Raw genomic sequence first — 572,733 nt, 5'->3', positions numbered from 1 at the left:
GCACAGTGGCAGAATTCTCGCCTGCCATGCTGGAGACCTGGGTTCAATTCCCAGTGCCTACCCATGCAAAAAAAAAAACTGTTAAGAGGAACAAAGAGGGTCACTATAGACTGATAAAGGGCCCAAATAATGAGACATAACAATTGTAAATTATATACACCATTTAATGGCAGAGCCCCAAAATTCATAAAGCAAAGATTGATACATTTGAAGGGAGAAATAGACAGTTCCACATTAATAGTAAGAGACTTCAGACACCACCTTCAATGATGGGTAAAACATCTAGACAGAAGATGGGTAAGCAAAGAGAAGACTTGAATGCTGCCCGAACGACCCGGCCTAACGGACGGAAATCGACCACTTCACCCCGCAGTGGCAGAACACACTTCTCTACTGCCCCCGGATGATTGGGTAGGATGGACCACGCGTTAGGAAGCGAAACAAGTTTCAGCAAGGTAAAAAGTACTGAAATCCCGCATACACTGCATCCTCTCTGACTACAGTGGAATGAAGCTAGAAATCAAAAACAGAGGAAGAGGAGGAAAATTCATGAATATATGGAAATTAAATAAAAAATTAATTAAAAAATTTAATTAAAAAAATTAAATAAATGTTCTTATACAACATATCATAGAAGAAATCACAAGGAAAATCAGGAAATATCTTGCAGTGAAAAGAAAATGGAAATACAACATACCAAAATTTATGAGGTGAGGCAAAGGTAGTGCTGAGAGGGAAATGTTTACCTCGAAATGCTTACATTCAAAAAAAAAATCTCAAATCAGAGACTGACCTCAAAACTGGAACATAGAAAAAGAAGAGCAAATTAAACCTGAAGTTAGTAGAAAGAAGGAAATAACAAAGATAAGGGTGGATAAAAATGAAATATATAATTAAAAAACAACAGAGAGAATTAGGGAATCAAAATGTTTGTTCTTTGAAAAGATCAATAAAACTGACAGACCTTTAGCTAGTGTTCTAGTTTGCTAGCTGCCGGAATGTAACACACCAGAGATGGATTGGCTTTTAATAAAAGGGGATTTATTTTGTTGGTTCTTCAGAGGAAAGGCAGCTAACTTTCCACTGAGGTTCTTTCTTACATGGAAGGCACAGGATGGTCTCTGCTGGTCTTCTCTCCAGGCCCCTGGGTTCCAACAACTTTCCCCGGGGTGACTTCTCCAAAGGCCTGGGCTGAGCTGCAAGTGCTGAGATGAGGAATGCCGAGCTGCTAGCAGTGCTACATTGCAATCTCTCATTTAAGCACCAGCCAATTAAGTCAAACATCACTCACTGCAGCAGACACGCCTCCTAGCTGACTGCAGATGTAATTGGCAACAGATGAGGTTCACGTACCGTTCATTGGCTTATGTCTGCAGCAACAAGACTAGGTATGCTCACCTGGCCAAGTTGACAACTGAATCTAACTAACACAGCTAGTTAGACTGACAAAGAAAAAAAAAGAGAAGTTGCAAATAACAAAGATTAAGAAATGAAAGGGGGGACATTACTACCAACTCTAGAGAAATAAAACAGATTATAAGAGATCACTATAAACAACCGTATGCTGACCAATTAGATAACAGAGATGAAATGAACAAATTTCTAGACACACACATGTAGCCACATTGACTGTAGTAGAAATAGAAGAGCTCAGCAGACCAATACCAAGGAAAGAGATGGAACCAATCATCAAAAACCTCCTGACAAAGTAAGCCCAGAACTCAACATCCCAAGAAGAATTAACGCCAATCCTGCTCCAACTCTTCCAAAACAGTGAAGAGGGCACTTCCCAACTCGTTCTATGAGGCCACCACTCTACTACTGAAGCCAGATTAGGATAACATAAAAAGGAGAATTTCAGACCAATATCCTTTCTGAATAAACATGCAAAGAATCCTTGACAAAATTCTAGCAACCCAAATCCAACAGCATATTAAAAGAACTGCACACCAGGATCAAATGAGGTTTATCCCAGGTGTGCAAAGATGAGTCCACATAAGACCATCGATTGATATAATCCACACATTGACAGGACAAAGGCAAAAACCCATGTGATCGTCTCACATGATGCAGAAAAGCCATTTGACAAAATCCAGCAGCCTTGTTGAACAGAAGAGGAAACTCCCTCAGAATTATAAAGGGCGACGTGATAAAGGGCTAACAGCAAGCTAGATGGTGAGACACTGAAGCTCTCACCCCCAGACAGGACAAGGAAACCCAGTGTCGGCACTATTACTCAGCATTGTCCTGGAACCTCTACAGAACAATTAGGCAAGAAAGAGAAAGAAAGGCTTCCAAAGTGAAAAAGGAGGCGTGAAACTTTCCTTATTTGCAGACAGCACGATCCTATATACAGAAAATCCTTAAAAATCCTTAGCAAAGCTATGACAACTAATAAACAAATTTATGAACATGGCAAGGCACAGTATAACAGATGAAATTCGGTAGTGTTTCTGCACATCCATAATAAACAGTGAGAACGGGAAGCAAACAAACAAAAAAACCGTCCAACTGCAAGAATCAAATATCTAGGATAATTTAACCCAGGATATCTTTTACATGGAAATCTTCAAAGCATCGCTAAAAGAGATTAAAGAAGACTTAAACAAATGGAAGGACACTCTGCATTCATGAACTGGGATACTAAATACTGTTAAGATGTCAATTTTACCCAAAGTGATTTACAGATTCAGTGCAATGCAAATCAAAATTCCAATAGTCTTCTTTGCAGAAATGGGAAAACAAATCATCACATTTACATAGAAGGGTAAGGGGCCCCGAATAGCCAAACATCCTTGAAAATGAAGAGAGAAGCTGGATGCTCACACTTCCTGGTTTTAAAACATGTTACAAAGCTACAGTGGCCCAACAGCATGGTACTGGCACAAGGGCAGAGGTGAAGACCAGTGGAATAGACCAGAGAGCTCAGAAATAAACCCTCACCTCTAGGACAGTTGATTTCTAACAAGGATGCTGAGTCCATTCAACAGGGAAAGAACAGTCTCTTCAACAAATGACCCTTGGAATATTAGATATCGATATGCAAAAGAGTGGACCCTTACCTCACACCATATAAAAACATTGACTCAAAATGGATTAACTTAAATAAAAAACAAAGTATAAAAAGCTCTTAGAAGAAAACATAAGGAAGCATCTTCAGGACCTTTTGATAGGCAATAGCTTCTTAGACTTCACACCAAAAGTGTGAGAAACAAAAGAAAAACAGATAAATGTCCTTCTGTATCAAAGGACTTCATTATGGAAATAAAAAGACAGCCTACAGAATGGAAGAAAATATTTGGAATCTATATATCCAGTAACGGTTTAAAATCCAGAATATTTAAAGAAACCTAAAAACTCAACACCAAAAGACAAACAACCCAAACAAAAAATAGGCAAAAGATTTGAAGAACAGATAGTTCTTCAAAGAAGAAATACAAATAGCCAAGAAGCACATGAAAAGATGTTCAAAGTCATTAGCCATTAACAAAATGCAAAATATGATTTTACCCACTAGAATGGCTACTGTTGAAAAGATGGAAAATAACAGGTGCTGGAGAGGATGTGGATAAGCAGGAACACACGTTCATTGTTAGTGGGAATGTAAAATGGTGCAGCCTCTGTGAAAACAGTGTGACAGTTACTCAAAAAGTGAGGTATGGCATTGCCATATGACCCAGCAATCCCACTTCTCGGTATGTATCCAAAAGAACTGGAAGCAGAGACTGGAAGAGACATTTGCACACCGATGTTCATTAGTGGCATTATTCACAATTGCCAAATGATGGAAGCAATGCATGCGTCCATCGGCCGATGAATGGATTTACCAAACGTGGTCCACACAGTCAATTGAATATTATTTAGGCATAAAAAGGAATGAAGTTCTAAGACATGCAGCAGCATGGATGAACCATGAATATCATGTTGAGTGAACTAAGCCAGACACAGAAGGGTGGAATATAATCTCACTGATGTCCAATCAGAATGAGCAAACGCATGGAGTCAGACACTGGAATTCAGGTTGCTAAGGGCTGGGCGGGGGCGGGAATCGGGGGTGGATGCTTGGTTGGTGCATGGTTTCTGTTTGAGGCATGTAGAGCTCCTGGAGAGGCAGAGACGCCGCGGGCGTGGTTGGCACCACGGAACTGTATACTTGAGCACGGCTAAGAGGGAAATTTCAGGCTGTACAAATGTTAAGAGAATAAAATTCTCTTTATAAAAAACTGTCCAACACCAACAGTGGACTCTCCTGTAAACTATGGACTGTAGTTAATAGTATAACTCTAGTAACATTCTTTCAGTCGTAATAAAGGTAGCACATCAATGCAAAGTGTTAATAATGGATACATGGAAACTCTATTTTCTGAATGATTTTTCTATAAGCTACAACTTCTCTAGTAGAAAAAGTTATTTTTAAAAAAATTCTAATTTAAAAAGCTTAAGACTTGCATAAAGAAGGTCATGCTTTCAATCACCCCCTGAGCTAAAACATGCTTCCTTTCACAGCCTTCTCTCTCCTAAAGGAAGAGTTCAAAATTGACTCCTCAAGCTCCATTTATATCATCAGTGGCAAACATCACGACTTTGAAAAATCAGGCATTGCTCTTCAATAGCTGAGAGAAAAATATGTATATATAATTGCTTCCTTCATTAAAAATATGCAGGAACACACAAGCTCTAGGTATGTGCTTATCAAAAGTTCCCCAGTCACATGCAGAGTTCCCCTTTTCCAAATGAAGGGAGCCCATGTGATGATAACAGGCATTTTTAAACAAATCAACCTTTTGAAAAGCGCTTGGGTATGCGGTCTTTGTGTTTCCTCGCACCTGCAGCTCAGCCGACACCCACAGCCGACACCTACAGAGCAGGCCGCAAACTTGGCTGAAAGCCCAGGCCCTGGCCAGGCCGGCCTCACGTCCAGGGTGCGGTCCCCGAGTCCCAGGTGAGCCCAGCTATGCAACTCCCCTTCCCCAGCCTCACCTGAGCTTGGCTTTGCCTCTGGCTCCTCTTTGCAGCTGTCCAGCCACTCAGCAGCTTCCTCCTGCCTTTGATGAAGTAGGTCACAGAGCGAGTTAGGAAAGGGGGGTAACTTCTCCCCTTTCCGTTTTCTAGCCTAGCGGCTCTGGGTGGGGAGCCAGAGGGGAGCACTCACGCCACTTGTGCGCAGCAGCCACCACTGCATGAACAGTTCTGCAGGTTCTTGCACAGTGGTTACAACTCAGTTTGCGGGGGAAAGGAAGGCAGAAAAAGCTGTCTCACGCTGGTTCGCGGTGGTAGAAGCACTTCTGCAGGTGCCCAGAGACCTGTAACCGCCCCAGCAGCTTTGAGCAGGGAGCAGCGACCAGCGGCCAGCTGTGCAGCCCTTCAGGCCCTGCCGAGAGCACGCACGGGCTCAGCTGAGCTTCTGTCCGGGAGCAGAGTTTAGCGCCCGCCGAGGGCTGTGCAGCAGGGCTGATCCCAGGCGAGGTGCCACACAGCACCCACAGAACATCAAAGAGGAAGGGAGCCCGGGACCCAACGGTCAGCCCAGCAGGGGCAGCGTGGAGAGCCAGGCGCTGGGCACTGCCCTCTGCTCCGGGTACATGGCGTCACGTGGCAGCCAGCATGCAGGACCCCCTGAAGCGCCGGGGTTCCCCGAAGAAGCAGAACCAACAGGACACAGATTATTAAGAGGTTCCCGGTGAGAGCCTGGCCCGTGCAGCCCTGGGGCTACCGAGTCTGAGTCCTGCAGGGCAGGCCGCCAGCCGCAAACCCAACAGAAGGGGAGTCGAGTCCGAACGCCCGCAGGGGAAGCTGGCTGAACACAAGTGAGGCAAAAATCTTTCTTCCTGACTTCCGAAATCCTTGGTTCTGGCTTTCAGATTTAACTGACTGGTGAGGAGATTCGCCTCATTCCCGCGGGCAGTCACCTTTGTTGCATGTGGATGCAATCAGCTGATCACAGATGCAAACCCACCTACAGAATACCCGCAGTATCAGTGAGGCCAGACCTCGCTTGACCAAATGCCTGGGCGCCATCACTCAGCCAAGGTGGCACATGACAACAGGCATCGCAGAAGTCCAGCAGTCACCCAGAAGGGGCCACGGGGCACTGAAGCCCCTTCTACTAACCCCAAGGCCCATCTCTTTCTGCTCTGCGTTCAACACCATGGCCATTGCCAGCACCTTGCTCACTTGGTGGCTTCCCGGGGGGGTGGGCAGCCGGGCTGGGAGCAGGTGTGGGTGGGGAGGCCCCCCAGGGGCACAGAGCAGGGCAGCCAACCCCAAGAGCGCCGAGAGCCAGTCACCACCACAGGCTTTTCGGGATAAAGAGGGGCATGTCCGTCCTGCAGCCCCGCCCCGGGGGGCAGCATCGCCCGTGGTGTGAGGTCACTCGAGCTGGATGGCCCCAGAGCAGCAGCGTGAGCCCCGCCTGGGCAGGTCCAGCACCAGAGAAGTCCTGATGCAAAGGAGGGCAGTGAGGGCACGTGAGGTGAGGGGCCGCAGGTCACACCTGCACTCAGGCGGTTGCCACAGCAGCAGGGCGCGCACGGTGGTGACTGGGCAAGGGCAGAACACGGCTGGGCTGAGAGCCGGAGGGCACCCCGAGGGCACCCTGAGGGCTCCCCAAGGGCACCCCGAGGGCTCCCCAAGGGCACCCCGAGGGCACCCTGAGGGCTCCCCAAGGGCACCCCGAGGGCACCCTGAGTGCTCCCCAAGGGCACCCCGAGGGCACCCTGAGGGCTCCCCAAGGGCACCCCGAGGGCACCCTGAGGGCTCCCCAAGGGCACCCCGAGGGCTCCCCGAGGGCACCCCGAGGGCTCCCCGAGGGCACCCCGAGGGCACCCTGAGGGCTCCCCAAGGGCACCCCGAGGGCTCCCCAAGGGCACCCCGAGGGCACCCTGAGGGCTCCCCAAGGCCGTCTTCCATACCCAGGACCGTGCACAGGCCGCCCGTCAGCACACAAGGCCTCAGCGAAAGGTTGCCGCGGAAGAACCACTGGAGGCCACCACTGCTGCCCCAGGAGTCCCGCGTCCCCAGAACACACACTGAGCACCTGCTGTGTGCTCGGTGCTGTCAGCTGGGGTCCTGGGGGCCATACACTTTTGTCCCCACCTCGGGAGGCTCGGCCTAGAGGAGACCTGCAAGCACAGAGCAGGGCGGGGCACAGAAGAAATCCTTTAGATTTTTTTTTTTTTTTTTTTGCTGTCATCTGCTTAAATCTTTTTTATTAGAGAAGTTTTGTGTTTACAGAAAAATCATGCATAAAATACAGGGTTCCCTTATGCCATCCTACTGCAACCTCGCATCAGGGAGGCATGTTTGTTCCGACTGATGAGAGCTCATTTATAACTGTGCTTTAACCACACTCCACACTTCACCTTAGGGCTCGCTGTTGGAGTTGTACAGACCCTGCATTTTTAAAAAATTTAATTCTAGTAACATATATACAGCCTAATAATATTTTTATATTATTTTTGGTGTAGAAAGCAAACCAACAAAAAAGGATTAGCAATTTTTCCTGGAGAGAAAGAGAAGCTTTCAAAGAGGAGGAACTGTTAAGGGAAGCCTTCAAGGGAGCTGCGATTGACTGAGTCTCATCTCCGGGAAGGCAGCTCCCACTCCTGATCCACAGCCCCTGGGGGGAACTTCCTCCCACCCCCTCGGCAGATGGCGGCTTTAATGTGTTAAGGTGAGTCAGGGTGTGTCTCATTTGTGAACAGCATCTTTGAAAGTCCTATTTAGGTGGCCAAGTGAATGTGGGTGGGTCTCAGTCCTATTACTGGAGGCCTTGTAAGGAGAGCTCAGCGTCATGGAAGCCAGACAGAGAGGACACGGCCGCACAACAGGAGGCAGGTGTACCAGCCAGGGCATAGCCAGCACCTGGAGGCACAAAGTCTCGGAGAAAGCACGCCTGGAGATATCTTGATTCTTGATTCTGAGCTTCTTCTAAGCTCAAAACCGTGAGCCAATAAATCCTTCTTGCTTAAGCTGACCCGTTGCACGGCATTTGTCAATGCAGCTCTGGCAAACTAAGACAGATGAAAACGTATTTGCAAAGCAGACCTGGGGACTGCCAGTGTCGGCTCTGACATCTACAGAGCCCATTTCCAGCCTCATAAGAAAAAAGCTGAGCAAACTGGAAAATCAGCAACTCTTAGATCCATCAGAGAACTGAGGTCCCTGGGCAAACCCCAGCCGGAAAAACTGGAGAGAAAGGCGGACACAGAGTTATGGATTACAGGAAGGGAAACTACTGCTGGGCCCAGCACTGGTGGAACCCTTAGGGTGTGAGGACTGATTGCTGGGGCTGAGAGTGGGCTTGACAAGGAGAAACTCCCGGGGCCCAGCCTAGGGGACCCCCACTCACGTGGGGCTCACCTTTCTCTGTGGAGGGCAGAGACCATCCCCTGTGCCGCCTCCTTTTGAGCTCTGCGTGGAGCCTGTGTTCTCCTTAACACACGTGGGCTCAGGGTTTTACTCCAGCCCAACATACCTGGGGGAGGGGGAGACGCTGCACTGCAGCCCCTGTGGCCTTCCAGGTGGAGGAAGCACCAGCCCAGCCTCTCCCCTCCCTGCCCCACCTAAAGGGGTAAAAGCTGAGACGCACCTGTGCAGGGACCTGAGCCTTAGGAGGCTATGGCCGCTTCCCTCCCCCCACCCTTACCTGGAGCACCTGCCTAATGAGCGGCACAGCTCAGGCCCAGGTCCCATTTGAGAGGGAATCTTGAGAGGAACCAAAGACAACAAGGGTGACAAAGCAAGGACACCCGAGTAAAATTTATCCCTGACACCCACCGGGAGCAGCAAATACAGGCCAACTCCAGGCCAGATAAACATTAAACTTGCCTCAGCATCTTTTACCCTCTACATCACATCTGGCTTTCAGATAAAAATAATTATGTCATGCTAAAAGGGAAAAAACAGTCTGAAGAGACAAAGCAAGTACCAGAACCAGACTCCAACATGGCAGAGATTTTGGAATTACCAGAACAGGAATTTAAAATGACTACTTCATCCGCCAAGGGACTACATGGAGAAGTGGGCAACCTGCGAGACCAGACGGAAACTCGACGAAAGAATCAAGAGGCAACGCTAGACATCCAAACGCTAACAGAAATGAAGACGGGCTCCGCCGTGGATGGGACACGGCCAAGGAGAGACCCATAAGCTTGGCGTTGGCCAATGCAAACATCCAGACTGAAATGCAAGGAGGAAAAATGATGGTCTAAAAAAAGCAGACAATCCAAGGCAGAGCTGACAAGAGGCGTGGCAGAGATGGGAGGCAGCTTGAGAGTGCAGGGGTGACAGGACACAACGTTGGAGAGTAACAGGTCCAGGCCTGGGGAGCGAGGGGTGGGGACCTGCTGGCAATGAAGAAGCAGGAGGCCAGGGCCAGGCTGCACCTGGAGGTCTGTTAGTTGTGCTGTGAAATGCCTTTCTCCCAGTTTCCTGGCTGAAATCCACCATGCATCATTTCTCACGTGTCCAGAGGAGACCTGGGCCAGCCTGCCCATCTGGGCCAAGTCCGTGTCCTCTGCTGGGCTGACACTCACGCTGTGCCGTGGCTGGACATCCAGCCCCTCCACGTGGTCTCACGCGTGGGGCTCGGGGAGGCTCGTCTCGGCTTGCTCCCAGATCAGCCTAGATTCGGGGCGGACACCAGTCCCACTGCCTCGTGAGAAAAGCCACAAAGGTACACAGCAAGGAGAGGGGTCCCCAGTGCCAATTTTGGACTTGGTTCTGCTGAGGTTGTAGCTGTTGAAGGCGTTGAATTTGGAATGCAACATCGTGTTTGCTCCAGGAGAGCGTGTGGCCAGTTCACCAGCATCTGCTGCGTGTGGGGTGGGCCAGGTCTGCCCCGCAGTGCCTGTTCTGCTGTCCGTGTATGATTAGCAGGTGTTTGTCTTTCTCCTGTAAGGCCGGACGTCAGACGCTAAAGGTCCTAGAGGCAAGCTCCTGTCTCCACAGACGGGACCCTGAGTGCAGAGAGGGTGTGGCTTCCCCTATGGGGTAGACAGAGCGGGACCCATCACCTGGGTGACCACTCCCGTGCTCTTTCAGTGTCCACAAGTCTGTTCACAGCTTCTCCTTAATGCTTCTGAAAAGGTAAGTGACGGTGACTCTGCAGGCAGCTGAAGAGAACTTTAGATACCAAAATCTGATCCAGTCCAAGAGCTTGGACTTAAAAATAAAAGGGGAACAAACACAAATTAAAAAGAAGAAAACCCTCGACTAGAATCTTTCCTAATGAAGCACTCACAGCTTGATACACAGAAGCTCGTAACTTCTGTGGGGGCTTCTGCCAACTTCTCCCAGGCCACTGGTGCGTATCAACAATGTAATGTAGTGATTCAATTTCCTAAAGAGTCATTTAGTGAGAATGTTCTGGAACACATATTAAATTCTAAAGAGAATTACCATTTAAACTTCAACTTTTCTGAGCAGCAAAGGGATAATAGTGAACAGCTAGGAAGTTTTTCTTGAATTTCAGTGAGGAAATGATAAAAATTGAGGTCAAATCCCCTTTGGGAGTCTTTCAGTGAATCACTGACCTTGATATGGTATGAGAAAGCAGCAAGAGCATGTAGGATCATTTTATCGGCTGTTCATTTGCTTTTGTCCCAAGTATCAGATCTGGGGATATCCAAGGAATTCTTGGCAATTGGCTATGAGTCATTGGAAGCGCCAATTGTTGAAGGCAGGCCATCTGCTGCAGGGAAAGTAGCAGGAACAGGAACTATCCCTCCCCCATTTCATCTCTTCATTCGTCCAACTGCGTTCAATGAGCACATAGTACGTGCTGTACCCGTGGCACCTCCTGGGCACCAAGAATCCACTGGGGACACCAGCATCAGGGCCCCTGCTTTTCTCAGTTCACTTTTCAGGCTCAGAGCCCAGAGACAGCTGGAAGACTGCGGGTGAGAGTAGGGGATGCGGTTGGAGGAGCCCAGCTCGTTGTGCAGCCCAGGGGTGTCACCACGGCACTGCTTTCTACTGCTAAGGAGGCTAAGCCCCGATGACCTCAAATCTCACTGACGCCCTTCTGATGCTCGCAGGGAAGCCGTCTTTCAGATTCCGCAATGCTGAGTGTCAGCCTTAATTAAATCTTTTGGCGTCCTTTTATTCAGTCAGGGAAGAGTGCCCAACAAGTCTGACCAGTTGATCTGGCTTTTCCAGGGTTTGGTTTTTTGCTCATGCAAACAGCATGTGAATTTTATCAGGGAAGGGCTTTAGAAATATAATTAATTGCTGTGGAAATTTTGTATTTGTGCTGAACATCCATCACTTAAGTATGCCAAAGGTAACCATTTTATTCTGAGCCAGGAAGACTGAGACCAGCAAGTTGGACGCCGTGTGGGTTAGACCAGGGGAGAGCTGTGTCCGCGGCCAGACCCTCTGCTTCTGCAAGGACCTTTGGAAACTGGAGCGCCATCAGAGGAAAAATGGCCTGAAAATTGGAAAATGTTTTAAAATCCTAACTCAGAATGTTGAGAGAACCTTGGCTCAATATCCTGGAGAGACAAGAAAAGCATCTGAAACGTTGGACAAACTGTGGGTGCCTCTATGGTAAGTTGTTCTATTTAACTCCGTGGTACAGAACCAGCACCACTGGCTACAAGTCACAAGGAGGTCCATGCTTACTTCGTGTAAAGGAAAGCGAAGAATCTGAACACTGAAAATAGAGTGGGTTGTCTCAGGAAATGGTGAGCCCACGTCTCTGTTCTTCTAAATTATTCCCCTTGCTTTTTATAAATTCAACAGCTTCCTCTACATTAATTCCTTCTTGTTGGCCTATAAGCGTGGTTATGGCTCTGCCATTAAAAATACCCTTCTTTAACTTCCACATTCCCTACCAAGATCTCTGCTCCCTTCACAGTCAGACTTCTGGAAAGAGTAGTCGATAATTGCTTCTGCCAAACTTCTCTGCTCACCGACCTTACTCGTGCCTCATGGCTCCCCAGAAACGGTCCCTCTAACACCGCCGGGCCTCCGGGTCACCGCGTGCGAAGACTTTCCAGTCCTCACCTTTAACGACGGTACCCGTTTCTCCCTTTGGAGACCCTCCCCTCCTTTCTCTTCCAGGGCCATGCTCATACCAGGCTTCTGTCCCGTCTCAGCCCCCACCTCCCCTCCCTGGCCAGCTCACCTCCTCCCAGCGGCTCCTCAAGATGCAGCTCCAAGCCACCTCCCCTCCTCTCTCTACACTTTCTCCCCAGGGAAGCTCATCCCTCCCCTTGGCCTCAATCATCTGAGCATGTGCTGCACAGATTTGAAGTTTTAGTCCAAACTTCTCCTAGGAGCTCCAGAAGAGAAGCTCAGTAGTCTGAGAATCTACATGTGAATGTTGCAAAGTCAGCTCAGATTAATATGTCCCAAACTGAACCCATGATCTCGCAACTCCCACCCATACCTCAGTTACCCCCTCCCACCTCCCAAGGTGGCCCGCGTTTAGGTCCCCACACCAGCATGCAGTTCTCCAAGCCCGAGTCTCAGGAGCCATTACACACACACGCACTCCACACATCAATCCAAGAACAAATCCTGTCCATTTTACTTCCTAATTTTTTCTCACACCTACCTGCTTCTCTTCATTTCCTCTGTCAGCCCCTTAAGGCCACCTCTCATCTCCTCTTGCTTTGGCACGATTGCTTCTCTCTGAGCTGCCCTCCTGCCATCTGCTCTGCACATGCAGCCCACCTGATGTTCTCAAAATGCTGATCTCATCACGTCAACTTGTTCCCAGGGAAGCCCTCCCCTCCCACTGCCCTTCCCATAAGGGAAAAGAGTTCCACATGGCATGTCCAGCAGGCCTGGGAGGTCGCCGCCTTCTCTGGTGCCGTGTTTCCTCCACTCTCCATTCCAGCCACGCAGCTCTCCTCTTCTGTGCCTGTGCAAACCTTGCTCCCTTTTCGTTTGCTGACCCGACTGTCAAGAACGTCTTCCCTCCCCCCTTCACCTAATTACCTCCTGTTCTCCCAGACGTTCTCCGCAGAGGTTTCCCTCAGGAAATGGCTGGGTCGCATCCACCATTTGTCATCAGCTTTCAACGTACTGTGGCTTCACCTACGTCACAGCTGACCCTTCCACCATGACCACCGAAGTGTGTCTCCTGCTTAAAACCATCCCCAGGTTTCCCACTCGCGTGTTGAATGATGGTGGTTGACCAAAGTCAGGACCTAAACACCGAGTGGGAACCTTCTGAGGACTATGAACTACAGTTAATGGTGTATTATAATAACATGGTTTCATGCCTGGTAACAAAGTTGCCACACTACTGCAAAGTGTTAATAATAGGGAAAATTGTGCAGGGATTTGGGGTGGGGGGACTGTATTTTCTGTAAACCACAAATGCTCTAATACGTAAATAAATATTTTGAAACCTAAACAGTGCAGAAGAGGGGGGCATCAGAGGGCTCAGAGGGAGCTATAACTGGGAAGGGGAGTCAGAGAGACGCCACAGAGGGGGCTTCGGGGTGGAGGAAGCCCCTGCGGTGTGCAGGCTGCTCCGGAAGAGGGACGAGCCCTGCTGCCTCGGTTGTAGCCCAGAGAGGCCCTTTCCATATCCCAAACCTCCAGAACCGTGAGATGATGGGTCCGTGTTGAGGCCGCCGTGCTTGTCACGGTCTGTCACAGCAGCAGGGGGAGACGCGCGTGGGTTTTCTCGCTCCTTCTATGGACTAAACTCTGCGAGGCCGCGGCGCGTTCAGGTTCCACTCCTCACAGGGGCCGGGAACGCAGCGGGCCTCAGAGATATTTCCTGAAAGAACAAATGAATGAAGAAACCTCAGATAAATACATATGTTCTCTACGTATTACCTATCTATGCCCCCTTAGATAGGGAGGGCGTAAAACATACCCACTCCCAACAGAAAAAATACCTGTTTTCACGCTGTGAGGCACTTCCCACCCCCACCCCCACCGCGGCCTCCTGCCAACCCAGACCCTCGGCCCACCCTTCCCAGCGCCCCACCCTGCCGGGAGCTGGGGCCCCTGTGGAATTGGGGTCCGGCTTAGTGCCACGTCTTTGGTAATCTGCAAATTGAGCTTCATTCTGTGACCAGCCCCTGGGCAGCTGTAAACATAACCGGGGCCCCCGCACCCCAGGAAGGGGCGGGTGGTGAGCTGTGGCCCCTCACGTGGAGACAGAAAGCCAACGAGGATAAGGGGGGGTCACAGAGAGGCAGCTGAGAGCAGAGGCCTCGAGGACCAGGACACCAAAGGGAGGACACGGGGTGGGGGCCTCTCCCCTCTCTCCTGCCCCTCTTTCTCCTCCCCCTCTTTCTCCTCCCCCTCTTTCTCCTCCCCCCTCCCCTCTTCTTCCCTCCCTCCCCTTCTCCTTCCTCTCTCCCCCTCCCCCCTCTCCCCCTCCCTCTTTCCTCCCCCTCCTTCTCTCCTTACCCCCTCCCCCCTCCCCCTCTCTCACCCCCTCCCTCTCCTCCAGCTACACAGCAGAGGTCGTCCTGCCTCCTCCAGGGAGGGCCCGTGGCTCTTTGGCCCCTGCCTGCAGCCCTAGCCTGCTGCCCGGGGCCGTGATGGCAGCTGTCTGGTGAAAGGGCACACAGCAGAACATGCGGTCAGCCTGTGGAGGTGCAGAGGGCAGGGGATCACCTACAGCAGATGCTGGTGTCTCAGCTTCCCCGCTGCTTTGACAGACACCGCACGGTGGGCGGCTCGACAGCAGCAACCCATGAGCCCAGGGTTCAGAGCTGGGATTCCAGCTTGCTCCAAGGCCTAGTGGGCTGGCTGGCAGTCCTGGGTCCTGGGTTTGCCGTTGGTGGCAGCAGCTCTCCTCTCTCTTCCGGGCTCCTCTGGCACCATCAGCTCTTCCCGCAGCCTCCCCATCAAGACCCCAGTGACGGGATTCAGACCCCCCGATGCAGTTCAGGTGAAAACAGCTGAATCATATCTGACAGGCGAGGGGCAAATATCTCTAAATAACAATTAATTTCCTAAGGAGTTTTTTTTTTTTAATGTTATTCTAAATTTCCATGGGAAATATATAAAAATTGCCAAGAAAGTGTTATACATCGGTAAGAACAATATAAGAATTTTTTAGAAAAGGTGCAAAAGCAGTGCCCACCTGGGGGCTGCGTAAGTACGAGTCCTGACCGGCTGCAGTCGCTGTGGCGTGTGCACGTGTGTGAAATCTCCTCGGCCGGACACATGAGATGAATGCACTGTGTGTGTGTGTGTGCTTGTCTTAAGTTGCCTCAGAAAGTGCTACAGGCTGGGCGGCTTAAACAACAGAAATGTCTCACTGTTTCAGAGGCCAGATGTCCCACGTGGACGTGTTGGCAGGACAGCGTCTTCCAGAGGGGAGAACTCGTCCCAGGCTCTCCCCAGGCAGTCCGAGGGTTCCTTGGCTTGTGGCCACATCACTCTGTGTCTGCCTCTGTACACACTTGTGGGGTCTTCTCTCTCGCTCTCTCTCTCTCTCTCTCTCTCTCTCTCTCTCTCTCTCTCTCTCTCTCTCTCTCTCCCGCTCTCTCTCTCTCTCTCTGTGCCCCCCTCCACCCCCACCCTGTGCCCACACCTCTGTCTCTCGGATCAGGGCCCCCCTCCACCTTGGCCCTGCCCTGCCACGGAGGCTCCGAGCAGGCCTGTGACAGGAAGGAAAATGAGATGCCATCGGGCAGGAGATGTGGGTTGCTGCTCCGTGCCGCCTTCCTGATATGGCAGAGGTGCGCTCATAAATTCCCACAGCATCCCAGTCCATTTACGTGCAGCACTCTCCTCAGTACACACTGAAATGAATGTCCACGTTTATAAACCATGAATTATTGAGAAGCACTCAGGAATGCTTGCATTCCATTTCTACAAATCAGTGGGCAGAGAGCTGTCTTCCATCTTAGCTGTGCTGCTTGGCGGTTTACAGGGCAAACCAAAGCATCAGACAGAACCACCCACTCACAGGTACACCAAATAAAGAGAACAGCCTTATACGGAAAGGTGCGGAGCCTACAGGAAGGAAACAACCAGTTAGTAGGTAGGTAGGTAGTTTTTTTAACTGTTCTCTTTGGAGATTTTCAAACAAATAAGAGAGAGCAGGGGATGGAGGGAACTCCCATGAGGCCCCCCAGCTTCAGCAAGCATCAGCAGTCGCTGTTAAGGCTTTATCTCCACTCTGCATCTTTTAAAACCACAATATATTAAGATAAATGATCTGGAGACTTGAACAAAGGCAAACATACATGAATAGTAAGTGTGAATGTACAAAAACGATAATAATTCATAAATAAGATTTACCACAATCCCAAATACAAATGCCAAAGGGATTTATTATATCGTCAAAATAATCTTACAATTCAGGCAGAAAAAGGAAAACACATTAAAACTGTCAAAAATAGTTCGAAGAAGAACGAAGACAGGTTGGATATATAAACCATAAAGCCATAAAAAGCTCTATAAGAAAAGATGGACTTTTTACAATCTTGGATTAGGGAGGGGTTTAGCCTAACACCCAAGCCAGAAACCACAAAGATAAATATTAACCAATTTTGTCTCATAAAAACTAAAAATTTTTTTATATACTTATAAATCTGAAAGAATTTATAGGCAAATGATTATAATTAATAGGTACATTTGGAAAGTTGGTAGATATAAAGTCATTATGCAAAAAAACAACTGCATTTCTACATGAGCAACGCACACACAAATAGAAAACATCTACATAAGATAGCATATTTGTAATAGCATCAAAAATATCTGGGAATATTTCTAACATAAGATGTACAGAACTTCTACCCAGAAATCTACAAAAAAGTTATCATGAAAACTTGACAAAGTTCTGTATAAATGGAGAGCTTTACCTTGTTAAAGAAACTGATCTATAAATGCAGTCACAATTACAATCCCAGCAGATTATTTTTGCAGAAATTGACCACCTCATTCAAACATTCATTTGTAGCCAAAGCAATCTTGAAATAATCATTTTAATTAAAAGTTACCAGGAATTGGGCAATTGGCACAAGGACTGGTCAATGGCACAGAAACACACAGACACCCCACCAGCAGTGGCGGGGAAAGGACATGCTTTCGCAACAAGTGGGGCTGAGTCCGTTTCTGCACAGATATTTAAAGGGTTTTTTACACATAGGAGCTCCCTGATTCTAGAAAAGACGTGAAAACTTAGAACCCACCAGAAGAGCAGGAAAGCACATTGAAGTCCTTGTCGTCACCGTATTAGTGATATCTGGGAACATTCTGCCAATTTGACAAACAACTTTGCTCCTTGTCTATGAGGCTGAACACACTTTCCACTTCTTTCTTGCACATTTATATTGCTACATATTTACTACGATTGCTGAAGCTCATTTGTATTGTGCGTTGATGTTGTTTCTTTCATGAATTGCCTCCTCATGTCTGTTGTCCCTCTCTCTTTTGGATGGTCACAATTTCTCTTGATGATTTGTCATATATTTTGTAATAACTTTATGTATAGTTTGCTTCTTTGGTACATTCTGGGAATGGGGCCCCATCATCTTCTAATGCTGACTTAAGTGCTGGTGATGATTTGTGCAAAGCCTCCCTGCCTAAGGACTCTGGGCCAAGGTCCCTCCACTGTCTAAGCAGCCACACAAGGTCTCAGCACCTTCCTGACTCATCCAACGACAAGCGACAAGTGGATGCAGGGCCATGAAGTCCTGCCCTGCCCTGCCCCAGTTCTGAAGGACCACCTGCTCCAGAGCTCCGCTGAGTGGGCCCCACGGCTCCTTCCCTCCTCGGCCTTCCTCCGTTCCCTTCCCAGATGGGCACCCCAACAGCTCCCCCGAAACCTCCCGCATGCCAAGCGCCATCACAGAGGCTGCTTCCTGAGCCCAGCTCGCACGGTGCTTTGGATGCAAAGATTTTGTGTTGTCGCATCTGTCACGCTTCTGCTTTACAGGCTTTGCTTTTGTTGAACCCTCAGAAAGTTCTGCTCCACTCCCAAGGTTATGCGCATCACAAATATTTAGATTTAAAGCTTCATCCCACCCGGAACATATGTGCTATAAGGGGTAAAGTAGAGGTTCTCACTCTGTTTTTCCCCCAAAGGCTTATGTAGAAGGCACAATAACACCTCCTGAATAATCAATGCTTATGCCATTGATATGAATTATCACCTTAATAGTGTAGTAAATTATTAAGGATTCTTGGATTTGTTTCTGGGCTGCCTGCTCTATTAATTTGGCCTGCCAGTCTGTTGCTGGGCCCGTCCACACTATTTTAATTATTGTAGCTTTATGTTTCAACCCCTGGCAGGGCAAGTCCTCTCATTTCCTGCTCCTTAAATAAACGTGTTTGTTCTGCTAGGTGCAGCCACTAATGTGTCGCTGCTCCTGCTACTTTATTTTTAATACTTTGGCGCTCCTTCAGCTCGCCCATCCCCCTTTCTTCTCGCCGACTGAATCAGTTCCCACTCGGTGGCATGCGCACACAGAGCGGTCGGGGCCTGTTCAGTGGGCGGGACGGACTAACATGCGCTCCTAAGCAGCTTCCACTGCCCTATACTGTCTCCCAAAAGCAGCAGCAGATTTCAGAGAAATGCCGTTCCTTCCCCTTCTGCTGGTGTTGGAAATCCACCCAGTACTAAGTCCTCCTCAATAAAGCTTTTTGGCTCACGTCGTCTCTGTTCAGAAGGTCCCAGCTCACGGATCCCAGCGTGAGCTCACGGGTCCCAGTGTGAACTCACAGGTCCCAGTGTGAACTCTCAGAGGTTCCTCAAGTCTTCACCCCAATGTGCATGTTCTGTAATTATCCTTATCCCTTTCTGTGTGTACCTCTCCTTCTCTCTGTGTGCTTCTCTGTGTGCGTGTGTGTTTCTCTGTGTGTGTGTGCTTCTCCCTCTCTCTGTGTGCCTCTCCCTCTCTCTGTGTGCTTCTCCCATTCTCTGTGTGCTTCTCCCCTCTGTGTGCTTCTCCCTCTCTCTGTGTGCCTTTCCCTCTCTCTGTGTGCTTCTCCCACTCTCTGTGTGCCTCTCCCTCTGTGTGCTTCTCCCACTCTCTGTGTGCTTCTTCCTCTCTCTGTGTGCTTCTCCCTCTCTCTGTGTGCCTTTCCCTCTCTCTGTGTGCCTCTCCCTCTCTGTGTGTGCTTCTCCCTCACTGTGTGCCTCTCCCTCTCTGTGTGTGCTTCTCCCTCTCTCTGTGTGCTTCTCCCTCCCTTGCATTCTCAGCTCCTCGTATTGCAGGGCAGGGAGGACCATGGTGGGTGAGCTGCGGGACGCACCCAGCTTGTGGTGGCAGGGAATGCCAGGCTGAGCCTCACCTGGAACACCTGTCCACCAGGCAGAGGCCATTGGCCCTGCGGCTTGTGTCCTGTGAGCTGGCAGCCCCTCTCCTGTAGGAATCCAGCAAGGCATGTGTGTGGTCGTTGCCCAGGGCATGGCTCTGCTCCCATCGCCACGGTTTTCTCACGACTGTTGCTGTTTCCGTGCTTGGAGCTGATCCTGTGCGGGTTTGCATACACGAGGATGGAAGGCAGCGGCACAGAGGGCAGTGTCTAGGATTCCTGTGGGCACACAGCCCGGATTTCATCATTTAATTGTAGGGATCATAAGAAGGGATATTTGCAGTGGGGTAAAGCACGTCCCCCAAGTTCACGTCCACCCGGAAACTCCGAACATGGCTCCCGTGGACATGGGGTCTTTACAGCTGTGATGAAAGTAAGACGAGGTGGCCCCTGCTGGGCGAGGGTGTGTCCTACAGCCGGCCTCGTAGACGGGGTGGAGAGGCTGGGAGAGGCACACCAGGCTGGAGCGATGCATCCAGAAGCCACACTTTGGCAGCGACACCAGGAGTTGGGAGGGGCTTGCGTCCAAGCCAGGGGAGCAGCAATTCCAGCCGCAACCCTGGTGGAGGCCCCTGGGGGGTCACTCTCTGCCTGCTCCATCACTCCCACAGAGCCTGTGTAAGTCCCGGGCTTCACGAGACATGAACTGGCAGAAATTAAAGAAAAAAATGATAATGCAGCCAAAGCAGTGTCATGGGGAGGAAACGGCAGAGGCTTCATTTTACCAACGGAGGCGACCAGCCCCTGGGTGGCCGTGGACTCTTACCAGGGTCCCCACTCCCAGAGGGACCCGGCTCTCCCCAGGAAGAGGCCCTCCCAGCCCCGCCCGAGGCTCGCCAATCCTCATTCCACCCTGGACACAGCAGTTACCTGCAGGCCAGGGGGGACCCTCCCGCCCCAGTAAAAACAGACCCAGTAGCCGCCTCGCAGCCTGGGGGCAGCGGGTCAAGTGAGAGCATATTCATGCCATGAAGAGTCACTAGCATGACTTCATTTTTGCTTCTAATCTTTGTATTTTGAAATATTTTAGATGTCAAAAAGTTGCAAGAATAGTACCAGGAATTCCCATACACATGCCTGAGGCCCACATCCTCCAACCGGCTGGGATGCAGCACGGCGAGCAGGGCTGAGAAAGCAGCACGAGTTCGATGCCTGCAGCTAAATGACGGGCCTCACTGGTATCTCATCAGTTTCACGCAAATGTCCTTTTTCCATTCCAGGACCCAGCCGGGATGTCTGCCTACAGCTAGCTGTCCAGCCTGACTTCTTTTAAACGCCTAAAAGAACTGAAGTATTTGTCCATGGTGCCCTCCAAGGGCCTTCGCACAACCCCACAGGGAAGAGGAGAGGGTGTGGGTGTCCTCAGGCCAGCATTCCCTCCGGGCATCGCCGAGCAGTGACCACTTAGCACAACCCAAGGAGAGGCCGCTTCGCTAAGTGGGGTCCAGAGCCTGCCCACCAGAGGCGGCCTGGGGGAGGTGCCTGCACTCCCAGGGGGCAATTTACAGGTGCCCATGGCAGACGGCTGCCTGCTCGCCACGTCCCCCAGCACCATGATTTGGAGACGGTGGCAGCTGGGGCCGTCTACGGCCTCCCTGGCGACCTGAGCTGCGCCCAGCGAGGCGCGGCCCCACCTGTGACCTCCAGCACAGGGAGCATACGGGGGTACAGCCTTCACCACCGGCCTGGGGGTGTCACCATGGCCACGTGCACAGTGACAGGGCCCAGCAGCACTGTGCAGCTGAGGACACAGCCCTGTCCAGCCAAGGGCAGGCACTGCCAGTGACCCCAAAGCACACCCCAGGCCACCCACCCTCAGAGGCCCTGGTGGGCACACGGGCAGGCCAGGGCCACCCCTGCCCAGCGGGGTCCGAGAGGACACCATGCCACTTGGTCACACTGGGCCCAGGTGGTCCTGAGCAGAGCCGCCTCCGCGGCTGCAAGGACACGGGGTCAGGGACGAGGGGCTCCCTGAGAGAGGCCGGCCCTGTGTGCAGGAGGCAGGGGGTGGCCCTGTCCAAGGAGACGCAGGGGCAGACGGATGGCGGCCATGGTGTGCCCTTGGGGGAGGAGGGAAGGGTGGGCACAGGTCCCGGAGGGCGTCACAGAGCGGGCACGGTGTGCCCTCGGGGAGGAGCGGGCACAGGTCCCGGAGGGCGTCACAGAGCGGGCATGGTGTGCCCTCGGGGAGGAGCGGGCACAGGTCCCGGAGGGCGTCAGGAGAGGGATGCAGCCCACCGGAGCAGAGGGCAGCGGGTCGAGGGCTGCAGATCTGGGTGGGGGGTGAAGGAGCCTCCGGAAGCTTCCATTTCCTAATCCAATGGAAGGGTCGGGGGAGGGGGGAGGAGGAGGGGGAGGGGCCCTTGGAAGGTGGAGTTTAAACTGCAACCGGGCTAGACCAGGAGGTGCAGGAGGCCGAGAAGGTGGCGAGTGCAGGGCGGGCGGCTGAGGAGGAGGGCGCACCTGGGGTTGCGCCTGAGGCCTTGGGATGCGCTGCTCGCACCCACAGTCCCCAAGGGCCGCCTGCGCCCCCCCACCCCGCCCCCACCGCAGGACGCCCGGCCCAGCCCCAGCCCCAACCCTGACGGTGGCCCAGGGAACCACCCTGCAGGCAGCGCCGGGTTTTCCACAGCAGGCGGCACCCCAGGAGCGACACGCCCAGGGTTGGACACGCGCCCTGAGCCCGGCTGGGAGGAGCCGCCAAGCAGGGGCAGCGCGAACCGGTCCATGATGATGTGTTTAATTGAAATTTCAGGGTTCATTACTGAAGGAGGATTAATTAAATGCAGAAGGAAGATAATGAAACATATTCCCACCAGACACAGAAGAGCCCGCAGCAGCGGGAGGCGGGAGTTGAGCGCAGGGCCCTGGGGACTCTCCGACGGCCTGGGGGCCCCGCGGCCCCTCTGAGGCCCCCCACCCCACCCCCCACGCTGTGGCCGCAGCGGCCAAGCCCCTCCCCGCGGCTGCTGTAACCGGTCAGCCGCCTGAGCCCCTCGGGGCCCAGCTGCCCAGTAAGTGGCCAGACTCGGGCAGGCCTGGGGGGAAGGGAGGGAAGCGGGGCTGCAGGGCTGCGGTGGGCTGGGGGCGCCGAGGGTCCTGCTGGCCGAGGGTCCTCTGCGGCTGCGGCCGATGAAATCGCAGGAGCCAGGAGGAGTGGGGGAGCTTTTACAAACCCCAATACCGGGTCTGAAATCCCGGACCCAGAGCCTTCTGGGATTGAGCATTCAGGGGCTCTCGTGGCCACAGGGGCGTGCTAGTCCTGGACCTGGGGGCTTCCCGGACCTGGGGGCGTCCCATGCCCTCCCCTCCCCGCCCCACCCCCCTCTGCCTTCCCCTCCCCCTTCCCACCCCTTTCCTCTCCTCCCCTTCTCTCTCTCCCACCCCCAATGCCTGCCTCACCCACTCCCCACCAGCCAGGCCTGTGAACACCAGAGAAGCCCATTTTACAGAAATTCCTTTCCAGCTTCTTCCCGGAGGGGCTGGGGCAGCTGACCCAGTTACAGCAGCCACCGGGCCAGGCTTGGCTCTCAGCCCCACACTGCTCCCAGCCGCAGTGGCCACTGCACGGGGCCAGGGCCCAGAGGGGCGGTGGGGATCTGAGGCCGTCGGAGGGTCCCCAGGGCCCTGCGCTCAGCTCCTGCCTTTCCTTCCTGAACTGGACCAAGGCTGGGACTCGACCCCTCCCCAAGCCATTTGAGGGCGGCATTTCCCGGGCTCCCGAGCGCCTCCGGGCGGGGCGCAGACCACAGACCCGTGCGCTGGGACTCGCGCGCCAAGCCCAGGAGTCCGCCTCACGTTCTGACCGCCGGCCACTGAGCTGAGCAAGTCCCTTTCAACCCCGGTTACCGCTCCGTCCCCCTTCACCGTCCTCAATCACCAGGACCTGTGGGAGGCATCAGAGGGCTGGTCCCTGGTCCCCAGGCTGCAATCACCCCTCCAGCCTGAACCGCGTCACGGTGATGGAATTTGGCCCCCCCCCGCACAAGTCCCATAACTCGGGCCCCTCTGCGTGAGGGAAAGCGGCTGCCCCGCCTCTGCGGGGGAACAGCGGTGCAACGTCAGACAGCTCGAGCAGCTCTTCCCTCTTTTATCTGACCGACAAACAATCGTGAAAACCCCAGTGTGTCAGCTCAGAGGATGCCTGCACGTGGCCCCTCGGGGAAACGGGGAGACCGAGGCTCCGGGAGAGGAACTGCGGGGCCACGGCCTGAAGCTGGGTGGAGCGGCCCGTTTCCTTCAACCCGAAGACACTGTGTCGACGTCCTCGGCCCACAGCCTTGTTGGTTGCAGCGTCACTGCATGTGGAATCAGCAGAGTGGGGCCCCGTCGGAGGGGGTGGGCCCTGGGTCCACCATGCCCGTACCCCAGGGGAAGGGGCGAGGAGGGACGGGGTCTCACGGGAAGGCGACGGCCCCATGGGGACAGGGTAAGGCAGAAGCGACGCTGCCACAAGCCGAGCATGCCCAGCAGCGGGGAGAGGCAGGGAAGATTCTAGAACCTTCCAAGGCAGCTTGTTTTCCTCTACCGCCCGGAGCTCCGTGCTCATCTGAGGACTGGGAGAGAGTAGTGAGAGGATCCACGCGGGGAAGTCAGAAAGCAGCTACCACGCCGCCCTACGTCCTTCGCAGCCGTGTGGGGTGGAGATCAGCGCCCGTTGGTCCAGGTGAGAGAGCCCCAGGCGAACCCGCGACCTCAGCAGAGCTGCCCCCATGCCGGGCACCCGGCCAGGAAGAGGCCAAGCTGTTCCTCCCTGAAGAAGCCGCACCATGAGGAGGAGGGCCAAGCAAAACCGGGAGGACCACAACCACCACGAGGGGTGGTGACATGGTGTCAGGACAGCGGCTGTAAGGCCACCACACGGAGCCAAGCCTGGGCCAGCACCCAGCAGGGGGACGGGGGCAGTCGCGCTGCCCAGGCGGGGAATGGGCGCTTTCCTACCAGCCCAGACAACTGCTTCCAGTCGCGGCTCTCCTGGGCACGGGTCTCGGTTAAGTGTCAGCTTAAGTTTGCATAAACGCCTGCACCTGAATGCTCACGGCAGTTTTATTCATTAAAGCCAGAAACTGGAAGCAACCCAGGTGTCCTCATGTCTTCGAGGACAATGGTGTCCCTACCCTGGCTGCTACTCGGTGATACCACGAAACCAGCTCCTGACACACTCGGCAGCGTGGATGGATCCCAGGGGAGTAAGTACCAGTCCCAGACGGGTGCTCATCCTGCGAGTCCATTTACACAGAGTCCTCGGAGTGACATTAGCGAGGTGGAAGCAGGGGGTGGGCTGGGAGAGAAGTGCTGGGGGGCCTTTGCGATGCAGATGTGTTGCTCCTTCCCTGGCTCTCAGGACCTACAGACCTGCTGACACTGCGGGGCCCGACCGCTGGGAGGCCCGCACACGGGCGCTGGAAACGCGAAGTCCGACGGTGGGTGGCTGGGTTGGATCAGAGCCGATTTCCTGGTTGACTTTCAACGAGACTTACCCAACGTTTACCCCTGGGAAGCTGGGGCGGGTGCCGGGCTCTGTACTGTTTCTCAGAACTGCGCGTGACTCTATGATCATCTCCAACTAAACACGCGGAAGTGTGAAGGGTAGGGGGCCGAGTGTGGGTTCGGCGACTGAGACGTGCACGGAACGTGCTTACCAGGCAGCAGAGGCGCAGTGGCCCTCGGCCCTGAGGGTCCCGCTCGGGGCTCCCCACTCCGTCCCCCCGACATGCAGAGAAACCTCTGCGGTCCTGGAAGAAGTCAGGACCGACCCTGCACCCACAACCCTGCCGAGCTCTCCCGGGAAGCCCCGCGGCTCCGGGACTGGGCTGGCGCGTTCGCCCGGAACTGCGCAGGAGGCGAGGCTCGCGCGGTGGGTGGGGCTCGCGCGTCGGGTAGCGCTCGCCCTGGGTGGCACGCGGGGACCGCCGCGGCGCCCGCACTTCTCTGTGGGGTCCCCGGGCCCCGGAAGTGCTGCAAACTTAATCCCCCAGGGGGAACCAGAGCCATCTGCGGCCCTTCCAACCTCTTGTTCCTCCAAGTAAAGGAAGGTGCCTTCCGTGCTGCAGCCGCTCGCCGGGGGCTTCTCCTTGGGCCGCCGGAAGCCTGGGGCCGGCACAAGCCCCTTCTCCTCTTGGCCGTCGGGTTTTTTAATCTACTAAATAGAATGCCTTTCCTGACCTAAAATACCTCGGCCCTCTGCGGGACACCTTGGGAGCAGGCCCTTCCCTCTCCATGGGCGCGCGTTCGGACTGCTCGCGGCGTGTCGGTCCCGCGGTCCCGCGCAGAGAGCTCAGGAGGCGCCTGCCCAGCACCCGCGAGGCGCGTCTTCCCGCCCATGCCACGGCAGGGTGTTTCGTGCCCCTCGGCCCCGGTGTCCACGTGGGCGACACGGCGATGGTCAGACCTTCCTCCTGGGGTTGCTGGGTAGACGAGATGCGGCCGGTAAGGCTGAGAGCAGGGGCTGGCGCACAGCGCGCCCTCGGCGGACGCCCGGGAGGGGCAACGGAGACGGCAGTGCTGGCAATGACAACAGTGATGGCGATGACGACGCCCAAGCTGCAGGGGCCCCTGAGGTGGGGCGCGTGAGGCCAGCCCCAGGAGGAGGGTCTTTGGGAACACTGGCTCTGCAGGGCGCTGCAGGGTTCACAGCTCTTCTGGATCCCCACCGCCTCCCCCTCGAGGAGCCTCAGACGTGTGACGGGGCTGTCATGGGGCCTTCCCTTCGGAAGAGCGTTCAGTCCGGCTGCCGTCGGGGGCCATGGGCCCCAGCCACATGGCGCGGCTCTCGGCCCCTGAATGAGCGCAGTTCTCCCCTCCCTCCCCGCCTCTGCCCCCAGGCCCCCAATCGGCACAGTCCTCTCCCTCCACCCCAACCCTCCACACTCCTCACACCTTTTGTCTCCACATGGGGCACACCTCCTTCAGGAAGCCTTCCTGCACCCCTCCTGTGGCTCCCGCCACCCACAGGCCTTTTCCCCTACGTGGCCCATAGGAGATGCTGTAGGGAGAGAGGGCGTCCCCTGGGGTGCCAGCCCGCCCTGCCACTGAGCTCTCATATCCACTCCCTGTGGATAAACCAGGGCTCTGCCCGACGAGGCGCCGGCCCAGGGGACCACGCGGCTGCCATCTTCCTGCCATTCCTGTGCTCTGAGTGTGAACCACGTGGAAAGGCTCCAGACCGGGCCTGGAGGAAGCCCTGGGCTCACTGCCTCGTCCACCTGTTCAGCCGATGGCCGCGGAGCAACTCCTGAGGTCCGTGAACAAGGCTGGCCGGGAAGCCGGGGGCGGGAGCTGAGGGCAGATTCAAACCCTCACCCGCTGCCTACGGCAGCACCTTCACTCCGCGAGCTCACGCCACGCTGGTCTCCCAGGTGTGGGGGGGTGCCAGTTTGAGAGGATTACGTACCCCAGAAAAGCCAGGCTTTAATCCTAACCTAATCTTGTGGGATTAGCTGTTTCTTTTAATCCTGATTAACACTGAAGGTTGGGAACTCTTGGTTCAATTATCTCTGTGGGGGGTGGCATGCACAATTGTGGGTGTGACCATTTGATTAGAGGGAGATGTGACTCTACCCACGTGGGTCTTGATTAGTTTACTGGATATGTAAAAGAGCAAACATTTTAGAGAGAGCCAGAAACAACATAAACCTCAGAGCCAACAGAAATTTCAGAGCATAGCCGATGCCGATGGTGACACTTAGAGGACGAGACACCTCCCTGCCTTCCCTTCCACCCATCCTGCAGTACCCCAAGCACATGTGTTCTCCGAGGCCCCATGTCCTGGCATGCTCCAGGGGTTTGCACAGGCTGTTCCTTCGCCGGGACGCTGTTCCCTCCCCGCTCCTGGTGAAGGCGTTTTATCCAGCGGAAATCCACCGGCTGCCCCTTCCCTGACTCTCTGATGGGTCAGGCTCTGGGGAGACCCCATAGCACCTGTACAGTCAGGAGTGCATTCACGCTGCAAACATTTGTCCAGCACCTTCTCTGCGCCAAGCACTGCCGGGCACTCCCTGCCCTCTTGCAGCTATGGGCAATGGACCAGGGCCTGAAGCACGTAGCATGGCATCTGGCGGACGGCTCCTTTCCTGAGGGTGCTGTCGGGAGGGGAGGTGGCAAGTTTAAATGGGGTTCTTGGAATAACTGTTTGAGCAAGGCCTGAAGGTAACAGGTACGCCGGGAGGAGCCCCCCAGGGGGAACAGAAGGGGGGGCGTGGCCGCTGCTCACTGACCACCCTCACGGGCTTGTCTGAGCCATCCACAGGCTGCCGGAGCCTGAGGTTGGGTCCTGTTCATCCAGGTGTCCCCAAGGCCAGCAGAGGCCACTGCATGGAGTGGCCCCGAGTTGACTGGAAAAGGGGGTGCATCCTGTGTTCTGTTCACGGGGGGCCTGCCCCTTTGGGCTGCTCTAGTCCAGACAAAGCTCTGGGGGAGCCGGGGCGCTGCCCAGGGGGCCAAGGAGGACACAGGGGAGGAGAACTTACCCGTCAAAGGGTCTGTGTGAGTCTCCTGGGCAGAAGGGGATGTGGTCAGCCGGCGACGCCGCCAAGTGGGGAGGCCCCCAGCACCCCGAGAAGACAGGAGCAGAGTGAAGGTGGCTCAGCACCGTCCTGCAAGGTGCTGGCAGCAGAGTTGGCTCCGAAGGAGGCACTTTTTCCTGGGTCACCAAAGCAGCTTAAAGGTCACCTGTGCTGCGTGGCTGCAGCAGCCCCGCTCTGTCCCCCAAGCCACACTGGGCCCCGAGAGCCGGGGTGAGTTTGAAGAGAACCTGGTGTGTTGGGCGCCGTGGGAAGGGGTGGGCGAGGGCTTGGAGCCCCTGCCCAGTTTCCAGCTGTGCCGTGAGCTCCTGTTAGCCCGTCTCCTCCCTCCTGAGCTGCAGGAGCTTCTAGGGACAAGGGCAGCTGCTCGTCCTTCCTGCCTTACAAAGTCCCCGTGGGGCCCGTCTGCCGGACGACCCCGACTGGGATGTCATCGTGCTGCGTACGTTTCCTGCCGCTCGTCTCGGTCCATCCACACCACGCTCACAGGTCTCTCCACACGGTGCATGTCGCTTTGGTTTTAACAGCTCCCTCGTATTTGATGCTGCGGTGTGCTGACATTCCCTCCCTTTATTTCTTTTTCTCTGTAATTCAAACACGTGCTTGGACAGGTTTCTCTTTAACCGATGGAGCATGTTTCAAACCTACATCCACAGGCTTGTCTGAAGCTTGGGAGATTTTCTTCCATTTTGTCTTCGACTTTCGTTTCTGTTATCTTTGTTGTTTTGCTGGTGGACGTTTATCGACACTCGCTGTCTGCCAGGGACCGTTCTGAGCTCATCACGGGCATCATTTTATTTCCGCCTCACAACAAGCCTAAAGGAAGGCCGTCGTAGTCCCATCGTAAAGAGGATACACCTGAGACACAGAGGGGTAAAGAAACTTGTTTGAGGTCACACAGATAGCAAGCAAGTGAACTCAGAACGATAAAAGCCCCCCCCCCTAAAAGCCCCCCACCCCGTCTGCCCCCTTCTTTTCCCCTTTGCGAGTTGCCCTCCTTGTCCCTGCTGGATGCTCTGCATCTTCAGTCCGATGCGTCCCCTCCTGTGGTCTTCCTTCCCAAGTCCGCGTGGCAGTCCCCTTCAGGGTTCTGTCCGGGGCTTTCAGCTCTGCAGTCCCGTGGAGGGGACCCACCTGGGACTGCCGTTCCCAGCTGGCCGTACTCCAGCCTTCCTCCCGCCCCCACCCCAGCCCCAACCCTTTATCTGGAGACCACCCTTCTCTAGTTCTCCCTGTGGATGGCTCCAGGCGGTGCTGGCTGTGCGTTCAGGAAGGCGGCAGGGCGGGGCACTTGCCAGGGAGGGGGTGCAGATGCCCTCCAGGGAGGGGCAGTCACGCATGTCCACCAGCTCGACCCCAGGCCCAGCCTCCACCTGCCTTCCAGCCAGCACGGCTCCTCCACCTGGAAAGGGACCTGCGGCATCCTCTCCTCCTGGAGGTGGATGGCGGGTGCCCCCCTCCTGGGGGAGCCCCAGGGCCTGCAGAGAAGGGTGGGAGAGTCGCCAGCCCAGAAGTTCACCCCTGCCTCCCCTGAAAACCAACCTCCTGGATCGAAGCGGTTGAGGAAGGGGAAGGAAAAGTGCTCCCCAGGGGCTCGTCTACCTCCGTGGAAAATGCTGCAAATGGGACCTGGAATTTCGCATGGTGGTGGGCCCACCACCGCCTGTAGAGCTGGAGTCCCGAGACCCACCTCCATTCATCAGGCGCCTCTGGGGACTTGCCCCTGCGTGGGGTGGTGACCCGGCAGCAATGCCATGACCTCGCTGGACGTCACAGCATCGTCCCTCCGCGCCCCCCCGGGGACACAGGACCTGCACAGCCACCGACAAGCACATCCCTCTGCAGTGGCTCCAGGACTGGAAACTGACGAAGGTTCAGCTTTTCCTTGGAAGGAGTTCCTCTTCCCACAATCTCGCTCCAGCAGGGGACATCGGAGTGCCCGGTCCCCCCGGGACATCCACGCCACACCTGGGGGAGCCCCTAGCGTGAAGGGGGCCAGGGCCGCCACCTGCAGGGATGACGGTGTTCAAGTCCTGCCTGGACCTGCGAGGGGCAGCTCCTGCAGGAGGGGTCTGCGGTGGAGTGAGCGAAGGTGAGCCCAAGGAGTAGGGAGTCCTCATGAGAGCGGCCCCGGTGCATGGGGCGGCCATGGCAGACGGGGGCAGCCATGAGGGTGCGGCTCGGGCCAAGGAGCACAATGGAGGGTGCCGCAGGAGACGAGGCGGGGTCCCCTGCGGGGGCCAGGAGCAGGACCCTGCTGCCATCGCAGCGGCAGCTCCCCAGCACCCAGCGTGGGGAGACGGCACATCGCCGCAGCTCCCAGCCACCAGGTCTGCGGTATTTGGAGACGGCCACGGCTACGTCCTTCCAGCTGGTCCTCAGGCCGCTCCCGAGGCACACCTCCACCCCCGTTTTCCAGACCGGGCTCGGCCTCTAGGGAAGCCAGGACCAGCGCAGAATCGAGCCCCTGCCCCTGCCCTGCACCCCCACCTTGTCCCCTTAGCCCAGTGAGGCACAATGGGAGAGGCTGGAAAGGCCAGGCATCCGCTGACCACAGCCTCGTCCTCCGGAACATGGAAACTGAGGCCCAGGAAATAACTGTCCCTCCATCAACCGAGTCAGCCAGGTGGGTGTGTGTCTACACGGCCGCGGCCCAGCCCTGCCCCCCCCACCCCCCGTGGGGAGCCATTGGCAGCAACGCGGGGGCCACGCAGGTGGACGGAGTTCCCCACCGCAGAGCTAGCAACTGGGCCTTGTCATAGGCCGTAACCGTCAACACTGCCCAGTGTCTGCGGCCACCCAGCCAGCAGCGGCGGCTCAGGCCGTGCTCATTAGAGCAAAGGTGCTTTGCTTCCAAGGGGCCAAGAGTGGCCCCCCAACCCCTGATGGCGCCGCAAGGAGGGTCCACGCCCTGCTTCCCGCCATGCCTCTCCTAGATGGACACGACACTCACAGGCTCTCAGCGGCGCCTGCAGCCGCTTGGGGAGGGCAGCTTGAAGGGAAGGACAAAAAGGACAAAGCAAAGGAGGACGGGAGGAGGCAGACGTGTGGCCGTGTGTCATCTGAGCATCGTCTGCAGCCTCGCGTCTGCACTCTGTGCCCCACACCCCTTCGCGGGCGGGTGTGGGAACCCCACTGCACTGCGGGAAGCCACGCTGGGGCCGCGGTGGCTCTGGTCAGCAGCAAGTGAGGGCCAAGCATCCCGGCCCCACAGGGCTGCCCACACTACCCCTGCCCAGCGTGGTGGCCCTGTGTGATGGACCCACAGGAGGCCGGGCCCCCGCCAAGCCTGAGTGGTCCCACAGGCGCCACCTCCCGATGAGGCCCTGCCCAGAGCCTCTGCCAGGAGCCCAGCCCGTGGAGGCCAGCTGTGAGGACAAGGCCCAGGGGCCCTGCGGGACGAGGCCACCCAGCACCTCCCCACCACAGAGCCCTGCACCCCAAGCCTTCCTGCTTTAGGTGGGGCGCCAACACGCCCCCCCACACACACTGCCGCACTCGGGGGCTGCTGGCCACTGCCGACCAGGGCCCAGCCCCTCCAGCCTGTCTGGTGGGTGGCCGACAGCCTCTCAGATGGACAGACAGCCCAGGTGTGCCTGAAGCCTGCACCCCCCAAAATGTCCAGAAGTGAGCCCTTCCCCCAGGTCAGTTCAGGCAGGAGAGGGACGAGAGCGCCAGCTGCCCGGTCTCCCCGAGGGTGGTCTGCGAAGGCTGTAAGGGCAGCAGAGCTGGGTCCTGAGACAGGTGAGAACTCTGGGTGGGGGAAAGGCTCAGAAACAGCACAGACAGGGCCAAGCGGGGCGTGCGGGGTGAGATGCAGGTGTGGTTCAGCGAGGGGCCAGAGCCATTTCCAGGCCACAGCCCCAGGTCCCACCGAGCCAAGACAGAAGCAGGGGGTCTCGGGCTGCACCCCTGCTGCGGGGAGAGGCCTGACAGGAGAAGCTGGGACCACCGAGCTGCCCAAAGCGCCAACCCAGGCAGGGCCTCCGGCCCAGCAGCCAGAGCTGCCCCAGCAGCACACGGAGGTTTGTTCCCCATTCATCAGGCACCGCACCCTGCATGCGTCAGTGCCAGCCAGGGCTGCCCACAACCCTCTCTGAGGTCAGAGGTGCTGGGCTCGGGCTGGCCTTGCACTGGACTCTGGACAGTGAGCAGTGGAGCCTGAGAAGGATAGTCTTGGGCCACGGTTCAGGCAGAGTGGCCCACCTCGCATCCCCCAGGGCGGCCGGCACAACGAGGGCCATTGGCACCCACGGGACAGGCCCAGAGAAGCCGGCAAGGGAAGGAGGCAAACCATGAGGCAGGCAAAAATGTCAGGGCACTGAATTAGAACTGTCACAAAATAAGGGTGATATCACAGCCCCGAAGCAAGAGAGGCTATAAAACCAAATATGCAGCAAACAAGACGCATTTGGGGAACTAGTGAGTATCAATGGAGCCATAAAAGTTCAATAGAAGGTTTGAAAGATAAAGTTGAGATAATATTCTAGAAAGGAGAAGAAAGAGACAAAGTGATGGGAAACAGGACAGGAAAGATGAGAAAACGAGAAAATTAATTAACAGCTGCATAGGAAATTTTAGAGGAAGAGAACAGAGAAAACGTAAGGGATGGATTTTTTTTAAAAATACTTTTTTTCAGGAAAATTTCCCCAAATTGAGGTCATTCGTTTCTGTCTGGAAAGGATCACCAAGCACCAGCAAACACACGCAAAAGGCCCCACACACAGGCACGCTTATTTTTATAGAATTAAAGAACCCGAGGCATAAAAACATATACAAGCTTACAGAGACAAAATTCAGTCATGGAAAGTTCCAGTATCCTGAATGTCACCAGACTTCTCAAGAACACAGGGAGCTATGAAAAAACAAGAGCAAAGATTTCGACACTTAATTAAAATAATCTTTATCCTAGAACACTATAGCCTTATATATATAAACCAAATGTAAGAAGAAAATAAAGACATTTCAGATACTAAGAAGGTCTCAGAAAATTAGATATGCGCCAGCAAGCTGGAGGCATAAAAGGAGAGAGAGAGGAAGGCTGGGGATCCAGGAGACGCCCAGCCAGGAGGCTGCAGGCTGCCCAGCAGGTGGAGCAGGGCCTGGGTGTCCCCTGGAGGGAGGGAGGAACGCACGGCTGAGGGACTCTGGGTCCCTGTGACATGAGGATGGGCGGCCCTGCAGGTCAAGTTTGCAAGAAATAAAGAGAGACGTGGAAGAGCGAGTAAGCGGGTGGGGTGTGGACAGCCACTTCCTACAGGGACACAGAGTGAGGCGCTGCATGAGGAAGCCGATGCTACGGCGTAGTGCACGGCGACTGGACGTGCAAACACCAGGTTGTTTAAAATTGCTGGAGGCTGGAGGATGGAGTGGCTTGAAAGGTGGCCCCTGGAGGTGCCTGGACCCCAGAGCTTCGCTGCATTTGGAGTGGGTCCTCATGGGGCCTGAGCCCCACGAAGGGCGTCCTCGTAAGAGATGGAGAACCAGAGGGAGCGGGCACAGGGCAGGGGCCAGAGTTCCACGGGGAGGAGGCCACCTGCCGCCCACCCTGGACAGGGGAGCAGACGCTGGTGCCTCGCCTGCGCGTGGCGCATTGTTACAGCAGCCCAGGACACGAGACAGAAGGTGGCGGGGCAGGGAATATATGTTCAGCCCCCATCGGGGAGGGGGTGCTGACAATTTGTGGGGACCTGGCCACTTGCGCCCCACCCTGCCCTCCTCTCCCGGGGCCAGGGACGAGCTGGTTCTGCTTGGTTCCAGCAGGTTATTTCAGGTCATCTCTGCAATGTTCCTTCTGCTGCCCCCGGCTTCCAGCTGAGGACCCCTAACAGGTAGGGCCTGCCCCACCCCGTGGGCCCCGGAGGCAGGCTGGGGTGCACTCGGCTACCCCCACCCACAGCCGGCTTCGCCATCACCTCCCCAGGGCACCCTGGACCTGCCAGTCTCGGCCTGCGGCTGCGACAAGCCTGTCGGAGCCCACACAGAGGAAACTGCACCCCGAGAGGTCAGGGGCTGCCCTGAGGGCCCCCGGCCAGCTCTCCTCGCGGAGGCATGAGGGGGCGGCCCTGAGCCCCGAGACTGGCTTTCTCCAGTCACCAGGGCGCCTTGGGCTGCCCTTCTTGTCCCCACCAGGTTACTCAAGTCCCCCTTGGAACTGAGTGACATTTAAAGCAATTACTTTCCGTTTGAGAATCCCAGTTCCACTGAAACCGAGCAAATGCACGTGTTGGCTGCCTGCTCCATAAAGACATGGAAATGCTTACCGGGTTTAGAATCGGCCAAGTGAACAAGTTCGGAGTTCGTGACTCACATTTTCATGGAATGACTGAGCCCCTGGGACCTCATGAGAGAAAACTGCACTATGGCAGCAGCATGCAGACTTCTGGCCCCTCTAGAGGCCAAGGGCCAGCTGTGCCGATGAGGCGTAAGCAAGCCGCACATGCAGGCGGTGCCCACCGAGACCGCTGCACCCCCCACCGCGCCCCCACCCACTGGCCCTGCCACCCCGACAGACCCCGAGTCTCCTCATTCCACACCATCTTTGTTGGAAGGAGACACACCCGCTGGCCGCGGCAGGGAGCCTGAGAGGCGAGGAGAGCCGCGGGGCGGTATGCAGAGGCAGGCATGGGGTACCCGGGAGGTGCAGGGCCTCGGGACATGGGGCACCCAGTGCGTGGAGGTCCTGGGGCTCAGGACACATGGAGGTCCTCAGGCCTGGGCGTCCCCATCACGCCAGAGCCGTGGGCCGTGCTTCTGTCTCCTCCTCCACAGGGAGCTCCACGCGTGGGGTCTCCAGGCTTTCCCACAGGCTCTTGTCTCGGCCTCGAGGCTGGTGGTGGGGCTCAATGGGAGCTTGCGGCATAGCCAGGTCCTCAGTCCTGCATGGCAGGGGCAGCTATGTGGCCGCAGTCTGGAGGCCCAGGGAGAGGCGAGGACTGTCCACCCCAGGGTCCTCAGTGACTGCCAGCAGGACAGGGCCGGGCCAGAGACACCACCAGGCAGCCCCACTGAAGTCGGGGCAGAAATTGTCCAGGACCTACCTCAGTCTGGCTGCCCCAGGAGAGGAGCCCTGGACCTGCTGCAAACGCCTCACAACCTCGACGGGCAAACCACGGAGGTCTCACTCTCCATTGGCAGCTTTTAAGCAATGAGTTCCACCCAGCTGGCCTGCCTGGTCTCACACCTGCCCTGGCGGCCCAGACCAGGCTGACCCCAACCTCACTCAGCCCCAGGAGCAAGTCCGTTCCAGCTGGCCACACCCCATGCTGGCCCCACCCACATGCTGCCCCCGGCTTCCACTGTGAGGACCCTCCCCTGGTAATCAGCCAGGCCCAGTGCACCTGACTTCTCAGTTCCTGCCTGGCAGGGTGTAAGTCATTGGGTCCACTGTCATCACCTGGCCGCCCTCCTCACCTGGCCGTCCTCTAAGCCAGGGGCACCACCAGCTGAAGCCCCGGCACCTCAGGGTCCACATCCCTCCCCTGCCATGGGGAAAACGGGGCTCCACCCACACCGAGAAAACAGAGCCCCGCGACCCCCGGGTGGGCAGGCCCCGGGGCTTCCTGGGCAGGTGGGCGGGGCTCAGCCACCTTCGGAAGCCCCAGTTTGTGGGGGAGGTGCAGGGCTGCACCCCCAGCCCCTGAGACGAGTCCCGCCCCCCTGCCCCTGTGGCCTCAGGCCTCCCCCTGCGTCACAGGCAGCGAGTGGACGTCGCGGAGGCTCCTTCCGGATTTGGTGCTGACACGGCCGGGTGCTGACGGCTGCTCTGGACGCCAGATGGCCGCGGCCCTGGACCAAGGGGCGCCATGGGGAGGTTGGGGCGCAGCACCCACAGGCTTCCTCCCTGCCCGTGCAGGACCAGGGGTCACCCGGGCGGCTCTCCACTCACCCTGACCCTCAAGGCAATGCGCCCGCTGGAGGGCACAGGGTCGCTGTAGAGAGTGGTTCCTTCTCCCTGTGCACTCAGTGCCCCCTTCCAGCCGACCTCAGCGAGGCAGCTCCCAAATCAGGTGAACGTGGCCGTCATCTGTGGCCCCCACCCCTGAGGGCTCCGGAGCAGAGCGAGATGGAGCCTGTCGGCCCAGTCTTCACCCTTTGTCTACTCATCAGGCCGGGCAAAAGGTCAGAAATGCACTGGGCACCCAAGAGGAACGGCCTACTTCTTGGAAAGATACACCAGCAGGATATGGAGTCTCATTAGTGATCAGAGAAATGCAAATTCAAACAATAAACTGCAATGAAAGTACTCCAGAAACCCACCTCACCTTTTGGATGTTCCACCAAATATTAGTAAAATAGCCACCAAGGGCCTAGCTTGGAGCAATGCTGTTTCACTCAACGAATCATTTTTTGAGCACAAATATTTTTCGAACACCTAATGCTTACATTCCAGCATGCAAATAATCAGGAAAATAGGAGCTCAGAGGGCAATAACACAGGGCGATCAATGGAGAGAAGGCAGTCACCAGGAACCTCAGGAGGTAGGAGCGGGTCAGCTTGGTTTTAGGACACTGTTCTGGTTTGCAAGCTACCGGAATGCAACACACCAGAGACGGATTGGCTTGTAATAAAAGGGGAATTATTTCATTAGTTCTTCAGAGGAAAGGCAGCTAACTTCCCACTGAGGTTGTTTCTTAGTGGAAGGCACAGGGTGATCTCTGCTGGTCTTCTCTCCAGGCCCTTGGGTTCCAATAACTTTCCTCGGGGTGATTCTTTTCTGCATCTCCAAAGGCCTGAACTGAGCTGTGAGTGCTGTGATGAGGTGTGCTAAGCTGCTTGGGCTGTGCTACGTTGAGTCTCTCATTTAAGCACCAGCCAATTAAGTCAAACGCCATTCATTGCAGCAGGCACGCCTCCTCGCCGACTGCAGATGTAATCAGCAACAGATGAGGTTCACAGACCATTGGCTCATGTCCACAGCAACAAAACTAGGTACGTTCACCCGGCCAAGTTGACATCTGAATCTAACTACCACACACACATTATAGATAGAGCTGCTCCCTGGCAATCCTGAAGCCACGTCTAGGTTGATATGGGGGCGGGGCGAATTCCCCAATCTTACAGTGGAATTACACTTCAGTATACTTGGAGGTCTCATAGCTAATTTCATAATCTATTCCCTCCCATAAAGTCAAAAGGAACCAAAAAGCTGCCATCAAATCATGTTCTTGTCCAATCATCCTGCAATGTGCTCTGTTGTTGAATGGCCGTATTTGCAACCTACAAGTAAAATGTCACCCTCAGAGCTCCTGCCTTGCAGTTGCCCACTTCAGGTGGAATTTCCCGTAAACCACAGGACTGCACTGGGCAGGAAGAGACTCTTCCACCTGGGTCCAGCAACATGGCCTCCCGCTTGAGGGACGGGCTGTTTGCCCCCGTGGTTTCTCTGGCCTTCAGCATGAATACAACCCCAGTAAAATTACAGACAGGACTTCTACTTCTGGTCAAATAAAATAGTAGGAAGTGCAGTTACCTTTTTGCCTGTAACAACTAAAAGCACTTGAAAAACAATATCTGGAACAACTCTTTTTCAAGACATGGAGCACCGGGCAATGAAGGACAGCGATCCCTGAGATGGGAACTAAATGAGGTGAATCTGTTGATGGCTTCCGCTTTCTCCTTGAGAGTTTCCAAGCCATGACACAGGGAGGGGAAACACAGGCAGGGCCTGCCAGACTCACTGGACTGAGGAGCTGAGGATTCAGGCAGAACAAGGGGGCTGGAGAGGAAAACTCTGCAAAGGCATAAAGGTCCAGAGATCTGAAAAGGCCCCTCTCGAGTATCCAGCTGAGCATAGATACATGCATGTGAGTGAGGAAACTACCCCAAACCGGAGAAAGGACCACCAAAATGATTAGAGGGAAGAGTGCTGGACACTCACCCAGGGCCAGGACCACTTCCTGCTCCCACCAGCCAGAGCAGCACACCTCATAATTCACGGAGCAGCAGGTAGAGCCCTCAGAAGAGTTTTATCTCAGTAGTGGAGCAAAATCAGCCCTACAGTAAATGCTGCTCAGGTCTCACCTAACAAAGCTTAAGAGAAAGACCTGAAAGAATCAAACTGTTTTCGATAACTTCACTGAACCCCAGAATAAGGCCAGGAATATTCGTAGGAATACCCAGTACCAAGAAGTCAAAACCCTCGATGTCTGGCATCCAATCAGAAATTATCAGGCATGCAAAAAAGCAGGAAAATATGAGGAAATGTAATGAAACTAACCCAGAAATAACACAGGTGATAACGTTAGTTAGATAAGGATATTAAAAGAGTTCTAACTGCATGTTAAGAAACTAGTAGAAAGATTGAGCATGTTAAGTAAAATAAAAAATAGTAATAAAAAGCCAGTTGATCTCCCAGAGATGAAAACCACATGTCTAAGAGGAAAATGTCTAAGAGGACATAATGTCTAAGAGGAAAATTACATTGGATGGAATTAGTAGCAGGTTAGATACCACAAAAGAAAGTATTAGAGAACTTGAAAATAGCAATAGAAACTTTCCAAAATGAACTGCAAAGGGGAAAATAAGACTGGACAAGAAAGCAAATAGGATTTCATTGGGTTGTGGGGCAACTTCTGACCCCACATTCAGGACAGTCTTCATTCCTCTGCCCCTTGAACCTGCCCAGAGCAGAAGGTTTCTTCCCCGCCCAGTGGGGATCAAAGAAGAGGGAAACGGTGAGTTAGAGGTCACGGTGCAGGCCTTGCACAGGTGTGAGCTGTGGTTATGGGCACCTGGCTGCCCAGCTGCTCTCTCAGCTGGCGTCCCACCACACATGTGCTTGCGCTCATCCACTCCTGCGTGGGGCATGGAGATCCCCGGGATGGCTGTGCTTCTGGCACTTGTCTCACACCCTGTAGATCACTTGACCTGCAGGTCATGCATTCTCCATGACCTCCATGACCTGGAGGATTAAACAGGCAGAGGATGGAGCTTGGCTGGCGGACACCCACGAGGAGTAGGCAAGCACTCTGGGTGGCAGCTGTAGAGGTCTCAGGAAACGGGGAGAGGCTGGGCCCACCCTCCGCCTAGGAGGGGGCATGACGGGCAGAGTCTGCAGAGTGGGCCTGCGGTGATCATCTCCTGGAGGAATGAGGAACTTCGCCTGGAGGGGCGGGTGAGGCAGGTGCCCGAAGTCCAGGGGCAGAGCTGGGAGGGCACCCCTGGCCGAGGAGGCCCACGGTGTCCTGAGAGCCCATTTGCCCAGGGAGGGAGGCAGAGAGAGCTCTGTTGTATCCACACTAAAAGGAAACGTGCAATTCCACAGACAGGAAACTGGCACACTCCTCAGCCGCCACTGCCCTAAATCAACCTCAACATTGCACCCCGGGAGAGAACTCATTTCAGGAGAGATTCACCATGCAAATAAAAAGAAAGAAAGGAATTGCTAATTAAATCCCCTTTCAGTTTACTATAAGATGAAACCTAAGCTTACGAACCTGCAAGTTGTCATACAGCAAATTTTTTCCTGAAAAATGCTCCTTTAGAAACGAGGGGGCTTTTTTAGCTGCAATTTGGTTTTGCTTTTCCGAGTGATGTGCCCTCGGGACGCTCGCTTGCGTGGCCCAGGCTGCAGGTTGCGTTGGGGGCGTGTGCCTGCCTGTCCCGAAACAGAAGATGCAGAGAGGGCCCTGGGGTGGCGGTGGGAAGACCGCATGCCCCTTCCACCGCATGCCCCTTCCACCGCAGAACCACACGTCCGAGAAGAAACTGAAAGAGGGACCAGCAGGCTTTACCCATGCCAGGGGGCAGGAGGCGGTCAGGGAAACGCACAGGGGGACATGACACGGGAAGCCCGCATCGCGTCCCTACGGAATTTAAAGGGGGGGGGGCCCCGTAGGCGTAACCATGGCAACACTGCCCGTGCCCCTTTTCCTCTGCTCCCCACCCCCATACATGGAATTCCCCTCCCCCTGGTCCTGCGTTCTCCGGGCTCTGCCCCCCTCCCCCACGACAGGACCTTGGCCTTCGCCTTCCTTTTCCTCCTGCGCCTTCCGCCCTCTGACCTGCCTGCCTCACCCTGTCCGGATACTCCCTTCAAGCCTCCAGACACGGGGCTGGCAGAGACGGGTGTGTGCACACATGCGTGTATGAGCACGTGGGCAAGTGTGTGTGTGTGTGTGTGTGTGCACTCGTGCATGTGTGTGTTGCAGGTGGCCATGTGGCATGTCTATGTGTCATGTTCACACATGTGCCTTGCATGAATGTGCATGCACGTGTGCCTGTTTGCAGCTGTATGTGCACGTGGCCTGGTGTGTGTGTGTCTACATGCATGTATGTGCGTGCATCGGTGTGCACATGTGTGACGTGTCACATCTGTGGGGCCCAGAGCGAGAGCGCGATGGAGGCGTGCAGAACTCTTCACATGTAGGCCAAAGGAGCCTTGAGTGAGCTCTGCAGAGGGCCAGCGCCCTGCATGGAGCCGGCCTGGAGGACGGTCACTTCCTCACTCAGTTTCGCCTGCGCGGTGACGAACTCTCCAGCGTGTGACCATGGCGAGCCGGCAGAGCAGCTCCCAGCTTCCGTGTGGGTCGCACTCGCCGGATGTGGGGTCACGTTCAGTGTTCCTGGTTCTTTAAACACTTTAGCAGACCACGTCTTTGAAGATATTCTAGAATTGTCTTTTGTTTTCAGTTTTGTCTTTGGTGAGAAATTCCTTCACCCCTCCTATTTCTATAAACAAGTAGTAATTGTATCAGACTGCAAACAATTTGAATTTATGTTGACAAAAAGTATAAAGTGAAGGTAAAGACCAAGCCATCTGTAGTTTTCAAAAACACATTTACTCTCAAATATTAAAATTGTGTATTAAAACTAATAGCAAAATACAAATTATGATCAATAAAAATAAATGTTTAAATCAACATTGTTAATAAAGCCAAAATTTTGTTTCATGTTTTGAAAACTAACTCACAACTGGGCAGGGAAACCTGTCTTGCCAGACTCGCTTCCACGCCTGCTCTCGGGGCGACTGGACCACTTGCCTGCTAACCTGTCCTCTCACCTGCCCTCTCCACCGGGCACTGACCACCAGACCCTCCTGCCCTCTGGAGGGCCCGGGCACAGCCAGTGTTTCCCGGACGCGGGCAGTAAAGGCGGGCGCTCCTCTGGGCCCGAAAAGCAGGTCTCAGGGTTGGGGGTTTGGTGACAGGGACGCCCCCAGACTCAGAGCAGCCCCCGCATGGCCGAGTGCCCACCACACCACCATATTTCCCTCTGGGCATGTCTGTAGTGTGCAGCGTCTGCTCAGATGTGCACGGCCAGGGCCGCGGCTCCTGTGCCCAGGGTTAGCAGGATAACACGTGGGCACAGGTAGGAGGTGTGCATGTGTGTTCACACAACAAGGGGTAGAGTCATGGGGACAGTGGACACACGTGTGCATGCTCATACCTGGGTGTGGGTGAATGCGATGCTCACATGGATGTGGGTATGCATGCACACCTGTGAAGGGGTGTGCATACCTGTGCATTGGGCATATCAGTGTGCCTGGGTGCACGCTGTTGTGTGTGTATTTTGTAGGTGCATATGTATTGCACATACATGCATGGGTGCATTGTGTCCATGGGCTGTGTGTGGGTGCATTGTGGTCATGTGAACTGCATATGCGTGGGTGTCCACATGATGGGTGCATGCATTTGTGTGATTGGGTGCACATGTGTACATGGGTGTTCATGTGCATGTGTGTGAGCATCGGTGCATATATGTGCATGGGTATGCATGTGAATGGGTGTAGATGCACATGTGTGTGTGGGTGTTTGTGTGGCTAGGTGTGCTCATGGGTGCACATGTGTGTGTGATTTGGTGCACCCATGTACCTGGGTGCTTATGTGAATGGGTGTAAGTGTAGGTGCACATGTGCATGGGTGTTCATGTGAATGCGTGTGCATGGGTGCCAGTGTACACACGGATGTTTGTGTGAATGGCTGTCTGTGGGTGGATGGTGTTCACATGGATAGTTGTGGGTGCACATGTGTTCATGGGTGTGCACATGAATCCGTGTGTGTGCACTGGTGCACACGTGTGTATGGGTGTTCATGTGAATGGAAATATGCAAGTGTGTGCTAGCTGCCAGAACGTAATATACCAGAAATGGAACAGCTTTTAAAAGGGGGAATTTTATAAGTTGCTAGTTTACAGTGCTAAGGCCGTGGAAATATCCAAATTAAAGCAAGTCTATAGAAATGTCCAACCTAAGGCATCCAGGGAAAGATACCTTGGTTCAAGGAGGCCGATGAATCTCAGGGTTTCTCTCTACACTGGAAAGGCACATGGAGGACGTGGCGGCGTCTTACAGCTTCCTTCCTCCCCAGGCCTCTTGCTTCACGAAGCTCCCCCAGGGCGTTCTGCTTCTCCACCTCCGAAGGCTGGTGGACTCTCGTTCTCATGGCCACTGGTCATCCTCGTGACTCTGCTGTGTTGCTGTTGCTCTGAAGCTTTCTCCAAAATGCTTCCTTTTCCAAAGGCTCCCAGTGAACTAATCAAGACCCACCTGGAGTGGGTGGAGTCACGTCTCCCTCCAATGAAAGATTAACACCCACAATTGGGTGAGTCACATCTCGGTGGAGGTAACCTAACCAAGTTTCCAGCCCGCATTACTGAATAGGGATTAGGAGAAAGGTTGCTCCCAAAAGACTGATTAGGATTCAACATGGCTTTCCTAGGGTGCATAAATCCTTTCAAACCAGCACATTGTATGTGGTGTTCACATGAATGGGTGTAGGTACACATGTGTGTGTGTGAGTATTGGTGTGATTGGGTGTGTTCCTGGGTGCATGTGTGTGCGTGGGTATTCACATGAGTGGGTGTAGGCATAGATGCATGGGGGCACGTGGGTGTCTGTGTGAGTGGGTGCATTCCTGGGTGTACGTGTGTGTGTGGCTCTCTGTGTAAATGGCGGGTGTGTCAGTGCGCAAGGGTGTAGGAAAGGAGGCTGGTAGATGCCCCAAAGCTGGGGCACTCAGCTCTGGCACACGGGCCCGAGCCTGGCAGAGCAGCCCCTCGATCCTGCCCACACCCCCTTGCAGGGTTTGCAGGAGGACTCAATGCTGAGCCCCCGCCCCCCCGCCTCTGCAGGCTGAGCTGCAGGGAGGCAGCGGGGAGCCGGGCAGCCTGTTGTCACTGGGGAGCTGCTTCTCCACATTTGTAATTGCAGCCTTGGGGGGCTGCTGTGTTTTTTTGTTTGGTTTTGTTTCTTAGCTTTTGGTAGTAGTTATTAATGTGTTTCATTTCCTCAAAAATTACAGCTGTGCTGATGTTCACGGAGTTAATTGTTACTATTCAGCAGCTGGAGTGGCAATTTAGCACCTGCTAATGAAGATGCAGGAGCTGAAGCTTTGAGAAAATGGCCCCATCACCCAGTGTTATCCTGTCATCTGTGCGAGTGGGAATCCAAAAGGCAGAGCCGGGGAGGGTGAGGTGTTGGGCGGGGGGCTGCAGGGGGCTGCGGGGCCTGGAGTGGTGGGTGAGGCGGTGGATGGGGGGCTGTGGAGGGCTGTGGGGGCCGGGGTGGCGGGTGAGGCTGTGGGTGGGGGGCTGTGGGGGCCAGGGCTGAGGGTGAGGCTGTGGGCAGGGGCTGGGGTGGCAGGTGAGTCCATGGGTGGGGGCCACCGGGGCAGGTGGCCTGGAACATCCACCTGCCCGGACCTGCAAGCGGGACGTCTGCTCCCACACCGGCTCGTCGGAGTGACATTTTCCACTCTCGTCAATCAGACTCCCCTCGGGGCACATCCTCCTGCACCGCGTGGCAGGATGGCTGAGCAGCCGGAGGAGAGAGGGGCGTAGGGGTCTCCAGTGCGCCCTGCCACACAGCCCTCTCCCCACCCCAAGCACAGAGCCATCAATGAGGGGGTGGCGGGTGCAGAGCGGAGGTGGCCCCACGGCCCCCAGGCCCAGGACACAGGCCTGGTCTGTCTCTCTGCCCGCAGTGCCCGCCCAGGAAAGGCAGGTGAGCCAAATGGGCAAAACTCCAGTCAGCCTTGGAACTGGGCCGACTGATTGAAGGAGACGCCCGCTTTGGGCGGGAGCTTCTGGGCATCAGTGTCCGCGGGAACGAGTCCTGAGGGGCCGGAACAGCACTGGGGGTGGGTCCTGGACATCAGGAGGGGCCCCGGGAGCCTGAGCCCCAAAGCCCCCGGCCACTCAGCCACTGGACGGGGAACAAAGCACATTCCTGGGGGGCTGGCCGGAAGTCCCCACCCGGTCTCTGTTCTCCACACCCCACATGCACTGGCTGACGCAATGAGCGAACACTTGTGAACGTGGCAGTTCTCACATCTTACTAACCGCTGTGACCATTAACAGTTCCCAGGGGTTTAACAGAGAAGACCTGAGGGTGCTCGGCAGCCGAGGCTCGGGGGTGAGTGTGGGGAGCGTGCTGGCATTTGCCTTGTGCACCCCCCACCCGCCTTGGGTTTTGAGAGGCCGGGGGGGGGGGGGTGGTGCCCCGAGCACGCATCCCTGTTTCCCTGCTCACTGTCCGCAGAGGCACACACATTCAAACCTTCATCTCTTCTCCCTTCAAATCCACCCTGCCCAGAACCTCAGGGACCCTATGCAGGCAGGGAGGCCACCGGCACACCCCACCCCCGCCAGGGCTTCTCCCACCCGCTGCGCCCCTCGCCCGCACGGGGCTGCCAGTGGCTGTTTGTAGGGCCTGTGGCGGGGCGCCCACCACCTTCCCCAGCAGTCCACTTCCCGTCGAGGGGCTGCCTTCATGCCTCCAGGAGCTGTTCTCCTCCAGTCCTGCTGGAGCCGCCTGGAAGAAACCCCACAGGGGGCCACTGGTGGGTCCCTTTATGATGCCCTAACCCACCTGCTGGACAAAGGAACAGGGACGCGCTGACCAGATCAAATCATAAGCTCCCCAAGCAGACACCTCCCAGGAAGTGGGACAGGAGAGGAAAAGAAACCAACTCCCGGCTGTCGTTGCTCAGTTCACCGCTGCCTTCCCTGGGTGCCAGAACCACGTCCTCTCGGGATTCTTCCCGGCACCGCGGCATGGGTGCTCACATGTAGGGCTGAAGTAGGTGTGCACAGGTAAGTCTGAGACGGGTATACACAGGTAGGAACAAGGCAGTCCCACCTGTAGGGCTGAGGCAGGTGCCTGCAGGTAGAGCTGAGGTGAGTGCATGCAAGTAGGGCCAAGGTGGGTCAGCGCAGGTAGGGCTGACGTGGGCTCACCTCTTAAGCTAGAAGGCTGGGGCTGCTGGTTCACGTGCTGGGCTGGCAGAGCCGGGCCCTCAGCACTGCCGTGGGCTTGGGGTGGCCAGGGCCACTCTGGCCCATCTCCAGCTCTGGCATCCGTTGCGACCCAACTGCCCCAAACTGGAGACACATCATGACCTCATCACTCTGGACGTAAAGTGACCTCCACAAACTTGAGGAGGGTTTCTGGCAGGGAGGGGAGAGTGCGCTAATCCTGGCTCTAACAGCGTCAGGGTTGGAAACGTTGCCCTTGTCAGCAGAGAGGCGGGTGGAGAGAAGGCGTGGGGAGCCTGGGGAGCAGGCGTCTCCTCTGGATTCACAAATAAAACCCAGACGTCTCCCGTCCCTACTACCAAAAGGGTCTGGAAGCCCCTGGGCAGGGTCCCTGCAGAATAGCGGGCAAAGCTTGCTTCCAAAGGTCTGAGAACAAGCCAGCGCCTCTCGAGAGCACGTCTGTTCCTGGTGCAGGAATCGGGGGCCTCCCACACGGCATCCCCATTCTCACACACACGGCCCCCCAGATCACGGATAACAGGAGAGCAGGTGTCACCTGGGAAAGGCAAAGAATTATTTTCCAAAAACTGCCCCAGCCCTTGGTCTCGTGAAACCAGAGCCTGGAAGGGTGAGCTGCAGACGGCTCCTACCAGCTCGCGTCAGCTGATTGGTGCATTGGTGCTGGTCTGGAGCTGTGAACCCCAAAACATGCTCTTAGATCTAGTCCATTCTCGTGGGCGTGAACCCTCCGGGTGAGGTGAGGCTGCCCGGCCAGGCTGGGTCTTCATCCTGTCCTTGGAGTCTCTTGCAAAGCAGAAGTAAATGCAGACAGGGACAGACAAAACCGCGCAGGCTGCAAGCTGAACTTTAATGGAACCCCGAAGAGAAGGGAGGGGCCGGGAGAAGGCACACATGGCCAGGTGACACAGGAGCCCGGGGCCCAGGGCCAGCGCGTCCTGGAAAGGAAGCTGCCTTGTGGCAGCTGGATGGATGCCTTCTCCAGCCCCAAGCCCGTGAGCTGACGAGCTCCCGTTGTCTCAGCCGACCCACTGCACAGCGCTCGCCCCAGCCCCGTCTCTGCCCAGCTCCATGGCCGTGAGCTCGGGGGGACTCAGTGTCAGCGTGGTGGGCATTGCACTGGCCACAGGCACACACCAAAGGCCGGGCAGCTTCACTGTGGACAGCTGGTCGTGAGAGGCTGTGGCACAGCCCTGGCCTCGGCCTCCCCCCACCCCCACCGGCCGGGGGGCTGTGGACTGTGCCCTCTGTGGAACTAGACGGAGGCTCCTGCCTGCTGCCCCGAGGGGATGGGAGGGAACAGAACAAGCTCACGAAAGGGGAAATGTCAAAAATGTCATTTTTCTCGCCATCTCAGGTCGATGAGCTCTGCCTCGAGGGCCCCTTTCCCGGCCAAAGCGCCAGAGCCCGAGTCCATTTTTCACCCGCGTGGGCCGCTTCCCACAGGCCTGGGCAGCGGTTGTGTCTGGAAGGCCAGCAGGGCGGTGAGCAGCAGCAAGCGCAGCCTCTGCAAGGAGCGGCTTCTCCACCACGGATGTTCTAAACGCAGGTAGATGGTGGGGGAAGCACACACGGAGCCTAATTCACAGCCCTGGACTAGGTACCTGAGCGCAGTCAGAAGGGGAAATTTTAGGTTGTATACATGTTACCACAATAAATTTTTTTTAATGTTATAGATAGGGGGTCTGTTTTCAAGGCTGCTTCTTTGTGCAGTTAGGAGCAAGTGTTTACAATGTAGCGTAACCAGCCACCTCCACAGCTGAGCACAGTGTGTTCTGCTGAGTGTGCGAGCGTGCATGACACATTGTCCAGTCTGTGCTCCGGCACACGTCACGCACAGCGCGGGCCAAGCCTGCCTATCCGTGGATTAGCCGCACGCGCCTGCTCGCACACACGAGCCACAACCCCAAACAGGCCGCCAGTGGCCCGGGGGAGCCTGGTGCCGGGGCCGGGGGAGGTCATGGAGTGAACCGCCCATGGGACAGCTCAGGTGGGATATTGAATTTTCAGGGCAAATCAGATTTTCTAGTTCTCCAAGGACTTGCAGAGCCTTGTTCAGCAAGAAGCTTGAGCTTCTGTGACATAGAAAATCTCACAACTTCTCAGATCTTGCACCTAAGGGGAGTTGGTTTAAGTCGAAGTCCAGGACGTGGGGTCATGCAGGCCGAGCGGCAGAGGCAGTGCGTGCCACTGCCCTGGCTACTGGCCACACGGCCTGGGGCAGCCATGGATCTCCCTGCAGCACGGAAGGACCTCTGTCTGCAGATCCCACTACCCTCGCTGGGCTGGATGCGCCCCAGGGACCAGCACCCCGAGGCTGCCACCGGCTGACCAGCTGCCCCTGGTTCCAGGTCCAGGCCCCACCGTGGGCCTCCCAGGGCCCCGCTCTTGTCCTCAGACCCACCTGCCCGCACCGAGCCTTGCTCCTGCCACCCCAGTGGACACTAGAGACCTGTCCTCTCCTGCCCAGGGTGCCTCCTACAGACAGCTCCTCGGCTGTCGCAGCGTCACTGGACCTCACGGCGACCCCACTGGGCACAAGTCAGGGGCGCATGATCTGCTCATTCTCCCACTGCTCCCCAGACACCTCAGTGTCGCCGTAGCTGAATGCTGCCCACCCACCTCGGGACTGGTCCCAGCCCCCTGCTGCATCCTGCTGCCACCATTTCCCCTCTGGGCTGGTGCTGCCTGGAGCCAACAAGGAGTCTCAGAGAGGCCCTGGGGATTTGCATCCTTCGCCCCTGTTCCTTCTGGCGCTGTGGATCAGCTTGAGCAAGGAGCAGGCCCCCCGGGTCGGGGTCTGGACCCCCTGCTTTCTCACTCAGTCCCTGGCCAAGCTGTGCCCCAGGAGGCGCCCAGAATGCGTGGCCGGCAGGTGATGGCAGCGTTCTGTGAAATCAGGATGATGTCAGGAAATGCAGATCAGAGAGAATCGCACGTGCACTTTGAACCCACTTGGATTTGGGTCAGTCTTGGGGGGCCGTGGGGGGGTCACCTCTGTGAGGAAGGTGACCACGCCCGGTGACATGGGGCTGCTTCTCCACGGGCCGTCCCTCACTGGGAAGAGAAGAGGCGAGAACGGTGGATTAGACACAGAGGACACATATTTTCTGATCTCACTGATCTGAAACAAGTAGAATAAGTAAGTTCACAGTCAGAAACGAGAATACAAGTTCCCAGGCGGTGCAGGTGGGGCATGAGGACTTATTGCTAAATCGACTCAGAGTTTCTGGCTGGGGAGATGGAAATATTGTGGAAAGGGAGGGTGGCCCCACACTTGAACGTAATTAGCACCTCTGCACTGCGTAATGCAAGTGGGTAAAATACGACCTTTCAGGTGGTGCAGGTGTTACCGGCAGGTGTTACCGGAACAAAAAGTGTTTTAAAACCTCAAAGAACTGGACAACACAGTGAACCCCAACGTAAACTATGGACTATATTAATAGTATAATTATAATAATATTGTTTCATCAGTTGTAACAGAGTTGCCACAGTAATGCAACGCGTTAATAACAGTGGAGTATATGGGAACTCTTCTTCCTGCATGAGTTTTCTCTAAATCTACGTCTGGGGGGAGGGGGAGGGGGAGGGGGGAGGGAGGGGAGGGGAGGGGGGAGGGAGGGGGAAGGGGGGGAGGGGAGAGGGAGGGGGGAGGATGAGGAAAAGGAGAACAACAACAGCTGAGGGCCCTGGTGGTGGCAGCATGGTGGGCCTCGCAGGAGCCCTTGGAGGGGTTTGTGGGGTGCCCTGTGGGCCGCAAGTGGCAGGTGCCGCATGGTGGGTAAGAACCAGCCTCCAGCTTCAGGGCCACAGAGTGAGCTGCGAGACGGTCACCCCAGGGGTGCCCGGGGCACGAGGAGGTGATGCGGGTGTGGTGGGCTCTGGTGCCGAGGGGACAGGTGTCCAAAGGGGACAGGGAGCTAGATGGTGGCCGTGCAGGCTGGCACGCTTGGAGGGCTCACCCCCTCCCATCTGAGCCAGCCTTGGGAGGGGGGGTGAGTCGTTGCCCAGCCCCACAGCTCCCCAAGGCTCAGGCCCAGCCCCCAGCCCCTCCTGCAAGTCTGCTGGTCCAGGCCCCTCTGCGCCCCGAGCCCCTTGGATCCTGCCTGGGCCTCGGGCCGCAGGGTCAGCTCTCATTTCCAAGGCACAGGCGCCGAGCCAGCCCATGGGCTGCGTTGGTCCAGGGCTAGCCAGGCAGGGCCACTGAAGGACCAAGCCCCCCACCGGCAGAAGCGTCCAGCAGCTGCGGGTGGGCAGGGGGTTCTTGCAGGGGCTGTGCTGCATGGTGGGTGCAAGGCCTTCGAGCCGGAGAGGCAGCGAGCCTGGGCCTGGCGTGGGGGTACGTGGGAGTGAAGGCTGAGGCCCGGCACCCTGCGCCCTGCACCCCAGCTCCCCACACCACAGCACACGTCCACACACTGGCCCATGGCGGGGAGCTGCCCTGGGACCGTGGCCCCATCTGGGAGAACCTGCCCACATCACTCAGCTGGAGGGGCAGCTCCAGGGAGAGAGTCCAGCCAGGAGCTCTCATCCACTCTCTGGGTCCCTCTTGCCCTCTGCTCCAAGCCCTCCTGAACCAAAGGAGGGGAGGGCCCGAGGCTCAGTGCCAGGGCTCCCCACAAGGTCCTTCCTTAGCCCCCTACCTCCAGCCGGCATGCAACATGCTGTGGAAGCCCCTTTTAAACCAGCCCAAAGTCCCACAGCCAAGTAGGCAGGAGAGGACTGGGGCCCACGTCCCATCGGGTCAACTCCCAGCTAAAGATGCCACCGCGCACCTCCGCTGGGGGCGGGTCCCGGCTGCCCATCCCACCTTCACCCCCAACAACTGAGGGAAATGCCTGCCGCTGGGTGCCTGAAGCTTCAAGCGTGCCAGTGGTTTCAGGGTGAGAACACACCTGGACCTGGCACCGCCACACACAGCTTCACAGGCCTCACCTGAGCCCATCCTCAGGCCGCCCTCTGAGCTGGGGCTGCAGGTATCCCCCTTACAGGTGAGAAAATGGGATCTGGGACTCCCCAAAGTTCAAGTCCACCTCCGTCCAGCCAGGCCAGCCAGTTAGTCTGCCCAAGACATGCCAGACAAGGGCAGAGCAAAGATTAGATGTGAAAATTCGTCTTGATCCAGGAGTCTGCGCTGAAGAAATGATTCACTACAAACAACAGAGGCTCCAAGTTAGACAGATGGGGCGAAACTCTCTGAAATGTGCTTTCATGCCTAATTTAGAATAATTGCAAGCCACTGCACTAGGGCATCAGGCTTTTGGCATCTAGTGAAATGTTTAGGGTGAGAAGGGGAGCATTTTCTGGCAAACTAAGACACAGCTGAGAAGGCCAATTTGTTGGACTGTGTTCAGCGTTTGTCATTCTGCCTTCAGCTGCACAGCTCACCCTCGGAAACGACCTGCTAGCAAATCCAGGACCCAACTCAGGAAGGAGAGAAAAAGGGGCCAGGGGCCAAAGGCCACAGCCCTGCTGGGACCCAGGCTTGTGCAGCTTTCCTGGTCCCGCCTCCTGCACCCCCGTCCCGCATCGCAGGGTGCACCTGGCTGCCCGCCGTCCACAGACACGCGGTCCAGAGTCTCTCCAGGGTGCTTTGGCCAGGGCTGGCTCCACCCCAGCCATGAGCTCTTGGCGGGCCCCCTGTTCCCTGGCTCCTGGCCGAGGACTTGTGGAAGGTGAATTTTACAGGCGCACCTGAGCCCTGCGCGTCACAAGCCCCACATCTCATTTTACCGATGGGAAAGCTGAGTCCCCGGCCCAGAGCAAGGAGACTCGGTGGGTGGAGGACACCAGAATAAACTCAGAGCTTTCTCCTTCACTCTGAGCTGCTGAACCCGCCTCCCTGAGCAGCCCAGGCAGAAGCATGTGGGCTGAAGCCCAAAGCACAGCTTGGGCCCATTTTATCTGCACCACTTTCCAGCAAACTCTGAGTAGTTAAATCAGTGCCGGAGAGACCAACACCAAAATGGCACACCAAGGCAGGAAGGCAGGTGTGGTTCTTCCGAACATCACATCCACTGGACACCCGCAGCCTCGGGTTCCTTTGGTCCAATGCCCAGGACTGGGACGTCTTGACATGGCCCACAGGGGCTGTTGAAGGGCTGGCGCCTTCAAGCTTGACACCCATGTTGGCTGCTCCCTGACACGAGACAGATGGCACAAAAGGTCTCCTAGCCTGTGCCATTCCTTGGGGAATTAGCACCATCCCACATCCTCAATCAGACAGGTCAGCGTAGGAGGCTGCTCGCTGTGCTGTCCCCATACTGCTGCCGTGTGAGCCGGGCAGCACCGCCTCTGCTGCCCTTATTTCCACGAAGAGCCCCCCTGAGGTCCAGCCCCTGGCACCCTGACCCTCACCCCTTTCTCACACGCCCCCATATAAGGGGGAAGGATGTGGCAGTTACAGTGATCAATGTCAACCGCACCCAAGAGTTTCCATGTCTTCAAATCTTGCTCTAAATTACTCAGCAATCTGGCCAGGTGGCTCCCAGACCCCAGCCAGGCCCTCATGCCAAGCAGGTGGCCAACACCTGCTGACCTGAATCCCTCCCTTAATGTACTGGTAATTACTGCACAGTTAAACAATGCATGCTGCCCTGCAGATCATCGACCATCCATTGCCTGCGGTCTCGGTAAGCCACATACGCCTGGTGCTGGGCAGTACCAGTCTGTCCCCCAGCTCGTTTCTGGATCCTCTCCTCCTGTGCACACCTGTCACCAAGGAGGAACTAGAGTTTGGGAAAAGTGGACTGTGATCAAGTCACGAAGGCTGGGTCTGGCCTGTACTCTACCATCTTGCTCGGAGCCTTCAGACACTCCCAGCCACTCCATAGGCCTCACTTTCCTCCTCCATCGCCCAGAGCACAAGCGGGTGCCCTGCTCCCCCACAGTGTCCCAGGAGCAGGGGGTCCACAGACACAGCACTGGGCCCGTGGGCAGCTGCCAGGCAGCCACCTGCCAGCCACAGGACGGTTTGCACTCCCTGCCTGGCAGGAGCCTCGCCATGGATTTAGGGTGGAGGCAGGGCAGGTGGTCATGTCTCCTGGGTGGAATGGTGAAACTGCAGAGGAGGGAGTGCTGGGGGGAGCAGCAAGGCTCCAGGGCATGGGACCAGCAGGACGCCAGCCAGCGGCCAGGATGACAGAAGTGGGGACACGACAGGTGATGCCAAAGTCCTTGTGTCAAGGCCGCCCCAGGGGCGTCCATGGAAAGGGCAGCAGCTCCCCAGGAGCACGCTGAGGTGCCAGAGGAGGGGGTTCTCCAGGAGGGACCCAAAAGCCACCAGAAGCCTCTATGAGAGCAACACAGCGACGAGCCGGGGCTCAGGGGCGGCCTGTGCTCGCTGCTTGCTGCACCGAGGTCTTTGGGGTCCCTGGAACATTTGGAACTGCTTCAGCAAGTAATGGTGAGCGAACCAGAGGTGGGCAGACACTGGCAAACTGTGAAGCATCTGCATATTTATGCACAAAGGCGAGCAGGCTTTGGTTTTAGTTTTGGCTTCTATGGAGGATTCCTCACAATTTACTTTATCCTCTGGACCAGTGCAGGTCTACCTGGGGGGCCGGGCTAGGCCTCCTCTGCCCCAGGTCCCCCACGGACTCTCCCCTCCACTCTGGCCAAGGGCCTCGGCCCAGCCGCCAGCCACCCCACTTCAGCTGCTGGCCCTTAGGACTCAGTCTTCCGCACCCACCCTCCGCCGCCCAATAAGGGGCCCGGCACACCCAATGGAGGGCCGGCTAAGCCCGGTGGGGGTCTCCACCCGAGCAGGGGCCTCATCGAGGCTGCGGGGGCCGGGGCTGGTGAGCTGTTCCTGCGCCATCGAGGCAGGCCCAGCACTGTTGTGATAGGCTGGCTGTCAGGCAGGGCTGCACCTGACTGGCTGGCTGTCAGACAGGGCTGCATCTGATTGGCTGGCTGTCAGGCAGGGCTGCACCTGATTGGCTGGCTGTCAGGCAGGGCTGCACCTGACTGGCTGGCTGTCAGGCAGGGCTGCATCTGATTGGCTGGCTGTCAGGCAGGGCTGCACCTGACTGGCTGGCTGCCTCAGAGCAGGGCTATCCCGGATAGGTTGCCGGACAGAGGGCAGAGTTGTCCCTGATTGGCTGGCTGTCAGAGGGCAAGGCTGTCTCTGATTGGCTGGCTGTTAGTCAGGACTGACTGACTTTCAGGAGGCAGAAGTACTGATGGGAAGTTGTCAATCAAATGGGAAGGGATTAAATATGGTCCTGGAAATTTGCTGGAACTTGCAGCATTTTCCTAAGAATACAGGAACTTCTTATTTCTATTCAGGTTTCCCACAAGAACATTGTAAACTGACCCGACCCCTGGCCGACTGATTCGGCATTTGCCCCGTAAGCTTAGTAGTTTCTTCCCTGGGCAGGCGCCAAGCAGGACAGTGAAGAGTTAATTGTCCTGCAGCGGCAGCCCGGGCATCTGGACAACAGGCCCTCTGGGGAGAGAGGAGCCTCAATCAGATGGTGCCTGTCCATGGACTCTCCAGGAAGCTGGGATCCTTCTGCTCCAGAACCACGAAATAGCCCTAATACTGTCTACGCGGCCTGTCGAGGACCCATCGAGACCCCAGATAGGTCAGGCTTGGTCCGGGAAGCCAAGGAGGGCCGCGGTGGCCTCTTAGCCTCTCAGCCAGGCTCATGCCACTGCGTGGGCATCCACGTGGACGTGCTTTTGCCAGGTAGCCAGGTCAGTCAGATGAAATACTGCATTTAGAGAAACCTGCCTAGTCCCTTTTTACTCTTACTAAAAAGCATGCTTAAGAGACGAGGTCCTGCTCTTTCTCTCTCTGCTGATGAGCAGCTCAGAAGGCCCTGAGAACTCAGAACCTGAAAGGAGCTGTGCAAAAGAAGGCCTCTCCTCAAAATGAAGGCATGAAGATACCGCCCGCTCCCAACACGGCACATCTGAACCATGTTTGTGTTGGATCATAATTAAGGCTGATCACGTTTTGTACCTAACATGGAGTGACATCTTTTGAATCTCCACATATTGCTGTTTTCACTGAGCCACATGTAACACTTCAGAGTGCCAAGTGCTTTATAAAAAATAGATTTGGCTCTGCAAGAGTGCTAGAGAATAGCACTGAAGGAATATGGCTTTTATGCAAACACAAAATGTTAATCCCCCCCAAAATAAGAATTGAAAGGATTCTTTGGAAAGGTTGTGCTGCAAAGAGATGTTGGTTCTGGGGAGACAGAGTGTATTTTCAGGGGTGAAAGCTCTTGAAGAGGAGTCACTCCCATTAGTTCTGGGTCTTTAAAACCTCCAAACTGAGAGAAATGGAGGCCAAATCTCAAGTTCTGAGAGTCAGGTTGCCACCTGATTTTTCTGTACCATCCAGATGCAGTCAAGACTCAGGACTCAAGACTTCCATGCTGAGGTGTGGAAGCAGAAGGCAGACCCTTCTTCCACCCTGCCAGCCCCCAGCGGCCTCCCTCTTCCCTCAGCCACCAGCATCCGTGGACATCCGGCCCCCTGCCTTCTGTGCCAGGCTCCGGCCCAGCCCTTATGCCAGTGGGCTGGGCACTCACAGACCACGGTGTCCAGGATTTGTAAGCATGCCGCGCTGCCTGGCAGGCATCTACATGGCCGCCATCCTCACTTCTGGGTCTCTCCTTACCCCTGAGACATTCCCACAATCTCCACACAAACCTGGAACTGACCCCAGAGCCCTATTAAAGTAACCAGATCATCAGGTAAGAGTCCCTCTTCTCACTCACAGCACACTTCTCTGGACTCCACTGGCCTTCCCTAAGTGTGTCTAGGGTAGTTGATCCCAACCGCTCTTCCCCATCTGCTTCCTGACCATCTCCTGGCTTCCCAGCGGCCTTGCTCCATCAGCCACGCCCTCTCTCTACTTGTGCATCCATCTCAGGTCCCCTGGCTGCTTCCCCCCATATATCCATTTATCCCTATTTATCTATCTACCTACCTACCTGTATCTATGTCTGTACCTGTATCCATCTCCATTTCTATCTCCATCTCTATCTCTATCTCCATTTCCATCTCTATATCTCTATATCTCCATCTCTATCTATATTTCTATCTGTGTCCATCATCTCAATCTCTCTCTGTGTCCACATCCATATACATATTCTCTCCCATCTTACGAAACAAACAAAAACAAAAACTTTCCCTTTGTGACTTTCAAGTAAACAGCACAGTAAGCATAGATGTGTTGTTCCCTATACCGAGTCCTGCAGAACTATCTTTCAAACTGGGGAGCCCCACACCCCACGGGCAGTTAATCCCATATGCCTCATGGAATTTCTGCCACAAAGATTCAGGTATGTCTGCAGCAAAGGAGACGACCATTCTTGAAAGAGAGCCAGAGTCTAGAATTAGGGGAGTGGTCCTGACAATCCCCAGTAAATATTAAACTCCCCAATTAAGGTGCAAAGACTCTGCTGGATGCAAATCCAGGAGCACTGTCTGCAAGGACCAGCAGTCACATCCTCAGCCCAACAGAACCCACAAGAGAAAATAGAGAAATTCTCAAAACAAAGTTGGAAATCATTTTGCCTACTAAGAAACAAAATATGTAAAAATCGTGGGCGTTCTTATATATTAGCAATTAAAATTTTAGGTAAACTTCTATTCATTACAAATATAAAACATGAAAGAACTTAACAGAAAACGCTCAGAACTTATGAACACTTGCAAACTTAAGAGAGGTACATAAAAGAGCATTTGAATAAATGGAGAGTTGTTATTTATTTCTTTTTTTCAACTATTTTTTTTGACAAAACGACATACAAACCCAAACATTCTTAACATACAAACATCCCATCCATGGTGTACAATCAGTGGCTCACAGTATCACATAGTAGTATATTTATCACCATGATCATTTTTTAGAACAAGTTGTCATTTATTTCCATATAGGAACTTGAGAAGATAATCCATTTCCTCAGAATTAATTTCTATGCTTGGTGCCATTCCAGTAAAAAATCCAATGGAAATTTTGGATGAAACTTGACAAAATAATTCTAAATTTTATTTGAAAAGAGTAAACAAGTGAGATTTTCCCAGAAAACAGTTTCAGTGTGGGAGGAGACAGGAAGAAGCGATGGGTGGGGAGAGGAGCCGACCTGCTCAGACGCTGACCGGTGAGGGTTTGGTGAGCTCCAGGCAATGGCCAACAGGAGTTTTGGAGCAGGAACCACAGGCAGGAAGCCTGAGGCTGAGCGTCTCTGCCTCCCCCACCTTCCCGTCTGCAACTCTGACCCCGTGGATCGGGGCTGAGGGTGCGGGCATCCTTGAGCCATGCTCTCGGGATCCCCTGAGATGATGCCTGCAGCAGGCAGATGACTGGGGCCGGCTCTTTGGCCTCTGGGCCACAGGTCACGCCTGTCCCTGCGACCCTTGGCGTCCCCCACCAGCTCCAGCCCTCTCTGTGGGGAAATTGGCTCCCCGAGGCCAGCTTCTTGGGAAGGCCCTAAGGTGACGCCCTCCTTCTGCCACACTCACGGTCCACACGTGTTCCCAGGGCCCCTAGGCACCCTCTGCCTGCAGCCTTCAGTGCAGGTCGCCCCCAGCTCAGCACCGGCCCCTTGCATTTCTGACCCCCCTGTGGGGACCGTTTTCCGCTGTCCAGGTGGTCCGCCAACGTCCCCGCTGCCTTGGCTGGAGGGAGAGGCAGGGGAGGGCTCCGAACCCACAGCGCCCAGCACTGGACGTCCTCTCAACCCTCTCCCCCCACTGTCACCACCTGGTGCACGTGAAGGGTGGGGTCCACCCAATCCATCCTTGGCCTGAGTCAGTCCTCAGGGCGGGAGGTCCCACATCAGCGCTCCGTATCTGCCGCCTTAACCGCCTGTGACATCCATGAAATTCACCCATCCGTGGGAAAGGACGCCTGCTGGAGGCTTGTCCTTAATGCTCGGGGGAAACTGAGGGACATCTGGCCTCCCAGGACCAAACTAGATCCAGAGAGATGAAGAGTTTAACGTGAAACCTGAAGCCCTCTGAGAAGCGTATGGGTGAGTTACTGTTCCGGGTGAGAGAAAAGCTTCGCAAGCTCAAAATCCAAAAAAGAAATCATCAAGGAAACACTGGAGGACCTTGCTATGTAATAATGAAAAACATCCTTACTTCAAAAGCAAATTAAATAAGAGGCAAAGAGGAAACTAGGGAAAAGATAGCTCTAGTGAATAAAACTAAGAAAGGCTTCATGGCATGAATATGGAAAGATTTTGTGCCCGTGAATAATGTGGCAGATTCCAGCCCCGCAGTGACTTCCACCCCCCAAACCCCCCCAGCGCCCACCCTGGGACCCCCCAGTGTCTCCCCCTTCCCCGTGGCCCCGCCCTGGGCACCTCTGCCCCAGGACCTCGGCAGGGCTGGGACCTGCTCCCCACCACAGAACACATCAGCGCTGTGGCCCTTTCAAGGACAGCGGCCCTTCCCTCTTCCCAGCCGTGGCTTCTCGGCTGCCCGGCTCGGAGGAAGGCCACCGGGCAAAGACCCGCGGGTGGCCCCCAGCCACCTGCCCACCGGGAGCCAGGCCCTCGGACCCCGCGCGGGGGGAGGAGTCCAGCCGGCAGCCACGAGCGCGTGAGCTCCCCAGCTGAGCCTGGAGGCGAGCCCAGCCCCGGCGCCCCGCTGACCAGAGCCAAGCAGGGTCCAGTGAAGCTGTGCCCAGCTTCCGACCCACCAGAACCATGACCTACTAGGTGGTGCGTTGTTCTGACCTACTACTTAGGTGGCACTTTGTCACACAGCAATCTATGGCTAATACAGAAATGAAGGCAAGCGCAGTCAGCGCTGGGCCACTGTGCCCTCCTCACCTGGATTCCTTCTGTGCTTTGAAGGTGGTGCTGCTTCCCTCGGGGAAGATCCTACAAAACTCCCCCAGTGAGCTTCCCAGAAGCTTCGGTGCCCACCAGGAAGTAACCCTGCCCAGCCCAGGGGGTTGGCTCCGCACTCAGCATCTCCCCCACCAAAACCATCCGGGAACCCAAACACCGAGCATGGGAGGGTTGGAGGGACGCTGCCTGCGCTGCGTCACTGACCCTCTGTACGTGCTCTGCCGGGGGTTTCTCCTCCTGGCAGCAGCAGTGCCGGGGACGAAAGCTGACCCAGGTGGGAATCTCCCTACAAAGAGCCTTAGCCGGGCCACTCCTTGGACAAGCTCCCTGTCACCTCTCCATCTCAGTATTCTCAACAATTAAAAAATGATTTTGCAAGGCTGTTGTGGTGAAGATGTGAAAAAAACAACATAAAGTTTAAGTATAATGGAGACCCAAAGCAGGGATCCGGGGGGTGGCTGCTAGTATTTCACATGGCTATCCTTGGTCTGAATAAATCCCATCATATTTGAACAAGTAGAGAGGGATTTTATGGTTGGCCTTCTGTCCCAGTGTGTTAGCTCCGGAATGCAGTATACCAGAAATGGAACGGCTTTTAAAAAGGGGAATTTAATAAGTTGCTAGTTTATAGTTCTAAGGCAGAGAAAATGCCCCAATTAAAACAAGTCTATAGAAATGTCCAATCAAAGGCATCCAGGGAAAGATACCTTGGTTCAAGAAGGCTGATGAAGTTCAGGGTTTCTCTCTCAAGTGAGAAGGCACATGGTGAACACAGCATCATCTGCTACCTTCTTCCTGTTTCATGAAGCTCCCCGGGAGGCATTTTCCTTCTTCATCTGCAAAGGCCACTGTCTAGTGGACTCTCTGCTTTTTGTGGCTATGTCATTCTGCTCTGCTCTCTCTGAATCTCTTTCTTTCTCCAAAATGTTTCCTCTTTTATAGGATTCCAATAAACTATTCAAGACCCAACCAAATGGGTGGAGACACATCTCCCCTAATACAGCTTAACAACCACTCTTGATTGGGTTACATCTCCAGGGAGATGACCTAATTACATATAGTATTGAATAGGGGTTATTCTGCCTTTATGAAATGGGATTTAGATTAAAACATGGCTTTTCTAGGGGACATATATCCTTTCAAACCAGCACACTTTCCTACCACGTTTTTTTTAGAGCATAAATTCCAATCTTTACTGAAAAATTTTGTGTGGGTGGGTACGAGTGTGGATGGACAGATGGACTGATAGATGAATAAATGGATGGATGGATGGATGGATGGATGGATGGATGGATGGATGGATGGATTTATGGATGGGTGGGTGGATGGATGGACGGATGGAAGGATTGGTCTATGGATGCACTACAGTGTGTCTTTTTTCACACTGTGTCCAGGGCTCCGGCATGTTCACTTCCTGAGGACAGATCGATCAGTGGGCTGGAGGAGCAGGCCTCTGAAGTCTGCTTGGCAGAGGGAACTTGTGAAGGGCAGATCTGGGTAGCACAGATTGTTCCAAAAACAAGGATGGGGCACGGAGAAGAGTGGATGTTCTGTAAACAGCACAGTCCTGCCTTATTGGACCCATATCCTCTGGGGAGAGGCCCGCATTTTTAAAAGGCAGTTTTACTAGCTAACGCTCCCCAGGAAGCCAGGCAGGGAGGACCTCTGCCCAGTGCCTGCAGCATGGACCCCTCCCTGCTCCCATCAGCTGGGCATTTCCCAGAGTATTCTGAAAGCCACAGCATGTCCCCTAGGCCAAGGACCTCTGGACCTGCATATCCAGCAGTGACCTGGGCCGGGCACCAGGAGCAATGGCCAAGAGGGTTACCCAGTACACTGAGGAGGGAAAGCCTGAGCATGTGGGAGGCAGTTTAGAATGACCAGGAGCCAGCAGGAAGAAGGTCTGCTAGGGCACACCCCTGCAGCTGTGCACAGGCAACCCCCAGCTGCCCCTCTCTCTCCAGCTGCCCCCTTCTCTCCTCAGCTTCCTGCCTACACTTTTCTTGCTCTCACAGGGCAAAGCGCGTGTCTGCAAAGCTGGCACCAGGGATGCAGGAAGGAGTGACAGAGTGTGTTCTCCAGGCTGGCGTGGGGGTGGGTGACTGGGCCGCAGATGTCAGGGAGGAGGCTGTCCAAACCGCTCCCATCAGATTGAGTTTGGGTTTGTGTGTGTGCTGGGGATGCATTGGGGGGTGCACAATTTAGCTCATCTTTAAAAGATCTTAGGGTGGAAATACATAATCTTTTAATTAAAATTTCACTGAATTTTAACTTGAATTTCCCCATCTGCTTCCTTATTTATGCCTAACCCTAAACCTAACTCTAAGCCATCTGTGTTCTTATCTCATTATCTTGGGGTTATTTGTGTGCTTGTCCAATTCCCGTAGGAAACACTGCGTCCCTTGTGGGGAGGGCCGAGTCTGGACGTGTGGGTGCTTCCGAACAAGTTGTGCCTGTCACACAGTGGGGCCTTAGGAAGGCTTTGTTGAGCACGTGCTTTATCAGTGGATGATCGGATGGATGGGCAGATGCGTGGCAAATGTGAGGACGAGAGGACAGGTTGAGAAGTTGGTGGATCTCCCACGCCCCAAGCTCCAGCCATCCTTGCCTCCAGCACCATTTCTGGCATCGGGTCAAAGGAGACAGAGGACTGGAAGGAAAACACCTCCTCTCACAGGCAAAAAATACATGTTTTGGAGAGGGTGGAAGGGCTTTTACTTAAACACTGTTGGTTTTTCTAGGAGCCATAGGATTTGTTCTCTTTTAACTGGCCGAGGATGGACACCGGGGTGATTTGGCTGCAGCGCGCTGTCTTTGAGAAGCAGCAGAATGGACTGACCAAGAATCCCTCAAGTATTTAGGAACAGGACACCCAGACACACTCACCAGGAAGATGTACAAGAGACTCAACCTGCTCGTTGCCTCTCAAGTAGGGTTGAGTAGCTCCTGCACAGGACCTCCTGGGGGGTGACATCTGTGAGCATCCTGACGTTGTTTACGTAACTCTTGGCGCACAGTGAGTGCTCAATAAACGCGCCTACTGTTAGCACTGCCAAGGGAAACCCTGCAGTGTAGGCTCGCTCATCAGCAAGGCCGGCGGGAGTCCCACCAGCTGCTTGGCTACCTCTCCTTTCAGGGGATGTGGGGGGAAGACAGCGACGGCCCTCAAGCTGTCACCTGCCCATGGTCCCCGCCTCACTGGACCGGTCCAGCAGTTGCCGTGGAGACAGCTGTCTGATGGCTGTGAGCAGAAGACACGATTCCACTGGGACACCTCTGGATGGAGGAGACCACTTAGAGGAAATCCTGTCGTGCTTCCAGGTCACTCTCCTAAGCTTGTGGGCCTCGGATGTAAGAAAACCTGTTTTTAAAACTGCACAGAACAGGAGCAGGGTTAGGACGACTGAGGAGGTCTAGGCCCTGTGCGGTGTCGTGTGTCAGGCACGAGTTGCTCCTGAAAGATGAGAACCTGACCCGGGAGCGGAGGGTGTGTCTGGGACGCTGGAGAAGTGGATGCGGCGGGCGGGAGCAGGGCCTGGGGCCTCGCGGGGACCACCGCGGGGCCGCTCACCGCGTCCTTCCGCTACAGGTGGCTGTGGGTCCCGCCCTGGCCCCTGCGGCTCGGGGAGAAGCGACCCCCGGCCCGGTGACGCGGGTCGCACCCTCTCGGCCGGCGCATCGGCTCCGCGCCCAGCGGCCCGTCCCTGCGCCCGTGGGGTCAGGAGCGCTGCCCGCGGCGGCCATTCGTCCCGCCGGGTTCGCGACACGCGGCGGCCCCGGGTCCAGGAACCAGCCCGGCCCCGCCGCCAAGGGCTCGGCGTCCGCCCGTCCGCCCCGCCGGCCCCGCCTGCACGCGCGCCCCCGACACGCCGCTTCTCTTGGGGCCTCCGGGGCGGGGCCGACGGGAGCGGGAGCCGGACTCGGTGGGGCGGACTGGGCCGCCCGGGGGCCGTCGAGAGGTGAGCGCGGAGGGAAGGCGCAGGCAAGGGCCGGAGCAGCTGCCGCCTTGGCCAGGACATTTCCCCGGCCGGACCTGGAACCGCAGGGCGGGGGCCTCCTGGTGAGAGCAGCGCACGTCCGGCGGCTGCATTTCCTCCGCCCCAGCACACCGAAGCCCAGTGCCCCCCTGCCGGCCCCGCAGAGGTCACCGAGCCCAGGGCACCCTCCTGCCCCACTTCCAGCGCCAGAGGGGTGACGGGCTTTGCCGGGATCCATGGGCAGAGCCGCTGCGGGCGCCACGGGGCTCGGGGACCGGGGACGGGGCTGCAGGACAGAGGCTCGGGGAGAGCCACCAGCCAGCACTGCTTACTGCTGGGTCCCAAGCTGCGGACTTGAGCATTTTGTGTTTCCCTTAATTTACCACAGCTCCATCCTCAGTGCCACGGCCCCGTCTACACTTCCGACAAAATCCTCTTGGAAGGAAAGGCCGAGATTCAAACACCAGGAAAATCAAGTCACAGCCGGTGGGAGACGAGAGGGGAGTGAAGAGAGACAGTGTCCAGGCCCAGCAGAGGCACAGGCGGGGCAAAAGCAGGGAAGGAACATGCGGGCAGCAGGGGCCTGGAGGGCAGAGTGGCTGAGGCAGGGCTCGTTCTGCCCTTTGCACTCTAGCAAAGCCCGTGGAGGCGAGAACCCAGAGAGCACATCTCCATGGGCGTCCAGGTAGGACGCGTCTGAGCCTCTGGGGGTGTCCCCACTGGGCATCAGGGCATGCTGACAGGCCTGCCAAGGTTGAGGTTCATAAAGGGGCTGTTTAAGACTCAGCCCCCCGTACCCCACATCCACAGCGAGGCAGCCGCTCTCCTCCCTGGGCAGAGGGACCCTCCTCTGGGGAGGAGGTTGGTAGCTGCTTGGGGCCCTGGTTTTCAGGAACTGGCACTGGGGCGAAGTGGGACCTTGTGTCAGGAGCCCGGCTTCTCCTGAGGGAGAAAGGGGAGAGCCCCTCACCCCCACACCCCAAGAGCTACAGCTGGAAGGCCACAGGCTGGATGGGGAAGGCAGGCCACGCCCTGGGCACGAGGCCTGGAAATGAAAATGTCCTTGAAGATGGACATCCAAGCTGGTGAAGTCCAGCACCAGCCAGAGCCGGGGGTTCAGAGGTGGGGGCAAGGTGGGTGACTCGGGGAGCCCCCGTGGTTGAGCATTGTCATTACAGGAGGAATGGAACCCAGGATGCCCAAGGGTGAGGGTGGGAATGCTGCAGCCAGTGGCAGACCCCAGGGCCACCACAGCCCTTGGGGACGTGCCTGGCCAGGCCTGATCGGCCACAGCAGGTGGCAGGTGGAGGCGAGGCCGCCAGGGCTGGCTGTGCTCCCCCGGCCTCTACTGCTGACAGGGGACCCACGCAAAGGAGGCAGGTCTGGGGTGAGACCTGAGAACCTGTGTTTCTAAGGTTCCGGTGATGGTGGTGGAGCTGCGGCTGCAAACCACTGCTCTGTGCGGGGCTCTACACCGTCACAGGAGTTTGCTGGAAAATTAACAGTGGCAATAAGTCAGGACACGTCCACGACCTCAACATTGTCCCAAACTTGCCAGTTAAAAGACAAAAACCTACAAACCAGATAAAGCTATCTACGAAAGAAATACTTAAAACATAACGGCAAGATATTAAAAAGCAAAGAAAGAGAACAATATATACTAGGCAAACGTTAAATGAAGGGAAGTTGAAGAAGCTAGATTAATATCATGAAAAACAGACCTTAAAAAAAGCATTCTTAGAAATAGAGAGCATAACTGCACAATGATAAAATGTTCCATTCACCAAAAAGATATTGAAATTTTAAACATTTATGCATGTAATAAAACAGTCTATCAAGTTTTGTTTTAAATATTTTGGGAACTATAAGGAAATTTTGATAAATAAACTCTGTGAAAAGAGTGTTCAATATACCTCTCTCAATTATTTATGGGTTAATCGTATTTAAAAATTAATAAAGATATAGAAGATTTTAATGAAATAATAAAAATGTTCAGCTTCTAAGGCACACGTAGAAACCCACTGTTAACAACAGGAGAAGACACGTTCCGCCCAGGCACACATGAAGCACTGAAGAAAACACCCTGAACGAGGTCAGAAAACAAGCCTCAAAATCTCAAAAGCTTCGTAAAGCTTTCTAGGCACAATGCAATTAAACTAGAAGTCATTAACCAAAAGATGCTTGTGTATGTATCGTGACACCATGCCCTTACAATGCCAGAAATGGTAAACCAGGTAATTTAGGAAAACATCCTCTCTGAGGATAAACAGAAAAGTTGGACAAAATGTAAGAAAGCATCTGCTTGGCGATGCCAGCATGCTGGGGTGGTAAACAGCGGGCAGCTAGCAAAATGCTGAAGGATTACCAGACTGGAAGAAGAAAGAATTCTTCTGATTCTTCATAATCTGGAAGAAGAAAGAATTCCGCAGGGGTGAGAACAGCGTTTAGGCTCTCTTTCATGTTGTTGAAAGCCTCAGGGATTAGGGTTACAAAATGAGAGACTGGGGCCCACTAAGAGAAGGGGCACTGGTGAATGCGCCCCTTGAGGACAGAAGCCCAGGACAGTGTGTCTGAAGGTCAAGGTTAATGAGGAGTCAGGGGCTGAAACTAGATTGGAGTACTTCAGCCCAAGAAATCTCAGGTCCTATCGCTGAGCTGAGGTGAATTGCCTTGCTACTGCCTCAGGCAGCTGATGGATGCAAATAAAAACTTAGTGCATGAAAATGACCTCATCCTCGCCTTACAATTTCTTCTAAAGTAGTTTTCAAACACCCAGCACAAAGTATCCAGCACTAAAACAAAGATAACCAGCCATGGGAGACAAAACAACATAAACAAAACCCAGCTGAAAGAGACAAACTGATAAACATGTGCTCCAAATATTGAGATGTAATGAGAGATTCTTTAATAATTAGACTTACTATGTTCAAGGAGGATAAAGGCAATATTTTAAAAATTTGGCAGAGAACAGAAAAAATTTTGTTAAAAAATGTCAAAATTTTAAAAGGAATTGAAGTAAAATAATGAATTAAAAAAATGATAAGGGGGGGGTCACAGGTGGTTCAGCGGTAGATACTTGCCTTCCATGTGGGACACCCGGGTTCGGTTCCCAGACCATGCACTCAAAAAAAAAAAATAAAAAAGAAAGGATAAAGGGGTGCAAGGGTAGTTCAGTGGCAGAATTCTAGCCTGCCATGTGGGACACCTGGGTTGGATTCCTGCCCCATGCACTTCCCCAAACTAAAACAAACTGGCAAACAAAGACAGAAAAAACAAACAAAAATTCAACAAATGGTGCTGCAGTTATGGGATACTCACATGGAAAAAGAATGAAATATGATCCCTTGTCACACAGCATACAAAGCAAAAATGATAGGGGTTAACATAAAAACAGAACTAAAGAGAGAGTTGATGAATGAGAAGATAAGAAGGAAATATTCAAAATGAAGTACAAAGTAAAAAAAAAAAAGAAAAATGAAGGAGGTGAGAGAAATGAAGATTGCAGTTGGAAATTTATACGTTTCATTCTTGAATACATGAAATTTAAGTACAAGAAAAAGAGGAAAGAATGAGGCAGAAGAAATATTTAAAAAGCGAATGACTGAAAACTTCACATAATTGATGAAATACATAGATTTAAAGATGACTCAAGAGACTTAATGAATTCCAACCCAAATAAATAAACATTACACCACACCAAGACACATAAAAATTAAAATTTAAGGAGAGACTTCAGGGACGACGTCAGAGTAGAGAGCTCCAGCTACCGCACAGGCAGGAGCCGTCTGCAACACATTCCGGATGTCCAGAGGCCAGAAGAACTCTGCAGCCCCCAGGGGAGAGCGCGCAAGTGCTGGACTGTGACCGCTCTCTGCAGGCGACTGCGGCACCCACACCCCACTCTCACTGCAGGCTGCAGTGGGGGCCAGTTTCTGGCTAAGTACCAGGGACAAAAAAATTCAATTCCTCAGCAACGGGGCGGGCGCGGCTGATCGATCCCCAACCAGGGCTTTGGATGGCTCGTTCCCGGCTCTAAGGGCAGCCATTGTTCTAACCCCACGCTGACAAAGGTGGCAGCAGCCATGGTTTCAACCCTCCCCAGACAGGGGCGGAGGCTGAGGAGATTTAAAGATGCAGCGCTTCCTCAGGACTGTGGGGGACATGACCCAAAGGGCTGCATTTGCTGGGCAGGCCAGGATAGCTCAGCTTTGGGGAGCCGCTGGAGAAGCTCTTGGCGCTGTCCTGATCCCCTCCCCAGGGCACTCTGGAGCTGTCTCGCCCCCTTCCTGGGTCCCTGGCCCTGTTGTGCCTGGGAAAGACTGACCGGAAACCCTCTTCAGGGTAACCCTCCTCCCAGAATTTCCCTCCAGGCAAAAGCAGTGTGAGACAACAAAAGGAGTGTAAAAAACGATAGAGTTGACAGTCTGGGACAAAGGCCTGGGAGTGCCCAATGCCCAGGAGAGGGAGGTCGGTATCCTAGGAAACAGAGGGAACCAACTCCAAAACAACCAGCCAAAGCCCAGGACACAACAGAGGCCCTGAAGACAGGGAAACTCTGCACACTGCATTCACCAGGGCAGACCTTCCTGCTAGGAGAGCCGGAGCTGAGAAAATCTGTCTCATCACCAGCTGGTTACAAAACCAAGAAACATCCCAGGGAGTAAGTCCCAGAGCAAACATTTTAAAGTATGAAAATGTACAGTGTGCAACAAGAGATTACAAGACAAACAGAGAAGCAGGAAATGATGGCCCATCCAAAGGAAGAGGATAAAAACCCAGAAACACCAACGAGGAAGATGAGGACAGGGATATACCAAACAACGCCTTTTAAAAATGATCTTAAAAATGCTCAAGGAGAAGGAAAGTACAGAGAAAGAACTAGAAGATATTAGGAAAACAGTGAATGACAAGATGAGAGTGTAAGTAAGGAGATAGACATTATAAAAAAAATCAAACAGAACTACTGGAGTTCAAAACCACAATAACTGAAATGGAAAAATGTACAGGAGGGTTTCAGGAGCAAGTTGGAGCTGGAAGAAGAAAGAATCAGTAAACTTGAAGATAGGACTTGAAATACGTCAGGCTGAGGAGCAGAAAGAAAAAATAAATATTAAAAGTGAAAATAGCCTAAGAGAGCTATGAGACACCGTCAAGTGTACCAATACATACATTATCAGAGTCCCAGAAGCAGAAGAAAAAGAGAAAGGGGCAGAAAGGATAGTCAAAGAAATTATGACATAGAATTTCCCAAACTCAGCAAAAGATATGAATATGCACACCCAAGAAGCTCAACAGGAGCTCCCAAACCGGATAAACATGAATAAAAATGCACCTCATCATATGCATCATCGCAGGTTCAGATGCGAAGGACAAGGGGGGAGCTCTGAAAGCTGCAAGATGAGAGCACCGTGTCACGTACAGGGGAGACCCAATTAGATTCAGGCCGATTTCTCATCAGAAATGACGCAGGCAGAAGGCAGTGGGTTGAATTACTTAACATGCTGAAGGGAAACAACTGTCAGCCAAGAATTTTACATCTGGGGAGACTCTCTTTCAAAAATGAGGGAAGGGGGGGCGAGGGTAATTCAGTGGTAGAATTCTTACCTGCCATGCAGGAGACCCAGGTCAATTCCCAGCCCATGCACTTTCCAAAACAAACAAACAAACAACAATCAAAAATTCAACAGATGGTGTTGTGATAATGGGATACTCACATGGAAAAGAATGAAATGTGACCCTGACATACAACAGACAAAAAAAAAGACAGAGAGAACTTTAGACATTCTCAAATAAACAAGGCTGAGGGAGTTCACCACCACTAGACCAGCCTGACTAGCAATGCTGAAGAGAGTTCTTTGGACTGAAAGAAAAGGGTATGAGGCAGTGGTTCAAAGCAGCAAAAGGAAATAGAGCGCTGCTGTAAAGATAATTATTTGGGTAATTATAAATACTATAATTTATAATGCATTGTATTGTTTTGGTATGGAATTTCACTGCTCCCTAAAGCTGTTGAAGTGCAAACACATAAAAGTAATGATAAATGTAGATTTTTGGACATACAAGTTACAAAGATATAAGTGGCAACAAGTAAAATAAATGGTGGGGGAACAAAGGGGTATAGGAAAAGTATATATGCATGCTATTGAAGTTAATTTGGCATCAAACCAAATATGCTTGTTATATATTTAGGATGTAAAATTTTAACCCCATGGTAACTACAAAGAAAATAGATGAAAAACATATCCAGATAGAAGTAAGAAGGCACTCAATATCGTACAACACAGAAAAGTAAAAAAATATAAAAGTAGGCTTTAACGGATGTGAGAGATAATTAGGTATAAGACTTACAAAGGCTAATTAGCAAAATTTCAGAAGAAAGTGCTGCGTTTCCAGTAGTGACTTTAAATGTGAATAGGTTAAGCTCTCTAGTCAAAACACAGAGATTGAGAGAATGGATAAAAAAGGATGACCCGATTATATGCTGCCTGCAAAGACTCACCTTAAAGTCAAAGATACAACTAGGTTGGGGTGGAAGAATGGAAAAGCACATACCATGCAAGTAATAACAAAAAGAGTTCTGGGGGTGCACATACTAATATCAGGCAAAATAGACTTTAAGTCAAAAACAGTTATGAGGGACAGAGATGGTCTTTATCTATTGATAAAGAGGGCAAATCAACAGAAAGATGTGACAGTTATAAATATATATGTACCTAACAGCAGAACCCTCAAAATACATGAAGAAAATACTCACAGACTCAAAGGGAGAAACTGATGGGTCTGTATTTATAGTAGAAGACTTTAACACTTCATTCTCAATAATGGAAAGGACATCTAGTCAGAAGATCAATAAGGAAGAAAGAACTTGAATGATATACAACAACTGGACCTAAGAGACATATATAGAACGTTGCACCCAACAGAAACAGAATACACATTCTTCTCCAGTCTGCATGGATCATTCTCCAGGGTAGACCATATATTGGCTCACAAAACAAGACTCAGTAAATTCATAAATACTTAAAGCATACGATGTATTTTCTCAGACCCCACAATAGAATGAAGCTAGAAATCAATAACAGAGGGAGAAATGGAAAATTCAGAAATATGCAGAAAATAAACAACATACTCTTAAACAACCAATGGGTTAAGGAGGAAATCAGAAGAAAAATTAAGAAATATCTTGAGGTGAATGAAAATGAAAATAACAACATACAAAACTTAGGGGATACAGTGAAGGCAATGCTGAGAGGGAAATTTCTAGCTCTAATTACTTACATTTAAAAAGAAAAAGACTTTATATCAAAGACTTAACCTCAAAACTGGAAGAACTAGAAAAAGAAGAGCAAACTAAACCCAAAGTGAACAAAGATTAGAGCAGAGAATTGCAAAATAGAAAACCAAAAAACAGTAGAGAGAATCCACAAAACCAAAAATTGGTTCTTTGAAAAGGTCAATAAAATCAACAAACTGTTAGCTAGACTGATAAAGAAGAAATAGAGGACATAAATAACAAAAATCAGAAATGAAAAGTAAAATCTTACTACCGACAATACTGAAATAAAAAAGACTGTAAGAGGATCCTATGAACAATGGTCAATCAATAAGTCAGGTAACTTAGATGAAATGGACAAATTTTTAGAAGCACACAAACATCTGCATTGACTCAAGAATAGAAGACCTTGACAAACCAATTACTATAAAAGAGATTGAATTAGTAATCAAAATACTCCCAACAAAGAAAAGCCCAGAACCAGATGGCTTCACGGGGGAATTCTACCAAACATTCCGAGACTTAACTCCAATTCTGCCCAAAGTCTTCCAAAAAATTGAAGAAGAGGGAACACTACCTACCTCATTCTATAATGCCAACTTCACCTTCATATCAAAGCCAAATAAAGATACAACAAGAAAACTACACACAAATATATTTAATTAATATAGATGCAAACATCCTCAAGAAAATACTGGCAAACCAAATCCAACAACATATTAAAAGAATTATGTACCATGATCAAGTGGGACTTATCCCTGGCATGCAAGATTGGTTCAACATAAGAATATCAATTAATTTAATACCCCAAATTAACAAAATGAAGGAAAAAAATATATGATCACCTCAATTGATGCAGAAAAGGCATTTGAGAAAATATAGCTCAGTTTCTTTATAAAAACACTTAGAAAACTAGGAATAGAAGGAAACTTCATCACAATAAAGGATATCTAGGAAAACCCCACACCTAACATTCTACCTAATGGTGAAATATTGAAAGCTTTCCCTCTGAGATAAAGAAAAAGACAAGGATGCCCACTGACACCATGTTATTCAACACTGTACTGGAAGTTCTTGCCAGAGAAATTAGGCAGGCAGGCAGACAGACAGGAAGGAAGGAAGGGATATCCAAATGGAAAGAAAGAAGTAAAACTTTTCCTATGTGCAGATAATATGATCTTACAATCAAAGAATCCTGAAAAATCCACTACAAAGCTCCTAGAGCTAATGAATGAATTCAGCAAATTTCGGGGTACAAGATTAACACTCCAAAATCAATAGTGTTTCTTTAAACAGGCAATGAAAAATTGAAAGAAGAAACCAAGAAAAAAATTCCATTCACAATTGCAACTAAAAGTATCAAATATCAAGGACTAAATGTAACCAAGGATGTAAAGGATTTATACACAGAAAACTATAAAACATTGCTAAAAGAAATTAAAAGAAGACCTAAATAAATGGAAGGACATTCTGTGTTCATGTATTGGAAGACTAAATATCACTGAGTTGTCAATATTACCCAAAGCAATTTATAGATTCAATGCAGGCCCAATCAAATACCGAATAACTTTCTTTACAGAAATGGGAAAGCTGATCACCAAATTTATATGGAAGGATAAAGGGTCCCAAATAGCTTAAATCCATCTTGAAAAAAAAGAATGAAGTTGCAGGATTCACATTTCCTGATCTTAAAACTTATTACAGGGCGGGCCATGGTGGTTCAGCAGGCAAGGATGCTTGCCTGCCATGCCAGAGGACCCGGGTTTATTTCCCGGTGCCTGCCCATGTTAAAAAAAAAAAAAACTTATTACAAAGACACAAAACAGCATGGTACTGGCACAAGGACAGACTTATAGACTAATGTGACAGAACTCAGTGCTGAGAAATCAACCCTTACATTTATGGCCAACTGATTTTTGACAAGATCATTCAATTGGGAATAACTGTCTCTTCAACAAACAGTGCTGGAAAAATTGGGTGCTAATTTGCAAAAAAAAAAGCAAAAGAAAATGAAGTAGGAGAAGAAGAAGCTGAAGCACGACCCCTACCTCACACCATATAAAATGATCAGCTCAAAACAGATCAAAGACCTTAATATAAGAGCTAGAACTACCCAGCTCCTAGAAGAAAACCTAGGGAAGTATCTTCAGGACCTTGTGTTAGGCAAAGGTCTCTTAGGCTTTACACCAAAGCATGAAGAACAAAAGAAAAAATGAATAAGTGAGACCTCATGAAAGTTTAAAACTTTGGTTTCTTAAAGGACTTTATCGAGAAAGTAAAATGACAACCTACACAATGGGATAAAATATTTGGAAAACACATATCTGATAAGTGATTTATATCCAGAATATATAAAGAAATCCTTCAACTAAACAACAAACAGGCAACCCACTTTAAAAATAGGCAAAAGACTTGAACAGGCATATCTCTAAAGAAAATATACAAATGTGTCAGAAAACACATGAAAAGGTGCTCAACATCATTAGCCACCAGGGAAATGCAAATCAAAACCACAATAATATAGTATTTCAAACTCATTAGAATGGCTGCTATTTAAAAAAATGGAAACTAACAAGTGTTGGAGAGGATGCAGAAAAATAGGAACACTTATGCATTACTGGCAGCAATGTAACATGATGCAGCTGCTGTGGAAGACAGTTTGGTGGTTCCTGAGAAAGCTAAGTATAGAACTATCATATGACCTGATGTGGTAATTAGGTTCAGGTGTCAACTTGGCCAGGTGAATGTGCCTAGTTCTGTTGCTGTGGACACGAGCCAATGGTACGTGAACCTCATCTGTTCCTGATTACATCTGCAGCCGGCTAGGAGGCGTGCCTGCTACAATTATGATGTTTAACTTGATTGGCAGGTGCTTAAATGAGAGAGCACAATGTAGCACAGCCCAAGCAGCAGCATTCCTCATCTCAGCACTCACAGCTCAGCCCAGGCCTTTGGAGATGAAGAAAGGAATCACCCCGGGGACAGTTGTTGGAACCCAGAGGCCTGGAGAGAAGGCCATCAGAGATTGCCCTGTGCCTTCCTGTGTAAGAGAGAACCTCAGTGGAAAGTTAGTTGCTTTTCCTCTAAAGAATTATACATTTTAACAAAATAAATCCCCTTTTATTAAAAGCCAATCTATCTCTGGTGCGTTGCATTCCAGCAGCTAGCAAACTAGAACACCTGGCAATCTGACTACTAAGTATATACCCAAAAGAATTGAAAGCAGAGACTCAAACTGATATTTGCACACTGGTGTTCATAGTGGTATTATTCACTATTGCCAAATGATGGAAGCAATCCAAGTGCCCATCAACCAATGAAAGGATAAACAAAATACAGTATACATATACAACGGGATACTATCCAGCCATAAAAACAAGTGAAGACCTGAGGTATGCAACACCATGGATGAACTTGAAGATGCTCTATTGGATGTGAAAAGACAGTAGTAAAAGAACAAATGTTTATGATGTCACTATTTTGTGACAAGTAGTATAAACAAACTCATGGAGTCAGAATCCAGGGTATAGGTTACCAAGAGTAGGGATAGGGAATGGGACATTAAGGCTTTAAAGTACATACATAGTTGCCACTTGGAATAATGGAAGTGTTTTGGAAATGGACGGCAGTGATAGTGGCACAACATTGTGAATCCAACTAACAGCAGTGAAATATATAGATTGTATATTTAGTAACAGAATAATTTTTTTAATCCATGGAACTATACTACACAAACATTGAACTCCAAGTTAAATAATGGACTTTTATTAATTATACAATTATTAAAATATACTACCGTCAAGGGTAACAAATGTTCCACATCGATGTAAGATGTTGGTGGTGGGTTGGTGTATGGAAATCCTGTATTTTATGTATGATTGTTCTGTAAATTCAAAACTTCTCTAATAAAAAATTAAAATTCAGAAAACAAAGACAAAAAAAAACAACTTCAGGGGAAAATAAAAATTACCTACAAAAATGCACCTATTTAGAAAAAGTGACTTCTAAATAGAAAAAAAAGTAGAAAGGAATTATATATTTAAGATACTAAAGAAAATAATTACTTATCTAGAATTCTATTTCCAGTGAAATATCCTTTAAGAATGAAGATAAAATAACAAACACTCAAAAAAAAAAAACACAATTAACCATCTGACTCTCACTAAATGAAATGCTTAAGGTCTTCTTTAAGAAGAAGGAAAATTATTTCAGATAGAAAGCTGGAGATGCAGGAAAGAATAAAAAGACAAAACTGAATAAATGGATAAATCTAATTAAACATTGGCTGGAGAAGTAATAATATGGACTTAATGGGGTTTTAAGAGTAAAGAAAATTAAACATGTAAGAGCATGTATGTTTAGAAGGGAGAAATGGAAACTCATGCTGTATGATTGGAGACTCCCCTCCTCCCTGTCCCCAAAGTTTGTGCCACAAATGACTAGGTCCTCCTGAGAAAGGAAAAACCATAAGGGACTATGAGGGAAATTTCACTAGTCCTGAGCAAAGCAGTGGAAATATAGTCTCTGTGAAATTATGACTACACCAGACCTTTCAGAATTTGCAGGTCAAATTCAAGTAATCTGTGTGGTTTAAAATGTTTCAACTTGTAAATTTATTTTAAAGTATTCCTGAACTATAAATTCTCTAAATTCTTGACAGAAGTGGGTATATATTCTTTCTGGAGGAGTACACATTCACCTTAGGCTTCAAAGAATATCCATGCATAAATATTTAAGAAAAGATTGCTTCCCATTAAAATAAAATCAAGTATACAACAAAACAAGTCACCATGACTGAGACCAGTAGGAACAAAAATAGCAAAATCAGACCTAAAAAAACTGAAGACATTGTCATTTTTAGTCACAAATCTAAAAACAAGTCTGTGTTCTGTGTTTAAAAAATAAATAAAACGCAAGCTTGAAGTATCTATAGTGCACGGGAAACTGCTACATGTGACCTGGAAGATTTGAAAAAGACTCAAGTAGAACTTATAGAAATTAAAAATACAATGATCAGCATTAAAAATGCAAAGGATAGGATTAACATTTTATTAGGTACAGCTAAAGGGAGAATTAATTAACTGGAAGAAAACTCAGAAGAAATTATCCAGAATGTACTACTGAGAAATGGAGATAAAAACATAACAGAGAGGTTTATATATGAACAATGGCATGAAAAGTTCTAATATTCCCATAAGCAAAAATCTCTGAAACAGAGCAGAGAATGGTACAGAGATATTAAAGAGATAATAGCCAGGAATTATTCCAAATGGCTGAAAGACACCAATATACATATTCCAAAAGCTTAATGAATCTCAAGAAAAATACCTTTAAAAAATCACTAGACACAATTCTAGTAAAACTCCATTTCACTAAAGACAAAGAGAAAATTAAAAAGCAGAAAAGGAAATAAAATGAGTTTATTCAAAGGAATATCACTAAGCTAACAATGATTATCAGTTAACTAATAATATCAGTTAGCTAACAGTGAAAATCAGATAACAATGTAAAGAACCTTCAATGTATTGGGAAAAAAATAGCAGCCTAACATTCTAAAATTCTATACTCAAGAAAGATAACTTCCAAGAAAGAGCATGAAATAAAGACATTTTCAGCTAAACATGCAAACAAACAAAACACATCCATTATACCCAAACAAAAGCAAGTTTTAAAGGGGAAACAAAGTAATCTCAGATGGAAGATCTAAACTAAAATAAGGAACAAAAAACATAAATATGTGGATTAATGTAAACAGGCTATCTAAACTTGTAAAAAACATATTATGGGGTTAAAATAAAATTAATATACATGACAACAAACTATTACATTTGTATGTACCTCTATCATGGCATAAAAACATAGAAAGGGAATTTTAACAGCGTCTCAAAGAGAAATAGACAAATACATAGTCATAGTAGGATATTTCTGCACACTTCTTTCAGTATAGATAAATAAAGCAGGTAAGTAAAAAAACTTAATTAATGAATGGAGATATAAATTTTTGCGACAAAGTTAATCAAATGAACGTATCTAGAACATTGTATCCATTAAATGCAGAAAATGCATTCTTCTCAAATACCCATGGAAATTTTCTAAAACAATTGCCCGTATTCTGGGCCATAAACAAGAGCCAAACCACAGAAGGCAGGTTCTCTCACTACAGTAAAATTAAACTAGAAATTAATGACAAACAGATAATTAAAAATCTCCATGTGTTTGGAAATTAGTAACTATGATTCTGAATACCCATGGGTTAAAATAAACACCAGAGAAGTCAGAAAATATTTTATGCTAAACACTAACAAATATCACATACTGTGATACATTGAATTATGCACCCCAACAAACACATGATCTTAAGGTTTAATCTGCGTTGAACCTGTTTTAAATAAGGTGTCTTGAAGATGTCATTTTTAGTTAAGCTATGACCCAACTGAACTAGTATGGGTCTTAATCTGTATTATTGGAGACCTTTTAAAAAGAACCAGAAGTTAGAAGCCAAAAGGAGAGGACATCACAATGTGATAGGGAGTGAGGTACAAGCCAACGAAACCAAGAACTGCTGGCGGCCAGCACCAAAGCACTACAAACTCTGGGGAAAAAAGGAAACTTTGCTGTTGTCTTGACTTTTGACTTTTTCTAACCTCAAAACCATGAACCAATAAATTCTTGTTGCTTAAGGCCATTCACTGTATGATATTTGTCATAGTAACCTGGAAAACTAAGACTCATATCAACACTTGTGAAATGCAGGTAATGCTGTGGGTAAAGGAGAAATCATATCTTTAGAAGTCTATATTGTAAAGAAAAAGGGGGGGAGGGTGCTACAAGTTAATAAGCTAAGCATCCATCTCAGGACTTTTGGAAAAGAACACCAGAATTAACCCAACAAAAAATATCAAGAAAAGATAATAATGATAAAAGCCCAAAATAATAAAATAAAAAAGAAACATTCGTTAGAGCAGATAAACAAGTTGATGATTTCCAAAAGCAAATCATGGTGTTAATACTCCAATGAGACTAAGAATGAAGACAGAAGGCATAACTAAACAACATCAAATATGAGAAAAGGGGTAGATTTTACAGATATAAAAAAGTTAGTGAGTGGTGTGGCAGTTTGGGGTTCTTGTGTGCCCCAGAAAAGGCCATGTTCTTTCATCCGTGCCTCTGGGTGCAGACCTGTTGTGGGTGGGACCTTTTGGCCACACTGGAGGTGACATTTTCACAACCTTAGACCTGTACATCTGTAACTTAACAGACCCCCATTGTTACAAGCAACCCATTTCTGGTATACTACAGTTTGGCAGCTTTAGCAAACTGAAACAAGTGGATCTTGTGAAAAATGCCAGTAACTGGTGCAAATAAATTTGAAATTTTAGAAGAAATAATAAGTGTCGAAAAATGTCCCAAAACTTAAGAAGAAAAAGAAAGACTAAAGAGTCCTATGATTTTTAAAAATTGAATCACTTGTGAACTTTTTCCCTCAAAGTAAATCCCAGGTCTAAGATAGCTTCACTGGAAAACTCAATCAAATGTTCAGGAAAGAAATAATTCCAGCCTTACAAGATCTCTTCTGAAAAAAATTAGGAAAAGGGGAAAGATTTCCTAATACATTTTTAAAAGCTATTATATATTATTTATATACATAAATATATAAATAGGTTGCAGGGAGGGTTCAGCGGTAGAATGCTCGCCTGCCATGCAGGGAACCTGGATTCAATTCTTGGCCCACGTACCCAAAAAAAAAAAATTTCACTGAAGTTCCCAGACACAAAGGAATGAGAATGGAAACACACAGTCTATTCACCAACACCGATGAAAAAAATTCAAACGAAATACCACCAAGACAAAGACCTATATAAACAGGTCGCTTCTTACCCCTTGGGTGCAATGAGAAACTGCACCTTCTTCACAAAGAAGTCATGGAATTAATTCCACGTCCTGAAACATCTATAAAACCGAACGGCACATAACGGCCCATCTTGCCCTTGCCGTTCACCCGTGGCCACAGCTGCACCTGGCACGCAGAAAGCACCCAGAGTCTTGCTAGCTGGAAAGTCCACTGAATGCCTCTTCCCTCTCTCAGGCATGTTTCAGGCGCCTGTCACAGAATTTGAACGCTTTAGCAGTTGGGAGCTGCTGAGAATAAAGAAGATGAAAACTTCCAAAACACAACTTGAGAATTTCTCAACACTTTGTTTCTAAAAACAAAAAAACAAAAAAAACCTCTCACATCTGCCATTCCTGACAAACTCTCTCTTTATAACTTCCTTTTAATGGGACAAAACCCCCACCTCTGCAGGGCATTTTTTGGTGAATGGAGATTTCTGATTTTAACAAAGGTAAACGTACCAGTCTTTTCCTCTATGGATTGTATTTCTCAGTGTCTGGTTAGGAAATTGTTTCCTATCCAGAGGGTTTAAAGATATTCCCATATTAATATTTCTAAAATAATGAGATAATATATAATTCCTATATTATTACACAATTCACATTACTGGATGCTAAAGATATCAAATGTTATAGCAGTGTTTATGAGCAGAATTTCTGGTTATAAATTGGGCTTTCGTCAACTTAGTTATCTAAAGGGGAAGTCCCATATTCTTAGCACATTAAAAAAAAACCCTCTGTTGCCAAGAAGTTTTCAAAAGTTACTATTTTTGTAGGACCCATAAAAATGCAGTGTGCTCACTCCTGCCAGCTCAGCTCGCAGGCTGTTTCCAGGACCCGCCTGCCATCTGGGCTGCGCACAGATGCTGTGGCCGGACAAGAAGCCCCAAACGCCAGTTTTGTTCATTGTATTAAACAAAAGCAGCCCTGTTAATTTCTGTGCCATTCAGCCCGGAGTTTGAAGGGGGGAGAGAATCAATATTTGCTTGGAGAAGAAGAACGAAATCAGTAGGGGGAAAACAATTATTTTCTGGCTTTTCAGAGAATATTGCAAATAATGATGGTTCAAAACTGTAAAAAAAACTGTTCAAAGAATTGCTTGGCACGGGCCCTCTAATCTGTGGTTCAGTTTACCCTCTGGTTCATTCTTTCTATGAGGAACTTGAATCCGTGAAAATGTTTGTAGGGATACAAACTAATTGCTATGCAAGTACCAACCTTCTCCAGAGCAGAATGCTTTTGAAGGGACCACGCAGCGGGGTGGGGGGGCTGCAGCCCTCACAGCACCACAGGCAGACTAGCAAAGGGTGAAAGGCATGTGCCAGGGCCACGGGTGAAGCATGGGCACCTGCTGACTGTGCCAGGTCCATGGGGCAAAGTTGTGCCAAGTCCATGGGCGAGGTGAGGGCATCTGCTGCTTGTGCCAGGTCCACGGGGCAAGGGCGTCTGCTGGCCATGCCAGGGCCACGGGGTGAGATCATGCCAGGTCCTCAGGGCAAGGCATGGGCATCTGGTGCTCGTGCCAGGTCCACAGCGTAAGGCGTGGGCACCTGCTGGCTGTGCCAGGTCCACAAGGTAAGGCGTGGGCACCTGCTGGCTGTGCCAGGTCCACAGGGCAAGATCATGCCAGACCCATAGGGCGAAGTTGAGCCAGGTCCACAGGGCGAGTCGTGGGCATCTGCTGCTCATGCCAGGTCCATGGGACAAGATGTGGGCATCTGCTGCTTGTGCCAGGTCCACAGGGCAAGGCGTGGGCATCTGCTGATTGGAGAGGCCTTGTGATTCCGGCACTTGGCAGTCCAGAGAATGGACCCATACCAGCAGGTGTCTTTGAGGCCAGTCAAGGAAGATACCATCCTTAATGAGTTTTCTTCCTTAAAACGTTGTTAAAGTGTAAGCATCAGTGGAAGATAGCGTCACAGCTGGTAAGATGCCATCGCTTATAAATAGTTGATCGCTCAGCAGAAATGATTTCTCCCCAAAAGGAAGCATTGCTAAGCCCGCGGATGAGTCACTTCATGAACCGGGGATTCAGATTTGATTTCATAGAGCTCGAGGCTTCCATGTTTCCAAATGCCAGGATCCGCCAGGACGAAGAAATTCAGGGCTCCGGGAACAAGAATTGGGGTGGTCCCTGGTCTGGAGAACAGGGTAAAGCTGGCCCTCTCCCTTCGTCACCCAAGCTCTGGCACCTGTGCCATGCGTTTGTTTTTCCAAAGGTGACGGGGCCAGCGACTGTGGGGACGCGGCAGGAAGTGCTGACAGGTGACAGCCGAGGTCGTGTCCACCCCAGGGGCAGCACCTGTGCCCGCCCAGGGGCCTCCCCTGAGCTCGCCCAGGGGCAGTACCTGCGCCCGCCCCAAGGGACTCACCTGCGCCCGCCCAGGGGCCTCCCCTGGGCCCGCCCAGGGGCAGTACCTGCGCCCGCCCCAAGGGACTCACCTGCGCCCGCCCAGGGGCATCCCCTGCACCCGCCCCAGGGGCAGCACCTGCGCCCACCCCAAGGGCAGCACCTGCACCTGCCCCAAGGGCAGCCCTTGAACCAGCACGGTGGACCCCAGGGCTAGCACGGAGGGGGACCCACCTGCCTATGCTTCCCTCAGGGTTTGCCGCTGGCCGTAGGTTCAGCTTTTGTTCTGTTTTTACTTGGTGGCTCAAGCCACACGCCCCATGTGCTGCCCTCTATTTCTAGCCACTCCTCTCTAGGGCTGCTGTCTCACCTGATATGGAAAGGGTGAGCACACGGCCAGTTAGGGGCGCGTCCAGCCCCAGGCCACACACCCTTGGCCTCCACGCATGGGACAGGGCCGCGGGGAGGGGAGAGCACCGGCCAGATGTCGGGTCCCTGGAGTGCACGGCAGCAGGGAGGACAGACGCAGGTGGGTGCAGTGCCTAGAGGCAGCTGGCGGTGAGTCTGGTTCTGCTCCAGGAGCTCGGAGGCCCCGTGTCCGAGTGGCCGGTGGCCCTGCCCTGCTGCACACTCCAAGGACCGTCGGGCGACACCGTGCGCCTCGGGCCTGGCTATGAGGAAGGGACTGTCCCCACCTGCCCCCACACGGCATGGTGCGGGCTGAAACCAAGGCTGCAGAGGCTGGAGACAGGCAGTCCTGAAGGAGCCGGCACAGCTGGGCCTTAAGGGTCGTCGGAAGGTGCCAGACCAAGAGGGCATCTGGCCAAGGCTGCCATTAGGGGCGCGGGGAGCGAAGACGCTGGGGAAATAGCAGGGTCCGGACAGCCAGCAAAGGCCACAGCGGGGTTGGGGTGACCTTGAGCCCCACAGCGGGATGGGCTGAGGCCAGGCAGCCACGTGGGGGGCGGGGCAGAGGGGAGACACCTGGCCTGTGGGGTGTGTGCTTGCAGCTGTCTTTTATTATCTAGTCCTAATTCCGAAGGGGTTTCTTTCTGATTTTCCAGGTTGTCTGTCCTTTCTGCAGAGGAACGCATTTAGGTTTGGGAATGTGATTTTGGAATGAGTAACAGTCCCCCGAAGACACCTTCTCCCCAGTGTGGATGACCCTGCTCACTTCAACTCTAAGCGGACTCGTGGCACCCCGATGGGGAAGTGGTGGGGGCTGTGGCTCTGGGCTGATGGGGAATATTCAGCCAGAGGCGAGAAATCTCGGGCCCTGGGGGCTGCGGCCGGATCCCGGGCAATGCAGGGGGCTCACTCGGTAGCTGCAAAAGACAAAGCAGTGGCAGGAGGAAAGCAGGGACCAGCTGCAGCTCTGCAAAAGGCAATTTTTCCACAAACCCGTCCGTCTGGCAATGCCAGGGCTTCCGTGCCAGGCGGGAAGGCCCCTCCCCAAAGTGACTCTTTGAAAAGAGATTGCTGCTTAGCCAAGGGATTGAACAAAATGGGGTCCCCGACTCCTGCCATGCCGAGATGCCATGAGCCGTCCATGTGTTGCCAGCTCCATGGTGGCACCGGAGCTGGCAGAGGAGAGGCTCTAGTTCTGCCCGCACCCAAAACCCAGGCACAGGGCGAGCTCAGGGGAGCGGAGTGCTGGCCCCGTCTGACCCTGTCCTAGGAGCCCCTCTACTGTGGCCCTTTAAGAGGCTCCGGGGGAGCAGACACAGCGGGAGATGCGGCACTGGCCCTGCCCTCGGGGTCGGATGCCTTTCAGGGTGTCGTGGGACCTGCTTGGGCTCCCCAGAGCCGACCCCACAGTCCATCTGGGCTTTCAGTGTGCCCCGTTGGTAGCTCAAAATCTGCCCCAACGGGAGCATTTACACCCCTGAAATCGGCAAATGAAACCAACCACAGCTTTTCCTTTGGCTCTTCCAGAGAGCTGGGGGGTAACACCTACCAGCAAAGCTGAGGCGCCCAGAGCTGGCGAGTCCTGCTTCACCTCCCCAACCCCAGCCTGGCGCCTCGTCCAGGCAGCTGTGCCAGCTTCCCGCGCCCTCTCCCGTCCCCACGTGCCCTTCCACCCAGTCACGCTGTCTCGTGAGGCAAAATCACACTCACAAGTGCTTGCCTCGTGCCAGGCACTGAGTGAGCTGTGCGTGCGTGTGCACCTCTACTTCCCAGTGGCCCTAGCAGTGGGTCCTCGCTGCAGAGCGGTGCACTGAGGCCAAGAGACCTCGCCGCAAAGGCACAAGCCCCAGATAAATCCCAAATACCAGTTTCTCAAAAGTTGATTTTACTTTGAGGGGTGGGGGTGGGAGGAGACAATACAGTACACGATTTTCCGTAGACAAAATGTATCCATTCCTTAAATGAGATTGCATTCTCTCTCGAAAACAGGGAGAAGAGAGCCTGTGATTACAACTTGCAGAAGAAAATCGGCAGAAAGAATCATTTTTAGCCAGATATTAAGTAAAACAATCGGACTCATGTTGGAGGCAGCAGAACCCTACTTAGGCGCTCCTGCCCGTGCTTACCTGCCACCACAGAGGCGGACTTTGGACCTCTGTGTCTGAGCTGCATTTTGACTTGTAGAAATGCGTGGTCTTGGGAAGTTCCAGAACCTCTCTGAATCTCTGTATCTGGTGTGAAATGGGACGATGCAGGCCGTAACCTCCCTTCCTCCAGGACCCTAACGGGCTGATGGGAAAAATGCATAGGAAAATACAGTGCAAATTATGAACACTTGTTTTTGTCTGCTAAAGCTGATGAAATGGGTTGCTTTTTACAACGGAGATTTATGACCTTATAAGTTTACAGTTTTAGGCCATGAAAACGTATAAATCGAGGCATCAACAAGATGATACCTTGTCCTCTAAGGCAGCTACTGGAGACCCTCAGCTTCTCGGCTGCATCCAGGCACACGGCGATAGCTGCAGTCTCTCCCTTCTCCCCCGGGTTTTGCTGCTTCCAGCTTCTGACGTCAGTGGCTTCCTCTCTATTTTCTGTGGTTCCTCTCGGTTTTCTGTGTGCCCTCTCTCAGCCTCTCTGACTTCGTCTCCTCCCTAGGACTCCAGTACCTGAACTCGCCTCATCGAAAGCCCCCCTCCCCCAGCATGTGCACCCCGCAGGAATGGATTAGCGCCAAGAACATGGCATTTTCCGGGGCACACACAGCTTAAAACCACCACAGCCTCCATGAACGTCACTCTGAAGAGCCAACTGAGACCATTAGGAGGGACTTGGCAGTGACAGTCTAGCATTTAGAAAATGTAGGTGATGGAACGTTCCAGAAGCTCCAAACGGAAATGCAGTGATCAGAGGGTTCCTTTGGTTATTACAGGCCTTTGTCTGCAGCCCAGACACGTTGGTCGGGTTTCCTGATAAAGTCGCCGGCTCGCAGGGGCTGCACTGGAAAGCCGTCACCCCTCCATGCGGGGTCAGAACCGGCCGTGCCGCTGCTGGCAATGGTGCCACACGCTTAGGAGCAGGCCGAAGCGAGGGTCTCCCAGCCCAGGCTTGGCTCCGGCCGCCGGAGGGGGCCTCTGCACGCGGTGGGCCCCTCAATGACTTTCCCGGCGGCTCTCAGGAAGGAGGAGCAGATGTCCCACTTCCCGGAGCCTGGCCAGCCGCGCGCTCCCCGGGCCGAGACAACATTTCCATCAAAGCTGATGGAGGTTTCACACCCAGCCAAGAGGAGAACTTGACCCCACTGAGTGTTTTCACAGCTGCAAGAAGATTTTTCCACTTGAGCCTTAAAAATAGGCTTTCGTTCCCCGGGGAGGAGCAATCCAAGTAAAGCCCACTTTTCATTCCCGTGGAAAGAGGTTTACAGACATTTCCTGCTTGTTTGTGCCTCGTCAACCACCCAGACCCAGCCGAGCTCCCTGCCCATCGCAGAGGGACGCTCTGGAGCTCTGTTATGCTGTCGGGGCGCCCACCACGGACCCCGAGCTGGCAGACTTCCAGGGGCTCGTGCCAGAGAAGGAGGGAAAGGCCCCCTGCCAAAGTGGCAAACAATAGCTCGGCCCCAGGGGGCCTGCCATCTCCATTCTGCCTGCAGAGAAACCACGACTGCCGACACCCAGCTTCAGAGTCAGCACAGCTGGGTGCAGCCGGGGTAGGGAAGGGCTGGGAGGGCCAGGAGGGGCTGGCTTTGTTCCCCCAGGCCCAGCAGGCCAGATCAAAGCTGGGTAACCTGAAGTCCTGAGGCCAAATCCCTTCTAACCGTGGTTCAGTGTGCAACTCAGACCCCACCCCTGCAGAGCACGGGAGAGCCGTTTAAAATAAGAGCTGTTCTGCTTGTTGAGACAAAGGACAGTGACGGTCAGCTCATCTCCCGAGGCAAGCCCAAGGCAGGAGTGGACAGGACCAGAGTGGCATTGAGTTTGCGAAGCACCCCATGCACCCCTACTCTCTGCCCATCTGCCCTGGGCTGCTGATGGGCAGGGGAATGGCAGGTCTGGGGATTTCAAGATGCATTTGGCATGCACTCAGTCAGTTTCCAGAGGGACAGCTGCACCAGGATCTTGTAATTTCCCTGAGAAGATGCGACCCCAGCTTTCCTGGGGAGGGGACACTATTAGCCTACAAGGAATTCTGTCTGCCCGCTCCTTCAGAGAGAGCTAGAGGTCATGCATGAGTAGCCAAGGGTCTGCACTCGTGGACAACAGGTGGTATGTCCTCCCATCCGCTGACTAAAGGGCTCTAGGAGGTCCCCTCGTCTCTGTCCACCACTGCGCTGGGAACTGCGAGTGCAGAAGGCAGGCTCTCACCTGCCTCAGGGAGCTTGAGTGTCATGGGGAAGACAGACGAGGGGCAGAGAGGCCCGCTGGGGGCTGGACCTCAGCCGGCCGCACACCTGAGCCCAGCACAGAGCCCGCGGATGTGGCCAGCAGGGTAGTTGCGGTGATGCGGTTTGGGGGATGAAGCTTCCCAAGGGCACGGCCATCCTGGAGCCACACTGCGCACTGGCCATGAAACCTCACTGTGCGCTGACCACGGAGCCTACCGCGCACTGACCATGGAACCTCACTGCGCGCTGACCACAGAATCGCCCTGCGTGCTGACCATGGAAACTCACTGCACCTGATCAAGGAATCTCACTGTGCACTGACCACGGAACTTCACTGCGCGCTGACCACGGAACCTCACTGCACGCTGACCACTGAACCTCACTGCGTGCTGACCATGGAACCTCACTGGGAACTGCACTGCGCGCTGACCACGGAACCTCACAGCGCACTGACCATGGAACCACACTGCGCACTGACCACAGAACCGCCCTGCGCGCTGACCACGGAACCACCCTGCGCGCTGACCACAGAACCTCACTGAGTGCTGACCACGGAATCTCACTGCACGCTGACCACAGAACCTCACTGGGAACCGCACTGCGTGCTGACCACAGAACCTCACTGAGCACTGCCCATGGAACCATACTGCGTGCTGACCACAGAACCGCCCTGCATGCTGACCATGGAACATCACTGCGCGCTGACCATGGAACCTCACTGGGAACCACCCTGCGCGCTGACCACAGAAACTCACTGCACGCTAACCACAGAACCACCCTGCGTGCTGACCACGGAACCTCACTGCGTGCTGACCATGGAACCTCACTGGGAACCGCCCTGTGCGCTGACCACAGAACCTCATTGCGCACTGACCACAGAACCTCACTGCGCGCTGACCACGGAACCTCATGGCGTGCTGACCACAGAACCTTACTGCACACTGACCACGGAACCTCAATGGGAACCACCCTGTGCGCTGACCATGGAACCTCACTGCACGCTGACCACGGCACCTCACTGCGTGCTGACCACAGAACCTCACTGGGAACCACCCTGCATGCTGACCATGGAACCTCATGGCGTGCTGACCACAGAACCACCCTGCTCACTGACCATGGAACCTCACTGCACGCTGACCACAGAATCTCACTGCGCACTGACCACGGAACCGCCCTGCGCTCTGACCACGGAACCTCACTGGGAACCGCCCTGCATGCTGACCACGGAACCTCACTGAGCGCTGACCACGGAACCTCACCGGGAACCGCCCTGCGCGCTGACCACAGAACCTCACTGCGTGCTGACCATGGAACCGCCCTGTGCACTGACCACAGAACCTCACTGCACACTGCCCACGGAACCTGACCACGCAACCGCCCTGTGTGCTGACCACGAAACCGCACTGCACGCTGCCCATGGAACCTCACTGCGTGCTGACCACGGAACATCACTGAGCGCTGACCATGGAACTGCCCTGCACGCTGACCATGGAACCGCCCTGTGCACTGACCATGCAACCTCACTGCGTGCGGACCACAGAACCTCACTGCGCGCTGACCACGGAACCTCACTGCACACTGCCCACGGGACCTCACTGCGTGCTGACCACGGAACCTTCCTGCACGCTGACCACAGAACCTCACTGGGAACCGCCCTGCGCACTGACCACAGAACCTCACTGCACGCTGACCACAGAACCTCACTGTGCACTGACCATGGAACCTCACTACGCGCTGACCACGGAACCTCACTGGGAACCGCCCTGTGCACTGACCACGGAACCTCACTGGGAACCGCCCTGTGCACTGACCATGGAACCTCACTGCACACTGACCACAGAACCTCACTGCGTGCTGACCACAAAACCTCACTGCGCACTGACCACAGAAACTCACTGCGTGCTGACCATGGAACCGCCTTGCGCGCTGACCACGGAACCTCACTGCACACTGCCCATGGAACCTCACTGTGCACTGACCATGGAAACTAACTGCGCGCTGACCACAGAACCTCACTGCGTGCTGACCACGAAACCTCACTGCGCACTGCCCACGGAACCTAACTGCACACTGACCATGGAACCTCACTGCGTGCTGACCAGCACACAGGGAGCAGGTGCTGGTCCATGTGTGGCATTGCTACAGCCCTGAGGAAGCCAAGGCCCCAACAGCTTAAGGTCTCTAAGGAGCACCCCCACTGGGAAAACCAGCTCTCCGTCAGCACCACCCCACCCAGCCAGCAAGGAGAATGGCCTTCCCATTTTAGAGAGGTGGAAATAGGGGCTCTGGGAAGTCTATAATTTGCCAAAATTTACCTGCAGGGAAATGGTAGAAGTGACCCAAGCCCATCTCAATAGGGCAGTAAAAGCATTTGACAAAATCCAATACTATTTCATGATAAAACACTCAATAAAGTAGCAATATAAGGAAAACCCCCTCAGTATGATTAAGACCATATGTGAAAAATGCACAGTAAAACATACTCAATGGTGAAAGACTGCAAGCTTTTCCCCTAAGGTCAGGAACAAGACAAGGATGCCCTCCTTTCATCACTTCTATTGAAAGAATTTCAACAGAAAAGGACAAACATTGTATGATTCCACTTATATGCCATGTCTAGAATAGACATTTCCTAAAGACAGAAAGTAGATTATAGTAGTGAGGTTCAGGTGTCAATTTGGCCAGGTGATGGTGCCCAGTTCTTCAGAGCTGACTGAAACTTCACTGCAGAGCTGACACAGATGTGGACATGTGGGAAGAGACACGTGGATGTTTGGGGATGTTTGGAGCCCAGCAGACATCACTATGAGATGTTAAGCAAGCCAGAACCTGGAGAGAGCCAAGGGAAGCCAAGAGAGGAAACCCAGCCCCGGAGAAGCTGTCCCCAAAGGAACAGAGGCTGAAAGCAATGGAGCCCAGGTGCAAGGGACCAGCAGATGCCAGCCACATGACTTCCCAGTGGACAGAGGAGTTCCTGACCCATCAGCCTTCCTTGAATGAAGGTAACCTCCTGTAGGTGCCTTAATTTGGACACTTACACTTCCTTAGAACTGTAAACTTTTAAATTATTAAATTCCCCTTTATAAATTTATAAATTCCCCTTTATGAAAGCCATTCCAGTTTTGGTATATTGCCTTCTGGCAACTTGCAAACTAACACAGGGAGGATTCTGGAAGAATTGTGAGAAGCTTGATAGAGAAAGCCTAGATTGCATTGAAGAGACAGTTGGTAGAAATATGGAGCATTAGAGGAATGTGTGTTACAGATTGGAAAGAGGGCAACCCTTGTTTTGAAGTAGCAGAAAGTTTGGCAAAATTAATTTCTGGTGCTGGATGGAAGGAAGAATTTGAAGGTGACGATCTGGAACACTTGGCTGGAGAAATTTCCAAGCTAAATGTGTAGGATGCAGCCTGGTTTCTCCTCGCAGCTTATAGGAAAGTGCAACAAGAAAGGGACAGGCTGAGGACTGAACTTTTGAGTGTAAGCTAGAAACTGATGATCTGGAAAATTCCTGGCTTACAGAAAGTGAAACCCAAAGAATAGTGCCCCATGTGAGGATTTAACCAAACATGGAACCAGTCAGCCAATTACAGAACAAGCCAGGACTGGAGCTGGAGTTACCCGGAAAGGGGTTGAGGACAGTCCTATTGTCTGATGGCATTGATCCTTGTATGCTGCATGCTAAGCCAAATTTTTTGTGAGACCTGTACAAATGGAACCACTGCCAGTCTGGACTAAAAGGGACAGAAAAGGGACAGATTGAAGGACGAACAGCCTCAGAGGCAGAACCATGGAAGCTGAGGTCTGAAGCCAAGAGACCACAAGCCGGGAGGGTGGACCCACCGGTGCGTGTGGAGGGGGTAGATTTTCCCTGGAGGCAGAGGGTGGGCCCTCTGCTTGGGTGCTCAGAAAGCGTTCTGGTGCCCCAGGCCCGGAGAGGGTGGAGCTCATCCCCCCGGTTGGGAGCAGCCTGGCTGCCACCCCATTGTTCTCAAGTGTACGTGTGCCCCAGAGATGGTGAAGAACCCAGGTACCGCTTAGATGCTTGAGGAGGGTGGGGCCAATAAAAAGGTCTCCCCAGTGTTCCCCAATGTCACAACCCTCATCACAGTGTTTGGAGAGAACAGGGTTGCTGTGTAGGGCCTTGGAAAGGGTGGACTGCTGCTTTCTAAAGCCCTGAGGGTGAGTGACTCTCTGGCTTTGAAACTAATAGCGTTTCCCTGTAGGTTTTTGGAATTCTTTAGGTTGGGTGACATCTATTTTCCTCTCAGCTTCTCCCTATGGCAATGGGATTGTTATCCTATGACTGTTCCTTCTTCGTATACTGAAAGAAAGCAGGCAATTTATTCTAAATTCAAAAGTCCACAGCCAGAGGAAAATTTTGCTTTAGGACAGACCACGCCTGCTGACTTTGATGAGATTTGGTATAATTTTTGAGTTGGTTTTGCATTTGTATTGTTACTGAAGTGCTTTAAGGCTTTTGTGATATTGTTGTGAAATGAATGTATATGGAAAGTTTTAGTGCACTGTATGCAGGACAGATGAGCCTCATTAGGTGAAAAATATGTGTTATTGTTTTCTATTTAGAGATTAAGTATTTGGGGTGGTGATTATCATTGCCAAGTTGGCGAGGGGTGGACACTGCAGTGGTTCAGCTTGGCCAGGTGATGAAGCCCAGTTGTCCTGCTGTTGTGGACCTGAATCGTCAGCATGTGGAATTCATCCCTGGCTGATGACATCTGCAGTTGGCTAAGGGGAGTGCCTCCTGCAATGAGTGATGTTTAACTTTATTAGCTGGAGGCTTAGAAGAGAGAGGTCAGAAGACAGAGCAGCAGAATATATCTGAGCACACCTCAGCTCAGAGCTGACACAGACCCAGACATTTGGAGATACAGAAATAAACCGCCCCAGGGAAAGCCACTGAACCCAGAAGTTGGGAGAGAAGACCAGCAGGCATCACCATGTGCCTTCCCATGTGACAAAGAAATCCAGATGAAGGCCAGCTGTGTTTCCTCTGAGGACCTGTAGATCTGTAACTAAATAAATCCCCTTATTAAAAACCAGTCCATCTCTAGTGCGTTGCATTAAGGCAGCTTTAGCAAACTAAAACAAGAAGTTACCAGAGGCTGGGGAGAGAAGGGAGCTTGGGTGCAGAGTTTCTGTTTGGGGTGATAAGAAAGTTTTGGAAATAGTGGTGATGGTTGCCCAAAATTGTGAATGTAGTTAATGCCCCTGAATTATACTCTTAAAAGATGGTTAAAATGGCTTTGGGGCCTTCCCTCGCTCAGCATGGGGCCTGTGCAACTCGGGCTCCTGGGTGCAGAGGGGCTCCACCCCGCCCGCCCTCTGTGGCAGAAGTGAGGTGCCCTCGCTCCTAAGTGCCTGTGGAGGGTCTTCCTTTGCCTGACTGCAGCCCCTCCAGGGCAGGGAGCAGAGCCTGCCCCGCATCCTGCCCCCACTTCACTGTCCCAGCCCCAGCTGGCACACTGCCCTGCCTGTGCGGGCATCCAATAGAGAACTGCCAGCATCCATGTTATTAAGTGCTTACTGCATGCAAAGCATGGTATCAGGCCCTGGGGTGTACAGATAGGAGCACAACATTACTTCCTCCTTCACTAGCCCCCGAAGTGGCTCACAATGGGTCTGAGGCCCACCCGGAGGCAGAGTCCGCAGTGGGCAGTGAGACAGAAACAACAGGAGGATGTGAGCTTCCTGTGAATGCCACCCCCTGAGCTGTGGTCTGGCTCATGGAGGAAGTACATGTATCCCCAGCCTGGGGATGAGAAACTGGAGGGTCTCATCGAGGGGCTGGTGAAGCCCACCCAGAGCTGTCTCGTCCCCGACCCCACATGCAGACCCCAGTGTGGCCTACTGCAGGCACAAGGGCTACCACGGCCTTCCAGCTGGGATGCAGGGGGGTTCTTGAACCTGCCAGGGGCCACATGGCCCATTCTTGGGGCTGAGGGGCTCTGGGAGCTGGAAGTTTCCCCTCCTTGCAATCAGCCTAACACCAGCCTCGATTTTGCTCAGCCATAAATGTTTTCCTGGTCCCAGAGCTCAAATTCCAGGCCAGAGAAATAGCCTTCATGCCCACACTTAGCGACAAGCATGGTGGTGAGCTGCCCTATATTTGACCATCTTAGTTCCGCGTCAGTATGATGTTGATAGCTGCAAGCCAAAATCTGAAGCAGGAGAAAAGTGACAGGTAATAATTAGAGCCACACAACTGTCGGAAGAGCTTTCCACACAGAAGGGAGAGCTGGCCAAGGAAAGGACTTTCCTCAGAGTGATGGGAGCACTGGAGGCTCTGAGCGAGCGAGGGCCATGATGCGGTCACTCTCAGAGGACTCCACTGGGCTGCTGAGTGCAGACAGCCAAGGAAAAGGGTTTGGCTGCAAGACAGTGGGAGCTGGAGGGGCCGGAAGGTCAAGGGAAAATTCATTCATGTCCAGGAGAAAAAGTGTCCAGCTCCAGGGCAGATCTGGAGCCCCAGGGAGAGACTGTGGGTCAGGGGGGCCTCCCTGGGGCAGGAATGGCCCAGCTCTAGTGACCCCACTGTCCACGCAAAGGCTCCACAGCCACAGGTCCCCTGGAAAGGCAGGTCCAAGCAGTATGGATGTTCACGGAAGACCAGCCTGCTGGGTCTCCACCCTTCGGACAAGGAAGGGGAGGGTCAGTGAAGGTCATTTTAACAAAGGAGGAAAGAAGGGAGGGAGGGAAAGAAGGAGGGAGGGGGAGAGGAAGGAAGATGATAGATGGATGGGTGGATGGGTGGATGGTGATGGATGGATGGGTGGGTGGGTGGGTGGATGGATGGATGGATGGATGGATGGATGAGTGGATGGATGAGTGGATGGATGATGAGTGGATGAGAGGGTGAGTGGATGGGAGTGTGAGTGGGTAAGTGGGTGGGTGGATGGATGGATGGGTGGATGGGTGGATGGACGGGTGGATGGGTGGATAGGTGGATGAATGGATGGATAAATGGAGGGATAAAAGCTTAAAAGTGGTTCACTCATAACAAGAAAATTATAGATGATTAGAACTTTATTCTTTTTGTTGACCTATTCTATACATGTTCCCAAAACAGTTATACTGATGTTCATTAAGAAAATAATAGAAATTATTTCAGAAAGTCAATCATATTCTTATCACCTGGAGATGGACTCTGTTATATTTAAATGTCCTTCCTTCTACCCTTTCCTCTCTCCATATAATTATGACCCAAAAGGTGGTTCATGTGTACGGAGCCACACCCTTCTCCTACTCCACCCTCACTCTTCACTCCCTGGGACCCCAACTCCGCTCATTCCACTTGTCTCCACCCCTCTCCTCAGGAGGGCAGGGGGAGAGAGAAGAGCAGCCCTGGGGGAGTGGTGGGGGGTCTTCCAAGAGAAGGGCCAGGAAGGGGAAGGAGGACAGAGGCTGGGAGAGCACACCGCAAAGTTGAATAACTATTTCTGTGGAGAGCGGGTCTTTGTGGGAGGTTAAATTATCTCCCCTCAAAAAACATTCCCAACCATAGTCCATTCCTGGGAATGTGAGCCTGCTGTCAAGAGGGCCTCTGAAGACGTTCTTTATAGTGCAGTGAAGCCAACAGAATCAGGGCGGGTCTTAATCCTTCACTGGGCCTTATAGGGGGAGAGCCGCCAGAGGTGTAAGTCAGAGGAGCCCAGAAGGGAGAGGAGCACACACTGCCATGTGACAGGAAGGCCAACAGGACACTGCTGACCCTGAGAGGTGGCCAGCCTTCCATCTCAGAGACCACCAGACAATGCAGTCCTGTTGTGTCAGCCAACCCGCTATGTGGTATTTGCCCTAACAGCTGGGAAACTAAGACGTCCTCTTTATACATAACAGTGAAACCCCCATTGGTGGCCCTACTGTGGTCTCTGGGGCCAGTGCTGCTTGGCTGGACTGCATGGGTCCTGAGTCCCCACTTCATCTACATGCAGCTATGTAAGGTCTGGAGTCCCCATTTCATCTACACACAGCTATGTAAGGTCCTGGGTCCCCACTTCATTTACACACAGCTATATAAGTTCTTGAGTCTTCAGTTCATCTACATGCAGCTCTGTAAGGCCCTGAGTTCCCACTTTATTTACACACAGCTACATAAGTTCTTGAGTCCTCACATCATCTCTATGCAGATACATAAGGTCCCAAGTCCCCACTTCATCAACACATAGCTACATAAGGTCCTGAGTTCTCACTTCATCCACACGCTGCTACATAAGGTCCTGGGTCCCCACTTCATCTACACACCGCTATGTAAGTTCTTGAGTCCCCACTTCATCTACATGCAGTTATGTAAGGTCCTGGGTCCCCATGTCATCTACATACAGCTACATAAGGTCCCGAGTCCTCACTGCATCCACACAGCTACGTAAGATTCCAGGTCCCCACTTCATCTACATGCAGCTACATAAGTTCTTGAGTCCTCACTTCATGTACACACAGCTACGTACGGTCCTGAGTCCCCACTGCATCTACACACCGCTACATAAGTTCTTGAGTCCCCACTTCATCTACACACAGCTATGTAAGGTCCCGAGTCCTCACTGCATCCACACAGCTACGTAAGGTTCCAGGTCCCCACTTCATCTACATGCAGCTACATAAGTTCTTGAGTCCTCACTTCATGTACACACAGCTACACACGGTCCTGAGTCCTCACTTCATCTACACCAGCACGTCCCACAAGTGTGTCCCATGAACGCGTTCACCAAGCATGTCCCCACAAGCACATCCCGTGAGCACATCCTCACGAGCCCTCCCCACGAGTGCATCCCCACAAGCCGGGCTCACGAGCGTGTCCCACAAGTGCATCCCAGCCCTAGCCATCGCATCATGCGCCCTCTCCACCCCTGGGAGATGTGACAAGGAAGCAGTTCCGCCCTGGCGGCCACTTCTTAGGGTCTGGGTTGCAGGGCACGGCGTCCTGCCGCGTGCAGCTGCGACCGACAGCTTCAGAGGCGTGTTCTGACTGCCGCATCTCGGAGAGGGCATGTGACCTCCGTGAGAGGAGCTTTCCTTTCTTTCCCCCTTTCCTTTCGACTTCGCTTTTTCTCTTTTTAAAAGCGCAGTCATTAAGGAGATCCCTAAGGAAATGAAGCACAGAGCACCATGATAAGCTATCATGGAATTTCTGACTTTCAATACCCAATTCCCCAGAAAATTTTGAATTAAGCCAGTTAGTTCCACATACACAGAAACGCTGGAAATTTTCTGGGGAAATTATTCAGAATGAAATGAGTGGCTGATGTAGTTTCTCTCTCTGCTCTCAATCTGTCCAAAGCTACTCTTTTACTTATGAAATTTTTATGAATGAAAGCACTAAGATTACCAGCAAATTCCGTGCTTCTGTAGCTGATGCGGCTGGCAGGCCTGGAGGCCGGAAACGCTGTTCCAGGATCTTGGTTTTTCATAGATGCTTCTATCAGATTCACGTTGACTGGAGAACCCTCCTGAACACTGTCTAAAGGCTTAAAAGATAAACATAGCTCTTTATCACAACAAATGACCTTACAAATCTCACCTCCCTGTGCTCCGTTTTTCTAAAATCACAAATTCTTGCTCTATCCCAGATCAAAATATTGCTAGCTCAATATTGAACACCCTTGGTAATTACATAAGAGGAAATTTCAAATATGTATGTACATTTGAAAATAGTATAAAATAATGTATCTTAGTTCAATTAACCATCCTAGTCCAATTGAAATAAAGTTAGCAGCCTTTACTCCACAACTGTATCACATAATTGTGTGAAATGATCATTTCAATAGTTCTCCACATTTCATGATGCTTCATAAAGAATACTGCTTTGTCACACAGGGATATGGTGTTCATTATGACGTGATTTGACCTGTGCCTGTTAACCAGGAAATTTTTTTCCATAAAGCTTAGCTGTGTGAACCTAATAAGATACTATCTAATAATATTGTCATTATATTAATGTCTGTGGTCTGTATATGTAAAATATACTTTTTGTTTCTAAATAAGCACATATTAAAATTGACTATGAATTTTAACATATGTGGAAACTATTCTCTGTAATTTAGAAATAATTTTAATCAGGTATTTGCCCATCAGTGGTGTGTCAAATATATTTAAAAATACCACCTTCCTTCTTAATAACAGTGGAGTTCTTTATAATACTCTCAGAAGAGCCAAGAAAACAAACGTAAATGGAGAAAATGAAAATATTGCATTTTTATATACAATTCTGGGTCTTGAAACATAAATACAAAAAAATGGCAGACCATGAGATGATTTCTTTGGCCATTATTGTATTTGTCAACTTATGTCAAAACCATCCTTTATTAACCTCATACGTTCATGCACTGGTCGAACATTACAAAATCTATCCATTAGGGCTACCCCCTTGAAATAAACAACGGTAAATAGGAAAAAAGTCATAATATAAAATCAATTTAAACAAATCAGAATGAGTGTTTTTTCACAAGGAAGTAATAGTCATTTGTGCATCTGAGAATGGAGATGTTGAGTTTAAGAGAAATAACGAACTGTCTGGATGGTGAAGTCGTGGCTCCCTTCACGTAACACGACCTGGCTCCTCTGGAACTAAACCCAAGAGCTCGGTTGTTGTTTTTTAAAACGGACTCCCGAAAATCCCTTTTAAAACAGTTAGGGCCACGCCCTAAGTGTGACCACAACGCGGAGGAAAGACACTCTCTGAGCAGCCGGAAGCAGGGCTGGTTTTCGGGCAAAACCCACTTTCTTGCAGAAGCGGAGTCGGGGGCTCGGGTCCCGGCCCCGCGGCAGGGGGGCGCTGACTCAGCAGCAGGCGCTGGGGGGCCGCCAGGGACAGGGGGCCACGAAGCGCACCCGCCGGAGCAGGGGGGCCTCAGCTCTCAACGGGCGGCAGGGAACTGGGCCAGTTCTCCCAGGGTTTCCACGGAAATCCAGGAATCTGAGTGCTTAGGCGAGATCTTTTGCTTTTTAAATGCTGATGCTTTATTTTTAACAAAAAAATGGCTTTTGAAAGTTTCTAGTCTAGAACCCCTATTTACAGTTTTGGAGAAGGAGAGAAAAACTCTTTAGAACAAGGCAAGAAGAGGAAATGGCTTGCTTGTGGGTGAGAGCGGGAAGAAAGCGTGAGAATGCCCAGCAGTGGGGTTGGGCAAAGGGATTTCTGCCCTCCTGGTCTCGCTGCCACTTCCAGCTGCCCTTACAGGACGGGACACAGGACACCACCCCAGGCCCCTCCTCACTAACCTGCCGCCACGCTAGGAAACGGAAATCATAATTCAGTTTCCTGGGGAAACTGGATCACTAATGGACTAATTTCCACTTTCCCTGGTCTTTCTAGCTGGTGCCCACATACTCGTGCACCTTCTGTGACAACGTCGGGCAGCACAGGGAAGCCGCTGTCAGCCTGGACCTTTATCCCCAACCGCCCTCCCAGCAGCATCTGGTCAGGGCCTGGCAGGACGCCCTCCAGGCGCCCCTACACCTCTGCAGAGACAGTCATGCCTGCCTGGGTTTGTCTTCTGCATTAAGAGATGGAGAGGCTGGGATGTATCTTTAACAGCCCAGCCAGGTTTCAGGGACAAAACTTGGAGTCTGGGACCCGCCAGGGGCAGGAAACCCGTTAAACATCTGCACACTTTAGCTGGAGATGCCAGAGGCAAACCCTACCACAGCAGGGTAGGAACACATCTGCAGCAAGACGGAGAGCTCTGTTGTGTAACGTGCTACTTTCCACTGTGCAAATAGCCCACCGCGGCCATTTCCCTGATGTCACGGAGCCGGGTCTGAGAGGGGACGTGCAGGCAGCTCTCAGGGGCTGGGGCAACACCTGCCGCCTCAAGGAGGGACGTGTCTGGACGCCCAAACCAGCTCCTGCATCAGGGTGCTGTAGAAAATAGAGTTACAGTGGTCCTAGCTGCCCGTGACTGCAGGTGACTCACAAATAAATCAAATCCTCTCTGCAAGAAGAAAACATACCACAGCTCCCAATTAATTTTATGGGGGGAGTGACACTGTTCAGCACACAAGTGATGACACCAGGCAGGTAAGTAAACAAGGTCACACGAACAGAAACCAGAGAAACAACAGACACAGGGAACGTGCCCCCAGGGGCTCAGGGAGTGGCATGATGGCAGAAGTCGGCAAGAACAACCATGCTTGATGCGCGCCTGAAGGTAAGCTGGACCTAAAAGTTTCAGCCAGGTGAAGGGTCCTGTAAAAAGGCAAAAACGGTGCTCAAGTTTGGGCTCTCACCTAAGCAGACCCTGAGACAGGGACGCGGGTGTAGGCAGGTTATTTAAGGGGTGATCAGACAGCTCAGAGGGGAGAGGGCAGAAGCCAGCAGAGTGAGCAGAGCCTCCGGGAAAACAGGGACCTGTAAGGGACCCATAGGATGTGGTGTGGCCAGCGAGGGTAGGACAGGAGGGTCTCTGTCCCCTCTGCCACCCCTCAGCAGTTGGTGTCCCCCAGGCCTTCCAGACCCGAACCCTCCTTCTCAGAAAGTCCAGCCTCCGGGCCCCTGGAGAAAGCCCTCAGGCAGCTGTGAGAGAGGAGGGTGCCAGAGGTGGGGGGGCCTCCTGGGGGGGGACACATGCCCACTGCAGCTGTAGGTGACCACTAAAGCGGCCAAGACGAGGCAGGATGGGCGTGACAGCACCTGTCAGTGGGTGGGAGAGGGGAGCTCGAGTGCTCTGGGCCCTTGCATTGTCAGGGAAGACAGTAAAAGGACCAACTAAAGTCGGACCCTGACATATCAAGGGTGTGTGCTGAAATTTCTAGGATAAGTACTAAAAGCTGGCAAAACAACAGAAAAACACAATAACAAAAAGTTATTCATGCAGAAGAAGGAAAGAAAGGAGGGAAAAAGGGACCCAGAACAGGAATGAGCAGTCTGAATCAGGGCTAGGCGGAGACCCGGAGCTCCTTTTCCCCAGGCATGCACCCCACACACTCCCCGGGGGGCTCACGCGGACCCCACGCCCCCGTGCCTGGCTGTGCAGGGCCGCCTGGGCTGCTTTGCTCGGGGCACAGAGCCTGGGTGACCTGGCACCCTCACCCTTCAGGGTCCATGACCAGGGCCAGGGGTGAGGGGTGCGAGCCCGGCTTGGCCCCTAGCCGGAGCGTCCTGCACAGCAGCGACCCCGTTCCCTGTGCCTCAAAGGACGCCCCTCGTCCCGGCATCTGCCACGGCCACCCGTGGGGAAGCCACATAGACCAGATGGCAGATTAAACCGACAGTTCAAGGTGGCACTTACGTAAGTGGACAGCATTTCCAGCTAAAGGACAAAGGGTTTTAGATGGAATTAGAATATAACTGTGTGCTAAGTACACGTGACACCTCCAAAGCACGGGGGTTGAGAAGGGTGACGCTGAGAGGATGGGAAGAGGCACACCCTGCAAACACCACCCACGTGAAACCCGGGGCCTACAGCACAGGACACAGAGAGCTGTACGCAGCAACACTGTCAGGGACCAACAGGGCCCTCCTGCCTGCTAGTGCAGGCGAAATGAGTACAGACACTTTAAAAAGACTGTCAGTAACCTTGGGATAAACTAAGCGTATCCCATAAAAATGATAACCCAGGAGTTTACTCTATACCCTAAGGGTGTTTACCCTGTACCCTAACCCTGACCCTGTACCCTAACCTGACCCTGTACCCTAGGTGTATATCCTGAACCCTAGCTGATACCCTGTATCCTTGTGTACACCCTGTACCCTCTGTATATACTCTGTATCCTTGTGTATACTCTGTACCCTCGGTGTGTACTCTGTACCCTCGGTGTATACTCTGTACCCTCTGTATATACTCTGTATCCTTGTGCGCACCATATGTGCTAAGTGCATGACCAGCTCATGTGCACCCGGAGACAATGTGCGTTATTCGGGGGAGCATGCTGCCCGCATTACCCAGTGAGCCCTATCATAAATGCCCATTAACAGGGCAGGTAAAAAGAGGAAAGCTGTGGTACATGCATACAGTGCAATATTTAGCAATGGACCCTAACAAACTATATAAGTGCATGAAACAAGGATGATACTTAATGTGAGAAAAAGAAGCCAAATACGAAAGAAAATAAACTGATTGATGCCCTTTATCTAAAGGTAAAGAAATGGCTAAATGAAATCATAGTGCTGGAAATGCATTTCTAGGTTGCAAAAGGATAAAAAAAAATAATAATAATGTTCTAGTTTGCTAGCTGCTGGAATGCAATATACCAGAAACGGAATGGCTTTTAAAAGGGAGAATTTAATGCGTTGCCAAGAAAATGTCCCAATTAAAACATGTCTAAAGAAATGTCCAATCAAAGGCATCTAGGGAAAGATACCTTGGTTCAAGAAGGCCGATGAAGTTCAGGGTTTCTCTTTCAAGTGAGAAAGGCACATGGCGAACGCAGTCAGGGCTTCTCTCTCAGCTGGAAGGTCACATGGCAGACACGGTGTCATCTGCTAGCTTACTCTCCTGGCTTCTGGTTTCATGAAGCTCCCCGGGAGGCATTTCCCTTCTTCATCTCCAAAGGTCGCTGGCTGGTGGACTCTCTGCTTCGTGGTGCTGCAGCATTCTCTGCTCTCTCTGAATCTCTCTGAATCTCTCATTCTCCAAAATATTTCCTCTTTTATAGGACTCCAATAAACCAATCAAGACCCACTCAAATGGGTGGAGACATGTCATCCCCTAATCCAGTTTAACAACTATTCTTAACTAAATCACATCAACCAGGGAGATGATCTCATTACAGGTTCAAATATACAGTATTGAATAGGGATTATTCTACCTTTAAGAAATGAGACTTATATTAAAACATGGCTTTTCTTAGGGGGCATACTTCCTTTCAAACCAGCACAAATAAGGAAGTGCCAACATTAAAATTTGGCATGAGACTGGTCTTAGGAGTGAGGAGCGAATGTATGTAGGAAAGGCTGGGGAGGGAGGTTTGATTTCTTTCCCTGGACGTGGGGGACTCTGATTTCAAAGCATTGCAGTTCATTAAACTATGCAGTCACAATTTGTGCTTTTCTACTTGTGTTATACTTTACAGAAAAAGAAAGTTTTAAATGTTACATTATGTCCAACTAGTCTTTACCCCAGCAATCCAGGAGTGAGTCAACATTTGAAAAATTTCTCAGTACAATTTTCATTAATAATAACTTAATGGAGAAAACAATCTAAAAATTTGCCAAATAAAAAGGCTTTGATGAGCTAAAAACACATGTTCATGATTGAAAATAAAACTCTTAGGAATGCGAGAATAAAAGACGCTTTCTTGGCCTGATAGAGGGCATCCACCAGAGATCTATAGCTGTGACAAGACCTAATGGTGCAGTAGCAGAAGCATTTTCATTAAAGTCAGAAAAGCACAGCATTAGCCTCACTAAATGCAGCCTGGGACCAAAAGTCTCAGCTGATGCAACGGCAAGAAACAGGAATACAAAGAGCAAAAATCCAGAGGAAGAGGGAATGCTGCCATTCTTTGCAGATATGGGCTCAGCTCCATGGAAAACCAAGGAGGATGGAGCAGTTCCGCCCAACGCTCGCTCCAGGGGCTGCAAGGACGCGACACGAGCCACACGTCCCTGATGGGGCCGCATCAGGCTCTGGCCAAATGGCAAACTCTTAGGTCTAAGAGGAATGAAGCAGGGACAGGACACCAGAGCAACACCGAACCCTCAGTTGCTTTCCTAGACGAACCCCAGAGCCACACTGAGAATGCAACAGAGCCAAGAATGAGTGTGGACCCTACCTCTCACCACATACAAAATTAACTCAGAAAGAGTCAATGACCTAGAGGGAAGAGCTAATATTATAAGTCTCTTATTAGAAAACATAGGGAAGCATTTTTAGGATGTGAGAACAAGCGACAGGTTTTTAGATTTTACACCAAAAGTGCAAGCAACAGAAGAGGAAATAGATAAAATGGACCTCATCAAAATTTAAAAGCTTTTGTACATCAAAGACATTACCAAGACATTGAAAAGACAAACTACAGAATGGAAGAAAATATTTGGAAACCATATACCTGATAAGTTTACTATCTGGAATACGTAAAGGATACCTACAACTCCACAACAAAAAGACAAAGAATACAATTTAAAAATTGATCAAGGATTTGAATATACTTTTCGCCAAAGGAGATATTCAAATGGCCATTAAGTATATGAAAATATGCTCAACATTATTAGCCATTAGAAGAATGCAAATTAAAACCACAATGGATAACACTTCACACCCACCAAGATGGCTATTATTAAGAGAACAGACTATTTACCCTGGTTTGCCAACCCCCAACCAAAACCATTCCTGCCAACCCTAAAGAAAATCTAAGGCTCTGTCTGAGAGTCTGCAAAGGTTCCGTGCTCTAGGATTCCTTTCCAGAAAATCTACAACCTCCAGATGGGTTCCTAGGTCAGATAAGTCCTGAAACTTGAGAGGCCAGCCTCTCCAAGAATATCAACTCGTTCCAACCCCCTTTCCCATATTATCAACATCCCTTTCCAACATGAAAACACTAGAATGGACATAGCCCAAATATCCCTAAAAATTGGGGGAAGGATCAAAGGAGAAGGTGGAGTTTAGCAAATAAGTATGACTGCTGAATCATATTGGTCTTTCTTTCAGTCTCCAGTGCTTTGGAGCAGCTAGAAGGAAAAACCTGAAGTTGTGGAACTATAACCCCCACTGAACTCTGAAATCTGTTCTATGACTACTTATTACAATGTACTTTGAAATTTATTGCTTTTTGTATATATGTTATATCTCACAATTAAATATATATATAAATTTTAAAAATTAAAGTAAAAAGAGAACAGAAAATAAGTGTCGGAGAGGATGCAAAGAAATAGGAACACTCATGCATTGTTGATGGGAAAGTAAAATGGTGCAGCAGCAGTGGAAAACAGCTTTGTGGTTCCTCAGAAAATTAAACGCAAAATTACTACATGATCTAGGTGTACACATAAAAGAATCAAAAGCAGGTATTTAAGCAGATATCTGTACACTTATTGCAGCATCATCATTCACAATAGCCAAAACATGGAAGCAACCCAAATGTCCATCCACAGACGAGTGGTTAAACAAAACATGGTGTATCTGCACGATGGAATATTATTCAGCCAAAACCAGAAGTGAAGTGCAGGCACCGGCTACAACACGGATGGACCGCGACGGCATCATGTTGAGTGAAATAAGTCAGACACAAAAAGACAAATACTATATGATTTTTTATATTAAATACTTAGAATAAACAAATTCATAGAAACAGAAGGAAGAATAGTTCTGGGCTGCTGGGACGCCCTGAGCTGCTGGCTCTGCAGCCAGGTGGGGGTGCAGAGAAGAGGGGGCTGAGAAGGGGTGCAGCCGCCGGGGCCCCTGCACTGCCCGTCCACAGGAAGCTCCGACATGCCCCAGGACGACTTTGGCTTCACTAGGACATGGAGTGGGGCGTGGGGAAACGGGGTGCTTCGGGGCAGCTTCTCCCACAGCACAAGGGGCAGCGGGCTCTCAGCTGACAGCACCTGCCCTAAAGGACTGCACGTGCAAGCCCCTAAAACAGAAAATGGAGTAAGGATGACAGGACCACGGGTCAACGCTGGAAGAGTCTGCTGGAATTTTGTCTGCAAAGACTTTGTTTCCATTTTTAAATGTTTTGTGGATCCCCCACAATGTGTTAGCTCTGTCCTAAAAAATGGTTTAAAAAAGATAGCCCAAGCTCCCAAGTGGTTTGGGAAAGAGCATCTTCCCCCACGTGGAGTGTCACCATAGTCACTGGACAAAAGCCCTCGGAGATAGCCTGCTGGACACCCGAGGTGGACGCAGGTGTTCGGCGGGTGAAGGGCCCACGGGCGGCTCTGGCCTGGTCCCACTGGGAGCCGCATGGCTTCCCAGCCCACCCCAGCCCTCTGGGGCGTCTCCAACAGTGGGTCCCTGGGCTCCGCCCTGCCGGGAAGCCCCTCCCCTGAGCCCACCCTGCGCGGAGGGCACGCCCGGAGCAGCCCTGGAAACTGTGCGCCCCGTCGGGGTGGGGAAGGCAACAGGCCGCTGCCGCACCCTCCCGGCTTGGCTGCCGGGACGCGGAGAAGTGCTTCGTATCCGTTTTCCATTTAATCCACCAAACCGATTGTGAATCAAGAGTTAAGGGAGATTTTTAAAATTAAATCTGAAACCACAGGATATGTACGAGAGGGCGATGATTTATGCCTGGGAGTTTTTATCAGCCACAGCTGTTCCATTATGTTTGTTTACTTTCAAGGAGAAATGGGCCTTTGAAATTCATGACCAAAATAAACACACTGGCAGCTGCAGTTCCTGCGGGTCAGCGAGCAGGGCCCGGCCAGCAGGGGTGGCTCGCAGGCCACGTGTCCCCCCCAAATAAAGAGGCTCGCGCTTTTGTCTTGACAATACCCAAGAACAGAAATCTCTCGTGGGAAGTCCAATTCGAATCAAGGACTTTGGAACGCTCCAATGCAAGTGAAAGCCAAAAATTAAAAATAATAATAATAAAACTGAATTAAAATAAATGTGGAGCAACATAGCACATTTAAAGTTTTAGGAACAAATGTGTACATTTATTGAACACTACTGCGTCCTAGGCACTGACTGTACTTAGTCCTGGAGACCCAGCAACGAGAGATGAAAGTCAAAATTCCTTTCCCAGGAAAACCAGAATCGACAAGAAAACCAATACATCATAGGATGTCAGATACTAGAAAAGCCATGCTTTAATCCTAATCCCATTTTGTAAAGGCAGCTGTTTCTTCTAATCCCTACTCAGTATTGTATGTTTGAAACTGTAATTAGATCATCTCCCTGGAGATGTGACGCAATCGAGTGGTTGTTAAACTGGATTAGGTGACGACATGTCCCCATCCATTTGGGTGGGTCTTGCTAAGTTTCTGGAGTCTGTAAAAGAGGAAACATTTTGGAGAATGAGAGATTCAGAGAGAGCAGAGCAGAACGACATAGCCACAAGAAGCAGTCTACCAGCCAGCGACCTTTGGAGATGAAGAAGGAAAACGCCTCCCAGAGCTTCACTAAACAGGAAGCCAGGAGAGAAAGCTAGCAGATGACGCCGTGTTCGCTAGGTGCCCTTCCAGCTGAGGGATAAGTCCAGACTGTGTTCGCCATGTGCCTTCTCACTAGAGAGAGAAACCCTGAACTTATTTGGCCTTCCTGAACCAAGGTATCTTTCCCTGGATGCCTTAGATTGGACATTTCTATAAACTTGTTTTCATTGGGACATTTTCTCAGCCTTAAAACTGTAAACTTGCAACTCATTAAATTCCCCTTTTTAAAAGCCATTCGTTTCTGGTATATTGCATCCTGGCAGCTAGCAAACTAGAACACATAGTATATGTTTTACTTAAATCAAGGTAAGTAAACTTTAAACTTTTATAAACCAAAAATCAAAAGAGAAAAATAAAAGCAAAGGACATCCTAAGGGTTTCCATTTTCCTCATGTGCATATAATGATGAATATTGTTCATGAATTCACAGTACTTCATTTCCATTATAAAACTTCGTGTTTACAATGTAAGGAAGGTTCCAGGTATAAAAAAATTCTCATTGCATCAAAAAAAAATGCTAAAATAATTAAATTGGAAATGTTGGCATTTGTGTCTCAATCTGAGATAATGAAATTACAGTTTCTGACAGTGTTTCCCTTTTTATTGTAATTGAAACCACTCCATAAAGAAGGAACTACTTATAAAAATATGTTATATTAAAATATCTGTCTCCAAGATAAAGGGGATCTCAGCAGTACGATTGTTTTCTGGGGTAATGACCCAGAGAAAAGGGATTTGTGTTTGCTTTCCGTCCCCTGAAATGTGAAATGCTTGGAGGAGGAGAGAAGCGGGACCATGCGGACGGTTAAGGAAGGAGCTGTGCAGAGACTCCTGAGCGGGGTCTGCCTGCAGCCCGGGGGCGGGGGGGGGGGGGGGGGGGGGGGCTGTTTTGGCTTTGGAGGCAGGAGAGGCGGTCCGCAGAGGGCAAGGCGGGCAAGCAGGTCGGTCAACTGGACAACATGGACAGTGCCACATGTACACAGCCACATGCACACCCAACCCGAATCCAAGGCTAACGCACGCCTGCTGCACGCCTGCTGTGCGCCGCGGTCTCCCAGGGGCATCACACGCTCCGGCCCCAGGCAGTCCTGCGTGTTAACGGGCTTCCCGTCATGGCGCCGCCATTGGGACACGGGCCTTGGAGAGGCGGCCCCTGGGCAGGACCCGTGCTGCCGCCATCTGAACTACCGACTGAGTCCCGATGAACACCCACGCGAGGGGCCTTCAGCTAGAGGGAAACGTGGCTGAAGGCATTAGGGCTTTCTTGGACTATGGGGGGGCCCGAATAACGCCCAGCGTGATGGTCTGCCCTGGGCGTATCTGGGGAGATGTGAGTTTCACTCCCTGTCCCTTAGGAGTGCTTTAGGCAGCCCTCACAGGCGCCGGGATGATTTTTCTCCCACGGGAGATGGAGGGGACACTCCGAGGCTGGGCCTCAGGACCCCAGGCTCCCCCCAGTTTTCTGCCCTAGTGCCCTTTGCCAGCTCGGCCGCCCTCATGCTGGTGCCTCCTGTGTGCAGAGGCCTCAGCGCCTTCCCGGGCCCGGGAGAGGAACAGAGAACAGAGATGGGCATGGCAGGCTGCCACCCAGAGTGCCCTCTCTCCAAAAGCAAAGGCATTCCTGGGAACCATCCGGAAGGCTTCTGCCCACCTCCCGTTGTAAGAATTAGGGTGCCCGGCCGCGCCCCCCCACAGCGACTAGCCCAGGGAGACGAGATGGCCCATCAGGATTCGAACCCAGGACCACCCTCCACCCCACCCACCCCACCCCCACCCCCGCGCCCTGGGCCTAGCCGTGCTGTGCAGGAGAAGGGGGTGATTTCCTGCTTCTGTGCAGGTTGTTCAACATGGGCCCCGAGCAGGATGACTCAAAAGCAAGGAGATAAATTGTGCGAGAACTTAAAATCAACTTTAAGGAGAGGCAGAAAATCATATTGATGGGAATTCCTGCTGGGAAGGAGCTGCCTGGTGGGGAGGGGGCATGGGGGCGCGAGCCGGGAGGGCGGGGAAGACGCAGCGCCTTTGGGCTGGGGGTGGGGAGCCCCGCGGATCCCCACCACGCCGGCCCCACCCCAGCTCTCTCTAGCAGCACCGAGATATCGCCCCCAGACCTTGGAGAGAGAGGGACGCGGGCCTGGGGGCTTGAGGTGGTGCGAGCACGGAAACGGAGTCGAAGGTTCTGGAGGCCGCTTGCGCCACGTGAAGGGCCAGGCTCGGCCGCCCCTGGGTGGGGCCCCGCGCAGGTCACCGCCGGGCAGCTGCGTCCAGGCGCTCAGGGGTGTCGGCCTCAGGGCATGGCTTGGCCTACACGCACGCGAGCGAGGTGCCCACATTTGGGTCTTTGCACTTTGTTGCGCAGAAACTCTGTTTCCAAAACAAGAGACTGAATCTAAAAGCTCCGGGCACCCTCCGTCCCCGCTTCCTGCGTCCCTTGGGATTCGAATCAAGAAGATGCAATTGCCCAGGACCCAGAACCCAGGACCCGCGCTCAGGAGCTACGTCAATGCGCGCAGGAAGCGAGAGCGCGCCGGGCACGACAGACGCCGTCACGGGGCACGGGGCACGGGGCACGCGGCACGCGGAGGGGACGCGGGAGCCGCCACCCGGAGGCCCTGGGAGACACGGTCGGGCGTTGGCAGCGCGGGGACACTGTGGCCGGCAGAGCCAGGCGTCGGGTCTCAGCCAGCGCTGCTCCCGCTCCACCCCGCATCCGTCCCCAACTCTGGCTGTTGCACACGCTTCCTTCCGAAGCTCCCGCTGTTGCCCGGGACGTCACTGAGCAGATGACCCGAGAGCAGCGCGTCCCTTTGGGGGCTGCCGTGCTCGGGGCATCCGCCAGCAGCGGGAAGGCAGCTGCAGCCCGTGGACGGCTGGGGCCCATCAGTCGCGAGGGGCAGCGGCGGCTCTCCTGTCCCTCCCCGCCAGGCGGTTCCCCCAGCGACTCCCGCTCAGCTGCCTCTTCTCTCTCCAGGTCCTTGGCGTCAGCCTCACCCGCGGCGCTGCCTTTCAGAAAACCCTCCCAACTTAACGTGTGACTTTCTCCCCGCGGTCTCAAACCCACCTTCCTCTGTCCTTTCTCTAAAACTACTCTCGTGACCTGACCAATTTCTCTCTCTAGACCTCATCTGTGTCTTTGTCTACCTACTCCTGGGTCGCACTGACTATGTTCTAAAGGCATCTAGAAAGCATGAGCCTGGCGCGGGCTTGTCTCGTGCCTTCATCCAGAAGGTCCCCTCACCCAGCCCTCTCCCTGGGCCTGGCGGGAGGTCGCCGCGCCCATGGCAGACACAGGACATGTTCCCCATTTGCACACTGAAGACGTTCAAAACTGGCTTCAATCTTCCCCGCAGAGTACATGTGTGTGCATTTGCATGTGTAAGCAGGCGTGTGCATGCACGTGTGCATGCATGTACATACATGTATTTGTGCTTATGCTGTGTGTGTACATGTGCACACACATGCATTGCATTTTCTGCACATATGTGTGTGCATGTGCATGTGTGTATCACACAAGCACATGTATTTGAGTGTATACACTCCACGTGGATGTTCATGTAATACAGGGGTGTACATGGCTCTACACATTTGTACTGTCTTTACTTGTTTGATGTTTTTTGCTCTCTCCACTTTCTTAGTTCTGCTTTGATATTTTCAGGGGTGACGGTCTCCTAGGAGCACTTTGAGTTGGTTATTCTTCTTTCTTGGTTTGCTCACTCCCTGGAATTCCTGACATCCTGTTGTCCAGCATGGTCGCGTGGCTGCTGCGGAGGGTTCCCAGGCTCACTGGCCATGCGCACATGCACAGGACGACTTTGCCACTAATAGTTTTCTTCTGACAAATCATGTTCTTTCTTCACATTCTCTCTCTGACAAATCACATTTCTCATCTCCCAATTATAGTTTGAATTTACCAGGAAAGTTCAATGGGAAACAAACTTTCAATATTTCAAAGAAACTCTGGTAAATCAAAAAGTCAGTCGTAGGGCGGCCACGGTGGCTCAGCAGGCAGAGTTCTCACCTGCCATGCTGGAGACCCTGGGGTTCGATTCCCGGTGCCTGCCATGCAAAAAAAAGATGTCAGTCAATACAAATAATTAACTCCCGACATCATTAAAAGTTCAGACTTTCATCGCTGAGTTCTGGCTGAGCTGAGCGTGGGGCCTGCCCGGGCCAGGTCAGTGCTGCGCCCCCATAACCCGGCTTTTCCATCTGTGTGCCCCCGGAGGCGGCGGGTGTGGGAAAAGCCCTGGGGAGTTGGCAGCTGGAAGTTTCGCCCCAGCTGTGCCACTTCCTGGTTGTGTGGCTTTGGGAAGCTGCTCAGATTCTCTGGGCATTCGGTTTTCTTCTCTGGGAAACAGGAATGATAACAGAGAGATTTAGGGTTATACGGAGGAGTCCAGATGCCTCATGCCAAAATCCCAGTCAAGAGAAGACCCTCACGTAGACACAATTTCCCTGGCCGGATCCTCCTATTTCCCGTAAACCAACCAGAGTAATAAAAAAAAAAAAAAGAATCTTAATGGCTGTAATAAAAGGATATCTGTAGGGAAAGTTCCCACAATACTGCCCTCAGTGTGACCCTCCTTTCTCAAAAAGCACCGATCCTCTCTCTCCCTCCACTCTCTAACTCGGCACTGGGCACACCCGGTTTGACTCGACGGTCCAGCAGGGGTGCGGGAGCCAAAGCCATAGGCGGGCAGCGGGGAGGAGCTGGGCAGCACCGTGGCCATCACACGTCCTGGAGCAGGCTGACCCCAGAGCTTCACAGGGGCTGGACACCCAGTTCCCTCTCAAAGAGGAGCTGCCCTGATGCGGTCCAGACGCTGGCCTTGGGGTCACTGCCCACTCCTGCCCAGACCCCCGAGCCCTCCCCTGCTACGCGGCAGGCGCCCACACTGACCCATCACCCTGCGTGGAGGCTGGGGCGGTTCCTGCCGTCATCCTCGGCTGCCCCTGGAATAGGTGGAGTGTTGCAAACGTGTCCATTCCTGCCCCTACCCCCACTGCTGGGCCCAGGAGGCTGAACAAGAGGCCGCCCAGCACACAAGGCACTTACCTCGGATAAGGGAACAGGCTGCACGCATGCAACAGCCGTTGCACAAGACAAGGAGCACCGGGGTTGTGAGAAAAACATGGCTCCGTTCCCAAGGGCTTTGGGAACAGAGGTTTCTTCTGGTTGGGAGACTAAGAAAGCTTTGTGCGGGGCTGTCTTGGGGCACGAGGAAAAGGGGGTGTCCACCCATAGGCCTCATCTACCGGAGCACAGTGTCAGCTCCTGGGGAGACGGGCACACGACAAGCTCTGTGCTGTGGGTTAGTGTCGTGGGCATTTTGAGGAGGCATTGAAATAGTTCACAGTTCCACAAGGGCCACCTCCCGAGGCCAGGACCACCCCAATATCTGCCCCAGGTGTTTGCTTCAATGCTCTTCGGAAACAGAAACTGCCTGCCCAGAGAAAAGGCAAGTTCCCTTTAGATGTCTGCCCACGCCAGCGCCTGGCCAGTGTCAGCCTTGGGCCACCTCTCCACAGGGCTACCATCCCCCTGCTGCGGGTCAAGTCATGGCCTGTGGCGCCAACCCAGCCCCGGGGCACCAGGTCCCGTTGCAGGTCTGTGAGGCATCGCCTGCGGCCAGGCTGGGCCCTGGCACTGACACCCACTGAGGCCGTGCCCGCTTTCCCTCCTCTCCCGCCCACAGCCGCAACAGCTCACACTGAAAATTGGCTATCAAATCCCTTGTGAACCTGTTTCAAGAGAAAAAGAATTCAAGGAAATAAAGAGGCTCATTCTGGGAGCCCTCGTCTCCCCCCGGCGCTGCAGTTTGCAGCGTGCCCAGCCCTGCTGCGCTCTGCGGGAACCAGCTGCCACCGAGAGGGCAGCGTGGGGCACCTTCCTGGGCAGCACACAGAGGCAGGACGTCCCAAGCAGGACGGAGGCCGGCAAGCTGATGCAGTTATTCTGAGACTCTTCAATAAAGAAACACAACCTGAACAAAAGGTACGTATTTCACTCCGTCTGTGAAAGCCTGAGAAATTTATTTTTGCAAGCTTTTACAGTCTATGGCCTTCCCATTCAATCTTGAATAATAGCGCTGAATTGAGCTGTAAAAGCTTCCGAAGTTTGAAGCCTTTTGACAAGTTAATTTAGCAGTATGGTAAAAAGTTTTTCCCCGAGACAGAATAAAGCCATCATGCCATAAGCGTAGCAGTCATCCTGGGGAAAGAAAACACCATTAGGATTAGAAATGATGTGCTTTATGGAGATAGTCTGTGGTTGCGTGTAATCTACTATCAATATTTCAGGAGAAAGCTGTCCCACTCATCATCCAGCTGGAAGTCAATATCTCCACTTAAAACCCACGCCCAGGGACCAGATCACATATATTTTTTATTGGAAAAATAACGTTCTCTGTGCAGTTTTTCTTTCTACAGTTCTTCAGATTCTAATTGTGTTTTGTATGTGTGTGTACATATTACAAAGAGGTCTCTTTTTCCCTAGGAAAAGAATGGGGGTGGGGAGAGAAGAAATGTTTGCTTTGTCTTCTCCTACACACCCAACCCCCACCCCCCACCTCCACTTTTTTCTCAGCTGCTGGGTGCTGCTTTACCTTTGCCCATTCAAAATGAAATAGAATGAGCTCAGCCACCTCGGGGGCTGGGTTTTCTTTGTTGTTGTTTTTGGTCTTTATTTTTGTCGTTGTTGTCTGTTTGTTTTAAAAAATCAAACCCAGTAACTAAAAGTGCACGGCTCAGACTGTTTCTGTATATTGCGACAGGCGGACAGGAGAGGGAAGAGAACTGCCCACTGCCCTGGCATCTTGTGCTGATCGCCGAGGCCTGGAGAGGCTCAGCCCCACCTGTCCATAGGGTGTATGGGACAGATCTGGCTTCATCGTGATAGAAGAAAAATGCCAAGGGAAATTAATTATATTTAACAAAGAAATGCTTCGGATGCCATTTGGTCTTGTGCCCTGAATATAAATCTCCAAATGTTTCTCACTTGAATATTTTAGTGGGGAAAAATAAAATTAAAATTAAAAAACAGATGCCGTTGTATTGTGTCTATAGAGTAATTCCACAGGCCGCCTTGCGGCCTCCTGGGCAGGCGTGTTCAGCCGCGGTTCAGGGCTCAGAGAGCCCTTGGGGTAATGACCCACAGCCAGAGCTGAGGACACCACTCGAGTCTCCCAAAGACAGAGAGGCTAAGTTTCGTGTAAGTTGGAGGGGAGACTGGTTCTAAATGATTCTCACTTTTGGTATTAGGGAGCAGAAAGTGGTTTTTCATTTCAATAAGGAAAGATCACACATGAGTCCTCATCTACTAAACTTCTAGGAAGAAAATGCCCAATGGGTTGGGACTGCAGCAAGAGGGCGAACATCTCTGTGACTGTCCTTTGGCACGAGCGAGACCTGGTCTAGGCTCCGGCTGTACCACACCCACGCCCCAGGGCAGGTGCCCCCCAGTGCCGTCTGCCAGCTGGGAGGGGCGCCAAGCAGGGAGCGGCCGCGGCTGCGGGAGGCCAGCTGTCCTGTCCACAGACCTGAAGCTGGCACGTGGCCTCAGGCAGGCTCTCCTCATCCTCCAAGGTGGGCGTTAGGGTAAGTGAAGGAAGACCTATCGTGGGCTGGCTCCGCGGCCCGTGAACTCACAAGGGCTCAGGGCACGGGGATCTTTCCCCCAGTCTACATTATGAGCCAGGACAATATTTTGAGGCTCAAATGCCAGAAAGTTTTGCAGAATCATGAAGAATATTTTCATTTAAAATGGAAACCCCGATAAAACACCATTTTTGATGTTAAGTTCTTTCCCTCTAGACAAAAATAAGGCAAAGCACTGTGGTCACTTGGAAAGTAAAGTGTTTGCCCACACTTGTATGTTTATTTGAATGCTTATTAGTGACATTTTGGCATGTCTTTTGTGTCCAAGAATAGAAAATATTTATTAATAAGAATATAGCTTGATTTTCCCATAGAAATAATTTATCTTAGTAGCAAGCAAAGAATTTAACTCTTATGACTACAGTCAGAGAAATAACGAGTTCTCACTGAGGCAAGGTGGCAGTGCTTCCAAGCACGATTGTGAAATAATGTACAATCCTTGCCTTTTCTGGATCATGAGCGTTCAGTTAGCCTCCTATTTACTACTTTGTTTACCTTGAAAATAATTATTCATCCATTATTTGTCCATTCAACTATAGCAGCTGAGGCCGGGAGCTGTGGTGAAGTTCCAGGAGCTTCCAGTCCGATGTCGAAGACTGACGTGGAGTAAATAACCATTAGGTGTTTAAAGCTCAATAAAATCTTGACAAAGGAAAGTTTGGTGCTTTCAAGTATCCCCCACAGTGGTATTACATCTGCAGTTTTTCTCTTTTGTGCATCACTGTTAGCGGTTCCCGCGTACAGAACAGTAGAGGGGGTGGGGAAGCACACACGCTCGGGCGCGTAGTGGAGTGTCCTGGTGGCAGCCTTCCTTCTCGGTGCCGAACCGGCCTCCGACCTGTGCCTGCAGCTCAACCTGTGCCTCCGACCTGTGCCTGCAGCCTTCGAAGGCCCTCTGGGGTCTTCCCAGTTTGGGGTGACCACAGATGGAGCGGCCATAAGCATTCCCATGCAGGCTTCTGCATGGACCTGAGTCTTCGTTTCTCTCAGATTGCTGAGTCATATGATAGGCGAATGTTTAACTTGAGAAAAAACCCTGCTAACCTGCTTTCCAGGGGGGCTGGACCGTTTTGAACGCCCACCAGCAATGTCGGATGGTTGCACTCACTCCATTTGATAGGCGTGCATTGGTGGCTCATTGTGGGTTTCGTTTGCATTTTCCTGTGGCTGACGACGTCGCCTGGTGATGCCAGGTTTGCCTCTCTCTTCCTTCGCGGGCTGAGTTCTGTGTGAGGAGCTCTTCCGTGGGTCAGAAAGCTACAGCTCCTACATTTCCGTTTAAAGTCTTCCATTTTGCTTTCCGCATTAAGATTTTTTCTGCCCAGTTTATGTGTTTGGTGTGAGATAAGGATTTTATTTTATTTTTCAATGTGGGTAACGACTCGTCCGAGCCTCAGTTATTTAGTGGAAGGCACAACCGCTCCGTCACACAATCGCCGCCACAGACCACTGCCGTGCACATGCCGTCTGTTTTTCCATCCCTGTGGCAACCCCACATGGCCTGAATTCCTGAAGCTTAGAATAGACCTGATACCTGACCAAGAGGTTTCTCCCGCCACCACAGGTCACATATCAAAATCACCTGTTAGAAGCAACTTGCTAAAACAAGAAAAAAGGAATGAAATCCATCAGAGAGAATAGTCACTTTTGGGATCTGAGTCTTTCCACCCATGGACGTGGTATTTGTTTAATGAGTCCAAGAGGTCATCAATTAAGAGATGCTGTGATGCAAGGGAGAGCGCTGCCGACTGACCCTGACACAAGGGGTGGCATCCTCCATCCAAAGGCCTACTTAATTTCTGAGATGTTAGAAATTTGAAAAAATGCAAGTCTCAGAGTTGATGAGATTTGGTGTTTGTCTCCAGTCACTTGGGTTGTTTTTAATATCTTTCAGTACTAATCTTATACAGCTTTTGTTAGATTTATCTCTAGTTATCATGCAGATCTTTGCATTATAAATTGTATTTTCTTTAAAATTCTATTTTCTGAGTGTTTCTTACCAGTGTATAGGAATGCAATGGATTTTGATATATGGATCTTTATATCCAACAATCTTGCTGAGCTCTCTCATTCGTTCTAATAGTTCCCCTCTAGAGTTTCCTGGAGTTATCCTCTTGTTATTGATTTCTAACTCAGTCACATTTTGTGTTGAGATTGGCTTTTTGTGCTAGTATGCAGGCACCATCAGCATTTGTGAAGGTTCCAAATGAGCCTAAAAAGTACATGTTTCCTATTTAGGAGTGCAGATCTCCCTCAATATGTGAATACTAGTTTAAGATTGTTAATTTTATTATTCAAAACGTGTGTATCTTTATATATATATTTTTGGGCCTATTTTTGAGCTTTCAGTTCATGAAAGAGTGGCATCCTCCATTATTGTGGTGGGTTAATAAATTTCTCCTTGGAATTAAAAAAATTTTTACATTATTCTTCTTATTATTATTTTGAGGCTAAAGTATCACGTGTAAAATAGTTTCAAATCAATTTATCTTCCTGGCAAATTGTTGCCCTTTGTCATTACATACGGGCCACCTTATCTCTAAGAATGCTTTCTTTACTTAGAGTCAATTTGAAGTAATATAATAACAGTGAATTCTTCTGATGAACGTTGGCTTAGAACGTAATTTTTTGTCCCCTTTGACTTTCAGACTTCAGTATTCTCCTGTTTAGGGACACCATGTAAACAGCAGGGAGATGAATTTTATTTTCAAATCCAATCAGGCTATCTTTAACTGGCAAGTTGAACCTTCATGCATTCATTGCAATTACTGATATTTGGAATTATTTCCCAATTTTATTTTGTGGTTTCTATTTACCTGATCTTTCTATGCTTTCATTCTCCCTTGTCTTCTGTCAAACTGATTGATTTCTTTTTTCTCTTTTTCTGCATTCTCCCTGCCCCTCCTCTTACCGCTTTGGAAGTTGTCCATGCTATGTCAGATCTTTCAGTGTGCTCTTTGCAAATTTTAACAAGCACTTTTCACTAAGTTAAACCTACCAAACAATTCGAGGATCTTAAAATGCTTAAACCCCAGTGTCCTCTTTCCTTGCTTTACAAGCTCTACTTTCATATTATACACCAGAAATGGTCTTTTGTTCTTGTTTTATATCATTGCTAGCTGTCTCTCGTGCTTGCTTAGATTTACTTATGCATTTTCTGATTTGTTTGCTCTTTGTTTCCTTACAGCAGATTGACTGTCTTGGCTGGGTGGAGGGGAGAAGGGGCAGGGGTCATTTTCAGGGGCTTCTCCTTGACCACTTGCTAAGGGCACCCATGCCCACCCAGCCCTCGGGACCGGGGGGAGCGGCCACAGGGTAGGTCTGCAAACATACTATCCCCACCTTGAGGGCAGAATCCTAAGACGGCCCCCAGATTTCAGCCCCTGAGCCCTCGCCCCACACAGAGTGTGGTGGGGTGTGACTGTGTTAGGACAGCGCTCTCACGATGGTGACGCCACAGGGATTTGGCTGTCGACTTTGAGTTAATCAAGAGACAGATTATCCTGGGAGGGCCTGACCTAATCAGGTGAGCCCTTAAAAGGACTTAGAGGGAGACTAAGCGCCAGGATCTCTCTGCTCGCCTCGTGGTGGAGAGGAGAGAGTGGCCTCTAAGAGGTCAGGTGGCCCCTGGCGGTCAGGCATAAAGAGAACAGGGTCGTCAGTCCCATAACCACAAGGGGCCAGATCCTCCCAGCCGCCCGTGAGCTCGGAAGGGGACCCGAGCCTCAGAGGAATCCCCAGCCCAGCCGCCGCGTAGGTTTCAGTTTGAGGAGAACTTGAGTGGAAGATCTGGTGAAAACATGCCCGACCCCCGACCCCTGGCTGCAGACTCATGATGGGGTGCTGCATACGGTGCAAGGCTGTGGCAGTTTGTGGCACTGGTGGGTGACTAGCACGCTCGGCCAGGACCCCACAGGTCAGCTGCTCTCCAAGGGCCCATAGCGGTCTTGTGGAGCCTTGTCCTCCAGCCTCTGTGCTGACCCTGCGTCTGGCAGGGAGGGAAATGGGGGCAGACCTACCCTATAAACCCGCTGTGGCCTTGCAGGGGACTGGAGTCCAGGCTGAGGATTGACCCTTGCCTGGACACTGTGGATGAGTCTGCCTGGGCACACTGAGGATGGGCAGCCTGTGGACCCCCGAAGCTGGCGCCTCCCCCAGCACACTTCCCTGACCCCTGGGGGACACGGTCAGCAGGGGGCTTCTCTGGCCTCACCTGGTAAATCCCTTCCAACCTGCCAGCCCCTCGGAGCCCCCTGGCTCCATCCTCAAAACACAGCCAAGGCAGCCGGGCCCCTCCAGCTGGTCCACGCCTGGGCATTGTCTCCCCATCGCAAGCGGCAGCCGCATCGCCTGAGTGCTGGGCCCGTGCGTCCGCAGCAGGACGCCATCCTGAGTCACGGGGGAGGGCCCGCTGCTGGCAAACCCTCCCCACCCACTCACGTCGGCTCTCCCTGGGCAACCTCCTCAGAGCCGCTTGCAGGTCCCTTCTCCTGGGTCCTGCCCATGCAGCGGCAGGCTGGTCCTGCAGTACCATGCGTAAAAGACGTCGCTGTGTCCGCAGCAGGCACCGCTTGGGACCTGACCTGTATTCCAGAAGCAAAGAGGGGCATCTGCCCAGCGGAGGCCTCTGCAGTGTCTTCAGAGAGAGAGCAAAGGCGGGGGGCACCCACCGACCCAGAGTCTTTGGGAGAACCTGGGAGGTTGGGGCACTCCAGCCCACCAGGGACAGTACCCCTCTAGTTCAGGTCCCTGTCCCGGCCCACGAGGTCTGCGACCTCAGAAAGGAAACGCGCAGCTCCGCCACCCTCCGATGAAATCCTGGCCTGGCCCTCAGCACAGCCCGCTGCCCACGGCAGGAGCTGAGGGCCCCTTTAGACCTTGCCATGGGGCCCAGCGTGGTCGGCGCTGGCTGAGGCTGCTACTTCTCTCCAAGGAGCGGTCCCGCTGCCAGGGCTTAGCCTGGCTTCCCGCGGAGCAGCCCCTAAGACAGGATTCACACACACGTGGCAGATCTGGAAGGGGACCCCAAGGATGCAAAGGGAAGGAACCAGCACGGGGCACGTTGATGAAGAGGTCACCACTTTGGGAGTTTGGGGTCCATCCTGAAGGGACCTCTGGAAACTGCCCAGAGCACCTCAGAGTGTCCCACCAAAGGGAGAGGAAGCCAGGGTCTTTCTCCACCACCATCCTTCAGCTATAGATTGAGGGCTGTGGCTGGGGTCTTCTCACTCTAAGCCTTCCGGCCTGCCCTGCATGCATGTCAAGTCCACTGCAAGGCCGGAGAAAGCCTGCAGGGAAGAGCTGCAGCGCGGCAGGAGCTGCTGGGGGATTGGGTGGGCACCCATGCTGTCTGCTGCCTGCTTTCGTCTCCGTCCTTCCCAAGCATAGCCTTGGTGGCTTGTTGCAGTGAGGGTCCCTTCGAGGTATATTTTCTTAGTTTTTGTTTCTCAGAAAATGTCATTATTTGAGCTGCATCATTGGGTGAAAGTTCTCTGGCACAGAATTCTAGGCTACGCGTACCACTCTCTCTTAGTGTCTTGGAGATGTGACTTTTGGCTTCCATTGTTGCCTGCAACCTCTCTGCTGTGAGAAGAGCTGTCGTTCCCTTGGAAGCACCTGTGGCCTCTTGCTGGTCACTCTGAGAAGCGTCTCTTTCTCACTGGCCTTGTCCCCCAGGGTCACCACCATGGGCCCGGGTAGGGTAGCGTTTATTTTTATCCTCAGGACTGGGGGTACTTCCTGACTCAGAGACTCCTCGTTCTCTGCTGATCTGAGGAAATTCTCAGCCACCCTCTGGCCCATTCTCTGTCCTCTGTCTTCCCCTGCTGTGGTATCTTGTCTTGGGTCGTATTCCTTAGCAGCAGAGTCTGGGATAAGGATTCTCGGGCCAACATCTTGGAGGGATGACTCTGAGGAGAGGCAGAGGCGAAAGTGAACAGACACAGAGAAGAAGCTAGGCAGAGCCGGGCCGTGGGCTCCCGGGGGCTCAGCCCGAACCCGTGGGGGTCTCAAGGGCAGCGCCCCTTTCCCACCGCAGTCAGCCAGTCTGTCCTCAGGTTTCCAGGTGAGGAGGCCGCTGTGCCTGGCCAGCAGGCAGGGGTGGGTGCCCCGGGAACGGAGGGACCTGCTGCTCTCCCAGCAGACCCGGGTCTCCATCCCTTTTCCTCCTGGGTCTGCATCCGGGCAGTTTCCTCAGCCCTACCTTCCAGTTTGCTAAGAACGTCCTCCGATCTTTCCAATAAGCTTAGCATCTTCCCTACTGAAGATTTCATTCCAGCAACCACACTCTTCAAGTCTACAGGTTGTATTTGGTTCTTTATAAGATCCACCTACTTTTCCTTCTTAGTGTCTTATTATTTTGTTACACACTAAATTCTTCCTTACCTTCTTTAATAATTTCTGACATGTTTATTTTAAGCTGTCTTATCTCAATTTCTGGGTGGAGGATGTGCTCCTCTGCTGATCTGCTGACTCTCGCTCACAGTGCGTTGTCTCCTTGGGCTTTATAACTCTATGTTATGGGCTCATTTTGACTGGACTCTGTGGGAACCTGCGCAACCTGGCAGGAGAGTACTTCCTTCCTTGGAGCTGCTGCTTCTGCCAGGAGCCCCTGGAGAACCCCAAGCCTCCCCAGCCTGAGGGCCCCTATAATGTGCAGGTGGTACGAACGCAAACCTCAGTGGGGGCAGGCCATGCTACAGATTCTCAGGGAAGGTTTTCCCCACCCATAGCCAAGGCAGACAGAGATATTCCTTCCTAATGTCTTTCGGTTCCAGTGGACAGATAGTTAACTGGCCTGTCCTTTCCTTGAGAATTTAGAGCTTGACAGTCCCAGCGCCTTCCAAGAGGCTCAGTTCCAGCTCCCCAGTTGGGCATTAAAAAGTAAGCCCCTGGGTTAGAGAGACGGGTAAAGGCCTTCTTTAACTAAAACATCATTTTAGGAGATTTCTAATCTTTAGTTCTTTCTTCATTTCTGGCCTCTGGGTATCTCCCTTACTTTCTTCTGCTCTTAGCCATGTGTCTTTAGAAAATGCTATCTTGTAGGCAACATTCCTAGGTCTTCTGTAACGAGAATGTTTTCCGATAAACTAGTCTGCCGGATTGCCAGAATCCTGGACTCTGTTTCCTTTCCCCTTCACTGAAAGCATCAACTGCCAATGCTAGGGTCCTTCCCAGCCCCAGTGGAGGCTACCTTTGGAAATGTCCAGTTCCCTGACTGCCCTTTACCCTGTCCGTTCCCCTTCCCTCTCCCACAGCTGTGGTGTAGCACGTCCACCCCTGTGGCTGCACCTCCAGCCTCCCCATTCCCCTGTCCTTCACCCCAACCACATGGGCTGCTTGCCCCTGGGCTTCCCAGTGTTACCAGCAGGAACTACCAGTCATCCTTGGAGGCTTCCAAACACTGCCCTGGCCTCTGACACACTGCCCTGGCCTCTGACACACTGCCCTGGCCTCTGACACACTGCCCTGGCCTCTGTCGGGGCCTCAGCACCTCTCAGGCTCCTGTTCAGTCCCCACCAAAGCTGCCTCACACAGTGCCTGGTTCACAGCCAGCACAGCCAGGGCTCCTCATCCTCGTTATCGCCCAACGCTCACTCCTGTTCTCAGCTTCTGATCATATCTGTCTTCCAAATTAAGGTTGGCATCCTTGAGTTCCTGTCCCCGCACCTGAAAACATGCTTCTATGCATATTCACAGTCTTCTCCTTCCCTTAGAGCCTCTACTCTTCCAGGGTTTTGCTGCTTGTAGTGTTCAATATTTCCCCTGAGCCTGAGCTGAAGGTCATGGCCCTGGGCCAAGAGGACCTAGTATGGCCGCCCAGGTGAGAAGTCACCTGGATGACAGGTAGCTGGGGCCCTGGAAATCTATACCCACGTGGCCTGAACCCACTACCAGGGCCTGCAGGGGCCCCTTTTCTAGTTGTGTCCTCCCAAAGGCAGGCCACACCACTGGGCGTCCACACTTAGCTCTGAGGGGAGTCCGTGGGGAGTGGGGGTTGGAGAGTCTGTGGGTGAGACCCCTCGAGATGTGCGAGGGGCCAGCAGTAGGAAGAGAAGGGGGCGAGAGGGGGTCTGGGAGCCAGCTCTGAGGCACCCTCCATTCTGGCCCAGAGTCCTGAGGACTCCGAGAATTCCAGGTCCCAGATGGTCACAAAAGCAGGGCGTCAAAGGAAGAGGGCGGGGCACATCTGGCTGGACAGCTGTGGCCTGGCGCCTATGTACCGGCCCGCAGGCCTCCACTGGGACCCACGTGTTAGGGCCGTGTTTCCTCTGGGGCCACCACGGGCCCCTTCCCCACGTCCCCGTCAGCCCGCCGTGCTGAGGGCTCCCGCACTAAAACACAAAACAAAGCCCCTGACCGTCCCACGCCTGCTCCCTGGCCAGCTCCTGAAGGTGCTGGGGTGACCACATCGTTTGTCACCCCAACCAGGATACCTGTTGCGAGCAGGACGCGGGAGACACGTCCAGGGTCCGGTGGGAGATGCCCGCGTGCTGGGCTGCCTGGCCCCGCCTCTCCTCCTGGGCTCACCTGGCTCCAGGTGCGGCTGCAGTGACTGTTCTGGGCAGGTTCCCTCAGGCAACCCTGGCGGCTCCTTGCGTGGCCCATGGAGTCCAGGGCCCTTCTGCCCTGACCTGGCCTTCTCAACACTCACCTGCCCACGAGGAAGGGTGGACACACCTGTGGGGCAGGCGCGGATGGACGCACAGCCTTCCCTGCTCCTCTCCAGACACGCGTGCAGATCTGGCCAGCTGCTGGCCACAACCCCAACCGGGGGTGCAATGCCCCTGCCTGCCCCCGCCCGCCCCCTCCCTGTCCCCTGCCCCCGCCTCCCAGGATCACACGCCCTGATGAGACTGTGTCAGGGTCTACTCTGAGGGTGCCCGGGCTAGGACACTTCTTAATTAAGCTTCTCGAAAAATGCTCTACACCCAAGTCCATGGCCTGGACCGCCATTCGGTCCGTTCACTGCCTGGCCCACAGAGAGGGCCAGGACCCTGGCCGCGGCCTCCCTGCTTCCTCCTGACCTTTCCCACGCCCTCGAGGTGCTGCTCCACGGCTTCCTTCTCGGGCTCTGGCACTGCCCCTGGGGTGACGGTTCCAAAGTCCTCCTCCGAAAAGCAAAAGCAATTACAACCCACCCAACAACAAGCTGCAGTCCTGGGGCCTCCCGCTGGGCCTGCCAGGCCAGGCCACCTTCCCAGAGGTGACGGCTGGGCTGCAGTGGTCAGCACTGGCAGCTGCAGTCCAGGGCCGCTTTCTCTGCTTCCCCCCGGGGTTGACGGCGTCCCCCGAGTCGGACGTGGGTTTGGGGGCAAAGCCTCGGAGGGCCAGTGGCCGCAGGGCCAGCAGCACGGAGGATGCGTCCAGAGTTCGGGAGTCTGAGGGCTGCGAGGTGTCCCGCCCGGCGTGTCCCCACCCCGGCTGCGGCCCCCAGCCTGCAGGCGTGCTGGGCCCATGTTCCTTAATTCCGTGTGCTGCCGGCACTTCTTGCTACAGACGTCAGCCAGCCTTGTTCACTGAAGAACTTAGAAACCTGAGGTCGTCAACAAGAAAATGATCACCTCTCCTCTTCCAAATACCCTGAAGAAAGTACTGGAAACATTTTGATGTGTATCTTTTCCCATCTTTTTTTTGTGCCTATAAATATTTTCATTTATAAAATATATATCACTGTAAGGCTATTCCGTAGTCATTCTTTTCACTTAAAACCTTACCGTGAATTTCTTTCCGTGATATTAAATACACTATTTTTGGAAACTTAGGTTGTTACACTTAGTGTGCAACTGTGTTTATTTTCTCACATTTGCTCTCATCAAATAATGTTGCCGTGAACCTTTTAGCTACATCTTTATCAACAGCCATATTTATTTCACTCAAAGAAAGTTCTCAAGTGGAATCACTATGTGAATATGCAAAGTTGTAAAGTTTCATTTATGTGCCCAGCTAAATAGCTGTTGAAAGGTTTTTACACTTAGTGTGTAACTGTTTATTTTCTCACATTTGCTTTTATCAACTAGCTAGACGAAGCACTGTGTTTCTGTTACTACCAGTGATGGAACATTTTGTCGTGTTTATCAGGCATTTCTTCTTTGTATTGGCTTGTTTGTGTCTCTGCCCCTTTTGCTTTTAGGAATGTGCACCTGTGTCTTTCAGGTTCAAGCCTTAATGAAATCTGAGACAAACACTTTCCCCAGTCATTTGTCTTTTAAATTTTATTTATGTTTCTGATGTACCAACAGGTTCCCCCCCCCCCCCACCAGGGGCAGCTATTATCTCCAGTATTTTTCCTTTTGAGTTAAAAAATCTCTTTGTGAAAAACATAGCTCTTACATCCAACGAGCTCTGAGAGAGGTGTGTACAGCCGTGCAATCTCTGCCCTAACAAGAGTGCATCACCCAGAAAGTTCTCTTATGCCTGGTCACAGCCAGTCCACTGGCCACCTCCTAGCCCCCGAAGAAAGAACCGCTCTGATTTCTAGCCCATAGATTCTTTAGGCTGGGTTCTAAATTCCAGAAAAATGGAGTCACAGCTAAAGTTCTCTTCCACATCTGATTTCTTTCATGCACCATGACGATTTTGAGACTCACTCATCTGTGTCAACAGTCCATTCTTTTCTATTGCTGAGTAATACACCCTTGTATGAAGGGTACGCCACGATTTGGGTCTACCCATTTTCCTGTTGCTCAGACCCCCCAACTTTAAAGTGGTCAAGTGTATCACTCTTCCCTTTATGGCTGTTGATGGCGTCTCACGATCCTAAAGACATGATCACTTAAGGCTTTTTTTTCTTTTAACGTGGTCAGGCTCCAGGAATCAAACCCGGGTCTTCAGCATGGTAGGCGAGAAGTCTACCACCCAGCACGGCTGCACCGCCCTTGCTTAGGTTTTTCTTAGTACTTTTACGGTTTTCATTTTTTAACACTTAAACCTTTACTCCAGCCAATTTAGTAGGAATCCACCTTTATTGTTTTCTCTGGAGTGATGATACAAGTGTCACACCACAGTCTTTTCTCACTGATTCAAGAAGCCATCTTTATTATATTTTCAATCCTTACAGGGGATTGAATATTTAACAATTAGTATGGCCAGGCACCGACCAGCCTGCAAGGACACTTACCACCAGGAACAGGCAGGACACACAAATACTGGCCAGGTGTGAGACTGCAGTCATGGTTAACCTACTGGGGCTTGTTCTTTACTTTCTATCACTCTCCCGTGACCTGGGCCAGCGTCACACTGCTTTCATTCTGAGCCAGGTAACAGGTTGTATTTTCTGGAAGCACAGTTTCTCCCTCATTATTCTTCGTTTTGACTCGTTGCAAATATCTATTCTTTCAGATAAGCAATTCAACCATTTTGTTAATTCCTGAGGCATTCTGTTGGGGAATGTTACATTTATAGGTTAACTTGGGGAAAAATTGGTATCTGTACTCTACAAAGTATCCAATTTAAAGACATGGCATGTTTCTGTTTACTCCTGTGTCCCTTTATGCTTCTCAACAATGTTTTGTAGTTTTCTTCACATAGAACGTATACATTTATTTCTAAGTTTATTCTGTAAGTATTTAAAATTTTTCTTTTGCTAGTGTGATTGGGAATTTCCCAACATGGTTTGTAATGCACATAAAATGCTAGACACAATGCCTGCCACATATTAAATGCTCAATGAAAATTAGCATTTATAACTTATTGAATGTCACCAGTGTCTCTGAAAGTTATTGTTTTTTGCATATTTATTTTATAACTGCCCACTTAATGAAACTTCTACTAGCTCTAGATTTTAAAATTTGAGTCCTTGGGAGCTGTCTTTATTTCTGAAGACTTATGCCCTCTTTACCAGCAGCCCTAGGCTGTCGTCATGCCCGCTTTCCTAGCTGCGGTGCACCGGGCCAGGTCCCCGGCAAAGGCGTGTATTTCGCCTTACCCTGTGTGCCTGTGGCCGGGGCCCACAGTAAACAGGACCTCATGAAGATGTTACTATCGAAGGGGTGGTGAACTGAACCAAGGTGGGTCTCACTCCGTTTTACTGGAGACCAGATAAAGAGGACGCAGGGCCACAAGTCCATGGACAACTGGAAGAACAGATGCAGGCAGAGATGCAGAGGCCGAGGTGCCAGGATGGGACCCCTGATGATTCTGGTGACCTGGCACCCAAATGCTAGACCCTGGGGAGAAAGGTGGTGTGATGATGCCTCGATTTTGGACTTTTAGCCTCTGAAACTTCGAGTCAACCACATGCCTGTCATTGAGCCAACCTACTATGTGGTATTTGTCCCACAGCTCTGGCAGAGTGACATGTGTGAAAACCGCTTGCAGGGATGCAGAGAGCTCCCTCTTATTGTGCGGAGCGCCCCTGCACCCACCTCCCTCTGTCTGCTACACTGAGCTCAGCTCTCCTGCTCACACCAAGCAAGTCTCCTCCCACCAGGCAGCCCCTTGCACAGGGAGCCCAGGCCTGAGCCCCTCTCCTTCAGGAACTCCCCTTCCTGCCTGACATCTCCAGGCTTGTGGGGGCCCTCAGGACTCTGGGTGGTGTCCCTGGGGCAGGATGGTGGGGCTACTCAGGCCTTTGAATGGAATTCTACCTTTTCCATGAATGGAACTAATTTTCCACTAATTCTGCCGAAGAGGATCATCTGGAACTCTGCCATGGGACCTTTCTGCTCAGACACGTCTCTCTCATGTCGTACTTGTAAGTTAACTAGACTTACATGGGGGATTTCATATTTTCTTCTGGTTACTGAATGTTTTTAAACACCCTGTGAAATAATTTTAAAGCTCGATATTTATCCTCTGTTAGGTGGCACTGACCCCATGTCAGGCTCTATGAAAACCTGAAGAGGGGACCATGGCCACCACACGCCAGGTCCCCGGTGAGCCTTAACTGTGCTTCCTTCAGCTACCCCCTCTGTTTAAAACCCTGCCATTCATTGCCTACTGCTTCCAAAACAAACAGTGACTGTCATTAAAGCAGAAATATTTATAACTTTCTCTCCTGAAAAGTATTCTGGAGCATAAAACTTAGAAAGGCCCAGGTTGAAGTTTGGGACTGGTGAAGGTTTTTCACTCTAAGGCTCTTGTACTTGATGTGACAATGGATATGGAGGGTGTCTATTATCGGGTAGCTGGAGCCTCTCCTCTCCTTTATTTAATTCAGCAGATAACTTCAAGTGAGCTAGTGACCTCTGGCAATTTCTACATGCATGTTTCTTCTTCGGCGACCGGGGCGGCCTGCGCAAGTTCACATGTCGTCCAGTCAACCGCTAGTCTCTAAATTCTCTGAACTCTGGGTTCCTGCTGCCCTATCCTGAAAACCGAGAATACCCTGGTACATGCGGTGGGCAACCCTTGGAAGCCACTCTCAAGTGAGCTGCCTACATTCTCCCTTCCCTGATGTGGCAGGCGGGTGGGAGCCGGCTGCACGAGAAGTCTTTTCTAGTTCCGACGTGCCCCGCTGCACAGGAACTACCTGGAGCTTTCTCAGGACCAAAGCCACCGGGAGGCCTGGAAGCTGGGAGGCAGGAGAGCGTGCAGCAGGGCGGGGAGGACGCGCCCCCGCCCCAGGCCGGACAGCACCCACCCACCCACCCCGGGAGGAAAGCGGACTGCCAGCCTCCGAAACGTGTTAAGAAGGAGTGGGGTTCGCCCCAGCGGCCGGGAGTAAGATGCGGTGCAGACCTCGGGTTTCTGAGCAGCGGCCAACAGGTCTGGCTGAAACGGGGCTTCAAACCATTCCGCACCGCAGAGCCCTCCCCACCCAAGAGACGCGCCCGGCCCGGCCCAGGGCGCTGCCTGCGGCTCAGGGGCTCCCGTCCGGTCCCGGTGACCCTCTGGGGCGCCTCGGCGGGGGCCCCTCGTTGCACGTCCCCACGCGGCGGCCCACGCTCAGCAAAACCCAGTTTCGGGAACTTGCGGGCAGGATTCGCAGCCCCGCGGCTGCCACGCACCGGCGTCCTCCTTCCCGCGTGCGCGACCCGGGCTCCGGCACCTGCACGCGCCGCGCGCGGAAGGGCGTGTGCCCCACGGCCAGGCGCCGCGCCGCGTAGGGGGAGGCCGAGGGCCCACGCGCGGCCACGTTCGCGCTACTGCACACACCAAACCAGCAGCCCCGACAACGTGAGCCCTCAGGGAAAGCACGCGTGGGCCCGACAGCCCGGGGCTGCCCTTCGGCCGCAACCACCACCCCGCCGCGCTCCCGTCACCAGGCAGGGCGAGGCCGCCGCGCCTGCGCACTCGCCCCTCACGCTGCCCGCAGCGTCTCCGAGAGCACGCAGCACCACGTGACCCGCGGCCAGGCCCCCCCCCCCCCAAGATGCCGGCCGCGGGGAGGCCTAACTTGCTCCCGCCGGGAGCAACTCGGCCGCGCAACCCGGACCGCTGCGCCTGCGCCGGGGGGGCGTTCGGGTGCGACCGAGGGCCCGTGTCCCCAGTCACTGCGCACCCCAGTTCCCAGCACCGCCTCAACGGCGAAGCGCCCACGGTCGCGTCTGGAGGCCCGGTGGTTAGCCCCGCCCCCGTGTAATTGGCAGCTTCGGCAGCCAATGGGGTCCAGGACCTGCGTGGGTGGGCGGGCAGAGGTGGAGCGTCTCCGCAGTTCCTAGGCGCGTCGGGCCTGGTGGTTGGGCCGCCCGCTGGACGCGGGGTGGGAGCACACGGGGCCGCTTCCAGGCCTCCGCGCGGACCAATGGAAGGGCGTCTGGGCGCCCCGTGAGGCGGGCGGCGGGCGGGGCCGGGCCGTAATTGACGAGCTCTTCAGTAGAGGCCAGGCGGGCGGGAGGAGCCCGGGAGAGGAGGTGATGCAAGGGCGCCCGAACCAATCGCCGACGCGCCGCCGGCGGGGGGGGCGGGGCCGGAGCGACTGACGGGCGTCCGGAGCGGCCTATCCAGGGCTCGCTGGCTCCCGGCGGGGGGCAGAGGCATCATGGTTCAACGTGGGTCAATTTTTTGTGAATGAGGAGGGGAGGTTGTGGGGCCGCCGCCGCGGTGCACCGTCCCAGCCGCCGCCCGAGTCGACCGCGCGCCCGCCCGCGCCGCCGCCGCCTCAGCGCTCGGGGCCCCCGGCGCCGCCGCGGCCGCGTCCCGCCTCTCGCCGCCGCCCGAGCCCGAGCCGCCGGGCGGACGCGGCGCCGACTTAGGAGATGCGGCTCGCAGCGCCCGAGCAGGGCTAGAGCGCGGCCGCCGCCCGCCCGCGCACGCCCGGAGCCGCCGCCCGCCGCGGTAAGCGCAGCCCGCGCCGCCCGCCCCGCGTAGGGCCATTGTCCGGGCCGCCGCCGGGCCCGGCCCCGCCGCGCTCCCGCAGGCCCGCAGGCCGCCCCGCCCGCCCGGACCGGGCTCCCGCGGGGCCACGGCCCCGGCCCAGCCCTCGGCTCCGCCTCAGGCCCCGGCAGAGCCCGCGCCTGCCCGGCCCTCCACGCCCTCCCGCCCCGGCGCGTCCTCCCCTCGGCTCGCGGCTGCGAGGGCTGCGGCCCGGGCCCCGCCAGCAGGTGAAGCGCAGCGGCCGGAGCCCGCGCCCTCCGCGCGCCTTACGCGCGCCCTCCTCCCCTGCCCCGCCCGCCGGAGCCCGCGGCCCCGGGGGGGACGGTTCGCGCGCAGGGTCCGGGGAGGGGACGGTCCGCGCGCAGGGCCCGGGGGGACGGACGGCGCTCAGGGTCTGCGGAGGGGACGGTCCGCGCTTAGGGCCCGCGGGTGGGGGGGTCGGACGGCGCGCAGGGCCCGGGGCGAACGGTCCGCGCACAGGGCCCGGGAGTGACGGACGGCGGACAGGGCCCGGGGGCGACGGTGCACGCGCAGGGCCCGGGAGGTGGCAGGGGGAACGGACGGCGCGCAGGGCCCGAGGCGGACAGTCCGCGCGTAGAGCCCGGGGTCGGGGGACGGTCGGTGCGCAGGGCCCGGGGGGACAGACGGCGCCTGCGGTCCCGGGCCGAGGTGGGTGACGCGCGAGGTCCCGGCCGGGCTGCGGACTCATCCTCCGGCCGTACCTCCGGGCGCGCGAGAAAAGAAAGGCAGCGGTTGGTCGCGGTGGGTGTCCAGAGCCGATGTGTTTTTGGAGGGGAGAGCTAGACCAAATTCTTAATCTTCTCTCCGCAACCCGCATCTCCCCCCCCCCCCAAAAAAAAACAGCCGGTGTTTTGACGCCGCCTGCGGGTCAGCGCCCTCGAGGAGACCCGAGCTGCGCCTACCTGTTTAGGGGTGAAGGGGCAGGCGGTACTCCTCCGCGGGCACTCGGGGGTGACCCCGGCCGGTCGGTAAGGGGGCCCTGGCCGCGGCGGTACTGGGGTGCAGTTACGTCTGCGACTTCGGTGCCTGATTTGGTCGGAATTCAAGAGCCAGTTGCCCCATGAACAGGTGGGATCCGATGGGAAGTGAGGGGCGGGGGGGGGGGGGGGAGGGTTCCCAGACCCGAGGCGTGAAACCGTTTATGTAACTTTGTAGAATGCTGTGAATTTGCAGAAAAATGTCCTTCCCTGTGGTTCTCGGCGTCGGTGTCTGCCGTCGTGGTGGTGCATGTGTGTCCAACTGGTAGGGTAGGGGTGGGGGAGTTGCAGCCCACTGCCCTGAGTGGGTTTGCCCACGTGATTTCGAGAGGCAGGAGATGTGGCTCAGTCCTGCCCAGATATCCACATTTCCCCAGCATTGCAGAAACACACCATGGGATTACAAGCACATTATCTCGTATTTACATTTAGCGTTGAATTATTTGACACTGTTATAGCAGGAGGCTGTGCGTATCAGTTGGAAAGGCCGGGGGTGGAACCCAGTGTACTCATTTAATGCACATCAAAAATTTGTAATAACTTGCAGCAGCTGATATGAGTGTTTTCTTTATTGCATGTTGTAAATTGACCTGCTGTGACACAATTTTCAAATAAAGCGTTGCAGAAATTAAACTTAAGTTATTTTAGAACTAATGACTTTCTTAACTAAATCGTAATTGCATTACTGTAGAGACCTACCTAATTGCTTGCTGAGAGCAGCCCTGCTTGTGCAGGGCTTGGCTTCCCCTCCTTTTTCTCCGCTCAAGATTTTCTGTGTATTCCAGAACCTACCTAAAGCATGGAAGGCCTGTGAGTAAACATGTAAACAAGCTCTCACTAAGCCAGGGAAGCTCTGGGGGCTGCTGGCAGGTTCACATCTTGGCCTGGTTTCACTTTTTCTTTTGTAAAAGGACCCTGCCTTCTTGGTCACCTGGAGTTTTAATTGTTTCTGATAACTCTGTGCATTACCTTAGGGACTGTCAAGTGAAAGCTGCTGTGGTGGTTTCAGAATTCAACCAGGAAAGGTGGTGGTGGTAGTTAGGGGGAGGGAGGGATTGAATTAAGAAAACTCAGCTGCTTGTACACAAATATACACTATGGCAATTACAGAGCAACAAAAGTTATTGCAGAATTTTGCAGTAACTATGGCAACACAATTACTCCATTATAATTGGAAATGCAAAATGCCACCCAGTTAGAAATTCCATCAGAATGGATTTTGGGATATCAAAAATGTGAGAGATTGAATTTGTTTCAGGTAGCTCATGAGAATTCTAAAATCTGTGTTCAATTATCTATTTTTAAAACTTATTGAGCTTTCCCAGATATTCTCCTGCCTTGGCGCTGTGGCATCTTTCTGGAGAAGAGCTCACATTTGTGTGGGAGGGAAGTATTTTCATGCCTTAAACACACACAGCCCCTTTCCCCCTACCCCCCCCATAAGACCTTTATAGCTTTCTCTGTCCTAGGCTTTTATATAAACTGATACTTTCCTAAGAGAACAGTAATCAATCAGAGAGGAAGCAGGACTGCACAGGGCAGACCAATGTCACTCTGCCCTCTGTAGGCTCAGCGTTTTCTCCTGCAGGGGAGAAGACCGCTGGACTGTCCCCAGGTGAGCCCTGGGGTTCCCTGGGGAGAGTGGAGAGGACTGAGGAAGGAGGCCTGACGACCAAGGCAGATGTGGCCTGAGAAGCCCTGAGCTGCAGAATATTCTGTGGTCAGCAGCTGCACAGCCATGCAATATGCAAACCTCCAAGTGCCCTGTTCCGAGAGTCCCTGGGGAGCTGTTACTGTAGCGAGATTGACAGAGCAACATGGCAACCTGACCATGTGCAGCTGGAGCCATTGATCTTGACCACTGGTCTGCAACCTACTTTCTGTGGATGCCCCTCCTGATGTTTACCAGAAGGATTCTGGTTCTAGAAGTTTCCACACGTTGTGGGGTGGCTGCAGTTTAATGTTGTTATAACTTTCCTTTTAACTACTGCATATTTATGCCCAGTAATCCGCTTCCATTTTCCAGCTTCATTGTGAGGTTTCAGTGCAGCAGGAATGGCTTTGAATTTTGATCCTTTGATGTGAGGGGGGTGGCAGCAGAGGAAAGGCGACTTTGTGCTGTCTTAATTGCCAGAGCAGAAGAAACATTTCATCACTCCTGGAGAATTCGGCCATACCGTTCTCTATTGGAAACGGCTGGGCTTTTGCTGTTCAGAAGCTGCCGGGAGTGATAAATTAATACCTGGTGGAAGTGAATGCGAAGGAAGCAGAAAATGAGAGACAACTGTGGTGGCAGACTCAGGCTGGGCCCGTGGACCAGGACGCAGAGTTGGGTAGCAGAGTTTATCGGTGGGCCCAGCCTCTCAGGAGCTTTGAGTTTTGGCCTGTACTGTCTGGTCTGCGGAGCTAGGGCCTGAGCCCCTGCTGTCCTAGCCAGAGGGACGCCGTTGCTCCAGTGGCCGCTTGCCCCAGTCCTGGGGTGGGGGCAGGCAGAGACCCAGCTCATTGATTTTGGAGGTGTGTTCCAGTCACCCTCTGCTGGGGTGTGCCGTAGACTGGGGATTTTGGAACTTAAGTTTAGAGGAAAGTAAGACACCTTCTGCTTCCATTCAGATGAGGTATCCCATGTCAAAAGTGACGCTGCATTTTGATGAATATACAACTATGTGATGATATTAAGAATTACTGATTGTATATGTAGAATGGAATGATATCTTAATGTTTTGTTTGCTAATTTTTTTTAATTAATAAAAAAGTAAAAAAAAAGTGATGCTGCATTTTAATGGACCTTAAGGATGTATTTTTATAGAGCGTTTCTTGTGGGAAGAAGTGTCACTGAACTGAGGTCAGTAAGTTCTTTTTGTCAGGTTAGTTTTCTTCCCTGGGTACATGTGAGTGATGAAAAAGGGGCTGGGTTGTTTAGGATAAAGTTGGGCCACAGTGTCTGTAGCTGCCCCTGGCCACGCCACTGTTCGGGCTGCCTCCACTGATACACCCCGTCCTCACTTCCTGGCACGCAGGTCCGGGCCGTCCGCAGGATGCCTTCATGTAACTGAGGGGACAGTAGATCGACATCCCCTTTGTCGATCAGAATGCCTTTTCTAGCAAGGAGACTATAATACCAGTAATTACGATATAAACCAGTAGCTGACATTTAATGAGCACCAACTCGGTGCCACGTGCTGTTTTAGCACTTGCTGTGCATATCTCATTTATCCCTCCCCATAGCCCCGAGGTAGGCGCTATTTCACACAGTTACAGAAGTGGGATCTGAGATGGGATGGAAACGAGGTCTCCCATACCCCTTGTCCTGGTCACTCTCACTGCTTCCTCTGCTTCGGGGTTGGTGATGGCCTTGAGGTCAGTATCGAGTTGTTTGGGCAAGCATTGCCTCTCTGAGAGGCTGCACTTTTGAATGCCTTTCAGGTTCAGTGTTGTGTTGACTGTCATTGGAGCTGTTGTTAGCTGACAGTGTGTTTCAGCAGGGTTGGGGAAGAGATTCTGGCTCTCCTGCGTACTCTCATGTTACATGTGCAGCCCTGTAGAACGAGAAGGGATTTTAATGGCCCCATTGCCAGTGGTGGATGTAGCACATGTTGGGATCTTCTCCAAAGACGCCACAGGGCTGCCTGGGAGCAGGTGCCCTTGGGGGTGATGATGGGTGGTGGGTGCCTGGGGCTCCAGAGCCACTTCAGCTGGTGCAGCTTGGCTTTCACTGCTGCTATCTTCGAAGAATTTATTGGGAGAAAACATTCAAGGACCCAAAATTTTGAAAACTACAGATTTAATCTGTTCTCATCATCACACCAAAGCCAGAAACCTCAAGAGGAAATACAGACAGATACTATTAACAGTATGAGGATTTAAAAAATTCCTCTTGGACAGAAGATGGCATAAGCAAGATTCAGAGGCAAACCCAGAAAAAAATATACAACATATTGTGCTTGTATGAGCTTAACAGACACTATGTAAAGAGCTTTTACGAACCAATGCGGTTCTCTTATTAAATGGGAAAGCACATAAATATACGAAGTACAGTGGGTAATAATAAAAATGATTTAGCTTTGCCAAAAAGAAATTCAGCTTAAAGGAGATTCCATTTATGCCCATCATATTAGCACAGATTTAGGGTTTAATGTTACCTATTACTGGTGATTATAATAATTCCTCTCTTGTGGAGTTTCTGTGAGGTTTAGATAAATTAACATTTGAAAAGTGCTTAGAACAGAGCCCAATACACTGTAAGCACAATATAAGTGTCATTGTTATTATTTGCTCTGCAGAATAAATAATACTGCTTCTCTAACAGTCCTCCAGAAAAGTTTTATGTGTTAAGGTTTTAAGTGGTCATTTCCCTTGTCCCAGCAGTTCTGCTTATTAGAATTATCCTAAGGAAGGTAACAAGCGTATGTGGAGATCCTGGCATATTCAAGGTTGTAACGCCAGGGTGTGTTATAAAAGTGATACTTTTGTCTATTTTGTTTCTCTGTACTTGGAAAGACCTATACACAGAGCTCAGGTGATAGATAGCGTCTGTTCTTTAAGTACATGGATCTCTAAAGTGACAGCAGCACCCCGTGGGGTGTCAGGGAAATGGGCTGTGAGGAACTTCATCTTTCTTTTTGTACATGTTGGTATTGTAGAGGTTTTTGCAGTAGCATATATTACTTTGTAGTAACTAAAAAAACCCACATTTAATATTTCCATGGGGGGGGAATGCTGTTTAGCCCCCTTTTTTACAAAAAAAAAAAAAAAGAGAGAAACCAAGTCCTTGGGAAGATGATAGCTGGCACGAGAGGAGTTTAGGGGTGTTTGTTTCTCTGGCTCTCTTATGAGTTCTCTGGGTTGGGCGCTGGTCTAGGGTCTGGCTAGCTCTGGTACAGTCCACAGTACACAGGACCCTAGGTGAGCTCTGCCCAAAGAAGGTGCGTATCTGCCACCTACCAATCCTTGCTGGAAGCCCATGTCCTTAGCACCCAGGCCCCACTCACGTTCTCTATGCGGCCTCTGTTTTACCTGCCTCACCTGAAAGCACTTGCTCTAGTGGCTGAGCTTTGCCCCAGTATTACTTTCCTTCCTTGCTCTTTCCAAGTCCCCTTGGCCCCGGGGCCTTTGCACATACGCCTTCCTTTTCTTCTCTCTCCCCACTCCCTTCTCCTCCTCCTTCCTTGATCTCTTAGCTCATACTCCTTCGTGTTAAGCTAAGCCTGAAATCCTTTTTACTCCTTCCTAACACGGTTCCAATTGTGAAATTTCAATAGCTCATTGTGACATCAGTTGTTTAATGTCCCTTCTCTTACTGACTGGGAGCTCCAAGGGGTCAAGGGGATCTGAAGGCCTGCCTGTTTTATACCAGTATCTGGCAGCGTAGGTTGATGAATGAGTGTGAGTGGCTTTAGGAGTGCGTGCACATGGTAGCCTTGGTGAGAGAGTCTGGGTGAGGACCTTGTCCCTGGCCTTTTACGCTGAGGATGCTCTACCATGTTTCTGCTTGGACTCTGAAATTGCCTGCTCCCAGCTTCCCCCCAACCTGCGAACCTCTGGTCCTGATTTCGGCAATTACACGCTTTTAAGGAGATGCCATAAATGCAAATGGGCTGGGTTCTGTGATGTGAGGAACAGGAGTGAGATGGACCTTAAAAACACAGCTGTCAAGTGGCAAGTGGCACCACCGCGCCAAGGCGAGGGTGTACAGTGCTTCCTCTGGCTGCGTTGCTGCAGGGCGCCAGGATCGAGGTGGCAAGCCACTGCTTTTATTAAAGGCATTTTTTCCTGTTTGTTTTAAATAGGAATTAATGACATTATTTAATTATATCTTATTTAACCTAATAATTTTAACATGGTACCTTAATGTGGTTGTGCTTATAAATATTTTGGAGTCCACTCTGTTAAAAATGTGACTGTTAGGCTTTGTTAGTTTACTACTGTTTATGAAGTATTCTGTCTTTCTGTGAGTCAAGTGCTTTTGTTGGATTGATGTCTAAGCTTGAAACAATAAATCATTTCTCAGGGCATGAAAGCCTGAACCGGCATTCCAAGTAGGAGTGCTGTTCAAACGGTGATGGAATTACATTTTCTCTTGGGAACGGCCCAGTCATCTGGTTTATGTGTTGCTATTTGCTGGAGCGGTTCTTTTTTAAACTTTGGAAGAGAGGTTATTCTGATCCCCTGCACTCCCACCCCCCTACCCCACTGGCCTCTGTTTGTTCAGGATGTGGGGGCTGGTCATGGGCATGTTTTCTCAAAATTTCTAATTGTTTTGCAGATACTTATACTGTACCTAAGACCAGGTAATAAGTTTTACGTGAGATTGGACCCAGCCAAACAAATACTCTGTGCCAGATGCGGGGCAGGCCCTGCCAGCACCAACGTCCCCAGGAAGGTACTGCCTCTGCCCCTCTTGCAGGCCGAGAGGCATGGTGTGGAAGCAGTGAGCGCCGTCCTGAGCCCGGGCCCTGCCTTGTCACACAGTGCAGGGGAGGCTGGGGGTGGTGGTGGGCCAGCGGGTGTTTGGGGAGGCTGGGAGCAGAGCATGGTCCTTCTCAGTCAGAGACCGAGTGGTGGGCCTACGTGGCTGGCACTGGCCCGGCTCAGAGGGTGCCTGCTGCACAGGAGGAGCCGGGCCAGCTGGCAGGTGAAGGTGTGTGCAACCCCCTGGGTCGTGACTGGTGGTGGCCGAACTTGCTTTCTGTCCTTTGTGCTTAGTGTGTGGTGCCTGGTGTTGATGTGGGGGATGTCCCTGCCTGCTCTCAGAGTAACTTCCTGGCGGCCACTTCACTAGGCACGTGGACACCAATGGATAGGCCAGGGAGGCCCCCGATGGCCTGTGGCATAGCCAGCACCTCTCTGGAGAGGGGGCTTGGAGGGTAGCAGTGTCACATCGGGCCTGGTGCAAGAGGCAGTGGGTGTCCCCCACTTGGAGAGAGGGCCTGGCCCCAGGGCCTCTGCAGAATGGGTCAGAGCCAGTGTTGGTAAGGGCTTCTTTGCAGGCCTTCCTATAGGGACTGGCCTCTGGGCAGTAGCTGCTCTCTGTTCAGGATTGAAGCTCTGTGGGGGTCGCTGTGTAAGAACATTCCGGAAGGGGCAGCTGTTGTATCTTATAGATTAACGGTTGAAAACTGATACTGAGTCCCGGCTTGGCGCCTCTGCAGGGGCCTTTGCCTGCCCTGTGTGCTTTGAGTCAACCATAGCCTCTTAGGGAGGTGGTTGCACAGGAAAGTGGGACTCTAGGAGGGCCAGCAGGCTGGGCCCAGGGACCCGGCAGGACCGTAGTGGGCCTGGCACCTGAGCCCTGCTCTCTACCCGGCCCAAGCTTCTTCTAAGCTGATGGTAGAGGACTTTCTCACCTGCAGGTCTCGGGCCTGGAACATTCTAATGAGTCTACCCCCCACTCCACTTTTGGGGGCTGTGGCCACCTGGGGAAGGACCCCCAGGGTTGTGGCTCCACCGGGGCAGAGGTATAGTTGTTGCCAGAGAATATTAAAAATGTGACCACCCTCAAAGGGGGCCTTGATGTTTTGGACATGCCAGAGAAGCCCTGTAGCGTGGCTTGGGAACACTGCGGTCAGTTACAGTCCTCAGCTCTGAACCTGATAGACGGTTTTCACTGCACAGGTCGCAGTTGGTGGTCACTGACCATTCTTTGGAGAATCCTTCTTTGCCAGGTCCGTGTTGTGATTCTTTGCCCTGGCTCTCCAGGTTAAAGGGACAAACTAATGGAAGTGCCACAGGGCCATGTACATTCCACTTTTGTCTCAAAAGCACTGTTTTCCTTTAACTTCCCTGGGCTGGAAGTTTTGCAGCAGTCTAAGCACATCCCCAAGTAGTCGGCTCCAGCAGTAACTGGCCTGGAACAACTGACCTTCATTCATCCTGAGTTCCGGGAGGCTTGGGCTCCGTCTCTTTCTCTGGGCAGCTGGAGGTGGCTGCTGTGCCTGCAGCAGTGCAGGGGGCTTCCCGTGGGAATTTGGAGGTCACGTGTCCATCTCTGAACTGGTCACTGTGACCTTGGGTATAGATTGTGTGGGGTGGTTCAGTCTGGGTGCTGGGCTCACCTCCTCCAGAGAACGGCTGGGGAGCCGGCTTCCTTTGCATGGAAGTTGGTGCTCTTGGGAAGGAAGAGGCACGATCTGGGGGATGGAACAAGAAGGCAGCCATTCTCCGTGAAGTTGGCTCGTGACAGCTGCAGCGGCAGTTCTGGAACAGCCTTTGGCGTGTGCTTGCTGTTTGCAGGCTCCGTCCTGAACACTGCTGTGCTCTGTCTCCTGGACGCTGCAGCCACCCTCTCTGAAAGGGTGATGGGATAGAGGAGGAGGGTCTCTGCAAGGACTGGAAGTAAGGCCTTGGCCAGGATTTCTGTACAAGTGCGCTACAACAGTGTCTGGCTTCTTCTCTTTCCCTGGGGGTAACCTGGCCCCCGGAAGTTAGGGGGTTTGTGGTTATCGTGGCCTGTGTGAAAGGTGGGCAGAGGTGATAGGAGCTTCTTGGGCTTGGCCCCTGCTTGCTGTCTGGCTCCAGGCAGCTGACTCTACAGAGGGTCCTGAGACTCTTGGAGTGGGGATGGTGGTGCGGTGGGAAGGCAGGATCCTGCATCTCCAAACAGCCATGCAGATGCTCCCCACTTCTGCTGGCCGCACCCAGTGAAGTGGCTGTGGAGAGCTGGGGCTCTGATCAGGCCAGGGTGGGTGGAGGGAGTATGGGGCCGAGCGTGTCAGGTGCAGCTGCTCTCTGGAAAATCCCCCGGGTAACCCAAGAGGTTCAGGGCAGCCTCTCTGGATTGAGGGTGCCCTGAAAAAGGGTCAAGATGCACATTGGCTCCTGTGTTGAACAGAGCTGGGCGAATGCTGAGGGTATCCTGAGAAGACGGAGTATAGATCCTGCCAGCCAAAATGTGGCCCAGGCGAGGCAGAGTTTTGGAAGCCTCGCTGGTCACATCTGCCCCTGTATAGGCAGAGGGCCCCTGGAAGGACTGTGGGCTTTGGGATCAGACAGATAGGCTTTACAACCTGCCGGCTGTGTAAACTGTTCATTTACCCAACTTCTCTATGCCTTGGCCTTCCTGTTTATAAAGCAGGGATGAGAATTTAAACCTGGTAGAGTTGAGTCAGGATCAAGAGAAAAGGGGTGCCAGTGGCCCAGCCTCTGGCTCTGCCCCCCAGCATGAGGTGGATAAATGTCACTGCCCTTCCTCAGGTTCCCATACTGTGGATTGAGAAGGCCCCGCCCAGCAGCACCTCTGAGGCTTCTTCAGTGGGTGCCAGTCCTGCTCCAGGCACTGTGTCATTGCTGAGGGCCATCTGTTAGTCCTTTGACAATCCTTCCTCCCGCCCGTCTGTGGAGAAGTGGACTCCCAGCACCCGAGTGGCTTGATGACAGAGGAGCGTAGATTTGGGCCAGGCATCCTGCTCTTGAGCCTGTACCCCTCTCTTTCCAGGTAAAATAATTGGGATGCACAGTAAATAAACTCTGTAGAAACCTGTCCATCTGAGGTCAGAATTGGGAGGCTCCTTCCAGGGTATGTTGCTGGTTGGAAAAGCAGAGCGGTGAGGGGCTCTGGCTTTAGTCCTGGGCATGCGTGCTGGCGCAGTCCCTGCTTGCAGTACTGCGAGGTGTACTTGACCTCTGTAGGCTCCATTTGCTTTTCTGCACCATCGGAATAACAGCCGCTCTGTCCTGGCCGAGTTGTCGGGAGGATTAAGTGGTTTGTCTCTGACTCCCAGAGTCATAGGCCTGGCATCTATCTGTGATCAGAGAGAAGTGGTGGCTCTTTCTAATGATAGAACGCTGGACCCTTGACAGTCTCTGGGCATGGAAAGTGCCTGGGTCAGCAAGGGAGGCAGAGAACTGCACACCTGCACATGCCCTTCCCCAGGAGGGGCCTTTGGTCATCAGGGTCTGGCCCTGCAGTCTTCACAGGGTAGGGAAACAGGCTGTGGTGAGGAGCCAGCACCCCTTACGGAGGGACTGAGGCTGGAGGTGATTCTTGGCTTGGTGGGTGTCCGGCGCCGTCTCGCTCAGCTCCTGATCCTCGGCCGGCGAAGGGGACAGGAGGGAGAGAGAAAGAAGGCTCCAGACACACTGACCTGGCGGTTAACCACGACTCAAGACGCACGGCAGTTGTGAGTGCAGCTTTTACTGAGGCTAGGCATACATTCTTTATTACAGGTTCCACACGGGGCGTACTGCCTCGTGGGAGAGCGACCTCTGTGCGGCCGTCAGGTACAGCTCCCTATGGGTCGTCTCTCTCCGATTTCCTTCCCGGGGTCCCAAATATAGCATGGTGACTACCAATAGCTGAAAGCCACGTACAGAGTTGGGATAGGTGGGTAGGAGAGGCGGATGCATACATCATGGGCGGAAGTGACGTTCGGGCACCATCTTTGCCCGAACGTCGGGTATACGTTTTAAGTGGAAGCAGGATGTGGGCGCCATCTTAGCTCACTCGATGGGAGGGGGAAACTCTAGAGCAGGCTGCAGCCAGTCCACCAGGCCCATCCGGGAGGCGGCTCTCCACATCTCCCCCTTTTTTATTTATTTTCGACCCAGTGTCTCCATTGATGAGTGTGCTCCCATGAGCCTGAGAGGCCCACTACATGATTTGGTGCTTTGGGGAGTCTGGACTAGGCTCCAGCCATCTTGCGGCTGAACCTCTGGCACCGACCAGAATGCTCACCTCATATAGAGACCGGAGAGCCCGTGAGCTGGAAACCACGTGACTCTCCCTGCAGTGCTTCGCCTTGCAACTGGGGAACAAGAGAAAGGGGATGGGAGAGCGGCTACCAGAGTCGAGGGTGTCTCTCGGTACCTCAGTGCAAAGAGCCCAGTCTGGCCACTACTGTGACTCCGCTCATGAGATCAACCGGAGACAAAAATTATGACTGCAGGCACCGCCCTTTATACCCGGGACGGGGCCCTGGCCTTGCCGCAAACCTTACTCCTGAGTGCCCCTCCCAGAGTGGCCCAGATGGGGTACAAAATTCAGAAGGGTCATCATCAGGGATATGAGGGGGAGAAGACATAGCCATCATAGTGGCAACACGCAGTTGCTGCTGTGCTTGAAACAAGCGTTCTAACAGGCACTTTATAACAACTAGACCCACCAATAGTCCCACAATTAGGAGAAGCCAAGTGGTTAAGTTCGGCCACGAGAACCAAGAAGTGAACCGGTCCCACAAGTTTTTTACAGTCTCAGCAAGTGTGGAGAGATCAAAGGTGACAGGTTTTAACTGGATCTCCCCAATCTCTAGGAGACCAGATTCTACTTGATTGGAGAGGTTGGTGAACTTAGGGAGATAAGTGTCTCTAAGCCAGGTGGCAACGTTCTGCCTCTTTTCGGTCAGGTTTACTCTAACCGGGGTTACACAGAGCCTCCCGAAGAGCCACCGGGTATCACACCTCTGCTGAAGTACTCTCCATAGGCCATCTATTTCTAGGCCAAGTTCGTCTATTTCAGTCTGGAGATGTTGAATGGCTTGAGAGTTCAGTTCCAGCATCTGATTGTGGTGACGTAGGGTATCCCGCGTGAGATTAGCCAGGTTGTTAACTGCCTCCATCGTTAGGGCAAGTTGTTGTGATGTCCAGGCCTGCAGAACAGCATTACCTACTGCTGGGACAAACAATGAAGCGGCCACACCGGCGACATTCCACAGCCAATCCTTTATGCCTCTCGGGCGCCTGCTTTTTGTGAAAGTTAACTTGTCTACCGGCACAGTTTGGGAAACTGGGCCAACCCAGTCGGTCACATTAACGGGAACCCAGGCGTAACTGGGCCGATACACCAGAATGCTGTAAACAGGGAACCCATTCCAGCACTCGGACAGGGTGCAGGGTTCGTTGGAGCAGTTGAAACCTGAGGAATCAGAGAGCAAGAAAGCAAAAGGAGGAGACACACAAACGTCTCTGTGTAATGGAAAGGAACAATTTTGGTTGTTGTATGATGGGCTGGACTGCGAGAGAGAACAGTTAGTGGAATTACCTTCGGCCTCTGAGGAGGAATTATACAGGGTACCATTCAGAAGCAAGAAGTAGCGCAAATCTAAGCATGCTCCTAAGGGGTTACAAACCAAATGTTGGGCGAAAGTCTGGACTGGGGATTTTTTGGGGTCGAGTACTGGTTCCTTACATGGGTTGACAGTACCCCATGCAGCGTCTGTGGAGTAGTCTTGGAGTTTACGTAAATGAGGACGCACGGACCAGAGCCACCAGTCTCCACCCAGCATGAATGGGTGGAACACACTTATGCAGGGGTGCCATGTAAACTCTTGAAGAGTGACTACCTTAGGCAGGCCGTGTACACAGGGAGGAAAGGGGGGTCGCGGGGTATCTAGATCCCGAGAACATTGACAGACCGTTGGTCGGAACCCGTCAAAACTGAGGCACCTCTTTGTTTCATTTTTTGAAAGGAGCCCTAGACAAGACTGTTGCTGCCCTTTAGAGGTGTTGAGGAACTCTAGTAAAACTCCCTCAGGACTTTATAATCATATGCTTCATACTGATTGTTGCCCTGGGGATTAAGAATAACCGGGTACATTTCTGGGGATGGCTCTGGCTTGAGCGGTTGGTATCCACCTAGTATGCCAAAAGGCCGAAAGGTCAAAGAGGGGAACCATTTTCCAGAAATGTCTCCTTCTATTTGTTGATGATAGGGGGTCCAGAGGGCCCGAGTACTCAGGTGGGGGACACAGCTGCAGATGCCCCTCCCCTGATCCGCCGGTAAACGGACTACCAGGTTCGGGCACTAGGGGGAACTCACAATCATCAAAACCACCCGCCGGAAGTTGCCGCGCCCTCACATCCGGTGCCGGCGGAGCGGAAGGCCGTACGGGTGGGATAGGAGGCTTAGCAGGGAACTTTTCTTCACAGAGATACCTCGCTGTTTCAAGAGCGTCCTTAAGGGACCCAGCAGAGGTGAGCTTACTGACTGCCCCATGATTGCAGTCGGTACCTTCTTTTCAATCACTCGGGGACGTCTCCCGAGTCCCTGGGGCTACCTGAAAGCCCACAGGCCCTAGCTCTTCACAGGAAAAGGAACACCCACCTTCTCGTGATGATCAGGCACGGAAAGTCTGCCGTAAGCCGGAGGCGCAGCACCGCTCGAGAGGTTTGGAAAGGAGTTCCCCGTACGGGCCACCACTTGTCCGGCGCCGTCTCGCTCAGCTCCTGATCCTCGGCCGGCGAAGGGGACAGGAGGGAGAGAGAAAGAAGGCTCCAGACACACTGACCTGGCGGTTAACCACGACTCAAGACGCACGGCAGTTGTGAGTGCAGCTTTTACTGAGGCTAGGCATACATTCTTTATTACAGGTTCCACACGGGGCGTACTGCCTCGTGGGAGAGCGACCTCTGTGCGGCCGTCAGGTACAGCTCCCTATGGGTCGTCTCTCTCCGATTTCCTTCCCGGGGTCCCAAATATAGCATGGTGACTACCAATAGCTGAAAGCCACGTACAGAGTTGGGATAGGTGGGTAGGAGAGGCGGATGCATACATCATGGGCGGAAGTGACGTTCGGGCACCATCTTTGCCCGAACGTCGGGTATACGTTTTAAGTGGAAGCAGGATGTGGGCGCCATCTTAGCTCACTCGATGGGAGGGGGAAACTCTAGAGCAGGCTGCAGCCAGTCCACCAGGCCCATCCGGGAGGCGGCTCTCCACAGGTGGGCAGGGAGATGCTCTGGCTCCATGCTAGCCCCCATGGGGCTGCCCCTGCCTGTGGCCACAGTCTGGTGCTCCTGGGCCCCTGCAGCTCCTTCAGCGGGATCCCGTCTGGGCCCTTGGCTACCCCTCCCTCCCCTCCGCTCCCCTTTTCAGCTCGCAGTACAGCTCTGCGATGTGCACCTTTGGAGAATGAATATTCTTCCCCTACACGTGCTTGCTTGCAAATGGGACATGCACTCAACCCACGTGCACACACATGAACTTTCAACATATGTATACACATTTGCACACGTGCATACCCCCCCCCACACACACACACACATTGTGGAGTATGGAAGCCTGGCAGGCCCCAAGTGGTTCTCTTGGGCCGGGTACAAGGCAGCTGCTTATCTCCAGCCACCCGCTGCTTAACGGGGAACAGTGGAGCTTCTTGAACGATTGCACATCTGATGGCGGTTAGGGTGATGAAATACTCCCTCCACTGAGTGCAGTTCTCCCCCAGTTCCTCCTCTCTAGACGTAGCTACTTGATATTCCTGCCTTAGAAGTCCTCTGTCTTTGGAAGGACATGTGTCTCTCTAGGACAGCGGCGTTCCACGTGGAGCTTTGAAGATCGTTTCTGCAGAGAGCGCTGAGGCTTGGTTGGGCCGGACGGTGAGGCCAGCTTCCTGGAAGGCCGTGCCGCTCTCTTCTGACCACGGCCCTGCTCTTTTATGGACATCAGGCAGTTACTCTGAAAGCGGGGGTGTGCCTGTGGAATTTCCTTAAGGAATTTGATTTCTTAGTTTTGCAGTGTCATATCATTAAACTCCAGTGTCCATTCGTGGTCTGGGGCCTTGGGCTGAGTAAGCAGTGATGCTCCAAGGGTCAGTTGGTGAAGGAGCTCCGCCCTTATGGTGGTTTCTGTGGCTCCCAGACTGCTGGGCGTCCGCAGCCACTCAGGTTTCTCCACTCCTTTCCCACTTGCCCCTGGGCACCCGCTGGGCCTGCACCCTCAGGACAGCACCCCTCTTTGCTTTCCCAAAGCCACTGCTCTTCACCCTCTACCACTGTGCTTCTCCCCACCTCCCCAAAGACACACACAACCTTGAGAAGGTGGATTGAACCCCAGTGTCACATGCTCCCCCTGCCTCCAGGACAGCCTCTCCCCCACCAGGTGACCCCCAGTCCCCTTCTGGGCTTTGCACTTCCTTCTCTGCTGTCCATTTTCATGGCAATGTCAGTAGTCCCTCGGATCAGTGAAAAGCGAAAAGTCCCTCCCTCTTTTCACAGGTGTTTTTTTTAGCTCTCTCCGGGCTTGTAACCTTGACTCCACTGGGTCTTGACCTTACGTCACTCCGAACTGCCAACATGCAGAACTTGGATATTTTTCTTCGTGTCCCAGCCTCCAATTTCTGTGCCTCTGTTACCCCATACTCTGTCTTCCTCGTCCTCCCTCTGGTCATGCCACTCCCCTGCTCAGTCAGCAGCCCCCACTGTCTACACTAAAATCCAGGTTCCTGTGCCTGGCATTCAGGGGCCCCCAGGGCTTGGCCCAGATTCCTTTTCCCGGTTTCCTTCCTTCGCATGTTCCCTCTGGTCTGGCAATATTGGCCTCCCCAGATCCTTTTCTTGGACTTTCCTGCCCCAGGGCCTCTGTTTATTCCTGCATCAGGGATTTTTAGGAGATTTCCAGTACTGAGCTATAGGACATGATTTGGGCTGCCTCTTTTTGGTGGGATGGCTTCCTTTGGGTTTGTCCTGACAGAAGGTATCATCAGTGTCTTTGGCTTCTTTGACTCCTGACCAGTGATTTTTCCTGACCTTTTGCCCTTGTGGTTGTAGTGTCTTGAGTGAGGCCGCAGTTACGAGTCCTGTTCTGCCTCCTGAGGGCCCCAAGGGGTGGAATCCACGGAGACCAGGGCCGGCAGTGCTGGCATGCTGTGCTGTGCACCTGGAGGTGCAAGGGCACCTTTTGTGTGGGCAACTGGTAGGCCCACAGGTGGGACTCAAGAGAGAAGGGCTGGCGTCCTTGGCCACCATTTCTGTATTCCATCTCTGCCTCCCAGTTCTTCCTGCCTCTGCTGGAGAGGTGAGCAAAGGCAGAGCCTCCGTACTGCTGAGCTGAATAGCGACGGGCCAGGAGTCCCATCTTCTTCAGCCCTTGGGATGGCCAGGCAGGCCCTGGAGTTCCTGGTGGCCCCTGGCCATGTGCCTTCTCCTACTTAGGGCAGCCGTTTCAGGTTGTCCTCCCAAGCGCTGAACTGTAGGATCATTTTCTCTGCATGCCATGAAGTGAGAACGCTTGGGAGGCAGAGGACCAGGGGAAGATAGGGGTAAGGGTTTTCACCCCAGGTGCTGGGGAGCGGGTGTCTACTCTTTACAGGAGGGGCCCTTGGGAAGTCAGGGAGTGGAGAGTCCCACGGGAATGGAGAGTCTTGGGCAGCAAAACCAGGGTGCCTGAGCTCCCAGAGGATCCCAGGAGACAAGAGAAGAGGCTCTGCCTGTGGCAACTAGAGCTCTAGACCCGTCTGCCTGAGGGTGCCAGCTGCTCACAACATGCAGTTTGCCAGCATCAAGGGGGCCTTGGGCTGGACCCACCCAGGCAGCGTTCTGTGCCCTGGGGATGTCAGTGAGGAGCTGTGTGCTTCCTCTTAGGCCCACCTGTTTCCCACCTGCTTCGTTCTTTAATACATTCACGTGTGAGGGTTCAGCTGGTTTTATTGTTCAGATATTATCTTTGTGCATATTTTAATCCAGGTTGTGCATATTTTATTACAACCAGAGCTACAGCTCTTGTCTGCAAAACTGGGCCTTCTTTAAGAAAATTTCTTTTTATTGTAAAATATAACATATATACCAAGCAAAGAAAGAGAAAAGCAGTAAATTTCAAAGCACTCTTCAACAAGTAACTACTGAACAGATCCCAGAGTTTGTTGTGGGCTACCACTCCACTGTGGTATTTTTTCCCTTGTAGCTGCTCCAAAACACTGGAGGCTAGAAGGAATATTAATGCAGTGATTCAGCAGTCATGCTCATTTGCTAAATCCTGTTTTCTCTGTTTTACCTCCTCCTTCTCCTTTAATCCTTCCCCAGTCTAGAGGGACCTTTGGCCAATGCGCATACTGACTTTTTCATGTTGGGAAGGGGTTTTGATACTGAAGGATAGGGGGATGAAATTAATTGATAATCTTGGAGTGATAGTCCCTCCAAATTTCAGGATTTGTCTGATCCAGGAACCCTCCAGGAATTACAGGTTTCAGGAAGGCAAACCTAGTTGTGTGTATTCAGGTTCCTGTTCTGAGGATTTGTGTGCTGATTACGTTTGTGTGGGGCTTGTGCTTCTCTCCTTGGCTGGTCTGTTCTTGCCAAGGGCTAGAACCATCCTAGGCACTCTGCAAGGTCGTGTGGACTTAGCTTCCCCTTGGTCCTCTGATTTCCACTCCTGTACATTTTTACAATTTTTGCAATATCCATGTGAAGTGGTAGTCCCACCTGTCACTGAGGGTGGGCCCTCTACATCTAACTGGGGCCTGGGCCCCTGGCCAGCACACACCCTTGCTGGTTGGCCTGGGTCTTTGTCAGGGTGCCTGATGTCTGGGCTGCGGATCTGGCATCGTGGCCTTTTGCTCTTTTACTCGAAATGGAAAGCAACAAGTTATGGTAAATTCGATTGACCAGGGATCTTTTCAGCATATTGGGTTTAGAAACTAACTTTTCTCTGTGACGTCCTTGGTAACGGTGTACTTACCATAGATCTCTTTGTGGTTCTTAGAGAAGTCAGGGAGGAGGAGCTTGTGTCTGGCTGAGTGATTTAGAAGCCGGCCCCAGCCCCACCCAACTCCTGCCTGAGCCCCAGCCCTTGCCCTAGCCCTAGCCCTTGCCCCTGCCGTCCTGCCACTGCTCCTGCCCCTGCCGCAGCCCCTGTTGCTGCTCTTGCCACTCTCCTGCCCCAGCCCAAGCCCCTGCCCCACCCAGCTGCTGCCCTTTCCCCTGCCACTGCTCCTGCTGTTACTCCTGCCCCAGCTCCTGCCCCACCCAGCTCCCGCCCACCCAGCTCCTGCCCCACCCAGCTCCCGCCCCACCCAGCTTCCACCCCAATTACTCCTGCTGCTCCTGCCCCGGACCTTGCCCCACCCAGCCCCTGCCCCACCCAGCCTCTGCCCCACCCAGCCCCCGGCCCACCCAGCCCCCACCCACCCCAGCTCCCACGCCCCCCAGATCCTGCCCCCCCAGCCCCTGCCCCCCCCAGCCCCTGCCCCCCCCAGCCCCTGCCCCACCCAGCTCCCACCCCACCCAGCTCCCGCCCCAATTACTCCTGCTGCTCCTGCCCCGGACCTTGCCCCACCCAGCCCCTGCCCCACCCAGCCCCCGGCCCACCCAGCCCCTGCCCCACCCAGCCCCCGGCCCACCCAGCCCCCGGCCCACCCAGCCCCTGCCCCACCCAGCCCCCACCCACCCCAGCTCCTGCCCCCCAGATCCTGCCCCCCCAGCCCCTGCCCCACCCAGCCCCTGCCCCCCCCAGCCCCTGCCCCACCCAGCTCCCACCCCACCCAGCTCCCGCCCCAATTACTCCTGCTGCTCCTGCCCCGGACCTTGCCCCACCCAGCCCCTGCCCCACCCAGCCCCCGGCCCACCCAGCCCCTGCCCCACCCAGCCTCTGCCCCACCCAGCCCCCGGCCCACCCAGCCCCCACCCACCCCAGCTCCTGCCCCCCAGATCCTGCCCCCCCCCAGCCCCTGCCCCACCCAGCTCCCACCCCACCCAGCTCCCGCCCCAATTACTCCTGCTGCTCCTGCCCCGGACCTTGCCCCACCCAGCCCCTGCCCCACCCAGCCCCCGGCCCACCCAGCCCCTGCCCCACCCAGCCCCCGGCCCACCCAGCCCCTGCCCCACCCAGCCCCCGGCCCACCCAGCCCCCGGCCCCACCCAGCCCCCGCCCCACCCAGCCCCCGCCCCATCCAGCTCCCACCCCAATTACTGCTGCTGCTTCTGCCCCATTCCCTGCCCTGGCCCCTGGCCCACCCAGCCCCCGCCCCACCCAGCTCCTGCCCCATCCCCTGCCACTTCTACCACTACTCCTGCCCCAGATCCTGCCCCAGCCCCTACCCCAGCCCCACCCAGCTCCTGCCTCAACTATTGCTGCTGCTCCTGCCCCTGCCCCATTCCCTGCCCTGGCCTCTGGCCCAGCCCCTGCCTCTGTGGGCTACTCTTTGTTCTGTTCAGACAGCATGGTCACCTTCCTTTCAGATTCCTAACTCATGGACACCAGAGTGTGTTCACAAACTGTCATACCTCCTTGGAAGTTGGGTTCAGGTGTCAACTTGGCCAGGTGAATGCACCTAGTTCTGTTGCCATGTACATGAATCAGTGGCATGTGAACCTCACCTGTTGCTGATTACATCTGCAGTCGGCGAGGAGGCGTGCCTGCTGCAATGAATGATGTTTGGCTTAACTGGCTGGTGCTTAAATGAGAGATCGCAACGTAGCACAGCTAAACAGCTCAGCACACCTCATCTCAGCACTTGCAGCTCAGCCCAGGTCTTTGGAGATGCAGAAAGGAATCACCCTGGGGAAAGTTGTTGGAACCCAGGGGCCTGGAGAGAAGGCCATCAGAGATCACCCTGTGCCTTCCCATGTAAGAGAGAATCTCAGTGAAAAGTTAGCTGCCTTTCCTCTGAAGAACTAATGAAATAAATCTCCTTTTATTACAAACCAGTCTGTGTCTGGTGTGTTGCATCCTGGCAGCTAGCAAACTACAACACCTCTGAGTGCATGTCTGTGAATGACGAGGGTCTTGCTTGTGACTGTGCCCTTTGTGGGACGAAACAGAGGTCCAGAGAATTTGCCAGGGCCTCTGAGCGAGCGAGGGACTGTGTTAGGTGCGGTGTGGCAGGTGGAGAAGGCTGGCGGGCGGCTTCTTTTTTGCCTCTGCTTGTTGGATTGGAGCCCTGGGGGAGGTGGTGGGAGAGTGAGAACGTCTTCCTGGGCTCTGGAGGACTTCAGCACTGAAATAAAATCTGTGAGCCGTACAGTTGGAGAAACAGTCATGATATTGACACACATTTGCAGATGACATGGACGTGTCATGCAGCAGAATGGATGTTTTCCTGAGTTTTTAGATAAAATATGAGATGAGAAAGGAAGCCCCCTCTGGGGTGGGCTTGCTTCTGCTGACCTTCCTGCTGCCCCCTGGGAGCACTGGGGTTCTTCTCGCTTGTCGGGGTTCTGGGGGGAGCCGTGAGACCTGCTGTGGCCGTTTGGGCAGAGGCTCTGGGATCATCCCTTGGTGTGCCCTGATGTGAGTGTGGTTGGAACTAGTTATGGGGTAAGAGAGTCTTATCGGGAGAATTATTCCTCTTGTATTAGCTTGAAGTGTTTCTGTATTAAAGCATTTGCAATATTGTTAATATTAAGGGAACTGAATTGGGAGAATAGATCAGCAATATAAATAAGCAGTTGCTGTAATTGGGAGAAATACTAATAACTTAATTTGCATATATGGCAGAAGCAGGGTTTTTTTTATGACTGCCTTGATAATAAAAGACAGGTTGAGTATCATCACAAACACAAGCGAATGAAGAAATCCATTAATTCTCCTATTCATTTTTAAAAAAAAAGGTATTCCTGGTTTTCACAGTGACAATTTAATAATTAGGGTGCCTAATTTTAATCTGTTATGTGGGTGTGTGCCCTGCCTGGCTGGGGGCACCCGCTCCGGTTTGTGTGTTTCTGTGCTGTAGCTGGTTTCCAGGAGGAAGATGGGGGGGCGGTGACATTGGGGGAAAGCAGAGCCTGTCCCCCTAGGGGACTTGCGGGGTTTGCCTCACTCTGCAGGAGTGCGGGGGCAGGAGCAGCCCTGGAGCTGCGGGTGGTATGAGTAAAGCAGTCTTAGCCCAAGCAGTGCCTGTGTCTGTGGCCTTAGGGACTGGAATAGTCCCCTTTCAGAGGCATGGGCAGTGAGTCTGCCTTGGGGTTCTCACCAGGAGTTGGCTTTGTCCCCTCTGCCCCCAGGGACCACATGGAAGTAGCTGGGGGCAGTTTAGTAGTCCCTGGGGGCTACTGGCATCTAGCAACTAGAGGCTGGGACACGGCTCCCCTCCCCACAGAGCTCAGGACAGCCCCCACGACAGACTCACCTGGCCCCTGTGCGGCTCCAAGGTGAGACGCTCTTGCCCTGTCGTCTGGCACACGCTGCTGTGCTTAGAATGAGAAGACGCGCCACTTGTCTGAGGCAGGCTGGGCTCCACTGTACACTCACACCTGTAACTTCAGTAAGTAATTTGAAACCGTTTGGGGACAAGTTGCATCCTTTACTAGTTTTGAGATGAGGAACTGTAGTCAGTTTCATTTACATTTTTTTGCATGTGAATAAAATGTACCTTTATCTTCCCTTTCTTTTCATTCTCCATCTCTTTCAAATTTGAAAAATGGGTTTCCAGTCCCCAGAAGTTCCATTTTCTTGGCTGGGGCGTGTTGTGCACGCAGACGTGGTCAGACGTGACCAAGAGGCTTGTTTGTGTTGTACTGAATACATAAAAAGAAAGGATCTTGCTGAATTATAAATTGCATTTTTCGAATATGCTATAATGACGTCCTGAGAGCCATTTGTCTTCCACTGTAGCTATACTAGCTGTATGTTTTCATTGTAGTGATGGAGAAAGGCAGGCCAGTAAAGCAGCAGCTGTTAATCTTAATTCTTGAAATATATTTTCTTCATCCTTAGATTGCATGTTAATCCTGTGTTCAGGTGGCAGCTCAGCACCATAAGTATACTTTTTCTCTTGATGTGTGTGGATTTTGTGTGGGATGCTATTTTTCGGTTGCCACCAGTCGTAAATAAGCTATCAGGACATGAGCATTTTGTTTGCCCCATCACTTCTTGGAGATGCTGCCAACTGGTAAGCTCAGTTTAGTAGTAACTGGTTGCCTTGCACTTGAAGGTTTAAATTTGTGTATTTTCTGAGTTTTTGAAATAGGATTTCAAAAGCATGATCGTCATTTGCCTTCCTGTGGGTTTGACCCCATTTGTCAACGGGCCCTTTTGAAAATATTATTAGTTATGGTGTGGCCAGCTGAATCAAGGTGGGTCTTACTCTGGATTACTGGAGGCATGATAGAAAGCTATAGGGAGAGAGCCCAGAAGCCAGAAATCAGTGGAAACCAGAAGAGCAGATACAAGAGAATGATGGCCACGTGATGTGAGGCAGAGATGTGAACCAGGGAATTCCAGGGACTGTGGTGAGCTGGTGCTGGGATGCCACAGACTCTGGGAGAAAGCATGGCTTTGCTGTCACTTTGATTTTGGACTTCCAGCCTTCTAAGTTGTAAGCCAGTGAATTCCTGCTGTTAAGCCCACCCAGTGTGTGGGACCTCTCATGGTAGCTCGGCAAACCAACACTTGGGCAAAGAAGGGAAATAATCCACGTACGCAAACAGTCTGGGCAATTCAGTAGATTGTTAAAGACATTTTTTTTTTTATGGCTTTTTATAAAGGAGAGTTATTAAGTTGCATGTTTACATTCTAAGGCCATAAAAGTGTTCAAACTAAGGCATCCAGAGAAAGACGCCTTGACTCTGAATAAAGGCTGATGTCTGTCCCATGGGAAGGCACATGGCTGGCATCTGCTGGTCCTTGTTCCCAGTTCTGTTGCTTCCAGCTTCTGATGCCAGTAGCTTCCTCTCTAAGCATCTGTGGGTCTTGATTTTGCTGCTCTGGGGCAAAATTCTGGGTTTCATCTCTTAGCTTAGCATCTCCTGGGGCTGGAGACTTCTTGTCTTCAATTGTGCTATTTCTGTGAGTCCTAGCATAGCACCTGCACTATGTTGGTTGGCACTCCAAGCCTCTCAGTATGTCTGTGTCTCTGTCAGCTCTGACTTGCCTTTCTTTTCAGGAGCTCTTTTAGGGCTCCAGTAAACTAATCAAGGCCCATTAATCAGAAGGCCACATCCACAATTGGGCATGTCACATCTCCATGGAAACAGTTGAATCCGAAGAGCCTACCCTACAACATTGAATTAGGAATAAAGAACATGGCTGTCCCCAAGGATCTAGATTAAAAGAACATGGCTTTTCTGGCATGTACCAGTTTGAATCTGTTGTGTACCCCAAAAAAGCCGAGTTCTTTAATCTTTAGTTGGTATTGCTGGGTGGGAGGTTTTTGATAGTTTCCATGGAGATGTTACCTACCCAGTTGTGGGTGGCAACTTTTGATTAGATGGTTTCCATGGAGATGTATCTCCACCCATTCAAGGTGGGGTTGCTTAATGGAACCCTTTAAGAGGGGACCATTTTGGAAAAAATTTTAGAGCCGCCAGAATCAACACAGCCCACAGAGCCGGAGACCTTTGGAGAAGAAGAATAAAATGCCGCCTGCCCTGGGAAGCTTCATGAACCAAGAATCCCAGAGAGAAAGCTAGCAGAGGTCGCCATGTACCTTTCCAGCAGACACAGGTGTTCTGGACCCATTGGCCTTTCTTGAATCAAGGTGTCTTTCCTTGGATGCCTTAGTTGGGACATGGTCACTGTTTTAGAACTGAAAACTTGCAACTTAATAAATTCCCCCTTTTAAATGCTGTTCCATTTCTGGTATATCATATTCTGGCAGCTTTCAAACTAGAACATGGTATATATAACAATTTCAAACCAGCACACCATTTTATTTGGTTTTTCAACTTTAGAGTATTATGATCACTAAAAACAGCCTCTAATGTTTATTAATGAAGGGCCTTGAGTCAGCTCAGAATTAATCATTGACTTGGTTCTAGCACAGTTTCACTCCTTTACATTTGTAAATTGTGTCTGCCCGTATTCGTTGTTGAGGATGTAAAGATCCATCTCCCCTCCTTTCCCCTTATACTGTTGAAATGGTAATGACTCCATCTTCACTTGTTGGAACCCATAAAAACCTTAAACTCCTCAGCTTGGAGAGACAGGTTTTAGATGGTCTGATCTACTTTGTGCCTAGCAATAACCTCTTTCTCTCTGTCTCAACAATTGGTCATTTGAGTGCATCAGGCAGAGAACCTACCGCTTTTGTCTAATATCATTTACAGGGACATTGCCACCTTTGGGTACAGGTCTTCAGAAAATCAAGTTATAAACTAGAAGTAAGCATAGAGATCAAAGACATGGAACAAGTGAAGTTAATTTACTTACCAAATATGTCTGCCAAACCAGGGTGACTGAATGAATTTCTCCTCTCATTATTTCTGGGTAACTTAATCTCTCTTCTAAAATCAATTACCAACTTTCATTGAAAATGAAAATGATGGGTAAGTATTGACAGCAACTTAATCATTGACTGCTCTCCTCAGGGTTTGGGAAATCTCACTGAGAGTCTTCTAAAAAGCAATTGTTCTCTAACACACTATATCGTCCTATTCATATATTTATATAAACTACAAAATTTATCAAAACAAAATGAAGGACTGGTTGTGGCTAGGGACTAAAAGTGGGGTATGAGAAATGTTTTTGTGGTATCTTGTAGTGTTCTGTTTCTCAATCTGTATGTTCTACTTAGAATATGTTCAGTTTGAGAAAGTCCGTTAAGCTATGCATGTATGGGGCTTAACCACTCTTATGTAATTAGGCTAAATACACCTATGTAGCTAGATAAAATCTATTTAATTTTTAGGAAAGTACTCTAGAATAGCATTTAAAAGCACCAACTCTATAATAAAAATGGACCTGATTTAAAAGTCATATTCTACCATTCTCTATCTCTTCGACCTTAAACTATTATTTAACATTTGTGCGCCTCAATTCATGACCAATGGTGTGAAAAAAATAATCCCTTTATAAATTGCTACATAAATATTAGTATATTACTTACAAAGATTGGCTTAGCTGACTCCAACACTTCTTGCTATTCTATGACTTTTATATTCTATGAAAGATCAGAGTAGGTAGGCAAAGATACTGGTTTCAGTAAGGTGTGAATTTTGTGCAACTGCTAAAGGAGAGAGTAAATCAGGAAGAGGGGAATATTTGAGGGTTTATTGCAATGGCTTTATTTCTGGTCATGTTGAGTTTGAGCTTCTCTTAGCTGTCCAGGTACAAAGGTCCACTAAGATATTGAATAAGCAAGACCAGATATTGGGAGAATAGCCAGGGCTGAAAATAGACCTTTGGTAATAAGCCATATACAATTGGTTAATGAAGGTGCGACCACATAGCACTACAAAGAAGAGAGAATAAAGACAAGCAGACTGGTGTTCTACTTATTCTAAGAGCACAGGTTATAAATAAGACATCAAAAAATATGTAATTAGATACAGAGTTGTATTGCGTAAGTAGGAGAACAAAGCAAAATATGGACAAGGATAGTCAGTCTGGCTGTGGGAATAAAAAGAGAAGAATAACACAAGGATGTGTGTGGTTGACCATCCTAATAAGTTTTAGAGACTGGATATCCAAATTGAAAATAATTCTTTTTAGCATTTATTTTCAACTTATAAAAATATTCTTAACATTTTTAAAAAATTAATAATTGCAAGTGATAATGTATTTGCTTTTTATTCCATTCTGGGAACAATGCAAATATGGTTTCTTTTAAATTTACAGAACTCCTTTGGAAGATAATCTAAATTCACTATAAAACTTACATTTCAGTGTTGCGGTATCTGCTTTAAATATATATATATTTCTTTTCTTATTAATTTTTAAATTAAAAAAATATAACAACAAACAAACACAAACATTCTTAACTTATGATCATTCCATTCTACATATATAATCAGTAATTCACAATATCATCACATAGTTGCATATTCATCACCATGATCATTTCTTAGAACATTTGCATCAATTCAGAAAAAGAAAAAGACAACAGAAAAAAATTCATACATACCACACCCCTTTCATTGATCACTAGCTTTTCAATCTAAATTTATTTTAGCATTTGTTCCCCCTATTATTTACTTTTATGGAAAATAATTTTTAAAAGGCTATTGGATTTGACAACAATTTGTCCATCTGGTCAAGTGATAGGGGTTGAATGACAACTTCAGCAAGTGGAAGAATTAAGAGATCATTTAGGTAGCAGGAGCAACCTACTCTGAGAATGTTGACAATGCAAATGAAAAAGTAGATTGGTAGGGTGAAGATGTTGCAGGATCGAGAGAAAAAGATTAAACTTAGATAAAGCTTCTAGAGATCATGCTGCGATAAGGCTTCTGGAATCTTCTTTTGATGGTAATAGGTAGCAGTAGAGGATGTTAAGGAGAATAGATAGCTGATGTACCCATGCCCAGAAAGATAGGGAAAGAGCCCAAAGCATAAGTAAGTGAAGAATTTGGCTAAAATAGCTAAGGATCCCAATAAACAGTTTTGAGATAGGTGGTGTAAACTGAGAAATTCAGATCTCTTCAGATATCACTGATCTTTTCTGAAAGAAGGAAAGAATAGATAGAAACAAATCCTTTAGATCATTGAAATTTAACAGTAGGTATATATGTATTTTTTTTGGTCAACTTTCTTTAGTGAAATTGAGTGGTTCTGGACCACCAATGAAAATACATGATAGAAGTCACCTAGGGTTTAGCTCAGATTTGCTGCTCTTAGCAGAAATCATGGGGAGAGGAGGTTTTTGTCTTCTGGAACTCTAGTTTATCATTTTTTCCCTCATCTCGTTTTTTCTTGATTTGTCTCTTTTCACTGACACACATAATAACCAGTTATTTTTCGCATTTTAGAACAATAACACATTCTTTCTTTAACCCTGCATTCCCAACTACCTACTAAGCTTTATCTTATTCTCTTTCATGTTTAAGTCTCATGCTCGCTGTATCTACTTTTTTTTAACCTTCCTTTTATTCCAAATACACTAAAATATGGCTTCTGTCCTCATCATTTTATTGAAACTATTTTCTTTCTTTCTTTTTAAACATTTTTTTAATTGTAAAATATATATATACAAAAAAGCAACAAATTTCAAAGTACATTGTAAAACAAATAGTTGTAGATCAGATTTCAGAGTTTGGTATGGGTTACATTTCCACAATTTTAGATTTTTCCCTCGGTCTGCTCTAAGACACTGGAGACCAAGAAATATCCATGTAATGTTTCAGCGATCATACTCCTTTGTTAAATCCTATCTTCTCTCATGTAATGTTTCAGCAATCATACTCATTTGTTAAATCCTATCTTTTCTGTTATAACTACTCCTTCTTCTTTTGATCTTCTGATCTTTTGATCTTCTTTTGATCCTTCTCCCAATCTGGGTATTTGGGTTATGCCCATTCTAACTTTTTCATATTGGACAGGGATGTTGGTAATATGGGATAGGGGGTGGAGCTAGTTGATGTTCTGGAGAGGCTGGCACTTCTGGGTTTCAGGATTTATCTGCCCTGGGAACCTGTCTGGAGGTGGTAGGTTTCTGGAAAATAATCTCAGTATCTGAAACTTCTGTAGATCTCAAATAGAGCCCTAGGTATTCTTTTGTGTTGACAGAAATGGTTTTGGTTGGGGTTTGGTAAACCGTAGTAAATAGCAATATCTAGCTGAAACTTGCATAACAGGAGCCACCAGAATAGCCTCTGGACTTTTATTTGAACTCCCTCAGCCACTGATACCTTATTTTGTTACATTTCTTTCCCCCTTTTTGGTCAGAAAGGCATTGTTGATCCCACGGTACCAGGGCCAGGCTCATCTCGGGATTCATGCCCCACATTGCTAGAGAGACTTTCACCCCTGGCTGGCATGTCCCATGTAGGGGGAGGGTAATGATTTTAGCGGAGTTGGCTTAGAGAGAGAGAGGTCACATCTGAGCAAAAAAGAGGCCTTCTGGAAGTAACTGTTAGGTATAACTATAGGTGGGCTTAGCTTCTCCACTACAGAAATAAGCTTCACAAGAACAAGTGTCAAGATCAGGGGCTCAGTCTGTTGACTTGGGAGTCCCCAATGTCTGAGACAGTATCAGGGGTTTCCCTGGTGGTAAAGCTTAATAGTTCCATATTTTTTCTTCTGTCCCTCAAGGTACTTTGCCAATATATCTTAATTATCTGCTCAGCATACTCTGGGATGTATCCGGGTATTACATTAAGCTATACAGAATTACAAGCTCTCACTCCCATTCTGGACTCCATGTGTTTGGGTGGTTTAAATGATCTATTTGAGTTAGAGTATGTGCTACAGAAAATTTAGGCTTTACATAAAATAAACCTCTCTTCCTTTGGTCTCATACTGTAAGTGAAGTTCTAAAATAAAGACGGTGTCCTCCCTATACCTGTGTTCTGATTTACCTTAGTCCTAACTCTAGTGCTTTATTCTTATCTCAACTGAAGTCAAGGCACTTCTAGCACAACACAAGGTTACATCCATCCTATGCTGAACATAAACACTGGTAACTCTAGAGAAAAGGCTGGGAAGAGAAACGTTCATAAATAAGGCAACGGTGCATATGTGCACGTTTGATTTTCACGAACTCTTTGGAGAACACCGGGTGTGAAGGCCATTGCAGAGCCCAGGCGCTCCTCAGCACCGTCCTTCCTTACCACAGCTGTCCACGGCCCCCGCCTCGTCATGCTGCCTCTCTCCCTGGGTTGCTCAAGCCCTATCTTGGACCGGCATCAGGGGTCTGATCTGATGTTGGCTGTTTCTCCAGACCCATTTCCCTCCTTTCCATTCCTGATATTCCAGCCCAGGGGACACAGTGGCTGTCGGGGGCTGCCAGGTGTGGTCACCCGTACCATTTGCCAGACTGGACACTTCTGTCTCGAGCCCCTGCTCCTACATGGGTTGTCCAAGGTCATGTCCTCGGGAGTTGTCACTGTCTCCTCCACCTCAGCCAGTGCCTCTGTTTACATACTGAACTCTGTCCGTCCAGCTTGGCAGTCCTTTATCGAAAACCAGCAGGCACTGCCACTCGGCCGTCGGGAGTTCTTGTTGTGTTCAAGTGGCGATGGTGAACGGAGTGTGTTGGGTGCTGAAGGAGGCCTGAGGTGGGGTCCTGAATCTGGCCTGGGGGCTCAGCGAGGCTGCTTGGGGGGCACCGAGCCTGAGCTGAGGCAGGCAGGCAGAAGCTGAGGCAGACTGGGCCCAGGGGGAGGGAAGGGAGAGCCTCCTGGGTCTAGAGAGCACGGACGAGGGTGGCTCAGAGCCAGCCTGCCCGGGGTTGGAGCAGGGGTGCTGGGGCCGGCTCCGGCCAAGGGGGGCCTCTCTGAGGTCAGGCGTTGCCCAGGGGCAGCAGGGCGTCTAGGTGGTGTGGCGTGCGGGTGTCGCTGAAATTGAGTTTTTGATCCTGTATGAGGTCCTGGCGTCAGGGATGGGTGGGCCTGGGTGGGGGCGGGGGTGGGAATTAGCTGATCTGGGAAGAACTTGAGGTCTTGGAGGTTGATTTCCAGTGTAGCAGTGACTCTGCAGGTATGTTCAGTCTATTTTCTTCTTTTCTGAAATGTGGTGCCTGCTAGGTCCTTCCATGTCTGCAGGGGACCTTTTCATGAGCACCCTGCTGCCCTGTCCTCGCAGTCAGAGGGGCAGCTGTCATCAGTTTTACCCGAGGAGAGTGTGTGAGCATCAGCTCCCAGGTCTCTGTCGGGGCCTTGAGGTCACCCGTTCCCTGGATCGCCATCGGGGCCTTGGGGTCACCCATTCCCCAGGTCTCCGTCAGGGCCTTGGGGTCACCTGTTCCCCGGATTGCTGTCGGGGCCTTGGGGTCACGCATTCCCCGGGTCTCTGTCAGGGCCTTGGGGTCACCTGTTCCCTGGGTCTCCGTCGGGGCCTTGGGGTCATCCGTTCCCCGGATCGCTGTCGGGGCCTTGGGGTCACCCGTTCCCTGGATCGCCATCGGGGCCTTGGGGTCACCCATTCCCCGGGTCTCCGTCAGGGCCTTGGGGTCATCTGTTCCCCGGATCGCTGTCGGGGCCTTGGGGTCACCTGTTCCCTGGGTCTCCGTCAGGGCCTTGGGGTCACCTGTTCCCCGGGTCTCCGTCGGGGCCTTGGGGTCACCTATTCCCCGGATCGCTGTCGGGGCCTTGGGGTCACCCATTCCCCGGGTCTCCGTCAGGGCCTTGGGGTCATCTGTTCCCCGGATCGCTGTCGGGGCCTTGGGGTCACCTGTTCCCTGGGTCTCCGTCAGGGCCTTGGGGTCACCTGTTCCCCGGATCGCCATCGGGGCCTTGGGGTCACCTGTTCCCCGGGTCTCCGTCGGGGCCTTGGGGTCACCTGTTCCCCGGGTCTCCGTCGGGGCCTTGGGGTCACCTGTTCCCCGGGTCTCCGTCGGGGCCTTGGGGTCACGCGTTCCCCGGGTCTCCGTCGGGGCCTTGGGGTCACCTGTTCCCCCGGTCTCCGTCGGGGCCTTGGGGTCACCCGTTCCCTGGGTCACCGTCGGGGCCCTGGAGGTGGCGCTGGGATACCTGCTTTTCCGGTCTCTATTGGGGTTCTAGGTCACCTGCTCCCCAGAATCTGTCAGGGCCTTGGGGTCCCCCGCTCCCTGGGTCTCCATCGGGTTCTTGGGGTCACCTGTTCTGGGTCTCCGTCGGGGCCTTGGGGTCACCCGTTCCTGGGTCTCAGTCAGGGCTCTGGGGTCACCTGCTCCCCAAGTCTCAGTCAGGGCTCTGGGGTGGTGCTGCCTTGCTTAGCAGGCTCGGCAGTCTCAAGCCGTGGGAGGGGTCACTGCTGGTGGCCTCTGTCTTCATGGCCCTGTGGCTAAGCCATGGCTGGTCGAGGGTGTGAAGAGCTGGCTTGGAATATCTTCCCTTTTCAGTAAAGACCTTCACTAAAAAGCCACTGATTGCTGAGACTTTGACTTTTTCTCATCCTTATCACTGCTCACTGTCATTAAGTTGTGTTGTTGTAATCAGTGTGTCAGTGCATTGTGTGTTGTAATCAGTGTGTCAGAGCATTGTTTCATTGTAATTGGTGTGTCAGTACGTTGTTGCATTGTTGTAATCAGCATGTCAGTGCATTGTTGCATTGTTGTAATCATTGTGTCAGTGTATTGTTGCATTATAATCAGTGTGTCAGTGCATTGTTGTAATTATTGTGTCAGTGCATTGTTGCATTGTAATCGGCATGTCAGTGCATTGTTGCATTGTTGTAATCATTGTGTCAGTGCATTGTTGCATTGTTGTAATTAGGTGTCAGTGCATTGTATGTTGTGCTTGTTCCTGGAGCTAGGTCCACAGAGATCTTCCCACATTTACATCCTAATGATTTGCAGCTGCAACGTCATATTCCCTGGCCTGCTGTTTTTTTTTTTTTTTTTAACCATTACTCAGGTAGATGTCCGCTTGGGCTGTATTTGAGGACACAGTAGGAGCTAAGAAATGCCAGGGGTGCCAGGCAAGAGGAGAGTGATGACAGGAGCAGAAGAGGAGCTCCTTGGTGTCTGGTCTACAGCGGGCATCCCAGCGGTCCTGGGATGGTCCTGGGCGGGCCTGGACCTGGCCACTGCCTGTGTGTGGAGGCGGGTGGCTCTGTGGCAGGCGGAAGGCCAGTTACTGAAGTGAATGGACATGGGCTTGGGGGCCTGGCTGGCCTGTCGAGTCTGTCTCCTGCCTGCGGGATGGCTCTGCAGGTCCTTCTCAGCAGCAGGGCAGGTGGAGGTTATCTGGGCCATGTGCTCAAGGACCATTGGCCTCCACGTTGAAGTGTGGGGACACAGTCACAGTGTGAGCCAAGGCGGGGCACCACCGTGGCCGCATGGCAGTGACGACTTGGAGGACATGGGGTCGGGCAGGCAGGAGTGCCCAGCCCAGGTCCCTCTCCTGCCCCTTGTTGACAAGTGTTGGCTGATCAGAGTGGAGACTAGAGTGACCCACCTCCCTCTGTACACCATGGAGGAAATGCCCATTTTGGGTGCTGCAGTGCTCACTGTTAACCTTATGTTTGACTGAGAGGAGCCCACATTTTTGGGGGGATTAGTAAGAGGATGGTGAGTTAATTTATTGTTTATCATTGCTAGTGTACTGGCTGTGGCAAGGTGAGGCTGACAGGCAAAGCCGTGTGCCGTCTTATAGCTTGCGGCCTCTGCCTGCCTGGCCTCTCTGCCTCCTGCCCTCGCCGCCCCTGCTTCCTGGATCCTCCCCAGCCGCCTCCCCAACTGTCCCTCCCACCTCTAGCCCGCAGCCCCCAGATCCCTGGGGCGCATGCTGGTGTTGTCAGCTTTAGATTTGCTTCTTCAAGCAGCAGCCTGACAGATATCTCCCTCCGTGTCCGCAGGTCCCTCCAGGGTAGTCAACCATCCTGAGCCCATTGTCATCTCCATCCACATCTGTAACCCAGCTGCCATGTTTGCGTCCACCACCTAACTGTCCCTGGGCCCATCCTCTTTATCCGTCTCTGCTGTCCTTGTCCTTGGCCAGGGTGTCGGCTCCCCTGACCAGAGGAATGTGATCAGCCTCCAAGGTCAGTTAGTCATCTTCTCCCCAACTTTTCAGTAGTCCCCCAGTTCTCCCCCAGGTGAAAGTCAGTGTTTGTCAGGGGCTGGGGCCTGCCAGGTTCCCGGCCCCCTGGTGCCTCACCCTCGTTCTGTGCCCCAGCTGCATGGAGTCTTGGGCATGTGCCCGAGCACGCCGCCCTTCCCCCTTGTGCACACTGCACCCTGGGCCCAGAGGGTGCGTACCCAGGCCCCACTCCCACCCAGCCCCCAGCCCCCAACCCCTGCCTGCTTAGCTGCTCCTCCCTCTCGGAGGAGCCCTCGGACCCCTCTGTGGGTGGGGGCCCCTGCTCCTAGCCTCTGTTGTGCCCAGGTGGTGCCCTCCTGGCACCATCTGAGGTCTGATCAGGGCCTCCCGGTTGGCACACTGTGTCCCACGTCCTGTGACAGCACACCTTGTTGAGGGCGGGGCTGCTTTTCTTGGACTCGTTCATGGTTTCGTTACTTTTCATGGGATGTCTTTTCTTTTCTCGGTGTTTATCCTCGTTTTGCTGGACTCAGAAAGATTTCCTGGAAGGTAAACTTTCTAACTTCTTACATGACTGAAAATGACTTTGGTCAGTTGATTTGGCACAGAATTATAGGTTCAAAATGGTTTTCCTTCAGTAGTTAGAAGCTATGCAATAAGACATTTTTTTAGGTGTCTTGTTTTGATTTTCTCTGGAACTTTAGACTCTACCCCTCTTCAGTTTTCTGAAATTTCATAATGTGGGTCTTTTTATATTTATTTATCTCACATGGCCGACAGTGCACCTTTTTTTTTTTTGCATGGGCAGGCACCAGGAATCGAACCTGGGTCTCTGACATGGCAGGTGAGAACTCTGCCTGCTGAGCCACTGTGGCCCACCTGCACCCCTTCATTTTAAAGTCTAGCTTTCGGTGCATCTGAGGGAAGTTTCCTTTCCCTCCTTTTTTTTATAATAATAATAATAATGATATAAATGTATATATGTATACATATTTATATTTATACATTAAATAAAAAATTAGATATATATGATTAATATATATGTAAATATATATGAAATATATAAATATATTTAAATTATATATAAATACATATTGTATATTAGAAATTATATATCAATGTTATATATATAAATTATATATGAATAGTATATATATGTATTTTTTCTTCTTCCCTGTTCCCCTTTGATGGAAGTACTGTTAATCCCGTTTGAATCATCAACTTTTGTTTTCTAAGATATACTTAACCTGCTCTGCCTCTGTGGCCATTTTGTCTCGACACTCACCCGCTTCAAGTCAGGAGTTTCTCCTTGTTCCTGTATTTTTCCTTTTCTGCAGCATTTGCTGCTCCTTTGTGGCTGCAGTGGGGTCTTGAAACTGCAACTCTTTGGAAGTACTTGAATTAAGAATTACCTGTTCCTGTCTATCTTGGTCACTCTTTCTCTTGCTTCAAGTCTTCCTTAAATGACTGTTAAATTCTCTGAACCTATTTAAGAATGAGAAAGTAAATTCCAGATGAATTAAAGGTTTAAATGTACAAAATAAAGTAATAGAAATCTCTGCTGGGGATCTGGGCAGTTGCAGTTACAATCCGACCTCAGGGCGACTCTTCTCATCGAACCAGGATTCCCAGAAGCTGCAGAAGAGGGCAGACATGTGGGAACAAGGAAGCATTCACAACTTTTGAGTGGCTGGAGTTCCTGTAAATAAAAGCAATGAGTAAATGAGGGTTTGGGGCAAGTACATGTCACCTTTGACCTCTTAAAGAATGATATCTATATTATACCAAGACCTGTTGCAAAATGGAGAAAAAACCAGCCTCTTAGAAGAAAATGAACAAAGACTGTGAGGGACAGGAGAGCAAGTTTGGATGGCTGACAGATGCAAAGACAAGCTTCCACACCCCAGAGCTTAGGGAAATACAGCCTCAAGTGAAGAGATACCGATACCACCTTAACCAGATAAACCAAAAGCAGAGAGCCAGATGGCAGCGGGAGGGACTTGGGGAAGGGTCATCTCAGCTGTCGGTGGTGGAGGTGTGAGTGGGTGCCAGCTCTCTTGCCATCTTCTGAAGTGAGAAAAACAGATCCTGAGACTCAGCACCCACTCCCATGGAGTTGATGATATTGGCTCCACGAGGCCTCCTGTAGTGTTGTGGTAGTAAAAAAATGTAGGAGAAAGTTTCTGCCATTGACAGGAGAGTGGTTGGGTATGTTCTGGCACAGTCACTCCCTGGAATATCCCAGGGGGCAAGGCTCAGTGAGGAGAGGAAGCTCCTGACAGGTGCATGGGATGTTGTCTCATTTTTGTGCAGTGAGCAGTGACGGCCGGGAGATGTGTGCACATTGATATAAAATGGAAAAAAGGACGCACACAGAAGTTAACCTGTTGGGTGGGTCATGGTGGGAGAGAGAAGGAAAAAGAAAAGGGAAAAATGCTCTGAAAATGAAAAGTGAGTATAGACTCTACTTGGGTGAAGTGTGTACCTCTGTGCGTTTCAGTGTCCGTAAGCAGGGGCTGCCGGCTTCTGGGGTAAGTTAGTTGTATTGAGTGAAAGATGAGTTGCTGAGCAATGTGTGCCCTGGGATTCTTTTTGGGCAGGAACAGAAATGAAGCCCATCTGTGTATTTGCTGGCTTGTTCGTGTTTGTAGGAGCAGTGGCAGGCCAGGACTGCCCCTACGCTACCCCACTGGCACTGGTGGCCTTGGGAGTGGCTGGGGAGATGACCAGCTCTCCTCGGCCTGTCCTCATGTGTGTGGTTGCACTCACGGCAGCGATTCCTGTTGTGATGGGAAGAGCCTTCCTGAAGAGTTGCTTCAGGGCCAGGGAGCCTGGCGGCTGGTCCTTTGCTCTGTGATGCTGACTCCCTCCAGACTGCCTGTGTGCTCCTCAGACCATGGGCTCCAGTTCCCTAGGGAAGAACCCTCAGCTCTTGGGCCTGGCTGTGGAGGAGGCAGGCCAGCCCTCCAGGAGCTCCAGCGTGTGGCCCTCACCCGGTGCTCCCGTGTCCAGGATGCCGCTGAGTAGTGGGTGCCACGGTGGATGGCTGGAGTCCATGTTGCACTGCCTGGGTACTGCTGTTGGAGTCCATTGGCTGGCATCTTGCAGACATTTGTTGAACGTTTGCTGACGACCCTGACTGCTGATGACCCCTGTGGGCTTTTCACTATGAGGGTCTCCACCTGCTGCATCCCTGGAGCCTCATGTACTGGTGTTGGGGAGGGGTCGGCCCATGAGCTCAGCCCACCATCGTGATGCACAGCATGCCAGTCACCTCCCTGCATGGAGGCACCAGGGCCCTCCTGGCCCTCAGTCTTGGCCACACTGAGTGGTCTTCAGTGCTATGGTCCAGGGGACTGTCTTGGCTTGGGGGAGCTCCCCAAGGCCGGTGGGAGCAAGGCCTACTTGGACTGGGGGTGCCGCAGGCTCTTCTGACAAACTCTCTGCCCAGAAAAGGCCAAGCGCGGGGCTTACTGCTCCCGACAGGCTCTCCCAGGAGCTTTGCACAATGCAGATTTCCTGGCCCCACCAGCCTTCGCTCTGTGGCTGAGAGACACACACTTCCAGGTGCCAGCTGGCGGGTGGGGGAGCCGGGCTGGACAGCAGCTTCTTTTTAGTTTATTGGTGGCTCCAAACAGGAGATGGTTAGAGCAGTTTCCACAAATGACAGCTGTTGTTAATTATCAAATTAGGCCTGTGTTGACCCTTCATGGTCAACTTTCATGAGTTATTTAGCTGTCTGTAACTTATTCTAAGGATGGCTTTAAAGTAGTGCTTAGAGAACTGTAGTGTGTTGCAGGGATGACCTGGGAGAAGAGACTCAGCTCTCCTGGCCCCGAAGACCCACCTCTCCAGGCTTCAGAGCCCTCAGCGTCTTGCCAGTTGCCAGGCTGTGCTGGCAGAGCGAATGCAGTACCAGAGGCTGCTGCTTCACGCCGCATCAGCCCTGCCTCAGGGCGGCCGCTGGGGACTGCCGCCAACCCCAGCATGGGAAACGGGCCTCAAACTGTGCCAGGCCTTGTGCCACAGGCCATGGGGCTCAAGACCCGGACTCTGCGCCTCCCCCACTTGCCCAGCCGTGGGGACCCCGAGAGGGGAGTCAGGAGACTGTTGTTGGGATGCGGAAGAGGACGTGGAAGGGAAGGTCATGAGCCACCACACTGCCATTGTCTGTGCTAAAAGAGAAAGAAAAGAAGTGGCAACGAAGGGACGTGGTATCCTCTGTTTCTTTCTGCCTCCAGGTATAAGGGTGAATTAATGCTAGAGGAATTCAGACATGCCACTTTCAGTATAATTTCGTGGGTGTCTTTGTGGCCAGTTTCCTTCTTTGCTCCCTAAATTTTCCTCTCCTCTTCTAAATTTATGTTGTTTGTTACAAAAGGCAATTTGGTTCTTTCCTGGGCCTACTGAGAAGTGAGGCGGGAGCCAGCTGCCTGCTTCCCAGGCCCCTGTTTGTGTTCCATGGACAGACTTTCAGTTCCTCCTGTGTACTCGATGGTGTGGGAGCAGGGGGTGGCTGCTACCCAGCCTCTTGGTTCTTTTTCTGCAGCAGTTCTTACACATATATAAAATAGAAATAGCCTTGCTTTTACCATTATAATAGGGATGCTCCTTGTGACCAATTTAAACAATAAGTGTGGAAAGTAGAAATTTAAAGGAACCCCAGAATTCCACCTGTCCTCCCTAGGACCTGGGCCAGCATCAGGGATGCCACGGCCCGTGTGGCCCTGCCTGAGTAGACCCATGGCTCCCAGGCTCCCAGCCCCCTGCACGCTTCCCTTGCTGCTGGCTGTGTGCTCTGGGCATAGACTCGCTCTTTATCCATGCCTGCATTCACTTGGACCCAGGAGCCATGGCCCATGTGGCTACCTTGAGTCCCTGCCAGCCTAGCAGTGTGCGGTGGCAGTGGGCACCTGGGCCCAGGCTAGCCCTAGCTGGGCTTCATCCCCAGGGCAGTGGGGCTGCCTTGCAGGTGACTCTTGATACAGAGAAAGGCCTTCCCAAGGGCTCGGGGCCACCGTGGGGCCTGTGGGGGCCAGTACCCACGAGGTGCCCAGGGATGCAGTGGGTCTCTGCAGGTCATCCTCTCTAAGAGGCTTTTCTTGCCCCTTCCAGGCATACCCCAGGGTGCCTTAAGCTTTACAAAGCACTGTTGTTTGAACAGTGCTTCCGTGAAAACACATGCAGTGCCAGTGATGCTTCTGAGTGCTGTGGCAGCTTTCTACGGCGTCTTTATGTTTCTCCTTTCCAGCTGTCAGTGTACTCTCCTTAGAAGCTGCTTTCCATGGGCTGTCACCTCACACCTTGGCAGCCTTAGAGTCCTCAACACGTGCGGGCTCCCAAGGGGACACTGCCAAACCCCAAGTGTCCTGTGTGTCCGCATCGAACGAACTGAATGTTTCCACTGTCGGCTTCCCTGTTCACCCTGCTACTACCTGCTGCCACTCCAGCCCAGTCTGCAGGTCTGCATGGGCCTGTGTGGGTCTGCGGGTGGACCTGCATGGCTCTGCATGGGTCTGCGTGCGCCTGCATGGGCCTGCATGGGTCTGCATGTGGACCTGCATGGCTCTGCGTGGGTCTTCGTGGGCCTGCGTGGACCTGCATGTGGGCCTGTATGGCTCTGCGTGGACCTGTGTGGGTCTGCATGTGGACCTGCATGGCTCTGCGTGGGTCTGCGTGGGTCTGCGTGTGGGCCTGTATGGCTCTGCGTGGGTCTGCGTGGGTCTGCGTGGGTCTGCATGTGGACCTGCATGGCTCTGCGTGGGTCTGCGTGTGGGCCTGTATGGCTCTGCGTGGGTCTGCGTGGGTCTGCGTGGGTCTGCATGTGGACCTGCATGGCTCTGCGTGGGTCTGCATGTGGACCTGCATGGCTCTGCGTGGGTCTGCGTGTGGGCCTGTATGGCTCTGCGTGGGTCTGCGTGGGTCTGCGTGGGTCTGCATGTGGACCTGCATGGCTCTGCGTGGGTCTGCATGTGGACCTGCATGGCTCTGCGTGGGTCTGCGTGGCTCTGTGTGGGTCTGTGTGTGGACCTGCATGGCTCTGCGTGGGTCTGCATGTGGACCTGCATGGCTCTGCGTGGGTCTGCATGTGGACCTGCATGGCTCTGCGTGGGTCTGCGTGGCTCTGTGTGGGTCTGTGTGTGGGCCTGTATGGCTCTGCGTGGGTCTGCGTGGGCCTGCGTGGGTCTGCGTGTGGACCTGCATGGCTCTGCGTGGGTCTGCGTGGGCCTGCATGGGCCTGCATGTGGGGCTGCGTGTTTGCCTGAACACTTGCCTGCTACTTTCTCCCCAGGACTGTGGGTTCATCCTTCTTTTCCTTCCAGAATGCCGCTGTCTTCCTTCTTCCCCAGTTGTGATCCATCCAAACCTTCCCTTCTCAGATAGACTTTTTCACCGGAGAGGACTTCTCCTGGCTTTTCCCCAAATAGTTTCTAGCAGGCCCATCTTGTTTGCCATCAGATGGAAAGGGTTCACTGCCATTCCTTGTAAGGCCAGCCAGCAGGCCCCCCCTATACCTGGTTTGTGAGTGTCTGGTGTCTCCTTGAGCAGCTGCCCCAGAGGTGCCCTGGGCAAGACTGCCTTCTTTGGCACAGGCCGGTGGTAAACAGCTGCTGTCCTTGGACAGTGGGGAGGTTAGGATTTGCCTCTCCCTCAGTGAGGGGCTCCGTGACATTCGGAGAACAGCACTGGACCCAGACCAGTGCGTGGTGATTGTCCACAGTTTCAGAGTCTATAAACCATCAATGGTTTGAAACAGCATTGGGAAAAGAACTTGGGATGACTGGAATTCCTGTCCTTTGGACAGTAATACACTGAAATCAGAGTGAATTTAGTTGTATTGATTCCAGAGAATTTGGGTTTTAGATGGGTCCAGCCTCAGATGACCCCTTGTGGGAAGCTGCAAGGGGTGCCAGATGAGGACGTGGTGCTGGGCTCGGCTTGGGTCCCTGGGAGGCCAGTGTGGTCAGTGCAGTGGGAGTGGGAAAGGGACGGGAGTCCTGAAGACTGACGGCTGTTTGTATCTAAAGGAAGCAAGCAGCCTGTGTCCTTCTTTTCCTTGGATGCAGGCCTTGGCCCCTTCCCCTACTCTCGCTCCCAGGAGGGCCCATCCACCTGCCTAGATAGAACTGGGCGGGGGCAGGGCGCGGGCCAGTCTCTTTCAGAACTACCATGCAGGTGGGTTTCCAGCTTTTCAGGGTTTCACGTGCTTAACTTCTGTCAATCCTGAATACTTCCAAATTGCTGTTGTGCTGCATTGATGAAAATACCTCCATGTGAAGAAGTAAGAAATAAAATGGTGATGAGATTTCAAGCATCAGATCAAGTTATACTTTGGCTCTCAGTTTCATTCAGGATCCTTTCAAGTTCTCAGATCACTGGTCCTTGAATTCCTCACAGTTGGGTTCCATTAGCTCTTCAGATCCCTATCTCTGACATTCAGAGATGTCAAACTGTGTCTTCTAAGGATTAGTTTTGGGAATAGTCTGTAGAGCAGAGGTTCTCGAACTTTGAGGCTTAAAGATCCCTTGGCACTCTTAAGAAGTTACTGAAGACCCCAAGGAACTTTTGGTTAAATGGTGTGTCTGCTGATATTTACATATTAGCACTTAAGACAAAATTTAAAAAGTATTTTTATTCATGTAAATCTGTTAGCAATAAACCTTTTACATGTTAATGCAGATAACTTTTTTTAATAACTATTTTGTAAACCAAAAAATTTAGTGAACAGTGGGATCATTCACATTTTTGCAGGTTTCTTTAATGTCTGTTCAACAGACGACAGTTGGATTTTCCTACCTGCTCTCCTTGCAGCCTATTGTGACCTCACGTATCACACAGCCCCTGAAAAACTCGACCACACGGTCTTGAGAGAATGCGAGCAAAAGAGCACGTGATATCTTAGTACTATTAGGAAAAAAAACTGATGTCCCAGACCTCCTGAAAACTACTACAGACTGGTTTCTATGTGATTGGGAGAAGGATAAGGAAGAGGTTTAACCTTTATTAACCAGAGTTGATCAGTAATTTGACCGACAGTCTGCTGTCAGTGAGTTGTTTTCCATTCTTGTTGCTTGTGAAGCTTTGTGTACTTAAATTTATGGTTCTCACAGTGGAAGAAGCCATCCCTTGCTAGTCTTGTTCTTAAATGAGGTTATGAGGCTGTTTATCACCTGCTCTGGGGTGTTCACTATACAGCACTGATTTAAGTCTTGTGTTCCTTGTGGGAATTGCAGCCATCTGCCTGGGACCCCCTCAGCCTTTTGTTGTCACGTATGGATGCATGGTGGTTTGATGTTAAATGATCTAGTGAGCCCAGGGTTTTATCCTTGTGAGACCAATCAGTGCATCCTTCCCTGCTGAATCTTTTCCTCTAAAATAATTTTGTTTAGTAGCAAAAAGAAACTAGTATTGTTTTATCTGGGGCTTTATCCATTGGGATTCCCTAACTGAGGAGTTACACATGTTGAAGAGTTTAGCTAGAAGAGGGGTGATTATCATCTCTCACACCTATTTAGGGCAACAGCCAATAATGGAGCCTAGAGAGGGACCCATAGGGCTGGTATTTGTTTATTTTGTTTGTTTTTTTAGTATATGTGCTGCTGAAGTGAGCCCTTTTTTATTTTTTTATAATTTTTTTTTTTCTTTTTCTGCATGGGCAGACACCGGGAATCAAATTTAGGTCTCCAGCATGGCAGGCAAGAACTCTGCCACTGTGCCACCGTTGGCCTGCTCGAGTCTGTTTTTAAAGAAAGGTGGAGCCATGCAGTGACTGACAGACAGTTGTTCCTGTGTGCCTGTGCGTGTGCCGTGTGCACCCCTGCCTGGGCCCCTGGTGCCCGTTCATCCCCTCGGTGTCCAGTCTCGTCCCTCTGAAAGGGTGGAAGGGCTGAGGGCGCCACAGAGCCAGAGCAGCCTCCATTGGCTATGCTCGGTCTGAGCTTTTGGGCTTCCTGATATGGCCTGTGTTTTCCTCCTGTTAGAACACTCTGCGATGAAATTTGATTACTTTCAAGTGTAGAACCTATTATGTAACAGAAGTATAAATCTGTCCCAATGGATTTATGGAGGACAGAACCCTTAAGTCATCTGCCATGTCATGAAGCGACACTTAGAAACCATTCGCATCGGTGAAGGATGTTTCCTTATTGAGGAGGAGAAGCTCACTGCTGGCTGCACCCAGGAAAATCACACAGCTACGAGTTTGCTTCTTCATGAAAAATGTTCATTCGAATGTCTTTTTTTTTTTTTTTTTCTGTCTGACAGGCCTGACTTAGGCCTGGTTGGGGCTTCTCCCCTGCTTTTGCCTGATCAGGGACACTGAAAGTGTCCTCTTCTGTCTCTGTGAGGTTTAGTTGTCCCTAGAGGTGATCTGGTTAATAGTCCCCTGTGCATGCAGGAAGGTGCTGTCAAGAATCGTGGAATGTGTGTTCATTGGCCAGGAAGGCCATGTAAACTGGTGACTAGATCACCCAAGTGGGGTGTGTATTAATAGTCTTATATTTATATATATTTGGTTTATATCAATATATATATATATATATTTGATCATTCTGTGAGCAAAATGGCACTCCTGTAACTGGTTCTGTCTCTCAACTTATCATCGAAGTGTGACACACATATAGAAAATTATACAAGCTGTGAGTGTTGAGGTGGGTGAATTTCCACAGAGTAAGCATACTTTCCTCAAGTTCAGAAATGGAATGTTGTCAGAACCCTAAGAGCTTCCCTGACCCGTTCTGCAGGCTGCCCCCCACCCCACTTCCAAGGATAGCCTGTCTTACTCTCCCACCCAGATTAGTTTGACCTATTTTTAAGTTTTGTATCCCTGGTCTGCTTTCACGCAGCCTTTTTGTGCGGCTCATGCATGTGGATGCGTATTGGCATAGTTCATTGTTTCTTGTTGCCTTACAGTATTCCCTTCACCCTGCTGTTGATGTGACTTGGGAGATTTCCAGTGCTTTGCTCTTATGTATGGATAGTGCTGCTGCATCATTCTTGTACTGACTTTGGTGAGCAAATGCTTGTATTTCTATTGAGTCTATACCTAAGAATGGCATTGCTGGGTCATAGGATTCGTGTATATGTGGCTTTTGTATATCTCATCAAATGGTTTTCTCCAGTGGCTCTATTATTCCACTCTCAAGGAGAGTGAGAGTTCCACTTGTCCCACATCCTTGGCAGCACTTGGTACTGCTTTCGTTTAAATGTAGGCATTCTGGTGGCTGTGTGCTATCCCACTGTGGTTTCACTTTGCATTTCCCTGTGACAAAAGCTGGTCATCTGGAATCCTATTTTATAAAGTTCCTTTGTGCATCTTTTGCCTACTTTTCAATTGGGCTTTTTCTTAATGATTTGTCAGAATATTTCATGTGTGTTGGAGACCAGTCCTTTGTTGAGTGTGAATAAGACAGACAAGTCTTCTACTGCCGAGTGGGTTGCCTTTTCATTCTTTTAATGGGTCATTTGATAAATTGAAGTCCTTAATTTTAATGTTGTTCATGATTTATCTTTTTTTTTCCTATATGGTTAGTGCTTTTTTTGTTTGTTTGTTTTGTTTTTAATGTATTTAAGAAATCTTTGTCAGCCTGAAGATATTTTTTCTGTGTTGTCTTCCAGACTAGGCTTTTTTTTATTTTTACCTTTCCCACTTAGGTCTGTGGTGCATCTCATACTAATTTTCATGGTGGAGTGCTGTAGGGCCATGGCTCGTTTCCTTTTCCATAGAGACGACTGGTGTGACCCAAGCACCGCTTATTCAAACACTCTTTTCCTATGTAGTTGCGTGAGGCCTTTGCCATAATCAGTGACTAGACTTGTATTCTCTTTCTTGATCTGTTTGTCTATCTCACACTAACATCTTATTGTCTTAATTATACAGCTTTATAATAAATCTCATATCTGTTAACGTAAGTCCACTGGGCTTATTTTTCTTCAAGATTGTGACTCTTGGCCGTTTGTTCTTCCATGTAAATTTTAAAATTAACCTGTCAATCTTCAATAAAATTCTGTTAGGATTTTGATTGAGATTGTATTGATTCTATAAGATTAATTTTGAGAAAACTGATTGTGACAATATTTCATCTTCTGATCCATGAACATGGTATATTTCTCCATGTTTCTCCATTTATTTAATTTTACTCGTCATCTTTTATAGTATACTATGTAAAGCTCATACACATCTTTTGGTAGAATTATTCCTACCATATTCTATGGTAGAATATATTTGCTGATATTGTAAGCTATTGCAAATGGCATCTTTTTTTAAAATTTATTTTGTGTTTCTTTGTGGCTGGCATATGGAAGGATGTATTCACCTATATATGCAGCGGGCTTGTTACATTAACTTGGGAATTATAATTGTCAGTGATGGATTGCTTTGGGTTTTCTACGTACATAATATATTGTCTGTGAATAATGACAGTATTTTTCCCTATCCAGTCGCTGTGCTTTTTATTTCTTTTGCTTTCCATGCTGACTGGCGTAGCATCTCCAGTGCATGATGCAGAGGGAAAGCCTCTGTGCAACTAAACAGATGATTTGTGTAGGCCCTTCATGGGGGCTGCTCTTGGTTCTCTTTTTAGATCCCTTAACAGCCTGTTTGCCTGCAGCCGGGTTGAGGCCTTGAACTTGGAGCCATGCTTTGCCCATGGGATGGGATGGGGAGTGTTGTGATGAGTGGAAAAAATAGGTCCTCCTTGTCTGCCACATTTCTCTGTGGTAGCTTAATAAGATTTTTAAAGGAATGTACTCTTAAGGATTTATGGTTTCTAAGACGTTTACTCCTTGAGAACGTTTACAGCTTATTCGATGAAATTAGGTCAGTGCTAGGCAATTAAAATTTCCACGGGCGGCTGCCGGAGGAAAGGACCGCAGGTAATAGTAGACTCAAAGTGTTGAGGAAAGGAAATGTTAGCACACACGCAAGCCATGCTGACGCATTCCAGTTCATTTCCTCGGTACAGAGCCGAAATAAAAACAAAGGAGAGGGTGTCTTTATGTGCATGTGGGTTCAGTGTCGGAGACTGCCCAATTAACAGAGACCCTATCTGTCTTTCTAAAGGTGGTTGTTAATCAGAATTACAGATTCCTCTCCTGCTCACCCTTAAAAAGTGAACTTCTAATTTGTGTGGTAAATCAGGAAAGAACACAATCATAAAAGCAGTATTGTTTGAAAATCATACTATGGCCAACGTTTGCCTATTTATCAGAAGTATCTGCTTTCACTAGGAATGTACAGATATATGTTTCAGATGTTCTCATGAATAGGTTTCCAGAAACCTTAAACTCCTGTGATTCTCAAGATCTTAGTTCTGTGTATTTTCCGCATGTTTTCTTAGAGAGGCAACAATCTATTAAGTGATAAAGTGGCATTAAATAATTGCATCAAGATAAAAGGAAATATATCAAGACTGAATTTCATTTCATTAAACCATGAAATTCCTAGTATGTTTTTATATTGTGAATACTGCATCGGTTGTTCAAAGACCTGTCCTCTAAAGAGATACCAGTGGAATGGGAGTGGGTGATGGGGACGGGGAGAAATATGGTTTAAACCAGCCTGCCGACTTTACTGATAGGCTTTCATCTTTCTGCTTTCATTGCAGGGTTCAGGTAATATTGCTTTCTCTGTGGGAAGTTTAATTAGGGGTTCAGCTATAAAATAGAGGGTATTAATTTCTCCCCTCTGTTCTGTGATTTTCATGGAGATAGGCTAATTATTTTTAACCTAGATATTCTGAGGGTTAAAAAATTCTTTGTTATATGCTGCTCTAATTTTCTTATCATAGCCCTTCTGCAGTCCCCTGTGAGGCTTTGGGGGTTCTGAGGTTTAAAGGCAGCAGGACCTTTGCATTTCTTCTCTGGGAAGATCAGGTTGGAGGAAAGTCGGGGAGTGAGCCTGGAGGAAAGGCTTGTGCAGAGTTTGAGAGAGAGACTGACACCAGGCCAATGAGACGTGGTCTCTTTGGGAGACTGTCCATAACTCCTGCCTCTAGATCCCTAGATCTTCAGCTCCTCTTCAGCTACCCAGTAGCCTCCTAGGAGGTTTCTTTGTTTGCTTGGATTATCTAGAGTCGAATATTTCTGTTGCTGGCAACTGAGAACTTCTAACAGATATACATTGCTTCTAATATGCCTGCATCCTAGAAGCCTGAGTTTTTGCTTCCTTTGATTCAGGGACTCTTGTGTAGTCCCTTGCTTTTTTTTTGTATGCTGTATGGTGGGGGTCACATTTCATTCTTTTTTCCATGAGACTATCCCATGATTGTACCATTTGTTGAATTTTTTGGGGGTGTGCATGGGCCAGGAATCGAACCCGGGTCTCTCACATGGCAGATGAGAATTCTACCACTGAACTACCCTTGCCCCCCCCCCCCCCCCCCCACTTCTTAAGAGAAGGACTCACAGGAGGTGAAACTCAGGTTTTGTTTTTGTAGAGTTCTAGTGTTCTCATTTCTTGAGCCTCCTGGTTCCAGGTCAGCCATCTTCCAGATTGTTTTGTCTTCTGTTTCTCTAAATCCCAGCTCCCATGGAATTTCTTTCAGGATGAAAGAAAATTTGCCCTAAAGATTTACCATCTCTGGGCTGTCAGGGGAGCCCATCGATGGCCATGAAGGAGCCTCAGAGACTGGGCATGGGACAAGTGAAAAGGGATGTTTTCCTCAAACACATCCTTGTTGGCCTGGACCCCCACCCCAGCCCCCAGCTCTGGAGAGGGGCCCCACAGAGGGTGGGAGGCAGTACCCATGTTGCTACTGTCATTTTGAGTTGTTCCAAATTCTGCCCTGCCCCTAATTCTCTATACTGCTCAAAACTTCAGTGGGCTTCCACCTTCCCCGCAGTATGTAGGACATGATATTCTGAAAATCCTTCTTGCTTAGAACAGAACAAGTTTCTGACTAAATTAAATCAAAGATATTTCTCATAGCTTGACAATATATTTAAAAGTAAGAAAAAATTACCATTATGGTATCACACGAGTGTATCCATTTTCAATATTGTGCAGTTAATTTTGGGGTATTTCAGAATCTATGAAAGGATATAGTCAAGAATAGCAGAATATTGATAATGGTTGAAACTGGATTATGTGGATATACAATTCATTTACTTTTTATATGTTTGAAAATTTCCATAAAGCAAGTCCTTTTTTTTTTTTTTTAAGCAAGAGAAAAAAATCACATAAAAACTCTGGAAAATCTCAAATTTAAATGGGAAATATAATTTTTCCCCTCTTAAATTTTTTTTATTTCTTAGTCTTCATATATTCCCAATCAACAAATAGAACCAACCAGGATATAGGGGAACATGAAATGATATACAAATACCACCCAGTGAACCTAACTCGGTACAAATGCATTGCTCAGCCACATGAAGGGACTGGGAAGGAAAAGGACTAGCTTAAGTAACTCTGGAAAGTAGGATCTTGACTATGTACCGTAAAGCGGGAGTCGAAAAGAATTGAACATAAATGCTATAATGTAGTGGGTTAAAGTATTTCTTATGTGTATGGGTCAGGAATTTTGAAATTACTTGTTTCTACTAGCATTGAACAAACAGGTATGTTGTAGATACTGAGAACCGGGTTTCTCACTGTTGGAGAAAGACAGTAAAAATAATTGAAGAGGGAGACTAAACTGAACGCTGTGATGTTAGATGGGAATCTGAGATAGTATAAAATCAAAATTTTAGAAACATAAGTGGATAGATAAATTGACACACATTTATAGTTTTGTGTGTGTTGGTGCATGTACATAAGGTGTGCCGAGAGGCCACGACAGATACAACAATACCGAGTAGATCTAGTGCCAGAGACTGGCCTGGTGTCAGTCTCTCTCTCAAACTCTGCACAAGCCTTTCCTCCAGGCTCACTCCCCGACTTTCCTCCAACCCATACACATAAGAAATACCTTCACCCACTGCAAAACCCATACACATAGGAAATACCTTCCTCCATGAAAGGAACCAGGGCTTCCTGGAAAAAAGTATTGGATTTAGAACCCAGAAAATAAAGTAAAAATCGAGGTTGTCCATACTGATATAAATAATTGATTAAATAGAAAGTCGGAGAAGTGACAACTCTTCCGTGCAATGGGATTCTAACAAATAAATGTGAAAGGAAGAAGGGAAATTGGGAAGACAAGCTTAAGCAGATACTAGGATGCTGGTCATTGCTGCCAGGACCCACCCGCAAATCCAGTAACCATGAAAATCCCAAAGCACTGGGTACTAGTTGTGGTCTCTCTTTCTTCCTGAGCCAGCTTTGGTAGTTGGGCTTTCAAGGCTGTTCATCTCATCTAAATTGTCAGATTTATTAGCATAAAGTTGTTGCTGGTATTCCATTTTATCCTTTTAATATTTTTGTGGTCAGTGGTTAATCCCCTCTTGATTCTTGAGAGTGTGTATTCCCTCTCCCCCCTCTCTCCTTCTCTCAGTTCTTTCTCTTTCCTGATTGGTCCGACTATCGATATTTTTTAAACTTTTTTTATTGTATAGTACAACATATATACAAAGCAAAGAAAGAAAACACAATAGTTTTCAAAGAACTCTTCAACAAGTAGTTACAGGACAGATTCCAGAGTTTGTCATGGGCTACCATAAGATCCTCTCAGATTTTATTCCTTCTAGCTGCTCCAGAATATAGGAGGCTAGAGGGCTTAAATATTTTATTATCACAATTGACCTTTTTTCCTTCTTTTTTTGTGTATATACAAAAAAGCAATAAATTTCAAAGCACAGCACCACAATTAGTTGTAGAACGTATTTCAGAGTTTGACATGGGTTACTACTCCACAATTTTAGGTTTCACTTCTAGCTGCTCCAAGGTACTGGAGACTTAAAGAGATATCAGTTTAATGGTTCAGCATTCATATTCATTTGTTAAATCCTGTCTTCACTGTATAATTCCACCATCACCTTTGATCTTTCTGTCCCTCTCTTTATGGGTGTTTGGGCTATGGCCATGCTAAATTTTTCATATTGGTAGGGTCTGTCACTAATATGGGGTAGGGAGATGAAACTATCTGATGTTCTGGAGAGGCTGGGTCCTCTAGGTTTCAGGACTTATCTGGACCAGGGACCCATCTGGAGGTTGTAGGTTTCTGGAAAGTTACTCTAGTGCATGGAACCCTTGTGGAATCTTACATATTGCCCTAGGTGTTCTTTAGGATCGGCTGGAATGGTCCTGGTTGGGGGTTGGCAGGTTATGATAGGTAGCAAGGTCCACCTGAAGCTTGTGTAAGAGCAACCTCCAGAGTAGCCTCTCAACTCTATTTGAACTCTCTCTGCCACTGTTGCCTTATTAATTACACTTCTTTTCCCCCTTGGTCAGGATGGAATTATTGATCCCATGGGGCCAGGGCTGGATTCATCCCTGGTAGTCGTCTCCCAAGTCACCAGGGAGACTTTCACCCCTGGATGTCATGTCCCACGTGGGAGAGAGGGCAATGATTTCACTTGCAGAGTTGGGCTTAGAAAGACTGAGGCCACATCTGAGCAACAACAGAGGTCCTCCAGAAGTAACTCTTTGGCATGCCTACAGGTAGTCTAAGCTTCTCTGCTACCAAATAAGCACCACAGGAGTAAGCCTCATGATCAAGGGCGTGGCCTATTGATTTGGGTGTCCCTCAGGTTTGACAGAGTATCAGGGAATTCCCTGATGGTAAGGTTTAATAGTTCCATATTTTTTTCCCTTTCCTCAGGGGACTTTGCCAATACTTTTTGATTATCTGCTTAATATATTCTAGGATGTATGCAGGTATTACAATAATCTATACAGGATTAAAGTGACCTCTCTTTCTGGGCTCCCTGTGTTTCAGTTATTCAAATAAGCTCTACAGATAGGTTGAGTTAGATTTTGCACTACAGAAAATTTTAGTTCCAGACCAAATAAACATTTCTTCCTTTGGTCTCAAAGAGTATGTATGGTTCTAAAATATAGACATTGTCTTCTTTACCCCTGTGTTCTGAATTACTTTAATGCCAACCTGATTGGTTTTGTTCTTATCTCTAAATTTTTAAATATATATATATATATAACAGCCCTCTCAAAATCCAGAAATAATAATCAGCACTCTGGACTTAATGTGTCTGCTCTAAAAGTTTGCAGTTTAGGCCCCTGTTTCCTTTTAAGCATTTTCTAAAGGTGACCATACCATTCTTGTTATTTTGTTGCTGGCTTATTTTGCCTCACCAAATGTCCTGCATGTTCATTCACATCGTTGCATGCCTCACGACTTTGTTCCTTTTTGTAGCAGCACAACCTTCATAAATAAATATATATCATTGTTCACCAGTCTACCTCTCATTAGTGCAGCCGTCAGCTACCTGCATTCATCAGGCATCACGTATAGGGCCCTGTGGTAGTTAGATTCAGTTGTCAACTTGGCCAGGTGAAGGCACCTAGTTCTGTTGCTGTGGACATGAGCCAATGGTAGGTGAATCTCATCTGTTGCTAATTATATCTGCAGTGGGCTAGGAGGCGTGTCTGCTGCAATGAGTGACGTTTGACTTAATTGGCTGGTGCTTAAATGAGAGAGCGCAATGTAGCACAGTTTAAGCAGCTCGGCATTCCTCATCTCAGCACTCGCAGCTCAGCCCAGGCCCTTGGAGATGCAGAAAGAAGTCACCCCAGGGTAAGTTGTTGGAACCCAGGGGCCTGGAGAGAAGACCAGCAGAGACCATCCTGTGCCTTCCACGTAAGAAAGAACCTCAGTGGAAAGTTAACTGCCTTTCCTCTGAAGAACCAACAAAATAAATCCCCTTTTATTAAAAGCCAATCCGTCTCTGGTGTGTCGCATTCCGGCAGCTAACAAACTAGAACAGGCCCAAAGTCCACAGTCCATCAACTTTTCAATTTTAAATAATTTCATTGTTCCCAAGAGAAAGAAAACCAATAAATACACCCTCCCCAAATAGGAAATCTAAACCTCCTCTAACTCTTGTCCTTACTCCCATTATTTTTTTTTTAGATTAAAAAAAAATTTTTATTAATAAAACCAATCAACATACAATATGAAAATTCTTTTTTCATCACATAGTTGTATATTCATCAACATGATCATTTCTTAACATTTGCATTAATTCAGAAAAAGAAATAAAAAAAACAGAAAAAAATTCATACATACAGTACCCTTGACTCCCCCTACTCATTGATCACTAGCATTTCAATCTACTAAATTTATTTTGACATTTGTTCCTCCTATTATGTATTTATTTTTAATACATATGTTTTACTCGTCTGTCCATAAGGTAGATAAAAGAAGCATCAGACACAAGGTTTTCACTTCCCCCTATTATTTACATCTGTTTTTGCTGTGGTAGTGCTGATGTTTTCCTTTTGAGTATATCCCATAGCATGCAATAGCAGTTTTCCCCTGTATCCTGGACTTGAACACTCTTTGTACATGAATCATATCTGAAGTAATTCTTGCGAGAACTAATTCATATTTCTACTGTTAATCAGTGGGATATGTACAACCCCTTTCAATCTTGTTCATATTCAATATGGTAATATTACTTACAGACCCACTGGAGAACCACCTTCACTTTTATCTATTTCCTTACATTGGAGTTCAACCTCATTAGCTAAACCGTTCACCCATCTTTAGCTTCTTTGTATCTCTGAGTCCCCTATATTCTGTATTATAAGCCTTTGATTATACCTTTATGCTGGTCATAAAAATGGAATCATATAGTATCTATCCTTTTGTGTCTGACTTTTTTCACTCAGCTTTATGTCCTCAAGACTCATCTATCTTGTCATGTACTTCAGGACGTCATTTCGTCTTACTGCTGCATAATATTCCATTGTATGTATATACTGCATTTTGTTGATCCACTCATCTGTTGAAGGGCATTTGGTTTGTTTCCATCTTTTGGTGATTGTGAATAGTGCTGCTGTGAACATCGGTGTGTAAATATCTATTTGTGTCATTGCTTTCAATTCTTCTGGGTATATAACAAGTAGTGCTATTGCTGGGTCATAGGGCAACTCAATATGTAGTTTCCTAAGGAACCGCCAAACAGTCTTCCATAGTGGCTGCACCATTATATATTCCCACCAGCAGTGCCTAAGTGTCCCAGTTTCTCCACATCGTCTCCAAAATTTGTAGTTTCCTGTTTGTTTAATAGCAGCCATTCTTATAGGTGTGAGGTGGCATCTCATTGTAGTCTTGATTTGCATTTCCCTGATAGCCAGTGAAAATAAGCATATCTTCATGTTCTTTTGAGCCATCTGTATTTGCTCTTCAGAAAAATGTCTATTCATATCTTTAGCCCATTTTATAATTGGGTTGCCTGTTCGTTTTTGAGTTGTATGATTTCTTTGCATATACAGGAAATCAAATCTTTGATTTTATTTCCAAATATTATCTCCCATTGAGTTGGCTGCCTCATCACCTTTTTGTCATTGATTTTGAGGAGTTCCCATTTTTCTATTTTTTTCTTTTGTTGCTTTTGCTTTGGGTGTAAAGTTTAGGAACCTACCTCCTATTACTAGGTCTTGAAGATGTTTCCCTACATTTTATTCCAGAAGCTTTTGGTGCTTGTTCTTATATTTAGGTGTTTAATCCACTTTGAGTTAAATTTTGTGTAGGGTGTAAGACAGGAGACAGGGGTCCTTTTTCATTCTTTTGACTTGATATCTAGTTCTTCCATGCCCAATTATTTTGTCCCAGTTCAGTGGACTTGGGGACCTTGACAAAAATCAGTTGACCAGGGTGGTGCAATGGTGACTCAGCGGCAAAATTCTTACCTGCCATGCTGGAGACCTGGGTTCAATTCCCAGTGCCTGTCCATGCCCACCCCCCCCACCCCCAAATTCAATAGACCATAGATTTGGTGGTCTATTTCTGCATTCTTGATTTGATTCCATTGGTCAGTGCTCCTGCCTTTGTGCCAGTACCACTCTGGTTTGACCACTGTGGCTTTATAACAGGTTTTAAAGTCAGGGAGTGTTAATCCTCCCACATCATTATTCTTTTTTTTTAGGATGCTTTTAGCTATTTGGGGTTTCTTTCCCTTCCAGATGAATTTGGTACTTAGCTTTTCCAAGTCTTCAAAGTAGGTTGTTGGATACTGTGTTGAATCTGTAGATCAATTTGGGGAGAATTGACATCTATATCTAGCTATATTTAGCCTTCCTATCCATGAGTAGGGAATGTCTTTCCACCATTTAGATCTCCTTTGATTTCTTTTGGCAGTGTTATATAGTTTTTCTGTGTACAAGTCCTTTATATCCCTAGTTAAGTTCATTCCTAAGTACTTGATTCTTTTAGTTGCTATTTTGAATGGAATTTTTTCCTGAACTGACTCCTTAGCTTTCTCGTTGCTTGTGTGTAGAAAGTTACTGATTTTTGCACATTAATTTTATATCCTGCCACCTTGCTGAATTTTTTTACTAGCTCAAGAAACTTTGCTGTAGATTTCCCAGGATCTTCCAAATGTAATATCAAGTCATTTGCAAGTAATGAGAGTTTTACTTCTTCCTTTCAAATTTAGATGCCTTTTATTTCTTTGTCCTGCCTGATTGCTCTAGCTAGAACTTGTAGCACAATGTTGAATAATAGTAGTGATAGTGGGCATCCTTGTCTCGTTCCCGATCTTAGCTTTTAGTCTCTCTCCATTGAGTGCAATGCTGGCTATCGGTTTTTCATATATTCCATTTATCATATTGAGGTAGTTACTATTGATTCCTATCATTTGGAGTGTTTTGATCAGAAAAGGATGTTGAATTTTGTTGAATACTTTTTCAGCATCAATTGAGATGATCATGTGCTTTTTTTCCTTTCAATTTGTTAATGTGCTGTATTACATTAATTGATTTTCTTGTGTTGAACCGTCCTTGCATTCCTGGTATAAACCTCACTTGGTCATGGTATATAATTCTCTTATGTGTTGTTAGATTTGATTTGCTAATATTTTGTTGAGAATTTTTGCATCTATGTTCATTAGGGAGATTGGCCTGTAGTTTCCCTTTCTTACAGCATCTTTACCCGGTTTTGATATTAAAAAGATACCAGCTTCATAAAATGAATTAGGTAGAGTTCCTTTTTCCTCAATTTTTGGAAAAGTTTGAGCAGGATTAGTGTTAGTTCTTTTTGGAATGTTTGATATAATTCCCCTGTGAAGCCGTCTGGCCCTGGACTTTTCTTTGTAGGAAGATTTTTGATGTCTGATTGAATCTCTTTACTTGCGATTGGTTTGTTGAGATTTTCTGTTGCTTTTTGAGTTGGTGTAGCTTGTTTGTGTGTTTCCAGGAATTTGTCCAAGTTGTTTAGTTTGTCGGCATATAGTTGTTCATAGTATCCTCTTATGATTTCTTTTATTTCTTTAGGGTCAGTGGTTATGCACCCTTCTCGTTTCTGATTTTGTTTATTTGCATCTTCTTTCCTGTTTTCTTTGTCAGTCTTGCTAGTGGCACATCAATTTTATTGATTTTCTCAAAGAACCAACTTTTGGCTTTATTGATTCTTTCTGTTTTTTTGTTCTCCCATTCATTTATCTCTGTGTTAATCTTTGTTATTTCTCTTTTTCTATTTGCTTTGTGGTTAGTTTGCTGTTTTTTCTCATGTTCATCCAGGTGTGCTGTTAAATCCTCAATTTTTGCTCTTGTTTTTTAATATAGGCATTTAGGGCAATAAATTTCCCTCTCAGCACAGTCTTTGCTGCATCTCATAAGTTCTGATACGTTGTATTCTCATTTTCATACGTCTCCAGATAGCTACTGATTTTTCTAACAATTTCTTCTTTGACCCAGTAGTTGTTTATGAGTATGTTATTTAATCTCTATATATTTGTGAAAGTTCTTGTTTTTTGTTGGTTATTGAGATCCAGCTTCATCCCATTGTGATCAGAGAAAGTGCTTTGAATAATTTCAATGATTTTAAATTTATAAAGACCTGTTTTGTGCCCCAGTATATGATCTATCCTGGAAAATGTTCCATGAACACTAGAGAAGTACATCCTTGTGTTTGGGGGTACAATGACCTATATTCATCTGTTAAGTCTAATTCACTTGTCAAGTTATTTAACTTCTCTATTTCCTTGTTGATCTTTTTCTGATTGTTCTATCTTAGGGGAGATAGGTGTATTGAAGTCTTCTACTATTATTGTTGAAACATCTATTACTACTTTCAGTTTTGCTACCGTCTGTCTCATGTACTTTGGAGCTCCTTGATTGGGAGTAGAAAAATATATGATTGATATATCTTTTTGGTGAATTGACCCTTTAATTAGTATATAGTGTCCTTCTTTGTCTCTTATGATGTCTTTATATTTAAAGTCTATTTTTTTCCAGTATTATTGTGGATACGCCTGCTTTCTTTTGGTTACAACTTTCATTGAAAACCTTTCCATCCTTTCACTTTCAATTTATTTGTATTCTTGTGTCTAAGATGAGTCTCTTGTAAGCAGCATATAGCTGGTTTTAATTTCTTAATCCATTCTGCCAATCTGTATCTTTTAATTGGTAAGTTTAGTCCTTATCCTTTAAATTACCATTACCACTACTGGTACCCTTCAATTCTGTGCCCTCCTCCAGACCTCCCTCTCCTGTCTTTTTTTTTTCCAGCCGGCAGAACTTCTTTTAGCATTTTTTGCAGGATTGGTCTCTTGTTGACATATGCTTTCAGGATTTATTTGCCTGTGAAAACTTTAATCTCACCCTCAGTTTTGAAGGACAGTTTGGCTGAGTACAGAATTCTTGGCTGGAAGTCTTTCTCCTTCAGGATCTTAATCATACCACTACCTTCTTGCCTCCATGGTGCTAGTTGTGTAGTCTGAACTCAGTGTTGTGTGGTTTCCTTTGTATTTAGAAGATTGCTTTTCTCTTGCCACTTTCAGAATTTTCTATTTCTCTTCAACATTTGATAGACTGATTAGTATGTGCCTTGGGGAAGGCCTATTTGGATTTATCCTGTTTGGAGTTTGTTGGGCTTTTTTGACTTGTATATTTATGTCCTTTATGAGGGTTGGGAAGTTTTCCCCCATTATATGCTCAACTACTCTTCCTAACCCTTTACTCCTCTGCTCTCCTGCTGGGACACCAGAGATCCTTGTATTTGTGTACTTTGTTTTGTCTATCATTTTCCTGAGTTCCAATTCAGATTTCTCCATCTTTTTTTGCCATTTGCTGTTTTGAGTCTTTGAAGTCAGTTATCCTGTTCTCTGTATCACTTATTCTTTCTTCTGTCTCTTCAACTCTGGTGTTGTGTGCCTTGGGTATGTTTTTTACTTGGTCAACAGAGTCTTTAATCTCTATGATAGCTGCTATTTTTCTATGTATTTTTCAGATTCCTCTTTATGCTCTTCTACTGTCTTCATCTTCTTTACATCATTTGCCATCCCACTTATTTTATTAAATAGTTATATGAACATCTTTGGTTAGTTGTTTCAATGGCTGTGTCTCCTCTGGTGTTTTAATTTGTTCGTTAGCCAGGGCTATGTCTGTCTGCAATGTGATATGCTTAGCGATCTTCTGCTGTCTTCGTCATATGTAAATATCTTGATTATTTTGGGAGTTGATTTCTTTCAGTAGTCTAAGGCTTTGTGTTTGCAGGATGGTTGTACAGCAGGGAGCAGGGCACAGGGTAGAGCACTCAGTACAGTGATTTGTTTCAGGGCAGGTATGGGCGCAGGTTGGGGATGCTATGCTGATGCTTGTGAACACGGGCGCCCAGTGGCCAGGAAGGATGTAGCTGTGTGGGTGCTCTGGTCTGGGGGGTGTAACCCTGGTGTGCGCTGATCTAGGGTGTTGGGCCATTTGTGTGCATGTGCAGAGCTGTGGCAGCAGCTGGTGTTGTGCCTTTGTTTGTTGGGGGCAGATATGACCTGGCTGCACAGGTCGGCACCTTCTCAGAGCTGGGAAGTGTGACTGAAGGTCATGCACATGCGCGGTTCTAGGGCTGCCATAAGCTGACATTCCCAGATCGGAATGGCACGGTTGGGCCTTTGTGCATGTGCAGGTCAGGACTTCGGCTAGTCTGAAGGATGCGTTTGGAGTCCTGTGCATATGCATGGGTCCAGGACTTCTGCTAGCTGAACCACACAGGTTCTTTTTTTTGCTCTTTTTTTTTTTTCAGTTTCCTAAGGTGGAGCCTGAGATCATGGATTTGAAACATTCTTTTCTCATATAGACATTCACTGCTATGAATTTCCCTCTGAGCACTGTGCAGTTTAGTACTTTGTGTTTTTACATGCATTGTCTTTAAAATACTTTCTGATTTCCATTTTGATATGGAAATGATTTCCATTTTGATAATCTTCACATTCCTTTGAAAGACACAAGGAACATTTACCAAGATAGACCACCTTCTGCGCAATAAAACAAGTCTCAATAAATTTAAAAGGATTCAAGTCAGAGAAAATATGTTCTCTGACTAAAGTGAAACTAAATTAAAAATGAATAACAGAAAGACATCTGGAAAAACTCCAAATATTGGGAAACTAACTCTTTATGGGTCAAGGAGGATGCGGTTGGAGTCCTGTGCACATGCACGGGTCCAGGACTTTGCTAGGTGAAGGGCGTGGTCAGGCTCCTGTGCATATGCGTGGGTCCAGGTCTTCTGCTAGCTGAAGGACGTGGTTGGGCCTTTGCGCATGCGTGGGTCCAGCACTTTGCTAGCTGAAGGACGTGGTTGGGCTCCTGTGCACATGTGTGGGTCCAGGACTTCCGCTAGAGGAAGGGCGTGGTCGGGCTCCTGTGCACATTCGCGGGTCCAAGACTTCCGCTGGCTGAAGGACGTGGATGGGCCTTTGCGCATGCGCAGGTCCAGGACTTCCACTAGCTGAAGGACGTGGTTGGGGTCCTGTGCACATGCACGAGTCCAGGACTTCTGCTAGCTGAAGGACGTGGTTGGGCCTGCGCGCATGCTCAGGTCCAGGACTTTGCTCGCTGAAGGGCGTGATTGGGCTCCTGTGCATATGCACAGGTCTGGGAGCGCCATGATCTGATGTTCCGGGAGCTGAAGGACGTGACTGGGGGCCCATGCGCATGTGCAGGTCTCAGAGTGCCGTAAACTGATGTGCAGAGCTCAGCGGCGCGAGGTGAGCGTGTGCGACACCATGGCCGGCGGGCGCGGGTAGCCTGGGTGTTGAGGTAAATGCATGAGCCTTTGTGCACTGGCGCCAGCCTGCAGGGAAGGGGGGGGGTAGGTAGTTCTCCGGAGGGGTGCAGGACAGGTGGGCTGGGCAGCACGTGGGGTGGGGTGTGGAGTGAGTACGCGTGCTGAGGGCTCATGGGGAGGGGGCGCTTGGAGCGCAGGGAATGGGGGGATAGGTGATGCGGTTCTGGTGCGGGGGGGGGTGTGGAGTGAGTGGTGGGTCATGGGCTGCCCTGGCGAGGGTAGCGCGTCCAAGCAACGCCCCTTGTTGTTGTTCCTGGTCTCCGGCTGCTGTCCGTGCGCTCGTGTGGGCTCCGCGCCTCGGCGCCAGGCTCCAGCTTTCTGCTGCTCAGCTCGGCCTCTGCAGCCAGGGCCAGCCTGTGGGGTGCAGAAGGCTCTCCCAGGCCAGTTGCACTCCTGAATGGCCGCCTCATTCGCCCTCCCGTCCCTCCTCTAACTTTTCCATGGAGCAGGAGTGGAGCTGCACACGAGCTCTATTCGGCCATCTTCCCAGAGCTCCCGACTGATGATGTAATTGATATTCTCAAAGAATCAGCTTTTGGTTTTATTGGTTTTCTCTTTAGTATTATTTTTTTTCCGTTTATTTTGGGTTTAATTTGCTCTTTTTTTTTTTCAGTTTCCTAAGGTGGAGCCTGAGATCATGGATTTGAAACATTCTTTTCTAATATAGACATTCACTGCTATGAATTTCCCTCTGAGCACTGTGCAGTTTAGTACTTTGTGTTTTTACATGCATTGTCTTTAAAATACTTTCTGATTTCCATTTTGATATCCTCCTTGACCCATAAAGAGTTAGTTTCCCAATATTTGGAGTTTTTCCAGATGTCTTTCTGTTATTCATTTTTAATTTAGTTTCACTTTAGTCAGAGAACATATTTTCTCTGGCTTGAATCCTTTTAAATTTATTGAGACTTGTTTTATTGCGCAGAAGGTGGTCTATTTTGGTAAATGTTCCTTGTGTCTTTCAAAGGAATGTGAAGATTATGTGTTTTCCTGTTGTTTAGAATTCTGTGTCATTTCAGTCCAGTGGGGTGATGGTGTTGTTCAAATTCAATAATTTTCTGACTATTTATTCAAATAATAACTGAGAAAAGTTGAAATTTCTAGCTGTTGATTATAGATCCATGCATTTTTCCTTATACTTCTAAATTTTGTTTTATGTGTGAAGCTCTGTTATTAGGTGCATAGATGTTAGGATTGTCCTTTTGATGAATCGACCCTGTTATCATTATGAAATACCCTTCTTTAGTCCTCGTGGTATCCTTTACTATAAACTTTAATTTGTCTGATATTATTATAGCCATACCACTTTCTTTTGAGTAGAATTGATATGATGTATCTTTTTCCATTCTTTCACTTGTAATCTCTTTGTGTCTTGCTATGTAAAATGAGTTCCTTGTAGATAAAATATAGTTAGGTCTTGCTTTTTTAAAAAAAAAACCTAACAATCTCTGCCTTTTTTTTTTGTCATGAGCGGGCACTGGAAATCAAACCTGGGTTTCCGGCATGGCAGGCAAGAATTTTGCCACTGAATCTCTGTCTTTTAATTACATCGTTTAGACCATTTAATATGGTTATTGATATGTTTGGGTTTACATCTTCCGTCTTATTATTTCCTTTTTATTTGTCACATCTCTTCTTTGTTTTCTTTTTTCTTTTCCTGCTTTCATTGGATGATGTGCTTTTATGTTTCCATTATATCTCCTTTATTGTTTTGTCAGCTATAACTTTGTTTTTCTTTTCTTTTCTTTTTCGTTTTGAATGGTTGCCTTAGGGTTTGTAGTAAACACAGTGTCTGAAAGTTGTTATGCCACTTCATGTGCAGTATAAGAGCCTCACTGCAATCTTCTTCCATTTACCTCCTTCTTGGCTTTGTGTTATTTTTGATACACATTTATTAGTTATATATTCTATAAGCTTCTTGTTAAATTGTTTTTCTTTTGCTTTACAGAGTGAATTCTCTTTTAGAGAAATTCACAATAAGGAAATATGGGTGGGCCATGGTGGCTCAGCAGGCAGAGTTCTCGCCTGCCATGCTGGAGACTTGGGTTTGATTCCCAGTGCCTGCCCAGGCAAAAAAAAAAAATGAGGGGGAATGTTTCACATTCATCCACATAGTTTCCATTTCTGGTGTTCTTCCTTCTTTTGCATACATCTGCATTTCTTTCTGGTATTGTTTTCCTACTGCCTCAAGGTTTTCTTTGGTATGTTTTGTAGTGTGGGCCTACTGGTGATGAGTGCTTTCAGCTTTTGTATATTTGAAAATACCTTTATTTCACCTTTGTTTCTGAAAGAAATTTTGACTGTATATGGAATTCTAGACTTTTTTTTCTTATCTTTTTAATCCTTTGAGAGATGTTGCTCCAGTATGCAGTGGCTTGCATTTTTTCCAATGAAAGATCTGCTGGCATTTGTATTTATGAATGTGTCTTTTTTCTTAGTCTGCTTTTAAGATGTTATCTCTAATATTGGTCTTAAGGAATTGTATTATGATGTGCCTTGGTGTTGTGTGCGTCATGTGTTGTGTGCTTGGAGTTCGTGGGACTTTTGGATCTATGGGTTTATAGTTTGCATTAAGTGTGGAAAATTTTCAGCTATTCTTTCTTCAATACTTTCTGTTTCTTCCTTGCACTGCTGCCTGGAAACTGTCTCCAGGCAGCCAGCCGGGGCATTTGTGGGACTCATCTTGTTTGCTTCTCTCAGGAGTCACCATTCTGTGCTGTCTGGTGCCCAATGACTGAATATGGAGTGTCATGTATTTTGTTCTCTGTTTTAACTGTTCAAGTGGGAGAGTAAATCTGGCCGTGGTTATTCTGTCTTAAGCCAGAAGCAGAAGTCTTATTGTCCCAAGGGAAATATTTAATTGACAAGCCTTTATCAGAAGCTTTTGATTTAGAATAAACGATAGTGTCAGCAGCTCACACTGGAACGTGTGCTGTCGGTGACCTGGGTGCTTCTCTCATGCCAGCCCGTTTAATCCTTACCAGTGCCCTTGTCCCCACACTTGCTCTTGTGCCCACCCATTAGGAAGTGGGACAGAGAGACACCAGGTTTCTTGCTCAAGGTCCCACTCATAAAATGTTGAGCTAGGATTCAACTCTTGATCCTAGAGCTAGTGCTGCTGGTTTTGTGTCTAGTCCCTGTGCACACAGCTGTTCGGCTGCATTGCTAACCAGCAGCTCACTGGAGGTGTCTGAGAAGGCCGCTCTGGTCCACTGAAAGGCCTCGGGCTCGGAGTCCTCCCATGGGCTCGGAGTCCTCCCATCGACTCGGTGTGGATGAGGGCAGGGGAGCTGGGCCGAGTAAGCACATCAGTGGCTCACCTGAGAGTAGTTGGGGAACTCCTTCTCTTCTGCCCACTGCGTGAGTCCTCTGAGTTATAAACTCATCATCCGATCCAAGGAGAAAACTGGGTACTCTCCTTCTTCTGCCCGGGGCTGCTTTTCTTGCTCTTCTTGCCCCGGGGTATCTCTGCATTGAACTTCATAGCTGTCAGGAGAGCTGGTCTACCAAGCATGTGGGTCTGGGTACGCTGGCGAGGACAGGGCAATGAGGAGGGCACTTGGAGTTCACACAAAGTCTGGTTGGCTGGTAGGGGTGTCCTCAGGCAGAATCCTAGCTGCAGTGTGTGCTGGGATTCTAGTTTATTTCATATCCATTCCTTCCTGCAACAAAGCATGTGATACAAATTAGCTCATGTGCCACTGTTATATGGGAGAAAGCTGTCCGTACAACGCAGAAGTTGGGCTGGTTCAGACCTGATATTTCCCAGTGTATTCATGATTTCTACACCAAGTGTCAGGATTTGAATGTTAAGAACACCAGTAGAGCTAAATGTGGCAACCCTGGAGGGATGTGGCACTGTTCATCGTGTCTGTTCATCCCCCCCATGGTGCCCTTTTGCTTGTTTGGGCCACTGCTCTGTTTGGGAAGCATGTTTTTCTCCATCATTTGGTGTTATTCCAGATTCTGCAACTTGCAAATGTCCTTTCCTTTTATCTCCTTCTGTCAAATACTATTACTTTTTTTTTTTAAGGCAAAATTCTGCATCTCCTGGATTTATTAGGGTTTTCAGTGTGGGGTTTTTTTTTTTTTTTTTTAAGCCATGGTCGTGTTTTTACTAGCATTAGCATACATTTTTTTTTGCATGTGTGCCCTGGTTATAAAATGGCATAGTTTTGAATAGTCTGTTCTAGCCTAATTTTTTTTTTTGTAAGCCCTAGTATTTTTAGTACAGTTTTGTCACATGTGAGGTGTTTCAAGAACATATATATTTAATTAGGGCAGAAACTCCTATATTCTGAATAATAAAGCAGTTGGGGTAAGAGGAGAGTTTATCTCAGTCTGGGAGCACTGCACTAGGGAAAGCTGGCTCACTCCTGGGCATTCATTCGGCTAGGACCTGTCCATGCTGGCCAGCCAGAGTTGCTCCTCGGAGAAGGGTCTCCTAGCAGTGCTAAAGCAGACAGCGAGGGTGGAAGCCACCCACAGCCTCTCTGCCAACTCAGGTCTAGATTCACTTGGGTGTTGCTCAAGGATGATTAAATAGAAATAAACCCTGCCATGGGGCCTGTCAAAAATGTGCCCCAGGTGATGGAGAAGAGGGAAGTATCCTGAGAGGTAAGAGAAGAGAAAATCTCTGAAAACGGCTTAGAACAGAAACAAGAATTTTTTTTCCTGAATGGCTTTGGCTTGGAGAGACTATGACTACAAATAGGAGGAGAAGATGACAGAAGATGGGTAGGTAGCGGTGGGAACTATAAAGAGGGGGATGGGTGAGAGGACAGAAGTCACAGTATACTATTATCCACAGTATACTTACATCTGTGTTAGAAGACACGAAGAGCGAAACTGATATTGTGCAAAATAGTAGCAGGATGGGGAGAGCCTATCTGAGAGGATCCCTGAGATGCAGAATAAACAGCCATCATTGCTAGCGAGGAGACTGGCCAGGTGCAAGGGAGACGTTCCCAGCCAGATATTATAGGAATCTCTAGAGAAGCCAGACCAGTTTTCACGAAATAATAATAAAAAACACAATTGGAGAACTTTTCCTTGCACAGAAAGAAGATTTATGTGTAAGGAAAGGGTGATAATTAGAGCAAAATAAAGGAAAAGGGACTATCTCCTGTTTATCTTTTGATAACATTTTTAAATTTCAAGAATCAAGAAAAAAATCTGAGCAGAATCCCATCAGAAAAAAATCACAACAGCAACAAAACCCAGTCCCCCCAAAAGTAGACCTAAAAGGAATCTCTACAAGCCTAAGGCTGGAGCAAAGTCTAAAGATTTTCAGGAGAGGCATTTATGATCTAAGATATTTATAGTCAGCTTTGATGTGGTTTTTGTGTTAAAGGATACAAAACCATTCAAGATTTTCAAGGGTTTGCAAAATACGTCACCTATATTCTCTTTAAGAAAATATTTTCTTGTTGACCAAGAGATGAATAAAAATTCTGAATCTGCATTTAAGTAAGTCAGTGTATTTTCTAAGGAAATAACCAGACACAGAACAGTATTGATAAAGATATCCACCACAGAATTCTAGATTATGCTTAATTGGAAACCATCCGAAGATCCAGCTTTAGAAGAGTAAGCCTTTAAATGAGGAGTTAGTTGGGGTTCTTTGATTATAAACAGTGGGAAAAAGTAGAAGTTTGACTAATTCAATTAGGAAAAGGAAACTGCTATGCTATTAAAAGAGAGATGAACAAGGAGGGCTCGGAGAGGACTTGAGCTGAGGACCTCAGTGGAGTTGGACTTGTCTCTTTGGGACTTGCTCCAAATGCCTTCTGTCCCTGAGGGATCTACTGAAGATGCGGCCTTGGGGGACAGCATCGGATGAGCTCAGCTTGTGTCTCAGGCCACCTCTTGGTCTGGGGGCCCCTTGATGAGCAGGCTCCTGGGAACAGTCTGAAGTGGAGGAGGGTGGCGGGCAGCTGCTCCAAGGGAGGGATGCAGGGCAGTGCTCCATCACCAGTGGGAATGAGGCAGCCCTTCAGTGAGGCTCCCCAGGAGGCGTCAAGGACATTGGGAAATGCCTAGCGGCACTGTCAGCCACAAGAATAAGCCATGGATCTGTATAGCTAGCAGTTTGAATGGGCGAAAAGAAAAGCAACAGCTAGGAAATGTATCAAAATACGAGCAAGTGCTGTGTGGTGGTGTTGTGGATACTTTCCTGTGATGAACAGGTTTCACTTTTTTTTTTTTGAGTACATTTTTTAAAACTTTTTTTAAATTGTGAAATACAATATATACAAAAAAGCAATAAATTTCCAAGTACATTTTAACAAATATAGAACAGATTTTAAATTTTGGCATGGGTTACAGTGCCACAATTTTTTGGTTTTTTTTAGCTGCTCCAAGACACTGGAGACCAACAAAAATATCAAAAAATAATGATTCAGCAGTCATACTCATGTGTTAAATACTATCTTCTCTGTTATACACCTCCTTCTCTTTAATAACATATATACATAAAAGCAATAAATTTCAAAGTACATCGTAGCAATTAGTTAGTTGTATAACAGATTTCAGAATTTGGTATGGGTTGCAATTCCACAATTTTAGATTTCTATTTCTAGCTGCTCTAAGGTACTGAAGACTAAAAGAAATATCAGTATAATGATTCAGCACTCACTTATTTGTTAAACCCTACCTTCTCTGTGTAACTTCACCATCACCTTTGATTTTTCTCCCACTCTTTAGGAGTATTTGGACTATGCCCATTCTAACTTTTTCATTTAGGAAGGGGCTGTCTATAATATAGGATAGGGGGATGGAACTAGTTGATGTTCTGGAGAGGCTGGACCCTCTGCAGTTCAGGACTTATCTTGTCCAAGGACCCATCTGGAGGTTGTAGGTTTTGAAGACTTACCCTAGTGCATGGAACCTCTGTAGAATCTTATATAATGCCTTAGGTATTCTTTAGGATTGGCAGGAATGGGTCTGGTTGGGGTTTGGTAGGTTATGATATGTAGCAATGTCTAACTAAAGCATGCATAGGAGTGGCCTCCAGAGTAGCCTCTTGACTCTATTTGAACTCTCTCAGCCACTAATACTCATTTCTTATACTTCTTTTCCCCCTTTTGGTCAGGATAGAATTGTTAATTCCATGGTGCCAGGTCTTAGATTCATCTCTGGGAGTCATCTCCCACGTCTCCAGGGAGACTTTCACCCCTGGATGTCATGTCCCATGTAGAGAGGATGGCAGTGATTTCACTTGCAGATCCGGTCTTAGAGAGAGAGGCTGCATCTGAGCAACAAAAGAGGTCCTCTGGCGGTGACTCTTAGGCATGCCTATAGGTAGTCTAAGTTTCTTCACTACTTTCTTCCTTTGGTCTCAAAGAGTAGGTGAAATTCTAAAGCACAGGTATTGTCTTCCTTACTTCTGTATTCTGAATAGGTATTAGTTTTATAAGCAGAGAATAAACTGAGAAAATGGCAATTCTGAAAATGAACACATGGGGAGCATTTGAGATATAATGTTAAGTGAGCAAAGCTGGATCTGGAATTGATTAAGTTCTATAGTTGAACCTGTGTAATATGTGTGTCTCGATACAGGCTAAAAGGGAACATGCAAAATGAAAAGCGTGTTGGGTGGAAATGGAATCAAGGTTATTTTTCTTTTGAAGCATTTTCCTTTGTATTTATTTTATAGAATAATATAAGTTAACTAGAATAAATTTGTGTTAGTTGGAGGATGGTCTGCTGTCCCCAGACCTCAAAAGGAAACTTATGGGATGGGTAAGGATGAGATATTTTTCAAATGGAGGGGGGTGGGGGTCGGGACCAAGTGGTGGCCACTTGCCCCGCAGGGACCTGTGGGACTCCCTGGAGGCACGTTTGGAGGGTGGGTGCCACTGGTACGGCTTGGGCGGAGGCCAGGGTTGCAGCACAACATCCTGCAATGCACAGGACAGCCCCAGCACAGTCTCCATCCCAAGGGTCAGTAGTGCTGAGGTTGAGAAACTTGGCTGTACAGATACATTTTTACACGTGTGATTTACTCACAGGAATACCAAGTGGTTCGCTTCGGTAGATGTGATATCAGTCCGTGATAAGACGAGAGCACACAACTAAATCACTGTTTTTCTTTTTAGATGTCCATTGTTGCTATTCAGGTGGAACTCTCATACCGTAACTCATGCCTTTTTTCTTTCTCCAGCCCTACAGATTCATCTTTTGAAAGCCAGTTGAAGACCTCTGCTCTGCTTTTGGATTACGTGGTTAACGAGACTTACCAGTGGGACTTGGAGCGTTCGAGGCTGTGATCTCACTGCCTCTTTTTGTACTTGCATGTGCTGCTGGAACTTTGGAGCTCTTTGGAGCTATTGTTTATCCGGAAATTTCAAGCCATTCTGAATTGCTTAAAGGAATAGATGCTGCCAGCAATGAGCTCTCAAAGCCACCAAGGTGAGACCTTGTCCCTTCACTCTCTTGACAAGGAGCTGGGGATTTCCTTTACAGAGATAAAATCACTTGTGGCTGCAGCTTGCTAACTGGGTTTTAGATTTTTGTTTTTCTTAATAATGGTCACTGTTGTCATATGATAGCTCCAGCTGTAGATTGGTCATTCTTAATCTGGGTGAAAGAAAAATGGACTTTACAAGGGATCTGGGGCAAAGTCTTTGTTCTTGATTTGCACACAGGCTTGAGTAGTGTACACATTTCTTTGATGCCAGGAGAAAAGAATTGCTTTTTAGTGAGGGTGATATTTAAAGGTCAGTTTGTGATTTGGAGAGTAAATGTCACACCTGTCTGTCTGTTTTTGAATGGTGGCCTTTGGTAGCCTGGCCGTTAGAGTCACTGTGGCTTGGCTTTGAGCCCTTGCTGGCTGTCTGACTGCCCTGCCTTGGCCTGGGGTGGGTCAGAGGCCACAGCTTCTTCGTGCACACTTTATTTAAAGTATCTAAAAATATACTCACGGTGTCCAAGCTCCCTTCTTCCCACTTTTCACCTGGGAGATAATTATTGTAACTAAGATATTGATAACTGCACCAGCTTTTCTTCTGGAGAAGGATAAGATCATATGGGGAGCAGTGCTGGGTGACTGTCTAGAAGAGGCAGGTGAGGGCTCCTGGAGAGCCTGCCCAGGCCTGGGAGCATGGTTGCTTCTCTGCCCTTCCCCACTGTCCAGAGGTGCTGGGACGCCTGGGGAGTTCCGTGGTGGGACGTGGGAATATCCGGGGGCCTGTGAGGAGGTTAAAGAAGGGACAGAGCACAGTGAGCGGATTCAGGCGCAGAAGCCCTGAGATAGTGTTCACCACTGTTATCAGAAGGTGAATAGGTGGTGGTGTGTTTAGCAGTTAACCAACTTTGGAAAGGAAACCTCCTCTCTGGTAGCACTCAGTCACTGGCAGTTCAGGTTCAGCTGCCGCTACCCTGGCTGCACTGTGAGAGGGCTGGGGCTGTATGAGTGCAGCTGTCTGCACCCTGGCTGCACTGGGAGAGGGCTGGGGCTGTATGAGTGCAGCTGTCTGTACCCTGGCTGCACTGGGAGAGGGCTGGGGCTGGACGAGTGCAGCTGTCTGCACCCTGGCTGCACTGGGAGAGGGCTGGGGCTGGATGAGTGCAGCTGCCGCTACCCTGGCTGCACTGGGAGAGGGCTGGGACTGGATGAATGCAGCTGTCTGCACCCTGGCTGCACTGGGAGAGGGCTGGGGCTGGACGAGTGCAGCTGTCGCTACCCTGGCTGCACTGGGAGAGGGCTGGAGCGGGACAAGTGCAGCTGTCTGCACCCTGGCTGCACTGGGAGAGGGCTGGGGCTGGATGAGTGCAGTTGTCTGCACCCTGGCTGCACTGGGAGAGGGCTGGGGCTGGACAAATGTAGCTGTCTGCACCCTGGCTGCACTGGGAGAGGGCTGGGGCTGGACGAGTGCAGCTGTCTGCATCCTGGCTGCACTGGGAGAGGACTGGGGCTGGATGAGTGCAGCTGCCGCTACCCTGGCTGCACTGGGAGAGGGCTGGGACTGGATGAATGCAGCTGTCTGCACCCTGGCTGCACTGGGAGAGGGCTGGGGCTGGACGAGTGCAGCTGTCTGCACCCTGGCTGTGCTGGGAGAGGGCTGGGCCTGGACGAGTGCAGCTGTCTGCATCCTGGCTGCACTGGGAGAGGACTGGGGCTGGATGAGTGCAGCTGCCGCTACCTTGGCTGCACTGGGAGAGGGCTGGGACTGGATGAATGCAGCTGTCTGCACCCTGGCTGCACTGGGAGAGGGCTGGGGCTGGACGAGTGCAGCTGTCGCTACCCTGGCTGCACTGGGAGAGGGCTGGTGCTGGACGAGTGCAGCTGTCTGCATCCTGGCTGCACTGGGAGAGGACTGGGGCTGGACGAGTGCAGCTGTCTGCACCCTGGCTGCACTGGGAGAGGGCTGGGGCTGGACGAGTGCAGCTGTCTGCATCGGGGGTGAGACTGAACCCTTCTGGTGATGTGTACAGGGGGCATGCTCGGGGGTGGGCTGGGGATGTCAGCCGTGGGGACAGAAGCTCGATGTTGAGAGAGAGAGCAAGCGAGAGAGAGCGTACTCGTTGATGCTCACGACCAAAGAAGGTGTTCAGAGCCTCAGAGGGTAGCATTTCCGGCAGGCCTTTGGCAGATGGTGGGACTGCTCCAAGATGAGGGAACAAGTGATGCCACGAGCTGAGCCTCTACCTGCCCGTCTCTGCATGAGGGGCTCCCCCGTTCCCGGTGTCTGTGGGGCGAGGACTGGCGTGCCAGAACCAGAAGCAGCCCGCGTGCAGCCCTGACTTGGGGCGCCGCACATTCTCTCCTTCAGCTGCCCTCGGCAGTTTTGCTTAGGGCCCTACTTACAAGCTTTTCTTTAAAAATAAGGCCATAGTCTGTTTTCCTTGGTTCCAAGATCTTAGAATGTCACAGATCTCATTTTTTGAGGAAAGTTTGAACATCAGGTTCCTAGAAATTGACCTTCATTTTGCCCCTCCAGGCCCAGCACAGGGGCTGATATCTTATCAGAACTCGGTCATCAGTTTGCCATTGTAAGGAAATCAAAGATGACTGTTTTAACATAAACCAGAGTACCATGTTTCCATTTACAGGATTATGTATAGGTCCTGGAACACTCCTGTGCCAAAAAGATTGCAGAAAATGTGAGGAGAGTGCTGCTGAGTGAAAGGGTGAAAGGGGAGCAAAAGGCTGGTCAGTTTCTCTATCCTTGAGTGATGTAATAACTAAATTAAATTTTCCTAGAGTGCTAAATATCAAAAAGGCATTTAAATGGCTGGCATTTTAAGCCTGAAATGTCCCACTGTCTTCCCTCAGTAAATATTTATTAAGCCCTACTATGTGTAGGAAATCAGAAGAAATTGGCACATTTTTTTCTGAGATACCTTTATAGGTACCATTGTTCAGAATATGTGCTTAGAAAGTTATTTGTGAATTGAATGTGTCATTTGACATGAACGGGGATTCTGAGATGCTTTTATATTTCTTTCTGATTGGTCTCCACTTGGCGGAGATGCTGGCCCTCTGGGCACTATGGGGCAGTTCAGTCTTCCTCCCAAGGCTGCAGAGGTCCATGTCTGCAGCTAGAGGGGCCAGCCGCCTGCACGCAGGCGTGTGTGTTTGTATGCTGGGGTGGTGGTGGGGCAGTGCCGCTGATTCCACTTGCATCTTAGGGTTCTGCTTGCATCTCAGGGCCACCTTCCTCCCTCAGTCTTCCTTGTCCTTCTAGGTGCTAGGTGACCGAAGTGGCCTCTGAGAGCCATGGTGGGCTGACCATGCCCCTGGCTTCCACTGCATGGTCATTCTGTGACTGGGTGTCTGGGCTGAGTGTGAGAAGATGATTTGCTACCCACTGATGGTGGCTGCAGTAATTGTTCCTGGGACTTGAGTGCCTTTTATTAGGTGTGGTCTGAGCATCTCACAACTAAGTAGTCTTCACGACAACCCCGAATCATCTAAGACCCAGAGGTAAAAGAAGTAGCGTGTCTAAATTTACAGAGCTGGTAAGTAGCTGAGCAGGACTGGAGACATCATTTGTCTGGCTCTAACTTCAGAAGGGTGCTCTGGACATACGTATTCAGGAACCGCTTCACAGTCTATCCCCTTGGGAAATCCCAGTGTCTGTACCTCAGGAAAAGCCCTGAGGAGGTCTGCTCCTTCTGTGCTCAATAGGTTTCTACTTCCTACAGAACCACCAGTCTGCCCAGCCTCCTCCCACTTGTAAGGAGAAATGGCTTTGAGGACCACCCAGGTACAAATGTCAGCCGTGTCCACATGAGAGGGCAGGTGGTGACCAGCCTGCACAGATGCTACGCTTCCTTGAGGCTTCTGAGTGTCTGCGGCTCTTGGCTCTGGGTCCCAGGCCCAGTGGTCCAGTTGGGCCCCATCGAGGCAGAGACTTAAGTATCACGGTGCTCCTTCAGTATTGCCAAGGGCATTCACACCCCTCACTTGGCCTGCACTGCAGCTGCCCTTAGGCTGTAAAGAGCAGGATTCTGGGTTATGTTTCGATGTAAAGGTTTTATCCCTATATTGATTGATGTTAAGAAGTGATGCATGATGTTATAAACAATGATTAGACACTGTGTACCCAAGTGTACAGAGTTGACTCTGAATGCTGCCAGCTCTCCTTCTCATCCTGAGTGAGTGCCGCTGAATTGGGAGTTTCTTCTCTGTGTGTGAGCATATGCGGGTACAAGTACAGGCACTTTAATAGAGTGCAGTTGTTCTGTACGTGTGGTTCTGTGTTTTGCGGTTTTTTCATTTTAACGTATTATGAACATTTTTGATCTCAGCATGTATATAGATCTGACTTACTCTTTTTGATGGCCTGTAGATAGATATTTTTGTGGTTACTGCACTATTTAAAACAGTCCAAAATCATCATTGAACAATTACTTTACATATATTTTGTACACTTTTCTAAATATCTCCTTGGATAAGTTCCAAGAAGTAGAATTGTGGGTCGGCAGGCATGTGCATTTAAAATGTTGTTAGGTGCACTGAAAAATTGCTCCATAAACTTTGTTTCAGTTTATTTTCCTAATTATGGTTTATGAGGATGCACATTTTCCTTCATTTGCACCAGGGACGGGGGAGATTCAATTTATTTTTTTGTCAATATAGTAGGAGAAAATTATTGTTTGAATTTATATTACTGCATAAATGGGGGCGCACACCTTTTGTATGGCCTGGGGCAGACATAATCAAATATTATACCTGCCACCTAAGGCATTTGAAGAGAAGGTAAAAGCCTATTCTATCTGTTATGGTCTCAAGAAGCTCTCTTTATGCAAGTACTATACTTAAAATTCTTTCTCTCTTTTTTATTTAATACATATTAACACAGTTGAGTTATGTGAATCAATATAGCTTTATTCATATTTTTTGTCTGCTTGAAATCTGGGAATGGTGTGAAATGTTCTAGTATGATTATAGTTTTGTAAGTTCTCTTTTCAGTATTTATGTTTTTTTCTTTATATATTTCAGCGTCTAAAAATTATTGCTGTAGCTTCTTGGTATCTTTCATCAGAATGGAATATATCTCTTTGTTCTGTTTAATGTTTTTTGCCCTATAGTTCATTTTCTTTCATAAAAGCATTTCTGTGCTTGGTTGGCTAACAACTGTTTCTCCATCCATTTATCTTTAACCTTTCCAAGTCATTTTTTTTAGGGCTCAGCAGTAGATGACAGGAGTTTGCTTTTGTTCCTCCTGGGAGTTTTTTATTTGAGGAATTGTACCCGTTGATGTTTGTTGTGGTCCCAGGCTTGTGTGGGCTTGTCCTGCCCCACATTTCAGGTCCTGTGTACTGCTGCTGCTTACCAGCTCCTGCAGCCTCTGCCTCTCTTGTGGGTCGGCGACGGTGAAGACGGGGCAGAGCTGCGAGGGCAGGGCTGCCTGGCAGGCTCAGACCTTCGTCCCTTTTCTTCTGTCTGGGTGGGTGACTGCCTGGTTTACCTATGGCCTCAGGCTAGCTGGCCATGCCCACTTCTCTCACTGGTGCCCAGGTGCCCTTCGGCCCTCCTGAGTGTGGAGGAGCTGTCACCTCCCGGCGCTCGGCTGGGGCCCAAGACCCATTGCTCTACCTGCCGCCTCTCCGGTGCGGCTCCAGCTTGGAAGTGTGGCGCGTGCCCTGGCTGCGGACACCTTCCTTAGCCAGCTGCTGCCTCGGGGCTGGTGGGCTGCTTACTGGTGATGGCGATCTTGTCAGATTTTTACTTTCTGGGAAATTCTTTCCAGTCTCTTGTCAGTTGATGCTATTCTTCTCCCATTGTCTCTCATGGCTATAAGTCTTTCCATTTTTAATTTAATTTTGTCATGTTGGAGGATTTGAGGATGGAGGTGAGATAAAATACAGGCATGATTTGCTGTTTTGAATGGAAACTTCAGATGTGTTTGGGCACAGCAACACTGACATTCTTTTTCTCGACCCAAGGAGACAATGTCGTTTTCCCATCTTTGGAAAAGCAGGTGTTGCTTAGACCCTGAAGTTTTCAGTCTCTCCTGGCAGCATCTCCTTGGTGTCTGCCTCTGCTTGGCTCCTTCCTGGATGAGCCCACTGGATGGCCTGGCTCGCCTGCTGCTGGCACAGGTCCTGCTCATTGGCCTCACCCGTGTGACCTGGCCTCGTGTGCTTCCTGGTGCCCACTCGCTCCTGGGCCCCCCAGGCCCCAGCTGGACTCCAGCTGCCATGGGGCCCCTCTTGCACATTTACAGTGTAATTTGGCTTTGCCTGGTGATAAAATGACCTTTTATTTGCGGTACGTTTTTAAAGCTCTCTGGTGCTGGGTGAGGTATGCGTTATGATTTTACTGCTCCTCTCTCTGTGCCTTGCCAGCGCCCGGCCTGGCTCTCTGACGTCAAAGTGCCTAGCTGTTGGGGTTTTATTGCTCTGAGTAACTATTTCTAATGATGGGAGCAGCCCATGGAAAGGGCCTGGCCTGATTTAGACTGAAAGAGCTCCTCTTTGATAGTAAGAATGAAAAGAGATTCTGGAATATTATGCTTCGTGCTTAACCCAACACTCCAAACCTTTCCCATTGGGGATGTGCAGAGACAGGTCTGGATGGATTTATGAGGACACAGTCTCTGCTTTGAAGAGGCGTCTGTGGCGTAAAATTGGGGGAGTGTGGACACCCCTCGTGGGCCTGGGGTCAGGAAAGGGAATGGTTTCCTCTCTGATCCTTTGACTCTCCCTGATGGCAGACAGCAGGCTTTCCTTAGGTCCTGTGTGCCTAGGAAAGTGGTGCTTCACAAGGAAGCCGGATGTCCTCACTTGGCCATGCTTTCAGCACCACCTCATCCCTCCCATGCAGCCTGCCTTCCAGGCAGCAGCATTTCTGCCTAGAGACAGTTTTGGCCAGAAGGTCTGAAAGCACCGAGGCTGCAGAAGGGGTTTGTGGTCTGGGTAGAAGAGTGGCCGAGCAGGACTGGCATCGAGAAATCTGCAGGTCCCAATCTCTCTTGTTCCTGGTGAGAAGCCTGCATGGTGCTTCTTTAAGAACAACTTCTGTGTTTAAGGTCATTGTTTCAATTTTGACCATTTCATGACTTCTTAGTATTGTGTTCAGTCTGAAATCCTCTATTTACCTAAAAGCAGCCAGTCCACGGTAACTGGGTGATTAGTGCCTTTCAGAGTATTTTGATTTCTTCAAACATCGTAAAGTTTTAATCCTTTAAGTCTCCCGGGAGAAGGCTCTCTGCCCGAGGCTGGCCTGAGCTGGGAGGTCTGGTCTTCCTTCACCCTTCAGTCTTTGTTTATTTGATCCGGGAGTCTGTCTGATTAAACAGTTAACCACCAAGGTTATTATGTTTTAATATAGAAACAGTCTCTGAAAGGAACATTTTTCTGCCATTTAAATCGCCCTCCACCAAGCATTGCGAAGTATTAAGGGAAGAAATTGAATCCCAAGGACCCGGAACAGTCTTGCAGGGAATGAAGAGAGCATTGATTCTGAGTGGTTGGCGACAGGGTGTCATAGGCCTTGAGGCAGGCCGGGGTGGAAGAGGCCACTGGAGAGCCCTGGAGATGAGAGAGACCAGAGGCCCGGAGGTGGCCAGGCCAGGCCCTCAGGGGGAGGTGGGGCAGGCCTCAGGGTGGCCGGCCCGCAGGAGCCCAGGGTCTCGTCCCTTCCTGGCAGTGGCAGCTGGACAGGCACGCACTGCCTTTGTGAGCTCTGAGAAGACGCCCGGCGACCTGCCGCTCGTGGGCAGAACCCTGGGAGTAGTCGGGTGGGCCAGCTCCCGAACTGCCCCTGAACTGCTCCTGGGGTGGGGTCGGGCCAGCTGTTGGAGCCTCCCACACTGCTTGCTTCTCCTTCCTGAAGGGTGGGTTTCACCCATCCCCTGTGTACTTCCCAGCGCTGCAGTGCAGCCTTTCAAAGCCTCCCTGCTCCTGGGTCTTCTCCCAGCCGCCTGGTGCAGCTTTTGAATTTCTGCTATTCCCGATTTCTCCATGCCACCATCATCTGTGATCTTAATCAGTCAAGGTTTGTTCTGGAAATCATGTAGACATAACGACTTGTTTTTCAACCTACGTTTTTTAAAAAAAATGCTCAAATTGTGTTTTGTCTTTTAAAATCACGAATGCTCAGTCCTTCAAAGAGCTCAGAAAATTCACTGTCAATGAAGCATTGATGGTTTGTTTTGGCAATTCTCTGAAAATTCTTATACGGTTTGCTGAACATTTGCATTCATATCCTTTTTTCAAAAATACCATTGTAGAAATGCAAATTTCTGAGTTCTGAGATGCTGAATGTTGGATGATTAATGATATTGAGATTTCAGAGTGAACTACCGGTGTGTATTTGACATAAAAACCCTGGTGGGAGGATCATCAGGAACCATTGAGAACTGCTTGGCGTGTGGCACAGAAGGGCTGTAATTAGGAGCCGGTGGGGCGGGAGCTGGCCATGGACAGGTGTGCAGGTGGACAGGTGTGTAGCCGCCTACCAAATGCAGTTGGCTTGTGTGTGTTTCATGAAGGATAGAAAGACCTGGAATGGTGTAAAGAAGATCTGACTGTATTTACCTGTAATGTTTGAACCTTATCATGATAAACATTATTTGCTTACTTCTAATCAAACCCTGTGGTGCTTTTAAGAGACCAAAATGAATAGTACCTCAGGTTATCTCTGTACCTTGCAGCTATTTCATTGGTTTTGCCTGAGATCCCTGCGTAGTGAGCTGGAAAACATTATTCTTCTTTAAAGATGAAAACACCAAGATTTACTGTTGTCCAATGGCTAGCTTGCATTCAGAGGCCGACCTGGATGAAGGATTGGTCATTCCATATTGGGGGACGGGAACTTCTGCTGGGCAGGACACTGGGCACTTTGGGTCCAGTGAGGAAACTGATCTAACTGCCTGGCACGTAGCTCCCAGGTCCCGGCGAGGCAAGGGCAACGGGCTGCCTCAGTTCAGTAGGGTTCATGTTGTGAGAGAAGGAAGGGCAGAGGGTTGGGATGCCCCCAGAGGGACGTGTGAGTCAGAAAGGACATGCGAGCTGGGTCTGCCTGCCCTGGCTGAAGCAGAAGGGCCCAGGATTGTAGGAGGGAGCCTGGGACTGGAGCGGATGGAGAGTGTGAGTGGTCTGAGCCTGGAGGGTAGTGGCCTCTAAGCCAGTGTGACACGATGTGCCTGCTGGCTCAGAGGCCCTGGCTACAGGTGTGGGCGAAGGACTGTGGTACCCCTGTATCCCCTGCCTGCCCCCCCTGTGCTCCCCCTCTGGGGACGTGTGCTTTGGGGTACAGTCTGATTAAACAAACTTGGTGTTTGCTATTGTTGGATTGTTGGGTTTTGTGCTGCTTGGAATGTGTCTTGCAGATGTTTATGAACTTTTCATGAGCTTCTCTTGGCCAGTCCTTATGCAGTTGGGGTTGCTGGAACCCTCTGGGTAACTGCCACACCAGGTGAATTAGGGGATTATGGTTGAAACTTTTCATCTTGACTTCCACTTAATAGCCTTGTATTTGTTTATCTCATAAGAACATGATTAAAAACTGGACACTTTAGTAAAACTGTAATATTAGGAAGAAAAGTCAAATGAGACAAGTAAACATTTTTTTTTTTGTAGTCTTTGTCTGCTTTTAGCCACTTGACCAGTTAGATGTTGGGAACATTGGTCCTTAACAAATTGTGATAAACAGTGAGTGAAGGGATGGAAGGAAGTCTTACATTATTTTTGTATGTGCTCCTTCTCGCCTACAAAAAATACCATGATAAATTCTACCCCTCGCGGAGCTAGGCAAGAAGCAGGCGCCAGCAGTTCCTAGGAGAATGGGGTGCTGACCCTTAGAGAGCTTCCTTCTGGTGGTGGGGGTCCCTCTGGGGCGGCCTTGGCCCTCTGCTGTCCATGACCTGCAATGACCATGAGCCCTGCCCCCCACTCTCACCCCCACCCCCACTCCCACCAATGGCCGTCTGTCTGTTGGACTTGAGGCTCAGTCCCACTCCACCCTGCATGCAGTAATCCTAACTTGGCTCCCTGCTGAAGTGCAAGCCAACAGCGTTTGGAATTCTAACATGAAGAAAATGTTCACAGTTATTAATACTGTATACTTTTCAAAGGTAGTAATAAAGTTTACTTAAAAGTGATATATATTTTAAATATATTGTGTAGATGACAAAGCTGTTTGTGTTCCATTTGGTATGACATTTGTAAAGAATGAGGTAAAGTTGGTTTAAGTGTCTTATTGTTCAGTATTTAGCAGTCTGATTGGGGGAATTTGTTTCCACATGCCTCATTCTCCTAAGGTCCACACTCGCCCTTTGACTCTGCACTCACCTGAGGCTGGGGAGAGAAGCGTGCCTTCTCCACTGCTTTTCCCTTAAACTCTAGGTCCTGTTTTCAGGAGATTGCTCCTTAAGATTTGGTTGTTTAGGTACTAAAGCCAAGAGAATACATTGCAAGAGCTGAAGATTGTATCTTTATTTTCTTGCATTCATGGCCAAGTTTATTACTTTTTAAATTACCTGCCAACTTTCCCTGGCCCTCCTTCCTCACCACTGGACTTTTGTTGTGACTGTATTTCTCACTGACTTGGTGACTCAGTGGGGTTTATGAAATGCTGCTGGGGCTACAGAGAAGGCCATGGAGGCTGCTTTTAGCACGTTGAGACCTTCTAGGTGTTGAGTGAAGAACCTCATCATGCTCATTGCATCTGTTAGAAGAAGGATGTTCATCCCTCCAGTACTCAGAGTGTGATTGCAGTTCTCATTGTGCCTTCTTTTCATGTTCAGGTCCGTTTAATCCAAATCAGGGCTTTGATTTGGTTCACTGATTCTTAAAGTCCTGTTTCTGCTGGCACTCTGTGCCCACCGGTCTGACACACAGATAGAAACCTGCCTGGGGCTCTTTGTGCACCCGCAGAGGTGCCAGCCCAGCGCCGTTTTAGCTGGGGGCACTGCGCAGCCTGTGTGTGGCTGTGCAAGCATGAAGGTGGCTTTATCTGTGGCATTTCCACGTGTGGTTCCACGGTACTGCTTTATTTTAGTCTCATTGAGAGTGGAGGGTATGGGTGGGGGGCAGAATTAGTTTTTTTCCTTCTTTGATACTAGAGGATAGAAAAGGTTTAGAAAATTTGAGAAGGTACTAAGGGAAACTGGGGATGTGGAAGCAGGTTTTCTTTGGGAAGTGTTAGCAGGAAGCCAGAGAGACCAGGAGTTTTATTTTCTGCAGTGCCTGATGCTTTGTGTGTGTGGAAAATCTCAGTTGTGGATGGTGCTGCTGCTGGTGACGTGGGAGCCTGGGCACCCACTGGAGTGTGTGACGGGCGTCTGCATGCATTGGTCAGGGCAGTGGACGCAGTGTTCTGAGACATGGGCTAGGCGAGCCTGCTGAAGAGAGAACCTGCCCCTCAGTGGCCTTCCCCTCCAGAGCGTTCCCCATCCTGGGTCTGGAAACATCAGGAAAGGGGTGGCGCGATACCCGCTGCACAGTTACAGGGTAGGAAGCTGCTTTGCAGTTGCTGTCCTCATCCACGGGTACATTTCACAAGGCGAGCCTTGCTTCTTCAGAGAGGGCTCTTTATCTGGAAAGATGGTTCTTTTCTAATTGTGGATTTACACTTCACGTCCCCAGAGACTGTTTTTGAGAGAAAGTGTTTGTCCCTATTTCCAGGCAGTTGCCTTGGGAAGAGGAGGCCGTCTGATGGCTGAAGGGGCACGGAGGCATGTCTGCATGCCTTGCTGAGAGACGGCCTGGCCTAGGGGTGCTGAAATTCCCCTCGGGGGACCCACCCAAGCCTTTGAGATGTGCTCCACTGGGAGCTTGGGGAGCAGCTTGCAGTTTGTTGGTCTGTCCTCCTAGGGCTCTCTGAGGTGTCTGACAGCAGTCAGACTGTCAGCTTTTCCATCTTCCTGGGATTTGACTTTGTTCTGTTATTATTCCCCATTCCTCAGCCGTATCTCATAAAATATTGTTTCTCCCGGGGCTGCAGAAAGGGGTGCTGGAGCTACGTCCGCACTGGCAGAGGAGTAGCTCAGGTCAGCTTCTTTGAGACCTGTGCGGCGCATCCTTGGTTCATGGAGGGCTGGGGCCCTGGGCGAGTGGATCGAAATGGGCTAGGCAGGGATACAGACAGTGCATCTGAATTAGGTATATTTATTTTGTAACATTCATTAAAATCACTCGTCTAGATAATATCTTTACTTTCATTTTTTTCTAAAATATTTTTGGTGATCTGGGGTTATGTATCCTAGAAGAAGATGTTTTAATTTTTATTCCTAAGAGTGTGAGCCTTTGCAGATAGGGCCATTCGATGAGGTGTGACGCACCTCAGTCTGGCAGGTCTTGATTTATTCCTGGAGGCCATTCAGGGAAGTCTGCAGAGAGAGGCCGTGGGAGGTGGCCAGAAAAGCTGGAAGTCAGTGAGACTGAGCAGCCAGGGGAGGCCGCCGTGTACATCGCCATGTGATGGGAAAGCCAAGGAACACCAGAGATGGCCGTCCAGCCGGAGGACAGTGGGCCCAGGAGGAAGCAGGCCTGGCCAGTGAAGCTGTGAGCCAGTCAGCTCTGTTGTTAAGCCAGCCCATTGTGTGGTATTTGCTTTAGCAGCTGGGAAACTAAAACAGTCATGTTTTATAATTTCCAGTAGTATGTAAGCTAAATATATACTTCTTGCAAGTTATTGTTAACTATAGGTTTCCTGTTGATTCACAATGTATTTAAATCCTTTTCAGGACAATTTTACATGTGTGCTTGTGCTGAAAACCGTTTGGAACTGCAAGTCAGTTTCTCAAGGAATTTCAGAATTGGGCGGGGCCCTGAGTCATGCCTTGTGTGGTGTGGGAATTCTGCTCCAGAAACTTCCACTAGTGGCTTTCAAAGTGTTTCCAGTGGTTGAACCTCCCTTTGTCCTGGATGCTTATGGAATCTTCTAGATTGAATGAGCTCAGAATCTGATTGGATACCGTGGTCTCTCTTACTTTTAAATTATATATATCGAAGTCCATTGGGGTCTCCTGACCAGCTGCAACAGATTTAGAAAAGTACCCTAGAAAAATAATAGGAGTTTATTTTCTCAACTTTTATATAGTGGATATTTAAAATTTTTAACATTAAATGTTATTTTTGTATTTTAAAATCAAACATGAATGAAATTGGAACTTAGATTGCAACACTCCTTAGCTTGTCAATTAGTAAATGGATACTATTTGATGCTTAGACACCCTAAGGCCAAACCACAAGACTGGCTGATGGCCACGAGAGTCAGTGTACCATTGCGGTGGGTGGAAAGGTGGCGCAGAAAGGGATTTCTGGTCCTGTGTGAAGGAAGTGAAGCAGGGGCTGCGGGAAGGAGAGGGTGATGGGTAGAGGCTGTCGCTGTCCAGGTTGCACCAAGGGGCAGGGAAGGCAGAGGTGGAGAGGAAGCCCTTGGCCCTGGGACAGACCAGCTTTAGGTTGCAAGGAAGGTGCCCTCCGAGGACACAGCAGTACACTGGGGGCTGAGATGAGGCAGATCCCGTGGGGGCACAGACCGGTTGGAGAGCTGAGTTTTTCCTCTTTGCCCTTCCTTGACCTCTGCTTTCCTGTTCCTGTGAATATCCATGGCATGGGGAGTGAGGGCTTGGAGGCGGCTGGCTGCACCTTTCCTTGAGGCAGAGCATCTGCCTTTCTTGGGTTTCCAGGCTGGGGAGCCAGCATCCATCTGGTGTTCTTTCTCTTTAACCTGGGCCCTGGAATTGGGAACTGAGGACTCTTCCCACTCCCCATGCACCCCTCGCCACCCCTTGGGCTGTACAGAAACAACAAGCCAGCATTCCTGATACTCCTGGTTATTTGTAACGTGTCCCAGGCCTGGAATTGGCCCAGTCTGCTAATTGGATCTGCCAGGGCCTAGTCTGCAGACCTCAGCCGAGGCCAGTTGTCTCTGTTGGGCTCTCTCTGTTCCTGGAAAGCTTCGTCACTCACAACCAGGGTCTGCTTTGAGTGCTTCCTGTCTCCTCTGTCGCCGTATGTTTGGGAGCAGAAGCTGTGTCTGGACAGATATGTGGCTGTGCTGTGAATTCATCCTTGTTCTTGGAAGCAAGTTGGGAGCTCAGAGGCAAGGAAGAGCTACAAAATGTCAAACCCAGCAGCGGCCATCTGACTTGGTTGCTAATTGCTGCAATGTGCAACTAAGAGGAAAGCTTTGCATTTTTCTTTGTCGTTTGCCAAACTTAGGTCTCATTTTGTTTGCTCTCTTGAGTCCTGATTTCTTTATGTTTGAAAGAGAAAGTTCGCAGAGGTAGCCGGTTCTCAGTGAGGCTCTTGTTGAGCCCAGAGGTGGGGTTTCCCTTGAGCAGGCAGTGGTTGCGTGGTGTTGGTCTGAATTTCCTGCACATGGGACGCCTCTGCCTTCCCAGACCTGACACGTTTATTGTCTTGGCGAGGAAAGCTGAATTGCCATATGCACCTGATGACAATGTCTTGAGAGAATTGCTGTTTAGCCCGGTCCCTCTGGGCTGTGTGTGACAACCAGCTGTTAGTGGAGTGCTGGTCTGTGACTCTAGGAAGGAAGTTAGCTCAGATGGCTTAACATTTAATTTACTTCAGCCTGCTTGTGCCTAGATCGGTTTTAAGATGGTTTTGTTGCCACTTGTAGGTCTGATCAGCATGTCCTGACATATTGGATGTTCCAATAAGAAATGAAGCCCAGATTTTAGGTGGTTTTTTTGAGCTCTGTTTGAGTAGGTAGTTAGAGCTTCATTGCTTTCCAGGCTGCTTTAGAAGGAGCCCATTTCATGCGCAGGCTGTGATGAAATTAAAAATAAAGTGATTTAAGCAGCTAGTATCTCAGAGACCTGCTGTGCCCACCCAGCGAGGGCCCTGGCCAGTGCCTCCTGCCCATGCTGGCCTGGGGAGGGCGGCCTGCAAGCCCCCTGCTGGGCTATTCCAGGGCATTTAGAAGTGCGGGATCCAGAGCTGTTCTCTAGGAAGGCCGGCCTGGTGTTCGTCTCCTTCCTTTTCTTACTTTTTTGGGTGGTTTTATACGGTACTTGGCTCTGAGTGGTCCTGGATGAATTAGGTCACGTTAGGTTGGGAATATTTCCTAGGAAAGGTTAACCAGCTGATGCTCAGGCATGTAAAAATGTGATTTATTTTTCTTTCAGTGAACACCAATAATTATGAAGGGGCAGAAGGATTTTGGAGGGATTGGCTTCTATAGTAATAGTATTGAAGGACATTTAACAGGGGGCTAGATGTGTGCAGAAAGGAATGTGACAAAATCAAAGACTTCTGGAAAACTCTTTCAATTTTTTATGAAAAGTTTAAAAGTTTTGAAATGAGAAGAAGAAAGAAAAGTCCTAAGCAGTGTAGTCTGAAACCCCTCTCTATCTCTTCACCCCCTCTCCTGGGTTCCTTCTAGTCGACAGCTAGCTCGTGTGGGCCTTTGGGCACCTGGTGTGTGGAGGGTGCTGGGGCTGGGTGGCCTGGGGGCGACTGAATACTCAGAGGTCTGCTCCCTCCAGACCTCCTTTTTCCCTGCCCTTCTCAGGCTGCTGTGGCGAGCCCTTTGCCACCCAGAAGGTGAGTGGGCAATCTGTCCATAGGGGTTTGTGTCTTAGAGGTTTCTGGATGAAACGGCAGATTCAGGGGTTGTTTGGAACTGTTAGTCACAGTGCACATTTACCTTTTTTCCCGTTATATTCTTTGTTTTTATTTTAATTGTTTTGTTTAAATAGATCATTGTGATGCAATGATAAAATTCATGATTATACTGTACAAAAGGAAAAGCTTCCTTTCCTCCTGTCCCAAGCTACCTGGTTCCTTGCCCTTATGTCAGCAAATGTTACAGTCTCTGTGGGTCCTTGTAGAGATATTTTATCCATTTAAAAATACATTTGTATTTTTTATGAAAATGGCATTTTTCCTTTTATTGTATCTTAAAATCCAGTATCCTAAAATCCAATATCCTAAAACTCCAGTATAATTCTGAGAAAAACTTCAGACGAATCCCAGTAGAGGGGCTTCCTACAAATACCTGGTCACCCCCGAAGTTGTCAGAAGCCAGCACAGTCTGAGAAAGTGTCTTAGGTGCCTGCAGAGACATGACGCCTGCATGTCATGTCCTGGGACAGAGAAAGGACATGAGGGGACAGCTGCGGAAATGTGAATGAAGGATGGACTCCAGTCAGTGGATAGTACACTGATCTCAGGTCGCTGACAATAACAGAAGTCCTGTACTAATGGGAGGCATTGAGAGCATGGGAGCTGGGCAGAATGGGGGCAGGGCTGGATGGGAACTCTGTACTGCCTCCTCAGTTTTCTGTAAATGAGTTATATAAAAAAAGTAGGCTAATAAAATCTGAGCTCAAAGAAAGTGAATTTGATATTTTCTGTCCACCTTTGTTTATGGATTGTAATATACTATAGACACTTCAGCACCTTTGTTTTTTTTCCTTTGGGATTGTACTAAATTAGTACAAAAACAGTTTCCTCATTCTTTTTTTTTTAATGATTACATGTGGATTTGATGCCATTAGTTTAACCGTTGCTGTTGACGAACACTTAGTTTGTTTTCAGTCTTTTAATTGTGCTATTTAGACAGTGTGGTGATTAGATTTACCCGTTTTAGGTGAGTTTTATTGACATGTTGCATCCAGAAAAGTGCACAAACCAGAAATGTTTCAGTCCATGAATTTTCCAAAAAGGAAGACACCTGGAACTGCTCTGTAGATCATGAAATGGACCATTTCCAGCAGCCCAGAAGCACCCTCTTTCCCTGTCCTCAGTCACTGCCCAGCCCTTGCCCTCTGGGAACACTTTCTGGCTTTTTACGCCTTAGATTAGTTTTTTCTGTTTTTGAACATAAGTGGAATCAAATAGTATGTACTGTTTCTATTCTTACTTTTTTACTAAGAAGTGTGTTTGTGAAATTTATCTGGGTTTGACTAATGGTATTAATTTATTCATTTCCAAGGTTGTAGAGTGTTCATCACAGCTCATTTATCAGTTCCAGTTGTTGGTGCCCTTTGGGTTGTTTCCAGTTTGGGGTTGTTAGAGGTAATACTTCTGTAACATTCTTGTGTATGTCTATTGGTCCGCATAAGTAGCATTTAAAAATACTTTCCGATTCATGGGGTATGTATATGCCAGTTTTTTAAATGGATTGAACCGTTTGCACTCTTACCAGTAGTGTATGAGCATACCACTTGTTCCACTCACACCATCCAGCCTCACCAATTCTTGGTACTGATAATCTTTTCATTTTAGCAACTGTGGTTTTAATTTTTATTTCCCTGATGACTAAGTATGTTGGGTACCGTTTTATGTGTGATTTTTGACCAACTAGGTGCCTTCTTTGCTTAAGTGTTGGGTTGTCTTTTTTTTCCTTACTGATTTGTAGGAATTATTTATATATGCTGGGTGTGGGTCCTTTGTCAGTTTTTTGCTATTTTCTTCCGTTCTGTAGGTTGCCTTCCCACTTTCTTAGTGGCATCTTTTGATGAACACATGCTCTTAATTTTAATGTAGTTTAATTTATTAGTCATTTTCTGAACATCATGGAGGTGTTCTATTATCTTATTATTCTATACTCTATATTATTATATTATTTTCCAGAACCTTTATTGTCTTATCACTCAAATTTAGATCTATAATCCACCTGGAATGTTTTTTTTTTTTAATATGGTGTGAGGTAGTGATCAGAGGTTACTTTTTACCATTTTTACCATTTGGATAGTTGATCCAACAGCTTTTATTAAAAAGATTATCCTTTCAACAATGCTCTACAGTGCCACATCTGCCATAAGACTAGTATCTGAATATGTGTGGATCTGGTTTTGGATTTTAACCTGGCCCATTGTTCTATTTGTCTCTCCTTGTGCCAGCACTTCTCTGTCTTAACTACTGTAGCTTTATCATTCGTTATCATATCTGATAGTGTATGTCCTCTAACTTTTTTTTTTTTTAAGTCTTTGTGAAGATTGTCTCTGCTGTTCTTAGTCCTTTATATTTTGAAATTGCCTTTTCAGTTTCAGCATCGTACTTACTAGGATCTCCATTGGGATTGCATTGATTTGTGTAGAAAACTAATTCATGTTAAGGCTTTCTGTCCATGAACATGGTATATCTTTCTATTCATTTGAATCTTCTAAGTTTTCTTTCAAGAAAATTTTGTAGTTTTTTGTGTTGAGGTCTTGCATCTCTTAGTTAGATATACTTCTAGCTACTTGTTTATTGATACCATTTTTTAAAATATTTCACTTTTTGTTTGTGATGTTATTTAGAAGCACAATTAGTATTTGTAATCTTTTCTGTGGATACCTTGCATAATTTGCTTATTATTATTATCATATTTAATTTGTAGATTCCTTTCAGGTTTTATGGTACTTTGGTCCATGAATAGTGAATATCTTTTTCTTCTTTACTAATCTTTAAGCCTTTAAACCTGTTACCTCTTTTTCATTCTGCAAACTAGGAATCCTTTTTATATTTTTAAAAGGTTGTTAAAAGGGAGAAAATGGTGAAGAAGGAAAAGAAAGAGGATGAGGAGAGGAGGAGAAAAAGAAAAGACTCATTAGAGACCATACGTGGCCCAGCAGTGCCTGACATGTTAACTATCTGACTCTTTATAGAAAAAGTCTGTATTTGTACTTGCACGGATCTCTAGTCAAATGTTGAACAGAATTGGTGATAACAGGCATCTTTATATGTTTCGAATATCAATGGAAAGTTTTTCAACATTCCATCATTATGTGTGAAATTTGCTGTAGGTTTTGTGTAAATGATTTTTTTCAGATTAATGCAGTTCTCTTCTCGCTTGGTTTGCTAGGAGTTTTTCTCATGAGTAGGTGTTAAAGAATTAGACTGAACCATATGAAATTGCAAGTGTTTGATCTTTTTTGTTGTATAAAATGGTACTTTTATCTGGTTAAATTTAATATATTAGATGTCTTTTTTCTCCATTTATTGATTTTTACCTCCTTTTTCTATTGATGTGATTTTATTGATTGACGTTTCGCTTTTAAACTGACCTTACGTTTCTACACTAAATCCAACTTGATTGTTATATATTTTTTAAAAAATATATTGCTGGATTTTTTTTAAAAATATTTTTATTGTAAAAACTTACAAACATACAGTCTTGACATAAGAACGTTCCATACTGGTGTACAATCAGTGGCTCACAGTATCATCACATAGTTGTATATTTTTCACCATGATCATTTTTTGAACATTTGCATCACTCCAGCAAAAGAAATAAAAAGAAAAAACTCATACATACCATTCCCCTTACCCCTCCCTCTCATTGACCAGTAGTGTTTCCATCTACCCAATTTATTTTACCCTTTGTCCCCGCTATTATTTATTTATTTTTATCCATATTTTTTATTCATCTGTCCATACCCTGAATATAAGAAGCATCAGACAAAGCTCTTACAATCACACAGTTACATTGTAAACCTAACTAGATTTGTTTTGCTTATATTTGGTTTAATTTTTTTTTCATCAAAATACATGAATGAGAATGACCTGTAATTTTCTTTTCTTGAAATCTCTTTGTGTGGTTATGCTATCCTCTTAAAATGTGATGAGGGTGCCCTCTTTTTCTATTTCTAGGATTGGCAGACTTTTTCTATCAAGAGTCAGATAGTTAACATGTCAGGCACTGCTGGGCCACGTGTGGTCTCTAAAGAGTCTTTTCTTTTTCTCCTCCTCTCCTCATCCTCTTTCTTTTCCTTCATCTTCTCCCTTTTAACAACCTTTTAAAAATGTAAAAAGCATTCTTAGTTTGCAGAGTGTACAAAACTATTCTTAGTTTGCAGATTGTACATAATTTCCCAAGCTGTGTTCTATTCTCCTGAAGAATTTATGTAAGATTGATATTCTTTCTTTCTTTAATGTTTGCAACAATTCATTTTGAACCCATCTCAAAGTTTTCTTTGTGGGAAAATTTCAAAATTATACCTTTAGCTGACGTAGGACTATTCCGATTTTCTCTCGTGTCTTGTGTTAGTTATGTTTTGTTCAGTTTTACTGGAACTTTTCATTTAATCTAAATTTTCAAGCGTATATAAAGCTTATTAAACACTCTCCCATTATCGTCATACTGTCCGTAAGATTTGTAGTTATTGACAGTCTCTTTTTCATTTCTGATTTGCTTATTTCTTCCTTCTCTTTTTTCCTTCATGGACTTGCTAGGGGTTTATAATTACATTCATATTTTAAAGAACCACCTTTGGTTTTCTTGCTTCTCTTTGTATTCGTCAGGGTTCTATAGAGAAAGAACCAACAGGAAATATATCCACATAAACACAGGCACACATGCATACATGTATATAAATATTGTGTGTATGTGTAAATATGAAGAGATTTATCACAGGAATTGGCTCACATGACCATGAAGTAGTGGATGGGCGATTGGCAAGTCCGTATTCTGTAGGGTAGGCTGCAAGTTGGGAGCTCCACTGAATTCCTTAGGAGAAGCTGGCTGGCTGAACTAGAGAAAGAAATTCTCCCTCTGACTGCTGAAATGATCAGTTCTCCCTGTAAGGCCTTCAGCCGATTGGATGAGGCTTCTCCCGTTGTTCGGGATGTAATCAGCCTTAATGCAGGCAACTGGATTTAAACCCAGGAGATACCCTCACAGTAGCCATCAAGCCAATGCTCGTTTGACCAATCAGCTGGACCCTGTAACCCAGCCCAGTGGGCATATTCATACCCCCCATTGGATTTTTTTTTTAACTCTTCATAAATTTCTGCTTTTACTTTACCATTTCCTTTCATTTTTTGGATTTGATTTATTATTCCTTAATCAATTAAGAGAAACAGGTTTTTAGTTAATTTTTTAAAGCCTTTCTTCCTTTCTAAAATATGCGCTTAAGGTTATGAATTTCTACCCATACATGACTTTAGCTAGATTTCATAAGTATTTTTTTAAGGTTTTTCTGTTATCATTAAGTTTAGAAATATTATCTTATTTCACTTTTGGCTTATTCTTTGACTCACAAATTATTTGGAAATATATTTCTTAATTTCAGCTGTTTTTGAATTACCTAGTTTTTTTTTGTGTTTTGTTATTGAATTCTAGTTTAATTTCATTATGGTCACCAAATTTACTGAATCTGATTTCAGTTTCTAGTATTTTTTTAATTTTGCTTTATGGCTAACTATATAGTCAATTTTGTAAATGTTTTATGTAGACTTGAAGAGAATCCATTCATTAGGAAGATATATCACTTCTTTGTATGCCAGTTAAGTCAGGATAATCATGATATTCAGTCATTCTATTACTTTACTGATTTTATTGTCTGCTTTTTCTATCAGGTACTGAGAATAGTATTTTCAAATGTCCTGCTATAATGGTTGATAGTATTTCTTCTTTTAGGTCTGTCCATTTTGTTTTGTTTTTGGACATTTTCAAAGTATATTAAGTATAGCAAATGTAAAACTTTACACTTTCTTGTTGGAATAGCCCTTTAATTATGAAATGTCCATCTTTCTCTCTTGTAACCCTTCAGGTGTCAAGTTTCACCTCTGTTCTCCTTGACCTTACTGGCCTGTGCAGCTCTCCAGGCTTCCTGATGCCAAGCTGGGGACTGGCCCAGACCACCTTGGCAGGCCCTGAGCCATCCTCATTTCCCCGAAGATCACCAAGTTCAGCTCCCGGCCTCCAGGGAGAGCCTGGGTTTTTTGCTTCCCTTCTCTCTTATATTTTGGTCCTCAGGTTCTGGCTGCCTCGGTAGAGTTCTGATTCCAAAGTCTTCAAGCATACATCTATTTTACATTTCTTCCAGTTCTCTTGGTTCTTTGCTGGAGAGTTGGTCTGAAGAAAGCTGGTTTTCTTTTACCCAAGTGGAGGTTGAGCTTTACCTATCGATGCCAGCTAACGTATCTTCTGCCTAATGAGGGAGGGGTGTAATTTCAGTTCGTTTCACCTTGCGTGTGCCGATTCTCGTTCGTGTTTCCCTGCTGGAGCATTGTGGAAGGACTTCTTTTCACAAGTCCCACAGTGACTCTGCAGGGCTGCGCTGATCCTTGGATTGCAGTGAAATAACTGCTGGAGATTTAAAAAAGTGGCCTTGATATATCTCCAGTATTGAGCTGCTCTTACAGCGCATTTATTCATATCTTTTATGAGGTAATTTATGTAGCACCTTGTAAATGGTTTGAGATCTCCCGATGGGAGGCAGGTGCAGAGGTTGTCTGTCCCTCCCTCCACCCACTCCATCCTTCGTTTTTACCAATTTTTTCCCCCCAGTATGAATGAAGAATTCATTCAGGACTTAGCCTGGGAAAAACTCTGTAGGATATCACTTTGCACGCTGTTCTGTCCCTCCTGTGCCGGAAGTGTCCTGTGGAACAGCTGCCATCTTTCTTGGTGCCGACCGCCTGGTCCTGGTTCCCTGGGCACGGCCCAGGCCTGGCCTTCGGGCTCCCATGGGTCACCTGCCGAGCCAGGGCAGCTGAGGAAGCTCGGGCGTAGCTCCTCGGCTTGAGGGCCCCATGGCCCGGCATTCCCGTGGCAGCCGAGGACAGAGGAGTCGGAAGTAAGCCTGGTGGCAGGCACGGTCTAAGGATGCTTAGCTCTGAGGCAGCGCAAAACAGCCTTCTGCTCCAACAGCTTTTTTTGGGAGGGAACTGGGAATTATTTTTCCACGTTATAATTTACCTTTTCTGTTTAGTAACCCATGCATTTCACGTAATTTGCTTGGTTATAAATACTGTGCGTGTTATGTATCATTTAAAAGTTCATTTTACTCAGATAATTGTAAATTAAAAACATGTAAAATGAACATTTTATTTACAAACTGAAATACAGATTATTTAGTTTAAAAGAGGCTGGCATGTTTTCTCCCACAGGAGGTGTGTCAGTTAGATTCAGTTGTCAACTTGGCCAGGTGAGCATACCTAGTCTTGTTGCTGCGGACATAAGCCAGCGGTACGTGAACCTCATCTGTTGCCAATTACATCTGCAGTCAGCTAGGAGGCGTGTCTGCTGCAGTGAGTGATGTTTGACTTAATTGGCTGGTGCTTAAATGAGAGATTGCAACGAAGCACTGCTAAGCAGCTCGGCATTCCTCATCTCAGCACTTGCAGCTCAGCCCAGGCCTTTGGAGATGCAGAAAGAAGTCACCCCGGGGAAAGTTGTTGGAACCCAGGGGCCTGGAGTGAAGACCAGCAGAGACCATCCTGTGCTTTCCACATAAGAAAGAACCTCAGTGGAAAGTTAGCTGCCTTTCCTCTGAAGAACCAACAAAATAAATCCCCTTTTATTAAAAGCCAATCTGTCTCTGGTGTGTTGCATTCCGGCAGCTAGCAAACTAGAACAGGAGGCAAGTCTTTATGACCAGAAGACCTAGTAAAATTCATTTACTTTGACGCTTGGACTCTCTGTTCTTAGCGATAGGAAGACAGTGTGAAGGTTAGCTGGCGTGGGAGCACTTCTGCCGCCTGCAAGGCTCTGCCACTCCCCAGAATTAATGGCAGTGTGTTTTTTCAGGCTGTTGGTAGACTCTTGGCACATTGGGTGATAGCGGCAGCCCCAGAGGGCCAGAGCTCCAGGTGTTCCTGTTTAGCCCACCCTGGCTTCCACCTGGAGCCCACTTCTTGCCCCCCTCCTACAGTCCCTTGGGGCCCCAGGGGTCCTTGTTGTAGCAAGGCAGACAGTGCTACTTCCTCATGCTGTTCAGCCAAGATGCCGCTTCTCCTGGTGCAGGTCACCCTTTGTGGTGTGGTTTGCAGGTGTCCCGATTGTGGCCCCTCCTGTGGTCTCATGGGATCCTGGTTCAAGTGGCATAGCTCCCAGACGGAGCTCAGCAATCTCCCGTCTGTGCTCGGGAGGCAGCGAAGCTGGTGCCAGCCGTGGTTGGTGGTACTTGAGCCTGACCTGGGTCCTCTTCCCAGAGGAAGAGGCCCTTTGTGGCCAGTGGGTACAGTGAGGGGTGGGGGGGTGTGGCCCTCCCCTGGGCCCCAGGGGCATGATCACTTGCTGTATAGCTTCTTTGGCATCAGATCTGTCACTCGAGCAGCACTTGACACAGAAGAGCCCTCCCTCATTGCCCTCATGTTTGACAGGTGGTGGAGCCAGGGGAGGCTCCCTGCCCACAGGCCCTCACCGAGGGGCAATGCCAAACCTGGGGCCCTCTGCAGGCATGCCTGACTCCCTGCCCACGGGCCCTCATCGAGGGGCAATGCCAAGCCTGGGGCCCCTCTGCAGGCATGCCTGACTCCCTGCCCACGGACCCTCATCGAGGGGCAGTGCCAAGCCTGGGGCCCCTCTGCAGGCATGCCTGACTCCCTGCCCATGGACCCTCATCGAGGGGCAGTGCCAAGCCTGGGGCCCCTCTGCAGGCATGCCTGACTCCCTGCCCACGGACCCTCATCAAGGGGCAGTGCCAAGCCTGGGGCCCCTCTGCAGGCGTGCCTGACCCCCTGCCCACCGACCCTCATCGAGGGGCAGTGCCAAGCCTGGGGCCCCTCTGCAGGTGTGCCTGACCCCCTGCCCACCGACCCTCATCGAGGGGTAATGCCAAGCCTGGGGCCCTCTGCAGGCATGCCTGACTCCCTGCCCACCGACCCTCATCGAGGGGTAATGCCAAGCCTGGGGCCCTCTGCAGGCATGCCTGACTCCCTGCCCACCGACCCTCATCGAGGGGCAGTGCCAAGCCTGGGGCCCCTCTGCAGGCATGCCTGACCCCCTGCCCACGGGCCCTCATCGAGGGGCAGTGCCAAGCCTGGGGCCCCTCTGCAGGTGTGCCTGACCCCCTGCCCACCGACCCTCATCGAGGGGTAATGCCAAGCCTGGGGCCCTCTGCAGGCATGCCTGACTCCCTGCCCACCGACCCTCATCGAGGGGTAATGCCAAACCTGGGACCCTCTGCAGGCATGCCTGACTCCCTGCCCACGGACCCTCATCGAGGGGCAATGCCAAACCTGGGCCCCTCTGCAGGTGTGCCTGACCCCCTGCCCACCGACCCTCATCGAGGGGCAGTGCCAAGCCTGGGGCCCCTCTGCAGGTGTGCCTGACCCCCTGCCCACCGACCCTCATCGAGGGGCAGTGCCAAGCCTGGGGCCCCTCTGCAGGCGTGCCTGACTCCCCGCCCACAGAGCCCACAGAGCCCCCAGTCAGGGCCCTTTGGGGTTCCGCCCACCCTTCATCCTCTGCACTCCTTTGCTCTCCAGGAAGCCATGCACAGCACAGAGTGTAGGCAGGTGGCCTCTGGAAGGCTGTGGCCTGGATTCAGAGCCGAGCTCCTCCCCCTGTACTCTCCATCCTCTCGCCTCTCCCACACGGCCTCCTCTTCCTCTCCCCACGTGACTCTGGGCTCCTGTTCTGGACTCCACTTCTCTGATCTGGAAAACGAAGACTCTAAGAAGAGATACCCAATGCCCAGGGGTGTTGGCTGCTGTCGCTTCCCTGGGAACCTAGAACCATCTGTAGCCCAGGGTCACTCCCAGGCATCTGGCAGGTTTCAGTTTAGTTAACTTTGAATATCAATGCCAGTGTCCTCCTTTGAGTGTTTGAAAATTCAGAAGACATTTCTCAAAACAGATCCGTGTAAGGGTGTTTGTGCACATATCAGCTCACCAGCCGCTGCCCTCTGGTTGTCCCCTGTGGTGCCACTGCCAGGGCCCAGGCCTCCCTGAGAAGGAGCTGGAGCCAGGTCAGAGGAGGCTCAGCCAGGAGGGTGCAGGGGGCAGAGGGGGAGCTCTGCATGCCGTCCAGGTGCCCCTGCCCTTCTCACGGCCTGGGGAGAGGAGAGTCTAGGGCACATTCTCAGGTTTAGCTGCTTCTCTTGAATCTCCTTTTTGGTGGTTAGTGATGTTGGAATTTAAAGTTCAGCTATTGAAAAATGGGTTTAACAAGATGGCAATGATCAGAGGGTTCCCATCTGTCTTAGGGGGACAGCTGACATACAGACCCATCTGAATGAAGCATCCCTGAGACATGGCCTGGAGGCCAGTAGGCCCCTCCTGGGGTGGGTCCAGGGCCTGGGTGGGCTGCCACTCCCTGGTGGCTGAGGGTCTGGAGGAAGGAGCTCGGCCCACACTCAGCCTCTCAGGCAGGCTGCTGCCGCTGAGTGGTTTCTGAAGAATTCCTCCTCCCCTGGTTAATTTCTGGCCAGAAGCTCTACTGGAGCTCTTGCGTCAGTAGATCGTCAAAAGCCACTGGTTGTCTGGGTCAGACATAAACAAAGGCCAGCCCCACTGTTCCTGAAAGCCTGCCAGGGGTGGCATGCCCCCAGAGCTCCAGAGTGCTCTGCTATAGCCAGAGAAGGCAGCAGGCTGCCCAGGAGGCTGCACCATTTATGCACGTGACAGAGTCCTTTTCCCTGGGGCCTCGAGTTTGGTCAAGATGCACAATGTGCCAGTTGGGGGAGGGCACAGATGTGTCTCAGTTTTTCCAAACTTTGTTGTTTCTTTTCCCTCCCCCAGCGAATTCCTTGTCTCATGGATAAGATGTGCGGCATCATGTAGCTATTTAGAAAGCAATTCTGTGTGTGAGGTTTTCACAACGTTATTTTAGTGTTTGGGAAACTGAGACTCTGTACGGCATGTCCCTTCACTGTCCTGATCCCACGGCTTTGGGTTGCACTCTGGAGAACCCATTGGAGACCTTCTCACAGCAGTTCAGGTCCTCAGAAAGTCACCGGGCTGAATCTGCCCTGACTTTGGTTCTCGCTGGAGCCGCTTGTCTCAGGCAACCTCATCAGCAGAAGAGGCTGGAGACAAGTGAAAAAGTGAATACCTACCCCCCCACCCCGCCCCAGTCCTCTGTTAATGCGTCAGCATGCTCAGGTCTGCACTGAACGAACACATTGCTTGGAGAAAGCACACTGGCCACTGTTTGCTCAGGTGCTAACTGAGCACCTGCCTTACGTTGGCAGTGCAGGCACTGTGGCTTTCAGGGTGTCTTCAGCAAGCTCCAGGTGAGAACTGTGTCCCTGGAAGCAGTAGCAGGTACAGTGCCAGGTACCTAGGGGACGGTGACCTGAGATGGGCCCGCATTGACCTACAGGAGACGAAATTTCAGCCCTTGAGGTCTGGAGGACAGGTGCAGCAGTGGGCAGGGTGCCCCTGGTCGGAGGCCAGGGTTGCCTGGACCGCCAGGGTCACCCGGCCCCATTGGATGCTGGCAGGAAGCGAGAGGGTTCAGGACTTGGGGCAGGGGCTCAGATTCCGAGCCCCTGAAAAACACAGGGCGTGCTTTGTGGCACTGCTTCAAGGCGTCCTGAAGCCCATCCTGTGATCAGGCCCTTTTTTCTTTTTTAATTAATTATTATTATTATTTCTTTCAACTTTAAAAATTGTATAGTATCATATATATATACAAAGCAAGGGAAGACAAAAACAATAGTTTTCAAAGCACTCTTCAACAAGTGGTTACAGGGCAGATCCCAGAGTTTGTCATGGGCTACCATACCATCATCTCACATTTTTCCTTCTAGCTCCTGCAGAATATAGGAGGCTAGAGGGCTTAGATATATATATATATATATTAGTTTTTTTAATTTATTAATTAAAATTAACAACAAACAAAAATATTAACATATTCCATTCAGTATTTATAATCAGTAATTCTTAATATCATCACATAGTTGCATATTCATCATTTCTTAGAACGTTTGCATCGATTAAATATTTTATTATCATTGCAGTTGACTTGTTTTTTCTTTTTTTGTGAAAAATAATGTATATACAAAACAATAAATTTCAAAGCACAGCACAACAGTTAGTTGTAGACCAGATTTCAGAGTTTGGTATGGGTTACAATTCCATAATTTTAGGTTTTTACTTTTAGCTGCTCTAAGATACTGGAGACTAAAAGAAATATCAGTTTAATGATTCAGCAATCATGCTTGTTTGTTAAACCCTATCTTCTCATGTTGGAGGGGCTGTCAATAATAAGGGGTAGGGAGATGAAACTAGCTAATGTTCTGGAGAGGCTGGGCCCTCTAAGTTTTAGGACCTATCTGGTCCAGGGACCCATCTGGAGAGTGTCAATTTCTGAAAGTTACTCTAGTGCGTGGAGTCTTTGTAGGATCGTATATATTGCCCTATGTGTTCCTTATGATTGGCTGGAATGGTCCTGGTTGGGATTGGCAGGTTATGATAGGTAGCAAGGTTGAACTGGAGCTTGTATAAGAATGGCCTCCAGAGTAGCCTCTTGACTCTATCTGAACTCTCTAACCCACTGATACTTTATTAATTAAACTTCTTTTCCCCCTTTTAGTCAGGATGGCATTGTTGATCCCATGGCATTAGGGCCAGGCTCATCCCTGGGAGTCCTCTCCCATATCACCAGGGAGACTTGCACCCCTGGATGTCACGTCCCACGTAGGGGGAAAACAATGATTTCACTTGCAGAGTTGTTAGAGAGACTGAGGCCATATCTGAGCCGCGATATAGGTCCTTCAGAAGTAGTTCTTAGGCATGCCTGTAGGTAGACTAAGCTACTCCGCTACTTACATAAGCTTCACGAGAGTAAGCTCAAGATGCAGGGCTTGCAGGCTCCGTTTTACCTGCAGAAAGAACCCTGGGTGAAATGGCAGTCCCAAGCCCAGGCCCAGCTGGGGGACTGAGCAAGGACACAGCTTTAAGAACAATTCATAAGTGAGAATGAACTTGAGGCATCTGTTAACTTGGTGTGTGAACTGGGAAGACTCCTCTGTCCGGCTGAGAAGCTGGACTTCTGGATCTTTCACTGACCATAGGTGCTCCTTGGAGTGGAGTTGACAGGCAGGTGATAGGGGGGCCACGTGGCATTCCCGCATGAGGTCGTCACTTCACCCCTGGCTCTCGCGTGGCCCCTGGGTAAGGAGATGAAGGTCTTCTGGGCCGACGCCACCTGCCACCCGTTAGCAGAAGCAGTGAGTGAACCCTCTGATCTACAGGCTGGAGGCGGGGCCATCCCTGGGCCTTGACCTCTGACCCCAGCTTGTTTGGCTTTCACAGGCTGTGCATATGGGGAGGTTCTGAAAGTGTTCAGTGCACTTTAGTTCACTGTTAAAAGTGAAAGACATGGGTTTTCGAGGAACAGGTGCAGATGTTCCAAACCGTTACTCAGTGATATGGTCTCACTGGTGCCTCAAATTCACAGGCTTGAGAAAGTCGAGTCTGGGTTTTGCTTTGTGTCCCTCTTGAGGACCAGATGGGGAGCGTCGGTGATGAAGGCTGACACCGAGACTGTGCCCCTGCTCTGTGCATCACCCTGGGGAGGGGCCTTTCCTGTGCTCCACACGTACCGCCAGGTCCGAGAGGCAGGGGCTGCTTGCTCCACTGCAAGGTGGCTCTCAGTTCTCCGGGAACACAGGAGTCTGCTGTGCAGGGAAGCCCGCTGCCCGCTGCTTCGGCATGCTTTGTTTCACAGCCCTTGTTGTGTACGTCCCTTGTTGTACAGGTGGTGCCCCAACGGCTCCTGCTGTTCAGACTCACTGAGCTTGAAGGGAATGGAGGGCATGGCCCTGGGCTTCGGTTCCCGGGAGGCTTCTCAGTGTCCGCGGTGATGGTTTCACAGTGTTTGGACAAGTAGGGTCATCTCCCTTTACCCCACTCTTCACTGTGTCCAGTTGGGTCAAATGCTCTTTGCCACAGAGTTGTAGTAAGTAGTTTAATTAGTAGAATCGACCATGTAATTCCAGTACCTTATGAGACTCTTGGGGTGCTCCATGTGCCTTTGGGGCAGCCTTCCACTCCTGGGGCTCCAGGGCCTCGGTGAAGAGTATCCACACTCCAGTCAGACTCTCCCCTCTGCCCCCTTGGCTGACCCTGCCTCCTACTACCCCAGCCTGGTTTCCAGAGTGGAGCTCCTTTCCTGCGTCCTGGGAACTTCCAGGCTCCTTGTACTCTTGTGGCTGATGGATACCTTCCCATGAAGGCCATCTCTTTTCTGGGGTAGCCATTCTCCCTTCTCTGTCTCTGGCTTTTCCTGCCCAAGCTGTCTTGCTGTAGCCTCTGTGTGTCTGCTGCCTTCTCTGCCCTAAGGTCGTCCAGCTGTCTTACCGCCTTCCCCTTCATCTCTCCCCCTCCCCTCCCTTTCCTTTCCCCCTTTTTCCTATCTCTTCTCCCCTTTCCCCCTCTTCCTTTACCTACACTACTTTTCCCCCTTCCCTTCCCCTCTGCTCCCATCTCCTCTCTTTCCCTCTTTATGTGGCATATCAGGAAAATTCAATATTATGACATTTTAGAGAATGACTTTCCAGGAGGAGAGCTTTAAGGCAAACTAGAACGAGTGGGATGGGGAAGTTGTTGAAGAAAAGCTATGCAGGAAGGTTGTGCCTTCCTTGTTTGTGTACAGAGGATCAGAAGACCAACACAACTTCAAAAGCAGGAGGGAGGGCATTTCTGTAAGAGAGGGGAAGCTTCCAGGACCTCGAGGCCATCTTCCCAGTGCCTCTGACCTACAGCTCTGTGATGGGTGTACTTCTGCCACCCATCTTGGAGCGTGGCTGCCACCTTCCCCTCCCTGGACCCCACCCTGGACCCCACCCTGATGGGGTACAGCCTCAGCACCCTTCACAACACTGACTTCCCCAACTTGAGTTGCAGATGACATAGAAGTGATGCCTGGGGCTGAAGTGGGCAGGTGCCGTGGATGGCAGGCAGCGCTGGGAGCCTTTCTGTGCGTCCAGGTGGGAAAGCCGTGCCTGGGGGCAGGGCCCCTCGGGATCTCGCCCAGAGATGCAGCCGGGCTTTAGGCAGGTGTGTCTCCTCTGCCTGACCCCAGCTCGGGCACCTTGTTTTGTTCTTAGACTTGTCCGAACTCTGCAGCCTATGGGAGGCCGGCCTGTGTCGGAAAATACTAAGGTCCTATGAGAAGGGAGCGGCTCCGTGGTGGAGGAGGTGGAGCAGGGGCTCCCTTGCTTTTTTCCCTGTTCCTTTGGGTCTTCTCGACCCTTTCTGGAATATTCACGTTTGCTGATGTTTACTTGGCTCTGCAGGCCCTCACGTCTAACACACTGCCAGTCCCGCCTTCTTTTTCTTTCTTTCTTTTTTTTGGATGGGCAGACTCCAGGAATTGAGTCCAGGTTTCTGGCAGGGCAGGTGAGAATTCTGCCACTGCGCCACTGTCGCACCACCCCTCTCTCTCCTCCCTCTTTATGTTGGTGAAATTGTGCTTCCCTGCACGCACTCCCCTGGCGGTTACGCTGACTCCCAGGCTCTCCCAGGCATGCTTTTCCTCCTGAGGTGCTCTGCCTCACCCCCTGGTCCCTCTATGCATGCGTCCCATTCTGAAGACGCCTCTTGCTCCTTCAAGGGTCAGCAGGAATTCTGCCCAGCTGTCTGGCTACCACCCTTTTCTGAGCTCCAGCACAAAGCCTGTGCTCGTGTGGGCTCCCGGCCCGCTTGCCTCCCCTCCCGCTGTCCCCGCACCCAGGTTGCCTGCTCCTGACGGGCTCCGGCCATCTTGAGACGCACTCCCCTCCCCCTCTGCCAGCCACCTTCTCCCTGGCAGCCATGTACCCTTTGATGACTTCATGGCTTCTTAAGCAACTTGGGACTTAATTAAACACTGTTTGAAGTCATTTGCTGGGTGTCTCCAGGTGCTTGACGTAAATGACTGGTTTCAGGTCTGGAGCCCCTTCTAGGTGCGCAGTGGCAGGTGGCGAGACATGCACACAGGCCCCTTACCCTGCCACGCCTGCCAGAGCAGACGCGATGGCAGCAGGCCTCAAGGAAGCAGTGAGTTTACACAGCTCCATTCTTACATGTAACTGAAACTACTTAGACACCTGAATTGCTGTTTTGTTTTGTCATGATTTCCGTTCTTTTGCCAGCCTTTTCTGTCCTGGCTAGTGCTTTTTGTTTTAAAGTATAAAGTTTAGGAAGCTACCTCCTAATACTAGGTCTTGAAGATATTTCCCTACATTTTCTTCTAGGAGCTTTATGGTACTGGTTCTTATATTTAGGTGTTTGATCCACTTTGAGGTAATTTTTGTATAGGGTGTAACTTAAAGATCCTCTTTCATTCTTTTGGCTGTTGATATCCAGTTCTACCATGCCCATTTATCGAATTGACCATTTTGTCCCAATTCAGTGGATTTGGGGGCCTTGTCGAAGATCAGTTGACCATAGATTTGGTGGTCTATTTCTGCATTCTCAATTCAATTACATTGGTCAATATTTCTGTCTTTGTGTCAGTATGGTGCTGTTTTGACCTCAGTGGCTTTATAATATGTATTAAAATCAGGAAATGTTACTCCTCCCACTTCATTCTTCTTTTTCTAGGATGATTTTAGCTATTCGGGGTCTCTTTCCCTTCCAGATGAATTTGGTAAATAACTTTTCCAAGTCTTCAAAGTAGGTTGTTGGCATTTTTATTAGTACTGCATTGATTGTGTAAATCGATTTGGGTAGAACTGACATCTTAACTATATTTAACCTTCCTGTTCATGAGCATGGAATGTCTTTCCACTTATTTAGATTTTCTTCTTTGAGTTCTTTTAGCACTGCTATGTAGTTTTCTGTGTACAGGGTCTTTACATCTCTAGTTAAAGTTCATTCCTAGATACTTGATTATTTTAGTAACTATTTTGAATGGAATTTTTTTCTTAATTGACTCCTCAGTTAGGTCATTGCTTGTGTGTAGAAATGTTACTGATTTTTGCACATTAATTTTATAACCTGCCACCTTGCTGAATTTGTTTATTAGCTCAAGTAACTTTGTTGTAGATTTCTGAGGATTTTCCAAATATAGTATGTCATCTGCAAATAATGAAAGTTTACTTCTTCCTTTCTGATTTGGATGCCTTTTATTTCTTTGTCCTTCCTGATTGTTCTAACTAGAACTTCTAGTACAGTGTTGATAGTGATGTCATAGGGCATCATTGTCTCATTCCCAACCTTAGGGGGAAAACTTTTAGGCTCTCTCCATTGAGTACGATGTTGGCTATGGATTTTCATATATGCCCTTTGTCATATTGAGGAAGTTACCTTTGGTTCCTATCTTTTGAAGTGTTTTTATCAGAAAAGGATATTGAATTTTGTCGAATGCCTTTTCAACATCACTCAATGATCATGTGATTTTTTCTTTTCAATTTGTTAATGTGATGTATTATATTGATTTACTTGTGTTGAACCATCCTTGGATTCCTGGAGTAAACCCCACTTCGTCATGGTTCTTTTAATGTGTTGTTGGATTCAATTTGCTAGTATTTTGTTGAGAATTTTTGCATCTATGTTCATTAGGGAGATTGGTCTGTAGTTTTTCTTCCTTGTAGCATCTATTCCTGGTTTTGGTATTAAAGTGATGTTAGCTTCATAAAGTGAGTTAGGTAGTATTCCTTTTTTCTCAGTTTTTTTGAAAAGTCTGAGCAGGATTGGTGTTAGGTCTTTTTGGAGTGTTTGATAAAATTCCCCTGTGAAGCCATCTAGCCCTGGGCTTTTCTTTGTAGGAAAATTTTTGATGACTGATTAAATCCCTTTACTTGTGATTGGTTTGTTGAGATCTTCTGTTTCTTTCTCAATCAGTGTAGCTTGTTTGTGTTTTTCTAGGAATTTGCCCATTTCATCCAATTTTTCTAGTTTGTTGGCATATAGTTGTTCAGAATATCGTCTTATGATTTCTTTTATTTCTTTAGGGTCTGTAGTAATGACCCCCCTCTCATGTCTGATTTTGTTTATGTGTATCCTCTCTCTTTTTTACTTTATTAGCCTTGCTAGTGGCCCATCAATTTTACTAATTTTCTCAAACAACCAGCTTTTGGTTTTATTAATTCTCTCTATTGTTCTTTTGTTTTCCCATTCAAGTCTGCTTTAATCTGTTATTTCTCTTGTATTTGCTTTGTGGTTTGTTTGTTGTTCATTCTCAAGTTCCTCCAGGTGAGCAATTAAGTCCTCAATTTTTGCTCTTTTTCTTGTTTTTTTTTTAAAAACATCGGCAGGCACTGGGAACCGAACCCAGGTCTCTGGTGTGGCAGACAAGAACTCTGCCTGCTGAGCCACCGTGGCCCTCTTTCTTGTTTTTTAATATAGGCATTTAGGGCAATAAATTTCCCTCTCCGCACAGCTTTTGCTGTATCCCACAAGTTCTGATATGTTGTATTTATTCCCATTTTCATTCATCTCCAGATACCTACTAATTTCTCTAGAAATTTCTTCTTTGTCCCACTGGTTGTTTAAGAGTGTATTATTTAATCTTAATAAGTTGTGAAAGTTCTCATTCTTTGGTGGTTGTTGATATCCAACTTCACTCCATTGTGATCAGAGAAGGTGCTTTGAATAATTTCAGTGTTTTAAAATTTATAAAGACCTGTTTTGTGCCCCAGCATATGATCTATCCTGGAGAATGTTCCATGAGCACTAGAGAAGAATGTATATCCTGGTGGTTTGGGGTATAATGACCTATATATATCTATTAAGTCTAATTCATTTATCAAGTTGTGTAACTTCTCTGTTTCCATGTTGATCCTCTGTCTGGCTGTTCTATCTGTAGAGGAGAGTGGTGTATTGAAGTCTCCTACTATTATTGTTGAAATGTCCATTGCTCCCTTCAGTTTTGCCAGTGTCTTTCTCATGTACTTGGCTGTCTTTGATTGGGAGCATAAATATCTATGATTGTTATTTCTTCTTGGTGAATTGTCTCTTTTATTAATATGTAGTGTCGTTTGTCAAATGTAATGTTCTACATTTAAAGCCCATTTTGTCTGATACTAGTAGCTACTCCTACTTTTTTAGTTACAACTTGTATGGAACATCTTTTTCCATCCTTACACTTTGAAGGTATTTGTATCCTTGTTTTTAAGATGAATCTCTTGTAAGCTGCATCTATCTGGATTGTTTTTCTTAATCCATTCTGCCGTCTTCATCTTATAATTGACAAATTTAGTCCATTAGTATTCATAGTTATTAATGAAGAGGTGTTTCTTGAATCCACCATCTTATCCTTTTGATTTTGTTCGTCAGATATATATATATTCTTTTCCTTCTGCCTCTTTTTATCCTTTAAGTTACCCTTGGTGGTACTCTTCAATTCTGAGTCCTCCTCCAGACCTCCCTCTCCTGTCTTTTTTCAGCTGGCAGAACTCCGTTTAGTATTTCCTGTAGGGCTGGTCTCTTATTGACAGAATCTTTCAGCATTGGTTTGTCTGCAAAAACTTTAATCTCTCCCTTAGTTTTGAAGGACAATTTGGCTGGGTACAGGTCTTTCTCTTTCAGGATCTTACATATTTCCTACCACTGCCTTCTCACCTCCATAGTGCCAGTTGAGTAGTCTGAACTCAGTCTTATGTAGTTACTCTTGTACGTAGTAGATTGTTTTTCTCTTGCTGTTTTCAGGATTTTCTGCTTCTCTTCAACATTTGACAGACTGATTCGTATGATGTCTTGGGGACAGCTCATTTGAATTTACTCTATTTGGAGTTCATTGGGCTTCTTTGATTTGCATATTCATGTCTTATATAAGGGTTGGGATGTTCCCCCCTTTACATCCTCAGCTACTCTTCCTAGCCCTTTACTCTTCTGCTCCCCTTCTGGGACACTGATGATTCTTGTATTTGAGTGCTTTGTTTTGTCTGTCCATCATTTTCCTGAGATCCAATTTAGATTTTCCATCTTTTTTTGCCATTTGCTTATTTGTGTGTTACCAGTTGTCCTGTCCTCTAGTTGGCTTATTCTGTCTTCTGCCTCTTTAAATCTGCTGTTGAATGTCTTATATATTTTTTATTTAGTCTACAGCATTTTTAAACTCTGTAGACCATTTGCTATTTTTCTATTTATTCTTAAAAATTCCTCTTTACGCTTGTCTAGTGATCAAGATCTTGATCTCCTTTATGTCATTAGCCATCCCACTGATTCTATTTAGTAAACTTATATGAACATCTTTGATTAGTTGTTCCAAAGTCCGTCTCTTCTAGTGTTTTAATTTGGTTGTTAGGCTGGCATATATATATATATATCTGCCTACATCATGATATGCTTAGTGATCTTCTGTAGTCTTCAAGGAATGTAAATATTTTAATATTGTTATTTGGATGTTGATTTCAGTAGTCTAGAGCTTTGTATTTGCAGAATGGATGTGGAGCAGGATGCGGGGCACCACAGTGCAGTGACAGGCTGCAGCTCAGGTGTAGGCGCAGGTTGAGGACACTACACTGATACCTGTGACCCCGGGGTGTGGGACACCGGGTTGTGGAGGTGTGGGGGAGGGGGGCCCTGGGGGTGTGGTGCAGTTCAGGAGGTCTTGGAGCACAGGGGCAGGGTGCAGCATGGGGGGCACAGAGGTAGGGTGCAGTGTGAGGTGGTTGGGGGTGCTGAGCAGATAGATGCACAGGGGCTGGTGTCCAGGCAAGATGTGGGTGGATGCTTGGAGCATGGAGTCATGAGTATCAGGGTGTGGGGTAGGTGGCACAGAGGTCAGGGCACAGGGAGGGCGGGGGGTGTGTGTGACCCTGCTCAGGAGAAGGGGTCCGGGCATGTGGATGTGCGAGCGTGTAGGGGCGGGACGCAGGTGGCATGGGTTGTGAGATGTGGGTTAAGTGTGGGTAAATTTGAGTGGTGGGGCCTTGGAGTGGTTGTACAGGTGCGGGGTAGTTGAGGCAGGAATACACACGTGTGCAGGGTGGGGGCTGTGTAGCACAGATGCGCACCCGAGTACCTGCCAGGTGTGGGAGCAGGGCGCTTCTGACAGGGTGCAGGGCAAGGGTGTGCATGTTTGCAGGGCAGGGGTTGGGGTGCAGGGGTCAAGAGGTCGGTGCACGAATGCATGGGTGCCTGGCTGAGAGAATGTGGCTGTGTGCTTGCATGGGTCTGTGGGGTTGGCCCTGGTGTGCGCGTGTTCAGAGTTCAGGGGCAGTGGGCTGGGGTGTGGCTGCATGGACTGGAGGTGGTTGTGGCCTGGATACCCAGAGCTGGTGGGTGTGGTGGGGATGTGCTCATGTGTGGATCTCGAATGGCCTTATATTGATGGACCTGTGCCCTGAATTGGGGGGTGGGATACAGAGTAAGAGCAGGGGCTATGCAGGGTAGCATGACTATATGGGCAGGGGGCGGGTGTGGCCTGGTGTGTGCATGCAGCCTGGATGCTGTGGGGACAGCCTGCAAGGGTCAGGGATGGGGACATAGGGATTGAGGGGCTGGGCGGGCACCTCTGGAGGGGTGGGGTGAGACTGTACTTACACAGGAGAGATGGATCGGGCTGGGGCAGGCACATTTGTGGGGCAGGGGTTTGGGGCAGGGATGCTCAGGGGGGTGAGGCATCAGGACAGGGCACTTGGAGCATTGTGGGGGTAGGTGGGTGACTGGGTTCAGATTCTTGGGGTGTTGGGGGAGTCACGGGGTGGGGATGCAGAGTATGAGGGTAGCGTGCTCAAGTAACGCACCTTGGTTTACTTTCTTGTCGGGTGTCCCCTGTCTGTGCACCCCTGACATCTTCGGGTTTCCATTTCGAAAGGGGCGCTCTGGGCTGTTTACACCAACTGAATGGTCTCTGGTTCTCTGCATCTCAGTTCTTCAGCTTTTGCATCCAGGCCTTCCTTATGTGGACAGAAGACCCTACCAGGTCACTTGCACCCTGGAATCGCCATCCCAGTCACCTTCCCATCCCTGCTTTAGCTATTCCTTGCACAGGGGTGGACTTGGCCTATCCTATTCTGCAGTCTTCCCAGAACTTCCTCCCTGAATCACTTTTAAGAAGGGGAAGGGACCCTGAGACCCAGACTGTGGGCACTGGTCTCCAAAGTCATCTACTGTTGGCCTGTATACACTTGAAAATGGCACGTGAAAAGACTCTGTCCTCGGCATTCTGGATGCCTGGGCCCTGCGGAGGGTGATGCACTGTCTGGAGGGAGGGCTGCGGAGGTGCGGTCTCCTGGCAGGGGTGCAGTGCACCCAGGTTGTGGGGTGATGGAGATCAGAGCTTTTCCAGGGCCCGAGGCAAGTGGATTTATTTGCAGGCAGGCAGTAGCCTCAAGGTGACAGAAAGCCTGGTGGAGTGAGCATCACCGCCGCTGGCCCATAGGTGCCACTAACAATGTGCTGCCATTTCTTAAAACAACTGATTACTTTATGAATACATTACATTTATATTATAATTATTTAATTGTGCATTATATTATTATAGTTCATGAAATTTTAAAATGTGCTGGGATTTATATTTTCATGTAACATTTTGCAAAAGCTAAACTTCAGGGAAGATAATAGGCTGTGTGTCTGTAAAACGCTTCTTCCAAACCCAAATCAGAATAAATACAGTCACAGCACATGAATACTAAGCATGCTATCAACAGTAAGGATTTAAAACACCACACAGGACCAGCCAGGAGAAATATATACAAAGAAGAAAATCCATCCATTAAAGTGAACAGAAACATTTCACATAAATTTTAAAACTTTGTCATAAAGTGACAAATTAGACAAATTACCTACAGCTCCTGAAGTGCGTGCACCTAGTAAAAGTGTGCCAGCGGTCTGTGGAAGGGTCCAGAGGCGAAGGAGGAAACGTCTGGCAAGCAGGATGAGGCAGAGAGATGGGTCTTCATTGGTGTCTGAAAGTACGCCTGAGTCAGAAGTGACCAGAGACAAAGCAGCTGGTAATCCATGTGCCAAACAGTGGGGCTCTCGGAAGGAACAGGAAGAGAGAATAATCTTGAAAATAGATCCTGAAGGAAGAGCTTGAAAAGTGATTTCTCATTCTTAGAGTTCTAAGCATTTAGATGGACAGCGGTCGCCTGGCCCCAGTGGGAAGTGGAGCCCAAGTGTGTCAGAGTGCATCTCAAAGAGAGGAAAAGCACTTGTTTTCTGACAGCAAGAACCTTGAGTTCATTATCCCCAAGAAGAACTTCTCTGGCCTTGGCACTCAAGAACCCGACCAAGTATATCTTAAAAGAAGAACACCTACTCCTTAGGGAATTACTCAGCATTTTCCCAAAGTTTATGCAGTCTTGACCTTAGTGACCTTAGCAAAAATGTCATTGGATTTAAGTGGATAGTGCCTTAAGTCTAGAACCTGTTAGAGACAACACTAAAACAGAAATTCTAGGCAAATTTTATTTATGAACATAGGTGTGAAACCCTAAATAATATATTGGGAAATAATTATAATAGCACAATATATACTTACTAATTACAAAGGTTTTATTACAGGAATGTTGTTTTGCCTGGAAAACTATACAATCCATGAAAATATAGTAGAAGAAAGATTATGCCAGTAAGTGCTCAGGTACTCCAGTTTTCATAATTAACTAAAAAAATCTCCCAAAGCACACATGTACATACCTAGATACATGCGTACATCCATCCATCCTTTTAAATAATAGGTTCAGGATTATTTGAAAGCAGAAGCAAGTATTTTTCATAGTTGGGAAACTCCAGGGGCCTGATTACCATGCCTATTGAATATAGGTTGAGATTTCAGCAATTTCATTAAGAAGTAAAAATTAAAATGGATTAGTATATATATATAAAGGAAGTTTTCAGTTAATTCATAGATTATATAAAAGAATTAATTTTTCATTTGCTAATAATTATTAGAAAGTTTCAAGAATATGGTATATGGCTTGATTACATGAAACTAAAAGATGTCTGTATAAAAAGGGGGCTCACAAATTATACTTCCATACTGTATTTATCATATTTAGACATCCCCACATCATTTTTCAGAGGCTGTGGAATTTAGCGTTCTCTTCTCTGGACTGTTCTCCAAACTTGGGTTCTGGGATTAAAGTTACCACTTTCTTAGCCTACTTCACTCCTTCCCTTTTGTTTTCCTCCTGCAGTGGTTAGTTCAGGGTCATCTTGGCCAGGTGACGGTGCCCAGTTGTTCTGTGGCTGTGGACTTACGGCATCAGCATGTGACTTCACCTGTGCTCAGTACATCTGTGGTCAGCTCAGAAGAGTGCCTTCCACAATGAGTGAGGCTTAAAGGGACAGGTCAGAAGAGAGAGCAGCAGCTCAGCCCAGGTCCAAGGAGTCCAGCACAGCTCAGACCCAGATGTTTGGGAATGCAGAAAGAAAGCGGCCCCAGGAAAGTTGTTTGAGCCCAGGAGCAGGGAGAGATGCTCAGCAGACATGGCCATGTGCCTTCCCAAATCAGTGAATTTATAACTAAATAAATCCCCTTTATAAAAGCCAATCCATCTCAGGTATATTGCATTCTGGTTGCCATAACAAGCTACACCACTTCCGTATTTACTATTTTCAATTTTAACTATGAAATTTTATATCTACTAAAGATCATGTTGACCTTATGTGTACCACTTAAAGAAGAAAAATACAACCAAACCAGCAGTGAGCTCACCCTTCCCCTTATAAGATAGGGCCCCTCATAAAGGATTTTTGCTGATCATTCCTTTGCTTTAAAAAAAAAGTTTATCATATATGCACGTGTCCCTAAACAATGATTTCAGTTTTATGTTCTTGAGCTTTATGCAAATGAAATCATACTCTATGTTTTCTTTGGTGATTTTTTTTAGACACTGCTATTTTTGAGCATCATTCAAAATATGCATGTAGCTGTAGTTGACTGATTTTCATTACTGTTCAGTATTTGTTTCGTGGCTGTCACAGCGTATTCGCCTGTGGTTGTGGATTGTTTTCAGATCTTATGGTTCTTCAGCATGGTGTTTTGCACATGCATGCGCATGCCTCTGGCACACTGTCCGTGGGGCTTTCCAAGGCCCCTGCCTGGGGAGGGGAGTGCCGGCTCACAGCGAGGCAGGTGCCCGGCTTCCTTTCCATGACGCCTGTACATCTCCACTAACAGCCCACAAGTGGCTCTGTCTCTGCACCCGACCTGGGCCTGATGTGGTCAGAGGTCTCCGTTGTGGTCAGTTCTGTGAAGTGGGACCTGCGGTGCCTGCTCTTTGTAACCAGTGAGCTTGCGCTGCCCCATGGCAGGAAGAATTCTACCACTAAACTGCCGCTGCACCCCTCACCGTTTTCTCTTGACTGTTAGATCGTCTCTCTTTGGTTTTAATCTTTTTCCAGGAGAAATATCCTCTAAAAGTTTCCTTAGAAGTCTCTTAGGAGTAGATTCTTTCATTTTTTTTTAAGTCGGAAAATGTCTTTCATCTTTGTTCTTGAATGATGCTCTCTTAGGGTAGACAGTTCTAGGCTGAAAGTTGTTTCTCAACCCTTTGAAAACGTTGTTGGCCCGCGGAATTCCGTCGTAATTGCTTAAAATTCATGTCCGCGTTCAGGTCATCTTTTCTAGGAGTTGGTTCTTTCTCTCTTAATGCTTTTATGATCTTTTTAGTCTTCTGCATTTTCACTAAGTGTTTTTATTTACCTTTCTTGATCTTTTTTGGACCATCTGAATCTGAAGGCCAGTTACCTTTCAACAGTTCTGGGGGAGTTTCAGCCTTTAACTGTTTTTTTTCTCCTAGACTTTTTATTTGCTGTAATTTAGGATAGAAAAATTGTAAGAATAGAATAGTTTTAGGACAGAAAAATAGTGGCAGTAGTATCCATTCTAGTGGGTATGGAATGTCATTGTAGTTTTGATTTGCGTTTCCCTAGAGGTCAGTGATGTTGGACCTCTCATCTGCTGCTTGGCCATTTGTACGTCTTCTTTGGAGAAATGTCTATTCTAGTACTTTGCCCATTATTAAATTGAATTGTTTGTCTTTTTGTTCTGTAATATTGTTTATGGTCCTTTTTTTTTTTTGCCACATCCCAGGCAAGGAGGATCTTACCATGCTTTCTTTTGATGCTTGTATGGTTTTATTTTTTACATTTAGATCCCTAATCCATTGAGAATTTATCCTTGGGTATGGGGTTAGGTATGGATCTAATTTTATTTTTTTCTTAATGGCTATCCTGCACCATTTATTACAGTCTGTCTCTACCCTCAGTGATCTGAGAAGCTACTTTATCCTGTACTGAAGTGCCGTCTGACTTGGATTTACCCCTGGACTCGGTATACTAGCCCTGGGCTGTGCAGTCTGTGGCAATTCTGGGCTGCCCCGAGCGCAGAAGCCTCAGAGCGTGTGCTGGCACTTCGGAGCTTTCCTAGCTGCTGAATGTTTTAGCAGTGTCTCTCTCGCATTTTCTCTGTGCATTCTTCCCGGAGTTCTGGTGGAGGGGTGTTAGAATATCTCCCTCTGACTTTGAAGTCTCTCATTCCTTGTGTTTCTACCTCTTTAACCCTCTGTCCTGTATTCTGAGATCTTTCTTCAGTGCTCTTTTACTATCCACTTTTTCAGCTCTATCTAAGGGGGTATTTAACACATTCATTTAGTTTTCAATTTTCATTATTATGTTTTTTATTTCTGCAGGTTCTGTGGGTCCGTTTCTGTTTCTGCTTGTCCATTTTTGCTATTCATGGTTATTGTGGGTGACAGGTGTGGGCCCAGGAACTCCCTGCATGTTCCTGTGGGGAATGTGTGAACTGGGAGATCAGAAATTGAGCGGTTCGGGGAATTGCCCAGGGCTGCTGGTTACCACCCAGCAGGGCCTGAAGGTCAGCACTCCTGCCCAGCCCTCAGGTGACCCGGCTCTGTCTCTGCCATGCTGTTTGTGTGTATATTGAAGTCAGTATCTGAGTGTCTTATAACCGAGACCCTCCCCAGGCCTTTTCCTTGTGTTGTGATTTTGGATTGTGCTTTTCTGTCCTTATAACTTTTCATGGCATTCCTGGTTGGTGGCATGTCCATCCAGAGAGGGGTCATGTCTGTTTCGGTGCAGAGCCTGGGAGGCTCTTTAGGGTGCGTTTACTGTGGTCACCTGTCAGGATTCGTGGGCCACCTGCACACAGGTGGGCTCCCGATGGGTCCTGAATTCCCAGGAGTGTCCCCTTTCATCCAGGTCAAACCCAGGCATGGCCACGTTCCTTCTGGAGGCCTGTCTTTCTCTGCTTCATTGTGCCCTGGAGTGGCTTTGTTTCCTGTCCCAGCTGGGCCTTTCACTTGACCCTGTCAACTGCCAGCCCAGATGCCCTCAGGACAGGCAGTGACTTGCATCTCTGGACTCAGCTTCCTTGCCTTTCCATCTTCGAAGGATCTCTTTAGTTTACTCTCTTGCTGACTCACCTTTGCTTGGCAGGAGATTTGAAAAATTGGTCTTCTATATTGCCAGACCCAGTCTTTTCTTAATTCTCACTTCCGTCATCAGTGTTATCAGTTAGCTTTCTTTAAGGGCTCCTGTTTTCACAAGAAAATAGTGTGCTCTGTTTTCAAGAGAATCCCAGCCTACACGAGTTCCTCAGAGGGCTCAGAAATTCTGGGGGCTGAAGGTATGGAAAACTGCAGGTGATGTCCAGTTGTTGCTTCCTGGCTCACAGAGAATCCAAGCAGTTAGTGTGCCAATGCTTTTGTGACAGCCGCAGTGCTGCCTGGGAGACAGGGCCCACTGGGCGTGCAGACCTTTTACACTCTCAGAGAGCAGGACACGGGCAGTTCCAGGCCATCTCTTGGGTCTGTGCTGTAGGCACTTTGCTTTTATGATGTGAGAGTTTGTATATGGCTGCTGCAGGGTTGTTTACATCAGCTGGTTTTGTAAGTACTTTTTTTTTTTTTTTTTTTACATGGGCAGGCACCGGGAATTGAACCCGGGTCCTCTGGCATGGCAGGCAAGCATCCTTGCCTGCTGAGCCACCTGTAAGTACTTTTGTTGTTTTCCATTAAGAGTATATTTAAAAGTATGAACTGAATTCACGCAGAAACCAGACTCTGCTGCCAGGAGCACCTGTATGAGGGTAAGAGGAAGAGGTTGAGGGGAAGTCAGCGGACAAGTCCTTATCCTGCCACCTCTTAGTTTCCTGAGGGAGACACAGGCCCAGAGAGGAAACCAAGACAAAGATGCTTCTTTTACAGCTTTCCCTTTGGATCCAACCCCTGAGATGGCCAGTGAGGCCTCCTGGGCAGCGTCCGCTGAGGCTGGTGTCAGGCCTGGGGCCTGGACCAGTACATGAGGCCCTGCCTCCAGTGCCCAGGAGAACGGACATTGGAGAGAGAGGCACAGAGACCAGGGCATGTTTGCTTGTCTGTCAGCTCGGCCATCCTCAAGATCTAGAAGTTGGAAGGAACTTTGAGAGCTCCAGGTCTCGCTTTACAAAGGAAGAAGCCCAGAGGAGTGGGCAGTGATTTCAGAAGGTCATTGCCCTCTGCTGATGCCCCGTCTCCATCTTGCCATGCCATGCTGTGCCCACCCACCTGCAGCACAGCACCCAGAGCTCCCCATCCTTCTGCCATCTGTGCTGCGATGGAGGGCTGAGGGCAGCCTGGAAGGACAGCCATGGCAGAGGCCGCTTCATGGCTGTGCGAAATGTTGGCAAAATGCCACACCCTTGTTCCCGAAGTTGTTTTCTGTTTTTACAAACTATGTGAATGGTTTCATTTAGTCAGATGTACAAAGAAATGAATGAACTTAGTTTTTCTCTGTAGTGGGAAAGTGCTTCATTTTTATTAACAAAACCAACAGGCAAGTGTTCACTTTAGAATAGAGGACAATAAAGGGAAATCTTACCTTTCAAGTTGTCTGTCTGGCTCTGACCTTCTTTCCCATGATGGTGGAAGAAAGGGCAGGATGAAAAGGTGTGTGTTTGTATGTGTATGTGTGTTTTCTGCTTCGTGTTCTCAGAAGATGGAGGTTGCATCCAAGCCTAAATTACTGATTGGGGGAGGTGGCAGGGTATTTTGGTGATAGCTTCCTTCTCATTTGCTCCACTTCTGAGCTTGGAGTTCCAGGGCCAGACGCCTGCAGGTCTGAAGCTCTTGGCGAGGAGGGAGCACCTGCTGCTGCCCCATGCATCCCGCGTCCGCGTGCCCTGCATCCGCGCGCCCTGCCTCTGTGCGCCCCGCCTCTGTGTGCCCCGCCTCCAATGCTCCTGGGGCTGGGCCTGCCTCATGTGGCCCCTTGCAGCCCCTTGCGAGGGCGGGGCTCCCTCCCTACAAGCTCCTTCCCCCGCCACGCCAGCAGGTGTGGTCATCCGGGTGCTTTTGATGACAACCATGCTCCATTATTGCTGGGCTCGCTGAGGCGAAGCTCAGATCTGGGTGTGGCTTTCTTGGCTCTCCATTATTTGTCCAGACTTTGCCTGGGCAGTCCCTTCCCTGCACCTTCCACTCCACTTTTGTGCTTGGGTGCTCACGGCTCTCAGATCTGGGAGGAAATTCTGAAGGACTCTGCTCTAAGCTCTTTGTTTCCTGGAGGACAGGCCCAGAGCCACCCTGTGGGGTGACTGAGGTTGCTTCCATCAAGGACACAGCTGGTCCCTGCCCAGGTTTCTCTCTGCTCTGTCACCACATGGAAAAGCGGTCCTTTTGTCATTTCATGGTTACTTTAACACCTGCTGTTAAAAAGCCTTGCCATGGGGGTTTTATGTAAAAATATAGTTTGAAAAGGTTTTTGATGCTGGAGCCTGGTGTGTGGTTTGGGAGGGCCGGGCTGTCCCTTGGCGCTGTCCCTGGATGCAGCGGTCAGGAGGTGTATGTCCATACCAAGTCCTCAGTATTCAGTTTTGGTTTATTTCTTTGATCTGTCATTTTCAACATCGATGGTGACACTCGTTTTTCACATTTCCTGGATGTTCAGAAAGACGTGGCAGGTATTGAGGTAGCTGTGGACCAGAACAGCAGATGCCAGCGAGATTTCTCGCTTGCCCTTTGTGTAGCCTTGGCCTGAACCACCCTCCAAGATCAAGCTGCCCTGTGTGTGCCAGGGATTCCAGCAGGGTGCAAGAAACAAGCTGGCAGCTAACATTAGTTGTTTTACTCGCATTATGTGAAGGCTAATGAAGACGTGGGTATCTGAGTTGGGGAGGGTGAGTGTCCTCGAGGCTGCTGACGCTGCTGCCCTTTGAGGGGCAGCTGTCATACGGAGCTACCGCTGCTTGGCTGGCAAAACATCCCCTGGTGGTCATAGACAGTTAGCCAGTCCATTCACCCCTTGCATGATGATTGTTTTTTCCTGTTTTCCATGTGGATATACACCATTGGCATCTGTTGCCGAGATGATTGTGGGATTGGTTTTCAGTGTGGCCTAATAGAAACTTGTTCTTTTGTCTGTGGCCCTTTGATGAAAACGAGGGTAGCTAATACCACTGGCTGCCACCTGTTCCCTGAGGACCTCACGCTCTGTGAGCAGCTTCCTGGTGCTGGGCCACTGGCAGAGAGTAAAGCTGCTGGTTAAAGGCCACTTCGGTAACAGGCATGTTCCTCCAGTGTGGAAGGATGAAAGGGTTACAGAGGGGGATGCTTGCGGGGGGCTTTGTCCACAATGATATCCCCATTCTGTGAAGTGAGAGACAGCTCCCGTGGCCTCGGGCTGTTGAGCAGGTGGGAGCCTGTGGTCAGGACAGCCTGCGAGTCGCCATGTGGCCTGGGAGCACCTGTCCCGCCGAGTCTGGGTGTCATTGCTTGAAGCTGGAGCCAATGCCTGCAGAGCTGCTGACCATTGACAGCGAGGGGCTTGCTGAGCCCTCTGGACCTGGGGGGCTCCACTCATTGTTCCTGATGGTTATTTCTGGTTGGTGGCTCGTGAGACCTGCGAAGAGGGTGATGTTGGAGCTGTGCCCTTGGCCACTCCTCATGAGTTCTGACCTCGGGTGGGTCTTGCTGAGATGGGTCCTTGGCCACATGTGTCTGGGGCCTGGATGCCGCCCTCGTGGGGCACTGATGCTGCGCGCGGCCTTCCCCGGCATGCTCAGAAAATCGAAGCACATGTTAGCCCAGTGGAGGCTCTGGGAGGGCCCTTTCCTTCGACCAGGCTCCTGGAGCTCCTGCCTTCGCGATGGGCAGGATGTAAAGTTTTTATTGTAGGACCTGTATCCCTGTAAACAGAAGTGAAGCCCCTCCCCCTTTCTGGAGTAGAGACCAGAGATGCTGGAGTTGAGGAGGCCTTGCTAGCACCCCCTTGTAGCCTGGACAGGCAGCCATGGCAGCTTCTCCTCAGGGGCGTGCCCATGGCACTCCAGCCAGCAGCTCTTCTACAGCATACAAGGCCTGTGTGCTGGAGGAGAGTCTGTCATGGGCATGGTTTCTCCTCTCTTCTAGGAGATGCACCTCCCCTGCCCCCCAAGGAGGAAGAGCCTTGCGTTAGGTGGGAATACCCTGCCTCCCAGCATGGCACAGCTCAGGAGCGTGGTCGGGTCACTCGAAGCCCTCCCCTGGGACTTTTCCATGTTGGCTGGGGAAAGCAGGCCACCTCATGTCTGGGGGCTGCTCGGGGCCACGAGGTCCGTGAGCTGTGGCCTCCATCAGGGGAGCAGAAGATTAACGGGAGGTGGGAGAGACAGACAGGCAGGCCCTGGCCCACCACCCCCGTGGACCTTTGGTGGTCCTTGAGGACCCGAGTGCCCAGTGCCCGACTTTCTGAAGACTCTCAGGGGTGCACTGGCTCCTGGGAGATGCCCTCTTTGTTGTGCCTGCCAGTTTAGGTTTGGCTTCTGTCCTTAGCGACCAGCAGAGCCTGGACTTCTGGTGACTGCTGATGATAACTTCAGATCTGTAAGTCAGCAGGAGTTGGACTTGGAGCTGAGATTTCTGCAGGGGTGAGTCTGAGCATAAAAGCGGCTTGGAGAATGGATGGGTGAATCAGGACATGGCCAGAGACCTGGTCAGGGAAGCAGTGAGGGAGCCAGTGTGCGTGGGCTGAGGCCGGTGGGTAGGGGTCTTGAGTGTGTGCTCCTGGTCCCTTCTGGTGGTGGGCATCTGCTGGTTATCCGTCACCCCCTTTTAGTCACTCTCTGGAGTCCAGTGAACTCTCCCCACTCTGTCAATCCTGGTGTTCCAACAGGAGTTCCCTGGGTCCTGCCTGACTTCCAGACTGTCAGTGCCCGTCTGGAAGGTCACAGTCTGCTTATTTGCCCTTTGGGGGAGTGGGGGAGGGGAGGGTCGTATTTGTTTTTTTGGCCTGACTGTTCTGAGACGTGAAGTTGTAGAAGAACGGAGCTGGGCCAGCATGGGTGCGCAGAGCTGCCGGGATGAAGGTGCGCCTGCTGTCACGGGGAGCCGGCCCAGCCCTCGAAGTCTGTAGAAATCAGTTGCATGTTAGAAAGGCATCTCTTGGCCCCTGGTTTTCTGAAATGTGCGCCCACGTTGGCACGATGAGGTGGTTCAAGCAGATGACGGTTAGGGATGGCTTTCCCGGTGGCTGGGGTGCAGCAGAACTCGGGGTGCCTGAGCCTGGGGTGCAGTTAATGCAGTCAGAGGAGAACGTGATTGCAGCTGTTTGAGCCCCACTTGTCAATTGATACCCCCCCTTTGCACAGTGAGCCTGACCGGCCCCCCCCCCCCCGCCCCCCGCGGGCTTCAGGTGTCAGAGGATCTTCACTCGCAGCCGACCCTTTTCCCTTTGCCTTGCTTTAACCCAGTCAGCCCAGTAAGAAAAAGGACAGCCCCCCGATCCGCGGAGAAGGACCCTAGATTAGGAAAACAAAGTCTCCATGCATGTGTACCAGGAGAGTACCAGGTGCTCTCAGGTAGCCGAGGAGCCGCGCTCTCTGCCCAGAGAGCGCGGGGGGATGTTGGTGGTTTGCCGAGGTGCTCAGGTGCGTCCAGGAAGTTTGGTCTCAGAGGAGGGGAGCCCCAGGGCGGCCACGTCTTTTCCGTGTCCCTCTGAGCCTGGACCCCCAGGAACTTAATAAACAAAAGCTTTCCAGATGTCACCTCTTCTCAGGCAGAATCGTCCACCCCACAGCTGAGGGTGCAGTCCCTCCTGCTCACCTGGGATGGCCCCTGTGGTTTAGTCATGATGGCTGGTCACCTGCCATGCATGGAGCTTTCAGGGCCTGGCTGGAGCCGATGGCTACTCCCCAGCAGGACTGGCCTTCTGCTTGACTGCAGCTTCTGGATGACTCCGGAAGGCTCTCGGGAACCTTCGCGTGGCTGGCACACTCACGCCTGGCCCTGGCTCCCATGGCCGCCCTCCTTTGATGCCTCTGGTGGGTTCAGACAGTAAATCACAGCATCGGGGTGGGGTGGGGGAGGAGCTTCAGGAGGACAGGCTCGACCGGCCTCTGCGCCTGGACCACCTGGGGCACGAGGCTGGACTGTCTTACTAAGCACCTCTCCTCACAGCCGCCCTTGGTGAATAGTGGAGAACAGGGAGTTGGCTGCCCAGAAACGGCTCCGAGAGCCCCAGGAGCACCTGGAGCAGCGCCCTGCTTTAGGGTGGAGAAACCACGAGCCACCTGAAGCCCTCCTCTTGTGTGCTTCCTGCACATTCTGGGATCCTTTGCGGCTCTGGTCACTGAGTGTGCCCTCACCTTCCTGCACAGGTTCTGAGGCCACAGTAAGGCACAGTGAAATTAAACACTGGCCCAAATATGGTGCTTAGAAATTATCTAAGTGGAACTTCTCTTAAAATCATTAGTTTGATCAGACTTCCCCTTTGGCTGTTGAGAAAAGTGTGCTTACCCTTACATTCCGTGAGCATCCAGAATGCAGTTGCATGTGTTGTGTAGGTTAGGGTGTCGGAGCTGCTGAAAGTATTCCAAGGGTGCATCTCTGGTCACCAGGCCCCAGGTACCCTAATATGGGTGCCGGGCCCTCCCAGGACTGTGGGCTTCCTGAGCCCTGAGGCCCCTTCATGCCCTGGATCCAAGGACTGGCCTGCAGGCACCACTGGACAGGAGTTGCTAATGGGGCTCCCGGGGAAGGGGACCTTTGGGCTCTCGTAGGGGTCTCCTAAAGTCTTTGGGCATATGACCTTCCCAGAAGTTGTGGTGGCTGAGACTGCTTCAGGGACTAGGAACGAGGGTCTGGTCACTGCTCCGTGCATTGTGCAAATGAGCTGTGTCTGCAGATGCCATGGACAGCGCCTGGGGCTGACTGGAAGTTTTTACTTGATTAGCAAATCATTGAGGCAACAACTCAACTGGTTTGTGTGAGTGAGAAGAAAAGCTGAAAACGTTATAATGACAAGAAGATTTCAAGAGGAGAACAAAGCAGAGCAGCTGTACTGAGAAAATGCATGGGAAAACAAATGAAAACGGACTGTGCTCATTCATATTTATGGTGGCTGAGCCCAAACTTCCCTTCGCTGTCGCTGTCTCTCAGCTCGCTGCTGCACCCCGCGGCCACACAGGCGGCGGGCACCCAGGCGGTATGCTGTGACAGCACAAGGACGGAGGCTGTTTTCCTTTACGGTGGAGGACAGGTCTTTCTGAGGCGGGACAGTGAAATTTCACCAGGACACTGGAAGAGAAAGATGAACACGAATGTTGAGGGTCATAGCCATGTAGATAAAAAGCGGGAGAAATTCATCGTTTCTCCAGAGAACCCTGCCCTTGACCACCTCATACCTGCCCCGCTGCCCCTCATTTCCAAACCAGAGAGGCAGGGGCTGGTGTGTCCAGTGCTGGCTGCGCCTCCCTGGGGGGCTCCGAGTCCTGCCCCCGGAAGCTGGGGCCCTCTCTGGATCAGCCACTGGCTCCGACCAGCCAGGAGAGGCCGGCCACCACACAGGGTGCTTGGGGGCTGTGGCTGGCCTGCTGCCTGGGAACACTGTGCCGCCTAGTGCTCGGCGAGGGCTTGCTGGGAGGAGAACCGCCTCAGGAGAGGCCTGGGGGGGGGGGGGCGAGGGCGGCGCTGTCCAGCGGGAACGCGTTCTAGATTAACCTGATGGCGGTTTTCCCAGAGGGGGCTTTAGAGGAGGCGTAGCCTGTGGCCTCTCCCGCCAAGGGGAAGGGAGAGGGGTGCTGTGCTGGTTTGGAAGGATGTAGGTCCCCTAGGAAAGCCATGTTTTAATCTAAATCCATTTCATAAAGGCAGAATAATCCCTACTCAATACTGTATGTTTGAAACTGTAATCAGCTTATCTCCCTGGAGATGTGATTTAACCAAGAGTGGTTGTTAAGCTAGATCAGGTGTTGACATGTCTCCACCCATTTGGGTGGGTCTTGATAAGTTTTGGAGTCCTGTAAAAGAGGAAACATTTTTGAGAATGAAAGAGATTCAGAGAGAGCCAGAGAAGAATGAAATAGCCACGAGAAGCAGAGAGCCCACTAGCCAGTGACCTTTGGAGATGAAGAAAGAAAATGCCTCCTGGGGAGCTTTGTGAAACAGGAAGCCGGGGGGAAAAGCTAGCAGATGATGCTGTGTTCACCATGTGCCTTTCCAGCCGAGAGAGAAATCCTGAACTTCATCAGCCTTCTTGAACCAAGGTATCTTTCCCTGGATGCCTTTGATTGGACATTTTTATAGACTTCTATGGACATTTTCTCAGCCTTAGAACTGTAAACTAGCAACTTATTAAATTCCCCCTTTTAAAAGCCATCCTGTTTCTGGTGTATTGCATTCCAGCAGCTAGCCCAAACTAGAGCAGGCACCTTCCCTTTGACAGGGCTTGGCGCGTGGGAGGCTGCCTAGTCCTGCCCCTGGGGACAGCCACCTGGACAAGGGCACGCCATGTGCAGGTGCTGGAGACCTAGGTGGCACGCCACGGGGGTCTCGCCCGGGCCTGCTGAGGGCCATCCTTACACCCCACCCCGGGCTGGGAGGCTCATGCTGGTTTAATGGGAGGCGCCAGGGGCCTCAGCAGTCAGTTTTCACTTGCCTTTGGCTAGAAGGGACTTAGCACTGAGTCCTGCAGGCTGTGCGTGGTGGTTCCTTTGGCTGACAGGGTTCTGGGCTGTTGCCTCTGTCGGCCAGCTCCCCCTCAAGTCTGTGCTGCAGGCAAAGCTGGCAGGAGCTCCGGCACCTCGCCCCATGGCGGCCAGTGGTGCGGCGTGCCCTCTGGGCGTGTGCAGGCCCTGCACGGTGAGGGGTTCTTGGCCCCAAGCTGTTCAAAGGCTCCCGGCCCTGCAGTGATGGGCCTTTGTGTTGCGTCCCCCCCTTGAGGCTGCTCTTCTTGCACAGGGATTCTGTTTTTTTTCTATATACGCTATTAAAATCACTCAGCCAATAAGTAAATCTCGGTCATAGCCTGCGGCAGTAGCGCAGCCCCCGCGTCCCTTCTCAGGTGCTTCGCTTCTCCTGGTCTCCACTTCCCTAGCGCCAGGTTGCACGAGGGCCATCCACACACCTGTGTCGGGGTTTTCTTCAGGTTGTTTGGAGAGACCGTAGGACCTTCTGTCCTGTCCATCGCTCTTCCCTTCCGTCTGTCTCGGTATTGAGACCCCTTTCTTGGCAGTAGCCTTTCCCAGTAAACAAAAACCTTATTGGACAGCATGGTCCCAGACTGAAGCGTTCTCAGTCCAGCCTTGCTAATGCCGTACGGCTTTTGGAGACTGTCTGAAGGCCGTCCGACACTTGAAGTGTGAGGGCGGAGAGGAAGAAGAGGCGGTTCCTGACCCAGCGCTCTGGAGGGAATTGTCGTATCCACTGTGCGGACAGTTAGGACTGTGAGAGGTTACTAACCACTCAGTGAAAACAATACTAAGATGTTGTCTGATTAAGGGAAGCAGCCCTATGGCTGGAATGCAAGGATTTCCAAAATTCCTGGGGTCTGGATAAGTGAGATGCAGCTGTGATTTTTTGGCTTTATTAAAAAGTGGCAGAATGCTTCCGTTTGTATTGATGGCATGCACTTGATGATCCAGGTTTAGGTAAAGCAGAGGCTGAGGCTGGGGGGGACATTGGGAGGGTTCGAGGAGGGGTCCCACACTGTGCCTTGATGCCCGGGGGCTGCCAGGCCTCGAGATCGTCTGCAGGGTGCACACACTTGGAGTTAGGGCTGTCCCAGGTGCCCCCTGAGGGGAACGGGTGCAGGAAGGGGTGGGACCCTACCGCGTGCCTGGTTCTGGAGGCATCTTCCTTGTCCCTGGGAGGCCCAGTGGTGTGCCAGCCTCTGATGGGCCTCAGGCCTGGGGACCAGCTGACCCGGGGTGATGCCTGGATTTGCTCCCAGGCGCTTGATTGGGGCGTTTGTTTGGTTTATGGTTTCTTGCTGATGCTTTAGTTCCTTAAGTTTTTATTGTGTGGGATAGGTGCACCCACCTGGTTTTGGTGGACAGACTGCCCTGGGATGTCAGGTGCTGCTCGTCTCTGTGTGTGGTGGCAGAGCATCGAGTGGCAGCGGCAGCAGCAGCGGCTGTCATTGTTGCCTTGAGGTCCCTGTTGTGCGCACTTGGGCGGGTGGACGGCCCATGCTTGTTTGGTCTGGTTTTCAAGCTTGACCATGCCTCTGTTATCGTCGGTCTCTTATGGGGGTTTCTGACTGGGAAGCAAATGAGAACAGCTCTCTAGTTGTTGTGGGGCTCCAGAGGCAGAAATAGAATTTCCGTTTTCTGGACTCACGGGTGAGCAGTGTCAGTCTCGTGAAGGCCCCTCTGGACAGTGAGGGCTCAGCTGCCTGGTGTTGGGTGGTACACTGACCCAGGCCACGTGCCCAGCAGCGGCACCTCTGAGTGAAAGGTAGGGGTGGTCACTCCTGCTACAAACCTGTGGCCTGCCTAGAAGTAGCCAATAAATGGCTGGGGCTAGGAGGCCACCCTTCTTTGAGGAAAACGTGCTATTGAAGGGAAGAAAACACCTTCGGGTCCATTGGGGCCTCCCCTGAATTCTCCGGTGACCCCAGTGCCTGGTGCTGAGCTTCTGTCTTGCGTTGTTGCCCGCCGTGGCTTGCCTGTGGCCCCGCTGCCCAGGGCACTGCTCTTCTCCAGCAGCTCAGGATTCTAAAGTGCGGTCCGTGTTGGAGTCCAGACCTGGAAGCAGCACTGGGGGGCAGCTCATGGCCTCTCCTTGTCCAGAGGAGCACCAAGGTGAGGCCCTGGGTCCCGGACTTGGGCTCTCGGGGCTGAGCCCTGCCGGTCTCACTCCGAGGCCAAGCTCCTGTTCCTGCCAGGTTTCGTGGGGTGCTGTGGGGCTCCAGCTGCTGGCCTCTGGGGTGGGTCCCACAACTCAGGGCCCCCAAGCCCTGGGAGTTTCCCCGCGGCTCAGGTGCCAGGCAGTTGTCCAGGGCCTTCTGGACTCCCAGGCGGTGACTCCTGACCCGGGCATCTTCCCCACCCTGACCCAGAGGCCTCCCTGGGCTGCAGTCTGGATTCGGGCGGGAGGTGGCCAGGGAGTTTGGGAGGCAAAGGGTGCTCACAAACAACTCCTCACCCTCTGTGCAGCCAGCGGTGTCTGACAGCTGCTGGCTCGCCTTCGACCCTCCGTCTCTGGGGCCAGGGTGGGCGCCTTGTGCTCACGGCCAGCTGAGGACTGAGGTCCACGTCTGCTGGCCTCACCCTGCTGCCTGCCTCTGCCCCAGCCTCCCTAGAGCCACAGGGTCTTGCCCTCTGCCCTCCACGCCCACTGGACGCCCTCTTTCTGGCTGCCGTGGGCCTCCCGGCTCCGCTGGCACGGGCCAGAGTGAGGAGCCAGGCCTGGCCCTGTGTTAAAGTTTGGTTCTCTTTTTAAAATGGAAAAATAAGTGAAAATGGAAGCTTCGTTATATTTTCCCTGCACTCCGGGAACATCTTTTGGATACTTCTAGATTACTGTTTCATTCTTTGGCAAAAATAATCAAATTTTGGAAGTCAGGGGAAATTAGAGTAAATGCTTCCAGGACTTTGCTAGGCTTGGTGAGCTTGACCATTAATCCAGAGTTTTCTAAATTCATCTGCTAATAAGACTCTGCTGAGTTTAGATTAAAAATGCTAATTCCCATGTCCACGCAAGACCTCGATGAGGCGTAAATCTCTAGAAAATCTGGGTATTTCACAAATATCCCATTTCATTGTTATCTGCAGGCAGCTTTTCAAAGTACTACATCAAATTGTTATTTAAGGTCTTATTTTCAAGGAAAAAGAGCCAAAAATAATCAGATAAATGCTAAGTCTGAAAAAACAAGTGTTGTTTCTCTTAGATGCCGGCCAGCATTGCTACCCTGCAGCCCTGCAGGTCTTTGTGGCCTCAAGGAATGTCCTGGGGGTGGCCTTCAGAGTCAGAGGGTCAGCACCCAGCTGGCCTTCACCTTGAAAGAAAGAGGGAGGTGGGGAGAGAAGGAGAGAGAGAGGGAGGGAGGGACAGAGGGAGAGAGAAAAAGAAGGGCAGAAGGAAGGAAAGAGCCACTGTCCAGTAGCCAGTGAGATCAGGGAAAACAGAACCCAAGTGGACAGACCTCTCCTGGAGGGCCGTTGGGCCGAGACCCTGCCTGATTTCGTGTTGAAGGCACAAGGGAGTCACAGCATCCATCCCCTGGCACACGTGCGGACCTTGGGTGCCCTGCCGCATGTGGGATTTGCAGGTCACCCTTTCTGATTGTGGGTATGGCACTGAGCACGGGCACAGTCAGCTGCTCGGCTCGGCGCCGTCTGAGCAGACCCCAGTTCGGGCACTGTCCTTCTCTTGCTGTGTGACCTTGGGCTGCGTGAACCTCTCTGGGCCTCAGCGTCCTCCTCTGTGAAATGGGGGTGATGGCATCTTGCGTTCCCTTGAACGCAAGAACTTCCGGAAGTTCCCTGAAGGCCCCAGAGGGGTACCCGGCCCACAGCACCAGGTCGGGTGGGAGAGCTCCCCCTGCACGAAGCGACCACGGGTTGAATGTGTGTGAGTTTGCCATGCGGGACAGAGGCTCAGAAGAGGTGGGCATAGTCTGTGGGAAATGAGCTGGTCTTGTGAGGAGCTTCCTCCTGGCCCTGAAGGAAGGCGACCATGGGAGGCAGGTGTGCCTCTTCCATGCCTGTGCACTCGGAAGTCGTTGGCACACTGATGGTTTTGGTGAGGACGTTTTATTTCCTAAGTAAAATTAGGCTCAACTGGAACTAGACACGAAGCAGAGTGGAAAGCTTTGGAGGGGGCAAGCATGGAAGACAGCCACAATAAATGATAAAAAGTTGCAGGAGCATTCCCTTTGAACAAACAGCTTGACCTTTTTCTGTTTATAAAGGTAGAACCTGTTTAGCTAAGGAAATTTTTTAAAGAATAAAAACATGAAGACGGGGAAAACTCATCTTTATTCACGTCTCATAAACCTATTGCTTGTGACATTTTGGTATGTTTTGTCCTGCTCTTTATCTTGTGTCCTTGTAGTGGTTGGTTTTTACATAACTCGATTTTTGATGGATTAGAAAACTTAGCTTTTTACACTTGCATTTTTCTGTAATCATCTTTCCATATTATTCCTAAAAATCATTTGCAGATGTCCAGGGGAAATAGTAAATTCTGTTGAATGGATGTGGTCCTGAAGTTTACTGAGGGACTGCTCCACTGTGGGGCACTCAGATTCTTTCCACCGTTGTCAGTTAACTCTCGTCCCTGGAATAAAGATAGCAGCATCCAGCTTCTGTGCTTTCCCGTGTGCTCTGTCCTGAGGGCCTGCTGCCATTGCCCACCCAGTCCCTGCAGTGGTCCTGAGGGGCTTGTACCTATTGGACAGATGACCCAGAGGCTGAGAAGGCCAGCTCCTGGCTGAGGCCAGGTGTCTGCACTGCCCAGAGGCCTTGCGGTGGTCATATCTTCCATCTCCGAGCTGTGTCCCTTTTCTGTCTGCAGCCCTGCTTGTTCGTCTAAGCCTTGCACCCATGAGAGGTGAGGGTGGTCTGTGAATATAACTAGAAGCACCCCCAGCTTTTGCCCACCCCTGTTCTTCAGCTCAGGAAAAGCTAGTCCCAGCTACCCTGAAACTGGGGGTCCACAAGGACTCTTCTCTTTTGTCCCATCATCCTCAACGTCTGTTCTGGTTTGCTAGCTGCCGGAATGCAACACACCAGAGATGGATTGGCTTTTAATAAAAGGGGATTTATTTTGTTGTTTCTTCAGAGGAAAGGCAGCTAACTTTCCACTGAGGCTCTTTTCTTACGTGGAAGGCACAGGATAGTCTCTGCTGGTCTTCTCTCCAGGCCCCTGGGTTCCAACAACTTTCTCCGGGGTGATTTCTTTCTCCATCTCCAAGGGCCTGGGCTGAGCTGCAAGTGCTGAGATGAGGAATGCCAAGCTGCTAGGCTGTGCTATGTTGCGATCTCTCATTTAAGCACCAGCCAATTAAGTCAAACGTCACTCATTGCAGCAGACACGCCTCCTAGCCGACTGCAGATGTAATTGGCAACAGATGAGGTTCACGTACCATTGGTTTATGTCCGCAGCAACAAGATTAGGTATGCTCACCTGGCCAAGTTGACAACTGAATCCAACTAACACAACGTCTAATCCATGCCCCAGATAACAGTTGCTGCAGCTCCTAAAAAACCTGTTTAATCCATCTGCTTGTTTCTGTCCCTTCGGCTACCGTGAACTCACCCCTGGAAACCAAGTAGACTCTAGCTTTCCCCCCAATCTATTCTGCAGCTTCCAGAAGAGCCTTCCTACAGTGCCAGTCTGATCTCTTCAGCTCTCTGCTAAAGCCCTGCCAAGGCCCTCCCTGGCTTTAGTGAGGGTGCCCACCAAGATGCTGCCCTTCCTGGGTGACCCTCAGACCTCTCACCCTTCAGTTCTCCAGAGCCTTGGGCTGCCCCTCCTGTAGGCTCTCCAAGTGGGCAAAGTCTCCCTGGCAAATAGTGGGAAATTCCTTTTGGGCGTAAATGTGACCTAGGTTACCCAGGGAGCCACAGGAGACCTTGCTGCCCGAGCATTTCTTATTGTGTTTGTATGGAGGGCAGAGGCGGTAGGGGTGGGCAGGAAGATTCAAATGGCCAGCTCTCTCTAGAAATGTCTTCTGGTAAATTTGCACTCTTTTTTTCTTATTGCAAGTGGATGTAATTTAAAGCCCTCCTATTGCTTTTAGCACCCTAGGGATTTAGCAGGTGTGTAACAAATATTCATTATTAAATGTTTCTCCCTTCGATTTTTTTGTAAGGAAGGACAGAGCCTTCCTACCTTTAGGGTTTTCATTCTTAGACATGCTTTTGGGTCCCTTAAACTGTGTCCAGGTGACACAGGCCAGCTGTTCAGTTCAGGGTAGGAGAATGGTGGGGCAGGTGGTGGGGTAAGATATGTGGTTTGGGGGTTAGAGGGTGCTCAGCTGGTGCACTTGTGAGCTGCAAGCCCCCAGGCTCATCCCCTGCCTTTTCTCCCCACCTTGACCCCTCAGCTCCTGGCAATAGCACTTTTACATTTTTTTTTTTAATTTTACATGCAAAACATGCATTTTACAGAAAAAGAAACAGTAGAAATCGTGAAAATTTGTTTAGCTTTACTCAAAAATCAGTTGTAAGAAAATTAAACCAATATTCTTTCTCCACATAAGGTTAACAGAGATTGGTTTGACTAAGTTGTGTTGGTGAGAGTCACTCATTCACTTTTTAAATAAAAATGTAGGCTTTTTTAAAACAGCTATGTTGAGACATAACTAATGTGCCATAAAATTTTCCCATTTAAAGTATCAATTCAGTGGTGTTCAGTATCTTCACAGTTGTGCAAACATTACCATAATCTTGTTTTAGAATTTTTTTAAAGTTTATTTATTCACCGTACAATCCCTCTTAAGTGTACAACCAGTGGCTCATGTATAGCCACATGGTTATGCATTCATCCCCACAGTCTATATGAGAACATTCTCATTTCTTCTGAAAAGAAATATGGAGCACTTCACGAATTTGTCTCGCCCTTGTATGGGGGCCATGCCACCCTTCTCTGTATGATTCCAGTTTTAGTACGTGTGCTGCCAAAGAGCATGCCCAGTGGCTGTTCTGCACTCTGGTGCCCTTAGGTCTGACAGGTTGCAAAACACAGGTTAAGCTTCTTGCCCAGGTTCCCCCAGAGTCTGAGGTCCCCACTGCCCAGGTCCCCCAGGTCCCCCCAGAGTCTGAGGTCCCCACTGCCCAGGTCCCCCAGGACCCCCTGAGTCTGAGGTCCCCACTGCCCAGGCCCCCCAGGCCCCCCCCGAGTCTGAGGTCCCCACTGCCCAGGTCCCCCAGGACCCCCCAAGTCTGAGGTCCCCACTGCCCAGGTCCCCCAGGACCCCCAGAGTCTGAGGTCCCCACTGCCCAGGTCCCCCAGGTCCCCCCCGAGTCTGAGGTCCCCACTGCCCAGGTCCCCCAGGACCCCCTGAGTCTGAGGTCCCCACTGCCCAGGCCCCCCAGGCCCCCTCCGAGTCTGAGGTCCCCACTGCCCAGGTCCCCCAGGTCCCCCCAGAGTCTGAGGTCCCCACTGCCCAGGTCCCCCAGGACCCCCCGAGTCTGAGGTCCCCACTGCCCAGGTCCCCCAGGACCCCCAGAGTCTGAGGTCCCCACTGCCCAGGTCCCCCAGGTCCCCCCGAGTCTGAGGTCCCCACTGCCCAGGTCCCCCAGGACCCCCAGAGTCTGAGGTCCCCACTGCTCAGGTCCCCCAGGACCCCCCGAGTCTGAGGTCCCCACTGCCCAGGTCCCCCAGGACCCCCCCGAGTCTGAGGTCCCCACTACCCAGGTCCCCCAGGACCCCCCCCCCGAGTCTGAGGTCCCCACTGCCCAGGTCCCCCGGGCCCCCCCCGAGTCTGAGGTCCCCACTGCTCAGGTCCCCCGGGCCCCCCCCGAGTCTGAGGTCCCCACTGCCCAGGTCCCCCCGAGTCTGAGGTCCCCACTGCCCAGGTCCCCCAGGACCCCCAGAGTCTGAGGTCCCCACTGCCCAGGTCCCCCAGGTCTCCCCAGAGTCTGAGGTCCCCACTGCCCAGGTCCCCCCAGAGTCTGAGGTCCCCACTGCCCAGGTCCCCCAGAACCCCCAGAGTCTGAGGTCCCCACTTCCCAGGTCCCCCAGGACCCCCAGAGTCTGAGATCCCCACTGCTCCCACTTCCCTGCCACTGTGTGCCCGCTGTTCTCTTTGTTGACTCTGAGGACTGCCCCGCGTGGGGACCCTGCCTTCCCCTCCCTTAGGTGCTGTGAGCACTGGACCCGGGGCTGGAGGTCTTCCCACATGCAGGTGTCTGGAGAGGGTGCAGGGGGCCACTTTGAAATGGGTTCTTCTGGAACCCCAGGGTCTTGTAAGATCCTGGTCAAACTGCTATGGATGAAGCTCATAGAAATTCAGAAAGTGGTTGATTACCCATTTTAAGGGCTCTGGGAAGTCCTGGAGTAGAGAAATCAGGCAAGCTCCGTTTAAAATAGCTGTTTCCAGTTTAATTTTTTAGGGGATTTATGTCACTTGAAACTCCTGGTCCTCTCAAGAGACTGTCTTTGGGAAAAGGGGCTCGGAGGAGTGCCTGGGCTCCAGTTTCCAAGTCTGATTGGCGGTCTTGGGGCCTCTGGCCTGTGGGGAGACGGGAGGGGGTGGCAGCTAGGGTAGGGGGCCAGGGCCGGGCCCGGCGTGCACTCCCTTTCAGCTGTGTAGGTTTTTGTTTTGTTGTGTTTTTTGCTTGTTTTTGAAATGAAACCATACCTAACGGAGTTTTGTTTGGATGACCACTCAAACTAGAGATGTTCTTTCCTCAGTGAGAGATCTGGTGGAGTTTGCCGTGAGTGTTGGTTGGCTGCCTTTTACCTCCAAGCTCAAGTTCCCTTCTTACTTCCACTTGGTTATTTTAAGGGGACTGGTCACTTAAGAATCCATGTAAAAAATAGCCTTCTCGGCGCCTGGTAGCTTATGTCCACCCTACTCCCTCTTCCAAAAGAGGAAGCGCGCGTGGATGTCCTGTCCACCACCTGCCCGCTCAGCTCTAGTAGTGACAGTTGTGGGTGTTTGTGGTACTCCTGAATTGCAGTTTCTGCAAGTGATTCATGATTTAGGCCATAATGCCCAGACGGGATACCATAGGGTCTTTGAAAATGCCCTCCAGTGACAGGAGAGATGCATTTTAAAGCAGCTTCTGAGGATCTTCCTTTAACAGACACTGTCCAGCTGGCCATAGCAGGCATGTCCCACGCTGGCCTGCCCATCAGGACCTGACCTGCTCACTGAGACGCTGTGTGGCCGTGTTTGCTGTTGACTGCGTTCTTACTGCAGGTCTCTCCTGGGTCCTCTGCATCACCACGTGGAGGCCACACCAAGCCGTGGAGAGGGTGGCTGGCACTTGGCTTTCCACACGCTGAGACGCCTTGGTTTTCTTGGAAGTATTTCCCTCATGCGGAGGCCCGTGCATGGTTTTTATGGCAAGGCTCTTGCCAAACACAGCTTTGAGGGGGCTCATGGAGACTTTGAAGGACTCTCTGGCCTCCATCGCCTGTGGCTGTGCTGGCCCTGCACCTTGGCAGGGCCTCCTCTGACAGCCAGGGCCCTCCTGTCTGGGCTGGACCCAGGCCCTGGCCCCCTGCTGCCCCTCCTGGTCTGCCACCCCCAGAATCCCTGCCAGCTTTCCACAGTGATGCCACAAAGCATGGGAGCAGTGAGCTTTGCAGACAAAGGTCCACTTTTTGTGCAGATAAACCAGCCCTTCTGAGGGAGGCCCCAGGAAGGGGGTTCAGCGCAACGGAGGCTTTCTAGAGCTTAGGTCCTTTTTCTAGAAAGTGCTGGTGGACATTTTAAGTCTTCATGCTATTTAGAATGCGTGGACTTAGAGAAACAAAATAAAAAACACCCACATAGCTGTCTCCAGTCCTGTCCCCCCTTACCCTCCCATCTGCCAACTAGGGCTGCAAAGTAGAAATTAACCTAAATTAGGAAGATAATTGTTCCCCTGTTAATTGTAGGTTGTCGTTGAAGCTGTTTTCCTGCTGCAGGCCTGAGCAGCAGGCTGGCTTTGGGCCCTGGTGGGTTCCTGCTTGGGCTTTGGGCCCCTTTCCCGCCGAGCCGTAGAACGGGGCAGTCATCGCAGGGCTTCCTGTGCTGTCCTCTAGCTCCACTCTCCGATGACTTTCTCCTTCAACTCACCAGTTTGCTGCTGGGGCCCCCACTGAGGCCTCCTCCTCGCCCAGGCTGCCCCCCTGTGAGAGGGCCCTCGTTCTCCCTCTCAATAGACATGACATACACAAGCACCATTTACTTTCTTCCTACCAGCGGGTCAGCGTCCCAGCTCTTGGGGCCTGTGGCTTGGCTCGCATGCCCCTTCCCAGCCTGCACTTGACCCCGGTGACATGGGCCAGTTTTGGCCCCTGAATGATGACTTGGAAAGGTTCCTTGGAGTGCAGTTCTGCTGATGTCCCCTGGCAGTGGGACTGACCAGCTCTTCTGTCGTTGGGCTTGCTTTGTTGGAAACTTGGGTTTGAAAACACCCATGTGAAATGCCATGTTTTCGGAGTCTTTACCAGAGTCCTCCCCCAAAACTGCATGCCCATAAGTTGGGTGCACGTTGATCCCAGTCGAGGTAGTCACCTGCTTCTTTTAAATTTTTTTCAATTTTCAGGCTGTGCGGCTTACTAACTCCACCGGTCATAATTGGGAGAAACTTTTTTAAGTGAAAAGGCTCTCCCACTGACTCCCTGAGCAGTGAATGATGGTTATTGCCAGATGGATGAAGTAAACCCCTCTCTACCCCTTCCCCCGGGGGTGATCCATGAGCGCAGTTGGAAGTATGGCACATGGTTTTCGTGTGTGTGTGTGTTTGAAGATTGACATTCTAAGACCCCTTATCTCCAGCCTCTGCCTTGGTGGTGGGGAGTATGGGAGAGCCTCATCACTTTCCCTGCCCTTCCCCGGGCCCGCCCCCGTCAAGTACATGGGCCTCTCACTGATGCCACCTTCCCCTGTGTAGGGGCGAATTCCTTATTTCTTGTAGTAAGGGATGAATAACTCAGGGAGAGGAACCAGTAAAGAGTGAAATACGAGATTATGCAAAATGTTAGCTCGCATCTGTAAAAGATATAATGAATTAAATTCAGGAAAATTTATTAATTAATTGGAGATTTTAAATGAAGAGACTTGAATAAGGTTTTTCCTGGTTCATGTCAAGATTAGGAATGTTTACCAAAGTTTCTGTTGATAAAGCCAATTAAATGTAGTGCAAATTTAAGTGAACTCTTGATAGCTTTTTTCTACTTGGGATCCTCTGATTAGAAAATGACATTATTTTTATAGTTGATGAAGCCCTGTTTATTTTATTCTCTCATTTTCTTTACCTAAAACCAGAATGGTGAATCATGGTAATGGTGGGTTTTAAAAATCAGTGATGATTCCCTCAGAGAATGGGCTTTGGGGGGCTCGTCCAGATTGGTACCCAGTTTTTTGGGGGAACCCCGTACTATGAAAAGAGGTATTCCCAAGAAGGGGGCTGGATAAGGAGGAGGGAGGAGCCAGACCCTTGGGTCAGTCTGGTGACCTTGGGTGAGTCATTTCAGCTCCCTGGGCCTCTGTGGGCAGAGGGCTCCAGAGTCGGGGTGCGGGAGTGATACAGGGCCTCTTCTGCAGGGCCTCTGTGAGGGCCGCTGGAGAACCCCGCCTGCTCCAGAGGGACCTGCCTGCTGCCTTTACATTACACCGCCTGCTCCAGAGAGGGACCTGCCTGCTGCCTTTACATTACACCGCCTGCTCCAGAGGGACCTGCCTGCTGCCTTTGCTGCTGCTTCCTCTCCCTGAGCTTCAGGGCCTGAGCAAAGGATCCTCATCTCCTCGTTTCATTTTTGCACCAGCACAGAGAGGGGCATGTGATTGGAATTCTCTAAATGCCTAATGAGTAAAGAGGAAAAATAAAACGTTATATTAAAAGCATTTTACTCAACTTAATCTGGAAACACGCACACACATACACACACACTCCCTATAACACACAAAAGGTTATATGCAAAAATAGTTCTTCCTGTATTACAACTTAAGCCAAAAAATAGACCTGTCTTTTGTGGTTAAGGCTTATCGTGTTTTTTTAAAACAAAACAATTAAGAAAACTGCCTCAAGTCATCAGGATAACCATGTATATCTTCTTCTAAGCATTTTGAGTTTTGTCTTTCATCGCTAAGTCTTTTGAGTTTTATGTTTGCTACAAGGTAGGAATCCAGCTTCATCTTCTTTTCCCATGTGGATAACCACAGTCCATTGAAACTTGATACATTCTCACTGCCATTCTCCTCAAATGACAACTTTGGGCCTGGTTTTTGGTTATGCCGTGGGCTTCTTTGTGCCTGTGTCCTGGGGCCACTGGCGCAGTCTTCATTGTTGGGCTCTGTCGCACTGGCCCATTGTCAGGCCCCATCGCAGCTTTGTCTCTGGGCCTGTTGCAGCTTTGTGGTTACCGTCACGGCTCTGTCTGTGGCCCTGTTGCGGCTATGTGTTTCGTGTCAGACCCCATCGCAGCTCTGTGGTCACCGTGGGCCCCGTTGTGGTTCTGTGTTCCTGTGGCCCCGTCGCAGCTCTGTGGTCAGCATCAGACCCCATCGCGGCCCCGTGGTCACTGTGGGCCCCGTCGCAGCTCTGTGGTCAGGGTCAGTCCCCATCGTGGCCCCGTGATCACTGTGGTCAGGGTCAGTCCCCATCGTGGCCCCGTGATCACTGTGGTCAGGGTCAGTCCCCATCGCGGCCCCGTGATCACTGTGGTCAGAGTCAGTCCCCATCGCGGCCCCGTGGTCACTGTGGGCCCCGTGATCACTGTGGTCAGCGTCAGTCCCCATCGCGGCCCCGTGGTCACTGTGGTCAGCGTCAGTCCCCATCACGGCCCCGTGGTCACTGCGGGCCTCATCGTGGCCCCGTGATCACTGTGGTCAGCGTCAGTCCCCATCGCGGCACCGTGATCACTGTGGTCAGCGTCAGTCCTCATCGCGGCCCCATGATCACTGTGGTCAGGGTCAGTCCCCATCGTGGCCTGTGGTCACTGCGGGCCCCGTCGCGGCTCTGTGGTCACACACAGTCCCCGTCACAGCTTAGCGTCCATGTGATGACCAGCTTCTGTACAGCTGCTGTGACCTCTGCTCTGCCTGTATCCCAGGGCTGGCCCCTCCTAGGCGGTTAGCCCTGCAGACATGTTGCAGTGTGCTCTGGACAAGGCCTCTGCAAACCGAGGTAGAATGTTGGCTGAATTGGGAAGAGCACACGGATGAATTAGGAGAGAACCAGCATCCCTGCAGTGTGGTCATCCACTTTATTTTCATGGCTGATCTTTGGGTCTTCTCATTACAATAGCTTTTTATAATTTTCTCCACAAAGTTTTGTATGTATAATGTTAGATTTATTTTTTGGTTAGAAGATTTGATTTTCTGCTGTTGTAGACGGTGGGTTTTTTATTTTTAAGCTTTTTTACTGCACTTGATTTTTGTATTTTCTTTTTATAGCCAATCAGCCAGCTAAAATCTTAGAATTTCTAAAAATCTTTTGTGGGTTCTTTGGGACTTCTAAGGCAAAGGAAGTTAACTGTAACCATGACACTTTTGCTTCTTTCTGATTGCCGTATTTATTGTCCTGTCTCACTGTGCTGGCCGGAATTCCAGTCCAGAGTGGGTACTGGGCACCCTTGTCTTGTTCTTGACTCTAAAGGGAAGCATCTGACATTTCCTGGTGTAAGAAGGATGTTTACTGTAGGTTTGATCGATTCCCTTTTTCAGGGTAAGTGCATAAATGATTGTTATTTCATTGGCTAAATGCATGCCCTGCATTTATTGTGATGATCAGATGGTTTTCTCCTTTAATTGTTTCGTGTCATGAATCACTTAGAGACTTTCCACTGTTAAACCTCCCCTGATTTCTTGCAGTAAATCCAGCTTGCTTGTGCTGTGTATTATCTTTTTTTATACTTGGCTAGTTTAGGTTTGGTTAGTATTTTATTTAGGATTTTCCATCTCTTTTCTTGGGTCTCATTGGCGTGTAATTTTCCTTTTTTGATATCGAAACCTTTTCTGTTCTCTGGAAGAGTTTATATAAGATTACAACGATGTACTCCTTGAAAGTTTGGAAAAATTCATCTCTAAAATTATCTGTAATTCATATTTTATTGGTGGCTTGTTTTTTTAAGTTTCTCAGAGCTATTTCTTCTTTCTGTTTTTTAAAAATATTTCAATTGCAGAGTCTTCACACACGTACAGTCCATCCATAGTGTGCAGTCAGTGGCTCAGGTCCTCACTGCACAGGTGTGTACTCATCACCACTGTCACCTCCAGAGCATGTAATCACTCTAGGAGAAGAAACAGAAAGAAAAAAACTCATGCTTCCTGTACCCCTTAACCCTCCCTCTCATTGACCACTAGTGTTTCACTCTAGGCGGCTTGATTTTTAACTGCTAATTTAAGTGTTTCAATGGTTTTTTAACATTCTGGCTTTCAGATTCTTATATTGTTTTAATATAATTTTTAGGAATTTGGAATTTCATCTACTTTTTAAGTGCATTAGAATTGAGTTATTCATGATAGTTTCCGTTGGATTTGCTCTGTGCCCTTTTATATATAAAATGATGTAGAAATGTTGTTTCTAACATGACTTCTTCTTCTCTCTCTCTCTTTTTTTTTTAAGGAGAACTTTTATTTTTATGTACAGAAAAATTAACATTTAACCCTGTTTCTAGTGGCAAGTTCTTTGCTTTTCTCCTCCAGTTTGGCGATGTGAGCCACAGATTTTGGACCTGAGACAAGCCTCTGCAGTGGTGGTGGGTCTCACCGCATCTGTCCTTGTGATGGGTCCTGGCAGCTCCCACCAGCTTGGCTAGACTCCTTGGTCTTCCAGGTTGACCTGTGTGAAGGCAACACTGGTGCAGGTCTTCCTGTGGATGAGACGCCCCAGCTGGGCCTTCCCTTGATGATGTACTGGGGAACCCCATTTTGTGACTCAAGGTGGACAGGAAGACCGCCGCTCCATGGGGTCCAGGCCATGTGCTCTCACCACCAACTGGGCCTTCTTATTTTCCACCCATGTGGTGACTGTTCACCCTGCTCGAAGCACGGGTGGCCTCTGAGTGGGGATCCCCTTTGCCGGCAGCTTCGTCCTCAGTCCGGGCCAACAGCCTCTGCTTCCTCTCTTACTTTGCCCTGGTTTGTACTTGTGGGCCAGCTTAAGCAGTCGAGTCGCTGTGTGGTGATCCAAGGCCCGGATGGACTGGCTGATGGCAGTGGGCAGGGTCAGCTGCTTGCAGAGGCTGGCCCTTTGCCGTTGCGTCCGTGTATAGCTGGGCCGTTTGACAATGCGGGTGAGGTCCCTTTTGGGCCGAATATCCTTTCCCATTCCAGAATGCTTGGGCCTTTTCTCAAATGGGATTTACCACCTCCTTGGCCTCCTGCTCTTCACAACAGCAGGGGCTGGGCCCACCTTTTCCTGCTTTGCCTTCTTTCCTTTTGGCATCTTGGGCAACATGGAGAGAGAGCTCTTCTCTCTTTTTCTTGATCAATCATTTTCTGTTTTTTTTAAGAACCAGCTTTTGGCTTTGTTAATTCTCCCAGCTGTACATTTGATTTCTGTTTTTTAAATTTCTGCCCGTATCTTCCTTCAGTGTTCTTTGAAGTCAGACATGCCACTTATTAATTTCTTAGCCTTTCTTCCCTTCTATTATAAACTACAAATTACCCTTGAATTGCAGTGTGGGGTATCCAATAGTTTTTGAGTCTTAGAATTTTTATTTTCATTCTAAGTATTTTTTAAAATTTATATTTTTACAGTATAAGCTTTTCCTTGACCTGTGATATGTTTAGAAACATGTTTTGTAATTTTTGAAGTATAGGAGGTTCCCAAACTATTTTTCTGTTGCTCTACCTGACCGAATTGTGCTGTGGTTAGAAGCACTTGGAACGGGACCAGGATTGCAAAGGGCCGGGGTGAGGAGGGCTCTAAACCCCACCTGTGCCCAAGACCCCACAGCTCTGAGTGGTGCCTTCCAGGCTCTCTGCACGGTGAGGGACCACATCTGGCCCGCATGATTTTCAAAGTTTATAAATCTTCATTTCTGAAGTTTTCTCATCTTGGCTTATCAATTATTGAGAGACAGAGGAGTATTCAAATTCCAAATAATTTATTAAAGACGTGCCCTCAGGGGGGTGGAGCTGCACGACTCACTCCCCATGCCTGGGCTGCGCCCCCTGGCTTCCTCTGGAGAGCAAGACCTGGAGAAGCTGGGGCTGCCCTGTAGAGGAGGGCTTCTGTGGGGACGGATGGCCTTGTGGCTCATGCGGCCCCTTGGCACCGCGTGGTACGAGAGCCCCCCTTAAGCCGATGGCTGCAGCATAAGCATGAGAAACACATCTGACTGACCCCACGAAGGCCAGTCCACAAAGCAGCAGACTCAGCCTACGGAGGTGGGACGCCCACGTGCCGTGTAGGATCCTGAGACAGAAAAGGGACATTAGGAAAAATCGGAGGAAATCTGAATGAATTATGGACGTTACTTTCTAACAATGTATTAGTACTGGCTTATTAATTGTGACAAATGGACCACACTGATATAAGATGCTGATAATGGGGGGCTTGTGTGGGGGGTTTACATGCATTGTCTGTAAGATCTTTGCAATAATTCTGTAAGTTGAAATCTGTTCTAAAATAAAGATTTATTAAAAAATCTCCCAGTACAAAAGTCAGATTGTCAATTTCTACCTGTGGTCGTGGTAAATTTTAATGGATTCTATTTTTTAGGGTGGTGTTCGGTTTATGGAAAAATTGTACAGAAAGTAGAGTTCCCATATACCACTACCATAGCCCCCTCCCCCCCACACACATGCACACACACTTTGCAATAGTGAAGATGATTATTAACGGAAGCCAAGAGCTCACACAAGGGTTCATTCTTGCAGCTGTACAGCTCTGTGGGTTCTGTCACATGCCCACCACGGCAGAGCGTCCTGGGCTCCACCTGGTCACCCCTTACCTGGGCCCCTGGCAACCACGGATCTTTTTATTGTCTCTGTAGTCTGCCTTTTCCAGAGTGTCATATTTGAAATCACATAGTATATAGCTTTTTCAGACTAGCTTTCAGTTTTATTTTAAACTTATATATATTTTGAGGCTATATATTATTCTTAGAAGTTTCAAATTATGTCTTACTGGTGAATAAAAATGTTCTTCATTATTTAGTGACACTTCTTATCCTAAGCAATACTTTTTGCATAAGGTCTATTTTATCTGATATTAATATGCCAAACCCTGCCTTGGTTTGGTTGGCATTTGCCTTATAAAAATCTTAATTACTTTCAAACATTTTGTATCTTCATATGTTCGGTGTATTCTTTATGAACAAATATATCTGGATTTTTAAAGATCCAACCTGACAATCTTTTCCTTTTAACTGGTGATCTTAGTCCATTTACATTTGTTTTACTTATTGATATGTTTGTGAAGTTTCTGCCATCTTACTTTTTGCTATCTAGTTGTCCTTCTTTTATTTAATGCTTTTTTTTCCCATTTTGTTTTGATTTTCTAAAATTTTATTTTGTTTGTATCTTTGTTTTTTCCTTCTCTGGTTTGGAAATTATGTGCTCTATTTCCATTTTTTCCGTGCATTTTCTTCAGCATCTAATGTGCACATGAGAGTCTCGACACCCTTCGTGGACAATACAAGGTTCCAAAACTCCATTGTTCTTGGTCGTGCTTTAGTTCTCTGTTTCTCAATTATTTGCTCGTCTTTCCTTCTTGCGTCTAGATTCTCCTTCCAGCATAATTTTGTTTTTCCTGATGAGTATCCTTTAGAAGTAGCTTTAGTAGACAGATCTGTTCATGAAAATTTTTCTTTTTCTTGTTTATCTGTAAATGCCTCTATTTCACCCTCATTCCTAAAAATTTTCCAGGTGACTTTTTCTCCTTCCATGACATTTAGTATATTCGTAGACTCTCTTGTGGCTTTCATTTTTTAGTTTGAGAAGTATAATGTTAGAATAATGTTGTCCCTTTGTTGACCTGTCTTTTCTGACTGCCTGTAGCATCTTTTGACTTTGTGATCCCCTATTTTATGATGCATTAGGTTTAGATTACTCTTTGTTCTCGTATGTCTTTGAATATGTGTCTTTCATCAGTTCTAGAAATTCTCAGCCCAATATCTCTACAAATATTGCCCTGCTATCTTCATTCTTTCCTTTTGGGGCCATGAATGGACAGATGTTATACCTTTTCATTTTACTTTTCTTTTTTTTTTTTAAACTCTCCTTGTGTTTCTGCTCTCAATATTGCCTCCCTTTGTTGAACACATTTCTACATAAATACCTTCCAATTCTTAATTTTCTCTGTAGTCCTATGATGTTTGTTTCTTAAACCATTCATTGAGGTTTTTAAAAATTTCATCAGTTGTTTTAATTTTTGAAAGTTCTATTTTATACTTTTTCTAAAATCATCATTTAAAAATATATATATATATACTCGTATCTATGATTCATCTTAGAGAAAGGATCTGAGATGATGTCAGCAAAGGGGAAAAGGGCATGAAGTGAGGTGTTGGGGAAGCTGGGTACCAGCTTCCTGGGATCCTTTCCCAGTGCATTCCTGCAGCATGTGCTGACCCCTGCAGCCGTGCGCGGTGACCACTGTACTGTCCACTAGAAGCTCTGCAGCAGTCAGTTTTGATAGTCCCATTGTCTCCTCTTTTTTGTTCATTGTATATGTTTTTTTTCAAATATTGAAGGAAATTTTTATTAAATCAAAACATACAGAAAGATGTTTTTTAGGGGGTAGCTTACTGGATAGTTTTTTGTTAAAGATTTTGCAAGGGTAATTCTGTATTTTGTTTCAAATTAATACCATATGTAAGGTATTTGCTTGACTCTGTCCTTTGATATTTTTGCTGCCTCGTAGTCTTTGCTCTAAGTGCTCACTTGTCATTGGGAGCTCATGTTTGGTTGGCCCTGATGTGTGGAGGGTGTAGGAATGTGACCAGAGGGTGATTTTTTTCCAACAGGAGTTCCACGTGCTTTTCTGGAGCCGGTTCCCACGCCTGGCTGGACTCTGGCTCCGTGCGCCGCACTCCAGACCCCGCTGGGCGCCTGTTGGCTTTGCCGGCCGTGTAGCCGTTGAACTTGCAGCTTTTGGCTCAGTTGTCAGCTTAAGGCCCGGGTTTCTCTCTCTTTTCACTCTGTATTTCTGGCTCCTTGGAGATCCCTTCACAGCTCAGCAGTACCACCAAAATGATATTTTGTAGAGAATCTTAAGTTTTCCACTGCCTGAGGCCATATTGTCAGAAGTGGAAGTTGCCAGTGTTTCCATAAACTCATCCAGACTGTTCCTGGGTCCTTCCACCCATCTTCCACCCATTTCTCGCTCCCCACCTGAGAGTCCACGCCCCGCGATGTGAGCTCAGGAGCAGTCGCCCTTGCCTCTCTACCCTCCTGCCTGCCATCCTGGCAAAGCTTCGTTAAACACTTTGCCTGGTCACCACTTTCCTTCCCCAAGAAGGCCTGTGTTGTGAGGGAAAAACACCAACTCTGTATTCTGATCTCATCTCAAAATTATGATCCCACATCCCCAATGGGCGTTCTCCTCCTCCAGCTTTCCTCTGTCCTTGGCCAGTGTTTTCGTGTTCCCACTCCACAACACCGACTTTGTATCTTCTCCTTCCCTCCAACTTTGAACCTGACCTTCTGAGTTGCTGTGAAGGTAGATTTGTCAGGATAGGAGAGTGGGATATGCTTTATTTAACAGTTTGTGAGATTGATGGATAAATTTAGATGTATAATATATGCGCTCCCATCTGTGCTTTTGATCCTATCCTCTCCTTTCTCCTCAAATGTCCTCCTAGTTTTCTGAGATTTTTAGTCACACTTCTCTACAGCCTATGAATAGTATGCTCAAAGCGCTTATATTAAAAACCAAAATACAACTTTCCTTGTCCCGGGTCTCCCTATATGCCCTACCCTTAGTCCTCTTCATTTTCTGTGACATGGTTAGGGGGTGGCCATATACTTTATTGTCCAAACCAAGACAGTCTTAAGAGTGAAAGTTGCAGCTTTAGGGTGACACAAGTTGCCTGCAGAGGACTGTTCCATGGCCCTGTTGTTGTGTGCCTCCCATACACCCTCGCGAGTCCACCGGCCTCAGCTCTCTTCCCAGACACTGCTGTGGAACCAGCTTCACACGGGGACGCGTGGCTCTCACCTGCCCCTGGCTTTCTGCCTCTGCATCTCCCTGCAAGGGATGCCCGTGGGAACTGGTCATGCTGTCCCAGAGGGTCACCCTTGGCGAGGAGGGGAGGGGCCCAGTGAGGAATGCCTCCCCCTTTCTTTGCCCAGGAGACTGTCCTGAAATGCTAAGGCTCCTTCTGCAGGGTCACTTCTTTGAGCTCTCGGGTAGATGTACCTGGCTCAAGTAGCAGCCACTCAATAACATAGCCTTTTACTGGCTCACCTTCATCCTGGCTCACCTCTGCCCTGGCTCACCTCTGCCCTGGCTCACCTCTACCTTGGCTTACCTCCACCCTGCCTCACTTCTGCCTTGGCTTACCTCCAACATGGCTTACCTCCACCTTGGCTCACCTCTACCCTGGCTCACCTCCTCCCTGGCTCTCACCTCCTCACCAGCTCATTCCCTCTGCCCTGGCTCATCTTCTGGGTCACCTCCACCCTGGCTCACTTCTGCCCTGGCTCACCTCCAACCTGGCTCAGCTCCACTCTGGCTCTCACCTTTCCAGCTTATTCCCTCTGCTCTGGCTTGCCTTCACCCTGGGCTCATCTACTCCTGGCTCATTTTCTCCTGGTTTACCTCCTCCTGGCTTAACTTCACACTGACTCTTACCTCCTTGCTCCTTACCTCCTTGCGTATTCCTTCTGCACTGGTTCATCTCTGTCCTGGCTTAATCCCTCCTGACTCAACCTCTGTCCTGGTTCACCCCCTCCTGGCTCAACTTCTCTTGGTTCAACTTTGCCTTGACTCTCACCTCCTTACTGGCTTATTCTTTCCGTTCTGGCTTGCCTCTCCCCTGGCTCACCTACTCCCAGGTTTATCTCTGCCCTGGCTCCCATCTGTCCTAGTTCCCTTCCCTGTTTCTCTCCCTCACATCTCATGCATCTACTACTTGGCAGCTGAGCTTTGGAGTCAGAGTGTGCTCTCTGGTGAGCCTGGACTCAGACCTTAGAGCCCAGTTCATCCACAATGCAGCCTGCACTCCTGTTTGTCCATCTGTCCTGTCTGCATTCACTTGTGGCTCACTGCTCTGAATGAAGAGGCCTGCTTCAGGGGAGTCTTTGGAATTGTCCTTGCCTTGTTACTGGTCAGGATGTTGAGAATGTGGGTGCGGTTTTCTGTTTTGCGGAAGTGTTGGTGTACAGCAGAGTGGAGCTAGAATGGCAGATGGCTCTTCCCCACTGGCTGTGGAGGAGGCCTGCTGGGACCACTGCCCTCGCCTCCTGCCACAGGGCCCCTGAGCTGGCCCCGCCCTGCAGGGAAGCAGTGTCCATGGGGCTGACTGTCGGCCTGGCATTCCCATTTAGGTGTCCAGAGACGCCATCACCCCAGCGGCCCAAGCTCCTAAGTGCTTCCTGGCCTTCTCCAGGCTACTGCGGGGCCACACCAGGCTGACCTTGAGGTCAAGCCGAAAACCTGGGAAGTGTTTCTATTTTTTTCTTTACTGACTTCCCACGCCCACTCCATCACCAGTTTTTGTTTATTATCCTTCCAGAGTTGCATCTGTTTCACCTGTTTCTGTGGCCCCTACTCCCAGTGATGTGTTGGTGTCATTTCTCCTGGCTTCTAATTTAAAAATTAAATTAGATAAACACAGTGCAGTAAATTATATTTAAAACAAGGTAGTAAATTCTTAAAATTCATCCCTTCCTTATTATGTTATTACATTTTTTCTTGTCTGTGCTCTTGAGGTGGTTCCCGTCTGTGCCTGTATGATGGAGGGTCTCTCTTTGGCTTAAGCCCTGCTGTGACTTCCCAGGCCCCTTGTTCTGGCCCCTGCAGGTGGGACTGGCTCTCTAAGGACTCCTCCTGCTCTTCTCTCCCGCTCGTAATTCCATTCCTGCCTCTAGGCTTCCTGCTGTCCCGGGAACAGTTGGAGCTGCTCGGGCCTCCAGGCCTCCCCGCTGGCCACTACCACTGCTGGGACTCCTCTCTGCTGGCCGTAAGGACCAGTGTCACTCACGGTGAGCTTCAGCCTGGGCTGCCCCTGAGAAGCTTTTCCAGTCAGAGTTAGAGCCGCACACTGAGACAATCTACTGCAGGTCACTTGTCTGCCATTATTCTCTTTAGTTCATTCATTCATTAGTTTATTATCTGTCTCTTGTGACTGGGATCTGCACTTCCTGAGAGCAGGGGTTTAGTCTTTTGTTCTCGCCATGTACTCTTAGCAGCTGGCATGGAGTATATGACTATTTAATGGAATGAATGAAGGGCTGGAATGATGGAATGCTTTGTTTTTAAAATGGTATATAGATGGGGCGGTGCAATGATAACTCAGTGGCAGAATTTTCACCTGCCATGCCAGAGACCTGGGTTCGATTCCCAGAGCCTGCCCAGGCCAAAAGAAAAGTAAAATGGTATATGGATGATGGATATGTATGTATACTTCTGTAGGTATGTGTTCATATATATATGTGTGTGTGTGTGTACACACATCCATAAATGCATACGGACACATATTTGAAAGGACTTGTATTGAGCTAGTAACAGTGAAAGGTTTTTGAAGCTGGCACACTGGGGGCTGTTGGCATTTCTGATAACTTATTTCAGCCATGTCTGTCTTTTTCCTGGTGAAGGGTAGGATTGCATCCTGTACCTCTCGGCTGGAAGGTTGGCAGTACGTGGCTCTGATGTAAAGGCGCGTTTCCTTTCCCTCCTTTTTAAGTTGCGTTGAAGACTTCGGTGTTTGGGTCCAGGGTGAGGGCCCACCGCCACCCTCATTTTGTCTGTCCAGGACCCTGTGCCCATTGCTGGGACTGGTGGGCACGGACTAGTCCCGTTTACCAAGAATGTTTAATGGAATTTGACCCGATTTGCCAGAAACAGTTTTGTATTCATCTGTATTCTTGGTGGGTTTTAATATAAAGGAAGTTTCAGACAAAAAATGTTTCTAAGGGTGTATGACTTGATTTCAGCATGGCAGAAGTGCAAGGCATCCTGGCATCGCATTTTATTTACTTACCTTGGGTCATTGGCATAATTGCAAATGATAGACTGTAAGATATGAATTTCCAGATGGCATTTTTTTCTGGGGGGCGGGGAGGGAAGGGACATTTTCCAAGGTAGGTAGAAGCAAGACCCATTCTGTGTCTCAGGCAGTTGTGGGAACTTCCGTCAGCACTTGACCAGTTGCATAGATGGAGCCTAGAACCCCAGGGTTCTCGCCAACAGACACATCTTATTAAGAGAGGGCTCAAGGCTCCGTCTCCTCTCCTTGATGAATGTCCTGTGGTTTTATTCTGGATTGAAGGCTGGGAGTGCTCAGAGGGCTCCAGTCTCAGCCTTTGGCCTTCGTCATGTAAATGGCCCTCCAGAGTCGTGGAGAGGCCAGGGAGAGGGCTTGGCACTGGTCGTCTTTTCCGGGAGGAGCACCTCTAGCTACTATTCATGTTGTGGCACTCTCTGTCCATTCCCACCTGTGGCACGTCTTGCCCTGCGCCAGCCCTGAAATCTCCCTGCAGCCCCCACTGGCAGGGGCCGAAGCATGATGTGTCGGCAGCCCACTGCAGCTTTTCTGCCTGTGTTGGTTTTCTTTTCAAGCTCACCCTTCCTATCACGTCTGTTCTACCTGCCCCTCTGCTGGGCCCTCCCCCTCCATGCTAGGTGAGGTGAGAGCCCTTGGATTTCCGCTGGGGCAGCTATGCTGCTTCAATATTGGGAATGCTACTTAGATTCTTTGAGCCTCAGTTTTCCCATCTGTAAGGCAGGTATCTCGATCCCACCTCACCTGTTTATTAGAAGGCTTAGAAGGTTGCACATAAGCTGGTAGCAGGGTGCAGGTGAGAGGTGAGTTCCCTAACTCAGTTTCTGTTTCCAGCATGCAAAGCTGTTTGGAGATGAGCAGGAGCTCTGGCTGCTGCCGGCTGTCTGGAGGAGTCTCAAGACTGCTACTTGCCTCAGACGGGACCCTGGACCTTCTTCCTTTCCCCCTGCCCCTCTTGGCATTTGTGTCCCCTTTGCTGCCAGCCCTGGGTCATAGTCTTTGGTGTCGAAGTGTGCATGGGCAGGGAGGGTCTAGAAGCTACTTAGAAGGTACATTTAAGGAAGCCAAACCTTTGGCAAGTTATTCTGATGCATAGTATGAATTATATCTTTGTACTTTAACATTTTTCTTAAAATTTAGATTGTAAAGCATTTTCAAAACTAGCTAAAATGCTTTTAATAGACTTGCAGACAGTACTGCTTGACTGAGAAATTTCTTTTCAAAAGATTGTGGGTGTTGGAGTGTAACTCAGAATTAGTATGATCACACTCTCCCTCACCACTCAGCATGGTGTGCTCACGGATCTTTTTTTCTTTCTGCTTTTTCTTGCTGTCTTCATGGGACTTGAAGACTAACGGTCTGACGCTGGTGGTAGCACACTTTTATTTCTAAGAAATCCCACAGTCTCCAAGTGGCCTTTGCCAGTAGGGAGCTAAGGGTGGAGGTGGGCTCTGCAGGGAAGGCAGTTGCTTTCTTTATTTTGTTTCCTCCAGGCCTGAGGGCTGGAGCCTTGGGCCTTTGCTAGGCCGGTAGTGGCCCGAGAGCTGTGTGGGCCTAACTGAGGTAGAAAGGCAGCCGTGTGTTCTACCTGAATTACTCGGTGCTCTTGGGAGCTGTGGATGTGCTTCCAGGGCTCTTGGGAGGTGGGTCAGGCTGTGTGGCTGCTTCTTTATTAAGCAGCTTGCACTTCCCTCCGTGGTTCTGCCAGTGCCTGGGGCCCTATTGGCACAGACCCGATGAGCCTACAGAGATGTCCCGGATATCAGCGCCTGCCTAGGGGTGCAGACAGGCGCAGAACTGGTCTTTGGCTGTGCGGTGTGGTCGGACACGGGTTCTGCTGTCCTCTTGTGCTGTTAGCGTTGGCATTGAGGAGATCCTAGCCGCACCCTTTTCAGTTGCTTCCCGCCAACCTCGTTGCCAACCCTGTGCCCCTTGGCAGGAGGTGGGGGCTCTGGAGCTGGCGGCCCGGCGAGTGGGGCCTCTTGGACCTGTGCGTCGGAGCTTGCACTGAGCCCCTCCTCTCTCTCCCTCCTGGGGTGGCCTTGAGCTGATGCTCCTCTGGCCCTTTCCCCACCCCCTTGCACTTGGCCTGGCCTTTGGAAGTCCAAAGGGGAAATGAAAAAGAAGTTGCCTCCCCCGATCTCCGGGAAAGCACAGAAGCCTGGATGCCAGATTGAAGCCCTTGGTTGCCTACAGCTCGGTTGTTCCCTCAAGATGCAGATGAAATTGTGGTTTTTTTCTTCTTTTAGTCACCCTTCATCAAACATGCAGCCTCCCGGCGGCTGGGAAACAGCACTGGGACGCTTGGAGGTGCTCAGTGCCCGGAGCTCTTCCCTGGGCTGAGGGGTGGGCCATGGTCCTGCAGTGTTAGAGGGCATGCATGTGTTTGGGTCGGGGTTGGGTCGGTGTTGGTGAGCAGGGAAAGGAAGTTACAGGAAGAGCTAAGAGGGCACACGGACCTGCCCACTTTGTAATGGCCTCAACCTCTAGACCCTAGGGTGGCACCACTCCCCTGATTGCTCAGTCCTGTGGCCGGCAGGGTCTGCCCAGGCCACAGGCTGCTCACTTCCCAGGAAAGGTACCCATGGCCCCGGGGCCCCTCTGCATGCACAGATGCCCTCTCTACGTCAGCCTGCAAGGAGTGCTGCCAGCTGTCTGCCCTCCCAGCCCCCATCAGCACCCTGACTCCGGCCCACGCCTACTCTTTGTCAGACCTGCACAGTGCCGCCCCTGTTCAGCCCTTGCCTGCACCACACCCCCCCTTCCCGGTGCTGTCCCTCTAGGTTACCGCATCCAGGCCCTTTCCTGACCGCATGTGGTCCTCCAGCCTCTTTTCTTGTCCCAGGCTCACCCCACTGTTCCTGCGTTCTTCTCTCCATGGCGCTGCCAGTGTGTCTGCTGGCCAACCTGCCTGGAAGGCCCCCCTGTCCCTCAGCAGTTTCCTCACTTTCTTCAAGGACTTTCTTCCTCTAGGAAGCTTTCCCAGCCCAAGTGGGTGATGGGGGCTTGCGCTTGCTCCCCACAGTCCTTGCCTTACAGTTGCTCTTGGTGCCACAGGGGTGGAGGAAGTTTCACTGTGAGGTCCACAAATGCAGGGATTGGGGCTTCCCATCTTGCAACCTTACCATGCTACAGAGGCTTGGGGCTCTGAGGGCCCCGGGCTGTGGACTCAGCGAGTCCAGGTCAGGGTTTGGTGTGCGGGAGGCAGGCATGGGTGCTCATGGCCCAGGCATGCCCCAGGTCTTGGATGTGCACACTTGCACAGCACACACGCGTGCGTGCCTGCACACTCCCACTTCTACCTGGCCTGGCCAGCCTCACCTCGTCTGCCCTGCTGCCCCTTGGCCTTGTGAGAACACTCGGGCTACTTTTTGTGTGCCATCACAGGGCACCCTCCACATTTTTAGGTGCCTGTGTGGTGGAGCCTGTGAAAGTTCAGCTTGGTGGAGCCTCCTGGTGCATGGGGGATTTCTTGGTGAATCAGCAAGTTTGTCCTCGTGTCATGTCTGTGTCAGCCCTGTGCTGGGACGATTATGAATCATTCGCTTGCCTCTTGATTTGCGTCAATCAAACCACATGTGAAGAAAGCAGCTGTGAGGAGGCGCTGCCGGCAGCTTGGCGTCCAGTGGGGGCCACTTGCCAGGGACAGCCTCAGAAAGACAGCCTGCTGTGCTCGTCCTGGCAGTCTTGGCCGCATGCCTGGTGGCCCCAGGGCCCAGCGTGGCTTCCGGCCTGGGCTTCTCGCTCCCGCCACCCCCAAACCACCATTACCAACACAGGAGTGGCTGAAATGGTTTTTATAGCTTTTCTCTGCTGTTGACTGGTTTCCCTTGGGTGAGCCTGTGGTGATTGGTACATATTTACAACTGTGGAAATGTTTACCATTTAAAGCAGATTCCCTGATCCTTCCTTCTCTGTCACACAAAATACCTTTAGGATGTGGCTCCTTGAAAAGGCTCCTTGTAGGAAAGGCTGCACTGGAAAGGCACACCACTGTGTCCCTGCCAAAGGAGGGGTTCCCAGCTGCTTCTCTGGAACCTCCCACTTATTTAATGGAGCAGCCTCTGGGTTCGAGCTTGTTCTCCGTGGCGCCCCGGAACAGCGCTGCACTGTGCTTGGTGGGGGGAGCCCGCGGCCTGGGGCTGGTGGGGCCAGGGCCCCCTGAGGGACCACTGCCAGCTTAGGGTTTTCTTTCTTGAGGTAGGCGATCTAGTTTCTCATTTTCACTCCAAGGTGACCTCTGTAATTATTGTGCTTTCTGTAGTAGCTCGCACCCTTCTTACCTGGTGGAGGGCACCATTGCTGAGACTCTGGAGACCAGCCCCCTGCCCTCTACTGGGCCACTGGCAGCAGTTCTTTGTTAGCACGCACTTTGCACTCAAGGTCAGGCAGGGACTTCATGGCACATTTAGGTTAGCCAAGTTTTTACCTCCTTTGGCTAGGTATTGGAAATATGATTAGCTGTGACCACTCTAGAGAATGTAGAAACATTAGTGTTCATTCGTTATTTCATCTTTTGAAAATTCTCCCTGAATCATCTCAGACAGTGTGACCTCCGGAATGGTAAACAAACCGAGGGTGTTTGCAACAGCTTGCAAACTCATAAACCCCAAATAACAAATACCACACAGAACAGGACGGAGGAAAACCTAGCTCCAACCCAGTTCTTTCCTTGGATATCTTTCTGCGTTTTATTATGGAAAATATCAAACATGTACAGAAGTGAAGAAGCCAGAATGAGAATGACCAGCTCCAGCAGTGGTCAGCCAGGGCAGGCCTGTCTCGGCGGTGCCTGTGTCCCTCCCTGGTTTATTTTGAAGCCAGTTCTAGCTGTCATGCCCTATCTCCAAAAGATAAGAGCTCTTTAAAATGTAGCCATAATTACATTATCACTCCTAAAATAGTCATACTATCAAGTATTGTCATTGTTGAAAATCCCCAACTGTCAGCTTTTTCCCCCGTAGTCTCTTGTTGCTCTTGTTCCTATAAGTGTATTCTAAGGGCTGAGATGTCCTGCATGGTTCGTTCACGAGTTTCCTTGGCCCTCTGAATCTTGCTCCCTCTCCCTTTCTCCTTCACGTTTTGCCCATCGAGGAGCTTCGCTGGCCATCCTGCCACGAGTTCACAGCTAGGCCTTCACGGCGTCCCTTCTCCCCAGGGCCTCCTGGTCGCCTGGCCGAGTGCCCAGGCATGGTCAGAGTCAGATTACGTCATAGGGGGTGTGGGCTGTCCCCGCTGGGTGGTCTGCATTGCCCAGTGTCGGTCATTTATTCATCAGGGTTGCACAGGTGGCTGAGGCTTCTCTCCCTCACGTGCTCACCAAATGCTTCTGCAGAGAGAAGTGGCCTCACCTCAGCTGCTGGCTCAGGAAGGAAACACTTTTTCTAATTGCCAGTTTTCAGAGTCATGACCTGGCTGCCTTATAGCAACTAAAGATGACCCATGAATTTTATCTGTTTATTTATACATTTTCCCTTTTATTTTTTTTTAAAGCAATTGCAGGTTTATAGAAAAATCATGTAGAAAGTACAAAATTCCCATATATCCTCCTCCTTCACCCGCAGCTTTCCCTATTATTAACATGATGCATTAGTGGTATCTCTGCTTTAACTGCTGAAACAATGTTATAATTATGTATCAGCTGTAATCCATAGTTTACGTTAGGGTTCATCTCTTTGTGTTGTACAGTTGTATGCTTTAAAAAAAAATTATTCTGGTGACATATATAATCTAAAACTTCCCAAATTAACCACTTTCAAATAGACAATTGAGTGGTGTTAATTACCATCACCACCATCCATTACTAAAACTATTCCATCACTCCAAAGAGAAACTCTATACCAAATAGCCTCAATTCCCCATTCTCCACCCCAACTCCTATCCCTGATAATTTGTATACAGGTTTCTTTTTCTTTTTTTTTTTTTTATACAGGTTTCTGACTCTGAATTTGCTTATTCTAGTTATTCCATATAAGTGAGATCATGCAATATTTGTCCTTTTGAGTCTGGTTTATTTTGCTCCACATGAAGTAACCTCTTCAAGGTTCATCCCTGTTGTCACGTGTATCAGAACAGCACTCCTTTTCACGGGTGAGTAATACTCCGCTGCATGTGCAGCCTGCACCTTGCTACCCGTTCCTCTGCTGATGCACGCTGGCTTTGCTTCCATCTTTTGCCAGCTGTGTATAATGTTACTGTGACATAGGCGTGCAGATGTCTCTTTGAGTCCCTGCTCTTCTTTTGGGTGTTTACCTAGGAGTGGGTGTTTAATTTTGAGTATACATATTTCATATGTTGTGCTCCTTTGCCATCATGCTTTTCGGTATTCAAATTATCCCTTCTTTGGCCAGTGGGAGCCCCTTCAAGTGGCCCCTGAGCTCTTCTGACCCTTGCAGCCTTTGAGTGCTTCACTGCGCTCTCCAGCTCTGCATGACAGGACGGTCCAGATGCAAATGCCTCAGATGACTCCTCCTCCCCACCCCCAGCCCTGATCTGGAAGTAGCTGTTTATCCGAGGAGTCTTGGTTCCTTTTGGAGGGAAATGGGATTCTGTATCTTTTTAAAAACTGCATTTGTAACTGTGAAAGGGCTTCCTGGGCCATCCTAGCTCCGGCCTGGAGCAAATGGGGAGCGTTGCCATCTTTTGTGCAGAGGACTGGGGTGCTCGCATCTGCCCTTCTAAAGGCGCCATGGGCCGCGGTTGGGAGGGAGTCAGGGGCCTGTGCCCGGGCTGGGGAGAGCAAGCCTGGGCAGAGCATGGTCTGGACGCATCCCTGGTTCTCTGGAGGACAGCTGCTTTGTTCTCCCTGCATTGTTTCCTCTTGCTGCTACAACATATTTCCTTGAAAGTGGTGGCTTAACGTAGCACAGATTTCTTATCATTCTGGAGGCTGATGTGTCCCAAGTGAATTTTACAGCAGAGCTGTGTTCCTTCCAGATGCCAGTAGAGAGTCTGTGTCCTCTCACCCTTCCCAGCGTCTAGAGGCCACCTTCATTCTTTGGCTTCGGCCCTCCTGCATTCTTCAGAGCGCATTGTGCTGACCTCTGTCTCCACATCTCCCCCTGGCTTCTGTGCCTCCTGCCCCCTCTTCCAAGGACCCTTGTGATGACCCTGGGTCCTAGGGAACATCCAGATCATACCCCCCCCCCCCCACACACACACACACTGTCCCTGACATCTGCGGTGTCCTTTTTCCCACGTCCCATGACATACTCACAGATTCCGGGATTAGCATTTGGGTGTCTTTTGGAACCTCCTATTCAGCCTGTCCTGTGCCCTGGCTTCGACACATTGTCCTGACCTCTGAAGGCCGTGGCTATCTTGGCGGCTCTTGGGCTAGGCCATGAGGTGCAGGAGGGGGAGGGGTGATGTCATTTCATGAAAGTGGGTGCAGTGTGGGCAAGGTAGGTACAAAGCGAGTGCCAACCACGGATGCCCATCTTGAACTCTGCAGCTTCCTGCCCACCTCACCTCTGCCTGAGGTCAGAGAGCACCGGCCCTTGCCCTCCAGGAGCAGCTTGTGTGCTGTGGGGACCAGCATAGGTAGGCGCTTTTCTGGTGCTGAGGTCCACCCATGGAGGGGTCTCAGAGGGCTGTGAGCTCCAGGTATCTCTGGCAGAGGCCCTGCTGAAGTTCGTTGAGGGCTGTTCTTACCACACTCTTTTGGTCTAGAAGAGTTCATTCTCCCTAATGTTTTTATTTAACTGTAGAGAAAACACCTTATTTTCTACCACTCCATCACCTTCTGTGGCTTCTCTGTTGCCCCTGAGCAGATGCGGCAGTGCCTCCACCACACGCAGGTTTCCGAGGACCGGGCTCCCAGCACCTGGGGTGTGGCTGTTTTCAAACCATTCACACACTCTGCTGGCCCCAGGCCCTCTCTTCCCCTGCCTGCTCCCCTGTGTCAGAGGCGGGGACGGGCACTGATGCCTGCTTGTAAGGAGAAGAGCTGGGCTCGGCCTGGGACTTGTTCTCCTGGCCAGATGCCTTTCCTTCTTTGCATTTCACTAGGACCTGACCGGTCTGCAGAGCAGTCTTTTGCAGTCTCATGGGAGGCCTGGTTTTCCTTCTGGGTCCTCTCCTTAGCTCACTGGCTTTCCCAGCATGCCGGACTCTGGCTTCTTCAGAGTTCTCTGTGCCCTGGAAGGCAACCCATGCCCAGGTCAAAAGCAGCTGACCCTACCACGTTCCTGGCTCAGGGACATGGTGACTCAGTCACCCTCTTTTGAGGTTTGTGTCCAGCTCTGGGCGTGCTTGGAGTGTCCTGAGTCCCAGGTGCTGTGTAGCCCCAAGCTCCCAGGTACCCGTAGCTTGGCCTCCCGTGGCTTCCTGATGGGCAGGGTGGCCAGTGTGGGCGCCTGCTCTTGTTGCAGGTGGGTGGGTACAGCTCACTCGGCCGTGTGGCTTACACCCCACAGGCCTTTGTCTGTGCCGCTGTCGCCCAAAGGTCGGTGCTGAAGATGGCTGTCGGCCTGTGGGCCTTTGCCGGCCACAGTGTGTGGGCCCGGCGCTCCCACCTTCGTCTCTTCCCCATCCAGGGTGGGCCTGCACAGGGAGAAACTGAGGCAGGAACGCAAGACCAAGCCCCAAAGCCATCTCTGGGTGGGCTGGGCCCTCTGTGCCCCGTGGTCTTTCACGTATGTGCCAGAGGCTTCTGGGGCCTAGAGAAATGGGAGGTGGCTCGTTTCTTCCCGACAAGAACAGGGCATCCAAGCACGTCCGGAACTGGACGCAAACCTCAAAAAAGGCAAGTCCCCAAGCCAGGAGCAAGCCTGGGTCAGCTGCTTTTGAGGACAAGAACGGGGAAGTAGAGATAGGTATTTGTTTTCCGTAGCAGCTTTGTGGAGGTATAATTCACATGCCACCCGGTCACCGTTTACAGTGTACAGTTCAGTGGTTTTTAGTTTTGTCACAGAGTTGTGCAACCAGCACCAAGAACACTTTCATCATCCCGAGAAGAAACCCAGACCCACTAGCCATCACCTCCTCTTCCCTCCAAACTCCCCCTCCCCCCAGCCTTGGGCAACCACGAAGCTGCTTTCTGCCTGGCAGGTTTCCTAATGCCGGCATTTCGTATAAATGGACTCATCTGACGTGGTCTTTTGTGACTGGCTTCTGTCACTTAATATCAGGTTTTCAAAGTTTGTCCATGTTGTAGCATCTATCAAGACTTCATTCCTTTTTATGTCCAAATAATATACCACCGAGTGGCTCTACTAAATTTTATTTACCGTTCATCTGGTGACGGGAATCTCTTTCCAGTTGTTGGCTGTTGTGAAGGAAGCTGCTGTGAATATCCATGTGCATCTTGTTGTGTGGACTTGTGTTTCCGTCTCTCGTGGTTACGCCCAGGAGTGGTACTGTCGGATTATCCGGTAACTGGGTTTAACCCTACCAAACCATTTTCCAAAGCAGTAACACTATTTACCCAGGAGTGGGACTGTTGGATTATCCAATAACTGGATTTAACCCTACCAAACCATTTTCCTAAAGCTGTAACACGATTTTGCATCCCCACTGGGAGTGTGTGAGGGTTCCAGCTTCTCCACATGCTCACCACCACGTGTCACTGTCTCTCCGAGCAGAGCCGTCCTACGGGTGTGAAGCAGTATCTCATTAAGCTTTTGGTTTGCATTTCCCTGATGACGCATGATGTTGAGCATCTTTTCATGTGCTTATTGGCCATTTGTATATCTTTGTAGAAATATCTGTTCAGATCCTTTGCCCCTATTTTCTTTTCATTGTTGCGTCTTAAAGGTTCTTTATATATTCTGGGTACAAGTTCCTTCTCAGATACGTGATTTGCAAATATTCTCTCCCATTCCATGAGTTTTTCTTTTCACTTTCCTGACATCTTTTTTTATTCTTTATTTTGATAAATCCAGCTGATTTCTCTTATTGCTTGCGCTTTGGTGTCAGAGATACCTACCGAACTAAGTTTTAAAAATGATGATGTGGGTTTCAGAGAAAGTGTGGACCTCCTCTGAAGCACTGGCTTTTGAATTAATGTTGATTGTAAGTGCTAAAAGACTTCTGGGGGCTGTTGGGAGAGGCTTATTTCATTCAATGCCTTCTAGCCTCCAAAGTGTTGTTTTTAATTGAATGTCCATGGGAAAACGGCCAAGTAAATTGAAGGTTTCACAGAGAGAGCAGAGTTTCTTTGTTGACCTTTTGAAATTATTGTTACTGTGTCTTTTTGTCAGGATTGTGCAGTTTGTTGGAATCCAGTGTCATGGTGTGAATTTTTATTGAGATTGTGTTGGGCTTGTCTTTACTTGTTGAATGTTGCAGCATTGGAGAAGTTTTCCTCCTCAGAACAAAAGTCACCATGTGGTTTACAGATGAAGTTCCCTGTGACCAAAGCCTGTCTGGGTTGGCTGGTGGGTTTGTCGGGCACACAGTGCCCCCGGGAGCTCCCTCCACGGCACGCAGCCTGGTCTGGGGGGTGACCTGCCAGGTTGAGAGCCCTGGAGGCTGCCTGCAGAGCCAGCCGGGCCCCTTCTCAGTGCCCCGAGCATGGCTGCATGCTCCGTCAGGGAAGCTCCAGGACTCCTGCCAGAGTAACTGGGTCCTGGCACGGTCTCTAAGAATCAAGAGGCGTTCTCTGTACTGCTGTGTGCCCCAGGCTTTTCCAAACCGGGCAGTTTGAAATTAGACAGTAACTAGTAAATTTTGGATTACTTTAGAATTAGACTGCTGATGTCTTTTGCCATTAAAAAAGAAACATAGTTAACAGCAACCTTTTTACTAATTTTAAATTCTGAATCTTTTGTTACTGTCAGTTGCCATTTGAGAAAAGGGAAGGGTTGCATTTCTTTGGCAAATAAACACTGTCCTTTGAGTTGCAGGTGCATTTTGGGCTATGTAACTAGTTAGAAAATATTTGTTATTTATTGGGTAGGCACTGTCTTCCTGAATGAGGAAGGGTGCCTAGTCAGGAGCCGGCTCACCAGTGTAGAGTTTATTCTATTTGGTTTTTCCAGTCGGTGGCTATATTGGTCTAAGAGCTCTTGGAGACGACAGGTGGTATTCACTTGCGTTCACATCAGTCACCTCGTTATCTTACTTCTTCTTCATTAAATGAGCGGTTTAATGACTTTTGAAATACTGGACATTTGCTCTATCTGTATGTAATAAAAAGATGTTGATTAAGTAGAACTTATTTTGTAGTGGTGGGAAAGAAACAGTGGGTCAGTTCCTGGGAAGTTAAACCTCTAATCAGAATGTGAATTATCAGTGTTTTTTAGCCCCATGTATAAAACAAACAATTTAATACGCATTTTCAGTTCTCATTTGTAAACGTCCCCTCCTTTTCTTTATCACTGTGCTTGGCTCTGTCACACTGCACTGTTGCCTGAGTTTTTGGTTGTTGTTGGTTCTGCTCTTTTTCCTCCCCAGTTGAGCCAGTGGAGGGACAACTCAAACGTGTCCCACTGAGACTACAGATTTCTCCCGCTGGCTTGCTAAGAATTCCCTTCTAGGTCTCAGTTTTGTCATCCCCAGCATGGGCACATGTCTGTTTTATTAGCCATGAATTTTCATATGTGGTAACATGGAATAAGGCTATATTGCCCTCGGGCATTGGGCCAGTGCGGCCGTCCAGACAAAGCTGTCAATGCAGCCGACCCAGAGTTGGCCTTCCCCCAGCACCCACTGGGACCACTGGGCTCTCATCCTCTGCTTTGGGCATGTTGGGCTTGGTCCCAGAACGGCAGTGCAGGCTGTCCTAAGCAGCGACCTTGAGCACAGGCTCTCTCCTGGCGGCCACTTGCCTGGACTCCTTCACTGTGAGTCGCCTGTTCTGATTTGGTATAAAGACACGTTGAGGGGCAGGTAGGGAAGACCTCCATACCCCTCCAAGCCACGCGTGCATGTCATGCCATACCTGTGATTGATGGTGAACAGTCCGGGAGGCATGGGGGACTGCGTGGTGACTGTTGGCGCTGCGACTACACTTTGTGACCTGTGGACCATTTGCACTTTCCTCAATAGTTTGAATCAGTTAAGATTTCAAGAACTTCTGCGACTTTTGTAACTTCTGACCCCAACTCTGTGGGTAAAAAATTCAGTCACCAACTGCAAAGACTGCAGTAACCCAATCAGTTCAGGTCTGATTCCACCTGGGCTCAGGCCGGACCCCAGGCTCAGGGTGAGCCCCTTTGAGACCACACTGCAGACACCATTTATAACCACACTCTGACCAGCTGGCCTCAGACTCGGGGGTTCCTACTGCCTTCACAGTGTCGATAATTTACAAAGTGCACAGAAAACCCTGTGCTTACGATTATAGCTTTAATATAGAAAAAGGATACAAATGGCAAGAGGCCAATAGAAGAGAAGTGCAGGGCGAACTGGGAGGGCTGAGGCGCGAGCTTCCTGATCCTCTGCCCACACTGGGCACCTCCTGGCCCAGAGGTTTGTCTTACCAGTGATGGAGTTCACGGGGCCTTGAATGTCCATGCTAACCTGGGGTTCATACATTCAGAACCCAGTCTGCAGCCCCTCCTCTCCCGGGGGACCCTGCCCCCGAGTTACCCTAAGACTGCAGGTGTGACTGGCTCCACCCTGTTGTCCCAGGACCGTATATGAACCACCAGGTGTGGTCCTGGCCCTCCGTGAGTAACCAGAGACACTCTTACCACTGCAAACCCGTTTCCCTCCCCAGGAACTGGGCCTGAGACCACCAAGTCTTTCCTTCTGGAGGTTCCTACTTGGACCTCCAGGGCAGGACTGCAGTGCTGCGCTGTCAGCGAGAAGGCCATCCTGCAGGGAGGTAAGCCTGGGGGAAGGTGGGGCCTGGGCACGCACGTGGCCCTGTCAAGGGGTGCAGGGCACTGACCTTCTCTTTTGGTCCAGGAGACTGAGGCTATGAAGGAGTGATCCTGCAAAAGAGTTCCTGTCTCCCGGCCCCTCCTCAGTGCACTGCCCTGGAGTTGCAGCCCAGGCTCCCAGGCACTGAGGCTGTACCCTAAAGAAGGTGTCCTGCAGGTGCCAAGAAGCTGGACCTCACCCTTTCTAGGGCATGCAAACTGCACATTGCATTAGTTCTACACACACACACACACACACACACACCTGTGTGTAGTGTGTATTTAAGTATGTATATGTATAATGAGGGGATGCTCTGATGCTTTTCTTCTTTTAGTAAATTAAATGTTGCAGTGCAAATTAAGAGTGTTTTTTAATTGAAATTTTACACAAGTGATAGTTGAAAGGGCACCTGCCTTAAATTCAGCCCTAGAGGTGATTGGTCCTTGATACATTTCTTGCCAGTGCTATTAGCATATACTTCCTTTAATAGCCAGCTGAATTCAGTTCTTTTGTCTGGCTGCTGCTGCTTTCTTCTCTTTTGTTGCGGGGGTGGGGCACCTTAGGTCAGGGCTCTGAGCCTGGGGCCTGCTGGTCAAAGCTTCTTGGAGCTCTCCTAGGCAGTGCCCCCGCCTGCCCTGGGTTGCCTGGTGGCGTCTCTGCCCAGGCGCGGACTGCCCGTTCCTTCGGGTCCCTCACTGTTTCCCACCGTTGGCCCTCAGCTGGTCTTGGTTAGCCATGGATGGGAAGGCAGAATGGAGTCAGTGCCAAGGCCCCTGGTTTGTGCAGTTTCCTGGGGTCCCTGTTCCCTTTTCTCTGAGTGGGCCTTGCAGGGCCACGTGCTCTGCCTTCCCCAGGCCTGGGGCCTTCCTTTCTGTGGGGAGGGGAGGGTTCCTGTCCCCCAGGGTCAGTATCAGCAGAAAGCATCATAACATTTGTATAAGTGTTCGGTAAAAGTAAGCAAGCATGAAGTATTTTGATTCCTTTTTGTGATAAGTTAGAACTTGGGAGAGACATTTGTTTTCTTTCATGAGGATAACTTTATCCTTGACTTCTGCCATGTTTACTCAGCATCTTTTTGAAATCACGCTTTACCCTGAGAAATTCTAAACCCCATTGTCATCCCTGCCATCTCTTGGCACCTTCTCTGCCTGCAGGAAGAGCAGGCCCTGCCTCTGGCTCCTTTGCCTGTCCCCAGGAGACACCCAGGCCACAGCTGCTTGCAGGGCCCAACACTGCGTCCCCAGGGGCTGCTTGGGGATGGTCAGCATCCTTCCCGCACACGCGTGCCTTGTGAAGAGGAGACACTCAGCAGGGACATTGACTGAAGAACTGAGCTAGTAAAAATTAGAGTTGAATGAATATGAACCCTCTTCACAGCATTTCCTGGTTATTTTAGTAAACCTTTGACTCAATTTAGACAAGAGTTAGAGAAAATTTTGATTTATGCATGGAATTCAAGTACAGCTTGTTGTTTGATCTGAAGTTTTTAGAATAATGCTTGATGATCTTTGTCTTCTTAGGAAAACACCTTCATTCTTAGCTGAAATGGTATTTGAAAGATTATCTGTTAGGAATCAGAGGAATTACTGTCTAAAAGTTCAGAAGCTAGAAACAGTGAACAGCAGTATGCTTTGTGTTGGAAACTAGCTCTGGCCGTGAATCATCTGCTCCCCTGGTGGAGGAAGAGATGGAGGGGCTGGCTCAGGAGGCCTGGCCCAGGAGCGGAGCTCGCTGTGGGGGTGCTGATGGCTTCTCCACTGGGTTTTGCTCTCTGTTGCTGTGTCACCATCACAGAGTGTCTGGGCTGCTGCTGCACTGGCCCTGCCGAGTGCGAGCCCTCACAGTTGCTGTGCCTCTCTGGCTCTCACACTGCTTCGTTGCTTCCTCTCCAGGCTCCTTCGGGAGGAAGCGTTCTTGTAGCTGTGGTTTGGTTTTCCGATTTGTGGCTGGTGTCTCTGGTACAGCTCTCTATCGCTGCTATGGGCATGGAAACCTTCCAGGAATGGCTGTCCGTGTTTTCCTGTTCACCTCGTATCCTGAGGGGCTTGGGGAGTTTGCGATGGCAGGGCGCATGGGCCCCTGGCGCATCTTTACTCCTGACAGTCTCCTGCTTGAGGGTCTTCTGTCACCGGCGATTCAGGTTAGTGCGGTTCTGACTTGGTGTGGCGAGGGCCGCATGGTGGTCGGTGACAGCCGATTGGCTTCTACACACTATGAACATTGTGGCTGGAGTGGCATTGCCAGGTGCTGGCACCTCCCCAGCACTGGTCACCCCTCCCACAGCCCCGGCAAGCCAGCCCTGATGTCTCTGCTCAGTTCTAGATGGGACCCCCAAGGCTTAACCCCAGAAGAGCTCAGGTGGTGTGTCCAAGAGGGTTCTCGACTGGTCACTTTCCCTTTCTCAGTCCATCCCGAGGATTTGCTGGGTGGAGCCACAGAGGAGTCTGGGGTGACTGTTGATGGCCCAGCTTCGTCCCCTGTGGCTTAGGGTTTTGCAAATGAGGCTGGAGGAGATGAACCAGACTGCCCGTTGTCCTTGGGACCCCAGCAGTATAGGCCAGTATAGGCGTGGGTGGGGCTGAGGCAGGGTGGGCAGGGTGAAGGAAGGGTTGCTTCCACATTGAAAGTTCACAGGGAAAGCTGTCTGGCAGGTGTGGCCTTTGAGGGGCCTGAGGAGGGGTTTGAAATAAAAGGGGTGGGGTGTAGGCTGTCGGCCGTTACCAGGGAGCTTTGTGGAGCCCACAGTTCATTTCTTGGACCAGGTGGTTCAAAATTTTTCAGAGAGAGCAGGCCTTGTGCCGTCAAAGTATGGACGCCTACCTTTGGGGCCCCTACTCTGTGGGCCCCCTGGAAGGCAGAGCTTGTATGGGACAGGACCAGGTGGGTCCAAGCAGGCAGGTTGGGGGCCTGCAGACTGGCTGACTGCAGACGATGGCTGGGCATGTGGGCTGCAAGTTGGTTCTGAGGCCAGAGGCCTGCCCACCCCAGCACCCTGCTCTCACAGCCCCTCCCTGCCCTCCCGAGGGTCTGCACGTGGGAGCAGCAGCTACGGCCTCCCTTTGGCTGCAGATAGTGTAGAGAGGCTCCAGGGAGGCAGACTTGCTGTGCAGAAATGGGGTACCAGCACAGTCTGAGGAGTTGCCAGGCAGGTGGAGAGGACCCTTTCTTTTTGTTACTGTGGGCCATGGGCGAAGTCAGTCCCCGTATTCTGGACCAGGAGCTCCCAGAGTAGAGGGGCACCCGTGGTCTCAGGTAGCATCCTTTACTTGCTGGTCACAGGTGGCTCTCTGTTGTGGCCTGACTTTGTCGTAGCAGTGTATGGCCTTGGTGTGTGTTTAGCTGACTTTTGCACCTGGCAATCGAGGAAGTTTTGGGGCTGCCTTCTCTCTCAGGCAACCCCCTGCCAGTCCTTCAAGCCTGTGCATCTTGCACAGGCCTCAGTACTCTCTGTGGAGGCGGCTGTTAGAAGCAGACATAGAGGGCATTCCTTTCCCTGCCCCTGAGGCCCTCATGCACCTTCCTTGGGTTGATACAGAATGGGCAGTTTCCGGGGTCCTGTATGTCCCTATAGACGTGCAGATTCTGCCATACTGGGAGTCAGCTGTGAGCTTGTGGAAGGGGTAGTGGCTCTGGACTTGACTCCTGGCCTTCCCCAGCAGTCCACCAGAACTTCCTGCTGATTCTAAAGTACCAGTTTTCTCCTCTGTTCGGTGAGGCACCGAGAGAGCCCAGGGATGGCCTGGGAATGTGCCAAATGACCTTTCTACTTCCCTTGGCCCTTGGGTGACTGTCCTGACTCATGGCATGAGGGATGGAGGCATCCCCAGAACTGGCAGTGGGGCTGGGGGCCCTTGCTGGGCCCACCTTTCAGTCCTTTGGCCATGGCTTCAGGTAGGAGTGTCTGCCCAGGGCCCAGGGTTGTGCCCAGGCACCTGGCAGGTGGCAGGGCCTGGACGTCTCTGTTCCCACCTGAAGGGGGTCTGAGGGCACCCCCAGCCCATGGATATCAAGAGCAAGTCAGCTTGTCTGCCTCAGTACAGCCATGGGCCTTTTGCCTGCTGCTGCCCTGGACTAGGGGTCGGTGCCCTGGAGGTGCCCAGAAGCTGCTGGGTTTTGAGGGGCAGTTTCAGGGTGTTGGCAGACAATTGGGTTTTCAGAAGTCTGTTCAAAGTGTGAGCCCTTGGCTTCTTGGCAGGAGTGGTTTGTTTTGAGCCACACCCACACTTGGCCTAACAGTGACTTCCCCATAAGGAAACTCTCTTGCTGTGTTTGCTGAGAAACCAGAAGTTGGGAAGGAAGAGTTTCATGGCTGTGTTTATGAGGCCTAGGGAGCATCACTAGAAACTGATTTCTCTGGGCATGGTGCTGGGCCCTAGGAGGGTAGCCCGCCTGAGTCCCTGGGGCTCCAGTGGCTGGGTCTGTGTGTGGTGTCCACGTCCATGGGGACGGGCAGTAGCTTCCTTTCTTTAAGCGCTGTGAGCGGTGTGCTGGGGAGAGCCTCCTACCAAGGGGAGGCCCCCAGAGCTGGGTCCCTGACTTCTGTGGGTTGCCTCAGCAGCCGGCCTCCCCTCCTGAACTGGTTTCCCCAGGTGGCCCAGGGGCCAAGCCAGAGCACCCTGCATCCGGCCTCTGGGCTGCTTCACAGGTAGGAGAGGAGAGCCCACCCACTCAGCAGTCTCTGAAAGTAGGGTGTTCTCGGAGGCAGCTGTCAGCCTGTGGGAGAACAGAAAAATGAATGTGGGCCTTACCACAAATAGTGTGGGGTGTCCTAGCTGGGTGACTGTAGAGGATGGGGGCATTTCCACAGTACCTCCTGGCCCCCTCCCCCCACCCTCCCCCCCCAGCAGGGACTCCCAGAAAGAGCCCCTTCCTTTCTGGAGGAGAAGGGCAGTGGTGCTTTGAGTTCCCCAGAGAAAGGCTAATCTGTTGTTCCAGCTACTGAAGTAGCCCCCTTCTGCCCCTACAGACGGAGGGAGAAGCAAGTCCATGCAGTGTTGCTTCACACCTTTAGCTGGCCAGGAGGGTTGGAGGGTCCTGGAGTATCCGCAGGTCATTTGTCAGGTTTAGCCAGTGCGGTGGGCCACGTTTCTTTTTCCAAGGCAGACCGCCACCTCTGCCAGGCCTCCACGAGTGGTCTTAAGTTAGCAGTTTTTCAGCAGACATTTAAGTACCAACCATGCAAGGCCCATTCCTTGCCCTCGCTCTTTCAGCACACTCATCAGTGGGCACTGCGTCCAGAAAAGCCTGGGCCTACGTTTGCACACTGAAACCTCATTCACCTTCAGTGGCGCCCCAACGCGGCTGTCTCCAGGTCCTGGCTGAGCGTCGGCACTGTTAACTGGGGTGACACAGTGAGCTGGGCTTGACCTTCTCTGGATTCCAGCAGAGTCTTTCGGTGACCCCCGAAGGATTGAAGGCACTTTGGGTATCTGTACCAGTTTGGGGAGTAGCCCCCAGGCGGAAAGACCCCCTGTTAGAGTGGCCTGCTCCTCACCAGTGCTGGGGATGCCCATCCCTGCCTTGGGCCTCTCCTTTGCACCCACCTCTGCCTGCAAAGGCCTTATGGCCCAGGAAGCTGCTGGCTCCCCATAGAGCCCACAGAAAATGGCGGTCGTTCACTCCATGCTTGTTTCTGTCTTGGATTTTTGAGGGCTGCAAGTAAGCAACAGGTACTGGCTGCCTGCCTCATCTGGACCAGGCCAGGTGTCTGACTACCTGAGGGTGGCAGAGGAGCCAGCAGTTCAGTGCTCAGCACAGCAGGCCCCGGCTGTGCACATTCTCCTCCATGGGCCCTGGAGGTGTCTGAAGCCCCCAGGGGGTCTGGGCGTGGGGTGGGGAGTGTCTCACAGCGAGGGTTCATCCCCTCATCGCCATCACCCTGGCAGGGGGGCAGTGGGTGCGCCCCCCTGCCCCCTCTCCCTCCTCTCGGGGCTCTCTCTTTAGGAAGCAAACTGGCTTCTTCAGGGGCTGACCTGCTTTTACGGGAGAGAGGCGCCCTTGCTCGACATTGTCTCTGTACCCTCCTGAGGTTGTTGAACTCCGTTTTCCTTGTAGTGACTGATATTTGGCAAGCCAGTGACCTGCCGGTTTTCTGTAATAGTTGAGATGTGTTTTATTAGGTGGTCTCAGGGTGTCCAACAAGGGCGCACAGTCAGAGCGCCTCAGGGCCTCCCCCCTTCGCTGGCAGCACCGTCTCCCCAGTGAGAGCCCATCTGCACGGACTGCAGACCCAGAGAGCTGAGGCAGGCGTGCCCCTTGGGGTCCCACACAGCTGCCGTGCTGTACTTTGGGGCTAGGGATTTTCTTCATCCCTTTCTCCACCTCTCTCCAGCCTTTCCCCTTTGGGTGGGCCTAATGCAAGCCCGAGAAGGAACGCAGGGCTTGTCAGGAGTGCTCTCCTTTACATGCTCCCTGCTCTGTTTACCGTTTTAGGGTGGGCTGAGTGATGGTGAACTTCCCTCCCCAGATCTTCCTGAACCCCTCCCCACACACAGGAGCACTCAATGTGAAGGGACGTGGGGGCTCGTTTCATGGAGGGGGCCCCCGGCTACTGCCGATCCCTCCTCTCTGCAGGGGTTGCTGAGGGTGACGGCACTCAGCTGCTCTACCCGCAGCAAGCCGGCCTTCTCCATGGCGCTCTTGCAGCCTGGGGCGCTGGCTGCCAGCAGGACAGGGGCTTCCTGTGAGCACCCAGGTCAAGCATGAGAGCCCCTGCCCCAGGAAAGCAGACCCCTAGGCACAGTGTGGGGTCCTGCACCCCAGAGTGAGCAGAGGTGGGGAGGATGCTCGTGGGGGCCCGGGCGTGAGACCAGCGGGGGTGCAGGGTGGGGGCGCGCACCTGTACTTGGATTAGGTGGGCTGGGGGTAGTGGGCCAGCTGAGGGGGCCGGGCAGGAGGCCATGGGCCTTGTCTTGACCAAGGAATCTTGCTCCAGGTGTTCAGGAGCCACTGAAGACTTGTGTTCAGTGATAGTCATGGTTATAGTCACACCATTCACAAAGGCAGTTCTTACCACGGCATGGAGACTGTTAGAGGAAAGAGAGACGAGGCCAGCAGCCTAGTTCAGGGCATTCTGTACCACGCTGGAAGGTGATAGAAACTCAGCACATTATTTGACAATCGCCAGTTCCTTTTTAGGTATGTAATTTGTATTGTGTTGCTAAACCCTCATGGTGGCACTGTGAGATCTGAGCCTTGTCCTCACGTTTTGAGATGAAGAAATTGTGGCACAAGAGGGTAAGAAACTTACTTATGATCAGACGGCTTGTGAGAATGGAGGCCAATTCGAATTTAGAGGCCAGGCTCCCAGCTTGGATTCTGCCATGTGCATGCGTATGCACGGGTGTTCCTGAGTGCGCATGTGTGGGACGGAGCTGTCCCAGGCCTGGATGCGTCCTCAGAGACCCTCATTGGACCAACTTCTTGACCTCTGTCTTTTAGCTGAGCTTCATGGAGGCAGTGGCCACAGAGTTGTTGTGCAGCCAGCCAAGAGGGAGAAGCACTCCCTGGAAAGCTCCTTGAGTCTTGAGCCTCCTTACCAGGACAGGCCCAGCTTCGCCTTTCACATCTTCCTTCCCCTCCTCCCTTTGGCAAGGCCCCTCGGGGATGTAGGGTGCAAGTCTTCCCATAGACAGGAAGCGCTGGGGACCCCAAGGCCTTTGTGGGAGAGGCATCAGCTCCAGTTCTGACAGGTCTCCCGTGGCCTCTGCCCACCTGGCACCTTGGGCCTCGCTGTGACCACCAGCCCAGCCAGGATGGTGTTGGCATCTAATGCCTGGGCCCTGTTCTCTGTGCATTCTGGGAACACATATTTCGCCACATGAGTCTCCAGTAGCCACCGTGCGTGCAAATGACCCAAATGTTTCAGGTTCACAGTCCCAAGGGTTTCCCTTGGCAGTAATCCATCAGTGTGAAGGGGACTTTGTGCCCAGGGGTGTGTGGTATGGTGAGACTGGCACGTCACACCTGCGGACGAAGTCCAGAATGAGGGCAGGCTTCCTGAGGTCTTCATGCAGGAGGAGGCTGCCTTTGGGGCCACTTGGCTTTTAAGGTGCAGGACTTCGCGGGGAGGTGTGGGGAAAGCAGGAAAGAGCCTGCACGCAGGCTGGCTTTTGGAGATCGTGTCAGAGTTCAGGTCAGCACCAGGCTTGGAGAATGAAGTCAGTCGAGGGAATGGGTCCCGACAACTTTAAAATTAAACAGAATGACAAATATCCGATTGCACCCAAAAAGGACATGTTATTGTCTTGTGACATTTTTGGTTACATAATATTGGGTGTGTGCTGTATCTTCTTGTACTGTGGGTCATGGTCAGAAAGTTACTGTTTTCAAGCTACTGTTTTAGAAGGATAACTCTGGTAAGAGTGCTTCCCACGGCTCAGCAAGAGGCAGGGATGCTGGGAGCCCTGGGCAGGAGGAAGGTGGGCCCAAGCAGGGGGCAGTGGCCTGTACTCATGACCCACTCGTTTCTGGGGAGAGACCTGAATATTTTGTTAGATTTGTTCCTAGGTGTTGGATCTTTTTTTTTTTTTTTTTAATATTTTTATTGATAAAATTTAACATAAAAACATTCTTTTTTTATTTTTAAAAAATTTTTTAATTTTATTTTTTTAAATACTAAAAACCACCAAATAAACACAGACATTCCTCTTTTGATCATTCCGTTCTACATAAATAATCAGTAATTCACAATATCATCACATAGTTGCATATTCATCATCGTGATCATTTCTTGGAACATTTGCATCTATTCAGAAAAAGAAAGAAAACGAAAACAGAAAAAAAATTCATACATACCATACCCCTTACCCCTCCCTTTCATTGATCACTAGCATTTCAGATTAAATTTATTTTAACATTTGTTCCCCCTATTATTTATTTTTATTCCATATGTTCCTCTCATCTGTTGACAAGGTAGATAAAAGGAGCATCAGACACAAGGTTTTCACAGTCACGCAGTCACATTGTGAAAGCGGTATCGTTATACAATCATCATCAAGAAACATGGCTACTGGAACACAGCTCTACATTTTCAGGCAGTTCCCTCCAGCCTCTCCATTATGTCTTGAATAACAAGGTGATATACACTTAATGCGTAAGAATAACCTCCAGGATAACCTCTCGACTCTGTTTGGAATCTCTCAGCCATTGACACTTTGTCTTATTTCACACTTCCTCCTTTTGGTGGAGAAGGTTTTCTCAATCCCTTGATGCTGCGTCTCAGCTCATTCCAGAGTTTTTCTCAATCCCCTGATGCTGAGTCTCAGCTCATTCTAGGGTTTTTCTCAATCCTTTGATGCTGAGTTTCAGCTCATTCTAGGATTTCTGTCTCACATTGCCAGGAAGGTCCACACCCCTGGGAGTCATGTCCCGCATAGACAGGGGGAGGGTGATGAGTTTATTTGTTGTGTTGGCTGGAGAGAGAGGCCACATCTGAGCAACAAAAGAGATTTTCTTGGGGGTGACTCTTAGGCCTAATTTTAAGTAGGCTTGACCTATCCTTTGTGGGGTTAAGTTTCATATGAACAACCCCCAAGACTGGGGGCTCAGCCTATAGCGTTAGTTGTCCACACTGCTTGTGAGAATATCAAGAATTCAACTTGGGGAGGTTGAATTTTCCCCCTTTCTCACGATTCCCCAAAGGGGACTTTGCAAATACTTTTTTATTCACTGATCAAATCACTCTGGGATTTATCAGGGCATCACTCTGGACAAACCCACAAAATCTCATGTCCTACTCAAGGTTCCATGTACTTATGGTGTTCAGTTAAGCTGTCTACATAAGTTATATTAGGAAATGCACTAGTCAAAATATAAATTCTGTACCAAATAAGCATTTTTTGCTTTAGTCTCATACATAAGTTGAAATTTTAACGTATTAGTTACCATCTATTTTCAGTACCCTGGAGTAATGACATTTCTTTGTTCTTTCTCATGCAAAAACATTTTTAAAATTTATACATTTAGTCACTATCGTTATACGCCGTAGGCATTCCTAGATTATACCATCTCAGTCTTTATCGTCTGTCTTTCTTCCTGATTTCATTTGTGCCCCCAGCCCTCCTCCCTCTATCACTCTCACATTCAGCTTCATTCAGTGTTCTAACATAATTGTATTACAGTTAGGTAGTATTGTGCTATCCATTTCTGAGTTTTTACATTCAGTCCTATTGCACTATCTGTATCCCTTCAGCTCCAATTACCCAGTATCTTACCCTATTTCTATCTCCTGATGGTCTCTGTTACCAATGAAATTCTCCAAGTTTATTTACTAATGCCAGTTCATATCAGTGAGACCATCAGTATTTGTCCTTCTCACTCAGCATAATGTCCTTAAGGTCCAACTATGTTGTTACATACTTCGTAACTTTATTCTGTCTTACAGCTGCATAGTAGTCTATCATAAGTATATACCACAGTTTGTTTAGCCACTCATCTGTTGATAGACATTTTGGCTGTTTCCATCTCTTTGCAATTGCAAATAATTCTGCTATAAACATTGGTGTGCAAATGTCTGTGACCTTGCCCTCATGTCCTCTGAGTAGATACCTAGCAATCGTATTGCTGGGTCATATGGCAATTCTATGTTTAGCTTTTTGAGGAACCGCTGAACTGCCTTCCACAGCAGTTGTACCATTTGACATTCCCACCAACAGTGGATAAGTGTGCCTCTTTCTCCACATCCTCTCCAGCACTTGTCATAAATGTGCCTTTTGGCCATTTGTATTTCCTCTTCTGAGAAGTGTCTGTTCAAGTCTTTTGCCCATTTTGTAATTGGGTTGGCTGTCTTTTTGTTGTTGAGTTGAATAATTTCTTTATAAATTCTGGATACTAGACCTTTATCTGATATGTTGTTTCCAAATATTGTGTAGGCTGTCTTTTTACTTTCTTGATGAAGTTCTTTGATGCTCAAAAGTGTTTAATTTTGAGGAGTTCCCATTTCTTTCTTTCTTTCTTCAGTGCTCTTGCTTTGGGTGTAGGTCTATAAAACCGCCTCCAAGTATAAGATTTATAAGATATTTCCCTACAATTTCTTCTAACAGTTTTATGGTCTTAGATCTAATGTTTAGGTCTTTGATCCATTTTAAGTTAACTTTTGTATAGGGTGTGAGATATGAGTCCTCTTTCATTCTTTTGCATATGGATATCCAGTTCTCTAGGTACCATTTATTGAAGAGACTGTTTTGTCCCAGGTGAGTGGGCTTGACTGCCTTATCAAAGATCAATTGTCCATAGATGAGAGGGTCTATATCTGAACACTCTATTCGATTCCATTGGTTAATAAGTCTGTCTTTATGCCAGTACCATGCTGTTTTCATCACTGTAGCTTCATAATATGCCTTAAAGTCAGGTAACCTGAGACCTCCAACTTCATTTTTTTTTCTCAGGATACTTTTAGCTATTCGGGGCACCCTGCCCTTCCAGATAAATTTGGTTATTGGTTTTTGTATTTCTGAAAAGTAAGTTTTTGTGATTTTAATTGATATTGCACTGAATTTGTAAATCAATTTAGGTAGAATTGACATCTTAACTATATTTAGTCTTCCAATCCATGAACACGGTATGCCCTGCCATCTATTTAGGTCTTCTGTAATTTCTCTTAACAATTTCTTGTAGTTTTCTTTGTATAAGTCTTTTGTCTCTTTAGTTAAATTTATTCCTAAATATTTTATTCTTTTGGTTGCAGTTGTAAATGGAATTCTTTTCTTGATTTCCCCCTCAGATTGTTCATTACTAATGTATAGAAACACTATAGATTTTTGAGTGTTGATCTTGTACCCTGCCACTTTGCTGTACTCATTTATTAGCTCTAGTAGTTTTGCTGTGGATTTTTCAGGATTTTCAACATATAGTATCATATCATCTGCAAACAGTGAGAATTTTACTTCTTCCTTTCCAATTTTGATGCCTTGTATTTCTTTTTCTTGTCTAATTCCTCTGGCTAGAACTTCCAACACAATGTTGTATAACAGTGGTGATAGTGGACATCCTTGTCTTGTTCCTGATCTTAGGGGGAAAGTTTTCAGTTTTTCCCCATTGAGGATGATATTAGCTGTGGGTTTTTCATATATTCCCTTTATCATTTTGAGGAAGTTCCCTTCTATTCCTATCCTTTGAAGTGTTTTCAACAGGAAAGGATGTTGAATTTTGTCAGATGTCTTTTCTGCACCAATTGAGATGATCATGTGGCTTTTCTGCTTTGATTTGTTGATATGGTGTATTACAATTATTTGGTTTTCTTATGTTGAACCATCTTTGCATACCTGAAATGAATCCTACTTGGTCATGATGTATAATTCTTTTAATGTGTTGCTGGATATGATTTGCTAAAATTTTATTGAAGATTTTTGCATCTATATTCATTAGAGAGATTGGTCTGTGGTTTTCTTTTTTTGTAATATCTTTGTCTGGCTTTGGTATGAGTGATGTTGGCTTGGTCGAATGAGTTAGGTAGCTTTCCCTCTTCTTCAATTTTTTTGAAGAGTTTGAGCAGAATTGGTACTAATTCTTTCTTGAATGTTTGGTAGAATTCACATGTGAAGCCATCTGGTCCTGGACTTTTCTTTGTGGAGAGCTTCTTAATGACTGATTCAGTTTCTTTACTTGTGATTGGTTTGTTGAGGTCGTCTATTTCTTCTTGAGTCAAAGTTGGTTGTTCGTGCCTTTCTAGAAAGTTATCCGTTTCATCTATATTGTTATATTTATTAGCATAAAGTTGTTCATAGTATCCTGTTATTACTTCTTTATTTCTGTGGGGTCAGTGGTTATGTCTCCTCTTCCATTTCTGATCTTATTTATTTGCGTCCTCTCTCTTCTTTTTGTCAGTCTTGCTAAGGGTCCATCAATCTTATTGTCTTGATCAGGGTCCATCAATCTTATTGTCTTGCTAAGGGTCCATCAGTCTTATTGTGGATCTTTTTTATACTATTGTAATTGCTCTTTGTCTTAGTTTTCCAAGCTGTTATGACAAATACCACATGAGCAGTTGGCTTGAACAATGGGAATTTTTAGGCTCATGCTTTCAGAGCCAGATGGCCAAGTCAAGGCATGGGCTGGAGTCCGACTTCTCTGGGAGGCAGCCCCCAGGTTCCTTGGCTTTCCCCGCATGTGCTGACATCCTCTTGTTCTCTTCCTCTGACTTCGGCTTCTGGCCCCTCCCCATGGCTTTTCTTTCTTGGTGTCTGTATCTCTTCTGGTTATAAAGGACTTGGGCTGTCAGGACCTAGGCCTGGCCTCGGGAAGTTGGTGACACTGTAACTATGCTCACATTTTAAGACACCGTGTTCCAGTGGCTGCCTGCAGGACCAGAACACGCCCATGTCGGGCATAGTTCAGTTGGCCTCTGTGTCTTTTTGTAACCTTTGTTTTCTTGATTTTTGCATATTGTATATCCAGTGACCTGGCTGAATTTGCTTATTGATGCTAGTACTGTCTGTAGATTCTTTTGGATGTTCCACATGCTGACTGCAAAGGATGATCATTTTACGTTTTCCTTTCCATTCCTTTTGTTTTTAGCTAGGCCCTCCAGAGCAATTTGAATAGTCATGGCTATACAGTGTTCACTATTGACTGTGGACTTGTTTGTTTTTGGAATTACCCATTATATTTTTTCGAGCTTCTGTTATGTTATTAGGTACCTATACGTTTAGAGTTCTTATCTATTCCTTTTGAATCTTGTATAATGTGATGTGTTCCTCTTCATCGCAAGAGCATGCGTCTCATCTCAGAGCAGTACACTCGAACCTGCCAGGGAGCTCTGTGCACTCCTCAGGGCCGGCTCCCACCGCAGATTCCGATTCATTTAGAGGGACGTTTGGTCTGAACGTCAGGGATTTTGGAAGTTGAAAATCAGTGACTTTGTCTACTTTTTCTTATTTTATTTTGCTATATCAGCTTTCCTTTGTTTATGTGTTTGTATGATACATATTTTTTTCCCCAAGGTTTTAGTTTTTACTTTCTATAGCCTTGTGTTTAGATGTATCCTTATAAATAACATATAATTGGGCTTAGTTTGTTATTTGCCCTTGCTTGGAAATCTTTGCTTTTAATTAGAGACTTTAGTTTGTTTACATTCAGTGTAATTCTTAATATCTTTGTGTTTGTATCTGCTGTTTTATTACATGCTTTGATGTTTTGTCCAGTCTGTTCTATGCCACTGTTTAATATACTTTGTTTTATTATAAAATTAATACTTATTTAAATGTATTCACATATTTAGACCCATGCCACTTTTGTGTATATAATTCTTCATATTCAGTCTTTCATCTAAGACCATCTTCTTCCCGAAGGAGAGAGAGAAAGTTCCCTGGTGACAGACAAATTATCTGCTTTTGTCAGAAAATGCTTTTATTTCACTTGCATTTTGAAGAATTTCATAATGGGCATAGAAGTCTGGTTTGGCAGTTATACACTCTCAGCACTTTCCAGCTATCTTTCTGCACTTTGAAAGATGTCATTTCTTTTTTCTGGTTTAAGTTGTTTCTGTTGAGAAATTGTAATCACTCTGTTACTCCTTTGAGGGTTAGCTCCCCTCCCTTCCTGTTCCTTTTTCGGTTTTCAATCCTTTTACTTTGTGTTTTTGTCAATTTTTTAATGTTTTCCACTATTGTCTTTTAAAATATTGCCTCTGTATCATTCTCTTTTGATATCTCCAATTACGTATGATGTCGTCTCAGCGCACCTTGTTTGTCTTACCTACTCCGTCCCTTTGTGGCCATCCTGAACAGTTAATTCTGACCCGTCTTTCTGTTCACTGTTCCACTTTTGCTGTTCCTAATCTGTTGAATCAATTGATAGACTTCTTAGCTTATTGTATTTTTTATTTCTAGAATTTTAATTTTTCAAGTTTCCACTTCCCTGTTAACATTATCAATCTTTTATCTTCTTAAACGTAGAAAGCCTAGTTTTTGTAAAGTTTGTGTCTAAAACCACAACAGAATCTTAAGTTGAACTCAGCTATTTTATTATTATAAGAATACCATTGTTAATCTTACTTTGAGACTAGCATTTATACATCATTGGCCAGAGCGAATAATTCATGAAGTCTCTTATAATTTCATTATCTGGAGCAACTGAGGGTCTCCTATTGTTTATTGTTTATGTTGACTTTTGTTCTTGCTGTATTGCCTTTGCCTGTGCCTGCTGTGTGTGTATTAGGTGTATTGGGCGTATTGGGTATATCATCTGCAAAGTTCTTGTAATGATTGAAGCCTCGTAAGGTGTTTCACATTGTTGCTGACAGGAGCTGGGGAGCACGAGCACTCAGTCACCACCTCAGTCTGATTTCAAGGATTGTAGTTGCTACGAGCTAAACTGTGGCTATCTTCAAGGACCTCTTTTTTTATTATCCCCTTTATTACTAGGGATTTCTTTAGCATCCCAGATCAAATTGGAAGAACTACCAAACTTACCTCCATCCCTCCTTCTGATCCCTGAACTTCCATCCCTGAGCCTCATCTCTTATGAGAAACTGCCAGAAGCACTGAAGATTCCGAAGAGTAGCTGGCAGCTGTGCAGATACCATCCAGGGGAAAAGTAGCCCCAAATGCCAGGCTCAAATCCCTGACTTCTGTTTGGTATTCTTCACTATTTTATTAATGTAGCTCTGCCCTTAGAAGGATGGTTTGTATTTTATCCAGGTTTTTGGTTGTTGTCTGTAGTAGGACTGGGCCGAATTCCCTTTTGCTTCTTTATTCTGCACTTGTGTTTTTTTACAACCATGTTTACCCATTATATATTGATATTTAGAAAGTATCTTGTCATAAACAAAATCCTTTGTTGCATGAAGTAGAGAGAAAGGGGAGTAACATGAGATGATTAATAGTATATATGGGAAAATTAGTCAGTCTGAAACTAAATTAATCATAGAGTTAATTATCAAGGTGGTTATCACAAGGTTTAATCTGTTATTTACCTGAAAATTATTTGTCTAAATACATATTTTGGGGTTTTAAAAGTAGGTTCATGTAGAGTAGATATTTAGTTTTAGTGACCTCTAAAAGTATACAGGTTCTGGTCCTTTCTTTATTGTCTGTCCTTTGGGGTACTTACTCTAGTAGGCATGATTTGTGATATATCTGCAAGTTGTACCTCTGGAATGGTAAAATTAATATTATTAATGGTTTGACGTCAAACTATTGCCAGATACTCTTGAATAGGTAGAGATTGGGAAGTTGACTGTATTTAAAATCTGAAGAACCTCAGGCCAGTTTTTTTTTGTATTATCTGTTTCCCCAGATGTAGTGTGATTCATTCATTCACACAGCTGTCCACCCACCCACCCACTCAACCCACCCATCTATCTGTCCCTCCATCCCTCCATCCCTCCATCCACCCATCCACCCATCCTTCCATTTACCCCATCCCTCCATCCCTTTGTCCACCCATCTATCCATCCCTCTGTCTACCCCATCCCTCAATCACTCCATCCCTCCATCCGCCCACCCATCCATCCCTCCCTCCATCCCTCCAACCCTGTTCCCTCCGTCCATCCATCCCTTCATCCCTCCATCCACCCATCTATCCATCCTTCATCCCTTCATCCATCCATCCCTCCATCTACCCCATCCCTCCATCTGCCCATCTGTCCATCCCTCCATCCGCCCACCTATCCATCCCTCTATCCCTCCATCTGCCCACCCATCCTTCCATCCATCCATCCATCCATCTGTCCATCTGTTCATCCCTCCATCCCTCCACTCAGTAACCTGCTGTTACTGAGCTTGTCATTGTTCCTTGGGCCATGGCTACAAAAGCTCACAAGACGTTGTCCATACTTTTAGGGGTTCTCAGTCTAGTGACAGAGGCAGAAAAGTGATGCTAGGGTGTTAATGTTGGCAGGGGGCCCTGGAGCCTTTGACAGAATCCGGATCAACACCCAGTCTGCAAAGAGAAGCAGGAGGCCTTGGGTGGCCCTGGCTTCTGAGAGGAGCCAGAGCCAGCTTTGGTTTTGTGTTGGGTGCTCTTGATGGCAGCCCTGTACTGCCTGGCCTTTCTTTTTCAACATGTGTTGTTCTTCTGAGTGTATTTTCCCAGCAAAATGAATTTATAAAAGGCATTCCTAATTTTCTCTTTAGTAAAAACTGTTTAAAAACTAAAATCCCAGCACAAAACCAATCCTCTTCAGAAGTAAATGCTGAAATTTGTTTTTGGATTTGTTTTTCTCTTGTCTTAAAATTGAAGAATCCTTCTCACGAACTCCACCAAACTTGCCTTCCTTCTGTTCTCTTCAATGAACTTCTTTGTGACTCTGGCTCTCTGGAAATCTGTTTCAAACTCTAAGAAGCATCTGGAACACACTTGAATTGCTCAGCACAAACTACAAAGTGGTGGCATTGGCTGTGCAAAACAGATGCTGTTTGCATTGAAATAAAAGACAAACATATTTGCATTAATAGAGAGCCTTTGGGAAAGTATTTGCATAAAATGATTTATCCTTTTCCAGAAGCTGGTTACTTTTAACTGATTTCTCAACATAGCAAAAGACAAGCAATCTTCTGATGATTTCTCACAGAGTTGCATTTGTATAGACTAGCTGATTTGGAAGAAGGGCTCTCTGACATGCAAATGTGATGTCAAGTGGAACACATTGAGAAGAGCTCACCTGTGCTTAAGGTGATGGCTGTCAGTCACTTTAGTGATGTTTTTCTGTGCTTAAAACTAGACTTGATGAGCTGTTGACCTGTTCCCAGTAGTAATAGTTAATAAACCCAGCTTCTGGTCTTGCAGAGAGTTACTCAGACTCGGCGGCATTTCTGTGGTCTTTGCCTCCTTGAAATGGGAATAAGCCAAATGGCTGGTTAGCATGCCCACTGCTTTGGCAACTTTGGAGTGCAGTTTCAAGGGCAGCTACACTTAATCCTTATTTCATTAGTGCATGTTACGTAAGAGTAGAGATAAAGAAATGACAGCAAAGGAAACATGATGATCTGTTACAGAGAAGTGGAGACCAGGAATGTATGTCACAAGTCCTGTAAAATTATTTAGGACCAATTTGGCCCTAAATTTCCTGACTGTCAAAGTGTAGAGGGGAACTTGTTTGCTTTTACAGTTTACCTTGTTCTTAAGAAAAAACCAACCAGGTGTTTTAGACAGTGCTTTTTTGTTTTTATCATGTCCCATATTAAGACAAAAGGAATAAGTTTTACACACATACAGGTAAAACAAAAGCTTCAGAAAACAGTAACACATGTGGCGAAAGTCATCTCAGGAACTATGTGAAACCTCTGATGAACTTGACACTCAGTGCTTGTCCACAGTGGCTCCCATTCTCCAGTGTTTTGGCTGGCCTTGGCTCTCACAGCTTACTCTCTCTTTGGGCTTGGTTTTCGTCTTTCTGAAAGAATCCTTTAGTTGTTATTTCAGCAGTGGTATGTAAGAGGTAAGCAGTCTCAGTTTTCATCACCTGAAAATGTCTTTTTTCCTCCCTTTCTCTTGAATGATACTTTAGTGGGTATAGAATTGTAGGATACTAAATTTTTCTTTGCAGTGTGAAGTTCTTTTATTGTCCTTTGGCGTTTTGTGCTGTTATTGCTGATGAGAAGTTAGATCTTGGTGTAGGTTTTGTTTCTTAGGGTCTTTTTTGTCTAGGAGGTTTTCAGATTTTTTCCCCATGTTTGGTGTCTGACGTTTTATTGGGATGTGTCTACTTGTGGATTTGTACTGGTTTATCCTTCTTTTTTCATTTTTATTACCATACCGATTTAATTATATGGGTTATAGACCTAACTGTAAAACTTTAAAGTATGAATCTTCTAGAATGAAATAGGGTCACAAATATTTATTCCTATGTTAGGCAAAGATTTTTTTAGATACATTAACAAATGCCTGGTGTATAAAACGACAAAGTGAAAAGTTGAGCTTAAAGTTAAAGCCTCTGCTTTTGGATCAATACTTTTAGGAGAATATAAACCCTAGGCTTGAGGAAATGGCTAAAATGGAAAAAAAATTGTACCAATTGTTGGCAAAGATGTGAAAGAACTGGAGCTTTCATGTACAGTGGGCGAGACTGTAAAATGATACAGTTGCGTTGGAAAACCATTCATCAGTTTCTTAAAAAGTTAGACGCACACCTCCCATGTGATCTAAATGTTCTACTTCTAGGTAACGAAGAGATAAGAAAGCAAGTGCCCATACAGTAGCATGCTTTTTAAACCTAACTCTTATCTTTCTGGAATTATGGAATATTCTTGATTCATTATCTCTTTGAATAGTACTTCTTTTCCATGATTTCCATTCTTTACTCCTTGAGTTCATGCTCGGTATTTGTTGGGCCATCACACTGTTTTACTCAAGCTGCTTTTCTCCTTACCCTTTTTTTTTTTTTTTTTTTTTACATGGGCAGGCCCTGGGAATCGAACTCAGGTCTCTGGCACTCTGGCATGCAAGTGAAATCTTGCCACTGAGCCACCATGGCCCGCCCTCCTTACCTTTTTATAATGTATTCTGGTGATTCAGATCTATCTACCAATTCAGTGTTCTGTCTCTAGCTATGCCCAATCAGCTATTTTCAGTGGCTCTATGTTTTTTTATTTTTGCATGGGTAGGCACTGGGAATCGAACCCAGGTCTCTGCCATGGCCTGCTGAGCTTGTGTGGGCCGCCCAGTGGCTCTACTTTTCAATTTTAGAAAATTCGTTATTAAAAAAAAAAAGTCCATTTCTTTTTCCATGGTTTCTTTCTTACATTATAGGCTTTTCCTTCATATAACTTCTTGCTTTTTAAAAACATGCATGTATTAGTTTTTTCCATATTGTTTTGTTCTCTGTGGATATTGTGGAGTCCTTTCTCTGTTTTGTTGTGCTTGCTGATTCTCTCCTCGTTACTGTGTGTCATTTGTAATTTTAGATTTTTATTGTAAATTTGTCTTCAAGAGGAAGTTTTCTCTTTTCCCCTTTTTTCCCTCCTTCTTTGGGTGTCTCATGTGCCCTGGAATTATTGATGCCCTGGATTGTAGAACCTTTTTGTTTTGTTTTCCTGTGGACCCCAGGTTTCCCAAGTTCTGGCCTAGTCTTATTTCTTAATTTCTAGACCTGAGATTGCATGAATAGGACATGAATTTGGAGGCTCCTTCCATAAAGGCATGGTCGTAGGGGAGTCTGCTTCTCACAGCAGGTTCTTCACAGCTCCTTCTTGGCCTAACAGGTGGGTTTCCAGTCCCCCTTTCCTAGATTGGATGGCCCTTGGAGAGCTCTGTCCTGATGCATCGTCCTCAGTTTCAGCTCTCTGCCCATGGCGTGCCCAAGGCAACATCTGCTACCCAGTAAGGTCCTTTCAGCCCTCTGTTCTGAAGCCTCTATCCCAGATAGGCAGCTGGACTTCAGCAAACTTGCTTAGAGCACCCATTGGTAACCAGAATCTTCTCTTTCTTTTGAGCTGAACTCTGTGTGGAAAGTGAGGTGTGGGGATTATATTCTGTATTCTAATCATAATTTCTGTATTCTTGGAGTGGGAGGTGTGGGGCATTGAGCAGATTTCAGGAACCTGAGGTTCTAATTAGCTCTGTCTACTGCTTAACTTGGTGTTTGGCCATCAGTAGGATGTGTGTCTTCTAATGTATGAAACTGGATCTTGGGCTGCAGGTGCCTCTTAGTTCAGACTGTCCGTATGAGGAGCACGCATCTGACACCGATGTGCTCCCTCTCCTCTTTCCTTGTAGTTGCAGTTGAGCTCAAAGCTTGCCCTTTGAACTGCCTGAAAATGTAGAGCAGCCATGTTTCTTGAAGGTGATTGTATAATGATACAGCTTTCGCAATGTGTGATTGTGAAAACCTTATGTCTGATGCTTCTTTTATTTACCTTATGAGTAAAACATATGGATTAAAAATAAATAAATAATGGGGGAACAGATGTTAAAATAAATTTAGTAAATTGAAATGCTAATGATCAGTGAAAGGGAGGGGCAAGGGGTATGGTATGTATAAATTTTTTTTCTGTTTTCTTTTTATATTTATTTCTGAATTGATGCAAATGTTCTAAGAGATGATCATGATGATGAATGTGCAACTATGTGATAAAAAAAGAATGTTCATATTGTGTGTTGATTGGTTTTATTAATAAAAATTTTTTAAAAAGTGAAAGTCTATTCAGCAGTCGACCTATACGATGATACTGTGAGCCACTGATTGTACAGTGTGGGTGATTATATGGCATCTGAATATATGATGTATCTCAATAAAACTGCATTATAAAAAAGTGAAAGCAAAACTAAAGATAACACACTTGCCAAATAATTTGAGTAGTGAATCTTTCTAGATGTTTTTTCAAGCAGTAAAAAAAAAAAAAAGCTTGCTCTCCTTTCTGTTGTGGACACTTAAGTGTGAGCCGCCACAGCACAGCGCCCGCCTTGGCCACAGAGGGCCTGTGGGTCCCACGTCGCAGGTGCCATCCGTCCAGAGGTGGACAGCCCTGTGGATTGGTTTCAGGTGAAGAAAGCTGCGTCTCTGTTCTGTTTTGGTGTGATTTCTACAGTTTCCCCTTGCCCGTTGATTTTGCGTGTTATTGGCAATCCTTTGTAGTGGTACATGTTTTAGCGTCTTGGTTGTGGATGGAATTATAGGAAACGAATCTGTTCCGAGCTGCTGAAGGATTGCAGTAGCTTATGAGAGGAGGAAGCCATGCCGCGAGATCAGTGCTGTCCAGGAAGTGGGTGACCTGTGCGTTGGAAGCCCCTTTTGTGGCGCTGCAGCTCCTCTCTGCGGGGCCTGTGTGCAGGAGGCGACCTGGGGAAGTGGGGTGCAGGAGCACAGCCGGCTGGGTGCCCAGGGCCCAGGGCGCTGTGTCGCGGGTCCTGGGGGAGGGAGCATTGCCTGGTGGTGTGCCCCTTGAGGTCGAGCTGGATCGTGAGGGCGCGTGCGAGCCGGTCGGGGGAGAGGTGGCTCTGTTACTTCTACACTGAGAATCAAAAATTAACTCCATTACAAAAAGTAGAGCATGGTTTAGATGAGCTAGGGATTTCAGTCTACAATTTTTGATATTTCTGTTCTCATAGTGAGGAGACTTGCAAAAATTAGAGAAAGCTGTTTCAGAAAACCATATTTTTAATGTATGGGTCTTTGGGTATAGTCTGCTGCTTTCTAGATTGGCATTAAGACAAGACCCAGTCCTCTGGAGAAGGATGGACGCAGCCCCATCTGTCTTTGGCAAGGAGATTCAGCAGGATACGCCGTCATCCGCACTCTGGGGTGGAAGCTTCTTCGCTGCTCTGCTCTTTCCTCCGTGCTGCTGCTCTCCCGCTTTCATGTCCCTCTCAGATCTGGGAGATGCTTCTCTGGCAGCCAAGCTGGCCGTGCTGCACACTCAGACACTGCGTGGCAGAGCTTTGCCTCCCGTGGCGCCCGGCGATGCAGCTTGTCAGCCCCTGCTGCGTGCCCAGCGTCAGCCAGGGGCCTCCATGGGGGCCCGTTGGAACTCTGCCCCGAGAGGGGGGCAGTAGGAGCCCCCCTGTCCTAGAGATGTGGGAAATGAGGCCCCTGCTGCATTAGGTCATTTGGGGACGTAGAGGGGCCTCTAGAGGGCACCTGGCTCCCAGGCCCCCTGGCCCCCGGCAGAGCCTCGGTGCTGCCTCTCCAGGTGCCTCGGGCTCCATCGTGGCGAGACCACAGCTGAACAGTCTAGAAGGGCAGACATGCACATCCTGCCAATGGCGTGAAGCGTGGTTGACATCTAACAGCAGATTGCTTCTGCTGTCGGTAGCTCCATTTTTAGAAGATGAAAATAGAACACTCCACAGGGTAATCGCTGTATTTTTAGACATTCAGGTTTGTGGTGTATAACAGCGATCATAAAAGAAACAGTGGTAAGGTTTAGTTCATCTTGATTTGGGGGAGTTGTGATTTGTACAGTATATCCATATTGTATAAAACAAATACACAAGAGTGATTTCTACAGATTGTGCACCAGCTATTCAGAGGACCCAGGGGAGTTGGTTCTGTTGGCGGGAGGAGGGTGTGCTGTGGCATTCTTGCGATACATGGTAATGATGCAGATACCTCGCATGCACATTTCTACCTTGCAGGAGCCTGCACTAGGGTGTCTGTAGGTGAGAGCAGGGCCATGAAGTGGGGGTAGGGTGCAGGAGAGTGTCGCCCTGGCCGTGGGCAGCGGGCTGGGTGAGGAGGAGCCGCTAGGAGTTAGCTGGTGTCTCCCAGCTGTGGTCTTGGGACGGTGAGTCTGGTGTCTCTCCCTAGCGGGATGGGAAAGGCAAGGGACCCTGCAGCCTACTGAGGGTGATGGGGGGACCTCTGGACCACCTCATGACACTAGTTTCTGGAGACGTTTGTGCAGGAGATTGGCCCGGACTGGTTCCGGTGGGGATGCCGAGTCTGGGTGGTCATCTCTGGAGTTTGAATGCAGGTGCGAGGCCGCCGTGCCCCTGTGTGTGCCCTCCGCGGGCCTGGCCTCTGTCCTCCTGGGTTCTCAACCCTAAGGGGATCCTACTCGGGTCCTGATAATGCGTATTGAGTAAATGAGTTTAAACGAAATAAAATGGCATTTTATTTACCTGGAAGACATCTGTGCGTGATAAGAAGGAAACCTGTGGGAAGGAACTGTGTCTCTCCCCAGCTCCGCCGTGCGACAGTGCTGGGGGTGGCGTCCTGACGCCCAGTGAACAAGGACAGTGGCAGCCGCCGCCCTGCCCTCCAGACGTGCGGCCCGTCCCCCGGCCGTGCGCCTGGGGAGGGTATTCAGCTGATGGTGTGGGCGAGCTGCAGCCAGTGGGAAGTAGCAGGGAGTTGAATTAAATATACGTTCATTGCTTGTATATACTTTATGTCAGTTTTTTCCACAAGATTTCTGAATGGCGTGTGTGCCATATAATATTTAATGTGCTTTTGTGTTTTTAATTTACCAGCTCAGCTAGAGAGATTGATAAATCCTTTGAAGGACTGCGGCCCTGCCCAGGATGGGTGTGTGTCTGGCCCTGAGGACCTGCTGGTCTGACCTTCATGGAGTCGCTCCTTGTCCTTGTTCATTTCTGCGGTGTCGACGTGGGGACGGTCATTTTCCTGTACCGTGCCGATGCGAGGACAAGGGACTGCTGACTGTGCCTCGCCCAGAGGAGGTCTCTGGGCAGTTAGGGTTATTAGAATGTAAGCATTTTTCTTTAGTTTACCGATTTCCAGGAAGAACAATCACTTGGAAAGATACAGTGAATTCAAGCAAATATCATCCTAAGGAAAGAACCTCTCTTTCCCTGTGGGGGCTGCTGGTGGCCATTAGTGTCTGCTCTGAGCAGACCTTGCTGGGTAGGGCCCCGAGACCACAGAGTACTTTGTGGACTGCTCCTGCGTGGGGTGGGGGGTGTGGAGCCCAGCATGGGGAGCACGTTGCTGGGGGTTGCTGGGGGCTGGACTGCTACCGCCTCGCACTCTCTCCCCTTTGCTTGGCAGTCGGCCAGATCGGTCACTTCTGAAGCGTTGTGTTGTGGCTGGGAGGGCAACAAGTCCTTTTCCTGTGCCAAGGGTACGGGCACCTTAAAGTGGGTGTGGGTGGAGGACTCGGAAGGAAGGGGTCTGTGGCTCAGTTTCTTTCCATCTCGCTGTTGGCCTGAAAGCCCTACAGCCACATGCAAGCTCTTTCCAAATGTCCATTCTTGTTTTTTTGTTAAGATTTTGCGACTCATTTCTCATGAGCTGCTTAATATGCACTATTTTCCAGCTTCCTGTTGCTTCACCACAAACACCTTCGAGCTAATTTTTATACTCAGCAGTGTGGAAGGTGAATTGGGGGTGGCTTGTCTCTAGGTGGCTTTAGATGCTGACTCACTTTTCTGGCAGGAGCGTTTGCCCTGCTCAGGCGCCCTGGCACAGCATATGTGCATACGTGCTCCTGGAGGGCAGGTGCAGTGGAGGCACAGACAGCCTCCTGGGCTTCGTGCCCCATCCCTTAGCTACATTTTTAGTTTATTTCTCGTTTCTGCCTCCAGTGTCACTTAACAGGTGGGAACATTGAGGCTGAGAGTGTAATTCCTGAGGTAGCTGGAAGTGGGTAGAAACCAGCCCGAGGGCTCCAGGACACAGTCCCCTCCTGCTGTCGTCTGCACCTGGCCAGGTCAAGGCTTGAACCCAGCCGGGCATTTTGTTGCTGGAGGGCTTGGCAAATCAGATGTTTTAGTTCAGGAATTAGGATGCCTGCAGGAAAATAAAAGTGGTAGGTACAATTTAAAGTTTTCACAAACTTGCAGGTTGGGTCCTAGCAGTAAGGAAAATGCGTGATTATTTACAGATATCTTTATTTCTTGGCTGATAATGACTTTTGCTTTCCATGGCTGTTGATTTAAATCTAAGGGACTGTGCCATTTGAATCTGTTGTGTACTGCAGAAAAGCCTTGTCCTTCAATCTTCATTCAGTAATGCTGGGTGGGGTCTTTTTTGACTGTTTCCATGGAGATGTGACCCACCCAATTGTGGGTGGTAACTTTTGATTAGATGGTTTCCATGGAGATGTGTCTCCACCTATTCAAGGTGGGGTTGCTTACTGGAGCCCTTTAAGAGGGAACCATTTTGGAAGAAAGCTTTAGAGCCGCCAGAACCAACAGAGCCCACACAGCCAGAGACTGTTGGATATGAGGAAAGAAAATGCTCCCGGGAAGCTGTTGGAGAAGCCAGGAGAGAAAGCTAGCAGGCATCACCATGTGCCTTTCCAGTTGAAAGAGAAACTTGAAATATCATCAGCCTTCTTAAACCAGGGTATCTTTCCCTGGATGCCTTAATTTGGATACTCTCCCTTGACTTAATTTGGATTATTTCATGGCCTTAGAACTATAAACTTGTAACTTATTAAATTCCCCATTTACAAAACTGTTCCATTTCTGGTATATTGCGTTCTGGCAGCTTGCAGACTAAAGCAGGGTCCTATACGGAAAACCGTTTATTCATCGTGATGATTAGGTTCATGTGCCGTCTCGGTCAGGTGATGGTACCCTGTTGTTCGGTCAAGCAAGCATTGGCCTGTCTGTGGTTGGGAGGACGTTCATGGACTTGAACCACGAGCAAGTTGGTTGCATCCATGGCTGGTACATCTGTAGTTGGCTAAGGGGAGTGTCTTCTGCAACGAGTGACAATTAATCTAATCACCTGAAGTCTTTAGAAGAGAATTCAGAGAGAGAATCTCTTTCCGCTTGAGCCAGCCAGACTCTCCTAAGGAGCTTGTTGAAGACCTTCACTGGAGCTGCCCGCTCGTGGCCTGCCTACAGATTTTGGATTCTTGCATCCCCATGGTTGTATGAGATGCTTTTATAAATTTCATATTTACAGATATCTTCCATTGGTTCTGTCTCTCTAGATAACCCTGACTGATAGAGTCATCAAGATTCATAAGGATTTATTTTGTGTTCTTCTGAAATGTTCCTATTTAACTTCCATTGGATTTTATTTCTGTGCAGACTCAAAGATATCTACATATTTTTCAGCAGAGGCTGTTTCCCCTCCTACACTCCTAGGCCTCTGCAAAAGAGCTTTGAAATGACTCCCCAAGTTGTCCGCTCCGCAGGGCGGGTGGCCGTCCTCTCGGACCGAGATGAATGCTGCTTTCAGAAGACGGCTGGGGCATTTTCTCCTTGCTTTGTATAGTATTGGTCAGTGGTGGGGCTTGGCCATGCTGGGTGAGGCCCAGCTAAGAGGTGGGAGGGCTTGAGTGTCCAGTCAGCCCAGGAAAACTGCCTGAGAGGGCTGCTGAGGGCTCCTTAGGGACAGCAGCCTCCAACCTTGAAGGAGCAGACCCATGCTTTGTCTGACCTTGCAGAGCACTGGCCTGCTGGCTCCAAATCGGCATCCTTTCAGTACCCCCCCCCTCGTCCTCGTCATGCAGTGCTGCCTAGGCCCGCGGCCAGCCCAGTGCCAGGAGCTTCGGGGTCAGCAGCTTCCACCCATGGGAGCTGGGTTGTATCCTACCAAGCAGCCCTCCTTGCTGCCTGCGGTTGCAGCCTCACAGTGCGTTTTTTCTCATTTCCGAAGCATTCTGGTGTTGTGGATCCCATCTCAAAGAGGTGTGGGTAGGGTGGGGTTTTTCCATTTTTAAATTCCCCCAAGAAAATTCTTGAGGAGCTGCCTGTCCCTTTGCTCTCGAGGACAGGTCTCCGTGGACCTGCCTCCCTGCCACTCAGCCTCGGGGTTCTGTGCCGCTTCTCCCGTCTGGGCCTGTGCTCTGTGCTGTCTGATGAGACTCAGGCTTGTGGGGCATGTGACGTACCGGGGTCTGCACCGGTCCCTGCCCAGAGCGGCTCTGCTGGCGCTGGGTGGCCTGGATGCTGGGTCCTGGTGTCCTGTGACGCTGAGCAGGTGTGGGCCGAGCGTAAACCGATGCCTGCTAAGGACTAGTAGTGGCAGGACAAGTTGGCCAGATTGTCCAGCAAGTATTAACTGAGAAGAAACAATGCCAAGTAGAAAGTGAGGGCTTGTCTTTATTCTTGCCCTGTCTTGGAAACTTCTGTTATGAAACGTTTCACATGCGTCGGAAGCAGAGCGCCCAGTTTATAGGGTAATCACACACCCTCAGCAGATCCCAGCTCGCCCCTCCCCACAGCACCAGTGCCCTCCCCCTTTCACTTTCTGAGAATTTAAAGCAGATCCCAGATGACTCTAACATTTTCCCATCAGTGTTCGGGGTGTGTTTCTAATAGATAGAACCCCATTATCACACTCAACAAAATGGATGATAAGCCCTGAACAGAGTCTTGGGCCCCAGCTGGGCTGCGTTCCAGCTTGTGGTTGCAGTGTTGAGATCCAAAGCCAGGGACTGGCTGGGCTCCTGGGGGCCCCTTCCAGGGAGGGGCCGCATCGGCTGTCCTGTGGACTTTCCTTAACTGAACTTGTTCCTTTAAGCCCTTATTCCTGTAAGATGGTAACTAGAGCTAGATTTGATTTTTAGGGAGAGGTAAACAAGAATGCTTCATAGGGTACCCTTGACATTTTAAAAGCCTGCCCCATTATCTTGAAGGAAAAAAAGACATTGCTGAGAAAGAGAGAACATTTTTTCCATTTTCATTTTCTGTAATAAATGCACATAAACTGTCTTGGACATGCCTCAGGAATTCATTAAAATTGTATTTGTATTAATGGGCAGATATAAGTTTTATTATAGAATGTTAGTATTTTTCAATAACTTGCATGGTGCAGAAAAGAAAATTTTAATGGAATCAGATGCTCGAGGCTATTAACCAAAGTCCAGTAGGAAAGTGCGTGTTTGCGCAACGTAAGTTTATTGCCACCCTTGTCTGTGTCTGGACCTGGGCTGTGAAAGGAACAGCAGATGCGGGACAATCCCCAGGGGGAGGTGGGCAGAGAGGAGGGAGAGGCTGCAGAGACACAGGTCCCGCTGGTGGCAGGCCCAGTTTGCGATGCCTCTGGGGTTTTCAGCTCACAGTTCTAGGAACTGCCTGGGGCAAATTAGAATATTCTGTGGGTGTGCTGGTTTGAAGGGATATATGTACCCTAGAAAAACCATGTTTTAATTCTAATCCTATTTTGTAAAGGCAGCCTTTTCTTCTAATCCCTATTTAGTACTGTATGCTTGAAACTAATTGAAAGATAATTAGCTCATCTTCCTGGAGATGTGATTTAGAGAGTCACACCTTGACATGATCTTGATGTGATTTAATCAAGAGTGGTTGTTAAACTGGATTAGGTAGAGGGTGTCTCTACCCATTTGGGTGGGTCTTAATTAGTTTCTGGAGTCCTATAAAAGAGGAAACATTTTGGAGAATGCGAGTGAGTGGAGAATGACATAGCCACGAGAATCAAAGAGTCCATGAGCCAGCGACCTTTGGAGATGAAGAAGGAAAACACCTCCCGGGGAGCTTCATGAAACAGGAAGCCTGGAGAGAAAGCTAGCAGATGACGTTGTGTTCACCACGTGCCCTTCCAGCTGAGAGAGAAGCCCTGACTGTGTTTGCCCTGTGCCTTCTCACTTATTAAATTCCCCCTTTTAAAAGCGGTTCTGTTTCTGGTATATTGCGTCCCAGCATCTAGCAAACTAGAACGAAAGACCTCATGAACCTTTTCATCTTGGAGCCGCGACATGTCAGGGTACTAAGAGTACAGTGCGAAGTTGGTTTAACATTGGAAAATTAATAGATGAATTTCACCATATTACTACAATGAATGGGGAATACTTTTTAATAATCCAAATAGATATATAAAAGGTTAATGAAACTGAGCACACATATAAGATTACAAAATATATCTTGACAAACCTAGGGATAGAAGGTAATTTCTTCAACCTGATAAAGCTATCTTTCAGAAACTTATAATGGGCGGGCAACAGTGGCTCAGTGGCAGAGGTCTAGCCTTCCATGTGAGAGACCCAGATTCGATTCCTGGAGCACATGCCAAAAAACAAAAACCCTACAGTAAACATAATTCCTGGTGAAACACTGAAAACATTTCCAGTAAGATCAGAAGCAAGACCAAGTGCCCTATCACTGTTTGTACTCAACAATGTACTACAAGTTCTGGCCAATGTAATTAGGCAAGAAAAAGAAATAAAATGCATAACACCTGCAAAGGAAAAAGCCAAACTGTCATTATTCATAGGTGACTTGATTATGTGTGTAAAAATTCGAAATAATTTCCAATAACTATTAGAGTGAATATGAGCAAGATTATAGGATGCAAATTCAATATAATACAAAATTAATTGGATTTCTATATATAAGCAAACAAATTGAAATTTTTAATGTCATTTATAATATTTTCTTTAGAATGTAAAATGCCTAGGAATAAATCTAACTGAAGATGTTTAAGTCTTCTACATTGAAAACTCTAAAGCATTTTTGAGAGAAATTATCAATGATACTCCATGTTCGTGAATGCAGACACACTACTGGTAAGAGTCTGTTCCTCCTCCATTGTGGATACAATGCACCCAAGTCAGAATTTCAATACCGTTTTGTTTCGGTGGAACTTGACCATCCGGTTCTAAAGGCCCAGTAAGGCCCAAGGTGTTTCTGAAGAAGGAAGGGAGACTTACTTTGCCAGATACTGAAACAGGTTGTAGCGTCATGGAGGGGAGAACTTCTTGGCAGAAGGGGAGACAGGCTGGCCGGTGGAGTAGAGATTTGGTTTACAACTGAATTCATGTTGTGCCCAATGGTGTAAGATGGGACTTCTCTGTCACAGTGCTGTGGCAATTGGCTGTTCTCACGAAAAAACTAAATTGGGTCCCTACTTCACACCATATGGATAGATTAAAGACTTACATATAAATGTGGAAGAAAACCACAGAGCTTTGGTTGGCAATATGGTAGAATATCTGTGCAACCTTCCATTTGGGAAGGATTTCTTGAACTAATCATAGAAGTCATAGGCTTAAAAGAAAAGATTGATAAATGTGACCTCAAAAAAGGATAATCACAGTCTCTGACATATCTGCAAAATGGAATTGACAGAGGCTAGATGGCTAGAATATTTTAAAATTCCTTTGAATGGATAAGTAAAAGCAAAAAAAAAAAAAAAAAAAAAAAAGACAAAAGACTTACCCGAATAGACAATAAACGTATGAAACGATGCTCAGTGTCATCTGATCATAAAGAGAAACCCTTTCTTCCCCACCGTGCTAGGCCTGGTGACATGTGAGGATCAGGAGGCTAGTTCTGTATTGTGCATATAACACGATTCCTTCCTCCTTCCCTTCCCCTTCCTCTCCTCTCCCCTCCCCTGCCGGGCTGTCTCTGCTTTCTGCTTTATTTTTCCAATATAGAAAATCCTGCAGGCTCTTTTTTCAGTTCTCTAAAGTTTGGCAACTTGTACCTGAAAAGTTCGTGAGGATGAGAGTTATATCCATGGTGTGCGTTTTTATTCGTTCTCTTTTCTTCTCCCACCTTCTTTCCTCTCCCTTCTCTCTTTTAATCCTGAGTAGAAAAAAGCTCTAGAGGACTTGAGAGGATTTGGTACCTGCAATTCGAAGCCCTGAGCGGAATGACACAGGTTTTGTAGAGAAACCTTTACCCAAGGTCCAGAATCAGATGGCTAGAATGGTCCGGAAAGAATGGGCTCTGCTCCCTGCTGCTTGGTCCTGACTCTGTGGCCCTGGGCAGGTGGCCTAGACTCGGGGCCCTTCCTTCCCTGCAGAGTGGGGCATCAGACGGGGTGGGCAGGAGGATAGGTCCCTTGGGCTGCAGAGGCTCCGGTTCTAGTTAAAAACACTGACCTGTGAATTGTGCAAGGTGGACCAATGCTGTTAGCATGACTGTTTTTGCTGTTGTTAATATTTTTACTGTAGTAATTGATATAGAGCATAAAACTTCTCATTTAACCAGGTTCAGATGTGCAGTTCAGTCGTGTGAATCGTGTTGGCGGTGTTGAGCTGCTGCTGCGCCCGCCCGGCCGGTGGCCTGCCCGGAGTCTGTCTGTGCCCTGGTCCCCTGGAGGCCCTCGTGTCGGCACGCTGGCATCCCTAAGCTGAGGCCGGGGCCTGGGAACTAGTGCTCCGGGCTTCCTCACGCCCGCCCGGGTGGGTGTGCTCTAGGGTGGCCACGCCCCCCGGTTTCCCCTCTGGACGCGACTCGTCCTCCTCGAGGCGGTGGCGCAGGGGAGCCTGCGGCCGGGGCTCTCCACCGGGCAGAGAGGACACACGCTCCCGCTCCCACTCCACCTCTGTGGCTTCTTTGCTTGCAAGTTTGTCACTTCTTCCCACTGCCTCCCGCTCCTCCCGGGAGTCCCAGCACAGGCGTCTACATGTGGGAATTGCCCTTCTCATTGTCATTTCCTCTTGGCTCACGCTCATCTGCACAAGTGCAGCCTGCTGGAGCCGCTCCAGGCGCGTACACAAACCAGGCTCCTCGCCTCGGGGGCGCCACCGCATCTTCCCGGGTGGGGTGGCCTCAGCCCTGCGCCCCAGCTGGCCCCACATCGGCGCTTGGACCTGGGCTCTGGCCTGCTTGTCCCAGCTCTTGGCTCCGCATCCTCCTCGTAACGCAGCCTCGCTGTGCTCCCACTCTGCCCAGTGGCTGGGATTCTGTCCCGCACCACATCCCGAGACATGTGCTGACGGTTGAAGTTTGTGCTGGACTTGCAAGCCCCCCAGTTGGATTTCTTGCCACATCTGCCTCTTTAAGCATCTAGACGATGTCACCTAGGTCAGCATGGCAAGCTGTCTTTTTCTGAAGCGACGTTGGGCCCTGCTTACACTTACGATGTGTGTTTGTGCATCTTTCTCCTTAACTAGACTTTAAGCCTCCAGAGGCCAGAGGTGGGCCCAGTATACACTAGCATTTCCCACACCACGGCGTCTGGGCCCGGGCCCTCAGGAACAGGGGCCTTCACGGCCTGCTGGGTCCAGGGCTCAGAGGCTCACCTCCGCGACTCAGACCCCAGCACCCTGGAACCAGTCACATGACAGTGGCAGGACGGAGCTGGTACTGTGACATATTAATCGCTTGTTTGCTAGCCGGGGGATCCATTCATGTCTCGTTGCTTCACCCCTGGAGCCCACCTGTCCTTGGTGAGGTGCCCACGTGCTTCTGGTGGGAGAGGCCTCCCTGCCACTCCAGGCGCCACTCAGCTCTGGGCTGCTGTGGACGGACACCCATTGATGGAGGGAGCCTGGGGCCTGTCGCCGTCTGTGAACATGCCTCTTATTCTTTGGCTTCCCGCTTGCATCCCTTGCGATGGAACTCTCCTTTCATAACCATGAATATTGTTTCTGTTCCTGGTATCCCGGTGAGAAGCAGTTTCCTGAGCCATGAGTCCCGCATCACCCCTTTGCCACTCAGCAGCTGCTGCCGGCCTTCCCCGTGGGGGAGGGCAGCGCTGCGTCTCCACGTCATGGTGGCTGCTGCCCGCACTGCATCCTCCGCCACAGCTCCCCCGAGAGACAGGGGTGCCCTTTCCAGGTAGTTCCACTCGGCTGCTTCTGCAGTTGGGGACGGGGGGCTTAACATTAGCTGGTACTGAGGCTGACCAATTTCCACTCCAAGTATTTCTGCATTTCTCACCTTTTCAGCAGGATGTGAAAATGGGAGGTTTGGGGATTTGAACTTCCAGGTTCTTATGATGCCAGCTAGTCCCAGTCGTGTGTAGAGAGAACTGACAATTTCCATGCCACTGACGGGGACGTGGCATGTGTTCTGCTTAATGTCTGGTTTATACGTCAAGGCGCGATGCTGTTTTCAAGCAACAGTGTTTTCTTGTGTACTAGCTAGTCCCTACCTAAGATTCTTTTGTTTTTGAAGATATGGTACATGTGTCAGTCCAGCGCCCAGAAATTTTGTGGGTGAATCAAGACCCACCTAAAGCCATGCATTGATTTAAAACACATGGACATTGCTTTTGGATGCACTGATACCACATACTTGGACCTCAGAGTTTGAATTAAGTGCATTGAGATTTGATGCATCTTCCGGCTTTAGCTTGGATAGAAGCAAGGTGTTGTTGTGAGTTATTTATGCATTATCAGCGTTGCAGTAAATAGACCTTCAGAGGTTGGAGCAGACGTAAGCAGTTCAATCCCAAACTTGAGAAGAGGACTCTGGGTCAGGGGTGCTGCTGGCCCTGTGTCCACACACGCAGCCAGAGTTTCTGAACTGTTTCTGGTTCCAGGACTTTTGCCTGGGTGGAGGTTCAGGGTGGACGTTGAGGAGGTGCCTGTGGAGGGCAGGGTGGCCTGCACTGGCCGGTACCTGCAGGAAGGCATACTGAGCTTCCTGGGAACCAGCACTCTTTCTGAGTCTATGGCTGCCCCTTCCCATTGGAAAGGCAGAGAGATTGGGATTTTCTGATGTGCCTTTTGGCATTTTTTAAAGTATTTTCAGTGGGATTCAAGTTATTTTTAAAAAATATGCGTATACTTTTCAAGATTCTAAAGTAAGCATTTATTTATATAATAAAAAAATGGTTTAAAAAGTTTTCTGCCACCATCTTAAGGTCTCTTTCTGAGTAACAGTATGGCACCCATGTGAGCAGTCCAGTGTGAGGCCATCTCATGGACAGTCTTGGTCCTCGAGAAACCCCTTGGTCACAATGGCCGGCGGCTGGCACTTCGCAGGAAACATGGCCTCCTATGCTTTCACTGACAGGGCACGGCCGGACCGCCTGAGCCCTCTGGTAGAGCTGAGGTCTTTCTTTCTAACTGTATATTGAAACCTCACCGTTGCCAGGATCCAGGGAGGTGGGGTGTGCTGGTGGGAGGGGAGGAAGCGAGGCACTTGGCAGCACGGCCAGCGGACAGCCTAAGCGGCCCCATCCCCTCCTGTGGGTGTGTTGAGCTTGTCCACGGCCAAGAAGGGCGCTCCTTGCACAGCCCGACACACACTCCTGGTCACTTCCCAGGCGGCCTTCAGATGCCCAGAACCTGCTCCAGGCAGCCTCAGGGCCGCTGTTTTTCTCTTTTGGGGGAGCGTAGCCACCATGTGAAGGCTGTCCTCGGTATTGCAGATTTGGGGAGTAGGTGAGGTTTTGTTAGCGTTGCAGGGTCTGGGCTGTCTGTGTTTGCCTTGAGGGGTCTTGGGAGCCCGATGCCCGCCCCTGGAGTCCATCCTGCCTTCCCTGAGTTCGTCATGGAGAGGCACTGACTCTGAGGATCCTGTCCCAGGATATGCATTACCGTGAGCCGTTTACATCACTTGTGGGAAGCTAATTTTAAAAGGAAAGTGTGATTCCTGGAAGTTTTGCCAAAGCCTTCTTTCCTTTCCATTTGTGAGAGCATAGAGAATCTCCGGCAGTCTAAACCCAGCCTGCGTCAGGTTTGGGTGATGCAAGGGTTCCGGTTTCATCCTTGGGGTTGGTCAGAGTAGCTAGAAACAGTTCCTGAACATAGTGTAAAAGTGGGTTTAAAATACTTGATTCTTAAACTTTAAGCATCTGGCAGAGTGTTTTTCTGGAAGCACATCTTTGTGACCTGATTGTCCCTAGTGCTTGGCCGTTTTCCTTTTCTGCCCCGTGGGAAAAAGGAAACCCCACACACCACAGCTGTGCTGGACTGAGCTTCTGAGGGCCGTATCTGCTAGCAGGCAGGCCAGGTGGCCAGTGCCATGCGCTGTTACCGCAGAGCTTGTGGTCTCTGCAGAAGATCGGCCGTGGTTGTGCTACATAATGTAGCCGCAAGTCGGAAGCAGACCAAGATAGCAGAGATGGGTGCCCTTCTGGAAACTGTATCTGCTTTATCTCAACTGGGAGCATTTTGGATATTCTAGAAAGGGTCTTCTGTTTTCTAATTCAGCATGGAGTTAAAACTGTCCATTAAAAATAGGAAGGATATGTATGTCCATTGTTTGCTAAGAGTTGGTCTCTGTAGATTCTAGGATTTTCGATGAAATGCAAGAAGTTCCTGAAGCCAAATGCTTTTTCTGTTCTCCAGATGGACTTTCTGGCCGAGAACAGCCAGTGGAGCTGCTGAATCCCACCCGCGTGAACCACATGTCGGGCGCGGGTAAGTCGGCCCTCCTGCCCTCTCTGGCACTGGGCTGAGCACAAGGGTGTTTCCAAGTTCTGCTTTTTGGGGGGAGGTGTGGAGAGAAAGAGGGAGCCTGTGTGTTACTGGATTCTGGGAATCTGGGTCCGTTCCTGGGGCAAAGTGCAAATGGCAGAGAAATGCCAATAATTTCTGCCGTGAGCTCTAGAGACTGTGTTCTTCCCTGGTGCATACTGTGTGTTTTAGGGGCCACACCGGGCCTCGATGTGTAGAGGGCCTTGACCGGGCCAGGCGGCTGGAGTTGTGCTTGGTGGTGTGACTCAGGTGCCAGCAGCAGCAGGGGCATGGGCAAGCCAGTGGGGCAGCTGTCTTCCAAGCCCCTTTCAATCCTTTAATTTTCAGAAAACATCTACTGTGATTATAAATTTTCTTTGAATTTCTGGTGTGAATTTCTCAGTATATATATCTAGTAGATACTGTTTCTAAATGTTGTATTTTAAGCAGTGTTTTCCAGATCTATGTGATCGTGGGAACTTTTTTCTTTTCATTTTTTGTAAAACATCTGTCCCCATGTAGTGTCGCCCAGAGTTTCATCTCAAAACAGGGATTTCATTCTCCACAGGCCACTTGGTCTTCTTGACAATAAACTGGCGTCTCCTGGAGGCCCCTGGCGGAGACCCGCTGTCACCACGTTCCCCAGCTGACATTGAGTATGTCCAGAGCCCCTCCAGCATTTGGGGCACAGGGCTTGCTGGCCCCCTGAGCCTCAGCCCCTCTGCCCTCCCCCAGTTCCCTTAAAAAGGGATCAAAGCATGCCTAAAACAAAGCTAGCATTTTCAAAGAGGAGATTCCTTCCCAGTGATTCTCCGAGGTCTGCCAAGGGTCGTTCCTGGCCATCTCCCCAAGCCCAGAGCATGGGCTCCTGGCGCGCTCCGGGACGGGCTGCAGGGGATGCTCACAGGTGGTCCTCGGTGCCCTTCTCTTTCTCACACCTCTTCTGCAGTCTCCTTCCCTACTTGTCCAACCATGTCCTTTTCACTCTGGGGACACCTGTGCAGCGGGGAGGGACGGAGAACAGTGTGTGAAGGAGGCGCTTCATTTTTAAAATTTTTTGGCCCATGTAAAGTAAACCGTTTTGGTTTTCACTTTCTCTTGTGTTCACGTTGTAGTGTTATTTTTGTTCAAACACTGGGTCCTTGTGCAGTGTGGGCACTTGAAGACAGTTTCCTGGGGCTCGCCCAGGTGTCAGCCTAGGTCCAGACGTTTTTCAGAAAGCTCGATGTGCTGTGGGCGATGGGAAGATGGGAAGTGTGTGTTGTTTCCAAGTGAACCAGAAAGAGGGTGAATTCCAATGAATCCCCTGGCTTGGGAGGGCCACCCTGCCTGCAGGGACTTGGCGTGCATCCCCTGTCTCAGTGGGACAACCTTGGACGTCAGCGTCGGCCAGAGTGCATCTGGAGCACGGCTGCGCCTTCCCAGGCTGTACTCACAGCTCCTGGCCTTTTCTCGTGTGTTGGGTGGGGAGGACCAGGCCTTCTCTACAGGGCTTAGGAAGAGCAGATAGGTGGCTCTGATGTCGGATAGTTCCTCAGTAAGTGCTATCTCTTAATGTCCCATTGCCTCATGCTGCCAGCAGCGGGCAGCTGTGGTCGTGGTGCCAGCTCAGAGGCCGGGGCGGGCCTCCTGGTCTGGGCCCCCCACTCTCTGCCATCGGGAAGTGGGCTGAGTTGAGGCTGGTCTGAGCGTCCAGGAACTCGAGGCCAGTTCTCTAGCTTACTCATAGCCAGGTTCCCGCTGGTGAAAGTGGAAGGGGGTTGCCAGACCTTCTAGCGTGTGGGACACGTTCTTGCATGCTGGGCACGAAATGGTGCGCAGTGAGGGCAGTGCCGCTTGCCCAGGTGGAGGCAAGCACCCGCAGGCACGTCAGTGTCCGTGATGGGGGTCTCGGAGCCCGCACAACAGGAGGTGGGGATGGGCAGGGGGTGTGAGAAGCTTCTGAGGTCAATTGGGGTCTTTCAAACTCATTCACAGTTGTTTCAACCCGCTCTGGACACACATTCTACAGAGAAATATCAATCTCAGATGATATAATAATTTTAAAATTAATACGAAAATTTCTACAAAGCCACATTTTTATGATACTAGAGTTAGAGACATTTTCAGATGTGTTTTTACATCAATCCCAGTTTTCCATTGCACATTTTCTAACCAATTTAATTTTAAGCAGTGTTTCTATGCTTGACAGTAGGAATATAAGCTGATATGTATAACTTACAGGAATCACTCTCAGCATTCACCTTGGGAGCTTGCTTTCTCTGGACACAAACGCTTTCCTTGAGCAGTTGGAGTGCACAGACTGTTCTCCCATCGGTCTCCTTGCTTCTTGACCGTCCCTTAGCCTGAGTGGGGGCGTGCACAACACAGTGTGTTTTTATGATTATGGTTCTTCTAAGATACACAGAGACCTTCTTATAGGTTCTTACTTAAAAAAAAAACAACAAAAAAAACCCCACCATTCATACCTTTGCCATCTCCGATCAAGACTTGATAATTTATGCAAAAATCTCAGTTGTTGGAAGTCTGTTACTGTAGCAGGAAAAAGCCAAGGTGCTATTTACTTAGGATTAATTCTGATTTCTTCAACTTTCCCCTTAATTTCTTATATGTAAGCAAGCCTTCCCTTCTTTCTGTATTTTTCTTTGTTTTTTTATAAAAGTAATTCTAAAATATTTGTTAGGAAAGATAAAAAGCATAAAACTGTATCCGTACCACTAAGATTTGACATAGACTCTTAATATTATACCATATTAGCTTCATATTTCTTAGGTTTTTTTAGGAGATGAAATGTTACACTTACAGATGAAGCTATACCCTTTCTCCCTTCCCTGAAGGAGTGGTTATCTGAAAGCCAGAGTTGTTGTGTATTGTGTTAGTTTCCAAACCGCCGTGGCCATTACCATGGAGTGGATTGGCGGAAACCGTGGGGATTGGTAGCTCATGGTTTGGGCACTGGCAGGCTGGCCTCCCCCTGGGGTTGGTAGCGTGCTGCGGGCGGGCAGTCCTCAGGTTCCTGTCGCAGGCAGGGTCCTCTCCTCTCACTTTCCGTTCCCACTGGCTTCCTGCCTTTGGCTCCCCCGTGGTGCCTTTCTCTCCACAAGACCTCCAGCAATGGGCGTCAACCCATCCCTGTTAGCTGCCCCATCTTAACAAAAAATGACATTCACTGTGGTCCTAGTGACAGCGGGCTCACACTTCCAGGAATGAAAAGTAAGATTAAGAACATTTCTGGGTGACATGACTCAACCTGTCATTTTATAGAATCCCCGAGTACTTCTTAGACACTCTCAGTCCAGAAGTATCCGATATCTTTCATATAAAGTATTGTAGGGTGGTTTTAAATTTATACGTGACATCATACTGAATGTATCCTTTGTAATCAGCTTTTATATTCAACCTTGCTTTAAGATTTATTTGTGTTGATATATGTAGTTATAAATTCATGTACTGTTATATATTTTACTATATGAATAAACCACAAAATATTTATTGTTTTCCCAGCTGAGACACATAAAAGTTGTTTCACCTTTTTTTTTTACTGTTATAAACTAAAATGAATAATGTTCTTGTTTTTTTTTTTTCAAATTTATATGACAGTTTCTCAAGGGTAGGTACCTGGAAGTTAAATCTCTGGGTCAAAGAGATGCATGTTGTCAGCCCTGCTCCATGTTACCTGATGGTTTTCAAAGAAAGCAATGTCAGTTCCACACTGACCAGCACTTTTTTTTACACCACATCAGGGCCAGCATTGGATGTCATAGTCTTAAAAAAACTTTCCCAACCTCATCACCAGTAGGAAATTAAATCCAATTACTTTTTTTTTCATTTTGCATGGGCAGGCACTGGGAATCAAACCTGGGTCTCCAGCATGGCAGGCGAGAAACCTGCCTGCTGAGCCACCGTGGCCCGCCCCCAATTACATTTTTAATTTGCCTTTCCCTATAAAGCAGTTGGGTGTCCAAGGGGATTAAGTTAAAAAATCCTTGTCTCCTATTCAAGTTGTAAACAAATTGAAAAATAAAACACAGAGTACAAAGTGTAACAACCAAGAATAAGGCAGACGGAATCCAAAAATGTCACCTTTGTTACTGACCCAGGCAGTGCTGGGAAACCCAGGTTAGGACCAGAGCCCCAGGCTCACTGACTGAGCTCTGCAGTTTGTAACCAACGTCCACCAGGTGAGCCACTCCACACTGGGGATGGCCCTGTCCGCTCCTCCCCAAGGCCCCACCAGGTGAACCACTCCACACCGGGGATGGCCCTGTCTGCTCCTCCCAAGGCCCCACCAGGTGAACCACTCCACACCGGGGATGGCCCTGTCCGCTCCTCCCCAAGGCCCCACCAGGTGAGTCACTCCACACCGGGCATGGTGCTCCCTTGAAGAGTGACGCATGGAAAGAAACCTGCGGGGAGAGAAGCGCCCTCCCTGTTCTGACGGCTTGTGCATCCTCTGTTCACGGTCTCCTGGGTCTCCTTGTCTTGCCCGGCCAGGTATGTCCAGCTCCCTGCCCATCTCTGCTGTCCTGGTGCCCTGCTGTGGCCTGGCTGCACGGTTACAAGTGTCATCTCGCAGATGCGCGTTGTTCTCCCCTCACTCGATGTGTGCTGTTTTGTTGTTGTTGTTCTTTGGTATAGATTTAAATTTCAAAGTAATGAAATGTATCAGTATTTTCCATGCAGCTGTGTGCATGTAGTGAGAATCGTTCACAGAGAGGCGGCCAGGGTGGTGTGCGCACAGCCTCGCCACAAGCCCCGGGGGCGTTCTGGGAGCTGTCCTCAGCTTGCTTGGGATGCCAGGTGCCTGGGCCCAGACTCGAAGCACGCATTTCCTTGTGTGAAGCCTCTCTCCATACACCTGATTTAAAAGTTTAAAAGCAAAGCCTTTCCAGTGTTTTATTCTCAAAGTTGTAATCTGTCTCCCTCGGACGAGTACTGACTCTTCTTCTGTACACAGAGTCCTCGTGTGTGTGGCTTGTTCCAGGTTCTCTTTCCTGTGCCTGATCACTTCCGGGTCTGTGGGTCTGGTTTTGTGCTCTGACAGGATGTAGTTTTGGAAGACCCAAGAGTTCCCCCAAACTCTTTTAACCTCGCAGGATCCAGCAGCCAAATTTTGTGCCTTGGCAGACTTGCTTGGCTTTGCGTTAAATTTTGTTATGGCCCATCTCAGTCAAGTCCTGTGCCTCTTTTGAAAGGACTGGGTCTTGATATGAACATGTCCAATGTAAAGTAAAATCAGCAAGCTGCAAATCAGTATGTAAAGCACCAGGGCATTTGTATTCCTCAAAATCATAATATATGTTAATATATGCAGAACAAAACATGTGAAGTCCTACCACTCCTGTTTGAGGACTCACACCCAGGTCACTGTTTTGGTTTGCTAGAGCTGAGAAAATACAATGTACCAGAAATGGGGTGGTTTTTACGATGGGGACTTAATAACTTACAAGCTTATAGTTATCAAGCTGGGAAAATGTCCATCTCAAGGCATCACCAGGCCATGCTGCTGGCATCTCAGCTCCAGTGTCACATGGCAGTGTTGGCTGGTGTCTCCTTTCTTTCCCAGGTTCTGTTGCTTCCAGCTCTGGCTTCACTGGCTTCTTCTCTGTGTCCCTCTCTCTCAGCTTCTCTGGCTCTCTTAGCTTCTCTGGGGCTTTTTCTCTGTCTTCTCTCTGTCTTGTATTCTGTTATAAAGGACTCCAGTAATAGGATTAAGATCCGTCCTGAATGAGGGGGGCCTCATCTCAATTTAAGAGCCTACTCACTACAACATCCTACTTTCCATGGGTTCACATCCATGGGAATGGGTTAGCTTTAAGAGCATGGTTTTCTAGGGTATACAGCGTCAAACCATCACAGTTACTCATTTCTGTAGGGTTTGGAGTTTGAAGAATAAACATGTATTAATTTTGTCACAAGATAAAATATGGGATATGACAGGATTTTGATCTCTTGTGTTTATTTATTTAGGCTTTGATGAGTATAAAAGTTCCTTGTTCATTTTTTAAAGCGATAAGAGACGAAAATGTAATATGTACAAATGAGGCCACTTAATATGTTTAAATTATCACATTTAAGTCTGTAAAACTCATTCATCATTTAGTCAGTATATTTTGAGCACTTGTTTTATGACAGATTTTATTCTAGATAATCAGAAGCAGTGAAGCAAGCTTAGAAAAGGTTATTTCCTTAAAATGCCTCTATTCTAGTGAGGGGAGACAACTAATAGATATTTGCGTAAGTAAATTTTTAGTGTATGAGTTTGGGTGAGTGCCTGGTGAAAAACCAAAGGGAAGAAGGCTAGAGACTGCCAGTGGGTTGGGGCGTGGGATTGCACTTTCAAAGGCAGGTTAAGGACGCCTCACTGGTTAGACATCTGAGCAGAGACAGAGACATGAAGGCGTCAAGGGAGGAAGCCCTGCAGCCTGGGGAGAGAGCCAGTGCAAAGGCCTTGGGCGAACTGTGCCTGATATCCTGGAGGAAATGACAGAGTGCGATGAATGAGTTAGGCGGAAAGGAGAGGGGTGGGAAAGCAGGGTCATTCTAAGGGATTTGGACTTCAAGACGATAGAAAGCCGGCAGAAGGTGTTGAGAAGAGCTTTGCTCTTGGCTGACTTGTTACCAGGATCGTTCTGACTCCTGTGTTGGCAGACACCTAAAGAAGATGGGGTGAGCACAGCTCCAGGGAGACAGGCAGCAGGGGAAGGCTTCATCCAGATGAGAGATGATGGGTCAGAGTGAGAATGGGGAGTTGGTGAGAAGTTATCAAATTTAGGATTGATTCTAGACAGGGAACCTTAGAGTTTGCTGATATGTTGAGATATATGAACCAAGATGACACCAAAGTTTATTGGCCATGTAGTTGGAAGGATGGAGTAAGCTGTCACTGAGATGGGGAGGCTGCAGGTGGAGCAGCTCTGGGGGGAAATTGGGGGTCTGGTTTAGATGCTGAAATATAGAGTGGGGGATATAGATGAGGGCACTGGGTATGCAGTCAGAGTTCAGGCAGGAGAGGGCTGAGTGAAGAACTCCAGGAGGATAGAGATGGTCAGAGACCCTCTCATCCCGGGGACAAGCATTTAGCAAAGAGAAGGGGTGCCAGGACATTGGGAGTTTAGGGGAGCTGAGGCGGTTGGGGACCAGACTGAGTGAGGCCTGCCTGCCTGTGGCTCCTCCGAGGCGGAAGTGAGAGTGCCAGCATTGCCACCTGAGGCCATGGTGGCCTCAGCGAGAGCAGCCTTTGTGGAGCAGGGAGACAGAGGCTGGGTGGGCAAGGCTTTGAGAGAGGCAGGAGGGGAGGGATCTGGGGCAGTTCATTCAGGCAGCTCCTGTAAGGTGACTCCAGGGGACTTTAAAACTTTGTAAGTCGATAGTGTGTGTCATTTAAAATTTTAAAGTAGTAAAGTTTTTTAGATTATAAGAACAGTTAGTGTTTACTATAGAAAATTGATATTACACTGAATGTTGCCAGAATCCGAGGGTGCGCACACTCAGAGCTGGGCAGCATCTGTGCTGGGCCAGCCTCGAGGGGCAGAGGGCTTCATGGGGGCGTCTCCACTGCTCAAGAGCCAAGGGCAATGCTGTAGTCTCCTGGCAGCTAAAGCAAATGCCGTGCAGTGAGTTGACTTAAACAACTGGAATTTATCAGCTAGAAAAGTTCAAAATCAAGGCATCTTCAAGGCGATACTTTCTCCCCAAAGACTTTGTCATTCTGGGCTGGTTGCCAGCAGTCTTGGCTTTTGTGTCACCTGGCAGTGCCCATGGCAGCTCCTTTTCCTTCTCCTCTGGGTTCCATGGCCTTCCAGCTGCTCCTGGTGGAAAGCCTGAGGGAGAGAGAAGCCTTGGCTCTGCCACGCCTCTGCCTTGCACAGAAGGAGAATGGGGTCCTCAGGAGCGTGGTTGCTTTTCCAGGGGTACCCAGCTCAACAACTATGGGGCAAGCGCCCATTTCTGTTCTCAGGATGTGTTCTTGGGGAAAAGGCCAACTCTGAAATGCTGAGAACCTTTATCTCCCGCAAGGTGAAATGGAGACTGGCTTTAAAGGTGTGCTGAAGGGCAGCGGCTTCCATTCATGCACCTCTATAAACAAGGGTTTCTGTCAGTGTTAAGAAAATTTCTTTTCAGGGCTATATAGCAAAAGTACTTTTTTTTTTTTTCGTATGAGCAGGCACCCGGATTCGAACCCGGGTCTCTGGCATGGCAGGCGAGAATTTTGCCACTGAGCTACCTCACGCCACCCAAAAGTACATTTTTAAAAGAAAATTCTGGAATCTTAAACAGGAGAAACTATAAAAACTCTAGAGAACTTTTCCAGAATAATAGTAAAAATATTTAATTTCAACTCTGGTTCCTCAAATCTCAAGGGTGTGTTACCACTAAACTGCCAGTGGAATAGTTGAATTTCTCGATACTCCTTGAATTTTGGAGCAGGAACTATTTGAGGTTAGCCAACACTTAGAGACCATGTGGCCTTCCGATCACGTTTTCTCATGGTTTGGTTTGGTTTGGTTGGTGAGAGGAAACTAAATGCAGGTGCAGGTGCGACAAGGTGGATGGCCTCAGGTAGAGCTGCTGGAAACCTCCCCACACTGGCATGGGGCGCTGCTCCCTGCATCCTTCATGGATGGATGCCCCAGTGCTCAGCTGTAGCACTTCTCCTGCCATACTCCGTTCTGTGTGTTTGATGCACGACTGGGGTTTCTGGCTTGGACAGGGAGCAGGAAAGGATGCTGCCTTTGGCATGTCTGAGCGCAGTCCCTGTGTGGTGTCTGCTAAGAGTTAAGGAGAGCTTTGGAGCCTGCAGCAGCACCCCTGCCTGGCACCGTTCGGGCTACACCTGCTGCCTTCTCTGGGCTTCTTAGTGACTGGAGAAGCCTACCTGGGTTCTGTGGCCGCGCCTGGGCAGGGCTGTTTGGGGACCGGCAGATAGATAAACAGAAGAATGGACGGCCACCTGCTAGGTTCCATCAGCTGCTGTTTGGCCTACTTCTTGTTTCTTTGCTTTTAGTCTTTCTTTTAGCTTACCTTCTCTTTTCTTCTTCCTTCTTGTGTTTCCTTGTTTCTTTACTGAAACCTCACCAAAATCAAGGGTTGCTAGTGATCCGCTTATAAGAGCCAGAAACTAGAGAGGGACACGGTGGTAAGGTCTGTGTGGCCGAGCATGGCAGAAGCCCCTTTAGTCTGCTGCCCAGGGTAGCAATGCCACACGCTCTTTACTTGGCTTCCTCCCAGGTCTCCCTCACCTTTTGGGCAGAGCAGAGCCCGACAGGGAGCTGAGGCAACCCAAGGAGGGCCAGCCACCTGGGGGAGGCGACTCTGGAGGATTGGGAAGGAAGTCAGACTGGTCTCCAGGAGCCTGTCTGAGCTACCTGGACCAGGGGCGTTGGAGGAGGTGTGATTTCCCCCCAGCACTGGGGCGTGGGTGGGGCCCTGCTCTCAGGGATGCCTCTCTTCCTGCCCCTTGAAGGAGAGTGCTCTCTCTCTTCTCTGCAGTGTTCTCTCCCAGGGGCTGTGGTTTGTCACTGGTTCTTCATCTTTCATGCTGATGGTTTTCCTGGCACAGCTGGTGAGCCACTGCCTGCTGGTATTCAGGAGCAGTCCTTCCGGCGTGCTGGTTGGAGGGCATGTGAGCTGGGGGAGGGCGACTGAGGGCCTCTTGGTCAGCGTGTCCCCTTCCTGTTTTTATGAGGGTGCCCTCACCCACTCTGGGAAGGGAGCCTAGGTTTCTGCCACTGTGTGGAGTGAGAGGAGGGTCTGGAAACCTGTATGTGTCGTGCGTAGCCCTTCAGTCCCTTGCTTTGGGCTCTACCTGAGCCTCCACCCCTGGAGGCACCTGGGCCTGCCATCTCCTGGTCTGCAGAGGGCTTAGCCGCTAGGACCACGTTGCCCCTTGCACCCATCTCAGGCCACGATTAGATCTTCTCATAGCTGCTAAGACAGCTTCCCGTTACTCATTTGCATCCCTTCTGACAGCCAACAGAAGGATGCTGCTGTTTCATCTCCTTGGAATCAAACCTGGGTCTCCTGCATGGCAGGCAAGAGCTCTGCTGCTGAGCCACCGTGGCCTGCCCCAGCCTGCACATTTTAACCAGAAATGCTGGCCCTCACTGGCTGGCCAAGGCCCCCAGCCCCACCAGGGACTCCCCTCCCCACCGCAGTGCCACGCTGGCCTTGCCTCCCAGCTGTGCGACGTCCCCAGTGCCTGGAGGGCAGGAAGATAACGGCCTTTCCTACAATGGGTAGAAATTAGAGTATTTGGTTTATTTATGTTCTTCAGATGTTGTTCAACTTCATTAAATTTTATATCGTTTTGTGGCTGTAGATCCAAAGAGTTATAAAGAGCTTACATCCGGCCTGAAGAAAGAGGTAAGAACAGAAAGAAAGCACATTTATGGGCGCCAGACGTAGGGTGGCCAGCTGAGACATGTCTGGCTGTGCCAGGGAGCCCCGGCAGATGAGGCAGGGCGACTGGCTTTTCATCCGCCTTACAGAAAAAAGTGGGAGCAGCTGCAGCAGTGTCCTAAGTGGAAAACAGAGCTGCCCTGTAATGTCTTCATGAGGGTATTTGACAATTACTTATGATGGTTCGGCAGAAGAAAGCATGTTTTGTTTTCACAACTTAGCATTGTGTTTTATTTGTGCATTAAAACTGTCGCCAAGGGTTCCTGGAAGATGGCGGCTTAGTAAGACGCGTGGATCTTAGTTTGTTCTCCAGGACAGCTACTAGGGGAGTAGAAACGATACAGAAGGCGCCCAAAGCCACAACAGAGATAAAAAAGACAGCGTACCCCATCCTGGAACGGCTGGCTGGCTGAGAGAAGCAGCTCGGGTGAGATCGCCGAGGCACGCGGGCCTCACCGGGCGGGGCGGGAAGCGGCCAGAGTCACTCCCTTCCCCCTTCCCGGGCTGGCTGGGAGAATTGGAGAGGCGGTCCCCTGAAACCAAGGCGGCTGGCGCCCACACAACGCGCAGCCCCCCGGACCAACTGAGAGAATTGGATCGGAAATCCCCAGGCCGCGGAGAACGGTGACGGGTGGGGGAGGCCCCTTCCAAACCCGTGACTCCCGGGAAACGTGCACTCTCTTGGGCGGGCTGCTGCCGCTGGCGCCCTCCTGCCACGCTTGTCGCCCAGGGCTGACTAGGAAATTCGGACGGGCTCTTTCCCGGGCTGTGGCGACCAGCAACCCTCCCTGCGTTCGGACCCCGGGCCGGCTCAAGCTGCTTCGGCTAGCGAACCCCCCGGACGGCGAGAGTTTTCCAAAGTTTAAGGTCCCACAGCACCTTTTACTGGTGGGACCCGCAGACAAATGTGTGCCACGAGCGCCACCTACTGGGCAGGATAAGAAAAACAGAACCCAGAGATTTCACAGGAAAATCTTCCAAACTTTTGGATCCAATACCCAGGGAAATCTGTCTAAATGCGCAGACGCCAACAGAAGATAACGGATCACGCTCAAATAATTGAAAATATGGCCCAGTCAAAGGAACAAACCAATAGTTCAAATGAGATACAGGAGCTGAGACAACTAATGCTAAATATACGAACAGAAATGGAAAACGTCTTCAAAAACGAAATCGATAAATTGAGGGAGGACATGAAGAAGACATGGGCTGAACATAAAGAAGAAATAGAAAAACTGAAAAAACAAATCGCAGAACTGATGGAAGTGAAGGACAAAGTAGAAAAGATAGAAAAAACAATGGATACCTACAATGATAGATTCAAAGAGACAGAAGATAGAATTAGTGATTTGGAGGATGGAACATCTGAATTCCAAAAACAAACAGAAACAATCGGGAAAAGAATGGAAAAATTTGAACAGGGTATCAGGGAACTCAAGGACAATATGAACCGCACAAATATACGTGTTGTGGGTGTCCCAGAAGGAGAAGAGAAGGGAAAAGGAGGAGAAAAACTAATGGAATAAATTATCACTGAAAATTTCCCAACTCTTATGAAAGACCTAAAATTACAGATCCAAGAAGTGCAGCACACCCCAAAGAGATTAGACCCAAATAGGCATTCTCCAAGACACTTACTAGTTAGAATGTCAGAGGTCAAAGAGAAAGAGAGGATCTTGAAAGCAGCAAGAGAAAAACAATCCATCACATACAAGGGAAACCCAATAAGACTATGTGTAGATTTCCCAGCAGAAACAATGGAGGCTAGAAGAGAGTGGGATGATGGAGGCTAGAAGAGAGTGGGATGATATATTTAAGTTACTAAAAGAGAAAAACTGCCAACCAAGACTCCTATATCCAGCAAAATTGTCCTTCAAAAATGAGGGAGAAATTAAAACATTCTCAGACAAAAAGTCACTGAGAGAATTTGTGACCAAGAGACCAGCTCTGCAAGAAATACTAAAGGGAGCACTAGAGTCAGAACCGAAAAGACAGAAGAGAGAGGTATGGAGAAGAGTGTAGAAAGAAGGAAAGTCAGATATGATATATATAATACAAAAGGCAAAATGGCAGAGGAAAATATTATCCAAACAGTAATAACGCTAAATGTTAATGGACTGAATTCCCCAATCAAAAGACATAGATTGGCAGAATGGATTAAAAAACAGGATCCTTCTATATGCTGTCTACAGGAAACACATCTTAGACCCAAAGATAAACATAGGTTGAAAGTGAAAGGTTGGGAAAAGATATTTCATGCAAATAACAACCAGAAAATAGCAGGAGTGGCTATACTCATATCCAACAAGTTAGACTTCAAATGTAAAACAGTTAAAAGAGACAAAGAAGGACACTATATACTAATAAAAGGAACAATTCAACAAGAAGACATAACAATCATAAATATTTATGCACCGAACCAGAATGCCCCAAAATACGTGAGGAATATACTGCAAACACTGAAAAGGGAAATAGACACAAATACCATAATAGTTGGAGACTTCAATTCCCCACTCTCATCAATGCACAGAACATCTAGACAGAGGATCAATAAAGAAATAGAGAATCTGAATATTACTATAAAGGAGCTAGACTTAACAGACATTTATAGGACATTACATCCCACAACAGCAGGATACACCTTTTTCTCAAGTGCTCATGGATCATTCTCAAAGATAGACATATGCTGGGTCACAAAGCAAGTCTTAACAAATTTAAAAAGATTGAAATCATACACAACACTTTCTCGGATCATAAAGGAATGAAGTTGGAAATCAATAATAGGCGGAATGCCAGAAAACTCACAAATACCTGGAGGCTCAACAACACACTCTTAAACAACGAGTGGGTCAAAGAAGAAATTGCAAGAGAAATTAGTAAATACCTCGAGGCAAATGAAAATGAAAACACAACATATCAAAACTTATGGGATGCAGCAAAGGCAGTGCTAAGAGGGAAATTTATTGCCCTAAATGCCTGTATCAGAAAAGAAGAAAAGGCAAAAATTCAGGAATTAACTGTTCACTTGGAAGAACTGGAGAAAGAACAGCAAACTAACCCCAAAGCACGCAAAAGGAAAGAAATAACAAAGATTAGAGCAGAAATAAATGAAATTGAAAATATGAAAACAGTAGAGAAAATCAATAAGACCAGAAGTTGGTTCTATGAGAAAATCAATAAGATTGATGGGCCCCTATCAAGATTGACAAAAAGAAGAAGAGAGGATGCAAATAAATAAGATCAGAAATGGAAGAGGAGACATAACTACTGACCTCACAGAAATAAAGGAGGTAATAACAGGATACTATGAACAACTTTACGCTAATAAATACAACAATTTAGATGAAATGGACGGGTTCCTGGAAAGACATGAACAACCAACTTTGACTCAAGAAGACATAGATGACCTCAACAAACCAATCACAAGTAAAGAAATTGAATTAGTCATTCAAAAGCTTCCTAAAAAGAAAAGTCCAGGACCAGATGGCTTCACATGTGAATTCTACCAAACGTTCCAGAAAGAATTAGTACCAATTCTCCTCAAACTCTTCAAAAAAATCGAAGTGGAGGGAAAACTGCCTAATTCATTCTATGAAGCCAACATCACCCTCATACCAAAACCAGGCAAAGATATTACAAAAAAAGAAAACTACAGACCAATCTCTCTAATGAATACAGATGCAAAAATCCTCAATAAAATTCTAGCAAATCGTATCCAACAACACATTAAAAGAATTATACATCATGACCAAGTAGGATTCATCCCAGGTATGCAAGGATGGTTCAACATAAGAAAATCAATTAATGTAATACACCATATCAACAAATCAAAGCAGAAAAATCACATGATCATCTCAATTGATGCAGAGAAGGCATTCGACAAGATTCAACATCCTTTCCTGTTGAAAACACTTCAAAAGATAGGAATATAAGGGAACTTCCTTAAAATGATAGAGGAAATATATGAAAAACCCACAGCTAATATCATCCTCAATGGGGAAAAATTGAAAACTTTCCCCCTAAGATCAGGAACAAGACAAGGATGTCCACTATCACCACTATTATTCAACATTGTGTTGGAGGTTCTAGCCAGAGCAATTAGACAAGAAAAAGAAATACAAGGCATCAAAATTGGAAAGGAAGAAGTAAAACTATCACTGTTTGCAGACGATATGATACTATACGTCGAAAACCCGGAAAAATCCACAACAAAACTACTAGAGCTAATAAGTGAGAACAGCAAAGTAGCAGGTTACAAGATCAACATTCAAAAATCTGTAGCATTTCTATACACTAGTAATGAACAAGCTGAGGGGGAAATCAAGAAACGAATCCCATTTACAATTGCAACTAAAAGAATGAAATACCTAGGAATAAATTTAACTAAAGAGACAAAAAACCTATATAAAGAAAACTACAAAAAACTGCTAAAAGAAATAACAGAAGACCTAAATAGATGGCATGGCATACCGTGTTCATGGATTGGAAGACTAAATATAGTTAAGATGTCAATCCTACCTAAATTGATTTACAGATTCAATGCAATACCAATCAAAATCCCAACAACTTATTTTTCAGAAATAGAAAAACCAATAAGCAAATTTATCTGGAAGGGCAGGGTGCCCCGAATTGCTAAAAGCATCTTGAGGAAAAAAAACGAAGCTGGAGGTCTCGCGCTGCCTGACTTTAAGGCATATTATGAAGCCACAGTGGTCAAAACAGCATGGTATTGGCATAAAGATAGATATATCGACCAATGGAATCGAATAGAGTGCTCAGATATAGACCCTCTCATCTATGGACATTTGATCTTTGATAAGGCAGTCAAGCCATCTCACCTGGGACAGAGCAGTCTCTTCAATAAATGGTGCCTAGAGAACTGGATATCCATATGCAAAAGAATGAAAGAAGACCCATCTCTCACACCCTATACAAAAGTTAACTCAAAATGGATCAAAGATCTAAACATTAGGTCTAAGACCATAAAACAGTTAGAAGAAAATGTCGGGAGATATCTTATGGATCTTACAACTGGAGGCGGTTTTATGGACCTTAAACCTAAAGCAAGAGCGCTGAAGAAGGAAATAAATAAATGGGAACTCCTCAAAATTAAACACTTTTGTGCATCAAAGAACTTCATCAAGAAAGTAGAAAGACAGCCTACACAATGGGAGACAATATTTGGAAATGATATATCAGATAAAGGTCTAGTGTCCAGAATTTATAAAGAGATTGTTCATCTCAACAACAAAAAGACAGCCAACCCAATTACAAAATGGGAAAAAGACTTGAACAGACACCTATCAGAAGAGGAAATACAAATGGCCAAAAGGCACATGAAGAGATGCTCAGTGTCCCTGGCCATTAGAGAAATGCAAATCAAAACCACAATGAGATATCATCTCACACCCACCAGAATGGCCATTATCAACAAAACAGAAAATGACAAGTGCTGGAGAGGATGCGGAGAAAGAGGCACACTTATCCACTGTTGGTGGGAATGTCAAATGGTGCAACCACTGTGGAAGGCAGTTTGGCGGTTCCTCAAAAAGCTGAATATAGAATTGCCATACGACCCAGGAATACCATTGCTAGGTATCTACTCAAAGGACTTAAGGGCAAAGACACAAACGGACATTTGCACACCAATGTTTATAGCAGCGTTATTTACAATTGCAAAGAGATGGAAACAGCCAAAATGTCCATCAACAGAAGAATGGCTAAACAAACTGTGGTATATACATACAATGGAATATTATGCAGCTTTAAGACAAGATAAACTTATGAAGCATGTAATAACATGGATGGACCTAGAGAACATTATGCTGAGTGAGTCCAGCCAAAAACTAAAGGACAAATACTGTATGGTCCCACTGATGTGAACGGACATTCGAGAATAAACTTGGAATATGTCATTGGTAACAGAGTCCAGTAGGAGTTAGAAACAGGGTAAGATAATGGGTAATTGGAGATGAATGGATACAGACTGTGCAACAGGACTAGATACAAAAACTCAAAAATGGACAACACAATAATACCTAATTGTAAAGTAATCATGTTAAAACACTGAATGAAGCTGCATCTGAGCTATAGGTTTTTGTTTTGTTTTGTTTTGTTTTGTTTTGATTTTACTATTATTACTTTTATTTTTTTCTCTATATTAACATTCTATATCTTTTTCGGTTATGTTGCTAGTTCTTCTAAACCAATGCATATGTACTAAGAAATGATGATCATGCATCTATGTGATGATGTTAAGAATTAATGATTGCATATGTAGAATGGTATGATCTCTAAATGTTGGGTTAATTTCTTTTTTTCCGTTAATTAAAAAAAAAAAAAAAGAGAAGGGATAATTGGAGCTGAAGGGATACAGACTGTACAACGGGACTGGATATAAACACTCAGAAATGGACAGCACAATACTACCCAATTGTAATGCAATTATGTTAAAACACTGAATGAAGCTGCATGTGAGGAATAGGTTTTTTGTTTTTGTTTTATTTTTTTTTTCTTTCTATTATTGTTTTAATTCTTATTCTGTTGTCTTTTTATTTCTTTTTCTAAATTGATGCAAATGTACTAAGAAATGATGAATATGCAACTATGTGATGTTATTAAGAATTACTGATTGTACATGTAGAATGGAATGATTTCTAATTGTTTTGTTAATTCTTTTTTTAATTATAAAAAAAGAATAAAAGAGAGAAGAAACAATTCATTAAAGTTAAAAAAAAAAGAATAAAAGAGAGAAGAAACAATTCATTAAAGTTAAAAAAAATAAATAAATAACAACTACAACTTGTGAATACATGTGACTGCTGTAAGAGTTTATAATCTAGGACCCAAACTGAACCCATGCTCTCGACTTCAGATCACCAAGTTTTTATATTATCGTTTGTCCCTGTGAGTGAGGCATAATATTAATTAGTCTTTTGTTCCTGACATTTCATTCAACATACAGCCCCTAAGGTTCGTTCACCCAGTTGCAACTTCATTCTTTCGTGCATCTGTTCCGTCGTCCATTGTATGTAAACACCACACCCATTGTGGATCAGAAACACTGCTGCCATAAACATGAGTGTGCAAATGTCCAGTCCTGTCCCCACACTCAGCTCCTCCAGGTATATACTGAACAGTGGGGCTTCAGGATCCCCTGACAACCCCACCCCTCAATACAGCTTTCTCCACATTTCCTCTAGCACTTGCTTCTGTTCATTTTTAAACAATTTTATTCACACATTATACAATCCAACCTAAGTAAATAGACTTGCCTTCACCACCATACTCTAATAAGACATTTCCTTTTCTTCCACAAAGAATCCTTACCCCTTCCCCATGCCCCCCACCTGTTGGCATTTAGTTTTGGCATAATGCCTCTGTTACATTTAGGGGCAGCCTATTACAGTGCTACTGTTGACTGCAGACCCCAGTTTACATTGATTGTACTTTTTCCAATAAACCATCTATTCTCAGCACTCTGCATTGTTGACATAGATTTGTTCTCCCTCGTGCAAAAACGTTTTTTATATGTACGTTTAATCACCGCCATGGTCCTCTAGACATTCCTAAAGTATGTGCTGTCTCGTCTTTGTCCTCTGTCTTTCCTTCTGGTTTCATACATGCCCCCAGCCCTCCTCCCTCTATCATACTCATGTTCAGCTTCATTCAGTTTACTTATATTATTGTGCCACCCATTTCTGAATTTTTTACAATCAGTTCTGTTGCACAATCTGTATTCCTTCAACACTAGTTACCCAATCTCTGCCCTATTTCTGTCTCCTGATAACCTGTGCTTTTAACTTAAATTCTCAAAGTTCACTCGTTAATGGTAGTTTACATTTGTGAGACCATACAGTATTTGTCCTTTTGTTTCTGGCTAACTTCACTCAGCATAACGTCCTCAAGGTCCATCCACGTTGTTACATGCTTTAGGACTTTATTCTGTCTTACATCTACATAATATTCCATCATATATGTCTACCACAGCTTGTTTACCGCTAACACTCATCCATTGATGGACATTTGGGCTTTTTCCATCTCTTGGCAAATAATGCTGCTATGAACATTGGTGTGCAAATGTCTGTTTCTGTCCTTGCCCTCATGTCCTCTGATATATACCTTGTAATGGAATTGCTGGATCTTATAGTATTTCTATACTTAGCTTCCTGAGGAACTGCCAAACTGCCTTCCAGAGTGAATGACACATCCTCTCCAGCGCTTGCCATTTTCTGTTTTTCCTTTTTTTTTTTTTTTTTTAATAATGACCATTCTAGTGGGTGCCAGATGATATCTCATTGTAGTTTTGATTTGCATTTCCCTAATGGCCAGTGAAGTTGAGTGTGTTTTCACGTGCCTTTTAGCCATTTGTGTTTCCTTTTCTGAGAAGTGTCTGTTCATGTCTTTTGCCCATTTTTTGACTGGGTTGTTTGTATTTTTGTTGTTGAGCTGAAGATTCTCTTTTTATTTCTGGATCATAAACCATTATCTAATCTGTGGTTTCCAAATATTGTCTCCTATTATGCAGGCTGCCTTTTTACTTTCTTGACAAAGTTCTTTGATGCACAAAAATATTTAATTTTGAGGAGTTTCCATTTATCTATTTCTTCACTGCTCATGCTTTGAGTGTAAGATCAATGAAACCGCCTCCTATTACAAGTTTTATAAGATATTTCCTTACATTTTCTTCTAAAAGTTTTGTGGTCTTAGCTTTAGTATTTAGGTCTTTGATCCATTTTTAGATAATTTTTGCATAGGGTGTGAGATGTGGATCCTCTCTGATTCTTTTGCATATGGAAATCCAGTTCTCCAAGCACTGTTTATTGAAGAGACTGCTCTGTCTCAAGTGGATTGTCTTGACTGCCTTGTCAAAGATTAATTGTCCATAGATGACAGGGTCTGTATCTGAACACTCTATTCGATTCTATTTTGTTGATGACTTCTGCATCAGTATTCATTAAAGAGATTGGTGTATAATTTTCTTTTTTGTAGTATCTTTGTCTGGCTTTGGGATTAGGGTGATGTTGGCTTCATACAATGAGTTAGGTGGCTTTCCCTCTGCTTCAATTTTTTTGAAGGGTTTGAGCAGAATTGGTAGTAATTATTTCTTGAATGCTTGGTAGAATTCATATATGAAGCCATCTGGTCCTGGACTTCTCTTTTTTGGGGAACTTCTTGGTGACTGGTTCAGTTTCTTTGCTTGTGAGTGGTTTGTTGAGTTGGTCTGTTTCTTCTTGAGTCAATGTTGGTTGTTTATGCCTTTCTTGGAAGTTGTCCATTTCGTCTGTGTCATATAGTTTATTAGCATATATAGTCAGAGGTTATGTCTCCTGTTTCACTTCTAATTTTATTTATTTGCATCCTTTCTCTCTCTCTCTGTTTTTGTCAGCCTAGCTAAGGGTCCATCGATTTTTGTTAATTTTCTCAACTTCTGATTTTGTTGATTTTCTCATTCTTTTTTGTGTTCTCAATTTAATTTATATCTGCTCTAATCTTCATTATTTCTTCCCTTTTCTTTGCTTTGAGGTTTGTTTGCTGTTCTTTCTCTTGTTCTTCCAAGTGAACAGTTAATTCCTTGAGTTTTGCTCTTTCTTCTTTTTTAATATAGGCATTTAAGGCAATAAATTTCCCTCCTAACACTGCCTTTGCTGCATCACATAAATTTTGGTATGTTGTGTTCTCATTTTAATTTGCCTCGAGATATTTACTGATTTCTCTTGTAATTTTTTCCATGACTCACTGGTTGTTTAAGAGTGTGGTGTTTAGCCTCCATACATTTGTGAATTTTCTGGCCCTCTGCCTGTTAATGATTTCCAACTTCATTGCATTATGATCCAAGAATGTATTTTGTCTGATTTCAATGTTTGGTAATTTGTTGAGACTTGCTTTGAACCTAGCATATGGTCTATCCTTGAGAATGATCCATGAGCGCTTGAGAAAAATGTCTACCCTGCTGTTGTGGGGTGAAATGTTCTGTAAATGTCTGTAAACTGTGGTTCATTTATCATATTATTCAGATTTTCTGTTTCTTTATTGATCCTCTGTCTGGATGTTCTGTCCATTGATGAAAGCTGGGAATTAAAGTCTCCAAATATTGTGTTCGAGGTGTCTGTTTCCCCCTTCAGTGTTGTCAGCATTTGCCTCATGAACTTCAGAGCACTCTGGCTGGATACATCAATATTTATGATTGTTGTTTCTTCTTGTTGAATTGTTCCTCTTATTAATGCATGATGTCCTTCTTTGTCTCTCTTAATTGTTTTATATTTGAAGTCTAATTTGTTGGATTTTAGTATAGCTACTCCTGCTCTTTTCTGTTTCCATAAAATATCTTTTCCTAAGCATTCACTTTCAACCTGTTTTTGTCCTTGGGTCTAAAATGAGTCTCTTGTAGACAGCATATGAATGGGTCTTGTTTTTTAATCCATTCTGGCAGTGTGTTTTGATTGAGCAGTTTAATCCATTAATATTTAATGTTATTACTGTAAATGCAGTACTTTATTCTACCATTTTGACTTTTCGATTTTGTATGTCATATCTAATTTTCTTTTCTCTTTTTTCCTTTACTGATAGCCCTCTTTGCTACACTCTTCTCTGCACCACTCTCTCCTTTTTTTATTTGCCTATAGCATTCCCTTTAGTATGTCTTACAGAGCCAGTCTCTTAGTTACAAATTCTCTCACTGATTGTCTGAAAATATTTTAATCCCCATCTCATTTTTAAGTACAGTTTTGCTGGATATGAAATCTTAGTTGGCAGTTTTCTCTTTTAGAATCTTAAATATATCACATGCTGCCTTCTTGCCCCATTCTTTCTTCTGAGAAATCTACACATAGTCTTTTTAGGGCTTCCCTTATGTATTAGTTAGGGTTCTCTAGAGAAACAGAATCAACAGAGAACACTTGCAAATATAAAATTTATGAAAGTGTCTCACGTGACCGTAGGAACGCAGAGTCCAAAATCCACAGGGCAGGCTGCGAAGCCGATGACTCCAATGGATGTCCTGGATGAACTCCACAGGAGAGGCTCACCAGCCAAAGCAGGAATGGGACCTGTCTCCTCTGAGTCCTCCTTAAAAGGCTTCCCATGATTGCATTTAGCATCACTAATTGCAGAAGACACTCCCCTTTGGCTGATTACAAATGGAATCAGCTGTGGATGTAGCTGACGTGATCATGACCTAATCCTATGAAATGTCCTCATTGCAACAGACAGGCCAGTGCTTGCCCAATCAGATGAACAGGTACCACAACTTGGCCAAGTTGACACCTGTCCCTAACCATGACACCTTATATGTGATGGATTACTTTTCTCTTGCTGCTTTCTAAATTCTCTCTTTGTCTTTGACATTGTGCAGTCTGATTAGTAAGTGTCTTGGAGTATGTCTGTTTGGATCTGTTCTATTTGGGGTATCCTGCACTTCTTGGATCTGTATTTTTATATCTTTCGTAAGAGATGGGAACTATTCAGTGATTCTTTCTTTCATTAGGTTTTCTCCTCATTTCCCCTTCTCTTCTTCTGGGACACCCACAACATGTATATTCATGCACTTCATGTTGTCATTCAGTTCCTAAGACCCTGCTCATATTTTCCCATTGTTTCACTCTGTTTTCCTTTGTGTGTTGGATTTCAGATGTCCAGTTCTGTAGTTCACTGATGCTTTCTTCTACATCTTCAAATCTATTATTGTCAGCTTCCATTGTTTTTCATCTCTTCTATTGTGCCTTTTATTCCCATAAGTTCTGTGGTTTGTTTTTTCAAATGTTTGATATATTTGTGTTTGCCCATGTCTTCTTTATGTCCTCCTTCAATAGTTGATTTAATTTTTGATGAAATTTTTCATGTCTGTTCAGACCTCCCATATTAGTTGATTTAATTCCTGTATCTCATTTGATGTGTTGGTTTGGTCCCTTGACTGGAGCATATCTTCAATTTCCCTAGTATGACTTGTTATTTTTTGCTGGGTTTAAGGCATTTAATTTCCTTAGTTTAGTCTCGAGGTTGTTTTCACTCCTTTACCTGGGATTTTCGTGCTGGATGGTTTTGTTCTATATCTGTTCTTTGACAAATAGGTCAACTTATTCTAAACCTCTAATATAGGTTCTGTTTAATCAGAATTTTTTAGTTCTTGTTTATCTGTTTCTTGCCTTGCCATATAAGAGAGAGAAAGAAAGAGAGAGAATTTTTTTTTTTGAGGAGTGTGCTAGTTTGAAAGGATGTATGGACTGAGAAAAGCCATGTTTTAATCAAAATTGCATTTCTTAAAGGTAGAATAATCCCTATTCAATACTGTATGTTTGAAAGTGTAATCAGATCATCTCCCTGGATGATGTGATTTAGTCAAGAGTGGTTGTTAAGCTGGATTAGGTGAGGGCATGTCTCTACCCATTTGGGTGGGTCTTGATAAGTTTCTGCAGTCCTGTAAAAGAGGAAACATATTGGAGAATGAGGGTGATTCAGAGGGAGCAGCAAATGTTGCAGTACCATGAAGCAGAGAGTCCATCAGCCAGTGCTTTGAAGATAAAGAAGGAAAATGCCTCCCGGGGAACTTCATGAAACAGGAAGCCAGAAGAGAAAGCTAGCAGATAATGATGTGCTAGGAGAGAAACCCTGAACTTCATAGACCTTCTTGAACCAAGGTATCTTTCTCTGGATGCCTTAGATTGGACATTTCTATAGACTTGTTTTCGTTGGGACATTTTCTCGGCCTTAGAACTGTAAACTAGCAACTCATTAAATTCCCCTTTTTAAAAGCCGTTCTGTTTCTGGTATATTGCATTCCGGAAGCTAGGAAACTAGAACAAGGAAGGTCTCCTCAGACATTATAGACCCATGTCAGATTTTCCCAGATCAAACAAGTCCACGTGTTAGGAGGAAAGAGTAGACAGCATCAGTTTTCCCTGAGGGTGAGACCCAGCAGGTTGAATCTCTGCTTTTCCTATCCTGCCCATCAAGTGGTACTCATCTTGTCTGCCACGGCTTCCACCCAGCGTGAAGTAGATATGCGGTGCCTTTGACTTCAGGGGACTCTCCCTGCCGGGCATGGAGAGACAGAGGTGAGGTTGTAGGATGGCTTTGATTGCTTCAGTTTTCCAGTGCACATTCAGTTTCCTGAATTCCTTGAAGGAGAGATTCTACTTGACCCCTTTTTCTGGGGGAAGATACACTCCTTACACAATTAACTCCTTTTACTTGATTAATAACTTTGTCCCTCAGACAAGCTTAATTCCACCCTTACCTGGCGCAGTGCTGGAGCTGATAAGACTTCTGGTTCTATGTAATGAGCTGTTAAGGAGCAGGGAAAAAGCAGCCTTTTCCAGGCTGGATCCCTGCTCCTCTGGTTGCTCAATCAAGATCTTAAGTTGGTCATGCATGGCTCTGTGTTTCCAGGCTCTGTGTGCCCCCTTTTCTTGCAGTCCAGCCCTTTTCCAGTATTTTGTGATGTCTGACTCAAAAAGCCTGTGTTTTTTGTCATTGTTGTTGTTTTCTTTGTGTTATTTCATGAGCCCTGTCCCCTTTCTGCTGGGGCAAAAACTCCTAGTACCTTCAGTGCTTATTCTAGGTTTATCTGTGCTGGGGGCCTGTTTTCAGCAGTCAGAATTTGCTGATTAATTCTACAAGTGGAGCTTGGCTGAGCTCAGCCCTTGCTGCTAGTAAAGGCTCTTTCCTTTCCCCTTGGGGAACCAGGGTGCCCTGCCTGTGGGGGAGGACCACCGGTCTCCGCGGCTTGGGGAACTCTGTGTGGGGTCTCAGCCGGTCCGCTTGTCCAGACTGGAGTACACTGTGTGTCTGGTCACTGACATCCCCCAGCAGTTGTTCTGTGCTGTTCCTGGCTATCTTCTAGCTGCTCTGGAGGAGGAACCAAATTCTACACCTCACCAAGCCACCGTCTTGCCCCCTGTGTTCACCTTTTATGAACATCCAATAGGTACTTGAGAATTTGTGCCCAGTAGTTGTTGCATGCTGACTTATAAAATGCTCATTAGATCAGACTTGTTGATTGTCAATTATATCGAATATTAGAAGATGTTAGAAGGTAATATGTTCTGAGAGTGGAAATGAGCAGTCAGGGATGGATGGAATTCTTGGAAGGAGGGGTCTGCGTTTTATTTATTTGTTTTTTTATTTTTATTCATTTAATTTAATTGATTTATTTATTTGCACACGGGCAGGCATTGGGACACAAACCCAGGTCTCCTGCATGGCAGGGGAGAACTCTGCCACTGCGCCACTGTGGCCCACCTGAGGGGTCTGCATTTTAAACAGGAATCAGGGAAGACCTGAGGGCCTTGCACTCATTCATTCATCTGTTCATGTTAAGTGGGACCTTCCGGTACCGGTCACTGCCCTCAGCACTTGGGATGCACATATTTGTGGTATTTGCAGACCTGTGTTAATGTTGGGGGAGAGGGCAGCCAATACATATGAGGGCAAGACTGGGCTCAAGAGTGGAGAGGGCTGTAAGTGCGTATGGTTAGGTGGTTAGGGCCGGCCTTGCTGAGGAGGTGGCATGGTCTGAACTAATGCTTGATGGAGGAGAAGGAGCTGGCTGGAGGACGTGGGTGCAGAGGAGAGGGAGAGGCAGGGTAGAAGCCCTGAGGCAGGGGCACCCCAGGCCAGCTAGGGATCAGGAGGTTAGAGGAAAGGAGGAGAATCAAGCCACACTGTTGGAGAGCGCCTGGGAGGAAGCTGCTCCAAATGTCATTTTGGCTTTGAGCGAAATGGAGAGCTGCTGCAGGGCTGTGAGCCGAGAAGGACCACAACCCACTTGGTGCTCCAGGGGGCAACTGTGATTGCTTGTGAGGAATCTGGTGGGCACTGCCAGGCCAGGAGCCTGACAGCAGGTGTCATGACAGTAATCCGGGTTCTCAAAATACTGTGAGAATACATAGGATTAACTATGGTTGCAAAGGACTTGGGTGACTCTGAGGTTTTTAGTTTCAGTATCTAGATGGGTGGAATTGTCATTAATTGATCCAGGACATGTGGTTCGAGCCCCCTCAAGGGAAGAGGAGGGTTTAGGGTTTAGTGTGGGGCAGTAGAGTGTGGATATAAGACCTGCCTCGGTGGAGGTGTCACGTCAGCAGATGGGAACATGAGCCTGAGACCAGAGAGGGAACTGGGCTGGGATCTGAAATCAGGAGTTGTTGGCATATGAATGGTATCAAAAGGAAATCTCCTAGAAAATGAATCTTGCTGCAGAAGGAAACCAGAACACAAAGGAGACATTGTTTCCTAATATTTTTTTACAGACATTTATTTAGAGTTATCAGTGTGTTTTCTACCAACTCATGCTTTGTAAAGTGTTACTGTCCCTCAAGAGAGTTACTGTATCCAGAATCTGGTTGAGCAGTGGGGGTGAGTGGCTGTCTCTCACTCAGGCTGCTTGAGGGAGGCAGTGCTCGTGGGCAGAAGCCCAGTGGTCATCACAAAACTGACAGCGGTGCCCATGCACGCAGCAGGGGCATCCCCACACTGCCCACCCACCATTTGTCTACAGGCTCAGTGATCAGGGGCAATTCATTCTCCCAGAGGCACTAAGAGGCGAAATTCCTTTCCCAGAGTGACATGTACACTGAGGGACTGAGTGTTTAACAAGCACGCCAGGTGATTCTTCACACACTTGAGTCTGAGCCCCACCCCGCGTGATGCCCAAGCACCCTTGAAGGTGGCACACTGCTTGTTGACCATTTTGAGTCCAGCAGGTGCTCTTTGGGTCCCAGAAAGCCCAGTGGATGATGCTTGCCCAAGCTACCAGAGGCCAGTTCCTCCTGAGAAATCCTAAAACTTCTTCATGATTGCTTCTTTGCTGCCTTCTCTCCTTCTCTTTCTGCCAAGTATAACGGGCACGTTCTATTTTTAAATATTTCAACTGTAAGTCTTAAATAATTTAGGTTCCTGTTGTAACCCAGCTGTTAGATGAAATACCTAAGCAAACATTTTGGGGTTGCTAAGAAGGAAATTCTGAAATGCATTCTTCCTCGTTTTATGTGAACATATTGCAGATGAGATTCTTAGCATAACTAGACCACTTAAAACATTTGTAATTTTCCAGGCGGGCCACGGTGGCTCAGCAGGCAGGAATGCTTGCCTGCAATGCCAGAGGAACCAGGTTCAATTCCTGGTACCTGCCCATGTAAAAAAAAAAAAATTATAATTTTCCAATAACTTACTTTTATCCATTGGGTTTTTGGGTAATCAGGATAGCTTTCAGAGAATAACTCCTGACTTTTGCTGCTTTTGAGCATAGCCAGCTGACCAGGTTGGGGCAGCTGAGAGAGTCAGGAGGCTGCAGTGGGGGTAGGGGGAGGCGTTCCAGAGCTGTATTGCCTGGCTCTGAATCCAGTTGTCAGTTTTTACGGGCTTGGCTGAGTGACCGGCACAAGCTCTCACCAGCTGTAGTCTCGGATTTCCTGGCTCTGACACCGATCACCATTGTGGGTCATCATGAGGACTAGGTGATATGGTTCACACAAAGCAGTTTTAATTGGTGCGTAGTAACAATGGATAGCTTTCTTGTTATTGTTTCTATAATATTGCCTTCATGTTGTAATTGTGTAGCCTTAGATTTCTTCTCCAATAAATCCTGGTTTACAAAATTGCTATAGCAGAGACTCAAGAGGATTGCCTTATCTATTAATTATTATTATTTTTTTATCTATCCATTATTTTGAGCCGTCAAATTTGTCTTTAGTGACTCCATTTATATATGAGGACTTAAACCATGTTTCACTCTGTTTGCCTTGGATGAGGCCTGGTTCTATTTATGGTTTCCAGGAAGCACAGTTGTGTGCCTCTTGAGAGCCAAGTTAAAACTTCATGCCAGGGTTTTTATTTGGAGCTCTTGCTCAATTTGGGCTTACAGATACTTCCAGAAGACAGTTTTTCTTATTGGGCGATAATAGAGCAAATGGGAAACATTTTTAAAACTATTTTCAAAGAGCTTTAAGGAAAGTTCTAAAATAGGGAGCAGGAGAAAAATATATAACACTTGCTTTATCATTAACTCAGAGAAGCCCAGGAGTGCAGATGGTGCTGCCACCTCCAGACACTTCCTCAGCCGGCCCATGGGAATCGCTGCGTGCACAGTTCCTCTAACATGGCACCATGCATATGTCACCAAAGTCAGGAAAATCGAAATAAGGTCTTGCATGAGTTTCTAAAGAACTTCACTTGTGTCCAGCTGGAGCAGCCCTAATACCTTGGGCGAGAGCTCATTAGATCTACCAAATGTTGGCATGTTCAGAGCCACGTATGTGTTTAAGGCTGGGAAGGGAGAGGGCCATCTTCTGTTAGAGTCAGATTTGTGATACATCTTTGAATAGAGCTTATTGTATTGTTGATTTAGCATGTTACTGCAAAGTTAAAAACCATGTAAGTTATCTGTTAAGAAAAGTTTTGCTTCTTTAACGTCCATAATAAGTTCAGTAATTTCGGATTGCTATTTAATAGAGCTTCTTGGTTTTTAAACGTGTACTAGAGGGAAGTCACACCAGATTGTGTGTATCTTCTGTGCTGATTTGAAACTGTTTTGTACCGCAGAAAAGCTATGTTTCTTAATTCTCATCCAGTCTTGTGGGGGCAGACCTACTGTTTGGGTGGGACCTTTTGATTAGGTTGTTTCCGTGGAGATACGACCCACCCAGTTGTGGGTGGGCCCCTTTGTCTAGATGCAGACTTGGGTCTGCCCATTCTAAGTGGGATTAGGAGAGAAGAGGAAATGGCATGAAACGGGATGCTTTTGTAAATGACTCTTTTGCTACTTACTTGTTTATTTCTCAAACCAGTGTTGGTGTCATTTAGAAAGTGTTGAGGCTCTGGGGTAGCTCAGGAAGAAACCCCTTCATGGGCAGGCTTTGAAGCTGCTTAGACAGTTAACCAAGGGAGTGTATGGCAACAGGGAAGCACTGTCCTCACCCGGGGTGCCAGTACTGGACTGTGTCCCATACATCCATGGGCAGTGCTGCCTGGCGCTGAGCCCCAGCTCAGCTGGAGTTACCTCACTGAATCTTGGCCTGCACCTCTGCTGGCTTTCTCCTGGGGTGGGGAGCTGCAGTCACAGACCTGGCGCTCCCGTGATCTGGGCACAGCATGGAAAGAGGCAGGGTGACACCTGCCCTTCTAATCCACGTTGACCAGTAGGATGAGGGCTCAGAGGTGGATGCATGGAAGGCCTGAATGAGGCCAGGAAGCTGATGCCGAAGGAGATTCACCCCCATGCAAGGAAACATCGGGGTGCCCTTTCCTCAGGGTACTGCTTCAGAAGAGAAATTGCGCATTCACCCTGTGAGTCTGCAGCAACGTGGCATCCTCGCTTCTCCAGAAGGTCTCGCTTCTCAGGGATTCAGAGCCCAGCCAGTGCGGGCTTCAGAGCACTCATTTGAGGGTGATGCCATGGGCAAGGGGCTCTCCCCAAGGTGCCTGCGAGTGTGTGGGTTAATTCCGCAGACACCCCTAGCTCAGGGCTCAGGAATGCTAGTCTCGCTAACTAGTACTGATATGGAAGCTATGTGTTACGGGGGCCGGAAGGTTCTGAGAGTCTTATAAAGCCAGTGTTTTAGGGAGAATATTCCATTTTTTGTTCTTGAACAGAATTTTCATCATACATATTACATGTGTATGTAATATATGTGTAATATGTATATATGTGTGTATCATTCATATAAGAACATATGCATGCTTCTGTATTCTGTGATGGCCCCATCTCAGACTTGTGCTCATTGCCCTGTGCTGAGCTGGTAGCTGTGAGCAGTCACGCCAGTCTGTGTGTGGCCAGTTGGGTTGTGGAGTTCTTGTTTTTGGTTTTCTTTGCTGTGGGGGAGCCTCCCGGCATTGCTGCCTACGCCAGTTTGAAACTATATGTACCCCAGAAAATCCATGTTTTAATCCTGATCCGGTTTTGTGTTGCCAGACCTATTGTTTAGGCTGGGAAACTTTGGATTGTGCCCTTGGAGATGTGACAAACCCAGTTGTGGCTGTACCCTTTTGTTTTTTTTGGCTGTGCCCTTTTGATTAGATGGAGATGTGACTCCACGAATTCAAGGTAGGTCTTGATTAGTTTATGGGAGTCCTTTAAAAGGGGAAACATTTTGAAGAAATCTCAGATGCAGGCACTTGGAGAACAGTTGCTCCCAAAGTGAGAAGACCAGAGACCTCTGGAGATGCAGAAGGAAAACACTCCCAGGGAAGTGCTTTGAAATGAAAAGCCGGGGTAGAGAGCCAGCAGATGTCTCCGTGGGCCTTTCCAGCGGACACAGGTGCTCCATACCTACTGGCCGTTCTTGAGTCAAGGTAGATTTCTCTGGATGTCTTGGTTTGGACATTTTTCTGGCCTTAGACCTGTAAGCTTGCAGCTTAATAAATCCCCTTTTTAAAAGCCTTTCCATTTGTGGCATGTTGCATTCCAGTAGCTTTAGCAAAGCAGTACACTGCCATTAGTGTTGATCCTGAGAAGAAAGATGGAGTCCAGGTGGTCTGTGCTTCATCTCTACACCTTCAGCTGACCCATCTGGAACCCTCAAATTTGGTGTGGCTGCCATTTATCCTCGGACCTTCCCAGATCAGAGGAGGGAGTGCAGTTTGGCTTGGGGCCACACCTTTCTGGTGGTCTGCAGGTCCCTAAAGTTGAGCCCAGCTTTCAGGGATGCAGACCAGCTTTCCTTGGCTGCTGCTTATACCCTATTTCGATGTTCACCAGAATTCATGCCATGCCTCAGCCCTGACCTGGCATCGTCTCTTGCCGCCACTGGCTGTGGTGGACCACCCTCTTGTTGAGTGCTTTGCTCTAGAACTCCACATGCACCTGGTGTTCTTCCCACAGCCTTGACCACTGCCCAGGGGCTCCTCTGCAGGTCTGTCCTCTTGTCTCCGACCTCTCAGTGTGGGACCACCCCCAGGACTTGTCCTTGGACAGACGCCATCTCCTTTCTCTTGACTCATTCCTTGGTGGTATCATTTATCTTGTCTCATAGAATCATGACTCAAAATACCTCTTTATGCTAATGCTGTTCAAATTTCTGTCTCCAGTTTACATCTCCTACCTGCATTTGGACTCCAATAGCCAACTCGGCTCTAGATCCTGATCTAAAGTATGCTTAATTGACATCTTAAAGTTGACATGTCCCAAACCAGACTCCTCATCTTTCCCCAGAAGCCTCCTTCTCCCGTGGTGTTCCCCAACTCAAGTAATGCTGAGCCACCGGACTTCTCTTTCTCTCATGTCCACGTTCAGCCTCTTAGCACATTCATCAGGGACCCCTTTGAAATATGTGCAGAAGAAGGAATCATGGGAGTGATGAAAATGGTCTAAAGCTAATTCATGGTGATGGTTGCAAAACTTTGTCAGTTTACTAAAGATCAGTGAGTTGAATACTAGGAAAGAGTGGATTATAAGGTATGCAAAATATTCTTCAATAAAGTTATTAAACTAAGTACAGACCTTGGCCACTTTTCCCCACCTCCACCGGTATCACCCTGGTCCAACCAGGAGTGTCTGGACATTGCACGGGTCTCCCTGCTCACCTCTTGCTTCTGTCCTTGCCTCCTTCAGTCTGGTTGCAGTGTAGGAGTCTGGGGATCTTGTTATCTCTTTGTAGGCCGGACTCGGCTCTCCCACCCCCTGTCCAAGTGACCTCAGGCAGATCTCTCTATTTCTCTGTGGCTTGGTTGTCTCTGTAGTGCTTGCCACATGGTTGACTCATCCTTTGGTTCATTGTTGCCATCCTCCGCCCTAGATCATAAGCTCCAGGGAAGGTGAGCCCCTTTCTGTTTGTTCGCGCAGACTCCAGAAGAGGTTCTAGAAGAATGCTCGGCACCACGGGGGTCAGTCAGTACTCGTTCCGTGAACGAGCATTCGGTTTTCACGTCAGACTATGTGCAGAATATCGGCTGTTTGATTCCAAGGACTCACCTTGTTTCTTTTTCCTCTCAGTCTGAGGCTGGTTTCCTAGTATATGCACATCAGATGTTTTGTTGCTGGAATTGGGGAAAATTATCAGGGCCCTCACTGTGCTGGAGAAACACACAGGTGGGCAGAGGCTCATTGGACTGGGAAACAGGTGGCCTTCTGAATCCAAGGGAATGCCAGGTCAGCAGCAGGTGTGTTGAGGTGAATGTGGGGCATCCAGAATCCTCTGGAGAGGCAGGTGCCCAGGCGAGAGGCTGAATTCCCTCTAGTCTCCAGCAAGCAGGCACGGGGGCACTGGGCATGGCGTGGCCCCGAGGTGCACACGCTCAGGCTCACATCTGGCCCCGCTCACCTTACACCTCCACCATGGGGGAGGTGACAGCACTTCTGCCGAATGAGTGTCTGGTCCATTGGGGCCTGTAAGCCCCTCATGGCCCCAGCTTTGCAGGGCCTTCTGGGCGGCATGGGACTGGCGAGCTCCTCGCCCCATCCCCCAGGCCTTGTGACCACCAGTCTGTCCTGGCGCTTTCTGGGTTCTGGGGAGATCCAGGAGAGCAGCACAAATGTGTGCCTCACCACCCACCCCTTCATTCTGTGGAGCAACGGGGGAGCAGGCCAACAGTAAGCGCTTGAACAAAGTAGCAGCTGGAATCAGAAAGTTCCACAGGCTGCGAGGAGAACATTTCTCTTGGATTTTCAAATTAGAGGCTTACCTAAATGTTGGTAATCCCAGGTGTTCAGTAATTTCTAAGAGCGAGGCTTAAACCCTTGGGGAATGGGGAATGGGCAGGGACCTGGCATTTCAGCGTGTCCCAGTTGCCTTAGCTGTTGTTCTTTTCCCTGAGCCTTTTCCGTTTCCCTAGAGTGGACCCTGTCCACTCCTCCCGAGAAAGACCAGCTTGGCTCCACACGCCTCACCTCTACCCAGCCCTCAGCCTGAAGTCCTGGTGCCTGGAGGTTTGGGGGTGGGGAGCTGGGGAGGCATAGCCCCTGCTCTGGGGTCTAACTGCTGGATATGGAGCTGCCTTCCCCAGCATCAAGGGACCCCGGGCCATCCTGGCTTCCGGCTCCCAGCACCACTTGAACCCTCTCGTCTGCCAAGCCACATCCACAGTGCTATGGCTCTTGTCTGCCTGCTTAGTCTGTTTTTTTGCGAGACCATTTGTCGTTTTTATATATATATTTTTATTGGCTATTAGCATGGTGTTTTAGATGGGAGTGGGATAAGTTCCTTTAGCCTGTGCCCATTTCAAGAAGCAATTCCTTAAATGTTCGTTCTGAAGGTAAAGGCACCTACACACTGCACTGGGCTTCTCTTCCTGGACCTCTGTGGACCTGTAGACCTCCTGGACCTTCAGTTCACTCATTCCCAAAGCAGGAGGAGTTCACACATAGAGGAGGCGTTTTGGTGCAGGAAGGAGGAGTTCACACAGTGAGAGTTCTCACAGGAGCGGGTAGTTACACGGGAGAGGAGGAGTCACATGGGAGAGGAGGAGTCACATGGGGGAGGAGTTACACAGCAGGAGGAATCACAGTGGGAGGAGTCATGGGAGAGGAGGAGTCACATAGGGCAGTCACACGGGGAGGAGTCACATGGGAGAGGAGGAGTCACATGGGAGAGGAGGAGTCACAAAGGGGGCAGAGTCATACAGCAGGAGGAGTCACATGGAAGGAGTCACGGGAGGGAGGAGTCACATGGGAGAGGAGGTGTCACATGAGGGGAGGAGTCACATGGGAGAAGGAGTCATGGGAGGGAGGAGTCACATGGGGGTGGAGTTACATGTGCAGATGTTACTGGCCTTTCTCTTGTGTCCTCTGGCCAAGCAGAATGCCTGTGGGCTCCTGGTCCCTCAGGGTCTCCCTCAGTGTCCAGAGAGCTGGACCTCACACTGCTTGGAGATTTTGTGTTGTGAACGCAACAATTCCTTTATCCATGTCTGAAATTTATATGAAACAAACAGTATATTTCCTTTTGTCAGGAATTTTCATTGTAAGTTCATTTTTAATAGGTCTTTTTTTTTTTTTTTTTTTTTTTTAACATGGGCAGGCACCGGGGATCGAACCCAGGTCCTCTGGCATGGCAGGCAAGCGTTCTTGCCTGCTGAGCCACCGTGGCCCACCCTGAATAGGTCATTTTAAACTGAAATTTAAATTATTTATTTTTGCAACAGAGTGACTTTAGAGCATTAAAACTTGGTGATTTCATCATGTGGACTAATTGTGTGGCCTTGAGCATTTTTCATCTAGCCTTTCAAGAAATATTTTATAGACAGATGACAAACCAGTGTCTGCCCCCTTTTCTGACTACTTGCGTAAATGAAAAAGGCCTTCTGTCTTGTAGGAGAGCTCTGTGAATATTCTGCTGGTCTCTCTGTGCCTGGGTGTGTTCATTCCTCTCTGCTTTCCCCTTCAAAGGCAAGGACAGGTGTGTGCTGTTAGGTGGGGATGGCCAGTGCCTGCAGCTGGCCACTTCCTGCAGAGCAGCACCATTGGTCACTATGTGTGCATCCCTTCACTTCACACACATCGAGTGGACTGTGTAATGAGAGAGCAGCACCACTGGTCACTGTGTGTGCTCTGTCCTCGTGACACATGTTGAGTGGACTCTAATGAGAGAGCAGCACCACTGGTCACTGCGTGTGCTCTGTCCTCGTGGCACATGTTGAGTGGACTCTAATGAGAGAGCAGCACCACTGGTCACTGCGTGTGCTCTGTCCTCGTGGCACATGTTGAGTGGACTGTGCTAATAAGAAGTTAAGATGGTAGAATTCTGAATTCAGTCTGCCTCCCTGAACTGTCACACCTTCCGGTTTTATCTGAGGGCCTAGAGACCCCAAAGGAATTGCAGTTGGTAGAAAGTGGAGTAGGACATTTTCCTAGGCTGATTGAATTCAGACTGATTTCAGGGACGTCCCAGCTTTTGTGCTCACAGGTCTGAGTGGAGGCATGAATTTCCAGTGAAGGAGCCAACGTAACATCACCTTATCCTCTATGTCGTAGTTATTACTGACTTGCTACCTTTTAAAAATTTGTTTTGCTATGTATGTACTTTCTCAAGCAGCATATTCATTACTTTTACTTACTTTTTGAACTTTATAAAAGTGCTATCACACTACTATAGTCCATAGCTTGTTTGTTTTTTTAACTCAGTGTCATTTCTGAGATTTGTTCATGTCATTCCAAGTAGGTGTAATTCATTTCAGTGCTAAATACAATTACACATGATCATATTATAGTTTACCTCGTCCCCTGTTGATGTGTATTTGGGCTGTTTTGAGTTGATACAGTTATCAGTATTCTTGAACTATCTCCTTGTAAGCATGAACAAAAACTCCCCAAGTGTGGATGTTCCTAGGAGTGAAACAGCTGGGCCGTGGAGTCCTTCAGACAGAGCAGCTGTTCTCCAGAGGGCTCCTTCTCTCTGCTGCTGCCTCTCCACCTCCAGGCCACGTGGCCTCAGCAGCACACCGGATGGTCGGATCTGGGTGGGGCCCTGGCTCCAGTCCACCCTCTTCTGCTGAGAGTTTGATGAGGATTTCATCTTTCTTTCCCTGCCATTACGGGTCCCCTTCTGGTGAAAAGCTTATTCATGTTTCGCCATTCTTCTTTTGAATTATCCTTTTCTTACTGGTGATACAAAACCTTTATCTAGTAACTTTGTCAATTGTATGTATTAATTGTCTTCTTGGTTTTTAGGCTTTTCACTTTTTCTAATGATAAAACACTACCTGAAACTTTAATTTCTGGTTAGCAAGCACTCTCTTGTCTTACCATCTTTCTCAAGATAATGCAGAAAATGAAGTATCAGAAAGTGCGCACAGGAAAAAAAATGGTGTGCATGGGTGCAGAAAGCTTACAGAAGAGGGAAAAGGAAAGATCAGCAGTATCTAGTTTATTATGAATTGAAAGAAATTTCCAGAATTTACAGACACCCACATTGCTCATTCCAAAGAGAGCTTTTGATTTAAGGGGATCATGTTTCCTTTTTTACAGTATATGCAAAGAAGACTTTGATTTCCTTTACTTGTAATTTTGCTTCTATTCAATTGCCAATTTTAAGCTGACACTTGAGAATACCCAGTAGAATATATCCTTCTTCGGTTTAATTAGCATGGCTTATTGTCTTATAGGGAAGTATAAAATTAAGATTAATTCTTGTAGGGAACTCATCTTAACATCAAGATGATATAGAAGATAGTATCAGTATACTTAACTAGACAACTGAGAACCATCTATACAACTATTATTCTTTTATTATTTTTGTGAATTATAATCTTAAAACAAGGATTGTACCCTATTCTACTCTTTTTACCCTTGTTTTAGGCGATTGCTCCATTCTTTACAACAGAACATTGTATACCTCGGTTCTACATCCTCCCAAAAAATGTTCTGAAGGAAGTTACATTTTAATTTTAAAATCACACATATAAACCAAAACGTATGTTAACTATTTAGTACTCTCTCCACCCAGAAGGTCTGTATGCGATAATTTACGGCAGTGCTTTGTCATACACAGTTTTAGCAGCAGATGAAATGTATCTTGCAAATGTACAGAGAGTAAACCCATTCTCTCATGGCACAGTCCTGGGCACATCAGCTCACCGTAGGCAGCTAAGTCCTTAAGTTTGAAGAAGTTTATGCAGACTCGTTATTCTGGTATCACAGTGCTTTTCTACTTGGCGCAATATGGAGCGTGCAGTTCAGTCAAAGAATTCCTGAGGATTGTATAAAACAAACTGAAATGGATGCATCGTACCATCTGCAGAGGGGTGCAAGTGAGGTACTGTTTGGAGTCTGGGTGCCCAGGAGACCCATGAGTCAGAGGAGGTCTTGCTGAAGCCACGCAGCTCTCTGTTCTGCTGTGATGTCCAGTGGAGCTCCTGGAGTCCTCCGGCTGCCTCTGGAAGCGGACACTGCCACGGGTGCTTCAGTCCTCACAAGAGCCACTGGCCAAGGGGGGCTGCGGGGGCAGCGGGGAGGTGGCTACGCTTGACAGGCACTCTTGAGGGCTGATTAAAGTCCCTGCCCAAACCCAGGTCTGTGCAGTCAAGACCCTTCCTTCTCCAGCCCCTCAGCTGCACATGCCTGGACCCGCTCCTTGGGGCGCCCCACCTCCCACTTCTTAATGATGTCGAATGAACAGAAGTTTTTAATTCAAATGTTTTCAAATCTTTCAACTTTGTCTTTTGTGGTAAGTGCTTTTTTCATCTTGTTTAAGAGAGATTTCCTGTTCCCAAGGTCAGGAGGATATTTTCCAATTTTCCCTCTAAAAGTTTTAAAATATCACCTTTCACATTTTATTATTAATCCATTTGGAATTAACATTGGCCCATTGTGAGAATAAAGATGAATTCCATCTTTTTTCAGAAATGACTGTTCGCTTACAACATTTATTCAGGAATTTATGTTTTTTAAAGTAATCTGCGAAAGGACCCCCTTCTAACTTCTCAGGAATATCTTGGCTACTGGGGGCTTTATTCTCTTATGTAACTTTATAATCAGTTTGTTAAATTCACAAAATAATTTTCATGGAATCTGAAGATCAATTTGGAGAGAACAGTATCTTTAGGATAGTAACTCCTTGTCCTTTGACACAGTCTGTCTCTACATTTGTTTAGAGCATTTAAAATATCCTTCATTAAAACTTTGTAATTTTTATCCTTAAAGGTCTCTCACATCTTTTGTTGGATCCAATTGTAGGGATCTTGTATTTTTTTTAAATACTAGGTTTTCTATTTTTGTTACATTCTATTGAAATGTAATTGATTATTTTAAAACTTTTTTTATTGTATTATATAACATACGTATAAAGCAAAGAAAAAAGCAGTTCTTTTTAAAGCACTGTTCAACAGGCATTTACAGGGCAGATCCCAGTTTGTCCGAGCTGCCCTGCCGTCCGTCAGATCTTTCCTTTACTGCTCCAGACCGTTGAAGCATAGAAGAAAGGTCTTTTTTTGTCATCACTTTTTTTGTGTGTGTAAAATAGCGTATATACAAAACAAGGAATTTCAAGGACAGCATAACAATTAGCTGTAGAATGGATTTCTGAGTTTGAATGGGTTACAATTCCACAATTTTAGGTTTTTCCTTCTAGCTGTTCTAAGATACTGAAAACTAAAGGAAATATCAGTATGGTGGTTCAGCACTCATACTCATTTGTTCACCCTACCTTCTCTGTATAACTCCACCATCACCTTTGATCTTTCTCCCAGTCTTTAGGGATGTTTGAGCTATGCCATTCTAACTTTTTCATGTTGGAAGAGGTTATCGATAATACGGGGTAAAGAAAGATGGAACTATCTGATGTTCTGGAGAGGCTGGGCCCTCTGGGTTTCAGGGCTTATCTGGACCAGGGACCCATCAGGAGGTTGTAGGTTTCTGGAAAGTTACTCTTAGTGCATGGAACCCTTGTGGAATTTTATAAATTGCCCTTGGTGTTCTTTAGGATTGGCTGGAATGGTTTTGGTTGGGGTTTGGCAAGTTATGATAGGTAGCAATGTCTACTACTTTATGAATTAATATACTAATGCAGTTGATTTTTTTTTACAGTTGATTTTTGATATTCATTTTAGACACGACCATGTTAAATTCCCTCATGAATTCTGTTAATTTTCTGTAATTCTTTGTGTGGAGGGAAAGAGGCTTCTGTATTGGCAGTCACAAACTCTGAATCATTCCAGTTTTGTTTTTCCCTTTTTTCATGGGTTTTAATGCCATCAGCTAGTGCCTCTGTGGGCGTGTGGCTGAAATCGTGTCTTGTTCAAGGTTAACCACTCAGAACAATGGTCAGTGTGGCTTTCTATAGATGCCCTTTAACAAGTTAAAGAGGTTTTCTTTTATTCTTCATTTGCTAAGAGCTTTTACAATGAATAACAGTTGAATTTTATTGTATGCGTATTTTGATTATTGGTGTGGCGAATTAAATTTATACATGTTTTATAGATTTTGCCTATCTGGAATAACCACTGCTTGATTTTTGTCATTATCTTTTTTACAGACTTATTAGAGTAAGCTTGCTAATAATTTATTTTGGATATTTGTGGCTCTTTTCATGACTGAGATTGTAATGTTTCTGTTTTGTACTCTCGTTCCTATTTTCTTGAACAGTGGTTGCTTAAAATTGAATTATCCATTAGTTTTAAGGTTGATAAAACTGTCTCTAAATTGGTCTTGGTTTGGTAGTTTTCTTTATGGGATGATTTTAAGGTGTTGATTCTATTTAGTTTATGATTATAGTGTTTTTCTGCTGTTTACTTTTTGTCATTGTTGGAAATTATATTTTTCTAGAGACATGTCTATTTTATATAGGTTTTAAAACTTATTTGCATAAAAGTTACTTTTTATTTTTTTAAATTATGCCATATTCGAAGTTAGGTAACCTTTTAATTCCTAATATTTTTTATTTGTACGTTTTCTCTCATTTACTAAATCATTTTTGTCAGAAATTTACCTATTTTACTGTCTTTGCAGAAAACCATTTTTTAAAATTATGTTGCTCCTCTGATATGTGATGAATGTTTCCCATTTCATATATATATGCTTTATTATTTCCTTCTTTATTAGTCAGGGTTCTCTAGGGAAACAGAACTGATATCTGAAAACATTATGAAGTTTTATAAAATTGTCTCATGCTACCATGGGGATGCATGAATCTAAATTCCATAGGGCAGGCTGCACATTGGCAGCTCTGATGAAGATTTTCAAAGAATTCCCAAAGAGAAACTGGCTTACTGAAGTAGAGATGAAAATTCTTGTGATTACTGATATCATCACTTCTCCTTTTAAAGCTTTCAGCTGACTGCAGAGATGTCTCTCATTGTTGAAGGGAATATCCTCAGTTCACAGTAGGTGTCACCAGACAGAGATGCAATCATCTTTTTTTTTTTTTATTAACGGAAAAAAAAAGTTAACAGAACATTTAGAAATCATACCATTCTACATATGCAAACAATAATTCTTAACATCATCACATAGATGCATGATCATCGTTTCTTAGTACATTTGCATCAGTTTAGAGGAACTAGCAACACAACAGAAAAAGATATAGAATGTTAATATAGAGAAAAGAAATAAAAGTAGTAATAATAGTAAAAACAAAACAAAACAAAAAAACAAAAAAAACCCTATAGCTCAGATGCAGCTTCATTCAGTGTTTTAACACGATTACTTTACAATTAGGTATTATTGTGCTGTCCATTTTTGAGTTTTTGTATCTAGTCCTGTTGCACAGTCTGTATCCCTTCAGCTCCAATTACCCATTATCTTACCCTGTTTCTAACTCCTGCTGGACTCTGTTACCAATGACATATTCCAATTTTATTCTCGAATGTCCGTTCACATCAGTGGGACCATACAGTATTTGTCCTTTAGTTTTTGTCTGGACTCACTCAGCATAATGTTCTCTAGGTCCATCCATGTTATTACATGCTTCATAAGTTTATCTTGTCTTAAAGCTGCATAATATTCCATCGTATGTATATACCACAGTTTGTTTAGCCATTCTTCTGTTGATGGACATTTTGGCTGTTTTCATCTCTTTGCAATTGTAAATAACGCTGCTATAAACATTGGTGTGCAAATGTCGGTTTGTGTCTTTGCCCTTAAGTCCTTTGAGTAGATACCTAGCAATGGTATTGCTGGGTTGTATGGCAATTCTATATTCAGCTTTTTGAGGAACCGCCAAACTGCCTTCCACAGTGGTTGCACCATTTGACATTCCCACCAACAGTGGATAAGTGTGCCTCTTTCTCCGCATCCTCTCCAGCACTTGTCATTTTCTGTTTTGTTGATAATGGCCATTCTGGTGGGTGTGAGATGATATCTCATTGTGGTTTTGATTTGCATTTCTCTAATGGCCAGGGACATTGAGCATCTCTTCATGTGCCTTTTGGCCATTTGTATTTCCTCTTCTGGTAGGTGTCTGTTCAAGTCTTTTTCCTGTTTTGTAATTGGGTTGGCTGTCTTTTTGTTGTTGAGTTGAACAATCTCTTTATAAATTCTGGATACTAGACCTTTATCTGATATGTCATTTCCAAATATTGTCTCCCATTGTGTAGGCTGTCTTTCTACTTTCTTGATGAAGTTCTTTGATGCACAAAAGTGTTTAATTTTGAGGAGCTCCCATTTATTTATTTCTTTCTTCAGTGTTCTTGCTTTAGGTTTAAGGTCCATAAAACCGCCTCCAGTTGTAAGATTCATAAGATATCTCCCTACATTTTCTTCTAACTGTTTTATGGTCTTAGACCTAATGTTTAGATCTTTGATCCATTTTGAGTTAACTTTTGTATAAGGTGTGAGATACGGGTCTTCTTTCATTCTTTTACATATGGATATCCAGTTCTCTAGGCACCATTTATTGAAGAGACTGTTCTGTCCCAGGTGACTTGGCTTGACTGCCTTATCAAAGATCAAATGTCCATAGATGAGAGGGTCTATATCTGAGCACTCTGTTCGATTCCATTGGTCAATATATCTATCTTTATGCCAATACTATGCTGTTTTGACCACTGTGGCTTCATAATATGCCTTAAAGTCCGGCATCGCGAGACCTCCAGCGTCGTTTTTTTTCCTCAAAATGTTTTTAGCAATTAGGGGCACCCTGCCCTTCCTGATGAATTTGCTTATTGGTTTTTCTAATTCTGAAAAATAAGTTGTTGGTATTTTGATTGGTATTGCATTGAATCTGTAGATCAGTTTAGGTAGGATTGACATCTTAATTATATTTAGTCTTCCAATCCATGAACACGGTATGCCCTTCCATCTATTTAGGTCTTCTGTGATTTCTTTTAGCAGTTTTTTGTAGTTTGCTTTATATAGGTTTTTTGTCTCTTTAGTTAAATTTATTCCTAGGTATTTTATTCTTTTAGTTGCAATTGTAAATGGGATTCGTTTCTTGATTTCCCCCTCAGCTTGTTCATTACTAGTGTATAGAAATGCTACAGATTTTTGAATGTTGATCTTGTAACCTGCTACTTTGCTGTACTCATTTATTAGCTCTGGTAATTTTGTTGTGGATTTTTCCGGGTTTTCGACCTATAGTATCATATCGTCTGCAAACAGTGATAGTTTTACTTCTTCCTTTCCAATTTTGATGCCTTGTATTTCTTTTTCTTGTCTAATTGCTTTGGCTAGAACCTCCAACACAATGTTGAATAACAGTGGTGATAGTGGACATCCTTGTCTTGTTCCTGATCTTAGGGGGAAAGTTTTCAATTTTTCCCCATTGAGGATGATATTAGCTGTGGGTTTTTCATATATTCCCTCTATCATTTTAAGGAAGTTCCCTTGTATTCCTATCTTTTGAAGTGTTTTCAACAGGAAAGGATGTTGAATCTTGTCAGATGCCTTCTCTGCATCAGTTGAGATGATCATGTGATTTTTCTGCTTTGATGGGTTGATATGGTGTATTACATTAATTGATTTTCTTATGTTGAACCATCCTTGCATACCTGGGATGAATCCTACCTGGTCATGATGTATAATTCTTTTAATGTGTTGTTGGATACGATTTGCTACAATTTTGTTGAGGATTTTTGCATCTATATTCATTAGAGAGATTGGTCTGTAGTTTTCTTTTTTTGTAATATCTTTGCCTGGTTTTGGTATGAGGGTGATGTTGGCTTCATAGAATGAATTAGGTAGTTTTCCCTCCACTTCAGTTATTTTGAAGAGTTTGAGGAGAGTTGGTACTAATTCTTTCTGGAATGTTTGATAGAATTCACATGTGAAGCCATCTGGTCCTGGACTTTTCTTTTTAGGGAGCTTTTGAATGACTAATTCAATCTCTTTACTTGTGATTGGTTTGTTGAGGTCATCTATTTCTTCTTGAGTCAAAGTTGGTTGTTCATGTCTTTCCAGGAACCCGTCCATTTCATCTAAATTGTTGTATTTATTAGCGTAAAGTTGTTCATAGTATCCTGTTATTACCTCCTTTATTTCTGTGAGGTCAGTAGTTATGTCTCCTCTTCCATTTCTGATCTTATTTATTTGCATCCTCTCTCTTCTTCTTTTTGTCAATCTTGCTAAGGGCCCATCAATCTTATTGATTTTCTCATAGAACCAACTTCTGGCCTTATTGATTTTCTCTATTGTTTTCATGTTTTCAATTTCATTTATTTCTGCTCTAATCTTTGTTATTTCTTTCCTTTTGCTTACTTTGGGGTTAGGTTGCTGTTCTTTCTCCAGTTCTTCCAAATGGATAGTTAATTCCTGAATTTTTGCCTTTTCTTCTTTTCTGATATAGGCATTTAGGGCAATAAATTTCCCTCTTAGCACTGCCTTTGCTGCGTCCCATAAGTTTTGATATGTTGTGTTTTCATTTTCATTCGCCTCGAGGTATTTGCTAATTTCTCTTGCAATTTCTTCTTTGACCCAGTCGTTGTTTAGGAGTGTGTTGTTGAGCCTCCACGTATTTGTGAATTTTCTGGCACTCTGCCTATTATTGATTTCCAACATCATTCCTTTATGGTCCGAGAAAGTGTTGTGTAAGATTTCAATCTTTTTAAATTTGTTGAGACTTGCTTTGTGACCCAGCATATGGTCTATCTTTGAGAATGATCCATGAGCACTTGAGAAAAAGGTGTATCCTGCTGTTGTGGGATGTAATGTCCTATAAATGTCTATTAAGTCTAGTTCATTTATAGTAATATTCAGATTCTCTATTTCTTTGTTGATCCTCTGTCTAGATGTTCTGTCCCTTGATGAGAGTGGTGAGTTGAAGTCTCCAACTATTATGGTATATGAGTCTATTTCCCTTTTCAGTGTTTGCAGTATATTCCGCACGTATTTTGGGGCATTCTGATTCGGTGCGTAAATATTTATGATTGTTATGTCTTCTTGTTTAATTGTTCCTTTTATTAGTATATAGTGTCCTTCTTTGTCTCTTTTAACTGTTTTACATTTGAAGTCTAATTTGTTGGATATTAGTATAGCCACTCCTGCTCTTTTCTGGTTGTTATTTGCATGAAATATCTTTTCCCAACCTTTCACTTTCAACCTATGTTTATCTTTGGGTCTAAGATGTGTTTCCTGTAGACAGCATATAGAAGGATCCTGTTTTTTAATCCATTCTGCCAATCTATGTCTTTTGATTGGGGAATTCAGTCCATTAACATTTAGCGTTATTACTGTTTGGATAATATTTTCCTCTGCCATTTTGCCTTTTGTATTATATATATCATATCTGACTTTCCTTCTTTCTACACTCTTCTCCATACCTCTCTCTTCTGTCTTTTCGGTTCTGACTCTAGTGCTCCCTTTAGTATTTCTTGCAGAGCTGGTCTCTTGGTCACAAATTCTCTCAGTGACTTTTTGTCTGAGAATGTTTTAATTTCTCCCTCATTTTTGAAGGATAATTTTGCTGGATATAGGAGTCTTGGTTGGCAGTTTTTCTCTTTTAGTATTTTAAATATATCATCCCACTGTCTTCTAGCTTCCATGGTTTCTGCTGAGAAATCTACACAAAGTCTTATTGGGTTTCCCTTGTATGTAATGGATTGTTTTTCTCTTGCTGCTTTCAAGATCTTCTCTTTCTCTTTGACCTCTGACATTCTAACTAGTAAGTGTCTTGGAGAACGCCTATTTGGGTCTAATCTCTTTGGGGTGCGCTGCACTTCTTGGATCTGTAATTTTAGGTCTTTCATAAGAATTGGGAAATTTTCAGTGATAATTTCTTCCATTAGTTTTTCTCCTCCTTTTCCCTTCTCTTCTCCTTCTGGGACACCCACAACACGTATATTTGTGCGTTTCATATTGTCCTTGAGTTCCCTGATACCCTGTTCAAATTTTTCCATTCTTTTCCCTATAGTTTCTGTTTCTTTTTGGAATTCAGATGTTCCATCCTCCAAATCACTAATTCTATCTTCTGTCTCTTTAAATCTATCATTGTAGCTATCCATTATTTTTTCTATGTTTGCTACTTTATCCTTCAGTTCCATAAGTTCTGCGATTTGTTTTTTCAGTTTTTCTATTTCTTCTTTATGTTCAGCCCATGTCCTCTTCATGTCCTCCCTCAATTTATCGATTTCATTTTTGAAGAGGTTTTCCATTTCTGTTCGTATATTCAGCATTAGTTGTCTCAGCTCTTGTGTCTCATTTGAGCTATTGGTTTGTTCCTTTGACTGAGCCATATTCTCGATCTTTTGAGCGTGGACAGTTATCTTCTGCTGCTGGCGTCTGGGCATTTATTCAGATTTCTCTTGGTGTTGGACCCAGCAAGGTTGTAATATTTTTCTGTGAAATCTCTGGGTTCTGTTTTTCTTATCCTGCCCAGTAGGTGGCGCTCGTGGCACACGTTTGTCTGTGGGTCCCACCAGTAAAAGGTGCTGTGGGACCTTAAACTTTGGAAAACTCTCGCCGTCCTAGGGGTTCGCTAGCCGAAGCGGCTTGAGCCGGCCCAGGGGTCCGAACGCAGGGAGGGTGTCCGAACGCAGGGAGGGTTGCTGGTCGCCGCAGCCAGGGAAAGAGCCCGTCCGAATTTCCTAGTCGGCCCTGGGCAACAAGCGTGGCGGAAGGGCGCCAGCGGCAGCGGCCCGCCCGAGAGAGTGCACGTTCCCCGGGAGTCACGGGTTTGGAAGGGGCCTCCCCCACCCGTCACCGTTCTCCGCGGCCTGGGGGTTTCCGATCCAATTCTCTCAGTTGGTCCGGGGGCTGCGCGTGGTGTGGGCGCCAGTCACCTTGATTTCAGGGGACCACCTCTCCTATTCTCCCAGCCGGCCCGGGAAAGGGGAAGGGAGTAACTCCGGCCGCTTGCCACCCCGCCCGGTAAGGCCCGCGCGCCTCGGCGATCTCACCCGAGCTGCTTCTCTCAGCCAGCCAGCCGTTCCAGGATGGGGTACGCTGTCTTTTTTATCTCTGTTGTGGCTTTGGGCGCTTTCTGTATCGTTTCTACTCCCCTAGTAGGTGTCCTGGAGAAGAAACTAAGATCCGCGCGTCTTACTAAGCCGCCATCTTCCAGTTAGTTTACTGTTCTTTCTCCAGTTCTTCCAAGTGAACAGTTAATTCCTGCATTTTTGGCTTTTCTTCTTTTCTGATATAGGCATTTAGGGCAATAAATTTCCCTCTTAGCACTGCCTTTGCTGCGTCTCATAGGTTTTGATATGTTGTGTTTTTGTTTTCATTCGCCTTGAGATATTTACTAATTTCTCTTGCAATTTCTTCCTTGACCCACTCGTTGTTTAAGAGTGTGTTGTTGAGCCTCCACGTATTTGTGAATTTTCTTGCACTCCACCTATTATTGATTTCCAACTTCATTCTATTATGATCTGAGAAAGTGTTGTGTATGATTTCAATCTTTTTAAATTTGTTAAGACTTGCTTTGTGACCCAGCATGTGATCTATCTTTGAGAATGATCCATTGAGCACTTGAGAAAAAGGTGTATCCTGCTGTTGTGGGATGTAATGTCCTATAAATGTCTGTTAAGTCTAGTTTGATTTTTGATTGGTATTGTATCAAGTCTATATATCAATTTTGGTACAGTTAATATCTTAATGACAATTAGCCTTCTAATCCATGAACACAATGTCTTTCCACTTGTTTCACTCCTCTCTAATTTCCTTTAGCAATAATTTGTAGTTGTCTGTGTACAAGTCCTTTGCATCATTGGTTAAATTTATTTCTAGATATTTGATTCTTTTAGTTGCTATTGTAAATGAATTTCTTTCTTGATTATCTCCTCTGATAGCTCATTGCTAGTGTATAGAAACACCGTTGATTTTTGTATATTGCTTTTGTGTCCTACCTCTTGGCTGAACTTGTTTATTAGCTCAAGTAGTTCTCTTTGTTGTTATTTTTTCAGGATTTTCTAATGTGGATCATGTCATGTGCAAATAGTGACAGTTTTACTTTTTCCTGTGCAATTTGATGCCTTTTGTTTCTTTTTCTTGCCTAATAGCTCTAATAAGAACTCCTAGCGCACAGTGTTACCGCAGTGCCAGTGTCATCCTTGTCTTGTTCCTGATCTTAGAGGGAAAACTTTGTCTCTCACTGTTGAGTATGCTTGTTAGTTGTGGATATTTTCATATATGCCCTTTATGATATTGAGGAAGTTTTCTTCAATTCCTATCTTTTGAAGTGTTTATATCATGCAAAGATGCTGAATTTTTCAAATGTCTTTTTTCTGTCAATCAACAGGATCATGTGATTTTTCCCTCGAGTTATTAATGTGGTGTTTTACATTAATTGATTTTCATGTGTTGAACCACTCTTGCATACCTGGAAGAAAACCCTTTTGGTCATAGTGTAGAATTCTTTCAATATGCTGTTGAGTTTTATTTAAAAGTTTTTTTTTTTTGAGGATTTCTGTGTGTACGTTGGTGAGAGAGATTGGACTGAAGTTTTCAGTGTCTTTATGTGGCTTAGGTATTAGGGTGATGTGGCTTCATAGAATGAGTTAGGTAGTGTGCCTTCTTTTTCAAATATTTGGAAGAGTTTGAACAGAAATGGTTGTAATTCTTCTTGGAACACGTGGTTAAATTCAGCTGTGAAGTCATCTGGCTTTTCTTTGTTATAAGTTTTTGATGACTGATTTAATCTCTTTACTTGTGATTGGGTCGTTGATGTCTTCTGTTTCTTCTTGAGTTACTGTAGATTGTTCGTGTGTTTCTGGGAATTTGTTCATTTTATCTAAGTTGTCTAGTTTTTTGGCATATAGTTGATTATAGTAATCTCTCACAGTCTTTTTAAAAATTTCTTCAGGATCTCTAGTAATGTTCACCTCTTGTTTCTGATTTTACTTGCAGCTCCTCTCATTTTGTCTTTGTTAGTCTAGCTAAGGTTTGTTGATTATATTTATCTTCTGAATGAACCAACTTTTGATTCTCCCTACTGTTTTTCGATCTCTGTTTTGTTGGTTTCTACTCAATCCTTGTTATTTCTTTACATTTGCTTGCTGTGAAATTAGTTTGCTGCTCTTCTCCAGTTCTTCAGTTAGGTCCTTTTTTGTAGCTCTTTCCTCTATCATGTAGGTCTTTAGGGCTTTAAAGTTCCCTCTCAGCACTGCCATTGCTGAATCCTGTAGGTTTTGAAACTTTACTGTCTTTTGTTTCAAAATATTTACTGATTTCTCTTGCAATTTCTTCTTTGATCTATTGATTGTTTCAGAGTATGTTGCTTAACCTCCATATGTTTGTGTATTTTCCAGTTCTCCGTTGGTTATTGATTTCCAGCTTCATTGCATTATGCTTATAGGAAGTACTATGTATAATTTTTTAATTTATTAAGGCCTGTTTTGTGAGCCATTATATGGTCTATGGAGAATGTTCCATGAGCACTTGATAAAAACATGTGTCCTGCTGTTTTGGGGTACATTGTCCCATGTATGTCTGTTAGGTCTTAGTTCATTTATCGTGTTATTTAGGTTCTCTGTTTCTTTATTGAGATGTTTAGATGTTCTACGTATCGGAGAGAGTGGTGTGTTGAAATCTACCACTGTCACGGTAGAGTTGTCTGTTTCTCCCTTCAATTCAACTGGTGTTTGCCTCGTGTACTTTGAGGCACTTTGATTTAGGAGCATAAATATTTATGATTCTTATTTCTTCTTGGTGAATTGTCACTTTTATTAATATATAGTGTCCTTTATCTCTTATGGCATTTTTGCATTTAAAATGTTATGCTAATATGAAAAAATAAAGTCTAGTTTTCTCGTATTAATATAGCAACCCTAGCTTTTTTCCTTTGATTTTGTTTCTGCTTACTTGGAATATCTTGTCTTTTTCCATCCTTTCACTTTCAACCTATTTGTATCTTTGGGTCTAAAATTAGTCTCTTGTAGACAGCATATAGATGGATGATACTTTTTATTCCATTCTGCCAATCTGTATCTTTTGATTGGAGAGTTCAATTAACAAATTTACTACAGTAAAGGCAGTTTTACTTTACGTATCCTTTTCTTTTTATTTGTGAAGTCTATTTTTACTCTTCCTCTTTTTATCCTTTTAATTGCCTTTGTGTATCTTCAATTCTGTACCCTTACCCTGGCCTCTCTCTCCTCTCTCTTCTTTTCAACCAGCAGAACTCCCTTTAGTAGTTCTCACAGGGCCATCTCTTATTAACAAACTCTCTCAGCTTCTGTTTATCTGTGAATTTTTTAAGGTCTCCCTCAATTTTGAAGGGCAGCTTTGCTAGATAGAGTATTCTTGGCTGGCAGTTTTTCTCTTTCAGTATCTTAAATATATATACCACTGCCTTCTCGCCAACATATGTCTTCTGAGAAATCAGCGTTTAGTCTTATTTGATCTCCTTGGTATGTTATGAATTGCTTTTCCCTTGCTGCTTTCAGGATTTTCTCCTTCTTCTTGGCATTTGACAATCTGATTAGTGTGTGTCTTGGAGTTGGCCTATTCAAATTTATTCTGTTTAGAGTATGTTGGGCTTCTTGGGTTTGCATATTTATGTCTTTCGTAAGTGTTGGGAAAATGTCAGCCATTATTCCTTTGAATGTTCTTTCTTGGCTTTTCCCTTCTTATCTCCTTCTAGGACACCCATGATGTGTATATTTGGGTGCCTTGTGTTGTCAGTCATTTCCCTGAGATCCTGCTCAAATTTTTATAGTTTTTTCTCCATTTGTTCTTTTTTGTACGTGAATTTGGTTGCTCTGACGTTTAGCTCACTGATTCTTCCTCCTCTTCAAATCAGCTATTGTGTGTCTCCAGTATTGTTTTTCTTTTTTTTTTGGAAACCATATATATGACAAGGGTTTAATGTGCAGAGTATGTATCATTGAACTCAGCAACAAAAATACAATCAACCCAATCAAAAATGGGGTAAAAAGCCCGAATAGACATTTTTCCAAAGAAAATATGCAAATGGCTCAAAAGCACAAAAAAGACACCCAGCATCACCAGCCATCAGGAAAATGGCAGTGAAAATCGCAAGGTGATATACCATTGCCCACCACCAATGTGGCTGCCTTTTTTTTTTTACTTTTACAATGGGGATTTATTTAATTCACAACTCTCCTGTGTATTTTAATTTCATTTACAGTGAATTTTATTTCCATAATGTCTGTTTTTCTTTCATATACTTCTTTATGCTCTTCTTGTGTCTATTATATCCTTAATCTCTTCATATACATTTTCCTTCATTTCTCTGAATTGATTCAGGAGATTTGTTTGAACATCTTTGATTAGTTGTTCAGATTTTGTGTCTCCTCTGACTTTTTTATTTGTTCCTTTTGCTGGGCTATTTCTACTTGGGTTTTAGTATGTCTTGTGATTTTTTTTGCTGAAATCTGTTGTTTGGTTATCTTGGTGGGTCTGTTTGGAAAGCTGGTTTCTTGCTCTTATCTAGAGTTCAGTTGTTGCCTTTGTTTGTTTCAGGGCACTGCTTTGACAGTTGGGCCGTCCGTACTTCTTAGCCAAAACATGGCCTGATTCCTATACACAGAGTGTAGACCAGCTCCAGTGGGCCTGACACAGGGTCTGGAGAGGCTCTGAAAAGCCCTGCAGTTCCCTTAACAGGGCTGGGTCCCATGCAGTGCTGTAGACCAGCTCCAGGGTCCTGGGACAGCCAACCACCCTAACAAACTGTTAGAACCCTTTCTAAGACCTCGAGCTACAGCATTGCATCCAGAATCTCTTTTAGTGGGCCCATATTAATATATTTCGTTTGATCCAACTTTTTGTTCCTTCCACCATTATTCCAGCCCCTTAATATCCATTTTTATACACATTCCCCTCATTTATGTCAATATAAATTGGTAAACTCATGCCATTTTTTTTTTTTGGTAATACAGCATACCTCCTCACGGGTCACACTCTGTATCGCACGTTTTTGGGCCTGTTGGGACTTTAATCAAGTTGTAGGTCTGAAAGAAAAGAGGGATGGTAGGGATGGGTACCAAGAAAAATTAGAAATGTCTTGCAAGTCAGTTACCTCAAGGCATTCCCTTGTCATTTTATCTGCTGAAACAGGATTAATCTCTCTGTACAGAGGAGTGAGGGCTGTTTCCTCAGGGGCAATGATTACAGGTTTATCTGGCAAAGATTCAACAGATCCGAGAGTTTCCTTGTCCCCAGTGCCATCCTTCTGAACCCACATGGCCCCATTCCAGTGTTCTGGATCCCTTTCCTTTCCTTCTGATTCCCTCACTTAAACAGCAGGCTCCGTGAACGGTAGGGAATTTAGTTTACGTTCTAATGCTGCCACTCGCACAGACTCTGGGTCTGGTTGTCAGAGATCTCAAGCCTGTGGTTGCATGAAGTAAGATTTTCTTTCACTGCACACATAGAATTTTTCACATCTGTCATGCAGCACGTAGGTTGCAAATTTGAACCCTTCAGTGCATCCCTTCCTTGTATATGTGTATCTAGCATGTTTAGGAATAACCAGTCAACATCATTATACCTTTCAGTTCCACAAAATTCTTAAGGTGTCAAAAGAGTTTTGCCTCTTACAAGTATTTGAGTAGCTGTGTCCAGTGGTGATATTTTTCATATCTCTGCTCTGTTGCCAGCTCATACTATGGACTGTCAGTGCCATCTTGATTATTGTAAATAGAGTCATTAGTGCCTTTGAAACTAAACAGAGTAGAAAACCAACTGGAAAAACCCAGTTTTAAGATTCTATTTCTGAACAACCATCCCACTACCAGTACCAAAGATGTGTTAGTTAGGTTTCTCTAGGGAAACAGAACTGACAGGAGATATCTAATTATTATGAGATTTTATAAAAGTGTTTCACGCAATTGTGGGGATGCTTGTGTCCAAATTCTATAGGGCAGGCTGCCAGTTAGCAACTCTGAGGAAGGCTTTCGATGAATTCTCCCAGAGAAGCTAAGTGGCTAAAAGAGGTAGAAATTCTCTCTTCTGACTGATGGCTTCTGCTTTTTTTTTTAAGAGAAAAAAAAAGCTTTTCTTCTTCTTTTGTGAAATATAACATATATACAAAATGAAGAAAGAAAAAGCAATAATTTTCAAAGTACACTTCAACAAGTGTACAGAACAGATTTCCACATTTGTGATAGGTTACCATTCCAGTGGTAATATTTTGAACACCATTTCAGAGTTTTCCTCCCAGCTGCTCCCAAAAACTGGAGGCTAGAAAGAATATTAATATAGTGATTTGACAGTCATACTCATTATTAAATACTATTTTCTCTGTTTTTTTTTTAATTTTGAAATATAATATATATACAGAAGGCAATAAATTTCCAAGAACATTTTAACAAGTGGTTACAGAATAGATTTCAAAGTTTGGTATGGGTTACAGTTCCACGATTTTTTGTTTTTCCTTCTAACTGCTCTAAGACATTGGAGACCAAAAGAAATATCAGTATAATGATTCATTAGTCATACTCATTTGTTAAATCCTGTCTTCTGTATTACTCACTTCCTTCTCTTTTTTTTCTTGAAAAATAACCTATATATACACAAAAGCAATAAATTTCAAAGTACATCATAACAGTTAGTTATAGAACAGATTTCAGATTTTGGTATGGGTTGCAGTTCCATAATTTGGGGTTTTTACTTTTAGCTGCTCTAAGGTACTGCAGCCTAAAAGAAATATCAATACAGTGATTCAGCACTCATACTCATTTGTTAAACCTGACCTTCTCTGTATAATTCTACCATCACCTTTGATCTTAATCCCACTTTTTAGGAGTATTTGGGCTATGCCCATTCTAATTTTTTCATGTTGGAAGGGGCTGTCGATAACATGGAATAGGGGGACAAAATTAATTGATGTTCTAGAGAGGATGGCCCCACTGCATTTCAGGACCCGTCAGGAGGTGGTAGGTTTCTGGAAAGTTACCCCAGTGCATGGAACCTTTATAGAATCTTATATAATCCCCTAGGTATTCTTTAGGATTGGCTGGAATGGTTTTGGTTGGAGTTTGGCAAGTTATGATAGGTAGCAATGTCTAACCAAAGCTTACATAAGGGGGTGGCCTTCCAGAGTAGCCGCTCGACTCTGTTTGAACTCTCTCTGCCGCTGATACCTTATGTGATACACTTTTTTCCCCCTTTTGGTCAGGGTGGCATTGTTGATCCCATAGTGCCAGGGCCAGCCTCATCCCTGGGCCTCCTTCACCTTTGATCCTTCTCCTAATCTATAGGAATCTTTAGGCAATGCTTGTTCTGACTTTCTCATGTTGAGGAGGGTGTTGACACTGAAGGGATATGGTTAGTTGATTGTCTTGGAGAGGCTGGTCCCTCTGAGTTTCAGGATTTATCTGAGCTAAGAGCACTCTAGGAATTACAGGTTCCTGGGGCAAGCTTAGTGTATGAAACTTTTGTAGAGTCTCAGTTCAAGCTCTAGGCATTAAGAATTAGCAGGTGTGATGCTGTTTGCGGTTTAGCAGACCATGGCAGTCAGCACTGTCCAACTGAAGGGTGCATAGAGCAGCCTCCAGAACAACCTCGGCTCCGTTTGATCGCTCTTGGCCACGATGCCTTATTTTATTATACTCTTTTTATCCTGTTTGTTAGGAAAGCGTTCTCAACAGGACCAGGTTCAACTCCGACAGTTACATCCCACATTATCAGGGAGATTTTCACCCCTGAATATCATGTTCCATGTAAGGGGGACGCAATTTTCCTTGCAAAGTTGGGCTTAGAGAGAGAGGTTACAGATGAGTAACAAAAGAGGTTTCCTGGAAACAACTCTTAGGCCTCATTATAGATAGTCTTAGCTTCTCCACTAGAGAAATACGTTTTGTTAAGGGCACACTGCAAAATCTAGGGCTTGGCCTATTTTCTTGATAGTCCCCAATGGTTGAGACAGTACCCAGGGTTCCCCTGATGGGGAGGTTTAATAGTTCCATATTCTACCACCACCCCCACTTCAGGCCCCCAAGGGACTCTACCAATACTTTGTAGCTATAAGCCCACCATAGTCTGAGATGTTTCCTGGTATTACATTAACTGTACAGAATTACAAGGCTTTGTTCCCACTCAGAACTCCAGGAATTTGGGTTGTTTAAACAAGCTATCCAGACAGGTTGATTTAGATTGTATGTTACAAAAAGTTTAGGTTCTAGACATAATCAGCCTCTCTGCCTTTGGTCTCCTATAGAGGCTGGAGGTCTAGAGTACATACGCTATCATCTTTTACCGTGCATTCTTATTTACCTTAGACCCCGCCAGACTGGCTTCATTTTTAACTCTAATTGAGGCCTGATCTCTTTTTCAATTACTTTAACTGTTATTTTATGTAGCTATGCTACATTTCAGGGCTGTGGCACTCCATTTCTGGGTCTCAGGTGTCACAGAGTTCCTCAAGGTTCCAGGGAAGCAGCAGCCGGTGCACATACAGCATGGTGTCGCAGCGTCTAGAAATACACTTACAACTTCAGACGAAGTGTGGCTGCTGAAAGCGCTTATGGTCTAGGCTCCCATTTTCTTATAGCTGTGTTCTGAAAGAGACCTTAACACACTTGTTCTTTTGTTTCTGGCTTATTTTGCACAACACTTTGTCCCGGAGGTTTATTCAGCTTGTATCCCTCTTGACATCCTTCCTTTTTGGAGCCGCACCATATTCCATCATACAAACGTATCACAGTTCACCATTCTGCTTCTTAGTCATTGTACCTTTTGACTCCCTCCATCTATTGGGCATAATGGATAATGTCCAAAATTTAAAAGCCATGTCTTACATATCCTCACTTGGTCATACAGTCAGCAGCCCTCCCAATTTTAGACAATTTTCATTGGTTCGTAGCAACAAAGAATCAACAAACACAACATTACAAAATATCAATTCTAAAATTACCCCTTACACATGTCCCTACCCCCACCCCCCACCCCCAGTTAGTTGCCCCGGTAGTGCTGGGGTGCTGATGATGTCTTCATGTTAACTGCTGGCCATAAGAATGCATTTTAGTTTTCCTCTGCTGTTGACTCTTTGTCTAATATCAAACCTTTGAAATAGCTCATGTAAAAACTTATTGTATATTTAATCCGTGGGATACCTGGCACTAAACATCCCTTTAAGTAATAATCACCTTCAATATGGTAACATTACTTATAACCCCAGTATTTAGTTACCATCATCTCTTCTATCTGTTCGCTTGCATTTAGGTTCCACCTCTTTGGGTAGCCTTTCCGCCCTCTCTAGCTTTTATGTAACTCTAGGTCTGCTATATTGTACAGTGTAACCTCTGAGAGTACCTTTACCAGAGTCATAGTAGCAAAATTATGCAGTATCTTTTTGTGTTGAACTTCTTTCACTCAGCATTATATCCTCAAGGTTCATCTACATTGTCACATGGTTTGGGGCCTCATTTGTCTTACTGCTACATAATATTTCATTATATGTTTATAGCACGTTTTGTTTATTCACTCATCTGTTGATGGGCATTTGGATTGTTTCCATCTCTTGGCAATTGGGAATAGTGCCACTATGAAATCGATGTGCAAATGTCTGTTCATGTCACTGTTTTCAGCTCTTCTGGGTACACACCAATTGGTATTGCCGAGTCATAGGGCAACTCAATGATTACTTTTCTGAGGAACCGCCAAACTATTTTCCACAGCGGCTGTACCATTATACGTTGCCACCAACATTGAATAACTATTCCAGTTTCTCTACATCCTCTCCAACATTTGTGGTTTCCCATTTGTTTGATAGCAGCCATTCTTACAGGTGTGAGGTGGTATCTCATTGTATTGACAGCTTGCATTTACCTTATACCTAAACCTAAATCTATCCCTTGATCTCCATTTACCTTACAACTAATGAAAATTAAATCTGTTCATGTGCTTTTGAGCCATCTCTATTTACTCTTCAGAAAAGTGTCTCATCATAGCCTCTGATCATTTTATAACTGACTTGTTTTGTTCTTTTTATGTACACAGGATATCAAGTCCTACTTGTGGTTTCCAAATATTTTCTTCCATTGAGTTGACTGCTTCTTCATCTTTTTGACAAAGTCCTTTGAAGCACAGACACTCTTGATCTTAAGGTGTCCCCATAGATCTGTTTTATCTTTGGCTGCATGTGCTTTGGGTGTAAAGTTTAAGAAAGTACCTCTTATTAGTAGATCTTGAGGATGTTTCCCTGTGTTTTTCTTCTAGAGCTTTTATGGTACTGGCTCTTACATTTAGGTCTTTAATCCATTTTGAATTAATTTTTGTATAGGGTGTAAGGTAGGGGTCCTCTTTAATTCTTTGGCTATTGATATCCAATTACCCCATGCCCACTTATTGAAAAGACTATTCTGTCCCAGTTCAGTGGATTTGGGGGTCTTGTTGAAGACCAGTTGTCCATATATATGGTGGTCTGTCTCTGTACTCTCAATTCTATTTCATTGATCTGTCTTTGTGCCAGAACCATACTGTTCTGACCACTGTGGCTTTATGGTAAGCTTTAAAGTCAGGAAGTGTTAATGCTCTCACTTTGTTCTTACTTTTTAGGATATCTTTAGCTATTTGGGGTCATCTTCCCTTCTAAATAAATTTGATAACTAGCTTTTCCAAGTCTTCAAAGTAGGTTGTTAGGATTTTGACTGGTATTGCATTGAATCTATAGATCAATTTGGGTAGAATTGACATCTTAATGACATTCAACCTTCCTGTCCATGAGTATGGACTGTCTTTCCATCTTTTTAGTTCATTTTCGATTTCTTTTGGTAATCTTTTATAGTTTTCTGTGTACAGGTTCTTGACATCCCTGGTTGGGCTTATTCCTAGATGCCTGATTCATCTGGTCACTTTTTTTTTTTTTTTTTTTTGCATTTGGTCGCTATTTTGAATGGAATTCTTTCCTTAATTGTCTCCTCAGTTAGGTCATTGCTTGTGTAGAAACATTACTGATTTTTGTACATTAATCTTGTATTCTGCCACTTTGCTGAATTCATTAGCATGAGCAGCTTTGTCCTAGATTTCTCAGCATTGTCTAATTATGGTATCATGTAATCTGCAGATAATGAAACTGTTACTTCTTCCTTTCCTGTTTGGAGGGCTCTTATTTCTTTCTCCTGTCTAATGGTTCCAGCTAGGACTTTTAGTAGAAGGTTGAATAATGGTGCTGACAGTGGGCATCTGTGTTAGTTAGATTCAGTTGTCAACTTGGCCAGGTGAGCATACCTAGTTCTGTTGCTGCGGACACAAAACCAATGGTACGTGAACCTCATCTGTTGCTAATTACATCTGCAGTCGGCTAGGAGGTGTGTCTGCTGCAGTGAGTGACGTTTGACTTAATTGGCTGGTGCTTAAATGAGAGAGCGCAATGTTGCACAGCCTAGCAGCTCGGCATTCCTCATCTCAGCACTCGCAGCTCAGCCCAGGCCTTTGGAGATGCAGAAAGAAGTCACCCCGGGGAAAGTTGTTGGAACCCAGGGGCCTGGAGAGAAGACCAGCAGAGACCATCTTGTGCCTTCCACGTAAGAAGGAACCTCAGTGGAAAGTTAGCTGCCTTTCCTCTGAAGAACCAACAAAATAAATCCCCTTTTATTAAAAGCCAATCCGTCTCTGGTGTGTTGCATTCCGGCAGCTAGCAAACTAGAACAGCATCCTTGTCTTGTTCCCAATCTGAGGGCAAATGCTTTCAATTTCTCACCATCAGGTGTGATGGTAGCTATGGGTTTTTCATGTATGTCCTTTGCCATATTGAAAGTTTCCTTCAATTCTTATCTTTTGAAGTGTTTTATCAGGAAAAGATGAAGTTGTTGAATGCTTTTCAGCATCAATCAGTATGAGCCTATGATTTTTCTCTTCAGTTTATTAATGTGCTGTATTACTTTGATTGCTTTTCTTGCATCGAGCCACCCTTGCATTCCTGATATAAACTCCACTTCATTGTGATGTAGAATTCTTTTAATGTGTCATTGGATTTGATTTGCTACTATTTTGTTGAGAATTTTTGCATCTGTGTTCATTAGGGAAATTGGTCAGTTCTTGTAGCTGTTCTTGTAGCATCTTAATCTGTTTTTGGTATTTGAGTGATGGTAACTTCATAAAATGAGTTAGGTAGAGTTCCTTTTTCCTCAGTTTTTTTGGAAGAGTTTGAGCAGGATTTGTGTTCTTTTTGGAATGTTTGATAAAGTTCCCCTCTGAGGCTGTCTTCATGGGCTTTTCATTGTAGGAAGACTTGATGCATGACTGAATCTCTTCACTTGTGATTGGTTTGCTGAGATCTTCTATGTTTTCTCAAGTCAGTGTAGGTTGTTAGTGTGTTTCTAGGGAATTGTCCATTTAATGTAAGTTCTGTCGTTATGGATGTCCTTTCTGTCTTGGAGCATTTCAGATCATCCTGTAAAATTATTCTTAAGTGTATATCTTTATGATATAAGTGGATGTGTCCATTGGATAAACTGGAGTTGGAACCATCAGGTCCAAAGGTAGGTAGATTTTTTTTTTTTTTTCGCATGGGCAGGCACTGGGACTCAAACCCGTGTCTCCAGTGTGGCAAATGAGAACTCTTGCCTGCTAAGCCACCATGGCCTGCCCAGATAAGTAGATTTTTAAATCATGAAGGATGCCGGCAAATGGCCCTCTGAAAAAATGAAGCCATCATGTGCTGTCACCCAGAGGAGAGGGTGCTGACGGCTGTCCCCCACCTTCCTGTCCAGTACTGTGTGCACAGGTCGGGTTCCCTGAAGAATTGATGGGAAGGAGTGCTCCCAACGCGAAGGCAGTGCTCCCAACGCGAAGGCAGAGTGAGAGTGCCAGGAGAGCCAGAGCAGGGCAGACAGGCAGACTAGGGTCTTCTGCAGTGAGCCTGGTAGGACCCCGCGAAGGGTGTGTGGGTGATGGAGGCAGGGCAGGCTGCAGTGGCCACATGGTGGGTGTGTGAACAGGCAGTGGAGGAGGCTGTGTCGCAGGTGTGGTCCTCTGAGCACAAGGAGAGAGGGGAGTTAGAAGGGACTGTGACAGCCCAGGACTTGCCCCCTGGGATTTCCGGAGGACAGAGCGCAGTGCACTGTGTCTTGGTGGGTCACCTGCAGAGTCAGGAGCTAAGCAATGCTCGGTTTCCTAGTGTTTGAAAAACTGGACACAGACAGGCTGCTCTTTTTTGGCCTGAAGGCTGCTGCTCTGCCCTCAGGCCGTTCCTGAGCATGTGTTGAGGTGTCGAGGGCCCTGTCACCTTCTCTTCCCTGAAAATAGCAATTCTGACATCAGCATCAGGATCTTACCAGGTGGCACCGCTGCCCTCTGCCCCAGGCTTTTCCTGGAAGGCCTCCCCGTGTTTCAGAACCTCTGTCGGGGCAGGTGACCTCCCTGTGAGCCTGTGTGCTCGGGCTTCCTTTCCCATCAGGAGTCCCTGTCCTTCCCCTGCTGTCCAGAGATGGGCTGGCCCTACCAGGCCCAGTGGCACCGCCACAGATTGGGGGCATCTGCACAGTCAGTGCACTTGCAGCAGTGGGAATGTGAGCCCAGGGTGGGATGCCTGGTGCGGGGTGGAGCATCCTCCGGCGAGTCCCTCAGCACTGCTGCAATTCACGGCCTGATGGCTTCTGGCCTGTGCTGGTAACCGAGGTCTGTTCAGGGTGTTTATTTTTCTCTTCCCTTCATTCTCCTACAGTACAAAAGAGCTTTCCATTTCCTTCACAAGAAATGAGAGAGAGGGAGAGGAGGTGACTCCGATCGGCTCTCTAACAGGTGCCTGGCGCCCGCACGCCTCACCTGGGAGTGAAAGTCCACCTGCCTCAGACGATCAGCCGACCGCCGTCTTTTTTGGCGCCTTAGAAAGCTGACGTGCTCCTTTGTGCTATTGGTGTCACCCAAAGCTGAGCATTCTGGGTGGTTCCACAGGTACTACGTGGGGCCCCATCCTTGGCCATTTCAGTTTGGATGCAGGAGCGAGGCACGCCCTGGGGAACGGGGGCCAGGGAGGCCATCCATGGCAGCCCTGGTCTGAGCAGAGATGGCAGGTCCCCACGCTGAGCCCTCCTCACCTGTGGCCCCAGTTGCGGGGCCTTGGGTGCTTCGTGTCCTGAGGCATGGTGGCTCCTTGTCGCCCTCTCCCCCGGATGTGTGCTTCTGCCTCCAAGGGGCCACCTCCGCCTGTGTCTGAGAAGCGGTCCTTGGATGGTCATTGGGTCCGTTTGACCTTCAACCCCAGTCTGTTTGTCTATAAAACCCCACGTCTCTCAGCTCACTGCTAAGACCAGCCGAGCACAGGCTTGTGACCTTAGAGGACGAGAAACACACTGATCCTTCAGTTCCTTTTTGGACCCTGAAATTGTCATCATTCATTATTGTACTTTCTAATCACATATAGAATGGAATTTTCCAAAATCAGGGTATTGCCAGTGATACTTTCTTCCTTTCCTTCTGTATGAACATCACGTTGACTTTGCTACAGATCACCTGATTGTTAATAAACAGCCAAGTCCCCCTGAAATGGAAAGGGTAGCCCACCCGCTGCCCCCTCGTCTGCCCAGAAACGTTTCATTCACAGGCTTCCAACCGGGCTGAGGAAAGAAAACCTGCCCCCAGCTCCACCTCACTGGCTTCCCATAGGTGTGCACAGCAGGCTCTGCTTGGCTTGTCTGTGTTTTCAGACTTGTTTTTGTGGTACCAGCCAGGCTGTGCAGAGCTGACCCCAGCCAGCGTGCCTCTGTGGGTGTTGTCCGAGGAGCTTTTCAGGTAAAATGGGAAGTTTGTTAGTGGAGCACAGTGACCTCCAAGGCATCCCAGCCAGCCGGGAATTAGGGGGGCCTTGGTCATGGGCAGAACCAGAGCCTGAGCCTGAGCTCGGGAGCCAGAGGGCTGGAGAGAGGCAGAGGTCAGGCAGGTCTCTGTGGTGGTGGAAAGTGTGCTCTTGGATGCTCGCCAAAGGGTCTCCAAACATTTTCTTCCCAGAATGTGGTGATTTGAAGAGCCTTTGCTCTGGAGCAGAGGTTCTCAGGCTTCAGGGCTCCAAACCCATGGTGCGCGGCTGTAGCCCCAAGCGGCCAGCTTGCTGCAGCAGAATGGGCCTGGGCTTAGGGGTTTGCCCAAGTCTCCAGGCTGCTGCTACCACTGCCCCTGAGGGACCTGCATGCCCCTGGTGTCTCCCTCCTGCCCCAGGACCTGTTTTGCTAGCACCATCCTCCTCCTGTTTGGTGTACGTGGCTAAGGGCTGGGCCGGTCAGGGTCACCCAGAGAAGCAGAGTGTGTGTGTGTGTGTGTGTGTGTGTGTGTGTGTGTGTGTGTGTGTGTGTGTGTGTGTGTGCGCGCGCGCACGCAATAAACTAATGGTTTACATCCAGGAAATACCCTCACGGTAACCATCAGACCAGTGTTTGCTTGGCTAAACAACTGGACATCATAAGGTAGCCAAGTTGACACTTGAACTTAATATCACAAGCACTCTGACTGGGGATCCAGGAGGCCTGGGCTCACATTCTGGTTTTGTCTGTTACCAGCTGGGTGGCCTTGGGCAAGTTGCTTACGTGTCCCACCTGTTGAATGGGGGCACTGTGGGAAACACCATTGCGTACATTGCCTGAGGCCATCTGTGTAAGGCTTTGGCCAGAGCCAGCCCAGGGACCTGTTGGTTAGGTGGCAGGGGAGAGGAGGACATAGGGACAGTGAGTTTCACCTGCCCTGGACTTGTTTTGGTCCCTCCAGCTCGGAGCAGATATTATCCCCTAGTATATTACTCACTGAATTTGAAGAATAATCCATTCCTTCTTATCTAGAAGCAGAAGCATGGATAAATGAGAAGTGTGTGTTGCTGCCTTTTCTAATTTCTAGAACTGTGCATGGAAATCACATGCACAAAAAATGCAGAAGGCGCAGCTTGAGGTCACACTGACTGTTCTGCATAGAGGACCCAGCTGGGTCCTCCGCAAGCTCCGCCTCTCCCTGCCCCCGCCTGAGGAGATGTGGCTCTTTCCATGTCCTGTGTGCATCTATAAAGGCCTTTGTAGACTGTGCTTACATTTGTTTCTCTACGTTTTAATCTCAGTTGAAGACAAAAACAAACCAGCATCTTCTTGCCGAAGTGTCTCTTCCTGCTTTCATCTCTTAGGTCGCCCAATTGACTTAAAACACCGTCAGAAAACTTTCTTAAGAAAGAAGCCACATCTGTTTCAAAGGGTTTTAGACCTTTCAGATTTTGTTTTAAGCGTGACTCACTTTTTTCATCACATAGTTGTGTATTCATCACGATCATCATTTTTAGAACATTTTCATCTCTCCAGAAAAAAGAAATAAAAAGAAAAATATATATATCCTTATCTCTTACCCCTCCCTTTCATTGACCACTAGTCTTTCTGTCTACCCAGTTTTTTTACCCCTTGCCCCCCCATTATTTATTTTTCTCATTTTTTTTTTTACTCATCTGTGCATACCCTGAAGAAAAGGATTATCAGACACAAGGCTTTCACAGTCAGACAGTTACACTGTAAAAGCTGTGTGGTTAGGCCATCATCTTCAGGAATCAAGGCCGCTGGGACACAGTGAACAGTTTCGGGTACTTCCCTCCATCCACTCCAATGCACCATAAACTAAAAAGGAACATCTGTATAATGTGTAAGAATCACCTCCAGGACGACCTCTCGACCCTGAAGTCTCTCAGCCGCTGAGACTTTATTTTGTCTCATTTCTCTCTTCCCCCTTTTGGCCAAGAAATCTTTCTCAATCTCATAAAAACATAACTTATTAACAGGGAATCGTTAATATAAACTTGTTTCTTCAGTATAGCCTACTGTATTGATCTAAATTGGCAAACAGAAATGATTATTCATTTAAATGTTTTATACTTATTTACATATGAGGCTCAGGTAAGGGTTACTTATATATAATATAGTCTTCACATTCAAAAGTACTTCTGTCATCTCCACCTCAGCGTCTCTTTACCTGCACACGTGCACACACAAACACAGAAGAGCCTTCCCACCCAAGATGTTAAATAGAATAATTGCAATTCAGTTAAAAGCACTTTTGGGAAAAATGGTATTGCATATGAATTGGTATTTTGAATGGTGCTTGATTAAGACTGTTTAGTCCTTTTTAATGATGTTTCAACAAGTTTGGCATTCTGACATTCAAAGGCAAGATGGCAGATGCATGCCTCTAGTCTTGTTATGCCAGAAATTAACAAAAGCCACAGGAGAGAGAGAAATATAACAAGCTCAATCCAGTAGAAAAGCTCTCCCCAACACCCAGACTGGTCCGTAAGTACACTCCCCACAAAAAGGACTCCATTCTCCTTAGAGAAATGTCTAATTCCACCTGGGGCTAGGGAAATTATGAGTCCGGCAACAAGGAGAATCCAGCAGTGCTCTCAGAGCCTGCTAAGGAGATTGCAGAGCAACACAGGAACCAGCCCATAGAGCTTCCACTTGCCCGAGGGGCTGCGAGGTGTAGACCACAGAGAAAACAAACCCAAAACCGACCTCCTCACCCACAACAGGAGGAGGCTAGGGGACCAGTTCCTTGTTTTCCAAGCTTGAAAATAAAAGGAAGCAATCAAGCGTTTACTTTGTCTTTCTTATAAAAATCACTCGTGAGAATTCCAAAATGGTTGATTTGGAAACCTTTCTCCTTACAGACCTGGCCCAGCTAACCAGTGAGGAAGGAAGGGTGTTAGAACTAGCAGAGCGCTTTGTAAACCCTGGTGACACACATCCAACAGGGATAACTGTAGGCTGCTAACAGCACACCAAGAGCACACACGTGTCACGGGTTCCCTTGTGGAAGTGTAAACCCTCTCCTGTGGGGGTCTTCTGGGAACTCAAAACTGATTCTTGCACAGCCTTCAGATGGAACTTCAGTTTGCAGGCAGTTCACGGGCAGGTGGGCCGTGCAAGTCCATGCCCACAGGGCGCTGTCAGCTCACTCCCCAACACACACTGCCCGTGTCTTTAGCAGATCAACTGGAGGGCAGGGGGAGGGAGAGATGGAAGGAGGGTCCTTGAGAGTATAAAGCAAAAGAAACGTGGTAGCCAGTGGCAGTGTATGAACTTTATTTGGATCTTGATTTGAGCAAAGTTTTAAAAATCTTTATGAGACTATCTAAAAAATATGAATACTTCTTGGCTATTTGATAATAGGGATTTGTTCATTTCTTTGAGTACAGTCATGGTATCTGATTATGATTTTTGAAAGACATATTTCTTTTAAAGATATTGTGATGTTTATGAATGAAGTGCTGTGATGACTGGGATTTGCTTCAGAGTAAACTAGGAGGAAGGGCGCGGATGGCTACGGAGGAGAGACGGCACTGGCGGTATGGGTAGCTGTTGGAGCACTGATGGATACATGGGATGATTGTACTGTTCTGTTTGCTTTTATATGAAGCTATGAAAATTTCCCTAAAAATATATAGGGAGAGAAAGGCAAATGGAGAGAAAAAAAGAGAAAACCTCATCAACAATAGTTTGAAATTTGTAAACTAGATGAGTATGTGCAACTGATGGTGCAGACCAGACCCCGAGTCAGTCATGGGTGAAGGTGAGAATCCCTCAGACAACCTCAAAGAGCCATTTCCCTCTGGAACTGGGAGTGAAAGGGATTGAGCAAACGAGTAGGGTGGGGCCAGGGGGGCAGCAGTGAGAGCTCTAACCCCCTCCCCCACTGCACTGCGTGGGGTGCCTGGCCCCTCCCCTGCCAGTGGTAGCAGACTGCAGGCTGGTTTCTGCAACGCGTAAAGCAAAGGGCCTCTGGCCTTGGAAACATGAACCAGTAGAGGACATGGACACTGTAACGAGAACAGAGCGTACACTCCATATTCATGACAGATGCTGAGTGCAAACAGCCCTCGCTCCATACTCTGAAGGCACAGCCTCTACACTCTAGGCAAGAGGAAGTCCTCTCTGAGGAACAAGGCCAGCCTGCAGGAACAGTTCTGTAGGCTCTGAGCACTGACCTCACTCCACACCTCCGAAGCTCAGTGTTGAGGGTCCCAGTTAGCTTCCAGTTCGCGTCTTCTTCCTCCTTCTCAGGCCGGAGCACGTCGTGTGCACTGGCGTGGCTGAGGAGTGTCCTAGGGGAAGATGGGCAGCTCAGCCAGCAGAGCGGGAAGGAGACAGACAATGCAGAGCAAAGAAAAAGTTAAAAACTTCTCATTGCTATCCTCAGAGGTTAGAAAAGTGAAATGAGTATTGGCGGAGTCCTTTGAGGGACTTGAGAAATAATATGGAACTATTAAACTTACCCATCTGGGTAATTTCTGAACCTCTCTCAAGCATTAGAGACGCCCAAGTTAACAGGCCAAGCCCTCAATCTTGAGGCTTGCACTTATGAAACATTTCTGTAATGAGGAAGCTTAAGCCTACCCATAAAAAAAAAAGGAGTTACTTCCAGAGAGCCTCTTTTGTTGCTCAGATATGGCCTCTCTCTCCCTCTAAACTCAACTCTGCAAATAAACCCGTTACCCTAGGGACAAAATAACCAGGAATGTGAGTCTCCTGGCACTGTGGAATCAACAGTGCCTTTCTGACCAAAAGGTGGAAAGAAGATGCAACAAAATAAGGTATCAGTGGCTGAGAGAGTTCAAATAGACTCAAGAGGCTATTCTGGAGGTTACTTTTGTGCAAACTTCAGTTTGTTATTGCTAATTGCCAAGGTATGCAAAGCCCCACAACCAACAGTATTCCTTAAAACTTAAGAATACCCAGGACTTTATCTGAGGCTCTATAAAAGCTTCACCTATTAAGTTCATTTTTCACAAATTTAAAGCTTCTAGGTTGTTCCTATCCCAGATAAGCCGTGAAACCCAGAGGTACCTATCTCTCCAAGATTGTGTCCCCTACCCCGTAATATCAGCACCCCATCTTGACATGAGGTAAGAAATCAGGAGAAGGATCAAATGAGAAGAGTTGTAACAGAGAAGATAGGATTTAACACATCTCTGTGCCTGCTCAGTCATCATGGTGATATTTTTGTTGTTGTTAGTCTCTAGTGGATTTGAACAGCTAGATGGAAATACCTGAAATTGTGGAATTGTAACCCATACAGTACTTTGGAATTTGCTCTATAATTACTTCTTAAACTATATTTTGAAATGTATCATTTTTCTGCATATGTTATATTTCACAATAAAAATGTATTAAAAATGTTTAATTAAAAAAATGGGCCATGGATTCTGTATTAGTTAGGATTCTCTAGAGAAACAGAACCTACAGGGAACACTTGCTAATATAAAATTTATAAAAGCGTCTCACGTGACCGCAGGAACGCAGAGTCCAAAATCCACAGGGCAAGCTGTGAAGCCGATGACTCCGATGGAGGGTCTGGATGAACTCCGCAGGAGAGGCTCACCAGCTGAATCAAGAATGGGGCCTGTCTCCTCTGAGTCCTCCTTAAAAGGCTTCCCGTGATTAGATTTAGCATCACAATCAGATAAACAGCTACCACAACTTGGCCAAGTTGACACGTGTCCCTAACCATGACAGATTCGAATAGACATTTCTCCAAAGAACATATCCAATTGTCAATAAGTTTATGAAAAGAAGCTCAACATCTGTTCTAGTTTGCTAGCTGCCGGAGTGCAATATACCAGAAACAGAATGGCTTTGAAAAGGGGAATTTAATAAGTTACAAGTTTATAGTTCTAAGGCTGAGAAAATGTCACAATTAAAACAAGTCTATAGAAATGTCCAATCAAAGGTATGTAGGGAAAGATACCTTGGTCCAAGAAGGGTGATGAAGTTCAGGGTTTCTCTCTCAAGTGAGAAGGCACATGACGAACATGGTCAACGTTTCTCTCTCATCTGGAAGGGCACATGGTGAACACAGTGTCATCTGCTAGCTTCTTCTGGCTTCCTGTTTCATGAAGTTCCCTGGGATGCATTTTCCTTTTTCATCTCCAGTGATCACTGGCTGGTGGACTCTGCTTCTCATGGCTATGTTGTTCTTCTCTGCTCTCTCTGAATTTCTCCTTTTCTCCAGTGTTTCCTCTTTTATAGGATTCCAGTAAACTAATCAAGACCCACCTGGAATGGGTGGAGACACTCCCCTAATCCAGTTTAACAACCACTCTTGATTGAGTCTCCATCAAGACATCTCCAGGAAGATGATCTGATTAAAGTTTTAAACATATGGTATTGAATAGGGATTAAAAGAAATGGCTGCCTTTACAAAATGGGATTAGGATTAAAACATGGCTTTTCTAGGGGACATACATCCTTCAAACCAGCACAACATCATTAGCCATTAATGTGATATTACTTCACACCCACTGAGATGGCTGTAATTAAGAAAGAAAAAATAACTGAAAATAACATGTTTTTGAGAGAATGTAAGGAAATAGGAGCACTCTTGCATGGTTGGTGGGAACATAAAATGGTGCACCCACTGTGGGAAACAGTTTGATATTTCTTCAAAAATGGGGTGATTGGGCTCCAAAGGCAGCCGTGTCAAGGGTGGGCCTCCCCAGGTGGCCAGCTGCACTGAACCATGACTGTAGCCTGTCCTTCTCCTGACTGCGTTGTCCCTGCTGTCCCCTCCATGTCCTCCTTCCAGGCCATCCGAGAGCACTCCCTCTCCTCACAGGAGTCTTCTGCTTGGAGCCCCTCCCTGAGGTTTGCCAGCATGAACAGGTGCAGCAAGTCAGGGCGTCTCGTCCTTCGTCCTGCCCTGGTCCACTCCACTGCCCCACCGGATGCTGCAGGTGGGGGGCCCTGGGTTTCTGAGGCCCGCTCATGGCCTGGCCTCAGAAAGAGCCTCTGTAAACTGTCCCCGAAGCTCAGGCAGACTCGTAACTGGAGACTGTCTTTCCTAGTGACAGTGTTTCCCTCTCATCCCACCGTTTGTGTTTGCCTTACAGCCTACGTTTATGTGAGTCTCTTAAAAGCTAAAAGAATATGTTTTAAGTCATCTGTACATGGATGTTATAGCCACAAAGAAAAGCAGGAGGATGCTTAGCAAATTTAGAATTTTGTTTGCCTGAGGGTGGGGCTTCATGTAATGGGCGAAGGGCTCAAAGAGGAATTCCCAGGTCCTGGAGGATACACCAGAGCACATTCCATTCCTCTTCTTTTAGCTTAGCATGTATCTTTTTCAGTATGTGTTACACAGCACAATAAAGAAAAGAAAAAATGTAAAATAAGGTACGCTCTTCCAAAAATTAGAGGAACTCATGGTTAAATGGTTAAAAATGATTATCTATTATTTTTCCCTAGATACGAATGAGTCATACTTCAGTTGAAAAGACCCTAAAGTTTGACTGTTTTCTAAAGAATAGTGTTTCTTTTTATTCTACATTATTATGACGACATGAAAGGGAGTCATGGAAAGAGGACCTCCCCTTACTCACGTAATGGAAAATTGCAGTGCCTTCTTTATGATCATTTAATTGAAAACAGTTTTTTTTCAAGAAGCCAGTAGGTTTTCCGTTTGTGATTGAGAACTCCCTGTGCACGGCACAGGCTTGCCGCTGCCCACTGCAGCTCTGAATGTCGTCTTTGTGCTTCTACTGGCGTCATGAGTCTGATTGTATTAATGTGTTTCTGGGGCACAACCTATAAAGGCAATCTTCTACTCCGCCATAAAATAGTCATGAGGATACAGGCCTTTTTGTTTGGATGCCCGTTCTTTAAGTAGTGAAGGTTTTATTGTTTTCTTCAGGGTGCTTTGGGTCAGAAGCACTCGCAGCTTCTGCTGGGCGCTTGCGGCGTCTCGCAGGGCTCTGATGCGGACACAGTCCACGTCCTGCCTGACGTCCCCGCCGCTGCCCGTGATGAGTGGGGCTGTGGGGCTGATCTCGGCAGCCAGGAAGCGGGGAGGGTCTGGGGCAGCTTCAGCCTCATGGCCACCACCTCGCTTCGAGATCCTGGGTGCACCAGGAATGAGAAGGCGGCATTTCTCTGAGCCCTGGGGTGGGCCTCCTTGCCCTACAAAAGTCCTTTGTGTGTTTAACGGAAATTGCCTTAGAGGTAAAGCTGCTCATGGTGCATTTGGCATGGGAAACATTGTTTTAAATTTTCTTTGTTCTGCTTTTTAACTTTCTTTAGCAAGAAAATGAAGTTTTATGTGGTACCTCAAAATGGTAAACCGAGGCAGTACTGAGCATGCCTTTTTTTAGCATTTCGTGAGAACCGGGGCAAGTCCTGTTGAGATCAGTGAGGACATTGTGCTGACAGTGGAGCTTGGAGAGATCCCGCCTTGCAGCATGCCTTCCTTTGTCTCCGTAGCCCAGGGCCGGGAAGAGCAGGTGCGCTCTGGGCAGGGGAGACGTCTCAGTGTCAGGGTGCTCGTCCACTGCTCTGGGCCTGCGCTGTGGTCCCACAGGGCATGATTTGCACCTCCTGTCAGAGAGACCCATGTCGGGTGAACGCCAGCCGGTGGCAAGGCCGGCCAGATGATGTGCCAGCAGGGCTGGCTGAAAGAGACCCCTGTGTGTCCCCAGCCTCCAGGGAGCTGTTGGGCTGGGGACAGGTCTGTTGGGGTTTGGTGAATGGCTGGGGTGGACGGACCCAGATCACCATGCAGTTTTCATGTGTGGCCAGAATTTAAGCAGATCGTACAGAGCTGTGATATTTCTAGTGGACGGTGCAATCCCATGGAGTTCAAATATCTGAGCTTTCCCAGCCTGTGTAGAAGAGTTCACCACACCCATGAGTCCGCCTGTGAGAATGTGGAATGTGTTGTGTGTGAGTGTGCTCATTTTCCTTATTGCAGTTTGCAAATTCCTATTAAAATTAAATTTAAATCATTTGGGGGAAACTTTACAATAATCTGCAGGAAAACCACTCAAAAACAAATATGTTAGGAATTAAGGCATTGACAGCTCAAGTGGCTTGGATGAAAGTGGGGATTGTCAAGCAAGGTGGAAAAAGCAAACAAGCAATAAAACCTCTTTATCTCACAAGTAAAGCTTAATTTTGTGTGATGAGGTTATGTCCAGTGAGAATCTATAGTAACTTTAAGGTGCTTTCTTTTTTCCACACTGTTGTCCACGTGAGTGTGTCTCGCCCACGCAGGGGTGATGTGCACCCATCTGAAGCAGCTTGTGACCCCGTTTCAGCCCAGAAAGCTCAGGCCTGAGTGTGGGAGGGCTCCGTTCCCCTCCGGCTTCAGGGTGTGGGAGTGCTGGGTGGGGGTGTCTGCATGGACCCCTTGAGCGGCCTGGCCAAGGGGTGAGTTGTGGTGGAGATTTCAGCACATGTGGTTTGTTCTCTGACCATAAGGAAATGGAGTCTCTGGAATTTGAATGGCAGTTGTGTCAGTAGCATTTCCCCTGGATGTTCTGGCCAGATGGGGCTTTGGGTTTCCTTATAGGATGCACTGTGACTTCAGACCTCCGAGCCTCTCCTGCAGTGTCGTGGCCACTCAGTCCACCTCACCTGCCCCTGCCCCTGCCCCTGCCCTGAGGAGCAGCCTTAGCACGGGCCCTGGAGCTGCTGCACTGGCCAGTGGGTCTTCCCGCCCTCCAGGCCCCAAGGCCAGCAGCTCCATCTTCCCTCCTCCCACCACCCCTCAGGACCAGCAGCTCCATCCTCCGTCCTCCCACCACCCCTCAGGACCAGCAGCTCCGTCCTCCCTCCTCCCTCCTCCCTCCACCCTCAGGACTAGCAACTCCATCCTCCCTCCTCCCTCCACCCTCAGGACCAGCAGCTCCGTCCTCCCTCCTCCCTCTACCTCTCAAGACCAGCAGCTCCGTCCTCCCTCCTCCCACCACCCTCAGGACCAGCAGCTCCATCCTCCTCCTCCCTCTACCTCTCAGGACCAGTAGCTCCGTCCTCCCTCCTCTCTCCACCCTCAGGACCAGCAGCTCCGTCCTCCCTCCTCCCTCTACCTCTCAGGACCAGCAGCTCTGTCCTCCCTCCTCCCTCTACCTCTCAGGACCAGCAGCTCCGTCCTCCCTCCACCCTCAGGACCAGCAGCTCCATCCTCCCTCCTCCCACCACCCCTCAAGACCAGCAGCTCCGTCCTCCCTCCTCCCTCTACCTCTCAGGACCAGCAGCTCTGTCCTCCCTCCCTCCTCCCTCCACCCTCAGGACCAGCAGCTCCGTCCTCCCTCCTCCCTCCACCCTCAGGACCAGCAGCTCCGTCCTCCCTCCTCCCTCCACCCTCAGGACCAGCAGCTCCGTCCTCCCTCTTCCCTCCACCCTCAGGACCAGCAGCTCCGTCTTCCCTCCTCCCTCTACCTCTCAGAACCAGCAGCTCCATCCTCCCTCCTCCCTCCACCCTCAGGACCAGCAGCTCCATCCTCCCTCCTCCCATCACCCCTCAGGACCAGAGCGCCTCCTCCGTTCGGCTTCCCCCCACCCTCTGCCAACACCCAGGCCCGCTCCCTGCCCACTCCAGGGTCCTAGCTGCCCACCTGAGTCCCAGCTGGCCTCTGGGCCTGCCCAGAAGCAGACATTTCGTGCACAGAACCGCACACGAGTGGAACTGCTGGCCCACTCTGTTTTTGAGATTAATAAAAGACGACCTCATACAAGTTATTTATGTTTAATTTTGAAGCGGATGAACTTCCAGACACTTCTGATATTTCACCAGATCTTTGAAAAATGAGAAACAGGGCCAAGGCATATGCTAAAATGAGCAGCAATTTGTCTTCCTATGCCCCGCGTCTTAGCTACAGGCTTGTTAGTACATAAAATCTTAGGTCTCGGAAGCTCATCATTTTTATTGTTGTGCAAATACACAAATTCTTTTGTTAGAGAAATTGTACATTTGCAGAAAAATCATGCAGAAAATACCGAGTTCCCATATGCATCCCCTATTATTAGCACCTTGAATTAGGGTGGCCTGTTTGATCCACCTGGAGAACGGATGTTATCATGATCTCACTGCTAACAGTAGCCCGTAGTCTACATCAGGGTTCACTGGGTTACACAGTCTGACGGGTTTTTTTACATTTTCTATTCTAGTGATATATGGATAAAATTTCCCCTTTTAACTACATCCTGTGCTTTTAATTCTGTTTACAATGCTGTGCCGCCGTCACCACTGCCCAGAACCTTTCCCCGCCCCAAGCAAGAACTCGATACCCATTAAGCCCTGACTCTCCACCTTCCAGCTCTCACCCTGGCCCTGGTGCCCTGTACCGTAGTTTCGCTCTGAATTTGCTTATTATACTTATTTTATGTCAGTGAGATCACACGATGTTTGTCCTTTCGTGTCTGGCTTATTTCACGCAACAAGATGACTTTAAGGCTTATCTGTGTCGTCGCCCCTCAGAGCTTCATCCCTTCTCACGCTGCAGTCTTCTGTTGTGCGCGTGAGACGCATTTCATTGATCCATTTGTTGGTTGAGGGACTCTTGGATTGCTGCCCCGTTTTGGCAGTTGTGAATATGCCACTATAAACACTGGTGTGCAAACATGTCCCTGGGTCCCTGCTTTCGTCTCTTTGGGGTGTAGCCCTGGAAGTGGAATTGCCGAGTCACATGGTAATTCTGTAATTGATTTCCTGAGCAACCAACGTTAGCACATTTATAACAGAGCTTAAATCCCAGATTTTCACCCGGGAAGCAGGGACCCCACCTGACATGCCCCTGGCAGGGCCAGATGAGGTGATACACGGGAACGTGGTTTAAATACTGCAGCGTCGCAGAATGCAAGCAATAGGATTACTTTACTAGGTTTCCATGCCTGGTTATTTAAGCTAAAATACCACAGCTTAACCAGACTAGAAGAGTATAGAAGAGCGAGACACTGTGGGCTGGCCCGCTAACCCCACCTGCGACCATGGCCCCAGCACTGTGAGCAGGAGGGAAACAAAGCCGGTCCCTGTGGTGAGACCTGGAGAGCGGAAGGGAGTCAGGCAGACTCACCTGGGACGGCGCTTCAGGCCCCCCTGCAGCCTGGATACTGAGCGCACTGACAGGTGAAAGGAGGCAGACGTTCTGATCACATCAGGGATGCAGGGGGTGGGGGGTCAGGCGGTTTGCACTGTCCTGTTGTGACAGTGCAGTGGCAGAGCCACCGCCCCAGCAGCCAAACCTCCCTTCAACAGGAAGTCACCTTTGCTTCTGTCCTCTGACTTCGTTCCCTGCGCTCTCCTCCCTGCCCTTCCATGACATTTGAGTTCCTTTAAACAATGTCTTGTGTTTTTGCCCCATCCCCATGCAGGGAAGCAGGGGGGCGGAGGAGGCGGCGGGTGGGGCAGGAGTCCCCTTTTGCTCCCACCCTTCGGGCGTTCCTGTGGCCTCACTCCCAGCTCCATAACGGTGTGGCCAGCCACACCTCCCGCTCGGCGCCCGCTGCAGACAGCGAGTTTCTACCCAGCCTGGGGGTCTCCAGGGGACAGGCTGTGGCCCGCAGTCCCTCAGCTCCCCCTCCGCTCTGTGAAGCTGCCCTGGCCCTAAGCGGATGCAGGAGGGCCCGGGACTAGACTTTCTGGTCGTTGCTCCTGCCGGGCCTCCTGTCCTGCAGGAGACCTCAGGCGAGCAGTGACTTTCCCAGATGTGGCATCGGGGGTCCTGCCTCTCGGGTCCTGCAGGGAGCCTGCCGGGTGCCGCCAGTGCCTTGGGACCAGGGCCCGACCTTGTGGCCTGATTATTAATCATCTCTAATAGTTTGTCACTGGAATCAACTGGCCCGTGGCACAGTTTCACAAAACCAGTGCGTCCCCACATTGAGCCTCTTCAGGGAGATGAGCAGCTACGGAGGGACACAGCAGCGAGGAAGAGGGGAGAAGGGACGTCCAGGTGTGTCCTTCTCCTAGATGCCCACATCCCTTAATTTGTTCAATGCGTAACGTATGGAACAGCCCCTACCTCCCAGGGGTTCCCAGCTAGTGGAGTTGGAGCAGACGGTTCCACCTTAATCAGTGTTGAATATCGTATAATGAAAGTGCTACAGGAACACAGACTGTCCAACAAACTGTTGGCCGGGAAGGAAGCTTAAGTGACTGGTGTAGGGAGCAGAGGTGAGCTTGGCATTCCCCTCGGCCTTTGAGGTCGCACAATGAGGTCTGCAGGGGAGGCGCAGGGCACCAAGCCTTTACATTCGCACGCATGCACGCACACATGCACACCAGATGCTAGACACAGAGCAGGCTGGGCTGACAGGTGCCTCCTCTGCAGCCCACTCTGCAAGCACACTCAGACCCCTTCCTCCTGCCTCCTTGGTGAGCTGTATGGCCTGCCGGACTGGAGGACGCTCTTCTGGCCACGCGGTGTCTACCCTCGGGCACTGCTCAGGGCTTGAGGTGGCTGAGTCAGGAGGGCCTGCTTTGTGCTCTCCTCCTACCCTCGTCTGTCAGGCCACAACAGGACGGGGTCTCTGCCTGCAGGATGAATGACCGGAGGGCTTCCAGGGCCCTGCTGGCACATCACTTGCGTGTCAGCTCAGTCTCCTTGATGCTTCCGAATGAAAGGACCAGAGTGCCCAGCAGCAAGGAGCCTACCTAGCTATGGCCTTGGTTTTTGTTTTCACGTGTCACACGCCTGGAGTGGAGGTCTTGGAGAGCTCAGAGCTGACAGGTGTGAGACTCGGTTGGCTCCTCTGCAGCCCTCCTGGCCTTCTTGCCCTGCACACCCCAGGGGGCTGCCTTGGTCCCAAGTACTCTAGGTACTTTTGCAGCATCCTCTCGCAAGAAGGGAGCAGAGAACCTTTCTTTTTCTCACCCCCTTGCACTAGGGGCTCTCCCAGAAGCCTGCGCACTTCCAGGCAGCCACAGATCAGATCACTTGCCCTGCATTTGCAGCAGGTGAGGCTGGCTAGAAAAGCAGATTCTGCTAGCCAGCCAGGAGAAAGAACTTGGGAGTGGCTACCCAGCGGTGGGGACCAGCAGTCTCTGACCAGTGCGTAGCTTCTCTGTAACTCCTAGAGTAAGGGTCCTTGGGCAAGGATTTCTCTCAATCCTGCAGTATATGATATAAGGTGGGAGTTCAGTAATTTGTGTGGCCAGCTTGAGTTGGCCTTTATTTTAGTGCCAGTGCCAGCCTGGGCATATCACATCTCTGCGTGTGAAGCATGCTCTTCTGGTCCGTTTGATGAGTGTAATTAAAAACCTGCCAAATTCAGAGCAATCTGACAGGGATCACGATCTGTTTCCTATAAATCTATGCTGTATTTTTTTAATAGGCTATTTTTAAAGCAATTATAGGTTTATAGAAATATTACACAGAAAATTCAGAGTTCCCATATACTATCCCTACTCCCCACAGTTTTCCCTGTTGTTAATGTTTTACATTAGTGTGGGATGTGTGTTACAGTTAATGAGCCACTAGGATAAGGGTTATATTAATACCTGAAATCAGTAATTTACATTAGGGTTCACTCTGTGTTGCATGGTTCTGTGGGCTTCTAAAATTTTTACCGAGAGCATATATACAACAAAGAATTTCCCATTTTAACCATTTTCAAATATACAGTTCATTGATATTAATTGCATTTGCATTTTTGCACTACGATCATCACCATTCATTACCAAACTTCCAAAACTCCAAACAGGAACTGTACCTATTAAGGAATGGCTTTCCGGACTTCCGGAGAAGATGGCGGCTTAGTAAGGTGCGCGGGTCTTAGTTCCTCCTCCAGAACAACTACTAAAGAACTAGAAACAGTACAGAACAGCTCCCAGAGCCACGACAGAGACCAGACACACAGCGTACCCCATTCTGGAACGGCTGGACTGGCTAAGAGACTCCGCTGCGGTGAGGTCCCCTAGTGGCGCACGCTTCCCTGGGCCGCGGCGGCTGGCGACTGGAGCCCCTCCCTCCCTCCCTCCCTCCTTCCCGGACCGGCTGGGAGCTTTGGATCGGCGGTTCCCCAAGCCGCGGCGGCCGGTGACCCTCCCCCACACGTGGCTTCCTGGGCCGGCTGGGAGCCTCGGAACAGCGGTTCCCCAAGCCGCGGCAGCTGGCGACCCCCCCCCCCCCCAGGCAACTTCCCGGAGGGAGAGGGAAGAGTCTCCAACAGTAGTAGAGACTGAGCCCAACCTAACACCAATAGTGGCATTAATGAACAACTTCTGACTACTAAAAATAGGCCCTCAGCTCAGGCGAAACTGATCAAGGCGGAAGTCGCCGATTGGGCTAACTGAAAAAGAGGAAAGGGGACGAAACAGAGCCTTCTGCGGCTGTTTCTACAGAGGCTTCGTTGCCTCTGGGCTCAGCGCTGGGATTACACAGGTTGCAACTGCCCCGAACGCAGAAACAGGCTGCTTTCAGGGCTCTCTACCACCTGAACCTTCCCCGTGGGAGGGGTGAAACGCAACTCAGGTGGAAGCCCTCTCTCAAGGAATTCAGATCCCAGGACTTCACAATTTGAAGCCATTAAAACCAACCTACAACCTTTCCTCTGTCTCCACCACACACCCAGCAGTGAGAGTCTTCCAAAGTTAAAGGAGCCACAACATGTTTTGCTGGTGGGACCCGCAGACAAACAAGCACCACATACTGGGCAGGATAAGAAAAACAGAGCCCAGAGACTTCACAAGAAAGTCTTTCAACCTGCTCGGTCCCACACTCAGGGAAATCTGATTAAATGCCAAGACGCCAGCAAAAAATAACAAATCACACCAGGAAAATTGAAGATATGGCCCAGTCAAAGGAACAAACCAATAGCTCAAATGAGATACAGGAGCAGAGACAACTAATTCTGAATATACGAACAGAAATGGAAAACCTCTTCAAAAACCAAATCAATAAATTGAGGGAGGTCATGAAGAAGGCATGGGATCAACAAAAAGAAGAAATGGAAAGTCTGAAAAAACAAATCATAGAACTTATGGGATTGAAAGACACAGTAGAAGAGATGAAAAAAACAATGGAAACCTACAATGGTAGATTTAAAGAGACAGAGGCTAGAATTAGTAAACTGGAGGATGGAATATCTGAAATCCAAAAAGAAACAGAAACTATAGGGAAAAGAATGGAAAAATTTGAGCAGGGGATCAGGGAACTGAATGATAACATGAAGCATGCAAATATACGTGTTGTGGGTGTCCCAGAAGGAGAAGAGAAGGGAAAAGGAGGAGAAAAACTAATGGAAGAAATTTTCACTGAAAATTTCCCAACTCTTATGAAAAACCTAAAATTACAGATCCAAGAAGTGCAGCACACCCCAAAGAGATTAGACCCAAACAGGCGTTCTCCAAGACACTTACTAGTTACAATGTCAGAGGTCAAAGAGAAAGAGAGGATCTTGAAAGCAGCGAGAGAGAAGCAATCCATCTATATGCTGTCTACAGGAAACACATCTTAGACCCAAAGATAAACATAGGTTGAAAGTGAAAGGTTGGGAAAAGATATTTCATGCAAATAACAACCAGAAAAGAGCAGGAGTGGCTATACTAATATCCAACAAATTAGACTTCAAATGTAAAACAGTTAAAAGAGACAAAGAAGGATACTATGTACTAATAAAAGGAACAATTAAACAAGAAGACATAACAATCATAAATATTTACGCACCGAACCAGAATGCCCCAAAATACGTGAGGAATACACTGCAAACACTGAAAAGGGAAATAGACACATATACCATAATAGTTGGAGACTTCAATTCACCACTCTCATCAATGGACAGAACATCTAGACAGAGGATCAATAAAGAAATAGAGAATCTGAATATTACTATAAATGAGCTAGACTTAACAGACATTTATAGGACATTAAATCCCACAACAGCAGGATACACCTTTTTCTCAAGTGCTCATGGATCATTCTCAAAGATAGACCATATGCTGGGTCACAAAGCAAGTCTTAACAAATTTAAAAAGATTGAAATCATACACAACACTTTCTCGGATCATAAAGGAATGAAGTTGGAAATCAATAATAGGCGGAGTGCCAGAAAATTCACAAATACGTGGAGGCTCAACAACACACTCTTAAACAACCAGTGGGTCAAAGAAGAAATTGCAAGAGAAATTAGTAAATACCTAGAGGCGAATGAAAATGAAAACACAACATATCAAAACCTATGGGACGCAGCAAAGGCAGTGCTAAGAGGGAAATTTATTGCCCTAAATGCCTGTATCAGAAAAGAAGAAAAGGCAAAAATGCAGGAATTAACTGTCCACTTGGAAGAACTGGAGAAAGAACAGCAAACTAACCCCAAAGCAAGCAAAAGGAAAGAAATAACAAAGATTAGAGCAGAAATAAATGAAATTGAAAACATGAAAACAATAGAGAAAATCAATAAGACCAGAAGTTGGTTCTATGAGAAAATCAATAAGATTGATGGGCCCTTAGCAAGAGTGACAAAAAGAAGAAGAGAGAGGACGCAAATAAATAAGATTAGAAATGAAAGAGGAGACATAACTACTGACCTCACAGAAATAAAGGAGGTAATAACAGGATACTATAACAACTTTACGCTAATAAATACAACAATTTAGATGAAATGGACGGGTTCCAGCTTTGACTCAAGAAGAAATAGATGACCTCAACAAACCAATCACAAGTAAAGAAATTGAATTACTCATTCAAAAGCTTCCTAAAAACAAAAGTCCAGGACCAGATGGCTTCACATGTGAATTCTACCAAACATTCCAGAAAGAATTAGTACCAACTCTCCTCAAACTCTTCAAAAAAATCAAAGCGGAGGGAAACCTTCCTAACTCATTCTGTGAAGCCAACATCACCCTCATACCCAAACCAGGCAAAGATGTCACAAAAGGAATGACTTTCCAGCCACTCCACACACACACCTGGCCCCTGGTGCCTGTAATTTACTCTCTGACTCTGAATTTACAAAGTCTAGACATTTCTTGTAAGTTTGATCATATACTTAGATACTAAAAGTCTCTGGCTTACTTCACTCGACATATCTTTAGGGAATTTCCATGGTGTAGCATGAAGCGGAATCTCATTCCTTTTCACTGCAGAGCAGTATTCCCTTATATGTATATGCTGCATCTTGGATTGTTCCCACCTTTTGGCTATTGTGAATAATGTGCAAACCTTAGCCTACAAATGTCTATTCGAGTCCTTGTTTTCAGTTCTTTGGGAGGTCAGCCTGGAGGTGGAGCTGCTAGGTCGTTCAGTAATTCTGTGTTTGACCTTTGAGGTGCTGCCAAAATGTGTTCCCCCCTGGTTAACATTATATTCCCAACAGTGCATGAGGATACCTATTTCTCCGCAGTCTTGCCAACACTTTCTTTCCATTTCTAAAATAATCTGTGTTCTCTCCTTTTTTTTAATGGGTCAGATTAAAGTTTTAATTTATGTTAAAAAAATGAAGTCTGAAGCAAGTGTGGCAAAGTGGTAGGTTTTATAAAGCTCGTGACATTTGCAGTTTGTTGACTGTATTAATCCCTAGAGCTAGCACCATTTTGCTATATTATGTTATAAAATTGATCAAAAGAGATAAGAAAGTAATAATATCCAGTCTTTATTGGGGTATGGGGAGGGCGTTGGGGCTGCCACAGCTCCCTCTAGTTCATCGAAAACTAGATTAGTTCATTTGTGTAGATTTTTCTCACATAAAAATCAAATAAAACTTTGTAGTGTGTGAGGCTAATGCCCATTTTTAAAAGGAAACTGCAAATGTTGGGGTTTGCACTTGACTGATTTGGGGGGAGAAACAGAGAACTGATCAACTGGTATTTATCTAGTTCTTGTTGGCGCTTAAAGAATGTGATTAAAAAACAGAAAATGAGCTAGTTGGTGGGGCGTGCTGACAGTGGTTGAACAGTGAGCGTTTTCCAGTGGCCTTCTGGGTGGTTTTGTTTCTTATCACTGTCTAGGGAAGTGGCCTGAACCTGTCCCTGTGTCCAGGGCTGCAGATACTCCTGGATCAAAGCTGCTCCCAACCCAGGTGGCCGCAGGGCCAGGCCATGTGGTCATGGGCTACGTGGACATGGAGTGATTTCTTTTCATGCCAGAGAAACCTCAGCCCTAGCAAGAGTGGCAGGGGGGGTACCCCATCAGGTTAGAAGCTGGGATTCCCTATAGGGGTTTGGGAAAGGAGGGATTACAGTCAGTGAACTCAGAGGTGGCGCAGCTGAGGCTCCACTCTGCCCTGGTCACCTGCTCTGTCCCTGGCATGAGAGCCACCATGTCCTCGCCACCAGCTGTACCCCTTACACAACTGGCCTCTGTGCTGATATGAACCGTGCCCGCTGACAGTATTGAGGCTAAGAGCGCTCAAGCCCCATAGCAGCAGCTTGCAGCCACTGAGTAGCAGCCCCGGGGTCAGAGCCCAGGAGCTGTGCCAGAGCCGGTGCCCACTGCCCACTGTCAGCACTCGGCCACCTGCCTTGTCAGAAGAATGCTGATTCCTGGGAGCAGGGCCACTGCGCCTGAGCGGTGACCTCAGGACCACCCCAATGGCTGGGGTCAGGCTGTGAGCAGTCTCTCCACGGCCTGCATGCTACTGCGTCCTTGCAGCTGACATGGGGCCAGGCAGAGCCAGGCCGCAGGGCTGTGGGCCACGGCCAGGATGAACTCGAGCAGGTGGCGTGCCTGAACCGTAGGGGCACGCTGACCCATGCATACTCCTGGCCCTCAGCCCCTGGCCCCTCCTAGAGGGAAGTCTCACTTCTCCTTTCCCTGGTCTCTGGGTCTGGTGCTGCCTGGCAGTTGATAGAGAAATGAGCACAGAATGGGGCACTGGGGGGACAGTCAGGAGAGTTGAGGGGAGATGGTCAGGAGAGCTGGGGGGATGGTCAGGGCTGGGGGAACAGTTAGGAGGGCTGGGGGGACCGTCAGGAGGGCTGGGGACATGGTTAGGAGGACTGGGGGGTTAGGGTGGGGCATTTAGAAGGGTCGGGGGCATGTTTAAGAGGGCTGGGGGGGTGGTCAGGAGGTCTGGGGGGCCATCAGGAGGGCTGGGGGGCTAGGGTGGGGCATTTAGAAGGGCTGGGGGCTGGGGGGATGGTTAGGAGGGCTGAGGCTGCCGGGCCTCTGGGCTGGGGTCTGTTGGGGGACGGCAGGTGGCCAACACCTAAGGTCTTTGAGTGATTTTATCAGCAGAGCAGGAGAGTTTGTTCATCAGCGTGTGTTGAAGTCCCGTGGTGATCCCTGGAAGTGCCTGCACGCACTCATTATGTGCTTTCTAAAAATTGGTTATAAAAGGCATACGTATATCAGGTTATTTTGTGAGATTCAGAATTTAAAACTTACCTTTCGTTTCTTTTTGTATTAGCTTTCTCACTTTGCTTTGGGATTGATTTGCAGGCTTTAAGATTGATTTAGCTTGTTTCTCATTAAACCCTTTGGAGTGCATTTGCTGGCTCACCGTAGAATGAAGAAAGCCTGTTTGTTTGTGAAGCCCGGAGGTCTGGCGAGCGTGAGCCTGCCAGCCCGGGAGCACGTTGCAAGGGCTGCGGTGGGTAAACGTGTTTCCAGGAGGGCCCTAACTTCACCATGGAAACAGGCTCTCAGCTTCTGCGTCGATCCCGGCCACTTCTGTGGCACATGTTGTTCTCGCGGTTAAGACATGCAACTTTTTGGTGGTTTCATTAAGAAGACGAGAAAAAGAGCAGGCTGGTCAGCACATCTACTTACTGGCCTCAGGTTCTCTCCCTTCCTTAACTGGAGGCTTTTTCTTTATTTTCCTTCTCCTGACTTTCGGAAGTGATGTGGGAAAGGCTGCTGAGCTGAGATGGTGGCCTCTGAGGGAGCAGGACCTTCCCTCAGGGGGCTTGGGTCACCGGAGGAGGGCTCAGCCGCGTGCCCTGCTGTGGCCCTGCCCTGCGTTTGGGGGTTTTTGCACTTGAGCAGCAGCACCTGTGGTGGCCTTTGAGTCTCGTCTTCAGGGTGTCGTGCATGGGGGTTCTCTCGGGCCAGAGAGGGGAAGGAGGCTTTGGAAGCACGGTGCCTTCCAGGCCCCAGGCCCTGCAAGAGGGGCTCCTGGCCTTGTGGCTGGCGCTGGCAGTGACCGGTCTCCTGTGGCTCTCTCCCCCAGTTGACGTGGCCGCCACGCTGCCCTTGCAAGTTGCGCCCTCTGCGGTGCCCATGGACCTCCGCCTGGACCCCCAGTTCCCGCTGCCGGTGGCTGAGCCCGCCCTCCGCGAGCAGCGGCTGCAGCAGGAGCTCCTGGCCCTCAAGCAGAGGCAGCAGGTCCAGCGGCAGATCCTCATCGCCGAGTTCCAGCGGCAGCACGAGCAGCTCTCCCGGCAGCACGAGGCCCAGCTCCACGAGCACATCAAGGTGAGCCCCGGTGGGGGGCGGGGGCTCCACAGCGACCCTGGGGACCCTCACTCTGCTTCTGCGCGTCCCTCCCAGGACTCGGGTGTCACCCCGAGATTCACGTGCACAGCTGGCGCTCACTGTGAGGGCATTGAGCAGCGCGGACGGCCAGCAGCCCTGCAGGGGAGGCCCCTCCAGCTCGCTCTGCCTGGCCGCATACACCCCTTGAGGTCGGGGCTTGGGGGTGTTTACCACAGAGACCATGTCACCATCCCCTTTCCTTGAGAAATGCAGGATTCAGTCGTGATAGAAAAATGACAGGGGGGGGGGAGCGCCCGCATCCACAGAGGTTGCCCGTCTCTGGGGACTGTGTTTACAAATCCTTTCATGTTCTTCCTCAGACTTTTGTCTCATTTCTCAGTTTCTCCCGTTAACCCTTTCTGATTGGAAAAAAAGTTAATGTTTTCTTTTCACTTAAACAATAAATAAAAGTAGTATAGGCTTTTATGTGGACTTTCTAAAATGTGAGAAATCTGATCTCAGATTAAAAATTAAATCAGTTTGAAGGAAACACATCTAAGTGATGTGCAGGAAAGTTACACTATGTGATTTGCCAGCTTCTGGGGTCTGTGACCTGCCCTCATTGTCTTTAGAACCACGTGGAACAGGATGGTCAGCTTTGTGCAAAACAAAACTGCACAGGTCATTTTAAATTTTTTAGTAGCCCCATTTTAAAAAAGCAAAAAAGACCAGTTATATAAGTAATCTGGTGTGGGTAACAAATAACCTCCAAACTTCGTGGCTTACCACAGCACACGTGTGGCCTCGGAGCTTCTGGGAGCGGCTTAGCGGGAGGCTGGGAGGGTCTCGTGAGGCTGCAGACAAGACACAGCCAAGGAGACGCCTCGGCAGCTGGAGGGTCTGCTTCCTGCCTCCCTCGTGTGACCGGGCAGCTCTGTCCCTACCCCCATATTGGGCAGCTGACCACTTGGCAGCGGGCTGCCCGGAGCCGCTGCTCTGTGGTGTTTTTATAACCTAATCCTGGAAGTGGCGAGCCGTCACCTGTGCCTTCTTCTCTTGGCTGCGGGGACCAGCTCGAGGACGTGGAGGAGGAGCCTCGACAAAGCGCGTGGACAACAGGAGTCAGGGCCACAGGGCACGGGCTCCCCAACGGAAGATTATTGTTACTGTGTTTTATTTACCCTGCTATTTCCAAATATCATTTCTACATGTCGTCATGTAAAAATGATCCGTGAGGTATTTTGCGTTCTTCTGTCCGTACCAGTGTTCCTAACCCATTGCAGTTAGGCACTTCGCGCAGCCTTCCAGTAGAAGTGGCCATTTCAGGCCCCTGCAGCATGTGTGGTTAGGGCTGCCCTGCTGGACGGGGCAGGTGCAGAGAGAGAAGCCCGCGGGCACAGGCCCCTGCAGCCTCTGTGGTGCTTCTGGACACAGGTCACTCACCCATGGGCAGGTCCTCCTGCCAGGGCCTTGGCTTCTTGAGCCCTGGGCTGGTGGCTGCACCTGCCTTGTGTCCTGCCCCTGCCTGCGATTTCCTCAGCCCCGGGGTGCTGGCTGCCTCCCCGGTCTGTGGAACATGAACAGTCATCGTGGACGAGATGAGGGAAAAGGAAATGTGCCTCCGCAGTTGGTGTCGGTCCCATCTGAAGAGTGACCGGCAGTGCTGCCGTGAGGGAGGTGGGCGCCAAGTGAGCCACCTGGGTCTGCTTGTCCTGAAAGGTGGACCCAGGGGCAGCTCCAAGCCCTCTCCTGGGTGCTAAACCATGGGGTGCACGTCCAGGCTGCACTGTCCTTGGCCTCCGCAGGCTTGGTCTGCAGGCAGCGTGTGCTGAGAAGCTTGTTCTCAGACCCTGAAGTTTGGTTGCTGGTTTCTTTCTCAGTTGTTGTTTTCTGCCTGACTCAGCTGGCCTTCTAATGTCATCACTGGACAGACCAAGGGAAGGTCGCTGTTCCGAGCTGTCTGAAGTTGCGCTTTATCGTGTGTAGCCTTCAGTCTTCTGAGCAGCTTGAAGGCCATGTGTGACGAAGGCCTCACTCGCCCTTCGGAGAAGCTCGAGCACAGCCGTGTGCTTCTGTGCTTGGTCACAGATGTCTCGGGATGTTGGCGGAGAGGCGCACTCGAGCAGTCCGTAAATGCAGCGTCCACCTCTTTCCCTGCACAGAAAGAGAGCACTGGCTGGCAGGGTGGGGTGCTGTGGGTGGGGGCCTCGCTTTGTGGTGGCTGTCATGCCTCTGCTGTGGACGTGACCCGGGTCCTCGGGCAGCCAGGCTGCCCTAGCTGGGGGCTTCAGGCTCAGCCCTGAGCACAGCAGCGTGTGTCAGGTCTGCAGGACTGGGGAGCAAGGTGTGCCCAGGGTCGACCGCAGGAAGTGGCCCCTTGCCTGCCGGAAGACCCAGGGTCAGTTTAAGTTGTCACAGGAAGCTGCCTGCAGTCCCTAGAGTGGCCTTCATTTGCAGGGGCTTTCAGTAACTGCCCACAAAGCAACCCTCAGCAGGCTGCTTATCTTGCTTTGTTTTTGAAACTGTAGCCTGACATTTCTTTGACTCCAAAAAGTGATTTTTAAACAACTTGACCTTTTGCTTGTTGGTCCCTGGAGCATGTGGCCAGCCTGGTGGAACAGGCAGCTCTCTCCTCCTCACCAGCAGTGTTTTTGAACTTCTGCCGTCACAGATCCTCCCTCCATCTCATTTTAGGAATCCTTCTCCCGGAGCAGCCCCTTGTGACAGGGAGGCCCCAGCCCCTGCCCCTGCCCCAGCCCCTGACCTACCTCGCTGCGTGGCTTCACCTGCTTTTGTGCTCCCCCCCTTGCTGCATGCGGCCCCATCCCCGCTCTTGCTGCTGCCTGCTGACTCACGCTTTCCCTGGTTTCCACAGCCCTGTGGACGGTCCCAGCCTCAGGCGCTGGGGCGTTTGGACACAGCACAAGATAGGGGGACATGGGTGCAGTACGGGATGAACAAAGAGTCATGTTTTATGTTCTCACGAATGTATCAGCTGAATTTATAGCTTTTGCCAGAAAAAGGAAATATGCAAGCAATTGAAAAATAAGCAGATCCCTGGAATGTGAGAGGTCATCAGGTTTGGGACTAGGAAGCGAGAGACATAAAGAAGACCCTTGATGGAGCCCCTTCTGGACCACCTTGCTTCCTGGGCCCTGCTCTCCTGCCCTCCCCTGGGGCTTCGGCAGCGGTGTCACCGCTTTGGTTGGAAGAGCCTCGGGTTCCAGTGCCCTCATGTTGGTGCCTGCTGGCTGCGCAGGGGGGCACCAGGCAGCCCTGCCCAGATAGGAGGGGCCCTGGGAGGTTTCACCCCGACCTGCGAGGCTGGCTGTCAGACGCTGCAGGAAGCTGGCTGCAGGACCAGTCGCTGGGTCTGGGCCTCAGGAGCCCTGGAAGGGGCTCAAGGTTACCCTTTCTCTTTCCGTTTCAGTTGTTCGCTTTCTTTTTCGTTCACAATGGAGCATAAAAGTGGTTCAGACTAGTAATTATACCATCCGATAGCAAGCACTTGTTGGATGGTTTAACTCTCCTTCTAAGCCACCATATTGTTGGTGACGTGTGGCAGATTTCTGGAGCACGTGGTCTAATTATGTCCTTGACTCTTCAGTGAATCTGAATAGGATTTCACAATTAAAAAGTAGTTGTTTTGAAACCCAGCTTAAGCTGTGACTTTTTGGTGATTAAGACCTGCCGGCCCCGCCGCCCTGTTCCCCACTGGCCCCTTCCTCTGCAGGCCTGGCTCAGATGGCCTCGCCTCTTCCTTCTGGACATTTCTGCTCTCCCTGGAGGTGGGCCCCAGGTAGGGTCCATAATCACAGCGGAGGCGTGGGTCCGTGCGGGGGCCAAGGAGGGCAGGTGGAGTGATCAGACCCAGATGTTTATCATTCACCCAAGCAGGAGAGTGTGGGCAGCTGAGTGACAGCAATCCAGATGTGCTGCTTTTTCAGTCTGCTGTGCTGTTTAGTTTTTAATTTTATCAAAGAAATAGACATTCCTAATTTTTAAAGTTGAGTAGCAGGGTGAGGCTCACAAAAAGCAGCAGAGCCCCACCTCTCTCTCAACTCCCCTGCCTGGGTTCCTTGTCCCATCTCTTCTGCCCTGGCCTGCTCCGTCCTTCCATTTAGGTTCATGGAGAATCTTCCCCTCTGCAGAATGGCTTAGCGCTTTCTCCTCCAGCCCCAACCCCCACACTCAGACACGCGCAGCCAATACACCGTGAGTCTGATAACACTTATGGCCGTTTTATTAAAGAACTATTCAGTCTTCATTATCCTGCATGTAGATTTTGCTAACTCCCGCATTTCACAGTGTACAATGACTGTCCTTTCATGGACTATTCTTTGTTTTCACTGCAGTTAGTGATTTCCTCTTTTGCCATTTCCTTAGTTTCCCACGGCCATCACAGATCTACCCCCGGCCGGGCCTGCAGAGTGCCCCCAGTGCGGTCAGATGCCGCGGTCATGGTTTCCAGTCTCCCCGTGCACTCGCACCACAAGCAATTTCAAGTGTAATGATTTAATACGTGGCTTGTATTTTGAAGTGTCTGGAATCTGAATCTTTTATGAATTTAGTTCAGGATCAATGATTAAAACATTCATTTTATGTAAAAAGACAGACCATTATGGTGTATAAAACTGGCCAAGGCCCTTTGTGCTTTGAGCAGCAGGTGTTGGCCATTTTATAAGAAGGACTGCAAAGCTTCCCTTACAGGAATGCTTTGGTCAGCTTTTGCTGCCTGACAAGCCACCCAGTTATAGTGCTTAAAGCAGCTGTCATTCGTTTGTTGCTGGGTTGTTCTGCATTTCTTGGGGAGGGCTAACTGCGGCCAGGGGATCTGGAATGGTCTCTCTCCTAGACGGTGGTTAGCAGCCTATTAGTCAGTTACCTGCTGGTTTCAGAGCTCCAAGCTCACCTTTCAGGTGCAGCCTAAACTGACCTGGCCAAAGCCATCTCAGGCCTAACCCCACACGTCACAGGACCAGTCCGCAGTCCCCGGCCTGTGGCCTGTCTGCTCTGTTAAACCATTGCCTTCACCATCTGGTGCTTCGTCTTCCAGAGTCCTGGCGGCAGATCCACTGTGCAGCCTTTCCTGAAGTCCGTTCTTGTGGACTTGTAGGTTTTTTCCAAAGCATTGTTTTACTGGTGTTTTTAAGGGAAGAGTCGAGATCAATGTCTGTATCCAGCCAGCCGTGTTTATGTAAGTGGACATCAGCCTCTTCTTTACCGTGCCTTCCCACTAACCCTTCTCTCAGGGCCCGGCGAAGTGATAAATCCGCTGTTCCCCCAAAGGAACTAGCCCCAGCCAAAGGGCCCTGACACCCAGCGAGAGGGGAAAGGCGCAGGGCCCCAGGGCCTGCAGTTGAGATTCGGGATGAGCCTCTGGGGACAGCCCAGGCAGAGCTGATATGACATGGGCTTATCTTGTTTTCATAAGTATCTCTTTCCAGTTGCAGAAGTCATGGATGTTAATTATTGGATATTGGAATTCCAAAGGAAAAGACGTGACACCAGTGCTAGTACCCAGGAAAGTTACATTTTGAAGTTTATTCTTGCTTATTCTTGCAGTCTCGCGTTATGTAAATTACAAAGGAAAAGATGTGACACCAGTGCTAGTACCCAGGAAAGTTACATTTTGAAGTTTATTCTTGCAGTCTCGCGTTATGTAAATGGTATGTTTGCGTATATCTCCATGCTTGGAATCAAACTCTGATAGATATTTTTATTTGCCATATTGTTAGCATTCCCTGTACTGTTAAATGTGATTTTAATGGTTTCATGTATTGGGTGAGAAATAATGAATTTAAACCACCACTTACAGTTGAACATTAAAATCACATCCCGTTCTTTATCTGTTTTGGCTTCCTTGTGCATGAATCGGGGGTATTTGCCTGGACAAATGGAATTGGTGCTGCTGACCTGTCTCGTACTTTTCTGTGGCTTTTGTTATCGGCTGACGTGGCCCAGAGCCATGTGTGTCTGTACCCCGGCCTATCCCTCGGGCAGAGCTCCAGAGGTGGCCTGCGGCTGCCTCCCCAACACTGGCAGCCCTGCCGGCCCAGCCAGGCCTCACGTGAGGGCAAGGAACAGGGGTGAGGGCCCCCGGCTGCGGTTCTCCCTCTGCAAGCACCACGTTTCCACATTCTAGGACCTTCTCTTTGTGCCACGTTGTTTCTGCATTTCCTTGATTGTTCTTTTGGTCAGTCATAATTTTATAAGTTTATTGGCTGTTTGCATTTTTTTCCTGTATTTTTTCTGCATTTTTTCATTTTCTTTGCTGTCTTTCTGTTGAGATGCTGGTCACTTTCTTACATAGAAGTGCTCTTTATAAATCAACAGCATTATTTCACTGTCCGCCATGTTTTGTTACTTACAGTTAATTTTGTTTATAATTAGATTGTTAATTACTTACCCTCTCCTCATTCATGAATAAAGGCATCCTTTCTAAGCAGGTTAGAAACGCTCTCTCTGGCCCTTTATAACTGTTTGCCCACATTTCCAAGTCTGTCTCTCGCTTTCTCGTTGCTCTCTGCCAGCCCCGGGAGCATTCGATGTGTTTTAGGATCTGACGGAACACCTGCTCTCCCAGCGTGTTTATTCTTTTAAAATTTTCCTTAGCTTGTCTCACCCATTTACTCTACCAGATAAACTTCAGAATCACTTTGCATCAAGATCCCAAAATTATTTTTGGGAATTAATTGGAATTCCATTAAATTAGTATTTTTAATGTTCATTTCTTATCTGTAATGTACTATGTATTTGAAGCTTTTTGTAACCTTACACAAAGCATTGTTTTTATTTTTTCTAAGAAGACTTATAGATTTTATTGGGTATTTTACATTCTTTGCTACTGTTGTGAATAGAAGCTGTTTCTTCATTTAATGCTCTACTATGTCAATGTATAGCACAGCTTCTTGTTTTATTATTTGCTAACTGTGCTGGCTTGAAACTGTTACATACCCGAGAAAACCATGTCCTTCCAGTCCAGTCCTGCGGGGCAGACCTGTTGTTGGGTGGGACTTCTCGATTAGGCTGTTTCCATGGGGATGTGACCCACTCAGTTGTGGGTGGGACCTTTAGATTAGATGGAGGTGAGAACCTGCCCATTCAAGCTGGGTCTTAATCCTTTTACTGGAGTTCTGTATGAAGAGAATATCAGACAGAAAACAGAGAGAGAACTCAGAGCCGACGCAGCGAGCAGAGAGATGAAACCAAGTGACATGTTTGGAGATGCAGAAAGAAATGCCCCAGGAGATGCCAGAAGCTGGGAGAGAAGGGCCGCAGGCATCGCTGTGTACCCTCCCTGTGACAGAGAAAGCCCGGACGTGATCATTCTTTCCTTCAGTGAATGTATCCTCTTGTTGGTGCCTTAATTTGGACATTTCCACAGCCTTAGAAATGTAACTTGTAGTTTAATAAATCCCTTTATAAAAGCCAATCCATTTCTGGATTGCATTCCAGCAGCCTTAGCAAATTGAAACACTAACCGGCCAGTGCAAAATCACTTTTCTTTTAGTTCCAATTATTTTCAAATTAGTTCTTTCATAGATAGACAATGAAATCATCTGCAACTAATCATTGACTCCCTTATTTCTTAACTGCATGGAGGAAAACTTGCTCAGCCGTGTCAAGATCTCTGCATAGTTATCTGCGACACCCCTCCTTGTAGACCCATGCCCACACCTGTGCCCTGGCATTGCAGGGGCTGGAGCCCCTGGGTGCAGGGAGCTTGCGCCCAGATGCCTGATCCACAGCCACAGCCATGTCCACTTGGACCTGAGCCTGCCTCTCTGAAGGGCCCGAGCTCGTGGCTTGGAGGAGGAAAAGGGGAAAAGGTGGCCTTTCTTCCACCAGTCACTCGGGACGTGTCCCCACGAGTGAATCAACACAGGTGGCTCAAGGGATAGAAGGCCTTTCCTGAGTCCCGTCTGCGCAGACTCCCTTGTCTCTGAGAAGGGTTTGTTCACAGGGTGGGTACTGGTTAAATCATGAAAAAACCATCTTTTGAGCAATTTTACAGTTGTCTATTGCCAAGGAGAATTTTGACGGTTGTTGCTCTCAGAAAAACTCGTCTGTGTCTGACGACAGGAGGGGCTCTCCTGGTGCCCGCTGGGCAGTTTGGCCTCTGTGGCTGGGAACGTGGGCTCTGTCTTCATCTTCCTTCCCCGTGCCACCGCTGCATGGTTGTGAGGGCTCGGCGAGGAGCCAGAGAGGAGGGCAGTGCTGTCCATGGGAAATGGACAGCTTCAGTGTGTGTGATTATAAACACAAGACTCAGAACACCCAGAACAGGCACCGCTGCCAGTGGCAGAGTCGCTGCTGCAGGGCTTGTTTCTGGACCCTCAGCCAGGATGCCCGTCCCCTCCTTCCCACAGGAAGCCAAGTACAGAGGCAGGAGAGAAGCTTCCAGAGCCCTCAGACCCTAGTGGCCAGCCCTGGGGACCCACAAACATATTTTTTTTGGTCTTGATGTCCCTTAGTTGATTTTGCATGTACACGCAGTCTCCTGAGTCAGCGGGATAAAAACCAGGGCTCCGTAAGCATCTTCGTGAGAGCAGTCTGGCCCCTGCGTTGGAAGACGCCCTTAGGACAATGTGGTCTCCACGGAATTCTCTCCCGTGCGCCGATCGGGACTCCTCGCAGAACTCTGTCTTTGGGCTTCTCTAAAAAGAAAGATCTCTGAGCTTAGATCTTGATAAGTAAACCGATGGTTAAATGTGAGCACAGAGATAATTGACCTTTAATTTAAGCATGAGTCATTCTGTTGTAGGTTTTTTTGTTTGTCTGCTTGTTTTTTACTTCTCAGCCACTGATACCTTATTTGTTACACTTCTTTTCCCCCTTTTGGTCAGGATCCAGCCACTGGAATTTTTTTTTTTAATTTTTATTAATAAAACTAATCAACATACAATATGAATATTCTTTTTTTCATCACATAGCTGTATATTCATCATCATGATCATTTCTTAGTACATTTGCATCAATTCAGAAAAAGAAATAAAAAGACAACAGAAAAAAAATTCATACCTACCATACCCCTTACCCCCCTTTTCATTGATCACTCGCATTTCAATCTACTAAATTTATGTTAACATTTGTTCCCCCTATTATCTATTTGTCTTTAATCCATATGTTTTACTCATCTGTTGTGTTTTTAATAAGGAGGGCAGAAGTGCGCTGGTGCAGGGAGCTGCCTCAGAGCTGGAATGGACTGCGGCGTGGGCGGGTGGGCATGTGGGAGTGGGAAACCTGCTCCATTCCGCCAGTGCTGGGACGACAGTCACGGGTCAGCCTGGGTTTCCCGGGCTTGCTCCCAGCCCAGCGAGAGAACACTTTCGTCTCTGGTCTGGGTTCAGGGAAGCTGCAGGGGTGCCCTGGGCTCTGGGAGCATCTCCTGCTTGTATGTCTTGGGCACAGACATCCGGGCGCACCTTTGGTGCAGGACCAGCCTCGCAGCAGCCTAGAGCCCTTCCTGTCTGCGGGGTCTCAGGGCCAGAGGTCCAGCGGCCTCCTGAGCCCAGGACTGCCCCCGCACCCCAGCTTGGCATCTGGGGTTCTGATAAACAGTTCTGTTCAGCCTTTCTTCTGTTTACTAGGGGAGTTTTCCATTGAGTCGTGGCATTGTACTCACGTTGCAGCTGTTTGTGGATGTTTGCTGTGATCGTGGCTTTCATCATCGAGGTCGACAGCATGGGACTCTTCATCCACACGTGCTTCCAGCCATGCCCGTTGTGTCTGCTCTGCTGCCACCTCGCAAGTCCTGTGCTGCCAGCACCAGAACCCCATGGAGCCGTGGGCCCACGAGCCAGAGGCTGGGGGCTGCCCAGGCGGGACCTGGCTCCTTCCCAGGCCCTAATGGCAGCCCCCACAGTGGCTCGGGAACTGGCAGGGTCAGGGCTGGCTGGGTCCCTCTCTCAGAGCCTGCCGTGGCAGCAGAGTGGCGTGTGCTCAGCCTCCTCCCTGGGGTGCCCTGTCAGCTGGCCAGGGCCTCCCTGGCGGGCACCGCTTCTCCCCAAGTCTCTGCTGGTAGCAACCTGCAGCCCCCTTTCCTGGTCCCGGCACACTTGTCCAGTCGTTTTCTCAGGGTAAGCTCCTCCATTTAAGGACGATGTGTGCATGCTGCAAAGTTTAATGTGTCTTGCCAAACACAGTCCTCCATTAAGGTCTTACCTCTACCATGGTGTGTCCTGGGTGGTCCTTTCCCTCCCTGGCCTCCCAGGAGGCTCCCAGTCCTGTAGGGGGGAGATAAAACCCACTCCCACGTCCTTGTATTTGCAGGCTCTTTTTCACTTTTTCTACTAGTCAGGCTGAGTGGATATGGGTATGAATGCATGTCATTATATACCTTTTAGTGTGATGCGTGCTGCTTCCAGGGGTCGGGCAGGGTTTTAAGAGTCAGGTAATTGGTGGTGCAGCTCTGTGCCTGGTTTCATGGAGGCAGGAGCCTGGGCTGGGCTGTTTGCTCTCTTCTTCTGCCTGCCCAGGTGGCCGAAGGCCTGTTGCGGTCCGCTGGCTACCTGTCCCCCGAGGCACCTGCTCCTGGTCCGTGGGCGCCCAGGCCTGCCTTGACCTCTGAGGCCGGGAAGCTCTGCACTGCACAGCCCAAGGCCTGCTCAGGTTGTCGCTGCTGCGCCAGCCCCGTCAGTGAGCGCATGGGGACGCAGGCATCGGCCTGCGCTTTGTGCTGAGCTGCCCAGCTTAGCCTGGTGCTTGGATGCCCTGACCCTGGGTAAGGCTGCCACACCCCCTTCCCGGGTGTCCTGCTCCCCTCTCGCTGTGGAGCACAGTACACTGCACACTGCCCAGGCAGCAGCCAGACTAGTCCTTGCTCTCTGGAGCCTTTTCTCACATAGTGTGAAGAGACCTGGGCACGGCTTTGTCCACCCCTCTGCCTGAGCTTCCCCTCATCAGTCACCGCTGTCTTTCTCCAGCTCACCGAGCACCTGCCATGTCCTGACCTGAGTCTGTAGGCAGCATGGAACCCCGAGTGGGGGTGTCTCCAGGTAGCCGTCCAGCCTTGAAGGAGCCAAGCTTTCCCTCCAGGGAAGAGGAGGCAGCTTCCGGAGCTGACCTTTGGCCTGCAGACGGGGCTGAGAGGGAGCACCAAGCACCAATCACCCTGAGGTGTGCAGGTGGCCGTGCCATGGCCAGAGGCACCAAAGGAGGCCACCTGTGAAGAGAAGACAGAATAGACAGAACAGAGGAACGGTGGAGGGCTGGAAGACAGGACTGAGGAACTCCCCCAGAAGGAAGAAGCTGTAGATTTAAGGCAGTATGGAAGGAAAGCTGAGAAATATGGAAAAATCCAAACAAAGAAAACCCAGCCAGGCTGACTCTTTCTCAGCATGCAGCTGGCTCCTCCAGCGTGGCCTCCTTCTGAGCAGCAAGCCCCTCCCTGACTCTCCCTGCGCCCTAGCATGACCCCTCAGATGACACCTGGATCCTGACCCCGGCTGGGCAGGTGGTATCGCCTCCCAGCCACTCCTGCTGATTCTCCCCACCCCTCACTGCCCCTCCCCTCCTGTAAACTTTTACCTTCCCCCCTCCACCCCAGGTGCCTGGCACCCACCTCCTGCCCCGAGGCTCCCTGCCCTCTGCCTGTCCTGCCCCGTGGCCAGGGAGCCCTCTCATGCATTGTTTGTGGCCAGTGCAGGTTTGCATGGTACTTTGCACTTGATGGATTTTGCTTCTATGTGTGTGTTCGTCGCAGTTCCTGGGAGGTGGCATTTCATCAGATGAGAGTGGGTCCCAGGCCTGGCAGCCCCCCAGGAACCCCATGTGCTGTGTAACTTTGGGTGGGCTGCTCAACCTTTCTGTGTCTCTCTGCCCTTCCCCCTGGGTGGGCAGGACAGGAATTGGGCTGTGATGAGCTTGCACTGTGGGGGAAAGGTGCCCTGCCCCTCCCTGCTGCCCTGCCCCTCACTTTGCCCTGCCCTGGGCATCGCTGCCCCTCCCCTCCTCCCACAGCTATGGCCTGGGGTTCCGGGCGGTGCTGGCCCTGCTGGCTCATGAAAGCACTTGCCCAGCCTAGGGCCAGGCATCTCTGATGCTGGCCTTCCCTCAGGTGCTCCTGCCTGTCTCTGTGACGCTGAGGTCCGACCTGGGTAGGAGCAGTGAATGCCAGGCCCTCAGGGGCTTCGATTGGGGCTGGCTATGCCACGAGGCAGGATGGAATAACCAGGTGGGACAAAGAGACATGATGGTACGTCTCCCATTTTAATCCAGTGAGATAAAGTTGGCTGCATCTTGGAGGGCCCATGAAGAATGGCATTTCAGTCCCAAATAGTCCATAAAAACTGTGGCCAAATAGCAATGTTTCTGTCGGTCAGCAGCTAGTCCCATGAGAAGAGAAGACCCCTTATTTATTTCACTCTTGTTGTCAAATAGTGTGTTCCGGCACAGGAGGGTATTGGGCCTGCCCTGCTCTACGTCAGGAAAGTAAGGGTGCTCCTCCAGAGCCCCTGCAGTGCCTCCGAAGCACCTGCAGGCCAGCGTGTCCCAGGGCACTGCTGGCAGCACCCACCTGGCCTGGCTGCAGCCCAGAGGTGAATCCTGTGTTCCTGTGAACTGACTCCATCAGTTTCTGAAACCCTGCCCTTTAAGGCACACGTGAAGTCTGTGCACTTGACTTTCAGTTTAACCTTTTCAAAGTGACACAGTAAAGTTGCTGGCAAGATTAGCCATCATTGCCTGTCCCTTCCCTGCTGAACGGCGACAGGCAGGGAGCCCCTGGGAGCAGAGGTGTGGAGGGAGAGTGTACCGGCCACCACCCTCACCGCACCCCCTTTATTTGGAAAGTTCCTCTTAAGATACATGTTCATGTGAATTGTTAGAATAGACAAGGACTCCCTCATGCCTCCTTTCCCTGGCCTGCCTGTGAGTCCCATGACCAGTGGGTCCCTGGCCCAGCCTGGACCTGGAGGGGCACCTCCCACCCACGGAGCAGCAGGTTGTCTCTGTGCAGTCCGCTCAGGCCCCTGGGCCCTGTGTGCGTGTTTCTGTCGCGGCATCCGCCTCGGCTGTCTGCTGGCAAGTGGAGGAGGAGGAGGCCTCGCCCTTGCTGGTCAGCCACCTGGTACTGTCCGCTGGGCGCCTGCCCCTCTGAGCAAGGGCTGCATCCACTCATCGCCTGCCCTTCCCAGAGACCCGGGGGTAGGAATCAGTCTTTTCAGTAATAGGATCATGGCTGGGTCTTTTCAACCTATTCTTATTTTCACATTGGCCACCGTGAGCTGATAGCTGATTTATAATCAGAAACGTAATCTTGGCTTTCAAAAGCCTGTGAGGCATCAGTGCCCCCTGTTCTGAGGTGGGACGCTGGCTCTCAAGACACCGCCTTGCGCAGGTGCACGTGCAGGACCCTGCCGCCCCCGCCCCCGGAGCTCCCCGGGCCTCCTCAGGCCCCAGAGCATGACTTCTTTAAAGGTGGGCACTGGGCCTGAGAGTATGTTGCAGAACCCCCAACCTTCGGTCTTCGGTTGGTGTGAGGGCATCATGATTATTACTGTGCTTGATATTGAACTTGCCATCGGCCTCCAGGCTTGCTGGCATCCCAGGTGACCAGCCAGCGGCAGGGCCCCTAAGCCGTGGACGTGTACCAGTTCCCAACTTGGGTCATTCCAGTATAGTGACTTTTAGTTAAGTTTATTTATTCAGGTTAAAATCTGGCTTGGTATCCGCTCAGATATTTGTATATTAAATCCCAATGTGAGAGTCAAAAAAGCTAGATTTGGGGGTTCTATATTTGATTGAAATCTCAGCATTAGCTTAAAAGTAAATTTAATGTTAAATTCTGCTTAGAATAATGGGATCCATTATTATTAGTTTTGTTTCTCTCTGGAAAATTTTCTCTCTGAAAAATTAGGAGTACTCGTCTTATTTTAAATTGTTTATTATAGTTTCAGAATACAAAAAGTAGTTTATTTAATTACATTTCTTTCAACAGCTCTCCTTGCCCCATAGGATGGATATTCCTGTGCATTACCCGGGTCAGTGAGGTAGAGTCGCAGATGCCTTCCTGGAGTTGCCTGAGATCTCCCCGTGCCACCTTTTATAGCCTCTGCAGGGCCTCCCTGGAGGCCTGTTCATTCCTTCCCCACCTGGGCAGGTGGAGGAGGGTGGGAAGGTCACCTGGCAAACATGCCGGCAGTGAAGGGGCTGTGGAGTGAGCAGGAATGGAGAACATGCACACAGGTCCTCTGTCCGTTGCAGTTCACCTTCCGCTCCCAGAGCTGTGGGTCGAGGGGTGGGTGGCTTTGTCAGCAGGTCAGGAAGAGCAGACCTGAAACGGGTAGACCCGTGGAGCCTCATCTTTGGTGCTTTGGCTTTAGTACTCCCGCCATCATCTCTCATAAATCTGATCATCCACGATTACTATCTGAATGCAAAGAAGAATTAGGGCATACCGCATCACTGTCAGCCGTTTTGGGGGACTCAGCACAGGTGCTTGCAATTGCTACCTTCCTTTAAACTCCACAATGATACTGGTTTTCGGGGAGTTTTGTTGTCCTGCCAATTTTTTTTTTTTTGTATCTTTTTTTAATTGTGAAATATATACAAAAAAAGCCAATGTATTTCCAAGTACATTTTAACAAGTAGTTAAATAACAGATCTCAGTTTGGTTTGGGTTACAGTTCCACAATTTCAAGTTTTTCCTTCTCACTGCTCCAAGGCACCAGAGACCAGAAAGAAGTATCAGTATGACTCACCAGTCACACTTCTTTGTTAAATCCTAAGGTCTTCGTTATAGCTCCTCCTCCTCCTGTGGTCCTTCTCCCAGTCATCAGGGAGGTGTGGGTTATGCCAGTTCTCTTTCAGGGTGGAAAGGGGTGCCGACAGTGTGACAGGTGGAATCAGTTGAGGCTCCTGGACAGACCGGTCCCTCTGGCTTCAGGACTTACTGGCCTAGGAACCATCAAAAAGTTTTAGGTTTCTGAAAAGTAAACTAGGTGCTTGCAGCTTTTGTAGGATCTCAGATAGAGCCCTGCGGGTTCTCTAGAGTTAACAGGAATGACACTGCTTGTGATTTGGCAAACCATAGCAATTAGCAATCTCTAGCTGAAGCTTGCATAAGAGTAGCCTCCAGAATAGCCTCTCGACTCTATTTTGAACTCTCTTAGCTACTGATACCTTATTTATTTACATTTCTTTTCCCCTTTTTGGTCAGGATGGCATTGTTGATCCCACAGCCAGACCAGGCTCATCCCTGGCAGTCGTCTCCCATGCCGCCAGGGAGACTTTCACCCCTGGGTGTCATGTCCCATGTAGTGGGAAGAGCAATGATTTCACTTGCAGAGTTGGGCTTAGAGAGAAAGAGGTCACATCTGAGCAACAAAAGAGGTCCTCTGGAATTAACTCTTAGGTACAATTTTAGGTAGGCTGAGCTTCTCCACGACAGAAATAAGCTTCACGAGAGCAAGCCTCAAATCAGGGGCCTCAGTCCCATTCTGAGCACCCTGTTTGGGTTGTTTGCGTGATCTATGCAGACAGGTTGAGTTAGAGTGTGTGCTACAGGAAATTTGAGTTGTTTGCATGGTCTGTGCAGACTGACTGAGTTGGAATGTGCGCTACAGGAAATTTAGGGTTTGGACAAAATAAAGCTCTCCTCTTTGGATTGATATGTAGGTGCAATTCTAAAATACAGACGTAGTCATCCTTTGCCCTGTATCCTGAGTTACCTTAGTCCCAACCGGATCAGCTTCATCCGTACCTCTCATTGAAGCCTGATGTCTTTGACAGTTGTGGGTAGCAGAGCTGACTGTCAGAGCTGCACACCTCCTCCTCTGAGTCTTAGGTGCCACTCGGGTACCCAAGGTTCCAGGGAGGTACCAGGTTCTACACAGCATCTCAGAATCTAGAAATACCACTTAAAGCTCAGGATGAATGTACTTGTTATAAGAGCTTACAATCTAGGTCCCAATTTTCTTATAAATATTCTTTAAAACAGACCATGCAATATTTGTCCTTTGTTTCTGGCTTATTTTGCACAATATGATGTCCCCAAGGTTCATTCACCTTGTCTACTTCATGACTTCGCTTCCTTCTGTAGCCACACAGTTTCCATCATATGTATACATCACAGTTTGCCCTTCTGCTTTTCAATCAATGTCCCTCCAGCCACCTCCATCCATTGGGCATCATGGATAATGTCTAAAATAAACAATCCGTGTCTCACAGTGCCCTCACGTAGTTGTACAGTCAACATCACTCTCAAGTTTAGGCACTTTTCATTGCTCTACAGAGGAAAATGACAGATAAACACATCCTCACCAAAGAGAAAATCCCAAATTCCCCTTAACTCTTGTCACTCCCTCCTGCCAATTATTAATCCCTGGTGTTGCTATGGTACTGGTGATGTCTTCCTGTTAACTATAGAACATAGCATGCAATACTAGTTTTCCCCCATACCTCTCTATTATTGACTTTTTTGCATGAAATGGTTCATGCAAAGTTATTTATATTTGTAGCGGTAATCGGTGAGAAACAAAGCTGTATATATCCCCTTTCAATCACATTCACCTTCAATAGGCATTATTACCTGTAATCCCACTAATGAGCTACCGCCCTTCTATCCATTCCCGTACATCCAGGTTCACCTCATATCCTGCCAACTTTGGTGCATAGTGTCTGGGGTGATTGTTTGCAATCTTCTTGTAATGGCAGTTGAGAGGTCACGCTTTCCTTCTCCATTCTGGCTGGAAGGTAAATGTGCGCCTGCATGAAGAGTCTTTCAGGTCTGCGTCTTGTTTGTGTGTTCACGTGAACAGTGCACAGTCAAGGGGGCACAGGGCTGTGCAGAGCACCTGAGGGCGGGGCCAGAGAGATGGGAGCGTCTTACCATCTCCATGGCAACTGTGCAACCGGAGAGACTCTGGGGGTGCCTCCGAGAGACACTGGACACAGCCCTGGGCTGGGGACACGCTGGCTTGTACAGGCTGACACACGTGTCCAACAGAGTGCACTGACGTGCACGGCTCTCCTCCAGAGCAGGCATGACTTCCCCATCTGCTCCTCTGTGCTCGGAACCCCTGGACTGAGTGTCTTTGGAAGCCTTCACTCTTGCATCACAGTGAGGTCACTTCTGTTTCCTCTTACAAAGTAGGAAACACTCTTGAAAGCATTAGCAAAGTTCTTGACCTAAACTTACTGAATCCTGCGTATACTGAAGCTGAGTTGTGTTGGCATGAGGAAACTTAATAGATGCAGCTGTGGGTAGCAAGTCATACAAAATTAGGAAACCACTTTTGAGATTTAAAGTGGTTAGAATTCATTCCTCCATCATATTCGATTTGTGTTTATGTCCATAGAGTTCATTGCATTGCTCATTTTGATGACATTTGCATAGAAACAGTGTTGTGTGTGGCTGCCACCTCTCCAGGTAAGAACCCAACAGTGACAGCAGCAGCTGTGGGGATGATGGCGGCGAGGATGGCAGTGGTGTTGACGACGACGTGAAGTGCAGGGCTCGGTGCCCGCCCTGCTCCGCACATGCTCTGAGGGTCTCACAGACAGCGTCTCATGTAACCTCACAAGAGCCCTCGTGAACAGGTCGTGCTACTAAACTGGGGCGCAGAGAGGTTAAGTATTTAGTTACCAAGGTGACCCAGATCAGCAGGTGGCAGGGCCAGGACACTAGGGCAGGCAGTCTCCCTCTAACCGCTGTGCTGACATGCCACTCAGAAGTTGCCCGAGTTGTCACGGAGCAGGCGAGTGAAGGAGTGGCAATAAGGAAGGGCCTGGGGAGTATTTGCTTCTCTGTGAGCCATTGTCCCCAGAAGTCCACGGCCCTTGAGTGAGCACCGGTTGCAGAGCCCACCACCTGTGGGTCCTTCTTCTGGCTCCCAGGCACACGCTGCCCCCACCGTGGCCGGACGGACATTCTTGGACTTTTGGACTCAGCTCACGGCATCCTCGGTCATCTGGACCCAGTGCCCCTGTGTGCACACCGTGTCCACCTGGACACCGTCGGGGCCCACAGCTGCCTGGCCTCCCACCCCTCCCTCCCTCACAGGCCTAGGTCTGCCACCTCTCTAGCGGCTGCTCCTTGTGCTCCCAGCAGGGAGGAGCTCCTCCTCGGTGAAAGGCGGCCGGTGAGCATGTCCGTGAGCACCTTGTCTTCTTCCTGGAGAGCGGGCAAGCCCGTGGGAACAGAGACGGCAGGTCCCCGTTGGCTGTGTGCCTGCGTGTCTATGACGAGTGTGATCTGGTGTCCTGGTTTGGGCCTCTGCGGGCGCTGCTGGAGGGCCAGCACTGAGCTGGACAGTCAGCCGCACCCCGCAGACCCCTCCCAAAGGTAGAGGCCAGGGCCTCCTCCCGGGGGCCCACCAGTTGGGTGGGGGTGGCTTTGGAAGGGGGTCTGCTCCTCCTTCCACATGGACAGGGTGGTGGGTGGACTCCTCTGGCTCACCTGTGGTCGTGGACAGGTTTTGTTGCTCTTTTGCGAGTATCATTGTTTTTGGCAGGAACGTGTGCTTCCACTCCTGGGTTGTAGGCTCAGAGAGTGATAGAATGAGAACTTCCACCTCTTAAAATTACCTTGTGGAGAGTAGTTTCAACATTTTTGATATGGTATGATTTGAGTTTCACAGGAGACACGATGTGTGTAAGTGAAGTGTTGCATCGCAAACCTGCAGTCGTGTTTTCTTAATTTACACGTTGCTTTAGTTGGTAGCAGAAACTTGGTGCTTTACAAAGGACTAAGATAATCAAAGACTGTCCTGGGAACTGACCCAGGAGGCGGAGTCAGGCGAATGGAATGGAGACCACGTCCTCACCCACCAAAGGGCCTCCGGCCAGTGGGCTTTCTTTGCAGCCTTGACCCTTCCAGAACCTCCTGGGGGTAAGGTGACTGCCCAGCCCGTCCACATGGGCTGTGGGCCCAGACGCAGTCCCTGAGGTTGGGCCCAGAGGGGCCACGGACATTTCTGGAAGTGTGGGGGTGTGACAACGGTGTCGTGAGCACTTGTCCTGGGTGCTGGGCTGGGCATGTGGGGCTCACCTGGCACCAAGGTGGGGAGTACCGGCAGTGTCCCCCCCAGGGCTGGCGGGCATGGTTCGATTGGGATGCCCAGAACTGTGTCTTGGCAGATTCTCTGCTTTTCAAAAAGGAAGCAGCCAGATGTGGGAGACGTTCCTGGACGTGCCTCCCTGCAGTCTGCTCCCTGAATGGCCCTGGTTGTTCAGTAGATACCACTGCAGGGGGCAGTGCCCACAGGGAGGGTGGCATGCTAGGACAGGGTGGTGCCCACAGGGAGGTCAGCACACCGACACAGAGCGGTGCCCATAGGGAGGGTGGCACACTGGGACGGGTCGGTGGCTCTGTTTCTGCGTGTTGGCATCTGTATTTCCATGGGCATGGGGATGCTGCCCAGGTGGTGGGGCAGTGGGTCCGTGGCCCCGCCCTCACACTTGGTGTGCTTTTCTCTGCCTGTATTTGCTAATGCCTTTAACCTTTCATCTTTTTTTTAACCTCAAGCCACTTCTATATTCTTTTTTTAATCTGTTATTACTGTTACAAAACAAAAATGTGTTTGCTGTAGAACAATTAGAAAATGCACACAGGGCTCCACCATGAACATTTCCAGATGGGTCATTTCTGACAGCTTCTCGCACCCACCTGGGTTTGCAGGGCGGGCGCACAGCGGGTGGATACCTACCGCCTCCCGGGCTGCGGCTCAGCTGCTGTTGAGGGTACAGCTCTGGGCCCACCTGTCTGCCCAGGTGGGTCAGGACCCCACTCCTCCATGCCCCAGCCGAGCCCTATTGGGCTCCTTAGTCTCCCTGTGCCTCGGTTTCTCTCTTGGTATAATAGTTAGCACGACAACCATGAGGGTCTGTTTTGGCATTGTCCGTCTGCTGAGTGTGGTTGAAGGGCTGCTTGCTCAGCCTCCTGTTGTCATACCTTTGGAGTGCTCACCTTTGGGGCTGGGGGTGTGATGCGTGTTAAACCTCATTAGTAGACGTCCCGTGGCCACCAAGCTTTCTTGTGGGATTTGCCTACTGCCCCACCGCTTCCCGCCCCCCTCCTTCCACAGGGGTCTGAGGGCTCACGCTGTACCCAGTCCCATGCAGGACCCAGTCCCTGCCCTGTTGGCAGGACAGACAAAAACTCAGGTGACCCAGCAAGGAACCCTAGCCCTGACTTCACAATGCAGTGCGCGCACCTCAGCGCCCCAGGGAGGCGGGAGGCCGCCCCATGAGAGCCCCGGCCGCTCCCTCCCAGGCGGGCACCGAGAGGCACACAGGGCCCTCCAGGTCACAAGCAGTGGCCAGTGGCTTGTAGGACAGTCCTGGGCACATGCACGGCTGGGAGGGCCGAACTCCAGAGCAGCTGCACTGTTTGAGGAGAACCCCTTTTGGGGTGGCCCGTGAGCTGTGCCCTTTCCCACACGCCCTCAGCAACAGCGGGGCTCTTCTCTTCTCCGTCATGTCCAATGCAAAAGGTCAAAATGGTGTTTGACTGCAAGTGAGGTCAAACATTATTTCCCATTTAGTTTTAACCTCTTATCTGAAATCTCGTATTCTTCTTTGCTCATCTTTTCTTTGGGGCTGTTTACCATATTCCTATAAATTTATAACAACTATTTATATATAAAGTACATATGAATGTCATAAAATTTTAGTTTTTTTCCTCTGTAATTTTTACATTTTTATTTTGTTTCTGTTGTTAATCGTAAAGACATTTAAAGTGCTTGTGTAGTCAACGATGATTTTTGAGCATTTGAAATGTAATTTATATACAGCAGAGTGTGCAACTATGAAGTATACGGTGCAGCATGCTTTGACCTTGAGGACACCACGTGGACACTGTCCCAGTGAGGACACCGCGTGGACACTGTCCCAGTGAGGGCACCACATGGACACTGTCCCAGTGAGGCACTGGAGAATCCTGTCACCCCAGAAAGTCCCCTCTGTCCTCCTGCCTCACCCTAAGAGGCAGCCTTCTTTTGATTTTTATCATCACAGATAGATGATATCATAGAACTTCATAAAATTAGAATCCTACACTTTGGCCCTTTCCCACCCACCTTAGCAACACATTAGATTTGTTTATTTTTCTTGTTTTGCAGTTCTTCCATGTTTTTTCATGCGTCTGCAGTATGAATACCCCGTGCTTTCTGTGTTCACCTGTTGAAGGATGTTTGGGTCATGTCCACTTTGGGCTGTTGGAGCAGAGCTGCTGTGTGCATTCTTGTAGAGGTCTTTTTGTAAACAAGTGTTTTCCAATCCCTTGGGTAGATATCTTGAAGTGAAATTGTGGGGTCTCAGCGTAGACGTGTGTTTGACTTTATAAGAAATGCCAGTTTCCCAAAGTGGTGATAGCATTTCACTCATTCTTTTGTGTCATTTTCAAAAAGGTGTTCCCAAATTGCAAGATTATATTAATATCTATGTGTATTCTCTGCCTGGCAAATTTACTGGTTTTTCTTTTCAGTTTTAGTATGTGAAAGGTGGGCTGATGCATATGACTTTGAGCAGCCATGCCTCCTCTCCTGCCAGGGTCAGAAGCTTGCACTCTCCTGGGCACAGCAGGCAGGTGACAAGCCGTGCTTGGCTCAGGGATGTGGTCGGCCTCTGCTGGTTTTCCTGCGTGTCTGTTTTTGCCTTTCCTTTGGGGCAAGGTGCTGACCTTCTTTGTCTCCCCCTTCCCTGCTCGCAGCAACAGCAGGAGATGCTGGCAATGAAGCATCAGCAAGAGCTGCTGGAGCATCAGCGCAAGCTGGAGCGACACCGCCAGGAGCAGGAGCTGGAGAAGCAGCACCGAGAGCAGAAGCTTCAGCAGCTCAAAAACAAGGAGAAAGGGAAAGAGAGTAAGTGGACGCAGAAGGCCGTCCTGGCACTCCCTGGGGCGCCTAACGGTGGTCCCCCCTCTGGCCCTGTGCTGGGACTGTGCTCTTGGCTCACAGAGCAGTGTCCAGGAAGCAGTCCGTCTCCCTGGGGTCCCTGTGCACGCTGGCACTTGGCCTGGCCGTGCGTTTCAGGAGTGATGGTCCCCGGTTTATCTTCATTGGGGCCTGTGGGATTCCCTGTGAAGATGGGAACAGGGTGTTCAGTACTGACTCCTGGTTTGACGTAAAGATCTGAAAGACTACTTAGTAGAATTCCTAAGTGATTTACAAATTTTTAAAACCGTAAATCATACCAAGTGCATGGTGAATTTCATGAATTTTCATCTGTGAGCTTTGTTCTGAAGTTTTCAAAGTCCTTTTCTGTTGAGAGCGTTTTGTGAAGACCTGGAGGCCGCCTGCAGGTCAAGCCCGTAGCCGTGGAGGAGGCCCTGCTCCACACTGACCAGAGTGAGCTTGTCCAGTTGGCTCTTTGGCCTCCGTTTTTCCTTACATGGTGGCTAGGCTTGTCCACCTTACAGTGGTGCTGTCGGTTCCCTTCTAAGGAACGGCCCGAAGTGACAGTAGCCAGAGCCAGGACCATCGGCCCTTCTTCCACTTTGGATAATCAGGGGGAAAAGGTGGCAGGCCCTCCTCTGACGGGACTCAGAGCACAGCTGGACGGGACTCAACACATGCCGTCTCAGCCCTGGGCACCCCCACCTGTGCCGGGCCAGGGTCCTGAGTGTCCCTCCCAGGCTGGTCATTTTTGTTTTTTATTGTTATTAATGTACTGTTAACCTCAGTCCATGGCTGATATCAGGTTCACTGTTCCTCCCAGATTTTGATGAGAAGACCTCTTTGCCCAGTGGGTATCTGTGCTCCCTTCCACCCACAACTTGGTGTAAACCATACACCTGGGCCTAGTGGGCAGAGCGACTGGACAAGCACAGGCTCTGCAAACCATAGGCCAGTTCTTTTCTGTCGGTTTCTGCCAGAGACTTCAGTGCTTGATTGAGATGTCTGTTCCAGTGTAATACTGGAAATAAGTCAAGGTGCAACTTTCCCACAGGTCACAGGATGGGGCCAGTGAGTAGGTCCATTTGTTTTTGTGGCATTGGAAGGCTTTTGCACACCCCTTCGGTGCCAGGGAAGGGCACTTGCAGGTGCGGATCACTTCACCTGGTCTGCAGAGCCTCTGCTCAAGCCCCGAGCGGCCACGCCGCTGAGGCTTCCTCTCCAGGGCGGTGTGCTGGCACCTCTCTGTCCCTCTGCAGGGACTGTGGTGGCCCCTTGGAGCCAGCCCTGGCACAACATGGGGTGCACGCTAGTCCCCGTCCCGTGCAGTTGAGCTAACATCCATTCTAAAATCATCTGCGGCTTCCAGTATTTCCTAGTAAAATGTTTTCAACTTCTTATTACAGTTTTGAGAACTTCACTCTTCAAAATTCTAAATATTGAGTAGCTATAAAAGCAGATGGAAGGCATATACTGGGTCACAAATCAGTGAAGACTCTGGTCCTGTCCTCACCATCTAGGAAGGACGCTCCCACTCTTTGCAGTTCTCTGCGTGCCCTCCCTGACCTCGACCTCTGTCCTCCCCCTTGGAGGTAGCCACTAGCTACAATGTTGTGTTTCTTTTTCCTCTGTGTCATTGTGGTTTTATCATCTTTGCATCCCAAAACCAGATATTATTTACTTTTACATGTCTTTTAACTGTATAGATGGCCTTAAACAATGTATATTCTTTTGCAGCTCACTTTTAACTCAGCTTTTGTTTCTGATATCATCAATTCTATAACATGGGCGAATGTAATGTGATTATTTTCACGATCTACCTATCTCTTCTACTTCTGCCTGCTGTTGGGTTTGCGCCCAGCGTTTGGTTACGGGCAAGCTGGGTGCTGAGATGTGCCCCTGCACCTCTGTAATGCGTCCCTGGTGGGGACAGGCACGGTCCCAGGGCTGTGCGTTGCCTGTTTTACCAGATGTGCCTGTCAAGGGTCCATCAGCAAGGTGGAACCTGTAGAAGACAGAGGGAAAGAGACTCACTGCAGAGAATTGACTTACGTGGTTGTGGAGACAGTGAGACAAGCCTGAAGTCCATGGGGCAGGCTGGCAGGAAGGGCGGCTGGAACTTTCTGGTGCTGGGCTGGGCTGGGGCCGAAAGTGCAGTCCACGGCAGATGTCCTTTACCAGAGGAGCCTCGGCCCTTGGGCCTTTAAGCGAGCGGGACCAAGACTATCACCTTACTCAGAGCAGCTCGAGTCACGTCTCGGACCTGAATACATCTGCAGAATACCGTCACAGCCGTCTGTAGATGCGTTTTTGGGGACTGCAGCCTAACCACGTGGACACAACAAAAGACCATCACACTAGGTAACGCCGTGTTGTTTTCCAGAGCGTTTGCACAGATTCACACTTCACCCAGGGGTAGACAATTCCAGGAAGCAGGAAGTGAGGGTGTGAGATGAGCACATATCTGGGAGAAAAACTTTCCATGCTGAAGGAAAGAGGGAACAGAAAGCAGAGGAGGGGAGGAGGGGCAGTACTCTGCCCTTTCCAGGACTCTCTAGGATGACCAGGGAGGAGCGGGCCTGGGGTTCTGGCGAGTGGCTCTTCTTCCAAGGCGGTAGGGAGGAGCGGGGGGGCAGGCGTCCTGGGATCCATCACTGGTGGGAACACCTGAGGCACTGTTGACGGGGCAGGGCCAGGAGGCTGCCGTCTAAGAGCGAGGCGAAGGGGCTGGAGACCTGCAGTTCCAGCGGGCCTGGCCTCGGTCAATCTTGTGCATGGGAGGGTGGTGTCGCTGACACAGGCTGAGACAGAAGAGCCTTTGGAAAAGATCACAAAACTTTTGTCCATTTTCAGTGCTAGATTTTTTAGTCAATGTCGTGGACTTCAGTATGGCTTCTGCAGTTGCACTCTGATGCCTGTGATACGTGTGAGCAGCCTCATCCTTTGGCCGTACCAATCTGTTGGTGCACAAATCGCGTGCTGTACCGAGAAGAGCCTTTCCTTCACGTGGGCTACTTTGTGATTCAGGCCCAGAAGGGGACACACCTACAGATCCTCTGTCTCCCAGTGCCGACTTTACCTAGCTGTTTTAGGTTGTAGTTCAGCCTAAGAGGTGGCATTCGTAAGGCTTTTGAAGTTGTTTTTGAATTTTGTGCTGTCCTGTGACATGCATGACCAAAGAGCGTGGTCTCCAGTGATAGGCACTTACTCAGCCCCACGGCTGCCCAGCCTCCCCCAGTGACCCCTAGGCAAGGCCGCGACCAGCCTGCCACAGCCCTTTGTTCTGCCCCAATCTCTGCTCCCTTCCTCCTTCCCAGAGGTCTGCCTTGAAAGATGAAGACTGTTTGTGCACTTTAAAAATGTATATAAATGGAACCATTAATATGTAGTTTCTTGCATTTTGCTTCTTTCATTCTGCATTATCCTTGTGAAGTTCACCCCATTGTTTTATGTAACAGGAGTTTGCATTTTCATCGTGGAATAGTATTCCGTTTTTTAATATACCCTTCTATTTAATTCACTCTATGGTTGATGGATTATTTGGTTGTTTCCTAATCAGAACTCTTAGGAATAATGCATACATACCTGAATGTGTCTCTTGGTGCATAAGGCAAATGTGCAGTGGAACTGCTGGACCCTTTGGGTGAGCTTGTGTTCAACTTTAATGCATGAAACCAAATAGTTTCCACAGTAACTGTAGCAACACCGTCTACCAGCTCTATCTTGGCTTTCCTATCGCTCCCACAGCCTCACCTGCACTTGTCATTGTCAGACCATCTGCCTTCAGCTGTGCAGCAGCTCCTTGTGGCTTCGCCTCCATTTCTGCAGGTGCCAGTGCAGGGCAGCCCACTTTTCTGTGCTTCTTGGCCACACCTGTTGAGGTCTCTTGCTCATTTTTCTAATAAGTTGTCTGCTTTTTTCTCCATTTGGAATTGTTCTTTATATATCCTAGAACCAAGCCTTTTGTCAGTTTTATGTGTGTGGTAGTTAGGTTCAGGTGTCAACTTGGCCAGTGAAGGTGCCTAGTTCTGTTGCCATGTACATGAATCAGTGGCATGTGAACCTCACCTGTTGCTGATTACATCTGCAGTCGGCGAGGAGGCGTGCCTGCTGCAATGAATGATGTTTGGCTTAACTGGCTGGTGCTTAAATGAGAGATCGCAACGTAGCACAGCTAAACAGCTCGGCATTCCTCATCTCAGCACTTGCAGCTCAGCCCAGGCCTTTGGAGATACAGAAAGGAATCACCCCAGGGAAAGTTGTTGGAACCCAGAGGCCTGGAGAGAAGGCCAGCAGAGACCATCCTGTGCCTTCCCACGTAAGAAAGAACCTCAGTGGAAAGTTAGCTGCCTTTCCTCTGAAGAACTAATGAAATAAATCCCCTTTTATTGAAAGCCAATCTATCTCTGGCATGTTGCATTCCAGCAGCTAGCAAACTACAACAGTGTGTCACAAGTATCTTCTACTTTTCGGTCTGTTAACGGTGTCTTTTAAAGAACAGACGTTCTCAGTTCTAATGTCGTCCGATTGATCAGTCTTTTCCTTTATGTGCTTTTTGTGTCCTGTGTAAGAAATCTTTTCCTACTCCAAAATCTTGAACATATTCTCCTTCACTAGTCTTCTAGAAACTGAATTGTATCCTTTCACATTTAGCTTTACACTCTGCCTGAAGCTGATTTGTGCGTGGTATGAAGCACAGGTTCCGTTCTGGCTTCTGTCCATGTGGCTGTCCAGATGCCCAATGCTTGGCCTGAATCAGGGGCCTGCACATACCTCTTTCTGTGCTCCCTGTTTTGTTGTGTTTTCTCTTTGTTGTCCTTGCACAGTACCACATGGTTTATTTGCCACAGCTTTAAAATAAGTCTTATGCCCCAATGTAAAGCTTTCTACTTGTATCCTCCCATTTGTATCATGATTACTTCGGCTGTTCTTAGCACTTTGTATTTTCATTTAAAATTTAGAATGGACTGCCATGCTCCCCAAATATTATTGGAGTTTTTTTCCTTATTGTATTGACTCAGGATCAAATTAGAAAGATCTGATGTTTTTTTACATCACATACTCCTAGTCTTAAATATTTATTTGTATCTTCTTTTAATGTTTATCAATATCGTATTACATTTTTGTGTACAGGAGCCTTTCAGACATTTTGGTAGATTTATATCGAACCTGGTTCAGTTTCCCAGCTGCTCAAACAAATATTTAAAATAGATTGACTTAAACAATGGGACTTTATGGGATCACAGTTTTGAGGCCAGGAAGAGTCCAAAATTGAGGTGTCAGCAAGGTGACACTTTCTCTCCAAAGACCGCTGGGTTCTGTGGCTGGCTGCTGGCCATCCTTGGCTTTTCCGTTCACATGGCCATGTCTCCTTTCTCCTCTGGACTCCATTGACTTCCAGCTTCTGGCTACTCCCTATGGATTCTCTTCTATGTCCGGTTGCCTCTGCTTATAAGGACTTCCGCCACATTGGATGAAGACCCACTCTCATTCAGTCTGGGCCCAGCTTCACTAATCACATCTTCAGAGCTCCTGTTTACAGATGGACTCACGCCCACAGAGCCAAGGGTTGAGACCTGAACATGCCTATGGAAGAGGGCATGAGTCAGTCCCCAGCAAGGCCATTTGATGATTTTGTTGCTATTTGAATGGCTTGGCTTTTATCACTGCAATTTCAAAGTGTACATTGCTGATATGTAGAAAAGCAGTTGAGTTTTGACTCTTGACTTTGTGTTTAGCAACCTTGCCCAACTCACATCACATATTCTAGTAATTTATCTGCAGATTGTTTTCGATTTTCAACATGGATTGTCATGGCATCTATAAATAATGAAAGTTTGATTTCTTGCTTTCTGACCCACATGCCTTTTGTTTCTTTTTCTTGTCCTATTTTATTGAACTGGCTGGGTTTCCAACAGAGTGTGGAAGAAGGGATTACAGGCACACTTGTTTGGTTCCCAGTTTCCTGATTAGTACACTGTTTGCTGTAGGGATCTGTTTGTACTTTATTTGTTTTGCTTATTTGTCTTTGATTGATGCCCTATATCACATCGTGGAGCTCACTGTCTACCGAGTTTGCCGAGTGTTTCAGTATGAATCGATACTGATTTCTATTGGATGCTGTTTCAGCATTTATAGAAATGGGTGATCTGATTTTTCTGCTCTGTACGTAGATTTATCTGAATATAAATTATAACTTGATTTCTAGAATAATCCCCACAAACTTGGTTATGAATCATTATCCTTTTTATGTTGTACAGGCTGTGATTTTCTAATATTTTATACATTTGCAGTCATGCACACGAGGGAAATTGCCCTGCAATATTCCTTTCTTAGAATGATGGTGTCAGATTTTGGTATCACGGCTATGCAGGCCTAAGAATAATTTGAGTATCATTCCCTTTTTTTTTAATTCTCTGACAGAGCTTGTTTAACACTGCTATTATTTCTTCTTTAAATGTCTTTTGAAATGTACTGTTAAAGGCATCTGGGCCTTTAACCTGTGCAAAGGCTTTTCATTACAGATTAATTAGAGAGAGTTTATGGGTTTTTTTCTGAGTTAAATCTAAGTAAGTTGTATTTTTCTGAAAATTTATGTGTCTCAGGATTTTGCAGTTGATTGGCAAATTTATTTTGGGTATATCATTTTTTTCTTTTTATGCATGTCAACACTGTAGTATTGTCCTCTTTTTCATTCTTGATGTTAGTTATTTGTGTTTTCTCAACATCCTTCTTTTTTTCTTTGTCAGTCTGTCTAGAGATTTATCAGTTTTAATATTTTTTCAAAGAACTAGCTTTGGGCCTTATTAATGATCTATATTTAATATTTGTTTTCCATTTCGTTACGTTCAAGCTTCTGTTTTTCTTATACTACCAGTGGTACGTTTTCCAGCTTTTTGAGGTAGATCCTTAGATAACTGATTTTCAATCTTCTTTTTAATTTATGCATTTATAGCTATAAATATCCCTCTAGATACAACTTTAACTGTGTTTTGGTTTGCTTAATGCTGCCAGAATGCAATATACCAGAAATGGGCTGGCTTTTAAAAAGGGAATTTATTAAGTTACAGCTTTACAGTGCTAAGTCCATAAAAAATAAAAAGTGCAAACTAAAGCATCCAGAGAATGACACCTTGACTCAAGAAAGGCTGGTGGGTCCTGAACACCTGTGTCGGCTGGGAAGGCACATGGCTGGCATCTTGGCTTGTGGTTCAAACAGATTCCCCAGGGGCGTTTTCTTTCTGCATCTCCACCTGTATCAGTTCTGAGCTCTTTCCAAAATGGTTCCCTCTCCAAGGACTCCAGTAAGTGGATTAAGACCCACCTTAAATGGGCAGACATACAAATTCATGGAAACCTAAACAAAAGATCCCAGCCCCATTTGGGTGGGTCATATCTCCCTGGAAGCCACCCAATCAAAAGTCTCACCCTAAACAGTAGATCTGCCCTGCAAGACTGAACCAGGAAAAAGAACATGGCTTTTCTGTGGTATATTACCAGTTTCACACCAGCATATTCCACCCTCTGGACCCAAAAAAGACATGTTCTTTCCATATACAAGATACATTAATTCCATTACAATATCAGAAAGCTTTAAACCATTTCAGTAATAATAGAAATTCAATTCAAAGTCAAAAACAGTATAGAATCTCATTAATGTCATAGTTATCTGCCGCCAATATACAAAGGAGGGACAGTCATAGGATAAATGTTCCCGTTTCCATAAGGAGAAATTAGAAGGATCACAAGGGTCGCTGGATGCAAGCAGTTCCAGTGACCTGCAGGGCAAGCTCCATTAGATTGCAAAGTCTGAGAGTCACTTGTAGAATGATGTTTCATCCTCTGGGTTTCAGAGAGCAGGAGTCCCACCCTCTCCAAGGGCCCTGTTCTCTCCAAATACTGGGATGAGGGTTGCAACACTGGGGAGACCACCTTTTCCTCAGCTCCACCCTCTCCAAGCATCGTGACAGCACCCAGGCTCTGTGCCATCTCCAGGGCACACACTCAGAACGCTTCCGCCCCCCCCCCCCCAATCAAGGCAACGTGCTCCACCCTCTCTGAGGCCTGAGGTAGCAGAACTCTGCCTGAGCAGCGCAGTGGAGGGGGCCGCCCTCTGCTTCCAGGACAGACTCCCCCTCTCCATGTGCGTGGGTGGGTCCACTCTCCTGGCACAAAGTTGACTGGCCCCAGGCCTCAGCGTCCATGGTTCTACCTCTGAAGTTATGTTTCTTTCAGTTTGTGCCTTTTCTGTCCCTTTTAGTCCAGAGTGGCAGTGGTTCCATGTTTACAGATGTCCTAACTGTCTTGCAGGTTTTCTGTGCAGTATACAGGGATCATATCCACCATACAACAGGCCTCTCCACAAACCCCTTCTGAATAACTCCATCTCCGATCCTGGATCGTCCTGTAGTGGCTGACTAGTTCAATGTTGGTTAAATTTTCAAATAGGGCACTATTCTCTGGTGTCTCACTACCTGGAAAAACAGAATATTTCAGAACATGATTTTCTGGTTTCTTTATCTCCACGAGCTCAGTTCTCAGCTTACCCCTTTCCTGTCGCATTTCACTGTATGCTGCAAGAAGAAACAGGCTGCAATTTCCATATTTAATTTGGGAGTCTCTCCAGCTGAATATCCCAGTTGGCTTTTAAATTCTCCCTTCCATCTAACACTAGTACTTAATTTTGCCAAATTCTCTGCCACTTTAAGACAAGGATCACCTTCTTTCCAGTTCACAATAACACATGCATCTCTGTCTTAGGCCTCATTGCAGGCACCTTTAGCTCCTTTCCTCCACCTGTGGTTTCTTCAGATCAGTCCAGGCATTTTCTGTTCACCTCCTCACAATTCCTCCAGAATCTCCTCCTTATCCATGTGAAAAACAGTTCCAGCAGGTTTGGTATTTGCATTTTGCAGCAGTACCAAGATCTGTTTCAGTTTGCTAATGTTGCTGGAATACAGTGTACCAGAAATGGGTTGGTTTTCATTGCAAGTATAAAGTTCTAAGGCCGTAACCATGTTCAAATTACGGCATTCCAGAAGAAGATATCTTGGCTTTATAAAAGCCAGTGGTGTCCAGAACACCTCTGTCAGCTGGGAAAGCATGTGCCTAGTGGGTACTGGGCTCTGTATCTTCTGGTTTCAAACAGCTCCCCTGGGGACGTTTCCTTCTGCAGAGCCAAACATCTCTGTCTATATTGGCTCTGAACTTTTTCCAAAATGGTTCCCTCTTAAAGGACTTCAGTAAATGGATTCAGACCCACCTTGAACATGCAGAGATGCATCTCCTTGGGAACCACTTGTTTTTGTTTGCTGAGGCTGCTGAAATGCAGTACACCAGAGGTGGACTGGCTTTTATATAGGGGATTTATTTAGTTACAGATATACAGTTCCTCAGAGGAAAGTCAGCTGGCTTTCATCTGAGTTCCTCTGTCACTTGGGAAGGCACACGACAATGTCTGCTGGACTTCCCTCCTGGCTTCTGGGCTCCAGCAGCTTTCCCCGAGGTCATTCCTTTCTGCATCTCCATCTGTCTGGGTCTGAGCTCCTCTGAGCTCTGAGCTGCATTGTGCAGGTCTGTCCTGGGCTCTGCTGAGCTCTCTGTTTAAGCCTCCTGCTAATTAAATTAAATGTCACTTATTGCAGAAAATGTTCCCCTTAGCCAACCTCAGATGTAGTTCACATGCCTATGACTCAAGTCCACAGCAGCAAAACAGCTGGGCACCATCACCTGGCTAAGTTGACATCTGACCCTAACTCCTGCAGTGTCTACCCCTTGCCAACGTGGTGACTATACACAGCGCCTTAAACCATATTTAATCACTTAATAAAAAACAATGACAGTTATAATTTTTTTTTTGCCTAATAGTGGACATCTGTCCTGCATACAGTACACTTAATCTTTCCAGATGCAAAATACATTCATCACAACATCAAAAAAAGCCATAAATCATTTCTGTGACAATACAAATACAGTACCAGTTCAAAAACAATACAAAATCAAGATGGTAGCATATCATGTGTTTAATTTAGTTTGTCCTCCAGAGCAGCTAGTAGATTGCTAGGAATAGTATAGAACTGCTGGGGGAACCAGCAGTGACCAGATGCCCATCGTACGTACACCAGTCTGGAGCAGGTGGCACGGCTGAGACCCCACACAGAACTGCAGATCTTCCAAGCCACGGGAGCTGGCGCCCCTCCCCCACGGGCACCGCAGGCTGGCTCCCCGAGGACAGAGGAAACAGACTTTACTAGTAGCAAGGGCTTAGGTCAACCACTATCTAGTTGCTGCAGAACTAATGAACAAATTCTGACTACTGAAAACGGCTCCGAGCACAGATAAACCTGGAATAAACACTAAAGGAACCAGGACATTTTGACCCTGGAAGAAAGGGGGTGGGGTTTATGGGGGGAAAAAACCCAACAGGCTTTTTAGTTGGGCAGCACAAAATACTGGAAAAGGGTTGGGTCCTACGAAAGGGGGCACACAGGGTCTGGGGATACATAGGCCACGCACCAGCTCAGGCTCTTGATGGGCAAACCCAGAAGTGGGGCCTGGCTGAAAAGGCTTTGTTTTTTTTACTTCTTTTTGTTTGTTTTTTTGTGTGTTGTATGGCAGGGGTCACATTTCATTGTTTTTCCATGTGAGTATCCCGTTATTGCAACACCATTTGTTGAATTTTTGTTTGTTTTGTTTTTGTTTAGTTGGGTTTTTTTTGCGGGGGGGGAGTGCAGAGGCTGGGAATCGGGTCTCCTGAGTGACAGGCAAAAATTCCAGCACTGACGACTCTCACACCCACTATTTTTTTTACTTCTCAACAGCTCATTAGATAGACCTGGAAGCTCTCTCAGGGTCCAGGAACACCCCAGGCAAGGGTGGAATGAAGGTGTATCTGAGAGACAAAGTAACTAGTCAGGTGAACAGAGTTGATTCCCTAAATGGTGTATCTTCCGCATGAAAAGGGGGGTCCTCCAGGGAATTCAGGCCGCAGGGGCTGGAAAAACAGAAACAGTCAAAGCCATCCTACTCCCGTGCCTCTGTTTCAAGCACGCACCTGGCAGGGAGAGTCTGCTGGAAGCATAGGCGTGGCATCACTTTACGATGGTAGGAACCACGGGCAGACGAGTGGCACGTGCTGGGCAGGACAGGAAAAGCAGAGTCTAGAGGCTTCTTAGGACCTGCTGACTCTTGCTGGTAAAACTATTGCTGGCTTCCTTCTCCTCCTGAGATGTGGGTCTGTCTGGTCTGGGGAAAAATGACTGGGGTCTGTAATATCTGAGGAGACCCTCCTAAAAAGAAAAGAGGCTCCATATAGTCAGGGCAAGAAACAAAAAACAAAAACTGAAAAGTTCTGATTAGTTAACCAGAACTTATGCTAGAGGTCTAGAATAAGTTGAATTGAATGTCAGAGGGCAGATAAAGAACAAAGTCATTGAGCCAGAAAAGCCTAGGTGAAAGAGTGAAAACAACCTCCAGAATAAACTAATTAAAGAAATCAAATGCCTATGATGCCAGCAAAAATAATGAGTCATACTAGGAAAATTGAAGCTATGGCCCACTCAAAGGAATAAACCAACACTTCAAATGAGATAGCAGACATTGAAACAAGTAATTCAGGATCTTCGAACATACATGGAAAATCTCATCTACAATCAAATCATCAAGTTAAGGGAGGATATAAAGAAGGCATTGAGCAAACAAAAAGAAGAAATGGAAAATTTGAATAAACAAGTCCCAGAGCTTATGGAAACGAAAGGCACAGTAGATATGTGAAAAAAAACAATGGGAAACTACAATGACAGATGTGAAGAGGCAGAAAAAGGATTAGTGAACTAGAGGACTGAAAATCTGAAATCCAGAACACAAAAGAAAATATAGGGAAAAGAATGGAAAAATATGAGCAGGGTCCCAGGAAAATGAATGACAACATGAAGTGTACAAATATATGTGTTGGGGGGGTCCCTGAAGGAGAAGAGAAGGAAAAAGAGGGAGAAAGACAAATGGAGGAAATAGTCACTGAAAATTTCCCATCTATCTTGAAAGACATAAAATTACAGATCCAAGAAGTGCAGCATACCCCAAACAGAATAAATCCAAATAGATATTCTCTAAGACACTTACTAATCAGACTGTCAGATGTCAAAAGAAGGAGAGAATTTTGAAAGCAGCAAGAGAAAAGCAAACCTTCACATACAAAGGAAGCCCAGACTGTGTGTGGATTTCTCAGCAGAAACCATGGAAGCGAGAAGACAGTGAGATGATATATAGATTCTATATATATCTATATAAGATTCTAAAAGAGAAGAGCTGCCAACCAAGAATTCCATATGCAGCAAAATTGTCCTTTGGAAATGAGGGGGGAATTAAAACATTTTCAGACATAATCACTAAGAGAATTTGTAACCAAGAGACCGGCTCTGCAAGAAATACTAAAGAAAGCCCTAGAGGCAGATAGGAAGATGCAAGAGAGAGAGGTTGGAGAAGAGTGTAGAAATGAAGACTATCAGTAAAGGTAAAAAGAGAAAAAAATTAGATATATCATATAAGATCCAAAATACCAACTATTAGAAGAAAGTGACACCTTTACAGTAATAACATTAAATGTTAATGGGTTAAACTCCCCCATCAAAAATGATACAGAATCTCCTTGAAGTCAATTACAGGCATGGTCTGTCTTAAGACAGACTTCTCCTGGCTATGGACCTGTGAACTTAGAGCAAGTTATCTGCTTCCAATATACAAAGAAGGAACAGTCATAGGATAAACAATCCCATTGTCATAAGGAGAATTTCGAAGGAAAACAGAGGTCCCCGGACCTAAACAGTTCTGCAGACATGCAGGGCAAACACCATTACATTTCAAAGTCTGAGAGTCACTCATCCTCGGGGCTCTAGAAGGTGATAATCCAACCCTTTCCAAGGGCTTGCGTGGCAGCCCTGTCCTCCCCAAATGCTGGGATGAGGGTTGTGACGTTGGCAAACTCTGGGGAGACCTTTTATCATCCCCACCCTCCTCAGGCACCTAATTGGCACCTGGATTCTCCGCCATCTCTGGGGCATGTGTTCAACCCCTTCAGAACAATGGGGTGGCAGCCAGGCTCCTCCCAACCCGGGGGGATGAGCCCCACCCTCTCCGGGGCCTGGGGCACCAGAACGCTTCCTGAGCACCCTCTGCCTCCAGGGAAAACACCGCCCCACCGCACACACAGGTGGGTCCACTCTCCTGGCCCAGCATCTCTTCGCTTCAGACCTTAACTTCTATAGTTCTGCCTGTGAGGCCACTCTTCCTTCAAGCTGTCCCTTGTTGTCCAGACTGGCAGGGGGTGCATTTCTACAGCTCTTGCAGAAAGATTTTGACTTGGCAGCAGCATTAAAGGGATCAAAGCCATCAGACCATGGGACCTCCCACAGATCCTTTCTGGACAACTCCATTCAGTTTTCACTTGTCCTGCAGTGACCGACTGGTTCCAAGTTTGGCTAAATCCTCACACTATTCTCTGGGGTCTCGCTTTTTGAAAGCCCGGAAGATTCCAGACCATCAGTTTCTGGTTTCTCTGTACCCAAAAGTTCAGTTCTTAATTTATCCCTTTCTTGTCACATTTTACTGTATGCTGCAAGGAGAAACCAAGCTGCATTTTCCACTTTTAACTTAGAAATTTCCTCAGCCAAGTACCCCACGTCATCACATTAAATTCTCCCATCTAGGCAGAAATGAAACCAGAAGGAAAGGTAGATGATAAACACTGAGATGGTTTAATCTAGGAATGCCTAGAGTGTGTAATGATAGTGACTAAATGTACAAATTTAAAAATGCTTTTGCATGAGGAAGAACAAAGGAATGTCAATACTGCAGGGTGCTGAAAATAGATGGTAATTAATATTTTAAAACTTATTTATAAGACTTAAACAAAAAATGTTTATGTGGTACAAAGTTTATATTTTGACTAGTGCATTTCCTAATATGACTTCTGTGGACAGTTTAATTGAGCACCATGAGTACATGGAACCTTGAGTAGAGCATGAGATCTTGTTGGTTTGTCCAGAGTGATGTCCCGATAAATCCTAGAGTGATTTGAACAGTGAATAAAAAGTATTTGCAAAGTCCCCTTGGAGGAATGGTGAGAAAGGAGGAAAATTCAACTTCCCCAAGTGGAGAATTCCTGATATTCTCACAAAGCAGTGTGGACAACCAAAGCAATAGGCTGAGCCCCCAGTCTTGGGGTTTGTTCATATGAAACTTAACCCTGCAAAGAATAGGCTAAGCCTACTTAAAATTAGGCCTGAGAGTCACCCCAAGAGAACTTTCTTTCCTCATATTTGGCCTCTCTCCCCTATCCAACATGACAAGCAAACTCACTGCCCTCCCCCTCTCTGCGTGGGACATGACTCCCAGGGGTGTGGACCTTCCCGGCAGCGTGGGACAGAAATCCTAGAATGAGCTGGGACTCAGCATCCAGGGATTGAGAAAACCTTCTCGACCCAAAGGGGGAAGAGCGAAATGAGACAAAATAAAGTGTCAGTGGCTGATAGATTCCAAACAGAGTCGAGAGGTTATCCTGGAGATTACTCTTATGCATTATATAGATACCACCTTTTTAGTTAAGGTGTAATGGAGAGGCTGGAGGAAAGTGCCTGAAAATGTGGAGCTGTGCTCCAGTAGCCATGTTTCTTGAAGATGATTGTATAATGATATAGCTTTCACAATGTGACTGTGTGTGAAAACCTTGTGTCTGGTGCTCCTTTTATCTACCTTATCAACAGATAAGTAAAACATATGGATTAAAAATAAATAATAGGGGAAACAAGTGCTAAAATAAATTTAGTAGATTGAAATGCTAGTGATCAATGAAAGGGAGGGGTAGGGGTATGGTATGTATGAATTTTTTTATGTTGTCTTTTTATTTCTTTTTCTGAATTAATGCAAATGTTCTGAGATGATCATGATGAATATACAACTATGTGATGATATTGTGAGTTACTGATTATATACCAAAAATGGAATGATCATATGGTAAGAATGTTTGTGTTTATATTTTGTTATGTTTAATAAATTAATTAGTTAATTAATTTTAAAAATAAATTTTCCCATCCATCCAGTACCAGGACTCAATTTGGCCTAGCTTTCTGCCACTTCATAACAAGGTCGCCCCCTCCCCCACACACACAGTCTGGAATGACACAGTCCTCATTTCTGTCCAAGTCTTCAATGGAAGTACCTTTAGAGTCCATAGTTCCACTAGCAGTCTCTTTAAAGCAGTCTAAGCTTTCTCTGTCAAGCTCCTCACGATTCTTCCAGAATCCTTCCCTTATCTGTTTAAAAAGCTGTTCCAACATGCTGGTATTTGCAAGTGCAGCAGCACCCCACTCCTCTGGTACCAAAGTCTGTGCTGTTTTAGTTTGCTAAGGCTGCCAGAATGCAACATACTGGAGGTGGACTGGCTTTTCTATCGGGGATTTATTTAGTTACAAGTTTACAGCTCCTGAGAGGAAAGGCAGCTTTCATCTGAGTCTCTCCGTCACATGGGAAGGCACAGGACGACGTCTGCTGGCTTCTCTCCCAACTTCTGGGTTCCAGTGGCTTTCCCCGGGTGATTCCTTTTGGCGTCTCCATTTGTCTGGGTCTGAGCCGGCTCTGAGCTGCATTGGGCTGGACTGAGCTGGGCTGGGCTCTGCTGAGCTCTCCTTGTAAGCCTCCTGCTAATTAAATTAAAAGTCACATATTGGGGAAGGCGCGCTTCCCTTAACCAACTGCTGATGTGAATCAGCATAGATGAAATTCACATGCTGATGACTCACGTCCACAGCAGCAGAACAACTGGACTCTGTCACCTGGCCAAGTTGACACCTGACCCTAACTCCTGTACCACCTAATGGAAGGTCCCACCCTAAACAGTAGGTCCGCCCCCACAAGATTGGACCAGGACAAAGAACATGGCTTTCCTGGGTTACATAACCATTTCAAGCCAGCACAAACTATATTCCACAAGTTTTGATATGTCATCTGACACTCTTTATCTACTATTTGGTGTGTTTAGTTCATTCATAGTTAATATAATTATTAATATCTGTACATAAGGCTGTCATTGTGCTATATGCATTCTAATTATCCCAACTATTCTTATTTCCTTTTCTTGTTTTTCTTCCTTTAGATTTATTTTCTTAATGATATATTTTTCCCTTTCTACCATCATGGTTATTAGTTGCAGTTTTATTTTTCTAAAGCTGCCCAAATGCAATATACCAGAAACAGAACGGCTTTTTAAAAAAGGGGAGCTTATTAAGTTGCAAGTTTACAGTTCTAAGGCCATGAACATGTACAAACGAAGGCATCCAGGCAAAGATACTTTGATTCAAGAAAAGCCAGTGTGTCCAGAGCACCTCTGTCATCTGGCAAGGCACATAGCAGTGTCTGCTAGCTTTCTCTACAGGCTTCTTCAGCCACCTCCCCAGGCGCATTTTCTTTATGCATCTCCAAGACTCTCTGGCTGTATGGTCTCTGTCAGCTCTGGTGGTTCTAAAGCTTTTTCCAAAATGGTTACCTCTTAAAGGGCTCCAGTAAGCAACCCCACTTGAATGGATGGAGACACATCTCCATGGAAACCATCTAATCAAAAGTTACCATCCACACAGTTGGCTGGGTCAAATCTCCATGGAAACAATAAAAAAGATACCACCCAGCAATATTGAATGAAGATTGTGTTAGTTTACAGGCTGCCAGAATGTGATATACCAGAAGTAGAACAGCTTTTACAAAAGGGGAATTTAATAAGTTTAAAGTTATAAGAAAGTGAAAGTATCCAAAGTAAGGCACCACCAACAGGTTACCTTCATTCAAGGAAGGCCAGTGGGTCAGGAACCCCTCTGTCAGTCGGGCAGTCACGTGGCTGGCGTCTGCTGGTCCCTTGCTCCTGGGCTCCGTTGCTTTCAGCCTCTGTCCCTGTGGGGGCTCCTCACTTGGCTTCTCCAGGGCTGGCTTTCCTCTCTTGGCTTCCCTTGGCTGTCTCCAAGTGCTGGCTTACTTAACATCTCGTGGTGACATCTGCTGGGCTCTAAGCATCTCCAAACGTCCGTGTCTCTGTTCTCCTCATGCCGGCATCTGTTCAGCTTCACTGTGACATTTCTGCCAGCTCTGACGCTTCTTTCGTTTCTGTCATCTCTCTAGGCTCTGTCGTTACCCTTATTTAGGTTGTTTCTGTTGTTTCTCTAAAATGTTTCCTCTTTTAAAGAATTCCAGTAAACTAATCAAGACCCATCTGAAATAGGTGAAGTCGCATCTCCACTTAATCACAGGTCACATCCACAATGGGGTGTGTCACATCTCCATGGATAAAATCTAATCAAAAGCTTCCACCCTACAGTACTGAGTAGGGATTGAAGTAACGCTGCTCCCACAAGATTGGATCGCGATTAAAACATGGCTTTATTTCCTAATATAACTTATGTAGACAGCTTAATTGAACACCATAAGTACATGGAACCTTGAGCAGGACATGAGATTTTGTGGGTTTGTCCAGCGTAATGCCCCGATAAATCCCAGAGAGATTTGAACAATGAATAAAAAAGTATTTGCAAAGTCCCCTTGGGGGAATGCTGAAAAACAGGGAAAACTCAACTTCCCCAAGTTGAATTCTTGATATTCTCACAAGCATTGGGACAACCAAAGCTATAGGCTGAGCCCCCAGTCTTGGGGTTTGTTCATATGAAACTTAACCCCATGAAGGGTAGGTCGAGCCTACTTAAAATTAGGCCTAAGAGTCACCCCCAGGAGAGCCTCTTCTGTTGCTCAGATGTGGCCTCTCTCTCCAGCCAACACAACAAGTAAACTTACCACCCTCCCCCTGTCTACGTGGGACATGACTCCCAGGCGTGTGGACCTTTCTTGCAGCGTGGGACAGAAATCCCAGAATGAGCTGAGACTCAGCATCAAGGGATTGAGAAAGCTTTCTTGACCAAATGGGGGAAGAGTGAAATGAGACAAAGTATCAATGGCTGAGAGATTCCAAACAGAGTCGAGAGGTTATCCTGGAGGTTATTCTTACACATTAAATATATACCACCTTGTTATTCAAGACGTAATGGAGAGGCTGGAGGGAACGGCCTGCAAATATAGAGCTGTGTTCCAGTACCATGTTTCTTGATGATGATTGTATAATGTTGTAGCTTTCGCAATGTGACTGCGTGATCGTGAAAACCTTGTGTCTGATGCTCCTTTTATCTACCTTGTCAACAGACGAGTAGAACATATGGAATAAAAATAAATAATAGGGGGAACAAATGTTAAAATAAATTTAGTTTGAAATGCTAGTGATCAATGAAAGGGAGGGGTAAGGGGTATGGTATGTATAAATTTTTTTTCTGTTTTCATTTTATTTCTTTTTCTGAAAAGATGTAAATGTTCCAAGAAATGATGATGATGATGAATATGCAACTATGTGATGATATTGTGAATTACTGATTATTTATGTAGAACGGAATGGTCAAAACAGGAATGTTTATGTTTGTTTGGTGTTTTAAAAAATTTTTATTTTATTTGTTTATATACCAAAATAAAAAATAAAAATTTTTTTAAATAAATAAGTTATAAGTGGAACAAATGTTAAAACAAATTGAGTAGATTGAAATACTAGTAATCAATGAAAGGGAGTGGTAAGGGGTATAGAAAAAAAGGTTAAAATATATTGGGTAGGTGGCAATACCAGTGGTCAACGAGAGGGAGGGTTAATGAATATGGTATGTGTGAGTTTTTTCTTTTTATTTCTTTTTCTGAAGTGATGCAGATGTTCTAAAAAATGATCATGGCGATGAGCACAGAACTAGGTGATGATATTGTGAGCCACTGATTGTGCACCATACATGGGATGTTTGAATGTTAAGAATGTTTGTGTCCACCAATTGTGTGCTCTGTGGTAATCAGTATCTATAAACTCCTCAGAAATTTAATTTAAAATTCACCTTCTCAGAAATCTTGCTTGACTGTATTATTGCTCATACTATTTGGATGAATATAATGCTTTGTTTGTATTAAATCATTTTCTTTTGTTAAAAAAAAAAAGAATGCTTGTGTTTGTAATGTTTTGGTTTGTCAGTTAAAAAAATAAATAAGTAAACTTTGAAGAAAAACAAACATGGCTTTTCTAGGGTATAATAATAATACTTTCAAACCTGCACAAGGATTAAAGGACATGGCTTTTTTGGGGTACGTAATAGCTTCAAACCGACACATTTAGCATTCTTTTAGTGGTTTCCCTTGGGCTTCCTGCCAGCTTCTTTAACGCATCAAAGTCTAATCTAAATTCGTACTTTTACCTATTCCCAGAGAACATTAACTCTCAACTTCTATTTTATTTTTACCAAATTTGATTCTATATTTACATTTAAACTTACAGTTATTGTTATTGCTATTTTATATATTCAGTACTTATTTAGATTTATTCACACATTTACTCTTTCTAATGCTTCTTATTCCTTTCTGCGTGTCTGAACTTCCATCAAGGATGATTTTACTTCATTACCGTTTTAATGCAGTCCAGTGGTGATGAAGTTTCTCCATTTTTGTCTGAAATGTGATTTAGTTCACATTGGTCTTTGAGAAATATGTTTTCTGAGTCCAGAATTCTAGGTTTATATATATTTTCATTCAGCACTTTCAGGATACCATCCCGCTTTCTTCTGGCTTCCGTGATTAATCTCTAAGAATGTCAGCTAGCTGGCGGTCCCATCTGTACTCGTGTGGAGAGAATCTGTCTTTCTCTGGCTATGCTTTTTTTCTTAACGTTCTTTATTGTTAAATATAACATATTCACAGAAAAAAAGAAAAAAGCAATGGTTTTCAAAGTATACTTCAACAAGTAGTTACCGAACAGGTTTCAGAGTTTGTTATGGGTTACCATTCTCCTAGATGAACTTTATCTCTGACTACTTTCAATATTGTCTAATTTCTATGGTTTTTAGTAGTTTTGCTCTGATGAGCTTAACTGTGATTTCACATTCTTTTTATTTTCATTTATCCCACTTGGGATTTGTAGTTAAGTCTGTAGGGTTTTTATTTTTTTCATAAATTCTCAGAGCTGAGTATTCTCAGCCTTCAGTTCAACAAATATCATTTCTGCTCAATTTCTCTGTCCTCTCTATGCTGTTTTGGAAGGATTATGTACCCCTGAAAAACCATTTTTAATCCTGTTCCAGTCTAGTGGAGGCAGCCATTTCTTTTAATCCTGATTCAATATTGCAGGGTAGAAACTTCTGATGAGATTATGCCTGTGGAGATGTGGCACGCCCAGTTATGGGTGTGGGGGTTTGTTTGTTTCTTTAACATTTCTGTTGACAAATCTTCACACACATACGGTCACACATGGTGTACAGTTAGTAGCTCACATTAACGTATAGTTATGTACTCATCACCATAATCATTTTTAGAATATTTGCGTCACTCCAGAAAAAGAAATAAAAAGAAAAACTCATACATCCCATACCCCATACCCCTCCCTCTCACTGATAGTATTTTCCATCTACCCAATTTATTTTACCCCTTATCGCCCCTATTATTTATTTAGTTTTTATCCATATTTTTTACTCATCTGCCCATACCCTGGATAAAAGGAGCATCAGACACAGGGTTTTCACAATCCCACGGTCACGTTGTAAACGTTCTGTCTTTATACAATCCTCAAGAGTCAAGGCTACAGGGACACAGCCCAGCAGTTTCAGACACTTCCCTCCAGCCCCTCCAGTTCTCGTGGTGCGACCTGGTTAGATGGAGGTGTGACCCCCCGACTCCAGGTATATCTTGATTGGTTTGCTGGAATCCTGTAAAAGAGGGAACATTTTGGAGAGCTCAGAGCTGACAGAGCCCGCACAGCCAAAGGCCTTGGGAGCCTCCGGAGGCCCAGCACCCCGGGGAGCCTTGCACAGCGAGGAGCCGGAGAGAAAGCGCCGAGGCCGCCGTTCCGCACCCCCTGGGGCGTTGTGCACCCCGTCCACCTTCCTTGTGTGAAGGTGACCTCTTGTGGCCTTCATTCGGACGTTTTCGTGCCCTTAGAAATGTAAACTTGTAACTTATTAAATTCCCTTTTAAAAAGCCATTGCATTTCTGGTATGTTGCTTTCCGGCAGCATTAGCAAACCAATACTTTCTCCATGTGGTCCTTAATTTATATCTATGTTAGATCATTTATCTATGTTTCTGTGTTTTTTCTTCCTTTTCTTTCTTTTTCTTCATTATGGGTATTTTCTAATCTATTACCAGTTAATTAATTTGATCTTCAACTGTGAAATAATCTGCAGTTAAACTCTGCCAATAAATTTTCAGTTTATTTTCTTTTCGGTTCTAGAATTTTCATAGCTTTCCCTTGTATAATTCTCAGTCTTTTTTTCTCTGTGTCATGTTTCCATGACCTGGTCCTGAGGCTGGATTTCTCCCATCTGTTGTGCCCTCCTGAGTTTTGGTCCTGTCGTTCAGCCCCCCGGCTGCCGGGATGTCATAGAATGAGTACCCCTGCCCCATGCCATGGCGTGGCAGAGAGGGTCGTGGTGCTGCCTCCCTTAGGCTGGGTTCAGGGCAGCTCTGCCCAGGCTCTTCGCAGGCCGTGCCACCCTCCCGCGACCGTGTCTGGAGACGAGGCAGGTGGGTGCAGGCGCCCTGCGGCCCGGGCTCTAGAGGTGCAGCCTGTGGGCTCTGGGTGGCCCTGAGGGTTCTTGGAGGACCCACCCATCGTCTCGGATGAGCGGTGCCTCTGGGAGCCCATGGTGCTGGCCAGTAGCTCTCCAGGGTCTGCGACAGAATTGCTCTTCCAGTCCCTCTGAGTGGGTTCAGCTTGAATTAGTGCCAGACACAAAGACTCTTGAAGCTCTGTGACTGAGGATAAAGTGCATTTTTAGGATATCTCTGTTTTACTTTATCATAGTCTTCTTTTCTTTATACTCTTTATATTCTTGATTATATCTGGAGTGAAAAGGATATATTTTGGTCTGGGAACTTTTCTTCCTCGTGTCATTTGATGAGGCTGCAAAATTGACATTTTGCCTTTAATTAAACTTCATTATATTTGAGGAATTTCCAAATGGAACTTGTTTTCTTGAAATTCTTACAGTCTACAAAGAATTAAATAACTGAAATAAATGCTGTTCTTAAATTTGTTTTTAATGTAATGAATCCTTTTATACCAAACAATTCTACAAAAATTAGAACTAAAATATAATTTAATTTGTATTGTTATACCTATGTTATTTTTTACATTTTTCTAAATATTTTCTGGTTGAAAAAGGCAGTTAGGAGGAAAAATCTGAGGTGGTAGAATGATAGCCTATGACAAAGTCTGGTGATCTCTTCCAGAACTACTGGTTGAAATGTTCTTTGAAAGATACAGCTTTTTCTTTATTTCCTTTGTATGTTATATTTTACAATAAAAAACTGTTAAAAGAGGGCTGTGCAATGGTGGCTCAGTGGCAGAATTCTTGCCTGCCATGCCAGAGACCTGGGTTCAATTCCTGGGGCCTGCCCATGCAAAAAATAATGTTAAATAAAACGAATTTTGAAAAGGATATGCAGCTAAATGTACTCTCTTAGTTTTCCATTTATTTCTCTATTTACAATTTGTAAGTTCCTAGTAATTGTTTTTGGTCATAAGATTAACAGCTTCACAGCCATCCGTTGTTGCAGCATTTTACTTTTTTTTTTTTAACATTTTTTTGTTATGAAATGTATATACAAAAGTAGAATAAATTTCAAAGTACACTCTAACAAGCAGTTATGGCACAGCTTTCCGTTCGGTGTGGCCACTGTCCCTGGGCTTTTTCTTCTGGCTGTTCCGAGACACTGGGACCAACAGAAGTGCCAGCCTGAGGGGTCAGCGGTCACCCTCGTCCTTCACAGCCTGCCTCCCCTCCGATAACTTCTCCTGCTCCTCTGAGCTCCTCCCAGCGTTTGGGGGCGTTTGGGCTCTGCCCGTTCTAACTTTTTCATGTTGGAGAGGGATATCGAGAATACGGAATGGAGGGAAGTCACTAGTTGACATTCTTGGAGAGGCTGGCCCCTTGCAGCATTTTAGTCTTGAAATGATAAATTAACTTTGAATTTGTTTTTGCCTTGAGAGAATTTCGCCATAGACAGCCCGTGAGGAGCGTTTTCACGCCAGGTGAGATGAGCTAGAACGCACCTAAGGAGGAAGAGCAGAGGCAGCTCTCCGCTACAAGACTTGTCTTGGTGCCTGGGGCCGAAGGCCCAAGGTTCAGGGGCTCAGAATGACCCCCAGGGGCCGTCAGGAGAAGCCAGAGTGCAGCTCGGGTGGCTCCATCCAAGGGTTGACGCTGGCAGCACCCGCGTCCCTTGCATATCCCCAGTTGGTGCTCAGCTGCTACCACGTCCGCCTCCACTCAGGTTCCACTGCTGGTTTTGTATTTATGGGTTGCTTCATGTCCTCCCCTGAGGGTGCAGGCTCACTGCGCACCATTGGAGCGGGGAAGGCAGATCCTACGGCAGCAGTGGTCATCTGTGCCGGCCGCCATAAGATTGAGGACAGCTGGGCTGGGTGACTCGCTGGCCCGTGGAACCAGAAATCCAAGTATCAAAGAGGCTCCAGGCCAGCCAGAGGCACCCTCGTGTTTGGGTGCTGCTCTCCACCTGAGCAGATGCCTCCGCACGACAGCACGTGCCCTCACGGGAGGCCCGGGAGGGGGCTTCAGCAGGCTCCGTGCACCGGACCCGACCCGGGCCTCCCCTTCCACCTGTGCGCTGCATGTGCCTCGCGTAGTTCTTATGTCTGCTGGTCTTTGTGAGTCCAGAAAACAGTTGCTGTGTATCAAACAATTGAAAATTAAATTATGAATATCAGCTAGTTGATTTGTGTCCCAGCTAACAAATAATACTATTTTTCTTCAATTTACCAAAAGCCAACTTAGTTTTCATTAGTTTCTCACATTTTACTAAAATCTTTTAGTAAAATGACATTTTAAGGCTCACAAAATATAAAAAGATTTGACTTCAGAAAACATTCTAGACCTGTTTCCAAGTCAAAAGCAATTTCTGAATCCTAATACTCATTGCCACGCCTTACCTGGAGTGTTGGGATGTCCTCTGCTGCCCTCCACCCTTGTCCTAAGCTGCAGGCCCGTGGTCTCCACTCTGGGTTTGTGGTCATGATTAGCGTGGGCGATGCACGGTGCGCAGTCCTCAGAGTGGCCCCCACCCCACCCCATGAAAGGGGTTGTGGACACCCACCTGAAGGGCATTTGGGGGAAATGCAAACGGCACTGAACACTGCGATATTCTAAACAGTTAAAAATGCAGAGCAGAGCCTCTGTTATTTAGTTTTTAAATGAATTTCTTATTAAATATTTACCGACAAGCTTTATTACATTTGTACACATTTATAATATTTTTTATTTTATATAATTCAGCAGTTTTCTTTTACTTATTGATACAAATAATGCTCTTTAATTTGATACGACAGTTAATTCTGAGAATTTGTCACACTTTTGATCTCATTTATCATGAACACGATCTCCAGTTGATTACGTTTTTATTTAGGTTAACTGAGTTTGGGTCTTAAAGATACACAGTGCTTAAAGGAAAATCAGAGGGAAGAGTCCGAGAGACAGGTAAGTCTGGGACCTCTGAGCATCTGTGACTGGTGAAGTCATGTCTGTCTTCCCGAGACCCAGGGGCAGTTCCTTGAGGAAAGCTGTCCACTCTGTAGGACGAGGGCTCCGCAGGCTGGTAGGTAGCGACAGAGCACGGGTCTTCGCCAGAGGTGCGGCATAAGGACAAGGAGTGACACGCAGGCAGAAGTTGGACTCTGAGCAGCAGGACAGAGTCACCACCTCCAACTGCACAGTTGACCCCCAGGCTGTTCGGTCTCAGGGCTGTTGGCCACCTCGCCAACAGCTGTCCTTCCCCTGGCAGGGCCCACCTCTCTGCTCTATCCCCCTCCGTCCCCCACCCCCACCTCGGGTTCACCGCTCTTCACCTCTGCCTAGGACTTCCTGGCTAACCCTTTGGTTTTCTCTCCCCCTGGCGTGTGAGGACTTTGTCTTTATTCCCCTCTGTAACCCCATCACCTGGAGCTGGATGAATGCATGATAATCAGTGCAAACAAAAAAAAAAAGGAAAACTTACAGAAATGTGCTATTCATTTATTGGGTACTTTATCTTTCTAGGACTTTCATTTGGAATGGAGAAATTTGTTGACAGATGAGTATTTTTATATAATGAGAGGGAAGAATCGGCACCTTTCTATTTTACTTCTCTCCTTGTAAAGTCCAAAGTAAAAACAAATCCCTTTGTGCTTAGGGAAAGTCTTCACCTGGGGCTTGGTGTTCCTCGAGCCTCCTGAACACATGACCCATGCTGAGGCCCATGAGCACCTGTGCTGCCCCTGTGGAGGGGAGGTGATGGAAGGAGGTGCAGGGACAGTCCCGGGCAGGGCCACAGCCCCCTTTGCCACCTCCTGTAAGGTGGCCTTTGTCAGACACATCAGGGAGACACTGACGGTTGTTGAGCTCTAGAAGGAACCTTCCAGACCATTTTGTGAAGACATCCAAGGTGCATCCAGGGAGTTGAGTTTGTTTTCCTTTGGTTCAGTAAGAGCCTAGTAAAACTCCTCTTCTGTCCTTGAGCTGGCCAGCAGTCCCATGTGTATCCACAGCTGCCCTGGGGACCCCTCGGCCCTGCAGAAGCATTTTTTTTTCCTGTGAGGACCCTGCAGGTAGCTCAGAAAGGACAGGGTGTCCTCTGTGTCCCCAGCATTGTTTACGGCTTACGAGGACTATAATTTTGGCAGGGACAGCTTGTCCTCTGCTCCCAGTGGATGGCTTGGAAGGACCATCCCCCACCCACCAGAGATGGGGTGCCAGTGCCTCCTCAGAGCATGCAGCTTTCCCTTCCCAGTGTCTCGCTGTTTTGGCCTGTCCTTTGGGTTCCTCTCAGTCCTTTCCTTCTGGAACTGGGCTTTTTGTTCTCATTGTCCTTCTGGGAGCTGAGGAGCCTGTGATGTGGACTGGGGCACTGGCACCACCAGCTGAAGGTGGAGGGTTCTTCACTTCATCACCCTGAGCCTGCGTGGCCCCCTCAGCTCCCAGACCGCTCGAAGGCAACTGAGGACCATCCCCTGCACAAAAGGAAAGTGGAGCCACCTAATAGCTCTCATCTTCATATCTTGAGAATCTTTATTTTTTTCCTTGTATTTTTCTGTTAATTTTAATTTGTAGATAAATTTTTTGAGAAGATAAGGCTACCTAACACCAAATTTGGGTTTTTTGGACACTCTAGAGGGGCATCTTTATCTTACGTTCTAAGAACTCTGCTTCCTGGCCTGGCTTTGTGTTCTCCACTGCTCTCAGGATGCAGTGCAGGAAAGACTTAGAAGGCCATCTTCTCCACCTGGCCATCCGAGCCACATCCCGGGCCCTCCCCTCATTGTCATCACCATCGTCATCACCAGCATCATCATACTTATCACTATCATCACCCTCACCACCACCATTGTCACCTTGAGCACTATTGTCACTGCCACCACCACCACCACCGTCAACCCTGTGACAACCATCACCATTCAGTCCCAAGGATTTCTCTCCACAGCCAACACTGGGTCGCCATTAAAAAGAAAACATCACTCTAAGAGGCAAATATATCAAAGCAACTCATCTCACTTTACCTCTCTTGTGAGTGAAGTTAAACTTATCTCAGCCTGCAGGTGTTAACAGGCTCTAACGGACACCAAGTTATTGTGTCTGGGAGTCTTAAGAGCCATTTCAGTAGTTGTATAAGCGTGTGGTTTTCTGACAAGACTTTCAGATGGAAAGACAATTAGGGGGAAATTGTTTTGAAGTTATATTTGAGTCTAGCAGTTTACCTTGTTGAAGGGGAGTTTGAGGCGCTGTCATGAGCAGACGTGCGACTTGCAGCGCCCTGCTGTCTCCCTACCTGCCTGCCGCTGGCTCCTCAGGGTACTTCTCCGCTGTGCCCGCTGCGGCGCAGCAAGGTCAGGTGCTGTCCCTGCAGCAGGGCGCCAGAGCAGAGGAAACTGTGCACTTTTCTGCCTTGAGTAATAAGGTGATTTCTGGAGACCCTAAGATGGCAATGAGGTAAAATCCTGTGTGTCATGACAGACCTTTCAGAACTTCGTCTTGTCTTTTACAGCTCACTCAATTGCTTTGTGTTTTTCCTGACTGATCCAGTTCCTGTCATGTTGCAACCCTGGACTGCGCTTTTCAGCGGGACGTTCCTGGACTGCGCTTGTCAGCAGGACATCCCTGGACTGCGCTTGTCAGCGGGACGTCCCTGCTGATGGTGCTTGTCCCCAGCCCCGGGTCTGAGATGTTGCCTTGAGCTAACTGCTGTCATTTTCTGCCCCAGAGAACTTAGTCCATTCGTAACAAACATCAACATGTGCTTGATAGCACACATATCTGGTATGTGAAAAAGATGACAAGGAAAAGATTATTTCTGTAACAATATTAAGAATTTATTAGCAAGTTGTCAAAGTACCGGAGGCTGCAGTCCATAGCCTACCCCGTTTCAGGTACATCAGAGTGAAACATGAACGAGTAGTGTTGGCAGATAGTGAAACGAGCAGAAAGCAACCGGCAGAACAAGGAGGATAGACTACAGCTGGCTGTTTACCAAACCATTGGAAGGGGGGTCAAGTTCAAAGCTTCAAGGAAGTAGTAAAAAACTTACAAAGGGAAAACTAGAATAGACTTCACTCAAGTATGCATCTGAACATCAGAATGAAATCTCCATTTAAAGAGGAAATGAGAGACTGAGAAATGCTCGCACGGGAGCAAGAGCCTGGAGCCTGGGCTGCTGCCAGGAGGCCCCACTCCTGCCTCCCCCTTCTCTGAGGGGCCACTGACCCCTCCTTGTGGCTCTACCCTGAGGCTTAGTCACATCCGGCCAGTTCCATAAGAGGCACTCAGCAAGGTCGTTACTATGAAAAAGCTGCACAGCTGAAAAGGAGAGAAATGTGCATGCACACGCGCAGGCCCAGCTGGGCAGCCAGCGGGGGCGGAGGGCAGGGCAGCCCACCACGAGAGGGGGACGGCTACCAGGGCACGTGTGGCCATGAGCTGCCGCCCTGCCTCCCGGGTTGTGGCACTGAGGGGTCAGGGTGAGGTGATGGTCCAGGGCCCTGTGTCCAGCACGCCGCGAGTGGGAGGGGCGACTCTGGAGACATTTTGGAAAGTGGTTTAGTGGGTCGTTTGAAGGGCTATAAACATGCCCATTGTGTCAGAGCTGGTCACTCTGATCGCCTCTCAGTACACCTGTCGACCCACGGCAGTCATGGCTCCGTACCACGGCAGCTCCAGCCACTGCCACAAGAGAAGGAAAAGTGGGAGCCAGAGCACCCCCATCAGGCAGCAGCTCCCAAAGCTATGTTTCAGTCACTTCATGAAATGTTTTTCAACCGTTAGAAGTGCTGTCTGGTTACTGTGTAATAGCAAGGAAGACTTCCAATATTCCTAAGTGGAGCCATAGTTATAAAAGCGATGCACAGTATGATTGCAGCTCTGTGGAATAGGCATTAAATGCAAGAAGTTTGGTGTCAGGGCAGCAGGTTTAGGCAAGTACATGTGTGTGTCGATTTCTCAAATTTGCTCATTTTCTTTAATGGGACTGAAAAACCACCACAAGAAAACGACACCACACTCTGTTATGCCTTAAGTCCAATTTAGTAAAACCCTTTCTGTTTAAGTAAGTAGTTGTGGACTGAAAACTAAAGGAACGTGGCTTTGATACCATCAGGAGCAAGATGAGGCTTTGTCTGTGGAGGCATTTCTAAGCAAGTCTGCCCACGAAGCAGGCTTCATCCCTTTCACTTTCAGTTCTGGGTGTGAGGCTTAAATTCGCACAAAACCCTCTTTCTTGGATTCCCCTTCTTTTTGCTGTATCAAGAACGAAACCACCATGCTGCCAGAGCCTAATTCAGAATGCTCCTTTATGTAAGAATATTAAAATGGCCTTCAGCAGTGGGCTCTGGGTTAGGTGACAGTAAGCCTTTGCGGTGATGAGCTCTGCATTTTAAACAGAATGCCATGATGGAGAAGTCTTGATGGGAAGAGGGCCTGTTATAAAACTTCTCCCGTCCTGCTTTCTTTAAGGAAGCTTTCATAGTATCCAAAGTGTCCACTGTCTTACTTCCTTCTGCCCTTTGTCCAGCACCCCTCCCTGCTTCCGGGCCTTTCTCTGCAGAGCTGTGGCCACCCGTCTGCGCTTTCCCCTCAGGTGCCGTGGCCAGCACCGAAGTGAAGATGAAGCTGCAGGAGTTCGTCCTAAATAAGAAGAAGGCTCTGGCCCACCGGAACCTGAACCACTGCATCTCCAGCGACCCTCGCTACTGGTACGGGTAAGTGGGGAGTGTGGGGGGCCCAGGGGCCCAAGGCTTTACCTGGTGATACAGGGTGGTGGGACTTGACGCTCCCTAAGGCGCAGAAACCAGTGAAGGGGCCTCGTGCTCAGCTGGCACCGCAGTCGTCCAGACCAGGCAGGAGGCACGGCTGCAGGTCAGTGGAGTGGTGCCCGCGTGGTCGGGGCCCGGCTCTCGTGTTGGCCTCTCCTGTTTTCAGCCATAAGACAAGGAGCTTGTATTGAAACTGGTCTAAACTATCCATAAGCACCAGCACCCCACTTTCTGCCCAGTGTTCTACTGACGATTAGGCAAGCTGGTGAGCACCTGTGGCACGTTGATGACTTTTATACCTAAGAACTCCCTACCAGCCTGTGTAATTGACAGACTACAAAAGAAAGGGGGTACACCACTGCTCAGGTCCCAAGGCTTCAGGACTGATGCTTGTGTGCAGGAGGGTCTCTTTCCTCAAGAACTGGTGTTGCACACACAAGCTGGCCCTTAACAGAATCAGAATGGAGCAGCAGGGCTAGGCGGACAGCTACGCCTTGCTCACCCCAGGGCGTGTACTGCCCATGGGTGTTTGTGGAATGTAACCAGTGACACAGAAACTCAGAAGACACACAGTGACAGTGGACCATGAAGAGCAGGCAGATGGCAGCAGCTAACCAAAGGCACACTGCAAGAACACACGGATCCATTTGAAATGGCCAGTGGCCAACTGGACCTGCTGTCCATGCTAGTGGTATGCTCGGCCACATGGACTTTGGGGTGGAAAGCCCCTTGCCCCACCGGCTGGCAGATATAGCCGAGGGGTATGGCTCAGATGGTATCTATTCAGATTGTTCACCCTGGAAAGGGCAAGAGAGAAGGCAGGAGGAGCTTGTGCCTGGGAAGAAATGGAAAGCATCTGAGAAGTGCAGACCCTGTGCATCACAAGCGGGAGAGAAGCCCTCTCTGATCCTTTTGGGAGGGAGTATAGGAACTCTGAAGGGTGGCACATTTAGATGATTATACTCATAGAGTGGGGAGGCCACAAATGCTTTCAGGAGAGGAGCAGCTCTTGGGAAGGCAGGACCTAGCAAGGGGCTAGAGGGCGGTAAGAAGACTGTGGGACCGGAAGAGGTCAGGGGTTTCAGGGAGCAGTGCTCGGGGTTGACAACGTGGAGTGTCTTGGTTGAGGACGAGAGTGGTGTGGAGAAAGATTGGGGCAGTGGGTGCCAGAATATTCCATGACTGGGCAGGGCCTGGGCATGGGGAGAAGTAGCTGGCCATGAGGGAGGCCGGGGTCCTTGTGCAGCTTCAGGTGGATGGGACCAGTGGGCTGGGATGGGACCAGATGGGTCCAGGGCATGGTGGCACTTGGTGAGAATCGGAGTCCAGCAGGGAGGATGGCAGCAGCATTTGGCGAGAGGTTGTAAATGGGTGCGGTGTTCCAGATTCAGTGAGGGGCTCCTGGCGAGCAGGCACGAAGGGAAGGGTGCACTCCTGCTGTCGTCTCCAGGCACGGCAGGTTGCTGGGGTGCCAGGCTGGCTGAGGGCCAAGGTGCCAGGTCTGGGAGGCTTGTCCTGGGTTGCAGGGCTTGGCAGGGAGTTCCCTTGTTTCAGAGTGATTTGGAGTACGCAGACCAGAGGGGGAGAGCTTATTCTTGAGGAAGTCAGCCAAGGGACAGTTTTGTTGTTTTGTCACATTAGGAGCCTAAATGTGACGTCACGTGCAGCCTGACACGAAAGCTGTGTCGGGCCACTGGACGGAGCCTGGGCTCAGCCACCCGCACGGTTAATGGGGAATGAAGCAGGAACCTGAACGTAACCCGAGAGCGCTCAGACTCTTAGGCCTTGGGATAGGCAAAGAGCTCTTGGTTTTTTTCCTAAGTTTTATTCTAGTAACATTTATTCAACCTAAAATTTCCCCATTTCCCTTTTTAGCCATATTCAAATAATAATCCAGTGTGATTAATTATGGTCACAATGTTTTGATACTATCACCAATTATAAACCAAAAACTTGATAAATTAGGCTTTATCCAAATTGAAAACTTCTGCTTTTTGAAAGACACATAAAACAATGAAAAGTCAAGGCATGGACTGAAAGAAAATGTTCATAATGCATATATCTGACAAAGCACCTGAATCCAAATATATAAAGAGCTCTTACAACTCAATAATAAAAGGGCAAAAAAAAAAGAAAATCAGCCTACTGAAAAAAAAATTAGACAAAAAGATTTGAACAGTTTCTCACCAAATAAGAGATATGAATAAACACCAGAAATAAGCAATAAGCACAGGAAAAGATCCTCAGCCTCAGTAGTCATTGAGGAAATACAAATTAGAACTACAAGATACCACTTTACACCCATGAGGAGGGCTGAAAACAAAAGGACCATGTGTTATAAAAGGTGGAGAGTGCCTGGATGTCATACATTGCTGGTGGGAATTTAAATAGGACATTTTGGCATTTTCTTATAAAGTAAATATATGTCTGTCCTATGACTCAGCAGTTCTACTTCTAGAATTTACCCAAGAGAAATCAAAACATCATCCATATAACACTTTTACTCAAATATTCAGAACAGAGCTCTTTACTCATAAGGGTCAGAAAGTGTCCATAACCCAGATGTCCATGAATGGGGGAATGGTTGAATAAACTGGTGCATCCATACCATGGAGCACCACTCAGCAAGAAAAACCCACAACCGCTGCTACACGCTGAGACTCCTTCCCGCGCGCAGCAGCCACAGGCCGCGTGTGGTTTGGGCATTTGCAGTGGGACTGGTCCGAGTGCAGATGTGCTGCAAGTGCGACTTACACAGCAGGGGTCAGAGGCCTGGGATGGAAACAAAAGGCATGTAGGATTTCTTGTGGAAATGATAATATTGTGTATATATTGGATTAAATAGATATTTAAAGTAGTTTTACTTATTACCTTTTATTCTTTTTAATGTGGCTACTAGGGAATTTAAAATCACTCATGTAGCCACTCGATATTTCTTTTGCAGAGTGCTGGTAGAAGTGGTTACGGGTTTTATTTACTTAAGGCCACTTGGATAAAACTGATGTCATGGGAAAGGCCAGTTCTCGATAGAGTTTTGATAGTTGAATTTGTGTTTAGTTTTTTTCTTTCTAAACTAAAGGTGCTGTTTAGGAAGAACACAAAGCACTATTTGTTTTCATGTCTTCATCGCTGGACAGGGATGGCCTTTGAGATAAAGTCCCAGGTTCGTCCAAGAGCTCCCTGGCAGGGGGTGCAGAGCTGCTTCGCCACTGGCTTCAAATTCAGGGCTTAAAGTAGGGAAGGTCATTCCTGATGACGGGGTGGAAGGATAGAGGGTGGGTGTGTGAGAACAGAAGATAGGGTTTTACTTTTCTCAGGTGTCTCCAGGGACACCCCTGCGGTTGGTGTGATGAGAGCTCAGTCTTGCAGGCCAGTCTGAGGAAGAGTCTCCAGGTATGATGGACCAAGACGGCTGTGCTGCCTAGGCACCATCTGGAGGCTTTGGCGCATTCTGAGATGCGAGCTGCTGCCCGTGCCTGGCACCCAGCATTCGCTCTGCTCTGCAGGAGGCCACGGGGCCGGGAGTGGCCAGGCCAGCTCAGCAGCGCAGAACTCCCTGCCAGGAGCCTCAGTTCAGGGTTGGACAAGACCACAGCATCTCAGGAGATCAGCATGGGAAGAGAAGAGCTCGAAGGTCTGAAAAGAACACCACCTTTCTAACTCCCAGCTTGATAGCAAACCAAACCCTCAGCCCCTTGGAGTGTGTTGGCAATAAGGATTATTATTCATGACACCATTCTATGTAAAAACAGTTACTTATTGTATTCTTAGATCACAATAGACACACATGGGCCAATCCATATTTTCTTAGGAAGGAGAAGTAAATGCAAAAGGAGTGCCTGATTTTAACATGAGATTGAAGGAAAAGTTTGAAATGACCAAGGCTTGTCCCCATAGCATACAATCTGGACACCGGACTCAGTAGAAAACTCTCGTGACACTCTGGGCGTCCACGACACTATTTGACTCTGACCTCTAAGGTGAGACTGCTTAGTGAGGGGGCTCTGCCGAGGAGGGCGTGAGCAGCACACCCCTCACCGTGCACCTGAGAGTGGCCCCAGGGCTGGGCAGTGGCTGGGCCTGGCAGAGCTCAGAGCTCAGGTTCCCCAGCGGCTAGGCCACCGTCCTTGGGTCTCCTCTGCACTAGCTCATGCTCGGGTATTTAAAGATACACCCGTCAGCGTCTAGGAGCCCACCTCCTTAACGCACATCACTGCAGGACGTGGATGTGAGGTGCTGCGTACGCAAGTAAACAGTCTCATAGATTCCAAACAAGAAAGCAGGCAAATTTGTCTCAAGTCCTTAAGCTGGTCATACAGCTTCCAGCCTTGAGAAAGCTGCCTGGCCACTAGTGTGCTGAGCAGGCTTCTGCTGGCCATCCCCTTGGAGGACCTCACTGGCGATCATCCGCCTCCCCCGACCCCGCACCCCCAGGCCGGCCCTGCCGGCCCTCCTCTGAGCACCCTGCAGCAGCGGGCAGCTGCCTGGCCCTTTGGGGTTTGAGCAGGGCTGGGCTGCTGATGAGGGACTTGGGTTTCTGGAATAAGCTCCCCGAGTCAGGGGCGTTGGCTGCCACCTCCAGAAAAAGGGGGAACCCCCAGGGCGATGGCCTGAGGGTGTGGTTGAAGACTCTGGACATCTGCTGCTGAAGAGAAGCCCTGTGTGCTGGCCTAGCCATGGGCTGTGCCCTCAAGAGGAGCATTCCTTGCTTCCTCACCCCTGCAGCCTCCCTGTCTCCCCTGTCCTGCCCTGAGGACAGGCCATCTGAGACCTGCTGCCCCGGGCCCCACTCAGCACGCAGTGCCGCGGCTGAGGTGGGGGGTCAGCATGGGGTGGTGGTTTGCTTGCTTGTTTCCTTCTTTAGAGCTTGTTTTCTTTCATCGCACCTTTGCCTCTGGAGAAGAGGCGCTTCTGCTGGTAAGAAATTGAAGCGGACTATTGGTCAAGAAGGAAGCCTCGGTGTGGCCTCCTGCTCTGTCCCCAGGGGCGGTGCCCGGCCAGGGTCGCTGCTGTGGATTTCAGACGCTGTCCTTGCCCTTTTGCCTCTAGGAAAACACAGCACAGCTCCCTCGAGCAGAGCTCCCCACCGCAGAGCGGGCTGTCGGCCACCTGCAACCACCCAGTCCTGGGCATGTACGACGCCAAAGACGACTTCCCTCTGCGGAAAACAGGTCAGTTTCCAAGGTTTGCTGCCGGCCTGGGGCTCTGCACGCCTTCTGCCGAGTGTCCAAGCGGTCCCCAGCTGCAGCCTTTCTCCCGGGCTCCTTCACGTCTTTGAACCATTTCCATTTTTCATTAGACCTTCATTTTGAAAGCATTCCCTTAGGACTCAGGCGAAAAGGAAATGAATGTTATGAATATATCCCTCCTTTGATTTGGAAGCACAAACTCACTCTTTTTTTGATGACGTGTTTTACTTTGCTGCAGTCTGAAGCATCAGCTGGGTGGTCACAGCGGTAAAGCAGTTCCCGCTGCTGTGAGTCACATTCTGTGCATGCGAGGGTGCATTTGGGCCTCAGTGCTGACCGCGCAGATCCTTGGGCTGCCGGCGGGGGAGCTGTGCCCAGGGTGGGCGGAGAGCTGTGTGAGAAAGAAAGACATTGCGTCCTGCAGGGATCATCTCAGGTGGACCCGTAATTCTATGCAGCAGTTCCATCACAGCACAGTGGGAGAAGGGGGCTCAAGCATGAACAGAGTACCTGGAAGCTTCCAGAAGCAGGGACAGGGATTCTGGTCCTGGGCCAGACAAGAAGAAAGCCTCGGCAATCGTGGACTTGGTCCGGCGGTAATGGTTTAAGCAGAGCAGTGGCCTTTTAGAAAGCAGAATCCAAGAGGGCGGGGGCAGGTACAGGAGAGGGCGTGCCCACCGCGGCTATGCCCCAGGGAGGATGAGGCCTGGGGCCATACACGCCGGCCAGGTGGAAAAATGCCCTGGCCTCCAGGCGCAGCAGGTGAGTCCGCATATGGCAGCCTCCTTCCCGGGGCAGCGCTTGGGAGCAATGTCTGTGGGCTCAGCTTCTCAGTAAACAAAGTCTGTGCTCTGCGCAGGATTCTGGCGAAGTCCAGGCAGAATGCATTCACACAGTCCCAGACTAGCAGTGCTGCCCAAGGGACGAGGCAGCATACTGAGGGAGGAGTGCCCGGGGCCCTCCTGCTGCTGTCCACCCTGAAGACAGTGGGCAGTGCCTGTTGGCAACGCCTTTCAGGGGGGCTGGTGCGGCCCAGTGAGGGTTTGGTGTGTTTGGGCACCCCAGGGCCCAAACCAGAGTCGAGTGCTGAGGCTGGAGAGTGTCCCTCCAATAGCAGGGGCACCTGGCTCAGGGGTGCTTCTCCCAGAAGGCTGTGCCCGCTGGCCTGCAGCAGCATCTGCAGGCCTGTGTCATCAGCTACCCCTCAGATCCCCTTTTCTGAGTCCTGATGCCGTTTTTAAATAACTTCACATAGGCACGGTTAAGTGCAGGCGGAACGCTCGGGGCTGGTTCTCTACTCGCTCTTCTGTTAGCTCTGTGTGACCTGTGACAAATTATTTAAATCTGCTCAGCCTCAGTTTTCTCATCAGTGAAATGGAGCCAAACACACCCCTCTCTTCCCAGTTGCAGCTGGTGGAAGGACCTCAGAGCACCCAGAAGGGGGCTTCCCCTGCTCTGGGTGGGAGAGACATGGCACCTGGGGTCTCTCAGGCAATGACCACAGGGCTGGAGGGTGGCATCTGAGAGCCTGGCTGCCCTGTGGTCTGTCTCTCCCTGAGAGCCTTTGCTGAGAACACTATACTGAGCCTTCCTACGTGAGGCCCATAGGGAAGGCGAGCATGCGCCCGCTGCCTCCGGCACAGGAGGGGCCCTTGAGCCCTTCCAGGGACCAGCCCCCCATGTACACTCAGCCCCGGCTCATATTAGAACGGCACAGGCAGTGGTCTGCAGGTGGCTTTTTTGGCTCTGTGCCCCTCTCCTAAACGAATGGGGCTGGCCCAGCCTGGAGAGCGGCCCCTGTGTGAATACTCTTCAGTGGGGTCCCAGGAGCCTGGCAGGTGTGGCGGTCAGCACATGCGAGCCTTGTGGCCTGCAGCCTGGCTGCACAGGGCTCAGTGAGCCTCCCCCGCTGGGTGGCCGCTGGCTCCCTGCCCCAAGCTCTTTCCGTCGGGATTATTGGGAGCAAAGTCACCAGGCTTTGCAGTTTGCTTTTAACCTTGTTGACATAGCCCCACTACAGCCTCCTGCTTCCTGAGGAGCCGAGAGAATTCCCTCTTTCCACACTCAGAAAGGTGCTCCCGAAGAGCTTGGTTAAGATTTCACTGTTGCCAATTAAAAAAAAAAAAGCATCACTAACATGTTAATAATATAAAGTTTTAAGAAGAAACGTTTAGACCACTTAAGAGGGTAGTGTCATTAGGTGGCCTGTATCACTCTTTCTAGAAGTATCTACTTTTAATCAGTTTATATCGCTAATTCTAAATAATTTACATCTGTGAATTTCTGCAAGAATCAGTAATGAGTCTTTATGAAATGAAATTTTAGTTACACAGTATTTTGAACGACTGACAATAACCTGGAATGGTGTAGTGTATTCATGAGTGACTGTGTCATCTCACCTCTACACCGGTTCATGGTGTAGGGTATGCATGAGTGACTGCGTGGTCTCACCTCTACACCGGTTCGTGGCGTAGTGTATGCATGAGTGGCTGCGTGGTCTCACCTCTACACCGGTTCGTGGCGTAGGGTATGCATGAGTGGCTGCGTGGTCTCACCTCTACACCGGTTCGTGGCGTAGTGTATGCATGAGTGGCTGCGTGGTCTCACCTCTACACCGGTTCGTGGCGTAGTGTATACATGAGTGACTGCGTGGTTTAACCTCTACACCGGTTCGTGGCGTAGTGTATACATGAGCGACTGCGTGGTCTCACCTCTATACCGGTTCGTGGCGTAGTGTATACATGAGCGACTGCGTGGTCTCACCTCTACACCGGTTCGTGGCGTAGTGTATACATGAGTGACTGCGTGGTTTAACCTCTACACCGGTTCGTGGCGTAGTGTATACATGAGCGACTGCGTGGTCTCACCTCTATACCGGTTCGTGGCGTAGTGTATACATGAGCGACTGCGTGGTCTCACCTCTACACCGGTTCGTGGTGTAGTGTATGCATGAGTGGCTGCGTGGTCTCACCTCTATACCGGTTCGTGGCGTAGTGTATGCATGAGTGACTGCGTGGTCTCACCTCTACACCGGTTCGTGGCGTAGTGTATGCATGAGTGGCTGCGTGGTCTCACCTCTACACCGGTTCGTGGCGTAGGGTATGCATGAGTGGCTGCGTGGTCTCACCTCTACACCGGTTCGTGGTGTAGTGTATACATGAGTGACTGCGTGGTCTCACCTCTACACCGGTTCATGGCGTATGCGTGAGTGACTGCGTGGTCTCACCTGTACACCGGTTCGTGGCGTAGTGTATGCATGAGTGGCTGCGTGGTCTCACCTCTACACCAGTTCATGGCGTAGTGTATACATGAGTGACTGCGTGGTTTAACCTCTATACCGGTTCATGACGTAGTATATGCGTGAGTGGCTGCGTGGACTCACCTCTACACCGGTTCATGGTGGTCTTGCCCACAGTTTATGTCCCTGTCTTTGAAGGGCAATTATGTGCACATGAGCATGTCAGGTGGCGGCTCTTGTCCAGCTCCCCACGTGCCTGCGGTGTTGCCTGTCCCTGAGGGAGCCTGGATGGCCCCCTGGATGACCTCAAGTGGTTTCTCACCCTTGCAAAAGAGAAACACAGAACCCCATGAGATCGACCTGGCAGCCAGGGCCACGTCCCCTTCACTGGGCTCTGCCCAGCTTCACCCAGCTGCCTCGCTGGCTACCTGGCAATTCTTCTGGAAGCCTCTCTGCCACAGTTCTGTCATCTTTAAAGCGAGGAGATACTTTGGAGGCTGTTAACACTGGCGTAGGCATGGGAGAGCCTCCATTCTGGTGGTTGACCCGCCTTACCCACAGCCCATCCCTGCTCGACTCTGCAGGCTCCCGGGCCCTCCCCTCGTGCCCCACAGTTCAGCCAGGAACAGGCAGGAGCCGCTATGCTCCACTCAGGGTGACCGGACAGGAAGAACGCCCATGCGAATTGCCAGGAATCTGGCTTCTGGCCATGTCTTGCTCTGCTGGGTCTCCGTGGCCCCTCCTCTCCCCCTGGCTGAGCATGCCCTGAGCACCCCCTCCCAGGGAGCTCCTCCACATGCCCAGAGTCAGACCCCCTGCCAGGGCCCCGGTTCCCAGTGCCACCTTCCTTTCCTGGGTGTCTGGTGCAGGACAGCCTCCACTTCCTGCGCCTTCACCTCCCGCCAGGATGCAGCCTGGCTTTGCCAGCTGCAGGATGGTGTGTGGTTCACCCAACAGGCCTTTTCTTGGGTGTGCGCCTCCCCAGCGGACTGCGCCAGAAACCTCACTGATGCCAAGCAGTCAGTTCTGTATTCACTCTGAATAATGGATGTTTTCTGACTTCAAAAAGCAACACCACGTTCTAGTCTATTGAGGATATTTAGGGATTTTATTTTCCTCCAGTAGGGTTTCCATCTTGATATTCTTGAAGATGTCAGCCACTGTATTTTTTGTCTTGTTAGTAATGACTTTTAAGTCACCTTCTTACGTGGCTTCTAATCAATGAAAAGAGACCAAAACAAAACAGACATAACTGCTGCCATCTACCCCACCCTTTTCCCCTTCGGTCGGCAGTTCCTGGGGTCTCAGCACACAGCCCGTGCACCTGCTCAGCTCCCCTGCCCAGGGCTCCTCAGAGCTCCTCAGGCCAATGCCCTCATCAGCCAATCCCCAGCATACCATCAGGGCACGGCTGGCATCGACCTGTACTGTGCTCACCATTTGTCCTAAGAAAGCAAGATCCCAAGGCTGGCCCTCAGCACAAAGTTGCAACCTCAGCCTTGTCCCAGAATTGTCCAGCTAACATTAGACCTGGCTTCACAGCTGGCTGCGAGTTAAGAGAAAGCCAGGCAGGATCTGGGGGCTGAGCTGCTACTGGCCCCCAACTCCACAGCTGCCCTGGGTTGGCCTCCACAGTCCATGGCTCCTCAAGCCCTTCCCTCTGGAAACGGTCACCCAACCAACACCTCCCACTGTGCACCCCCTCGCACCCACCCCGAGTGTGCAGCCAGTGCTGGGAAGTGCCACCGGACTCCTTTACTAGACAATGGGTGGATTTCCCGGTTTCTACCCTTCTCTGGGGGAAGCAGCACAGCTTGCGGAGGCAGGTTGGGCTCTGCCACGAGCCTGCCGTCCCTGGGCCAAGCACGCTCACCTGTGAAATGGTGCGACCGTGCTGTTGTCTTCATGGGGTGGTTTAGCGAAGGTCAGCTCGGTTGCTGTTGCCGTTGCTGCCGCGGAGTGGACGGGGAGCGGGGCAGGACAGGCAGTCAAGGCCACATGGCTCAGGAGGGGAGAGGAAGAGATGTGGTGGCTCTGGAGCCCGTGTGGAGAGAAAAGGCTCCTCCTGGCTGCCTTGCCCACACCGTGCCATTACGTCCAGGAGGTGACCAGAACTGTGCCCACCTGCACCTCCTGCTGCCCACTGTGGGATCTTCCAGATGCATCAGCCTCTTTCAATTATGTGCATCCTTGGCTGCCACCAAAGGGAGAGCAGCTTGTAGCAAGTCTGCTGTGCAAAGCCCGTCCAAACCCTGAAGTGACTTTCTGAACAGCAGCGTCAGCAGCTCCTTGATGCATACTTGACTCCTTGAGGTGGGTATTGGGGGCTCTGCTTTCCAGGCATGGAAACTGAGGCTTATTGTCTTCCCCGGTTACCCATCGGTAAATTGAGATGCAGACTCAATTGCGATTCCTGCTCCCTCTGCTTGCCATTGGGGTGCCATTGGAGAGAGCGGTGCCTGATCAGCGCCTGGACATGCTGGCTGCAAGGCGATGGAGGGCCGCCCTCCCCAGGCTTGTGCTTTGCCACCTGCCTCCGCCTGGTGGGCTTTGCGGAGCTTTGCCATGTGCTCCACCCCAACGTGGGCTTTGGGGCATTCGGGACGCGCACCCCGCGTGCAGGGCTCCGGCCATGGGCAGGCCACAATTCACAGCAGCTTCCAGTGGAGCAGGGCCAAGGCGAACTTCCAGAAGGCCCTGGTTAGCCCGTGGGACTGTCTGGGGCAGGGGAGAGAGCAGCTACCTGGGCATGAGGGGTGAGGCTGGGGTTTTTGCCCCAAATATAAATGAAGTGGTTCGAGGCCCCAGCATTTCCTCCATCCTCCTGTGAGTCTGCACAGCGGCCCTGACCTGAGTGGGGTGACTTTTGAGAAGCAGGGTCTCATCCTGTAGGCTGCCGCCCAGCGCCATGCCCTCCCTAGGAGTTGCTCACCTAGGGAGGGCATGAAATGCCCTAGATTGCTGAAATGGCCATCAGTTGCCTGGCAAAGCTCCAGAGTGGTTTTCTTTTAATCAGTTTAGTTGCAAAATGTATCAATAAGCAAATGAAACTTTCCCTAGATACTCTTGACCCAAATGAAGTACAGGTAGGGTGTTCTCCCTGCACAGACAGCAGTCAGGAGTGCTGGGAAGTTGATAGGATGTGTCTCGGTGCCCAGGCCTTCTGTCTGGCCAGAGCCTCCACGCTGACCGAGCACATCCACGCTGGTCACCTTGCCTCGTGCTATTTTCACGCCAGGTGCAGAAATGGGCCACAGAGTGGTGGGGCCAGGCGGGAGGGTACATTGCCCGTATGACCCGAAATTTGATGCTGAGGTGTGGTCTTGTGTGTCCACAGTGGCTTGGTGCCGTGGCATCTGCACTTTCATGAGCTGCTTGTGAGGCCGTTCCCCTGGCCCACTGGCCCAGCCAGCTGCCCTCCAACCCCCGCACAGCTCCCCGAGGGCTCCGGGCAGGTTTGGGGCCTTCCACTGCCTTGGCGGTCTTAGAAGTACACACCACTGGGTGGAGAGATTTTAGAAGAATGTATGTTGTGCTTTTGCAAAGAAATTCAGAGAGATGGCAAGTGTGGTTAAGTCTCAGGCAGCCTCCGTCTCAAGAGAGGCTCACAGTCGCCTGTGTCCCATCCTTCTAACTGGCATGTTTCACACTTGAGCTCCTTCTAATATGAAAAGTTCCCAAGGAGACCTTGACTTAATCATTTTCAAATGCACATTTTTTACTGTGTTCAATGGTAACCCCCTCCCCACTCAGGGTTGGTCCAATGAAATATGCTGTTGAGAGGCTTGACCTGGCAGGAAAGAAGAAACAGAGCAGCATACCACCCAGAAGGCCAGACTGCTTTTTTCCTTTTTAAAATAAGTTACAGGGTGGACCGCGGTGGCTCAGCAGGTAGAGTTCTCGCCTGCCATACCAGGGACCCAGGTTCGATTCCCGGTGCCTGCCATGCAAAAAAAAAAAAAAACAAACAAAAAGCATGTTGCATAAGTAGTGTATGCCCGGAATACATGTAAACCTAAATACACGCACTCCGAGCCTTCTTTCCCGGAGGTAACTGCTGCCATTAGGCCGGTGACCATCTCACCAGTGTCCCACCAGCCCAAGCCTGAGACCAGAAATCCTACCAGGCAGACACTTTGATTGGGACTTCCTAACAGGAGACAGCTCTTTCCTAATGGTGCCAGTAGGGAAAGGGAAAGCGGTCATCCTCGGAAACAAAAGGAGGGTGCCTTATATGGCAGAGTCGGGACATCTGGCCACAAAGAGATCTCAGCTGAGTCTCACGGAAGTTGACGACCAGCAGTGACGAGGCTCAGTGACTTTCAGAGTCTGTTCTGGTTACTCGGCTTCTGCGAGCTCAAGGCCCCACCCTTTTCTCCCAGAGCCCCTGTGCTGCCACTCCAGGCGTTCCCTCTTCCCACAAAGGGGGTGTGCGCCTGTGGACAATATGCGCATGTAGTCTTCCTTTTGTTTACAAAAATACCTGCTTCACAGTTTTCCCTGAACCTTCAGTTTTCCGTCATTTTACATCACAGACCTAGCTCCTTATCAGTGTCAGAAGAGCATCACTGTTTTCTCCAACCTTCCAACGTGGGTGAGATAGAACTGGTTTCCAGTTTTAATTTCACCAGAAGTTGGGTGCCCTTGCTCTCCTGTGCTAGTGTTTCTCTAGGATGGAATCCTAAAAGAGGGAACATTCTAAAGTATCGGGCAGATTATTCCTCGCCCACGGTGTATGAGACTCCATCTCCCTGCCCCTCTGCGAGCAGAGTGCCATCACAATTCCTTCTGGAACATTTGAGGGATGGTTTTTCAAAAGGGGTCTTTAGATGTTGTGATGAGTAATTCTGTCACTGTAGTAAAGTTGGACAGCTGTCATGTTAGCGTCCACCTTCTCTGCCAGAGCATCAGCTCAGTGACTCAGCGACGAGGGTGGACGGGTTGCAGAACTGCAGGTCGGTCGCCTTCCTCAGACACCGTTTCCACGATGGCAGTGAGGGATGCCCCAGCTGTCCAGCAGGGCTGTACTGGCCAGGCCTTTCCCTCCGCCTGCATGTGCCCAGTGTCTAGACCTGTGTCAGTAAATGTTGAATAGACAGACGTTGACTGGCAAATCTTTTATCCGTTTTTCTATTGAGTTGTTTCTTTTTCTTATTTTTTAGGTACTCTTTATATGTTAAGACTATCAGTCCTGTGTCTGCTATATGTGATAAAAAAAACTGTATTTTAGTTTGTTATTGGTCTATTTTTAAATTACCTTTTATTTTCATCCATGTAAGTAAATACACATCCATCAATACACCACCAAGCACATCAGATTTACGGCAGGAAAACAACTGTCCCTGCCCTGCCCTGCCTCCCTGACCAGGACCGAGTGAGCAGCCATGGATGAGCCACAGAGAGAACAGTGGCTGGCTGCATTTCCTTGTTTAGCTGTTTCTTTTCCCTAAAGTTGATCATTTTTTCCTTTGCTTGCTTTTCTTTGTGCCCCTTATAAATTCAGTTCCACATTTGGTAGACCTGTAGCACTCTTCCCCCCGAACCGGCCATGGCAGGCAACTGAGGGGGTTTCCCCCTACTTACCGCCCCCCTGCCCCCAGAGCAGCTCTCCCAACCCTGCTGCCCCCTGGCTCCCCAAGGTAGTCTGTGTTCCAGAGCTCCCACCTGCTGTCACCTGGGCACTCCCTCCACTGTCCTCCCAAGCCCTGTGGCCTCTACTGGGTGGAGTCTCTGTTCCCTGGCTTTCATGTTCTCCTTTTTCTGAGTCCCCCTCTTGGTTTTGGTTGTGCATACCCTCCAGTAGCTTTTTTTTTTGGCACCGGCAGGCTCCAGGAATTGAACCCGGGTGTCCGACCTGGCAGGCAAGAACTCGGGCACTGAGCCACCATCGCACTACCCCACCCTCCAGTGGCTTTCTAAGAAATTGTGCAGGGCATGTAAATTTCTTGTGGCCTTGTGAGCCACTAAATATCTTTTTTCTTGCCCACACTTGATTGGTAATTTTGTTGGGTGTAGAATTCTGGGTCAGAAGTCATTTCTCTCCAAGGTTTTGAGGACATCCTCTTGCTCCCAAAACGGCTGTTGAGGAATCTGAAGTTACTCTGAAGCCGTCTTCTGTCCCAGCACTCAGAAGCGCCACCTATGTGCTCAGTGAGGGACCGTCCAGTGCACCCTTGCCTGGTCTCTGCCACCCTCCCAGGCCACGGGGTCACACTGTTTAGATGGAGGAATATGCCTTAAGTTATTTTCCCAGTGGTTTTCCCTTCTCTGCTTTTTTCCTATTTTCTCTTGCTGGCATTTTTATTAATTTGAGGTTGGACTTTTTTCCTCCCGTTTTTCTTCTTATTATCCTTTTATTATTCCTTCTTGAACACATTTTCAACTTTTTCTTCAGGCTGCTCTATCAGCAGTTTCATTTATTCTTTCTTCTCTCTTTTTCCTTGTGGCTTTATTCATCATGTACTTTTTAAAATTTCCTTTACTGTCAGTTTAGGGGTTAGGAATGAGCAGGTGTAAACCTCTGGGTTCACCTCTCCAGTAACTTTGTCTCCATGGAAATGTTTTGCGAGTTCTTTGTTGGTAAAACAGTCACCCTTTCCTTAATGGCTCTTACAAAGTGGCCTTGCTGTGAGGAAACCTGACTTCGATCCCATGCAGGAGTGCCGTGTCCCCTCTGAACCGGACCACGGCATAGTTAGGAATCCAGTTCTGGCTGTGACGAGGTTCTGTGCAGTGACTCTCAGGAAGAAAACGAAACTGTCGTGGTGCGCCGGTGTTCAGCCCAGGGAAGAATGAGCCTCTCTCCCGGTGAACACTGCTTCCTGCTGCAGGAAGGGGACAGGTACTGGGGACTGTGTGAGAGTTAAAGATTGAGATTAGAATGATTTTATCTGCCTTACTTCATAATTTACTCGATTGCTTTTAAGGTGAAACATCCCCGACTCCCCCATGATTCCCTTCATGGCTCATGGCTTTGTGCCCGGCAGGGGGTGACCTGGCACCTGCTCTGCTTGCAGGCAGGTGACAACTCTAAGTTTTGGCTGTCCTGCACAACGGTTTGAGTTACAGGCATTTTGCAAACCTCAAGAAATTTGCATATGGATAACTTAAAATGCAGACAGTTGGATCTTTTCTTTAGAAGTTTGCTTCACTCTTTTGAGCTTGTGCGATCTGTAGACTTGAGAAGATCAGAGAACATGCTTTTTTCTGGAGAAAAAAGGGAGTGAGGAAAGGAGGAACTTGTGTTGCAGTCACGACCCTTTCCAGCACAGTCTCCCCAGGCGTAGCCCCTCTCGCTCTGCTTGTTGAACGCACACCTGCTGGGGGAACTTCTGCACCCGGGGCCTCTCTGTCTCCCTGAGTTTGGCTCCAGGCTCCTCGTGTCCCGGGGTGCCTCTCCATCAGCTCTGGACTCCAGGGCCGCCGACAGCCCCTGCTTGGGCTGTACTCGGGCCACCTCCCCTTCCCTCCTGGCCCCTGTACTGATCACTCAGTCCTCTCCACAGACCTGTGTCACTGCCTCCACTTGACCATTAGATTCCATAGGACAACAGAGGGATGGGGAGGGGGCGCAGTGCCTGCTTCACACTGCCCCCTGGCAGGGGTGGCATGGACCTGTGCAGTTCGTCATGCACACCCCATGTGCAAAAGGGCCCCACCCTGGGCTCAGTCCTCTGCTGTCTTGAAATTCGACATCTTGAAATGATTTTTGAACCGGAGGCCTCTTTTCCATTGTGTACTGGGCCCTGCCAAGTATGTCCTGAGATCAGGTCCTTGAGGCAGGCTGGGGACATTGCGAGGCAGGGTCCCCCCGGCAGCGAGGGGCTGAAGGGTCAGCTCCGGGGAACATTGAAGAGCTCCCTTAGGATCAGCAAAGCTGGACAGAGCTTTCAGTTCTTCCAGATTTACTAGGACAGTGGGGTGTGGAAGGGATGGAGTGGGGTCTGGGGAAAGGACACAGAAAGGAGACCTGATGACGAGAAGGAGCCACATGGGAGGAGTGGACAGGCCGGCGGGCTCCAGGGTCCTGGCCAGAGTCCGTGGGCAGTGGCACTCACACCTGGGCACGGTTTCAGAGTCCCTCTGGCAGTCTGACAGGTTACCTGCTGAGTGCCGTCCTGGGAGTAGAGGCTCCAAATGTGAGGTGGCCTTCAGTCAGGCTTGGAGAGACCGAGGGCCCAGGGCCTGGGTTTGAGGGAGGTCTGGGCACTGGTCCACACCTGTGGCAATCCAGGGGTGGCTCTCGCTGATGTCCCACCTAACAGTCTCCTGAGGCTGCCGAGGCGTCAGTGGGTGTTGGGGCAGATGCTGGGAGGCAGGCTGTGCTCACATCTTAACAACTGGGATTGAAACCCCATGTTCATTTCAGCTGGAACAGCTGCTTTTAGATGAGATATTGGGGGCAGGGAGGACGGTATTGTTTTCTGGCCTGTTAATCAAATTTTATGTTTGGCTTAGTTTGGGTTTTTGTTGTTTCTACACAGTGCTAAGAAACTTGTTTTAAAAACAAGTGGAACATGTGAATTTGTGATTATCTCAAAATAATAACTATTAAAAAATAGAAGTGGTTCCTCTACTGCAGCCCATGGAGAGAGCGCTTTTGTAATTGAAACCTTTTCATCTTGCAACGTCTGAGTTTTAGGAGTGAGTTGGCACCTGCTGTCTGCACACAGATATGACACAGCATAAAGGGCATCTCTCCCTATGCTCGCACCCTTTCAGGTTGGACGTCTTGGGAAGCCTGGCACCTTCTTGAGGAACATCTTAGGTTCCTTCAGCAGTTCCAATCTAGGTCCCTCCAGGACCTCGGAACAACTGCGCCTGCCTCCAGGCGCCTTCCCAGTGGACCAGGCCCCAGGCTACCTAGTCCCTTCCTGGGGCCATTGGCCTGAGAGTCCAGTCCTGCCCAAGGGGTTGGGACACCCAGCATTCTGTTCCAGAAGTCACACGTAGATCTGACGAGTGCACAGTCCAGGTCTTATAACCCAAACTAGTCTGTTCCGACTCCAGGGAAAAGGTCACTTGTATCTGGAGAGCAGTGAACTCGTCATTCAAGAAGAATTAAAAATAGCAGAGTTGTTCATAAGAAAAAGTAAATCAAAAGAGGCAAAAGCTTATTAATTTGAAATCTGTAAGTGGTTGTAGGAGCCTGAGTGTCTTGAAGAAGCCTCAGAACCCAAAGGCTCGAGTGGCAGCAGCAGCCGTCTTGCCACTGTCCTCAACCCACGTGCCGAGGCCCACGCCCAACAGCCCAAGCCCCCAGCCGTGCTGCACTGCCCCGTCAAGGGTGCCCTGGGCTTCCTGGCTGCTGCACACCCCCAGGAGGCTGTGATTTGGTGGGTCTGGGGACATCTGGGCCTCCTGTGCAGACTGGCGTGGGATCCAGGTGGGATTCAGCCTGTGGGTTTGCGGAAGGAGGGCCTTGTTCACCCAGCAGAGCTGTGGACAACCACAAACAAGCCACACCCTGCCCGTGGCAAGGGGCTTTGCAAATCTCTGTCAGGGCAGGGTCTGCCTTAGCACCTCTGAGGTTTTCAGGCTGCTCCAGGGAGGGCACCTGGAGCTGGGGTGACCAGGTGGTTTCTGGAGTTTACACTAGAGAGGTGAGATTGAGATCTGCAGGTAAGCAGGAGACAGAAAGATTTAGAAGCCACTGCATGGCTCGAGGCCCTGACACGATTCCTCTTGGTCAGTTTTCTTCATTTTACAAACAGCACAGCTGTGCATGGTACCAGCAGTTAGAAGGGCTGAGATCACTATTGAGCAGGCATCACCCCTCACCATTTTTCTCCACACACAGCAAGTCTGACCACAAGTCTTGTTTCTTGACTGCTGCTAAAAGTAGCAGTGGCGTTATTATTGATGACCGCACTGATCCACGTAGAGCCCTATGTCCGGTCTAGCCGAAGGCATCAGGCATTTTTTATTCATGACTTGGGACTGGCGAATGGGACCAAAAGTGTCTGCCCCACCGGCTCTCCATCAGATGGCACGTTGGCGCGGAACGGGTGCTCACCCAGCAGGCACACCTCTCAGCCACCTGCAAGCCGTTGGGGAGCCAGTGTGTCTGCATGGCTGTAATGCCACCCCCTTTTCGTGCAGCTTCTGAACCCAATCTGAAATTACGGTCCAGGCTCAAGCAGAAAGTGGCAGAAAGACGGAGCAGCCCCCTGTTACGCAGGAAAGACGGGCCAGTGGTCACCGCTCTGAAGAAGCGTCCATTGGATGTCACAGGTATGTTAGAGCAGCAGCGCAGACCCCACCCTGCCAGCTGCTCTGGGAGGTTTTCCCTCCGGCACCTCTGAACACCGGGAGCTCTGCAGGGCCCTGCCACTGTTGGGAACCAAGAGTGGGCTTGTCCCACCAGGGTGAGGGGGTTGACCCCGGTGACACAGGGGAGACCCAGCAGAGGTGGCCGCTGCCCAGCCCCCCCAGCACTGTCTCAGAACCTGCATGAAGCAGCCACAGGTGTGGCCAGACGAGGCTGGTTTGGCCTTGGGGAGATGTTTACAAGGATTTTAAGTTGAGGTTTCTCTGAATACAGGGTTTTAACCGTCCCTGCCCTATTAGTGGTCAGTCCCGTGCTCCTCATCTGCTCCCACAGCCCACTAAACGGTGTCTGAACCGCTGGGCAGCACAGAAACCTTCCCTGCCAAGAGCACCGGGCTGTCTGGCGGAGAAAATAACAAGGAGGAAGCTACATTGTTTCCTCCTTATCTTGAGGCATTGCTCTGGACCGCCCTCTAGTGGCAGGCACGCAGAGGTGCATGAGCCGGGGGTGGGGGGGTGGGCGGCGGGAGAGCCAGGGAGTGAAGAGCCCAGCGTCTCCGCCTGTCCGCCAGTGCACAGTGCCTGTGTGACCAGGGCGGGCCGAGAAGGGGCTGCTTTGGGCAGTGTCCTGCATGGGAGGGAGTGCTCGGCCTGGAGTCTCCAGGAAACAGTGGGAGCCCAACTCTGCCCTGCCTGGTCCTCAGCCCCGCCCCACCTGGTCTCCAGCCCCCCCACTTGGCCCCCAGCCCCCCGGGTTATGCTGGTTCTAGGGCCGGGCTGCTCCAGAAGCCTGGGGGTCTGTAAGGGGCAGAAAGTGACTGGGCCCCTTGGTGTGGTGGGGAACCTGTTTTCTTTTCTGGTCCCCGTTTTTTAGAACAGGCCCCTCTCCTGTGGTCTTAAGAATATGAAGGGCAGGCCACGGTGGCTCAGTAGACCGAGTTCTCATCTGCTGTGCCAGAGACCCCAGTTCAATTCCTGGTGCCAGCCCATGCGAAAAAAAGAATGTGGAGTGGCCTCTCCTGTAGAAATCAAGAAAGGCCCTAACCTGAAGCCTCACTGGCTGGGAGAGGGCACGATGGGTGGGGACTCTGGGGTGCACAGTTGTCTAAGCACCAGGTGCAAATGCTGCCCTGTCCCATGAGCACCACCCTGCCACGGGCAGCCCTGGTGAGCACAGCAGCCACTGCATCTGTACAGCCAGGCACTGGCCAGCGTGCAGTTCTCCATAGTCCACGCTGATAGCCGGTCTGCGTGCCTGGGTCTGTGCTGGGTACAGGGTGATGGAGCAGAGTCCTTAACTTTTGGAAACTGACAGTCTAAATTGAGAAGTCACCCCTTTACCTGGGGGCAGCAGCAGCCTATCCACCCCAACCCTGCTCCCTCTGGAGCTGTGTTATAAAGACAGTGTGTCCTGAAGGAGCCCAAGGGCCGGAATTCCTAGGAGAGGAGGGCGTGGGGCTGCAACCTGAAGGCTAAGTGAGGGTGGAGGAGAGAGAAGTGGGAGTTAGTTCTCTGTGGTCAGCACAGGCTCTGGACAGCTGCTCTGGAGGGGCTGTGTCTTCAGTAGGTGGATAATTAAGGCGTTCTCAGGAGGCTGGTCACACATAACAAGGGGAGCTCCTCCTGGAGGTCCTGGGGAGGCACTGAAGGTTCTTGAGCAGGCAGGGGTCCATGGCAGGGAGGAAACAAGTCCTTGAGCACACCCAGAGAGAAGGCAAGGGGTGGGAGGCAAAGGGTGCCAAGGCAGCTCCATACTCTGGCCAGGTGGTCATGCTGTGAGATTTGGAGAAATGAGGGCCTTCATTTTTCAGTTATTAAGGAAATGCATGCCTCATGTAGAAAGTTTAAAGAAGAAAATAAATCACCATGTGCCCACTGTCTAGAAGTAATTGCTAACATTTCAGCATATTTGTTTTTTAGTTTTTTTTTGTGCATTCTTCATGTAGCCGTGCTGTTGCCTTATGAGCGATGTCATCTCCCTTTTTTACTTGCTGGGAGTCACAAGAAATTTTTGGCACCTCTAGCAGTATTCCATCTTTGCTGACGTAATATTATCACAATGATTATGAATTTATGTTTATTTCCTCATACTGGATTCCTAGATTTAGAATGAGAAGAAAATCAAGCTTAGTGGAAGAAAAATGGGTGAGAGGTCAAATGTGTGGGTACTTTGTCCCACGGAGATGCACTGATTTCCCATGCCCCTTGCAAGAGGGTGCCCACCTGGTGACCCTCTGGAAATCGCATCTTTAAAGGGGGCCAGGCGGAGCTTGGGGCACAGCTGGAGGCAGGAGGCTGGCAGCACGCCCAGGGCAACCCCTGGAAAAAGCATGCCCATGTCCGGGTAGGCTGGGCATGGGCTCGCAGGCCCGGACTAGTGGGCTGCAGACGAACATGGTTTTGCCAGACTGGGGAAGCCCACGTGTGGGTCTGGCAGTTGGTGATGAGTGAGCGAGTGAGAGGTGAAAAGGGGGGGTGGACACTGGTGGTGGGAAGCCTTCCGAGTTCACGTGCAGTGCTGGGGTCCTGCCTCCCTGCGCTCCTGGGAGCAGGAAGAGGGGCTCTCCAAGGAACAGATGTCTGTGCCCAGTAGGTGTCCACCAGCTGACCCGGCGAGCCCTGGGCAGGTGGCAGATGCTGCAACGTCCAGCCAGCTAAATTAGGTTGTGTTTTCCCTTCACATCTCCCGTAAGCCAGATGACCTGGGGCGAGTCGGCACCTCTCCTGAGCTTTGGTTTTCCTTTCTGTGCAACACGAATAATGGCGGTGCCTTCCTCTCTGGGTTGTCCAGGGAAGGAGGGAGTTCATAAACCAGGTCTGACGTGGAGTGTTGGCCCCACCCCGTCACCACCCTCATGCTGCCCAGTGGTGACCAGCACTCTGTTTGAAAGAGTTGTCATGACTGACAGGCCGTGGGCAGCTGTACGGCCCCCAGCTGCAGGCAGGCCTGGGTGAGTAGGTGTGGGGCAGGTGGGACTGTAGAAGATGCTTTGCTGGGACCCTTAAGCCTCCTGACCCTGACCCTCACCACTTCAGCGTCCTGGCCACGACATCTGCCCGACCTGCATGTGCTGTGCAAGGCAGGGTTTGGGGCCAGGTGCTAATTACCCAGAGCCATCACTGACCTTCGGAGGCAAATAGACCAGACCGAGTTTTCCTTGGACAGTGTGAAGTAGGTGGTGTCATGGTTAAAATGCTCTTGAACCAAACAAGCTTGCACCACAAGCTGAACTAACCCTTAGACCTGTGCAGTGTTGCAGAGACGTGGGACTGCCATCTGTGTATAAGATAATAACTGGTTCTTCTGGAAGAGAGAAGTGAGGTCTGAGCTGGGCTCAGGTTCCTTCCAAGGCCGCAGATCAAACTGGAGCCTGGTTGAGCCTTTACACACTTAAAGATACTTTAAGGATAATTTGTGTGTATGGGGGGGGGGGGGTGGCTTCAAACTGCACTCATCAACTGCAGCAGCCACTGGCAGGGCTGTCCCCAAAAGTTTGCTCTTGTGGATGGAAAGGAGCAAATTACTTCAAAGTGATCTCTAATATGGGCAGCTTTACCCATAACAAAGTGTTTTTAGCCAGTGTAGCTTCAAAGTCATTTGGCTTCTCTGCATTCTGGTCTTTTGTTGTTAAATATTGATCACCTGTCTGAGGGCTTTTCTTCCTGGCATTGAGGATCATCTTGAAACTCAGAAGAGGCCTAAAATTGGTAACGTGCACATCTTAAAAGGCTGGAGCGGACCCTGTACACAGCCATACGCGGAAGTCAGCGGCAAAGCCGGAAGTAGGGAATTGGATTCACGTTCCCTGGTTCGGACTTGCCCTCCTGCTGGTCCTTGTTGGGATTTCTGCCAAGAAGCAGAAATTAGTGGAAGGCAAACCACGTTCAGGCACAGGTGGGCATTGGCCCATTTCTTTGCCTGCTGCCTGGAGTAGCGCTCATGACAGTGTCCCTCTGCCTTCCAGACTCCGCCTGCAGCAGCGCCCCGGGCTCCGGGCCCAGCTCACCCAGCAACAGCTCCAGCAACGTCAGCACCGAGAATGGAATCGCGAACGCGGGCCCCAGCATGCCTGCCGAGGTCAGTACCAAGGCGCCCACTTTCCATTTCTCTTTTCTGCTGCAAGCGTCCAGTTCAGACCAGTGATCTGTTTGTGTGCGCCCTTCACATCCTAACTTTCCAGGTTCGGGAGAAATAGGGGTTGCTGCTAAAATGTCCGTTTTGAATGGACCAGCTGTTCGGGACAGGTGCCCATGAGACAGAAGCCTTTGCTGTGCGTGAGAATCACAGCAGCGACGTGGTGGCCGAGCGCCCCGTCCAGGGCTTCGTCCTTGCAGGGTAAGGGGCACAGGCCATCCCCAGTCCGCCGCTCAGGCTGGGAGTGAGGGCACCTGGCTCTGCTGTGGCATCTCGGGGACCATGAGCCTCAGGCCACCCCAGCCAGCACCCCTCACATGGCCTCAGGAGAGAGGGCGGCCCGTGCGACTGCCAGACATCAATTTGGATACACAGCTATAAGTACTCAGCATTTTCATTGCAAATTTATAGTTTTTTTTATGTGTACAAAGATTAAAAAGTAAGATTACCACTAGGAAAGAATTCTATATCACTACGTCTGATTTCTTTCATTCCCATTTCTCTTATTCTTTTTAGTTTATGGGTATATTTCTTTTATTACCACCACTTTTCAACTTAACCAGTTTGAATGGTTAAATAAAAATAATCTAAACAGATAATTCAAAGTTTCAGCAGTCTTCATCTGAAAGTTTAAGGCCATGTCTGAGCCCTACCTTTAGTTGGCCTTAGAAATTATCCTAGAAATCCCTTCCTGCTAGTTGCATCAGCTTTTTTTAAAAATATTTTTATTGATAACTATCCACACACACACAGTCCAACCGTATTATAAAATCAGTGGCTCACAATACCATCACATAGTTGTGAATTCTTCACCATGATCATTTTTACAGTATATGTATCACCCTAGGAAAAACAGAACTCACATATCCCATACCCCCTACCCCTCCCTCTCATTGACCCACAGTATTTCAAAGTATTTCAATCTACCCAGTGTTTACCCTTTACCTCCCCCATTATTTATTTTTTATTCTTTTTTTTTTTCACTCATCTGTCCATACCCTGGATAAAAGGAGCCTCAGACACAAGGTTTTCCCAATCACACAGTCACATTGTAAAATTTCTGTGTTTATACAGTCATCTTCAGCAACCAGTGCTACTGGAACATAGCTCAGCAGTTTCAGGTACTTCCCTCTCTGCTAGTTACATTTTGTTGAGGGCAGTCAGATTTACTTTGATTTCACGTGAGCCTACTTAATAGTTAAATCTTAGCAATGTTTTGTGGTAGATTACATGGTTCAAATTTAAGTTGCGTATTAATTTTTACAAGTCATGCATTCTGTAAATTAAAGTACTGTGAAATAATAGAATATGAAAGTATTCACAAGAAATGTAAAAAGTGCAGTTCGTGTTTTACATTGCGCCCTTATTATGAAAGGCAGGGGATGGTCTCTGAATGACTGCACATGAGGTCCCTTGTTGTTTCTCACGCTGTTAGAATTGAACGGCTCTCTGAGGACATGGCACAGCCACATCTGCCCCAGGTGTGCAGTCGCAGGTCTCCTCGGGCCATGGGGGGCGCGGCGGCAGGAGGACAGCTTTCCTTTGCGTGGCCCCGGACAGGTTGCCAGCCCTCCGCAGCTCCTGCTGGCCACGAGGGGCGGGGCACTGAGCGCTGGCCGTTGGCCCCCGATGCCCAATGCTAGCGGCTCCATCTTGTCCAGAGACCCGGGGCGGCTGCACCAGTGCCCTGGCCCCAGACCACAGGGCTTCCCGGGGGTCCCAGGGCACCTGTGCCTGGGAAGCCCCTGGACATCTCATGGGGCAGATGCAGCATCATGTGGCTTACTGCACACGCCCCCGGGAAACACAGCCACCCACTGCTTTTTCCTGGGGGCCTAGCGCCGGGACCAAATAATTCTCTAAAACCTTCTCTTTCTAGAAACAAATGAAGTAGATAAATAATGTTGGTTATCAGGAAGAAATTAGGACTTTATAGGCATTTAAACTGTCTGCCTGATTGGTTCCCAGACAATTATGGTACCGTGCACTCCTGCTTTACCTGACCCAGCAGCCTCCATCTTTCTCTCTAAAGGATAACTTGCTGATATTTCTTTTACTTTTGAGCACACAAAAAAAGAAAATTGTCGGGGAAAATAGCCAGCGGCTGTCTTCACAGTAGCCCTTTGGTCATGCCTGTGCAGCTTAGCATGGGAGTGGGCGTGGGGTGGGGCAGTGGTTTCTCTGGGCAAGTTGCACTGTCCTCATAAGGCAGGACACGCGTCATCTTCTGGTTTGCCCTCTTCTTGTGAGGACACAGCTTTGGGAAGTGTGTGTGTTTCCAGGTGAACTGTGATCACTGCCTGAGGAATTGTGCAGCGTACGTAATAATTCGGCATGAGCCGCGGGCTTGTCCTCACTCGGCAGCCACTCCACCCTGCGTCCTCGCAGGCTGCAGGCGCTCCCCTCTGCTTGCAACACTTCAGAACCAACATTCAGCTCATAGATTATTTTCTTGGAAAGGAAACTTCGGAGCACTCAATTTTTCTCATCCTGAATTGTACAGTCCACTGTGAGACAAACTAAGAAGATCCGTCTATGTGACCCATCACTAACGCTGACTCTGCTTTCCAGCGCTGTCTCTGCCAAAGCCCCACTAACGACGTCACTGAGGATCACTGGTTCCTATGTCCATGCTGCACATATTTACTGAGTATTTACTGCATAGAGAATATAGCAGTGATTTAAAATTGCCCTTTTTAGCAAAGACTGTCTGGTCTAAAAGCAACAAATGTGTTATTACTGCAACTCCGACCCTCGGACTGCCACTGCCAAGCTTCCTGACAGTGATTTTAACCCTTACTCTAGACTTTGCCTGCCTGGTCTGAGCTGGATTGTTTTTATGTGTAATTCTGTAACTTTTTTTTCGAATATAATAATACATTATGAACAAGTTTCCAAGTTTCACCCACAGGCTCTTTCCCCGCCCTGAGTGTCCTAGTAGGTAAACACGTCCTCGTTTATTTAACCACTGACCATCCTGTAGCTATGTCTTTTTGTGTAGCTTGGATTATTTCCCTAGAATTTCTTTAAGATGAATTCCCAAAAGTGAATGTAGGATCAAAGTTAGGTCAGGCTTTAACGCTTTCGGCGTGGATTGCCAAATTGTCCCTCAGAAAGAGTGCATTAGTTTGTAACCCTCCCAAAAGTGTGCTTTTGTGTTTTGGGCCAAGATGGTATTTTCAGTTTTTCTGAGTTTTTATCAAATTTGATAGATGTAAATGTGTTTTTAAATTTCGTTGATGTGGAATATTTTCTCAGGAGGTTTTTCCCTTCTGTCACATGCCGTGCACACTTCTATTCTAACTGTCGCCGCCTGAGCGCCCTGTAGGTTAGCTTTTGTCCATCACGAGCATTACCAGTGCTGTTTCCATGTTACTTACCTTTTCTGTTTGGGAATTTTTTTTTTTGGAGGGGGTGGTAGTTTCCTTTTTGGTGTCTGCCTTTGATATCACGTTTGAAAAGCCATTTCCAATTCCAAGAATATAGTCTAGAATTTCTGATGACACTTTCATGATGAATGAGTAATTCATCTAAAAAGAAAGAAGACTTAAGTGGGTGGTGAATCCCACTGTTTTAGCGCAGCACCTCTGCTGGTGGTGTGTGTTCATGTTTTATGCTCCCATTTGCTGATAAATTTCTGCACTGGGATTTCTCACAGCTCAGTGCAGGATGCCCAGAGGTATTTCTCATAGTCATTTCTTGGTGTGTGTTGCCATGTCTGGCCGTAACTGACTTGTGACCCTCACTTTGTGCTCTGCCTCCAGGCCAATTTGGCGCACAGACTTGTGACCCGCGAAGGCTCGGTGGCCCCGCTTCCCCTGTACACGTCGCCTTCCCTGCCCAACATCACCCTCGGACTTCCTGCCACTGGCCCGTCCACTGTGAGTAGCCCTCAGGGGTTGGCATGGCTGGGGTGGCCATCCCAGGCCTGAGGCCCTGAGGTCACTGGGAATCCCTTTCCAGGGGACAGCGGGCCAGCAGGAGGCCGAGCGGCTGGCTCTCCCCACACTCCAGCAGCGGCTCTCCCTGTTCCCCGGCACCCACCTCGCGCCCTACCTGAGCGGCACGTCACTGGAGCGGGACGGCGGGGCAGCACACAGCCCGCTTCGGCAGCACATGGTCCTGCTGGAGCCACCCGCCGCACAGGCGCCCCTGGTCCCAGGTGAGTGGGGTGGGCGCGGGAGGCCGCCGGGGGCCTGTCTTCTCCAGAGTCCCCACTCGTGTCAGGGAGGTGGCGAGAAGCCCAGTGCCCCTTGCCAAGCGGGGGTGCCAATGGCACCATTTGCTCAGTTCCTCAAGGAGAGACTTCTGTCTCTTCGGGTCTGCCTTTCTATTTGGATTGAGACAAACATGTGATGGACATAGGAACTGACTGGAAGACAGTCAAGTTCTATCAGCAGCAAAATTTTAAAAAATTGCCCTGTCTGTGAGGGGTAGTCATATTCAGAAAAGTGTAATTTAGAAAAAAGTTGGGAATTTCAGTTATGAAGTTTGCATAGCAGCAGCAGTATAAAGTGATATTTCAGGGATGGCGGAGTGTGTGGGATTTGCTACTCAATAAGGAAGAACTCTGCTTTTTAGACCATTTAATCTCTGTGCTTCATCCTGAACTGTGTCTGGCTTCCTGGATGTTGTATTTGTTCAAAATGAAAAGCTAAAATAACTTCCGCGCTTCACGTCTTCTGAATATTCTGATGTTAGTTCATCAAGAAGTCAGGGGCCTGGTGTGTCCCGGAAGCACATCTGCAGGGTCAGGGAGAGGTTTCCCTGGCAGCTCGGCTGGGCCGTGTGGATTTGGGTGTCCGCATCTGTTTTGAGCTTGCTGTTTCTCTGCGTGCTTAGCCGGGCTGGGGCTGCCATCCCCTCCCCGTGTGGTTGGCCTCGGCACTGAGGACACCTTCCTCTCTGAGACCCGGAAGACGCCGCTGAGCTGAAACCACCCTCAGGCAACTTTCCCTCCCCGGTTCTTAGTTTCCAGAGCTGCTGTGACGAACCACGTTGGGGTGCCGATGCCTAGAGGTCCGTCCTCGGGCTGGGGCGTCTCCTCCCTCGAGCCTCGGTCTCCTGCTGGGGCTCTGACTTCCGGCCCCTCCTGCTGCAGGTCTCCTGCCTTTGTGAGCCCCCAGGACTGTGGATTAAGACCCACCCTGGTTCTGTCGGTCAGACCCTAACCAAAGCCTCTCCAGGAGGTCCTGTATACAGCTGGTCATGCCCACGAGAGCGCGGCTGGCAGTCTGAGCCTTTGCTTGGTGGGCCTCCGTCTCCCACATTCGGTCCTTTCTGTTCATCTGTTTGCTAGTTTCCCCAGATGTTTAGTGCTTAGATTAAAGTCGCGGCCCCAGCAGAGGGGAGGAGGGGACAGTGTCAAGTAAAGGGGAAGGTTAAGCCCCTGCCCTCCTTGCCTGGCCAGCTCACACACACTGCATTTGTGTCGCAACTTCGTGCAGATGGTGGGCTGGCCACAGCCCCCTGCCTGGGAGGAGCTGGGGCAGCGCCAGGAGGACGGTGCCTTCAGCACCACATCTTCCCTGGTGTGTGGCCGCCAGGGCTTCAGGTCACTCTGTGCCTCCATTTCCCCATCTGAACAGCGGGGTGACAAGAGTGCCTTCCCAGCGCAGACCAGGCTTTATGACAGCTGCGTGAGCTGTGCACGCGAGTGCTGCAGAGTCCCTGGCCCGGGGAGCCCACCTTACCTGTTAGTCGGTGTGGTGGCTGTGCTTTTGGCTTACTTACTATTTATCTTGGCTTTAGCATTCTCAACCTTGAGCTCCCCTCTGCCAGCACCTGTCTGCTCTTCCCAGGCCTCGAGGGCCTCCCCTCCACCCACCAGCCTGGCCCTGGTTCTGGGTCTCTGTGGGACCTCCTCCACACGTGGAAAAAGGCCCAGCCCAGCATCCTGCCTCTGGTCTGTCCACTCGCCAGCACCAAATCTCGTCTCTGAGGCTGGAGGCCGCGCAGCCATATGGACACAGGGCTCCCCTGCCCACCGAGAGCCAAGAGGTCCCAGGCCTGGGCAAAGCCCCAGCGCTCAGTGGTGAGACAAGACTGCTCTCGGGCCTCGTGTCCTCTGCCCCGTCAGTGTACCAGCCAGGCCAGCGCCCTCATCCCTCTTCCACCAGCCTGGCTCCATCGGGTTATGGAGGCACGTGGCCTTTCCTAAAAGTCCTCTTCTTTCACCACACCCAGCTCGCAGCCCCTGGTCCCCAGACTGGTATGCCTGCACCTGTCTGATGGCCCGGCCTCTGCCCGCTGCTTTGCTTCATGCTTCAGCCTCCGCTGCTCGATCTCAGCCTCCTGGAGATCAGGATCCTGGCTTCACTGCAGCCTGCCCTCCGCCCTTCCTCTCCAGCTCCCACCTCGTGCTCGACACGGCGGGTGCATGAGGGTCTCTGGAGGTGAACCGGGTTAAACCCTCACTTCTAGGGAGTCCTGGTGACTGACCGCCACAAGGAAGCCGCCCAGGCAGCTGGCCCTCTTGCCTCTTGGTGCCACTGCTTTTGGCCCAGAGAGCCCCTTCCTGTTGGGAATTGCTTCCCCGACATCCAGACTTTGAACTTTAGGGCTAGAGCAACTCTCATCCCACTTGTGACCCACAGCCAGGGCCCCGAGGGGAGAACGAGCCAGACCCAGAGGACGTGCGCTGCGTCTCCAGACCTGGCAGCACTCAGGTGCACTCGCGTATGTCACTCCACATAAAGCACTTACTTTCTAGAGCCTTCTGAAAAGAGCAGGGGCCGCCAGAGTGGCAGAGGTTGTATCTGGGCAGCTGGCCATGTCGGTCTCCCAGGGCTGCCACACGAAGCCTATGCCTTGGCAGCATCCAGCAGCAGGACTCAGTGATCGCACGTCTGCAGAGCCTGCAGGAAGGTGTCTGTCCCGCCTCCCTGGCATCAGGTGGTGGCTGCCACGCCATGGCCTTTTCTGCCATGGTCACCACGTGGCATTCTCCCTCAGCCTGTCTTTCTGTCTCCAGTTTCCTCTTACACAGACACCAGCCGTCTTGGAGTGCGACCCGCCCTCCTCCACCATGCCCTCGTTCAGCTTTCCCACGTCCATCTGCAACAAGCCTGTTGCCGACTAAGGCCGTGGTCTTGGGTTCTGGGGGCTGGACTTGAGCAGGGCTCCTGGAGGGCACAGTTCAACCCCTGACACAGGCCAAGGAGGACACTGGACATCCTTTCAAGGCGGAGGAGGAGTTGCCTTTGCCGAGAGCGTCTTGGCCTCTGCGGCCCAGCACAAAACTGCCGAGCTGGCGGGCCGGTGGAGGCGGGCTGGGGCAGGCGCCTGGGGGAGGGGACAGGGAGGAGCAGGACCCAGGGCCAGGGAGAACAGGCTGGCCCCATCTGACATGGAGAGTGGAGGCTGGGGTAGGTCCGCTGGGCCTGGGCCCAGGGAGAGGAAGGACGCCGCCGTGGCAGCAGTCTTCCCACGTGGGCTGCCAGACCCACCGCAATGACAGAGGCAGCTGCCTCTTGACCGTGGGACAGAAATCTGTCCCATGTCACCCTCTTACAGTGGAGCTGGCCACTGCCCATCCTTCAGTTATTCCTTCCACATCGCGGCTTTCCCCATGGTGGTTTCAGTGTTCAGGGGTCAGCATAAGAAATCAAATGGGAATTTGTAGGGAATTCTGTAGAAGCTGCTGATGATGTGCGACGGCTTCAGCTATACCATCAACTGCAAAGCATTTGCATAAACCACAAGACTTGTGTCTCTCTTACGTAGAAAGGGCAATATTCTTTTGGGTGCAGGATTGTTATTAAAAAGGGATTTTGATAGACCCTGGCACTGTACAAGGAAAGGCTAAGTTGTTATGTGAGTCCCCAAAGGAAAATGAAGGTGAAGAGCCCACACTTACAGATTTTCAGGCCAGCAAAGGCTGGTTTGAAAACTTAAAAAAAAAAAAAAAAAAAGGGTTAGCTTACGTGATGTAAAAGTAATGAGAGAGGCAGCGTCTGCCAGTGAAGAGGCAGGTAGGACGTCACCTGAAACCCTGAAGGAAACTGATTGAAGAGAAAGGCTGCACACTAGAACCAATATCCGATGCTGATGGAATTGCCCTGTATTAGAAAAAAATTGCCTTAGGGGACATGCATCAGCCAAGAAGAGAAGTGAGCCTCAAGATTTAAAGCTGCAAGGGAAGGAATACCCCTGCTCTTTCAGGCCAGTGTTGTAGGGTTCCTAATAAAGACAGCCCCAATATATAAAGCTGCTTGCCCTCGAGCTCGGAAAGGAAAGAACAAGTACCAGCTGCCTAGCTTTTGGATGTCAGGAAGAAAGCATGGTCGGCCAAAGCATTTTTCCTTGATGGGTCCCAGCCATCTTTTGTGCTGGAGGTTAGGAAATGCCTTGCCAGCAAGCGTTCTCCTTTAAGGAGTAAGCGCCTCTCGGAATGGCCTGGCCCCCCAGAGCCCCGGGAGGTCCCAGCACAGCACCTCATTCAGCCTGCTGTTGGGGGTAATTTGGATGTTGAAGGCCCACACTGCACGCCACTCCGTGGAGGGTGTCCTGGGCTTGCGAAGAAATCCCTGGTAAACTTCTTCTCCGGTTCAAAGGGAGGGCACATCTTCCGGGCCCCTGGCCTGCAATGTGGAGGGGATAGCTGTTCCCTGGCCCTGTGATGTGGAGGGGATAGCTGCCCTCTGGTCCTGCGATGCAGAGGGGATAGCTGCTCCCTGGTCCTGCGATGCAGAGGGGATAGCTGTTCCCTGGTCCTGCGATGCAGAGGGAATAGCTGCTCCCTGGTCCTGCGATGCAGAGGGAATAGCTGCTCCCTGGTCCTGCGATGCAGAGGGGATAGCTGTCCCTTGGTCCCCCATGCGGAGGGGGTAGCTGTTCCCTGGTCCTGTGATGTGGAGGGGATAGCTGCCCTCTGGTCCTGCGATGCAGAGGGGATAGCTGCTCCCTGGTCCTGCGATGCAGAGGGGATAGCTGTTCCCTGGTCCTGCGATGCAGAGGGGATACCTGTCCCCTGGTCCCCTATGCGGAGGGGATAGCTGCCCCCTGGCTCCCAATACGGGGAGGATAGCTGCTCCCTGGCCTCTCGGGAGGAGGAGTTCCTAGGAGGATGCAGGCTTGATTTGGCCCAGCTCCCCTCTGGACGCTTCCTTTCCAGAACATGCTGTGCACCCCTTCACCAGCAGGCCTGATGGCCCAGGGACCAGTGGTTTCTCAGAGCTTCCCAGGCCATTCTAATGTGCAGCAGGGTTGAAACCGCTAGTTTATACCTGACTCTTGTCTGTCTGATATCTCATCTGAGGACTCTTCAAGAATTTTGCCATGGCATGAAAGACACTGGAAGAAGCAGATGGGTTTTTAAAGACCCAGATGGCTAGAGTCACCCACCTAGTGTGAATTCATCCACTCGGGGCTACAGCACCCGGCTGTGCGAAGGCAGGCTCTCGAGGGCTGGGCCCAGGGCTGTTCACCTCCTTGTTGTAGCCCCCTCAGGTGGGCCGTGCCTGTGTGGTGCCGTGTTTACACACGCATTCCTCAGGGCTGCACATGGTAAGGTGCCAAGCTCATGGTGCTGAGTGAGCTCCTGCGTGTGCGCGTGCGTGAGAGTTGCTGTTCTTAGCGCCTCCTGTCCCGGTGTGGACTCCTGGGAGGGCCTCCCCCAACCCTGCTGTAGTGAGCAGGGGCCCCGGGAACAGCAACTCTTCTGCCAGCCCCCGAGGCTGGTGCGTCACTCATGGGAGCCCTGGGGGTTTCTGTTGGGGCTGTGGCGGGGAGACCCAGCCAGGTGTGCCTGCCCAGCAGAGACAGAGAGCGTGCCCGGGTGATCGGGGACAGAGACCTGGGGGGCGAGTGTCCAGGTGTCCCCTGGGCTTCCCTGCCCAGGGACCACAGCACCAACACTACCACTAGAGAAAGACGTCCCTGCCGGGTCCCTGCAGGCAGCAGGGTCACCCCTCTCTGTTGACAGAGAGCCTCAGACGGTCCATGGAGACCCGGCGGCCGAGCTGCAGTGCTGTATTCAGACCACGCCATGCCCTGCTCCTGCCATGTCTGCTGCCACTAACTCTGGTGTCAGCAGGGGCTGCTGCTGCTGCTAAGTGTGTGCTAGAGGTGAGCAGGGCCAGCAAGGCATCGCCCAGCCCCAAGCCTCATGTGTGCATTTGGGTCTCGGAAGACCCAAAAGAAGCCCGTATTTCACCTTCCCTGCTGCTCAGGTACGGCCTCGGACGGCTCCGCCTGCTTGCAGCCCCGACCCCATCACCACATCCTGCACTGGCGAAGTCAGGGCCACCAGCCAGGGCAGCCTCAGTTTTCTCCTTTTTTTCCTGGTTATTTTACTTAGCCTAATGGCTTTGTGTTTTAGAGGGACAAGGAAGGGAGGGCATGGGCTGGAATTGAACCCAGGTCTCCCTCATTGCAGGCGACCATTCTCCCACTGAACCACATGGGCACCCCAGCATAATGTTTATGATTATTTTTTTTATTAGAGAAGTTATAGGTTTATAGAAAAGCCATGTAAAAAATATAGTTTTTGCCCATGTAGCTTTTTAATAATTAAAATTCATTTCATCTTGATACAGTCACATTTCAAATGCTCATTAGCCTTGCTGCTTGGTGACTGTTGGACAGTACAAATCTAAAATATTCCCTTCATTGGAGGAAGTTCTCTTGGACGACACTGGCCTCAAATAACAGCCTTCAAACTCTTACATATATTTGCAAACCTGTGTCTCCTTATATTTTAAACTAGCATCTACATTTTCATTATTAGCTAAAATAGTTGTTACAAAGAATATATTTTGTGTGTATTATAAATACTGGTATTTAAAGCAAAACTATTTTAAATATATGTGACCAGAGTTTGACAATAGTGATTTGACACTTACCATCATCCATTAAAAATAGAAATATACAACTCTCATTAGCCCAAAACTTGTATTGTTTCCTTTTCTTCTTGAACTCTTGTCCATTTAATTTCCTCCATAGAATTTTATCTTAATGTCATGTAATTTTATGCTGAAATATCTTCTGCAATATATGCCATAACCCACCTTGGGTCCACCATCGGAACTTCTTCCTCATGACCTGTGGTTGGGGGGTCAGCGTGGGGTCAGAATCGGGTTTCTGCTGAGCCGTCAGGAGGACCCTTTCCAGCAGCACTGCTGACCATTAGCGCCGGGCCCAGGTGTGGCAGCTGGTAATGGGCCACCCCACTAGCGTCTGCCAGTCCAGGCTCCTGCAGCATCTCCCCTGCGGGGTGCCAGGGCCACATCCTCATTTCATAGGGGAAAGGGTCTCCTTAGACCCCTTGCCCCAGAACCATTTAAAAATGATAAACTACCTAAACCAACAATTTGCAAAAGGAAAAAATGGCAGATGGATGAAAAGCATAAAGGAGGAAAAACATTTGGCCCCCTGGGTTCACAGAGTAATTTGCACGAGTAGATTTGCACTTCAGAACGAGATGCAAATGCCAGTAAAAGCCTAACAGTTTTGTCTCTGAAGGCAGGGCATGCTCAGTGCGGCAGTGCCCCCCACCCCTGCGCGGAGAGTGGAGCCTCAGGGTGGGTCCGGGCCGTGGAGGCGCTCGTGCCTTCTTGCTGCGTCAAGTCAGCACTGTGAAAAGACCCTGCAGATGCCTCGAACCCCAAGAACATTGTGTGGTTTTTCCCCCACAGCTTCCCTTCTGTGGCAGTTAGGGAACTGCCATCTTGGGGTTCTTCTGGGACACCCCAGAAGCTGCCGGAGCCGTGGCAGCCGTGCTCAGCCTGGGCATTTCCCATGTGGCCCTGGCGTGCTGCTCAGCTCTGAACAAACCTGTTCGGGCCCCAGGGTTCCAGCCACGTGTGGGAAGGCACAGGTTCCCCTGGAGACCTCCACACCTAACCCCACATCTGCTGGCTGAGCTGATGTCCAGTAGACAGTTCCCTCCAGGTCATGGGCCTCACTAAGCCCAGAGCCGGAGCTCCAGACACGGAGCCCACGCAGTGGCCTCGGGCGCCTGGGCAGTGGACATGCCCTCAGGCCCCCGGGGAGAAGGTGCTAGAGGTGGACACCCTCGCTGTCTCATCCGTGACTGAACAGCCCCTCTCTCCTCCTTCTCTTCTTCCTCTCCCCTCTCTGCTGCCTTTTCCTCCTTATTATCTTCAGGCTGGTATCTTTCAGGCCTGGGGGCGCTGCCCCTCCACACACAGTCTCTGGTTGGTGCAGACCGCCTGTCCCCCTCCATCCACAAGCTGCGGCAGCACCGCCCCCTGGGCCGGACCCAGTCGGCCCCGCTGCCCCAGAACGCACAGGCACTGCAGCACCTGGTGATCCAGCAGCAGCACCAGCAGTTTCTGGAGAAGCACAAGCAGCAGTTCCAGCAGCAGCAACTGCACATTAACAAGGTAGGTTTGCAGGCGCAGCGTCTTGGTTTTCCCAGGTCTCTGCAGTTTGTTTATGACTATGAGCGAGGCCGGGAGACATAGCGGAGTAGAGCACGTTTGCCAGGCCAGGAGGCCCGTGCTGCCCACGGGGCTGGGGTGCCAGGCGGGCCCAGGCGCAGGGTCAGCCTGTATCCCAGCCCCAGCGCAGCGTCCACGTCTGTGTGGCCATGCTCAGCCCCAGTGCCACATCTCCCAGGGGGCTCTCGGATGTTTCCCAGGCTTATCGTGTGTAAGCAAACCCAGCACAGCAGCGTGGAGCCCCAAAAGCTATTTTCCAAGTCGCTTTGGAGCTTGTAACATGCTGGCCTGCTGGGGGGGTGTCGGCAGCAGTTTCGAGCCGAGGTCCAGCCCACAGAGACCCTCAGACCTACCCGGACCTCGGGAGCGACTCAGAGGCCCGTCGTCAGGAGGGAGCAGCACGGAAGCCTGCGTCACAATGCTGGGTACTAAATACCCAGCACTGGACACTGTTTTCCACACATGGGCGTTTGAAATAAAGCATCCCTAATTGCAAGAGAATGAGATGAGCCACTTCAGAAAGCAGCCTGCCAGTTCCCCAAGTGGTTAAGCACAGTCACCACAGGCCCCGGCCACGCTACTCCCAGGGCAACGAAAGCGCATCCACGTAAAGCTTGCGTGTGAACGTCTGTAGCAGAATTATTCACAACAGCCAAAAGGTGGAAACAACCCAGATGTCCATCGGCGGCTGAAGGGGCACAGAGAATGTGGTGGGTCGGACAGCCATCACATTATTATTCAGCCGTAAGAAGGATGAAGGGACTATCAGGCTGCAGCCCAGTGGAATGAGACACGCGCAAGTCCACACGATATGTTCCGTTTCTCTGCTGTCCGCACAAGACGAGTCCGGTGAGACAGGAAGCCAGCGGCCCCCAGGGCTGGGAGGAGGGGAGTGGGACGCGACAGCGGTGGGTGCAGGTTTCTTTGGAAGTTGGTGGAGATGTTCTCGGTCAGACAGTGGTGACCCGCACGGCTCCGCGAATGTTCCAGGAGCTCTGGATTGTACGCGCAAAGGGTGGATGCTTTGGTGTGTGAATTTTATCTCAGTAAATCGGTTAGAAGACAAGGAGAAGATGACACGATAGACGGCAGCTTCTGTGGTGATTTTCTGAGGGAAACTTGGTGTAAACTTCGGCAGCTGTGGAGATGGATAAAATTGCTCCTTGATCTCTCCCTTGTGGAAACTCCCATTGTTGCTTTTTCTTACCTCAGGCGTATCCAGTCTTCGACCCTGTGCTTGTCAGGCACTCTTAGTCTTCTACTGATTTCTCTGAAGAAGGAAAGGGTCAGGGGAAAGGAGGATGGAGAGAGATTTGCCTGGCGTAAGTGGGCAAGACGTGGCAGGACCAAGTGGCTAAAGCTTCAGATGGAATTGGGGGGGAGGAAAGCCCCCTGACTTCTGCTGCCCTTTCCAAAGAGGGGTCAAGTGCTGCCTGCCCTGCTGGTGACACCGTCAGCCCCTCTCAGCAGCTCCCTGCATGCTGCACCAGCTTCTCCTCACCCGAGCCCCCCATCCTAGCCCAGGAGGGGGCTCCGGGGCACAGCAGGGATTGCTAAAGCGCAACGTGTTCCCTACCAGCTTGGGACAGCCTCCTGCTTCTGGTTGCCAGCCCTGCCTCCTTGAGGTCTCTGCTCAATGTCACCTCCCAGTAAAGCCCACCCCTCAGCTGCTCCTCTCCACCTGAAGTGCTGCCGGACAGCAGCCGGCCCCCCACGTCTCCCCTGGGGCTAACGCTGACTCCCCTGCTGGACTACAGCCCCTCAAGGCTCTGGGGAGGGCCCTCCGTGGTTCCTAGAGGCCAACGCAGCACCTGGCCTTGGCAGACGCTCAGGACGGTTTGGTTGAAGCTTGCGGTCTATAGAAACCAGGTGCTGCGCCTCGCGGTGGGGTCAGCACATAGGCCTGCCTCCTCCGAGCTGATGGCTGGTCCCACCCAGATGCGCCCTGGTCCCTCCATCGCAGGCTGGGAGCAGACACGGAGGAGCAGGTTCTCTTGACTCCCTTCTTGGCCTAGACTGGGCCCCGATGCCAAGCCCAGCCCTGGCGGCTCAGCCTCACGGGGCCTCAGAACAGCCAGCGTCCAGCGCATCAGATGGGGGAGCGCCGAATAGACCAAGAAAGCAGCCCCTGCCGGCAGCAGCTGTCAGGTGTCCCAGGAACCTCACCTTCCTCCTTCTGCTGCCAGCGTAGGTGATTGATTTCACTGTGTCATTATCAGAGTGGCAGGGTGGGAGGTTTTAGGAAGCCAGGAGGCACCTCTTCAGTGAGAGAGTCTTGGAAAGAGTGACCTAAAAACCAAGTAAACTCACTGGATTTCATTACATGGCTGACTACGGCGGCAAAGGGGCTGATGAAAATGTCTGTCGTGTCATTCTGGGGTGCATGTGACCCCGAGGGGCTTACCTGGACCACCTGGCACCGTGGTTTCCAGGGCGTCCTCTGTCTTTTTGGATGACAGCCCTGACTTCCTCTGTGCCCACTTCCTGGGAGCCAGGAGGCCCTGGCCTGCACTGCTCTGGCCTGCAGTGGGGCTGCAGCTGTTTCTTGCTTGGCTTCTGCTCACTGGCCACCTGCCTTGGAGTCAGAGCTGGAAAGGGAGATGGAGAGAGAATGGCTGTTCTTGTTTTCCCGGGGCCCACAGTTGTTACAGGGTGAACTGTGTCCCCCAAGAAAACATGTTCACCCCTCACCCCTGGCACCTGTGAGTATGACCTTATTTCAGAAAGAGGGTCTTTGTCAGTGTATTCAAGTTGAAATGAGATCACCCAAACCAGGGTGACCAGCACCCTGATGAGAGGAGGCAAGGCACTGTGGCAGAGCAAGAGGCCACGGTCCACTGGCACTGGCTGGGGAGACGGAGCACTGGGGCCACCAGGAGCTGGAGGAGGTGAGGAGGGGGCCCCAGTACCTCTGGGGGCCCAGCCCTGCCCACGCCTTGCATTCGGACTTCAGCCCCAGAACCGAGGTGATTGAGCCACCCAGTCGGCCTTAATGCGTGTGGCAGCCCCAGGACACCTAGCAGCAGCCTGGTGCCTTGTTTGGCTGGGAAAACACCAGGGGCAGAGGTCGGCCCAGGAGCTGGCCGTCACTGTCCAGGCAGACGTCAGCTCCTGCTGGCGTGTAGGGCCGTCCAGGCAGCAGTGCTTGTGCACGGCTGGCCAGGTGAAGGCATGTCCATGGGTGAGTGGAGCTTTGTGCTGTGGCAGTGAAGCCCCTGTGTCTGCATCACGGGCTCCTGGGCTGACCTCGGGGTGGCCTGGCCTGCATGCAGGTGGCATGGCCTCCGGCCAACTCGAGCACAGAGGCATGGTGGTGGGAGTGCAGCGCCATGGACACGAGTCCCTGTGAGGTTTCTGAGCACCACGCCATCATTTGAATCCCACAGAGCCCGAGTGTGGATTCCATCCCTGGAAGTTTGATGTGCTTCCCTTTAACTCAGCAATCTCAATTTTGAATAAGAAAACTCAGACTCATTTATTTGGGTGGTCTAACTGTGAGTGTGTCCAATAGTTTTAAATACTGGGATGTTTACCAGTTTGGTGTTGGCTTGAACTCCAGTCTGATTATTTTAAATGCATTGTTCCAGATGGGCAGGGAGAAGGGGCACCATTGCTGTTACTTAATTGAGAAAAATGGGTCTCGAATATCCATCAGGCCATCGGAAGACAAAGAGCCAGTGCGCTGGCCAGCCAGTGGCCTCTGTGCAGCAGCGTTTTGCTGTCCCCACCGCCTATGCAAGCTCCACACCCGAAGCCAGCGTTGGCCTCAGCCACAGCCTTGCTAGTAAAAGGAAAGCTGGATTTCAAAAGAGAGAGACAGACAGAGAAAAACAAAAACAGGCGCTATGTTTGTGTCCGGCCCGCGGAGGCTGTTGCACAAGCCACCTGCGTCAGTGCTGAGCTGGGGCCAGCAGCCTTGGGCCTCGGCACCCCTGCTGCCATGGTGATGTCCCGCAGGGCCTGTGTCTCCGAGCCACTCTGCGCCACAGGACAGCAGGGCCCAGCCTGAGTGGGGCCCAGAGGCCAGGCAGGGTCAGGCCCCCAGGATCCCTTTGCCAGAGCAAGAGTTTGCTCTCCCAGAAGTCCAGATGCCACAGCTTCTCCACAGGGGCCAAGCCCAGGACAGCTGCTCCCTCTGCTCACGGCTCAGGGAGACCCAAGGGGGGGGCTGCAGACACCCCAGAGCTTTCGTCTTGTACAAAAGGCACAGCGGCTTGTCAGCCCCTCACTCTGAGCCTCCCCTCAGTGCCGCCCCTGAAAGGGAGCAGGGAGGGACATGTGTTTCCTCCTCACTGCGGAACTTCCCCCACCACCTTTCCTCGCCCGTCTCCTGTCCTCTCTTCTCCCCCGGCCCTTGCTCTGCTTCCGTCCCCATCTCAGTCTGAATCTGTCCTCTGAGCCGTGTCCACGAGGACCGTGGAAGCTGGCCCAGACGTGTCCTGTGTTGTCCCCCTCTGTACACAGGCTCTCCCCAGGCCTGCCCTTCGCCTGCGCCATGCCCTCCCTGGGACCCTCATGTCACCCCTGGCTGGCCAGCCTGCTACCGCAGTGCTGTGCTTCTGGAAGGTCGGCCTGCTCGGCTGCAGCACCAGGGCCTGTCGGGGCCTGTGTCCAGACTCCCCGCGGAGTGAGCGGGGTCTTTCCTGGGCCGCCCGGTCTGGTCTCGCCTTGGACACCTGAGCCCTGCTGGGCCCCCTGCAGCTCCCCAAGGTGTCCTGGAGCCCATCTCCATCACCTTGCCCTGGCTACCTGGGAGCTCTGCCCTTGCCTCTGCGAGGTCTAACGGCTGGTCACGGCCATGGGATGTGTCGGAGGGGTCCTCGCCTCCCAGGAACTAAGACCCCAGAGAGGGCTGCGCGATGAACCCTGTGATGCAGGAACCTGGGGAGAGCCCAGCCGAGGCCTCATCCTCCCTCTGGTCAGCCCTCCCGCCGACAGCCCGTCCACTCCGCTGCCTTTGCAGATCATGCCCAAGGCAAGCGAGCCCACCCGGCAGCCTGAGAGCCACCCCGAGGAGACGGAGGAGGAGCTGCGCGAGCACCAAGCCCTCCTGGAGGAGCCCTTCCTGGACCGACTGTCCGGCCAGAAGGAGGTGCCCGCGCTGGGCGTGCAGGTCAAGCAGGAGCCTGTGGAGAGCGACGAGGAGGTGGTGGAGCCCCCAGCAGAGGGAGAGCCTGGCCAGCGCCAGGCCGCGGAGCAGGAGCTGCTCTTCAGACAGGTACCCGGCGGGGCATGGGGGCACATGGCAACGGGAGAGGGTGGGGGCCAGCTGTGCCCGGGCCTGCCCCCCAGGCATCTTCTTTCTGCTCCTTCCCAGACCCCCACCCAGCTTCCCCAGGGAGGTGTGGGGTGGCCTCGTGTGTGTCCCCCACTCGCCACGCCCTGGAGGTGCCATGGGGGTCCCACCCCTGCCCTCCATTTCCCGCAGGCCCGTTCCCCACGAGTGTTTGCTTCGGGCCTGTGGCCTGAGAGTTCACACAGAACCCAGCTGTTGGGAGGATTGAGCAAGACCACCAAAGCTGGGGTGAGGAGGGACTGTTAACGGATCATGAAGGCAGACTGGGTCTCACACACGCCAGGCCCTCTCAGGACCAAGGCAGTGCTAGTGCCTCATAGGTCCGCATAGGTCCGGAGAGCGGGACCCGAAATCAGGGCTGGGCAGGCTGCCGGGCCCTGGCGCACACCAGCCACGCTCAGCAGCAGCGCATACGTCTCAATTAATGATCTATTTATTTACAGTGAAATATAAAACCACCCAGTCATCAGAAAGGTACAGGACAGCTGGTTTCTAAGTAGGAAGCCCTACCCTGGAAGCCACAGGGCCATCAGGGAAGCTGCTTCTCCAAGAAGCGGGAGACAGCAAGGAAAGCTGAGGGGCACAGTTCAGCCTCACCCTCGGGCCCTGGCAGCTCGACTCTGGGTGCAGGGGCCCCTGGGCCATCTGCTCCCTTCTCTCTGGACTTGCTCCTGGGTCAGTGACATCTGGGCTTATTGCCTGAGCTGCACAGTCCGCCCCCCACCCCTCCACTCCCACCCAGGACCACTAACGTCAAGGGACAGGAGAGTGACTTGGCCTAGGGCCAGCATTTCCTTCCGTGCTTATCTGAATAGGCTCACCCCCAGCAGAGTGCCCTGTCCTCAGACCCCAGCCAGGCTGCCGTCTCCCTGGACTCCTCAGGGGTGGCTGATCTTTCAGTTCTGGGCCACTTGAGAGCACCGAAGCCACGAGTTAATCAGCCCTAAACACTGAGAGTTGATGACAATACAATTAAGCCATTGCGTTCCCCACGGTGAGGGTTCCCACAACGCCCCGTGTTGGCCTGTCGGGGGCCTCGTTCCTGCACCACGCCACGGCCTCGCAGGAGCTCGCCCCTCCCTGTGACAAATGCTGTTACTCCGCTGATGGGAAACGGGAGAGAATTTATGGATAAAACCTTTAGGACTCATGTCTTGTAGACGACAATACCGTTAGCATTTAGTTGAGGAATTAGCTTTGCAGTCCATGCATGAGACAATTATTCAAAACACTCATTTTCTGTGTTCTTGAGAATAACAAACAGAACCCCCTCATCAGGAAACTTGTGCTGGAAACGTGGGGTGCATTTTCTAGGCTGCCTGCACAGCACAGCACAGTCCCTGCTGGGGGCTGAGCCAGGGAAGGGGACAAGGGCTTGACAGTGTGGGACCCCTGCCCCTGTCCTGGGCTCTTCTAGAGAAGGGGGGCCCACAGGCTCCTCCTCCTGCTGCTCCCCTCCCAGTCTCCCAGCCCAGAAGCCACCTCCTCACCCCACTTCCTGGCAAAGGGAGCCAGTCCGGAACACAGAGGCTGCCCCTCGGCATGCCTCTGGCGCATGGATGTGAGTGCTGCCCCACCCCTGCTGAAGCTTGCCGTGCATCCAGCAGTGGATCTGAGACCTGGCCTTCCCAAGTACAGACTTTGTCCAAGGAAGCTGAGGCCTGGCCCGAGGTGCCCTCCCTCCCCCAGCCTGAGCCTGTGAAATAGACCAGCATCCCACTGCTTCCTCAGGGGCCCTCAGGGAGAAGCCCCTGCTGCAGGCCCCGCTCCCCCTCCCTGCCCCTGCTCCCTCCCCTGGGGACCCGCTCCTAGGGCAGACCCAGCCTGCTGCAACTGACCCCACCCCATCTGGTGTGCAGCCCTCCCCATCCTCCTGCACCCTCTGGAGGTGGGCTGGCTCAGCCAGGGCTCCCAGGGCCCAGTGACCCCACACTCCAGGACCTCTGCCTCCCCCTCCACTTTGGCCCCGGGTCCAAGCCCTCTCCCGTTTGCCAGCACAGCGTTCAGGAAGGTGCCAAAGCTTGTTCCTTTGTGGCTTTGTCCCTTGGTTCAGAATCCAGAGGAGAGGAGAGGCACAGCTAATTAGACTGGGACACTGCTGGACACAAAGTACCTCTCCCCTGCAGACCGCTGTCACTCCTCAGGCTCTTAACCTGGAGCCGCCCTTCATCTGGGATCTGGCGTGTCCTACAGAGGCCACACTTCCCGTGGGAACCGAGACGTCAGGGAACAGTAGTTTCTTATTTCGCTCTGGTTTTTTTGTTTGGAAAGTGGTCCAAGTGGGGTCACATGGCGTGTCCACCTAGTGGCCTCACCCCTGCCTGGCCCCCTCGGCACCCAGCCCCGCACCCTCCGAGCTCAGGCTCAGGTCCTAGCACCTGAACAGGATGTTTCTTCTTTTCTTTCCGGCCTGAGGAAAAGTTCAGGGCTTCTCAGGAGGGGGGCGGTTTGCAAAGGAGGCACAGTTAGGCCCCAGCTCCTGCCACTGCCCTTCCACCATCTGTGGGCCAGGCAACGCAAGCCCCCAAGGCAGGCACAGCGCCCACACAGTGCTAGCTCCTTCTGCGCAGCCACGGTCAGCTCCTCATCCTATATCTGCTTTTTGGGGAGACCCATGAAGCCCAACTTCCACCTCCCCAGCGCCCCACTTCCCCAGCGTCCAGCCTCCCAGTGTCCCGCCTCCCTAGCACCCCACTCCCCAGTTCCCCGCCTCTCCAGCACCCCACTTCCCCGGCATCCAGCCTCCCCATTGTCCCACCTCCCCAGCACCCCACTCCCCATTGTCCTGCCTCCCTGGCCCTTGCCACATTCCTGCCCGCATGCTCACTGAACCTGGGCCCCTTTACCTAGTTGTGCTATTCATGCAGATTTCACCACCTCCTCTGAGAAGCTCCCCTGGATCCCCCAAACTGTGTGAGGCCCTCCTGTTAAAGATTGACTTAGCACTTGCTGTGATTGCCTTGCAGAAGTTTAGGTTTGTTTACAAGGTATCTGTCTAAGGCCTGTCTTCCCAGTAACTGCCAGTCCTTGAAGGCAGGGACCATGCCTGTCCCACTCAAGGCCGTACAGGGGCTGAGCCTCTTCCGCATCGCTGCACCGTGTGACACGTGGCACTCAGTGATGTGGAAGGATGGGCGGCCAGTGGGCCCAGAGCTGAGGGGCCAGTGCCCTGGAATGCTCATGACCTGTGACCCCACGTGCGAGAAGGGGCGGAGGCAGGACTTCCGAGAGAAGCACACGCGTAACCCTGAAGCTGCAAGGCGTGTCCTGCGCTGAGGCGGTGCTGGTATCCCCCCTGCAGCAGGCCTTCCTCCTGGAGCAGCAGCGCATCCACCAGCTGAGGAACTACCAGGCGTCGATGGAGGCAGCCGGCATCCCTGTGTCATGTGGCGGCCACCGGCCTCTGTCGCGGGCTCAGTCCTCCCCAGCATCTGCCACCTTCCCCATGTCCGTGCAGGAGCCTCCCGCGAAGCCGAGGTTCACCACAGGTAACACACCTGCCCCTTTGCCGGGGGGCACAGGTACAGGGAGGGGCCACTCGGGGCCTGCATCCCGGGGTAGAAGGGGTCAGGCTGCGTGTGGCAGCTGGGCAGGGGCTGCGGCACACACAGTCCCAAGCAGGCCTGGACTGCCTGTGTTCCCGGCCCTGCCAGCCCGCGAGCGTCCTGGGATGGGACCAGGCAACTCAGCTCCAAGGCTCCCCCACCTCTGACCCCTGGAGCCTGTCTCGGGGTCAGAAGCCCAGAACGTTGTGGTCTCGAAGAGGACAGTCCCCACTCACATGCCAGCATGGACGTGTAGGGTACGTGGCTGTCATGGACGACAAGCTTGCTTTCTTCATTTACGCTCCACGAACGGAGCGCAGGTCAAGGGCATTACCTTGAGGCTTGGGTGGAGTGCATGTCTCGGAAAATGAAATCTCTGTGACAAAAACTGAGGGCGCCCTTACATCTCACTTTCTGGATTTCTTCGTCCTCTGCTATAAATGCCACCTCTGTGCTGCCTCTCCGTGTGGGCACACGTCAACGCTGGCAGCATCTTTGCATTTGCACAGAGGACAGTTCACCAGAGTCAGAAACAAGGACCCCAGCGGCGGGGTGGGGGTAGGGTGCCCACCCAGCCAAGGGGACACAGGCAGGTCTGGACCCCTCCCACCCGCAGCTCCCTGGCGCAAAGGAGGAAGGCATCCCTCCTGGGCCCGTCCCTGCTGCCCAGCCACTTCCCGTCACCTGACATGGGGGGCTCGCTTTCTGGATGCCCCATCTTTCTTCAAAGGTGCTGTTAAAGTGGCTTACTGCTCTGCGCATTGAAAATATGGCCACATTCCCTTTTTACGGTCTTAGAAGGATACTCTTTGTAGCCAGACGAAAGTTAAGTATTATCATCCAGAAACGATGTTGCTTTTCAGAAGGAAAATCAGAAAGCTGCAGAGGGTCACAAACAAAATCAGCCAGTTGGCCCTTTCTAAAATAAGTCCTGGTGGTCTGTGGAAGTGCATGGGTCCTTAATATCGTGGAGACCCATGTCCCAGCTACCCCAGCTGCTTCGTGGAAATCCTACCGCACGAAGTGTGCCCACCATGCAGGTCAGCGGCCGTCTCCACAGGAAGGGCCCAAGTGCCAGTCAGAGGTCCCCACGACAGGCCCCGCCGCAGGCATGGTTTACCGATGCCTGTTTTTAGCTTGTCTCTTCTTTTTTATTAATAAAACAGTGCATGTTTACCATAAAACAAAGTGAAACAAACAGAAAAAGATGGAAACACTTAAGGTAAAAGCTTCTGCACTCCTACTCCTCATCGGCGGCCATTGTCAATAGTTTGGTGTAAATCTTCAAGATTTTCCTCTGTGCAGAGACAGACATAGACATTTATTTTACAGAAATAGGGCTGTAGTGCTTTTCTCTTCATACTTCACCCTCTATCTCAGGTATTGTTTCCACTTCCTAGGCTGCTTCAGCAAATACCATGAAATGGTTCAGCTTAAACAGTGGGAATTTATTCACTCACAGTTTTGAAACCAAGAAAATGTCCTAATAAAGGCGATGCTTTCTTTCCAAATGCAGGCTGCTGGTGACCCTTGGCACCTCTGCCACTGGCAGGGCACACAGCAACACCTGCTGGAAGCTCCCTTCTCTTGCAGATTTCCTCAACCTCAGCTCCATGCTTCCATGGCTTTCCTTCTCCTCTTCGGTCCACACCAAAGAATTGGATCAGGTTTAAGCACATGATTTCCTGGGGTACACACAGCTCAAACCACCACACTCCACCCTCTGGACCCCATGAAACATGCTCTTTCTGCATGTAAATACGTTCACTTATCATTTCAGTAACAACCCTAAAAAAGTTTCATGAGAATCAGTTATGGGGAGTGGTCTGTGCTGGGACACAGCTCCCCTCCACCTGGGGACCTGAGAAACCTGGAGAGCAAGTTATCTGCTTCTGATACACAAAGGACGGACAAGTGTAGGAAAGACATTCCCATTCCCACCGGGAGAGATGGGAAGGAAGACAGGTCATGGGTGCCACGCCGTTCAGAGGCCCTGCAGGGCACACTCCATGGGATTTCCAGGTCTGAGAGTCACCGACGGAAGGACATTTTGTCCTCCAGGCTGATGCAGCGGCAGCCCTACACTCTCCAAGTGATTGAGCAGCCGCCCTGCTGTCCCCAGAGACTGGGGTGCTGCTCTCCCTTTACTGAAGTGGCGGCTGCAGCCCCTTGGCTCCCTGGGGCAGCCATACTCACCCTGAGCCCCCTGGGTGGAAGGCCTGCCCCCTGCAAGTGTGCAGCCACACTCCCTCACACTCACCTGGGCCCCTCTCTTGGCCCATGAAGATGTCTTCAGTCCAGTCCTCAGCTTCCATCATTCTGCCTTTGAAGTGATTTTTCCTCAATCTGACCCTTTTCTGTCCCTTTTGGTCCAGGCTGGCTGTGGTTCTTTCATGCAGATCTCAAAAGGTCTCGTCAGCTTTGCATGTACTATGCAGGGGAGCAAACCCTCAAGACGGGAGGACTTTGCACAGACCCTTCCTAGAGAACCGCTTTTCCAATCCTGAGTTGCACTGAAATGGTTAGCTGCTTCCCAAGTCAGTGAGACCCTCACCTGGGCACTGTTCCCTGGGGATTCGCTTTCCAGAAGCTCAGGATTTTCCAGACCATCAGTTTCTGGTTTCTTTATGTACATGAGGTCAGTTCTCAGCTTATCCCTTTCTTCTTGCATTTTAGTATAAGCTGCAGTGAGAAGCCAGGCTGCGTTTTCCACGTACAGCTTGGAAATCTCAGCTAAACATCCAACCCCATCAATCTCAAAATCTGCCTTCTGTGACATCAGAACTCAATTTTTCCAAGTTCTCTGCCATTTTGAAATGAGAATCACCTTTTTTTCCAGTTGCCAATACCACATTATTTTCCTCTATCAAATGCACACAGCTCTTCCAGAATCTTCCCATTGCCCAATCTCAAAGCCGTTCCCACATTTTTTAAAATTTGCAATGGCAGCAGAATGGCAGAAACCAGAATTTTTTCTGGTTTCTCCTGGGTTGCTTAAGCAATTACCATGAAATTGTTCAGATTAAACAATGGCGATTTATTTGCTCGCGGTTTTGAGGTCAGGAAGTGTCCAGATGGAGGCATCCTCCAGGCAGCACTTCTCCCTGGGGACTGTGGCATTCTTGGGCCAGCGTGGGCGACCCTGGTCCCTCTGCCACAGGGCAGGGCATATGGCAGCATCTGCTGGGCGCTCCCTCTCTTCCGGGTTTTCGTGGTTGCAGCTTCTTGCTTCCATGGCTTTCTGTCTCTCTCTGTCTGAATTTTATTCCACTTACAAATGACTCTAGAAATAGGACTGAGACCCATCCTGACTGGGCTGGGGCATACCCACAGGGAAGGATGAGATTTCAGAACTTGCTTTTCTGGGGTACATACAGCTTCACACACCACGAGTGTCTTCCCATGTCCATGCCCAAAGATGCAGCTCATTTTTTCCACATTCCATTTCTGGCTGAGCCGCACATGAGCTGTGCCCCTGCTGACGTCTGCATCTGTGCAGAACCTTGGGCCCTGGCCCGGTGTCTGGGCACCGTCAGCGAACCTGACTTTGTCCTGACAGTCCTAGTGGACAGCGGCCATCACTCCCTTACTGAAGGGCAGTTGGGTCGATTATACACAATCGTGTGCGTGTCTGTACAATTTTTGCAATATCTATTTTGCTATTACAAACTCAAATGCTCCCTTGCCCACACATCTTAGTGCATTGGTTGTGCATTTCCTCTAATCTGTCTGTTTCTTACTTTTAAGTTCCATATCCTAGAACTCAATTTTGCTTGTGCCCTCAGGAGTCTACAAATGTGAGGAGCGGAGTCCTTTCACACCAACTCTGAGAGGCTGAGCGGGAAGGGGTCATAGTTTCTTTACTGCTAAAGCAGATTCCAGCAGTGCATCCACTTAAACCCGCAGAATCTGCTGTTAGCCCATGATTTTGACTCGGCAGCGGGTGCTCTTTCTACAGCGTGCCCGCCTGTTGACCTGAACTCTCACACCTCAGTGCCCTACTGGCCAGGTGTCTGCCACCCTGGACAGCTGGGCTTGTGAGCACCGAGGGTGTCATGGTAGTGACAGGGGGTGCCCCTCCCTGCAGAGGTCACCTGGGGTGGAGACCCACTGAGCCCACCCCTCACAGGAGCAGGCCCCAGTGGGCGTTGGGTCCACAGGCAGGGGTGTCTCAGCACCTGGGCTCCCTTTCTCAAGCCTCCAGACAGACCCCATCCAGCCTCACAGCATGCCCCCCTCTTTGGACCTGGGACAGTGGCACTGGCCACTGCTCAGTTGGGGTGTTGCTACACCTATCCCGCAGCCTCCCAGGTGGCCCAGCCACTCGGCTCTTCAGGAGTCAGGCTGTGGTCAGGGACCCTCCTCAGACATTCGCTTTAAAGGCTGCATTAGTGCTGCCTCCGTACGCGGGCTCCCGTCCCAGCCAGCTGTCCGTTTCCAAAGGGAAGGAACTCCACAGCAGCTTGGGTCCTCCAGGCCCCCAGGCTACTTCCCAGGCCCTAGGGGCATGCCCAAGGATCTTTGGATGTTTAAAGGCCCCAGCATCTCTTTCTCACAATCAGCACGAGTGCCGCGAGGGACCCCCACAGGAGAGGCGGCCCCTGGCGCAGGCCTGCCTTTTCTCCCGTCCGCTCCCTGTCTGGTACCCCTGCGTGGGCCTTGCTGGCAGCAAGGCTGGGAGTGGGTGGTCCACCAGACCCCCAGCTTGGCCTCATCTCTGCTTCTGCCCGTGGCTGGTCAGGGGCTACTGGCAACTGTCTCACTTTTCAGAGGATGTGGGTGGATGACAGTGCTGCTTGCCTCCACTTCTAAAGAAGGGGCTGTTCTGCACAGGCGCCCTGGGCTCTCAGCCCGATGGGGGGCCTCGGGCAAGGTGGGGTGGGCCGTGCCCTGCTCACCGTGTTCTCTTCCCCGCTCCAGGCCTCGTGTACGACACACTGATGCTGAAGCACCAGTGCGCCTGCGGGAACACCAACAGCCACCCCGAGCACGCCGGCAGGATCCAGAGCATCTGGTCTCGCCTGCAGGAGACGGGGCTCCGCAGCAAGTGCGAGGTATGCCCGCCCTCGGCCCCCCAGGCAGGCTGCCGCTGCTGTCAGCTGGGGAACCGGGGGCTGCCGCTGTTGTTGGCCGGGGAACCGGGGGGGCTGGGGGACGGGGGCTGCTGCAGCTGCCAGCCAGAGGGGCCAGGGCAGAGGTCTGGTTTCTGGGAGCTGCTTGAGGCTAGTGCCCACCAGCCTCTGCCCTGCTGGGAGCACATGCCCACCCCTCTGCCGCACGTCCTGGTGGGGACTCCCTCAGCCCTTTCCACTCTCCTAGCCCTTTTCCTGGAGAAATGATCCATACACCTGGTGGGCCGTCTTTTGGGGCCAGCAGGGGCAGGGTTTAGGGGCTTTCTGGGTCGGTCAACAGCTCTCATCTCTCCCAGCACCTCTGATGCTGCCTCAGGGCAGGGGATCAGCGTCTCCGGGCAACAGAACTCTCTAGTTCTCGTTGGCCTGAGCCTGGTGACTGCAGGTTCTTGATCCCCCACAGAGGACAGTCTGTGGCCATGTTGAGGGAGCAGGCGCACGGGTCCCGTCTCCTGGGGCCGGGGGGCCTTGCGTGGGCAGGTGGGTGCCCCTCCACTTCCTCATCTGTAGACCAAAGAGGACCTGCGGAGTCCCTTTTCTCCAGCTGGGAATCCCACAGAATCGGGAGTGGAGGCAGGAGACGGGCACGGTGGCCAGAGGCCTGACATCAGCTCAGCACCTGTCTGTGGCCATGGCTCCCAGCAGGGCAGACGCCGGTGGGCACCAGCCTCGGGCAGCTCCTGGAAGCCAGCCCACCACCCTGGACCCCAGCTGACAGCTGCTGGGTGCCCAGCCAGGGCTCTGGTGGACACAGGCAGCTGAGGGCGCATGTTCAGGGCACCGGCACAGCCTGGGGGGCCACCTCTGTCTCTGGGGCCCCTGCAGAGTGGTTCCAGCGTCTTCTACGCCACCTTAGGCAACTGACAGGCTTAGGGTTCTACGCCAGCCTGTGTTGAGGATCCCGTTTCTTTCACCAGCTTTACGGAAGAATAGCTTTTGGAGAGAGAAGGGCACAAAAGCCCGATTCAGAACCTCTTGTGACATGCCCTCTGCCTGGGCACCTGCTTCTGGAGATGGCCAGAGGCACAGGGTCTCAGCACTCGCCCACTAGGGCAGCGTCACAACTGGACTGCCCATCCCCCTCCCTCAGCAGGCTGCCCCCAAGTCTTACTTAACCCCTGACCTGTCCCCTCAGTCCTCCTTCTCCCAAGGAGTGTCCACTTGCACCTGGGGCCCTCTGAGTAGATTCTCAGCCAGAAAAGCGAACAAGAAAGGGAGGGACATGGAGGAGAAAGGACAGATGCTTCCTCAGGCACGGGCCTGGGGGTCCTCAGAGGCCCCTGGGCCAGGACTGATAAAAGGGGTGCCCTAGGATACAGGGAGCCCTCGGGGTCACGCCCTGCTTCAAGGGCAGCATCTGTGGTCACAGCCCCGAGAGATGCAGCATCCTGACTGGCCAAACAAGTGAGCCCCGCTGCCCTCGGCCTCGCACGCCAGGCTCTGCCCCGGGACCTTGGGCCTCCTCAAGGAAGCAGGACACCCAGCGAGGGATGCACGCTCGGATGTGGTCGTTGGAGTTGGCAGGGGCAGACAAGAGGACAGGACAGAGGGCCGTGATGTGCCAGGTCACAACCGAGGGATGCACGCTCGGACGTGGTCGTTGGAGGTGGCAGGGGCAGACAGGAGGACAGGACAGAGGGCCGTGATGTGCCAGGTCACAACCACTCAGGGTGCAGACGGCCCGGGGCTGTCCTGACCCTGTGGGTGGCTAGACGAGCAGCCCTTGCAGGCCTCGGCGTTTTCTCTGCCCAGCTGTGCCAGCACGGTTTGGCGCCGAGGGCTGTGAGGTGGGCCAGGAGACGGGCCGAGCATCTTTTCCAAGCCCTCGTGGGCCCGTCCGTGCTGGAAGGATGGGCTGGGAGATGGGGGCCTCGAAAGACTTGATGTGGCTGCTGACCTGGCTGGGCATCACGCTGCCTCTGGGCACAGCTGGGCCCTGCTGGGAGCCTGGCTTGATGTGACCACTTGGGGCTCCTCCAGTGAGCTCACGGAGACCCGGGCGCTGCACAAGAGGGCCTCAGATGGACCTGTTATACCAAATGGCTGGCGTGCGTGCCCACTCTGCTCCCCATGGAAGCCCTCAGGGGCCAGGGCAGCTCCTTCTGACCCCCAGGAAGGAGAGGCTGGGAAGAGAGCCAGTTGAGTGGAAAGGGGTCTCTACCTGGCCTCACCCCTCCGTGTTGACTGCCACAGGGAGCCACCCAGAGTTCATACCAGGAGTTGAGGGACCCTGAGTGTTAGGACTGGCCTGGCAGGAGGGGATGACTCTCACTGACCCCTTGAAAGTGTCTCCGGGAGCTGTCGTCCTGGGCTCCAGACACAGCCCAGTCAGCACGCACTCCACTTGCACCGGCTCTAAGGATGGCCGCGCTGTGCTTCTCCCTGCCTTGTTCTAATGCTGCCATGACTCAGGAAGCTTCAGGTCTTGCTGTGATCAGACACTAACCTGCAGTCTAGCTTTTGGTGGGGGTGCCTGGGGCCCCGGTTCCCACGCAGTAGGGCCAGCCCCATGATACCCAAAGAGGCACGCACAGGGACCCACGAGTCATGAACCCAGCCACCAGTGCACGGGCAGGCACAGCCACTGCCGCTCCTTCCCCAGGGCGGCTGCACCCACCCAGATGCAGGGACAGAACCCCCAGCTCAGAGGGACCAGGCTTGGCCTTGGCCCATGGGCTGAACCTACGGCCTGTTCCTTCTCACATTTGTGTGTTCTTTCACCAGACTGTTGGGCCACGAGTGCCAGGCGAGAGGGGGCTCAGATGGGCAGAATTTGCTGCTTAGGGGGAGGTGGGCGCTGTGAGCGTGGGAGCCAGGCAGGGCAGGACGATACGAGGGTAGCAGTGCAGACGGTCAGGCCGGGCCCCGGCAGGCTCCCGCAGCCCGCTGTCCTCTCCTCTGCCTTTCGGCTCCTGTGGAGACCCTGCCTCTGCACACACGGCCCCTCCACTTCCCCCTGAGCCGGTCCCTGCCTCTACAGGGCACCTTCTTGTTCCTGAGCTGCGCTGCCCCAGCCTGGCTGCTGTCCGTCCAGCCCTCTGGAGACCCTTCCACAATGCCCCCTCCCATCACATGTCCACACCAGGCCTCAGCTCCACCTCCCAGTCACAGCAGCCAGCCACCTTGCCCTTTGCCCGGTCCTTCTGGTCTGTCAGACTGCTTGCTGCACCCCCTCCCTCCTCTGAGGCCTGTGGCCCTAAGGCCAGGCCTCCTGGTGTGCTGAGCAACACCCCAGGTCGACTCCACCACCGGCCTCAAGTGGCAACAGTGGCACAGCACATGGGCTGCCTGGACACTGCCTGAGCTGCCCTGGGGGTGAGTGTGCCTCTGCCTCGCTTGCAGAGGAGACCCCTCACCTGCCCGGCAGGGCCCCTGCCTCTTGGCCTTCCCCTCCCCAGCCCTCAGCATACACCACTCACGGAGAAACACGGGTAGACCAGGGGAGAATTACAGGCTCACTTCCTGGTGTTGCAGATGCTACTGCACCTTTCGTTTTTAGACCAGGGACTTAAGTGGAGGGCGGGCGATGCTGGGGAGTGTGAGTGCAGGTAGGGGCATAACATGCAGCAGACTCTGGACGTGCAGGTGAGTGGGGACTGCGAAGCAGCAGAGACCAGCCCCGGGTGCAGGCGGGGTCCCTAGACTACCCCAGCCATGCACCCCTTCACAGCAGGCAGCCCAGACCCCCCAAGGTGGGGGTGCGGGAAGCATCAGGGTGCTCCTGTGGCCCCTGCCCCGGCGCGAGCGCACTTTAGGGAGGGGAGCCTCTAGCCCAGATCGCCAGCTCAGCCTCGCTGTGCAGGGCTAACTGAATGTGGCTTCTGCCTGAAGGACAGAATTCCTTATGTTGGTTTCTAGGAAAATCTGAAAATAGCCTAGGAGCTTGATTTGAGGAATTTCCCACCCCCTGTCGATGTGCCAGGATTCTCAGGGTGCTTTGGGGGCGGATTTCAGGGCAGCCCAGGTGGGCCCAGGGGCTGCGCAGAGGTGCACCCGTGAGCACAGCGTGCAGCCACCTGGGGCCTCCGCGGTTTCTAGGGCCGACCCTGGAGGCAGAAGGAAAGCGGCAATTCGACGTCATGTCTCCTGTGGGACAGGGAGGGTTGACGCACCAGAGGCTGGGGCTGCTCCTTAACACTTACTAAAGCGTCGTTGCGGCAGCCCTGTGGCCCACCTCGTCCAGTCCTTTTGGGGGGCCGTTTCCTTGCAGCTGCGCGGGTCCTGGGAAGGCACCGCCCTGACCACCACCCTCCCTTGCAGTGCATCCGCGGCCGGAAGGCCACCCTGGAGGAGCTGCAGGCCGTACACTCGGAGGCCCACGCGCTGCTCTATGGCACCAACCCCCTCAACCGGCAGAAACTGGACAGTAAGAAACTTCTAGGTATCTCACGACCTCCCCCACACGCGGTTCAGGTCCACGCGCCCTGCAGGATGGGTCCGGCGAGGCCTCTCGGAGCCTCGGGAGAAGACAGGGCCCAGCTCCTGCCGGTGATGTCCTCGGCCGCTGTGGGTGGTGACCTGCGCGGGCCGGCAGGCAGGACAGCTGTGTCGTGAGGCCTAGCGCTGGGAGGGTGAGGTCAGCCTGAGAGTCCTCGCAAGCCCCTGGGTTCTGATCAGGGGCCTCTGGGCAGGCGAAGGCATGAGAGCCGTGCTTCAGGGGCACCTTGGGCAGCAGCTTAGGTCCAGGAGGCTGACAGGTGACTCAGACCCCAAACCACTGCCCAACCACTCTTCTGCATGCCGGGGCTTCCCGTCAGGCCTGCTCTAAGGCCCGCAGGCAATGCCGAGGGGGCCCCACGAGGGTCCCTGCATGGCCAGGCGCGTGGTGCTCTCCCCAAGGTGCACCTCAGCTCCAGGGGCAGAAAACTGGTGTCTCCTGCGGACGGCCCCTCGGGTGGGGTAGTGGGGATAGAGTTCTGACAGCACAGTGAGCATGGGAGAGCAGGGCCTGCTCGCCACAGGCACAGGCTCCAGGCACCAGCAGCCGGCTGCCCTCTCTCTCCTGGGACGGACCCAGGACAGCCGCCCATGATGGGCCTCCTTCCCAGCTCCCTGCCTCCGTCTGTGCTGGCCCTGCCCGCGCACCAGCCAGCAGGAGCAGAGAGGAGGGTGCAGGATCACCACAGCTGTGCTCCCAGGGCCGTGGAGGGCGACCGTCTCTCGTTGACTCCCACCTCGCCAGGCAGAAGACCGCAACCTCTCCAAGGACTTAGCCACCCACAGGAAGGTGACCTGGGACGTCCCCAGTGGTCTAAATGAATCCCCCATGTTGACCTTCTTGGGGTCACCAGAACTGGACAAACGCTCCCAACAGGAAGTGGAGATGAGAACAAGGCAGAGCAGAGCCTCCAGGGGCACAGCCCAGCAGGACACAGTGGACACAGCACCACTGCTCATATCCTCAAGGACAGGAGATCCACAGCCATTGAGCACGATCGTGCAGTGAAAAAGGAAAAGGTGCAGGATGCTCAGAGGAGATTACGAGTTCAAACTCAGGAGCAGAGAGGGTAGAAGATGTTTGCAGGGGCTCTCCAGGGCACTTAGGGTTCCCCACACCACGCCGGTGAGTCTGGTCCCCACTGCTCGGGCGGGTAAGAAGAAACGGGGTCCTCATTCACATGCTGGGTCCCCCTGCGTGCCAGAAGAGCTGCTGCTGCAAGAACTGGTCATGAACCCCTTGGGCCCCAGCTGGCTGCCTGGGGTCCAGCCACTCTGAAGACAGGCCCGTCTGAAAGCAGTGGGAGCTGGAATGTTCCCTAATAAAGCAAACCATGTGTGGAATCTGTCACAGGTGGTGTGTGGGCAAAGCAAGGAGCAGCTGTGTGGGGAGACCCACCCTTCCTGTCCCAGCCCTGCTCCCCCAACCCCTCCTTTCCCCACCCCCCAAGAAGCTCCAAAAGGGGTGCGAGGGGAGACAGAGCCAGCCCCCTTATAAACACCCTCCCTTGGCAGCTGCGCTTGCCAACCTGTGTGACCTGCCTGCTTGTTCCCTCGGCAGATCTGCTCCTCCTCATCACTGCTGGGGCAGGAATTAGGGTACAAGGAGGGCATAGCGAATGGGCCCTGGCCTTGCAGCAAGGTCAGGCTGGAGCCTGTGCCTCTTGGGAAGCAGCTGGCTGAGCAGTGCACACCACAGAGGCAGCAGGGGCAGGGGGTGGCCACAGTGGGGCGAAGCTGCAGAAGTGGAGCTGGGCTCTGGCCAGGGGAGTTGCAGGAGCACAGGATGCATTTGTGGTTTGAGAGAGCCATGCCTGCACTCCTGGGCAGGCTCCTCTGTGGCTCTGACATCACAGCTGCTCGTCCACAAACCCTGGGATGCGGAAGTGTCCTTCAGAGAAGACGCCCCGTTCCTCACTGCTCTAGTCTGCTAGCTGCCGGAATGCAACATTCCAGAAACGGAATGGCTTTTTAAGGGAGGAATTTAACAAGTTGCTAGTTTACAGTTCTAAGTCCGAGAAAATGTCCGTTAAAACAGGTCTATAGAAACGTCCAATCTAAGGCATCCAGGGAAAGATACCTTGGTTTAAAAAGCCCGAAGAAGTTCAGGGTTTCTCTCAAGTGAGAAGGCGCATGGCGAACATGGTCACAGTTTCTCCCTCATCTGGAAGGGCACATGGCAAACACAGCATCATCTGCTAACTTCTGGCTTCCGGTTTCATGAAGCTCCCCGGGAGGCATTTTCCTTCTTCATCTCCAAAGGTCCCTGGTTCGTGGACTCCCTGCTTTGTGGTGCTGCAGCATTCTTTGCTCTCTCTGAATCTCCTTCATTCTCCGAAATGTTTCTCTTATAGGGCTCAAGAAACCAGTCAAGACCCACCCACATGGGTGGAGACATGTTGTCACCTAATCCAGTTGAACAACCACTCTTGATTGGGTTACATTTCCAGGGAGATTATCTCATTACATAGAATATTGAATAGGGGTTATTCTATCTTTATGAAATGGGATTTTGAATAAAATATGGCTTTTCTAGGGGGGACACATCCTTCCAAACCAGCACACTCACCAATGTCACCCACCAGCCAGCAGGCAGTGGAGGCCAAAGCAGACCAGACCACCAGCCCCACACCCTCAGCCAGGAGCTGGGGTTCCAGGTCAGGCAGTGGACACAGCCTGGCCAGATCCAGAAAGGCCCAGGCTGAGTTAAGGAAGTTGCTAGAGCAGTGAGTTCATCAGCAGCCTATGTGTTACAGGAGCAGGCGGGACCCCACCATGCAGATCTACCCTGGCTGCACCTGGGAGCCAGAGGAGGCAGAGTCGGGGCCTCCTCCCTCCTGACGGGTCGCAGGCCTGTTGCCTTGTTCAGCCAACACTGGGATTGCACCGAGGAAGCTGTGATGCTGGGACCTCATGGCCAGGACTGGCCTCAGCCTGCCGTGGTTTCCTGGCAGCCGTGCAGTCCGAGAGCTTAACGGGTGTGAACAGGGCCAGAGGGTGGCATGAGTGACGCACCCCAGAGCTGCTGGTGCCCAGGCCTCACCGCAGATATTTGATCCTACATTCCTGCTCCTTGTTTGTAGTTAGAGGGGCTGCTGGAGACCCCACAACATAGAACAGGTTTGGGGAGCTGCAGGAGAGGCCCCGTGAGGAGCCCAGTAAGTGCCTGTGGACGTTTAGTTGTCCCATGCAGAGTGCCAGCACAGGCCTGAGGTCCCACGGTGGCTGTCCCTCCTCTCTGAGGTGCCTCCCTTTCCTCTGCCTGCTCTCTGGGGAGTGAAAGACCCCCACAGGCCCTGCTGGCCAAGACCCTGCAGTGGGCTCACACTGGTTTGTGAGAGGGGGCAGTCATACTTGGCAAGGGACAGTTGTACTCGGGAATCACTTGCACACACAGGCCACAGGTGTGCTCTGTGCGTGGCACATGCCTCTTCTCTGGTGGGAGCATCCAGGGACCAGGCGGCGTGCGCAGGCTCCTGCCTGGCTGGGTGGGGCTCCGGGTGGGCCGCCCTCTGACTGCTCTCCTCCTGCCCGCAGGTTCTCTCACATCCGTGTTTGTCAGGCTCCCTTGTGGTGGCGTCGGAGTAAGTATTTCCTTAACTCCTAAATAATGTTCTGTTTGTTCTCCGAGGCCCAGTGGCCTCAGAAATCGCTGCCTTGCTTTGCAGAATGGATCATTGCTTCCAGGTGTTTTCTGTACGGGGTCGGGGGCAGGGGGGCCGCCCTGCAGCTGCACATGTGTTGCCTCAAAGCCCGTGTGAGAGCCAAGCCCATCGTGATCACTGGAACTTGTGCCCCTTTCCTTGGGGCAGGTCGCCTCACAGGCACCACTTGGGCCCAGAGGCGGCAGCTCGCCATGAGAAACGAGGCCGCCCGTTGGTCTCCATGACCTGCCCTTCCCCTCAAGTGGGCTGTTTCCACGTTGCAGCTGGAAGCTGTGGGTGAAACTCAGCACAGAGAGCATGAGGTTTATGGCCACGGGAGCATTTAGTCACTGGCTGGACCTTGCGGGCTTCACAGCTCGGGGGTGTGGCATCGCAATCATGGCTTCCCTGCCGTGGGCTGCAGAGAAGCCTTCTGGTGGCCTCTGCCCTCCTGCAGAGTGCCCGAGCCAGGTCTCCCGGCAGTGAGGAGGGCCTTCTCCCGCTGGACAGCACGGACCTGCCTCTGCACTCAGCTGCCGCAGTGAGGACCCGTCCCCGGGCGAGCGGCCAGGCAGGGACGGGCACAGGCAGGCCGTGGCGTCCAACACTGCCCAGCAGCGGCCGCGTGCACATTACAGAAGCAGGCTGAAGCAGGTCTGGATTCTGTTGTGGAAATGAAACAAAATTGTGTTCTTCCTGAGTCTTTACAGAAATCACTGCTTTGAAAATTATCCCATTAGATAGAGAATAAGTGGCCTTTATTCGAACAACTGCCAGACCCTCCTTGACTTATCTTATTTTGTTCTGCAGATAGGCTATATAGTCTCTTAATTCAAGGTCAGTCTTTGGGCAGACTTGAACAGGTTTGGGTTTGTGTGGCACTGCAGCCGGCCTGCGTTCACAGAGAATTTCTAGCTTGGGAGGCCTGGGCAGCCCTGCACGCACCCAGCTCTGAGGCCCAGCAGGCTGCAGCCTCAGGTCAGGCAGGGAGGACACCAGCTGCAGGGCACTCACCGACCCCAGCTCGGTGCAAGGGGGCCTGCGGGTCTGCTGTCCCCAGACCCCAGATGTGTTTTCTCCCAGCTGCTTCCCACTGGGCCTGTGACCAGAAGGCAGAAGTGAGGGCAAAAGGCGCCCCCCTCCCATGAAACGGCCCCAGGGTGTCAGGAGGGCTCACTAGATAGCTCAGCCAGGGTCCAGGCCAGGGCACCCCACAGCCTTTCCTGGAAGGTGCTTTGGGTTAGTATTTAAGCTGCAAGGCTGACATGGCTCCTTAACTGCACTCAGTAGGGCTTTTCAATGGTTTTTACCTTCTTTTCCCTCACCTCGTCACTACAAGTTTCCAGCTGGTGAGGAGCCGGTGCTGCAGCTTCATGCCCACCCACTACTCTGTTGCCTGCCCAGGTGCCCCTCGTCTCTCCTCCTGCTCGCCCCTGTGCCCCCGGGCTGTGCTCAGCTTGCCAGCCACTCCATGCCAGGCTGCCCAGGGCCGTCTCTGGAAGCCACCTCTCCCACCCCACCCATGCCAGTGGCCAGCAGCTGGGAGGTCGTTTTAGGGTGTCTGGGGATGGTGGCAGGCTGTGGTCCATCCTCGCTCTAACAGCTGCAGGCAGCAGGGTCCTCTGAACCTTGGGCTCCCAGGTGAGTGGTGTGGCTGGTCCCCGGGTGGTGCCACCCTGAGGCCTGAGCGCCCCCCACAGAGGCCCCAACAGCTCCACGCGTCCACCCTGCTCCAGCTGCTCAGTCTTCAGACCCACGTCACTGCGTTTTGGAAAGAAACTTCCTCTGAGTGGTTCTGTCCAAACCTCTCCAACCCTTGCGGGGCACTGGGGGCACCTGCCCCAGGCCCAGGCTCACCCAGTCCCCGCAGGGGCTCTCCACGCCCGCACTCACCACAGGGTTGAGGGGTCACATCTCCCAGCAGAAGTGACCCGGACTGTAATAATTTGTGACATAAACTGTTTCCTTCCTGGCCCACGGTGCCTCTGTTTACATGGCTTCTCCAGTGGCTGATAGCATCCACTCCTTAGAGTAGACGCCAGTTTCAGAAAGTCAGATATTCCTGCAGAGAGTAGGGGAGGGGAGAGTCTCCTGACATTTGGAAGCTCTTTACAGAAAATTGCACCCTGGTCCACGGAAATAACCGTGTGGGTCACACTGTTCAGGGAAGGGCTCAGCCCCTCACAGACTTGCTTAAGGTCTCTCAGTTGGGAGATGACGCATCAGGACGGCTTTTAAGGAAACTCGTCCCCCTGTGTGAGAACAGGGGTGTGTTTGTCCTGAGGGGTGTACAGAGGCATGCATGCTTGGACATGCGGGGCAGGGGGTGTGGGGCCCAGTCCCTCGCGGCCCCCTCCGTGGCCTGGGAAGGGGGGAGCACTGTGTTGAAGTAGAATGAGCCCGCCTTGGCGGAACGCCTCAGAACCTCAGCCAGGCTGCGGGCACCCCGAGAAGAGGCAGGAGCCCCAGGGGCATCTGCCCAGGGGCACAGCTGCCACACGGCGTCTTTGGGGTGGGATGTGCTTTGGGAACCACGCTGGACCCAGCCTCCGTCTTGGCCCTTCGCTATGGCCCCGGCCCCAGGACACCAGGAGACTCCTGATGACCCTGCACTGGCCGCCAAAGCTCCTGGTGTCCTCGTCCACGTTAACCAGGGCTTCGTTATTATTTTTAAATCTCTTTGGCCAAAATAAAAAAAGAAACGAATCAACATGCAAACAAAAACTGCTCAGCATATTAGCGTCAAACCCTCTTTTGCCCAATGTGGTAAGGCAGACACACAAACTCGCCAGCCCCCAGGGTGCTGTCGTGGGGAGGGGCACACCCCCACTTTCTGAAGGACTGCTGACCCTTGTCCCTTCCCACCCGTGTTCCTGTTCTACTCCTGCGAGTATTTGGAGAGTCTGATTCCATTCAGCACAAAGTAAAATCATACCTAAGATGCTCATCCATCCTACATTTCATTTTGTAATTGTTAGTGAGACCCTCAACTGCTACTGCAGTAAAGAGAAGTCTGATGTCTTTGAGGGTCTCAGCAGTGACACGTAGGCAAGGACAGTACATGTAGTTTCTGGCTCATGCCCTTTTCTTTTCCTGTTTAGCATGTTTTGGGTATATATTATTTTAAAAGGAAGAAAAATCAAGGCCAGTGTGGCCTGTCCTGGGGACCCCGGGACCTCAGAGGCCTCAGGGTGTGACGCCCAGGTCGCAGCGACTGACCAGGGGTGCGGTCTCCACAGGTGGACAGCGACACCGTCTGGAACGAGGTGCACTCGTCAGGGGCCACCCGCCTGGCCGTGGGCTGCGTGGTGGAGCTGGTCTTCAAGGTGGCCACGGGGGAGCTGAAGGTCAGTGCAGGCGGCAGAGGCGGCGCGGGGCAGGGTCCTGCCCTCCGGTCACGCAGGGCGGCACCGGTTGCTGCCGTGTGGGTCTGAACACAGCCCTGAACTTTTCCTGCCTCCTTTCACACTGGGCTCGTCTGTCTTGCACCTGGAATCCCCTTCCACCCATGTGTGCTTTATAACTTCATGCACTGGTCATTTGGAAATACAGCTCTTGTGAGCTGCACAGCCCTTTCACTTGCTGGCACGTTCTATCACACAGCATCAAAATATCGGCCTCAGCACCTCCACCGCCCACCTACGGGACAGTCCGTGAGCCCCAGGAAAAGCCATCATGCTCGGGGGCAGATACACAGTTTCCAAACTCCTCATTTTCACTTGAAACCTCAGATTTTGTAACTGGCAACAGCCACTCCTGCTGTTTCCCTTTAAGTGGCACACTCACTCTGAACTTTTGCAACGTGTCTCCCAGTTACCTGTAGTTTGGCCTTTCCAGTCACCCTGGTGTCCCCTGGAAAGGTGCTGGTTCTGCGGGCAGCCTCCAGAGAGGGTCCTGGGGGAGGTTAGCTCAGCCTTCTACGTGTTCTTCCCGTTTCTTCCCGCGGGATGGTGGGAGGACGCGTAGACCACTGCTGACTGCCTTACCGAGGACACAGTAAGTGGACACACATGGTGGAGAACGGCCGAGGATGACATGAGTCCCTCAGGGCCGTTACCTTGCCCCGCCCCCGCCTGCAGCTTTACCCACCACTGCCTTTGCGCCAGTGGTACAGAGGTCAGTACGGTGAAAAAGGCTAATAACATGCTGGGTGGTTTTGAGAACAGACCCCCTGCAAGTGTCGTGGGAGCCCCTGGGGTCTGGGGCTGTACTGAGAAGTACCCCAACACTGCAGAAACAGCAAAACCATTTGCCGTGTTGAATTCATGGGAGGGTGGAGCCCTGAGATGGCTCACACCTTCAGTGCCTTCCGGAACCTGGCTGCTGCTGCACACTGGTACACTGCTTCCCTGGCCACTTGTTCCTGGTCAGCAGCCCCTGGCCTTGACCTCATTGTTCTTTTTTTTTTTCACGTGGGCAGGCACCAGGAATCAAAGCCGGGTTTCCGCATGGCAGGCGAGAACGCTGCCTGCTGAGCCACTGTGGCCGCCCGACCTCGTTGTTCTTACAACAGTGACAGCACAGTTTGGAGACGGGTTTTTAAATATAGGGACACTGAGGGCAGTACAGGAAGGTGCGGAGTGGGTGCAGCCCTTCTCCCTGGGTGCTGAACTACTGCGTGAGGCTTCCCGGCTGGTAGAGGCCGAGTGGGCATGTCTCCGGCTGCCCCCTGGGTCTCCAAGCAGCCCCCTGCGTCAGGACTCTCAGCTGGATGAAGAGGGCGTCTTGGTGGGGACTGGCCACTGGCCGATGGAAGCCCTGGGCCAGCCTACATCCCTGCATCCCCAAACACAGGTTGTTTGGTCTTTTCCTGGCCTTTCCACCTGCCCGGGAGCCCATGCTGACCAAATGACATCTCTGAAGAAGGGGCTCAGGTGCCTGCAAGGCTTGCGGCGCTCTCACGGTTCCTGGGTCACACCATGTAGCCGGTCTGCTGTGCAAAACTTGCATCCTCGCAGGGATTTTGAGAGTGCTGAAGATTCTGTTTTTAACCACTTGAGTAATAAAACTGTTTGTGCTCCCTTGTCTCCCACACCCTCCCCCCTGCTCGACGTCATCTGCAGAATGGCTTCGCGGTGGTGCGCCCTCCTGGACACCACGCCGAGGAGAGCACGCCCATGTAAGTGCACGTGCCCTGGCTCACTCCCAGCTGTCCACCACTGTCCGCACAAGTCCGCCCAGACAAACAGCCCAGTGCCATGTTTGTGATCAGAGGTTGGGAGGGGACATATAAATTGCCCCAGGATTAAGTTCACATGACGCGCAGCATTCCTGCATAGCCAAGGTCCAGCCTCAGGGCCACCTCGTCGCTGGCCTAGCCCATGCCATGATGGCCGGTGCCAGTGAGGCAGGGTCACCCAGCCGGCCCACCCCAGCCAGCCCTCTGGCTGCTGCTCCTGACATCTGGGTGCCGCTGGCTCTGCATGGGGGACTCTGGCGAATGTGGCTGTCTCGGGCCCCTCACTGCCAGGGCCTTGGGTAGGCCCCCCAAGGCACGGAAGGAGCATCTCTAAGGAAGCCACCACGGCTGCAAAAGAGGCTGTGCTGTAGCTGTGGGAGCCCCGGGGCGGCTCGTTGGGAGGGGGTGGCCTTGGGCTGTGCCTTGAGGAGTGAGTGGCAGTGGGACAGACGGACAAGCCAGCAGGAGCACCGAGAGCTCTTCCCAGGAGAAGTGGGAACCACAGGCCAGACCCTGGGAGAGGTCCTCCTTAGCGCCAGGCAAGCAGGAGCCCTCTGCCGTTGTAACAGGAGGGGGGTTTGTTTGGGAAAGGGCTCCCCTTCGGGAGGAAGGGTCCCCAACAGTAAGCTCTGGGGCCTGCAGCCTCAGGTGCACAGCTGCCCCCAGACCCAAACATGCTACCTGTCTTAGGCATGGAGTTTTGTTTCCCTTCTCTGGATATTTCTAATCACACTCTAAGTTGTTGCATCTTCTAAATGAGAAACTTGCAGGGACCCCGCATGCAGTGCAGAGGGGGCATTTCCGTGGCCGTCCCTCTGTTCTCCCCTGTTGTGATGAGTTGTACCAGGTGGGTCGTGGCGGGTCCTGATGTCTGTGCTGGCGGGTTGCCAGCCAGAGCTCTTAAGCCCACGCAGCCCGGGTGCCACGACTGCCATGTAAGTCAGGCAGAGGGAGTTTAGATTTAGAAGGTTTTTTTTTTTTTTGCTTAAGTCAGTTTCTTAGCTTACTTTATCACTCTTTTGAATGAGACTCTAAGAACAGCAGTTTTACCACTGACTCATGATGCATCTTCGAATATGGAAAGATGAGCAGTAAATGATTAAAATAGGAGTATTGGAAGTCTCCAAGCAGGGGACGGTGTGCGTGTGCGTGTGTGTGTGTGTGTTTGCATGTATGTGTGTATGGTGTACTGTGTGAATGTGTGTGGCGTGTATGTACGCAGGTGTGTGGTAAGGTTTCCAGACCGCGTGGCCTGAAAGCATGGTTTCAGCAGAATCCTCTTCAGATCTTAGACTCCCTTAGCTGGTCCTCTTGCAAGTCGTGTGAACGCTAGTGAAGCCCCGTGTCACCCCTTTTCTCCCCACCCCTACAGGGGCTTCTGCTACTTCAACTCCGTGGCCATCGCGGCCAGGCTGCTGCAGCAGAGGCTGAGCGTCAGCAAGGTCCTCATAGTGGACTGGGTGAGTGTGGGGCGGGGACCAGAGCCCGTCCGTCCCGCGAACAGCTGCCTGACCACAGCTCCTTGATGGAGCTGCTTCCATTGACGTTGGGAGTTGGAAATCTTGAGTTCCTGGGAACTATCTGAAAGATGCAGAAACCAAAATCACTAAGCCCATAGTGCTGCCTCCTCGCCTGCGGCGCGTGCCGTCAGTGTGTGGGCAGCTTGCCCCTGGGCAGGCCCCAGCTTTGCGCAGTGGCTCCGAGCCCAGCAGGACTGGAAGCCCTAGTTCACTCCATTTGTCACCCACTAGTGCTTTTAACACTGGGGGTTTACATGTTAGAAAAGCGTTTGGCGTTTGAGTTTGGTGTCCTGGGGCCCCATGGGCTGTAAAGCATCCCCCCTCCCTTCACTCCCTGCGCATGGCATCTGTCCCCCATGTCTGACCCAGCTGGCCCCTGACACATGCCAGAGAGTGGACAGGCTTGTTCATAACCTCCATCCTAGAGGAGGGGGAAGCGCTCACCTGCCACAGTGGTCAGCAGGCACAGGAAGGGGCCACACAGCTTCATCTGGGGCGTCAGGCCTCCAGCTGGCCTGAAAAGGCAGCCCCGTCCTCCTGGCTGGGATCCAGGCCTGCTGTGCTGCTCAGGACATGTGCCCCCCACCCCCAAGATCTTTCCCATTATCCTCTACGACCCTGCGCTGTGGCTCAGGGGCCTGGCCGCAGGTGCCACCCTCCTGCAAGCGTGCCCTGCCCTGGCACGAGGCCACTCTCTTTGCCCCTGTAGGACGTGCACCACGGGAATGGAACACAGCAGGCTTTCTACAGTGACCCCAATGTCCTCTACGTCTCACTGCACCGCTACGACGACGGGAACTTCTTCCCGGGCAGCGGGGCCCCTGACGAGGTAAGAAGGCACCTGGGGTCCCTCCCTAGGCCTCTGGTCCCCTAGCACACCAGCCTATCCGTGTGCAGCCTTGGGGGCAGGGAAGGCTTGGAGCAGCTCCTGGGGCCACGCTGGGACGAGGGAATCCCCCTGCCCCCTGGGCCCCGGCAGCCACCTCAGGCAGGGTGGGGCCTGGATCCCGTCCGGCCAGCACACGCGCTTCATTCATGTGTGATGTGAGTGAGAGGTGGGCGACCATTTCTGGACGTCATCTAGGGAAACTGGAGCATCTGTGAAAGGGCCCTCACGGGCAGCCTCACCCTCCAGGGAAGGCACTGTGGGGCCGCTCCCCAGCACGGGGGCTCCTGCTGCAAACAGAGAGGCCACCGTGGCCCCTCCCTCAAGGGAACAGTCTGCCCCTGGCTTCTTTCTTTGGCAGAAGGTAGAAATGCCAGGATCATTTGCAGACGTTTTTGGAAGAAAAGGGACCCAAACCTGATTGCCTGACGTTAGTTTGTGACAGATAAATACTCCGCCTGAGAGACCCACCGGGCCCCCTACGTCTGACAGAGGGAAAAGGAGGTGCCCCCAGCCGCCAGGTCCAGGGTCATTTGTGCACACTCCGCGGTTGATGTCCGTCAGGGATGGCCTGGCACGCTGCAGTCCCTCCTCCCCACCCTGAGGCGTGGCCAGGGCCCTGGTGACAGCCTTTCTCTTCCGGCCGCAGGTCGGCACGGGGCCCGGTGTGGGCTTCAACGTCAACATGGCGTTCACCGGCGGCCTCGACCCCCCCATGGGGGACGCTGAGTACCTGAGCGCCTTCAGGTAAGAGCCCTGGGGGCTGGGCACCCGCGCCAGGGGCCCACCCCCAGGTCCCCAGCTCCCTGTCCCTTTCTCCTCTTGCCCCGTTTTCCTTACTACACGTGTCTCCGGCCAGGGCCCTTCACGAAGCTGTCCCTCGGTTGACCCTTCAGGGCCAGAACCAGAGCTGTGGGGTCCCACTTCGCAGCTTCTGGTCTTAGAACACTCCTTCTCCTGCGCTCAGTACCCCGCCAGGTCCTGGCATGGTGGAGGTGAGGGAGAGGCAGGTCCTGGCAGGGTGAAGATGATGGAGAGCAGGCTTTGTGGAAGGCGTCAGGATGCACTGTTAATGAGAGATGAATGCAAAACTAGTTAAGTTTTCATAATTTCATCCTTTTCTTCCACAAACCCTTTATGGGATAATGTAAAACAGCAGTAAATATTTCTCTTTGATTTATTAACACCACTGGCAGCTGACACCCATTCATGGTACTTCCTCTGCATTACTCCAGCTCTGTCAAAATATAGCTAGAAGTTTATTACTTTAAATGTTGTCTTTTGTCATCAAATGGCTATTTCTACTTAGAACTAGGGTGGAATGAATTCATTCCTGCAATCAAAACTGGGCACTCAATAGGGTAGCAGCAGGGGTGGCTGTGCAGTGACAGCTGTGCAGTGACAGCTGTGCAGTGTTGGCTATGCAGTGTTGGCTGTGCAGTGACAGCTGTGCAGTGGTGGCAGCAGTAGCAGCTGTGCAGTGTGGCTGTGCAGTGGTGGCGGCAGTGGTGGCTTTGCAATGGTGGCTGTGCAGTGGCAGCCACCTCCTGCCTGGGCTGGGGTGGCTCTTGGGACGGCCCTGCAGACCCTGCGGCCCCCGCAGGAGGGTAGCCATGAGAAGGGGCCCACCTAAATGGCTCAGCTGCAGGCCTGCAGCCTCAGTCAGAAACAGCTGTGGCTGTGAGCAGGAGACACACAAGTTTCCAGGGTTTTTTAAGTCTCTTCCTTTTTTTCTGACCTCATGACCCTGGGGTCCTGTTTATCTAAATAGAAAGTAAACGTGTACAGGTGGGCGTGCACAGACGAATCTTCCTACAGGGGCGTGTGCTCATGTCTGTGCGTGTCTATGTGTGCCTGTGTTTGCATTTCTGCTTTCATGCCTGTGGAGGAGTGTGCACTCACGTGTACATGGGCATGTGCCCCTTTGCAGGTGTGCGTACACATGTGTTCATGTGTGTGTGTGCATACATGTGCCTGTGAAGGCACACATTTTTCTCTGTGTGAATGTGTGTGTACGTGTGGGTGTGCATGTGTCTGTGCATACATGGCTGAGGTTTCACAAAAGGACATCTCCTGTTTTTGATTCCGACTCTGCCACTTAACTCCTGGGGACCTGGTGAGTCAGCCCCTGGCCCTGTTTGCTCATCTCAAAAGTCGTGTCCTGGATGCACGGGGGTCCAGTGGTAGACGCTCGCCTTTCATGTGGGAGACCCGGGTTCGACTCCTGAACCATGCACCCAGAAAAAAAATTAAAACAGGGCCCTGGTCCTTCCCTTGGACCGGTTCAACTGTCGATAAAATAAGTCCGTCTTCCTCATGAAGCGGTGGGCACCATTTGATCAAGTCCAGACAGAATGCCAGTTGTCCAAGCCGTGAAGTTATCTACATGAACAGTTGATCAACTCAGTAGAGGATGTACATTGTTTGCCTGAGTCACTTTCTCTTCTGATCTGTAGGTTTGATTCTATCTCTCCTTACTTTTGATTGATATGATGTAATTTTGACAACTGCCCTCCTAATGCAAGGGGAAGGGCTTTCCCAGGTGGATGCAAACAACCGGAAATGGCTGCTGCACAGTTACAGGGCCGCTTCCCCACGAGCACTGCTGTGTCAGTACCCCAGATGTCTCTGAGAGTGTCCTTCCAGCCCCCGAGGGGCAGGTGCTAGCCAGTTAACTTCTTCTTAAGGCATTGTCAGTGCCACCCACAGCCTTGAGGGACTGGATGCGGGGGATCCTGGTGCAAACTGTTTTTAAAGGTGGTGCCATTCATTCAGGAGATGGTTCTCACTCCTTTTGTGCACTGATCCGCCTGTAATTGGGCAAGTCCCTGATTGTGCCTTAGATTCTGGGGTCCCAGGTTAAAAGTGCCCAGCATCTCAAGTCTAGAGTGTCATGGGCAGGGCGGGGGCTGGGCGGGGGCAGTACCAGGGGCAGGACACGGGCAGGGGCAGGGAGGGGCGGGCACGGGAGGAGTGAATGGCATGTGAGGCGCCTGGGTGCCCGCGGATCCCACAGGGCAGCCCTTCAGGAGGAGCCCTCTCTTCAGAGTTGCTTTCGAAATGTTGTTTTAATCTCCTGCTGAGCGTGTACATGATGATACCTTATCAAGCGGACTTCTTAAAGCTTGAACAGCTTCTTTGAAAAGGGAAATTCTTTCAGGGTTGTCTTTATTGATTTTAATGTAAAATAGCACTTTGAAGTTTACAGTTTATGGTTCTCTGGGCATCACGGGGGGAGCAGGGTCATGGGTTCCTTTTCCGCTCCCCTGTGTGCCTCTTCCCCTTTTGGGGGGCCCTTGAGACGGCGCACGCTGAAGGCGGCACCTTGTTATCCTGACCCTTGGCCTGCCCCTTGCATTCTGGGGGTGGGGGCCAGGCCGAAGATGGAGCGAAGGGAAGAGAATTGTCCCTAATGAAATCCAGCAGCAGCACTTTCTCCTCAGGCCTGGAGAGGTGAAACAGAAAAGGGACCTTAACTCAAACCAGTCCCTGTGCCAGGCGTGGACTTGGAAGTCTGCAGGGGAGCCCGGGGCAGGGGGGAGCCGAGCAGGGGACACAGGCACAGTTTTAACCTCTCAGTTACCTGCTGTGTCTTGGCCAAGACTGTCTTACTGTGAGCAGGAATGAAAATGAAACTGAGGTTGCTTTTTTACCTTTAAATTGTAATTCAGATTTAAGTGTGATGGTATAAACTTTATAAGAGATGTCTATGAAACTGGCTGTACTAAAATGACAACTTTAATCTCTGAATGGATTGACATTTGCATTTAAATTGAGCATCTGGGCAGCTGAATTTCCCTTTCCCCAAACCCTTCAAACCTGAGGGGAATCTGTGGCATCCTTTAGCTTTTCTTGCTTCCACAGTTTTTTGTACTTTTTTAAGGATTCACTGTTGTAGGGGTATTTGATCCAAATTTGAAAGTATCAGATCTAATTTTCAAAAGGCATCTCTTTCTCTTAAGGGTTCCAAATATATGAAATATGGAAATTCATTTGAAGACTTGTGTTGGATTTTAGCAGCGGAGCATAAAAGCTGAAAACTTGCTGGAAACCTCATCGTACTTACTGCGCATTAGCTGTGCCTGCCCTGGGCAGTGCCTAAGGGGCTGAGAGGGTAAACCCAGCGCTCGTCCGGAGAACAGTCAGCACAGGCTGGGATGTGCGTCCACCAGGCTCCAGGACACAGCAGGCTGGGGGTGAGGCAGCCGAGAGCCCTTGCTCACCAGCGGGACTGAGGCCTGAAGAAAGGAGGCACCTGCCAGCACCCATGCCGCTGGGCAGGAGAGCAGGAAAGGGGAGGTCGCAGGGGCGCTGGCTGCGGCAGTGGGCAGCATTAGAGGACCTGACCTTGAACCTCTCAGTGAAAGAGCTTTGCCTGGGCAGATGCTAGGGGTCCCCCCGCCTCCAACTCTATCTGACCTGGGGACACTCGCAAGGTCAGAGCATCTGTGATGGAGAGAAGACAGAGTGGCCCCACACAGCAGGAGGAGGGCTGCTTGAGGGGGTGGGCACTCCAGGGCAAGAGAAGCTGGCAGCCAGGCCCACATCCAGCAGCGGCAGTGGCACAGAGTGCCAGGATGCCAGGCGCAGGGGCACAGGCAGCAGCCCGGGAGCAGGCCCCGCCCAGTCTGCAAAGAGCACAGCCACTAGGGACCCGGTCTCTCCATGGCGAGTCTCGAGAAGACCCGTCTGGCGAGGGTTGGGCCAGAGGGTGCAGCATGCAGAGGAGCAGGTAGAGGGGGTTCCTAAGGAGGGAAATGGGAGTTGACTGGCTCCAGTTGTTGCCACTTGGCAGCCTGCCGAGTGCCCTCCCAGGGGCCGTGCCTGGGCCGGAGGGTGGGTGGGCAGGAGTTTTAGCCAGCATTGCTGCTGAGGCAGGCAGGCCGAGCATTTGGTCCCAGAGCTCACCGTGGCTCCAGCCACCGCCCGGTAGCCTGATGGAAGTGGGTGGGTTTCGGAGGCTCTCAGGAGAAGGCGGGACAGGACCCCCACAGCAGAGCTCAGTGCCCAGTGCGTGGTAGTTCCAGGTCACAGGCCAGTCACGTGCTCTCTGCCGTGCTCTCAAGCCTGAAGCTCCTTGGCATGTAACAGAAGGAGCTGTGGGCTATCAGAGTGCTAGCGCTCAGACCGTGTGGTCATGGCCTCCTGTGAGGTGGCTCTGCCACTGGGCACCACCTGGTGAAAGCCCTCGCCGGAGTCCAGCTCCTGCCGCACCTGTGCTGCTGGGCTTAGCTGCAAGGCCCCACGATCCACTCACAGTGAAGAAGGAAGAGCACTGAGGGTGCCCACAGGGCACAAAGCAGCCCTCCAAAAACGAATCAGCGAGTTGTTTTTGGAGTGTTTTCTGTGGACGGTGCCCCTGGGCACTCGGAGACCAGAAAGGCAGCCAGGACACAGGCGTGGCAGGTCCTGACTGGGGCTGAGGGTGGCCCCCATCCCCAGGTGCCTTGGCAGCCACAGCTCCCTCAGGCTCCTTGGCTGTGCCAGCTGCGTGTGCTCCAGGCCCCACATTACCTGTGGCTTGCTAGTTTTGTTTGGGGCCAAATTGAAAGGTCATTTCTTTCCAGATGTCAGAACAAACTGTTGAATAAATTCCTGCATTTAGATTCAGTTGTGGGTTTTGGAGATACATGTTTGATCCATTCCCTATAATCTGATGCTATAAGATAGTTTATTTTAAATAAGATTTTTAAAAACTGATTCTGCCAGCCACAGATGCCATAATATGGCCTGACATCGTCTTTTCCCACCGAACAGCTGGGCAAGGGGTTGCCTTGTGAACAAGCAATGGCTCTAGAAGTCAGGAAATTGAGCCCAAATTCCCGGTCATCTGTTATTCTGGCTTTGCCCCATCCCAGAAGCCCAGCCCAGCTTTTCCCTCGGGGAAGCCTGAGGTGGGAACATGACCACATGTCCCAGACGGCCAGTGCAGATTTGCCAGGTTCCATGGACAGGGCCGAGGACAGGCCTGGCAGCTCGTGCTGGTATCAGGAGTGTCCCCAAGGGGGCCCCAGAAATGAAGCTTGCAGCATACCGCGGCTTCACAGAGGACCCCTTCAGAGATGCCACCAGCCGCTGGGCCTACCTCCAAGCCAGGCTGGGTCGTGCAACCTGGAGGTGGCCTCCCCAGGGCTGGGACGCCCTATGAGGCCCCCCCCATGCCTTCCCTCAACAGCTGCCCAACCCCTCACCCACTTCTGCCACCTCCAGCCTGGGCTGATGCGCTGCCGGGAGCCGTGACCCACCCCTCTCTGCCCCTGGGATGCCCTGCAGAAGGCAGAGCTCACTTCGGAGGGATCTGCACCTTCAAGTGATGATTTGAGAAAAGGCCCACAGCAAATATTTAGATGTTATTTTTGAAGACAAAGTTAATTATTAAAAGTATTTACTTCTAGAGAATATAAGTCCCCATTTTCTTTGTGACATCTGCTAAGTGGCTCTGTCACCACACCCTGTGTTCTGCAGAGTGGAGCTTGTTCCCTCGCTCAGCCCCGCGTTTTACAGGTGAAGACACTGAGCCCTTGGAGGGAGGTGCAGTTGCACCCCCAGGAGGGCTTCCAGCCCAGGAAAGTGAAAAGCAAGTGCCTGCGCGTCACTGCTGTCCCGACCGCCGTCTCCTGCGCCCCAGCCCTGGGTCAACCTTGGCATAGGCTTCCGCTGGCTTCAGCAGTGTCCCATGCCACACGGAGACCAGGGCGGCCCTCATTTCCTGTAAAGGACGATTTTGACATTTTCTCTCTTCTGGAAGGGATTAGAAATGAAATAGCTCAGCAATACTTCAGAGCTGAGAAGTAAAATCCAGCACATGCCCCAGCTTCGGACCAGCTGCCCCGGTTCTTTGTGAATGAGATCGTGTCCACACAAAACGCCTGTGGTTTTCACTGAAAAAATGTCTTGGCTTTAAAATCTTAACAAACACGTGTCCGAAACCACGTTATTCTGCCCAGAGGAGTTTATGCAACAAGAGTGTCATTGAAATCGGCACGTAGCAGCCTCACTGGAGAGCGGCTGCGGCTGGGACCCTCCAGCTGGTCAACCAGACGCCCTGGGTCCCCTGCGAGCCTCCCAGGTGCCCAAGAGAGGCCCCAGTGCGTGTGTCCCCAGGGCCCGGACCAGCGTGTACCGACAGTGCCCGGCCTCGGACGTGCTCTCCTCCTGACTGAGAAGAATTCCCGCTCCCAGCCCTGCAGCAGCTCAGACACAGATGCCGCCCAGCGCGCGGTGCCCGGTGCCTTGTGCGTGGGGAGTGAGGTGGAGCTGTGCTGCGTAGTCCAGAGGCATGAGGGAGCGCTGGCCCATGGGCAGGTGATGGTTGTAGAATATCAGAAGGTCTAGCGCAGGAGTCGGAACTCCGGCCCACGGACCACGTCCAGGTCCCCCACCCGGCTTAGTAAAGCAAGGCTCGCTGCACGCAGCCTGGCACACCTGACTGCACTCTGTCACCTTTGCAGCCAAGGTGAGTGGCGTTGACAGGAGCTTCAGCAACCTGCCAAGCCCTGAGTATTTATTCTCTGGCCCTTTACAGAAAACACTGGCTGAGCCCCGGCCTAGAGCCACATGCTGTGTCCCTTAGACCCTAGCTGTTGGCCCCCGAGGCCCAAACTGCCCATTACAGTTCCTCTCCCCGGCTGCATGAGGCAGTGCCAGGTCCGCGTGCCCTTGGGGCGGCTTCGTGAGCGTTAGCCACGCGCAGCACTGCACCACCTCCTTCTAGTGGAGTGCTGTCTCTGGGCAGGAACTGCCCCTGCGGCCTCTCCAGGGGTCAGCAGAGTGCTCGGGCTTTCTGGGGTTCGCCACCTGAGAGCGCTCGGCAGGACTGCAGCCTGGAGCCCGAGCATCCAGCTTTGAGCACTTCTGGTGTGTCTGGCCCAGTCACAGCTTATTCTGCCGACTTAAATGGTGAACTTCGCGACAGGACGGCAGCGGGATGACAGGCTGCAGCTCCCGCTGCAGCTCCCAGGCCCTGCAGCCTGGAAAGAGGTTCGGCTGTCTCAGGCGTGGCGGGACCCCCCGGGGCCTCACTGGGCCTGGAACTGCAGGTAGCCAGAGCAGGGCGGCCCCGGCAGGCATCCGGGTTTAGCGGAGCGGGCCAAGGCTTCCTGGCTGGCTGAGGGTCAGGGTGCAGCTCGCAGGGACTTCGTGACCCGCGCTTCATGCAGCTGCACCCCCACCTCCCTTCAGGCTGTGGGGGCTGCACCCTATCCCTGGCCCCCTTGCCCCCACCCGCCCACAGGGCTCTTCCTCCCACGGGCAGGGGAGGCACTGGAAGTCCCACCCACCAAATCAGGCTTAAATTACAGACGAGACTGCTTCACACCCAGGTGTTTTCGAATAGATTCAGGTTACATCCCAGAAGCGTGTATTTTATAGGGCACGCTGGTATGACAGCTCAAGAGTAGACGCTGGGTCTGCTTTGTGCTAAAGCGTTTTCTCCGCTTTTCAAGTAGAGCCTTCTCCCTGCCCCCTGACCTGTGCAGTTACCACTGTGCGGCCCACCTGGTGTGGATGTTGTTGTAACCTGTTCCTTACTCCAGTCGATTCCGCCTTAAGTGTGCTCTTTTCTTTGCCCTTTGACAACCCTAAACGCCTGGAGAGAGCCCCGGCCAGGTCCCACCACCGGCCCAGGAGCTGGACTTGTCTTCCGCACAGCTTTGGTTTCGCATCCTTTGCAAACATTTGTCTGTCTCTCGTGTTGCCTGTGCTCACAACAGACGTAAACTGTTCTTTTTAATTCGTTACAAGCCTTCCTTTGTAACCGCCCTGAGGGTGTGCCCTCTGCCTGTGGGAATCCAGGCCCTCTGGGGTGGGCCCCCGCCATGGCTCTGCAGGGGAGCCTGGCCTTCCCGGCCCCCAGTGCTCCTCCCCACGGCCATTGGCAGTCATGGCCAGCAGAACGTCGCCTGGGGGCTGCTCGGATTGGAAGGGGAGCATCCCTGGTCAGTGCACTGGGGAACACCTGTGCCCCAGTCAGCAGGTGTAAGAAGTACCTGTGGCTGCGGCTGTCACCGGGCTTTCAGGTCAGGGCTTTTGGGATACCTGAGTCGGCCGTGATCAAATGGTAGATTTCGTATGGACAACAAGCCATACTGCATCTAGCCCACCGTGTCTGCTCTCAGCCGGGGACCTCGATCAGGAGGCAGGGACAGGAGCTGTCACCCCTGGGCAGCTCCATGGCCCCGCCCACACTGACTGCCCCCCTCCTGCCCTGCAGGGTCGTGGTCATGCCGGTTGCCCGTGAGTTCGCTCCGGAGGTCGTGCTGGTGTCATCAGGCTTCGACGCCGTGGAGGGTCACCCCACGCCTCTCGGGGGCTACACCCTCTCCGCCAAGTGTAAGTCAGGTGGGCCCGCTGCCGAGGCACCCTGGAACTGCTGGCTTTAAAGGTCACGTGTGCTCAGTTCAGGTCTCCCCAGAGGACAGAAGGAACGTCCCCTCAGTCGTTCCCCTGAGAGACAGCAGCTCTGGCTGCAGAACACAGCGGAGGGCTGGCAGCTGAGCAGATGCAGGGAGACGCGCGCCCTGGCTGCTCAGTCTGTGTCACCCACGCAGGTAGAGGGGGCAAGCCCCTAACCTGGGGAGAGAACGCGAGAGCAGGGTTCCCTCAGCCTAGCATCGGGCAGTGGCCGTGCTTCTCTCCCAGAATAAGCATGCTGCCCAGGAGCCCAGGCCCAGCGTCCACTGCTGCCCTGCTCTGAGCTTTGCTGAAGTGTCCCTTCCCACCACAGAAGCAGGCCTGGTGTCACAACCCCCCAGCACACTCCTGCCACCTGGCCCCTGACGGGCGGCACACTCTTAACAGACGGGCGTGCGTGTGTTATCCCCAACTTCCACCAGCCCACTTCTGCTGTGGTTGGGTGGGTGGATGCCATGGAGACCCCATGGTGCTGACTGCAGCCAGTCCAGGGTGCGCGGACTCCGTGGTGGGCACCAGCGGCGTGTCGCTGGTCGTCTTGAGGGAAGTAGTTGATGGGTGTGTGTACGCACACATGTGCGTGCTCTCTCGTGTGCAAAGCATGGGCATGTGCACACACGGAGCGCACCAGGTGGCCTGGGCTCCCTCTGGGGAGCGGACGGGCAGGAGGCACGTGGCTGTGAGAACTGAGGCCTGCTTGCTCGGCTCCCCAACCCAGCCCCCAAATGAGATTATTTGTTGCATTCGAACTCCAAAGCATTGAAACCATACTAATTCTCACACAGATTGCAAACGAACTCCAGAAGCAAACTCTGAGATGCGTTTGTTGAGATGAGCGCTGGCTTCTGCCATGCCGGATGTGGCACATCTCGCAGGCTGTGATGCCCTGCTGGACGCTGGCTCCACGGCCTCCTCGGCCCCATGTGCATGTCCTGTTTCCGCTGCAGGTTTCGGGTACCTGACGAAGCAGCTGATGGGCCTGGCTGGCGGCCGGGTCGTCCTGGCGCTCGAAGGAGGCCATGACCTGACAGCCATCTGCGATGCCTCCGAAGCCTGTGTCTCTGCCCTGCTGGGGAACGAGGTTCGTGACCCTCGCTGACGCGCCCAGGGTTGCGGGTCACCGTTGCTGACAAGTCAGGGGTCACGGATCTCCCACGCTGAGGGGCCCGGGGGTCACAGGTCGCCCTAGCGGATGAGCCTGGGATCATGAGTTGCCCCTTGCTGACAGGTCAGGGGTTGCAAGTCACCCCACACCAACACGTCTCGGGTAGTCAAGGCTACCTCTCACCGATGGGCAGACCCTGTTCCTTCTTTGCCTTCAGTTCTGGTCTGGGTCTCTCCACCTTGCGCAGTGGAGCTGTCAGAGGTTTAGCAAAACCTCTTGGCTCCTAGCTAGAAGAAGAGGGGAAGGCTTGGCAAGAGCCCTCTCCCTGGAGAGGCAGCCAGGGCCCTGCCCTGATGGGTGCTGCCTGGCACACCGTCCCGTGTCCCCTCCAGGCACTGGCAGTATCAAGAACATCTTGATCTAAGGGCTTTATTATTCTTTAATCTCTTAATCCCTCCTTGTCAACAGTGAGCCTCTTAGGAAGTTTAATTTAAGGTCAGTCTTGGGAGTGGAGTTGATGGGTACATGCCTGAGTCAGCAGGTGGGGTCCACGGATCCCCTGTGCAGCAGTCTCCCTGCCGTCCTGAGCCCCCGGGTGACACAGCAGGGTCCAGGGTCCAGGCTTGCGGCTGGGCAGCACCGTGGCAGGGCAGTCAGGGAGGCACCTGGGGCTGGGGGACAGGAGACCTGGAGGGCAGACTCGGGGCTTCAGCAGGATGTCACTGTCCCCTTGCTGTTCCCCAGGATCGGAGTAACGGGGTTCAGTGGAGTGTCGCTGTCCTGTGCCCGTCACCCCAGCTTGTGACTTGCCGATTTCTGGGTGGCTCACAGCAACCCTCAGACACACCCTCTCGCTGCCTCTCGCCTGCCTGTGGGGTGAACCCCCTGGAGGCAGCACCCCATGTTCAGGATAAGGAAAGTGGAGCTCCAGCTACTTCTGGAAGGGTCCAGAGTCCCACCATGCTGATTTAAAAAATTCAGGTTGCAGGAAACCTCCCAGAGTGGAGAAAACAGAGAAGTCAGCATTTAAGTTGGGCCAGCCCCTTCACCTCTGGTGAGCCCAACCCCACTGGCAGCCATGGCAGCCCTTTGCGACCCAAGGTGGACATGAAGCCTGCAGGCTGCGGACCCCACTCCCTCGTGGGCTCTCCCCTCCTGAGTCAGGCGGAGGGGCGGGAGGCAGTGGTGATGGTGGAGAATCTGCTGGCAGCACAGGCTGGCCCAGCAGCCGGTTCGCGCTTGCGGTGGGGCGGCCAGGAGACGGGCACCCGGGGAAGGAGCAGTCGGGATGTGAGATGATGGGCTCCTGGGGGTAAGCGCATCGCTCGGTGGGCTTGGCCTGCAGCTGTCGCTCTGGAAAATGCAAGGTGAGAGGAAGAGTTAAAATCCAGTGTCTTGGGGGACAGGGAGTTGATGCTGAGCTCGTCCAGATGCCTCTGCAGGCTGGCGGGAAAGGCGGGAAACGCCTGGGGCAAGTGTGGTCCAGTGGATGTGGGTGAGGGCGAAGCTGCAGGCCACAGGCTGCAAGGATGGAGGCGGAAGGGCCCCACATGGGGCTGTGCTGCGCGGTGCCCCCACCACAGACGGTGGGCTGCAGAGACCAGAACGTCCTTTCATGGGTTAGAGCAAACCTAAGGCACCAACACGAGGTGTTAACAGTGGGGAGACAGCACTTCCCGTACACTCGGCGCTGTAGGTAACAGCACTGTTTTAACGATCCTTCGTCAGTTCCACACCCACCAAAAAGGTGCATGGGGTGGGCCCCGGAACCCCGTGTTGATGCGGGGTTGTTCTGTGAGCCCACACCTTGTCCAGTGAAAGCATTTCAGTAAAAGCCCAGGGTCGGGCCTGGACGCAGCCTCTGAGGGTGGCCGGCCAGCGCCGGGGTGCTGCTTGTAAAGCCCTCGCAGCCCCCATATTCTGTGAGTGGGCAGCACAGGACATGCAGACCTGTCCTGTCAAGCTCCTGTGGGACCAGGCATGTAGGGAGCCAGCAGATCCGGCCCCTGACACCAGCTCTGTCCCTCAGAGCAGCTGCGGCCTGCTGTGGCCCAAGGCCACCCCACCCAAGCAGTGGGGCTCATTCCCAGTGGGTTCCCATCTTCAGTCCCAGATGTGGGGGAGATCACCCAAGGGTGACCCCTTTCCCAGTGACTTAGGCTGTCAGGCATCAGAGCCTACAGCCAGGGCCTGCCCGCGCCTGCTTGCCGGCCATGCCTGGGCGGGGGTGTCCCTGGGCCCCCGCCTACCCCACCGCAACCCAGCAACCCCTGTGCACGGACATCTCACAAGGCAGCACTGAAGCCAGTCTGCTTCCCCTTCCTGTAACGACTCCATTGGGTTCTGAGGCCTGGCCCCGGCCCCGGCCCCCAACACTGGCCTGCGGACACTTGCGCATGGACACAGCGAGGGGTGGCAGCCATCCGAGAGGCCGCATGGGCTCCTGCCAAGCGGTTCTTGGCCCCGAGGCCCTGGTCACTCCCTGACTGCTGGCCACGCGGCGGCAGTGCCCAGCTGATGGAGGAGGCAGGAACTGCTGACCCTCCCCAAGGGCTGCCCCACAGAGGCCCCAAGCTGAGGGGAGAGGACTTGGGGACGCTCAGTTCCCTCAGCGGACCAGACCCGGGCATGTTCACGGAGAGAAGGGGAAGGCTTTCCCCCCAGAAAGCCGAGGAGGCCACAGCCAGAGCAGCAGCCGGCATGGGGGCAGGCGGGGAGAAGGGGGCCCCGAAGCCTTGGGGCAGTCGGCCTGCTGAGTCTCAGAGCTCCTGGGGGCTGCCCCGCTGACCAGCCCGGGCGTGGCGGGAGGGGCACCGTGACCCTTTCCCCAGTGACCGATTCCCGGGCTGAGCCTGAAGGAGCAGGTGGGTTACATCCAATGTGTCTCCCATCCTATATGGCAGGCGTGGGACAGTGTGGGGCCCCAAGGAAGCAGGCAGGGACCAAAGCCACAGAGGTGGCCCGTGGGGTGGGCACCTGGAGGGGCAGCAGGGTGGTGGCCGCCCAGTGGCCTCTGCACCCAGGAGAAGCGGGCAGTGCTGGTGGACAGGAGAGAGCCAAGTCCGTGCCCAGCACTCTGCTCACTCCCCCTATGGGGGAGGAAAAGGTGGGGAGGCCCCGGAGCCCCAGAGAACGGGGTCCTTGGGGAGCCCCAGCTGCAGGGCCAGGACCGCTGGCCAAGGGACCTGTTCAGGCCTCAATGTGTGAGCAGAGGGCGGTGCTCAGAGCTCTAGGCCCCTGCCAGGGCAACAGCCACCTCGGGGCAGAAAGGGAGCTGCACACAGGCACCTCCAGTTGTCTATTAAATCTTGGCTTTCTCTAGAACGGCCCCGAGGATGGTGTGTGGCAGCAAGAGCCCAGGGCTGTGGGCGGGCAGCACTGAGGGGCACCAGGCACTTCTGCCCCCACATCCCAGACCAGGTGGCTGAATCCAGCAGCCCGGGCGGGCGGCACTTGGTCTAGCATCAAGGAGGAGTGCTGGGGTCCTCGCGCCTATCGCTGCCCCCGTGCGGGGCACATACAGCGGGGGGCACTCACTGCATGCTGCAGGGGACAGGGGTGGGAGGGAGCCACACAGCCTGCATGCTCCAGAGCCCCCAGGCCCTCTGCACCCCACTCTTCGTAGGGGCCCTGGAGCCTTTGTCTCCTTTGGTCATGTGTCCCAGTAGGTCAGGGGCTGAGGGCCTTACCTGGTGCAGGGGAGCTGGGCAGCAAGAGGCTGACCAGCTGAAGAGATGACCAGGCTGCTTTTAAAAGCCCCCAGAACATTTTACCCTTCTTTGAGCAAATGAAACCATTTTTCCCCTTTTTGCTTTAATTAAGAGGCAGCTGATACACATATTTAGATCATGTTAAAGTGTCTTTATTCTTGTAACTAGGGCTTTAAATCACAGAGGGCTTTTCACTGGAACCTGTTCCTGCTTCCCAGGGCATTTGCTTTTGTAACAAGATGATGTTCTTTGACTTAAACACATCAAAAAGCAGGAAACAGTTTCTTCAGGTCTTTAGAAAAATCTTTGAAGTGCGAGAAAGTTGGCCGTTGCTGAGGGCACTGTGCCGGGTGCTGGCCCCTTGGTGTGTGGGCGGCCAGATGCAGTGGGTAGGGCCCCCCAGCCACCCCAGTGTCTCCCCAACCCCAAGGCGGCATCACGGGCAGCAGCGTGTCCAGCAGCTGCTGTATTTAACAGTGTCCATTTTTCCATTCCTGGTAAGTTGAGGTGACAACCACCACCTCATGCAGTTCAGACAGCAGCGGCCGCAGGGAGCTCAGCTCAGGGGCCCCACTTCTGAATTCCCGACCAAACGGAGGCCCGGGGAGCTGGGCCGTCTCCCACCTGCAGCAGGGCCCCAAGGCCGGGTTTTGTTTGGGTCAATTTTCTCCAGACTCGGGTGGAGCTCCAGGGTAAATGCCACCCATTTCAGAGACCCCAGACCACGTCACAGTACAGAAGCACCCACGGGGGACGAGGCCAAGCGCTGGCGCTAAAATAGAAGTGGTTTTCCACAGGAATTGAGCTCTATGAAAAGTGATTAGCGAAACAATTTCCTGTGTGTGTGAGAGAGAGGAGCTGAGACAGAGGAAGCGAGGAGAGAGGCTGAGCCGCCTGATCTGCGAACCAGCTTCTACGTTGGCCTCCTGGCCCCTCTGTCGCCTGTCCAGCTGTTCGTCTCACACGCACACACTCGCCTGCCTCAGGGCGTCACCAGCTCCGAGGCTGCCCACCCTGCGGTCCACTCCTGTGCCTCCTCCTGACCAACATTCAGGAACTGGCACCACAGCCCCATGTCCTGGGAGGTTGACAGTGCTATGGCAGCAGATATAAACCCCGTTGGTGCCCTAAGGAGACAGCACACACTCACCTTCCCTGCAGGCTTCCTGGTTCTGAGCTTGGGTTCCCTGTTTCCTCCCAGCAGAAGCGGTGGCAGCAGAGTCCCCCAGGCCCCGGGTCCTTCACCCACACGTCGGGCGTGCCCACCTCATTCGCCACTGGCCGCCTGACCCACAGCAAAACTCCTGTGTTCATAGCATTCGGCTTAGGAGACCATGGTTTTCTTCTTAAAACCTCGTCCTGTTCCAAAGAGGATCCTGGCACTTAGAGAAATTCAGGCAGGGGGTTGAAGAGGGACAGGACACTGGGCAATGTGGAGGAAGCGAAACCGGGGGAAGGGAGGTGGAGCTGGCCTGCAGGTGGTATCACGCATACCGAACAGCAGGTCCTCCATGCTGGCCGAGGGGACCGAAGGCAGCCCCAGGGAAGCAGCTGCAGAGAGACCTGAGAGCAGAACCAGCGGCTCACGGTGTCCCCCGCCTGTGGGTGGGCAGTACACCAGCCGCCCCGCAGCTCCCGGGCACCCAAGCACTGTGGCGGAAGTGCACACGGGGGCTTCCAGCCTACCCTGGGCTACAAAGCCACCCTTGTCTACCTGTCTGGTCCAGTGGTTGCCCCTCCGCTCCTGCAAGGAGGAAGGGGAGGGAAGGAATGCATACTTCCTAAGGCCATCTGGCCTCTCCTGAGGGTGAGAGGGACACATCCAGGGAAAGAAGCCTTGACTCAGGAGCGGCCCACGTCGGCACATGGGAAGGCATGCGGCCGGCATCTGCCAGTCCTTTTCCCAGTTCCGTTCCAGCTTCTGATGCCAGTGGCTTCTTCTCTAAGGCTCCACTTAGCTCCTCTGGGACACAGCTCTGGGTTCTGGCTTTAGCATCTTACGGAGGCGCATGGCCATGTCTGCTGGACTCTGTCTGTGTCTAGGCACCTGCTCTCTCTGTCAGCACTCCAGGCATCTCCAGACATCATGTCTGTCAGCTCTGAAGCAACTGCTCCCCAAGTGTCTGCTGCTGAGGTTTCTCCCAAATGTCTCCCCCTTTGAAGGGCTTCAGTGAACTAATCAAGACCCACCTTGAATGGGTGGAGTCACAGCTCCTTCTAAGTAAAAGGTCACACCCACAATTGAGTGGATTGTATTTCCATGGAAGTAATTTAACCAAAAGGCTATACCACAACCAGGTGTGTCACATCTCCATGGAAACCGTCCAATCAAAGTTTCCCACCCTAAACAATGGGTCTGGCCCCACAAGCTAGGATCAAGATTAAAATGTGTCTTTTCTGGGTACATGATAGCTACAAACCAGCACAGTCAACAAGCAGGGCCGATGGGCCCGGCCGCGGTCAGGGTGGTGCCCTGCGTGTGTGACGAGTCCTGTCCGCTGGGCTGGGGGTGCTGGCCCAGAGAATGGTTCCTGGGTGTCCTCGGTCCTTGGCTCTCCTGTCACACGGCGTGGCACGTGGAGCTGTCTGCCTTCCTCCCCCAGGTTCCACTCCTTGCTCTGGCTTCTCTTCCTCCACCTCCAGTAGCAGCATCAAGACCAACCTCTTGAGTTGGTCCCATTGTAACTAAAGCCAGATCCTCCAAAGCCCTCCTTACCCTTGGTTCCACCGTGGGAACGGACGAAGGGTCAGAGCTGCTGTGGAGGCCTCATGCACTCACTCGTCCGCACTACCAGGGGTGCCTTCCTTTAGGGCGCGGGGCCTCTTGATCGCTGAGGTGAAGCGAGAGCCTTTAGACTCCAGCGCAGAGAAGCCGTTTGCATATATGCTGAAAGAACAAGGCACCAGGACAGCTCAACTGGTCTACAGCTTTCTCTTCCTTCAAGTCCAGCATCCCTTCTGAGTGTGTGTTTAGGACCCACTTTTGCTGAGGGAACCTCTGTAAGGCCGAGTTTAACTTAGTGTAATTTCTGATATGGACTCTCAAGTCTGACGGGACGGGGTGGAGGCGAGCTCTGGAACAGCGTGGGCCCCCACGCGTGCAGGCACCGCTGTACTGGGCCCATCCGCACCGTCAGCACCACCCCTGTAGCCCGTTTCCTCCCCCAGAAGGGCCTTCCCCACACAAGTTCCCAGTGCAAGCTACAGGACAGAGGCAGGCGCTGCCCAGGCCCAGCCAGGGCCCACTCATGCGGCTGTGGGGAGCAGGCAGCAGTGTCTGCGGAGGTGCAGGGCGCTGGGCAAGGCTTCCGGCCGGCCTCTGCACCCAGCGCGCCACCCTGACGCCCATGTGCTCTCCATCGGCCAGCTCTGGCCGAGCCTCTTTGTTCCTGCAAACTCCTGTGGAGGGGTGCCATCACCCCTCCTCTCTGCTCCCTGTTGATGCCAGTCTGAGAGAGTCATCTTCAGCTCCTCTCCCTAGGGGTCACTAAAATGCCTCACCTCCCCCAGGCAGCCTTGTGGACCCCCGTGGCTCCCTGTGGCTCAGCCCAGTGGCGCCTGCTGCTGGGGTCTTGGCTCCTTGGGGCCTGGGTTCTCCCCTCGTCCACCAGGGCACCCTCAGGTGGTCCCCCCTCCTCCCAGCCGCTCCCCTGACTCCCCCAAGCCACCTCTGGTTGTCACCCCCTTGGTTTTCTCCACTCCCATGCAATGTCCCAGTGTCCAGCTGTGTGGGGACAGCCCCCAGTGCCGCCCGTCCCTCTCCAGGTCCTCATGTCAGGCGGTGTGCCAGCCTCTCTGCCGGGATGCCGAGTGGGGACCAAAGGCTCACCCCTGTCTGGCCCAGCCGCTGGTCCTGCTGCTTAACTCGGGTCCTTGCATGTCCACCCATTTCCCACATGTGTGCCAAGCCCATCGTGGGCCAGCACTGGCCTCAGCTGCTGCCTCACGGCGTGATGCGTGGCATTTTCATTATTTTGTTCTGAACGTTTCCTCACTTCCATTTCTCCATAGACCCATGAGTTGGAGTTTCTGTTTTTGCTTTTTAATTTCAAAACATACAGACAGGTGTTTGGTTCTCTTCCTGTCACTGCTTTCTAACTGCACGTGGTAAGAGAAGGAAGTCTGCATGGCATCCACCTTTGCAGAGCCCTGAGTTAGGGTTAGTGTGCCCAGGTTGCATGGGCGTTCCTCGAGTCCGAAGCAGTGTCTTCTCCATCTGTCTGTGTCCACCACGCCAAGCCTGCTCAGTGCGGGGTTTTTGTTTTGTACGCTGCATGGCGCAGTCACATTGCATTCTTTTTCCGTTTGAGTATCCCGTTATTGCGGCACAATTTGTTGAATTTTCCTTTGTTTATTTTTGTTGATTTCTTTCTTTGTTTTGGAAAGTACATGGGCTGGGAATTCAATGTGTTATTCACACTCTGATTTTCTCTACTGATGTTTTTTCTGCTTGTCTGTTTGATCTAAGAAAGATGGGTCAAAATCTATGATGGTACATTTATACATGTCTCCTTTTAGTTCTGCCAGTTTGTACTTTACACATTTTTGAACTATTTTACTAACTCTATGCAAATTTAAAATCATGATACACTTTTGGTTACGTCTTCATCATTTTATAGACATTCTTTAAGTTCAGGTTTTGGCCTGAATCAGCTGTGGCTGCTATGTAGGCCGCCTGTGCCTTGCTGCCAGGGTCGCTGGGGGCCCTCCTCCCGGACCCCCCAGACAGTGTTCTGTGTAAATGAAGTAGCACAATGTGTGTCCCTTCTGGCTGGCTCATTTAACTCAACAGGGTGTCTGCAAGTTTTCCTTCGGCAGGCATGAGGACTGCCTCTTTTTTATGGCTAAATATTGTCTCATTGTATGGATAGGCTATATTTTGTTTTGTTTGTTGTCGGAGCTCTTTACATATTCTGGATTTTAAACCCTTACCTGATGTATGATTTGTAGCCGTATTCTACCTTTGTGTCAGGTGTCCTTTCACCTTCAGGACACTGTCTTCAGGTGCGCAGAGCTGTTCGTTTAGATGAGTCCTGTGTCACCTGTTCTTTCCCTCGGTGCTCGTGCTTCTGGCATCATCACATCAAATTCACTGCCAAACCCTAGGCCGTGAGTCTCCCTGTGCTCTTCTAAGAGTTTGATGGTTTAACACTTGCCTTTAGGTCGTTTACCCTTTTCGAGCAAATTTTTGTCTGTGGATTGAAGTAGAGGCATACCTTTTATATTTTCTCTTCTTTTAGCAAGTGCGCTCAGCAAACGACTCTACTCGAGAAACAGAAGCCTCTTTGACGTCCCATTTTCACGCGTGGGGGTTGTGCTGACTTCCTCCCTCCTCTCCCCTTTTCCAGCTCGACCCTCTCCCAGAAAAGACCTTACAGCAGAGACCAAATGCAAATGCTGTCCGGTCCATGGAGAAAGTCATTGAAATCCACAGTAAGTGGCCTTGCCCCCAAGGTCCAGGGGTTACGGGATGAGGGGACTGGGGGGGTGGTAGGGCCTCCGCCTTGTCACACACTATCTCGTTTCACTGCTGGATGCTTCTCTAGGCATCTGGGGTACACCCTTGCTTTCAACCAGCATTTGATGGGCAGGTGGGGACTTTCCTTGACATCAGCTGATTTTCCCAAAGGCTGATGGAGTAGGCTTGATCTTCCCCATTTCACAGATCAAATGAACTGAGGCTCAAAGTCTCAGGACTGAAGTCCCATGCCATGTCCCCCAGGGTCCCGCAGGGCTGGGATGTGGATGGGACCCCTGACTTGGGGTCTGTCTTTCCCCTGAACCCAGAATCCCACCTTATTAGCTCAAGGGTCTGGGCACAGTGGGCCCATGTGGCCCTCTGACGTCTGGAACACTGCCCTGCCCTGTAAGCACCAAGCGCCCTGACCCAGGGGAAGACGGTAGGGGCAGGACTACAGCCTCTAGGGGTGCCTCTCACCTTCACCCCCACTGCTCAGAGACCCTGGACGTGTGAAGTGCTCAAATACATGCCTGTCCTTGCAGGATTTATCAACACTGTACAGCACTTAGGACTCACACCAAAAAATGTAGGACAAGTCCCCATCTCAGCACCCTGGCAGCACGCATGGGCACTGCCAGACGGGGCCAGCTCTGCTGGGCAGCAGGGTGGCTGGAGGCCAGGGGGCTGCATGGAGACCTGTCCTGTGCCCCAGGGCAACACCCTGCTCAGCTCAGGATCCAAAGGCCCCCTTGCCACCCTGCCCCGGCCCAAGCAAAGCTTGATTTCCACCAGCTCCTCTTGTGTTCTCAGACCACAGGTGGGCAACAGCTGTAGGTTACCAGGTCCACATGTGAGGGGACTGCTCTTTGCTGGGTCATTTACCAAGATGACCCTGCCCTGAGTAGTTAGGGAAGGACGTGCCCTCTGACTTCTCTAGGGCCAGCAGCAGGCCTTCTGCCCGCTCGCCTCATGCCTGGAGGGTGGACATGGGCTGGCTGCACCCAGGAGCTGGGTGTGGGGGGTCCAAAGAAGGTAAGTGGGATGAGGCCTCTGGACTGCCCTGGGGACAGAAATGACCTGGAGCTCTTGTTCAGACTTCGTCTCGCGTCCCCACATGGGCCCTGCCGGCCCCTGGCAGTGAGCAGGGGTAGACCCCCGATGGGCTCACCGCTCAGGACGCTCTCGGTAGGGAGATGCCAGGGGGAGCCCGGAGCCCCTGGGACTGCCGCTTTCTAGCACCTGCCTTGTATTGCCCGCGGGGTTCTCAGAAAGCCTCTGTAACCACATGTGTGGAAACAACTCTCCAGGAGAGTGCTCAGCAAGGCTTTGGCCCAGAGGTAGCTTGCAGCAGCCGTCCTGGGTGCCATCTCCACGGCGCTGTGGGTCCTGGTGACGAGGCGGTTTGGGGATAACGGGGAGGCCCCTCGGAGCTGCTTCCAGGCGGCTCCCCATGGCACGGTATGGGCTTTGGCCTGGGGTGACCCCACCTTCCTCTGGAAGCTGGCACAGCGGGGCCCAGGGGCAGTCTGGGACCCCCAGGCTCAGCCTCTGGATGATCTGGGCAGGATGCCTGTCCTTGGGGGACTGCCCTACAAAGCCTCACCTCACAGGGGTCTGCCCAGCTAGGCCTCTGGAGCTGACCACAGTGCCCCTCCTCCCGCAGCCTGTGGCCTGCCCTGAGTGTCCAGAGAGTCTCGGCCGAGACCCTCTGCACAGGGGGCTCCAGGGGGTCCTGGGCCTGGAGGCGACAGTGCTCAAAGTCCGTGGCCAGCCGGGACCCCCGCCCAACACCAAGGGGCGTCTGCCGCCCTAGAAGCCGTTGTTGTGTAGCTGGGCAAGGCCAGCTGCCCATGTGTCAGCAGGTCAGGCTCCGAGCCTGTTGTCCTGTCTGACCGGCGCCCCCTCCCGCGCAGGCAAGTATTGGCGCTCCCTGCAGCGCGTGGCCTCCACGGCCAGCTACTCCCTCGTCGAGGCCCAGCGGTGCGAGAACGATGAGGCGGAAACGGTCACCGCCATGGCATCACTGTCAGTCGGCGTTAAGCCAGCTGAGAAGAGGTGAGCCCCCGGCCCCAGCCCCCCCACTGCCCTGCTCCCCTGTGCCCTGTGCATCGTGCTCCCCATGCCCTGCGAGCAGCCCCGGGGCCATCGTGGTCCCGTCACCTCTTCACTGGCGTCCGAGTGCTGCGCAGGTTCCGGGGGCGGACAGGGCGGACGGTCCTGTGGGCTTCCCCAGTGGCCACTCATGGAGAAGGAGCCCCCCCAAGGCCAGCAGCGCCCTGGGATGCCTTCGCGGGGGCTGGGGAAACACAGGGCCCATGGGCCGCTGACCCTGCCCTGCTGTGTCCCCCCCCCCCCCGCCCCACCGCTGCAGGCCGGAGGAGGAGCCGATGGAGGAGGAGCCACCCCTGTAGCCCCGGGAAGCTACTCTCTTGTTTGTTTGTCCCTGTCTTGAAGCTCAGCCGAGAAAATTTCCCGCGTTGCCCCTGCGTCCTGGGAGGTGTTGTGAAGGACACCGAGGACGGCAGGTGACCGGCGGCGCAGGAGCGTCTTTGTCTCCGGCTCCCCAGGCCGCAGCCACCCGTGGTCGGGCCGCTTGGCCGCAGGACGCCCCGGGGAGATGGGAGGCAGGAGGCCGGCCAGCTCAGTTGACGCGAGAAAAGGAAATGAAAATCAAAGATAAAACAATACAAAACGAACTTGATTAAAACTGGTGCTTAAAGTTTGATTCCCACCCACAGTTCCACAACCTCCGTGCAAACCACTCGACGCCGCGCAGCGTCTGCTGTCCTGAGAAGCTCTCCTGGGTGCTGGCTGCCTCGGACAGGCGGGCGCGGGCTACCCGGCTCCCCGCACTGGCCGGAGGGAGGGCCGAGGCGCCGGCTGGCTTTCTTCCGCAAAGCCGTCGGAAGATGCGAGTTTGTGCCTTTCTTTTACTGCTCTGATGGGCTTTTGTGGCTGGGTTTTCTGAAGTCTGAGGAACAATGCCTTAAGAAACACTACGCGGCAGGAAGCAGCCGGCGGGCCGGGCCCGGGGAGCCCAGGTACTCCCAGGAGCCGTGCAGGGCCGCCGCGCCTCCGCCTCCGCTCTATCGCTGTTTAAGGAAAATGGAGGGAGTTGTCAAAAAAGTGGCAAATACTGTTGGGAGTTTTGAAGTCCAACAAATTTTAAATGAATCCAAAGTGTTCTTTTCTCATATGTCATAGAACAATTGAACGTCTCCATTTGGTCGTTAAAGCATGTCCTAGGCACACTTGCAGTGTTAACGATTGGAATGCTTTTTATTAAAAGCAAGTAGCATGAAGTATTGCTTAAATTCTAGGTATAAATATATATATATATGTATAATATATATTCCAATGTATTCCAAGCTAAGAAACTTGATTAAGAAATCTTGATAAAATATTTATAATGCATTTATAGAAAAAGTATATATATATATATATAATAGATGCCGATTGTAAAGGTCCCTGGCGAATGACCGACCTGTGAACTAGAATACAAAGGTGCTTATGGAAAGGAATCTAGTTTGAAACTCATGCATTTTTGAACCCTAGAATGGATTATTTTCAGATTGTGAACACATTCACCACTGGGCAACTACCCTAAAAGTTTCTACTTTTCGTTTTATTTTCTAAGGGAACCTTTTCACCCTCCAAACCTCCATGCACATATGTACCTAATGAGTTTTTATAGCAAAGAATATACATTTGCTGTTGATTTTTGTATGAATTTTTCACAAGAAGATCCTGAACAAGCATTGTTTTGTGGATTTTACATTTTTCCTCCCCATTCAGCGTTTTCCTGGATGGTCATGGCGTCTAAACCGTTTTTCTTTCCTAAATTCTTGCTCGTATGTTTTTATTTTTTCAACCTTGAAAGGTGTTTTTTTATTATTGTTATTGAGTTGGTTTTGTTCCCTCCGTCCCGGGCAGTGGGCGGCTCCGCGCCAGCGGTTTTATTTTCGGAGAGCGCGGGGCGGGCTGCGCGGGGCGGGCTGCGCGGGGCGGCGGGTCCCGGGGCTGCGCACAGCGCGGGGGCGGCTAGCACTGAGCCCCGCAGCTTTTCTGCCCCGGTTGTCGGGATGGAACTTTCACTGCCGTCGTTCAGGGTCCTTTCCCGCACGTCGGCGGCGCGTGGGGCCGGGGCTTGCCCTTCGGGGTCTCCTGCGCCCCGAGCTCTCGCTTCCAGTGGGCCCAGGCCCGACAGAGGCTGCGCCCGCGTCCCCCGGGCGGGAGCGGCGGCGCCCGGGTCTCACTGGACTTGGTGTCCGGCTGCGAGCCCGTGCGCCCCGCCGCGCCCCCGGGCCTCGCGCGCGGACTCGGTTCCCAGGACGCGGCCTCCAAGCGGAGGCCCTTCCGGGGCCGGGGTTTGGATTTGCCGCCCCTGGAAGGCAGCAGGAGGGGCGCGCCTGAGCCCCAGGCGCCCGAGCGCGCGACCCCCAGGCCTGGGGAGATGCAGGCGGCAGCGGCGGGCCCGGCGGGGGCGGTCCTGGCTGTCCTCACACCCGCCTCCGTGCGGGGGCCGTGCACCCCGGCTTTCGAGGCCGCCCCCGACCTTCCCCGGCCTTTCTCTTCCCGGGCGGGCCCTCCGGGCCGCATCTTCCCCAGCCCGGCCGAGGCGTTTCCTTTTCTCTTCACTGCAAACACCTGTTCGCGGGGAAGGCCCGTTTTCACGTGGTCCGACGTAACTGCAAGTCCGACTTTTGCAGCACTAGCAATGGAGTTTATTGTTGTTTTTATTTTTGACCAGAACATTCCTTTTTTATTGGTCACGGTCATGTACTCATTCCATTCTTCTTTTTGTAGACTTTTGGGCCCGCGTGTTTTATGGGCATTGATATATATATAAATATATATATAAATATATATGAATATATTTTTTTAAGTTTCCTACACCGGAGGTTGCATGGCTGTTGGGTCGGCATGTCTTTATATTGTATACAGATTTTGCACGCCACACTTGGCAGCTTTGGGGAAGAAAAAAATGCCTTTTCTTTTCTCCTCTCATGACATTTGCAGATACGAACGATGGAAGTTTTCTGTAAAACACAACAAAACGTTGAAGGAGAGTGGGGGAAAGTTTGTCTTATTGAACTTATTCTTAAGAAATTGTACTTTTTATTGTAAGAAAAATAAAAAGGACTACTTAACATTTGTCATATCAAAAAAAAGTTTATCTAGCACTTGTGACATACCAATTATAGAGTTTATTGTATTTATGTGGAAACAGTGTTTTAGGGAACCTGCGCAGAATTCCGCGTGGACCGCCGAGGACCGGAGGGTTCTGTTCTCTTCTCTTCTCTACTGTTTCCTTTTCTTTCCTTTCGCAGTGAGGCGGGGGCACCAGCCCGGGGCCCCTCCTCGCCTGTGGGCGGACTCGCCCTGAAGAGCCCTTCTCAGCACAGCTGTGTGGACTCTTTGATTACTTTTAGATGACGTATGGCTAAGATTTCACTTTAACCTGAGCAGTCGTGTACTGTACAAGCACTGTGGTTTAAACTTCTACTTTGCATTGAAAGGAAACCATTTCTTCTTTGTAGCGAAGCCAAGCTGGTTCTGAGCTCAGCCTCGCTTTGTCTCTGACATTGATTAAAAGTCTCCTATCGAAAGAAAAGGACGCGGACCTGTTTCTGGTTTGTCCTGGGCGGGTGTGGGTTCTGGGCCCAGGCGCATCTCTTACAGCTCTGGCCTCTTCCCAGGCACTCTACCTCATCTGCCCCCCGCCCCCCCAGGTGTGCCACTTGGGCGGTTTGACCAGGAGGCCCCATGGAGCACTGTAAGTGTCCGAGAGCTTATGCCCCAGATCCCCCCATGGTCACAGCCAGGCCTCCACCCCTCAGTGGAGGGTGGGGGGCTGGGGCGCTCACCTCGGGCTGGTAGGGGGACGGCACATCCCTGCAGGGTCCTCGTCTAGAGCCCGTGCGCCTCCCGATGGGCTGGGCAGGGGGCACCGTAGGTGTGGCTGTTGCTTGACCGCCAGGGGTTGACCTGGCACGGGTCCTGGGGTACCCGCAGCCCGCCCCCACTCTGTCCAGCCGGGCTCACACTTAGCCCCTCCTCCCACCGGGCCAAGAGTGGGTTCCAGCAGCCTCGCAGGGGGACGCCACCCTTGGGTCTCTGCGCCTGGACCCCATGCTGTCTCCCGTTGGGCCCACTCAGTAAGGACCCCTGGGTGCTGAGCGCTCACGGGAAGACCCTGGAGACCCAAGAATGAGGGGCCCAGGCCCACCTTTGGCCTTAGCACATCGGCTCAGATGCTTCTCCCCAAGAGAAGTGCCCTGCTGGCTCAGTGGGCAGCGCCCGAGGCCCGTGACCCCAGGGTCTTGGGTTCCAGTCACGCGGTCACTACACAGAGCTGATATTTTCTGGCCCCTAGAACAAGGGATCCACGAGGCCCCCCGGGGAGGGGGCAGAAACCGTGTGCACAGAGCTTCAGGGTATGGTGCTCAGGCCTCCAGGGGCAAAGCTGGGGGCCACACACCTCGGCCACAGGACGGCTCTCCAGGAGGCGGCCCACCCAGCTTCCCCCCTGCTGAGCCCCGTACCCCTCCTCTGGACAGTCCTTCAGGAGCATCTGCCACCCCAGTCCCACCTCAGGGTCTCCTCGCCAAGAACCCAGGCAGTCTTGGACCTGTGCAGGAGGCCCCAGGTGAAGCAGCCCCTCCCCAGCTGACCCATAGGCATAGCCCGAAGCAGGGCTGACCAGGGACCCCCAAGGCCTGAGGGACAGGAAATGCTGGGAGTTTACCACCACCGGGTTTGGGGCTGTTTGTTACGCAGCAGTGCTGCAGCATAGCTGGCCAGTACAGGGAATGTAAAGAGCTGAGAGACTAGAATGTAATTTGAGCCTTGTCTGTTTAAATTGATATTTATGGTGCTACATTTATCAAGCCACCCAAAACAAAGGATCTTATTCCTATACAGGGGTTCTTATTTCCAGAACAGATTAAAGAGAAAGAAAACTTGAGTTCGCATATCCAATGCTAGGGCAAGGCTGCCTCTGGAGCTTTTTCTCGGTTTTGTGACACATCTTGAGGCTCTTTTTATCCAAACCCTTATTAACTTGGAGCTTCCCTGGGCTGGGAGTCTGGGGGCCACAGGCTTGAGGTCTTCCGTGACACTCAGGCGAACCATTGTCCAGGCTCGCCCAGGGCCCCTCCTGGCCTTCCCTGGCCAGGCGGTCCCTCCAAGGGCCGCTTGGTGAGCCGACAGGTGGCACCCCCAGAGCAAGTGGCCCAAGAGCGACTAGCCCCCCAAAACCAAGCCGAGTCTGCATGGGGGCGGCTGGTGCTGCGAGGGTGTGAGCACCGGGTGGGGGCCACGGCGCCTGCCTCGCAGCTGCTCCTAGCCCCCATGTCCTGCACCCCCGGCCTCCCCACTTGCACCCTTGCATCCCCAAGTCTCCTCTCAGTGCAAGTAGGACCTGTGACCCCATTCAAAGCCACCAGTGTCCTGGTTCCTCACCCCAGAGAAACAGCCTTCCCTGTAGGTCATCACCCCCGCCTCCCCCTCTCAGGGCCCCCCCGCCCACTCACCCCCCCACCAACCCCCGCCCTCCCACGGCCCTCTGTCTTTGCGACCCCCCTACCCAGGACTCCATGTAAAGGGGTCCCCGCGCACATGGCCCTCTGGGTGTGAGGCTCACAGGCTGGTGCCTGGTGGTAGGTGCCCCAGGGGGGCTCCTTTTAGCCTCGGCCCCACCCTGGGGTGGAGAACACATGTGGCCCCTCCCCCAGTGCCCAGGGCATGCGTGGCCTGACTGCCTCCCCCCCCATCCCGGGGTCCCCACGCACAGGCCTCTGGACACGGTGGCTTCCAGCCCCGGGATTTAAAATCTATGCTTTAGATGCTAAGCCTCTATTCATGGTATGTTTCCAATATCTCCTCTTGGTGCAGAGAGCAGGCAGAGTCCAGTTTGAATGGGAGAAGTCACACAGAGAGAGGGAGGTGCCTGGCAGCGCGGGGCCACCTGCCACCCGCCACCCCGCAAGACATGTGGCGCCCACAGGCCTGGGTGGCAGTGGGCAACACATCCTCGGCCAGCGCAGGAGCCACGAGTGTCCTGCAGCATCTCAGCCATGGGTCCGCTTTGATCAGGATGCAAAGCTGGGCTCGCGGTGCACTTGCCCACCGTGTCCCTTCCAGGGGCCCTCCACCTTCCCTGCAGAGTGCAATGGCGTCTCCCCGCCCCCAGGGCCTTTAACGGGGGGGAGCCAAGGCTCGGGGACACCTGGCGCGAGCCCCGGCGGTCACGGCCCTTTCAGGACCATTGGCCACCCAGGCCGTGGGGTGGAGGAGCTGTCACCGGGCTCCTTCACGGCTTCGGGATTTAAATCGCTTACATTGACAATAAGTCAGCAGCTAACAACATTCGGGGACCCAACACCTTCTTTTAGAACAAAGCAAACACCTGAAGCCTAAACATTGAGAAAGCTTTCTATTCAATGTGCCACCGAAACTAGATTTTTTAACCAAAAGTTAAAAGGTGGAAATATTGTATGGTTTAAATAAATACATGCGAGTCGAATTTTAGTTTAAAAATGCATTTAACATTCCTATTTAGAATAAACACTTTGGCAAGTTGAACCATTTTGTCCATTTGAATTTAAAATAACATAGCCTAGTTCTTTGGTGGCAGTGCAGGCTCCAATTTGGAGAGCTGGGATAAAACCGGCATTTTAATTCACACAAGTGTTTGGATTTATGCACACACTAAAATGGGCACAAGAGTCTCAATTTCGTATGCTACTTAAAAGTCCTTTATCTGATATTTGAGTGTATGGAAATGTAAACTTGGGTTTGCAGCTAGATTGGGTTATAATTTCAGTACTTAGTGCCTTTTAAGTTTGGTTCTAGGGAAACACAGATAATATTGCAAATTTCCAAGGGCTGGAAAGTTGCTCCCCTTGAGCGTTTTGGGTAAAGATCTAGGGCTCGGGGGTGCCTGGAGGCACATGCCAACCCCGCCACCGGCACCGAGCTCACGGCACTGGGAGCTGACCGGCCACTGGTGCTGGAGGCCAGCACGCCGCGGAGGGTCCTGGCGGAGCCCTGGGTCCCTGGCTGCCCCAGGTCCACACGGAGGGACAGGAGCAGCGCCCGGCCCGGCCCTGCCCCGGCCAGCACCCCCGCCCTGCCCCCCTCACACGGAGCCCCCGGCTGCGGCTTCACGGCGTCCGGGAAGACCACAGTCCCAATCCCAACGCTGGCAAATGCGTTCTTACAACAGCTGCGAGGGCTGGGTTTGTCCCCCGAGTCCTGACCCCGAAGGGCCCTCTCTGGGCGCTGTGGAGGGAGGAGGGCGGCAGCGCCCCATAGGAAGAGGGAAGCTTCGACACAGGCTCGGAAGTCCCCAGGGCTGGGGAGGGTGGGAGGCAGCATCTGCGGCCAGCCCTGTCCCCTCACTGGGCCACAACCGCTCCCCCCTTCCCGAGCCCGCGCTGCGAGTGATGTTCCCGGGGCTGCGGGGACAGGCCCAGCACAGCCACCGACTCCACTGCAGTGGCCACGTCCCGGCCTCGGGCCCGGGGCCCCTGGGGGCCGTCCTGGGTGCGAGCCAGGGGTGCTGAGCACTGAGACCCCCGCCCCACCACGCTGCAGCAGCCCCTCCCGGCCACACCTCCTGGCCAAGGCATCCTGGAGAACGCAGAGCCACGTACCACCTCGAGCTCTCGATTGGCAAACCCAAAGTGGGTGGTCCCACTCTGAAAAGGTTTTATTTTCTTACACCTCATTAGATAGAAGTGGAAGCCTTCTCGGGGTCCGGCACTGCCCCAGGTAAGGGCGGAAATAAGATTGTCTGAGAAACAAACTTAATTTGTATGTCACGGGAAAGGAGTTAATTCCCTAAAGGCTGTACCTCCCCCGAGAGAAAGGTGGGCCTGGCTCAGGTGGATTCCCTCCCTCAAGGAATTCAGACCCAGGGACTGGAAAACTGAAAGATTAAACCACCCACAGCCTCTCCCCTGCCTCCCCCAGGGCCCTGGCAGAGTCTGCTGAGGCTAAAGGCACCCATCACTCCACGCTGGCGGGAAGCTGCGGGCACACAGGAGGGACGGTCGGGCATCACGGGAAAGTCTGACAACCTGCTGGGACCACCTCCGGGAAGACCACTGCTCGCGACTCACTGCCCTGAGACGTGGGTCCGTCCAGCCTGCACAGTCGGACAGTGTCCATTGCACCGTCCAGCCTGCACAGTCGGACGGGGTCCGCAGCATCGTCCAGCCTGCACAGTCAGACAGTGTCCATTGCACCGTCCAGCCTGCACAGTCGGACGGGGTCCGCAGCATCGTCCAGCCTGCACAGTCGGACGGGGTCCATAGCACCGTCCAGCCTGCACAGTCGGACAGGGTCCGCAGCACCGTCCAGACTGCACAGTCGGACGGGGTCCATAGCATCGTCCAGCCTGCACAGTCGGACGGGGTCGGTAGCATCGTCCAGCCTGCACAGTCGGACGGGGTTGGTAGCATCGTCCAGCCTGCACAGTCGGACGGGGTCCGCAGCATCGTCCAGCCTGCACAGTCAGACAGTGTCCATAGCACCGTCCAGCCTGCACAGTCAGACGGTGTCCGCAGCATCGTCCAGCCTGCACAGTCGGACGGGGTCCATAGCACCGTCCAGCCTGCACAGTCGGACGGGGTCCGCAGCACCGTCCAGCCTGCACAGTCGGACGGGGTCCATAGCATCGTCCAGCCTGCACAGTCGGACGGGGTCGGTAGCACCGTCCAGCCTGCACAGTCGGACGGGGTCGGTAGCATCGTCCAGCCTGCACAGTCGGACGGGGTCCATAGCATCGTCCAGCCTGCACAGTCGGACGGGGTCGGTAGCATCGTCCAGCCTGCACAGTCGGACGGGGTCCATAGCATCGTCCAGCCTGCAGTCAGACAGTGTCCATAGCACCGTCCAGCCTGCACAGTCGGACGGGGTCCGTAGCATCGTCCAGCCTGCACAGTCGGACGGGGTCCGCAGCATCGTCCAGCCTGCACAGTCGGACAGTGTCCATAGCACCGTCCAGCCTGCACAGTCGGACAGTGTCCATAGCACCGTCCAGCCTGCACAGTCGGACGGAGTCCGCAGCATCGTCCAGCCTGCACAGTCGGACGGGGTCCGCAGCATCTGAGGAGACCTTCCTCAAGAAAACAGGCTCCACACAGGCAGGGAAAGAAACAAAAAACAAGAACTGAAAAATTCTGATCTGGTAAAACCCGAGCTAGGGGACTAGAATGAGCTGAACTGAACGTCGAAGAACAGACAACACAATCACCCAGCAGGAATATTCTAGGGAAAAAAAGTGAAAACTATCTCCAGAATAAACTAATTAAGGAAATCAGATGCCTAGATGCCAGCAAAAACCAACAACTTGTACTAGGAAAACTGAACAAATGGCCCAGTCAAGGGAACAAACCAACAATTCAAATGAGATGTAGGAGATGAAACAACTAATTCAGGATGTTCAAAGAGACATGGGAAATCTCAACAAAAATCAAATTACTATCTATTGTATGGACAGTTGAGTAAAAAATATGGATAAGAAATAAACAAATAATAGGGGGAACAAAGGTTAAAATAAATCAAGTAGATTAAAATACTAGTGGTCAATGAAAGGGAGTGGTAAGGGGTGCAGCATGTATGAGATTTTTCTTTTTTCTTTCTTTTGCTGGAGTGATGCAAATGTTAAAAAAAAATTATCCTGGTGATGAAAACACAACTATGAGATGATAGTGTGAGTCACTGATTGTAACCACGCCAAGAATGTTTGTATGTCAAAATTGTATGTTTGTTTGTTGTTTATAATAAAAATATTTCTAAAAAAACAAATAATTGAGTTGAGGGAGGCTATAAAGAAGGGATTAGGCAAACAAAAAGAAGAAATTGAAAGTGTAGGAAACAAATCACGGGCCGTGCGATGGTGGCTCAGCAGCCAGAGTTCTCACCTGCCATGCCAGAGACCCAGGTTCAATTCCTGGTGCCTGCCCATGCAAAAAAACAAAACAAAACAAAACAAAACACAAAAAGATCATAGATCTTATGGGAATGAAAAGCACAATAGAAGAGATGAAAAAAAAACAGTTTTCCTTATTGTAGACATTTCTCATTAGGTGGTTCTCTGGTTACAACTGATAAAACCATGGTCCAGTTTACATCAGGCTTCACTCTTTATTTTGCACTATTACAGTTATTTTTTTTTTATTTTGTTTTCTGATAACATATATACAGACTAGGAGTAATCATTTAACCACCTTCAAACGTGCAATTCCGTGGTGCTGGATGGATTTACAATGTTTGTGCCACCATCATCACCACCCACTAACCAAACCCTTTCCACTGCCCCAGACACCCTGTCCTGATCAAACACTAACTCCCCAGTTACTTACCTCCACCCCGACCCCAGGAACCTGTATTACAATTTCTGACTCTGTGACTTTGCAAATTCTAATTATTTCACATCAATGGGATCATGCAATATTTATCTTTTTGTGTCTGGCTTATTTCACTCAGCATGATGTCTCTAAGTCTCATCCATGTTGTCGTATGTATCAGAACTTCGTTCCTTTTTACAGCTGAGTAATATTCCATTGCACGTGCACACCACTTTTTTTTTCCCCCATGGTTCTGGTTTATTACAGGGAAAGGATACAGATTAAAATCAATCAAGTAAGCAGTGTAGACAGAGTTCAAGAGAAGCACCAAGTGCAAAACCCCCATAGTCTTATCCCCATCGAATCAGGATACGTGACAGTAAGCATGGAGCACTGTCAGTTGGAAAGCTCAGCTGAACCTCAGTGTGCAGAGTTTTATTGGGGCTCCTTTATGTGGTCATGACTGATTAATTGATTGATTGATTGCCTGAGTTCTTGACCCAGCTCCCCACCCTAAGTTACCTTGTTAGACTATCCAGAATAATCCAGGTGAACAACGGCTTAACAGTCCAGGAGGCGGGGGTTACCTCCCAGAAGCCCAAGGCAAAGGCCAGACCTTCTCTTGGGTGAAGTCAAATTCTTTACAGTCATTTATCTGTGAACCAGACTAAAACTACAGCCATTCTGGTGCTTAGTAATATGGCCTATCTTATCTATTTAGTTGTTTCTTTTTAAAAAAAAATGTACTGGAGATTTATTGCTTCTTTTCATATATTTCACAATTAACACCACATTTTTTATTTATTCATTTATTAAGTGAAACTTAAGTGTTGATGGACACTTAAGTTGCTTCCACCTTTTGGCAATGATGAATAAAGTCACTTTGAACACTGGTGTGCAAATCTGAGTCTCTACTTTCAATTCTTTTGGGTGCATACCTGGTAGTGGCATTGCCAGCTCACATGGTGATTCTCTAACCTTCTGAGGAACCACCAAATTGTTTTCCAAAACAGCTGTTCCACTTTTCATTCCCACCAACAATGAACAGTTTTTCCTATTTCTCCACATCTTCTCTAACATTTGTTATTTTCTGTTTTTTAATACTAGACATCCTAAGGGTTTTAAACAGTGTCCCATTGTGATTCAAATTTGCATTTCCCTAGTGGCTAATGATGCTGAGCATCTTTTCATGTGCTCTCTAGTCATTTGTGTATCTTCTCCATTGTCCATTTTGTAATCAGAATTTTTGTCTTTTTTTTGTTGTTGAGTTGTAGGAGTGTTTCATTTATTCTCCATATTAAACCCTTACCAGATACATGGTTTCCAAGTATTTTCACCCTTTCTGTAGGTTTTCTTTTTACTTTCCTGATAATGTCCTTTGATGTACAAAAGTTTTTAATTTGGATCAAGGCTCAGTTATCTATTCTTACTTTTGTTGCTCGTGTTTTTGGTGTAAAGTCTAAGAATCCGTTGCTCACACAAGGTCTTGAAGTTGTGAGCTTTCATATGTTTGCTTCTAGAAGTTTCATAACTTCCACTCTTTTAGACCTCTGATCCATTCTGAATTCATTTTTTATTATGGTACGAGTTAGGAGTCCACTTTCATTCCTTTGCATGTCAGTATCCAGTTTTCTGGCACCGTTTGTGGAAGAAGCCATCCTGTTCCAGTTGAGTGGACTTGGTCGCCTTGTCAGAAAGCAGTCACCATCGATGGAAATAGCTCTTTCTGAGCTCTCAGTTCTATTCCATTGGTCTGTATGTCTGTCCTTGTGCCAGTACCATGCTTTTTTGGTTACTGTATCTTTGTAATAAGTTTTAAAATCTGGAAATGTGAGTCCTCCAACTGTGTTCTTCTTTTTCAACACGGCTTTGGCTATTTAGAGCCCTTTCCCTCTTATGAATCTGATGATTGGTTCTCCATTTCTGAGAAGAAAGCTATTGGAATTTTGATGGGGATTGCATTAAATCTGTAAACTGACATCTCAACAATATTTAGTCTTCAAATCCATGAACACAGATTATCTTTCCATTTACTTAGGTCTTCTTTTATTTCTTTCAGTAAAATTTTATAGTTTTCCATGTACAAGTCCTTTATATCCTTGGTTATACTTATTCCTAGACATTTCATTCTTTTAGTTGTTATTGTAAATGGAATTATTTTATTTGATTTCCTTTTCATATAGTTCACTACTAGTGTACAGAAAGACCACTGAGTTTTGCATGTATTCTTGCACCCTGCTATTTTGCTGAATTTATTTGCTGTAGTATCTTTGTCATGGATTTTTTTAGATTTCCGGTATATAGCATCACGTCATTGACAAACAGGGAAAGTTCTACTTCTTCCTTCTCAATTTGGATGCCCTTTATTCTTTTTTCCTGCCTAATTGCTCTGGCTAGAACTTCCACAAATGTTGAGTAACAAGTGACAGCAGGCACCCTTGCTTTGTTCCAGATCTTAGGGAGAAAACTTTCAGTCTTCCACTATCAACTGTGATGCTCACTGTGGGTTCCTGGATCATTCTGAGGAAGTTTCCTAGTTTTCTGAGAATTTTTATAAAGAAGGGATGCTGGATTTTGTCAAAAGCCTTGTCTGCATCAACTGAGATGATCGTGGTTTTTTTCCTCCATTCTATGTAGCGGTGTTTTCGTGCCCTGGCTGCTAGCCATGCTAAATACCATGCAACGGGTGTCTTCAAGGCGAGTCTTTCTCCCAAAAGACGATGGTGCTCTAGGCCCAATGCGGATGACCCTCGGTCCCGGGCAACTCTGTCCCATGGCAGAGCACGTGCAGCCTCTCTGGCTGCCCCCTTCTCTTCTGGGTTCCGTGGACCTTCAGCTTCTTGCTTCTTCTCTCTCTGTCTCTCTCTCCCTCTGAATTTCATTCTGCTTATAAAGGACTCCAGTGCTGGGCCACACCTTGGCTGAAGTGACTTCACCAAAAGGCCCTCCTTACCTGCAGGAAGGGATTAAGTTTAACGACATGTTTTACTGGGGTACAAAGCTCCAAACCACCGTCACACCACAGATTGAAATAAGTTCCGGATGGATTAAGTACATCACACAAAACATAAACGTTTTTTTGAAAGAAGTGGACATTGTGGTTTTTGACTTTCCAGTGATGAGGCCTAAAAATGGTTGGAAAGTAACAGAAGTCATATGTTATTTGGTGATGGGGTGCAAGAAAAATTAAACTGGCAAAAAAAAAAAGGAGGCTGTGGTCAGCGAGTGGGCTGCTAGATATCTGGGATTTCCTTCAAAATCACCCAGTTGGGGAGGCACGGGCTGCACGGAACGAGCTGGCCTGGAGGGGTCACTGCTGAAGGGGGGTTGGTGAACGGGGCTGAATTTCATTCTCTACCTGCTTTTGTGTGTGCCTGGCATTTCCCATACTGAAAAGTTAAAAGAAGAAATAGAAATAGGAAATCACAAAGGCAGACTTGATAAATGTAACTAAAAATAGAAAAACCTCTAATGTGATTCAATCACCCTAACCTAAATTATCTGGAATTGCCAAACAAACTGGGAAGTCTGTGCAGCCAAGGGCCGACCAGGCATCTGTGCAAAGCTCCGACAATCTAAAAATAAACATACCACAAACAGCTAAGAAGAGATGGGATTGTTAACACATGGAAAAGTATTAAACCTTGTGAGTAATCCAAAAAACGTCAGCAGAACTTAAAAAGAAACACCGTTTTGGCCCTACAGGTACTCAGATGAGTGCTGGCGAGAGCAGGCGGTGCCAGGGGCTCTCAAGCGCCCCTTGGTGGGACAGTCACCGCTTGAAGCAGATTTGAGAAGAGCCATTAACCTCCCGAGGAGCCACCCCTGATCTGGTCGTTACACTGCTGGGATCCTATTCCACGGACATAACTCTAATCACAGAAAGCATTTTCCGTACAACGACGCTCATTTCAGCATTATTTTTAGTGAGAACTTGGAAACACCTGGAATCAAGTAGCTGGCGGGAAACGGCGTCTCTCAGGACTCGGCCCACCGCTGCAGCTGCCTCCACCAGCCTTGCCAAGGTGACATGCCCGCCCTGGGTGGGAAAGCAGGAACAGGGTAAAGAGAGGGTCCCAAATATTTGCAGTGGCTGTCTTCAAGTAATAGGCTGGGGATAATGATATTTTCCTTCTCTGATATAAGGCATATGCATTATAATATAATGTACAATATTAAATAACCTTTTTAACATTACTAAAGATTTACTTTAAAAACACCTTACCCTGTCTCTGTCCCACAGAACAGTTTTTGCAAGGAATTTAACAGCTATTCTGAAGAACAACGTTAAATGCAGGAAAACCACTTTCTAGAACATTCCCCCATGTTCCCCCACCCCCTGCCCCAGCTTCCTGTCTGCAGACCCCGTGCTGAGACCACTCCTTCCTGGAATGGGCAGCCGCCTGCCGTGGACCCGAGGCCCCTCCACGGCAGCTGCTCTCCCTGGCAGGCAGGCCCTGCGGGCTGGTCACCTCACCGCCCCGAGGCGGGGGACAGGGAGTGGACCACTGGGCACCGAAGGCTGGGGGTGGGGGGAGCCTAGTGCAGACCCGAGGCCCGTCCTCCCTCCTGCACGTGCTGTGACCGGCGCACGGGTCCCCCCTCCAGCGGGACGGATCCGGGAGGAGGGGACATGAGCCGGAGCCTCCGCGGTCGCCCTGGCCCCTTCTGCCTCCCTGAGGGACCGGGTGTGCCACCCCTGTCCAGGCTCAGCCTCCCGGGCTGTAGAGGGGACCCCACGGCGTGCGGCTGGCCCGTCCCCACAGCTGGGATGTGGGCGTGTCCGCAGGTGCCGGGCAGGTCTCAGGTGAGCCTGACGCTGGCCCCACCCCGCCCTCTGTGAGCCCAGCTCAGGGCCCCCGGGCTTCCTGCCTGCCGGCTGGGGCCTCAGCTCCTCCAGCCCCGGGGTCACCTGCTGAGACAGGTTTGCCCAGAAGGGATGAAGCTGCTGCACAGGTGTGCGCATGGCTGGGCTGCAGGCTGCAGGCTGCGGGCTGCGGCCAGGGTTAGGGTTAGGTTAGGGTCTCAGGCCGCAGCTGTGAGCGGTCTTCATGTGGCCAGGCAGGCCTGGTGCCCGGGGCAGGCTGCGCCTCCCGCAGGGCTGGGAACTAAAAGCCCCCGGGGGCACGGGCACCCCAAGGAGTGCCGGAGGAGCGAGCGGGCGCACCTGGAGGGCAGCCCCGCAGGCCGGCCGAGCCCTTCCTTGCGGCCTGCCAAGCCTCTTTTCCTGCTCCTGGTACCCAGAGCTCCCCGCAGGCCCCAGGGCAAAACCCTTTCTCCTCGGCCAGCCCGAGTGCCTCCCTGATGCCGCGGAAAGGGCGGGGTCCCTGCACGCTGTGGCCTCCCCTCGGGTGCAGGCCAGCACCCGGCTGCCTCCTGGAGACTGCAGCGGGAGTCCGTGGACAGGCAGCCTGGGGGAGCCCCCCTGCCCACGCATGCAGGCCCCGGCAGGGGCCAAGGGCAGGGGCCGGAACCGCCCTCCCGGGACTGGGCTCTGCGATCTGCGCTCCCAGCGGAGCCCCGGAGCACAGCTGAGGAACCAAGGGCTCGCTGGGCCCCAGGCAGGCCAAGTGCTGCGCACTAACTCCAGGCGGCTTCCACGGCATTCAATGTCCACTTCCTTTTATCCAAGTGTGAAAGTTACTTTCACACATAGACTTAATTGGATGGACTTTGAAAAGTCACTGCCATGAGCAGATAAGTGTGTGCAGATGTTTTCTCCAGCTGTTAGGGTTAAGGTTTGGGTTTGGGTTTGGGTTAGGGTCAGGGTCAGAGTCAGGGTTAGGATTAGGGCCATGTTGTCGGTCAGTTAGGGATGGGGGACATCAAACACTCCCCACCTTCCAAAGTGCAGGAACACAGCGGTGAGCCGGACACTGGACACCCAGACTCTCTGGCCAGTGAGGTCTAGGACACTTTGCCAGCCGAGTAGGAGACGGGACAGTCCCACACTGCCCCTTGGTTCCCTGGCCCGCCCCTGTCCCCTGATGGAGAGGGCGGCAGCCACATGCGGCCCTCGGCCCCTCAGGGTCCCCTGCCCTTGCTGCGGGCAGCTTGGCGGGGCAGGTGTCGGGAGCGTGTTTCCCTGGGGCAGGCGTGGGCCCGTGTGGCTGAGATTTCTTATCACTGCATTTGCTCTCAGCAGCTAATGACCAGCAGGGGTCCCGGCCCCTCTTCAGTGGCTTAGCCGGGCTGATGGCCACTCCCTGGACCTCCGAAGGGCCCAGCAGGGGTGGGCCCTGCACCCTGGGCACACCGGGGGCGCCCACCCCTTCCACCTGCTGGGTGTGTGGCTGCCACAGGCTCCTGGAGTGAGGCCGGGGCTCCCCGCCGCTGTGCGGGAGGCCAACACATGGCATAAGAGGCAAGTAACGCCTAGAATGTGCTAGAAGATGCGGGGGGCTGGGGCCAGAGAAGACAAGGCACAGAGCAGAGGGCTGGGAGTCTGGTGGGCCGTGCTCAGCAGCCATCCGCGGAGGTGCAGCCGCCCCAGGGCCAGGCAGTGGGGACAGTCCCGGGGGGGAGGATGTGAGGGGCAGCGCCGTGGGGAGCCGGGGGTCAGACGAGGCCCTTGTGGCATTAGTCTCCTCCTGCCTCTTCCGGGAAGGCCGGCGAGGGGCAGCACCGGCTCCGGCTGTGGCCGTCCAGAGCCTGGGACAGGGACACAGTCTCCCACTGGAGGTACTAGGCGGACACGCTGCAGTAAGAGAAAAGCTCCCCAGGCCATTTGGGCTCTCCTGGCTTTATCGAGCCTTTCACGTGGCTGGCAGCACCCCATTCGGAAAGCAGAGGGGGGTCCCTGATTTGTGGGGAGGGGGCCCACAGAGGGGCACAGGGAGGCCAGGAGAGGCTCCAATTGGCGAAGTGAGGCTCCCATTTCCCAAGGGGTCTCACAAGGGGGCAGGAGGCACTTAGGGGTGAGCGGCCACCAACTGACCGGCTGTGTTCACACTTGTTTTCAGGGCGAGCCTGAAAAACTCCCAGGCTTTTGGTTTTGCTGATGTGGCGCTTAGCATGGGCACCTCCGGGTTGGACCTACGAGATTCGATTTCTCATCAGATACTCCTCTGGAGCTGGTGATGCGAACGTCCCTGGAACGGTGCTCTGAGCCTGCTGGTCGTTAGCTGCTGAGAGCAAATGCAGTGATAAGGGAGTGAGAACAATGGAAGGAGACAAGGACCCGAGTCCCAACGAAGAGACGGCGGAAGAGGAGGGGTCCCTAGAGCACCCCACAGGCTGCCACCCGGAGAGGCAGGGCCAGTCCCAGCACGCCAAGGGACGCCAGGAGGGACGCGCCATCACTGGGCAGGGCCCGGGCAAGCAGTGGGGGCCACAGGACGACTGAGATGTGTCTCCCGGGGTTTCGCTTTCCTGGAGCCGACCCCTCCCCACTCCTCACTGACACAACCTTGCACAGCCAGGCGCGCGGCCCAGAGGTCCAGCCAGAGCCAACGGGGTCCAGGCACAGCCGAGCAGGGCTTCCTCCCTCAGGCCCCTCGGCTTCCATCCCCGCCACCACTGGAGAAGCTGCGAGTTCCAGGCTCACCACGCGCCCGAACCCGCGCTCCCGGCCGGACTCGGTCACGCTGACCCCGGCCCTGGCAGTGCTGCGGCTTCTTAGAGGTGGAGACCGAGGCGGCAGGCGGGACGGGACCTGATGAGGGCTGACAACCGGTTTCCGGTCGCAGAGCGGCCGCGGCCCTTCGCGCCACACCGACCCGCTCAGGCCTTCCCCGCGGTCCCTGCGAGGCGCCGCGAGGCCGGACCCCGGGCGTGTCCGCGGGCGCCGAGGGCCCTTCTCTGAGCCGCCTCTTTGCGGGGGGCCCGACCCGCAAGCCCACGGGCGGGGCGGGGGGAGCGCAGCCACCCGGGGGCAGCACGCGAGGCGCCTGGACGGCTGAGCCCCGCTAGGACCTGCGGCCCCTGCGTCCACTTCCCAGCCGCCGCCCGCCGCGGCCTGCCAGGCACCTGATGGGGGGCTCCGGGGTCCTCACGCCGGTTACGGTTCAAACCAGAAAAGACGACGCCCAGGGCGACCTCCCGACGGCAGCGCGCTGCGGCTCCCCACGCCACGCCCGCCCACGCCCGCCCCACGCCCGCCCACGCCCCACGCCACACCCCCATCGTCCGTGGGCTTTTCCCCCTTGAGTGTGAGCTGCGCGTTCCTGCTCCTCGCCTGCTCACGAGAGTGATGTTCGCAGCGAGAGGGTCCCGCAGCCGCCGGCACGTCCTCTCCCGACAGCGCACCCCGTCCGCCCCGCCGCCCGCTGCGTGCTGGCAGGTCTAGGCCAGGCTGGTCACCTGGGCTCACCTGTACTCTCTGGCTTTGAGGGAGGCCCCCCCAGGCTTCCCATGAGGAGAACAACAGCCCCCACCGCCTTGCCCAGAAATGGGCCCTGGGGGTGGGCTTCAGTCTCTCTCCCCATGGCTGTGAGTTTTATTCTCTCGTCTTTCTTTCCCTTTGCCGTGGATTCATTCGCTTCTGGTCACAGACTGTGGGGAGCAGCTGCAGTGATGCCTGCCAGCCCCGGGGCTCCCCCACTCCCCGGCTCCCGGCCTGAGCATGTATGTCCGCCCTTCATCCAGCCCCAGGCGGGTCTGAGCCCCGCACACTTCATAACATTCTGGCAGAACCACGTGAGATGCTTCAAGCAAAGGCCCCTTCACAATTTAGAGCCCACATTGCTATTGCAATTTTCCAGTTTACTCTGGCAAAAATATTGAAACCATCCAACTGGGGGCTCCTACTCCATTTTGAAAAAACTCACATGAATAAGTGGGTGTGGACAAGCTGTGCCTTCCTAGCTCTTAGCTGCCGATCTTCTGAGCACAGAACTCAGAGCCCACCAGGGCCCTTTGCACCTCTGCAGCCATCTCTGCTGGGCTCCTGCGGCCTGGGGACACGGCACTGCTGCCTGAGGGCCCCGACAGCCAGGCCCGGTGACAGAGGGGCCGTGCACCCCAGGCCAGCGTGAAGAGCAGGCCATCTGCACCAGGCTCAGGGCAGGAGTCCGAGCATCCTGAGGACCTCTGTGAATTTTCTTCTCCACGTTCTTACAGCTGGTTTCTGCGGCCTGGTGAGCTATTGCTGCTTCCCAAAGTGGATCTTTTCTTCTCTGTCCTCCTCCAGGGGGGCTGTCACTGCCCGTACTTCCACCAGTCCTGTGAGCCAGGAGCCTCAGGTAGGCAAACGTCTGCCTGGCTTGACACACAGAGCCTGGAGCAGTGGCAGCCATGCTTGGCCTCGCAGGCAGCAGACTTCGGTCCACCGCAGAGGCAGCTGGAGGTGCTGGGACCGTAGGACGGGTGCTGCCCACGTGCCTGTGAGGAAGGCCAGGGAGTCCAGCTGACCTCTGTAGAAGAGGCTGGAAATGCTGCTGCCCTCACGCGGCACGGCCTCCACCTCTGGCCCAGCAGCGCTTTCGGCACCTCCAGCCTCTCACCTCACCACTTCCAAGGTTCAGCAGGAATCAGGAGGAGCAGACCAGCCCCGGATTTGAGGCTTCCGTGAGGAGGACTTTGTCTCCGAGTGCCGTAAGAATACCGGACATTCCAGTCTGCCTTTTGGGATGGGCACCCCACCCTCCCGCATGGCCTCTGGACTGAGCAGATCAGCCGGGGAGAGGCTGGCTCCCTCTCGTTCCGGTTGCATAAGCCTTCGTCTCGTTGCACCAGCTCCACGCGACCGCTGAGGCGTTGCACTTAGTGCTCAGTTTATCTGACTCAATGTGATCGTGTCTACCTTTTCATTCATCAGCATAGTCTGCATTTTCTTGATATTGTTTTCCCTCCTTTTATTTTTGTAAGAACAATAAAGGATTTTAAGAATACATTAAAAACAAGCATGAGTAAATGTAAACATTTGAATATTTTGAATGGTGGGACACATTTATCTGCTTATTTATTGCATGTTTAAAATTTCTAAAAAAGAAAGAAAACCCTCATGTCATTACTACCATAACATTAAAGGAAGTTACCTAAATAATTAAAACTTATATGAATAGATGTACAGCAAGTAAAAAAACCTGAATGATTAAAAATCTTCCCCTATATACACACACAGCCTGGGGCCAGATGGCTTCACCATCATATTCTATCAATATTTAATGAAGAAATGCCCCAATCCTTCACAAACTCTTTCAGAAAATAGACGAGGAGACAACGCATCCCAAGCACTTCCATGAAGCCAATATTTCTCAGACACAAAAGAAAACAAAGATATCACAAGGAAAGAACATTGCAGACCCCCCAATCCTTAGCCAAACATTGGCACACAGAACCTCAGCACAAATGAAAAGGATTACACACCACAGTCCAGTGGGGCTTGTCCAGGAATGCAAGGTTTTCATGTTCGAAAATAAATTCACGTGATACATCGTATGAATAGAGGAAGGGAGAAAAAGCACATGGTCCTCTCAATATACACAGAAAAATCGTCAGACAAAACCTATTCGTTATAAAGGTTATTGACAAACTAAGAATAGAAGGAAACTTAAATTTGGAATGAAAGGAAACTTCTTTGACCCAAAACGGGACATCTACAAAGTCTTACAACTAACATGGTCCTTAACGGTGAGAGATGGACCATTTCCCCTTGGATTTGAACAAGGCAAGGAACCTCACACCATCCATTTTTACTGAACACTCACTGGAGGTTATGGCCAATGAAAGGAGGAAAGAAAAAGTGCACTTAGGAAAATAAACAAAATTGTCTTTATTTGCAGATAATGAAAGAAAATCTTAAGGACTCTACAAAACCTATCAAATCTAATAAGTTTAGCAAGGTTACTAGATACAAGATCAAAATAAAATATCAATTGAACTGTTATAGACTAGCAAAAAATGATCAGAAAATGGAATTATGGAATTAGTAAAATAATTTCATGCCCAATAGCATCAAAAAGAATTAAAAAACAGGAATAAATCTATCAAAAAAAAGTAAAACTTCTACACTCTAAACTGTAACACATTGTTGAGAGAAATTAAAGAAACTCTAAATCATTGGAGAAATCTTCCCTCTCCATGAATTAGAAGACTTCGTATCGTCAAGATTGCCATGCTCCCTAAATTGATTTTTTAGAGTCAAAGCAATCCCTACAAAAATCCAAGCTGGCTTTTTTTTGGGGGTGGTGGTGGTGGAAATTGACAAGCTGACTTATACTTGGAAATACAGAGGATTCAGAATAGCCAAAACAGTTTTGAAGATGAACGATGTTGGAGGACTTAAACTGTCAGATTTGTAAATGTCTGTAAAGCTACAGCAATCAGGCAGTGCATTTCTGATACACAGGCAGACATTGATCAATGGGACAAAATTAAGAGTTCAGAAAGAAAAGCCTACATTCAGGGTCTCGTGATTTTCAACAAAGGTGCCAAGGCCAACAATGGGGAAAGGTTATGCCTTTCAACAAATGGCCCTGGGACAATTGTATATCTACTGACAACAAAGATACGTTTATTAGAGCTTATTTCACGTCATACCTACAAATGAACTCAAAGTCGGTCTTAGGCAACTATAAAAATCTGGGAAAGTCTTTATGATCTTTGCAAAGAGTTCTTAAATTTGATACTGAAAGTATGTTCCATAAATGGTAAAAATTGATAAACTTGACTTCAAAATTTAAAACTTTTGCACATCAAAAGGTACCATTAAGAAAATGAAGAGATAAGCCACAGACTGGGAGAAAACATTTACAAATCTTATATTTGGTAGGACATGTATCTAGGATATGTAAAAAAAACTTTTACAACTCAATAATAAGAGAAATAACTCAATTAAACATGAACAAAAGGTATGGATAGTTATTTCACCAAGGAAGATGTACAAATGGCCAATAAACACATGAAAACGTGGTCAAAATCATTAGTTTTACAGTAATGTGAATAAAACCACGACATACCATTTCACACCCACTAGAAAGGCTACAATCAAAGAGACACACATAATGGCAAGGATGTGGAGAAATGAGAACCTGCTTTCACTGGTGGTAGGAAAGGATAATGATAGTGCCACTTTGGAAAACAGTTGAACAGTGTCTCAAAATGTTTAACATGGGGTTGCCATCTGACCCAGCAATTTCATTCTTCAGCACACACCCAAGAGAAATGAAAATACATGTCCATGCAAAGGCTGTTGTGAGTGCTCACTACAGTATTATTCCTAGGAGACTGGAAACAATTCAGATGCCCCATAACTGGTGTGCTGGTTTGAATCTGTCGTGGACCCCAGAAAAGTCATGTTCTTTAATCTTCATTCAATAGTGCTGGGAGGGACCCCTTTGATGGTTTCCATGGAGATGTGACCCACCCAATTGTGGGTGGTAACTTTTGATTAGATGGGTTCCATGAAGCTGTCTACTCCCATTCAAGGTGGGGTTGCTTTCTGGAGCCCTTTAAGAGGGAACCACTTTGGAAAAGGCTTTAGAGCCTATGTAGCCAGAGACCACTGGAGATGAAGAAGGAAAACGCTCCCAGGGGAGCTTCATGAAACCAGAAGCCTGGAGAGAAAGCTAGCAGACATCGTCATGTTCGCGATGTGGCTTTCCAGTTGAGAGAGAAACCCTGAATGTCATCGGCCTTCTTGAACCAAGGTATCTTTCCCTGGATGCCTTAGATTGGACATGTCTATAGTTTTGCTTTAATTTGGACATGTTCACAGCCTAAGAACATGTAAACTTGCAACTTAATAATTTCCCCTTATAAAAAGCCATTCCATTTCTGGTATATCACCTTCCAGCAGCTAGCAAACTAAGACAACTGGTGAATGGATGGACCAAAAGTGGTCTAGCCACACATGGGGTACCATTCATCAGTGAAAGGAGCAGCGCACTGACACATGCTGCAGGGCGGACAGATGCCAGGACGGACACTTAGTGAAGGAAGTCAGACGTGAAGACTTCCGGCTGTCAGAGTCCGCTGGTAGGAAATGTTCAGAAAAGGCAAACCTGTGGAGACGGCACATCAGTTGTTGCCTGGGGCTGCAGGTGGAGGCAAGGATCATCTGCAGATGGTCACAGGGTCCGTTTTTGGAGTGATGGAAATGTTTGAAAATCAGACTGTGGTGATGGCGGTGCAACGCTGTACTTGAAGAATCATTGGATTGTGCAGTTACAAGGGATGACTTCTTTCCCCACTGTTTGTGAAAACATTTATTATATCATAACTTATTAACAAATAAGAATTAATTTTAGAAATGTTTCAATTAAGCTTGAAATTTGCAAAGTTTACAAAGATGCCAAAACCATTCCAAGAAAAGTAGAGCATAGGACTGGTAAGGAGAAAAGGAAATATTAATCTTTAGGAAATATAAAAATATTAGAACTCCTTTAAATATACAAGAAATTATACTTTAGCTAATATAATTAAGAGGAAAATAAGAAAGGTCTAAAATGTGAGAAATAATGAAGAGTTATCTACAGGGAAAGAAAGGAAGGAAAACATGAGTAAGAAGCTGCTATAGTCAATGAAAGTAAGGTAGAAATTCTGATTTAATAGGATTATTAGAGGAATTTAGAATTTTAAAAAACTGGCATTATAAACTGACATATTAATTAACATAGGAAGTAATGATGCATCTTAGAAATACCTCAGGTGTTTATGGTGTCAGGAGCAATTCTCCCCAGTTTTTTTTTAACCTTTTTTTTAATTGTAAAATAACGTATATACAAAAGACAATACATTTCAAAGCACGCTGCAACAAATCATTACAGAACATGTTTCAGAGTTCGTTATTGGTTACCATTCCACTGTTTCAGGTTTTTTCCTTTTAGCTGCTCCAAAACACTAGAGGTTAGAAGAAATACTTTTTGTTTGTGAAAAATAACATATATACAAAAAAGCAATAAATTTCAAAGCACGATAATAAGTTGTATAACAGATTTCAGAGTTTGGTATGAGTTGCAGTTCCACCATTTTAGGTTTTTACTTCTAGCTGCTCTTAGATACTGGAAATTAAAAGAAATATCAATGTAATGATTCAGCAATTGTACTCATGAAACTTTATTTTGTCTCATTTCTCTCTTCCCTCTTTTGGTCAACAAAGCTTGCTCAATCTCTTGATGACATCCCAGGAGTTCTGTCCTATGCTGCCAGAGAGATTTACACCCCTGGGAGTCATGTCCCAGGTAGGGGGAGGGCAGTGAGTTCACCTGCAGAGTTAGCTTAGAGAGAGAGGCCACATCCGAGCAACAAAAAAGGTCCTCCAGATGTGCCAGTTTGAAAGGATTCATGTACCCTAGAAAAGCCATGTTTTAATCCTAATCAATCTTGTGGGAGCAAAGGTTTCTTCTAATCCCTATTTAGCGCTATAGGTTGGAAACTTGATTGGGTTATCTCTATGGAGATATGACTCGATTAATGTGGGTATTTAACTTGATTAGATGGAGATGTGTCTACACCCATTCTACATGCGTCTTGATTAGTTTCCTGGAATCCTTTAAAGGAGGAAACATTTTGGAGAAAGCTTCAGAACAACAGAGCAGTCATGATGAGGCAGAGACCCCACACCACCAGAGACTTTTGGAGATGAAGAAGGAAAATGCTGCTCGGGGAGCTTCATGAAAGAAGCCTGAAGAGAAAGTTAGCAGATGAAGTCGTGTTCACCATGTCCCTTTCAAGTTGAGAGAAATCCTGAACGTCATCAGCCTTCTTGAACCAAGCAATCATTCCCTGGATGCCTTCGATTGGACATTTCAATATCCTTGCTTTAATCTGGACGTTTTTCGTGGTCTTAGAACTGTAAACTAGCAACTTATGAAATTCCCCCTTTTAAAGGCCATTCCTTTCTGGTATATTGCATTCTGGCAGCTAGCAAGCTAGAACACTAGGGGTGACTCTTAGGCACAATTTTAAGTAGGCTTAACCTAACCTTTGCAGGAATAAGCTTCATAGGGGCAAACCCCAGATCGAGGGGTCAACCTATTGACTTGGTTGTCCCTGCTGCTTGAGAGACTATCAGAAATTCTCCAAATGGAAAAGTTGACTATTTCCTCCTTTTCCCCAGTCCCTCAAAGGGACTTTACAAATACTTCTAGCAAAGCGTTTCTTTATTCATTAAGAAAATGCCTCCACAGCCAGCAGCCCCCGCCCACTGCCACAGGCAGCTCTCCTCCGCTCTGCCGCGGCCTCTGGGTCCTGGGAGCACGGGGCCTTCGGGCTTGTATCTAGGTTTTCAAATTCTAGGCGTAGAATGCTTCCTTGGAGTTGTTTTATGGCTCAGTTCTTGAATTATTGCAGAGTGGACCGTTTTGCCTGTTTGGTACAAATGTTCACTTCTATCTGCAAATTCCTGCTCGGGTCAATTTTTCCTGAGGCCATCCGTCCCTGGCCGTGGCCGTCCATCCCAGAGGCCGTCGCCTCTGGCCAGCTGTTGACGTTGCACTTTCCTATCATGCTCTCCATGCCGAGGTGGCTGCCTGGGTCCTGCCAGGGGTCTGACCTTTCCAGGGTGTTTTCCAACGAGACTAGAAAGAGGCCTTCCTGGTCCTCTAGAACCACATGTGGCTAAGCTTATGTCCAGAATAATTTAGATGAAGCGACGTGTGGCCGCCGGGTCCGCAGTCCTCCTGGCTAATGGCCGGATGGAAACAGCATCAGCACGGAGGAGTCCTGTACGCGGGACCGCGCTGCTGGAGGCAGAGTGGACTCCAGGCCCACACGGGGCTGCCCGGCCGGGCTGGCTGTGGTGACCGTCCCTCCCTGGCCGTGGCCGTCCCTCCCTGGCCGTGGCATCCCCATTTCTCCCTCAAGAATGGAGCTTGTCCAGGCGGCGTGTGAGTGTTAGCTGGGTGGGCAGGCACAGGTGTGGGTGTGAAGACCCCGAAGGAATGGGGGTCTTGTGGGGAAGGACCGAGGGAGGCAGGTGGCCAGCGGTCAGTGAGCCAGCAGGCTGTGGCTCCAGCGAAGGCTCTGAGATGGGCAGGTGCTGAGTAGAAGGACAGACCTGCCTCTATCTGGGCGCCTGCTTGCCTGCGCCCCCGTGGGGACCCCTGCTGTGGGTTTTGCACCCTGAGCCACCCCTCCTGGACCACCGGAGGGCAGCCTTCCCAGGGGCTGGCCAGCACCCCCTGACCCCGTGAGCCGCCCCGCCTGGGCCTGGGATTATTTGGAATTGGGAAACCGGAGGCTGAGTCAGCGTCTGTAGGGGCTGAGTGAGACGCGAGGGGAGCGGGCGGCTCTGCGTGCAGCGGGCCGGGGAGGGGACGGGGGGGGCACGGAGGGGCGGACAGTGAGACGCGAGGGGAGCGGGCGGCTCTGCGTGCAGCGGGCAGGGGAGGGGACGGGGGGGGCACGGAGGGGCGGACAGTGAGACGCGAAGGGAGCGGGCGGCTCTGCGTGCAGCGGGCCGGGGAGGGGACGGGGGGGACACAGAGGGGCTGAGTGAGACGCGAGGGGAGCGGGCGGCTCTGCGTGCAGCGGGCCGGGGAGGGGACGGGGGGGACACAGAGGGGCTGAGTGAGGCGCGAAGGGAGCGGGCGGCTCTGCGTGCAGCGGGCAGGGGAGGGGACGGGGGGGACACAGAGGGGCTGAGTGAGGCGCGAAGGGAGCGGGCGGCTCTGCGTGCAGCGGGCAGGGGAGGGGACGGGGGGGACACAGAGGGGCTGAGTGAGGCGCGAAGGGAGCGGGCGGCTCTGCGTGCAGCGGGCAGGGGAGGGGACGGGGGGGCACGGAGGGGCGGACAGCAGAGCCAGAAGCAGGGAGAGGACGCCCGAGAGAGGGAGTCGCGGGCCCCTGCATCCCGGCCAGCATGCACGTCCACACCCGTGGGGCACCTGTGCCTCGATCTGCCTTTGCCCCCGAGAGGGCCCAGGAGGACGGGGTGCTGGCAGAGGGGCTGCCCCCGGGTCCTGGGGAGGAAGTGGGGCCCCAGCTGCCAGCAAACACGGCCCTTCGCTCCTCTTGAGCTGGCTGACCACCCCTGAGCCCCACCTCCTCCCACCTCCCCCCAGCTCCCCCCACCTCCTCTACTTCCCCCACCTTCCCCTTGCTCACCTCCCCCACCTCCTTTTTCTTTTGTTGGAGAAGTTGTAGGTTTACAGAAAAATCATGCATAAAATGCTGAGTTCCCATACACTGCCCCTAATTAACACCAGGCGTCACTGTGGAGCGGTCGGCGGCTGACCCCTTCCGAGAGCATGTTTCAGAAGTGTTGGCCAGGCTCGACCTGGAATCCCAGGGACTCCAGCTGTCCTGCCTTGCCCGGGACGCCCAGGTCTGCAGCCCCAGCCCCGGGAGACCCCGGCCCAGCCTCTCAACAGGCGCGGAGAAGTGGGACTAGGCGCCAGGCTCCCTGGCCTCAGGGCTCTGCTCGCTGCGCCTGCCGAGACGCACCCCCAGCCTGCGAGGCCCTGGAAGCGTACGGGGGTCCTGGGGGAGGCCGGGTGGCCCCAGCCCCTGCGTGGACAGACCGCCTGCGAGGCGCCACCCACTTTTATCAATGGCTTTCTTTGGGCGGGCGGTGAGCCGGAAGCACCCCAAGGCCCACCCTGCCCGGGTCGGAGCTTGCGGGGACCCAGTGGGTCACAGCTGCAGCCACCCACAGAGGCCGGGGGGCCGAGCGCAGCACACTCTTGCGTCCTGAAATAGATTTTATCTGGAAAAGCAAACAGATGCAGATGAAGATGACTTTTTCTTTTATGGAAAGCACAGGAAGTGACAGAAAGCTGTTGGGCTCCTTTCCAGCCTCTCGGGAGCGGGTTCCCCTCCGGGCAGATCCACTGGGAGGGCCCAGCCGGCCGCAGGGCTGGGGACCAGCAAACTTTCGCTGGGCCCAGTCAGCTGAGCCCTCCTGCCTCCATTTGCCAGTGGGCAAGGGCATAGCCTGCGAGGCGGAGGGTCAGGGGCTGGAGGAGAGGACGTGGGCAGGGGGAGCCCAGGCCGCTGCCCGGAGCTGCCAGGTCTCGCCCACGGCTCGGGCCCCTTAAGCCACAACTCAAGGCTGGAGGAACGAAAGGTCCTGGCCAGGCCTGCCAACGAATCTGGAAGCAGAGGGGCTGGACTCTTAGGCTCCTTCTTACAATTGACCAGAAATTGCTGTTGGGGAAAAAAGCCTTTAACAGTTAACAAGTCTGCACCCTGATTCATATTATCTGAGCAGAATCTTGATTCAGCCAGACTTCTCCTGACTCAGTTTGTCATCTCATGACTCAGTGTCTGACAGCAAGGGGGGAAACACTACATTTCTCATGAAATGGCTGCGTTTATTTGCATCAGCCTTACTACTTTTATCCGGAATAGTTGTGAATGTGGTTCATGGACGTCATTCTTAGGCCCGGTTTTATGACATCCCATCACGTGCAGGTGTGTGTTTCCTTGTGTCTGTGTAGTTTATGTGTTTCCAGAGACCCGGGGGCTTGGGGACAAACAGCCACAATGTGACACCTCTTCCCACGTCTCCTTCATCTTAGGGAGCTCCTGAGAAGTTCATGGCCACTTAGAAAGTTTTTGGTTGGGGTGGGAAAACACCCAACTTGCAAACAACATGTGAGAAAGCGAATATTCTGCCGGCTGTGGCCAGCCTTGAGTCGCCATCGCGCCCGATGCCTGTGATGGGTGCAAGCACCCCGCGGCGGGAGCGTTGGACACGCCAGTCCTCCTGCGCCCTCCTGGGCACTCTGCACCACGGACAGGCGTACTGCGCCATGCTGGCCCCTCGCAGCGTTCACGGCCGAGTGAGGAAAGTGTTTGGAGCTGCAGGACCCCTTTGCGAGCCCCTGGGGACCCTAACTCTCTGGCTGGCCGTCGGGTCCAGCTGCAGAGAGGAAGCAGAACGAGGACGAGTCCAGCAGGTAAGGGCGCAGACGCCCTAAGCAGAGCCGACGCTGTGAGATCCTGAAGCCCCCTCTCCACAGCCTCGGGGGGCATTTCAGCACGCTGCTCAATTCCCTGGGGAAGGGCAAGTCATGAACTGAACCTCCTCGCATAGGTATGGGGTTCACTGCAGGACCCCATTCCTAACCAGCTATGAGGAGCTAATAGTCATCCATTAGGCCCCAGCTCAGCCCACACAAGATGGGGATGCTGTCCAGACTTTGCTGTGTTGCTGAGGGGCTTCGGGCTTGAGGGAGAGAGGACGGCCGGTTCTGTTCTAAGTTCAGCCCTGACGGGAGAGCAGGCGGGGCTCGGGGACCTCCCAGGGCCCATGGCTCCAGGCAGGAACTGCTGGAGTGCAGAAAAGGGTAGAATCCTTGCCTTGCCCCTGCCTTTTTATAGGCGACCAGCATGGCCATTGGAAAGCTGACAATCCGAAGGGACTATTTAAAAATTCTGAGTCTCTAGCCCTTAAACTGAACTTGGCCCCTGGGAGGCCATATCCTCCTGTGGTGGGGAAGGAAGTTGAGGCAGCTGCAGGGCCCTAGGTAAGCTCTAGTCTTCATCCTCAGACTTCAGTGCCATAACCAGTCACCAAGACAGAGATTGCGTGAAACCAGGGAGAAGAGAAAAAAGAGGAAAACAGAATGAAGCCAAGAATTAAAAAATCCAAAATGCGTATCATGAGGTCCTGTAAAGTTGCTAGGAGTAGGTTGCATATTAGACTCTGAGCTTCCTAGTAGCCAGAGTAAAGATGACACGTAGCCCAATTTTAAAACAGCAGATTTTGCTCCATTTCCCTAGAAGCCTCCAGGGCAACCCATTGAGGCCCTGACGTATTTTCCTTTGTTTTAAAGAAGGAACAGAAAAGGATATAAGTTACTTAACTTGGAAACAAGATTAAATTTTCCAGGGAAAAGGTGACATTCTCTAATTATTTTGTACGCTGCAGAGTTATGGCACAGTGTTGCAGAAACAGAGGGTGATCAATAGATGTTTCTGGAGGTAAATCACCTTTCTCCGTTTCCTCTGTGACACCCTAGCCCAAGCCAGTGTCACCTGTCACTGGGGTGGCTGCATCAGCCCCTAAGTGCCCTCCCATTTCCGCTCTGTGCCCTCACATCCCTTCTCCAGCCCCAGGGCGCAGATCTTTCCACAGAGACAGTCGCTTCCTCTCAGTCCTTCCCCACGCCCTCCCCCAACTCGTTTGTTTATATACAAGTGTCTCCTTCCACTAGAACCTCCTGAGAGCCCGCCCCTCTCTGAGAGGCCGCTGCTGCCTCTGCATTCCTGACAGGGCTCCCCAGAGTTCTGGGTCATTCTGCCATAAATTGATTTCCGACAGCCAGTTTGCTGAATGATCAATTTCCAAATAATCTGTTTATTCCAGGCCATCAAATACTTTAGGCTTGATCTGTACCTGCCATGGCTGCCTTGCCATGTGGTTATGGGAAGAGGTAAGCTGGCCCATGGCCATCCCTGCCCAGAAGGACAGTCCTGTCGGGTCCCACGTGGCACGGGGACGCCCGGGTGACCGGCAGACGTTCGGCAGGAGCCTGGCACCTGAGGCGCTGGGTGTCTGTTTTGTCGTCTTTTCCTTTAAAACCTTAAGATCATTTATCATCCAAGTGTCCGATTCACCTTTATTAAATAAGGGTCGCAAAACCTAAGATGGGGGCATTATTGAACTGCGAATAGTTCAATGCCAAGCAAAGTTTCCTGATGCTAAATTAGTGAGAAATTATCTGGGCAAATATGCTCATCGGTGATGCTCATCCAAGCCAGACGTCCTGGAGGGACCGGCAGCCCGAGGGGGCAGGGGAGGGATTCTCCTCTCCTGATTACCCTGTTTTAGACAGTGCTTCTCAGGCAATCAGAGGTGAAGGCCCAGCGTGTTAAAATGCCGCATCCACTGTGAAACTCAAGAGAGGGGTCCTGGCCACCGCATCCCTCTAAAAGTGTCTGCGCGCTGGCCTCCACCCCCCACCGGCCACCTCCAGGCCGCGTGCTGTCCGCTGCACTGAGCTTCTGGTCTCACGGGGCAGGGGGGGCTGCTGGGAGGTGGTGGCGCTGGTGAGTGTCGCTGACCATCTGTGCCATTCCCCGTGCAGGCTGGACACACGCGGGGGTCCTGGCACATTGGCCATGCCGCAGCCATCTCAGCTCAGATGGAGCCTGCCCGTCCCCCAGAGCCTGGGATGACAAAGTAAAGCTAGGATTGGAAGCAGTGAAATTCTTCCCAAATTTGACTGCTTTCCCTATTTCTGACGCACACATGCACATGTAGAACATTTTCCAGCGTGAGAGAGAGAATGAAACAGCCATCCTGAACCCCCCAGGCACACTCCTTGTCCCTGGTCTGAATTCTGGGGGATGGTAGGAGAGACCCTGGAGTTTACTCATGGGCTCAGCTTTCGGAGCTGGACTCTGCGTGAGCCACCGCCAAGGCCAGACAAGGGGGCTTGCCACCTCCCCATGGCCAGACGAGGGGGCTTGTCACCTCCCCATGGACAGATGAGGGACTGGTCACCTCCCCAAGGCCAGACAAGGGGGCTTGCCACCTCCCCATGGCCAGACGAGGGGATTTGTCACCTCCCCCAAGGCCAGAGGAGGGGATTTGTCACCTCCCCCAAGGCCAGAGGAGGGGACTTGTCACTTCCCCCAAGGCCAGAGGAGGGGATTTGTCACCTCCCCCAAGGCCAGATGAGGAAGCTTCTCACCTCGCCATGGACAGACGAGGGGACTGGTCACCTCCCCAAGGCCAGATGAAGGGACTAGTCACCTCCCCCAAGGCCAGACTAGGGGACTTGTTACCTCCCCTAAGGCCAGACGAGGAAGCTTGTCACCTCCCCATGAACAGACAAGAGGACTTGTCACCTCCCCCAAGGCCAGATGAGGGACTGGTCACCTCCCCATGGACAGACGAGGGACTGTTCACCTCCCCAAGGCCAGACGAGGAACTGGTCACTCCCCAAGCCCAGGATGAAGGGATGCACAGGGCACCTGACCCAGGGTGGTCTGAGGCCTTGCTATGCCCCCCTCGGCCACCCGGGAGCTGAGCTGGCCCCCAGTCACCGCAGCTCACTGCTGCCAGCTGTTTACTACACAACTTTGTAGTCACAAGAAATTCCAAGAAACTTTTATAATTTTGTAAAAATGTGGCCATCAACTGGGGAGAAAACCTGCGTCTAAGTTGGAGAGCTGGACAAGGACACACACAGGCCAGGCCCCAAGTGGCAACAGTGGGAGGGGCCACTGGGGACACCCCCGGAGGCCGGAAGTCCTTCCTCCTGCCTGCCAGCCCTCCCCCACCCCCCGCCCCCCGGCCTCCCCCAACTTCCCCTGCCCTCCCTGGCCCCCCTCACCCTCCCCAGCCCCCAACGTCCTGGTCCCCGGCCCAGGCCCAGCGATGGGCAGCCCTGGCGCTGTCCGTGCTGTTCGGCGCGGCCGTGCTTCCAGGGTAGTCTCAGGGCCAGGCTGTGCTCCATGCCCCCGAGGCTGGCCAGCCCCACTGGATGGTTTACCGTGTACACCATCTACTTGAACTTTCTAGGAACCTCTCAGCATCTCTGGGCTGGAGGAGGTCATTTCCATTTGGGGCAGTTCTTTCTCCTTGTCTGCCATGCCCACGGAGTTTGGGGAAGAAGGAGGAGGGATACGTGATGCCGCCCGCCATTTTGAAGGGGCGCCCCATGCTTGCTCCTGGGGAGACAGGGTTCTCCTTCCCTGGACTCTGCTCACCAGCCCCACCCCGCAGAGAAGTGAGCAATGAAGGCCCCCACGCTATTGCCCCATTGCAGTCCCCTCCGGGAAAGGAGGCGTTTTAGAGGGAGGATCTGGGGCGCCATGTGGTCCCACCCTCCTTGGCAAGAACCTTCTGGGAGGTGATAACTGAGGAGTTTGCAGTCACGTATCTGCAAGGGTGTGGCGGCCCAGTTCACACGTCAGGGAACAAGTGAGGGTGTCCAGCTGTTTGGTCGGAGGCGCTGGCCTGCTGCTGAGAGGGTATTTCATGGATGGTTACTCGGGTGGCAGCATTGGTGCGGAGGGGATACCTCCCGCAGCGAGTGGGGCTCCCCACCCAGCACCCTGAAGGCCTTTGGGGCAGAGCTGGCCGTGGCGCAGTCAGAAGGGAGAATGACCACCTCTGCTTCAGCAGCTCCCCTGGGAAGTCCTGGATGTGCAGCCAGTGGCTGGCCCTTTGGAATGTGGACTTGCTGTCCCACGGCCACATGAGCCAATTCTCATCATAAATCCCTCCATGTTTTCATATCTACAGCTATCTGTCTGTCTGTCTTGTTGGTTATATTTCTGACAAATACAAACGACATTTATCAAAGTGCTGCTGATACAGTAAAAAAGTGGAAGGGACTTAAATATCTAACCAAAGGTCAGTTCATTCTGCATGCTGTGATTTTGGGGCAATACAAAAATAGCTAGTGACATATGTACTGACAAAGATATGAGCGTTTAGTTACCAGAATGCAGCCCTGCTTCCCTCTGGGGGCTCCATGTTACTGCTTCAGGGTTCCCGTTTTTGCCGGTCTAATCGAGCATCTCACAGCCATGCACACTGCTCTTTAAATAAGCAGATCAGCAAGGATTCGTTTTAAAAACCAATGACAGATGCTTGCAGAGCTGGGACCTGCCTCCACCGGGTGCTATGTAAAGCCCACTCTGCAGCCACCAGGTGACCGTCCGTGCAAGTGGCTCTCTGTTCAGGAAGTCTCCGCGGGGGCCTCTCCCCGGGGAATGGTCCCCAGAGCGGCCGTTGCTGTGGTCCCCGGGGGGCCTGGCGTGCAGCGAGACCCTCAGATGCTGCGGGCAAGACACAGGCAGAGCCACCACGCCGCTTCAGCCCTCGGGGATAGGCAGCCCCCTCCCGGGAGGAAGGGCAGGTGGTCACAGCTGAGGCCCCCATCATCTTGTCCATTTTTATGTCCCTGCTGACGCAGAAGGTGCTGCAGGGATGCTGACTGATGCCCTCTGACCGGCCCTCCCATGCCCGGCCCTGCCGTGGGCAGCAAGCACCTGCTCTGCCAGGTGAGCGGGGAGGAGGCCCTTCCCCAGGGCGTTCGCAGGGACAGGTGCTTGCGTGTCCCAGGAGCCTGGTGCAGTCGGCCCTGCCCTGGAGCCCAGGCCTGGCCAGAGGCCCCGTGGTGCCCACAGCTCTCGGGGCCTCTCTGGGAAGTCTGACTTCACGCAGACATACATACACAGACGTGCACACTCACACACATGTGCACACACACTCACAGACGTTCATACACACACAGACGTGCACATGCTCACAGACACACACAGAGATATGCACAAACACTCACAGACATTCTCACACACAATGTGCACAGGCTCACACACGGACACACACCGATGTGCACATGCTCACACAGAGACACACATGCAAACGTTCACACACACAGACATGCACATGTGCACACACACAGACGTGCACATTTGCACACACACAGACGTTCACACTCATGCACAGTCGTGCACACACACACAGACATGCATACTCACTGCCCTAAAGGGCCGACTTCCATGCTGCGCTCAGACCCCAGGAGCCCCCGCGCCCTCTTCAGTAGCTCCCACTCCGCAGGAGTGGGAAAGTCTGCGCTTTGCTCCTTTCTCTCTGAAACATGGCCTTCCTGGGCCCCCAGCTCCCCCCCGTGGTACAAACAAAACCCACCCAGAGGCCGCACAGCAGGCCAGGCCGGCTCGCAGGACCCAGTTCTGAAACCTTAGGCTGGTGGAGGCCTTTACCCAGCAGCGGTCGGTGTCAAGTCGCTGAGGCCCAGCCGTGGGCAAATTCCCCACCCTGGAGGCTGCCGGCCAGGGGGCGGGGGCGGTGGGGACACGCTGGGAAGTTCGATCACTACACCCTGACAGAAGCCCGTCTCGTTCCCTGTGAGAGGACCGGAAGGAGAGAAGCAGGGGCGTGTAGGTGCGAGTGACCGGTGACCATGGACAGCGGTCAGGGCAGGGGCCCCTCAGGGGCAGGGGGAGTGGTTCAACCCAAGCCCACCCACCCTCGGGAACGCTCAGAGGCTGCTTCGAAAGCTTCCAGGGGACTACAAGGCCTTCTGCAGACCCTGTGCTGCCAGGGAACATACCACGGAGGCCCCCTGTGGAGGCGAGACCCCTGTGGAGGTGAGACCCCCCCATGGAGGTGAGACTCCTGAGGGGGTGAGACGCCCCCTCTGCGGAGGTGAGACCCCCTGCTCAGGGACTGCTTCTGCATAAGAGGAGGCCCACCCTGAGGGCCCTGTGTTGACCTGGCAGGTACAGGTTTGACCTTACAGGGCATTACCTCAGGGGACGGCCAGATCCTCTGAGTTGCTTGGATTTGCTCGCAGATGAGTCGGGAATCCTGGGTCTGACGGACAGAGAATTGGGACAAGGTGCGGGGAGCCGGGTCACCGTGTGCTGCCCGATGGTTCAGCCCAGGCAGTGGACTGGGTCTTCCCTTGCCAGGTGATCTAGAAGATTCCGTGGTGCTGGGAGCAGCGGATAAGGCAGATGGCTCCGTGGGATGGCATGCTGGTGGGACAGCGTGGGGAGCCCGCAGGGACCTGCAGCCAGGTTGCTGACCCCCTCGCCCAAACGCCCCCTCAAGACAGGGCAAAGCTCCTCCCGGGGCTGGGGAGGGGGCAGGCAGACCCTGCCGGACCAACCGCGGGCAGGACGGGCGTCCGCGGGAAGGATGCGGGTGGAGAGAAACATGGTGAGCAATTTCAATCCACGTCCACGCGGTGGGGGGGCCCGGGCCTGGGCAGGGGTCCCTCATCAAGGCTGCTGGCCTTGTGAGACGCCCAGGGAGGGGCCTCCTCCAGTGCCTCTGTGGGTGGGCCAAGCCCCCAGTGCTCCTCCCCGCACCACCCCGGCCCCCGGGCACCCCCTCCTCAAACTGGGCTCCGCGGGTCTCACAGTAATGCCACGGCCTGCTGTGCAGGGGGGGCCTCGCCTACCAGGGACCACAAAGCCCCCCGTCCCCCCCCAGCACAAGAGGGTTTAATGGGAGAAAACACTCCCTCGGCCCTTCTGCCAGAACTGCCCCTTCAGGCCATAAAAAGCAGGGGCTCGTTCCTCCTCCAGGGCTGCCACCCAGTTTGAAGATGCCACTCTCTCTCTCGGCCGCACCCAGCTGTGCCGCCCCAAACTTTCGAAGCGGCTGTGGGCATGAGCAGGTTCCCCGGTCCTGCTCGGGGAACGACGTGCCACACCCATTCCCATCTGCCACGTAAAGCAGAGCTGCTGCGAGTGCAGGGCTGGACAGGAGCGCGGGGGTTTGCACGCCAAGCCTTTTCCCACCCACACCAGCTCTTCTCCAAAATCATTTTCTCCCAGCAGCAGAGCCCAGGGAAGCTTTTACTTCCAAAGCAGCCTTGATGCAAAGAAAGCTGGTCATGCCCTGGCCACTTGCCCCAATGCCCTGCTTGCACCCGCCAGGCACAGTCACCCCTGACTGGCCAGGGGTCCACGGAGCCCCTGGCTCTGTCCTGTGGAGTGGGGTACGGTTCTCCTGCGGGTCCCCCGGACCCCCGGCCAGTCCCACGTGGCAGCTGAAGCACACACGTGTTGCGCCCGGCCGTTCTCGGGGCGCCGAGCCTGGAGGGCACTGTGCCGTGGGGAAACCATTCCAAGGAGCCGGTTTTGTTGCACAATCAGAAGCACATTTGATTACAGATTTGCTGGCAACAGATCATCTCCTTGTTACTTTTTTTGGGGGGGTGGGGCACATGGTCCGGGAATCAAGCCTGGGCTCCCGCACAGCAGGCGAGCATTCTGCCACCCATGCACCCTCCCTCCCATTCTAAGAAAAGAAAAGCACTTCATTCATTCATTTGCTATTAAATAAAATTTTAAATACCATGAAAGGAAATTAAAAATAAAAGTTTTACTCCGCCCCCACTATCTGAACAAAGCCACCTGAGGCTGCGTAGCTGGTAGAGGCAGGACCACATCTGGGCTGTCCCAGCAGCCGTGCTGCTGACGTCCTAATAAGCATTAACTGTTACCCTTTGGGTCTATGTTTTGCCTTTTATCTGCTTCTGATAAATATATTTGTTTTTAAGGACTGTGCAACATTCCTTTGCACAGACATGCCATAATTTTTTTTTCTTTTTTTCTTTTTGCGTGGGCAGGCACTAGGAATCGAACCTGTGTCTCTGGCATAGGAGGCGAGAACTCTGTCCCTGAGCCACCACTGCCCGAATGACATGCCATAATTTGTATAATCATTTTCTTACTGCTGAAAATTTATTTCCAGTTTCCCATTACTTTTCTTGTGAACTTTTAATGGAAGCTTTGCATTCGTACAGCTAAGCGTCCCATTATCTTTTTCTTAAAGGGCTTTGAAAACAGCTCTATATGTGTCTGTTCTTGAGGAATAAAATGAAGCAGCTTTGAGGCCACATAAAATCCTCCTCCTTCCCCAATTTTAGCAGAAAAATTATGTCTATTTGCTTTTGTCCCTCTAAGTGGAATTTTTAATACCCAGAGCCCTTCTCTAAAGGGGAGCATCCCGTCTCGTTTATGAATCATCCAAATCCCAGGGGTGGAAATGCTTTGCTGAGCAGATTAAATGATTCAAGATTAACGTGCGTTGGCTGGAACCAGCGGCTCCTCCAGCTGGCGGTGAACCACGACCTGGCGCCGCCCGTTACCAGGAAGGGCCGCGTGGAACAGCTGCGGGCAAGCACGTCACGGGCACCTCTGCTCTGGCCCCAGGGCTGCCCCACCACGAGGCCAGTCCCCCCGGGAGCGGCTCTGGCAGGCCACACGCTGTTCCAGTCTTTCCTTGGCCTTGCTGCGAAGTCAAGGCCGGCCCCAGGACGAGCCTGAACAGGCGGCCATGACAGAGGAATGCTCTGTGCGGGGACCCGGGCTGCCAGGTTCCACCATTCACCTCCCCTGGCGGAACCCGGATGCGCAGCTGAGGAAACTGAGGCTCGGGAAAATGGCAGGGGCCTGTCTCGGACCACCTGCTGGTCAAATGTCCAGCTGCCGTGAAACTCAGGGCTGCGAGCCTGCAGAAGATGATCTGACGGTCAGGAGGGAAGGCATGCAGAAGAGGTGCGAGGACGAGGTGGCCTTGGAGCTGAGCCAGGGGGTGGGACTTAGAAGATGACCATTTCCAGCAGAAGGGACTGGCAGCCCCAATGCCCAGTCCCATCAGTGGATCAGCCTTTCATCAGGTCGCTGCAGGCTGGAGGGTGGGCTCAAAAAGGGGACCCACTTTCCTCCCTGGGGAGCCCCGCAAGCCTCAGCAGAGATTCAGGT

General features: G+C 50.1%; 1 protein-coding gene, 1 non-coding gene and 1 pseudogene across 19 annotated transcripts; 1 reads left to right on the top strand and 2 right to left on the bottom strand.

The window, feature by feature from the left end:
* The first annotated feature begins 125,654 nt into the window (after positions 1–125,654).
* Positions 125,655–536,270, top strand: HDAC4 (histone deacetylase 4). 18 transcript variants are annotated; one of them, XM_077155604.1, is made up of 28 exons: positions 128,117–132,423; positions 158,852–159,037; positions 192,322–192,569; positions 315,211–315,282; positions 396,247–396,491; positions 418,147–418,297; positions 447,547–447,667; positions 452,771–452,892; positions 466,250–466,381; positions 470,383–470,495; positions 474,317–474,433; positions 474,516–474,714; positions 482,661–482,899; positions 487,920–488,174; positions 491,554–491,740; positions 496,718–496,851; positions 501,190–501,310; positions 504,904–504,950; positions 508,250–508,357; positions 510,074–510,129; positions 511,562–511,649; positions 512,419–512,538; positions 513,245–513,342; positions 521,807–521,925; positions 522,954–523,087; positions 532,170–532,254; positions 534,196–534,337; positions 534,654–536,270. In XM_077155604.1, exons 3-28 carry the CDS (start codon positions 192,536–192,538, stop codon positions 534,691–534,693), a joined length of 3,279 nt encoding a protein of 1,092 aa, XP_077011719.1. In that variant the 5' UTR covers positions 128,117–132,423; positions 158,852–159,037; positions 192,322–192,535; the 3' UTR covers positions 534,694–536,270. The 18 variants fall into 18 exon arrangements, with proteins under 18 accessions (XP_077011721.1, XP_077011722.1, XP_077011727.1 ...); XM_077155605.1 differs by having other exon boundaries at positions 128,117–132,441; XM_077155606.1 differs by lacking the exons at positions 128,117–132,423; positions 158,852–159,037 and adding an exon at positions 125,655–125,733.
* LOC143678541 (U6 spliceosomal RNA) lies at positions 250,858–250,960 on the bottom strand. The gene has a single exon (XR_013173334.1). It is a non-coding gene; the product is annotated as a U6 spliceosomal RNA (small nuclear RNA).
* On the bottom strand, positions 256,873–259,380 carry LOC143676881 (large ribosomal subunit protein eL8 pseudogene; annotated as a pseudogene).
* Positions 536,271–572,733: the final 36,463 nt, after the last annotated feature.

The sequence above is a fragment of the Tamandua tetradactyla genome, chromosome 3, assembly GCF_023851605.1.
Source record: "Tamandua tetradactyla isolate mTamTet1 chromosome 3, mTamTet1.pri, whole genome shotgun sequence".
Lineage (NCBI taxonomy): Eukaryota > Metazoa > Chordata > Mammalia > Pilosa > Myrmecophagidae > Tamandua > Tamandua tetradactyla.
The sequence above is the reverse complement of the archived record's forward strand: the minus strand, read 5'-3'. Positions and strand labels throughout refer to the sequence as shown.

Coding starts and splice junctions, on each gene's coding strand:
- HDAC4 (XM_077155599.1), top strand. CDS start 303,821: ATGGGTGTGTGTCTGGCCCTGAGGACCTGCTGGTCTGACCTTCATGGA. Junction 466,382..470,382: donor GCGTCCATTGGATGTCACAG/GTATGTTAGAGC, acceptor TCTGCCTTCCAG/ACTCCGCCTGCAGCAGCGCC. Junction 513,343..521,806: donor GAGTACCTGAGCGCCTTCAG/GTAAGAGCCCTG, acceptor CCTGCCCTGCAG/GGTCGTGGTCATGCCGGTTG.